A 528,112-nucleotide genomic window follows, 5' to 3' on the forward strand; every position below is an offset into this window, starting at 1 on the left:
GGGAAGAGGGAGGTAGTTTGACAGATTGGGTGACGGGACATCATCAACGCCTCCAGTCGGCATACGAACGAGTCTCGGGCCGGATTAACCGAGCAGCGTTGAAGAACAAGAGGTTGTATGACCGGACGGCTCGAGAGGCACCGTTACTACCAGGGGAGAGGGTGCTGGTGCGGGATAATCGCCGACAAGGGAAGGGAAAATTGAGTGACCGGTGGGAGGCTCAGCCGTTTGTCGTTTTGCGACAGCCACACCCAGACCAACCCGTATATGCATTGCGGCCAGAAGGAAAGGCGGGCCCCGAACGGGTGTTACATCGAAATTTGATCCGCCCTTGCCCAAACTACCCAAAACGTGTTGTAGAGAATCCACCGGTTGAAACGTCCGGGATGCCCCCGCTGGTAGGATGGGCGGTGATTCCAGGAGGCCTGGGCCTAGGGCTACGACCTGAAGCACCCATTTCCCCACCTCGACGGTCCCAGCGTGAGAATCGAGGTCAGCCTCCAGCTAGGTTTGGAGACTGGGTGTCTGGAGACCGTTCTCGGGACTAGAACGGTTTGGCGGGGGGGTATGTCACAGTGTGACAAATGGCGTGTGGAACTTATTCGCGCTGAAGCAGTGTTCCCTGGGGAACGCCTTGAGTGTAACTCTGTTCCCAGGCCTGTGTGTGTGTTTGTTGCTGTGACAACCCCAAATGATGGATTGGCAACAGGTGTGGGGGATTTACTCAGAGTTTGCGTGAGGCCTCATCAACAGTGGAGAGGATAAAAAGCAAGAGAGAGAGGTGGTGCGTGTGGTTTTTCTCCCTTGTGAAAAGTCGTTTTATTGGGTGGTAATAGTTACTGGAGGACGGGTGAATGAAGAGGACAGTGTTGCTTGATGAGGGATTCGAGAACAACAGCAGGAGAGCGAATTACCCTGTTTGCATTGGAGAGGAGCTGAGTAACTGAGAACTGAGTCTTGTAATTGCACACGTTTGACACTGAATTGGATGTGGTTTGGAGTGTTTGGATCACGATCATAAATATCACTGAGTGGATTGTATTGATTCATTACCGATCTCTTACCTCTCCCTCCTCTATAAATGGTGATGTGAACTCTGCCTGTGACTGTGAAGAAAAACATCTCAGAACATCCTCAGTGGCAGTGAGGATTGCGCCCTCCCCCTTCCCTTCGGACAGAAACCCGAATGTGAGTGCTGGCTTTAAATTGCACGTCGTGAAGTGAGTTTGCAGTGGCTAAAATTGATGTTTTCCCCCACAATATATGTTTGAAGTGGAATTGTCGTGTGTGTGTGTAAGCTACATTCCTGTTTGCCATGCACTCTCTATGTGTCATGAGGGCTGACTGTCAATAGTAAGAGTCCTGCGACACTGATTTGTTCCAACTGTCTGGATGTTGAGGATTTATCATCTGGGATGTGAATTAACCCCTCTGTTGTGCTAATAGGAGAAGAGATGCCCTGTTGAAATATTTACTATCTGCCTCAGAAAAGCTCTGTGCAACCTGTTGACTTCGAGTCTGCTGTATCCCTGCCATTCAACTGTATGGTGAGAGGTGTTCGCTCCTTCCAATACATGTGAATTGTATACTTGCCTGAAACATCCATTCTGTCTGTCTCAGAAGAAGCCCCATTCAGCCTGTTGACTTCGAGTCTGCTGTATCCCTGCCATTCAACTGTATGGTGAGAGGTGTTCGCTCCTTCCAATACATGTGAATTGTATACTTGCCTGAAACATCCATTCTGTCTGTCTCAGAAGAAGCCCCATTCGGCCTGTTGACTTCGAGTCTGCTGTAGCCCTGCCATTCAACTGTATGGTGAGAAGTGTTCGCTCCTTCCAATACATGTGAACTGTATACTTGCTTGAAACATCCATTCTGTCTGTCTCAGAAGAAGCCCATATTCAGCCTGTTGACTTCGAGTCTGCTGTATCCCTGCCATTCAACTGTATGGTGAGAAGTGTTCGTTCCTTCCACTGCATGTGAACTGTATACTTGCCTGAAACATCCATTCTGTCCGTCTCAGAAGAAGCCCCATTCAGCCTGTTGACTTCGAGTCTGCTGTATCCCTGCTATTCGTCTGTATTGTGAGAAGTGTTCGTTCCTTCCAATGCATGTGAACTGTATACTTGCCTGAAACATCCATTCTGTCTGTCTCAGAAGAAGCCCATATTCAGCCTGTTGACTTCGAGTCTGCTGTATCCCTGCCATTCAACTGTATGGAGAGAAGTGTTCGTTCCTTCCACTGCCTGTGAACTGTATACTTGCCTGAAACATCCATTCTGTCCGTCTCAGAAGAAGCCCCATTCAGCCTGTTGGCTTCGAGTCTGCTGTATCCCTGCTATTCGCCTGTATTGTGAGAAGTATTCGTTCCTTCCAATGCATGTGAACTGTATACTTGCCTGAAACATCCATTCTGTCTGTCTCAGAAGAAGCCCCATTCAGCCTGTTGACTTCGAGTCTGCTGTATCCCTGCCATTCAACTGTATGGTGAGAAGTGTTCGCTCCTTCCAATGCATGTGAACTGTATACTTGCCTGAAACATCCATTCTGTCTGTCTCAGAAGAAGCCCCATTCAGCCTGTTGACTTCGAGCCTGCTGTATCCCTGCTACTCATCTGTATGAGGAAGCCCCATTCAGCCTGTTGACTTCGAGTCTGCTGTATCCCTGCTATTCATCCGTATTGTGAGAAGTGTTCGTTCCTTCCAACGCATGTGAACTGTATACTTTGTCTGAAGCATCCATTCTGTCTGTTTCAGTAGAAACCCTGCACAGCCTGTTGACTTAGAGCTTGTTGCATCCTTGTGGCCCACCTGTGCTGAGAGAGGTGACTGTCCTTTGTCACGAACGTGAGAGGGGCACGCTTTGTCTGGAATATCCACTCTGACGGTGTCAGGAGAAGCCACCTTACTGTAAGACCGTGCACCTGCCGTATACGTACTTGACTGATATCATTCGCCTCAAATTCCGTACCTGTGGAAGAAGGAAGGAAGGCTGGAATTACATACTTACCGGAGGAGACTTACCGGACCCCTCACTTGCCAAACACATCCCCACCTCAAGGCTGTGTATCTGCCGTGTACGGACCTGACCGATGTCCATCCGTCCCAAATTCTGCATCTGTGAAGAAGGGAAGGGAGTTTGGAAGTATTTAATTACCAGAGGAGACTTACCAGACTGCGGGCTTGCCGATTGTATTCCCACCTGTGAAATACCTACTTGACCACCCATCTGTCCATCTATTGCGGGGCCCGCACAGAGGAAGAGGGCGGGAGAGTCCCCGGTCGCTGCATTGTTTACCTTCAAGCCCTGAGGGTAACAAAGAAGATTTTAGTTTAGGATTCCCAATTTGTTTTTACTTCAAAATAAAACTTGTTAAATTTATTCTCTGTCTCCGACTCTTCCCTCTGATACGCTCCTCGAGGCGGTCCTGGTTTAGGGGAGGGCGCAGTCCAGCTTGGCCCCCCTGACCTGTGACATACTTATTAGATGAACACCGCATGTGCTGTCTACTGTTTAACAGGTAATAACTTGGGCTACATTCGATTACAGTACACTAGACCACTGTGACATTAGTTTGTTGTACGTGTGTGGCTTATAACAGAGGGGAGTAAAGTTGAATGCAGCTTCCAAAAGAAAAAAAAATAGCCAATTAAGATTTTATTAATTTTAATACAGTCACACCGGTGCGAGTACGTTCAGCAAGTCATATCATCAGCTACTAAATTCAGATCTGTGATCGCTTGCTGTCGCTGAGCCAGAGACAGACGCGTTTTACAGTGCTGCTCATTAACCAATCACACACGGTTCTGTTGAGCTTTTGAATGCAATCAGGCCAATCAGAGGCGTTCCGATGAGTCATCGCTGAAATGCCGGTGCTTCCTTCACTCGCTCACTGACTGAATACCTCTTTCTGGCAAATTCTCTCATCAGAAACAACAAAGTGCAGAATCTATAATTAAGATATTGATTTCACAGTGTTTCAGTGATTTTAATGGGAGTTTCTGAGAGTGATTGAACTCTAGACTGTCAGTGAAAATCATCTTTAATAATGTAAATGTTATTTGCTCTCTTTCTGAACAATGAAATTATTAGTATGATTAGTAGCAATATTTATATCACATTAACTTTCAATGTTAAATTCACATTTAATATAAAGTCAGTCGTATTAAAAATATGTTATGGCATGACACCTATATCTATTAATTAAGTAAACAGACAGGGTTTTATAATAAATTACATAAATTGGAGTAAAGGCTGATGAAATATATACATTTATACACACACAGATACATTACATACATTTTATCTATATATCTAAATAAAAATAGGCTCCGTATATATGACCCAAAGTAACTAGTAATAACTACTTGAGTAGATTTTTTTTATCCGATACTCGGTAACACTTTAGAATAAGGTTCCATTAGTTAATGTTAGTTAATGTATTAATTAACATGAACAAACAATGAATAATACATTTATTACTGTATTTATTCACCTTCGTTAATGTTAGTTAATGAAAATACAGTTATTCATTGTTAGTTCATGGTAATTCACAGTGCATTAACTAATGTTAACAAGCACAATTTTTGATTTAATTAATGCATTAGTAAATGTTGAAATTAACATGAACTAAGACTTGTAAATGCTGTAGAAGGATTGTTCTTGCTTAGTTCATGTTAACGAAAGTAGTTAACTAACATTAACTAATGGAACCTTATTCTAAAGTGTTACCCGATACTCTTTTACTCTTACTCAAGTAACTATTCAAGACTAGTACTTTTACTTTTACTTGAGTAAATATTTCTAGAAATACTTTTACTTTTACTTGAGTAAAGATTTTGGGTACTCTACCCACCTCTGACTAATTGCGTTAATACATATGTCAACAAAATTCTGATTGGTTCCAAAACTTAGATAAATGCTCCAAAGACGTATATCTGATACGCTGGACACTGGCAGTTGATCGTTTGTCCTGGGACTGTCTGAGCTTCTCCCTGTATAGACAGATACTAACACACATACACAGAGAACTTATCTAAAATTCAAGGCTTTCTAGCACTGGGGAGTTTCTTATCATTACGGTTGGATACACACACATAATATGTGGACATTAATCTCGAGGAAAAGAAATACAGGGTAGAACAGGATTCTTTAATATCTCATAAGCGCACATAAGGTTACACATTTCACTCTTGCCATAACTTGATTAATAGTCAAACAAGAAATCATGTAATAATATAAATGATCTCAGTATGAAGGATATGGCAACTCTGCATCCACTCCTTCAATGTATATATATATATATATATATATATATATATATATATATATATATATATATATATATATATATATATATATATATATATATATATATATATATATATATATATATCTATCTATATCTTTCCTCAATTGTCAATTTGTCTGTTAAATTCTTTCACTTCACTGAAATAGTTATCAGAGAACAATCATTGTTGTGTTAACATAAATATCAGTAACAAAAGGGTGCACTGGGCATTGCTAAAAAAATAATTAATAATATACTCTGACCTACAATGATAATCCGGATCAGAAAGGAAGACCTGCTCAGCCTCCTGTAAGGAGACATTCCCGAGGACAGCCAGGGCATTTATCATGGCCTATGAAAAACATTAATGTAAATATACTATAATACCACTACTGAAAATTTGAGAAATCCAAATATTACCTTCTATATATGTTTAAAGGATTTATAATATCACTATATATGCAAATAAGATCTGCACTGCTATTATTACACTGTAAAAAATAAGTGTAATTTTAACTGTAAAATTTTGTAAAAACGCTACGGAAAAAAAACTGATAATAGGTTAACAGTAAGTTCCCGTACTATATACAGGGAAAAACTGTAAAAGATCTAACAAAGCATTTAATGTAAATTTACAGTAAAATTCTGTTAATTATACAGCTTTTAGAAGTAAAAAAAGAACAAATCAATGTATAATTTACAGTCTAAAACTGTAAACTGATATTCCCAGAATTCCCTGCGTGACACTCCACGTTTGAAAGTATTTTGTTTAAATAATCATGTTTTTAAATAGTTCTTGTTATCAGTTATGTACATTTGAGCTTTATGTTACATCTTCTGTTGCTTAATGAAAGTTTTTTGCATTATTTTAGTATCACGTGTGTTACCATGATGGTGTTTTGTGTTTCCATAAATGTGCACCTTCTATATGTTAATATATACTTCTGCTTGTGGTGAAGCTACTTGTGATGAGCTTTGATACTTCATGTGGCTTTCTCTTATACAGTACCATCTTTATTATTATGGTGGTTGTCAGTATTTTCAAGGTACAAAACAGATTTAATTTTGTGTGTTGTTGAATTTACTGGTTTATATTCACATTTTCTTGTTTGTAAATTACAGCTTTATATTGTAAAATTAACAGTTTTTGACGTAAATGTGTTTACAGTTTTCTGTATTTTTACAAAATTATTCTGGCAACCACAGCTGCCAAAAAGTTTTTGTAAAAACAACAAGAAATTTTTTACAGTGTACTATAAATGTTAACTGAGCCAGTGCATCTGAAACTTGCGTATGTCTGGGTCCGGTGAATGAATTAAATACACTAATGTTCCCTACTGTTCACGAGATGAAAGTTGAACTCATGGTGTGTACACACAGATACATAATTAATTTTTACCTTAAAGGTAAAAATTACTTATTTCTCAAAAATGTTTGTATTACATTGATTATTATTATTATTTTTTGTTTTTTTTGTTTTATGAAATATTCACCTTTTGAGGCTGTGATTTATCTTAACATTTCTCAATTGGGCACATACATTAGTTTGTTTCATCATCATTTTCACAACATATTTTATTATTTTACATAGTTAACTTTGCATCAAACATTTTTAAATGAAAAAAATAAATAAAACGGCTGTAAAATAATACAAATAATACATGACTAATTTTAATATTTGTTTTATCTGAAGAATTCGTAAGAAAATACATGCGCTGCTTATAGACAAGATTATTTATGCTGCAGATATTTTACAAAACAGATAAACATTGTTAAAAACAACCATGAATGCAAACAGCGATCTTTCAATTAATGCAAACCTACCATAATAGCATTACGTTAAATTGTACAGTTATAAACTGTTATCAAATAAAGTTAATAAAATACATACGTTATCAGAAATATCTTGTTTGTCAGTCAGAAACCTTATGATCTTATAGATAACAGTCAGAACAAAATCAGCTCTCCGAAAATGAAAAGTATTGCATATTTGGGTGGTTTGTGTTTGAAAGAAGAAATCCCTGTGGACTTATTAACCACTGACGCTGATCCGCATAATCAACAGAAGAATAAAGCAATCTCCATGTTGTATCTTGATGATTTTCCACACAGAGGTACGCAAAAATGTAGGGAGGATGTTTCTTCGTGTCTTTGATATACCACTATTCACTGTTAAATTTGAAACACATTAATTATATCCATCTAGCCAAGTTTCGTATATAAGTTTCCCTTATAGTAAATGTGAGCGTCCGCAAGACCGGAAGTAAGTATGCATACACTCGCATTGCTGAAACTCATCGGACCCATCTTGTACACCTAGCCCATAGGTGGGTCCTAAAACCGCAGCCTCCAATTGTACAGGAATACCCTACTTGTTTTGAAGAGCTGTTTTTTCAGGGTAAATTTTTTTTTTTTTTTTTTTTTACACTACCATTGAGAAATTTTTAACAAACTATGTTACAGACTTTTCATTAAGAGCCTAAAGATTCAGATCAACTAGTGGAAAATGGGCATTATATGACCCCTTTAATTTTGAAATGTTTTAACTGTTGCCTCGCTTTCTACTCAAACCTCGTACTTTCTATGGTATCGTACTGAGAAAACACAGAGGAACATTGAGCTTTGTGAGTTACCTATCACGTTTTGGTAGTGATCTTTACCACAGATTGCATTGCTGACTGCGAAAGGTGATTGGTAAACAGTTTGTCAGAATGAGAAGCATGACATTTCTCGACCAGGCGCCGAATGCTACCAATCACAGCACGGACTGGCCCAGCTAACCAATCACAGGGCATTTCGTATTTAAGGAAGGCGGGCCTTCAATTGATACAGTAACTATTTGAGACGTTCATACCAGACTCAAGAGTGAAGTGTTGTAATAATGTAAAATATGTTGAATTTTTTTTTTTTTTACAACAGAGTCTGTTCTAGTACACATGAACTCACAAAGCTTTACTTTTTAACAATATGAAATTCTTTGTTCAGACAGCAATGTTTGACTTGGGATATTATTTGGGGTAATTTTGTTGGTCTGACTATTAAATTATTTAAATCTTAATAGTATTAAATATTAAATAGTATAAACAGTAAAAATAGTAAATAGTAGTTAAGGAAAACTAATATAAAGTGGGACAAAACTTTTTTTTTGCTAATAAAATTACATAATAACATGTTTTTTCAGAAACATACTAATTTCTTGTAATATTTTCTTAACAGCTAATCTCTCTGACCCCTGCTACAACTACACTGTGCTGGACAATCCATGGAGATCCACCAGCAATCAGATACCATACAACGGCTCTTACAAGTACATGTGTGACCAGTCAGTCTCCTGGAGCGGATGGTATCGTCTCTTCATTAACGGTCTGAGCGCTCACATCCCAGACACATGTGTTGCTCCGTTCAGCTGTGGCACTCAAGTCCCACTGTGGATTCGTGGTGGACACCCAACAGTTCAGGATGGAGTCGTCACTCGAGATGTCTGTGGTTACGTTGTCAGTTACTGCTGCTTTTACGGGTCTTACCCCATTAAAGTCAAAGCCTGTCCAGGCAACTATTATGTCTATGAGCTGGTTCGTCCAACTGAATGCGATCTTGCATACTGTGCAGGTGATTATATTTCAATCAGCTCTTTCTACACATTCATGATATTTGTGTCTCTGTTCATTAATCACTATCATCCAAACTTTCAGATGTTAGCAGCGTTAATACCAGCTCTACAGCCGTCACACCAGCGACCCTCTCTACAGGTAATGCAATGCACCTTATTGACTTGACTGAATAATTTCTAATCTACATATAGATCTGTGCTGCTGAATGGATGTGTGCTTGAGTTGGAAGAAAAAACATATTTACTGCACTATTACAAATAGTATGCCAGTTAAAAACAGTATAAACCACCACTAGTGTAGCTTCCTGGCTTAAAAATGTTGAACTCTTTCCTGATGATTCATAATGAGCTTTATTAAAGATCTGTCACCGTAGATTTGCAGTAATCCCCATTAAATGCCATAAGACATCACAAATCACCGTAAGAGCTTTGTATGAAGAAAACAAACAAAACATAATATAATATAAATAAACTATGAAATAAACATACATCAAATCAAACACAAACTACTAAAACAACAGTTTAACACACCTAACTTAATGCAAACAAATAACCATTACTACATTACATAAAGCATGAAATCCAAAACAATACACATAACAAAGTAAATTTTACCTTATTCTCCACTCAAACCAGGAGCTAAATCCTTCAAGTTCTCTTTAACCGTATGCCTTTAAATGAATCGTCCATGATACAATGTACAATGCTTTGAGCATGCTACAATATATATCCACTTAAGTGGAAGAATTTCTAAATAAAAGACCTGGTTACCCACAAACGTATAAACAAATAAAACCCCCAAATCCAACAATTAAACACGATACACATTCAAAATGGACAACACTACAAATCATTTAAATATGAAACATTTTAAAACCGTGTATATATATATATATATATATATATATATATATATATATATATATATATATATATATATATATATAACAAAACCAAATCCTTAACAACACGAAATAATTTGACCTATATATGGGGCTGTTAGCTGCATCTGGTGTGGCATGAATACAACAAGAAGGTGCGTAACTTTAGAAGCACTCTTGGTAACACTTTCTATGAAGCCTGTGTTTCTAATACATTATTAGGATATTCTTAAGGCATTATAATGAAGGCATAATGCATTATAATATATATATATATATATATATATATATATATATATATATATATATATATATATATATATATATATATATATATATATAATATGTTGTATCATCTAATGACTATTCATAAGAAAAGTTTTAATATATTATAATATTTACTTATTTGTGGTTATAGCTTTTAAGAGTATAATGATTTATAACAAACATGTTGCATCAACTTTTACAATGGATTATACTTCTCATAGTTATAAGGTACACTGTAAAAAATTTCTTGTTGTTTTTACAAAAACTTTTTGGCAGCTGTGGTTGCCAGAATAATTTTGTAAAAATACAGAAAACTGTAAACACATTTACGTCAAAAACTGTTAATTTTACAATATAAAGCTGTAATTTACAAACAAGAAAATGTGAATATAAACCAGTAAATTCAACAACACACAAAATTAAATCTGTTTTGTACCTTGAAAATACTGACAACCACCATAATAATAAAGATGGTACTGTATAAGAGAAAGCCACATGAAGTATCAAAGCTCATCACAAGTAGCTTCACCACAAGCAGAAGTATATATAAATTAACATATAGAAGGTGCACATTTATGGAAACACAAAACACCATCATGGTAACACACGTGATACTTAAATAATGCAAAAAACTTTCATTAAGCAACAGAAGATGTAACATAAAGCTCAAATGTACATAACTGATAACAAGAACTATTTAAAAACATGATTATTTAAACAAAATACTTTCAAACGTGGAGTGTCACGCAGGGAATTCTGGGAATATCAGTTTACAGTTTTAGACTGTAAATTATACATTGATTTGTTCTTTTTTTACTTCTAAAAGCTGTATAATTAACAGAATTTTACTGTAAATTTACATTAAATGCTTTGTTAGATCTTTTACAGTTTTTCCCTGTATATAGTACGGGAACTTACTGTTAACCTATTATCAGTTTTTTTCCGTAGCGTTTTTACAAAATTTTACAGTTAAAATTACACTTATTTTTTACAGTGTATTATAAAACTAATTTCTTGCCATTTTTCAGATGCTACTTTACTTAAAGCGGTCAAATACCACTTATAAGTAATAATAATAATATTTATAATAACAAGTTTTTCTCTCAAACAACCATAAGATCAGATATCAGATCACATGAATGTGTAATATGACACATTTGCTTTGAATTATTTTATTGTAATATAATTATTGTGATGGTACCCTTTAGACAACCGTTGATAAGTAACTCTGCAACTACATATCAACTAGGGGCTCATTAGAGTAGTGGTTCCCAAACTTTTCCATTCTACGACCCACCTAGACAAGTGTAATATATTTCACGAGCCACCAATATATATATATATATATATATATATATATATATATATATATATATATATATATATATATATATATATATATATATATATATATATAAGTTGACATTAAGCCTAATCTTACTTAAATGTTTGATGACAGAAATGAAGTATTTAAGAAAATTAACCAATTTTTCACTACTAATTTTTAAGTTTTCATTTTTGTTTACAGACGTTAAAATATGTAGTGTCCATAAAACTGTGAAACAGGTTCACTCCAGCGCTAATCTGCGCTGCTGTTTTGTTGCAGAAAATGCATTCATGATCCTTCCGTGTGTATCGGCGAGAATGGAGCACACACTGTAAAAAATAATTAGTTGGGCCAACTTAAAATTTTAAGGCAACAAACTTCAGCAGATTTTTGAGTTTGCTCAGCTTAAAGGTGAATTAGTTGTACAAACTTTTTTGCATGTTCAATCAACATAAAAATAACATTTTGTGTTTAGTTGACTAGAAATGTATTCTTAAATGATAAAAACTCCATAAGTTTACAAAACCTGATAGTTGAAGTTGCTTTAAAAAAAAAAAAAAAAAAAAAAAAAAAAAAGTTGACAAAACTTAAGTTTAAGGCAACCAGCTTCCGAAGGTTTTTGAGCTCTCAACTATTTTTTTTTTTTTCTTTTTTTTGGGGGTTTTTACAGTGCAGCTTGAGAACTTTAGGTTTTACTCAAGCAGTTTAAAGTTCAGCACAAAACTGTCAATCCAATATGAGTGAATTAATTTATTAAATGCTACCCAGTACAACATTGTTCCTTAAAAAAATCTTTAAATGGACAGAATCACAATTTCTTTTTATTTCATCAATATATATATATTTTTTTTGTAGAACAGCAAGTTTAAATCACAAACCAAATCAAGTCATTTCATTCGCAATAAAATTAATTACAATTGAAGGTTTTTTTCAAGTTAAGAGCTTCTTTGTTACATTTGTGTTGCAAAATTAAAAACTTCTACCAGTTAATTAAATTGGGAAAGCATCAAATAAAAACTTTCACAAAATTCAAGTCCAAAATAATAAAAAAATAACAACAGGTCCAGTCAAAAATGTATTGGCTTTCATATCTGTCCTTCATATCTATCACAAGCAATATAAAATTAACTGCAATGGTGATAAAAGTGTGTGCATAGCAACAGAGTTTGTGGCTCACTGTCTTTTGGTTCTACATTTTGAATAATGATATTTGCTTTAAAGTCTGTAATGGAAAAGCTGCAATGTTTTTGACTTCTGTGACCACTGGATGATGAAATCAGATGTGTTTTAAAAACCACACTGGCTAAAAGGGCACCTTAAAGTTTCATGATTTTTTTTTTAAAATGGCTCCTTATATGTTTGGAGTAATAGGGTGTTTTACAAATTACCTAAAAAGTCACACAATTCACCATTCAATGTTAAGTGACTCTCACGTGAAGATAAGCACTTTTGTGATCTTAAAAGGTGAGACTTCAACCAGTGGTTTTAAAGGAGCAGATGCAATCTGTGTAGAGGCAGGGTAGTTGGCAGTATCTTCCTTGGTAGTGGCACAATTGGTCATGTTTCAAAAGGACCTCCTGGGCAGGGTGTTCAAATCTGCAGATCTTGCACTGCCTCAACCTAATCAGGAAAACAAAAACAAAAAACAATACAGCGGTAATGTTAGAACAAATTCTTTTGGCAACAATGTAAGATTTTATTTTATTTTTTACCACCAGGGATACATTAATTCATTGCTGGAGAACAATATAAAATAACAACTTAAAGGGATAGTTCAACCAAAAATCATAATTATGTTATTAATAACTCACCGTCATGTCTTTCCAAATCCGTAAGACCTCCGTTTATCTTCTGAACACAGTTTAAGATATTTTAGATTTAGTCCGAGCGTTCTCAGTCCTTCCGTTGAAGCTGTGTGTACGGTCTACTGTCCATGTCCAGAAAGGTAAGAAAAACATCATCAAAGTAGTCCATGTGACATCAGAGGGTCAGTTAGAATATTTTGAAGCATCGAAAATACATTTTGGTAAAAAATAGCAAAAACTATGACTTTATTCAGCATTTTCTTCTCTTCCGTGTCTTTTGTGAAAGAGAGTTCAAAACACTGCAGTTTGTGATATCCGGTTTGCGAACTGAATCGTTTTAAGCGGTCCGCGTCTCCAATAACTTTTTTAATGTGACTGACACTCCCTCTGAGTCAGAATAAACCGATATCCCGGAGTAATTCATGTACTCAAACAGTACACTGACTGAACTGCTGTGAAGAGAGAACTGAAGATGAACACAGAGCTGAGCCAGATAACGAACAAAACATTGACTTATCGGTTTTCAGATTACCAGTAGTTCTTTTGGACAGTTCGATTCAATAAACCTGTTGAAGAAAAAGGTTCACCGGTTCTTTTGCTCTCAATGTAATGATGTCATTGGCGATGACTGCCCTTGATTCAAGCCTTCGGTTTACCTGGGCTCATAACATTAGCACGAATCAGTTCGTTTCAGATGCTCTGTGTGTCGGTATGCTTCACGCTGAATCACACATGCACAGTATCATCAGCTCCTCTGTTCGTGAATCGGACTCAATGTTCATCTTCAGTTCTCTCTTCACAGCAGTTCAGTCAGTGTACTGTTTGAGTAAATGAATTACTCCGGGATATTGGTTTGTTTGAACTCAGAGGGAGTGTAAGCCACATTAAACAAGTTAACAGCTTAAGTCATTGTGGATTAATGTTTATTGGAGACGCGAACTGTTTCAAACGATTCAGTTCGATTTGGTGAACTGGTTCAAAAAGATCCGGTTAAATCGAATGATTCGTTCGCAAACCGGATATCCAGACTGCTTTGTTTTGAACTCTATCACAACAGACACGGAAGAGGAGACAATGCTGATTAAAGTCGTAGTTTTTGCTATTTTTGGACCAAAATGTATTTTCGATGCTTCAAAATATTCTAACTGACCCTCTGATGTCACATGGACTACTTTGATGATGTTTTTCTTACCTTTCTGGACATGGACAGTATACCGTACCCACAGCTTCAATGGAGGGACTGAAAGCCCTCGGACTAAATTTAGAATAAATTGAAACCATGTTTGGAGGTCTCACGGGTTTGGAACGACATGAGGGTGAGTTATTAATGAGATAATTATGATTTTTGGGTGAACTATCCCTTTAAAGTACTATCTAAAAGCAAGCAAGTTGGTTAAACGAATATCAAAAAAAAAAAAAAAAAAAAAAAACTAAGAATTTAAGCTTTAAAATAGCTCTTAAGTTATTTGCATTTTCAATGTGATCTCATGGGAATACATGTGTATTTTTATGTTACATGTGGTTCTACCACACGAACATTTACTTATGTTTTCCTGCACATAGAAACATACAATTTAGATGTATTTATAGCAGTAAAACGTACAAATACTTACGTGTTAGCAGCTAAAAAAACTTAAATAATCTAACGTAAAGTGTGAATGTATATGAATTCCCATGTATTAATATTAAAATCATGGCTTTAATTATTTAAATCTGTTGTATTTAATTGTCATATCAATACATGTTTTTATTCAATTTATAGAAAGCAGTTACTTGTCTACTTAATAGGAAATAACATTTCTGTGCATGATGCAAACCATAGATACACAAAAGCACAGCATACAATTACAAATCACATCCATTTTATTTGTTTGCTGTACTGCATATCTTTAGAATCCAGATGTTTGCAAGGATCATATCCAAATTCAGCCCTTTATCAATCGATCTTCATTTTCATTCTCAGCAACAGCGTCCGTCACAATCAAAGCTCGCGCTCGTTATGAATCGAATTTGAAAATAGTGCCAGTGCGCCACGTTACGATATGGTTTACGGCACTGATATTGAACGCTCATTGGTCCTCATCCAATTCGTCACAGATTGCGACATGTCGTGTTTCAGTTTATGACATTTGAGGACTGCACCAGTGCACCTTCACGGAGAGAAGACAGATACATAATTTCACGGATTAATAAATTAAATTCTGCTCTGTACCCTATAAAAACTATTACCTCCATAGAGGACTGCGACTGGAACTCATTATAATTTGAACTACTTTTGGTACCACTTTTGATATTTTCGCAAATAATTAATGATTAACTTTACGTTTGTTTGTCTGTTATTTGTTTGTTTATAACAGTAACGTTATGTAGTTTTAAGAAATGGTTATGGGTAGGTTTAGGGGTAGGTGTAATATTAAAGTTAGTGGCTCAAAATAACGTTTTAATGTTATATCTTTACTAAAATTGTGTTTTATTATGTTTTATTCTTTTAACATTCTGTATAAAATGGGTAGGTTTAGGTTCGGGTAGGGTATAGGGATCTTACATTTATCAAAAAAATATATAAAAAGGGAAAATATACATAAATATTAAACAAATTAATCAGATACGCATTGAAAAGCGGCTTCATGAACGTCTCGGTTACGTACGTAACCCTCGTTCTCTGATGGAGGGAACGGAGACGTTATGTCGACCGACAAATGGGGTCTCACTTGGGAGGCCAATCATCTCTGATTTTAAGAGAAAACGCCAATGAAATTGGCAAGTGGATTAACACACCTGAGCCACTCCCCGTGCCAGCGGGTATAAATAGGGCGACAGGTGCATCCACTCATTAGGTTTTACGCTGAGGAGCCGAGAACGTGTCCCGGCAACAGCGAATGGTTCAAGGTTGTGGCATGGGGACATAACGTCTCCGTTCCCTCCATCAGGGAACGAGGGTTACGTACGTAACCGAGACGTTCCCTATCTGTCGGTCACTACGAGTTATATCGACCGACAAATGGGGTCCTATGGAAAACGCCATAACCTGAACCTCGTCACAACCCTGAGGCGCTGCAATTGTTGACAAGCCTTGGCGTGCCACAAAAGCTACGCTTAAGGTCGTAACCTTCCCAAAGCCCCAGCGCAAATTCACTGACCTTGGTACCGAAGGGGCCAAAGGGTGAGTACTTCGCTGCTGGAGAAGGCCATGCTGCTGTTCCGCCCACATAAGTAAATGGAAGGGATTTCAACCTTCGGAGAAAGATTGCTTCAAATCTTCCCTATTTGTTCTTTCAGCTGGCAAGACAATGGGGAAGCGAGCCTTTAGGAAAGGCCGCTACGGAGACCACATCCTACCCGTAGGGAGGTGACGTGGATATACCGATATGGACTGGCCCAGAGGGCAGTACTACATATGGAAAGGGTCTCTGAGGCAGGTCCTACCTTGGAGTAGGGATGGAACGGCTGCCAGAAGAGACTGACAGAGCGATCTGTCAAGGGAAGACACGGGTTTGCCAAGAGGGAAACCTTACCGTGGAGAAATACACATATGGGATTACCCGTAGGGAACCCAGCCATATGGACACCTAGCCCAGTACAGGGGCTGACCGGCTCCGGGCATGCTAATGCCAGTACTGGGCCTGGCGACAGACTGCTCCGCCAAGTCTGACGCCGAGGGTGCTGGAGGATGCTCGACCAGGGTACGCCAACCGGGGAACTCTACTGGGAGAAGAAGGCGCTCACATCCCCGTGTTAGGGGGAATGGCGCAGCAAGCGAGACACCCAGCCAGCCCTTCCCGCCAATTACCTGTTACCCAACACACGGGAGGAAACTGGCTCTACACGGAGGTTGTAAAACCTCACAAAGGTGTTAGGTGTCGCCCAGCCCGCAGCTCGACAAATGTCTGCCAGAGAGGCGACGTGCGCCAACGCATAGGAGGAGGCCACACTCCGTGTGGAGTGGGCCCTCACCCCCAGGGGGCACGGCTCGCCTTGGGAATGGTAAGCCAAGGCGATGGCGTCCACTATCCAGTGGGCCAACCTCTGCTTAGAGACAGCCTTCCCCTTCTGCTGACCTCCAAAGCAGACCAGGAGCTGCTCAGAGCTTCTGAAGCTCTGGGTGCGGTCCACGTACACGTATATGCGAAGCGCTCTTACGGGACACAGCAACGACAAGGCTGGATCTGCCTCCTCCAGGGGCAGCGCTTGCAGGTTCATCACCTGGTCTCGGAAGGGAGTGGTGGGAACCTTGGGCACGTATCCAGGCCGGGGTCTCAGGACAACGTGAGAGTAGGCCGGCCCGAACACAAGGCACTCTTCACTTACCGAAAATGCTTGGAGGTCCCCGACCCTCTTGATGGAAGTGAGCGCGATCAGGAGCGCTGTCTTGAGAGACAGGAACTTCAGCTCAACTGAATCCAGCGGCTCAAAGGGACCCCTCTGAAGTCCCGCCAGGACAATAGAGAGGTCCCAGGAGGGAATCAAGGGTGTCCTAGGAGGATGTAACCTTCTGGCACCCCTCAGGAACCTAACGATCAGGTCATGCCTCCCCAGGGAAAGGCCGTCCACTGCATCGTGATGTGCTGCAATGGCAGCCACATACACCTTCAGGGTGGAGGGTGACAGCCCACGCTCCAGCCTACCTTGCAGGAAAGAAAGCACGACTCTGACCGGGCATCTCCGGGGGTCTTCTCGGTGAGAAGAACACCAATTCGTGAACAGACTCCACTTCAGAGCATAGGCCTGCCTCGTAGAAGGGGCTCTAGCCTAAGTGATAGTGTCTACCAATGCTGGGGGCAGATCACTTAGCGGGGGATCTCTCCTCAGGGGGATGCGCCAGGGAGGGGCTGTCACGAAGAGCATGAGTTCCGAAAACCAGGTCCGGGTGGGCCAGCAAGGCGCAACCAACAGGACCTGTTCCTCGTCCTCCCTGACCTTGCACAGTGTCTGAGCGAGCAGGCTCCCTGGGGGAAACGCATACTTGCGTAAAGCCCGAGGCCAGCTGTGTGCCAGTGCATCTGTGCCCAGGGGGGCCTGGGACAGGGAATAGTACAGCTGGCAGTGAGAGGACTCGTGGGAAGCAAACAGGTCTACCTGGGCTTCCCCGAATCGACTCCAGATCAGCTGGACCGTCTGGGGATGGAGTCGCCATTCCCCGGGGAAAGTGAGCTGTCGTGAGAGCGCATCGGCTGCACGATTGAGCTCCCCCGGGATGTGGACAGCGCACAGCGACTTGAGCCACGTCTGACTCCAGAGGAGGAGATGACGGACGAGTTGAGACATGCGACGTGATCGTAAACCGCCTTGTCGGTTGATGTACGAAACAGCCGCAGTGTTGTCCGTGCGGACCAACACGTGCTTGTCCAGCACTAGCGGACGAAACCGTCGCAAAGCTAGATGCACTGCCAGCAACTCCAGGCAGTTGATGTGCCAAAGCAGTCGAGGTCCTGTCCAGGACGCTGAAGCTGCCTGCCCGTTGCATGTTGCGCCCCAGCCCGAGTTGGAGGCATCTGTTGTGACAACAACGTGCCGGGACACTTGTTCTAAGGGCACGCCGGCCCGTAGAAAAGCAAGGTCCGACCAGGGACTGAATAGGCGGCGACACATCAGTGTAATGGTGACACGATGTGTACCGCGGCGCCATGCCCATCTCGGGACTCGGGAGTGTAACTAGTGCTGAAGTGGTCTCATATGAAGCAACCCGAGCGGCGTGACTGCGGCTGCGGATGCCATATGCCCCAGGAGCCTCTGAAAGTGTTTCAGTAGTACCACTGTCCTGCCTCTGAGGGAACTCAGGCAGTTCAACACTGACTGGGCACACTCGCTGGTGAGACGTGCTGTCATACTCACCGAGTCTAACTCCATACCGAGATAAGAGATTCTCTACACAGGGGAGAGCTTGCTCTTCTCCCGGTTGACCTGAAGCCCCAACTGACTGAGGTGCCGAAGCACGAAGTCCCTGTGATCGCACAACTCTTCTCGGGACCGGGCCATAATGAGCCAGTCGTCGAGATAGTTGAGGATCCTGATGCCCACTTCCCAGAGTGGGGCAAGGGCGCCCTCCGCGACCTTCGTGAAGACACGGGGGGACAGGGAGAGCCCGAAGGGGAGGACCTTGTACTGCCATGCCTGACCCTCGAAAGCAAAGCGCAGGAACGGTCTGTGACGAGGGAGGATAGAGACATGAAAGTACGCGTCTTTCAGGTCGATCGCTGCAAACCAGTCCTGGGGCTGGACGCATTTGATAATGCGTTTCTGCGTCAACATCCTGAACGGGAGCTTGTGTAGGGCCCGATTCAAGACTCGCAGATCCAGGATAGGTCGAAGGCCACCGCTTTTCTTGGGCACGATGAAGTAAGGGCTGTAAAACCCCGTCCTCATCTCGGCTGGAGGGACCTGCTCGATTGCATCCTTCGCCAGGAGGACAGCAATCTCCTCGCGCAAGACAGGGGCATCCTGGACTGCCAACGAAGTCTCGAGCACGCCATTGAACTTGGGGGGGTCGCTGGGCGAACTGAATCACATAGCCGAGTCGGACCGTCCGGATGAGCCAGCGTGATGGGTTGGGCAGTGCAAGCCACGCTCCCAGATACCGTACAAGTGGCACCAAAGGGACAGTCGACATACCCGCAGTGGTGCAGAGATGGGGAGTCGTGCCGGAAGGCCCAGAAGGCACTGCGTCCTGGGTCATCGCAACCACACTCCCCGTGTTCCCGGAGGAACTGGCCAGAGACGCGTGGAGAGGCGTTGCGTCTCCGAACCGCGACCTCTTGGCCGCTGGCGAAAGGGGGCGTCCTGAGTGAGAATGAGGAAGCTGTGCGTCGCTCATTGTCAGCCCACGAGCCTTGCAACTCGGAGGAAGGAGAAATTGCTCTTTCAATGAAAATGTGGGTGCCACTGGCCGTTCGACCAGCGGCGGAACAGAACCAGAAGATTCTCCACCCGGCCCTCCTCCGGGGGAAGGAGTGGCGCTCTCTCTGCCATCTCCTGAAGAGCAGTTCTCCGCATCTCCGAGTTGCCCGTGTCAGGGCCGCTTAGTCGACTTCCTCGAGGACTTTGCAGCCGGGAGTGACACGGGGGGCGCCGCTCTCCTGCGCGGGGCTCGACGCGCCGGCCTCGAAGAACTCTCAGCACGGGGCGGAGCTGGTGTGGAGGACGCAGGGGGGCGCCCTCGGCGACGAGCAGGCTGAGGCACTGCCTGCGACGGAATGGTGGCAACCAGAGGATCACGTCGTGGCAAGATGTGCTGTATGGCCTCAGTCTGCTGTTGTTCTGTCAGGAACTACTGGGCACAGCCCCTGACAGCGTCGCCACACAGGACAGCCTGGGACATGGGAGCATCGAGAAAATGCACTTTGTCAATGTCTCTCATACAGACCAGGCTGAACCTGAAACGGCACTACTGGACCACCAGAGTGGACATCGCTTACCCGAGGGACTGCGTTGTGACTTCCGTCACCCAGAAGGGGGAGGTCAGTCGCCATGCGCAGCTCCTGCATCAACCTCGGGTTGGTCCTACCCTCGTGCATTTGTTAAAGCCTTGGCTTGTTGGGTTTGCAGGATAGCCATGGCATGCAAAGCAGAGACAGCTTGGCCCGCAGCACTGTAAGCCTTGGTAGCGAGCGCGGCCGACAGCTTACAGGCCTTGGGTGAGGGGCGCGGACTATCCCTCCCAGTGGCGGCGTTTTGCGGACACAAGTGCACCGCAATCGCATTCTCCTGCTGGGGAATGTCAACACACCCCTAGCTGCCTCGCCATCGAGGGTAGTGAGGACGGAGGAACGGAATGAGCTGCTTCCGGCCGTAAAAGGGGCCATCCACGACTACATCACTTCCCCATGCACATCCGGGAAGAAAGGAACCAGAGTAAAACGCGGTTGTGAGTCGCGCTCCACACCGAGAACCAATCAAACAGCCATGAGCACTCAGGGCTGGGCGGTGCATTCACCTCCATCCTGATGCTCACAGCTGCCCGGGCAAGCACGGCTGTCAACTCTGGGTCCAATTCGGCAGTGGCGACAACACCCGAGGGGGGCAGCCCCGCCGAATCTTCATCCACAGAGGTCGATAACCCATCCCCCGATGCTGCAATCGACATCTGATCTCCGGCGGCAAACTGAATGACCCGTTGGGACTGCCATAAGACAACAGCCCAGCAAAATCACCCAGCAGCTGCACAGGACAAACACTGCGGAAGGGGTAAGAGGTCCGTGGGGCGTGGCCCGGCGGAGAAGCTCTCACTGTCACCTTCAAATCTCCCAGAGCACTAGCCGGCGGTCCTCTGCTCGAGACAGAGAAACCAGAACGGGTAGTGACAGAGGGGTCTGCTCCCTTCCCTTTAAGAAAGGGGAGACGCGATCACAGCTTTGCCATGGTCACACACGCAGTGCGTGCATGAACCATCCACGAACGCGCCTTCAGCGTGCTGAATGCCCAGACACGGAAGAGAGCGAACGTGGCCGTTGTCAGAGAACAGGAAACGACCGCATCCAGAAGGACGCGGACGAAACGGCGTCTTGAAAAAGACGTGAATCGTCCGCGATTTGCTCTTTTAGGAAATCTGCTCTCTTAGTTGAAGCGCCCAGGGGAATCGCTGAAAGGGACACCGCTTTTTGCGCCGTACCGCCAACCAGAACAGCTTCCCGACACAGCAGATGAATGGCTTTGTGGAGTATAACAGCTTTCATACAACCACTCAGCTCCGAAGCAAAAATCTAATGAGTGGATGCACCTGTCGCCCTATTTATACCCGCTGGCACGGGGAGTGGCTCAGGGGTGTTAATCCACTTGCCAATTTCATTGGCGTTTTCTCTTAAAATCAGAGATGATTGGCCTCCCAAGTGAGACCCCATTTGTCGGTCGACATAACTCGTAGGACAGATAGGGAACAAATTTTTCTATGGATAACTGACTGGTCAGAGAACACGTTCTATCTGTACGTATTTGAGGTCGTTTTTACATTAATTTCGATACGTATCGAACCTGTAATTACGTCCAGATAATACGTAAATGACACTATAAATACGTAAGGGCACATATGTATTGGACAGTTTTAATTTATGTCTAAATATGTACGTTTTGACTGTGAGATCAGGCTGGCATTTTTAAAACATACAGATTTATAGTACTCCTAGCAAACATAAGCACATAAATTTAAAATAAGTTAAATGAAGAAAATACATATTTGAGACGAAAACACACAAGCTTATCTTATACAGTTACATTTGTTGTAACTTTTTTTATTAATACACTTTTAGCTTAAATAACCTTATTCAAAACTCAAAGGCACCCACACAACTGTACAAAATGAACATATTATAAACAAATAAAGAAAACTCTATATCCTTAACAATAATTAAATCCTTTTACTTAATATATATAAAACAGTGCTTACCTACATCATGATACTGTTGGGAAAAAAAGCCACCGAATGACTAAAAGACTTCTCGAAGACGAAGCAGGAGAGGTTGAACTGACCAGTTTAGAGCCACCTAAGCAGCTGTACAGAAGCACATTTTGTGAACAAATACCATTCAGACCTTGTTGTTAATTATTCTCATAGCCTGCATAGAACATTACTTGCCAGAGCGATTGCACTGTCGAGAAAAAAAAAAAAACCTCGCGCTCGTCTGACCCTTCTCAGGCAACTCGAAGACAAAGCAGGAAAAACTGAAATGACTAACTTGCCGACACCTACACCGTTGTAAAGGTGCATATTGTGAACAATGTTCATTTAAATAATGGCTTAAATTGATACACAAAGAACCACCACTTACCGGAGTGATAACAATGATGGACCAACGTTAACTGGGCGCCACCTGAGGCAACTCTAAAACAGCGTACAAAAGCACATATTTTGAACAAACATATTTCAACTCTTATGGTAAATATTATATAGATAACAGCACCTACCGAAGAGATTAACTTACACTGACAGGCAGAAAAAAATAGGCGACATCTGACCTGAGGCAACAATAAGACCAGGCGGGAAAATTTGCAGCCACCTATGTTGTACAAAAGCGCATATTGTGAATAAACTTAATTTAAATCATATTGTGAATTGATACACATAGAACTACACTTACCAGAGCGACCACAATGAGGGAATAAACAGAGGCCACTTAGGGAAACTCGAAAATGAAACAGGAGAAATTAAAATGGCGTTGTTTATAAAAAAAGCGATCAAACTGCACATGATCATCAGCCTTTGTGGTCAATACTGATAACCAACTTAAAGTTGTTAGTTGTTCTAACTTGAAATATAAATTTTGTGTAACAAATTGATCTAGATTTCTATTTAACTTACATTTATGTGCAGAGATGTATAAAGTACTAGAGACACATACTTGAGTAAAAGTACAAGTGCTCTATCAAAAAAGTGACTTGAGTAGAAGTAGAAGTGCTCTTTAAGCACCACACTTAAGCAGAAGTACTAAATTATGCAACATTTTTTGTACTTAAGTATTGCAAGTAGTCTATTTTAAAATGTACTACTCAAGCACTGAAAGTAAAAGTAGAAGTATTGTGTTATGTAGCTATTAAAGAAAATAGTCAAAAGTTTGAAAATATTGTTTTTACTATTTCAAATGATTAACCTAAAGGACAATCACAATTCCTTTGACTGTAACTTTTTGTAAACAAAAAACAGTTACTAGTGTTAGTTAGCCCAATTTGCAAAATTATGTCATTAATAACTTTCCCTCATGTTGTTTCAAACCCGTAAGACATCAGAGGGTCATTTAGAATTTTTTGAAGCATCGAAAATACATTTTGGTCCAAAAATAGCAAAAACTACGACTTTATACAGCATTGTCTTCTCTTCCGTGTCTGTCAAGTATAGGTCTCTGCAGGAAAGTAATGGGAGTTGCCAGATCAGGGCGTTTTTACACCATGAGACCTGATTGGCCGACGTCATAGTGATGTTAGGTTTAGGGGTGGGGTTGGGTAAGGGTGATCATTTTGATTGCCTGATTTAGAAACACCCAGCAGTTTGAAAACACCTACAAGGTGATAAACGCCCACATTTGCTCTGCAGAGACCTAAGTCTCCTTCAATGCGGCATCTCATGCAAATCATCCCACCGGCATTCTGTGAAGACTCGTCCTATTCTGCCCCTGATTGGGTAATACTGGCTGTATATAATTCACTTGGCGTGTTTTGTTTGTCAATGGTTTCCCATCAAGCTTTTGATCAGTGCAGCCGATGGAGAGCAAATGCACTCGACTGCGAGTTTTTTAGCACACGTCAGCATGACATCAGAGCAAGACGGATGTAACTCGGACACTTTTCTAACCAGCATGCATCTCGCGGTGATCACCCGTGATCGGTTCTGTACAGATTTTACTCATCTCAAACAAGCATAAAAGGTGCGTTCGACATCATGCAGCACTGCACAAACCGATCGCAGTCTGACTTGAAGCAATACATGCCGGTTAGAAATGTTGTCCGACTTGAGATTGTGCATGACTGTAACGTGTGGCATCAAAGTACCGCGAGAGTGATTCGAGAGCAGCCGGCTGATTCAGCCGCCGCAGTTTCTCCAGAGCGACTGCAGGAGCACTGATGACGACACAGCTGCTTCACGATTGGCCAGATTCACCACATTACAACAATCACAAGTTTTTCGGGTTAGACGAACTATTTCAGTTCCAATAATGGCATCAAATCTGTGTTTTTAGAATGGTAAATGTTCTGTAGTCACACTGTTTTATTGAGTCAAGTTTATCATACAACACAGATAAAATCATATATACCCAGTAGTTAAATAGTATATGATTATGTTGATCTTGAAAATATGGTGCTTTATTCAGCAGTATGTAAAAACTGTTTCTGTTGCTCATGAAAACGTTTATAAAACGTCTGTGTATTTGACAAATATTGTATTTAATTCACTTCATCTGTGATAAAGTGAGCTTCACTAACGGGAGCAGAAAGTGTCCGTCTTGACATGTCTGTTTTTCAATAGGGTTGCCACCCATCCCTTAAAATACAGAATCGTCCCATATTTGAGAATAAAATAGAGCGTCCCGTTTTGAATCAATACGGGACGGGTTTGTACCGTATTTTCAAGTGGGTATAACTGCAGACCGGAGATCTCTAAAATGGGGCATGAACTCCAAAATGGGGCGGGGTCTCCTTTCGCAAAGACTTTCACCATTGGCTGTGGCTTAAGCCAATTATTACTGACTTACATTTCAAAATAAACCTTTATAAATTAAACATTGTTTCTAGTTCATCTAAATTAAAATATGCAATATAAATAAATGTTCTCCATGAGAGCAGAGCCCAAGGCTCGTGGCCAGTGGTGTTTGGACCCAAGTCTGAACCTCTGCTTCATGATGTAAACGAGAATCACTCAGGAGCTGTCCCAGCGGAGGGGGATAAAAAATTCCTACCAGCAGGGCCGATAAAAGGTGCCATTGAGCGGTGAGTCTCATATCACATAATCTTATTAATTGTTAATCTCCTGAACTGCAACTTTACCACACTATTCAGTGCCAATCCCGCCATTCAGTCAATTTCACTGGTTAAGGTAAGATGTGGGTCCGTGTATCATCCGGTCATTCAATTATTCCATTTAATCTGGCAAACCAAAAACGAAATAACTAATCAATATTTTGTTTTTCTGTTTTTCTGTATGAACCAAATATGAAAAACTGTCGTTTGTTTCATAGCTTTCAGCTCGAAACGGGAAATATAATAAACAAGGAAACCAAAACGAAATAATGGATCGAATTTACGTTGTCTCAATTTTTCTTTATTTGTGTAGTAGGTCTAACTATTTCCCACGGTGGCGTCCTGCTTGCTTTGCGCATGCGCAGTGGATAGTTTCAAAGGAGTAGGTCGCTGAGCTCCCATCACACGATGGGTAACTCGCGAAGCACAAAGTTCCTCCGTGTTTTCTCAGCATTATATCTTAGAAAATATGAGGTTTGAGAAGTAAAAGCGGGGCAACATTTAAAATATTTCAAAGTTAAATTTCATGCAAACAGATTTTAATAGACAAGTTTCAGTAAGATATTTATGTTTTATGCCTATATATCAAAACCCAGTGTTAAAGCAGAGCACAAACAATTATATCTGGAACATTATATACTGTAGACTAACCAATATGCGCTCACTTCCGCGTATTCATTGCGAGGATAAAGAACACGTTTTTGTTTAACGATCACAGCCATAGTTACAGTATGTACAATCACAATACAACACTCTATAATAAAAATCAGAGATGGTTTAAATGTCCGTTGAAATCACGCTAACCACTTGTTTTGGTATGTGGGGCATTTTAAGTAGATCATTAATTATTAAATACTATCTATCTACCTATCTATCTATCTATCTATCTATCTATCTATCTATCTATCTATATATATATATATATATATATATATATATATATATATATATATATATACAACACACATCCATACACACATACAATACAAATAAAATAAAAACAAATAGAATTAATTGAAAAAGAATACAGAAAGGTAGTGTTGGATGAAAAACTATCAGTTAGAATAAATAAATAAAAATTATATAAAATATAATTAGAATAGACAGTGCTAGAGTTTGAGGGTCAAAGATGAAAGAGATGTGTTTTTAGATGCTTCTTGAAGATGCATGTACTTCATATAATATTTAGCTTTGCAATATAACAATTTTAAAGGTAATGTAATTCAAAAGGCAATGGTTGACATAATTTAATAATGTTTGCAATAGTATTTTACCTGACAATTACTGTATCAGTTAAATATATTACACCCTTTCATTATACTGAATTTATAGAATAGAACACCTTTATTGCACAGATGTACTCTGAAATTTAAGTTCTAGTAGCAATACACACTTACAAACAGTTCTAGTGCACATGTAAACAAATACTGTATGCACAGAACTACGAAGTTAAATATTTACATTATTTTACAGTTATTTTACAGTTACATTGCAGTCTGTACAAATAAAACAAATTAATTTATTCCTTGTGTTATGTCTAAACCTAGCATCAGCTTATCTACTGCTGTGTGCCGTTCTTCAGTTATCAAATTATTGATGTAGTATCAGGGTTGAAGTAACTATACACTTAGGCCTACTGTAAATCCATGGCTTTATCAGATCTCATCTGAATTGGCAACAATTATTACTATTACTATTTCCTTAGGTTGGAAAGGCAGCAAGTGAAAATTATATTTAGAAGCTATGTAGGAAAATAACTAATTACTTTAAGATAAATGCAGGTCTTTGTGCTTTAATGATTTGTATTCTTCCAAATTATGCCAGCAGATTTTTTTTATTCTTAATTCTCACATAAAATGAATAGCCTAAAGAAGACTGTCGTTTTTGTGACTAATTAGCATAAAATCAGGGTTTCATCCACATCTTTTTTTATTTAATTTTTAAATCTGAAAAATGAAATTAATTTACTTACAAACCTGCACTCACCAGAAATTATTCTATCAGTGTCATTTTCTATCACAAATCATTTTTATTAACCATTTAAACAGAATGTCTTATTAGGCCTAAATATAAAACCTGATTCCCAAAAAAATTGTTTAAAATGTTTAAACTGAGAAAAGGTATCAATTTAAGGGGAAAAAATAAGTTGATTTTAAATTTCATGGCATCAACACACAAAAAAAAGTTGGGACAAGGCCATGTTTACCACTGTGTGGCATCCCCTCTTCTTTTTATAACAGTCTGCAAACGTCTGGGGACTGAAGACAAGTTGCTTAAGTTCAGGAATAGGAATGTTGTCCTATTCTTGTCTAATACAGGCTTCTAGTTGCTCAATTAGGTCTTCCTCTTTATGATGCGACAAAAAAAATCTGGACTGCAGGCTGGTCATTTCAGAACCCGGATCCTTCTTCTACACAGCCATGATGATGTAATTGATGCAGTATGTGGTCTGGCATTGTCATGTTGGAAAATGCAAGTTCTTCCCTGAAAGAGACGACGTCTGGATGGGAGCATATGTTGTTCTAGAACTTGAATATACCTTTCTGCATTGATGGTGCTCATCTTTCCAGATGTGTAAGCTGGCCATGCCACACACACTCATGCAACCCCAAACCATCAGAGATGCAGGCTTCTGAACTGAGCGCTGATAACAACTTGGGTTGTCCTTGTCCTCTTTAGTCCGGATGACATAGTGTCCCAGTTTTACAAAAAGAACTTCAAATTTTGATTCGTCTGACCACAGAACGGGTTTCCACTTTGCCACGGTCCATTTTAAATGAGCCTTGTCCCAGAGAAAACACCTGCGCTTCTGGATCATGTTTAGATATGGCTTCTTTTTTGACCTATAGAGTTTTAGCCAGCAGCGGCAAATGGCACGGTGTATTGTGTTCACCGACAATGTTTTCTGGAAGTATTCCTGGGCCCATGTTGTGATTTCCATTACAGTAGCGTTCCTGTATCTGATGCAGTGCTGTCTAAGAGCCGAAGATCAGGGGCATCCAGTCTGGTTTTTTGGCCTTGACCCTAATACACAGAAATTATTCCAGATTCTCTGAATCTTTGGATGATATTATGCACTGTAGATGATGATAACTTCAAACTCTTTGCAATTTTTCTCTGAGAATATCCTTTCTGATATTACTCCACTATTTTTCACCGCACACTGTAAAATTTTTTGCTGTTAAGTAACAGTAATTTTCTGGCAGCAGGGGTGCCAGTAAAGTACTGTTAATTTACAGCTCTTAACCATTAATTTACCACTCTTATTTTTTAACAGTATTTTACCGTAAATTCTACCATGGAAATTAACTCCACTCCCACTGCTTCAAACAGTTCGAGTTTTTAAACTAGCATTCCTACGATGTTAGTACTATGAACTTATTTCATTTGAGTCCACTGAGAAGGAATATTTCTTACACTTAATGTGCAGTAATAAAGTAACTAAATACATGACTTTTACTCAAATGACTGCAGCTCATTGTCAGCTGTATTACACATGTATGTGCTGAAGTACTTAACACAGAGATCACCACTGTATCAGCGACTCCACATTTACTGCCTTTATATAAAGCAGCAGAAAATCAGAATTTGTGGCTCATCATTGACTGAAGCACCAGCTCTACTCTACAGCACAATGGTGAACAACAAAACTACATTAAACTAAACGATCTCTCTTGTGCAAACACACATTAATACAGTCAAGTTCAGTATTTACTCTCATTATCAGTGTATGACTTTGCCTAATTTTTTTTCTATGGATGTTCACAAATATTTTAGTTAAATTAACTTATTTTTCATTTGGTAAATCTGACGTTTACATTTTACAGTATATTACTGTTTTTCCTTGACTCAACGGCAAAAAACTGTAGAAAAACCCTTTTTTTTTTTGCTGGCAACCATTAATTTACGGCAAGAAACAGTAGAAAAACAGTTATTTACTGGCAGCAGGGGTGCCAGTAAATAACTGTTTTTCTACAGTTTGTTTCCTGTAAATTAATTACAGTTTATTACTGTTAAATTATGTTTCATTCAGTTTTTTCTTCATCTTAAATCTTTAACCCTTTAAACCCCACAAGAAAATCCTCAGTTTTAAATGAACACTTATAATGTGTGCACACTACAGAGTGTTAGAGTAACACTGAATCAGTGAAGTTAATGAGATAATTCGGTGATTAATTGATGATTGAGCATTAGTGATAAACACCTGCAGAATCACTGAAGGAAAGAGAAACACAAGAACTACAAATGACAAATGACTTCAGCCACAACCTTAGATGAAATCAACTGAATAAAAGAATACATCAAATCTCTCAAGATCTGATTAAACAACTACTAAAACAGCTTCACCAGATTCACATTACTAACCAGACTGACTTTATTTCTGTCAGCTGTCTACAGAAGAACTTATGGAGAGTTAAATAGGTTTAGGTGTTTTTTTCACTACCATGATGGAGATCAGTGTTTACTTTAGTTGGGCTCTTGAACGTGATGGCTTTTCAACAACTAAGGTTTTTTGTTTGTTTTTCATGCTGTAACAATGTGCCTTTGGAACCTGTTATAGCAAAACAAAAGTACACAGAAGAAAAAAAATCTGATATTGTTGTTTATAGATTGACAAGAACAAATACTATTAGTTCTGATCTAATCCCATATCTCTTCTCTTATTGAATATTGATTCTACAGCATGAGAAGGAACACTGCTGAGCCATAAGTTATGAAAGACTGTTAAGAAAATGTCACTCATAATAAATAAAAAAAAACCTTTGCTGAAATTTAGACAGAAATATCAAGAATCAGCGTATGAATCACAACAATGGTGACAATCCACAAAATAAATGAACAGATCAGTTCTGAACATCACAACACATGCTACTAAAACTTAAAACAAATGCAAAATTATAAGCACATAAGAATTCAAGAAAATAAGTGAACAATTCAGGGGCATAATTTATTCATGCAGCAATGCATGCTGGGAATCATGGATGAGTTTTATCCTGTGCTGGTACCCAGCATGCATTGCATCATGAACCTTTTGATTGTCACCATTGTTGAGATTCATATGCTGATTGTTGATTTCTCTCTTTGAGTGTTGTGGGGACTGCTGCCCGAAATACTTTTTAACTAAAACTAGTCGTTAAATCCATAAATACTGGTTATCTCACTACTTTTAAATCTTACTAAATTGAAGTGTCATTGACTCAAATATTTCAACACCAAATTAATATTTGATTATTATAGCAACACTTTAAGTCAGTCTAGTAGATCATGCCTGTTAGAAACAACCATAATCACTTGACTATCAAAATTAATACTGCTTCAACAGATGCATCATAAAGATACAAATACAGCAATAAAACAAAATGTAAAGTGTAAAAGTCAATGGTCAGGAGCCCAACTAAAGCAAACACTGATCTCCACAATGGTGACGCTAAACGAAACAGTAACATTATCATCTAAATCTCTTTAATTCTCAATAAGATCTTTTGATCTCTGATCTCTGATCTGATAGAAATAAAGTCAGTCCGGTTAGTAATGTGTGAAGTTGGTGAAGCTGTTTGTTGATCGTTTAAATCTTTAGTTGATTTCATCTAAGGCTGTGGCTGAAGTCAGTTGTATTTCATGTGTTTGTCTTATGTTTTTTTTTCTTCAGTGATTCTACTCATTAACAGCAGCTGTTGATCATTGTCTGAATTCACTCATTAGTGTTCATTCTCTCTGTCAGGTGGACTATATTAGTAAACTCATGTAGGGAATAGTGAATGAGGGTGTAGGGTGTGATTTGAAACACAGCCGCTGAGTGTCGAATTTGAACGTTGTTATTTTACGATATATAGCAGCAGGCTACTTCTCGAAAACGATGAATATTACCCAGAATGCACTGTTTAAATGAAAAACAGTATTTTACTGTCGAAATTTGGCCGTTTTTTTACAGCGATTTTTAACAGTGTGCAGCATTGGGGGAATTTGAGATCCTCTGCCCATCTTGACTTCTGAGAGACACTGAGAGGCTCTTTTCATACCAAATGATGTTGCCATAAAATATAAAGTATAACAACCTACATCTAGGTACAGGTTAACACCTGACGGCATTTCTTCTGGGATTTTGAGTTACAACAAACATGTTTTAGAAACACACGGTTATAACAGCCAGAGAAAAGACTAAGACAGAAGTCAAGGGTCAAGAGCCCAACTAAAGCAAACACTGATCTCTAACATGGTTACTTCAAATGAAACAATAAATCAACATCTAAACCTTAGTTCATTCTCAATAAGATCTTCTGTAGACGTCTGACAGAAATAAAGTCAGTCTGGTTATTAATAAGTGGAGCTGCTGATGCTGTTTGTGGGGTTGTTTAATCAGATCTTGAGAGATTTCATGTATTTTATTTCAGTTGATTTCATCTAAGGCTGTGTCTGAAGTCAGTTGTAGTAGTTCTTGTGTTTCTCTTTTCTTCAGTGATTCTGTTTGTTAACAGCAGCTGTTCATCACTAATGTTCAATCAGCACTTAGTTAATCACTTAATTACTTAAATGCAAAGTTTTAAAACGTACATGGTTTAAATCAAGGCAATCTATTTACTCAAACGGTTTGAGTAAATTTTACTTATCGGGTTTTACAGTGCTATTTCTTTTGTCTGTTTTCTTAATTGCAGAATATTTATCATGTGCATCCAGTCCTTCGTGCTGTCTTTGCTGTAAACTGGTTTAAAGGGACAGAAGTGAGAGACTTATTTACCCTCATTTGATAAAACTGTTTTGAAAAAAAAAATACATTTAGAAATTTCTAGAATATCTGTTTTGGGTTTTTTTGTTAGTGTAAAAACTTTTCCAAAATAAAAAAGTTAGTAAGTGAAATTTTCACTTATTTTTTCACAACGTCTTGAAGTGTTCCTGTAGCTCAGTGGTAGAATACTGCATTAGCAAGCACAAGGTTGGGGGTTCGATTCCCTGGGAAAACATGATAGGTGAAAATTGTTAGCCTGAATGCACTGTAAGTCGCTTTGGATAAAAGTGTCTGCTAAATGCATTAATTTAATATTATTTAATTCAATTTTACACAGCAAAATCCCCAGTGTTAATTTAACACTCTTGAGTGTGGACTCATATAAACACTGAAGCAGTGTTAAAAGTAACACTGAAGCAGAGTTGAAGTTAATGAGATAATTAAGAAGTTAATTGAGTTATGATTGACCATTATTGAAGACACCTGATGTTAACAAGCAGACTCACCAAACGAGAAAATCACAATTTGTGTGTCACCATTATAGTGGTCAATGTTTGCTTTAGTTGGGATCTTGACCCTTCAGTTATTTTCTTTAGATTTTATGTGGCTGTGGTGACTGAATTATATTATACAGACAGACCACAGCAAAGGCAATCATGTGTGCCATTGATTGTGATTTGAGCTATTTGCAATAGAGTGACCTGAATGCCAGAGTTTAGGTTTCTTTACTGCGTACATAAATTAAGTGAAAAAGAAAAGTAAGCAACTCAGCATTTCTGACAAAGTATGACATGTTTTTAATAGTTAGTACTACGTTAAAAAAAAAGAAGTCTTTTGTTTAGACACACAGACATCATGAATCAGCGTGAGCATCACAACAACGGTGACCATCAAAAAAGCATGTTGTAGCCAATAAAAACTCATCCATGGCTCCCATCATGCATTGCGGCATGAATAAATTATGAGCTGAACTGTCTTTTTAACTTTTTATTCTAACTATATTTTACTTTTGCTGTTTGCATGTTCATTTTTTGTATCTAGTTTTGTGATGTTCAGAGTTGGTCTGTTTATCTGAATATGTTGTTTGTCACCATTGTTGAGATTCATACGCTGATTATTGTTATCTGTGTGTGCCTAAAATCAGAATCACTTGCAAGAGATACCTACAAAATGTATAGAAAATACAGGTTTTTTTCATTGTGGAGTCAAAGCGGTTACAGTCAATAATGGAAGTTTTACTTTGAGAAAAGAATGTAAATGAGCTCAGTGACTCATGTCAAACAACAATTACATTAAAACATAATCATCAACACGCGATGCTTTTTGCTCTTGGTTTGACAAACAAACTTTAAAAGTAAAAAGTTACAAGCCAAGATCCCAACTAAAGCAAACACTGACCACTATAATGGTGACACACAAATTGTGATTTTCTCGTTTGGTGATTCTGCTTGTTAAAATCAGGTGTCCTCAATAATGCTTAATCATAACTCAATTAACTTCTTAATTATCTCATTAACTTCAACTCTGCTTCAGTGTTACTTTTAACACTGCTTCAGTGTTTATATGAGTCCGCACTCAGAGTGTTAAATTAACACTGGGGAGTGTTAAATTAACACTGGGGATTTTGCTGTGTATGTTTGGTTAAAAAACAACTACACAGTAATATTTCTGTCTTACAGTCATTTATATTAACACAGAAACACTGGGATAAAGTTTATAGTTCAGATGTAAACACTGATGTCTATATGGGAGCAATCAAAATATAGCAAATCCACTTTATGAAAGTCCTGCGCTTCAAATAATGTTCGTGTCGATGGCATTGTTTTACGACTAGGTGGCGACAAGTTTCTTAATGTAATTGTCAATGAATGAATTTTTAATTCAAGAGAATCGTTCAAAAACGCTGATTCATCCAGTAATGAAACAAGTGAGTGGTTTATGAGTGATTCATTGAATCAGTGATTTAAACAACTTAATCATTCTAATAATAATAATAAAAAAACTGGGGTTTTAAATATATTATATATACACTACCACTCAAAAGTTTTTGAACCGTAAGATGTGTAATGTTTTTTAAAGTCTCTTCTGCTCACCAAACCTGCATTTATTTGATCCGAAGTACAGCAAAAACAGTAAAGTTTTGAAATATTTTTACAATTTAAAATAACTGCTTTCTATTTGAATGTATTTTAAACTGTAATTTATTTCTGTGATGCACAGCTGAATTTTCAGAATCATTACTCCAGTCTTCAGTGTCACATGATCCTTCAGAAATTATTTTAATATTCTGATTTGCTGTTCAAAATAGCATTATTTATTATTATTATTATTATTATTATTATTATTATTATTATTATTATTATTATGTTGAAAACAGATGAGTACATTTAAAAAAAAATTTAATAGAGTTCAGAAGAACAAAATTTATGTGAAATAGAAATATTTTATAAATGACTTTCACACTTGATAAATGTAAAGAATCCTTGCAAAATAAAAGTATTAATTTATATACTTGTGATAATGATAATAGTAATAATAATAAAAAAGAATCATAGGAGAATCATGATCTCTATATGAGACCAAAACAAATCGTGATTCTCAATTTATCCAGAATCGAGCAGCCCTAATAAATAGTAAATAGTATAAGTATTATAAATAGCAAATGGTAAATAAGGTAACCTAATATAAAGTGGGACCAAATTGTTTTGCTAATAACATCACATAAGAACATCTTTTTCAGAAACATACTAATTTCTTGTAATATTTTCACAACAGCTACTCTTCCTGACCCCTGCTACAACTACACTGTGCTGGACGATCCATGGAGAACCAACAGCAGTCAGCTATCAAACTCCCAAAAGTGTGTCACCCCAGTCTCCTGGAGCGGCTGGTATCGTCTCTTTATTAACGGTCTGAGCGCTCGGATCCCAGACACATGTGTTGCATTGGGTAGCTGTGGCACTTTTATCGCACTGTGGATTCGTGATGGACACCCAACAGTTCAGGATGGAGTTGTCACTCGAGATGTCTGTGGTTACCATAACAATTACTGCTGCTATTTGGGGTCTTACCCCATTAAAGTCAAAGCCTGTCCAGGCAACTATTATGTCTATGAGCTGGTTAGACCAGCTGGATGCAATTATGCATACTGTGCAGGTAATTATATTTACATCAGCTCTTTCTACACATTCATGATATTTGTGTCTCTGTGTATTAATCACTATTCATCCAAACTTTCAGATGTTAGCAGCGTTAACACCAGCTCTACAGCCGTCACACCAGTGACCCTCTCTACAGGTAATGCAATGCACCTTATTGACTTGACTGAATAATTTCTAATCTACATACAGATCTTTGCTGCTGAATAGACGTGTGCTTGTGCTGCAAAAAAAAAAAAAAAAAAAAAAAAAAATAATAATAATATTATACAGTAACACTTTAGAATAGGGAACACTTATTCAGTATTATCTATGACTTTTCCCTCAATAAATTCCTAATTTGCTGCTTGTTAGGAGTTAGTTCTGTAGTTGTTAAATTTAGTTATTGGGTAGGATTAGACATGTAGAATAAGGCATTAATATGTGCTTAATTAGGGGAGAGCGGGGTAAGTTGTCACACTTTTCAAACTGTCTAACATTTAATGAGCGCCGTAGATCAAAATGATATAAATGTCATACCAAATGAAAGGATGAAGTCTTGGGCACATATGTTGTTTTCATTACATTTTCATATCTTATATTATTACGGCGTTGTAGACTGTTCAATAGAGAATGTGCACTTGTGACAACTTGCCCCATCGGCAGGTAAGTTGTCACACTAGACTATCTAAAAATAAGAACACAACTATTCAATTCGGATTATTGATTTTAACTTTAAAATTGTAAAATGTAAAAAAAAAAAAAATGTCTATAGAATTTGGAAAAAACTATTATTTCAATCCAAACAATACACATTTCAATCAAAACACATTCAATGGGCAAGACCACTTTACTTTGAACTTTAAACCCAAACGTTCTTTGGCTTGCACATAGATCCATGATAACTGAATGAAATACTGCAGATAACTCGCTTAACTTAACATGTTTAACCTCTGAACAAAACAGATTACCTGTATCTGACTAATCAGACTCATCTTCAGAGTCATAATTCTGGCACACCTAAATTGCCTGGACTGAAATGCAAGCATCATGGGCCCATTTGTTGATTTTTACACATTTTACCCACGACTCTTTTAGAAGAATGTTTGAAAATGGCTCCACAAAGTCGAGGCAGAAGCACTCTTCATCATCTGATGATGACTCTTTTAGTTTCTTCTTTTAACTGCCTTGTTTTTAGAAGGTCCAGATTTTGACTCGCATACAACAAATTTAAAACCGCTTTTAGCTAGATTCAGCCTTATTCTTTTCTATTTCTAGTTGCTTTTCTATTTCTAAGAATTGCTCTAGTTGGTAGTCCGCTGTCAGCAATAGCATTGCTGGGTTAGGGTGAGCTGGTGATAGCAGAAGCATAACTGGGCATGCTAGACAGACCAGAGATGCTGCTGGGGCCTGGCAGGGCTCTGAATGGGTCGATCTATGACATAGGATGGCGCAAAACCATTTTCCAGAAATACATTTCAATGTTTTTTTGAGCATGTTCTATGTATTTTTTTTTTGTACTGGGGCAAGTTGTCATATGTGACGACTTGCCCCAAAGTCATTGAGACAACTTGCCCCAAAAGTTGGCTAAATCTCAAGGTTAGCTCAATATAGCACGTCAGCTAAAGTATCAAAAGAAACGTTATTGTCTCCTCTATTTTGTGCAAAATAATAATTTTTTACATTCATACCTAACAAAGTTGTATTGCATAAAATTTAGAGTGGAACATTTTTACTCTTTAAGCCAAAAAATAAGAAAATTGTCTCACCCGCTCCACTTATTTATAACCAGACTGACTTTATTTCTGTCAGACGTCTACAGAAGATCTTATTGAGAATGAACTAAGGTTTAGATGTTGATTTATTGTTTCATTTGAAGTAACCATGTTAGAGATCAGTGTTTGCTTTAGTTGGGCTCTTGACCCTTGATTTCTGTCTTAGTCTTTTCTCTGGCTGTTATTACCGTGTGTTTCTAAAACACATTTGTTGTAACTCAAAAGCCCAGAAGAAATGCCATCAGGTGTTCACCTGTACCTAGGTGTAGGTTGTTATACTTTATATTGGTGATGATAATCATCAATTATTGATCCATACAGAGTCTAATCTTTAATTTCACAAAATTGGTCAGCTCCCGACAGCATCAGGTGTTTTATTCATGGGGAGTAGAATTATTTATTTATTTCAATGAATGTAATGGAGTAGATATCATAATATTTAGGTTATAGTATTATAAATCAGGTTGGTTTGTATTTGTGACGTAATATGTAAATTATATGCGTGCGGCCCGCGAGACTTGCACTTGGAACATAGTGTATCCCACTGGAAAAAAAGGTTGAGAACCACTGAACGGGTTTCTCAAGACAGGTGGTGCATTAGACCAGGCCCTCGTACTTTTAGTCATTATTTTATTTGGGTAGCACACATATTCTGAATGCCTTCGGCAGAATTCAAATGAGCCATTTTAATGTAGATTAACCAAAATTACAGTGAGATTAATCTAGATTAAAAAAATTAGTCTATGCCCACAACTAGTTCTCATATTTTGTAACTTTAATGTAACAAGCTTTGTCTTTTTCATAGGAATATAAGTTTTTAGCTGTAATGCTCAAACAGCTAGGCAAAATAGAAAAAGTTGACAAACAATCATGATAAAATCATGATATTTATAAAAAAATTAAAAAATTAAAAAATTATATCACCCTCCCGAACAAACCAATGCACCCTACACAACCCCCCCATCACCGATCAAAGCCCCCCAGCACATTTCGCCCCTGCTCACCACTGCGAGAGGTTACAATCTTGTCTTTTTGTTGTTTCGAGAAACAATTCTGCGCATTATATTCCTCACAGAAACCTGGATTTCTGCAATGATTCCAGATTCCATCGAGCTTACGGAGTTCTCATTGCACCGCTTGGACAGAACAAAAGCACGTTTAGTTTAGGTTTTTTTTTTTTTTTGTATGTCATGTGCGGGGCTCCATATTCCCATAACCTGCTTGCCTTTAAATACATTTACATGTAGTAATAAATTTAATCGAATAATAAATGTAATAAAATAGAATGCTTTATTAAAAATTTTACTGAGTTTGGTCTTTTTAAAACACGTTTTAATGCATTAAGCCACATTCCTTGTAGTCTAATGGTTTTCTATGGGAGGAAAAAGCTTAACACGGAATTAAACACATTGCATTCTGGGCTCATCTGCTTGTCTGTGAATAGAATGCTTCATTGTTAATGTGTTTACTGAGTTTGGTCTTAAAAAAAAAAAAAAAAAAAAACATTTTAATGCATAAATCTACGTTAAATGTAGAATGTCCCGAATCATTCCAGATGATTGAAAATAATCGGCTCAATAATGGTCACAAAATGGGTATCGGTGAAGATTTAATATATTAATTTAATTTAATAATAGATGATACTTTATAAAGTTTATCTAAATATTTGAACGCAGTGGCTGTGAGACAACTGCACTAAAATAAGAGCACGATGATCATGAAATTGTGTTCGTAACTACAGCAACAGATTACAGGTATGTCCTTTCAGAATCATCACTGGACGATATAAATAAACATTTCTTGATTACTTCACTTTAAAATAATGAGGAGCAGCATATTTTCCTGATATATAGGGGAGGAAAAGTATATGCTTTGTCCACTATTACAGGTGAATGTGTTGCCAAACTGTAATGTGGCCTTCAAAAGAATCTTCTCCTAATTACTGTCTTCATGAAGAACACATTTATCGAGCATCTGATTTAATATCTGTTTCTACATTGTTGCTTCAGATCATTTACAACCATTCATGTCCACAACATACACTAGTTCTTCTTCAACAGGTGAAAATGCTTTAAGACCATTTAAAAGAAATCCCTCAATGACTTTCTTTGTTGCATAACACAGTACTTCATCATCTGATTCTTATTTAACATCTGTTTTTGTTTCAGTCTCTTTACAGCCAGTCACTTCCACAACATTTACTGGTTCTACTTCTACACAGCAAAATCCCCAGTGTTAATTTAACACTCTTGAGTGTGGACTCATATAAACACTGAAGCAGTGTTAAAAGTAACACTGAAGCAGAGTTGAAGTTAATGAGATAATTAAGAAGTTAATTGAGTTATGATTGACCATTATTGAAGACACCTGATGTTAACAAGCAGAATCACCAAACGAGAAAATCACAATTTGTGTGTCACCATTATAGTGGTCAATGTTTGCTTTAGTTGGGATCTTGACCCTTCAGTTATTATCTTTAGATTTTATGTGGCTGTGGTGACTGAATTATATCATACAGACAGACCACAGCAAAGGCAATCATGTGTACAATTGATTGTGATTTGAGCTATTTGTTATAGAGTGACCTGAATGTCTGAGTGTCTTTACTGCATACATAAATTAAGTGAAAAAGAAAAGTAAGCAACCCAGAATTTCTGACATAGTATGACATGTTTTTAATAGTTAGTTCTACGTAAAAAAAGAAATATTTTATTTAGATACACAGACATCAGGAATCAGCGTGAGCATCACAACAACGGTGACCATCAAAAAAGCATGTTGGCATTTTGTATCTAGTTTTGTGATGTTCAGAGTTGGTCTGTTTATCTGAATATGTTGTTTGTCACCGTTGTTGAGATTCATACGCTGATTATTGTTATCTGTGTGTGCCTAAAATTAGAATTACCTAATTAAAAAAAAAATCAGAATCACTTGCAAGAGATACCTACAAAATGTATAGAAAATACAGATTTTTTCATTGTGAAAACAAAGCTGTGACAATCAATAATGGAAGTTTTACTTTGAGAAAAGACTGTAAATGAGTTCAGTGACTCATGTCAAACAACGAGTGCATTAAAGCATAATCATCAACACACGATGATTTTTGCTCTTGGTTTGACAAACAAACTTTAAAAGTAAAAAGTTACAAGCCAAGATCCCAACTAAAGCAAACACTGACCACTATAATGGTGACACACAAATTGTGATTTTCTCGTTTGGTGATTCTGCTTGTTAAAATCAGATGTCCTCAATAATGCTTAATCATAACTCAATTAACTTCTTAATTATCTCATTAACTTCAACTCTGCTTCAGTGTTACTTTTAACACTGCTTCAGTGTTTATATGAGTCCACACTCAGAGTGTTAAATTAACACTGGGGATTTTGCTGTGTACAGGTCAGGATAATTATACTGTAGATGGAATGTGTTTCTTGATGATTGTCTTTATGAAGAACATTATTCATCATCTGGGTGTGATTTTAACATCTGTTTCACTTCGGTATTGTTTCAGCTCCTTTACACACGGTCACTTCCACAACATCTACCAGTCCCACTACTACAGGTGAATGTGTAGCTGAACTGAAATGTGGCTTTCAAGAGAAGCTCCTACTAATACCCGTCTTCAAGATAAACACAATGTTTAAGCAGACTTAAATGCTGAATTTCTGCTTCCACATGTTTTGTTTCATTTCATTTACAACCAGCCACTTCCACAACATCTACTACTTCTACTTCAGCAGGTGACAATAATTGCTGAACACTTTTTTTTTTTTATCAGATTTTTTATTTATTTATTTAGGTTCTTTAAAGACATCCTATTATGCTCTTTTACAAAGTCTTGATTTTGTTTTGGGGGGCATTAGAACATGCTCTAATGCTTAGTGGTTCAAAAACACATTGTTTTTCACATAATTGACATTATTACAATTCCTTTCTCCCCAGCCTGGCTCAAACAGCTTGATTAGATCTTGTCCACCTTCCAAAAAACAAAATGTGTTTGTGACTGGTTAGTTGTCCCAGTAAGCTGTGATTGGCGAACAGTTTAGATGGTGTTTCAGTATTGCCCCACCCCTTGCCAAAGCAGCTGTTAGCATAATGTCAATATCAGCATACCAATTTGAGCCGGATTCATACCCCAAGAATATTGACCAAGAGGATAGATCAGAACCTTTGCATGCACAGATATTGCAAGACATATTGGAGTGGTAGCGTAAATTATTATTGTTATTATTATTATTATTATTATTATTAATATTATTATTTTGGCTAAATAAAATTTTAGATACAAAGTAAACAACCACTTAAAAAACTGCATTTACTATTTACAGGTAAGTGCAATTATAATATGTATTAAATTGCAGAAACAGCATAGAACTTGAACTTTGAAACGTAATAAAACACACAACAACAAATAAAGCAGCATACTTTCAGGCTGTGATGCATATACAGCAGATTTTCCCGACAAAGTGACAACTGGTTCATCTTTCAGTAAAAGCTTTTTCAGTAAAACCAGCACATTTTAAATTTATCCACTTTGGAGAACATTTTAAAAAAGCTCAGTTTTCCTTGACCAAAAATGCTTTATCAGCGTGGACGGAAGGCCAAAATGGAGACAAAAACATGTGTTTTTAAACTAAAACATATTAGTGTGGACAATGCCTAAGTCACTGGACTCAAATAACCTCCTCATTAGAAGAGAGCTCCATGAATAAACTGAGTTCAGATGGACATGGTTTCTTCTCATTATTCTCCACTCTCTACTCTCTGCACACAGGAACATTGGCTATAGTTTGCTCCAATTAAACACCAATTTTTGCTACACCACTACTTGCTGCATTTTTACACACAGACAAAATCGACTACAGAAGTGAGAAGGGTTATTTAATGTAATGATGTTTGCAAAGCAGTCAAGTCTTTCATGCTTTTAAAGGAATATACACTCCTTTTGAACTGCAAACATGGTTGGATATCCTTTGAATGGAACAAACCTTGGAAGTGAAACTAAATGCAAAATGTGCAGAGCTGGGGGTTGTGAGGACCAGGATTATTAACTTCTGTTCTAGACTGAATGTGGCTTCATAGAATTTAATTCCTCTTTATTATTGATTTTTTTTTTTTTTTTTTTTTTTTTTTTTTTTCATGAAGAACATCGTAGTTCATCATCCAATCCAATTTTGTTTCCATCTGGTATTGTTTCAGCTCCTTTACTCACGGTCACTTCCACAACATCTACCAGTCCCACTACTACAGGTAAATGTGCTGTCAAACTGAAATGTGGCCTTCAAAAGAAGCTTTTCCATCTGTTCCTGATTTAACATCTGTTTTCACATTGTTGTTTCAGATAATTTACAACCGTTCACGTCAGCAACATACACTAGTTATACTTCAACCGGTGAAAATAATTTTAGACCTTTAATAAAGAAATCCCTCAATTTCTTTGTTGCATAACACAGTACTTCATCATCTGATTCTGATTTAAAATCTGTTTCCTTCTGTTTTTGTTTCAGTCTCTTTACAGCCAGTCACTTCCACAACATTTAGTAGTTCTACTTCTATAGGTGAGGATAATTATAGATGGAATGTGTTTCTTTTAAAAGGGATTTTATCTTGGTGATATTCCTCATGAACAACACCGTTAATCATCTGAATGTGATTTTAACATCTGTTTCACTTTGGTATTGTTTCAGCTCATTTACACACGGTCACTTCCACAACATCTACCAGTCCCACTACTACAGGTGAATGTGTAGCTGAACTGAAATGTGGCTTTCAAGAGAAGCTCCTACTAATACCTGTCTTCATGATGAACACAGATGTTAAATCAGTCTTAAATGCTGAATTTCTGCTTTCCACATGTTTTGTTTCAGTTCATTTACAACCAGCCACTTCCACAACATCTACTACTTCTACTTCAGCAGGTGAGAATAATTGCTGAACACTTTTTTTTTTATCAGATTTTTTATTTATTTATTTAGGTTCTTTAAAGACATCCTATTATGCTCTTTTACAAAGTCTTGATTTTGTTTTGGGGGGGCATTAGAACATGCTCTAATGCTTAGTGGTTCAAAAACACATTGTTTTTCACATAATTGACATTATTACAATTCCTTTCTCCCCAGCCTGGCTCAAACAGCTTGATTAGATCTTGTCCACCTTCCAAAAAACTAAATGTGTTTGTGACTGGTTAGTTGTCCCAGTAAGCTGTGATTGGCGAACAGTTTAGATGGTGTTCCAGTATTGCCCCACCCCTTGCCAAAGCAGCTATTAGCATAATGTCAATATCAGCATACCAATTTGAGCCGGATTCATACCCCAAGAATATTGACCAAGAGGATAGATCAGAACCTTTGCATGCACAGATATTGCAAGACATATTAGAGTGGTAGCGTAAATTATTAATATTATAAAAATAAAAATAAAAATTGCAAAATAAAATTTTAGATTAAATGTCAACAACCACTTAAAAAACTGCATTAACTATGTACAGGTAAGTGCAATTATAATTATAATAGAACTTACTTTTGGAAATGTAATAAACCACACAAAAACAAATAAAGCAGCATACTTTCAGGCTGTGATGCATATACAGCAGATTGTCCCGACAAAGTGGCAACTTCTTCGTCTTTCAGTAAAAGCTGAAAGAAACCAGCACTTGCATCATCGTTTTCAAATGTATCCACTTTGGAGAGCGTTTTCAAAAAGCTCAGTTTTCCTTGACCAAAAAACGCTGTCTCAGCGTGGACGGAAGGCCAAAATGGAGACAAAAAGATGTGTTTTTAAACTAAAACATATTAGTGTGGACAATGCCTAAGTCACTGGACTCAAATAACCTCCTCATTAGAAGAGTGCTCCATGAATAAACTGAGTTCAGATGGACATGGTTTCTTCTCATTGTTCTCCGCTCTCTACTCTCTGCACACAGGAACATTGGCTATAGTTTGCTCCATTTAAACACCAATTTGTGCTACACCACTACTTGCTGCATTTTTACACACAGACAAAATCGACTACAGAAGTGAGAAGAGTTATTTAATGTAATGATGTTTGCAAAGCAGTCAAGTCTTTCACGCTTTTAAAGGAATATACGCTCCTTTTGAACTGCAAACATGGTTGGATATCCTTTGAATGGAACAAACCTTGGAAGTGAAACTAAATGCAAAATTTGCAGAGCTGGGGGTTGTGAGGACCAGGATTATTAACTTCTGTTCTAGACTGAATGTGGTTTCATAAAATTTAATTCCTCTTTATTATTGATTTTTTTTTTTTTTTTTTTTTTTTCATGAAGAACATCGTAGTTCATCATCCAATCCAATTTTGTTTCCATCTGGTATTGTTTCAGCTCCTTTACTCACGGTCACTTCCACAACATCTACCAGTCCCACTACTACAGGTAAATGTGCTGTCAAACTGAAATGTGGCCTTCAAAAGAAGCTTTTCCATCTGTTCCTGATTTAACATCTGTTTTCACATTGTTGTTTCAGATAATTTACAACCGTTCACGTCAGCAACATACACTAGTTACACTTCAACTGGTGAAAATAATTTTAGACCTTTAAAAAAGAAATCCCTCAATTTCTTTGTTGCATAACACAGTACTTCATCATCTGATTCTGATTTAAAATCTGTTTCCTTCTGTTTTTGTTTCAGTCTCTTTACAGCCAGTCACTTCCACAACATTTAGTAGTTCTACTTCTACAGGTGAGGATAATTATAGATGGAATGTGTTTCTTTTAAAAGGGATTTTATCTTGGTGATTTTCTTCATGAACAACACCGTTCATCATCTGGATGTGATTTTAACATCTGTTTCACTTTGGTATTGTTTCAGCTCCTTTACACACAGTCACTTCCCCAACATCTACCAGTCCCACTATTACAGGTGAATGTGTAGCTGAACTGAAATGTGGCCTTCAAGAGAAGCTCCTACTAATACCTGTCTTCATGATGAACACAGATGTTAAATCAGTCTTAAATGCTGAATTTCTGCTTTCCACATGTTTTGTTTCAGTTCATTTACAACCAGCCACTTCCACAACATCTACTACTTCTACTTCAGCAGGTGAGAATAATTGCTGAACACTTTTTTTTTTTTTTTATCAGATTATTTATTTATTTATTTAGGTTCTTTAAAGACATCCTATTATGCTCTTTTACAAAGTCTTGATTTTGTTTTGGGGGGCATTAGAACATGCTCTAATGCTTAGTGGTTCAAAAACACATTGTTTTTCACATAATTGACATTATTACAATTCCTTTCTCCCCAGCCTGGCTCAAACAGCTTGATTAGATCTTGTCCACCTTCCAAAAAACTAAATGTGTTTGTGACTGGTTAGTTGTCCCAGTAAGCTGTGATTGGCGAACAGTTTAGATGGTGTTCCAGTATTGCCCCACCCCTTGCCAAAGCAGCTGTTAGCATAATGTCAATATCAGCATACCAATTTGAGCCGGATTCATACCCCAAGAATATTGACCAAGAGGATAGATCAGAACCTTTGCATGCACAGATATTGCAAGACATATTAGAGTGGTAGCGTAAATTATTAATATTATAAAAATAAAAATAAAAATTGCAAAATAAAATTTTAGATTAAATGTCAACAACCACTTAAAAAACTGCATTAACTATGTACAGGTAAGTGCAATTATAATTATAATAGAACTTACTTTTGGAAATGTAATAAACCACACAAAAACAAATAAAGCAGCATACTTTCAGGCTGTGATGCATATACAGCAGATTGTCCCGACAAAGTGGCAACTTCTTCGTCTTTCAGTAAAAGCTGAAAGAAACCAGCACTTGCATCATCGTTTTCAAATGTATCCACTTTGGAGAGCGTTTTCAAAAAGCTCAGTTTTCCTTGACCAAAAAACGCTGTCTCAGCGTGGACGGAAGGCCAAAATGGAGACAAAAAGATGTGTTTTTAAACTAAAACATATTAGTGTGGACAATGCCTAAGTCACTGGACTCAAATAACCTCCTCATTAGAAGAGTGCTCCATGAATAAACTGAGTTCAGATGGACATGGTTTCTTCTCATTGTTCTCCGCTCTCTACTCTCTGCACACAGGAACATTGGCTATAGTTTGCTCCATTTAAACACCAATTTGTGCTACACCACTACTTGCTGCATTTTTACACACAGACAAAATCGACTACAGAAGTGAGAAGAGTTATTTAATGTAATGATGTTTGCAAAGCAGTCAAGTCTTTCACGCTTTTAAAGGAATATACGCTCCTTTTGAACTGCAAACATGGTTGGATATCCTTTGAATGGAACAAACCTTGGAAGTGAAACTAAATGCAAAATTTGCAGAGCTGGGGGTTGTGAGGACCAGGATTATTAACTTCTGTTCTAGACTGAATGTGGTTTCATAAAATTTAATTCCTCTTTATTATTGATTTTTTTTTTTTTTTTTTTTTTTTTTTCATGAAGAACATCGTAGTTCATCATCCAATCCAATTTTGTTTCCATCTGGTATTGTTTCAGCTCCTTTACTCACGGTCACTTCCACAACATCTACCAGTCCCACTACTACAGGTAAATGTGCTGTCAAACTGAAATGTGGCCTTCAAAAGAAGCTTTTCCATCTGTTCCTGATTTAACATCTGTTTTCACATTGTTGTTTCAGATAATTTACAACCGTTCACGTCAGCAACATACACTAGTTACACTTCAACTGGTGAAAATAATTTTAGACCTTTAAAAAAGAAATCCCTCAATTTCTTTGTTGCATAACACAGTACTTCATCATCTGATTCTGATTTAAAATCTGTTTCCTTCTGTTTTTGTTTCAGTCTCTTTACAGCCAGTCACTTCCACAACATTTAGTAGTTCTACTTCTACAGGTGAGGATAATTATAGATGGAATGTGTTTCTTTTAAAAGGGATTTTATCTTGGTGATTTTCTTCATGAACAACACCGTTCATCATCTGGATGTGATTTTAACATCTGTTTCACTTTGGTATTGTTTCAGCTCCTTTGCACACAGTCACTTCCACAACATCTACCAGTCCCACTATTACAGGTGAATGTGTAGCTGAACTGAAATGTGGCTTTCAAGAGAAGCTCCTACTAATACCTGTCTTCATGATGAACACAGATGTTAAATCAGTCTTAAATGCTGAATTTCTGCTTTCCACATGTTTTGTTTCAGTTCATTTACAACCAGCCACTTCCACAACATCTACTACTTCTACTTCAGCAGGTGAGAATAATTGCTGAACACTTTTTTTTAGTCAGATTATTTATTTATTTATTTAGGTTCTTTAAAGACATCCTATTATGCTCTTTTACAAAGTCTTGATTTTGTTTTGGGGGGCATTAGAACATGCTATAATGCTTAGTGGTTCAAAAACACATTGTTTTTCACATAATTGACATTATTACAATTCCTTTCTCCCCAGCCTGGCTCAAACAGCTTGATTAGATCTTGTCCACCTTCCAAAAAACGAAATGTGTTTGTGACTGGTTAGTTGTCCCAGTAAGCTGTGATTGGCGAACAGTTTAGATGGTGTTCCAGTATTGCCCCACCCCTTGCCAAAGCAGCTGTTAGCATAATGTCAATATCAGCATACCAATTTGAGCCGGATTCATACCCTGAGAATACTGACCAAGAGGATAGATCAGAACCTTTGCATGCACAGATATTGCAAGACATATTAGAGTGGTAGCGTAAATCATTAATATTATAAAAAAAAAATAAAAAAAATTGCAAAATAAAATTTTAGATAAAATGTCAACAACCACTTAAAAAACTGCATTAACTATGTACAGGTAAGTGCAATTATAATTATAATAGAACTTACTTTTTGAAATGTAATAAACCACACAAAAACAAATAAAGCAGCATACTTTCAGGCTGTGATGCATATACAGCAGATTGTCCCGACAAAGTGGCAACTTCTTCGTCTTTCAGTAAAAGCTGAAAGAAACCAGCACTTGCATCATCGTTTTCAAATGTATCCACTTTGGAGAGCATTTTCAAAAAGCTCAGTTTTCCTTGACCAAAAAACGCTGTCTCAGCGTGGACGGAAGGCCAAAATGGAGACAAAAAGATGTGTTTTTAAACTAAAACATATTAGTGTGGACAAGGCCTAAGTCACTGGACTCAAATAACCTCCTCATTAGAAGAGAGCTCCATGAATAAACTGTGTTCAGATGGATGGTTTCTTCTCATTGTTCTCCGTTCTCTACTCTCTGCACACAGGAACATTGGCTATAGTTTGCTCCATTTAAACACCAATTTGTGCTACCCCACTACCTGCTGCATCTTTACACACAGACAAAAAAAGAAATCCCTCAATTTCTTTGTTGCATAACTCATTTGATTCTGATTTAAAATCTGTTTCCTTCTGTTTTTGTTTCAGTCTCTTTACAGCCAGTCACTTCCACAACATTTAGTAGTTCTACTTCTACAGGTGAGGATAATTATAGATGGAATGTGTTTCTTTTAAAAGGGATTTTATCTTGATGATTTTCCTGAACAACACCGTTCATCATCTGGATGTGATTTTAACATCTGTTTCCATCTGGTACTGTTTCAGCTCCTTTACACACGGTCACTTCCACAACATCTACCAGTCCCACTACTACAGGTGAATGTGTAGCTGAACTGGAATGTGGCCTTCCCAAGAAACTCCTAATCTGAGTCTGATATAACACCTTTCTATGTGTTGTGTTTCAGTTCCTTTACCGCAAATCACGTCCACAGCATTTACAGGTCATACTTCTACAGGTTAGTATGATGCTGGACTTCCTTTCATCCAAGTTTTAGTGCTGATTTCTGCCTCATAATGTTAACAGTCACTAGCACATAAGGGAGAGTGGTACACAACCTAACAACTCCTTAGATTAAAACTTTTTCAAAACTGAGATGAAAATGTTACTTTTCATCTCTTAAATTTTTAAGATATTTTTTAATTTTGGTGCACATTTTTCTCTATATAGTGTTGATATGACCAGAGGTTAAATACTGTAAATTGTTATCCTAGTATGTCTGGAAATATTTAAACCATGTGTGTTACCATTAACTCATCATTTGTTTGTGCCCCGCACTCCCCTATTCATTTAATTTTTACAAATGAGTTAAATTTGATGTTGTTTTTTTTTGTTTTTTGTTTTCTCTTCATGTTACATATAATATTACTCTCCTTACTTAAATGAATGTACTCTGATTGTGTGCTTTGCCCATTTTTAATGGCCCTGTTACAAAGTTAAGCCCTATTTGCACAGGATTTGTATTACTTGGTGATCTCTGGTCATTTGTAATAATTTTGGAGGTTGTCTGTAATCTTAATCCTGTGCCAATTGGCCAGAAAAAAATCCCCTGCAAATTACCTACCATATTTCACTGAACACCGAGATCCTGTGATAATATTAGTCCCATGCAAATCAGCATCTGTGTGATTTGGCCATGATCTTGCTGGATCGTATATAATTTGTTCAATGTTTTTGTGTCCTGTGTGCCTTATCCATTCTTCACAAAAATGGATATGGCACACAGGTGGAGTGTTTTGATAGTGTTTTGGGTGCTGGATCATATCGCTATACACCAAACTACAATTTGAAGAAAGAGAAGCTGAAAAGAAGCAAAAGAGCAAAAGAGCAAAAGAAAAAGAATGATGACATGTATAACAGCATGCATTAAGGAACATTCTCCTATTTAAGATATAATGTTACAGTACACAAAGTCTTGGCATCATATGTAGTTGATAAGTCGGTAAATTCATGTAGAATCACAGGCTTTGTTTATCCCTTGTGAATGCACCACACAACATTATGTGTGTGTGTGTGTGTGGTGGGGAAATCACACAATGTCCTCAGATAATGCTGATCCCATGCGAACTGGGAATTAGTCTCATCTACAGTATTAAGATTTTTTTTTTTTTAATGGAATTAGCTATGCTTGTATATATTATCATGCTTTAAGATAAAGTGTTTCATAAATATTACGTATGGTTTCATATTTTATCTGATTTCAGAAGCTTTCCGATTGAAGTTTGGTGTCTTTTATCTCAATGAGACATTATTATTTTTTGCACATTTTAGAAAAGACACATAAATAAATACATAACCTACTTATATCACTGACTGTAAAAGTTTGTTCCATTTTGTAGTGTAAGATCCCCTATAGTAAAGAAGACCCACTGGCCCAACAACGTAATCCAACAATGCGTGTAGGTCTTTTACTTAATTTATCAGTATTTAGTTTAAATTTTATTAGCTCGGTTTAATTTTAAATGTTCAGTGATCATTAAATATAGGCTGTATTCCTAAGAACTGATCACAAATATTGTTTTTGTATTTATCTAGATATTTGAATAATCAAATGTCCCATGTTACCCAATGTCGCATTTGAGTTGCGTGGATCTCATGATCACAAATTTCCCAGTCCGATTTTAGTCGGAGGGTGTAGGTTGACTAATGACCTCTTGATCAAAAGTGTAGCTTATTTGGTCTTGTCCCATTCAACTTAAATCAGTGACAGACAGAAATCAAAAGGTCTCCAATTATATGCCTACTACTCCATTCATCCAAGAGCCTTCAGTTTGCTTTAATTCTGGCCATACATTTGAGGTAACACTTGTAATTTACAGGTCCTTCTCAAAAAATTAGCATACTGTGATAGAAGTTAATTTTTTTCCATAATGTAATGATAAAAATTAAACTTTCATATATTTTTGATCCATTGCACACCAACTGAAATATTTCAGGTCTTTTATTGTTTTAATACTGATGATTTTGGCATACAGCTCATGAAAACCCAAAATTCCTATCTCAAAAAATTAGGTAAACATGCATCATGTCAATTACAGAATTAAACAATTATAAGCCAAATCAGAAAGGATTATGCATATGTGAATCACATCGTATCCGCATGGCAATTCTATGCTCCTGTACATGGATCACTGCAGCTATTGGGCTAAATGTTCCATGTACCAAAGACTTAAACTACTTCAGTCTGTGTGCATTGAATTTATTTAATACACAAGTTTCACAATTTGAGTTGAATTACTGAAATAAATGAAGTTTTCGACGACATTATAATCGTGTGATTCATGAAACACTCATATGCCAACAATCCCATCATACGAATAATCATGCATTGATTGATGTGGCAGCTAAAACTAACATAATTTGAATATCATGCCCCTAAAAACACCCCGGTTTCTAAGCCTTGCCCCTAGAGTTTATGACATGGAGAAATGTGACCAGGCCAAAAAGAGGAAATAATCTCATGAAAAAGAAATTGATCTTACTACAGAAACACCCACTTAAAAATTGAACTTAAATAGTTTAAGTATATTAATACTGCAAAATACAGTACAGAAGTTATTAAAAGTTCAAATTAAGGAGAGGAAGGAGTATTTGAAGTTAAAAATGGAACAAAAATTAAAACAAAATAATGTGAGAAAGGCATGGAATGAATTAAACAGGATGTATTGTAATGGAAATAGAGTACAGGGATATTCTGCCTCTGGTGGTCAAATGGGGATGGATGAAATTAACATATATGTTGGAATAGATTTAATGGAGGATCTAGTGTTTTAAAATTTCCCCTCTGGATGGTATATGGCTGAACTCCTATTTAGACCCCCCTTCAGTTTTAAGTTTGCCGTATTGATGGATCAAGTAAGAATTAGGTTAAGGAGAATTAAAAAGAAGAAATCTGTTGGCCCTGATGGCATCAGTGCTGGAGTTCTTCAAAGCTGTGCTGATCAAATCTACTGGGTGATTTATTATTTTAATTTGTGCTTGCGCTTGGAAAGGGTACCCGTATTATGGAAGAAATCCATAAAATGTCAAATGTGTAGTACCAGTCCTTAGGAAAATTAAACCCACTTCTAGTGCATTCAACACTATCCAGCCAGCATTACTCGAGAATAAGTAAGAAAATACTGTATTACACCAGATAAATGAGACGAGTCTAAATAAATAAAGTGATTCATTTTAGAGTTAACCTGTTCAACTCCTAACATTGTGAATGGCTAACGCAAATTTGTTTTCATCTTCTTCAAAAATGAAGGGCATTTTCTCAGTATCACTGAGTTCAGTACATGATGGAATCAGTGCTTTAAATCTGGGGACAAATGTTCCCCTCACATTGTGATATTAAAGCTGCGGTAGGGAACTTATGACACTCTAGCGGTTAATAAACAGAACTGCTTGCGTATTGCGGAAGAACATCGTAGCCGGAACTACTTCTCTCTGTTTATGTCTGAAGAATCACAAAGGTACTGGGTTACTCCGCCGCGGTATCCCCGAAGCAATCTAAAATAGTCCGAATATAAACACTTATTATAGGTGCACCCTAGTGTTTCAGGACAAGCTAAAAACACGGTTTGGAAAATGGATTCATGGTGTACTCGCTTATTATATACATTTTTCTACATTTTGAACACAAACAAAGTTACGGACCGCAGCTCTGATTGGTTGTTTTTTACTGGGAGCGATGGAGTTTCTGCAAATGGCAATAGCAGCACTGGGAGGAGCCAGAGGAGCTTGATTTATTCACAGATTATCTGTCTCATATTCTACTTTCAGGACATAATGACAGGTTTAATAAATATGTAAAAAATATTTTTTTTTACAAAAGTTCCCTACAGCACCTTTAAGGACAAATCAGCAGAAAGTGTTTCTCGTCCTCTATTTGTTGTAGATCAACGAGTCTACAGATCCTATGCTATTGCTCTGTATATGTCTGTCTGTATTCTTTCTATTATTTCTATTTCTAAATAATGGTTACTTTATATGTATTTGGAGAGGATTCTACTTTCTTTTTAAATGGTTTTATGAATAATTGGCAAATTTAGTGGTTCCGTTTTGGGTTGAACAGCATTGGAGTTTATTTTGAAGGTCAAAATGGTTTTTATTGAGTCATCATATTTTAAACCACCAAAATTGATATTTAGTATTTTGGAACATCTAACACCAGTCCTTAGTGGGCTTGCAAAAACATGTAAATAATCTTGTTTTTATTTAGGACTTCCTTTCTGTTTTTGTTTTTCTCATAAAAGCAATATCTCTGTCTTATCCAAATTTAAAATGAGAAAACTATTGAAATATATAGTTGAGTGTCATCATGAATTCATGAAGACTATTGCCATTGCAGGTCTGATCAACATGCCGCTAGAAGAATGCAGGGTAAGTTGTTTCGGGTGTTAATTTCTGAAATTGTAATTGGAGGGTTGGATTCATATTAATCAATTGAAACAACAGCACAATAAAACCGTATAATGTGTACTGTTTTGTATTTTTGTTATTGTTGGTTCTTTGCATATACTTTGTAGACACAATTCATTTTTAAAACCGTTATCAAAAACACAAAATACTCCATAGTCCACTTTCAAATTAATTTATAAAGCTAATTTGTGATTTCAGACCACAGGGCGGTGTAAAGATCTTCTTGACAATATAGAGAACATGACGGCAGAAGTGCTTCCATTGACAGTAAGAAAATATGACAACATAATCACTATTTGTCACTCAAAGAAATTATCATGCAGCAAAGCTTTACAAATAATCCTGTTTATATGATCACTAAAATAGAATGTGACCAGCATTTTGAATGTGGTCCTCAAAACTTCAGGCATGATTTCGGAGTCATCATCAGCTGACAAACTGATTTCAGATGGAAACCGTTTTTTAAAAGCCAGTGAGAAACTTGTGTCCATGCTCGTAAAACCAACAAACACAAGTGACTATGTCAATTTTACTCTTGACACTTTGGGTAAGTAAAAAGATAAATATGAATAAACAGTGAAATTACTGACTTAATGTGATTAAGTCTAGAAACACTTTTAAATATTTTTTTTTCAGATGACCTTATTGTTAATTCATTTTCATTCACACATCTGTACTTTTTAATCAGAGGTAGAAATCTTCATGGTTGGACAACAGGTAACCCTAGAGAAAATCCCTAGACTTAACACAACAAATTCTTCTGTGGACATCGATCTCATTGGGATTGCCAAGAACAACATTGAAACAAGTATGTATATATATATATACATATATATATATACAACTAAATCACATTTACTTGAGGTTATTTAATGTTTAGTTGAATTTAAGTTTTTATATGAAATGGTATTTATGTGTTTCTGTAACTCAGGATCAGCTGCTGTGGCTTTCATGAGCTATGTCACGATGGAGAATCTACTGAAGCCAGACTTCTTCAACACACCAGAAGACATGTTTAAAACCATGATGTCCACTGTGATCTCAGTTACTCTTCCCAAAACCAACTACACTAAACTCACCAAACCAGTCAACTTCACCTTCAGACACATCAGAGTGAGATACTGAAATGTGTTTGTCCAACTTGAGAAATAATGAAAAATCTGAAAATACTTATTCAATATTTATAAGCTTTTATGATATATTATGTTCCTTCTTTATTTTGCAGGAATTTGATCCCAGTGGTTCTCTGTCCTGTGTTTACTGGAATATCAGCGAGTGGATTGTAGATGGATGTTCTGTTTTAGAGACCAACAGCAGCTACACTGTGTGTTCCTGTGATCATCTGTCCACATTCGCTATCATCATGCAAACCAGCCGCCAACCAGAGGTACTTAACATTTCTAGTGAACTAGTGAACACTGAAGAACAGCACAGATTTGGCACTCATGAACTCTGACATGTTTTCACAGAGTGACCCACTGCTGGAGCTGTTGAATTTGGTGTGTGTGATCGTGGGGCTGGTGTTCTTCACTTTAGCCCTGTTGACCTTTGCCCTTTGTCAGTGGAGCCCTGGAGTGAATAACGTGGCTCGAATCAACATCTGCATCAGTCTTCTGCTGGCTCATCTTCTGTTCCTGCTCACACAGCAGTTCTTGAATCTCATACAGCGTCAGAAGGTGAGAATGATGAAGGAGCCCTACAGCTCAACACAGCCTCACTGAAAATCATCATAACCCTTTCTCTTGATCTCCAGGTGCTGTGTACCGTGATCTCAGGCCTTCTGCACTTCCTCTTTCTCTCCGGCTTTGTGTGGATGTTCATTGAAGCTGTGCTGCTCTTCATCTGTGTGAAGAACCTATCACAGATCAGCTCCATTAATAGAAAGGTTCTTAGCACTGGATTCCTGTGTGTGATTGGATATTTGGTTGCTCTGGCTGTGGTGGCTGTGTCTGTTGTGGTGGATCCAAATGGATATGGAAGTGAAAAGTGAGTTTAAATTGAGTGACTCATTGCTCATCATCTTTACCCATGTTTGTTTGTTGATTATTTTATGTATCTCCCCCCAAATAGGTGCTGGATGAAAATAGATAAAGGCTTCATTTCAAGATTTCTGGGACCTGTTTGCATGATACTAATGGTAAAAGCATTGCTAATGAGTTTGTATTAGATATAAAACAATAAAATTATATATGTGTGTGAAGAGTGCATTCAGAAATTATTCAGACCCTCTTCACTTTTTTCAATTTTGCTATGCTGCAGCCTGATTCTACATTTGTTTAAATATTTTTTTTCTCATTAACTGTGCACTCCATACCTCATAATGAAAGAATTTAAGAAATGTCTTTTAATTTCTTAAAAAGAAAAAACTGAAATGTCACATTTACATAAGTATTCATACCCTGTACTTAGTTGAAGCACCTTTGGCACCAATTACAGCCTTGCGTCTTCTTGGGTATGACACAACCAGCTTTACACACCTGGATTGGGGGATTTTCTGCCATTTCTTTTTTGCAAATCTTCTCAAGCTTGGTCAGCTTGGATGGGGACCTTTATGGACAGCCATTTTTTAGGTATCTTCAGAGATGTTCGATAGGGTTCGAGTCAGGGCTATGGATGGGCCACTCCAAGACATTCACCGAGTTGTTCCTAAGCCTCTCCTGTGTTGCCATTGGCTGTGTGCTTAAGGTCATTGTCATGTTGGAAGGTGAGGCTTCAGCCCAGTCTGAGGTCCTGAACATTGTGGAACAGGTTCAATGAAGATATCTCTGTACTTTGCTTCATTCAGCTTTCCCTCAACCCTGACCAGTCTCCCAGTCCCTGCCACTGAAAAACTCCCCCACAGTATGAGGATGTTAACAGCATGCTTTACTTTTGGGATGGTACTCTGCAGGTGATAAGCAAATAAGTCCAGAGTGTGCAAGTACCTCTTCGTTCTTTAGGTTGGTGTCATTGTCATTGACGCAAGTTGTTTTCAGATGATGCTTAGAATTGAGGTTCATCAGACCAGATTATCTTCTCAGAGTCTGAGGGTCCTTTAGATGTTGTTGGGTTTTTTTTTTTTCTTTTTTTTTTTTTTTTTTTTTTTTTGTACGAAGTCCAAGTCTGTTTTCATATCTCTTCAGTGAGTAGAGGATTGAGTTTGGCCACTGTCATAAAGCCCAGATCGGTGAAGTGTTGCAGTGATGTTTGTTCTTCTGTAGGTTTCTCTCATCTACATATGATCATGGAGCTCAACTATAGTGACCATCCGATAAAACAGAGAAACAAATAGAGACATCATTAGTGTAGCTGCTGTTCCAACAAAGTAAAATTAATTATTTTAACCCAAGCTAAAGAATAAGAATGCACGTTTGATCAGATACGACTGCAGTCACAAAATAACATTTGGACTACCTGTAGCTTGTTTATTGATGAAGCAGGACAACCACCTAGAAGTGCATTACAATAGTCCAGTCTAGAGGTCATGAATGCATGAACTAGCTTTTCTTTTCTTTTTTTGCATCAGAAACAGGTAACAGGTTTCGCAGCTTGGCAATGTTTCTGAATCATCAGTGCTACAGAAATTATTTTGTAACCTTCCCCAGATCTATGGCTGGATACGATCCTGTCTCTGAGCTCTGCAGGCAGTTCCTTTGACCTCATGGCTTGATTCTCGCTCTGATATGCATTGTCAGGTGTGAGTCATTTTATAGAGAGGTGTGTGCCTTACAAATCATGTAAAATCAATTTCAATTACCACAGGTTGACTCCAATCAAGGTGTAGAAACATCTAAACAAATCATCAAGAGAAATGGGAGGCACCTGAGCTAAATTTCAAGTGTTGTTGCAAAGGGTCTGAACACTTATGTAAATGTGATATTTGATTGTTTTCTCTCTTTAATAAACTTACAAACATTCCTAAAATTCTGTTTTATCTTTGTCATTATGCTGTACGGAGTGTAGATTCATTAGAAAACAAATGAAACAATTGTAATATCAGGCTGCAACATAGCAACATTTATGTAATTTCTGAATGTACTCTGTGTGTGTGTCTGTGTCTTTCTGTGTGTGTGTGTGTGTGTGTGTGTACGTATGTATGTATGTATGTATGTATGTGTATATATATATATATATATATATATATATATATATATATACACTGTATGTCCTATACATATTATTATTTTTATATATATTTTTTGCTCTGCAGTCAAACATGATTCTCTTCATCAAAATCATCATCAGTTTAAACTCAACTCTAAAAAATCTCAATGCCGAAGTCTCACAGATGAAACAAACCAAGTAACAAACATTTATGATTTAATAACTCTATAAAAATAACATACAGAAAATGAGGACATTAACTTTCTCTGTTTCTCTGCAGGGTTATGGTGTTTAAAACACTGGGGCAGTTTGTGGTTCTTGGTTGCTCCTGGATTCTGGGTTTCTTCACTAATTGCAATAAGGTGTTGGAGATCCTCTTCCTAATCTTGAACTCCCAGCAGGGAACCTTCATCTTCCTGATCTACTGTGTCCTCAATAATAAGGTTAGACATGTTTCCATCCTACTTAATAATAAATCATTTCATTTGTACCACAGACAGTAAATGAAAGAAAAGTAAAGCAGCAGTATTTACTTCTCAAAATTAAAATCTAGTCGTTAAAAAAACCTTTCTGTTTACCTTTTTAATGTAAAAAAAAAAAAGTTCCAGTTGCTAATGTAACCAAATGAATGAAATTGCATGAAACATCCTTTGGGAGAAATTCTGTTTCCTCTGAAAACTGAAACCTGATTTGTTAAAGTTCATGTAGCTGCACATAAACATGGCATTTCTGCCCAGTAAAATGGGTGGGGCCAACTGCATATATAAAGCTGGCACTGCGTGTCATTTCAGAATCTTTCGACTGATGACCAACTGCATTGACTTGCTTGCAGCTTCATAGTATTGTAGACAATTTTCCCGTACTCATTCATATTATCTCAGGAATCCAAGGTTACATTGTAACCAAAGCATTCCATCTCAGAATGCTCTCTCACATTGTGTGAACAACATTTTGGGGAACAATTTCCAATAGCACTGTGCTTAAGAATGGGTGAATGAGAGAGTGCTCCATGAGCCGAGCTCCAGGGAGCCTGATATGAGAGTCCTAATGGAAGTATGAGCACAACAGGCCTGGAATCAGTCAGGCCCTCTACAAAAATATCCTTGACCACTAGCAGGGACACAGGATGACTAGCTGGACAAAATCCACGCCTGAAGGGCAGGGACCTCTGGGTTATAAAAGGTAGGTAGACAGTAAAGATCCAGGAGATGATCTTCACGCTCAATGAAAAAGATTCTGATGAAATGGCACTCAGTACTGACTTGCATATGCAGTTGATCCTACCCACTTTGAAAGAATGAAATTCTATTTGTTCATGCAGCTACATGAACCATTAACAAATCAGGCGTCAGTATTGGGAGTAAACAGAGTTCCCAAAATGCTTTTCAAAAGGGAACTTCATTTTTGTTCATGAGTTTTATAAGTCACTCAGCTCCTCTCGTCTCATTCTTGTCCAGGTCAGGCAGCAGTACAGGAAGTTCTTCAGATATCTCTGCAGTATCAAACAACAGGACTACAGCATAATGTTCAAGAAGTAAAAAAGTACTGCTAAAGTGTCAATAATATACAGGTTGATGTATGTTTCTTTTAAAATACAAAGCATAATTAATGTTTTTGAATGTTAGTCTCACTTCTTTTTTGTTAATGTTATATTAAATAAATATATTACTAGTGTACTTATAGTAGAGCTGACTAATAATGGCAAAAAAAGAGGGCAACCTTTTCACCTTGAAAAATCTTACTAAATAAATTTCGTTTTCTTAACATAAAAGCTTTGTTTACTTTATATAAACATAATATTAATTATTTAATAAATGCTTTAAATAAAATACCAATGCTCATATGACTTTAAATACAGGACTGTGTAAAAAGCCTTTTTGTATATTAAAAGGGACTTTGAAAATATGTTTTCCAGCTGAACAATTTATTAAACATGCTGTACTTGTACCTTGTTTTCATGAAAAAATAAATATGGCACTACCTTGACTAAGGTTTATTTCATATTACTTTGTATTATGTTAATTATCTTGTATTCATTATAATTTATTTCAGATATCTTGGTCTTTATAACCGTAACATTGTAGTCAACCAAAGCTGGTAATTTATTGCTGTGGTGCTGTGAATGAGCAGATCTGCAGATTAGAATATAATCTTTGGGCAAAAAAAAAAATAAACAAAAAAACATGTTTCTGGTGATTCTAGTAATATTGTCTAAATTTCTGAAGGATACTGCATGCGTGCTAGTAATGTCCATTTGTACCATATAATTAAATGTTGAAAAGTTTGCCTCCTCTACACCATGTTAGACCACCGCTGTACATGCTCATACTTTTCAGTCGAGAAATCCAAGATTTCTAAAAATCCTTTCTTTGTATTGGTCTTAAGTAATATTCTAATTTTCTGAGATACTGAATTTGGGATTTATAATCATCAAAATTAAAATAAATAAACATTTGAAATATATCAGTCTGTGTGTAATGAATTAATATAATATACAAGTTTCACTTTTTGAATGGAATTAGTGAAATAAATCAACTTTTTGATGATATTCTAATTCTATGACCAGCACCTGTACTTTTAAATAACAAACACATGTCATGTCATCATACTGAGCATGCATTATCTGCAGGTAATTATATTTGCATGAGCTCTTTCTAAACCTTTATCTTTAGAATTCTGTTTTTTTTACTTTTTGTTGTTGTTGCAGTGCCTCTATAGCATCACTGTTTAAGAGTAATTGGCTGGTAAAGTTGATTTACATATTGTAGAGTTAACAACAGTTATCATTGTAATATTTGAAGGGAATGTCATAACAAATGTCAGTAGACCAGGGAAATTTGTACAAACTTATTTTTGGGCTGTGGAAATACAAATGGAAGACAGGAGAAAATGTACACCGCTGAAAAGGGGCAGAGCTACAATGTCTATTGCAGCTTGATTAAGTGTTTGACAACATTGCCCTCATGAAAATCAACCATGGTTTTAGAATAGTAAGTGTAATTCTCATAAGTGGATGTCTCATAAATGTATCCTAGTTTAGTTACTTGGTGTTTAGTAAGGAAAGGCCTACTTTGCATCAGCAACACAGACTCAGTGACAAATAATTCATAAGAAAACTGATGGCATCTGTATTGTCAACTAGTTTCTGTGTTAATTTATTGAAGACACCAGGGGCCTGTACCATGAAGCTGGATTAGGTGGCTAGCCAGCTATGTTTCAGCTTAGTTTCCGCCAACCCTGGATTTTAGGTACTATGAAAGTAGCTCGGCTTTAATCGGTGTTTGTTGTCATGGTATCTTACGCTGCATGGCTAACCTGCTCCGGGGCAGGTTATGTTCTGGGTTAGAGATCTCAGACTGAAGGTGAACCAATCAGATGTGAGAGAAGTGACACAGGTCTGACACAAAGTCACTCCAGTTTATCTTGCTCCAAATTAAAGGTCACTTATGCTAAAAAAAAAAAAAAAAAAAAAAAAATATATATATATATATATATATATATATATATATATATATAGAAGTCTGGCTTTAATGATAATAACTGAGTCATTTTATGATTTATTTAATTATTATAATTTATCTCTTACACACAAGCAATTTTAGTTTAACAGTTATTATAAATTATTTTAAATAAATATTAATGTATACAGATCATGTAATATAAATAAGCTGTAGTATCAAAAGATTGAACTATTTTAAAAATTAAAAATCTGAACTTACATGTTCAAGTCTCTATCACTATATATTTTCAAATGTATAAACTAAGTTAACGAGTTTCACTTGTGACTACACTGATAGAGCAAGATCATTTATTTTATTAGTCCTCCTTCATTTTTCATATGACATTTAAATTTGTCATGTTCTTCAATCTCTTAACCTTTAGCAAAACCTTTAACCTTTAGTTTTGAATCTCGCTGGGTCTCTCGGGAGAAGTAAATCAAACATGCTTTGTGTTGCAAGCCTCTTGATTGGCTGTTCGCCAGTGATGTCACACATTCATGTGCATGCGCTCCACAAACTCAGGATCAAAGCCTGAATTGACAAAGAAAGTTGATGAACAGCATCATGGTACCAACAAAGCCGGACTGGAGAGATGGTACAGGCCCCAGATATTAACAAACAGAATCACTGAAGGAAGAAATTTTAGGTTACCATTACAGTGGTCAATGTTTAGTTGGGCTCTGGGCCCTTGACTTTTTAACATTATAGTTATCTTATCCATTATAGCCATTCTGTGATTGCACAATATAAATCTGGAATTTTTAGTGTAATCAGACATTTTTAAAAAGCTACTCTGGTCAAAGAAAAAAATATACATATTTATCTGAATAAGCTGTTAGTCATTGTTACTGAGATTCATAAGCTGGTTCTTGATGTCACCATGTGCCTTCTCCTCTTCTGTCTCCACTTTTTTTTATCTGAACAATTAAAAATATATGTATATAATATGAAAATCCTTTAGGTTATACATAAAATAATGTGTGAGATAAGGCTCTAAATGAGTTCAGTGACTTAAATAATGATTATGTAAAAACATAACCAACACCACTCAATCAACTTGTCTCTTGGCTTCTCTAGGTGTAATATCTCAGTTACAGCAACCAAACAAAAGCTAATGTTAAAAAGTCACGGGTCAAGAGTCCAACTAAAGATCACCATTTTTGAGATTCATATGCTGGTTCTTGGTGTCTTTGTGTGACAAATAGAACTTGAGTTAAAAAAAAATATATATATATGCATTACTTAGATTTTAAACTTTTTTGTCTTTCTATGTGGACACTACAGGGTTTTTCTGCGGCATTGAAAAGGTTAAACGCACGATCAGAAGATGCAACCACAAACTAATAAACTGTAAATTAGTTTTGAAACCTAACAGCGATTTGAACTCAATAAAATGAGAGTAAATGCTGAAATTAAGTATCTTTCTGTTGTCTTCAAGAAATACAATTTTGATATTTGAATGATCGTGTTTCATTCAGTTATTTCTGCTTTAAGATTTATTATTTCTAAGTTGACTTAAGTGAAATATGTTCAATGTATTAATGTTCATGATAAAATATTAGTTTATAAACTTAATAGTAGTTTGCTAATTTAAGGAAGTCAGTTCCTAAAAAATGAAATTAGTTTTAATTTAGCCCATGGTATTTTTTACAGTAGAATACTGTAAAGTAGACTGCAGAAAATAACTGCACAATTAACAGTGACTTGCTAGCAACAGTGTTGCCAGTATTTTACTCTTAATTTACAGGGCAAGGTTTTAGTGTAGATGTTTGACCTACAGTAACCAGACGGCAACAGTGTTGCTAATATATTACTGTAAAAATGTCTGGGAAGGTTTAACAGTGTGAGGCATGAGATGTTAATTTATGTTTATTCACATTAAAAGTATTAGTACAGAGGAAGGAAAGATAATGTTCACTCGTGTTCCACTCTGCCATTTGAAATGATCCCATTACACTGCACAAGTCTGTGGCCCGTTCGATCAGACTCGGGAACCGGAGGAAATCGGGACCACTCTGGTGGATGCTTGTGTTTATACCAGCATGTTTCTGTACCATCCCAGAAGCAGCGACAGATACAGTGATCTGTCATGCCACAATAGAGACTGTCAAAATGCCATTTATTGTTTGAATTTCCCAGTGGAAAAATGATCTATTTGTTCGGTACATCAAAAGACCCGAACCAAAAATATTTGGTACTACGTGTACCATTACACACCTAGTATTCAGTGATGTTAACTTTTTAAAATGTAAAAGATTAGATGGCCAATAATTTTCTCGTATTAAATTTGATAAAACATTTATATTACTTACCAAAAAACTGTACACAGTACTGTCTGATTCTTTGCAATTATTGAGAAACTATTGGTAAATCATAAACAGTTAATGTTTGATCAAATGACGTCAAACATTCTTCTATTCCTGGGTGGATTTGCATCTTTGATGCAAGATGTAAAGTAGTGGGCATATCTGTGTTTATCTAGTCTGAGCAGAATGGAAATAAAATGATAAGGTTTTTCTCCAGTAAAAGGTGAAGATCTGGGTCCAAAGGTTTAATGCATTAAAAATCACAAAAATGTATAGTGTCAAAGTAAAATGTACAACTACAGTGGTTTATCAAGTCTTCTTATGATCACTTTGGATTATAAACAGAGTGAAATTCACATTCAAATCAAATCAGTGATAATTAAGATTATTCACATATAATGTGATCATCTGCAAAGACTTGGACTCTTGGTATCTTGATATCTCTCCTGGTGTTTTCACAATAAATAAATAAATTGGTTCAGTGTTTTTATGAAGACCAGTTTTTGATCACTTTTCTAGCTGAAGTCATTGAAGATGGATGTGGAGCTGTTGTAAAGGAAATGAGCCAAACTGGTCTTTGTATTCCTGTTGGTTTCATATAAAATCATCTTGGTGTGTGTTCTGACTTTGTGCATACATTTGAATACAAATTTTAATTTGAGCAGGAGGAGGCTACAAAATGTGATTCATAAAAGTTTCATAAAAGAGTCAAATAGATTCATAAAAAGGCCATATAAATTTCTGAAGCAAACATTTTCAACATTGTCGGGTGAATATCAAATCAAGAAAAACGTACACCAGGTAAGACACTCTTGAAATACTTATATTTTTAAATTTAAATTTAAATTTAAAATTGCTTTTAGTTTTCATCTTTATTATCTGTTTGTGAGGAAATCCTCATTTACATCTTCTAGCCTAATCTCTGGTATTCATTATGATGATGAACTATCATCATCATTTTCAAAACAATTATACTGCATCATGTGTACTTAATGGATGAATGTGTTAGAGTTTTATTCTTTATATCTAAGGTAATATAAAGTTCTTAATATCAAAGTTGACAGTTTTGTTTTGTTTTAAATAGTGTCTAATTCTGTTATAAGAATCTGCTTCATTGAGAGAGTGAACTGTCACAAAAAATTTCAGGCACTTCTTTACAAACCCATACCATTTAGATCAATAGGCCTAGCTGTTAACGGCTAGTTTTAATAATGGTTATAATTATTTTGCAATGCGGAAATAAAATATTTGTGTGGCTTTCAATTTATTAGTTGCTATAAGGTAAATAACAAGTAAATTAATTTCAATAAACGGTAAAACTACAAACCAGTGTTGATTTCCTACACTATGCTAACCCCCTAAACCTACCCCACACCTGACCCTTACCTTAACCAGTGAAACTGACTGCATGGCAGGATTGGCCCTGCATAGTGTGGTAATAAAAGTTGCAGTTCAGGAGATAAACAGTTAATAAGATTATGTGATTGTTCCGTAACTCCCCAAATGGACCTCTTAAATTTTTTTATGTTCTTTAATGTTATCCTTTTTAGGATTTATTTTATTTATTTATTTATTTTTATAGAAGCATCGGTTCAGGCATCGTTTAGGCACCGGTATCGTTTTAAAACCTAATCGATACCCAACCCTACCCGGGACACCCCCGTTGTTTAAAACAAAGCGATAGAGTGAAATCTCTCCCCTGCGCTGCACCAGGACGGCTTGCAAGGAGAGGACGTGGGTGGTCCCAACACCACTGGCCTTTGGCTCTGCTCTCACGGATAATATTTATTTATATAGCATGCTTATTTTCAACTAGAAACAGTGCTTTATTTGATAATTAAAATGTATTTGTTTCCCCTCTTTAATCTGTAAAGAGGGAATGTCCTCTGATTTTTATTTATTAATTTATTTATTTTAGATAAAGAGATAAAACACACTGGACAGCCAAAATTGACAATGGCGTCTTCTTTTCATAAAGGTGAGTATATTGAAGAAGTGGTTCTCTCTGCCCTAAAAATTATGACAGAAACTGCATTGATATTATTAATGTCACAATCTCAACATTGCAACTGAATCCAATTTTGTTTTGCCCTTCGTATTTTATAACAGGTTTTACAAGAGCACAGACTATCTTCTTTGTTATGCTGTGTAAGTCTGATCAGTTTTGTTGGTTGTGGCTTATTTTTTGTGAGTGCAACAAAAACAGGCCCACAATGTTTTAGTTTAACAAATATAATGACTAATTTGATAAGGTGTTTCTGGTCTGAATATTTTACTGTTTAAGTTCTATCCAAAATAGAAAATAAGCATTTATTTATTTCTTTATTTTGGACCTGCACAGATCTAATGATCCTACAATGCAATTGATTATTTTCTGGGGAGTAACAGCTTTAAATGAATCCCTTAATGTGTGACACACTTCATTCAGATGCTTAAACTGTGGCTTTAATGTGCTGAAGAGCAGAGTTTAATATTTCCGACAGAATATTCTGTTTTAAACATTGCACAATTTACAATGTTTTAATTAACCAGTATTCTTTCTTTTTTTCTTCCTTTATCTCAGATGTCTTTACCTCTATAAGACAACAAGAGACAATCACAGTTGGTAATGTATAGTGCTGTGTTGTTTTTGATTTTCAGAGATGTGTTGAGCTGATGTACAAACAACCAGTTTTCTTAGCCCAATGCGATAGCACACTATGGGTCTAAAGTGACCCGACTGCCTTTTTATTTTATACACCTTTGCAAGAAATTAATTTCATCATTGAGTATTCCAGAAATTCCTCATTTAACTTATTCCAGGGGCAGCCAACATCATTCCTGGAGAGCCAAACTCAGAGTTTATTTCCAACCCTAATCAAACACACACGAACAAGCTAATCAAGGTCTAAAAGTCACTACAAAGCTACTAGCGGGTGAGTTTTTATCAAAGTTTGGAGCAAAACTCTGGCTCTACAGGATCGACGTTGGTCACCCCGGCCTACACCAACTTTACTGTACAACACCCTGATTACACGGGTGGTGTGACCAATGCATGACAGCTATTCATCAGAGCTGGTCAAAGAGCTTGTCGACTGAATGTGTCAATCTTAATAACTGCTAAAATGATTATTTTAAAAACATGTTGTCTTTTGTTTTTTGTTTTTTATCACATTTGCGTTGAGGTAATTTATTTTACCCGTGTGTATAAACTTGACATAGTGACGCAAAATAAAAAAGTTAAAATTCAAATAATTATTGATGTTCATTGAAAACAATATATTTAGAATATTCTTGCATAATTTAATTCCTAGATAAGGGAATATTAAATGCTGAAATAAACTGATTTCAAAAGATGTTTTTTTTTTTTTTTTTAATGGCGTGACATGCATGAAATAACATGTGGGTAATTTTAGACCCATGTTGTTCATTAGAAGGTATTACATAACTTTTTGTTTGCATAACTTCAGCATCAAAGGATGAAGTCAAAATTTCAAGAGGAAGAAAATTATCTCTGGGTCAAAATGACCCGAACACAACCTGAAAGTTAAGTTTGTTTCTTAGACTAGTTCGGTTTAGTTGGGAACATCACCGGGCATTGGTAAGAATGCACAGAAGTCCATGAGTCCAATCACTGTTATTAATAAAGCCAGCTGACGTGCACAATGCAGCTATGATTGTGTATGGGTTTATGGGTTTGGTTTTCTATATTAAAAACAGAAATACAATTAAAAAATCACAGCAATGAATGTCAAACAACACCTATATAAAATAAACAAACACATGAGGAAACATGACTACGTATACATAATAGATTAGTAATGTACACAATCGTCATCTTATAACTCCTTCTCAATTACACATAATCTTATCTATCCACACATATGGCTCACTGACATTTGTACAATGTTTACATTAATGTTTCCTATTTGGCGCCTAAACTCTGGAATAACCTACCTAACATTGTTCGGGAGGCAGACACACTCTTGCAGTTTAAATCTAGATTAAAGACCCATCTCTTTAACCTGGCTTACACATAACAAATGTGCTTCAATATCCAAATCCGTTAAAGGATTTTTAGGCTGCATTAATTAGGTAAACCGGAACCGGAAACACTTCCCATAACACCCGATGTACTTGCTACATCATTAGAAGAATGGCATCTACGCTAATATTTGTCTGTTTCTCTCTTGTTCCGAGGTCACCGTGGCCACCAGATCCAGTCTGTATCCAGATCAGAACGTCACTGCAGTCACCCGGATCCAGTACGTATCCAGACCAGATGGTGGATCAGCACCTAGAAAGGACCTCTACTGCCCTGAAAGACAGCGGAGACCAGGACAACTAGAGCCCCAGATACAGATCCCCTGTAAAGACCTTGTCTCAGAGGAGCACCAGGACAACTAGAGCCCCAGATACAGATCCTCTGTAAAGACCTTGTCTCAGAGGAGCACCAGGACAAGACCACAGGAAACAGATGATTCTTCTGGACAATCTGACTTTGCTGCAGCCTGGAATTGAACTGCTGGTTTCGTCTGGTCAGAGGAGAACTGGCCCCCCAACTGAGCCTGGTTTCTCCCAAGGTTTTTTTCTCCATTCTGTCACCGATGGAGTTTCGGTTCCTTGCCGCTGTCGCCTCTGGCTTGCTTAGTTGGGGTCACTTCATCTACAGCGATATCATTGACTTGATTGCAAATAAATGCACAGACACTATTTAACTGAACAGAGATGACATAACTGAATTCAATGATGAACTGCCTTTAACTATCATTCTGTATTAATGACACACTGTTTTCCTAATGAATGTTGTTCAGTGCTTTGACGCAATGTATTTTGTTTAAAGCGCTATATAAATAAAGGTGACTTGACTTGACTAAAGTAAAATAAAATACAGTAAAATATGAAATATTATTCGCAATTGATATGTTGGATCAATGGATCATTGCATCAAACTATGGGGGGCGGGACTAAACTAAGCTATTAATAATTTACCATCCACCAATAAGAATAAAAACAATAAAAACCAGTAAAACTTAACAAGCCTTTTTAGCTCTACGGTTCAACTCAAGGTTGGCAGTTCTGTTTCCCATACTGTAATAATTTGTTAATTATGTTCATTCTAAAGCTGCATTTCGGAAAATATTTTATAGCAACAAAATTTTCAGAAACGTGACCGTGTCTTTTAAATATTTTCTTAACAGCTACTCTGTCTGACCCCTGCTACAACTACACTGTGCTGGACGATCCATGGAGATCCACCAATAATACAAATGATTCAGACATGTGTGACCAGTCAGTCTCCTGGAGCGGCTGGTATCGTCTCTTCATCAACGGTCTTAGCGCTCACATCCCAGACACATGTGTTGCTGAGTACAGCTGTGGCACTGCTGCCCCACTGTGGATTCGTGGTGGACACCCAACAGTTCAAGATGGAGTCGTCACTCGAGATGTCTGCTGTCACTGGAACAATTACTGCTGCTATTACGGGTCTTACCCCATTAAAGTCAAAGCCTGTCCAGGCAACTATTATGTCTATGAGCTGGTTAGTCCAGGTGGATGCAATCTTGCATACTGTGCAGGTAATTAAATTAACATGAGTTCTTTCTACAAATTCATGATATTTGTGTCTCTATTCATTAATCACCATTCAACCAAAATTTCAGATGTTAGCAGCTTTAACAGCAGCTCTACAACCATCCCACCAGAAACCATCTCAACTGGTAATGTAACACAATGTGACTCTATTGGCTTATTTTTTGGCCTGATGAATGTGCAGATCTGGACTACTGAATAGATGTGTGAGTGAGCGTGGTTGTGTCAGTTGGTGAAAATGTTAGAAATGTGGATAAGTTTACAATACGAACGGTCTCTGTTTTCATTTTTTTTTCTCTTTGGAGTGTTACAAGCTCTTTGTGCATAGATAAGATCCCTAAAGTTGCAAAGACTAAAGTCTCAAACCCAGAGAGATTTAAATCCTGGGGTTAATTAGGGTTAAATCCTGTAAGAGAGACATCAATAGTTATGCAACTCCAGTAAGTAAAGCTATCAGCTGTTTTATTCACTTAAACATAAAGTGATTATTTTCTCTTTACTATATGATGTCAATGTTTTTTCGGCGAGTCCGAAATAGAAATAAGAACATTACCTGCTTGACGGAAAGGACTGCCAGGTGTTCACAACAAAACATCTTCCCAGTTGCTACTCAAAATTAACCCAAACTAACTGCATTTCGAGGGGGGAGGGGGGAGAGGGGGTCACCCTCTAAAATTCACATTATTGGGGTGGCTTCAACCTGCGACAACAGGGATAATGTAGCCCAATTTCACAGGGAAACCGCGGACTTGGCAACACTGTGGATAGTTTAGTAATGGATAGTTATGTCAATAATGGACACAAGCCCCTGCTAAAAATGTGTAACACCATGTAACCATATAATACTTAATAATGTAGTGTTCTTAATCGCAACAGCTTTGTCCACTGAGGTTTTGGGGAAACAGCTATAATTATTTTTTTTTTGTTTTTTTAAGCAACACATTTGTTTAATGTTTTCATAACAGCTTATCCCACTGTTGACCCCTGCTACAACTACACTGTGCTGGACGATCCATGGAGAGCCAACGGCAGTCAGCTATCAAACTCCTACAAGTGTGACACCTCAGTCTCCTGGAGCGGCTGGTATCGTTTCGTCATCAACGGTCTGAGCGCTCAGATCCCAGACACATGTGTCGCTCTGTACAGCTGTGGCACTCATATCCCACTGTGGATTCGTGATGGACACCCAACAGTTCAAGATGGAGTCGTCACTCGAGGTGTCTGTGGTCACTATAACAATACCTGCTGCCATTTCAGCTCTAACCCCATTAAAGTCAAAGCCTGTCCTGGCAACTATTTTGTCTATGAGCTGGTTAGTCCAACTCTCTGTGATTCAGCATACTGTGCAGGTAATTATATATGCAGGAGCCCTGTATTATTTGTGTGATTGGTGATTCATTAATATTCATAACTCTTTTTTTCTAGCTCACACAACAGTCGCTCCAGAGACTGGTAATGTAGCCTGATGTTTCCTCTGTTGATTGTGTTTCGACTGAATGGTTGTAGATCTGTAGAATTTAACAGAAATTAAAATGTATAGTTATATTATAAAAGATGAACATATTTTTTTATATAATATTTTACATTTATTATATATATATATATATATATATATATATATATATATATATATATATATATATATTTTTTTTTTTTTTTTTTTTTTTTTTTGCTAGGTTTAATGTGTTATTGTCTTCATGCTGATTTCTTTCATTGCAGGTATAAATATAACGCTGCAGGAAGGATGCACTGTAAGTTGAGTTTCTGAAACTGAGGTTGAGTTTAGAGCTTCTATCAATTATAGTGCAGAGAGCAGTGAACTAAGATGTGCATTGTGGATATTCTTTATATTAATTTGACTTTCTATTTATTCTTTATTCGTGCTTAAACTAATTTTCGTTTGCCATTAATACATAAACCTGATCAAAATCATCAAATTCTGCTTTCACAATCATGATTTCAGGAACAGACTACTCTAGAATGTCTTCAAAATCTCTTTGAGCAGATCGAGAACATCACAGTTCAAGAGCTTCCTGTGAATGTAAGTCTTCAAGAGAAAAATGATAAATTAAATTTAAATCTCGAAAGAAAATAGATGATCGACATAGCAGTGCAGTCTTGTTTGCTTTCTTTACATTTACGTGTAAGGTAACTGTATTTTTCTGTTCAATAAATTAGACTGTGATGGACATTTTGAATATGGTCTTCAACACTTCAGAGAAGATTTTAGAGTCATTATCTTCAGCAAGCCCAGCTGAACTAGCCTCCTATGGAAACCGTGTGTTACAAACCAGTGAGAAACTCATCTCTACATTAGTGAAGCCGACAGACACAAATGACAGTGTCAGTTTTACTCTCGCTGCTCTAGGTAAGTGGAGAAACAGTTATTATTAATGATAAAACTGAGATTACATATGATGTCCAAGACTTTTTAATGTCTATAAAGCAGTGGTGGATCACAAGTGGCGGAAAGTAACAATGCTGAATGCAGCACAGAAACTATTTAATTGTGTATCATTATTAACTAATTTAATGAAAGTGCAGGAAAAAAAAATATTCCTGTATTGTGCTCTGTCCCATTAGAAAGATACCAACATAGGCAGGTCAAGTGACATATTCATGCTTAAAAACATGTTCAAAGGAAATATGACCCAGAGTATATGAAATGTTTCTGAAATGTTTTCCTTGTTTTTTAAACCAGAGGTAGAAGTCTTCATGGTTGGACCACATGTCACCTTAAAGAAAATCCCTCGACTTGAAACAACAAATTCCTCTGTGGACATCGATCTCATTGGAATCGCCAAGAACAACAATTTAACAAGTATGTGAAATGTTATAGACAACATAAAAGATGAAAAATTTAAGAACAAGACATATGTACAACTAAATAATGTAGAGTTTTCCATTGTTGTATTTCACATTACACATCACAGTCCTGTTTCTGTAACTCAGGATCAGCTGCCGTGGGTTTCATGAGCTACGTCACGATGGAGAATCTACTGAAGCCAGATTTCTTCAATACTTCAAATGACACGATTAAAACCATGATGTCCACTGTGATCTCAGTTATTCTTCCCAAAACCACCAACACTAAACTCACCAAACCAGTCAACTTCACCTTCAGACACATCAGAGTGAGACAGTGAAATGTGTTTGTCCAACATCTGGAAACATCTAATATTCAGTGTTCTGATATTTTCTTCATCTTTTCAGGAGTTTGATCCCAATGGTTCTCTGTCCTGTGTGTACTGGAATATCAGCGAGTGGATTGTAGATGGATGTTCTGTTTTAGAGACCAACAGCAGCTACACTGTGTGTTCCTGTGATCATCTGTCCACATTGGCTCTCATCATGCAAACCAGCCACCAACCAGAGGTACTGAACATTTCTAGTGAACTCTGAAGAACAGCACAGATTTGGCACTCATGTTCTCTGACATGTTTTCTCAGAATGACTCTCAGCTGGATCTGTTGAATTTGGTGTGTGTGATCGTGGGGCTGGTGTTCTTCACTTTAGCCCTGTTGACCTTTGCCCTTTGTCAGTGGAGCCCTGGAGTGAATAACGTGGCTCGAATCAACATCTGCATCAGTCTTCTGCTGGCTCACCTTCTGCTCCTGCTCACACAGCAGTTCCTGAATCGCATACGGCCGCAGCAGGTGAGAATGATGAAGGAGCCCTACAGCTCAACACAGCCTCACTGAGAATCATCATAACCCTCTCTCATGATCTCCAGGTGCTGTGTGCTGTGATCTCAGGCCTTCTGCACTTCCTCTTTCTCTCTGGCTTTGTGTGGATGTTCATTGAAGCTGTGCTGCTCTTCATCTGTGTGAAGAACCTATCACAGATCAGCTCCAAGAAGAGGGAGGTGCTTAGCAGTGGATTCCTGTGTGTGATTGGATATGTGGTTCCTCTGGTTGTGGTGTGTGTGTCTGTCGGTCTGGTTCCTGAAGGCTACGGCAGCGAACAGTGAGTTCAGAGAGTTTTTTCCCCCTCAAACTGTATCATTCCTTCATGAACTCCAAACTGTATCTTCTTCCAAACAGCTGCTGGATTAAAACAGACAAAGGCTTCATCTGGAGTTTTCTGGGACCTGTTTGCATCATACTTGCAGTAAGCATGTTCCATTTTCATGACTTTGATTTGTATTACAAGGATAACATGGTGATTAATTATTGTTTTTCTACTTCGCAGTTAAACGTGATACTCTTTATCTGCATCATCATCTGTCTGAACTTATCTCTCACAAAACTGAACGCTGATGTTTCGCAGTTGAAAAAAAACAAGTAAAAAATAATAATAATGTAAAATAATAATAGTATTTTTATTATAGCCAATAAAGATACATTATCTCTGCTCCTTTCTCCCAGGACAATGGCATGTAAAACTCTGGGTCAGTGTGTGGTTCTTGGTTGCCCCTGGATTCTGGGTGTCTTCACTAATAACAGTAAAGTGTTGGAGGTCATCTTCGTGATCTTGAACTCCCAGCAGGGAACCTTCATCTTCCTGATCTACTGTGTCCTCAATAATGAGGTCAGACATCACATACTCCACCAAACAATCAGCTTTCCCCACTCAGTCTTTTTCAACTTCTGAAATTAACCAGTTGGGTAAATATATCACAAACAGGTGCAACATTTATTTCAATATTATTTTACAGAAAAATGACTGAGCATTTTATTTTCCCTTTTGGCAAAAAAAAAAAAAAAAAAATGTTTTAGTATATCACAAGAGCAGTGATTAATTATTCATTTTCAAAATGACAACATTCCCAAAAGTTAAAGGTGCACTAAGCAATTTTTTCCAAGTTTTTTTTTTTTTTTGTAAGCACCAAAACAAACACGCACGTACCCCAGCAGGACCTCGCACATATTTTGATGTCCCCGCCCCACACGCACGTACACAATCCTGGCATGACATACACTGAAGGGAAGATGACACAAAAGCTTATCCAAACAAACTCAACAAAATCTGTTACTCACCTATCAAAAAGAAACAACACAACCTCTGCGTCCGAATCGAACCCGTCCTGCTCCTTGAGTTCTCTCCACCGCTGGAAAGCTGCTCCAACATTTACACAGATCCTACCTCTTGCCTAATTGTAAACCCTTCTTTTTAACGTCTTGTTCCAACGATATTGGGAGTAATAGCGCAACACATAATCGCCATGGGGGAAAAAATGACAATGCATTAATTTTCCACAGCTTTCCTGCTTGGAGGCGTGACCACGGAGACCATAACATCTGAATATTAATTTATATAGCTTAAGTCAACATTGAACATTGAAAATAAAGGAAATTTCTCGTGTTACTCATCCAAAATACGGGAACATTTCAATATTCATCTTTCTGTTGCTATACTTCTGCTGACAGCAAAAATTCATACTACAAAACTGCTGCATTAAATAAACGCTAGGTCTAACGTGATTTTGCTTACAGATTGACGAGAAATCGTAACCTCACAACAACCACGCTATCTTAAAAAACCCAACATCATGCTAAGGTTGCTTTCAAGTAAGCAAAACGATCCGATGCTTTGAAAAAATCTGTTTTGCTGGGAGGGCAAGGAATAGCAACAGGACAACAGTACAGAGACTGACAGGTCCGATTGAAGGGCTAACGGGATATTTTACAGGAAAATACTAAAACGGGAAGAGAGTGGGAAAAGAGCTCAAATACGAGAGGACTCTGGAAAAAAAAAAGCGGGAGGGTTGACAGCTACTAACTACACTTTTGAAACACATAGTTAAAAGTACATGTGTGAATGGTTGTTAGAACTAACGAATCAACGTTACGTGGAGCGCAGCTTACCTTTGTCCAGAATACTGTATTACTGTATGCTGTTTGTCTGCTTTATGATCTGCAGCTCCTGAACCCATCCATTTTTTAACCGCACATGAGACTCCAATGAGCTGTAGCTTCTGAAGTGTAGGCGCTCCCAAAACAAACAAGAGGGCCGAAGATATCTGTAATGCAAAAGTGCGGCAGCAAGTCGTCGTCGGTGCTCCATATGGATCCAAACCGTTAACCGTGCTGATTTTGTCCACATACCGGTCCCTAACATCCTTCTACAGGGATACCCCTAGCATATCCCTATAAATCCCACAACATTTTCGCGATTTTAACATATTTTTTCTTTCTCCCAACTCTTCTTCTCATTCGACTTGCTGTATGTTTATTCGCCAGGCCATCAACATGGCCGCCACGTCCCAGAATGCAACGCGGCGCCCAAGCCCTATATCCTTGCTGTTCACTCAAATTGAGCGCTCCTACAAGACACGCCCCTTACTGCTGATTGGCTGCATGTGTGTTTTGGGACTCGGTCTGACACTAAAAACACTCAACTTGCTTAGAGCACCTTTTAAGTTTAATACAGCACCTTTTTTGATGTTGTTGTTGTGAACCTGGATATGTTCTGATTTTTAACCAATGTTAAAATTGAATCACGTCTCATTTTTGTCCAGGTCAGACAGCAGTACAGGAAGTTCTTCAGACGGCTTTTCTGTGGACACAAAAAACACTGAGAACTACAGCATTGTGTTCAGGAAATGAGTGAAGTGCCATTATTATAAAAGTGATTCATCATTATTCAGATGTTATTTTAGTCTCAAATATAAATTTCACTACTTTTTTTTTTCTTTTTCATTTTACAAGTGTCAATTCTCTGATATTAACCTATAAAATGATCCATACTTAATGTTTTGGTGAAAGGTCTGTTATTATTGTTTTAGAGCCCTGAATAATATTATAGCAAGTTAAAGAATGTGATGTTTTTATTATTGAAAAAAAAAAAAATTGTAAGTGTAACCGTTTTTCTTATTTTCTGTTAAGCAATCAATTTATACCCTTTATTTAAAAAAAAAAATCTTGCACCACAGTATCACACGAAACCAAGTTCAGCTACTGCCTTTATGCAAAAGATTTAAAAGAGAAAATGAGAAGAGTTAATAGAATAGAAATAGTTAATAGAAAAAAAAAAAACACTGGGTGTCCCACATACAGTTTAATATCAACAATGTGAAGCAACAAATTCAATTTCACAGAGAAAAACGTCAAAACAATTCATAACATCAGTTAAGTAAACAGAAAAACAGTTCAATGTCTGACATGACTCTTCCTTTTTACTTTTATAAAAAAAAAAAAAAAAAAAAAAATCTAATTTATTCTGTAAAATTGCTGTCCAGGTGATTTCTTGCATGTGCTTATTCACATACTTAGATGAGGGATGATCCAAGCAGGGATCACTTTGGGCCACCACTTCATTGTGAATGACTTTATGACGTTACTAAACGTCTATATTAGACTCTACTGGAAGAACAATTACAGACAGCTTTCACAGAAAGCCTTTCCTGAGGGATCACGTTAGAAAAGAAGCCACATGTATCCCCAAACATCACAACATCCTCTACTGTCCATCTCTGGAACAAGTCAATGTAAACTTAGACGTGTGTAGTGCACAACCAAACACTGGCCCAGAGGCCACAGCTGGAGACTTTGTGCTGGACTAGACCCAAAGGAAACATGGGTTCATGACACCGATAGATAAACCAGTTCAGTCCAGCTATGTTTCGGTTCAGATAGTCTCTCGGTGGCAGTATGTTATAGAATAACAGTTTTGTTTTGCAGCAGCAAATGGGCAGCTTATTGGGCTGAGCTCAAATATTCATCTTTAAGTGCTATGAAACCAAAAATCCCCAATAGCAATGGCTCCAGCGTTGTAATAAATAGGCAGCTCAAGGAGATGGCAAAACATTTGCAATAGTGTCTTTGGCACTCTGACTCAACCTTTCAGGAAACATGACCTCGTATTCAACAACCAAGTCCCCGCGGCGCTCTGGGGATTTCGGAAGAGGGAGACCCTCCCCAGTGACACGCCGTTTCATCCCGGGACGAATTATTTCCTGTGTAGTCAACTTAATTTTGCGACCATCCAGTGTTGGGACGTTGATCACGCAACCACAAAGTGCCTGAGAAAGTAGAGAAAAAAGGGATTAGAAAGATGCAAAGAGATAACAAATTTAGACTAAGAAACCTTAAAATCCCTGTCTTACCTCTTTGAGTGTAATTTTTGCAGGATATATAACATCTGATCCGTCTCGTTTGTACACGGGATGTGGTTTATCTTTCACCACAAACACTATGTCTGCAGGGATGTTTGTTGGCGTCTCATCACCTTCCCTGGGGAAAGTTATCTTGGTCCCTTCCTTCCAGCCTTTCTTCACCTCCACGGTAAGAATCTTGTCCTCAGTTCGCGTTGTTCTTCCGTCGGGGTTCAGGCGTTTGCGTGAGATCTTCATCTTCTTGGTGCAGCCAGTGAACACTTCATCTAGACTGACCCTCAGGTCGTGGGTCACCGGAGGGTCCTGTTTTTTCTCCAGTCTCCCGCCGTGACTGCGTGTGTTAAAGGAGCGGGGGAAACCGCCCATGCCACCCATGCCAAAACTGGCAAACGGGTCATCGGTTTCCATATCCTCATCCATGCCACCATTGCGTCCGAAAAAGTGTTCGAAAGGGTTCTGTCCTCCAAAAAACTCAGAAAACATTGCATGAGGATCGCCTTGGAAAGTGTAGGTGAAATTACCGCCAGCACCTCCACCGCCGGGGACGCCTCCCTTCAGTCCTGTGTATGACAAACACAGAGGTCACATAACAGAATTTATGACATTTACTGGTTGCAAAATCAACACTATATAGAGCAAAAAGTGTTCCAAATTTTAAAAATAATAACCTTTTGAAGATTTCACTGATCATTTGTTTTACCAAAGTAAAAGGAAACGTCTGTCTTATGTGAATTTTTCATCTAATTTTTTTTTTGTATTCATTTAAAATGCAATAAATCTGCTATTATTTTAATTTTCCAATCTGTTACACATCAGTTATTTTTTTTAAATTCATAATTTTATTTCAAAGCCAAATTATTTTAATCTTTTTAATTTTTTTATTTTTTTGATTATCTACGATAACATTATAAGGTGTCATATGGTCATGTTACAAATGCTTGCCTCTAAGATGTACCCCACTTACAGGGCATGTCACATTTCAATTACACTTGTTGAGGGTAAAGTAAAAAAAATAATAATAATAATTATACACTGTATTTTTGCAACAAATCGACATATGTGTGGAATTACTGAGGATAAGGATTTACACAAACTGAGAAAGTAAAAGTGATAGGTTGTGTCCTGTTCTCCCCTGCATTTTCTTTTGGAAAAGATACAAGTCTAGGGTTGCGTCCAAATTTCAAGAATGGGACTCAACCCAAGGGCGAGCTGGCACTAAACACAGAACTGCTGACAGCACTCAGACGCTCCGCCTCTTTCTACCACGTGACCACCAGAATATTCCAGCAAGAGCGCGCTTCCACAAAGCCCCAGTGAGGCAGCCAATCAGAAAGCAGCATGACAATCGTTTCTATTTACAGTAACTGTACAGACTTATTAACATTACAGTAGTTTCACTTATGGTTTTCGCTCAATCGAGAATATACTACAGTTATCTAATATATTCAATATCGTGCACGTTATGCAAAATCTCATACAGATTTAAAAAAAAAAAAAAATCCTAATCCAGTCAGTAAACTCGTATAATCGGATAATCTCTGAACACACACGGACACGACAGTTTAAGATGTGAACTGTTAATTTAACACGAATTGCTAAAAATGTCTAATCTGTGTCATCAGACATGTCAACGCTTTATAGAGTTAGAAGCACAAGTGACACACAAGCTTGCATCATTTTACTCACCTTCTTCACCGAATCGGTCGTAAACGTCTTTCTTCTTCGGGTCGCTCAGCACGTCGTACGCCTCCGCGATCTCCTTGAACTTGTCCTCGGCGCCGGGAGACTTGTTTTTGTCCGGATGGTACTTGAGCGCTTGTTTGCGGTACGCTTTCTTGATCTCGTCGTCAGATGCGCCTTTCTGGATCCCCAGCACACTGTAATAATCCTTCCCCATCTTCACCATTGAGAGTTTCTTTTCTGGTCGATATTCTTCAGAAGACAAACAGCGGGTTCAGAGAAAGTCCTGCTTGCGTCGAGGCGGTTGTTTATCCGTCGAGTTCAGTTCACAACAACTCTAAACAAATCTTTTCTAACAGCTCGTGGCCTGATTTCATCGGAGAGCTGTTGTCCCGTCCACCTGAGTGGTTCTCTGTGCCGCTGTGTGGCTCTGGTTCCGCCCTATTTGAAACGGCGAGGAAAGATCGAGAAGTTTCTCAAAGTCGCTGGCTGTTTTTCACACTCGAGCCACGTGGATGTGCTGCTGCTGTTGCTCCACCCGTAGAACTGCTGCTGGATAGAAACGGTCAATTCAACACGTAACTGTTAAAAAATAACAATAATAGTAATAATTTAAAAAACGGTAATAAACGTGTTTGCGTGACGTCACAACGGACGCTTCTCATTTAAATAGCCATTACAGCTCTGAGCGCGTGACCGTCCCTATCCAAAGATTATTTTAGTGCATACTTTTTTTGTCCATTAAATTTATTTATTTAGCTACTTATTACTCGTTATATGAATGCTTAGTTATAATATATTTAAAACTTTATTTGTGCGTATTTTACTTGCTTTTTTCTCCCTAAAAGGTTTGATGTCAAGTTAATTTGCCGAATACTAATTGTATTTGCAAAACTTTACAACTTAATTATATGTTTCTGAGCCTCTGTTTTGTCTTGTCCCTCATCAAGACAATTTGTGAGTGTGTGTATATATGGATTCAAACAACCGATCTATAATAGAGATCAGTGATTCAAACACATTTTCAGTTTGCTATGGACAACTATATATATATATATATATATATACTATGCATACAACTGTATAACTCTTTTATAACAAATAATCGTTGTGCTCACATTGCTGTTGTCATCATTTCCACCACACACAAGCGTTGTTTAGAACAATCAAGTGTTTTCTGCCGCATCAACACTAGGTGGCGCTCGTGTTGTTTATTTAACGCATCTTGGTTCTAATCAGTCTCTGATTGGTTGCTGATAAGGCGTCTCTGATAGGTCTCACCCAATGACGCGCTCGAGCGCAGATCTCCGTGTCTGTCTTCCGCTCTTCTTGATTGGGCCTCGCGCTCGTCTCTCACCTGACCTGGATAAGCCATTCAAACTGCAACAATGAAGCATTACGAGGTAAGACATTGTTACTGTTTTTTTAGATTTCATCAAATCGCATTAGCGTTCAGAGACGCTTTTCCTGATGCGCTTCAGATCGAGAAATGATCGTGCTGTGTGGAAATGAATGAACTGCATGCGTTTATAATGACACGACTGAGGCTGAAGATGAGAGAAACGCGCCACAGTGTGACAGCACTCGGCCTGAGAGGAAGAATAACGAATCAGACAAGAAACGCGTTAGATGACAGATTATACAGAGTCTCAAACAACCCCTGGCCCAGATTACAACACAATGTGCGCAATAGGAATCTCGCTTGCGACATAATGCGTCCTCGAGGGAAGTCTAAAAATCAACGGCCTTTCACAAACGAGATGTATTGTGAATGGGAACCTCGTGCACTTGACTGACTCATTCATTCAAGCCCAAGCACCATTAAGTTATGTTTTCTGACTGTGGGTGTCTGACTGTAGAGAATTAAATCACAGCTCTGCTCTCCATAAACCCGGAAGTAGTGGATGCTTCTGTGTTTAATTTACTATTAGTGCACATATAATCTGGCCAGTGAATATGACACGAATGGCTAAATGAATATGAGTAGTTTTTAAAGACATTGTACACGGTGATGCAACTCTCTTGGCTTGCTGAACATGTGGAACAGGTTCGGTCAAAGTCGCGTTGATAAGACTGACATGAGCTGTGTTTGAGATGATCACGAGAGGGCGCTAAGAGATTTCGGGTATAATTCAGAGCAGTAACTAATAGATTAAGAAATGAACTGAGAAAGATACAAAAACCGACGTTATTACGCATAATAATTAAAATACATACATGTCTACTACTAGCGAAGTGAACTCACGCGCTTCTTCAGACAAACAGGGATCCTGTCTCTAGTGCGGTATTTCTCTTAAAAGTAAACTTTAAAATAATGCATTCCACCCACTGATCTATTTTATAGATAATATAGATAGATCAGTGATTCCACCCAGGTCTCTCGGTTGGAGTTTCTCTCTTTGGCAGTGGGTATTTATTTCCTCCAGTATCATCCGCTCGTGCCTCCCTTGAGTTATTAATAATCTCTCTCCCCCTTAAAACAGCACGCGCTAACGACATTGCAAATATTAATGAATGACGATTTGTGCATTTGTCATGAAATGGCCTAATTGATATATTTCATTATTTGTTTATTATTCTGTTTAACAATTTTAGTCATGATTTAATTTTTTTTTTCATTCAATAAAACTGCAATTGTGTTATTTGGATTAGTTAAAAAAAATTAACAAAGAATGCAGCAAACTAACACAAAATTATCTGTCTTTGCCAATAAACACTTAATTATTATATTTGATATATATATATATATATATATATATATATATATATATATATATATATATATATATATATAAAATATTTGTATGTATATGCTCCCGGGTAATTTTTTTTTTTGAGAATAATTTTTACATAATGTCACTCTGTGTGTGTGATGTTGTTGGGTTTGTGTAAATATTGGTTGTCTCTACATGAGGAGATGGCTGGACTCTGTTACGTGTGTGTGAGTGTGTGTGTTGGGGCGAGCTATAATTAGCACATACTGGGATGACTGGTGAGGGGTCCTGTTTCCTCTGGAGGTTCAGAAGTAAAATCGAAAAAAAGAGAATAAAGTTAATGTGAGTGAGGGAATGAGATACCAGTTTTGTCGATTTGTTTACATGAGTTTTTAGGGGGTCTGGGGGACATATGTGTTGATGAATAACAAGAGGGGGACAACACAGACATGGGAGGGTCGAGTCAAAGAGAGAGAGAGAGAGAGGGGTGGGGGCACAGACAGAGAGATTTATTTCCACAGCTGACATTTAAGCTACCGTCCCACACTCGTTTTTGGAGGTGAGAGGGAGTAAGAGAGGAAAGAAGTGAAAGACTCAGAGAAAGTGGACAAATAAAACCGACAATATGGACACCTTGGCTTTAGAGGCCACGCAGCCCAAAAAGGCTCAGAACGGAGCCGTGTCACTCCTGCCCGGACCCCCCACCCCCGCCAAACGCAAACCTGCTAAAAAGACTAAGAAAGCTGTGGTCTTTTTCGAGGTGGAGATTCTGGACGCTAAGACGAAGGACAAGCTCTGCTTCCTGGACAAGGTACGAGAGATTTTACCCTCATTTTCATTTTCAAAATCATCTTACACTGACATTACATTCATTTAGCAGACGCTTTTATCTAAAGCAACTTACAGTGCATTCAGGTTCCAATTATTATTTTTTTAAACCATTTCACCATAGCATTAATACTCTATAGTAATTTTTAGTATTTATTAAAAAGTTTTTTTTATGTTTAAAGTTTCAGTAATTTTGCTGTGTTTTTGTTCGTTTTAATTAATTAATTATTTAGTACTTTGACTTCAAATAAATTAAAATTAGAAACAGTCTTGGCATCCACATGAAATAAAATACATTTAAAAAAAAAAAAAAAAATATTTCATGTTTAAATTGAGAAACTGAAATGTTTTTGCATCAGTTTTATTTAATAATGTGCTGCAGAGCAATTTATGAAAATTGCAATTAAAAAGCTCAATTGCGTTTAAAAAAGTGTGAATAACTTCAAAGAAATGTTTTTAACCTCAAGACAGTGTTGGTTATCAACTATCCATGTACAGAGACTGGCTGGTAACATTAGCTTCAAGTCCGTTCTCTCTTTAATAACTCTTGCTCATGTTCAAATGAAAGCACATGTTTTTCCCGCTGTAAGACGCTCATTCCTCGAGCGGTGCTATCTATAGAAACCCAGCGTTGTGGTGTTCTTCCTGTGAGGAGGTGCCTGTCCTGAATCCTCTAGAATCCCAGGATTATTGAGGATCGCACACGTATGTCCTCGGATTAGCCGCCGCTTCCCCTGTGATGTCACTCTGTTGTCATGACATCACAGAGGGAAAGATTCCTAGAGTAGCTCCAAACAACTGAAGATTTAAAGGATTTTGGAGGGAAAATGATTTATGACTTAAATTTATACTTGATGATAACGGTCACAGAAATTGCCATTGCATTTATTCATGATGCTTCTAAGTGTATTTTATTCGGAAGTTGTATTTTATGATGCATTGTAAAAAATAATAAATTGCAAAGTGTTAAATGCTATTTCAGCTTTTCTGCTTCAAAATATCTCTGTGATGATAGCTTTTTTATAGTGTTGAAATTAGCTTACACTTTTTTTTTTTTTGTCTTTTTTTTAAGATAAGTAAGTAGTCACATTTTATTATTTATTATTATATACGCTTCTCTCATATACAGTCCACAGAAAGAAACACACAATCATCAGATAAAGCAGTTTTTTTGAAGTCTCCTGGCTGTTTCGGGGACCTCTAAAGGTCTTCTGGGAGATCTGCTCAGTTGGCTGTGTTTGTGTTGGTGGGGTTGTTTGTTTGTTTGTTTGTTTGGTGTTTTGAGTCTGTCAGAACAGCTGCTGTACTAAAGCCACATCGCCTGGGGATTGTAGCTAAATTTACCCTCATCTCTCTCTCTCTCACACACACACACACACACACACACACGCTCTAAACGGGTGTCTGTGTGTTTGTTGATGGCAGGTTGAGCCCAATGCCACCATCGGGGAAATCAAGTCCATGTTCCACAAGAGTCGTGAGTATACCTGAGTCTCTGATCTTCTCTCAGCTAATGAAGCGGTGATATTTGATACGTTTAAGCTGTTCATAAGAGCCTAATTTAACAAGCTGATGTATTATTCATTTAGCGAGGGAAAGTCACTGGGAAAATGTGCTTCCTTGTTTTGAAAATAATGTCACGGTGAAAAGATTGTAATAAAATAGGTGAACCCTGAGATGTACACTACCATTCGAAAGGTCACCCCCATTTCAAATACATGCCATTTTTTTGGTAGAGATGCTAAAAATGTTAACAATATTTCATAGTATTACAGTTTTTTTTTTTTTTTTTGCTGAATTTTTTTATCAAATAATTGCAGCCTTGGTGAGCAGAAGACATTTTTGAAAAATATTAAAATGTCTTTACCAAAGCATTTGAACAAAAGTGTGTTTAAAGTGAGTGCGTGTGTATTTTCAGTACTGTAATTGTTTTCCTGTATTTCTTGTTTGTTTCAGACCCTCAGTGGTATCCGGCCCGGCAATCCATTCGTTTGGATCCCAGTACGTATTAAAATGTTAATATGAGTCCAATATCTGGACGCTATCTTCTGTAGGATTCATGCGGTGAAGTTCCAGCTGTTTCTTTAAGAGTCTGCAGGTTGTTTGTGCTGCAGGTCTCAGTTTTCTGATTAACAGCACAAATCGAAACATTATGGGTCTTGTGGTCCAGTTATTATCAATCTAGTGGAAGGAGTCACGTACACACTTAAGATCTCTCTGTTAGATGTCAGCAGCTTCTGTTGTTTGGTAGTGCTGATGTGTTGTGGGTTTGTTGTGCAGAGGGGAAATCACTGAAGGACGAGGACGTGCTGCAGCATCTGCCTGTGGGAACCACAGCCACCTTCTACTTCAGAGACCTGGGGGCCCAGATCAGCTGGGTCACGGTGAGAGACCACACACACACACACACACTCCACCAGATCAGCTGGGTCACGGTGAGAGACCACACACACACACACACACACACACACACACACTCCACCAGATCACCTGGGTCACGGTGAGAGACCCACACACACACACACACACACACACACACACACACACACACTCCACCAGATCACCTGGGTCACCGTGAGAGACCCCACACACACACACACACACACACACACACACACTCCACCAGATCACCTGGGTCACCGTGAGAGACCCCACACACACACACACACACACACACACACACACTCCACCAGATCACCTGGGTCACGGTGAGAGACCCCACACACACACACACACACACACACACACACTCACACACGCACGCTCACACACTCCACCAGATCAGCTGGGTCACGGTGAGAGACCACACACACACACACTCACACACACTCCACCAGATCAGCTGGGTCACGGTGAGAGACCACACACACACACACTCACACACACTCCACCAGATCAGCTGGGTCACGGTGAGAGACCCCACACACACACATTCTGCACATCACACACACATTCTCCACATCTCCTGCAAACAACAGGCTACAGAACAGAAGTCATTTATTTCCAGTGGAGATCAGTACCGAGTCTGAGTGCTGGTCATGCGTTTGGATAATTTTGGATCCAGTTTGAGTTTAGGTTACATTCATACATTTAAACCTTCGTGACTGGAACATGTGCAACCAGGTATGATGTATTCAAATCAAACTGAGCACGGGATGTGAGTTATCAGTATATTTCCACTTTAAAACGATCATGTAAATACTATTTCTGTGAAATGATGGTTAATGTATGGACTAATTATGACAGAAATAATTACTACTTTATCCCTAGAAAACCAATTTGTATTTTTTTTTTTGACGTTTTGATGTCATTATTGTATTTATGTACAATTTGCATGATAGCTAAACATGCTAACAACTTGTTAAACATGCTAGCGTTATGGTAGTAATGTTAATCATGCTAGTAACATGCAAGTAACTTGCTTGTGTAAGAAACATGTTAGCAACTTGCTAAACATGTTAGCATTATCCCAGTAATATGCTAATCATGCTTAAACATGTTAGCAACATGCTAGTCATGCTAGAAACAGCCTAGCAGGTACACTAGCATAGACTGTAATGCCTTGAAAACATTCCAACTTTAATCTTTAAAACCATTTTAACTTTCAAATTACTTCAAACTCAAAACTTTCAGACAGCAAGCTATAATTCAAACTACTTTAAATGTTCTGGCTAGGCTTTTTCAAGCCAACTTAAAGTCTGTCTTGTCTTTAGACTATACTGATCTAGTTTTAATATAAATCAAATCTCCAGTCTCTCTCATTCGCGGTGAATCCAAACACACGTTCGGTGCGCTTGGCATTGATTGCGTTATACGAGTGGAATATATTTGCAACACATCACATGATTAAACAGAGGCAGATTGATGTTCTGGAGATCATGTGACACGAGTGTTTTGATGTTTCCTGCTGCTCTCTGAGAAACTTCAGCGAGAGCTCTGTGAATAACGTCATAGTTGGACTCCGTTATGTGTATTAAATGTGCTTAATGTCAGTGTTTATCCGGCTGTGTTAATCTGTCTCTCTCAACCAGTGTGTTTAGTGTCTGTCACATTATCTCTGTGAGAGCATGAGATATTTATAACCTGGAAACATGAACGCAGAGGAGCTGAGCGCATTATAACGCTTCTGTCTCTCTCTCAGGTGTTTCTGACAGAGTACGCCGGCCCGCTGCTCATCTATCTCATGTTTTACTTCCGAGTGCCGTTTATTTATGCACCTAAATACGACTTCACCACCAGCAAACACTGGGTCGTACAGTGAGTACAGAAGCAGTATAACATGCTTTTCATTTAACGGTTTGTAACCGTGTCGAGGCAATAAAGAGACATCTTTGATGCTAATCATGACAAAAGTTAACCTTCTGTGTAAAGACAGTTTGTTTGGTGTCTCTTTCTGTAACATTTTACACAGTAAAGTGACTGACAGCTTCAGAGGGCTGATGGGTAATTGAGTGTTTGTATCTGTGTAGTTTGGCGTGCATGTGTCACTCCTTCCACTACGTGAAGAGACTCCTGGAAACACTGTTTGTCCATCGCTTCTCACACGGGACTATGCCTCTCCGCAACATCTTCAAGGTGAGAGAAAAGGCTTCTCGTAATGGATTTAACTAAGTAGATCTGTGCAAATGAATCATAAAAACTGACATCTTTCTTTAGATGTTTTATAGACTGTCAAATATAAATGCATCGTCAAAGAGGGAATTACTAATGACCAATGAAATCGTGCTTTATGCAAAACATGTGCTTTTATTCTTAAAATTGCTTTGAATTTGTTCCAGACAATAATAGACCGCACATAACCATAAAAAGAATTGATGGCTGTTTCTAAGAAACACTGTAGAAAGTGCTGGCTCTGGAAATGAGTCTTCCTGAAACTGCTATTATTCATGAGCACAAACGAGTCAATTAATCACGACTTGTCACATGGAGAGAGAAAAATATGTTAGAAATGTCAGCCACCCAGTCGCTTCTAAGACGTGATAAATGCAGATGGACCTTTGCAGTAATATTTCGGTGTGTGTTTTGCAGAACTGCACGTATTACTGGGGATTTGCAGCTTGGATGGCGTATTACATCAACCACCCGCTCTACACACCACCCAGTGAGTCCAACACATTCACACACTTTATCACAGGAATAAATGACGTTTTAAACTCTATTCAAATGCAAAAATGTGCTTTTATTCAATTGCAATACTATTTCACAATTATTATTTATTTTGCTGTTTGATCAAATAAAGTGAATCGACGACTTTCGAAAAGATCAGTTCAATTCAATACACTTTATTGTTCCCAGTGAGGAAATTTGTCTTGGACACTTGAGCCTGCAAACACATACACTGATCGAAATCACATTGCATAATAAAAATTCACACAAACAGGGGGTTACATGTATTCGCATGTTTAAGATTTGTTAAAGCGGTTGACAGAGTGTGTGTTCAGCTCATGTTTTGTGTTGTTTGTGTTGCAGCCTACGGAGAGCAGCAGATCCGACTGGCCCTGACCGTCTTCCTGGTAAGAGCTGTTTATACAGGATGATGAATTATGATAAAGATCAGGTCTAATGATCTCTTTACGGTCCCAGTTCTGTCAGATCGGAAACTTCTCCATCCACATTGCTCTGAGAAATCTCCGACCGCCCGGTACGATCCCACAGCCCAATCTGTAATTTACACTTAATCTGTGATTAGACTGCCAAAAGACCTGCTTTTATTCATCTTTCTGCAGGATCTAAGACCAGGAAGATCCCATACCCGACGAAAAACCCCTTTACTTGGATCTTCCTGCTGGTCTCCTGTCCCAACTACACGTATGAGGTCAGACACACTCCGCTGGAGACGACCGCTTTATCTGCTCTCTTGAGAGCTGATCTAGCTTCAGTGTTTCTTTTGTGTCCTGAAGAAGATCTTCAATCATTATGCTGAGATGCTCTTATTCTTTACGTTTATCATAACCCTTAGTACAAATGAAATCTCACAAGTCAAAGTTTGGTTCATAGACAAACTCAAAAAAGCGATGCTCAGAATCAGTCGATTATTTATTGTTAAGACAAACCTTTAAAGGGTCATGAATTCAGGAAATTCATATTACTCGCCTCAAAATGCAATCATTGTTTTTTTTTTAATGCATTGTGAAAATGCATGTTAAATATTATATGTGAATAATTATTGTCATGGTGTGTGTGTGTGTGTGTGTGTGTGTGTGTGTGTGCAGCTGGGCTCGTGGCTGGGCTTCACTCTGATGACCCAGTGTCTGCCCGTGGCCTTCTTCACGCTGGTGGGCTTCATTCAGATGACCGTGTGGGCGAAAGGAAAGCACCGCAGCTATCTGAAGGAGTTTCGTGACTACCCCACGCTCCGCTCACCCATCCTGCCCTTCATCCTGTAGGACAGAGTCACGCAGTGTTCCCCTCGTCTTTTTAACCTTTTCCTCTTCCCTCGTCCTCCCCTTCTCATCTCTTTTATACTGTGTCATGTCCCGCCTGCATTGGTTTCACATGCGTGTTTCCTGCGTTTGATCATCTCCTGGAGGATCTCCTGACTCTGAAGATTAAAGTCAGCTCCGATCCAGAACCTGCTGAAGCTTGGCTCTCGTGGCTCCACATCGCCCTCTGTGGGCTGGATGATGTCATCATCTGGGGACACCTCGAGAGCACGTCCGGATCACAATCCAGTCACCCAAAAGAAATAAGAACTTAGCAACAAAGAAAACAGAGCACATTTTAGGACCATGATCATGATTAAACACCCTTTCCTGTGTCTGGACAATGCAATCCCCCCCCCCCCCCCCCCCCCCGTAACATTAATGAAGGGAGATTGAAATGTCAATACCAATCCTTTAACTATCTTTAATAGTCATCTACTTACAGCAAAATCATTTCCCCCAGACATGGACGTTTCTTCATTAGATCCTTGTCATGTTACATCTCAAAGAGGTAGTTCACCTAAAATTTAAAGTCAATTCTTCATCATTTATTCACCCTCAAGTTGTTACAAACAAAAGAAGATATTTTGAAGAATTCAGTTGTCGGTAGCCATTGACTTCCATAGAATGTTTTCCCATAAAAGTCGATGGCTACCAGCAACTGTTTGATTACCTTAATTCTCCTCAATATCTTTTGTGTTCAACAGAAGAAACTCAAGGATTTTGAGTAATTTTTGGATGACCTACCCCTTTAAAAAGCTCTAAAGGGAACTGGTTTAACATGTATTTACAGTATTTCCTCCTCTGTATCTGGTTTGTGCTCCGCTGCTGGGAATCCTCCTGTATTTCGAGTGCACTACATGTACTGAGATCGCTGATATGCTCTGATAAAGTGACGGCTGTGACTTTAGTGAAGATGTCTAGTTCTGCTTGTCACTCAATAACTAAAACACTAACAACAGGACCTGAAGTAACCGCTGGAAGACAAGCGCCGCAGAGACACGTGTGCTGTGTGCGTCTCTTACATCTGAAGATGAAGGTAACCTGGCACAGACTGCAGAACTGTTTGTTGACCTAACAGTTTATATAAAATAAAAAACACTGTCATTGGCTTGTGCTCTGTCCGTTTACAGTCATAATGCATGTTGTGGAGTTCAAGAAAAGTGCTTAGCTTTTGATTGCATTCTGCTAAATTGGCTGTGCATCATAACACTGTTCAGTTCTTGGATAAAAGTCTTTGCTCTTATCCATCCGTGTGTGTTTTCCAGGTGTTAACTGTACACCATCTTTCATACACTTTTAAATATATTCATCATTCATAGAACATACACAGTATTTAAATTATAAAACCAATCAGTTAATATCAAAATATTTTTAATTTATTGCTCACTTTTTTTTGTTTTGTTCTAAATTAAGTAATTTCAGTTGTATTGTAATTATGTTAACATTTCCTTTATATGATATCCTGAACTAGTATATCTTTAAATAGTGCAAGTACATTATTACCACTTTTTCCACATTAAAAACATAGGGTCTCATTCATGAAACATTAGTAAATATACGAGTAAATATCTGAGTGATTTGCGCGTAAAGAGAACTTCCCGAAAACTCTTCTCCTGATTCACAAAAACTTCGTAAACGTCAGATGTGATAGTGAAATGTGTGTGTGTTAATGAATTCCAATCAGTCGTAAGTGGGACGCGCGTGCACGCTCACTCTCAATTACCATAAATCCCGCCCATTAAATCCGACTGACAACTACATATGAGCATCATATTTTGACACCAAACGAAGTATTTCAACATGTCTTCTTAAAAGCGACTGAAAAAGAAACATTTCTCAGCTGCAGAAATTGAAGTTTTATTATCAGAAGTTCATTCAAAACGCCACATTTTATTTTCAAGCGTACTACTGGTGTATCAGGTCCTAAAAAAGGAAGTTTGGCAGCATATTACAGATCCTATTAGCTACTGGCTCTCATAATAAAAGTTAAAAGAAAAACCGTATGTAATTAATATATATAATATTTTTTTCAAAATGCTGTGTAAATATGTACCCGATTAAGGTGAATTAAAATGCAGCCGTATTAATGAGCAAAACGTTCAGACGTTAAACGCACTATTTACGCGTGGCTGGGAGCAGGTGTAGATTTCTTTCGTACCAACTAACATTTGGAAAATACGAACGTTTTAATGAATCCGAAAATTTACGCCAAAACCACTTTACACGCGATTTACACAAAAATTCGTTCTGCTCGTGTTTCATGAATGAGACTCATTGTCTTTGAGTATTTTATTCTTAAAGTTGGATAACTGTTAAATAGTGAATTTTGGTACATATTTACACATACATAGATTTATAATACAATGTGTTATTAGTGCATTTATACTTCATAGTAGAGGCACACTAAATTATAGGTCTTTACTTAATACATTTTTACTCAATTTTTCATTAAAAACTAAATAGTTAATCCACTGAAATGTAAAGTGATCATAGTACACTTTAAAGTAATGCAATTATATGCTATTAAGTGTATTTATATTAGATGTACTGAAGTAGCACATTTGGGAAATATACTTCTAACTACTACATTACTAATATATTGAAATTAAATCAACTGAATTTAAACTTAACTATATAAACGTGTACTAACATTTGAACATTATTTTAAATCATTCAAAGTACACTTTTAAGGTAAAGAAAATGCTCCATTCACGTTTTGAGAGCTCACAAGATCATCTTTATTATTGAGAGCGCTGTATATTTATATATGTACACACAGAAGCAAGAGAAAACTGATGGAGAACTGAAGACGTTTATGCTGCTTCTGCCTCGATCCTCTTTTTCCTCAAGTTCAGTCTCCTCTCTCTCTCGTACTCTTTCATCCTCATCACATAACTGCAAAGAAGAAGAGAAAACACACTCATTTTGAGCAAGAAAATAAATAAATACTTTGTGCATAACTGGTGATCACCACAGTATGAAACATGATTTGATATGTTCATGATGGTTATGGACCTACTTTTACACCTCAAGACAGGGCTAAAAGAGATAATTCAATTAACATTTATCATGGTTTAATAATTCAAATATTTGAACTTTTAAGACTCGTTTTATTAAAATGTATAAATTATTACGCTTTGTGATGAAAGTAAGAAAGGATATATATTTATTCAGGGAAATGTTAAAGCTTTCTAAATCTTTGCTCATCTAAATAATTAATCCAGCAGAAATTACGATTTCATTTAAGATAAATTTAATGAGATTACTGTTGGCATGAAATATGCTTTCAATGTCAGATTGTAATGGATGAAATCATTAAAACATCCTGATGGAGAAAGCAGTGACACTTTCCACCAGGTGCAGTGAAACTGAACGAGTGCAGCTTCTCTTACTCCTGATGTTCACAGTAGTCCCAGTCGTGTCTCTCGTGTTTGCAGGCCAGGAAGTTGGGGAAATTGTCTCTCTTGCACTTGAGGAGTTTGAGCAGGTAGTGTGCGCAGTAATCCCGCTGCTCCACCGGCAGCATGGCCAGGTTCATCTGCTCCTGCGTCGCCACCATCTCTGATAAAAACAACACAGCGAACACAGGTTCAACAAGACACGGACTACAACCATACATCCGGTCCATCTCTGTGGTACTATTATATTACAGGGTCAACAAGATACGACAGCTCATATATATATATATATATATAGTCTTATATTTTACCTGATTATTGTCTGTTCAACAGCTAACCATATTTTAACCATGTTCATATTGGCTTTATACTTGTACTCTGCACAGTGACAATAAAGTTGTATCTAATCTAATCTTTTAACTGAATAAATGTTATTGTTTTCACAATAAACAGATTTATGGTGATTCTAAGCAATTGGAATGTGTATTTTGAACATATTAAAATAAATAAACAGAAACAAAAAAGTATGTTAAGTTTTATTTACTTTTAAATTCAGAAATATTGTGCTTTTCTTGCCTGTGGCATACATTTATGACAAATTAGCACCAGATTACTAGTTTATATTAAGACTGCAATGCAAGTGGGAGGAAGTTTGATGTTTTTAAGAAAAAGATCGATGCAATTTAAATACTTTTTTTAATAAACTGCTTAGATTAGCCTAAACAAGTTACCTTCATTCTATTTGTTTTCTTCAAAACCGGTCAGAAGTTTTTCAAATCAGTTATAAAGACACAGATTGGCCTGATTTAAGTCAATAACTCAATATCTTACTGCTGGTTAGTCTAAACAGTGCAAACATGGTGTCTGTGTTCATACACTGGCCCCTGAGTTATAGTGATCCCAGCCCTGCAAGAGCACAGGTGAGAACTGTCATGTAAACAGACCCTAAACAAACACATCTAGGCGCATGTTTGGTCGAAGCCTCTCGATTGGACCTGAAGTTCAAACTAAATCTGTTCAGTTTAGAGACTCAATCACGTGTGAGAGTGAGGGATGAAGTGTCACCTCTCTCTCTGCGCTCCGGGAAGCCCAGCTGCGGGTCATATTCAGACGGTTTCCTCGGGTCTGGCGTAGTGTCTCTTTCCGTGATGTAGCTCCGCACGAGGTGGGACCCCATTCTGGACGCAGAATATCACCGCTGCCTGCAAAAAAATGTGTAATGTCCAATCACTGACAATAATAGTTTAACTTATAATGGAGAAATCAAAACAAATCTGCACACTGCCATTCGGTCACCTCCAGAAAACTTCTGTTTCCGGTCTGCGCCGGAAGTAAACACGTGCAACGAGTGACACACCCCTAAAGGTCCTCGAGATGGATTACTCCGTACCGAATCGAGTCTCCATAAAGGCTGTCAGAATTTTAACTCAAAATCAATAAAATCAATCACTTATATTGCTGTTTCATAATTTCATGAATTAATTAGCTTTAGATTTTAATTTATATATCAACATAACATATTCTTCGCTTCTCTCATTTATAAAATTAAATAAAACCAGTTTAGTTCGATTAACAAATTTATGAACAATCAGGATAGTATATAAATAAAACTGACATATACTTATTTTTTTTCGCGCGGTGACAGCCAGCCAGAAATTAAAAAACTAACGGTCAGTCAACATGCCCTGATCCATTTCATTTATTTGATGGATTAATGTGTGTATTTATGATTATTAACAGACTAATAACATTGTCAGGTCTAGTTAAACAGAACTGGGTGTGGAAGTGAATGTTTTGTTTACTGATGGACTAAAACAACTGGATTCATGTAAACCTATACGCAAATTCTTCAGGTAAGTTAAGTTAGGCAGCTACAGTTACTTAAAATATTAAAGTTAACTGAACGTTTAGGCTAAGTTTGAAAATTGATTTTCTTGAGTAAGTGTCTTCTTCTAGAAAAAGGGAAATTAAAAGTTCTTTATTACTGTCGGGTACACATTTCACATTTCTGTAACTTATGTCATTACACCTGAGAAGAGATGATGCTGACCCTCAGAGGACCTCAGATGATGCTAACCCTGAATCAACAAACAGAACTAACAATTATTGCTACATGTGTGACTGTATCATATAATAACTTAATTAATAATATTGATAGTTCATCGTTTAGCTGACTACGTCTTGTATTATTATTATTATTTTTATTTTTTTCTAAAATCCTGTCAAATGTGCACAAACTACTAGCTACTACTAAATATTGTAGAAACATAATTTTCTGTAAAGTTGCTTTGTAACGATTTGTATTGTAAAAAGCGCTATACAAATAAACTTGAATTGAATTTAATTATCGCTGATAGACCAACGAGCAAATGTCTTGGCTTCTTTCAGATCTCAGGCACTGGGTCACAATCAACATCCTGGAAACAGGTCTGAAGGAATGATGACCAGGTTTTAAGTCACCATGATACTTATTTTTACATTATATAAGTGCACAACACAATATACAGTATATAAAAAAGGGTAAACCTGGGATCAAATAGATTTACGATTCATTTAAAAGTGGCTGCTATAGTTGATGCTGACCACTAGATGTCACTGGTAGGGTCTGTCTCTGAGGCTTTGAATCTTTTTTTGTAGAGTTAGGAAAAAGCCTCTAAAGCTTCACAGGGCTTCATCTGCCAATCTCTGTAGTCTGATGTTAAGACACATCAATGTGAAGCTGAGGGCTCTGACCTATCATAAATATGAGGAAAAGATACATATGGTCTGCTCAACATGAAAGGATTGGTGTACAACATCTGAACTTTGATTAGTGAGACATAAAATAAAATAAATACAATAAAACATTTAATCAAATATTTTAAAACCGCAAAAACAAAAATCTTACAATAATATAATACATTTGGCTTCTTCAGCTTAAAGCACAAACCAAGCCTGTATTTTTCAGATTGGCCCAGTAAATGTACAAGCACATTGTAGGGTAAACAAATAGAAAAATACAGAAAGGACATTTGTATTTGCATGTGTGTTCATGAACCAGGATTTTACCATTCTCTTCAAATTAGTCTCCAACCCACCATGGTGCAGTGGCTTTTTCAGGCACATACGCACTAACCACAGCAGTCTCTTTGCTTGCTCGGCGCTGTCTCTCAGCACTGGTCTCTTATAGCAAGCTTACAGGTCCTCCGACAGATCTCAGTCAGGTCTGCCGAGGTCTGGGACAGATATGCCAGGTCTACATCCTGAAAACACAAAGAAATGCACATTTAGTGATGCTTTCTTGTGGAAATGCATGTATACATAGGTTGTGTGTAAATTAGATTTCTCTCTCAGGTCGATAAAAATAGGCTAATAAATCATGGATTCACTTGTGTGTTTTGCGTCGCTGTTTACCTAATCTCCAGCGAAGGCTTTCTGCACACAATAAAGGAAAGCCCTGCTTGAGCACGCAGAGTAATGAAGCCACTGGCTTCTCCTGATGTATTTGCGGATACATCTTCCTGATGTATCGTATCTATAAGATAGATTTCTGTGTGCAAGGTTACAAACGTTTGTTCCTTTTCTTCATGTGTTTCTCAAAAATCCACTTGACCTGAACATGCAAGTATGCATCTGGGAAACTTGAAAATAATTTGAGTTTTATCAAGTCCATTTGGAAAAAGCACCAATAATGAACCCGGACCCAATCCTGTTTGGGTATCAGGTCGGACCTTGAGTTTTCAGATCAAAGTGGATCTGTGAGGACTTCTACCTTGGTGACGGCCGTTGAGTTGAGAAGGTCTGCATCTGTCGTCCTCCAGATCAATTAAGGTCATCGTTTTGCGGATAGCCTGCAGCACTGCCTCTGAACACAGAGCAGCCAAACCTGCTCCCACGTGCCTGTGTGTTTCAGCAAAGATCTACTATAATCAGAAACATCCAGTAATAAAATATCTGACATGACTTAGACCCTCCATCACAGTCATCATTCCCACCTGTTCCAGGTCCACATCGTCCAACAGTTTCATGTTGTGTGTGTGAATATATAGAATTTCTAGAAGTCAGAAGTCAGTTAGTTGCATTCTGTTGTAGAGTATTATAGGCTTCTGTGCCGTCAAGTGTGCGTATGTACCATTGATGAGAGAAGAAAGCTCCAGTCTCATTAGCAACAGCACTGGCCCCAGCGTCCTGCCAGGAAGACTGAGGAACAACAGTGAGTGGGAATGTGAGTAACCTTTATTTATAAATGAATGTAAAAAATGTAAATGTCTAGACAAGTACAAAAATGGAGAAACATGTTGTGAGATGTGTGTGGTGATTCTTGTCTTCACCCTGATGGCTGTGAACAGGCTCCAGCATCTCTTTAATCTGAGCCAGCTGTTTAAGACAAACCCGATGTCATTCAGACGCTCCTCCTCCTCATCCTGACACCATCAGCATATGACATCATGACGTGGTGCGGGCAGTGAAATAGAGAAACTGTACAGGTATGATGAAGTCACTCATACCTCTCGTTTGATTGGTTCTCCCTCACTGTGGATGATGTGAGGGGTGGGGTCTGTTTCTAATTCTTTAAACTCCACTGCTCTCATCTGACTGGGAAAATATCAGGATAATCTTAAAACAAACTACATTGTGAATTTGTAGTTGTCTCTTGCAGTGTTGGTAATCATAAACGAAAATTATTCTATTAAAATAGTGTCTGTTAATTGAGGTAAAGCAATCAAATTGTGAAAATAATATATATGTTAACTTGGGAACTAACTGAAAGCTATCAGCAGCAGATAAGTCCTCTATAGGTTGTTACAGATGACCCTGTTCATGTCGTCTGTGAGATCACTGCCTCCACTTCTGGTCTCAAACAACTTCAGTTCCTCCATTTTAACCTGTAACACTCATGCAGGGATCTACATGCACATGTTTGGGATACCTGTTTGAAACAATGATTACTTCTGCAGTTTGGTGCTGCTAGTGATATAAATTAAACACTGCAATTTCATCTCTCTATCACTTCCACACACAGATAGATTAACCGTGACAAGCACAGAACTGTTGTCCCATTGGTGGCTTCGTCCACGAGGACTTGATTCGGTCGAATCTTCTGCTTCAGAATAGCAGTGGAGAAATCCTTTTGACTGTTCAACACCCGCACACACATTATATCAACGCTCAATCCAATTTTCCACAACATTAATAATAAACAGTGAAGTACATGCACAGTTCTTCATAAAAGCCAAGTCAGCTTTTGTTTTGCTGCATCTTTCTTCAGAATGTATTTATATACACTCCAGAGATTTAGAAAATCACTGCATATAAATTTAATGATAGCCTGCATAGGAATTTTACACTAAAACAGCATCAAGACTGCATAAAACATGATGTATTTTTTAGCTTACAGTTACCTTCTAATGAACTTAAAATTTAATGAACATTCAAATTGAGCCATACTAAGGTTTAAAACCCATTTTATAATCGTAACTGAGTTTTAATGAGGGTGAAACATAAACACAGTTCTTGGTGGCACTATACTGTGAAAACAAACCCTATACACACACTGCTGTCTGGTCTCCTGGTCTCCACACACACACACAGTTAAACTCACTGTGAGGCTCCAGCGGCAGGCATTGTAGATCAGGCTAGAGGTGTTTATCTGAGGAAAAGAGCCTGTTCTGGGACAGAGATGATCCGAAATCAGCCTCCATGCCTCGAGAAGGTGTGTGTGGCAGCCTGCACTACTCCCTGGACGTCTGAAACCCATCCCCACACATATAAATATGATTCTGACACAACAACCCAAGTACGCAGACAGTGAGTATTTAGGAATCTTTTTCAGTTGTCCATTGTTTTCAAATGCATTTGCACTCTTTCCTGCCCAGGCATTGAAATTCCCAGCCAGCTCATTCCAGACACTCACAAACATTCGTAAATGTGCATTGATGCAGTCATCTGGAATGTCCTCTTTAATGCGAGTAATCAAAAAGACATACAGAAACAGTTCCTGTTCATTTCAAGAAACACATGGACATTCAATAACTTACACACTGATTGGACAATGCATTATTCTTCTCAAACCCTTTTTGAGTCACTCCCAGCATCTTCGTTCATCAAGATGGATGCTGGCCTCATGTTGTACCTTATGGCTGTAATGTAAACCTTTACCCTGATGGCATTGACTTTCGGATCCAAAACCAACCAACAGCTGTAGCTCCTTGTTTTTTGCTTTGAGATACTGATTTCTTGCAGTCTGTTAATGTATCTATTACAAAGACTTGTTGAGAACACAGAAAAATCCTTTTAGGTGTTCGTTGATATTCCACTTCATTAATAAGTCAAAGTAAAAAGAAATTCATCATGAAAGTCATAAACAGAGAAACAGAGGCATTATCAACGTTTCAATGAGCTCCAGCTTTTACTTTAGATCTAGTTAACGTCATAAAAATGAAGATCATGTTTTATAAACAAACATTCAACGAAATAAATAAATCAGGAGAGTTTGATGAATTCAAGGTGCTAAAATTGTCAGGCAGGACAGAGGTGTCTATAATCTGAACTCAGACTGACCTATAGTTTCTTCACAATGCACATGAACATGGTCCTGCCTGTCGTGACAGAATCAGTAAGAGCCCATTTACAAGTGATGGGTCAGTTTAACCTCACAAAATACACTGGAGCTAAAGGACAGCTTAACAAAGATCCAGTTTCCACATCCCTTCTCTCACACGTCAGTCTTGTAATCAGTTGAATGGACCCTTACATTATTATTTGATTGTTTTACACAAATTATTGTCTCAGTTCCCACGATATTCATCTGTTGGGCTGATGCATATATATTTCACAAATGGTAAAGTTCAAGAGCTGCATGGCTTCGGGGCTCTCTGTGCTTTTGAGGACATTCAGACACTTTCTTCAACTGCTGGTGAAGGAATAACGTCATTGCTTCACAACTTGGAAAACTGATATTTACAAAAGTTATGCTCAGTTTTCAGTGGTGATGATGGAGCCAGAAAGTCAAGCGGGCAAATCCCAGATTAAAGGAGTCAAAGTCCCCTTGAAGGAAGATTCTCGGTGAGATGCGCCCACTTGATTGTGTGCAGGAGATCTACAGAAACAGTTTTTAATTGTATTTCTTTCTGACATAAGGGTGCAAGAGACAAAAACACTGGAAGGAACAATAGACATTCAAGATCATTTCAGTATGTCAGGAAGAAATGGTTTAGTCTATCGCTGAGAGAAGACGAGGGCTTCAGTCAATCTCAAGAATTTACTTATTTAAAACTGTAGCCAGACAGGTTTCTTTTTTACATTGGAGCAACATTTTTAACAAAAAGTTCTCTGTGCAGTGGAGACCCTCCATCCTTTGGTTTCAATAGCAATCATGAAACCAGTGAGGTCACAAAAAAAAATATTTTCCGCCACTTACTGGCCTGGAAAAAAGAAAAAATCAACTTGATGAAATGAATTCAGGGTCAAGTGTCACAGTCCGAGCAGTGGTATCCATCAGAGCAGCGTTAACTGCACAGAACTGCAGTCATTTCAAAAAACGGTGACGCTTCTTCATTTTTTTTCTCCTTTCAGTCTTCCCAAACTTACTCCATTCTTCTACTCAGTTCAGTTCATTTTACTCACTTTTCCGTCCAAAGTTCTTTCCAATAGCTGCAGGATAACTGATTAAAAATATATATATACATTATTGTGTGAGGAAAACGAAAAGTCCTTCAGAGTCGTATTGAATGTCTTCAGGAATGTCTTCAGGAATATGCGTGTTCTGGGATGAGTAAATATTGTTTGGTATATGTACATGCAAGTTACTTTGTCATGTACAATAGCTCAAATATATGCGTGTGTGTGTGTGTATCAGCAGAAAGCTTCGTCCTCCTGGAAATGGGTCCTCTGCAGAACCTTCACGTGTCTTTCATAGATCTTTAGGGCGGGACCGAGTTTGATTGACAGGCCTGTCAGCACGTCATTCCTTTGCATCAGAAGGAGGGACTTCCCGTCGATCTCCTGTCAGGAACAAAGATTCAGTTATCTATAACACAGCTCGTCTCTTAAGTCCAGTGAAGTAGCGTCTGAACTGTTGAAGGGTCATGCGGTTGAGTTCAGCGCACCTGTGTCCTGAAGGCGAGCGCCTGCTCTGGAAATCCAGCCGCGGTGAAGTAACTGACCACGTCTGCTACAGTCCAGTCCACCGGGCTCATGCCCCCCGTCTCAAACTTCAGAAACCCACCTCTGAGACCGCACAGAAGAAAAATAATTCACATTTATTCATATAAAAAAATTCAAAGGTACACTGGAGACATCAAAAAACATTTCATATCGTGACTCAAAGACAACCCTCAATCTTCAGTTTTCATTTCTTTCATTATGACTCACTTCTGCCAATTCCTGTTAGAAGGTCAATGGGTGTTTTACAAAGCCTTTTCTCTCCGCACTACTCTCTCTCTCTCTCTCAGTCTGCTAGTACTCACATTCCTTCATTCATCCCTCGTTCTTCAGCCGCTCCTGGTGAGGCAGAGGGAGTCAGCAAACATGACGAGACTCCCACCTCCAGCTTACAGTCTGCACCTGACGGACAGACAACACACAGCTATATCACACTAAAATAACACACACAACTTCAATACGATTACACAGAATGACACAACCCTACCTTTCAGACTTTTTTGTTTAGTAAAGTCTGTTTAAAGTCTCTTAAAAATATATAGTCTAAACAGAAATGCTGTTAAATATAATTGAAATTTGAAGTCACTTTTTTTGTTTGTTTTAATATTCTTTGCAATTTATTCCTATGATCAAAGCTGTCACATGATACTTCAGAAATGTGGAAAACACTGCATGTATATATAAAAAACAAATCTGTAAAACATAATGGCCAGGCACACACTGCAAGTTTCATCAGTGAAAACCACACTTAAATGCTGGAGTGAGTAAACCATCGTTCCCTGAGTGTAGGGAACAGCAGTCACTTTCACATTTGTAACCATAGCAGGAGTGAAGAAGAAATTTAGCCATTTGATATCTGCCATTTGTTGGCTAAACTAAAGACTCTTCATGAGAATACCTCTGATAGACGTGATGTGTTCAGTTAACGCTCGAGAGACTGCTTTAGAGAGCGCTGTTGCCATGTGCTCTTATCTACAAGAGCTTACCCTATAAAGATAGGCACTTTATGAAGTTTTATATTTTTTATGTTTTTGTGCTTTTCCTTGTGTGTGTGTTTTTTTTCTATGAATATCTTGCAACAAAAAAGGTTAAGACTTCTTTCACTGTTATTTTCATGCATCTCACATACAGACGAAGACACATTTCAGATTCTGATCATTAACACATACACAAGAGACAGGGCACACTGGAGAAGCATTTGGACGTTTAAGTTTTTTGTGTATATATATATATATATATATATATATATATATATATATATATATATAAACTGGGTCGCTGGGTGGATCCGTAACAGCCACAGCATCAATGGCGGACTACATGCTTGTGTTCCTGCTGCAGAAGCTACTGAGTATCAGCTTTACTAACTTTCCTAGCTTTTCTTGTTGTTGTGTCGGGCTTGTATACAGTATGTAAGGTTTATGTGCTTGCTCCAAGTCTTCTCCATTTTTTGTGTTTCTCTGGCAGAATTACAGCGCCACATACTGGTCTGGACTGTATACTACATCGTTTGGAGTCAGTTTCAGTGGTTTCATGTGTACGCAGATATTTCTTGAGACGATGCACGTTTACAGAAGAACGAGGAAAAGAAAGATTGCATAGGGAAAGCTCTAGCTTCGTGTGGTTGAGGCCTGAGAGACACCAGTACATAAAGATATGGACACAGTTAATCAGAACGTAACCTAAATTTGTTCAAAGGACTTACAGTTTCTTAGAGGTATTGATGATGGAGCCTTTACGGTCTCTGACATCACAATCAGCTGATCCTAAAGGAGATAGAAACAGATGAACTCAGTAAGACTATATTAAAATAGAACACAAACAACACTCCCATTACACTTTTGTTTGCTGTTGAACACATTCGTTAAGCCAATAATTGATATGTCAGGCCACTCGGACAAACTGAGAGCAATGTTGTAATAGATCCACACTTCAGGAAGTCATTCTTTGAATGGCCTACATGTCTCTACACAATAAACTGGAACAGGAGAAAGACCTCAGATATTAAAACCGTCAGTAAACTGTAACATTACCTCAGTGCTGGGATGTAGCTGATCAGGAGCATCTGTGTTTTTCTCAGCATCCTCGGGCTCCACAGACACGGTCTGCTCTGAAAGTGTGTGTGTGTGTGTGTGTGAGAGAGAGAGAGAGAGAGAGAGTGGGGGGTTTTAATTTTAATACCATCATTTCTTGTCATGACACTAGACTTCAAACATAGACATTTGTCACACACAGAAACAATTCCCCATCTTCAGCTGAAATGCCATCTGGACGAAGTCTTGTTCTTAATGCTTTGGCATAGACGGATTTTTACAAACTTGATTAAAATGGGATTTTTGGAAATACATTCAGTCTGAAACTGTAGGTGTGATGTGGCACCAGATGTAGAGACAGCAGATATTGTCTGTCCAAACAAACAGATGTTTTCATCACGTACCCTGGGTATGGAGAACAAAGGTGATTTATGTGCAGTGTGAACAAACACCCCTCAAAAACACTCATAGTAATACTTTCATCCTCCATAGCGTTCAAATATTTAAAGACTTGCTCACAGGTATGTCCCCAGTTTCAGAGTTCTGCTCCATAATCCAGAAGGACTCCCCCTCTGGAGAAAGTATTGTCTGAATTTATAAAAAGCATGAGCAAAAAAATCTTCTGAATATATTTTTGATAAGGGCTGTATTAGGTCAACACTTCAATCTGAACAGAGCTGTGCATCAATAAATTCCACTTCCTGTCCCTCAGATTTAACTTCCTGTGAGTTGTGGCCAGAAGTGCCACCACACAAAGATGTCTGTTGGAAACACTGCATGTATATATAAAACAAAATTTCATACAAAATAATCAAGTTTCAGGAGTGAAAAACACATTTAAATGCTGGAGCGAGTCTCGTTGTTTGGTCTTAGCTCATAAAGATGTTTTTTTAATGTTTATGTTTTTTGTGCTTTCACTGTTATTTTCTTGCACCTCACATACAGACGAAGACACATTTCTGCAGCACGTTCAGATCTGTCATTAACAACTAGTCCTCCAGCTCCGTACACACTGCATTGAATATCTGCAAATGTGTTTGTCATGACCTTATTTAGTGAATTATGTGAGTTGTGGCCTGTTTAATTCAAATCCTAGCTCAAATTTAAAGGGAGCCCACACGTAAACACTTGAAGATCTGTTTTAACTGAGTAAAACAAAAGAAGATGGTGAGATTTCACAATTTATTCCCATTATATTCTTACATTGCTGTAAAAACGTCATTACAATATTGTTATGTATGGAAAGGAATGATGAATTTGGTTATTTTTGTGTTTTCGTCACCAGGGCTGGGCTTGCTTATTTAATTTTTAATAACAGAAAACCCAAAAGTTATATTTTTGGCGACAGTAAAGGCCTTTTCACACCAAGAGTGAAATGACTAAGCCTCAGGCTGAAGAAAATGCCTCTGCCACTGCACTTCCTCCCAGTTTCTCTCAGCACAGAGACAGGACAAGAGTCAGTGAGTCAACAGAAAAATATATGCATTGAATGAAAAAACTACACATATTTTCTTTACTAGTTACTTTTAAAAATTATCTGATTGCATAACTCACGTTACCCCAACACTGAAAACAAGAAACTAATAACTGTCCATGGGACAAAAAATGTAATGTAATATCTACACTCCATCATATTCATATTCTTATCTTATGTTAAGCATGTTTAGATGTTTTACTGGAAAAACCAGACAAAGAAACGGTTTCAGAGCACAAGTACCTTCACGTCCTCCCCCGTCTACTTCCTGTTGTAAGGAGCACTGGTCTGAGGTCAGCGGTGGGTCGGTGCCATTATCATTCTGCAGCTGGGTGTCAGGTGAGGCCTTGACACCTGCGGGACCTCCATCAGTGATGGGAACATCCTCCGCTGAGCCCACTGTGTCATGCTCCTCGCTCTCCTCCTCCGTCCTTTCTTCTGTCTTCACCTCCTCCTGACCAGCAGGAATAGACACAGCGTTTCTGAGAGCTCTAATGGACTTTAAACCAACATGATGGAGCATTGCGTTATATTTCAGATCTCAGTGACTGGAGTGGATTTGATCGTGACTGTACCTTACATCACAATAGCTGCAGATGTACGGGGAAGAAAAGAAAAGGAAAAAAAAACTGACTCTCCACGCTATTTGAAAAGGCCAAATATCGGCCAGTTTCTGTGCGTGTCCTCCGTCGAATTGCGTTTTTTTTTTTTTTTAGAACAACACAAACTACCCGAACACCTCCGCAGTCTCTTGCCTGGGATCTCGATTAGATCAGGACAGCGATTTGTCAAGTCTGTCGGGTTCATTATCAATTCGACCACAGTCTGTAAGTGAGCGGGACAGTGCTTGAGAAATCTGATCAACGCGGAGACGATAACAGCGCAAAAAAAAAAAAAAAAAAAAAAAAAAGAAGAAAAGAAGGAGGAAACGCGACGAACGCTCATCGCTCAAACTGAGTGGATGAGCCGCACGGAACGGAACTAAGAGGCTTATAGTGCGCGCTCCGCTTTGGCTCGTCATGCAGCGAATTTCCGCCATCGCTTTACCTCGTCTGACCGAAGTGTTGCACTGAGCGACGGCTCGCCCGAGAAAACAGACGCGAGCCTCGGGTCCCTCCCTCCGTTTTACATTTTCCGTGCGCGTCTAACTTAGACACCGCCTAGTGAAAGATATCCAGCACAACTTATAACGCAACAATAATCGTCGGCCCTGCCTGTGAAAGCCTAAGAGCGCTCTCGCGCAGTTCACGCAGACATCAGTGTTTTTCAGCACACGGTGCGCGTCTGGTTCTCGACGAGCGCGCTTTTGTGTAGTGGAGCAAGAGAAGCGACGGTGTCTCACGCACGCGGGGGCTGCCGAGCCCGAGCCCGCACCTTTTGTGAAGTGAATCAGGGCACGCAGACAGTTGCGTGTCTAGCGGAAAACACGACCGAGGTGTCACTTCTCCCACCGTTTGCACACAACACGACCTCACAACAAGCACAAAAACACGCTGTTTGCCGCAGACACACACAGTTGAGGTGTTCTGGCGCACAGTTGCACGCGAGAAAAGAGCGGAAATCGGATGGTGCGGGGATTTTTTTTTCTCCTGCTCTTTTTTTTTTCTTTCGCTTTTCTCACATCACGATCATTTATTTATACGGATACGCGGTGTAGCGCTGCGCGCTGCGCAGGACGTGTTGGAAATATTAAGTTACCTTCTTCGCGAGACGTCTGTCCTGCAGTGCGCTCTTCAGGAGCCGCGCGGACGGCTTGGCCGCCCACATCCCCCGCGCGGCAGCAGTGATGTGGCCCAGGCGGGTCCTGCGGAGTCGACCCCTCTCGATCTCGCGCTCCAGGACCACTTTAACCCGGTTGCGGGTCAGCTTCTCCCCGGGCATCCCTCGCTGCGTGCTGAGGTAGTCGAGGATCTCTTTGAGCCCCGGCGGCGCGTGGCCCCGTGTTGCGGCGGAGCCCCGGTGTCTCTCGGACAGACTTCGGACCGCAGAAACCAGCCTGTCGCCCAGATCAGCGCTGCTCTCATCCGGAGAGTCCGAGCAGCGCGTCCCGGAGCCCTTTGCCCCCTCCTTAAGTTTGGGTTTGGTGGACGCGGGGGGCTTGTTTCTCGGATGCGGACTGCCGGCGCTTGAGCAAGTTTTCTTTTCTTTCTCATCACCATCATCATCATCATCGCTGCCCTCGTGGCCGAGCGTCACGTCTCCTTCAGCCCGTCTGTTTGCAGCATCGCGGTGGAGAGAGGAGCCGGTTGCTCCCGCCTCGGCGACCGAGCTCTTGTCTCTCGATGCACTTGCCTTCACGCTCCCGGCGGAGTGGCCCGATGCGCCACAACTAACAAAACTGTTTCCGCTAGATTGTGGTAAAATCTGCTCTTCCTTTACAAGAGCGGAGGGCGAGGTTTGAGGCAGGGGGTCAGGACACGGGCTCGCCCCGGGTTCCTCGGGCTCCTTGTCCTCGCACTCCTCTTGGTCCGTGAGGCTGAGCGCGCTGTCGTTGTTATTGCATCTCGCGCGTTTGTCGTGTTCACCGAGCGGCTCGCAGCTGTCGGGGGTTTGCTCCGTTCTCTTTCTGCATTTCCTTTGCACTTTAGCAGCGTTCCTGTAGGAGATGGACCCCTTGTAGCTAACTTTCAGCACAGTTTGCTCTTGGATCAGTTTTTCTAGTTCAGCCCTGGTTTTGTCCGGGTCTGAGCCGTGTCTTCTTCGGACCATTCGGCAGATTCTTTCCAGGTCCGGTCGGGCTTTTCTCGAGCGCAGGGAGTCGATGGTTTCCAGGATCCATTCTCGGTATTTCGGCTCCGACATGTTGCAGCACTGGTTCCGTTGGCTTTGGCCGAGCGCCTCTCTCTCGCCTCCGAAGTGATCCGCTCCGAGCCCGGCTGGGAATGAAGCGGAAGCCTCGCTCTACGCCTGCGTTTACCCTCTATGTGCGCTTAAGGTGGACTACATTCCGAAGAGGAGCATCCGCTGCGCTCCGTGCTTATTTAAGGTGGTATTGTGGAGTTGCACGTTTTGCGCACCTCGTCGACGGGCTTTTGTTCACGCTCGCGATGCAGTGCTTTACATCTAACGCAACAGATTTATCATACACAGTCTCGATGCTAATTTAAATAACAGTTTAAAACGCGTCTGTGTTTGATGGTTGGATGACAGATATGGCTCGCTGGTCGATAGTAAACTGGATGAGTCTAGTCTTATTAACTCCTCGCGTCACTGCCAGCTCTAGATAACATCGAATCAAAAACATTATGAAAAATCTACAAGTAAGAATAGAACAGATCAGAAAAGTTTCAAAGTGCATCTATTATAAATCACACTGTTGTATTGATGAAAACTAAAAGATTTGGTTTATATTTCCGAATAAATCTGGCCTAAAATTAGCAGCGCAGTTTTAACAAGCAGTGTGAAGAAACTGAGTGAAGATGACCTTGAAAACCGCTTGTGTCATAGACTAAATGAGCAAAAAAAAAAAAAAAAAAAAAAAAATGGAAGCCATGTAGGAATATAGAGACATGATTTGAAGAATCATATTACAGCCATTTCCAAAATTCATACAGCTAGCCTATGTAGTTGGAGAAAGTTTATTACCTTCCACAAACAACAACATACCAAACAGTTATTTAATGATTCTGCTGAAATGTGAAATGATTAAGAAATGCAAAGCTATCTTACACGACCATACATCATGGTATACTTGACTTGTTTTGTTGGTTCTGGAGCAGAGAAATAGTCCTGTCTTCATTAATGGTGCTCATGTACAGTTATATAGATCTCAGTACAATGTTAGGTGTTTCCACTGTTACACAAAAAGGGACGTAAAAACTTTTGGTATTTATAGTAATACTTTATTGGAATGATTCTTGTGGTGCAAAATATCACAATTAACTTGAACCATGTCCTCAGGAGTAAGCACTGGTATCCACTGAGTTCACCTCCAGTTTAGGAGATATTTGCGTGTAAGAAATTCTCACCCAAAAAGGATCCAGATGCACTGCACCCATTCAGAGAGAAGACTTTGCCTGTTTAAAAATGCAGAAATGGAAGAATAAAGGGGGAAGAAATGCCGGAGAGCGCCGTCCACAAGGCTTTGTGTGCACCTTCATCAGGCTTTAGAAATGTATAACCCAATGAGAACCGTAACAAGTGTAATATTAACAATACTAAACAAACGAAACTAAAACATACATCCCCTCCTCTGCACGAAGGCTGTGGGCCCGTCGTCGTATCTGTCAGCTATCGTATAAATCCCTGGAGGATCTCATGGCACATTTCAGAGGTGAAAGTTCATCAGTGAATATTTTACCGAGCGCGGTGGACCTACAGCTGAAATAATAAGAGGTGCTCGTTTGATGAAATCATGGCTTCTTTCACTTTCTCATCCCTTCAGTGCATTGTTAAGAATAAAGAAACACATGACAGCATACAGGACCAAAAATATTTCGGTTATTACACAGGAATACATTTTTTTTTTCTTCATTTGTTCTTTTTTTTTCTATTTTTCAGTATGTTTGTTATGGTGACCTATGGAGAACTTGCACTCAAGATTAATAAACGATAACTAACCCCGTCTGTCTTTGTGCGGCAACAATTACACCCCATCAAACCCTTCATGATTAATATCACGTGAACAGATAAAAAAGAGAAAATTAGAAACATGGTAAAAACAGAGGAGATGATAAAGGCCTCACTGTTTGTCCCTGGAGGTCTTCTCTGCTCTCTTGCGCTGGTTTCTCTGCTGGAGGAAGGATCGGTTTTAAGATTCATGCACTCTTTCTCTCCACTTATATATTCCTCTCTCTCTCTCTCTCGCTCTGATTTCTATCTCGTATTAGAACTCGGCAAACTCTTTCGCACACTTCTCCGTGAACGACACGCGGATCTCTTCTTCCTCGTAGTCGTCGAAGTTGCTGGTGTCCCCGGGACCTCTGCATTTAGGCACAAACGGGGCCTCCACCTGAGAAATGCAAAGAAGAAGACACAATGTTTTTGCTCATCTTTGTCATAATTTCTGATCGATTAACCCTCAACATGCATTGTCAAATATTTTCCTTATGGCCTTATACAAGGTATTACATGATGCAAAACATATTTTTTTAAATATATACCAATGTATATTAATGTGAAGTAGATCACAAATGTTGCTTTTTGTTCAAATGATGTTATTGATAATGCAATTTAATTAGATATTAACATTAATTCAGAAATTTAAGAATGGAGTCCAAAGTTCTTCATATTAATTTCACACAATAACTTATATTAGATTATGTTAATTATATTAAATTGTATTATGAGGTTACAATGAATATGATATGCTTCTGTTGATCCAATACAACATTTGTCATAAATTATGCTTGATTTACCATTTTACAAAATGCTTTCACTGAAGATTAATGAAGAAAACGGAGTGAAAATATGTTTAAAATAGATACAGATGTATTTAAAAGTAAAATAGTTCACAGATGTTGATATTTGCTGTAAACCATACTCTTATTCTTATTGATACTCAGACAATTATTATTCTGAAGTATGACATAATAAAAATAAAATAGTTGCCTTTAAAAGTAATGTGTTACAATATTGCGTTACTCCATTAAAAAGTAGCTAAGTAAGTAACTTTGTTTTTAAGAAATGCATTACGTTACTTTGGCGTTACTGATTTCTCTCAACTCATGGACAAGAGAGCTGTCGGTCAGTGGTTTAATGGGAAAACAAAAACAAACAAACAACAAAAGTAACTTGTGTTGCACATTTGAAAAAGTAAGTGCTTTTTATTTTATCTCATAGAAAACGACTGAAGAAGATACTCTGCATGTTTGTGAAAGTTAGTGACTGCTCTTATGAATAGAGAAAACAGGAGGAAGTACCAGAGACGGGAGAAGCCACAGGATGACAGTGTGGAAATAGAAATAGATAAAGTGTCTACAACTCATTCAATTCCTAAAACGTGTGTGCCTTTGTAACCTTGAGCAGAAACATGGCAGATAAGACAAGTTCTTTAAAAAAACAGACAGCAGGTGTTTAACACAATGAGAGCAAGCGTTACGAAAGCTGATAAACAGCTGTGGAAAAGTAATGACGTATCAACAAGTCTTCTGTGCGCTCACTGGATGGCTTTGTTGTCTTCTTGCAACAGTGAAGACTTTTCTCCACAACATAACTCTCTTAACTCCTTGTTCATTTTAGTACTTCAATAGTTACTTGAATAGTAATCGGATTACATAACTCACGCTACTTGTGATGCTTTACTCCAGCACTGCTAGTGATAACACTAATGTCATCCAGGAGAATCTGAGCTCTTCCTGACTGAGCTTTGTGTGCAGACACTGAATATCAGTGTGTGTTTCTCACCCTCCGCTGGTAAATGGCGATCCAGTCAGTAGTTGAGAACCACTTGTGTCCTTTGATGTCGTTAACTCCGTTTTTAAGGTTTCCGTAGCGTTTGGTGAGGTCCACCTGCAGCAGGTTCCTCAGCAGGTCCTTCAGGTCGGAGCTGAAGTGAGACGGGAATCGTACCTGTGAGGAAAAACTGGGTTTAAACCAAACTAAACTCACGTGAGACCCTCAGATCCTGCAGAGACATCGGACTCATTTTCAGTCTGAAGGCTGTTGTTTTCTGATGTCCTGGTGAAATTACCTTTCCTGAGACTATCTTTTCGTAGATCTGAATGGGCTGATCGGCAAAAAAGGGAGGATAACCGGCAGCCATCTCATACATCAGCACACCCAGAGCCCACCAGTCCACAGCTTTATTATAACCCTACGAGAGAAAACACGTCAGGAAGAGTTAAAGCCTTCACACACTGCATGTTTCAGCAATAGAGCTACAACTGCATGCATTTATGACAAGAATCAAACGTCAGCGAGAGATCAGAAACCTCCAAGCTGGTTTAGATGTGCACTACCTGTCAAAAGATTCAAATAATTGCAAACTTTAATTTAAAATAATTGTCTTTTGCTCACCAAGGCTGCATTTATTTGATCTAAAATACAGTAAAAACAGTAATATTGTAAAATATTATTACAATTTTAAGTAGCTGTTTTCTATATAAATATGTTGTAAAATGTTATTTATTGCTATGATGCAATGCTGAATTCTGAGCATCATTCTTCCAGTCTGCAGTGCCACATGATCTTCAGAAATCATGAAAATATACTGATTTCTGATTATTATCAGTGCTGAAAACAGCTGTGCTCTTTCAGATTTTCCTGGAAGTCATGAAACACCAAAGATCAAAAGATTGGTGTAAGATTTAAAAAAAAGAAAAGAAAGAAATTAATACTTATTAAAATAAGTTTTCAAATAAATGCTGTTCTTTTGAACGTTCTATTCATCAAAGAATTACACTCATGTCATGAGACACTGAAGACACTGAAGACTGGAGTAATAATGCTAAAAATCCAGCTCTGATCACAGGAATAAAATGCATTTTACAATATATTCAAATAGAGAACAGTTATGTTAAATTGTAATATTTTTATCATATTTCTTGATGAGCAGAATAGACTACTTTCAAATAATCCAAAAGTTCAAATCTTAGTCTCTATTTAAATATCAAACTTCGCTTGTTCAGTCAGTCTGTCGAGCACAGAAAGCATCTGTCAGCTGAAAGCGTGTTTCATCATCAGACGCTTCATTAATTAGACTGGGACTGCAGTCGTCTAGCTGCGTTCACTGTAGCACTCCTCTGTCAGTTTGGAGAAACTAGGACAGCACGGCTCACCTTGCTGAGGATGATCTCTGGGGCCAGATACTCCGGGGTGCCACACAATGTCCACGTGCGACCCTTGACCCGCTTCGCAAAGCCAAAGTCTGTCACCTGAAACAAAAGTCCAGCAGATGAAGCTGTGGTACATGCACAGGACAAGCATGCCTTGAGCCAGATGGTACTATCAAATCAGCCATGAGGGGGCAGTGATGGAGAGAGTCTAGCTGCTTATATCACACACACACACACACACACACACACACACACACAGACACACACACACAGACACACAGACACACAGACACACAGACACACACACACACACACACACACACAGACACACACACACACTTTAGCTACAGATGCACTGCAAATGAATGGAGACCAAATCAGGGTATTAAAAAAAAAAAAACTTGTGGTGCAGATATGTTTATTGAGTTACAGTAAAATCACACTGAATTTGACGTTTCAGACATAACATCTGTCATCACTTGTGCTTGATTTATGCTCAACATGATTGTTAAGGGATCTTCTAAATGTACTATAGTAATAATGTGAATCGAACTATAATATATAGTGGATATTGACTATAATGTGGTCATTACCTGTATATAGCCCTGCTGATCGATGAGGAGGTTCTCTGGTTTAAGGTCTCTGTAGATCAGGTCGAGGGCATGCAGATATTCAAATGTCAAAACTATTTGTGAAGCATAAAACCGTGCATGGGGTTCACTACGCAAGAGAAAGACAACGAGAGAAAAAGAAAGAGAAACAGAGAGAAAAGATACTGTTACAGGAAAGTTGCTGAAAAATAACTCTTACAGTAGGACTAAAGTCATAGAACAGATCTAAGCAAATGTGTTTTGTATAAGAGCTGAAAAAAAAGTATATTTTTTCATCATTTAACACGAGATACAGAAAGGAAGAAGATGAAAACTCCAGCAGTATCAGTCGCTTTGATATTTCGTTGTTATCTGATGAAACAACATTCATGCATTTTTAAATGCAGCGCTACATGTTGATGCTGCTAAGTGGATTATTTTAGTACACCAGCAGATAAATATTAAGCATCGAGCATCTTTATACAGCCGAGATGAAACCACAGTCTCACATTATGTGCATTAACACAGCTCTCAGGACAAGCTTGGAAGTCATCTCTCGGTTCTGGTTCTGCTTGTTTTCTATCCTGTGTGTTTAGACAAAAATGAGCCAAAGAATACAAGTACAAAAACACAGACTGCTGGGACGACCTGTTTTTATTATTATCTCATTTCTATGTCAACTTCTTATATGAATATATAAAAAAAAATCTATTTAGCATATCAGCTAAATTACATACGATGATCAAACGCTGCATTTGGAATCAGGTTTTAAAGTGGCCTAAATAAAAAAGGTGAAGTCAGGTTTTCTTTCTTTTGCTTTTTTTGCAACAAGATTCAGTCTGTGACACAACAAATACATGAAATAAAATATAGAAGTATAAATTCTGCCTGTTTTCATTCTAAGCATTTAGTCTTTTGTGATTACAAGCCAGAAGTTCACACACTTCACAGACTTTATGTTTAAGGATATTAATATTAAAAATCGACTGAACCAGATAGTGAGGAAAAGTATGTCCATCATATATGTTAAACGTATGTTTAATAAACAGATCATAATTAAAATAAGTCATTTTTAAATCAAAATAAAACACTATTATTTGATTTGTTTACTGTACCTGCATGTCATGTGACCATTAACCAACCGTAAACATGCAAATCTGAAACTTATTTACTAAAATATTTATTTTAAAATCTCAGGCTACTTCAAGTAAATATATTTCACGACTGAATTACATATAAATAAGGACTAACATGAATGTGTGCATTTTAATGCAAAAAAGGTTTTTCAAAACAATAGTATTAAATGGACAAATAACCTTCTGAGTGATAATTCAAATAAAAATGTATGTATGTTTTAAGAATCTGTTTACATAATTCAGATACATGAAATCAGATACTACCCAGATCTGTATACTACTAAATATATACAGCTATTTGTGCTCGGTCTGTTACCCTCTGTTCACGGTTTCCTTCAGACACCAATAAAGCACATCTGTTGTGTAAATATATTCACCTGAATCTGCCGATTCTACGCAGGTGTGAAAACATCTCTCCTCCCTGAACGTACTGCATCACCATGTAGAGATTAGTGTTGTCCTAAAACAGACACACGTTATTAAAGGCGTCCCGTGCATGCATTGAGCTGTCCGTGTTTCCGACAGTATTCACCTTGAAGGAGTATTCCAGCCGCACTAGGAAGGGGAAGCTGACGGCCTGCAGAATCCGCTTCTCGTTGAGAGTGTGCTCGATCTGCTTCAGCTTCACAACCTGCAGAGAAACCATGAACGTCATGACATCAGCGGGTCTCACGGTGATGTCACGGCTCAGGCATTAGCCCCGCCCACCTTCTGTTTGTTGAGGATCTTCATGGCGTAGTGCTGCCCGGTCTCTCGGTGTCTGACCAGCATCACGCGACCGAACGAGCCCGTGCCCAGAGTCTTCAGGCGCTCGAAGTCCTCCAGACTCGCCGTGTTCTGAGGGACAGAAGAACCCTTAAAACACCCAACTACAGCTCGTCAGGACTGCTTTCCAAATACAGTTTCTAGTAGTGATGGGTGCTTTCAAACAGTGCTATTTTTCTATATTTGAGATACTATTATAGTTTTTGATAATATTTTGAATCAGAAAATATTTTGAATCAGTATTTTTATACATTTACATCATTTAAGTTTTAGTAACTTAGCTTTTTAGCATTTATTGTTGTTAAATGTCTATATAGTTATTTTATTTCAGTTTTAACTATTTTAGTGATAGTTAAATAGTTAATCAAGTTAAACGAAATGAAAATGTTGCCTTGCAAACTAGCTGAAATAAAATAAGTATTTTTATTTTTTATTGCAGTTCACATTTCATTCGTTTCAAGTAACGGAAATGTATTTTATGGTTTAAGTTTTAGTTAACTATAACTGCTTTTGTTGAGATTCATGGACATAACATCAGAATGATTACATATCAATCTCATTTGTGTAAGAAATCATCACATTTTTACAGCGTACAACTGCAGAAAAATCTGGACTTAATAAAAAACAATGCTGTGCAATCTCATAAACCCCATGAAGTGGATCTGTGCTACATTTATGTTATTAACATCCAACTGCTTGATTCACTTCATAAAAGCCTACTTTGAGAGTGTGGTGACAAACGCTTACACTGCATTATTTTCAATACATTTAATGCTAAGTTCAGTGCGGCGCAAATAGATGAGGTTTAGCTAGAATCTGGTGGCCATGACAAAATCACATGAAACAGTGATTCATTTTTGTAGAAATTGATTCAAAAAGCTTCATTTATTTAATCACTATTCTCTAGAGTATTTATGGTCAAAAGAGTCAAAAGGGTTTATCATCTCCCTGACAATTCTCAAGAGAGCTAGAAACTCTTTCAACGCTACTTGACTTATCCTAAATAAAAAAAAATAAAAATAAAATAAAAACATTGTTTTTCTCTTTATTTATGCCTTGCCTTTCTAGCTTGTACTCATTTGAACAATGCCTGAAACTAGGTATTACGAGCACTTCCTGTTTCTGTCTGCCTCTTGAAGAAGAATCTCTTTACGTATTCCCCAATTAGAAGTGGCTTTGGATAAAAAGTGTCTGCTAAATGACCAGGTGCCACTCATTTAATAAAACTCACGGTACACAGATCTATTAAATGAAAACCCAGACCTCACTTCTGTTTTCTCCTTCTCTTCTCGAATACTTCTAGTCATCTTACCTGTGCAGGATTCTCCCATTTCCTGAGGAAATCTTCTCTGGCGAAGGCCAAAAACTCTTTGACTGTGGGAAGAGACAGAAAGCACACTTAACTTTACAAGCATCGATGTCATATTTGTTTTCTAAGACCGCTGAATGATTCTGCTTGTGCACGATCTATTTTGAGGAACGTTTTGTTCTGTTTATTTCTCAGTCAACATCGCAATGCACCGCATGGTGTGTATTGATATATTTTCATTATAACAGACTATAGGAGCCATAATGGTTTGATGGATCAAATATGTTTCTCATTACAAAAATCGTAAAAAATGTAAGGTTAACATTTTATCTAAAGGTTAAATATATATATTTATTTCACATGTCAGGCATCAAAGGGTTAAACATGATCACATGCCAAACTCAGCAGTGCACAAAGGTTTACACATCAGTGCTTTCAATGCTTTGGTTAACTTCATGATACCCTCAATAACAGTGCAGTATCTCAGCTCGATTAATTTCAGCATTTTCAAATCCACTCCGCAAAATTTTCCCCCAAACTTGGTGCAGAAAAAATAAATAATAATAAGGCAAGCAAACAGAAAGACTGATTTAAAGGGAGTAGCACAACAAAGCCACAGCATCACATCAGGCCAGCTGCTGTTTTCCTCACGGGGTTAAACGCCTTCTGTCGAGCCACAAGTCAAACTTATTTATATAACGCTTTTCACAGTTCACATTGTTTCAGTGCAACTTTACAGAAACTGTTTCAAACGTGCATTTTTAAAGGGTGTTAACACCGATTTTGCACTGCCAAATGTATACTTTACACTGAGTTGTTTCAGACAAGCCAATCGTAAACCAAAGGATTCTTGCCTTGTTGAAGATGCATGTGTTTCATAGAGCCACAGAAACTTTCAAGCGCCAGCATTTGAAGGAAATGGTTCAAGACCGTGAGCAGTTTTTGTTCCTGTTTTGACACATTTCATACCGAAACAGGAAGGTTGGGTGGTACATATCGAAGGATCCATCTAAGATTAGTGTCTTAACATGAACACCATGGCCACTGGTTTAAATAACATCTGTGAGACACCATTAGATCCTTCAATATTCAAGAGTGCTTTTTATCGGACAGAAACGATGGAGTCAATACTTTTGGTTAGTTTTCCAAATAAGAAAGACTCTTTAAAAATGTCAAAGATTCATGCATTAACTACTGTGAATCTAACAAGATCATTATTAAATCAGACTCCTTCAGATTCATGGAACACTGTAAATATGAAAAATTACAACGTCATCCTGGGGTTTACACAAGTAAAGCGCGAAATCTCAAAACTTTAAATGGTAAAACCAGGGTTAGTATAAACAGTGTGAAGCGTGGGTCAGTTAATCCAGGGTTAAACAACTCCAAGTGTAAAAACCCAACAGTTGAGACACCAGCAAAGCCTTTACCATCACAGACACTGAGAAGGACACACAGTGGTCAATAATACAGTCGTTTTCAATGACAAGATTGTTAAATGGCTATATTTAGCCTTCACATTAGATCTCAGCATGTAGGTTTCGGTTCTCCCCGTTTTCTTCAGCCCTTCCACACATCTGTCATTCCCTATAGACCCACCAGACGTGCACAAATAGACCCTTTTCTATCTTTCGGCATGTTATATACAGGGTGCAGCATAGAAACGCGCGCGCAAAGCCCTCAAACGAGGCGCAGCTCGCGCTTATCAAAGCATCAACACATCGCTTGAGCCTGAGATCGCCATGACAGCATCAGCACCATCTCCGGTGAAGCCTGGCACATGCACGACCATACCCCCGAAGAGCATCCGAGGATCGCCATGATCGGAGATAAGGATGATGACTAAACGGAAAGACTGGGACGCGTTAAAGAAACCCACCGCTTTCCATCTCGTTGCCCCGTTTGGCGGCCGGCGTGTTGCCCATGACTCGGGCCCGTCAGGCGCTGGAGAGCCGCAGGGAGGGAGGGATGCTCTCACGCTCCGTTCGTGCGATTGACGTCCACCGACCGGCTCTGAATGTGAAAACGGGGGACGTTGACGCGTCCGATGGCTTCTCGGATAAACGGCGATCCCTTATGAATGCAGCAGCAGCAGCACCCGCGTTTAAAGGGCGGACAGGCCGCCAGCATCAAACCGGACTCGGGCGTCCTTTCCTGGCCTGGCTCTTCGCCGCTCCTCCGCGGCCCCGCAGTCCTGTCTGTCGCCTCCCCGCGGGGGTGTTCCGTGAGCGGCGCTCGCAAAGGGAATCGCGGCGGAAAAACACGAACGCAGCTGCGCTTCCCGTGGCCATCGACACTGACACCGCCCCCCCCCGGGCTGGCCCCGCCCACCGCGGCACCCCATTGGCCAGGAGGAAGAAGACGGACAGATGTGCGAATGATTGACACTTATGTAGCCGTTATCTCGATATCGAAACAAAACATGGCTCATTTTTTTTCATGTTCCCAACGGACGGACTGGATTCAAATTGCTACATTTTACTGTGGTATAATGTAAACATACAGTATGTTGTACGTGTATATCGCATATTTTAAGAAATTCAGCAAAAAAGCTAAAGGGCTACATACAAAACCTTACTTAATATAAATTCTTACTTCTTAAAGTCTAACTTGATCAGAGATGTAAAAAGCACTCAAAAATATACTCAAGTAAAAGTATAGATACTCAGTTAAAAGTAAAAGTATCTTGACAAAAACATACATGAATAAAAGTAAAAAATTTTTTTTTTTAAAAAGTACAACTTTAAATTGTACTCAAGTATTTAAAAAGTTGAAAGTAAAAATTTATTTTCACTTTAATTTCAAAGTTAAAATTATTTCTTATTTTAATTTAGTTTAATCTGAAAAATTAAACACTACACAAATATTCAAATAAGTACCTTACTATACAGGTCTATGTACTGAAACAAACTTGAACATTTAAAGATCCAACAAATTATAAAAACCATGAAAGTATTTCAATGAAATTAACACTTTAAGACAATTTGACATGATGTACTAAAATAACTGAAATTGAAATAAAAATGAATAGAGACCTAAAAAGCCACACACACTTACAGTATATACTAAAATCGAAGCAAAATTTAAATCAAAATGAAAAATTATATAAAGACATATAAAACTATAAAAGTACATCAGTGGAGTTTTAAAACACTCCCCGTCCTGTAAACTATAATAATCTTAAAAAAACAACAACTACATACTCAACCTTTTTTTCTAATTTTGTATTGTTTTATTTAAACGTTTTTCTTAACCTTCATCACCTGTCTCTTCTTCTAGAAGCACGAGATGCCAGTGTGTTTGGTTTGGTTGGTCTGTGCATATTTCCACAGGCCCAGATCAGAGGACAGAGAGTATGAGAGCAGAGGGAGGGATGGAGGGATGAAAGGAAGAGTAGTTGTCTGATGTGATGTGTGGATCAAAGGTGGAGCAGCCCAGATCTCTAACAGCTGCTGCTTAGCAACATCATAAAACACACACACACACCGTATAAAAGAGCCAGAAGATGGAGAGAACACCAAAGACAAAAGTCCAGTTTTATTAAACCCAAGAGTTTTCATAAACAAATATTACAAAAGGCAACAGAAGAACCAACTTGGATTCAGTTTAGAACCAAACGAAATCATTTTATAAACAATCTGACGTCCCAAGAAAACAGAAACAGAGCTGGAATTGTAATGCGTTTCAAAATATTAATCATTTCAGAGGAAAATATTCCCCAAAAAGTTGCTCTAATTTCTGACCATAAGGGATGAATTTCTCTGTCTTTTTTTTGGTAAATCCTATTATTCTCAGTGATAATCCTCATCAGTTATTTAATCAACACAGCAGTGATGAAAGGATACTTAACCAAACTTTATTTTTATATCATTATTATAAACAATTTTGCATTACAGTAATGAGAATGAGCAGTTTTTTTAGTTTTTAGGTTTTTTGATTTATGACAGTTTGGGGGAAAACATTTGTGAACAATGTCAAAACGTAAACGTACTAATCGTCCTGCAGTGCTTCCTTGTCTTTATGGAAAATATAATTTGTAAGAAAATGTGAACAGAACATGTTTTTATGGGATTCACCTCACCACAACCAGAAGAAAACAGTCCATGTCTGCTGGTGCTACTGTTGTTCAGGACAGGGAGCACAAGACATAGTCCCACGACTGCCCGAGCGCTTCAGGTGTGTGATCAGAGCAGTGCTAGAGGGCTGAGACCAGTGTGTGTGTGTGTGTGTGTGTGTGCATGTGTGTGTGTCCGATCTCAACTGTAAGAACATCAGGAGTATAAATACAAAATAACACATTTATTACTTTATGCATGAGGTCGTTGTTGTGTTCAGGCTCTATAAGCAGTCCATAGAGTTGTCAGGCATGAGTCCAAGGGGCGGGGCTTTGCCGGGCATGGAGATGGGCGGGAGCATGGCGTTGGGGGCGGGATCTACATTCTCCGAATCCTCCATCTTGTCCATAGTCGCTTCCCAGTTAATGTGGAAACGGGTCACGCGGGGGTTAGACGCCAAGATGTTCCTTTGCAGCTGCGAGGCGGGAACACATGAAAGTTCTAAATTAGAACCGTTTGGATTTGAATCTGTCAATGTTACATTGTAACGACTCAATGTTAACATTACTCTTCAAAATATAATATCATTTAACCTTGACCACTAGGTCCCATTAAAACATGTTTGTGAATGCATTAACTGACAATAAGCAAGACATTTGTTACACTATTTATTAATTCTGTCAATTTTAGTTATTAAAAATACAACATAAATAATGCATTCACAATAAATTAATAATTGATTTACAAACGTTGAATCAATTTGGATGAAAAATAAATGCTTTAGAAGTATTTTTAATTGATCATATAAACTAATGTATTAATCTAATGTTAACATTGAATCTTATTGTAATTGGTTAATTATATTATAATAGTTATTAACATTTATTTCAATAGTCATGACACCTCTATGCTCAAATCAAACTGCTTTATGTGTTGAATCAGAGTTTTAAATATTAAACATCTGAATATTCAGGTGGTTAAATATTCAAGTGGTTTAAGAATCTTGAGATTCGAAACAGAATAAATGCGTGGAAATATGGGATTCTGTAGCAAAGCACACAACGCCAGCGACCTGGATTCATTTCGCAGAGGTAATGAATGACAAACGATACTGGACTATAAACGGCAGCCACCTGCCTCTTTGTTCTGAGCGACATTGACACATTTCAAATGCAGCAGATCTGTGTTACACAAATACACTCTCAATATACAACATGCACAATGTCTACTGAGCGTCAATGGCCTTTCTGGCCTAAACACAGTTTCCCCTTATCTCTATTCCAATTCACCAGTCATATTTTCAGCGGACAATATAGGAGCAGGTACAGATCTCATTTTAACATGTGTTTATCAATCTGTGTCATCTGCGCTTAGGCTTTTTGTATTAAGCCAAGCATAAATACATGATGCAGCTTTGTTCATAATTATGCAACTGTTAGTTTAGACATTATTAAATTGTTTATTCAATGCAATAAGTGCATAATTGCATTATTTTGCACATTGTCCTCTGTCTACATATTTCTGCATACATTAACACTAAAATAAACTGTTGTTTGTTTTAATAAAATAGTTAAATTAAATTTAAGCTTTTTTTTTCTTCTGCTCTTTGTTAAAAAAAAGTGTTCAATAATTACCAATAAAGACTCATATTAAACATTATATCATGATAATTTTTTAGCTATATCGCCCAGCACTAGTGGCGTACCGTTAGTGAATGAAGCACAGCATGTGTATGACGTCTCACCTGTGTGTAGTTGGGTTTGACAGGTGGGTTTTCCCGTAGCTCAGGGTCTGTGTACTCATTGTTTACATAGTAACCGATGCGAATGAATTCCTGTCCGCGATATGTGCATGTGATCAGCACGACGGTCACGCCCACCGCATCGCTCTCAGGGATCAGCCCTGTGTTTGGAGCGTCCGCCTGTCAATCAAGTCAAAAGAGACAACAGAGAAATGTGACTAGAATGCTGTTTCCAAGTCATCTTTGTAGCTTGCAGGTTGTAAATGTTCTTGCATCTACGGATAACCCTTTGAATTTCATGACTTCGAACATTGTGTCCAGTGTGACACTTTTTCAGGAATGGAGATGAGATGAGGACACATCTTAAAGCAATTTGTGAACTTGACTTGAAATTTACATTTGTATTTTCTCCATTCATCTCTAGGTGGCAGTGCACTGCAATATATTCACTAAGATGGTATTATTTATTCGGGTTAGAAATGAGATTTGCAGCGAACCAGAATCATAACCCACCTGAAAGACAAACATGTGTCTGCCTGCAGGAACTGGGCCGACCAGAACCGAGTCCAGGACCTGGTCGTACTCCTCACTCTCAGCTGAGCCCACGTAGATGATCTTCCACTCCAGATCTGAGAGAGACAGAAACCCAGGGATAAGCATTTCTTTTTCTCACAGTAAAGTGACAGATGTACACCATACAGAAAGCATTTCATGCAAAATTAAGAGGATGCTATTTTACATGCTTGAAAAACTGAACATCCTTTGTATTTACCCGTATATTAGTATTTCAAGTTTCATATAATTAAATACCGATTAAATAAAAATGTCCTTTTATAAAATTTCGAGAAAACTGTGGAAACATGCCTAAGTAAAGTTTTCTTGATTCTTACGCCATGGTAACTATGCAATAAATATATGAATAAATAAATTCTTCATAATATATTTATTAGCAAAAAAAAAATATTGTATTACAGCCGACATGTATGAAATAAAACGAGTAAGATTTCCAATTAATCAGAGGAACATTATTCTAGAAAAATGCAAACAAAATTAAATAAAAAATACCCATACATTTATGAGTCTTAGTTTATTTGTGTTCGTTAATTAAAATAATGTATTTTAGGAGCAAAATCGCCAAAGCTCCTCACATAACATGATGTCACAAGAAATCTAACCAATCGGAGAAAGCAGACACATTGTTCACGCCCTGCTTCCGCTATCGGACTAATCAGGGAAGGAGGCAGAGTTGCCAGGTTATCAAAACAAAACCCGCCTAACTAGTCCAAAACAAGCCCTATACCTTTTCGATGGATCGCGTTCTTGCGGGATAAATTAAAATACACGTTTTCTTTTTTTTGGCGGGATTCCTTTACTAAAACTTGCATTTGTAAGGGCTAAATCACGTTATCGGGGTCGCGTAAACCCGAAGACAGGAAAAATAATCCGCGGTGTTAAAGTATACTTTTGTGCGGGAAAACCGCATACTTGGCAACACTGAAGGAAGAGGCGGCCTCGCGCTGTCATCGAGCTCCCCGCCGGCGCCAAAATATTAAGCGCGTAAACAATAACAGCTGACGAGAAGACTTTAATAACCATAAATATTCCCGTGATTCCTGACGATGTGTAAGATAATCACACAGTAAGACGCATTTAGTCTTCAGTATTAACCAAGCAACTGCAGAATACGTGATTAAAGTGTTAATTTGTGAAATCTCTCACCTTCAGGCAAATCCTCCATACATTCAAACGTGATTTCGAATTGAAACGGGTTCCCAAAGGGACTGGGATTATCCAGAACAGCCACGTTTAGCACCTGCACTTTAGCCATGGTGCCTCACAGGGTTTGAGCAACAGAAATCGGCCTTGTGTTTGTGGAAGAGAGCTCCTTGAAAAAACTGCCCAGGTCACTGTAAATCTGAAGTAACTAAATCCAAGTGTAAAGTCAGATCTTCTGAAGAACCAGATGAAGCGGTAGGGTTTTCTCTCGACAGGGTTAATTTTTACTTTATAAACTAATCAGATGCTCGCCATACATCCATTATATTTATTGCTGGAATATCCTGAATAACGTGTAATTTAGTGGAGGTTTTATGTAAACGCGGGTTTAAAGCACCAAATAAAAGAATAAAATTCGGTCTTTTCCACGGGATCCTGAAGGAAAAACGTCCTTAAATGGATCAAAGACTCCGATTGACAGCAGCAAGTGCTCTGTTCTTCTTCTTCTTCTTCTTCTAAGTTTTAGCGGCTTTTGGAGTCTAACTCATTGGTACATTATCGCCCCCTTCTGCTTCGGAGTGTGGATCACATAAAAGGTTAAAATAAAACTTCATATTTTCCTTACTAACACTTACATGCCACTCACATAAACACACACACAAAACACATCATACTGTAATTACCCATCAAATCCTGTTTAAGACTCCTGCTTCTCTTAAAAATGTCATCAATATTCTACTCTGTGTCCTGTTTACTGTGCTTAGTTATGCTTTTGATGCGATCTCCTGTGCCCCAATGTCCCTCGGTTTATTCTTCATTGCCTGTGTCTGTGCTTCATATCGATAACAAGTCATGATTATGTGCTCTGCTGACTCCTCTTCTTGACATCCCTCACACAATCCCGTCTGGTGCTTCCCTGTCATATTTAGCATTTTATTCAGTGAACAATGTCCCAACCTTAACCTTGCCACCACAGCATCTTCTCTCCTATTTCCCCTTCTATCCTCTTTAACATTTCTTTGAATTTAGTATATAAGTGCCTCCCTTTCGTCTCTCTATCCTACATCTCTATATATTTTTTCACCCATTATGCATTTAAAATTTAACATTATGCTTAACTTACAGTACATCTCTACGTTCTCTTTTGTTAGGGCCCTTTCAGCCAGGCTATGTGTCATCTCATTACTCCTAATCCCAACACATGCTGGGATAACCACATAAATCTGACCTGACATCTCTTATTAACTACTCTTGTGTTTAATTGCAGCACTTCATACAGGATACCTTGCCAAGTCTTTGAATGAAATTACCTTAAACTAGCTACAACTGATAAAGAGTCAGAACATTTCAGAACCTTTTTCCCGCCTTACCTTTTCCACCCATTGCAAAGCAATTTAATATTGCCATCACCTGTGCATACCTCAGGGATTCATGCACTTTGCATATTTATAATTATAAATAAATAAACACACATTTAACACACCTATATACTGTGCTCTAATCCTGTATCTATAAGAAAATTCAAGAGAGCCTAACTACATTCCCACATTTTCCACATTTTCTCATCTTGTCTTCTTCTCTGATCCCTTCAGTATAAACCTGCTCTCTGCTGTTTCCTGCTGGACTGGAGGAAATCTTCTCCTTTGGGTTTTACTGCAGCTGGCATCCAATCTCTTGCATTACTGCCACCTACTGTACTAAATTTACTTTACACAATATTCTATTGTTCAGGCAAGTTTCTTAAAAAACAAAAAACAAAAAAAACGATTAAATATTTCTTGCCTCTTTGTTTCTCTGCAAAATACTTTTACAATTTTTTTTTAACAGCAAATTTGTTTCTTCATGCCACTGTTGCTGCCATTTGTCCATTATTTTATTCCACACTATGCTCTTTTCAAATTATTTTTCTTTTGGCTGCCTTTTTGCTAGCTTGTCTGCCCTTTCATTGCCCAGATAACCTGAATAAGTCAAGAAGTTTTTTTTTTTTTTTTTTTTTTTTTTTTTTTATTAGTTTGGGAAAACCATAACATACAACATGTTATCAAGAAAGAAAAAAGTAAAAAAAGAAACAGAAAAAGATGGAAATACAAATTACAACAGACAAAACAATTGCCAGGGGGAGGAAAGTATTATACACGCATATATAACATCAAATAAACAAATTGTAAAATTTACAAATTTTCAAAGTTCTTACAGCTTTTTTGTTCACAGAGTTTCTGATACTGTCAATATAAATACATATTTCAGTTAACAAAACCATAAAATTGGGTTTTTTATTGCTAAATTTACATTTATGAATGTGAAATTTGGTCAACAGAATAAATAAATTAATTAAATAAAAGCACTGTTCTTTATCATCAGGATAGTCAGTTAAACCAAAAAGTATATTTTCCCATAACAGTGAAAAATGTTTTAAACACTGAATATTCTCCCTAATAAACTCTTGGACCTTACCCCATAGTGTAACTGAATATGCACAGTTCCAAAATAAGTGCATGGCAGTTTCCTCATATTCATTACAAAAAGTACAATTTATATTTATACCTTTTTTAAAATTTTGTAAGTAATGACTTGCTGGATAAAATCTATGAATAAGTTTATAAGAAACTTCTTTAATTTTATTTCTAAGATGATATTTTTGTGGTAATAACCACACTTTCCTCCAGCAAATAAAATTTCCATTTAATGAGGAGGCCCAGCGAGACAAGATATAAGGCACAGTAACAATTTCTTTTTGGAAAAGAGTACGAATAGCTCTATTATTACTCTTGGGGTATGATGAAAAACAAATTTTACCAACATAAGATTTAGTAACATCAAAAGATACTGAACCAGGAGAATGGTCTTTATCTATACCTCTAAATAGCATTTGTGTACCAGAAGGGATTGAACCAAAAACGATTGCAAATTCTTTTTGAGTGACTGGTATTTTATAATAAGAAAGGAATTCGTCATAAGAAAAGAGTGTTCCTTCTTTATTATATAACTGACTAATCAATTTAATATCGTTTTCAAACCAGTTCTTTAAAAAAAGAGATTTGTGTTTATAAAGAATGTTTCTGTCATTCCAGATGAAACAGCGATGCGGAGAAAAATTGTGCTTGTATATTAACGACCAAGATAAAAGCACTTGTTTGTGGAAAGCAGATAACTTAGCTGGAATTTTATCTACATTATAATTACACAACAAAAGAAAACTAAGACCACCAATATTTGAAAAAGCATAATGAGGGATAAAATTCCAAACAGAAGTGGGGTTTTTTAAGTGATGCTTAATCCAATTAATCTTAAAGGTATGGTTCATTGTGGTGAAATCTAGAAAATTAAGGCCACCATTCTCATATGAGTTCATAATTACAGTCTTTTTTACATAGTGTGTGCGATTTTTCCATAAGAAATCAAATAGTATTTTATCAATATTTTTACTAGTAAGGTTATCAAGATACAAAGATAAGGATGCATATGTTAGTCGGGCTATACCTTCAGCTTTAGTAAGAAGAACTCGTCCCTTTAAGGAGAGATCTCTTTGAAGCCAGAAATTAATTTTTTTTTTGGTTTTGTCTATTATGGGGTTGAAATTCAAAATGACCCACATGAATATTCCTCCCCTGCCTAACTGCTGTTGTATAAATAAATAAAAGATCATAGAGCAGGCTTTAATTAAAAAACTGTTGGCACCGCTTTCTACAATACACTCTACTGCTACCAAAATGGCCAATGAGTCTACAGCATATACACCTAAATAGTCTGATGTTATTTTACTAATATCCGTCTTATACCTTGGCACAGTTCTGGAGGAAATCTCTCCATAGTCAGGCATCAAACACAGTGAAGCAGATGCACAAGAATATGAAATGAAAACAAAAATGCTGTGCTAATACAGTTCAATCAACAATTATTTTATTAAAAAAGGAAGCAATGCAAATCAAAAGCAGTTCCACAGACACTTAATATCAGCATTATATGATGCAACCTCAACCCTTCAAAACAACAAGTGAGATTCATGATAACAGCTAAGGAAGGACATTGACATGCTGCTATAATGGAGCAACACATCCGAGGTTTGTTGTGCCATAGTATACATCCTCATATCACAATAAGTATGATTCCTTAAGATAATACAAGCAAAATCATGAGAAGAACAGATGAACCCTATTTCTCACAAATAAAATGTATTGTGTATGAGCATGACAGATCATTCCAGTTGTTCATGATAGGTCTTCCAGGATTCAGAACAACACAGTCCTCATTTCCACCAAAGTCATTTGGCTCACTCTCATCCCAAAACCTGAATAAAATGTGTCAGATGTGTCATTTCAGGTTTTACTCTTTCAGCAACTAACAACTGAGGAACATCACAAGCATTTCATGAGTCAACGATACTAACAGTCCCGCAAAGTTCAGAGAGTAAAGTAAAGTAGTACAGAAGACTGAGCAGAAGCAGAAGTGCAGAACAATAAAAGGGTGACGTTTTCTTTTAGTGTTTTTTAAACGGGAAGTTCCTTTAATTGTGGTTTATGTTGTGATTCTGTCTGTGGAAGAGCAGTCTTCAGAATTTTTTTTCTCTCTCAAAAATATATTTCTGTGCTTTTAGGACTTACCCTTGTTTCAGCGGTGAATTATCCACCCATTTCATGATGCCCTCGTCCTCTGTGTCTGACAAACCAATCCAAACACTCTCCGTGGCGAATGAAGATATGAACCTCTGTGTTAATGAAAACAGGAGTAAGTGTGATTGCTCTCATTCATTAACAAAAACCTCACCTTAACACAAACTCTTCTCTTCAAACCTGTTTCTCTTCAGTGTTGATAATGACCAGATCAGCCCCACGATCCCTGCAGTACTGTCTGCTGTCAGACCAGTTCTTCAACTCAGTGGACATGAAGAACAAACCTGAAACACGCAGATTTTCATACATAAAGACTTCTCAAAGCTATACAGAAATACGAAGGAAAAATTAAACAAAAACAGATTTGATCCAACCTTGTTTATCACCGAAAGACAAGATTCTGATGTGTTGCAGTATGACAGATATCAGCAGAAGAACACAAATGAGCCCGAGACCCACTGTGATCGACACCAAACATCTACTTCCTCCTGTCGAACACGACCAAAACACACACACACACACACACACACATATCAACTATAACAATTTGCTTATTAGACAACCCCTCAAATCAACATGTCAGTAAAGTGTATGTTTATTTATAATGACAAATAACTGGAATACGTATAAAGTGAAATATGCAAAAACACGTGCTGATGAAGTAAATAGAAAAAAATACTTACTGCATTTTTTGTGATTCTGTTTTTGAAGTTCAGATGTGTCCTTAACAATTTCATAAACATTATCCATTTCCATTAGACACTCGCTGACGCTCTTCACAGATGAGTTGTGATCCCTAGCAGCTATGTTGCCTAATGTTTTAAATCCCCTTAACCTACACAGGAAGTAACTTCACTCCCTAAACTGGTTACAAAACAATAAGATGCAGTGGCATGTGTTGTAACTATGGTTTCTATTGGGTGTCTATTTTCTTGTTTGAATAACCCACCAAGAAATGTATAATGTTCTAGGAATGTTTTCAGCGGCTAGTTTTATTTTAGTTCCCAGAATGTTCTACTAAAAGTTAGGATAACATTCTCTAAAAACATTCTAAAAATATCTATTGATAACATTGCTACAACATTATTCTCTAACATTCTAATAAAGCTTCCCATCACACTAGATGTGGACTGACATTGCTCAGATGTCAGATGTTCGTTGAAATTGAAAACCCAATCCGTTTGGTGTCAAACTCTCGCGTAAATAACTCCAAACACAGTATTACCAACTTCACTTATTATAAACAAGATTTATTTCTGTCCTAAATGTAAAAAGGTTCTTATTGAGATTAACAGAGGTGTTGATGGTTTATTGAAAATAATAGTTTAGCTTGATGTCACCATTAGGGTGATCAGTACTTAGGCAGTATGACTCTTTCAGTTACGGTTAATTTAACTGCTTTAGCTATATTTGTTACAGCGAAAACAGGGAGAGACAAATGTCATCAGGTGATGTTGGTTACTTACTAATATTAGGATAATATATTATATATATATTAGGATAATATATTTCCTCATGTAGTAATCTGGTCAGTATGTTTTATCTGGAGGTCTATGCTATGAATTAAATATTACTGACTATAGCAGATGCAATGTATAAGATCTTGCAAACTTATGTCATATTTCGTCTGTTCTTTTTAAATTACATTGTTAAAGAACCAGAGAAAGGTTAGACACTAGTGATGTGTCGTTCTTGAACGATTCGTTCAATTTGAACGAATCTTTAATGTGACTCGGGAAGAACGAGTCGTCTCGGGGAGTGATTCGTTCAGTCGCGCATGCGCATTATTCTATGGGTTCTGTTCTAGTAGTAGTAATTGACCTGTCAGTCAATGCAGTCTTGAGCCGGAAAGAGAATTGATTAGTTCATAGTTCGAGTCTATCGGGTTTTTGACTCGTTCCTCAGTCACGTGACAGCCCAATACGTTAAACCCAATGCAGCATGAGCCGGAAAGAGAATTGATTAGTTCATAGTTCGAGTCTATCGGGTTTTTGACTCGTTCCTCAATCACGTGACAGCCCAATACGTTAAACCCAATGCAGCATGAGCCGGAAAGAGAATTGATTAGTTCATAGTAGTGATGGCCGATTCGTGAACGAATCGTTCAATTTAACCGGTTCTTCTTAGTGAATCGGTTGAACCAGTTCACCAAATCGAACTGAATCGTTTGAAACGGTTCACGTCTCCAATAAGCATAAATCCACAAATTACTTAAGCTGTTAACTTTTTTTAACGTGACTGACACTCCCTCTGAGTCAGAATAAACCAATATCCCGGGGTAATCCATTTACTCAAACAGTACACTGAATGAAATGCTGTGAAGACCGAACTAAAGATGAACACCGAGCCGAGCCAGATAAAGAACAAACACGCCCACTGCTGGAGCAGTTCTCGTTCTCGAGTCAAGAACCGGTTGCTTCGGTTTTCGGATCACCAGTACACTCAACCGAGAATCGTTTCTGTCGGACGCGTCCGATTTGAGAACCGATGAGCTGATTCTCGTTCTCGAGTCAAGAACCGGTTGCTTCGGTTTTCGGATCACCAGTACACTCAACCGAGAATCGTTTCTGTCGGACGCGTCCGAATTGAGAACCGATGAACTGATGATACTGCGCACGCGCGATTCAGCGTGAAGCCAACTGACTCACAGCATGTCTGAACCGAAGGGATTCTTTCGGTGATTGATTCTGATTCTGTACTAGTAACGTTATGAGCGCGGGTATTTCGAGGGCTTCCCAGATAGCAAATTACATGTGGCCCAGATCTGGCCCACATCTTCCTAATTCTTCTGGCCCACATACCGCGCGGAATGACGGCGATGACTCAACCTGAGTCTGGCTGACATATGTCAGCCACAACTGAACCAGATCTGGGCCACATCTCAGAAATGGTGTGGGTGACATCTGGGCCAGATCTGGCCCTGTTTTGTCTGACAGAAGTCAGCCACAACTGTACCAGATCCATGCCGCATCTCACAAATGGCATGGGCGACACCTGGCCCAGATGTCAACCATGCCATTTCTGAGATGTGGCCCAGATCCGTCCCAGTTGTGGCTGACTTCTGGGTTAGATATGGCCCATATTTACCCTTTCTAGACACAAAAGAATATGTAATTCATCCAGAATAAAGAAAACACTCATGTAGTCTAAACTGCTTTATTAAAATATAAAAATTAGACAAATAAATATACATACATGAATACAACTGCATGTATAGATATAAAACAAATACATTTACATTATTACAAAATAAAAAATACAGATAAATATTTATAAATATAGTTAAATACACATTAAAATTACATTTACATTTAGCAGACACTTTTATCCAAAGCAACTTACAAATGAGGACAATGGAAGCAATCAAAATCAACAAAGGAGCAATGATATACAGGTGCTGGTCATATAATTAGAATATCATCAAAAAGTTGATTTATTTCACTAATTCCATTCAAAAAGTGAAACTTGTATATTATATTTATTCATTACACACAGACTGATATATTTCAAATGTTTATTTCTTTTAATTTTGACGTTTATAACTGACAGCTAAGGAGAATCCCAAATTCAGACGCGGCAGAGATGAGTGAGTATGAGAAACATTCAGATACACAGGCTGATTCAGTCTTCTGAATTGGGAGGAGCGAACATGCATTATGAACTTCTTTCAAATTAGAATCTGTTGGGGAGATAAAATGTGCAAGATAACGTATATGTACTAATAAAAACATCAAACAAAAAAAATGTATCTTTTACTCTCCAGTACTGAAAGCAGAACTGATAAGGGAGCCCTTGATACTAGCCGCATTTCCACTGTGGGGCCAGTGCGAGCCAGGGCTTAAAGCGGGCCGGGAGGGGCTCATAGCCCCGGGCCAGTAGCACCGAGGCCAGAATAGCGCAGGGTTTCCACAGTGGAGCTTGAAGCACCGCTGCACGTCACTAAAACACGCCCTTTACACGCCTCTCAGAACAACGTCATGCAAAATTAATCACACATAAACACACTTATTTCTATTTTATTTATTTTTAACGCTTATGAAAATAGCCTGCTTATTCAGTCGAGTCTGTTTCTGTTTATTAGCCACAGTATAGCTGTCATATTTATAATGAATGATAATATCTCTATTTTTATAAAAGCTCCCGAACAAAAAAAACATTATTAGGCTATATTGTTTTATGATAGGCAACGTGAGAAAAACTCTCGAGACGAGGCTTGTGACAGATAATATAAGTTACTTAATAAATACACGATTGTGATAGAGAATAAGAAGCTGACGTATTTCTTCAAGCGGTCTTATTTTACCATGTTTACTATGGTAATATGTTTAGCGTGCATATCTTTTTCATCGCTTATACATATTCCTGCCCTGTATGGTGATTATAATCCACATTGGATCAAGTTATTTCAAACACTCGCTGCTGACTGAAAGAGAGTTTTGTTTAAAAAAGTGTTTAATGCTGGTGTTAAAGCTGTTATCTTTCTGAAATGAACCTCAGCGCAGACTCTCTATTTTTATAAAAGCTCCCAAACAAAAATCATTATTATATTTTGATGATATGCAACGTGGAGCTAAACTCTTGAAACCAGACGACAGATAAAATGTTACTTTATAAATACACAATTGTGATAGAGAATAAGAAGCTTACGTCTGATTTCTCCAAGCAGTCATATTTAACATGTTTACTATGGTAACGTTAATGTTTAGCGTGCATAGTCTTTTACATCGCTTATAAATATTTCTGCCTTGTTTAGTGATTATAATCCACATCGGATCAAGTTATTTCAAACACTTGCTGCTAACTAAGAGTGAGTTTTGAGCTTAACTTATTTTAAAACGTCTTTAATGCTGGTGTTTAAGCTGTTATCTTTCTGAAATGATCTGCGCTGACGCTCTCTAGACACGGAGAAACTCCGCCTTTGTTCATAACCCCTCCTCTAGCCCCAGCTGGCCCGCTTTGGCCCAAGGTTTTCGTCGGGCCAAAAAACCCTGGCCGTTGGCCCCGAGGAAGCCCCGGCGAGGCACGATCAAGCCCCGGAAGTGACTGTGGAAACGCGACTGGCCCTGGCACGCACTAGCACGCCTGGTCCTAGCTCGCCAGTGGAAACACGGCTACTGTGACACAGCTCTTTCAAATTAACATTACCTTTTTTGCAGTGGCGGTAGTTTGTATGTCCATCTATAGTTGCCATCTTCTAAGGTCTTTTGAGTACTGGTATCATCTGAAGTCCTCACAAGTCCTGCAAGTCCTGTGCTGTGCAGTTTCTAATAACCCTGGGATGGACATTTGCAGAAACAGGAAGGCAAAGGGAGAAAGAATAGCATAGCTGCTGTTCATATCATTTCAGGCAATGTGCACTTTTTACTATTTCATCAATGGAGTACATTGAGTACTATTTTTAATCTAGTATGTTTAAACTGGAATAATGTTTCTAGATCCCTTAATAAACATATTATTTGTTGTCTGTTTTTGGGGAACGGACACAGTCTCTATAGAATGGACTGCATATGCCAGAGTAACATTTAATACATTTTAATAAAATTTAACTGGGAGGAACATCATAACTGTAATTTACACAACCATTTAAAGAGTTTGGGGTCTGTAAGATATTTTATGCCTTTATAAAAAATCTCTTATGCTCACCACGGCTCCATTTATTGAATCAAATTACAGTAAAATAGTAACACTGTGACTATTACAATACAAAACAACTCTTTTCTATGTGAATATTATGTTAAAATGTCATTTATTCCTTTGATCAAAGCTGAATTTTCAGCATCATTACTCCAGTCTTCAGTGTCACATCTTCAGAAATCATTCTAATATGATGATTTACTGCTCAAGGAACATTTCTGATTATGATCAATGTTAAAATACAGATGTGCTGAAATTGTTTTTTGTTGGATTCATTGTTACATAGACTCTAAACATTTTAATGTTAGTGTTACATGCATCAAATTGTTCAAAATCATCTGTTTCAACTAGTGTTCCTGTAGCTCAACTGGTAGAGCACTGTGCAAGCAAGCGCAAGATTCCCCGGGAACACATGATATGTAAAAATTGATAGCCTGAATGCACTGTAAGTCGCTTTGGATAAAAGCGTCTGCATAAATAAATGCAGGTCTTTTGAACTTTGTATTCATCTGTGAATCCTGAAAAATAAAATGCATCACGGTTTCCACACAAAAAATGAAGCAGCACAACTGTTTCAACGCTGATAATAAGTTTCTTGAGCAGCAAATAAGCATTTCTGAGGGATCCATGTGACACTGAAGACTGGAGGAATGATGCTGAAAATACAGCTGCACAGCTGCACATCACAGGAATAAATTAGTTTATAATGTATTCACATAGAAAACAGCTATTTTAAATTGTAATAATATTTCACAATATTACTCTTTTTACATATTTTAATCAAATAATTACTACAGAGGTGAGCAGAAGATAATCATTACAAATTGTATCAACTTCAAGCTTTTGAACACTAGTGTACTGTATATTTGAGGTTTGGCTTACTGTACTAGTCTTGTGGTCAATAGCATCTTGGAGATGTTGTCTTACAGTGTGTTCACTTCAGGCCATCAGCACTGAAGAATCTAGGAACAAAACAAGCAATTTGACACAGAGCCAACAATATTTAGTCTGCAGTTCCAGGTTTATTAGATGGAAACAAGCTAGAGCAGGTGAGATGCAAAAAATAAATAAATAAAATAACAGATTCATTGCGATATATGTTGTGAAAAAAATGCATATCAGATTACTTAACCTTTTCAGCGCTTCCTACATCTCTGTCAGCAGCTCCCTTCAGAAATATTGAAATCTTGGACACTCCCTTCTGTTGTAGAAGGATTATTTTGTTATTCTTGAAATCGCAGAACAGTTTTATGTTTACCATAAAAGATCAAAACAACTTTAGTTTTCTGCCAATTTTCGCGCTCCTTGATAACGTGACGTCATCGATAAACAGTAAAGTGTAAATTTTAAGGTTAAATAAATTAAGCAATTTCCAATCATCCATTGAAAGATTACCAACAAAACAGTAAAAAGCTATCATCTACAGATGAAGATTTGATTAAAAGCCCAAACTTTCATAAATAAGAGCACAATAAAGTTATCATACCTGACGATACGTCGTCTGAAAACGGAAGAAATGCTAACGGACTTTTTCGAAGACATTAAACCATTCCTATAAAGTAAATAAACAACAGAAGCGAGTCAAATACAAGTAAGAGAAGTGTCAACAACAGTTATAAGTAATATTTGTGTGATTTTATGGACTTAACTCACCTGAAAACAGTGAAATCAGCGAGAAACGGGGTGTTTCCTCGTGACATTTGCAGTGTTGCGCTCCGTTTCCATGGCAACTCCATCCGGTCCGCGCGCACGCCCATGAAAGCACGTCACGAATTAAAAGTCACACGCTTACGTCACATAAATAAACATATGAATAAACATATGCCCCTTATTTTTTTCTGTAAGAGGGGGCGCGGCCATTTGTAAATTTAATGTGTCTGGCTTTCGGTGTCATTCCAGCTATATTAGCTGTACAAACAGCTTGTTTTGCTGTTTACTGTTGCAAACTGCTGTATTATCATGTTATTTTTAATGTATTGTCTTAATTATGAACGTACTGGTTTGTAGTGCAAACAGTTTTACCGTTTACTGCACTTTGTTCTTCTTGTTATTTCCCTATAACCATGACCATAAGTCTCACACATTCACATACAATTTCTTGGTGGATAGAATTAGATCACTACATAATTCAAAATGTCATTCAATTATGATATTGCTAATTTAAAATTCATTTTGTAGTTCTATAGCCCAGTGCAAAATGCCAGGCCTGCACATAATAGTGGGACAAAGTGGCACTTTTATAGTTTAAGATTTTGTATTGTTGCTTTTACGAACACTCATATATATGTGTGTGTGTGTGTGTGCGTGTGTGTGTGTGTAAAAGGTGCATCTTGAAGAAATGTGAATATCATGAAAAAGTAAAAAAAATTTTTACTTTTTTTTATTAAAAAGTGAAATTTTTATATATTCTACAGATTCATAATTTTTTTTTTGATGATTAGAGCTTAATTTAATGAATGTAATTATTTCATTTAAAAGTTAAAAAGGAGTTAAACAAATATTATTTAATTATTTAAAATGATTTTTAAAGAAACTTTGTCCTGTGGTGTGACAGTACAGGTGTCACAATGGAGGACTTTTTTTTTTTTATCACACCAAAGGACGTTTCAGCCTTTTCTGTCAATTAATGACCTTGCTATTCCAAGCTAACCTGTCATTAGTGGCAAGCAAGACACATTTGCAAAATTTTCTAGGATTATGTAGCTTAACATGCACTTTTTAATTAAAAATATATATAATTTAGGGGTGTCATATTAATGCACAACAAAGCGTAAAACATTTGTAGTGGTTCCGAAAAAGTTCAAAGGACATGGTGTCACACCAGAGGACATGGTACAAAAATGTAAAAAAAAATCGAATAACATTGCAGCTTCATAACAGGTCCGTGTAGGTCAAATAAATGTGTGTATGTATTTATATTATGTGTCCTGAAATATTATGGGCGTCCAGTACTAAAAATAGTTTTAGAACCACTGACTGGTAAAGTAAGGTGATCTGCCAGGACGTGTCTTCAGAAAATGGCACATCTGGTCACCTGGTATAGGCCATATCTGGCCCACATACAACAAGCCAGAACTCAACCTAAAACCGGTTTGTCACACACGGGCCAGATCTGGCCCACACACAGCAAACCACGACTCAAATTAAAGCCGGTTTGTCGCACATGGGCCAGATCTGGCCCACACACAGCAAGCCACGACTCAAATTAAAGCCGGTTTGTCGCACACGGGCCAGATCTGGCCCACACACAGCAAGCCACGACTCAAATTAAAACCGGTTTGTCGCACACGGGCCAGATCTGGCCCACACACAGCAAGCCACAACTCAAATTAAAGCCGGTTTGTCGCACACGGGCCAGATCTGGCCCACACACAGCAAGCCACGACTCAAATTAAAGCCGGTTTGTCGCACACGGGCCAGATCTGGCCCACACACAGCAAGCCACGACTCAAACTAAAGCCGGTTTGTCGCACACGGGCCAGATCTGGCCCACACACAGCAAGCCACGACTCAAATTAAAGCCGGTTTGTCGCACACGGGCCAGATCTGGCCCACACACAGCAAGCCACGACTCAAATTAAAGCCGGTTTGTCGCACACGGGCCAGATCTGGCCCACACACAGCAAGCCACGACACAAACTAAAGCTGGTTTGTCACACACGGGCCAGATCTGGCCCACACACAGCAAGCCACGACTCAAACTAAAACCGGCTTGATGTGTGTGGGCCAGAGATGGCCCATATAACCTCTGCCGTTGCCAGAACTGAGCCAGATGTGCCATAGTTGGCCCAGATGAGGCCCGGATATGTATGCTATCTGGGTTGGATGAAGGGCAATCTGGCGAAACGTAAGTTCATTTAATAACAAATACATCGCAATGGATTATGTTTAGTAAGTGGATCATGGTTTCTGCGCTGATGACACCTAATTTATTTACTTTATATCTTCAAGACTTAAATCCTCATATGCACATTATTGCTGTTACTGTATTTAGGTGTTGTTGCAAAACTCAAATGTAAACTTTTCATGATTATGAGGTTTTAACTGACTAAAGTTATGATTACTGACTTTATATATTTGAATGTTTGATAGACGTGACGCCATTACGTCATCGCCAATGACGTCATTACGTCGAGCGTGAAAGAACCGATGAACCGGTTTTTTCAACCGGTTTATTGAATCGAACCGTCCGAAAGAACTGGTTCGCGGAAAAGAATCGAACTTCCCATCACTAGTTCATAGTTCGAGTCTATCGGGTTTTTGACTCGTTCCTCAATCACGTGACAGCCCAATACGTTAAACCCAATGCAGCATGAGCCGGAAAGAGAATTGATTAGTTCATCTCATGAGTCTTCGGGTCGAGTCGTTCCTTAATCACGTGACAGACCCATACGCTAAAACCATAGACACTGACAGTAAAAGAATGCAGATAATTGAATAGTTCATCTTTCGGTTCTTCTGGTTTTTCGTTCTTTTGTACTGTGTGACAACATTGGCTAGAGTAATTAGTTCATTTACAACTTTCCTTACAAAATGGGTGCGTAGTACTTATTTATTATTAGTATTATTTACTCTTACAGTAACGTGATGCATTTCTGGTTTCAAATTGTTGTTTTTAATTTCTGTCATGGTGGTACTTTTCCATAACACTGAATGTGGAAATAAAGAGTTGGTTATGCTTAAAATGTTGATCTTTTTTTCTGTCTGTTTGTTTGTTTTTGTTTAGTTGTGCAGTTATTAAATCAGATTGTCTGTGTAAACCATACTTTTGTAACATATGACACTTTATAAACATTAAAAACACTGTACATACGTTTGAATAGTTGTTTATTGTTTATTACAGAAAAGCTTTGTAACAAAGAGGACAACTATTCCAAAATAAATTAAAATAATAAAAATGTAAATAATTAAAAATGAAATTAAAATTAAAAGATAATAAAGCCACAGGGTCTAATAACCTTAACAAATGAACTTTAAAAGTACAATATAAAAAAAAGAAAAACTAAATATTGCACAACAAGCTATTCCCAAAATAATTTTAAACCATTTGAATAAAAAATAAATGAAAATTAAGAGATACTAAAGCTACGGAGCCTTATAACAATAACAAATTACCTTTTAGAATCACAACAACAAAAATATTGCACAACAAGCTAGTCTTTTTCTAAGTAAATAAAAATAAATAAGCTTTAAAATAAATAACACACTGTGGCTATATTTTTAGGACTTGCTTTAAGGCATGTTTACATTATAAAAAAAAAAAACAAGCTCCCTGACCTTGGATGGGCTGAGTCTGTGAGTTCTTCTGTCTGAGATAATCTGCCCAGTTTTAGAAAAAAAAATTCAGATGGCACGGATGTGGCCACAATGCAAAGTCTTGTCTTTGTGACTTCAGAAAGGCTCTGGTGAACATCTCCTCCACCAGGCCAGAGGGTCTGATGTGTGGGGTAAGAGTGGCTCTGCAAGGTTGGCCATCATAGCATCTGAGGTCTTAGAAGAGGTAGCAGAAGGCCTCAAGCTTGCTACCCTCTCGTCAAAGTCTTCCCAAAACATGGCCCCTGCACTGGCAGTGCACCAGGATCTGAAACTCCTCACTCTGAGCTGGGTTAAAACTGTTAAAGCTGAAGTTATCATAACCTTAATGTCTTTAACATTTGTCTTTAACATTAATAATTCAAATTCAAAATGTTATTTGCTTTTAATGTATGTCATCATGTCCTTTTTTGAGCAATCTTCTTATACATATATCACACCAATATGTCAAGTCCTAGGAAAAGCAATTATTATACCAGCAAACTCAAAATTGGAGTAAAAATGAACAAACTAGTCTATAAATACTTTTTATTGTAAGCTTGGATTATTATATTATTATATAGCCTAGTGTTTATTTACCGATAGACAGTCAAGAAGACAAATTAATCAAAATGTTATTTATAACAGGGTTTTATTTATTTATAAAATAATAACAAACCACAGATCCTCAACAAACAGTAACAAAAACACGGTGACAGAAATGTCAGAAATAGCGCATGGGGCTGTCACGTGATTAAGGAACGAGTCAAACTCGACCCGAAAGACTCATGAGATGAACTAATCAATTCTCTTTCCGGCTCAAGACCGCGTTAGTTTTGCTTATGGGGCTGTCACGTGATTAAGGAACGAGTCAAACTCGACCCGAAAGACTCGTGAGATGAACTAATCAATTCTCTTTCCGGCTCAAGACCGCGTTAGTTTTGCGTATGGGGCTGTCACGTGATTAAGGAATGACTTAAACCCGAAGACTTCTTGTCAGATGAGAGGTGAGATGAGCTGATGTGTGTGGGCCAAGCTGGCGTAGTGATAAGGCGTTTTTCTTGAGTGGAGGTACGGCAACGTGTTTTCTTGCAAAAATTATGTATGTAGTGCATATTTTCCCCCAATTATAAATTGAATAATTTATGGATTCGTTACAATAACATAGAAAGACGATTTGAACATACAAAACAGAACTTTATCGCTGTCGTCGAACAATTCTGAAAAATTAGCTTGCAAAAGGTCTGCTAGCAAAATGTCGGTCAAAAAGCAGATGTCTGCGCTGGAAGGGATGGAAGTGGACCACGCTAAAGAAAAGCGAAAAATTGAGGAAACTCATTCATACGCCTGTAAAGTTGGAGGAAGATGTGAATCTTCTCCTAGTACACCAAGTAATTACCCCTGCACCGAAAAAAACAAAAAATGTCGACCCAGCCGCGGCTTCAGAGCCAAGCTTAATGGAAGTCCAGAACAACATTATTCAGATTCTTTCAGAAAAAAATCAATAACCGAGCTGACCACCTGGAAATAATGATAAAGAACAACTCCAAAGAAATTGAGAGCATCTGCGAAAGTTTAAACTCGATTCATTCTGATGTTATGGGTCTGAAAAATGAAAATGAAAGAATGAAAAAAGAAAATATGGAAATGAAGAAAAAAGCTGCAGAACTGGAACGGCGGATGAACGACCAGGAACGATACAGCCGTAGGTGGTGCCTGCGACTTCATGGGGTGGCTGAAAACTCCTCGGAAAAGGTGAAGGAGAGAGTGAAGGAGATCTGCAGAGCTGTGGTCCCAGAGGAGCAGAGGAACGAAGTGACGGCGGCGTTGGACATCGTACACCGACTCGGCCGACTCAGAGCCGCGGAGGATCAGCGGGGGAATCCACGGCCGATCATCATCAGATTTATTTCAAGAACGGCGAGGGATCTCATTTGGAAACACGCCAGGCAGAGTCCCTTTCTGCAAACTCGAGGCTTACACTTCAAGGAGGATCTCACAGCCGCAGACAAGGAAGCAAGGAGTCGATTGTGGCCCGCGGTGGACCAAGCCAGAAAAGAAGGCAAAGCCGCTTATTTCAGCGGGGCAAGAGCGTTCATCGATGGCAGAGAAATACGTCCAACTTAGATGTAGTCTATAACAGGTAGTTCGTTTTGAAAATGTTTACATTTTGTTTATAAAGTTTTTCAGCTTTATCTTTTGTCGTGATAAAGAAAAGCTTTACGGGGACTTTAGAGTTTGATAAATAATTCCAGAGTGTAATATGTCTATTTAACCCAAATGTGAAAATAGGATGGTTTATGCAAAAGTTCAATTTAGTTATGCAAGAAACCTATAGCTAGAAAACACTAAAGTTAAACAAGTACTTTTGTCTTTTTTTTCTGGATGTCTCTTTGTGTTTGTTCTGTCAATGCCAGAGGTCTAAGAGATTTACTTAGAAGGAAAGCTTTTTTTTTGTACTGCAGTGCTAAAAATGCAGACTTTTATTTTACTCAAGAAACTCATGCATGTGCAGCAGATGAATCTTTTTGGAAGAACCAATGGGGGAGTGAAATATGGTTTTCGAATGGAGATAATCGATCAGCAGGCGTGGCTATTTTAAAAGGAAACTTTAAGGGGCAAATTCTACATAGTGAAAAAGACGTTTCAGGAAGATTAATTATTTTAGTATGTGAATTGGAACAGAAACAATTTATAATGGTTAATATTTATGCCACCAATGACAAAATTAGAAATCAGACTCTCTTTAAAAATGTGGAGGCAAGAATTTGTCAACTTAATTTAAAATTTTCAGAAGATAAGGTCTTATGGGGAGGTGATTTTAATACAGTTTTTGATGATAACTTGGATAGATGGCCTCCAAAACCTGCAAACATAAATTGTGAACTTAGAAATACATGTTTGCGTCTAGGACTTATGGATATTTGGCGTGAAAGGAACAAATCACAGAGAATGTATACTTGGAGCAATAGAAGTCTGTCTTTGCAGTCACGCATAGATTTTTGGCTCATTTCCAATGACCTTGAAGATAAGGTCAAAGATGTGATGATAGAACCAGCCATATTAACTGACCATAAACTTATACTTATTAAAATTTACTTGAGCAATTGTTTTTCTCAGAATAATACTTCCAGTTACTGGAAACTTAACAACTCATTACTTAACAACTTAGATTTTAAACTAGAAATTAGTAGGATCATTGAAAAATTTTGGAAACAAGCCTGTAATTCTGGTAACTATGGACAAAATTGGGAACTAACAAAATTTGAAATTCGCAAGATGGCTATTAAAAAAGGGAAGTATTTAGCAAAGCAAAAAAGAGAAAATGAATCACAAGTCATTAAAGCAATATTAAATTTACAAATAAAATCTAACGGTAATCTTAATGAACATGAGAAAGAAAATCTGATTTTATTACAAAGTAAACTAGACGATATATACATAGAAAAAACTAAAGGTGCCTTTGTGAGATCCAGATGTAAATGGATTGAAAAAGGAGAGAAAAATACAAAGTACTTTTTTGGATTAGAAAGGAGAAATGCTGAATATAATACAATAAGTAATTTGTCAGTCAATGGAAGTATTACCTATAATCATAAATTAATCTCAAAACATGTTTCTAGCTTTTATAAGGATTTATACTCATCTGCTTCCACAGGTTCTGGCATAGATTCTTTTTTAAATAACATCTCCACAAATGCTAAGAAAATAAATGAAGAATTTAGAGAGATTTGTGATGGAAGAATTTCCTTACCTGAACTGGTGGAATGTGTTAAACTTTTAAAAGACAATAAAACTCCCGGGAATGATGGCTTGACGGGAGAATTTTATAAACTATTTAATGATAAACTCTCTCCTTTCCTGCTGTCTGTGTTTGAAGAAGCCATTGAAAAAGGTGAACTTCCTCCGACTATGAAACAGGGCGTGATTACTTTAATTCCTAAACCAAATAAGAATAAATTACACATTGAAAACTGTAGACCTATTAGTTTACTTAACAATGATGCAAAGTTATTTGCTTTAATTTTTGCAAAAAGACTTAAACATAGCCTGAATCAAATTATAGATGAAGAACAATCTGGCTTTATGCCCAAAAGACACATAAGCAATAACATACGTTTAATTTTAGACATGATAGATTACAGTGACCTCCTTCCGAATGATAGCTTCATACTATTCATTGACTTTTATAAAGCTTTTGACACCATCGAGCATAACTTTATATTAAAATCTATTTCCTTTTTTGGTTTTGGTAAATATTTTCATAAGGCAATTCAAACCTTATATAATGGATGTTCTAGTTCTGTTAAACTGAAAACAGGCACATCAGAAAGATTTAGTATATCACGTGGTATTAGACAAGGCTGCCCGGTGTCTCCATTTTTGTTTCTCTTAGTTGCTCAAACAATGGCTACCCACGTAAAAATGTCTCCCTTTTCAGGAATTAATGCTGTTGGTAAAAAGTTTAAAATATGCCAACTTGCAGATGACACAGCCATCTTTTTAAGTGACCGAAACCAAATTGGGACTGCAGTAAATAGTATAAAAAAATTTAGTGATGTATCAGGATTGGTAATGAACATTAATAAATCAGTTTTGTTCCCCCTGAAAAATTGCAATCTGGCCAGTTTTGATGGAATACCAATTAATGAAAAAGTGACATATCTTGGAATTGTAATTTGTAAAAATAAAGAGGAACGTCATAAATTAAATTTTGATCCAATTGTTAAAAAAATACAATCTAAACTAAATTCATGGTTAATGAGAGACTTGTCTCTATTTGGCAGGGTCTTAATATCAAAGGCAGAAGGTATATCACGCTCTGTATATGTTGCCTTATCGCTGGATATCCCAAAAAATACAATTAAAGAATTGGATAAAATACTGTATGATTATATCTGGAGGAAAAAACCCCATTATCTAAAAAAAGATGTTATCACAGGATGTAGAGACCAAGGTGGTTTGGAAGTGCTGGATTTTCATACTATAAATAATACTTTTAAAATTAAATGGATTATAGAATTCTTGAAAAGCCCTGACAGCATCTGGAACGCTTTTCCATCATTTCTGTTTAATACTCTTGGTGGCATAAATTTTCTACTGAAATGTAATTTTTCTATTGATAAAATTCCCTTGAAATTAGCTGACTTCCACAAACAAGCCCTTCTATCTTGGATAATGATCTATAAACACAACTTTAGTCCACATAGATACTTTATTTGGAATAATAAAGAAATTCTTTATAAAAAGAAGTCTCTGTTTTTTCAGCCATGGTTTGATAGAGGAATTCTGTTGGTAGGACAGTTATTGAACAAAGATGGTTTACTCATGTCATATTCAGAATTTCTTCAAAACTTTAACTTCCCAGTGACACCAAAAGAATACGCAGTTGTATTTGATGCAGTCCCTACAGGTTCACTTCAAATACTAAAACACATATCATTTACAGATGTTAGTGCTGAAGTTAATAGAATTTTTATTGGAGATACAGACATTACAAAGAAAGCATACACCAATAAGTATATTAGAAATCAAATTTCATGTTCAGTTCCACCTGCTGCAAAGTTTTTTTGGTTTTCAACCATGGGTGATTTAAATTGGGAAAAGGCAAATACTATTATTTATAAATATTGTATTAATAATAAAATAAAAGAAGTTTCATTTAAAATTTTACATCAAATTTATCCTGTTAAAGATACGCTAAGAAGATTTAAAATAAACATAGAAGAGTCTTGTGTCTTTTGCCAATCAAATAGGGAGACTATTTTTCATTTATTTTATCACTGTATGTACACAAAAAAATTTTGGTCTGATTTGGAAGAATTTATAATCACAAAATTGAATGTAAACATCAGAATCAATATTTTTGATGTCATGTTATACTTTTATTTATGTGGTTTGTCCAAAAATTTAATTTTTGTTATTCAACTGTTTATTATCTTCGGAAAATACCATATTCACAAATGTAAATGGTCTAATTCACAACCTAGCTTTAATGTATTTCATCTGGACTTTAAAACATATTACAAAACAATAGAAAACATGCAAAATATGAAGGCTACAAGAACATTTCATCTCCTGAAGGAACTGAATATATTTTAATTTTCCCCTTCTATAAATTAATATGTTATTATCCTCTGGTCTGTACATTTCTTTTTTTTGTTGTGCAGGTTGCACAGTAGTTGTAGTGTTCTCTGTACCTATTGTCCTGTGCATTGTTCATAATAAAATTTTGAAGAAAAAAAAAAAAAAAAAAAAAAGAGGTGAGATGAGCTAATCACAGACTGAAGACCCAGGTAAAGAATGAGTATTTTTTTTCTTTATCTCATAGCATTTTATTTTTGTATTGTTTGTAGTGTGATCAACATTTGCGTAAGTACTAGATGTGTTGGGGAGGTAGTACGTAATATTTTAATAACATTTTGCTAAAACGAACGAAATGGAAGAAATGACTCGAAAAAAGATTCGTTCATTTCGCTGAACGAGACTCAAAAGTCCGAGTCGGTAAAATGATCCGAACTTCCCATCACTATTAGACACACAGAGACCTCAATAATTGCTGTATGGATCTCAAAAATGGTGACATGCTTCATGCCGAAGTGCATTCTGGGTGACATGAATGAGTTTTGTGTGATATACCCAGAATACATTGCAGCATGAAGCATGTCACCATTGTTGAGATTCATACGCTGAATCCTGATGTTTGTGTGAAAAAGAAAAAAAAAAGTGCATTTTTTTCCAAATCATTGAAATAATCTGTTTTAAAATGTGCTTTGTCTCAGGCTGTTTAGCCATTAAGTTGCTTTAATAATTAATATGTAAGTAACACTGTACATTAGATTTGTTAAAAAAGGGTAAACAAGCCACATATGTGATGATGTGTTATTCATCAGAAAGCAACCAGTACCATCAAACCACATGTTTTCTTGCTGTTTTTGCCACAATAAAGATTACAGCAGTTAAAGAACAACACTGACAAGTCAAGTGTCAAATTGCACAACTAAAACCAACACTTACCACCATTATGGTGACATCAAACCAAACTATTATTTTAAACAAGGCAAGGCAAGGCATCTGCTCAAATCTTAATTAGAATTTTAGGGGATAATGTTCTAATAATGTTATTAATAAACATTTTTGGAATATTTTTAGAGAACGTTATCCTATCTTTTGAGAGAACGTTCTGGGAACAAAAATAAAACTACCCGCTAAAAACATTGTTAGAACAATAACCATAAAATGGTAATGTTCTGAGAACATTTTTAGAACACACAAATTCTAGCTGGGAAGGCAAACCACAAACCTTTGTATAAATGTAGCCGAATGATGATCTTTTTTTTTTTTTTTATAGTTTTTGTTTCTTGATGCGGAAAAACAAATTTGTGTCACAGGGATTAAAGGGATACTCCATCCAAAAATGAAAATGTTGTAATTAATCACTTACCCCAACGTTACCGTCCTAACCTTTGCAGTGCTTTGTTCAAATTGCACCATCAAAATTAACCAAATGAAAAATTTTCCATTTCTTTGGAATAATTCACAAACTGATAATTGTTTCTCAGTTTAATTTTCAATTATACAAGCTTGGGTTGTTGCGTCCGAGTCTGATTTTTGAACTAACATAAAAAATTACTCATTGCTCTGATTTTCTCAGTGTTTTCCAGCACTATATCATAGAAAATATGAGGTTTGAGAAGTAGAAGGTGTATATTGTTCACCACCAATCATATTTTGAAATATCATAAACTTATCAACCAAAATGTTTTTCCAGTGTACTTTTATCAAGGGAAAAGCAATCCAACTTTGAAGTTTTTCAGTTGGTTAATTTTGATGGTGCAAATTGAACAAAGCACTGCAAAGCGTTACACGGACCCATCACGGTTGAATCACTGATGGCAGATGGAGTATCCTGACGATGCTTTTCATACTTTCTTAAACCTTGACACTCTTGAAAAGCTGTTACCGTGTATAGCATTTTAACGTAACGAGTCACCAAAGCCAATTTTTTCGAGAGAATAATTAATTTAATGAAATAAAAATGCATGTTCCAGTGTATCTTTAGCATTCTGAGCTGAGTCCATCTGTTCCTGGAGATTTGTTGGCTTTTAAAGTGTTAATAGCCTCTTTAATCTCTTTTAATGTGATAGATGCATCACAAAAACGCTGATCTGAAACACTCAAATGTTTTATGTTAGGTAGCCTTACGCCTGAAAAAAACAATTCATATGTTGGCACAGAACTTTGCGATACTTCTCGGATCCTCAGTAATATTGCCACCAACCATAAGGTTTTTTAAGGTCTTTTTTAATCTTTATTTTAAGCTTCTTCTCTTTCCAGTCTGAACAGAAATATGCAGGATTTTGTTCACCCTTCTCTATCCATTTCCTACACAATCTAACAAATGCCCCTTCAGCTTTATGTTTATATAAAGGATCTAGTCAAGTACGTTATGTACATTCTTAGATGATTCTACATATAACAATATTTTCATCCAAGGTATTTTTTTATTTTCTTTTATCTAAATCACTACAAAAGTTCCTAATATATTTGGCAATTTTATTCTTGGTAAATTCCCAGCTACTGTATTGGTTCTTTCTAGTTTTATTAATTTTTTTTTGAATGATCTTAAAAATTTTGTCATCATAAAGGAGAACTGTGTTGTTAACTTTCCAGCAAGAGGAAAATCCACACATATTATTGGAAGCTATGAAGTGAGTGCAAATAAAAATGCTGTTATTTGTCAGATAATGATGATGGCAAAATATTAGTGGATGTGTTGCATAATTCCTTAGAAATCAGTCAAAACTCACTTTGAGACTGAGAGGAGAAAGAGTTGTTGCACCACGGCTAGAGGACGGTTGATATGTTGCTAAAAGTTTCTAAATGACATTTTGACGTTACGTAATCATGACACAAAGTTGCGTCACTGCATCAAATTTCAGCAAAAGAATATATATGTTCATTTAGATTTGTAGATTTGCTTTTGTAAATAAGTAAGACTACACATTCTGAACAGTTATAGTTTTGAGCGTAGTTAGTGTGCTACACTCTAACAAAAGTGTGTAGAATAGGACACAATGTTAATGTCAACGCTTTTCAGAAAGGAGGGTCATAGAGAAGCAAGAATAATGTACAGTATGTGGAAAATAATGTGTAGTTTAACCTTAAACCTCGTTAACACATTTCATTACACCAAATACACTTAATAATGTTATTTTTAACAACCTCATATGACCCCTTTAAGCTATAATAAAGTGTATCATAAATCAACATTTAGTAACTTACTAAATTATATTATTATTATAAGTATTATTATAAAATTAAACAATTGCAAATAGCAGCTAACTTAATTAACATAATGTGTGTATACTACTTGTCATCTTTTGTTTTCACTTTTTGTGTAATTAAATGGTAAATGTTCCGTTATATCATTTATTCGCTTGGCAAAAATTGCTAAAAGTTGCCAAGTAAAATGTAAAAATAGTAATATTTCACCTGTTGCTAGGTGCTTCAGGAAGAAAAAGTTGCTACATTTAGCAACAAAATTGCTAAATTGCAAACACAGTAAGCAGTGTGAGAATGATCTTTAACGCCCTCTAGTGTATGACACTTTTTAGTACTGAGTTAAAAGATGGTTTTTAATATTACACATGAGCTAAATGAGGTAAATTGTACATCCTCATTTAATTTCCTTCATTTTCTTGCCTCTTCTAAGCACGGAGAAATGCTGCCTTGTGATCCCTGATGAACTTTCCCTAAAAGATTCAACACCTCGGAAGTATCAGTAGTAGCTTCATCTGCTGGCTCTTAAAGTTTACAACAGTTATAAAGCCTGAAAATATAATTAAAATGTCCTCTGAAATAAGCTTTGTTTCAAAGAAGAACTCCATAGCACTGACCTCACAAAACAATTCTTCAGTCTCTTTCTTCAGTTGATTCATGGAATTTGAAATGTTTAATTCGATTTTTGAAACTAACTGTGGTCAACATTAAAAATCTACTTCCTGGCACAACCAAAATACACAAATATCAATTAATAGCAAATTACTCCATAAAGATTATTATTATTAGTAGTAGTATTATTAACAAATTGAAGTCACTTACAGGGCTTTTAAAAGTATGCTCTTTCATAATGACAAACATCTGTAAATGATGTATGGTAAAAAAAAAAAAAAAAAAAAAAAAAATATATATATATATATATATATATATATATATATATATATATATATATATATATTATAAAAGCAGAAACATTGACACATTGTTCCTGGAAAACAGTTATTTACACTGTAAAAAAATGTAAATTTAAACTTAAATTTTCATGGCAACCGACTACACAGAATTTTTGAGTTGAAGATATAAACTTAATTTTTTTTTTAAACTACAATTATTAAGTTGCGTCAGCTCAGTTTTTTAAGTTCTGACTAGTGATGTCCGATTCGCGAACGAATCGTTCAATTTAACCAGTTCTTCGTAGTGAACCGGTTGAACCAGTTCACCAAATCGTACTGAAGCGTTTGAAACGGTTCACGTCTGCAATACGCATTAATCCACAAATGACTTAAGATGTTAACTTTTTTAATGTGGCTGACACTCACTCTGAGTTCAAACAAACCAAAATCCCGGAGTAATTAATTTACTCAAACAGTACACTGACTGAACTGCTGTGAAGACCGAACTGAAGATGAACACCGAGCCAGATAATGAACGAGCATGCCCACTTCTGGAGCAGTTCTCGTTCTCGAGTCAAGAACTGGTTGCATCAGTTTTCGGATCACCAGTACACTGAACCGAGAATCGTTTCTTTCGGATGCGTCTGATTTGAGAACCGAGGAGCTGATGATACTGCACATGCGTGGTTCAGCGTGAAGCCGACTGACTCTGCGCGTCTGAACCGAAACTGATTCTTTTGGTGATTGATTCTGAACTGATTCTGTGCTAATGTTATGAGCGCGGGTAATCCGAGGGCTTGAATGAAGGGCAATCTGGCGAAATGTAAGTTCATTTAATAACAAATACATCGCAATGGTTTATGTATAGTAAGTGGATCATGGTTTTTGCGCTGATGACACCTAATTTATTTACTTTATATCTTCCGTTTCTCGGAAAAGAATCAAACTTCCCATCACTAGTTCTGACAACTAATTTTTTTTAATGCAAGTTTTTTCTTTCTTCTTGAAACAAAAAGTCACCACATTATAAAAATGTATGTTTGTTTTCAAACCACGAAGGCTATGATAGTCCAATAAGCAAACAACATTGTCTTTGTTTATAAAATAACTTACAAAACTACTAAAACCAGGTAAACTTAATCAGTTTAACATACTCCAGTCCTCAATATCAGACACACAAACCTCAAGAACGGTGACAACCAACACGTTAAAAAGATGAGCTCTTTACATCACAGTACAACAAATAACTAACAATAATGATAAAGCAATAATAAAAAAGTTGAAATTAAGTCAGCAAACAGCAAAACAGTAATGCTATAACAGTAACTGCATAATTTATTCACGCTGCAATGCATGCTGGGAACTCACAAAGCCTTAATATGTCAACAATATGAAATTCTTTGTTCAGACAACTGTGTTTGACTAGTTGGGGCAACATTTGGGGTAATTTTTTTGGTCAGACAAGGATTTTTGTGTAGTTTCAAGAAAATAGCATTTAGACTCAAAAGTTTTCGTAAACTGGAAAATTAGAAGTTTCATTTTTTACAGTGTTGTTGAGACCTTACAAATAATGCAACATTGCCAAAGATGAACGATAAACAGTTGTATAGTGCCTAAGTATTAATTCAGAAATGTGTAAATCCCCATCTGAAAAAGCCAAATTGTCTGAACTTTCTGAATTATCTGAACTAGAATTAGAAGGAATGTTTCCCTTCGAGAAAGACTTCAGGGAAAGTAACTGCTGGCATTGTGACAAGATGGCGGACACAAACTTTCAAACTTTCGAAGGGAACTCCTGGGAAAATCCTTGGAAATATTTCAGATGAGCAGGTGAAGATAAGTTGACCTCACTCTAACTGGGTTTCAGCTACAACTTCAAAATAAAATCAACTCAGTTTATAAAATAAGATGAACTTTTCCTCTGAAACATCTGAAAGTGAGTTCAAGTGGCTTACAACAGATAGTTCAAGTTCCAACTAGCAATTTTATTGACAGTGAGTGCAAAAATCTTAGTAAGGTGAACAATTTTGAGTTGTCGTTTTTACAGTGAAACATTAACACCACTATCGCCGCTTAAAATGACACTTTGTGCTTACCGCACTTTTACAGTGTTTCTGTAAGTTTGTGACTCTGTGTTTAAAGTCCAGATCTGTGTACATAAATATTCTCAGATCCCATAATTGTTTTTCTTTATAACTTTTTTCAGTTCAGTTTGAAGAAAACAAACAAACAAAAAAGCATCCTGCTGGATAGTCATGCATCAAGTGCAAATAAATAAATAAATAAATATAAAGGTTTGCTATGGCAATAATGTCAACTTACTATTTTATTTAAAAATAAATCAAAATCTACTACACAAATACTCAAAATCAGCATAAAAGGGTGAATTACGGGACACTTTGGAGTTTTATAGTTTACGGTGTCTCCTCGAAATTTCTGACTGATAAAATGAGAAAGATAAAGTAAAAATATTTGCTAAGGCAGAAAACTAAAACATATATAATGCAGTCGCAATAAGAATGATTCCATAACACAACAGAAGCAAAACCAAAAGCATATCCTATTTCCTAGTTTCCAGATCATTCCAGTTGTTCAGGACTGGATTTGAGTTCAATACAGTCCTTATTTCTGTGTTGGTCATTGGGCTCACCTTTAGGCCAAAACCTGAACAACATGTGTCAGATTTTCTGCTTATTAGCTCAGACAAACTCACCTGCTTCTCTTCACTCTTAATAATGACCAGATCTGCTCCACGCTCCCTGCAGTACTGTCTGCTGTCAGACCAGTTCTTCAACTCAGTCGATATAAAAAAAAACTAACTTCAATTCAATTCAATTCATCAGTTGAGCCCTCCTCATCAAAATCTCTCTTTAACTGTTGTTTCTCTTCAGTAAGATCGTTGATTCTGGTCTCCAGCTCCATGTTCTTCTGATTCAAAGAGTTGAAGCTGTTCTGCAGTTGGTGTTTTTCAGTCATTAGATTAGTGTAATTGTTCTGTAACTCTTCAACAGGTCTCTCTCTGCTCTGATGGTGATGTGCTGCAGTATGATGAAGACCAGCAGAAGAACACAAATGAGCCCGAGACCCACTGCGATCAACACCAAACATCTACTTCCTCCTGACGAACATGACCAAAACACACAAATATAATTCATTGCTCTTCATGTTATCAGAAATAAAGCTTCAAATCAACTTCTGTAAGGATAATTTACTATTGCTTTTGGTAATAGACATGCATTTTTATGTTGTATAAGTATATTTTTAAGTGCTATGACAAAATTTGCGAACAAGAACACATCGAAAAAGTAAATAAAAAATAAGTAAATGATAATGCATTTAATCTCAAGGTAGCAACAGTGACATTACATTCATTGAAATACAGTATTTGAAATTGTATGTGATGTTTCTCATTTTCTCACAGTGAAACTATTTACATAACCAAGTAATTTTTCTTACTGCGCTTCACTTTCTTTCTTCCTTCATGACTCGGAGTTTGAGATCCAGTTGTGTACTGAATATCTTTGCATTCAACATTTTCATAAATAGCCTCTAAATCCATTATTTACTGTGTCTTAATAGCTTAGATGTGATCTCTAAAATGCCGGTTAGTATTTTTAGTGAAAAGTGCCAAGTTTACACAGAAAGTGTTTGTTTCACACTGGCCTTTGATGGGAATAAAGTCCTTCAGTCTCACTTAAAAAGCTGAGCTGTACTGTATTTGTGTTTTGTACATTCGACCTCATCTTACCAGCTTCAGAAGCCAACAAGAGGAGTCTGTGAAGACTCAAATAAACTCAAACAGTCTTAAACAGGCCAAACTGGACCTTTATATTGATGTAGGAAACATGGCTAATGTTTGTCTTCCTCTCTGATCACTTTAGTCTGATAAACCTGCTCTCTGCTGTACCCTGCTGGACTGGAGGAGATCTCTCCAAACAGCGATAGAGTGGTGGAACTGAAACAGCAAAATCCCGGAGGTGAGTTAGCATTTCAGCACTTCTGGTTCCTTGTCCCAGAGTCAATGGGTTTTTTAATGGGAGTTTGGTTAAATCAACTTAAATTAAGGTCCTTGGTTCACACAAGCTCAAAATAATTGGGTCAATAAAAATTTGGGTCAATAAAAAATTGTTCTTTGCACATTTCTACAGGCACACCTGGGCTGTTAGACAAAATATTAAGAAATACACAGGTTGACAGTGTCACAGCTACTTGTAGTAAAGGGAAGAGAGAGGATGTAAATATAGAAGTAAACCTTTAATAAACGGAGACAATAAAGTAATGATTGGAAGGAGAACTAGACGAGAAAAAGATGAGCTTTGTAATCATTAACCATAACAACAAATAATCAATGGGAAGAACGTAAGATGGAAGAAAACTAAGAAAAAAAGCAGATAAAAACTAAAAGTCAATAACCAACTAATAAGAAACATGATAACAGCAGAATATGGACGTACTAACAGCTGCTAGAATGGAGCAATGTAAAAGCAAGACATTGATGAACCCTATTTCTCACAGATCCCTTTTTTTTTCTCTGAGCATGGGCGATCATTCCAGTTCTCCAGGGCAGGATCTGAAGGTATCAGTTCAATACAGTCCTCATTTTCACCATGATAGTTATTCGGCTCACCTCTGGCCCAAAACCTGAATAAAATGAGTCAGATTTTTAATGATTCAGAACCCCTAAGTTTGCTTAAAAAGTTCATCCACTTTGCAACTGAATGAGGATCATGACAACCAATTCAGTAATCAACAACACTCCCAGCAGCAAAACATTTCAAGAGTAAACTAAAATACTGCAGAAGCGGAAGTGAACATTGAAGAGAGGAGGTCAATATTCTTTTAATAGAATGTATTTTTGAGAATTGCCTTTCATGGTTGTGCTGTTGGAAGAAAATCTTCTCATTAATGGTTTTAATGGTTTTTAAATTAAGAATTAACAATGGTTTTCTGTGAGTGTTTTAGCACTTACACTTGATTCAGCTGTGAATTATCCACCCATTTCATGATCCCCTCTTTCTCTGTGTCAGACAAACCAATCCACACTCTCTCCTTGACCAATGAAGATATGTGTCTCTGTGTGAATAGGAATAACATGGAGTAAGTGTGTTTGCTCTCATTCATTAACAGACACTCACACAAACTCACCTGCTTCTCTTCAGTGTTGATAATGACCAGATCAGCTCCACGATCCCTGCAGTACTGTCTGCTGTCAGACCAGCTCTTCCTCTCATTGGACAGGAACAAGCCATCTGGACCCCACCGATATCCTGAGAGAAACACAGAGTTTTAAAGCTGGAGTAGACAGTTTCTACACTACTATGGCGGAAACGCAAAAATACATCTTTTTTTTTTTCAAACAACCTTTGCAAATGCCTCTTTTGGGCATCATGCCAACTCAAACTGTGAACATCTGTGAGTCATCAACAGTGTTGGGTATAGTTACTTTGGAAAGTAGTTAGTTAGGTTACAACGTTACCATCAATTAAAAGTAATCAGTTATGATACAGCGTTACCTATTCATAAAAGTAACGCGTTAGAGTACTCATGCGTTACCAAAAATTAAAAGCCGTTTGCAGCGGCTCACACATGACAGACACAGCCCCCGGCCCCTTTAAATGCACCTAGAAGTCGTGACTCCCGACAAAGAATAACGTCAGTCATCCGACTAAATTAACACTGCAGGATAACAATAACAGGAAAGACAGTCAGCAATAGGCTATTCCACATGGCGTTTTATTTATTTATTATCACAGAACATATTATTAATCAAAATTCGCACCTACCCAGCCCGGGTAGCCTAGGCTACTGTATATTATGAGCACCACAAGATAACTCCTGATTTTCCTTTAACTTTACATAATGCAGTTATCAAAGTACAAGTATGCTTACTTGTAAACACAACCTTAAACAGGCTTGCAGATTTAAATCCATTTAGAAATGATGAACAACCAGCCAGCCAATGATCTAACAGAAATTAACAGCTGCCTGTCAAACAAAAATGATAACAAACCGAATTAAATCCTTCACTGCCACACAGGCAAATGACAAATCGCTTAATAGCCGAACTAATTATTATTAAAGTGTCACTCACAGTCACAAGCCTAAATTCGCTTTAACACAGTCCTCTTACATTTACTCTTCAAAGTAGTGATTAAAACGTAGCGTTAAATTTGAGGTAGAATTTTTGGCGGTCGACAGAAGCTTTTCACCAAAGCAGAGTGTGCATTTTACCGTTATGTTCTTTTCTTTTTCGTTGACAAATTGAAAATAATGTGCGTACTTCCATAAACCAAACGCTGTCCTCTCTGCTATCTTGCCGGGAGTTCGAAAAAAAAAAAAACACACACACACACACAGGGTCAGGTGCAGGGCACAGACGCATCACAGCCATTGACTTTACGATCACAGAGCTTCCGCTCCGCTGATACATCCGCAGGTGGCACAGTAGACCTAGGACTACTGTCTGACAAAAAGCAGGCTGCAGTCGGGATTTTCCTTTCCTTAAAATAACGGATTACTTACTAAAAAATAACGAAGTTACTGATTACTTACGCACGAAACTAACGCGTTAAGTTACAAATTTCAGGAAAAAAGTAATTAGAGTACTCTAACGCGTTACTTTGTAACGCGTTACCCACAACACTGGTCATCAAGGGCTCTCTGATTGGTCTGCGGCTACACGGAGCCATTGAGATTTTCAACCAGTAAAATAAAATGAGTATGGAAAATGTTGCCTACCCTATAACTTAAAAATTGTATATAGGATTAACAACAACAAAAAACAGTTTGAACCTCGCTTAGTAGTGGTCAGAAAGTGCTGCAGTATGATGGCACCAATCAGAAGAAGACAAATGATCCCAAGACTCACAATGATCGCCACTAAAAAACACCTTCCTCCTGTCAGAGGGGAAGAAAACACAAAATATTGTTCAATATTTACTGTACAGCAAAACTCACAAACAAGAAAACATGCTGCTTAAGTAAATAATAACTCGTTGTTAGAAAATGACTGGAATACTACAGTTCTCACTTCTAGACATCATCTCGGATTCAAACGAAAGGTTCTGCTTACTGTGATTTCGAGCTTTTCCTTCATCTTGGCAGTGTGCTTGAGGTCTGGTTGTGTCAATACAATCTCTTTCATTAAAGTACTCTCCAGTAAAGTCCATTTCTTTTGTTTTTGCGTCTTGCAGTACGTCTTCACGGATGAACTGTGGTTTTTCAAGTGATGAATATGATATGATTCATTTTAACTACTAATTTTGCACAGGAAGTGATTTCATTGGACCCTGTCATTCAGCGTAAATAAAGACTTCTGGTCTGACACACACTTCAGTCTCTGAAGCCGCAGCACTGTGATCTTACCTTTACTACATTACCATTTTCATTCTAGATCAGAAAACAAACAATCAAGTCAAAACATCTTTACTGGGCCTGCATCTGTCACAGTTATGGTTAGCGTACTGGATCTGAAATAGCCTTGCTATAAATATCTTGAAAATGGGAAATATATTTTTAAAAAAAAGTACTGTTTTGAGGATCACTCGCTACATATTACATTTAAAAGCAAAATGAGAGATAAACAAGATTTATGTTTAAATATTGTCATGCCTGCCAGTGTACAAGTTCTCTAATAAACAATTCACTGTTTATTAATCCCAGTGTGATGGTCTTCAGCGTCCTCTGATGTATGACCATCCTGGTACTTTATGACATTGAGCTTGATGGTTCTCTTATCTAAAACTTCTTAATTCATAAATTTGGATTTATCTTGACTTTAACAAAATCTTGTTTTGCTCCCTTACTTTTTCTCCTCTAGTCCTAATGACTAAGCATGATGAAATGAGTTAGTCTTGAACAGGTCAAGTTTTTTCTAATTTTCTGCAGTAAGCAAAAATTATTTTTAAATCTTGTTATTTTGTAGAACATCACAGTTGTAGGCTGTATGATATGAGAACAAGGCCTGTGGATAGTGATGGGAAGACGAAGCCTAATGAAGCTTTAAGCTTTTCAGCCAAGTGGTTCACAAAAGGGTTAATATCTGGAAACTAAATTTGCTCAGAATACCACCTGGAGGCCAACAAGTGAAAAACAAGCAGATATATTACAGACAGAGGTGTAAAATCCAGGGGTCAGAAAGTAAAATTCCTGCCATATTTTTGTTCCACCCATGAACTCAGCAGCTGATTTCACCAGAGGAGGAACTGAGTCATTCCTTCCAAGACACAAACGAGTCTCAAGTTAAATCCCAAGTCCTAAAAGAGTTAAAGTTAGTGAGATAATTAGGTGACTAATTAAATGATAATTGTGCATTAATGATTAACACTTGCTTTTGTTGGCCTCCAGGTGGTACTGTGAGCAAATTAAGTTTCCAGAAATTAACCCTTTTGTGAACCACTTGGCTGAAAAGCTTAAAGCTTCATGAGGCCTCATCTTCCCAACACTAATTGTAACAGAACGAGGTCTGATATAGGAAGTCAAGGGTCAAGAGCCCAGCTAAAGCAAACAATGATCTACATGGTTGTGACATAATTTTAACCATAAAACATCAAGCTCTGAAATTCTGTAATCCTTAATAACAGCAGGTGCTCATCACTAATGCTCAATCATACTTTATATGTTACTTAATTATCTCATTAACTTTAACTCTTTGAGGACTTGGGATATGACTTGAAGTAGTGATGGCAAGATGAAGCCTCATGAAGCATTAAGATTTTCAGTCAAGTGGTTCACAAAAAGGTTAATTTCTGGAAACTTAATTTGCTCACAATACCACCTGGTGGCCAACAAGAGTAAAACAATCAGATATATTACAGACAGAAGCAAGTACACCCGGCTGCAGCCTGCAGATCGAGGCGGGGCTGCACCTGGGGCGTGGTTGCACGTGTAGCCCCGCCCCATACCTAGTCTGAATAGTTTAATCGTCTTTCATAGACTTACATTATAGGAAATGTGTGTGTAGTTGGTGTAGGACAGAGAATGCTGTTTAAAAAGCTAAAAACACTGTACAGTTTTACAAAGCCTTTACTATAATGCAGTTTTTTATTGTTAACTTGACTCACTATGTCTGATTTATTGAATCAAGAGATGTTAGCTGCTGCAAATTTACTCTTCTTGACCAGATGAATTCACATATGAATAATTGGGACATTCTAAAAGCACACTTAACGTGAAAGTACATGGCTTTATGCATTAAAACAATGTTTTAAAAAGATCAAACTCATTAAACAAATTATTAATAAAGCATTCTATTCACAGACAAGCAGATATGAGCACAGAATACGAACACAAAGCGTTTAATTTCCACCCATAACCTGCTTGTCTGTAAATAAAATGTGTTATTAAAAATGTTTACTGAGTTTAGTCTTTTTTAAAACACGTTTAAATGCATTACGCCATGTTATGCGTTTTCCTTTTAGTCTAATGGTTTTCTATCGGAGGAAAATGCTTAACACGTAATTAATTAATTAAACACAGTCTTACTGTGGATAATCAACCCAATTAATTTACTATATTCATATGTTAGCCTGAAGATCAGCTTAATTGAACAAAACAAGCATTTCAGGGACATGGCGAGTCAGGCTAATGTTTTTTTTCTTCTTCTTTTGTGCATTATGAAGTCTTTATAAAACTGTACAGTGTTTTTAGCTTTTTAAACAGCATTGTCCATCCTACACCAACTACGCACACATTTCCTATCATGCAAGTCTATGAAAGATGATTGAACCAATCAGAGTATGTATGGGGCGGGGCTACACTTGCTACCCCGCCCCAGGTGCAGCCCCGCCTCGATCTGCAGGCTACAGCCGGGTGCTTCTCGACAGAAGTGTAAAATCTAGGGGCCAGAAAGTAAAATTCCTGCCATATTTTTGATCCACCCATGAACTCAGCAGCTGATTTCATCAGAGGAACCAAGTCATTTCTTCCAAGTCACAAACAACTCTCAAGTTAAATCCCAAGTCCTCAAAGAGTTAAAGTTAATGAGATAATTAAGTGACTAATTAAATAATGTTGTGCATTAGTGACAAACACCTGCTGTTATTGATGGTTAAAATGATGCCACCATCATGGAGATCAGTGTTAAGTTTAGTTGGACTCTTGACCCTTTCAATAATTCCAAGTAATTTGCTTTTAATCACTTGCGGTTGTATATCGTAGTAAACATTAACACATTGTTGAATTTAAACTTAAAATAGCGAATTAAATTGAATATTAGAAGAATTTTCTGAGCCATCTATTTAGCCTCACATACTGACATTATTTGTAGTTCATACGGTTTTAATAAATGTCATTAATGCAAATGTCATACACTTGCATTGAAGCAAAAAATATAAACAACTACATCATTATGTTGATATCCTATATTTTTACAATAAAACTTACGACAAACATATCTCCTAATATCCTCAGTTGTTGCGTATACCGAGCTGCAACGAACACATTTGTACATTATTCTCCGTGAAGCCATTGTGCGAGTTCACTTTAATACCGCGTGCTTTGTATACATGTTGCTCCTGATTGGACTGCAGTTCTGACACACCCACCAAACAAGAGAAAACGCATCTCAAACCCCGTTGCACACCGGTGCACGCCGTTTCCAGGAAACATGACGTTCAACCCGGAAACCGTAGCAAAACGTTGCGCACCGTTTTGAGCTTGAACATGCGACAATAATAGTCAATCATTACTCAATGAATCACTTAATTATCTCATTAACTTTAACTCTGCATCAGTGTTAATTTAACACTCATCTTTTAACACTTTCACACTCTTGAGTGTGGTCTCACATGTACTCCCAGCAGAGTTAATGCACAGATTTTAGAGGCTAAAACAAACGATGCTCAACACAACACACTTATTTCCTATTGACAAACCCCCAGCCAAACTGGAAAACATCAAAATTCAAATAAAAATTGTAATAATTTTCTTGTTGAAATAGATCTTAAAGTGCACTACTGAACATATGCATATGGCTTGTGCATCATACTACATGTCTTTGGTTTCGAGCTCTTTCTTCAGTGTAGCTGAGTTTTCGGTCCTTGTCTGCATAAGTATCTCCATCTCTGTTCAGTCCAATCTTATTGTACTGGCTGCAGGTCTCATGGTTGTCACTTTCATAAATGTTTACTAGTTCCATGATCACTTCACTTCAGCTGTGGACTTTGGGAGGACGAGTGCAGGGTTAAATATAGAGAACTCCCCCTAGAATTTACATAGTGCTGACTGACAATAATGCAAACTTTGATGAACTACATCTTCACCAAAAAATGTAGGGTTCCAGGAGACCCTTTTGCTTTATTCTGAAGCAACTTTAAAACTTTCAAAACAACTACATAAGTCTTTAATATAATTCACCTTTTTTAACAGCATAGAGAAGCATTAAAAATTAACTTGTTACTGCAACTGTACTTATTCCACAAAGTCCATTCTGACCTTTCTACATAAACATTAAAATCAAGCATCTGAGTTTATTTTTATTTTTTATATAATAATAATAATAATAATAATAATAATGTGTATATCGCCATCCATCATATATTTATTTATTCATCTTTTTTTTTTTTTGGAATAGTAAATAAGGGAAGGATCAGAAGAGAGGATATTGCTTAACCTTATTTATTATGGATATTTGCTTAGACATACATATATCCCAACACCTTAAGAATGGTGGTGTAGCAACTCCTGCTTAAGTATACATTAATTCATCACTGAATAACAGGATAATTACGGGAAAAAAGCAACGGTCAAAATGGGCTCAAAACTCATATTTAACACACATTTAAAGTTGAAAATGAAGCTAGACTGATTTTCTGTTTTATAATGTTTCATTTAGTCACTGAGCATCTCAAAGCAATAATCTAGCATTTGACTCATTAGCTGCAGCCGAAGCGCAGATCCTGCTGGAGACTCAACATCCCGTTATATTTTTCTTTGAGTTCAGCGCTAGTCTTGCTCTCCTCCAAACTGGGCCAGAACTCCAACCACGTCCTCTCTCCCAGAGCATACTGACTACTGGGAGACATCAGAGGAAGAGCATGTTAAAGAAGGAATTACATCAAAACAGGCAATAGAGGTTTATTATACAATGTGGAATGTTCTCTAAAGTCAGTTTTATCCTCTTTGCAGCACTGTAAAGAATAATTAAATACTGTGAATAAATAGGTTAATGGAGTATGTTTTACAAAAAAAGAATAGTTTTGTATTTCTGAAAATTGTTACAAAATTAACCCTATACCATGCCAGCATCTATACAATTTTACTTAAAAGAAATGGTTTGTATACATTTGACCATTCTAAATGTATTTCATATTTCAAGCTCAGTTATTAATACAGATGCTCATTCATAGATCATGGCACACACACTTTGGATCAGAGGTCAAATGAACTTACATTCTGCCCACAATTTGGACATCATCAGCCTGGCCCATGATCAGATAGCTCTCACCTCGCTTCATATTCAAAGCTTCTTTGCAAGACATCAGTAAGGAGAAGGTACGCTCCTCACCCTCCACGTTGATTTCTGGACCTACACAAAATCATGTGTATGACATGTGACATGTTTGATTTTCTCTCTCTTCCTCTGAGTTATCACTGACACAACATTGCAAAAAATAAATAAAAAATCATCAGTGTCCGGTAAGATAAAGACCAGTAAGACAAGACGTGAGTAGCTTGTTTTGTATGGATTAAACGTGAAAAAATTATCAGAAGTACATCTGTAAATCATCTTACTGAAGATGCAGAACATTAAAATGACAGAATTTACCAATGTTTACACACTGTGGTTGGAGTGAGGAGTTATACCTGTTTTGAGGGCAAGTTCAATCCTCACATCGTAATAGACTGTTAATTCATCCTCACGTTCTCTCAAAATGACAGCTTTATAAACTGTAAAAAGATTTTGATTGATGTAGTATCTTACTGATCACCTCATTAAATATATACACATGCATACATACATACATAAAAACTCACTCACTGCAAAACATGCACACACATAATATTTTACCGTAATTTATTTTAGGATCACAGGCTTTCGTATTGCGATGAGCCTCAAGAATTTTCTCCTTCTTTTGAAGGCTGCAGTTTTCTGTTTCAGCAATGGAGAGAACAATTACAATGTTGTAGATTAATGGTAGAACTTTTAATTTTTTAATTATTATTACACTGAAACGCTACCTTCGGCACACTGACAGACATCATTCTTACAGATTTTCTGAACAGCTCCCTCCTTCCTGGTTGGATGATAAAACCTCACACAGCGATTTTCTAAACATGGAAGAATGACATGGGTCACATGATGTTCATTGTCCTGCAGCATCAGCTATATTAAAGTAAAAAGCTGTGAAATATTATAAATATTATTATATAATAATATTATAATGTCAGTGGCTCATTGAGATTTTCTTTTTGAATTTGTGTAATACATTTGTTCATTTTTTTTTATGAATACAGATTGTTGCATAATAATGATTAAGATGCTATGTTTGTTTTAATAGGAAAAATAAAATACTTTGTGCAACAACTTTATTGGATGATACTGTATTAAATGATACCATAGACAATAGGGAAAACATATGTAAATAGGGGTGCTCTGTGAAGAGCAATTTAAACAATGATAATTTAAACGATAATGTTTTTTCCATAACCGAAATCAAAAGTGTGAACTGCATGTAGGTTATTGGTTTCTTTACTTGCCCAAATCGAAATGAAGCCACTCCCAGATGTCACGTTCCTCATTCAATGTAAATCTATGGGATTTCCTTTTTTTTTTTTTTTTTTTATTATTATGCTGGGCTTTTCGCATTTTCAGACTAAAAACACAAGGGTGACTGCTTAACCAGTATCACATGTTTGCATGCACATCAGCTTCATACCTAAGGAGTAGTATTCATATACAGTGACAGCTGCTGGTTGAAGGAAGCCTCCATTCATTATTCTGTGCAGCCGGAATGAAATCCTGTCTTCCCTGGTATGAGAAATCTGCAGAGAGTGGAAGTGCAGAAAGCAGAAACCTTATAGTAAGCATGCAAGTGTGTGTTTGTGTGTGCACATGTAGATATACTTGGTTATGACCAAAACAGTCATTCTCACAGTTATGACTAATTATAGAAGAAGTATACATACTGATCTTTTGATGACAACCTCACTAAACCTTTGGTAATAGTGGCACCATTTTTATTTTTATTTTTACATTAAAACACTTTTATTCTACTCTTTTTAATGTAAAACAGAGACGGAGACCTTGTCCAGGTAGAGGATGAGGGATCCTCGCTCTGAAAGCTGCTTGTTCATCTCAAATTTCTCAATCATCCTGTCATGTCCAGTTGACAGCTACAAAAAGAAACAATAAGTTAGTATTGGAAAGTTTGATAATGGGCCACTGTAATATCCAGTTGAGCACAGAGTATGGCATTTGTGAGAAGATCAAGCAAACGATTACACCCAGAATGTCAGAAAAAAGCTATATTAATAAACCCACCTTCGCACTTGTATGTTTTAATATACATTCACGAGTTCACGCTTAAATTTAATTAGCTGAGGTATGGTATGCGTATTTGGCGTGCTGTCCGGGGAAGGGCTCCAAGCTCTGGAATGGCCCGAACCTAGAGTACCTCCAAAAAGTAAATGGACAAGAGGACAGCCGCCAGATCAAGAACATCCCACGAAATAGCATTAAGTACTGGCAGGGGCTGATTTTATTTTATGAGAAAGTCATCTCGTTGGCGGGCCGGAAGAGCCTACGTACTCCAGTGGGAGCGACTTAAGTGTTGGAAGGGTAGGCCCTTCCGAGCTGATGCTCAACAGGAGCTCATAGCGTTACTGCTGTGGCAGTAGGGAGATACAGAAAAGGCTCCTACGGGAGCAGACACTGCTGCGACAGTGAGGAAATACGGGAAAAAGGCTCCTGCGAGGGCGGGCACTGCTGGGATGGCTGGAGTGAGGATTAGCTGTTATATATGGGTAAGGGGATGTTAAAGAGGGTTGCTATGGTAGATCATTGTTTTGAGTGAACGGGGATGGGCTGGCATTACAGGGGTTGGCTTATGAGGGTTCGGTGAGCTTCTTTGATAAGGAATTGGTCTGACCGCTAGTAGGTCTTAAGGATGGTTAGGGTGTGGCGGAACATAGCAGTAAATGGGAGCATGAGAGGAGGAGGAGGAGAGATAGCTGCTTGAGCCACCTGCAGAGCTTGCTTCCGCTGCTGTAGTTGTTGGCTGCGGGAAAGTAGAAGTGTTAGTAACAATTGATGGGGCAAGCTAAAAAAAAAATGCCTGGGTAGCCTACTGTGTTGCCAGCTTAGCAATTGGTTGCCTGGTTTGACAATTCCTCAAGCCTTGTCCGCATTATTACGTTCCTGCTGGAAAAGCATCTTTTCAACTCGTTGTGGCCCTACGGCCTTTTTAAATGGTCTCCAGAGAGGATACATTTGGAATGCTGTTTTAACGTTGTAGTATGGACTGTGGAAACAGAGGCTTTTGAAAACGATGAAGCATGTTTAGTCTTGTAAAATATTGTACCAATAGACATGATTATAACAGTAATGATAATTGAAGTTATGTGCTATTCACTTTCAAGTGGTTTCTAAAGATATTTACTTTTTATGCTTTTCGTATTACAGTCCTAGAAAGACAACAGCAATTTTACTCACACTTGCTGTCCTGTGGCAAAACACAATGGTAGTTGTGTTTTAGATAAATTCTGAGTGATCACGCAAAATAAATGGTGAAATATGTCCCTAAATAAAATGGTCCTGGCAGAATAATTGCATTCAACTTATGTCATCTCAGTGAGGTTTAAACATGCACAGTAAGGCAAATGTAGGGGAGAGCAGGGGCGAAAGTACCATTTTTCAGAAAAACTTCATTTTAAAAGATAATGTTGTAGACAGAGATATATTTCTGCTGTGGCCAGTAACTCAGAAGTGTGGTCTAACAATACCAGGTGGTATTTTGTAGAAATGTAGAAAGACTTCAGTATAATTTCACTTTGAACATAATTTGAACATTGTTACTTTCGACCCCATCGGTTGGGACGGAAGTAACACACAGGTGGGTCAAAAGTAACACAACAATATAAGCTAGACTTTTTTCTGTTACTCTTATTTTTCTTAAGTATACCTGATTGTGACCTTGTTAATAAATAATTGCAAACATATTTTGTCCTTTATCTTTGCAAAAAAAATATTAAATTACATTTTCATATTTTCATTTTAAATGTAAGTTTAAGTTTCATCAGATGTCTTAAAACCTGACTGTATTTTTTTATTGTTAATTTCAATGTATTTTTATATAATAATAAAAAAATTCAACAGAATGCACAATATAAAAATTTTATCACATTAGCATAATAAAAAAAAACTCTAAACATAATTTAACAGTAGGCCTATTTATGTGTCCATCCAGTTGTTTTTATGATTGAATTGAAAATGTGCATTAAAACATCTGGAAACACTGCAAATTCACAGGTGGTGGTGTAAAGGCTAAGATATGGCTAAAACCTAAACATAAATGACGTAGCAGCTGCCCAGAGAGAGATGTTCCTCTATGTCCAGAAACGCCCTCTCAAAAACATCTGGATAAAACCAGACCTCACTCAGACATATTCTTTTGGTATAATATGACATTAACATTTGAAAGAAATGATGCAAGACACAGAAATTCACAATATAGCTTGCACTGGAACACAATAAATACTTTTTGTGACTGTAGCGGGACAAAAGTAACAACTGTTACTTTCGTCCCAACAGGAACTCCTGACATTTAAACTCGATTTAATTTTATTTAAAAAATAGTTTGAAAATGCAAACTTTAGGATGTGTTAAAGCACTAAATAACCTGTAGATTGATCATTACTGTGACACATGAAACAAAAAAACAACACGACTAATAAAAAAAAAAAGCAGCTTCAAAAATTTACTTTTTGTACTCGAAAACAGTTTTACGGACCTAACTTCCGGAAACTATGAGGAAATCGCATGATGTTTCTCAGCTCCGTCAAGGATTGCATGCTGAATAGGCTGTCATAGCTGGGAATGCAAATGCAGAAAGAGGCTCGGAGAAAATCGCTTTGTTAATTTCGTCCCGTGTTACTTTCGCCCCGGTTTGGATGACTTGCCTTGAAAAAATGCCTTGGCTTCATGGTTAAAAATGGCATCCTCATCTGATAGGATTACGTCATAACGTCGTTTAACAAACTTTAGCCACGCAACCTGCATTAGCGTCTTCACCTGAAAAATGTATTGATTTAAGACACGCGCTCTGCTCCGCTAGAGAAGGCAGTCTCAAACTGTCCTGCGACCGGAAATGCAGCGGTGAAAAGATTGAGCCGCGGCGGGAAGTGAGAGAGACTTGCTGCAGTGAGAACTGGGGTGCGGCCCAGGCTGGTTTAAGCCTGCTGCTGCTGCTGTGATTCCAGCGCTTGAGGAGAGTCTGGTCTTGAGCAGGACGATCGTGGTGTTGAGCGAGGCGAGCTCGGGGCTTTGCACGGTATATTGCCCACAACGTGTGGCTTGGCGAGAAGAGCAGCTGTCACAATGATGCTTAATGGTGCTCGGCGCGTGTTTGGCGAGGTAGGAGTGATCATGGGTCCGGCAAAAAGTGGCAGATCTGAAAAAATCTCCGGTACAGAACTCTTCATTGGAAGGAAACTTGGGTCAGACAAAGCGAACCGAATGCTGATAAACCGTCAATGGATAGAGGTAAGTCAGCGATATTTATACTGTGGTATTGATTACTAGAATGAAGTCCACCTGTGTTGATTAGGCTAAGTATCTGACGCGCTCCTCCCGAATCTTATTACGAGAACATCATAAAATGTTGTTCTTGCTATAGTTATAATATACAGTATTATAATAGAGAATAGTTAATATAATACAACATAGTTGTGATTGAAAGTTATCAAATAACAGAAAGAGTTTGCTACTACCACAGTGGGAAAAAAAGCAGTTTGTTGGGACTGACACTATATGCACATTGCAAATAAAAGCCTCTGAAGTTATTAATTTCCTTTTATCAAAAGCAAATGTGAATAATAGAAATATGATTCATACCGTCTTAAGATCATTCTCATCCACAACAAATCCTGTCAGTAATGATATGTCCAATATAGACATGGTGGCATCTCTGTCAGCAGACAGATATCTGTGGAGACATCGAAGCAAAAAGTTAAACTAAACATAGTGATACATTTGATAATTTTCAAGGATTATTCACTGTATCAAGCTACCATTTTGTACAACTGAAATTTGAAAAGTTTAAAAAAAAAATTTTTTTTAAGTTTTAACTTTGATTTTCAGTTGATTCGGACAGAAACATGATGAAAATGGCACATATTTGCACACCTGATATTAATAATGAGTTTGTAACTCTCAGTTGCTCCTTGATATGTTACTATAAAAAAAGAAAAGAAAGAAAGACACATTTTCTGTTATTTTCCATATTTGTTATAATTCAAGTGCCAAATGAATGGGCAATTATTACAAAACATGTAATGCCTTTTTCAACCCCAAAAATAGCAAACTTGTTTTATATTATATTTTGTTTTGCATCAATAAAATGAAGCCAATTAAGGACCATCAAGATTTCATGTAAATTACACATTTTTAATAATAATAAAAAATAAAAAATAAAATTAAAATTTGTAAAAAAATATATATATATAAACACTGTAAGCAAAATGGCTTCATTTTCCTTTTTTGAAATGAAATGAAATTATTAACCTTTATTAGCCCTTTCAAAAGCCAAAGAAAGTTCAAAGTTCTTGCAAGTGGTTTTGCTTTCTTTTGGTTTTGCATAGTACTCAGTCACAACCTGCAGAAGAGAAAACAACACAAAGCACAATTAAAGACAGTATCTACGGTCTAATGTAAGGTCAGATTTAGCTCTGAGTATTGCTTTCTTCAGTCACTCACAGTTACAGAGGCCTCTCCAGAACCCTTAGCACTGATTGTGATTTGCCTGTTGGATGAAATCTGTTGATAAAAAATAAATAAATAATAATAATAATAATAATAATTGCTTAGGATTATTGATGATTGTTTAGGCTTTATGTCTTAGAGACCCTTTTAGCCTTTTGACATGAGACATGGCCTTACATTCTACATTCTAATGGTACGTACCCCCCCCCCCCCCCCAAAATAAATAAATAAGATCTTAAACAGATCAACTCTCTCTTCAAAGGCAATCTGAGAAGCCAGTCAAACTCTGTACCTAGCTAACAAACTAACCTCATGCTCATAATAATGCACGTGCATAAAGAAGTGTTCTTTATTTAGACTATAATTAATTTAGACTATAATTAATTGGTTACAAATGTATTTGGTACATGTTTGTATGTTTGGCTTTTCTTTTAGCCTAATTGCCATTGGTTATTTGTATTAGTAAATCTCTAAATGCTTATATTCAGGTGTATGAATGTACAGTACCTCTTTTTTACAGTACAGTTTATTATCGTCTAGATGCTTCTTTCTTGGTATCAAAATTAGTTGTATGTTAGCTATAGTTTCATTTATTAAATCCCTTATATTCACAATTGATCGTCTCTTTTTACTGCTCATAATTCGGAGTTGTTCAATGTTGATCCTTGCTACATGCTAAATTACTGCTAGTACTGCATAAAGTAAGAAAGCTTTTCTTCCTTGCTCAGGAAAATAATCTTTCCTAGAACTTATAAATTATTACAGAGCATACTCGGTCAATGGACAGATCAAATAATTAGAATATTGATTCTGCTACAGTTAATTCTAATATCTAATCTTAAAATTAATTATTAATGATAACTAGTTATAGTTAATTATAAATATTTCCCCTTTGAATTAATTTGCTACATAATACTAGTACTACTACTAATAATAGTAATAATAAATACATACATTAATTTGTTAATGTTGATCAAATATATCAAATGTAGCTACTGTAAGTAATATTAGAATGAAAAGTAGTAGCTTAATCTTAAACCAGGTATAGGTCAAATATACTTGCTCATACAATATGTTGTATGAGCAAGTTAAAAAAAAAAAAAATTCTGTCTTTCCAAACCCATAATAATGTTTTTATTTTTTTTTATTTTGATGCATTCTGAGAGCTCTCTGACCCTGTCATAGATAGCAAGGATCCTAACATGATCAAGGCTCAGAAAAATAGCAAGGGGATTGTTAAAATAATCCATGTGATATCAGTGGTTCAGCTGTAATTTTATGAAACTACAAGAATCCTTTGTGGTGTGCAAAGACAACAAAAATAATGAATTTATTTCACCCTATAGCACCATTTTGGGGAGTATGACATGCAGAATTTTCATTTTTGGGTGAACTATGCCTTTAACTTGTATTATAGTCTTAACTGCATAAATGAAATATAGCTTAATCCTTGTTAAAGTCCTTTTTTGATTAACTAATGAAACAGACAGAAGCAGGTATATTAGGCTGTGGTCACTTTAGGACCTAATACACCACTCCACTGTAATGAAACACATTTGTTCTCATCAACTGTTGATATTCTCTTTAGGGGTGTCAAAATGAATACATGCAATAAATGCAGACATGGTGGATATTTACTTTCGGCACAAACTCACCTTTTCTGTTTGTGCGAGATAAGAGTTGTCTTTATTGAACTTCCACACAATCGGCTGCCGGCTGCCATCGACTCGGATCGTCATCTCCAGGTCCAACTGCCTCGTATCTTTCACTTGAATCCTGTACTCTGCTACAGCCTGAAACACCATGATGGTGGCCTGGGATGGAGGAGACAAGTTTGAATGGATGTGTAGGCTTCACCTCGATAGTCTAATTGTTTATGTTCTTTTCTTAAATATTGCATATTGCACATGTGGACAGATATGCAATGCAGATTTGCATGCGGAATGTAGACTACAAACCTGAGTCGTGCCATATCCTCCACTGGACTGCCTCTGGCTGTTGAGCCATTTTACGATGGGAGCTGCACTCTGAAAGTCTTGAGCTTTTACGAGAGCCAAAAGGGCATAGGCCGAAGCCTCTAAAGTAAAGGTATGGCTTCCAGGGACAGGATAGTGACTTCCATCTGTTTGAGAATAATTAAAAAGCGCTTCTCAACATACAGATTGTTTCAAAGCATCTGTACTTTTTGTTTATGGAGAGCAAATGTGAATCAAATTTTATAATTGTTCACTTTAAGTCATCATTTATTCCATTATTAGAATGTATCTTTGTCTTTATTGCTTTGAATATAATGCACTGTAAATGTTATGTTGTTATGCATCTTAAACAATGCTGTTTGCATCTGAATGAATAAATGAATAAATAAATAAATGATGCATTTATATAGTGCTTTATTGTATATTGTTGTACATCCAAAGTGCTTTACAATCATGTGGGGGCAATTAAGCATAAATGAATTGTTTTCAGAACAGGTTAAATTAACTGTACACATAGATTTAACAGAAATGGCTTTATCTTTACCTGCAGAGGCTTTTCTCAATAGGATTTGTTTGTTGAGTGCATTTCCATTGGCAAGAGCATACGATGTCATTGCCACTGCGTAAGGATTTGTCAGACCTTGAAACTGAGATCTGAGGTAGACAATGGCTTTATATATGCTACTGTCAAGACTCTAAAAAAAAAAAAGTTGGAGAGAATAAATTACATGAAGTGGCATAAAGAAAAAAATAAATAAATTGAGTTAGAAACATGTTAGCTATATCAAGGGTTACATTTTAACTCAAAGACTAGCAGGACCTACTGAGATTTGGCTGGCACAAATGCCTCTCCCCTCCTGTAGGGCAATGAGCACAAAAGCTGTCATGGATGCTTGAGAATTTTGCCCATGTACGTTCCCCTGTGCACAATGATGAAATTGTGATATTAGAAAAAATTTAAGGTTCGAGTAAAGATATGGTCACATTTACCATTGTGAAATTATGAGAGTGAAATCCATTCATGTCAATGAGAAATGGAGCAATATAGAATTTAGAATTTCACCAACTAAACATCCCTATGCAAACTGGTAGTGATGAACACTAACAAGCTTTCTGGTTGATGTTTGGCAGTGACTACCGTGTGTGTGGAGACTCACAACTTTCCAAACAGTTGGACAAGTGGCATCTACTTGGTACAGCCAGTTTCGGTACAACTCTTCATTTCAATATCATAAAACAAGCCATAAAAAGAGGCTGTTTGGACAGGATTTAGTTTGCTAGCTGGTTCTATAGCACTGCATATTTATTTAATAATCTTTACAATATTTCATTCATGTTATTTTGTCACATTCAGGGATGTTTATTTTTTGTGCTTAATCTGCTAAGAAAAAACTCATTCTGTCTGTTTGAACCACGCAAACACATAACATTAACATCAACATAACAGCAGGTTGATGATGGACAGACATTGCATTGATAAAAAAAGACCAGTATTTAATGCCAATGTGATGTTGATTTACCACTGGAGTTTGGATACACAACCTAAAAACAGCAAATATCAGCTGACGTCAGTATTGGACATCAAATTGAAGGGGTCATGTGATTTCAAGTTTTCCTTTGCCTTTTGAGTGTTAGAAGCTGTTCATGAATAGATAAGTTGCCAAGACTACAGTCTCAAACCCAAAGAGATATTCTATTTAAAAGTTAAGACTCGTCCACACCCTCCAAAAATGCCTCGTTTAAACACGACCCACATGTCTACGTCACTGTTTGGGAAGATTTGCATAATGGCCCCCAAATGTTTACACAAAGAAAGAAGGCGTAACTTTGATTCTCTCTTTAGTATTGTTGTCATGAAGACATTTTGTGTTTCTTTGTGAAAGTGATAATACTTTGTTTGGCCTTCTAAAAGAGGACATAATTAAAAATCAGTGGTTAAGTTGAATTTACAACACCGTTCCAAAGAAGTTCAAACCAAGTATTCAGATGTGTACAGAGCATTTTACAGAAGACCTCCAGCCATGTTTTGATAAGAATTTGCCTCTGATGATTCAAATGCAACTTTTGAGCAATTTTACGAAATATCAACGTCTTGTGACATTGTATGCCTTCTGGGGAGGGTTCAAAACATCAGCTTCTAACTCATCTAACTTCTAACCGAATGAATAATTTGTGTTGGGATTATTTGGTTATTGGTAATATCAAAAAAAATGCTTTGTTTATTCAATGTTCCCCACATATATAAGAGTAGCTTATAGGTTCAAAGTTCCTTCAGCAAAATACCAGGATGTTCTGACATTTACAGTGAATATCTTAAATTTTGATTTGTTCCTTAAATCTCTTATTGGCATAAGAGGACTTGGAATATAATGCATAAGATGTACAGACTATTCTTTTGACATGAATTATTAAATTAATGCTACAATGCAGAAGGAAAGTTTTACAAGTTAAGAACGACGTGAGGGTTAGTAAAAGATGAGCAAATTTTATTTTGGGGTTAACTATCACTTCATTGTTATAATTTTTTTAAAACAGGTCTAACTCACAATCATCTCTCCATGAATCATAGGGCCATCTTCTCTGAAAACACCATCAGGTAACTGCTTGTTCAGTATGAGCCACTTGAGAGCAGAGCAGATCACATTGCGGTCGATGTTTACAATGTTACTGGCCATGGCAAATACTTTAGCAACATATGCTGTCAGCCTTTAGGAGAAAAACAAACAAACTTGAGTATTAATTATGGTGAGATTCTTGAGTAAAAGCTTTTACTGACCAAGCAGAAATATTGAGGAATATCTTAGTTACCAGGTGCTGCTTGGACGATTAAGATATGCAGCATAGGACCCATCACTTTTACGATATGCCAGCTGTTGATTGTAACCTGTTCATCAAGATGATAAGAGGGGTATACTATATGAAACAAACATTTAGGAGCAGGAAAGTTGACTTCACAGTGTTTAGTTTACCTCTCGTGATGTACATAGCAGCTGTCTGCCTAAGCCCAGCCTTCACTGTATGCCACTGTTTAGTTTTGTCCAAGTAATGTGTTGCAATGACAGGCATTGTTAGGCCAATCATGTTCTGCTCCCCACAGCCACCAGGCAGGATAATCAAGGAACCCATGGCCTGACCACTAATAGCCTTCTCTATTGTTATACTGATTGTATCTCCTGTGCACAAGAGATTGACATACTGGTAAAAACAATACCAATTTTATTTTGCAAACTTATAGCAGATGTTAGAGGAGTCACCTATTGCAGATACATATGTGTTTGCAGGTGTGTTGGGCGCCTGGTCCCTCAATATAAGGCTCTTGATAACCTCCACATGTTCACCACCTGTTCCAGAAAGACAAGAACTGTACAGTCACATTTCACTCTTATGAATGGTGTGGCTTTTATTTAGTATATGATTGAGGCCAGGAGAGAAGTTCACCCAAAAAGATAATTCTGACATTAATTACTCACTCTCATGTCCTTCCAAACCTGTTAGACCTTCATGCATCTTCAGAACACAAATTAAGATATTTTTGAGGAAACCCGACAGCTCTCTGACCCTCCCACAGACAGCAAGGATACTACCACGGTCAAGACCCAGTGGTAAGGACATAGATGAAATAGTCCATGTGACATCAGTGGTTCAACCGATATTTTTATGAAGCTATGATAACACTTTTTGTGCACGTGAAAAGACAAATGCTAACTTTATTCACCAAATCTTCTCTTAAATAATGACAGACTTTGCATTCTTGAGTGAACTAACCCTTTAACAGCAGGATCAGAAATTTACCAGGGCTCAAGACAAAAATCATAAAATTTACAATATTCAAAAAACACAGAATGAGAAGAAAACACTTCTAACAACTCAAAAATATGCCCAAAGTAAAATGCACATGTAGAGGTTTTGTTGGATTCCCCTTACCTTTCCTAGAAGGACTGAATTGTAGATTTTCATTAAGTTTGGTCAAAACGCCTTCAGACTAAAGAAATGAAGTGAAGAATGAGTGACAAAGAGAACAAAGGGTATATAGTTCAGATTCATATGTGACTTCTTAGAAATTAGCATGATTGCTTGGTTTGTTGTCTTTAAACCTTGAGGAAAGCTGAAGGTTAATTTCTTTATGTCATCTTTTGGGAACTGTTTACATTATTCTAAACCTACACTCTGCAATGAACTGTCTTGTTATTTGATCAAAAGGCTTCAATTTCCTACCACCACTAGGAGATCTTTCTTCACTCCATCACTGCCACGTCCTGCAGCAGCTGCCTTCACTACAATGGCGTGGCGTCCAAAAGCTAATGGCACGATCACAAAAGGTACAGAGTATGATGATTTGGCATCTACTGTCACAGTGGTAGAGAACTTTCCTCGCTTGCTAGCCGGGCTGCAGATGTCTTTGGTTTCCATCAGTTCCACGCGTACCTGCAAGAAGAAATAAAACTCAAATATTCCTTATGAATAATTACAGGCTGATAGTGGCCAAAGCTAATTCTGTCATCATTTATGAGGGCCTGTGTGATGGGTAAATCATTCTTTCAATCTGACCTTTACTTTTCTGCTGTACAGGTTGTGGATAATGGCCTTGATTTCAATTTGCTCGTTGCGCACAGCTGAATATGGCAGCTTTAGGTCAATAAAGAAGTTTTTCACCACTGTCATCTCATGGACATCTGCCACACAGATACCTTTATAGAGATAAAAAGAGAGCAACTTTTTATAGAAAGCATGTATTGCAGTCCTATGAAACCAAAGAATACAGAGAAAACACACAACTAAATTATTGTCTGGGGTAATCAGCACATTCAGCAGCATGCCACTAATGCAAAAAAATAAGATTCTAAATGGCTGTGAATATTACATTTATGTGTTCACATCAACAAATTGTGTTTACAACAAGAGTGTGTACCATGAGTGCTGGACAAGCTGATGGCTGTAATTTCCCAGGTTGTTATAGAGTCTTTCAGCTTGAGTCCATCCCTGGGTAAGGTGGTTGTTTGACTAAAAGAGAGATCATCTTTTACTAAAGCAGAAACATCACTGGCTGACCAATTACTGTTGGAAACTGCAGGTCAAACTCACCACTGGCGGTTCATTGAGGAACATTTGGGCAAAACCACTTCCTCCCAAAGCCAACTTTCAGGGAAGAGTGAACGTGTCACAATGTCATCCGAATTGACAAACTCCTCGCTTTCACCTGAGGGTCAAAGAGTGGTTGATATATTTGTGCAAAACAAAACCAAAACAAAGTATTTTCTGCAATTGTAGAACCAAAACTTTTCACATCTCTGGGGTAAATTATTCTTCTCAAGAAACACCTGAAGCACGATCTGACTTCAAGCAGATTTGCAAGAGCGAGTTTACATAGAAATTTGTAGACTATTATTGAGAATGCTCTTACTGCGGGCTAGAATCTGTTCTTCAACTGACTTTACGCGATGGTCGGCTATCACATTGCAGCAGTGCAGGAAAGCCTGTCTGCACTCCTCTCCATCCACAATGAAAGATGCCCGATACTGACAGGTGATGCTCAAATCCTCGATATTCTTCAATCCATCCAAACAGCATTCTCTCTCAATGCCAGAGTATTTGTTCGCTGGAGGAAGATTACATAAAAGATTACAGTTTCTTGACGCATACACCCACACTCGCACACAAATCAGAGCACAGAAATTTGTTGTCTACGGCATACTGCCTCTCAACTTCTATAAATACAATATCTTTGATACTGGAATGCATTACATTACATTACTTAAAAAAAAAATAAAAAAAATAAAAACAGGTAAAATTGTTGTTTTTTAATTAACTAAACTCACAGCTTCATTTTTGCAGAAAGAGATGCATGGATGCAGGTATTCACAAATGCAACTTTCATCTCTCTCCCCCTCTCGCTCTCTTTCTCTCTCTCTCTCTCTCTCTCAAAATGGCCATATTTCTAACGTAAAAATCAGTAGGCTGATATTATTTAAACTGCAACTTCCATATCTTTCCTCACTTTCTTGTTTCAACCTAAAACTGATGCTTTGTGCTGGAAATTGCACTCTGCTTCTGTAAAAGGTAAACTTTGATTTGATTGACCAGCTCAATTAGTGTGACATTGACGAGCACTGTTAGGCTGAAGATATAACTTTTAAAAGTTTTGTCAACAGGAGCGCTGCCTAAAGGAGTGCAGCAGATCAGTGCAAAAATGTAAAATATTGGGAGAAACAGAGTTTGGCCACTTCTAATTATTGGGGGGGGGGGGGGGGGGGGGGGGGTCAATGTCAATGGTGTTTACAGCCCTGCTATAGCTGCATTTAAGCTAAACCTTGATAAATCAATCAAACAATTGTTTAAAGATGGCTTGCATCTTTCTTACATAGAGAACGCAGGAGATCCATTGAGGTTATATCTCGTCTTTTTCTTCGTGCTGAAGATTGGCATTGAGTATCTGGAATAAGAACAGCATCAATAGTTGAGATTAATTCCTTGACATTATAAATATCAGGTTATAAAAGTCAGTATATGGATGTTTTTGAACATCAGAAAAACAGATAGAAACAACAGAAAAACAATAAAATGCAAGTACTTGTCCTGACGTCAGTGCCTCCAGCAGAGCTGGACTCAAACAGCAGGCCGGCATCACTGAAGACTTGCATACTGTCTTTTCCACTTCCTGCTGTGCAGCCAATGTCATGTGACTCAACAACATCCCAGATCTGTTGGGGAAAGACACAAGTCAAAGAGGAAAATGGCAATATATTCATGTAAGAAAATGTAAATACTTTTCACTTACAATGGTAAGATTAAATGCTGATCTACAAACCTTTGTTTGAGTTATCCTGTTCTTATTGTTCAGAACATAGACACCTTTATCCACAGCCACCAACCCAACTTTAGCCCCAGGATCTCCTGTTATGCTTAGGCTGAAGTCTTCACCTGGCTCATACACATCGACTGGATCGTAAACTTCCACTTTAAGCTGGGAGATCGAAGAACATCGATCAACTTTACAAGCTAAGATTAATTCACAGAGTTTTGTCACCAGAGCTGAATTACCGTTCCCATGCATGTGTCCTTCACGTCAACCCAGACTGAATCAGACACCACCTCAGACGATCCCACATGATAATAAGCCACAAAGCGGAAGGATGGCACCATGTCTTTGGTTACAGGCAGAGACAGAGACACTAGAGATTGTCCTCTTCGCTTAAACCTGTCTGCTTGAATGATCTGACCTTTACTTAAGATCTGAAATTGTGACAGATGTAAAAACACTGAATACATTTAAAACATTTAACAAACCACATAAGAACAGACTGCATACTTGAAGGGTTAGTGAAGCCTAAAAAAGTGGTCAAATAAAGTGCATCTATCCATATTAAAACATTCACCTTACCGCTCAGCATGCGCAGCGGTGATATGTGACGAATGCACAAGTGCGACGGAGAGACATTAAAACAAAACACCTTACTAGAAGCACAAAAGAGGATTTGTAAAGACAAAATGTCAGAGGATTTTGATTGAAGCCAATAGTTTTCCTTTGGTAAAAATAAGGAAACCTTGCTTCCTTTGCTCCTGGAGCCACGTGATGCAAATTTTAATATGGTTAGATGCGCTTTATTTGACTACTTTTGGACTGTTGAACAAAAACACCCACCCATGGTATTATAAAATTATAAATCTTGGTAGAGCAATAACACATTTTTATATAGCTTTGATTGGATTAGTTTGAAAGAAGAAAGTCATATACACATAGGATGCCTTGAGGGTGAGTAAAACATGGACTAATTTTCATTTCTGGGTGAACTAACCCTTTAATAACGTCTCCTCTTGAATCATGGTGTGACTGTCACTCACCAAGTAGGTGAAATCTTGATCTATCACTCTTGAGCTTCTTCCCAAGTTCAGACTGACTTTCATTTGATCACCGATCTGAAGTGCTGCAGCATCAATGCCGATGTGCAGGTAGTTGTTGGAGCCATCTTTCGGCTTGTAAGCCTGAGCCGTCATCTTTTTCACTGCCTGCTGTTCGTCGGTTAATTGTGGATCTTTGGTCTTTACCTGGAAAGAATAAACATATTGTTTTCTAATGTGATGTGAACAATATGTTTCACTGCTTGTTTTTCAATTGCTAACTGATCTAGTTTTTCAAGATCACCAGTGAAGCCGACTGAACATTAGAGAAGTGTGGATGACAGGGCTTACAGTGATCTCCAATGTAGAAGATCCTCCCGGAGTGTTGACAGTAACTTTTGCAATGCCGTTATCTTTTGTTTGACCTCTGACCCCTCCAGGATTGACCTCAACTTCCACATTTCTAGCAGGTGTTTGGTCAGGATTTGTTATGTAGACCTATTTGCAAAACCCAGACCAAAAAATATGGAATGCAGTTAGTGTTTTTCTTTTTTCTTTTACTTCCAATAATTTTCCTGTAAGTTATATTTTTTTCTTCCTGGTTAAAATTTCATACCGAGACATCGAAGGGCATTCCAGGTTTGAAGAAGTGTGGTGTTTTTTTGAAGTGGATGGTGTATGGTGATGTCACAATCTGAATACCTTTCTTTTGTGCTTCCACCATTTCACTGCCTGAAACATGTGATGATATTCAGAAATGCAATCATGCAAATTACATGTTTTGATGCCTAAAAATAAAATAAAAATTGTTGTCCAGCAAGAAGGTTCTCCAGACTTTGTGTAGTTCTTACCAGACTCGGTTAACACGCTCACTGCAATGTACAGTGACTGGCCGACAAGCTGCATGATGTTTGGGAAGGTCTGCAGGATGTGTTTTCTTTTTAGCTCTGCTGTTCCACTTCCATCCCAGATCTGACATTCAACATAAAATTAACTCATAAAATCGTGGGTTTACTTTGTTCATGAGGGCCAAATTTGCACTTCCTTTTGCATTTTTAAAAATGTGTTCATAAATGGGGCAAGTAATTGCAAATCTGATAACAGTCTGGTGTTTTTACAGAACAAAATATAGCTATGTGTGATGTGTGTGTGTGTGTGTGTGTGTAGTACCTGCACTCTCTGTAAGGAGCCTGGTATACTTATCTTCCCTTTATCTTCAGTCACCACACCAAATACAACAAATCCATGACCCCTGACTTTCTCCCCAAACAGATACCTTCAGGATAAACACACTTACATATAAAAGGAGGTTGTTTTACACTACCATTACAACATTTTAATGAAAGTATATTATAGACTTTTCATTAAGATCAAATGATATCAACTTGAGGAAAATGGGCATCCGATGACCTTTTAAAGCTATTAGAAACATGAATATAGCCATAACACAACAAAAGTACTGTACTTGGCTTTAATATCAAATGATAGACTATCATCGTTCACGTAGAAGAAGGCTTTCTGTGGACTCAAAGTGACCTCGAAGCTGGGCAGGACTGCAGAAGGAACAGGAAGAAGCTGAGTTGATATTAGCATATTGTAGATGTTAAGGGTTTATCTTTGTGTAATGTTGTTTCGTAACAGCACGCAGAGACACCTACCGTATTCTTTCACCTCAAACTCACTGGAGAAGTTCTTCTGTGGACTGTTCTGGTGCCATGCCACAAGTTTCCACAAGCCTGGGCTATTTAGACACCAGATGAAAAGATCATTATCTGTCATTTCACAGTCTTTTTGAAACATCTATGTATTGTATATTTGTTTGAAATGAACACTATTTTTTAATTACTTAATTTTCTAGCAAAGAAAGTATACATTAAATACATATTTTATTTTTTTTTATTGTAAAACAACAGACATTTGACATAATGAGAGATAATGAGTTTTTTTTTTTTTTGTTGTTAAAAATCATTTTTTAAATTAAAATTAGCCTCTTCTAAAGGTAAAATATGTTAATTTAAATCATTAAATCATTTTATCATTCTTTATTTCATGTTAACTCAAGTTAACTAAAGTATATGTCAGTTTTAATATTACTTTTCATTAAAAAGTAATACATTTTAAATGAAACCACACAGGCACTCGTCCTCACCTAGCTGGATCCGTCAGGCTGAAGGTTCCTGAAACTATTCCTCCACCGGGATAAACAGATTTGCTCTCAAGGCTGATGCCATCAGGTGTCTACCAACATTAAATATATTAAAACATTTATAAATATGCATTAAAACGCAAACAGCTAAACACATTAACAAAAAGTGCAATACTGTGGAGTACAAAAGTCTCTAGAAAGAGACAAAAATCTGGCATCTTGCAGTGTCATGTTTTGCACCTTGTTGTACTTTATTACACACATATTTACCAGAATCTCCACTCTGACTCTACTTTCCACAGGCCGTGTCATGCCTGGACTCAGTGAAAACACCCGGTAATAAACTACAGGGAGAAGACAAGTATTAGAAGACTATCTTGGTGCGAGAACAATGATGGAAACAAATGCAGAGCAGCAAATACTAGCACACCTGTGCTGTCTGGAGTGTAGATGGTCTTGTCGGTCTGTAAAACTATGTTTCCAGACTGAAAGATCACCATGACCTTTTTCTCAAGCAGCTTCTGTGGAAACTGGGCTTGCAAAATGGCATATTGCTGTACCCCTTTCTCAAAGGAAAACACATTTCCGGGTATCTACAGACACGCCATACACAGACAACTGAAATAAAAACATGCTGAAACACAGCGAGCTTACTTTCATTGTGCTAATTATCACTGTAAATATGTCTGTAAAAAAATTGACAGTCTCCTTCCAAAACATTGGTGTGAGTGGAGCGCCTCACCTCTATCTCGACTAGATCCTGGTAGTTCTTGGTGGGTGTCAGAGTAACTGACTCACTCGTCACTTCACGGTTGTTATCTTTAGGGTTCCTTACTGAGATTTTAACATTCAGACTGGCTCCAGAATAGTCCTGTGCCTCCACGAACACCTTCTCTGGGGACCCCACCTTCAGTATATTGGGCGCTGAGAGAATGTAACTGAGCAAAACACATTCATTTAGGAGAAACAGATCTTGGCCTCATTTCACAGACAGCAGTTTTACAAAGGATGCAGCACTACATTTATTTACTTTAAAATACCCAAGGAGATTAAATAAATAGATTTAATTTTGTCTAAAGTGATTTGCTTGGAAGAGCTATAATTGTTTCTCACAAAAGCGAATGCACAAAGCACACCGGGCTCTAAAGGAAAGACCTTTGTATATTTCTTTTCTAAAGGAAAGACCTTTTGAAATTTCTTTTTTAATCTCCAGTAAATGATCATTATCAGTAAATTATTTACATAAACGCAATATAAATGATAAATAGAAATAAATTGATGTTACAGTTAAGTAATAGATTGTAGCCTAACAGCATAATTGTTTTTGTATATTAATATTTTTTTTTGGTTTTAATGTTACTATATTGATTTTAATAGTAAATAATTGTAATAATTGTATTTCTTTAGGTAATTTATTTTAAAATATTTGTCTTCTCACTATATCTGAATCAGTGTCCACAGATAACCATCCAATCATTCGTATGCTTTATCCAGTTTATGAGAAAACTATTTGAAATATTTAGATAATTTTGTTTTCTCCTGAAACAGGTTATATTAGCATCAACAGAAAAACAAAACAAAATGGCTATTTTCTGTCTGACCTTGGTGATGGGCCATTGAGTTAAGTCATCATATTTTTGTGTATTTCAAGTAATTTTTAATTGCATTAAATAGAAAATAGTGTTTAATTTGTTGTATAAATTGTTTAAATTGTTGTTTAAATTGATGTATAAATACTTAATATGTGACCTGACATGTTGATTTTGTGGATTGATATACAGTAATTGATTTTTTTTTTAATAGTTAAAATGACTAAAAATTCAGGATTTCATCACCACCATCAGATATCAGATGAATATTTTGATAATATTTGATTATGATATTCTAGATTTGGTGAGGAATTGTTGGTCACACGTGAAAGTGTAATCTGTCTGTTAACATGAGAATGAGTTTTGTAATGTTAAAAACATCTTTTTTTCTGTTAAAGGTATGGTTAAAATTGTATTACACAGTCCAAGATAAACATTTGATAAAAAACGAAAATAGTTAGTAGGTTGCATCAAAGCATAGCTCAGTAGCTTAGTACACATGAAACATAAATTAGTTTAATTTGTCTAGTACAAGTTTTTTTTTTTTTTTTTTTCAATAATTTATAATTTATTATTTGTTATTATTTATTTTTCAGAAATTTCCGTCTGAACTTTTCCCAATAAATTTGAGATCTTTAATCGAGCGCACATAAATATTGAAAATACAAAGTTTGGCTAAGAAATACATCTGTTTTATATTTGAATACAAAATGAATTCAGAAGCATTAGATGTGGAATACGTTATACATTACATGTTACATTACATTATGTGTTATATGGTGCTGTCCTGATGTGTGTGTTATTATACTCACAGTGGGGTGCAGAGAGAGAGGAGCGGTAATGAAACGACAAAAGTCGCCAGCCACAACGATTCCACGCGCATCGTGCCTGTCTGTCTCTGACGGACTCTTAACTAAAGTACCAAATGTTAATTCACAATATATTCATCCTCCCTCATCATCACCATCCTCCTCCTCCCTCCCCTCCTCTTCCTCGCTGTCAGTTATTGGGTAAGATGGGTGGAGGGACCTGCGCTATGATTCAGCGGTGGACCATCCTGTGTGATAAAGTTGTGACATCTTCTCTTTCCTCTTTTTTTCTCTCTGGGTCAGAGTGTCAAAGCAGCATCATGCTGGCATGAAATCATGTGGTTCTAAATAAATTAATCAGTTATCTATGTTTTATATTGTGAAAAAAGTGTTGTGCCCATCACAGATAGCAACATATTGTTGACCCAGATCTGACCCACATCCGACACATGTGGAATGATGCTCCAGCCCACATGTAGTGTGGAATGATGACATTTGAGCAGACTGCTCCTGTTTGCCAGATCTGGGCCACAAGCAGGCCATAGCAATGGCACATGTCACTGGACCTTTAATTTAAAATTACGTCAGGTGATGATAGCTTCAGAATCAGTTAAGATATAAAAATAGCACAAAAAAATTAACTACAATAACATACAAAGACAACATCAACAAATGAACCTCTAAAAAGTGTAATGTCGCATGCATGCTGTATACCATAGGACAAAACACCAAGCATGCATCACAGCATAGAAAAATTATGTAGATGAATTGTCCTATTATTTTATTTCATTCTAATTATTTGGTTCGTGTATTTATTTTGCAGGGTTTGTTGTTGGGTCTTTTAGAAGCTTATTGCGATGTCCAGAATTGATCCTATTATCTGAATATTCTGTCACCATTGTTGAGATTCATATGCTGATTGCTGATATCTGTGTGTGTGTCAGTAGGGTTTTTTTTTTAATCCCCAACTCACATTGCAGTAACACAGGGACTGTAATGTGGAAACATTAAGTTACACAGCTACACGATTAAATTGACTTCAGTGGATTAAACCATTACACAATAATAGTTAGACCATGAAAATCAAACTATCATGTACTGCAAATGTGTCCAACACACTATCACAGCAGCCACAAAAAAAAAAAAAAAAAAAATCAGAATAAGAGATAAGAGCACAACTAATGCAAACAGTAATCACCATTATGGTGACTTCAAATTAAATACAATTATATTTAAACCCCTGTTAGTTCTCAGTAAGAACTTCTGTAGACCTCTAACAGAAAAAAAGCCAATCTGGTAAGCTATAAGTGAAGCTGGTAGTGCTGTTTGTTTAGTTGTTTAATCTAAAAATTTAAACTGCAAACTTATAGTTAACCTAAAGTTGAAAACCACAATTTCTCATTTAATCAAGTTGCTGTTGGTGGTTGTAACACAACTGGAATAATCCACCATCAGCAGCCCGATCTCCATAAATGAGTATAATACAGAACAGTTTTATCTTGCATAATTGTCCCCTTTAAGGCTCTGAAAGTTGATGCAGTCATTCTGTCTTTCACAATCATCCACTGACCCTGTGTTTTGAAATGTTTGTTTTATATTTTGAAATGTTCATATTCAGATAACAGTTTTTACAGATTTTATGAATTACAATGTGATCAATGTGATCTCATGATAATTTGTACACTGTTAAAAGTTGTTGTAAAACAAACAGCCAATTTTTGACAGTAACATGCTGTTTTCCATTAAAACATTCTGGGTAATATTCATAATTTTCGAGAAGGTAGCCTGCTGCTATATATTGTAAATTAACAATGTTCAAAGTCGACACTCAGCGGCTGTGTTTCAAATCACACCCTACACCCTCATTCACTATTCCCTACATGTGTTTACTAATATAGTCCACCTGACAGAGAGAATGAAAACTAATGAGTGAATTCAGACACTGATGTAGAATCACTGAAGAAAAAAGAAACAAGACAAACACATGAACTACAACTGACTTCAGCCACAGCCTTAGATAAAATCAACTGAAGATTAAAACAACTCAAAAAACAAGCTTTACAAGCGTCACACATTACCAACCAGACTGATGATTTTAGTTCTGCCAGACTTCCAAAGAAGATCTTATTGAGAATGAACAGAGGTTTAGATGATGAAATTGTATTGTTTAATATTGTTTGACTTTACCATTGTGAAGATGAATGTTTGCTTTAGTTGGGTTTTATTTTATTTATTGCGAATTAATTTTAGCACCATTTAGTGTCTTTTAAGCAAACATCAGTACATTGAATTTGATGCCAGCGGCTCCTGGTAGCCAGTATAACCTGTTGAAGAAAGGAGTAATGTGACCTTTTTTTTTGGCTCATTGAAGACCACTCTCGGTGCTGCATTCTGAATCAGTTGCAGAGGCTTGATAAAACATGCAGGACACACTGTCAAGAGAGCATTACAATAGTCCAGTCTGGAAAGAACAAGAGCTTGGACATCAAGTTGTGCGGCTTGCACTGACAGGATGGGTCTTATCTTCCTAATCAAATCTGCAGAACTGGGCTGTTGTAGCAATAAGGTCTGTGAAACTTAACTGACCATCAGTCACAACTCTTAGGTTTCTGGCTGTCCTGGAAGGAGTTATGGTTGATGGACCCTGCTGCACTCCTGTATAGAGCAGTTGTGATGGAACAATTGGTTTGCTTGAACCACAAGCAGCTCTGTCTTAGTAAGGTTGAGCTGAGAGTGATGGTCCTTCATCCAGATGGAAATCTCTCTCAGACAGGATACAACGTTAAATGCAATGCTACCATCAGATAATCTGGTTCGAATGAGAAGTAGAGTTGAGTATCACCAGCATAGCAGTGAAAAGAAAAGCCATGCTTCTGAATCACAGATCCTAATGATGTCATTTAAATGGAGAAGCGAAGTGGTCCAAGCACTGAGCCTTGAGCAGCCCCAGTAGCAAGAAGTTATGACTTAGAAACCACATCCATCCAAGACAACCTGAAGGACCTACCTGGGAAGAAGGACTTGAACCACTGGACTGCCATTTATTATTTTGGCTCACTACACAAGTATACAGAAAAAAAAATCCAAAAATCGAGCCAGGGACCTTTATTTGATCTGTATCAACCAGAATGAATCTCATCATAATGACACTATTATAATGTGACTGAATATTGGTACTTGCAAAAGTAATAAATGCTCTTCATTGCAATCATTTGTAAGAAATTCCTCAGCAAAAATCTTCTCCTAAATTGAGAGAAATACAAAAAATACAGTCTTAAATAGAACATATATGGGATATAAAGTAGACTATGAGTTTTTTTTTAAAGCAATAGAAAAAAACAAAAAGTACAATTTTACATTTCTTCTCCACTCATGTTTTAAATTACAGAATATATATACAAAAAAAATAAAAATAATAATAATTAGACATTATGATACAACAGCAGTTCAAATGCAATGAAAGTAGAAGACAGGAACCATGTATGATTCCATAAAAAAGATAAAATCATAAGAGCAGTTAATCCACAGCACAGACACGCAAAAAAATAAAATAAAAGAAATGAATAAAAATAAAAGAAGCATTATGCTTCCAAGGATTTTTTCACATATTTATTTCTGCAGGAGGAAAACAACAGTTTTTTTTTTTTTTTACAAGTTTTATCTTAGACACTTCAGATACTGGAAGGCACGTGAAATAAAAATGTAAATCTCTCTCTCATATATATATATATATATATATATATATATATATATATATATATATATATATATATATATATATATATATATATATATATATATATATAAAAAACATCAAATTGGTTAATAAGTTATTTTAACAAACTTCACTAAAAATCAAATCACAAAAACACACACACAAGAAATTATTTTTTGAAGAAACAGATGGATTCTAAATCTCGCAAACCCATTTTCGTGTAGATGAGCATGGCAGATCATTCCAATTGTTCAGGTTGTCTTTTGTAGGAATCAGTTCAATGCAATCCTCATCCGTACCATGAAAGCTGTTCGGCTCACCTGAGCTCCAAAACCTGAATAAAAAGTGTCAGATTCTGTTTCTGTACAGCTAAAAATAGAAGTACTCGGGATGGAGATATGAGAATAAGGATGCACCTACAAACAAATGCCCCAAAAACATGTGGTCTTACCCTTGATTCAGTGGTGAATTATCCACCCATTTCATGCTGCCCTCGTTCTCTGAGTCAGACAAACCCATCCACACACTTTCCTTAATGAATGAAGATATGTGTCTCTGTGTGTGAATACAGAAATAAAGAAAGAAACAAACACCACAAAAACAAAAACAAGTTGATTCCATCTCATCTTCTTTAACACACACACAGGCAGTGCTTCCTAAAATGATAGCTATGTTGCAATCTCATAATGCGAATGTGAGGGTCAAAAGAGGAATACAGGTTAAAAATCTCGAGATCAGAGGCAATGAATTGAATGATTGCCACTGAACTCACCTGCTTCTCTTCAGTGTTGACAATGACCAGATCACCACCATGATCCTTGCAGTACTGTCTGCTGTCAGACCAGCTCTTCGCTTCATCAGAAGTGGAAAAAAAATCTGTACAACACAGAAAATCCCATCTTTTAAAAATGTGTACATAAAAGACAGCAAAAAAAGACAAATTTGTACTAACATCGTTTAGATGCTTTTTTGCTTAGTTCATCACTGAGAGATGTGACTCTGCTTTCTAACTCTAGTTTCTTCTGAGTCAAAGATGCAACGCTTCTCTGTAACTGGTCTTTATCTGCACTAAGGTAGTTGACTGTGGTCTCCAGCTCCAGTTTTTTCTGACTCAAAGATTCAACACTTATTTGTAACTGGTCTTTCTCAGCAGTGAGATTGCTGACTCTGGTCTCCAGCTCTAGTTTCTTCTGGATCACAAAGTTGAAAATATTCTGCAGATGGTCTTTTTCAATCATTAGATCAGTGTAATTGTCTTGTAAGCTGTTGATAGTTTGATTGAGCTCTTTAAGTGTGTTCTTGTAACTCTTCATCAGGTCCCTGTCTGCTGTGATGGTGATGTGCTGCAGTATGATGAAGAACAGCAGAAGAACACGAATGAGCAAGAGACCCACTGTGATCAACACCAAACATCTGCTCCCTCCTGACAAACAGAAATTTTAATAACTATCAGTTCACTTAATTTAAATCCACTAAACAACAAAATCCCTAGTGTCAAATAAACACTGCTGACTATCTATGTGTCCACACTATTGAGTTTTAAAAGTAAAACTGAATAAATGTTAAATTGAATGAGGTAATCAATAGATTCATTGAGTGATGATTGAACATTGTTGAAGACACCTGATGTTAACAAGCAGAATTACAAAAAAAACAAATATATTTTAAGTCACCATTATAGTGGTCAGTGTTTACCTTAGTTGGCTATTGACCCTGGACTTTCTTAAAATAAGATTTTTTTTTTAGCTGCTATATCTGAATTATAACAACCAATCTTTGGCAAAAAGCTAAATTCATTTGGAAATAAAGCAACTAAACTAAAGCAAATACTGACCACTATAATTGTAACTAAAATTTTCTTCTTTGGCAATTTTGCTTGTTAACATCAGGTGTCTTCAGTAATCGTCAATCATCACTCAGTGAATCTCTTGATTACCTCATCGACTTGAACACTACTTCAGTATTATTTTTACTCTGTAGTGCAGACATATATAGACACCCAGCAGGCTTTTAAACAGTACATCCTTTTAATGACAAATAACTGGAATTGCTATTGAAAAAAGGATCACATGCTTAAAAAGTAAATAGAAAATCAATTGCATGGTAATAAATTCAATATAAACACAGAAACATTGTTCTTAAAAATAATGATTGAAATTTTAAGTTTCAGTTTCTCAAACATTATTGCACCATTTTTGACACCATCTCTACTTCAGAATAGCATTTATGCTTACCGCAAATTTTCGCTTTTCCTTCATCTTGGTGGAGACTCAGCGATATAGGTCTGGTTGTGCCCTCATTTTCTCTGTTTTCAAAATTCACATTATAGATGCCTGAATTCATTATGTGCTCTTACTCAGTCTTGTAGTAGAGTAGCCTATGATGAACTTTAGTCTCTACAGTACAACACTAAGTACCTTTTTTAATATCTTCCTGTTTTCAGTCGTTTAACCTGAGTAACAACAGGTCATTTGCATAAATATTTGCTTCTGCCCAAAATGTAGCTGAAAAAATAACAAGGGATGCTAAAGGAAATTCCCCTCTACATCCATAGCTAATCTTTGGTAACTATTTCAAGCCAATCAGTGTCATGTTATACAGTGCATCATCAAACCTGCTTGTCAATACAACTATAGTGAAGAGAAACTAAATAAGAATGATTCCATTAAATAATGTATCTAAAAGCACTGTTATCAAAACAAAATATATTCTCTGGTATCTTAACATGAGAGATTATTTATCATGTCAATAGGCCTTTATTTGCATCTGCGTCATTCAGCTCACAATTTATGAATTAATAATAACCACAGTAATGTAGTGTCCATGGTAAAATCCAATAGGGGCTTTCCTGCTGATCTGTAAATAGTTTTTTTTTTTTTTTTTTTTTTTCATCAGTGTGTGTCAATTCACTAAATGTCAAGGAGAAGCATCCACCATCCATAAACCAGATACTCAAAAATTATTTATGAAATGAAAACAATAAATTGAAAGTTTAATATGGTAATGATAGCGATTGAATATTTTATTTAAACAGAAAGCAATTCAACTCAAAAGCAGACACTCAATATACACTCACTACACTTTACTGTGATTATCTCCTCAACACTTCAGAGCAACAAATGAGACCCATGATAATAGTTAGAATAAGATCATATAAATATAGAGCTGCTCATATTAGATCAGATGTCTGGTGTCTCAGATCACCCCGATACATTTAACAAAGCCTTAAGAAAATTATGACAATTTCACATTTTATAAAATTGAAGAAAAAAAAATCATATCAACATTTTTTAAAGAATTATTATATTATAAAAAGAAGCAAAACCACAACAAGATGGGATTAAACCTATTTCTCACTGATACATTTTTCTCTTCTCTGAGCATGGCAGATCATTCCAGTTGTTCAGGACCGGATTTGAAGGCATAGGCTCAATACAGTCCTCATTTCCATTTTGGTCATTCGGTTCACCTTTGCGCCAAAACCTGAATAACATGTATCATGTTCAGTTTTTAAAGAGCACAACTTTATGTATCAACAATACTCACAGTATAACAGCATGCGTTGAGGATAAACAAAAGTAACACAGAAGCTTGAGCAGAAGTGAAAATGCAAAAAAGAATAAGAGAGACCATAATAGAGAGAATACAATTCTTAATAGAATTTACAGCATTTAAAGTGGTTTTAGTTGTGGTGTTTGTGAAAGAGTTTTGTGGAAGAGGTTGATTTTTTAACTCTTACCCTCTATTCAGTAGTAAATTATAAACCCATTTCATGTTGCCCTCCTGCTCTCTGTCAGACAAACCAATCCACACTCTCTCCTTGATTAATATACGTTTCTCTGTGTGAATAGGAATAACACGAAATAAGTGTGATTGATCTCATTCATTAACAAACACTCACTATTGAAAATGATCAGATCAGCGTTTCTTCTGATTCAAAGAACTCAAGTTGTTCTGCAGTTGGTGTTTTTCAGTCATTAGATGAGTGTGATTGTCCTGTAAGCTGTTGATGGTTTGATTGAACTCTTCAACTGTGTTCTTTTAACTCTTGATCAGGTCACTCACGATTTTTAATTTAGCAGTAAGATATACAGAATTTTAAAGTTGACACTGTTTCATATTGCAAGCGGGGAGTCAATTTGGCGTGAGATTTACATGGACAGCACATCTCATGATAGATGCCTGGGTCTGATGTTTGTCTTTCTCTCTGATCACTTCAGTCTGATAAACCTGCTCTTTGCTGCATCCTGCTGGACTGGAGGAAATCTTTCCAAAGAGCAATAAAGCAGATACACAAGGATGAAGTATGATATTAAAACAAAAATACTGTGGTTATTACTGTCAAATGATAATTTTATTAAAACATAAAGCAATTAACCCTTTTAGCCACGAGGACATTTTTGCATCACTGAAGTTGATGTTTATTTATTTATTTATTTATTTTTTTCTGAGTGACATTTACAAAAATAATGACTAATAACTTGGGTAACACCTTAGAATAATGGTCCATTAGTTAATGCTAGTTAATTTATTAATGAACATAAACAATAACCAATACATTTATTACTGTATTTATTCATCTTTGATCACATTAGTTATTTAAAATAGTTATTCATTGTTAGTTCATGCTAGTTCACAGGGCAATAACTAATGTTAACAAGCTTATCTCTCAATTTGAATAATGGGTAAATAAATTTTGAAATTAACATTAATTTATACATTTTTAAATACTGATTTATAAATACTGTATAAGGATTCATAAAATATTTTTACATTACTAAATGCTCAGATACACACAGAGATCAAGAATCTGTGTATGAATCACAACAATGCTGACATTCTTCATGCTGCAATGCATACTGGGAGCCATGGATGAGTTTTGTATGATGCAGCCAGAATACACTGCAGAATAGAGCATGTCACCATTTTCAAGGTTCATACAATGATTCTTGATGGTTGTGTGACAAAAGAGTCTTATTTTGTAATGTCTTTATATGATTTTATTAAAACTCTGTTTGAGTTTCAGTCTGTTAAACAAAGAAACAGTTAAACAAATGAAACCCATGTTAATGGTTAGTAAGATCTCATTAACATGAAGCTGCTTGTGATGGTGCAAAACATGAGTAAGCCAACTGTTAGATGTCTCAGGTTGCATTAAGTAACACTACGAGGAGTAGGTTATTTTAGCCCCGTTCAACAAGGAATTCACAGAGTGCATGTGCATCAAGGGACCTTCTGAGAAAAATGCATTCAGAAAAATCAAACTTTGAAGATATCAAAATGTAATCTAATGATCAAAAACAAATCCATTTGAATTTTAGATAAAACCATGTTAATATTTATTAGCTACACTGCAAGCTTAAATAATAAATGAAATAACTTTAAAGTCTTTAAAAATCAATTAAATGAAAGCAGAAAACATTTTGCTCTCAGATGCATTTTAAGCGATCCTAAGAGGTATCTCTCTGTCACCTCGCTTTTTGGCATTTGTTGGCACTTACCATAATCCATCTACTCCTTATTATAGTGTATTTAACGGTTAACCTTTTAAATACATTTACATTATATTTTGTAATTAAAGTGTCATACTGTACTGTAACTCTGCAGTAATCTGCTTTGGTTTCCATGCTTTTTCACATCCTCTAGTAGGGTTTAGAAAATTGACTTTTTCATTGGTATTTCTTTACTAAGTAATCATAAAATAAACTAAATCAATAAATCTTAAAATATATTGGCAAATTTTCCATTCTGCACAGAAGTTTATAAAACTGGAATTGAATCTTTAAAAAAGTGACTGTGAAGATTTAAGAATAAGGACTCGTTTATGTTTGCAAATTTTATTTGACAAATGGCTTCAAGTGGTTATATTCCATTTGACTGAGAAGCGAACTGAGCATGAACTTTTAAAATATAAAAACCTGCAACTTTTAATAAATCTGACAATTTACTAGAAATAAAAGCAAAGTTCGATCAGTAAAACACTTAAGTGGAGCATCCAAATTGGCTGAGCTTGTTGGCAAGCGAGGTGATGCCAATATATTTTTCTCGATGTTTTGGAGTCTGGCCCTCATTGTTTGTTGGCCAGTATTCAATCCAGGTGTCCTCACCCAACTGGTACCTCAACCTAAGATGATTGAGAAAAGTGGGAATGTTTTTCATTAGAAACATCCATACAACAGATATATGTATATATATTAAGATTTCTACTTAAAATGCACCAACTACAAAATCAGCCAATTTCCACATAAACCAAACTCAATGTCATACTTTCCGCCAATCCTTGGAAGGGTTTTGGTTTGGCCCATGATCAGGTATGTCTTGCCTTTTTCAAATTTCAGAAAATCTCTACAGGAAGGATGAGCCAAAAATGATCTCACATTTCCCTCTACACCTGGATCAGAGCCTGAAAACAAACACAAATATAAACTGTTGAAGATAAAGCCAGTCCAATGGAGCTGTCACGATCCAGAGTCGTAGAAAATGGCAACCCATACCTTCCTTCAGCACTTGCTCAACTGTCATGTTATAGATGTCCGCATACAATGAGAAGCCCATTTCCAACACACTGGTTTTATAAACTACAAGAAAATTATGTGACATGATCATCTACTGTACATAACAGCTCTACTGGCAAAAACTGACCCATACTGGGTCTTCGTTAAGAAAATAAGACAGTCCTGAGAGGGACGGCTATGGCACAAGACATGATCCAACATTTCTACAGCAATTTACTCAAACACACACAGAAAGCCATAAAGATGTTTACCATATTCCACTTCACGTTCACAAGCCTTATCCTCACGTTTCTCCTCATCAATGCGTTCACTCTTTTGCAAACTGCAGTTCTCTGTCAGGATATGTCATTCATTTACCATGCTTTGTCTCTCTTTATTTCTCATGGAGAGTTTATTAAATTATATATTTTAAGCATGCTGTATGTTAATCTTGCATTTAAAGTATACAAACCTTCCGCACACTGGCATAGCTCCTCATGACAGAGTCTGTTCAGCGATCCATCTTTCTTATAAGGATGGTAGAACTTCACACAACGCTTATCTGTCAAAAAATGCAGGTTAGATTGAATATGTCAGCAGTAATGTGCCAAAATGGGCAATCATATGGAATTGTGTGCTTTAATAAGCGTTGCCATATGCATAAGGGAAGAGCTCCGCTGTTAACTTTCTATCTGTGTCATTTACTTTATATGTCAGTGGAACTGAGTTGTTTTAGTGACTGTTTTCTAATTCTCCAGATAAACTTTTGTTGGTGACTGTAACATCACACACCTGGAGCGTTGTACTCGTACACAGTGACTCCGGCGGGCTGCAGCATTCCCACTTCATTGAGCTTGTGCATTCTGAAGACAACCCTTTCCTTCTCTATATTAGAAACCTTAAAATACATTAAATAAAAATGTTTATTAATGTGAAGCAATCACTACACCAAACAGCTCGTCGCCAAATTACTTTTAGTAGAAGAGGAGAAAGAATCAGTTGCAGTCACCTGCATGTCTACTACATGCAAACAGATAAATAAAAACCCAGCACATATGGGAACAGTGGCACTGTACCTTATCTATGTAGATGATAAGAGATCCTCGCTCTGACAGCTCTTTGTTCAGCTCAAAGCTCTGAATGTACTTATCCTTACCACTGGATAACTGGTGGCAAAATCGTAATTTTAATGTCCATAAGTTATGAATTCAAGTAAGCATTTTAGACTCAAATGTTTAATGATTGTATTAACTTTCCCAATCACTGACGCTGTTTATTCACCTTCGAAAGATCCCGTTCATCCACTTTGAACCCCGTCAGCAGACTGATATCCAAAATAGACATGGTTGAGCTTCTCAATGGGTCTTTGAAACTGCAAAGAAGGATTAATATGATGGAATAATCTATTAATAATATATTTGCTGGTTGGGTTAAAGTTGACCAACCTCGCAGCTTCCCCTTGTGCAAAATGATCACATGTAAAGCATCATTTAACATCACATTCTTAATAAAGTATCACAAAGTTTGATGACATGACACATTCTTTATGAATTAATAAACAGTTATCTGAACTTGTGGTCTTTCTGGAAATTTCAGAAAAGACAAATGAATGGAACAAATGCCCCTGATGAATGGGTTACTGAGAATCTTGTTTATAGTTAGAGTAGTTAATATATACTCACATGTATTCAAGGGTGATCTGGTAACTTTCAGAGGCTCCATCATAGGATACTACATACAGAAGATACCATCAGAATTCAACCTTATTTTGCAACAAAACGTTTTACATTGATGTCTTGTTCTGATGAATTCTACCTGCAGACTCTTTCTTCATCTGCACACTGAGATCGAACACCTTACAATCGTAGTTTTTCTCTTCAGGCAGAGCATAATAGACAGAAAATACCTGACAGGGAAGGACAGGAATTATTTTACACAGAACATGCTGGTGAAGACATCATGAGTGTGCTAATGAATACTCACAGAGAGCATGGCCACCCCTGTCCCTTGAGCTGTGACATTGAAACTCCTTGTAATGTCGAACTGTGGTATTCAATCCATGAAGTAGACAGATAAGAAAACACACTTTTAGGGTGAATCAGTTATTGTGAACAATGCATGCATCAGACTGTGAATGGTGTAAATGTGCTTCGGACAACATTTTAATTCTATTTCTCAACATTAAGGGTGCAAATATTTATTCATGTTTCCAGACCTTATCTGAACGAGCAAGTCCAATGTTTCCCAATCTTATTCCGAATCTGGTTTTCTCTTTTCTCTCCTGCACAGCCAGTTCCAAGTCCAATTTAATGTCTGTCTTCTTAACCTGAACCCGGTACTCAGCCACGGCTTGGAAGACCATGATCGTTGCCTAAACAATGAGATACGATGAGAACAAAATGTTTTTGGGTATCACGGTAAAGGACATCGTCATTTAGTCATGTTCGTGTGTGTGACTGTGTGTGTGTGTATATATTATTTATATATGTATATATATATATATATATATATATATATATATATATATATATATATATATATATATATATATACGTATATTACACACACACAAACACACAAATCTTATTTGCATTTCACACTTATTCAGATATTCAAAACGTTCTCAGTGAGGGTAAAGATGTCTCCACGTGGATGTTTTTGAAGTGCATTGATAGATTGTGGTATATCGATAAAATGCCCTTCAATTAAAACAATGATGAGGACAACATAAATGATAAACTATCAATCAGTCCACAAAATGATTCATTTGTCCCTTAAAATACCTGTGTTGTGCCATAACCCCCATAGCGGGATTGTTGCCTTCCCAGCCAACGCACTGCCAGTCCAGCTGTCTCGAAATCCTTTGCCATCACCAGGGCGAGCACTGCATATCCTGTGGCTTCTAGAGAGTGATAGTGCTGCCCAGGAACTTGCCAAACTACTCCATCTAAAAGTGGGTATAAGCACAACATGACATCGAAGTTTTGATTTCAATTAAAAAAAAAAAAAGATTTTCTTTTCTTTACACAATCTTCAAATTATTAAAAAGATAAAACCAACTCTATATCCCTATCAACAATACAAAGAAGTGAAGTGACATACAGCCAACTCAGAAATTGAGCCCTGCATTCAACCAATCCAAAGTATACACACACACACGCACACACGCACACACACACACACACACACACACAGCAGTGGGCAACCATTTATGCTTCAGCTCCCCGGGGAGCAGTTGGGGGTTTGGTGTCTTACTCAGTCGTGATATTGGCAGCCCAAGACTTGAACCCACAACCTTAAGATTAGGAGTCAAGCTCTCTAACCACTAGGCTATGACTTCCCCCAAAATACAAATTTTTTTTAATTTCCAACAGACCATTTTTCAATGAAAGTCTTTAAATTGTTGGTTAATGTATAATGAACAAACCATAGAGATGAGACAGCATTTCTAATTATCATAATGCCTGCATTTCTTCAACCTATTTCACATTTTGCATTTTGGATGAGACTTTACAAGTTCAGGTATGTCAGGTTTATAAATATATCTGTATAGTTCTTATTATTTTTTCATTTAAATTTTTATTATTTTAGTACATCAAGTTAAACAAAATGAAAATGAGAAATGTTTTTATAGGCAACTAGCTGTAAATAAGTTTTTAAATTTTATTTCAATTAGCATTTATTTTATTTAAAGTAACAAAAAAATTGTTTTATGGTTGCAGTTTTAGTTAACTATAACTACAGAGCCCCATACATGACATGCAAGGAAAAAAAAATGTGTGCACTATTTACCATTTCGTTCCCTCAATTTGCTAAATCGTGCACACAGTTTGTTCTCGGGGGAACGAAATAGTAAATCATGCACATGATTTAGCCTACTATTGTTTCCCTGAATGCCATGTGCGATATAACAGTACCAGTACACTTATATGGGAGAACACAAGCTTTCGTCATGGAAAAGTGACCTCAACTTTATTTAAGAGTCTGAGGTAAGACTATAATGTTACTGACCTTTGCTTTGAGTGGAAAAACTCTTCAAGATGTCTTTATTGAGTTTTCCAGCATGGGCCAAAGCGTAAGAAGTCATAGCGACAGCGTAAGTGCTGGTTAGACTGTGAACTCTCAGCAGCAGGTAATCAGTGGCTCTTCTCATACTGTTCTGAAGATTCTAGTATTGAGAGAGAGACTGAGTGAGACCTGTTTGAGGTGAAGGTCACGTATCACTGCGTGGTGTCCGGGAATCAGACTTACAGATCCAGCACAGATCTTGCTTCCTTCTTGCATGGCAATCAGGATGAAAGCAGTCAGAGAGGCATCGGCGTCTTTTCCACGTACGTTACCCTGCATTTGACATGTACTCAAATAAGAAGATGTTGTATAATGACATAACAAGACTGCTGGGGTGCTTCTGAAAAATATGCAGAGCTATGTGTGCTACACACAGCCAGAAACAGCTCACAGTTTGGCACACTTTCACATGTTGCAACGCGCTCTCACTTCGAACTTTTCAAATATTAATGCTTGGTCAGTGCTCCTTGGTGTTGCATTTTGAAGCTAAATGTACACCTTTAGCATCACTTTTCGACACGCAGGGTCCTCCATTGGTTTCAGCTGTTTGTCTTTATTTAATGGTTTGCATGCATTGGTAAATATATATATATATATATATATATATATATATATATATATATATATATATATATATATATATATATATATATATATATAATTTGATATAAATCTATACTTTCATTGGGGCACCTAACCCCACCCCAACCCTAAATGTACCTAATTATGAACAATATAATGCATGTAGCAGGCAAATAAAAATAAAATGTAAAAAAAAGTACACTGACAGGTATTTGTTGCAAAATTTTACCATAGAAAAGCAGTATAAAACATTACAAACATTCCAAGTCTTCTAAAGCCATAAGATATATTTATGTGAAGAAGAGAGTAAAACATAAGATTTTAATCACTGAAAATCAACGAGCTCACATCTCATTAAAAAAGATACTACAATCCTGTAGCATACAAGAGCCGACAGCATTTCACAACCAAGGCTTTTTCTGGCAGCATTTTAGTGAAAGTGTTGGCAGGGCAAGTAAAAATTAGAACCACTGTCCTTTCGTGCTGAGACCTGCATGATGTATTCTGCATAAAGCCATGACTTTCAGATTACTGGAAGCATCTGCCTGTTGATTGTACTTGATTTATGGGCTTTTTCACCTTTATTTTGATAGGGCAGTAGGAAATAATGTGAGAAGGTAGAAGGAAACAGGACCAGGAGAGGACCACAAGTTGGGAATCGCCAGAGTGCAACATATCTGACATTTGTGCATTAATTTTTAACTTACAACCATCTCGCTGTGATACGCAGGTGCATCTTCTTTAAATGTGCCGTCTGCCAGCTGTTTTTTTGTGGCCAGCCAGTTGAGGGCACTGCAGATCACATTCTCCTCTATGACAATCAGATCACTGGCCATTGCGAACACTTTAGCCACATATGCTGTCAGCCTGTAAATAGACGCAAGAGAGGAAGCCAACGGCATAGTACAAGAAAAATGCAAGAAAAACAATCATCTCTAAATAAGATGCATTATTTCACCATGTGCTACTCGGCACGTGTAACCAGGCACCGTACGACCCATCAGCTTTACGGAAGGTCAACTCCCGCTGATAACCTTGACCGGAAGAATAAATTAATGACATAGTGAGGAACACTCAGCTCTCCATTTAACAACCGGGGGAACATTAAAAGGGTATGTCGAGGGTGGTCAGCTGACCTGTTCTGATATGGTTAACTGCTTCATTACGGCGCTCCATACCAACACCCTCCCACTGCTTTGTGTTGTCCAGGTAATGAGTGGCAATGAGAGGTAGAGTCATATAAATCATGTTCTGCTCTCCACATCCACTGGGCTGAACAATGAGCTGACCCATAAACTGTCCACTGATGGCCTGCTCGACTGTGCGTGTTATCTCCTCACCTGCAAACATGGAAGGTAACTGACTGTGACTGGGTTTTTTAAGTCATATTGACACCAGTCCTGTTGGTGCAAACCCTGTATGAACTGATATACCCAAGGCATTATGATTTCCATATCCAGAATTGTGGAATGAAGACAGAATTTGATGTGGAATGTCACAGTAGTTGGCAAATTTTGGATGAGTAAATCAAAAGTAGTGCTGTACAATTAATCAAACATGATACGGACCATTGTCTGTTAAAATGAAAGTGAAAAAAAGACATAGTTCATCTACTACACACACTGAGCTGCTTTGAGAATCACATCACCAGCATTTAACCATTTCAGTTGAAAATAAAAATACATCTTCAGTTCACACAAAAACTCAAAGAAGAAGAAGAAGAAGAAAGAAACAGACAAAATGCATTACTATTGAACAGTGATGTACATTTCAGGTTAATAATAATTATAAAGATTGAAACTATTTTTAAGGACAACAATACATGCGTTTTCTTCCATGGTTCTTCTAGCTGTTATGCAGAACTATATTTGCCAAAATATAAAAGGAATGTTTACATTTTGTTTGATTACATTCTAAAAGGTTAATTAAATTGTTAATATTTTACACCTCCTTTGTTTGACACACTTTTTGATAATACATTTTTAGAATTTGAATTCAGAAAAAGAAATATGTCGTTGTGAAAATTATTAAATTGTTTGTTTTAAAACTCCAAAGTTGTATGAATTCAGTGATTTATTATCAATATAATTAACTTTTAATTGATAGCAAAATTAAATTAAACATAATTTAGAAAAATAAAATAAAATAAAATAAACATGGAAGTTCGGGAAAAGATTGACTTCATAGGGCGACCTAAAATGTAATTTTGGTCAAATTAATCATAATACAATTAAGTAGACATGTTTTTTTTTTGTTTTTTTTTTTACTACTAAAATGTTACCATTCAAAAAAAAAAAAAAAAAGGAATTTGGGAAAAAAATAAAAGGGATTTCATGTTTGGCCCCATATGCTTCAGAGAAGGAGAGTGCAATGAGATTTTCACCTATCACTGTGATCACTGTGTTAGCAGGTGTGTTTGGAACCTTTCGGCGCGGGATGTCGCTCCTCATAGCCACGACCTGCGTGCCGCCTGTTCAGTCAAGAGGACAGGTGTTTAAATATATTGATATTCAGTGTCACATTCGGTGTCTGTAAAGAAGCTGCACCTGGATGCTCGGATGGGTTGATCTGCACAATTTTCTCCCGGACTTCAGTCCGCACACCTTCAGGCTGAAAGAAAGACGGACACAAATGCAACTTGGTGAAGACATTGAAAAATCTCAAAATAAATTGTCTGAAGATCGTTCATGATTGACTCCTGCAGAAACCCCCAGAGCAATCCTCTAAACGTTGACTTGGCAGACTCACCACCACCTTCAGATTCTTTCTAATTGCATCATTGCGATTCGAGCTGTATGCTTCCACTGAGATCCACTGCTCTCTCAGCTCCATGGGGATGATGATGAGGGGGACGGCTATGGAGGACATGGAGCCAACAGAAACGGTTACCCTGCCTTTCTGTTTTTTGCTGGCACTGCTGCAAACACCCTCCGATGTCTTAAATCTAATATTTGTCTGGTACAAGACAAAAAAAAGATATTTAGCACGTGGAGAAACTGTCCTGTACAGTTAAACCTTGTAAATGCATGACATATTTAATAATAATAAAAGACCTCTAACAGAGTTCAATGCAGAGGCCAAAACTGATCATACTGTATATATGAACTTTGATGAAGCTTCTGATATTTGAGCAAAATTAAGATGAAATACTGATGCTGGTAATGTAAATCAATGAGATCTTTATAACAGTATAGCAGATAATTATATACATTCATACAACAAAATCAGCTATCACTGCATATTTCCAAATAATATGCCTGAAATGCTTAGTTTTCTGATCAAAACTCTGTAGTTTAAAAACATATTATGCAATATAACACACATACTTTCAGCTTCTGATTGCTGTAGTTGTGAAGAACAGCCTTTATTTCCAGTTGTTCATTGCGCACCACCGAATAAGGCATCTTCAGGTCGATAAAAAAGTCTTTCCTAACAGTGATCTCATAAGGATCAGCCACACATATTCCTGCAAGGAAACAAAGGGAGCGTCAAAGAACAATAATTATTACTAAATAAGCGAACAAGAGCATCTTTTTACCAAGGGTCTTGGACAGGCTGATGGCTGTGATCTGCCAGGTTGTGATGGAGTCTTTCAGGAATATTCCAGTTCTTAAGGTAGATGTTTCAGTGCTAAGCACACACAAAAACATTCATACCAGTCCCTCAAAGATTTTGCAAACAAATATCACTATGCCACATTATTTTGCTCACCGCCATTTTTCATTTGTGGATCTGCATTCAAATTAATAGTGGATCATCTGATAAAACTGTGTCTGATATTGCCATCTTCTTGAAAGAACAACATCTTGGTTCCCACAAAAGGTTCATGTTTTATTATTTGTAAACAATATCATAAATGGTTTGCTCACCACATCCGGTTTTGTGGACAAGAAGGAAGATCAATCTCCTCCCAAAGCCAGCTTTCAGGAAACTGTGTGCGTACCATCACATCTCCTAGTTCCTCATCAAAATCATCTTCTTCACCTGAACAGGAAACAAACAAACAAACAAACGAGTAGTCACTACTTTTCAAAAGTCTGGGGTCAGTAAGTTTCTTTTTTGCTTTGTTTTGTTTTGTTTTTCAAGCAAGGGCACATTACATTGTTGAAAAGTGATTGTAAAAACACTTACATTGTTACAAAATATTTATTTTTAAAATAAATGTTTGAACTTTTTATTAAAGAATCCTTCAAAATAAAAATGTATCACATTAATAATAAGAAATGTTTCTTGAACAGCATATTAGAATGATTTCTGAAGGATCATGTGACACCGAAAATACAGCTTTGCATCAGAAATAATTTACATTGTTACAAATTTACATGAAAAACTGTTATTTTATGAATTCAAATTTAAGCTATGTGAAGTATTAGATGCAAGTGCAATGCAAGTGATATTATTAAAGCAATTCATACGTTTATTCTCTGGTGAGATGTAATAAAGCACTCACAAACTTTACTACAGTTTCTATATATTATCATAATGTGTAAATGCAATTTAGCATGAAAAAGCAATGAAGAAGCATTTAAAAGTTGCATAAAGTAGATAGCTAATTCTCTTTCTGAAATCATGAGGATAAAATCTCACTGCGTGCCAGAAGAAACTCTTTCTCTCCGAAGCCATTCGCCTGGCGTTTCAACTCCTTGCAGCAGTGCAGGAAAGCATTTATACATTCCTTTCCATCTTGGATGAATGAAGCCCGCCGTTCACAGGAGTAGCCGAGTTCATTCTCCTGGAATCCGTCCACACAGCATACCTTCTGTTCGCCAGAGTACTGACCAGCTGAGAAGACAATGTTAGTGTAGAAACAATAAGGACAGAAGAAGAAAAGCATATAAAGGGCTTCCTTACCCAGCGTAGTGGTGACCTGCAAAAGACTCTGTGCTCTGCGTTTTCTCTTAGATGGGACAGGGCACTTATTATCTACAAGAACATGACAGATATGTGTGGGAATATGACAGCACCGACACTTCAATTTCAGCTAAATTAACTGTTCAAGTACATGTTCTGATGTTGGTTCCTCCAGCAGAGCTGGACTCAAACATAAGACCTGCGTCAGTGAAAACCCCCATATTGTCCCTTCCACCTCCTGCTGTACAGCCGGTGTCATGCTTCTCTATGACATCCCAGATCTAAATAAACAAAGACACCAGGTCATTTTAAGTCTGAAACCAGGTTATTGTACGTAAGGTTAATTACCTTTGTCTGAGTGAGTCTGTTCTTGTCGTTAAGGACATAGACACCCTTATCTACAGCGACCAGCCCGACTTTAGCTCCAGGGTCTCCAGTGATTTTCAAGCTGATCTGATCTCCTGGGCCATATTGTGTCGGGTCCTTCACCTCGACTTTGAGCTGTGATTAAAAACAGTAAGAACATGCTTATAAATGATGATGGTTATTACAGGCACTCATCATGCTTATGGTTTCTGGGTTCACTCACCGTTCCCATGCAGGTGTCCTTCATGTCTATCCAGACTGAGTCAGACACCACCTCAGACGAGCCCACATGATAATAAGCCACAAAGCGGAAGGACGGCACCATTTCTTTGGTTACAGGCAGAGACAGAGCCACTAAAGACTGTCCTGTCAACTTAAACCTGTTCACTTTAACAATCTGACCTTTACTTAAGATCTGTGGGAATAATGGCAAATGCAGGCAGCATGAATTACGTGAATAGGTTTTTATATTTCTTATATTCACTGTTTTAGAAAGTTTGTTGTTTTTCTCCTCTATGTAATCTTTATTTATTTTAATTAGAGTTTTAGTTATTTTAGTACAGAGTAAACTAAATGATTTTTTTTTTTTTAATGGTTTTATTTGGAGTTAACTGTAATGACTTTGCCAGCTACACATTTGAAAAATAGTTAGGTACAATTTAATACACAAAATAAACTACAAAACAGCAATTAAGGAGTCAAGCACAAGAAAGACAAAATTAGATTAAGCATGGCAGCGAGCATCAGACCAACTGCAGCAATGAGTAATTAAATTTATTTTCACACGTGATAAGTGAAGCCTGTGATTTTACTCAAATTTACTGACTTATCTCCTGGATACGATGTCAAGGCTTTAAGAGTCCATAATCCGGTTAGATGGAGAAATAAACTAATATAGTTTCGTGCCATGTGTCATTTACATTTTACCAGGTTAAAATAATATCTCAAGCTCTATTCTTGATTTATTTGAAACACATTAACCTCAAAACCTTTTCAGATTTCTCTTTCTGCAAATTGTATAGTGTAGCGATATGACAGCACCCAAGATGCAATCAAACAACTCCATTCTTCGCGAAAAAAAAAAAAAAAAAAAAAATTAAGAAATGATATACGACCTGCCAAATCACACAGATGCTGATTCCCAAGGGACTAATATTATCACAGGACCTCTGTGTTAGGTGAAAAATGGTAGGTCATTTGCAGTGGAATTTTTACTTTACAAATTGCATAGCCGATTCGCACGGAATTATGATCACAGATAACCTCTGCAAATTATTAGAAATGATTAGAGGTCTCTACTAATCCCGTGTGAATAGCGCTAATGACACAAAATAAAGACTTGTGTCAAAATATGAAAGCTTTTAGTTTTCATATAGCAGTTTTTCAAAGAAAATCTAAATGGTGAACAGTAAATTCAGCCGATTATGGCTTGAATTCCATGTAAAGCTAAATTAAATGTTTTAAATCACACCATGAAAAATGTGTTATTAACCACTCAGCAAATTTGAAAACAAACAAACAACAAAAAAACGGCAAAAAAAACGGCAAGAAAATGAAATAAGATAGCAAAATATTGGGGGCGTGTCTACTGTCTGCGCTAAAACAATGCCCACTCGTGGGAGTGCCTCCTCTCTCAACTGTCAAATACCTCTCCAACCTGAACTCCCTCTAGCAGTTTAACTGCATTTACATAGCCGACTGTTCTGTAAATTACGACAACCAGGTAATTTGCATTACGCGAGGAAGGGATATCTAGATAGCAAACTGTGGACTGTAGTAACTAACGGTAGTGAGAGTAAAATTCAATTGACGGGTGAACCACTGATGCTAATTATATGTTGGTGAGGGATCATGCTCAATGGCTCCAGTACCTCGTCAAGACATGATTTCAGCCCGCCCCCCCCCCCCCAACTTTCGGACTATAAGTCGCATCAGTCCAAAAATACGTCATGATGAGGAAAAAAACATATATAAGTCACACTGGACTATAAGTCGCATTTATTTAGACCCCAGAACCAAGAGAAAACATTACCGTCTACGCCCTCTCGCGGCTGGAGACGGTAATGTTTTCTGTTAGTTAATTTCTCTCTGTTTATGTCAAATTAATTTTGATAAATAAGTCGCACCTGACTATAAGTCGCAGGACCAGCCAAATACGGTACATAGTACTACATAACAACTAGGATGCAAACAAAGCAGCACATGAGTGATTTTTGGCATGTGTTTCTCACCATATAAGTGAAATCCTGGTTTTTCACTCCAGGGCTGTTTCCTAGATTCAGATTGACTTTCATTTGATCACCGATCTGAAGCTCTGCAGCATCAATGCCGATGTGCAGGTAGTTGTTGGAGCCGCCTTTCGGCTTGTAGGCCTGAGCCGTCATCTTGTTCTCTGCCTGCTGTTCGTCGCTTAATTGTGGGTCTTTGGTCTTTGCCTTGACACAATCATATTGATTTAGTTGATTTACAATATTTTTTTAAAAGCCAACAAGACTTTGACATTTTTCATTTAAACTTACAGTGATCTCCAGTGTAGAAGATCCTCCTGGAGTGTTGACAGTAACTTTCGTAATGCCATTGTCTCTTGTTCGACCTTTGACCACTCCAGGATTGACTTCCACTTCCACATTTTTAGCAGGAGTTTGGTCAGGATTTGTTACATAGACCTTAATAAGAAATACAAAAGAAACATTAACCAATACCGTCATGTATCATAGCTCACCGGAGGTGAGTATGATCCCATTCTTAAATTTCTAGTGATTTTTTCATACCGAGACATCGAAGGGCATTCCAGGTTTGAAGAAGTGTGGTGTTTTTTTGAAGTGAATGGTGTATGGTGATGTCACTATCTGAATGCCTTTCTTATTTGCTTCTACCATTTCACTGCCTGAAACACATACACACACACACACACACACAAACATAGTCATCAGTCGTTTTTCTGAGGTGTCTCATCTCCTTTTGTGCTGGTATAATATAAAAACCTTCCAACAACTCTCAACTATCAAATCCAGCTCTCAATCCACCAAACTCTGAGTTCGGCTCTTACCAGTTTCTGTTAAAACACTGGCTGAAATGTAGAGAGATTTCCCAACTAGCTGCTGGATGTCTGGAAAGTTCTCCTTGATCATTTGTCTTTTCAGCTCGGCCTCTCCTTCTCCATCAATTATCTACAGAGAGACAAACAGCAACATCACGTCCCTTTACAGTAGTTTTTGCTATTTTATAAAAGTTATATTTGAAATAATGTAACTATTTTATTAATTAATTTTGCAATAACATTAGAGATTTTTATAATTTTATAAAATTATCTTTTACTTTTTATATTTTATGAAATTAGAATTTTTACTCATCTTTACTGTTTTAAAATAATGGTCACACACCTCCCATTGCAATCACTTCAGAAATATTTGTATACTTATTTATTTATTTATTTATTTTGCAAGAGGTTACATTAGCGTTGCAAAATGAATTGCACATCTAATGTCTGTTGCTTAATACAAACAAAACGGCATAAAATTCACAATGAAACAGCAGAAAGAATTCACAGCATTTCAATTTCCCCAAATTAGGTTATGTTACAGCCTTATTCCAAAACTGATTAAATTAATTATTTTCCTCAAAATTCTACAAACAGTACCCCATAATGACAATTTAAAAAAGAGTTTGTTTGAAATCTTAGCAAATTTATATAAAAAAGAGGTCCCACAGTTAACAGTGCATGTCAGAGCAAAAACCAAGCCATGAAGTCCAATGAATCGCCTGTAGACCTGATCTTACTAATTTAACAGATCGCCTGTTAAATTAACACTGGAGATTTTGCTGTGTAAGCACACAGCCAAGATAACAAAGGAGCATCTACGGGACAACTCTGTGAATGTCCTTGAGTGGGCCAGCCAGAGCCCAGACTTGAACCCGATTGAACATCTCTGGGGCGATCTAAAAACGGCTGTGCACCAACACTCTCCATCCAACCTGATGGAGTTTGAGAGGTCCTGCAAAGATGATTGGGTGGAACTGCCCAAAAATAGGAGTGCCAAGCTTGCAGCATACTCAAAAAGACTCAAGGCTGTAATTGATGCAAAAGGTGATTAAACTAAGTATTGAGCAAAGACTGTGAATACTTTTGTACATGTGATTATTATTAAGTTTTTTTATGAATTTGGAAAGATTTCAAACAAACTTCATTCACATTGTAATTATGGGGTATTGCTTGTAGAATTTTGAGGAAAATAATGATTTATTTATTTATTTTTTTTTAGAACAAAACAAAATGTGGAAAAAGTGAAGGGCTCTGAATACTTTTCGGATGTACTGTATGTTGAACCACAAACATGTAAGCATTGCCTTTGGCTCCAAGTTGTGCATTGCATGGGACTATAATTAATAAAGTTATAAATCTCAGCTCTCTCTGAACTCACCTGAACCTTTTGCAGAGAGGCAGCAATGCTGATCCTCTTCTCATTGTCTACCACACCAAACACCACAAATGCAGTTCCTCTCACCTTATTACCAAAGAGGTACCTAACAAAACCAATATACACATCAAACACTGGAGAACATCCCTTGTGATAAATCTTTAAATAACTAGTGTGGACACAGAAATAAAGTACATATAAGATATGCAATAACTCCAGACTAGAGTACTATACACAGCAAAACATCCAGAGTGAAATTAGCTCTGTTGGGAGTACATGTGAGACCACATTCAGGAGTGTGAAAGTGTTAAAATAGGAGTGTTAAATTAACACTGAATCTGAGTTAAAGTTAATGAGATAATTAAGTGATTAATTGAGGGATGATTGACCATAAAGAATCAACAAAGGTGAAAATCACTATTTCTATGTCACCATTATAGTGCTCAGTGTTTGGTTAAGTTGGGCTCTTGAGCCTTACATTTTTGAAGTCAGATTTGGTTTGGCTGTTACAACTGAATTGTGACAAACTGATTTGATTGGCCTTGTTGATTATAACAACCCTGTGATTGTGATTAGTAAACAAACTACTAAAAGGAACATAAAAAATACACTAGTAAGAATAAAGAAAATTACTGAAACAATTCAACTAATAATCTATTCATGCTGCAATGCATCATGGGAGCCATGGATGAACTTTGATAGGTGGCACCCAGAATACACTGCAACATGCTTTTTTGATTTTCACAGGTTGATTCTTGATGTTTGCATGTCTAACAGAAAAATACTCTTTTGAAAGATTTTTGAGTAAACTTTTAAGAAATTCCTCAGATTGTATTTAAAATGCTGGAAATACTTTGTTGAAGAATCATAGGGCTGCAATAATTAACAGTGTAACTTTAACTCAGTAGTTCAGGAATAACAATATTCTTTGCTTGTCCATCAGCTTTATAACTCAGTTATAACAGCCAATTAAAATTTGACACTCCTATTTTAACACTTTCACACTCTTGAGTGTGGTCTCACATGTACTCCCAGCAGAGATAATTTCACTGAATTTTTTTTGCTGTGTAGATTAGTGTGCACAGTAAAACAGTTAAATACTAATGTTTCATACTTAGCTGATATGTCCACTGTCAGCGAGGGCTCATTCACATAGAAAAAAGGTTTGCGTGGATTTAAAGTCACTTCAAAGCTTGGCAGCACTACAAAAATACAACAACTTTTCAGCCATTCTTCAATATTTCCTACATCCTTACCAACATAATTGGTTCTCGAGAAGACACAGTTAACATACCATATTCCATAACCTCAAATTCAGTGGTGAAGTTCTTTTGCGGTGTGTTTGTGTACTTTGCGATCAACTTCCAAATCCCAAAGCTTCAAAACAGAATGTGCATAAAACACAAGAGTCTGATTAACAGAGAGTACCTGCATTGGGACAGTCTGTAGTTCACTGATCGATCTTAACTGAATGGTGCACTTTAACAGTAAACAAACCTGGCAAGTTCAGGTAAAGCAAAGGTTTCGGTTCTGATGCCCTGCCTTGGCTGGAATTGATCTCTGTCCAGTGTGATGCCTTGAGGATTCTTGTTAAACATAAAAAAAAAAAAATCAGTTGTTGTTCGTTTTATGCAGTAATCAATGATGGGGCAATTTTGGTGGTAGTTACAGCACACGTGATGGGGTTCAGTTATTTAATGTAGTGATGCACCGAAAATTTGCCAACTGAAAATATTTGACCGACAAATAATTTTCAGTTTGGTCTGAAGCAGTTTTGGAGGGCCAAAATCATTGCCCAAAATATTGATGTTTAATTTGCACTTCTCTAATGCTGCCTTTAGTTTTCAATTAAGAAAAAAACTTTCAGTGCATCAATAATTTAATCTATGCTAGTATATACTGAACAGCATTTATTTGCATACCATGATATCGACCGAGATGGAAACTCCATCAAATGGATGTTGATCAGGAGTCAAGGAGAAGATCCTGTAATTAACTGAACAAAAAAAATAAATAAAAAAAAATAAAAATATAAAAATTATATATATATATATATATATATATATATATATATATATATATATATATATATATATATATATATATATATATATATATATTCAAATATCATTATGTGTGCTAAAGCTTTATGTAAAACTCTATGCATATGGTGACAGCAAAAGTCATGTTTACACAGCTGAGAAATATATCTAGTTTTCTCTAAGTTTCCTTTCTATACTTAAAAAGGATTCTGTTGTTTTATTGTCACAGAAATCATTATAAGTTATATATATATATATATATATATATATATATATATATATATATATATATATATATATATATATATATTTATATATAGATATAGATATAGATATATATAGATATAGATATATATAGATATATAGATATAATTAGAATATTCAGGATTACAGAACTGAATGCAACAACATGTTTTTTTTTGTTTGTTTTTTAAACCAGTTAAAAAAAATGTGTTAAAAGCCAATTAAAAACTCAATCATACCTGTGCTATCAGGTGTGTAGATGGGTTTGTCTGTTTGTACAAAAATATATCCAGACTGGAATGATACCATGACCACTTTCTCCAGAGTGGTGGATGGAAACTGGGCTTGCAGATACACATACTGCTTCTCCAGAGGATCGTCAGTGAAGAACTTCTGATCATCAGGGATCTGCAGAACAGAGAATCAATCAGCTTAAATTATATCTGATAATAAAATAATGAGAAGTAGACATAACTGCACTCTCACCTTTATATCTGTAAAGATCTGGAAACTGTTGGCTGCAGTCAGTGTCACTGATTTAGACAGTATCTCCAGGTTCTTCTTCGGGTAGTTCTTTACTATGATCCTCACATTCAGGTTTCCACCAGAGTAATCCTGAGCCTCCACAAACACGTTCTCTAAGGAACCCACCCTCAGCAAATTAGGAGCTGACAGAACATACCTGACGAGATATGTTAAGATTTACATTTGTCTATATCTCAAGAAGGATTTTCATGAATTTCAGAAAAAAAGAAAAAAAAAAGAAAAATGAATGTACTTACAGTGGGTCACATAATGCAAGCAAAGGGAAGCAAAGAAAGACGACAGTCCGCGTCACTACATCCACATGCATCGTGTTCATCTTCTGGCTGCAATAGTAACTAAAAGCAGAGCACTATTTCGACTTTTATCGTTTATCTACCTTTCACGATATCATCATTGTCCTCAGAACTGTTGAGTAACTCGGGTGGAGAAACTATGTCCTCCACCCAGTTTCACAACACACTTTGTCTATTCTAGTTTTTGAAACTAAGGGTGACATGACAAAACAAACCCACCAGTGCAAGGCAATGGGTGCTTCAGTTGCTTATTTCCACATTCTTCTTTCCTTTTGAAGAATGAAGGTGTGAAGAAGCATCAGTTAGGATATTAAGAAGCACCCAACTGTCTGAATGTCCGTTTGAGAAAAGCAGTCTAATGACAGTTTCTTGTGAAGTGAAAATCAATTATTAAATTATCTGCTCTCATTGTGCAATTAGAGAACGTCTAAAATGCATTCAACTACAAGCTGTTACTAGTTTTTTTCCAAAATGTACAAGTTGATAAACGTTTTGCTGACTTCCTGTTTTCTCAAGTTATTTCACAAAAAAAGCCCAAGGGTCAATAAAAGTGTAAGTTAGACTCTATCACTTATTAAGCTCTGCAACATAACAGAAAAGTACATTTCTATCTTGATTGTCTTGTTGACATGAAGAATGAAATTAGAAACATAAACCCATCGCACCACCAGTTGCCGTGATTTTGCCAAGTATGACATGTTCCTGGATCAACATCTTCTGATGATCCTGGATCAACATTATTGTCCAAAAATATAGACTTAACCCAATCCCTAACCCTAAACCTAACCCTAGCCATAATTTATTCCTAAAATCAGTTGGAAGTGGTAGCTGATTAACAAGAGTGTAGAATCACCTAACCCTGATTTTAAGCCAAAAACTGATATTTTCTGAAAAGTTATATCTCAATTCTGATTGGAATGTTGTTGTATTTGTCGCCATCCAACACATTCAAGTGTTGTTTTTTTTATGTTTTATTATTATTTATTTTATTTTTTTATGTTTGAATATCGGTTTCAAAATCATTCTAATGATACACTGACTTCTAAAAAGGCTTCTGTTTCTTTCCCACACTCCGGCCCAAACAATTGTGACAGTGAAGTTCTCCTGCTGACAAACAAGGAAAATATAAGAACATCTTATATAGGGAAAGGATGGTAATAATTTCAATTCTTTTTTTTTTTTTTTTTTTGTAGAGCTATGTCCACTAAAATATATTAATAGAAAATAAGTTCAAATACTCAAATTTATCAAAATATATAATTTTTATTTTAAGGTTTATAAAAATGTGTATATATTACACTGTAAACAATTTTAACATCAGTTCAATATACAGTATAAGAGATTTAAATTAAAGTTAGTTAATTTTCCTGTTTTTCTTACTATTTTAACACTGGAGTCAAATATTGCACAAAAACATACACATATTTTGAGTGACAACAAAAAAAAAAAAAAAAAAAAACATCAGCAGTTGACCTTTCACAGGGAGTTTGATTGACAGGCGCTTTGACCAATCATAACGCAGAATCATGACTTTTTTATTTACCTAATTTATTTCAAAATAAAAGTTTGCTAAAAAAGTATTTTTAAGGCTCAAAACAAAGAAATTTAGTATAAAATTATTTGCAGTGCATGTTAATCTTGAAAATCAATTTTTTTATTTGTGCAATTCACACTATTTTAATAGGATAACCACAAACGTGGTGCCTTTATATAATGCTTTTTTGTTTGCTTGTTTGTTTGTTTGTTTTTTTCTGAATTTTTTTGGTTGATCTCTATGAGTTTAATAAACCTACCATAAAAACAACAAACCCTTCATTTCTTTAATAATGGGCAAACTTACAAAATCAGCAGAGAGTCATATAAATATTTTCCCCACTGTGTGTGTGATGAACACAGGATGGTATTTTTTCTATAATTTGTGTCACATCTACGGCATGTTTAAATTTTTAGAGTGACAAATTGTTTGACAAGAGTTTAACAGTTCAAACTGAACTATGCTGTAGGATCTTTCTTACAGACTCGTAGGATCTTTTTCTAGTTTCCATACTGACTTTTGTATGCAAGTCCTGTGACAATCGCTCAGCAGCCACAACTTTTTCATGATAGACAAAGGCAGAACATATGATGCTGTGATGATTAATGAATACATATTTGGCTAATATTGCAAAATACAGTTTACATTACTAAACACAATCATTTGGCACATTACACGAATATGACACCTCTAGAATAGGAAAAGCTTTATTAATGAACTGAAAATATGACACAAAAGTCTGCCAGTTTTATAAATACTATTCAAGATTTGAATTTTGTTTGCATTATTGATGCACTTTTTACATAGTTAACACTGTAGATTTGAATCTTGTTTGTATTAACACTGTGATCCCAGCTAAAATTTTTGTGTTCTAAAAATGTTCTCAGAACATTACCATGATTGTTTTAACAATGTTTTTAGTGGGTAGTTTTATTTTTGTTCCCAGAACGTTCTCTCAAAAGATAGGATAACGTTCTCTAAAAATATTGCAAAAATGTTTATTAATAACATTATTAGAACATTAGCCCCTAACATTCTAATTAAGATTTAAGCAGATGCCTTGCCTTGTCTTGTTTAAAGTAATAGTTTGGTTTGATGTCACCATAATGGTGGTAAGTGTTGGCTTTAGTTGTGCAATTTGACACTTGACTTGTCAGTGTTGTTCTTTAACTGCTGTAATCTTTATTGTGGCAAAAACGGCAAGAAAACATGTGGTTTGATGGTGCTGGTTGCTTGCTGATGAGTAACACATCATCACATATGTGGTCTGTTTTACCCTTTTTTACCAAATCTAATGTACAGTGTTACTTGCATATTAATTATTAAAGCAACTTAATGGCTAAATAGCCTGAGACAAAGCTGAACTTAAAGCAGATTATTTCAATGATTTGAGAAAAGAAAAAAAAAAACTTTTTTTTCTTGTCACACAAACATCAGGATTCAGTGTATGAATCTCAACAATGGTGACATGCTTCATGCTGCAATGTATTCTGGGTACATCACACAAAACTCATTCATGTCACCCAGAATGCACTGCGGCATGAAGCATGTCACCATTGTTGAGATCCCTACAGTAATTCTTGAGGTCTCTGTGTGTCTAACCTTTCTCTGGTTCATTAACAATGTAATTTAAAAAGAACAGACAAAATATGACATAAGTTTGCAAGATCTTATGCATTGCATCTGCTATAGTCAGTAATATTTAATTAATAGCATAGAACTCCAGATAAAACATACTGACCAGATTACTACATGAGGAAAATCACTGTTTTTGCTGTAACAAATATAGCTACAGCAGTTAAATTAACCGTAACTGAAAGAGTCATACTGTCTAAGGACTGATCACCATAATGGTGACATCAAGCTAAACTATTATTTTCAATAAACCATCAACACCTCTGTTAATCTCAATAAGAACATTTTTACATTTACGACAGAAATAAATCTTGTTTATAATAAGTGAAGTTGGTAATACTGTTTTTGGAGTTATTTACGCTAGAGTTTGACACCAAACAGGGGTTGGGTTTTCACTTTCAACCAACATTTGACTTCTGAGCCATGTCAGTCCATATCTAGTGTGATGGGAAGCTTTATTAGAATGTTAGAGAATAATGTTGTAACAACGTTATCAATAGATATTTTTAGAATGTTTTTAGATAATGTTATCCTAACTTTTAGCAGAACATTCTGGGAACTAAAATAAAACTAGCCGCTGAAAACGTTCCTAGAACATTAAACATTTCTAGGTGGGTATCTGCTTTGACACAATCTGTATTTTATAAAGCACTATATAAATAAAGAAGACCTTGCAAGACTTGACATACCTCTATTACTGTACATTTCTGCAATATGGACATTACACTGGCAGTCATTTCTGCAGTGGTGGGCCGACAGAGCAAAGCCTACTCTGCTGGCTTAAACCCTATCAGAATCACTGACTTAGTTTTAATATATCTTTTCCATAAATATGCATTCAATTATTTCCAATGGTCTATTCTCTTCATTTCACAGATTTTCTCTGGTTGCACTGGTCTAGCAGTGTATGTTTTTTTTTTGTTTTTGTTTTTTTTTTAGAGCTTTTATGCAACCATATTTCAGCAATCGTGTTACCAGGGTCAAATAAATCTGCATGAGATACCTATCTGTGATGAATTCAGTTATACCGAATTTATGTGTAATAGAAATATAGCTGTGGCATCATTATCATGGTACTACGAGGTGGATTTATTCATGTAGGACTCCACTGAAGGCTCCACTGAATATTTACAATTTGAATAGTGATTATTCCAGTTTTGGGTTGTATTAAAAATGTCCTGCAGTGTATTTTACGATTATTAAACAGCTAAACAGTTTCAAAGTATTGCACAAAAAATGAAAATTTTGGATTTGTAATTAATACCCTAAATGTAATAATAATTAAATTAATAATTTTGCCAGGCACTCCAAAATAAACATTATATATTTTTATTCAGTCAGTAATAGTATTTATAAGTATTTGGATCAAACAATACTATGAAGATTCATGAAAAGTTTGTAAGAGATGACATTTAACTTTCTGTAATCAACACATTTTGGTTATATGATTATGTAGCACATCCTTCTGTGAGAAGGCTGTTCCGGAGGTCAGTGATGCCGATGTATCGATCTCTGTGTACTGGAGTTTGGCTTTCCTCTCTTGTAGGCCAGTATTCAACCCAGGTCTGCTCTCCAAAGATGTACTGCAGACTAAAAACAACAGAAAAGTGAAAGCAGAACATACAAAATTACAAACTTGGCTACACTTGGTACAAGGGTCAAAATAAAATTGTTTCATACACTCTTGAAAAACGTTTACACCACTTAAAAAAAAAAAAAAATTCTCCAAAATAAAATTTTATATTTTTAATAAAACATTTCTTCAAAATAAAAGTCCAACATTTCGGCCAATCAGACAAAAGTATTGGCTAATGCCTATATTTAAAGGGGTCATATGATGCTCTTTAAAGATCATTATTTTGTGTATTTGGTGTAACAGAATATGTTAACATGCTTTAATGTTCAAAAAACACATCATTTTTTTTAATACTGTACATTATTGTAGGTCCTCTATGCCCCGCCTCCTTCCGATAAGCGGAGTCTCCTCTGATTGGCCAATTGACACTTTGCATTGTGATTGGCCGAACACTGCAAGAACTCGTCAGAAATGTAACACCCCTTTCCATAATCTCAAGCTTCTTCTTTCAAAATAAATGTATACAGTTAATAGTGCCCTTAGTTTTACCATCAGTTAAATAAAGTGCTTTTTCTTTCTTCTAGATACACACACATCTCCCTGACATGACTGGATCAACACTAACTGCAGTTACTGAAACCAATCCTACTTTATTTGCGTGAACATTTGGGAGGCATTATGCAAATACTTCCACATAGTGACGTAGAGATGTTGGGGCGTGTTGGAACAAGCCATTTCAGGGGGCATGGTAGAGTCTTAACATTGATAAAGAATATCTCTTCGGATTCAAGACTTTGGTCTTTGCAACTTTACAGATCTTCTTCATGCACCAAGAGCTTGAAACACTCCAAAGAAAAAGGACAAAATTAAATAGCATCATATGACCCCTTTAAACTAAAATGTCAGATATGGGCTGATATATCAGCCTTGCAGATATGTCAGTTGAAAAATAAAAAAAGTATTGATCGTAAAAGATGTGCATTCAAGTCTTTTACCTATCTCCAAGTTTTGACACATCTTTTAATAACATAAAACAGAACTTAGCATAATTTTAGATGAAGAATATAGTCACATCATTAAGCCATGCACAACACTCAACAGACTTCAGATGCATAAACCTCAGGCAAATCCTGCTATCTTGAAGACACACAGTGGACACCTACCTTCCCCCGAGCTTTGGCAGGTCAACAGATCTGCCCATGATGAGGTACGACTTGTCTTTTATCAATCCTAAATGTTCTCTGCAACTGGGACGAGCCAAAAATTCTCTCACTGTCCCTTCAACATTCTCATCAGTACCTGCAGGACACAACAGCATTTAGGAAACAATTCAACTTCAGTCCAATTTAGCCTTCTGTAGAGCATGTATTAGAGAAAGACAACAACATTTAACAGGAATCAGACACATTTCAAGTGAATTTCATGATCAGTGGAGGAAACAATGAACCGTACCTTCTTTTAGTACCTCTTCCACCTTCATTTGATAGATGTCAGTGACCATTTTCAGATCCATCCCCACCACCTTGACTTTATAAACTGTAAAGCATATTATATCGTTATCTACATATGGAACTATAAGGGTCAGACCAAAAAATGTGATTATGTTGAATTAACAGACATAGTCACTATAAAGAGAGCAGAGTATATCACTTTTATATTGCATCCCATCAGGAACGAACAACTGGAGCATTAAGGTAGAAACAATTGAGTAAATGGTGAATCTTAATTTCTGGAAGTATGAAAACATGAATTAACACACAGAACTGAATGTGTTTACCATAATCCATGCCAGCTTCACAGGCTTTATTGAGACGCACATCATCTTCAACGTGGTTTTTCTTCTGGTAACTGCAGTCCTCTGTGTTTCGAGAAGTTAATAATGTTCATACAGGCACATACACACTTGAATTTCTCTTCTTTCACATTTCAGATTAAAATAAATCATAACTTCTCCAAGGCTTAAACCTGGTAAAATAGATCATTTCAGTTCAACCTCAGCAGTCTTCCAGACTGGTCTGTTTCACTACTACATTTAGGACAGATTTTGCAGGCTAACATTATAAGTGGACTTCAAGGAACCACATGAAAGTATTTTTGTGGCTGATAATACCTTCTGCGCACTGGCACTGGTCTCCCTTACACAGTCTGTATAGAGCGGCATCTTCCCTGTCAGGGTGGAAGAACTTTGTACAGCGTGCATCTGAAAATCACACACAAAATAGATATGGATCACACAGAAATGTTTCATCAAATGACCATATTACCAAATTTTCTGGAATATATAAGTTACGTGAGCACAGGGTTATTTGTATAGTGCATTTCACACAAACAAAGTTAGGCATGCTGTTTATGATTCATGTTGTTTATAATAAATGGCGCTATATTTTATGTTGGTTTCATACTTGTATTTGTAATTTCTGTTTAATATACCATTACAGGATTTGTTGTGGTGTGAGGGGAACTAAAATGCATGCTAATATTGTTTGCAAATTTTTCACTTTACATTATTTTCTTATTTCTGAATGTGAAAAAAGTGACTTTATACAATGATGCGGCTAATCTTTTCTTTCTCTTTTATTGTCTTTTCTTTTTCTGTTTTTGACAAGTTACAGTCATGTGAGACTTATATTTTCCCATAATGCAGCAATATTACAATATCTGCTTAGAATATATATATTTTTTAATTAAGATTATATTACCTAATATATGTATGGCATAAAGAATAGTGTTTATTTTTCAAAAATATTTGTTTTTATAAATAATGGAACTTAATTAGTATATTAATGTGAGGTGTCCAGTTTAATTAAATATTAATGAGTGTGTGTGTGTGTGTGTACCAATAGCTTACCTGGGGAGTAATATTCATATATTGTGACTGCAGCAGGTTGTAGCAGACCCACATTTTGTATTTTGTGCATTCTGAATGCAATTCTTTCTGTCTCTCTATGCAAAACCTGATCAAACAGAAATCAAAGCAAATGTATAATTACATGTCATATTGTACACTGGAGACGCAACATGTTAATATTTGCAGTAAGTTCAAAGAAATATGACTATCCACCTTTTTCCTAAGACCCGTATCGCTTTGCACAAATTATGGGAGTAACTTCCATTTACACTGTAAACAATCAGCAAAAGTTTCATTCTATGAATGCAAAAATAAGCATTTTCAAAAATTGGGAGCATTGAGGTGCCATTATTTTACTCACCCTTCAACCATCTACGATTTAAAAGTGTAAGTGTAATAACATTAACAAATTACTATCAACATACCATGAATAATTTCTAAAGAACCTATTTCTATCTGCAGCAATATTAAGAATGCGTTAAATATCATTATAGTAATTTAGATCTAAAAATAAAAAAGACTCTTAGTGCATTCCATGGTTTATATTGTAAATGAAATCGGGAGAACAAGCCACAAATTCATACTATTTGTATACATTTTTCATTTGCTTACAGTAGAATACAAAGGAAACATGAAACTATTTAGGAGGAAAATGCAGCGGGCTGAAAATAGCTATGCTATAGATATCGTTGTTATACAATGTCACAGTAATATACCAAATGTAGCATCATTCTCCTAACTTCTGAAAATACAAAATTAAAGAAAATGCACAGCCCATTCAGTCAAAAACACTTGATAATTATTTGTAGCGCAATCTTCTGATTTGAAATTATTTGTTGCAGTCTTTTTGAGTGGAACTTCCCCAAACCGGAAGTGCCTCCCATAATTTAAAACGCATAGGCGTTTAGGTAATATGGTAGGTACTTTACCTACCTATAAAAGGTAGGTAATATGTCGGCCACACGGTACACAAACATGAGCACAGAGTCACATGGAACCCTGTGGATGTGCAGCTATTGAATATTAATGAACACGTTGTCCGCCAATCAGAATCAAGCATATTTTATAGAAATATACAGCAAAAACACATACTTGATAGTATGCAGACATACCTTTTCTAAGTAGAGGATAAGGGATCCTCGCTCTGAAAGCACTTTGTCCATCTCAAATTTCTGAATGTATCTCTCCTTCCCTGTGGACAACTGAGGGTAAGGAAACAAGAAATACAATTTATGTCCTGCCTGTATGTGATGCACGATCAAGTCACATTAAAGGGATACTCCACCCCAAAATGAAAATGCTGTATAAATCATTTATACCCCCATGCTGTTCAAAGCCCGTAAAAGCTCTGTTTATCCTTGGAACACAATTTAAGATATGATGATGCACTGTTTTTACATGTATTGAGATTTTATTTGAAATAAAACAGTGCATCCTTGTGGCAAGAGCACACACAGCTGATGTGGAGAGACAAAGAGGAGACTGCACAGCAAAATCCCCAGTGTTAATTTAACACTCTTGAGTGTGGACTCATATAAACACTAAAGCAGTGTTAAAAGTAACACTGAAGCAAAGTTGAAGTTAATGAGATAATTAAGAAGTTAATTGAGTTATGATTGACCATTATTGAAGACACCTGATGTTAACAAGCAGACTCACCAAACGAGAAAATCACAATTTGGGTATCACCATTATAGTGGTCAATGTTTGCTTTAGTTGGGATCTTGACCCTTCAGTTATTATCTTTAGATTTTATGTGGCTGTGGTGATTGAATTATATCATACAGACAGACCACAGCAAAGGCAATCATGTGTGCCATTGATTGTGGGTTGAGCTATTTGTTATAGAGTGACCTGAATGCCTGAGTTTAAGTTTCTTTACTGCATACATAAATTAAGTGAAAAAGAAAAGTAAGCAACCCAGCATTTCTGACAAAGTATGACATGTTTTTAATAGTTAGTGCTACGTAAAAAAGAAGTCTTTTGTTTAGACACACAGACATCAGGAATCAGTGTGAGCATCACAAAAACGGTGACCATCAAAAAAGCATGTTGTAGCCAATAAAAACTCAATCCATGGCTCCCATCATGCATTGCGGCATGAATTAATTATGAGCTGAACTGTCTTTTTAACTTTTTATTCTAACTATATTTTACTTTTGCTGTTTTTATGTTCATTTGTTGTATCTAGTTTTGTGATGTTCATAGTTGGTCTGTTTATCTGAATATGCTGTTTGTCACCGTTGTTGAGATTCATACGTTGATTATTGTTATCTGTGTGTGCCTAAAATTAAAATTCTTTAATACAAAAAAAATCAGAATCACTTGCAAGAGATAACTACAAAATGTATAGAAAATACAGATTTTTTCATTGTGGAATCAAAGCTGTGACAATCAATAATGGAAGTTTTACTTTGAGAAAAGACTGTAAATGAGTTCAGTGACTCATGTCAAACAACGATTACATTAAAACATAATCATCAACACACGATGATTTTTGCTCTTGGTTTGACAAACAAACTTTATAAGTAAAAAGTTACAAGCCAAGATCCCAACTAAAGCAAACACTGACCACTATAATGGTGATACACAAATTGTGATTTTCTCGTTTGGTGATTCTGCTTGTTAACATCAGGTGTCTTCAATAATGCTTAATCATAACTCAATTAACTTCTTAATTATCTCATTAACTTCAACTCTGCTTCAGACGTGTTAATGCAGCTCAACTGTGTCAAAACGGTGAAATTCATAAAAACAAGTAAAATTCAGCTGTAAGTACAACAGAATTCTGTTGGCATCTGATCTTGTCTGATCGTAACAGCCAGACATAATAATGAAGAACCGTGCTAGTGATAGCGGTTTAGATTAAAACAGCTACCGAAGCCAGATTAAGGGTTGCTTCTAGTATGTTCTAGAATAGTGTAATTTAAATTAATAATTTTTAAATCATACAGATGGGAGGCATCACTTCATTGGTTAAGTATCACAATACCTCTTGCAGATCTCCGCTATCCACAGAAAATCCGGTCGGTATGCCAATATCCAGAATAGACATGGTGGCATCGCGTTGATCACTTTTGTAGCTGTGAAATCGGAGATCAAGAGCAGATTTTATTAACAGGTTTTGTAGTTTGCTCCATCTTCTTCATCAAGTAAAGCTTTTGGTGTGAACCTGAGAAGCTATTATATTGTAGTAACACAGAGCTGCTCATCTATGAATGAACATGTTAATGTTCTTTGTAATGCGAGTCTTTATGTAGTTATGATGATAAGCAATTTAAAGCCTAAATAAGCAAATGCTGATCAATTACAAATAAAATAGTTTCTTGACATAAAAAGAAACTTATTAGAATATGTGTTTACATACTAGAAGTCCATAGTGAGCTTGTAAGTTTCAATGGCTCCATCTTCATTTGCTAAAGATAAAAAAATAAAAATAAAACATGGTTATAATTAAAACCAACAACCAACACAATGTTTTGGAGGGGGTTTTTTTGTATGGAAAGGGCAGGAACTCAGTCTTACGTGTATCGTCTTTCTCCATTTTAACAGTCAGATCAAAGAAAGTACAGTCAGACTTCTTCACAGCAGGTCTGGCGTAGTACATCGTCAGAACCTGAACACAGCAGCCCGTCTCTGATTAGATGTTCACACACTTTAATCTTTCTGTTGACTGTTTAAACGCTCATGGACACTTACTGAGAGAGTGGCTTTTCCTGTTCCTCTAGCAGTCACATTGAAGTCCTGCTTTATCTCCACCTGTGGAGTGAACACTGTTGAGTCTCAGAGTAATCAAATCCATAATATAATAGATATGATATATAATAATTACTATTAAATGACATAGACAATACAAATGATGGATGATGCACAACTAAACTCCCATAATCCAAGAAAAACAAAACTGACATGAGCAGCAAATCATTTTACTCCTCACCCTGTCTGACCGTATAAGATGTGCATTTTCTCTTTTAAAAGTCCATCTGACAGGTTTTCTTCTTCCTGACACGGACAGCTCCACGTCCAGATTGAAGTTTTGTTGGTCCCTCACCTGCGTGCGATACTCAGCCACGGCCTGGAAAACCATGATGGTCGCCTAGAAAAGACAGAAAAGCATTCAATACCTGTCCTGCAGTGTCAGTCACAGTGTTTATCACAGTCGGAAGATGAGGTGTTGATGTACCTGTGTGGTGCCATAACCACCATTGTGTTCCTGTTGTCTGGCCAACCAGTGCACTGCCTCTCCTGCTTTATCAAAGTCTTTGGCCTTCACAAGAGCCAGCACAGCGTAAGCCGTCGCTTCTAGTGAGATATGACGCTGTCCAGGGACAATCCAGGACAGACCGGCTGTTTCAAACACAACACGGGATTAGAAACAGGCTTGTCTTGCTGTTCCCTCTGTACTTGTTCCATTAACATTTTACACATTAACAAGCAGCATTGTAATTTTATTGTTCCATTATGTAAGCTTGGTTCAAAGTGAGTACTGGTGCAAAGTGCATCTCTCTCTCTCATGGCTTGCTGACTCGACTGACCTTCTTGTTGGGTGGAGTGTCTCATCAAGATGTCTTTTCTGAGTTTGTTCTCATTGGCCATGGCGTAGGATGCCATCGCAACAGTGTAAGGATTGGTCATTTGTGGAAGTCGACCTTCCAAGAAGGAAACAGCCTTTCTGATACTTTCTCGCAGACTCTATAAAAGTGTATGTTAGAAGTTAAAACCAAAAGGAAGAGTGTATAGTTCTGGCAAACACAGTGGTGGAAGAGGTGCACTTACAGAAACTGATTCAGCACAGATCTCTCTGCCCTCTTGCATGGCAATCACAACAAAGGCTGTTAGAGAGCCATCTGCATTTTTGCCCTGTACATCACCCAGGAATGAAGGACAACCAAAGAGAATTTCACAAAAAAAAAAAAAAAAAAAAAAAAAAAAATTTTTAAAGAGTTTATTATTAAATTAGCAAACCATGCCTGCTAAAAGAGCTTGCTAAAATATTTCTCAAGGACTGCAGGACTATAAAATATTGTAGGATAGTGGCAGAAGCCTATAGGTATTGCAAACCCATCTTGCTTTGGTTTCATATTTCATAAGAAAGAGAGAGAGAGATAGTGAGAGAGAATTGAAATCCCTTTGTGTTCTTTCACCAAACTTTTCATTTCCACTCAGAAACTTTGCATTCATTCATCAAACATATGCAGTCCCCCTAGAAACTTTATTGTCACTCGAAAATATAATTTTTCCTCAAATCACCATTTCCACTTAGGGGCTCTGTATCTTACAAATGCACAAAAGCATGTAAACGTATTATTCCATTTTAAACATTAATTGTAGATCAGCGTAATTACTTAATGCAGTTCTACTGCTAGTTTCCATTGTTTTCCTCTACAGGCGAGTTTAAATACAGTCTGTCATAATGACATTAAACTTACCACCATTCCTGATGAACCCACAGCTGAATCCTCTTTAAAGGAGCCGTCTGGCAGTTGTTTGTGAAGAACCAGCCACTTGAGGGCGCTACAGATCACATTTTCCTCTATAGTAACAAGGTTATAGGCAATGGAGAAGACTTTGGCCACATATGCTGTCAACCTTTAACAGACAGAAGCAAAATTATGCTAAAAAGTTAAGATTTGCTACCAATAATCTCAAAAACAATAATAATAAATTATTGCAGGGGAAACTGGGAATGAAATGAAACAAATCAATTGATTGAAATTAAAATACCATGTGCTGCTTTGGCTGCTTTGGAATACAGAATAGGAACCATCTGTTTTACGGTAGCTCAACTCCCCTTGATAACCTTCATACAAAAAATAAATAATATGTATTTGCTTATTATCTGTTTTTGATCTAAAGTTTTCAAGAGAGCATCTAAATCACCTGTTCTGATATGGTTAAGGGCTTCAGTACGGCGCTCCATGCCAACAGCCTCCCACTGATTGGTGTTGTCCAGATAATGGGTGGCAATGACAGGTAGAGTCATTCTGATGATGTTCTGCTCTCCACATCCACCGGGTTGGACAATAAGGCGACCCATGAAGTCTCCACTGATGGCCTGCTCGATGGTCTGACCGATCTCCTCACCTGAAGGGATGAAATTCAGGCTGAGTATTCTGTTTTTAAATGAGCTCTGTTACAATGAGCTGTCATTTCTGCAACACTTTCAACACTGGTTTGATAGGTAGGTTTTAAACTGACAGCACAATCAGTATTATTTTCAGACTGTAAATAGTGGATCTGGATATTCTTTAGGTGTGATCCATAATACAATCCATAAATTTTTATTTTCATAACTTATTCTAATGGTCGGAAAAATCACAATTTCGAAATTCCGTCACATTTCCAGGTCTTCCTCCAGTAGTGGACACACCCACGCTGTGGTTTGTGCTGGTTTGACTCGACACAAGAGCGCGGGAATTGGAATAATTGAGAAGGGTATAACTGCAGCCTGGAGATCTCCAAATAAGGGTGGGAACTCCAAAATAGGGTGTGGCTTCCTCCCATTGAGAGACAGGCGCATGACACGCATGCTCAATTTTTCTGTTGCTTGGAATAAAACGATAGAGTAAAATCTTTCCCCTCCGCTGGGACGGCTCCTGAATGATTCCCGTTTACATCATTAAGCAGAGGTTAAGACTTTCCAATCCAAACAGTTACAATGACAAATAAATGTATACTCCGAAAGCTCCACAAGACATGTGTGATCATATTACTGGATGCTCGAAATTGAACGGGAGAATGCACATTCTAAACAGCTTATTGTACAGTTAAGTTAAGTGCTGTTCTAATCTAATGTGCTGCTGCACTGTAAGGCACACACATAGGCTAGCGCACAGAATCATTCAGCGCAGATATGTACTGTCAATGCTGTTCTGTGATTTCTCAATAAAATAGCTTAGAAACAGAAAAGTTTAAGCATATATTTGTTGATTACTAAATGCCACAGTGTCACTACTAGTAGAGAGATGCAGCCATGTAGAAATAATTCACACACGCAATCGCTCTCACTAATGCATTCATATAAATGTGATGTTCCGTATACTCCGAGGGAAGCGTGGCTACTTAATATGCAGCACTCTGGCCGGCTCTAGCTGATATCAAAATTCAATGAAGATGTGCGCCGCAAAGATGATCGCAGACGAGCTGAACCGTGGCCATTACACCGAAAATGTTTTGAAGTACTTCTTCGACAATCTGGATGCTTATGAACAAGCGCTCACTGATTCTGAAGAGGATATGAGCGACGATGAAAGCGGCATAATAAGACTGTATAATATCCCTAATCTACAACTGAGCGAAGATGACACCGAGGAAGAATGTATTGAACTGGCGTCAGACGAGTTGGACTGTAAGATATCAGAGGCTATATCGATAGTAACATTTGATGGGGATAAAGACAGAGAAATGGGGAAAATCCGTAACATTTAGAGGCAAACAGACGGACAGTGCAAACTTCGGAGATTACATCCACAAAGAAGACCCCGACAAAGAGAAAGTGCGAAATGAAATAATTTCACCAAGTTTTATGTTGAAAACCAGCAAATAACAAATACAATTAGCATCAATATGTACTTTTTGTTTACATAAACATTAAAATAATAACATTAAAAATGATGGCCACATTTTAAAGATTAAAGATTTTTTTATAAAAAGATAAAACTCACATATTTCAGCCTCTAAATCATTTTTATAAAAGTCAAAAAAGATAAATTACTGACATTTACAATGCACATTGTCCTTTATTATTAATAGTATGCGGCCGATTTTTCCAGTTGTGTCTGTCGTTGCTATGCAACCAAGCAGCTTTACAGGGGGTATGGCTTATTTAAATGAGATGTAAATGAGCCCCATTGTCACTCGCAGCAGTGAGAACAGGTGAGAACGGCACAATCTTTAGAGGCTATTTTCTGCTTTTTGAGCTTTTTTGAGTCCCTACCTTCAAATGGCCACAACTTCTCCAAATATTATCAGATTTCCATGTGTTACACATCGTTGGAAAGCTTGGAGACTACACTTTCAGAATCTGCGAATAACTCAAAATGCCCCAGAACCGACTTGTCACATCACATGACGTCAACCTTTTTACAAATTCACATTTTTGTTGCTTACATAGATATAATAAAGGCATCATGTTTAAAAGGTTGTAAGGCCCCCAAAACAGTGTTTACTACTGGCCTGGCATGCATAACATAGTATTCTTTAGAATAGTGTTTTATTTTTATTTTTTTATCCAGTGAAATCAATATTTTTGTGTAAATTTTACTTAATTTTTTCATGTTATTCTACTCATTTTGAATGGTTAATTCTACTTAATGAAAATGTGTTAAATTTAATGAATAATATTGCTTTTAACATTTTTACACAATTTTATTGAATAAATATAGAGAATCACTTTTTACAGTGTAAACAAAAACATTTCATTCTAGCGGTTTGCATTCTTTTTTTAAACACGTTAATGTGGGTAAGTTACAAAAGAAAAAGTGGATAGATGCAGGCTACGCACACTTTAACTACACAGAAATCCTTGCAAAATTCCAATCAGACAACGGATGAGGAGATTTCGCTCAAGAGCAATTGATGACATGGCTGAGAAGAACATATTTAAGTGTAGGTATTATTATGGTTTTTATGACCTAGACGTACATTTTACCAGTTGTTACCTACAGTTTATACAAACATTATGGTTATCGACCAGTGATTGATATCGCAAACATAATAATAGCGGTTAGAAGTTGGATTTTGGTTGAAAATGAAAATTGGGTTGTTTTCAAGCTCCAATGTTGGGTAGATGCTGAATTTTGCCTGGAATAAACACCCCCACCCCAAAAAACTTAAAAAAATGGTGAAATGCATGGCAGTACACATATTACCAGCTTCACTTATTACTAACCAGTTTGACTTTATTTCTGTCAGATGTCTACAGAAGTTATTTTTGAGAATTAAAAGAGGTTTAGATGTTGATGTTTTATTTGAAAATGTTTGGTCACCATTATTGTGATCAGTGTTTGCTTTAGTTGGGTAGTTTGACTCTAGGCTTAGTACGTTTGTGGTTCCTGCAATAGTGTTTACAAAAACATATAATTTATTATTATAAGGAGCCATGAACAAAAATAAGGTGATATAGTTTTCATCATCATGAAAAAAAAATTATTGAGGAAAATTATTTTTATTGTCATTGACCCAAAGTGGTTATTTATTATTAATGAACAATATTCAAGAGAAAATACTTTCTTCCCTCAGATCAAACATTCTGCATTTTTTTGGGAGAAAAAGCTTTCGAGACACATAGACATCAATAATCAGTATATGAATCTCAACAATGGTGACATGCTTCATGCAGCAATGCATGCTGGGATAGTATACAACACATGGCTCCCAATGCATTGCTGCATGAAGCATGTTACCATTGTTGAGATTCATACGCTGATTGTTGATATCTGTGTGTGTCAGCGTAGGTTAAGTTTTTGAGCTCATGCTTGTTAAAAGATTTTAACTGACTGTTATAATACCGCTGGATCTCATGTGGCAGATACACAGGGTTTGTAATATTAATGCACTAATGGAACAACATAATTGTTAGATTAAAAACATCAGCGAATCAGGTTATTTCATGATGATTATAAAACCATTAACAGGAAACAGCCATCATCTGATCTCATTTCACTTTAGCTTTCTTTGATGCTGCAAATGTGCTTGACAAACAAACTGTCATAGCAGCCACAAAAGCCAAAACATATAATAAGTGTTAAGAGCTCAACTAATGGAAACACTAATCACTGTTATGGTGTTTAACTGTTATGCTGTTATGGAAATTAAACACATTAGAGTTAAACCCCTGTTAATTTTCAATAAGAGCTTTTGTAGACGTCTGACAGAAATAAAGTCAGTCTGGTTAGTAATACGTGAAGCTGGTAATGCTGTTTGTGGAGTTGTTTAATCCTCCTCTGCTGAGATCTTGAGATATTTAAATGGGGGGTGAAATGCTCGTTTTCACTCAATATCCTGTTAATCTTGAGTACCTATAGAGTAGTACTGCATCTTTCATAACTCCAAAAAGTCTTTAGTTTTATTATATTCATAAGAGAAAGATAGTCTGTACCGATTTTTCCCGGAAAAACACGACCGTCTGGAGGCGTGACGTGTGGGCGGAACTAAAGAATCACGAGCGCCAGTAGGCTTTTGGGTTGAGAGCGTCTGGAAGCTGTGACACAGACCCAGAGGCTGAAATTTAACAAGAGCAGCATCAGCAACAACGTCTCTGTGGTATGTACTGAAACTATATATTTGCTTAGCGGTTATGGAAAATGACTAAGTTCCACTTTGTCGTCTTTTTTTTTTTTTTTTTAAGCTGTACATGTGGAAAGTGCAGTTTGATGACAACATCGCATGTTGTTTACTTGATGTGTTTATGCACCGATAGCTAAGTTAACAACACAGAGATATTTGAAGCAGTTTTACTCACCGCATGTGGTTCCAACACACGATCGTGACCCTTTTTCGTTGGGACTGCATTATCCTTAAGAAATAAATGATGTGCAAATCCAACGTCAAACTGGGCCTTGTTTGTAAAACAAGCATCTTCGAAATGCAGGGAACAAACAAAAACACTTGCACAACTCCGTTGATGCTCTGTAAAAATAAACTCCATCCACTGGTCCCTTAATGCTGTTTCTCTTTTGGTAATCTGTGCAGGGTTGTCTTGCCCTGGCAACCAAAAACACACTTCTTTTGTGACATTTCGCGACGCTCTTGCTCTGATCAGTGAACGTCTGTTGTGCTCCCAGTGCTCTGCTATACGGGAGCGCGCGCTCTTCCGGCAGAAGTGCCTCAGGACCCATATAAGGAAATTCCGCTCCATCTAACGTCACACAGAGCCATACTCGAAAAAAAAAAAACTTTCCAAAACTTGTGACAAACCGGAAGGAGTATTTTTGGAACAGAAATACTCCTTCAAACGTACAACTTAATATTTGAAACTTTGTCCATGTTTAGCATGGGAATCCAACTCATTAACAGTGTAAAAAACTCAGTATGCATGAAATAGCATTTCAACCCCCTTTAATGTGCTGTCATGCATTTCACCCTTTGTTGCAGTGTGGTGATTATTCCAACCAAAATTTGTCTGTCTGATGTCGGAGTTTGACGTCAAACAAAGTTGGGTTTAGACGTCAAACCGACTTTAATTTTCAACCAAAATATGACGTCTGACTGACGTTGGATTAGTTGGAGTCCAACGTCTTCCTGACGTCACATTGATGTACTCTGCCTGCTGGGTGGTGTTTCTTTTTCTTCTTCACTCGTGTATTTTTGAACATTTTGTACAGAAGATGCATACTAGCACCCTCTACCATAAAACAATGAAAACACATTCTAGGAGTATAGCTTAAATATATTTAGACTTTTTGTAAGTATAAGACACTGTTCTTTCTTTGTATGTTTTGCATGCTCAGATATTCATGTAACAAAAATTATACAAATTCAAACCTAAATAGGGACATAGTAGTCTTAAAGTATGATATAAAGTTCACTTAAAGAAAACTTATGACTATACTTGCAGTATAAGTGTGCAAAGTATTTAATTAGTAAACTATCCGTAAATCAAGTTCACTTTTATTATAATTGCAGTACAAACTACAAACATAGAGGTAAACTAGTTGTGTACTCAAAGTTTGCTACTGTTATACTTAAAGTATATTTAAAAGTATATTTTATATACTAGAAAGTGGGCCGATTTAGTCCCAAGGAGTATTGAAACAATACACTTACAAGTATACTACTTGAACACTAGAACACTTTGTATACTTGCTACATAAAGTATACTTAAAAGTATACTTGAACTTTACTTAAGTAAACTTAATAAAATAATCTTGAAGTATACTACTTTTTGCTAAGGGAAAGTTGCAACAATTTTTTTGTGGACATGAAAAAAAAAATGGCATTATAATTGTAGATAGACTTCACCTCTATTTACCTTAAAAAAGCAAAAACAAATCACTAATTAATTTAAAGCATCTATTTCCTTACCAGATATTGAGATGTACGTGTGAGCAGGTGTGTCTGGAACCCAATCAGCTGGTATTGCACCTCTAAGAAGAATAGGTTTATCTCCTGTACCATTTGGGATGAGAAACAGAGAAGAACAGTGAGATGGAGGAAGAGTCATGAGTCATGTTCTGATCACATTTTGTACACATTTGGTGAGTACTGAGCAAGAAAAGATCAGGGACCTAATTTATCAACAGTGTGTAGAAAAGTTAACCGGTTCTTACGAACACCAGTAAGTAATCATTGTTGATAAATCTTAAGCACCATGCTCATTCAAGCTCATGGACATTTGCATTCAGAAATGCCTCCAGTGAACCTATATGGTGACAACACCTTCCTTTTTGAATCACATGAATGTATATTGTATGTCCTCACTGAAATCATGGCAAAGAAAGCAATACTGACCGAGAAGCCATTCTTTGCTCTCACTAAACAGATCAGCATGTTCTTTTGAAAATTTACTCTGCACAGGGCATTTGCAAGATCAGCCATAACACCATGACCATAACATCAAATGACTTCCCAGCTGTCTTTTATAGCTTTTCACACCAATTATGCATATATACAGTATGTTGAACTATGAAATTACTAATACAAATATTTGTAAATAAAGGACACAGGAATCATGTGGCGGCACTTTCTTTTTGTAGTATCTGACTTCTAGCACTAGATTTTTTTTGCAAAAGCATGCTCAGAGTTGAGCTTATATTTACACATGGGGGAAGTCATGGCCTAGTGCTTAGAGAGTTTGACTCCTAACCCTAAGGTTATTGGCCGGCGATACCATGACTGAGCTGCTGAAACCCTATTGTAATTGTTAGGATTTTTATTATTATTATTATTATTATTAAGTAAAGTTTGATGTGACATAAAGCCAAGAATGGTGACCCATACTCAGAATTAATGCTCTGCATTTAACCCATCCAAAGTACACACACACAGCAGTGAACACACACCTGGAGCAGTGGGCAGCCATTTATGCTGCGGTGCCCTTGGAGCAGTTGGGGGTTCAGTGCCTTGCTCAAGGGCACCTAAGTCGTGGTATTGCCGGCCCGAGACTCGAAACCACAACCTTAGGATTAAGAGTCAAACTCTCTAACCACACATTATTATTCTAGCCTAAAACTGATCGTGCAGACCAAACCGTAAATTCTAGAAACTTGAAACTTGGTCAAATAATAGAGCTCGATTTGGGGAAAAGTTACCAATGTCTTATCACAATTAGCCAATAGGGGGCACTACAGTGATCAAAAATTTGTATTTGTTCATAGCTCCCAAACCGCATGCCGTAGAATCCAAAATTTTTGATTTTTAGAATCCTTGGGTCGGGGCAAATTTGTGGTGGTCACTGTGATTTGGGGTCTAGGAGCCCTGGTTTTTCAGCAAATTTATCCAAAACCTTCTTTTACAAACTTGTCCTAGGTTCTTCGCACTATTGGAAACAAACTACTGCAGAAATGTTCTCTGGACAGTGAATGTCAATGATTATCACTATCGCAATGGGGCACCAAAATGTCAGAAAGTCAAGGACCAATTTTATGAAAACGTCTATAATTAATGAAATTTGATATCTTTCCCAAACTCACTTAAATCTTTGGTCAAAAAAAAAAAAAAAATGTGCAGCTCTCACTTGGGAGGCACCAGACTACCAGTTAAAGCATTTTATATTGACCACAAACGTTACCTTACATTCTAAGTAAAATACTTCTGGATAGAGATGTAAATTAAGTTGGTGTCATGAACCCTTGCCCATGCTTAGTAAAAGTATAACCTGTGGGAGAAAAGTTTTTTTAAACCTTATTTTGGGGCAAAGTCATCAAACTTTTTCAGTGATTTTTATCATGTTTTACTCCTGTTTCTATACATGCAGATTTATGTCCTGGTGACCAGTGAAAGTGCAGTTCTGACTCTCTGCCCATTCATTTAGATAGGAGCCTGATCTTGTTAGTCTGATATAGCTGCCCGGAGGCATTGCCAAGATGGCGGCCGAGTGGCACGACTTGCCTAAAAAGACTTTGTTATAACTACCCAACCATTGGTCCGATAAACTTGAAATTTGGTATGCAGTGTCTTGTCCAAAGTGGCACAAGTACCTTTGAGAAAACTGGTCGCCATTAACCAATGAAGTTTGAGCACCTATTTGACAAGGTTAACGGAGGTCAATCGGAAAACAAAACTCAGTGGACATGTTTGACTTGTGGCCCTAAAGTTATGTAAAACATTTTAAAGAAATTGGCCACTAGTTGGCTCTTATGAGTTTTTTTGGCTCTATAATGACATGTTGTTTCACATATCCACACAATATGCATATAATTTGATAGAACTTGATATAATTTGATAGAACCTTTGACTCAAAAACCATCGCTGTCAATGAGATCAATTATTAAATAGTCTCAATCATGTAAAAAAACTACTTTTGTGAACAATTCTTATTTTATTTTATTTTTATTTTTATTTTATTTTTTTGCATAAGCTCACTCAAACCACTGCAGTAATATTCTCTGGAATCTCAAGATCAATAATTATCAAAAAGGAAAATTGTCATTTGGTTAGCTATAACAGGGTCATTTAGAAAACATTATACCCCAAAGCCTATAAAACGTAAACAAAATCTCAAAACTTTACAAAACTTGGTGATAAAATGTGTCAGATGACTCTTAACAAGTAAGCACAGTTGCATGGAGATCAGACCATAGGTGAAGCTATAACAGTTAAAAAGCTTTCAGAAACACAATATTTTAAATTGCCTCAACTACTTGTGAACCAGTCCTGTTTTTTTAACTCAAAATCAGTCAAATCAGTGCAGCACTATTCTGTAGATTCTCTAGGTCAATAATTATAACTAAAAAAGAAAACGTTGAACATTTGCGTTTAATCAAATATAAACCAGTTCTTTTATAATATGTTCTTTACATTGTGTACCTAAAGCCTAAAATCCCAAAGGAGAACCCACATTGTCTCTCAAAACTGTGTAAAACGATGCATAATTTCATTCTAAACAAGCAAGCAAACTTTAAGAGAAATTGGGAAAAAAACTAAAATAAAATAACACTATAATAGTTATAAAGGTTATAAGGTGTTGTATGAGAAATTGCAATTATAACCACTAGATGTCAGCAGAAGACCACTAATGGGCTCAATACATGCATTAAAACAGTATTGTTCATAGATTTGATGGATTCATGCTTAGACATTATAACATCACTGTTATAACATTTAAAATCACATTTAGTCATGGCTTACCATTTAGTTCATACAGTTATCTTATTTTTTACAATTATGCCAAAATTATGATTACAGTGAAACCTGAAAATGACATAAAAACTCCTAAAAAAAGAAAACTTGCAATAAGAATTGAGTCACCTATCGTTTATGTCAGATATCTACATCTGAAACAAAATATGTGTGCATGTATGTCTGTATATGTATGTTTGGTTCTGCATGTATGTGTGTTTGTAAGAATGCTTATTGGAATATTAATATAATAGTTCAACCATTTCATTTTTTTTGTGTATGTATCTGTGAGCCTATTCTCCGTTTTAAATGTTTTTTTTTTTTTTTTTTTTACTGTCAGCCATTCATCTAGGTTTGCCTAGACACTAAAAACAAACTACCTTAAAGGCCTTGTGTGCTTGAACCCCATAATTGCTGCTTGCAGGTCTATTCATAATTATTTGTCTTGTCTGGCCAAAGGTAAAATCACATTAATTCACTGGATTTTGTGACTGAGTGCAAGTTTATGTGGTCCACAGTAAATCTCACCATTCTTAGCTGGATTGAGCTCCACATTTTCTCTTTGTAATGGAACCAGCACACCCTCAGCCTGAAAGAGAAAGAGAGTGCTAACTAACCATGATGCTTTAGTTTATCTATTGAAAATATGTCCAACATCTATTGATGATACGTATGACCAAGTGAAATGAAAAATTGACATCAGACGTACCACCACTTTCAGCGGCTTTCTCACTCCATCAGTGTAGATTGAATCATATGCTGAAGCTTTCACCTCAATCATGTGATTTCCCAGTGTCATGGGAATAATCACATATGACACGGATATGCTGGAGCCTTTGTCAACATTTACTGTCGTTCTGTATTTGCCTTTCTTACTGGCAGAGCTGCAGACATCTTCTGTTTCCATGAACTCCACACGAACCTGGTGAAAACAGGTAAATGAGATTTAAATCACTTAAATATCTAGACAAAACTTCCAAACTAAATGCATATGAACTTTGTTATGAAATGTGAGATGATAGGATATATTTCTGTTTTAGCACAGAACAGTATCTTATACTTTTCTTCAGTTTGAGTCAAGATCAGCTCAGAGATCTAAGTGATTTAACTCCAGCAGAAATGTTTACTACAACGTGTATGGCTATTATGTACATAAAAACTGAATACATTTTTAATATTAAATCTGATCTACCTTCTGCTTCTTTGGGGTGTAGTTGTGAATAATGGCCCTGATTTCCAGTTGTTCGCTGCGCACAGCTGAGTAAGGCATCTTGAGGTCAATGAAAAGGCTTTTAAAAACAACCATCTCCTCAGGTTCTGCCACACAGATGCCTTTGAGGAGGAGCACAGACACACACAGAAGTTCTTAAAGCAGCAGATCCTGGATGCTAATGTTGTTTTTCAGAGCATGTATTCTGGGTTTGCAGCTCGCCTTACCAAGTGTTGGTGACAGACTGACAGCCAAGATCTGCCAGGTAGTGATAGAGTCTTTCAGGTAGATCACCTTTTCTTTGGTTGGTATTTCACTGGAATATGCAATATATATGAGAAAATACAAATATGGAATATGAGAAATCACAAGTAAAACTAGAAACTTTTGAAGTAGAATTCAAACTTTGTTTACCAGCCTAACAAAGACTTATGTTTTACCAGGGCAAGGTTCAGATGTTCATTTATTTATTTATTTTAAATATAAGCACATTCAGTACTGTTGTATATCCCTAATCCGTACCAATTAACATTTATCTATTAACTGTTAGTGGATGTTATTGCATGTTGTTGAGCAAAAGTAAACATTCTAGAGTGAGCCACATAAAATGCATAAAATAAAAAAATAATAGAAAAACAATGCATGCTCATTTTCGGAGGAAGTCATGAACTTGTCAGCTGAGATCATGGGATATTCTAAGACTTATATAATGTCTCCAAATCACCATTTGTCACATAGCTCAATCTCCTCCCAAAGCCAACTCTCAGGGAACTGTGTTCGTGACACGATCTCTTCAGAGTCTGTATAATAGTCGTCTTCATCATCACCTGTTGCAACAGATCAAGAAGAGAGATAAAAAAGGAAAAAATAATTTCACCATTTTTCTCTTTAGTGACTATCCACTTTCACTATCATCCATTATCACCACTTTCCAAACTACCCGAGACTCAAAATACCATTGTCAATCACTGCCACCAGATCCTTGTCCAAGTGAGAATCTGATGGTTCATTCTCAATTTATTTCATGAATTGAAAACATTGCACAAGTTAGCGGAGCCATCCGTTCCTATACTTACTACGAGCCAGAATCAACTCCTCCTCTTTATCCTCCATGTCCTTGTGGGTTTTCATCTGGTTGCAGCAGTGCAGGAAGGCATCTACACAATCTTTTCCATCGACTATGTACCTGGATCTTCGGTCACACGTGTAGCCGAGTTTATTTTCCCTCATCCCATCAACACAGCACTGTTTCAGTTCAGCTTTTTCAGAGTATTTTTCAGCTGAGAAGACAATGTTAGTGTAGAGCAATGAGGGGAGAATGAGAACTACAGAAATCCATAAAACATGAAAACGTGTTTGAGAACTGAGTTGACCTAAATTAAAAGAGCTTTGGATCTTTAACATAGTAAAGTTCCCGATATACTTAAATAAAAATAAATAAATAAATCATTCGAAACATCTTGCCAAACTAAATTTACTTAATCTTTCTGACTGGTTAACAGCTTCAGACTACCATTGGTCTGTGACAATTATAGGTAGGTGTGGCTCTGAAAATCTTGTGAAAATCTTCTCTGGACCATTTTGTCTCTTTATTCTATTGAGGTCAGACATGAGTAAAAATACTAGTAGAATGTTACACAGTTTAATGCTGTAAAGCTGTTTGCCTTAAAGCAATGTGTTGTGTAAAGTGCAATGTGAATAAACGTGACATGTCTTGTCTAGAGTGCTGAGTTGGAGCAAACATGCACATTGCTATAACCCTGTGCTTTCTTAACTGCTGTTTTCTCACTACTGTTATTCTTTGCGATATTCTGTTTTTGGGAGGAAAGCATGAAGCACATAATTACATATCCATTACTCCTAAGCAAAGAACAAAAATAGTATGAAAGTGACATTCAGCCAAGTATGGTGACTCATACTCAGAATACAGGCTCTGCATTTAACCCATCCAAAGTGCACACACAGAGCAGTGAACACACACACACACACACAGACACACACCCGGAGCAGTTGGCAGCCATTTATGCTACGGTGCCCGGGGAGCAGTTGGGGGTTCGATGCCTTGCTCAAGGGCACCTCAGTCATGGTATTGAAGGTGGAGAGAGAACTGTACATGCACTCCCCCCACCCACAATTCCTGCCAGCCCAAGACTCAAACTCACAACCCTTTGATTGCGAGTCTAACTCTCTAACCATTAGGCCACGACTTCCCCAGCGTATATCAGGGACTTAAGAAAAAGCAAAATATCCTTTCTGGTTTGAATTGTAAGAGCAAAATCTGTGCAAATGTAGCTTCTCACTCAGTGAACTAGTGATCTTCTGGAGACTCTCAGCTCTTCGTCTTCTCATTGGAGGTTTGGGACAGTCGGGCACTAGAGGACAATTAATTTGAATTAATTATTTTATTGTAAATATACTTGGGTGATGTTATAGAATTTAAGAGCAATAAGACATATTTCGTAAACTTAATCCAAGTATATACCAAAACCACAGAACTAAGACATGGGGAGACAAATAAGAGAAAAGTTACAGTACAACATTCAAGATCTGACCAAAGACAAAAGAAACAAAGGGACAAAGTACATGTGAGAGAAAAAAGAAAACTTACTAGTGTAAGACACCTCAGATTTAAAGCCAAAAGTACAGTTAATGGGATTAAAAATGCCTTAGTTGAAGGACAGCTAAGTTACCCTTGAAAATTTCTTTGTCTAGTGAATAAAACTGTAGAATAAGATGATAAAAATAGTAGTAGAAATAATAATAATAATAATAATAATAATAACAATACTTGTTCTGATGTTGGTGCCTCCTGCAGTGTTGGACTGAAACATCAGACCTGCGTCAGTGAAAACCCCCATACGGTCCCTCCCACCTCCTGCTGTACAGCCGGTGTCATGCTTTTCTATGACGTCCCAGATCTAGAGGTGCAAAAAAAGACACCAGTGATGTGTGTTATAGCCCAAAAACATCATGTTACACTGTGGAGTTTGAAGAGGATCCTTCACCTGAGTCTGAGTGAGTCTGTTCTTATTAAGGACTTGCACAGCCTTGTCAACCACCACCAGACCAACTTTAGCTCCAGGATCTCCAGTTATTTCCAGCTTCACCTCATCTCCTGTGTCATAGGTATTCATCTTTTCCTTAACCTTAACTTGGAGCTGTAATTAAACAAGAGATGATGTGTCAGAAAAAACAGACCTAGTTGACACATCAGCTACTTCTTGTGATGGTTGACCCACCTTTCCCATGCAAGTGTCTTTCACATCGACCCAGACTGAGTCAGACACCACCTCAGATGAGCCCACATGATAATAGGCCACAAAGCGGAAGGATGGCACCATTTCTTTGGTTACAGGCACAAGCAGAGACACTAAAGATTGTCCTCTTCGCTTAAACCTGTCTACGCTTACAATCTGACCTTTACTTAAGATCTGAAAAGGAAGCAGATGAGTACAAATATCGTTAGCAGCTTTGTGTGGTTTTAAACACAAGCTGTGGTAGTAATCAAACATAGATGCAATTAACTGTTACATTTGTCATACAGATGAATAAGAAATAACAATTATATTTACCATGTATGTGTAGTCTTGATCTTTGACTCCTGGACTCTGTCCAGTGTTCAGAAAGACTTTCATTGAATCACCCATCTGAAGCTCAGCAGCATCAATACCAATGTGCATGTAGTTTTTGGAGCCATCTTTGGGAATGTAGGCATGAGCTGTCATCTTCTTCACTGCCTGCTGAATGTCTGTTAATTGTGGATCTTTGGTCTTTGCCTGAAAAAAAAGCATGCTGATCCACACAGACAATACATAAATGTAGATAAACAGCTTATTGCACATCTTGGCAGGTCTTACAGTGATCTCTTGTGTAGAAGATCCTCCCAGAGTGTTGACTGTAACCTTCGCAATGCCATTGTGTTTTGTTTTACCTTTGACAGCCCCCTGACTGGCTACCACTTCCACTTCCACATTCACAGCAGGCGTCTGGTCAGGATTTGTTACATAGACCTTTTTTTAAAACGTAGTCCAAAACAAGAGTGATCTCTGTTAATAAATTGATGAAATTGTTGCTCATTTCCTATAACCCTTCAGGATCTCAACTATCTTAGCAATGTTTTATACCGAGATGTCGAAGGGCATTCCAGGTTTGAAGAATTGTGTTGTTTTTTTGAAGTGAATGGTGTACGGTGACGTCACAATCGGAATACCTCTCCTTTCTGCTTCCACCATTTCACTGCCTGAAACACACAAATGACTAGCTTCTCGCATTCAATCACACACATTTATGTAAACGTGCATACATATGTACAGTATCTGTTGAGTCTTACCACTTTCTGTTAAAACACTGACAGAAACATAGATTGATTTTCCAACCAGCTGGTTAATGTTTGGAAAGGTCTTAGTGATCATCTGATTTGTCAGTTCTGCAGAACCCTCTCCTTTAATGATCTTTTCATATGAGAAAGAAAAAATGACAAGATGCAGTGAACAGTTTTAAATTTCTTTCTTTAAATTGTCCTCTAAATGAGGAGAAATTGGACTTATCCTAACTTGGAAGATGTTAAATGTCTCTCACCTGAACTTTTTTCAGAGATGCAGGAATACTTATTTTCTTCTCACCGTCCATCACACCAAACACCACAAACGCATTGCCATCCACCTTCTGTCCAAACAGGTACCTATAAAAGTACATCCAATTTCAGCTGTAAAAACTGATTACTAGTAAAAATTAACTTCACTTAGTGTAACTTAACCATGTCTAGTTGATTCAGGCATATTAAAAGTAAGGGGACACTTAATCATCACAATATAACACCAAGTCAGTTAAACTCCAAGGATATCAATCTGTTCAACTGACCCTTTGCAAAGACCTGTCCACCTTAGTTACTGTTACTATGTCCGAAAAGCCATGCTGCTCTCACACCACACATCATCTTCTCACACGGTGGAAAATACATCGCAGAGCAAAGTGGAAATAGACAACACCCCGACAGCAAGACAGAGCTGTTCACTTTTGGTTAGAAACAAAGTCTTGTTTTGACTTTTTTTTTTTTTTAAAGAAATTAAATAAATAATATTTTGTGGCTCTTTAATGTGTCAGGACAGATCCCTGTATTGCCTCAGTTCAAGCAGCACATGAACCGATCAACGTTTTATTTTCTTTCATTTATACAGTCGAAGGATGTCAATGAACACCATTTTCAAGGATTGGTTTTAAAGGAATTTAAGTTAATTTGATCGATCTTTTCACTAAATATGATCCTTATTCCATGGGATCATTAAGAGCCCATTAAAGCTGAATTGAAACTGATATTTGGACCTTCAGTCCGTTTATCCCCTTGAAGTCCACAATATGTAGAAAAATACTGTAAAGTTTTCCTCAAAAACCATAATTTCTTTTTGACTGAAGAAAGACATCAATGTCTTGGATGACATAGGGGTGGGAGGTAAAGCATCGCAGAATTTTTATTTTGGAATTGAGCTAATGCTTTAAAGTCACAACTAAGCTGCCAGCGGCCAACAGTGCATTTACCATGTTTGATCAATCAAGTCTTCACAAATCAACACTTTATTTGCTTACAATAAAATCCATAGTTCCACAATCACTTATATATTTTTCCAGTTAAAAGTAACAACAATTAAAATACACCATTATTTTTGCTCAAAGATTAGGAGTAATACATCAAAAGAAACTGTTTATTTGTGTACACTCACAATAACAACAAAATAAATAAAGAAAATAAAGAAAACACTATAAAAGTCACATTATCCACATAGCAACATTGTGTCGGCCCAGATCCGGCCCACATCTGGCACCCGTGGAAAGATGATCTTGCCCACATGCAGCGTGGAATGATGGCACTTGGGCTGACCGCTCCTGTTGAGAAGCACCCGGCTGCAGCCTGCAGATCAAGGCGGGGCTGCACCTGGGGCGGGGTTGCACGTGCAGTCCCACCCCATACCTACTCTGATTGGTTCAATCGTCTTTCATAGACTTACATGATAGGAAATGTGTGCGTAGTTGGTGTAGGACGGAGAAAGTGGTTTAAAAAGCTAAAAACGCTGTACAGTTTTATAAAGCCTTCATAATGCACAAAAAAAAAAAAAAAAAAAAAAAAAAAAAAAAACATTTGCCTGTAACTCGCCATGTCCCTGAAGTGATTGTGTTGTTAAATTAAGCTGATCTTTAGGCTAACATACGAATATAGTAAATGAATTGGGTTTATAATCCACAGTAAGATGATCAGGTCTTCAGATGGAAGAATTAATTATGAATTAAATAATTTTAGAAAATTTTATTATTTCATATCATCAGAGTATGAGAAAGGAAAATGAAAGGGGTGTATCATTACTGTTTTAATTTATATAGCATGACAAGACAATTATTGTTACATATAATTATCCGTCATGCAGTTGATAAATTACACTGCAATAGACTAATGTGCCTGCCAATTACATTTTTATGAAACTTTTAATTTTCTTTAATAGATTGTAAAACACAGACTTTTTCTCCCCTTTATTTCAGGAAAATACGCTGCTCCTCGTTATTTGAAAGTGAAGAAATCGATAAACTTTTATTTCTATCGGCCAGTGATGATTCTGAAAGGACATACCTGTAAACCGTTGCTATAGTAACGAACACAATTTCATGATAATTGTGCTCTTATCTTAATGCAGTCTCACAGCCACTGTCAAATATTGAGATAAACTTTATAAAGCATCATCTATTTATATTAAATTGGTATATTCTCCGATATCCATTTTGTGACCATTGAGCCAATTATTTTCAATCAGCTGGAATGATTCGGGACATTCTACGTTTAATGTGGCTTAATGCATTAAAACAGTGTTTTTAAAAGACCAAACTCAGTAAACAAATTAATAATAAAGCACTCTATTCACTGACAGGCAGATCAGTCCAGAATAAGAATGCAATGTGTTTAATTACGTTTTAAGCATTTTCCTCCCATAGAAAACCATTAGACTAAAAGGCAAACGCGTAACGTGGCATAATGCATTAAAACGTGTTTTAAAAAGACCAAACTCAGTAAACATTTTTAATAACACATTTTAATTACAGACAAGCAGGTTATGGGTGGAAATTAAACGCTTTGTGTTCGTATTCTGTGCTCATATCTGCTTGTCTGTGAATGGAATGCTTTATTAATTATTTGTTTACTGAGTTTGGTCTTTTTAAAACACTGTTTTAATGCATAAAGCCACTAACTTTCACGTTAAGTGTGCTTTTAGAATGTCCCAATTATTCATTTGTGAATTAATCTGGTCAAGAAGAGTAAATTTGCAGCAGCTAACATCTCTTGATTCAATAAATCAGACATAGTGAGTCAAGTTAACAATAAAAAAAAAGCTTTAGAGTAAAGGCTTTATAAAACTTTACAGCGTTTTTAGCTTTTTAAACAGCATTCTCCATCCTACACCAACTACGCACACATTTCCTATCATGTATGTTTTTGAAAGACGATCGAACCAATCAGAGAAGGTATGCAGCCCCGCCCCAGGTGCAGCCCCACCTCGATCTGCAGGCTTCAGCCGGGTGTACTTGCTCCTGTTTGCCAGATTTGAGCCACAAGCAGGCCATAGCAATGCCACATGTCAGCCAAGAGTAAAGATATTAACCAGAACTGGACCTTATCTGAGCCACAAAATGAAGAAATAAAGTCAATCTGGTTTAGTAATAAGAGAAGCTGGAAAAGCTTTTTGTGAAGTTGTTTATTCCTCCTCTGCTGAGATCTCCAGAGATTTAATGTCTTCTTTTATCTTCAGTTGATTTCATCTAAGGTTGTGGCTGAAGTCAGTTTTCGGTTCTCTTCTTTCCTACAGTGATTCTGCTTGTTAACAGGCTTATTAAGGCTAAAATTACTTCATATTTAATATACACAGATTTTGTGGCTCAGATAAGGTCAATTTCTGGTTAATTTCTTTACTCTTGGCTGACATGTGGCATTGCTATGGCCTGTTTGTGGCTCAAATCTGGCAAACAGGAGCGGTCCGCCGAAGTGCCATCATTCCACGCTGCATGTGGGCCAGATCATCTTTTCACGGGGTGCCAGATGTGGGCCGGATCTGGGCCGACACAATGTTGCTATGTGGGGAGGCACCTGTATATAGAAAGATCAAAAGGTCTTCTCTTAAAACAACAACAACAAAAAAAAACATTAAAATTGACCTGACTCGTGGTAGCCTGGTCTCATTTTGTTTCCACCAGTGCAGTGACTGTGAATCAGTTTCTCCTTCTTTGTTTAAAATGAAAGTGACAAACTGTGCTCTGGAGAGGCAACAGCAAGACAAACCCCCAAAAGGGAGAGGTTTTCAGGCAGTGGCTACAGACAATCACTCTCCCCTTAACCTTCCTGTCCGACTTGTCTCTAGTTTTGTGTTTTTTAGGGTCCTTATCAATATTTTTAGAAGGATCGAATAGCAGGACTGGTATCTGCTACTTTGTGCAAGGAAGAAAAGTAAAGACTGCATGCATGTTTCTGACCAAAAGGTCAAAAACTCCCTGAGGGTGGCATGAAGCCCTGACATCCTGTAGTGGGACCATTGCTCATAGTCCACGACCATGGCATTTGTCAGAGGGTAGCTCAACCATTGGCCCCCCATTCTCTCCACGGCTGAGTGCAGGTTCAGACTGAGTATGTGACAGACATGAAAGTGTCTGGAGAAGCCAAGGTGGAATGTTATGCTACATCATCCAGTGTGACCGGTTTGGTGATGGGTCAGTGTCGGCCTGGGAGGATTATCCTTTATGGAGATCCAATGTGTGACTGTCTCGGTTACATACGCAACCATCGTTCCCTGATGGAGGGAACGGAGACGTTATGTCGAACGACATATGAGGTCTCACTTGGGAGGCCAATCATCTCTGAGTTTAAGAGAAAACGCCAATTAAAATTGGCTAGTGGATTTAACATACCTGAGCCACTCCCCGTGTCAGCAGGTATAAATAGGGCGACAGGTGCATCCACTCATTAGGTTTTACGCTGAGGAGCCGAGAACGTGTCCCGGCAACAGCGAATGGTTCAAGGTTGTGTCAAGGGGACATAACATCTCCGTTCCCTCCATCAGGGAACGAGGGTTACGTACGTAACCGAGACGTTCCCTATCTGTCGGTCAGTACGAGTTATGTAGAACGACATATGAGGTCCTATGGAAAACGCCACAACCTGAACACCGTCACAACCCTGTGGTGCTGCAATTGTCGACAAGCCCTGGTGTGCCACAAAAGCTACGCTTAAGGTTGTAACCTTCCCAAAGCCCCAGCGCAAATTCACTGACCTTGGTACCGAAGGGGCCAAAGGGAGAGTACATCGCTGCTGGAGAAGGTCACACTGCTGTTCCGCCCACATAAAGTTCATGGAAGGGATTTCAACCTTCAGAGAAAGATTGCTTCAAATCTTCCCTATTTGTTCTTTCAGCTTGGCAAGACAACGGGGAAGCGAGCCTTAGGAAAAGGTCGCTACGGAGACCACATCCTACCCGTGGGGAGGTGACATGTGGAGATACTGATATGGACTGACAAAGGGGGCAGTACTACATATGGAAGGGGTCTCTGAGGCAGGTCCTACCTTAGAGTAGGAATGGAACGGCTGCCAGAAGAGACTGACAGAACGGGTCTGTCAAGGGAAGACATGGGTTTGCCAAGAGGGAAACCTTACCGTGGAAGAATACACATATGGGATTACCCGTAGGGAACCAAGCCATATGAACACCTAGCCCAGTACCGGAACTCCGGGCATGCTAACACCAGTACTGGGCCTGGCGACAGACTGCTCCGCCAAGTCTGACTGCCGAGGGTGCTGGAGGATGCTCAACCAGGATGCGCCAACTGGGGAACTCTACTGGGAGAAGAAAGGCGCTCACATCCCTGTGCTAGGGGGAATGGCGCAGCAAGCGTGACACCCAGCCATCCCTTCCCATTAATTACCTGTTACCCAACACACGGGAAGAAACTGGCTCTACATGGAGGTTGTAAAACCTCGCAAAGGTGTTGGGTGTCGCTCAGCCCGCAGCTCGACAGATGTCTGCCAGAGAGGCGCCGTGCGCCAGCGCATAGGGGGAGGCCACACTCTGTGTGGAGTGGGCCCTCACCCCCAGGGGGCACGGCTTGCCTTGGGAATGGTATGCCAAGGCGATGGCCTCCACTATCTAGTGGGCCAACCTCTGCTTAGAGACAGCCTTTCCCTTCTGCTTACCTCCAAAGCAGACCAGGAGCTGCTCAGAGCTTCTAAAGCTCCAGGTGTGGTCCATGTATATGCGAAGCGCTCTTAGGGGACACAGCAATGGCAAGGCTGGATCTGCCTCCTCCAGGGTCAGAGCTTGCAGGTTCACCACCTGGTCTCGGAAGGGAGTGGTGGGGACCTTGCCAGGACAATAGAGAGGTCCCAGGAGGGAATCAGGGGGTGTCCTAGGAGGATGTAACCTTCTGGCACCCCTCAGGAACCTAACGATCAGGTCATGCCTCCCCAGGGACTGGCCGTCCACTGCATTGTGATGGGCTGCAATGGCAGCCACATACACTTTCAGGGTGGAGGGTGACAGCCCACGCTCCAACCTTTCTTGCAGGAAAGAAAGCACGACTCTGACCGGGCATCTTTGGGGGTCTTCTCCCGTCCAGAAGCCACACATGGAGGTTCCAGAGATCTGGACACGGGTGCCAAGCCCCTGAGAGAGAAGGTCCCTACTCAGGGGGATGCGCCAGGGAGGGGCTGTCAGGAGGAGCATGAGTTCCGAAAACCAGGTCCGGGTGGGCCAGTAAGGCGCAACCAACAGGACCTGTTCCTCGTCCTCCCTGACCTTGCACAGTGTCTGTGCGAGCAGGCTCACTGGGAAACGCATACTTGTGTAAAGCCCGAGGCCAGCTGTGTGCCACTGCATCTGTGCCCAGGGGGGCCTGGGACAGGGAATAGTACAGCTGGCAGTGGGAGGACTCATGGGAAGCAAACAGGTCTACCTGGGCTTCCCCGAATCAACTCCAGATCAGCTGGACCGTCTGGGGATGGAGTCACCATTCTCCGGGGAAAATGAGCTGTCGTGAGAGCGCGTCGGCTGCATGAGTGAGCTCCCCCGGGATGTGGATAGCGCGCAGCGACTTGAGCCGCGTCTGACTCCAGAGGAGGAGATGACGGGCGAGTTGAGACATGCGACGTGATCGCAGACCGCCCTGTCCGTGCGGACCAACACGTGCTTGTCCAGCAACAGCGGATGAAACCGACGTAAAGATAGATGCACTGCCAGCAACTCCAGACAGTTGATGTGCCAAAGCAGTCAAGGTCCTGTCCAGGACCCTGAAGCTGCCTGCCCGGTGCATGTCACGCCCCAGCTCGAGTTGGAGGCATCTGTTGTGACAACAACATGCCGGGACACTTGTTCTAAGGGCATGCCGGTCTGTAGAAAGGCAAGGTCCGACCAGGGGCTGAATCGGCGGTGACACATCGGTGGTGATGGTGACAAGAGGTGTACCGCGGCGCCATGCCCATCTCGGGACTCGGGAGTGCAACCAGTGCTGAAGTGGCCTCATATGGAGCAACCCTAGCGGCGTGACTGTGGCTGCGGATGCCATATGCCCCAGGAGCCTCTGAAAGTGTTTCAGTGGTACCACTGTCCTGCCTCTGAAGGAACTCAGGCAGTTCAGCACTGACTGGGCACGCTCGCTGGTGAGCTGTGCCGTCATACTCACCGAGTCTAACTCCATACCGAGATAAGAGATTCACTGCACAGGGGAGAGCTTGCTCTTCTCTCGGTTGACATGAAGCCCCAACTGACTGAGGTGCCAGAGCACCAAGTCCCTGTGATCGCACAACTGCTCTCGGGACCATGCCATAATGAGCCAGTCATCGAGATAGTTGAGGATCCTGACGCCCACTTCCCAGAGTGGGGCAAGGGCGCCCTCTGCGAGCTTAGTGAAGACACGGGGGACAGGTAGAGCTCGAAGGGGAGGACCTTGTACTTCTATGCCTGGCCCTCGAATGCAAACGGCAGAAAGGGGCTGTGGTGAGGGAGGATCGAGACATGAAAGTACGCGTCTTTCAGGTCGATCGCTGCAAACCAGTCCTGGGGCTGAACGCATTTGAGAATGCATTTCTGCGTCAGCATCTTGAACGGGAGCTTGTGCAGGGCCCGATTCAAGACTTGCAGATCCAGGATAGGCCAAAGGCCACCGCTTTTCTCGGGTACGATGAAGAAAGGGCTGTGAAACCCCGCCCTCATCTAGGCTGGAGGGACCGGCTCAATTGCATCCTTCACCAGCAGGACAGCAATCTCCTCGCGCAAGACAGAGGCATCCCGGACTGCCACCAAAGTCTCGAGGATGCCATTGAACTTGGGAGGTCGCCGGGCGAATTGAATCGCGTAACCGAGTCGGACCGTCCGAATGAGCCAGCGTGACGGGTCACGTCGGGGCAAGATGTGCTGGATGGCCTCAGTCTGCTTTTGCACCGCCGAGAACTGCTGGGCAAAGTCTTTGACCGTGTCGCTGATCAGGCCTGCCTGGGAGACGGGAGCATTGAGAAAGCAGGCTTTGGTCGACATTTCTCAGCTCGGCCAGGGTCAGCCAGAGATGGCGCTCCTGGACCACCAGCGTGGACATCGCCTTCCTGAGGGACCGTGCCGTGACCTTCATTGCCCTTAAGGCGAAATCAGTCGCTGTGCGCAGTTCCTGCATCAACCTCGGGTTGGTTCTACCCTCGTGCATTTGTTAAAGCCTTGGCTTGCTGAGTTTGCAGGACAGCCATGGCATGCAGGGCAGAGGCAGCTTGGCTCACAGCACTGTAAGCCTTGGTAGCAAGCGCGGCCGACAGCTTACAGGCCTTGGGTGAGAGGCGCGGACTATTCCTCCCAGTGGCGGCCTTTTGCGGACACAAGTGCACCGCAATCGCACTCTCCTGCTGGGGAATGTCAACGCACCCCTAGCTGCCCCGCCATCGAGGGTAGTGAGGATGGAGGAACGAAATGATCTGCTTCAGGCCGTAAAAATGGCCCATCCACGACTACATCATGTGAACATGTGAACCACGCTCTACACCGAGAATCAATCAAACAGCCATGAGCACTCAGGGCTGGGCAGTGCATTCACCCCCATCCTGATGTTTACAGCTGCCCGGGCAAGCACGGCTGTCAACTCTGGGTCCAATTCGGCAGTGGCAACAACACCCGAGGGGGGCAGCCCCGCCAAATCTTCATCCACAGAGGTCAACAGCACATCCCCGATGCTGCAATCGACATCTGATCCCCGGCGGCAAACTGAATGACCTGTTGGGACTGCCATAAGACAGCCCAGCAAAATCACCCAACAGCTGCACAGGACAAACACTGCGGAAGGGGTAAGAGGTCCGTGGGGCGTGGCCCGGCGGAGAAGCTCTCACTGTCACCTTCAAATCTCCCAGACCACTAGCCGTCGGTCCTCTGCTCGTGACAGAGAAACCGGAACGGGTAGTGACAGAGGGGTCTGCTCCTTTCCCTTTAAGAAAGGAGAGACACGTTCGCAGCGCTGCCATGGTCACACACGCAGTGCGTGCATGAACCATCCACGAACGCGCCTTCAGCGTGCTGAATGCCCAGACACGGAAGACAACGATTGTGGCCGTTGTCAGAGAACAGAAAACGACCGCATCCAGAAGGACGCGGACGAAACGCCATCTTAAAAAAGACCCGAATTGTCCACGATTTGCTCTTTTAGGAAATCTGCTCTCTTGGTTGAAGCGCCCAGGGGAATCGCTGAAAGGGACACCGCTGTTTGCACCGTACCGCCAACCAGAACAGCTTCCCGACACAGCAGATGAATGGCTTTGTGGAGTATAACAGCTTTCATACAACCACTCGGCTCCGAAGCAAAAATCTAATGAGTGGATGCACCTGTTGCCCTATTTATACCCGATGACACGGGGAGTGGCTCAGGTATGTTAAATCCACTAGCCAATTTTAATTGGCATTTTCTCTTAAACTCAGAGATGATTGGCCTCCCAAGTGAGACCCCATATGTTGTTCGACATAACTCGTAGTGACCGACAGATAGGGAACTAAGTGTTACCTTATTTATTATTGTTATTTATTTATTTATTTATTTATTTTTTGAACAGTGCACTATATTATTTATGAATTAAACAAGATCAATAAATGCTGTAAAAATTTATTTGTTAGTTTCTAAAACATAACGCATTGATTACCTTAAGTTAAGTTAAGTTTCAGTGCAGATCTACTGGGCAGTGACTAACACAATAGAAAATGTTCATACTACCAAAAAACAGAATTAACCACAACTCAAAGTCATTAATCTTGAGAAAAGATTAATGTCTCTGTTACTTTGGAAGTTTTACTATCTCAACACGGAAATAAAAGTTTTTTTTGGTTGTAGTGCATTAATTTGTGGTTTACACATAGATCTATTTTAAATCAAAGCATTGACACTGTAGATTCATTTTCAATAAAGTGAAGTAGAATATATTTTCTCTTACTTTGCTTCAATGTCGACTGTCAGACTCTGATCACCCACATAGAAGAATGACTTGCTGGGCTTTAATTTGACTTCAAATGTTGGAAGTACTAAAACCACACCAGACAAACAAATAAATAAATGAAAAATTACTTATCAAATCTTACACAACAAGATTTTGTTGACTAAGGTCTTACCATATTCTTTGACCTCAAAGTCTGCAGTAAACTTCTTCTGAGGAGTGTTTGAGAACAGTGTGATAATCTTCCAGATCCCAGGACTGAAACAAACAGAACACATCCAGAATCATGCACATGAAAACAGGGGATAACGTACCTTAAACAGAGTTTTTCTGCTGCTTATTGATAAATGATTAAATATTGTCCCAAAGCAGACACCATATACTGTACAAATAAAGCACAAATATATCTATATATATATATATATATATATATATGAATAGCTTCATTCCTGATATTGTTTTACACACCTGGCAATCTCAGGAATGAGATATTTTCCGGACTTCATTCCTTTGACTGGAAATATCTTCTCTGATGAAATTGTGATGCCTTGAGGATTCTTCAGAAACACAGAAATCAGCATTAACACAAATAATGCTCATACAGATGAAATGTCATTAATGAGAGTGTTGGTGTGTGTGTGTGTGTGTGAAACAACAGTGTTTACCATGATTTCCACTGTGATTCCCGACTGACTGAGTGGTTCCAGGTTGGGCGTCAAAGAGAAAATCCTGTACTGAACTGCAAAAGAGGCCAAAGCAGAAACTGGAACACTTTGTTTGAAAGTTTAATGTATTATGATTGTGGTTGTTGTTGTGTGTTAAATGTGTTAAAAATTGCACCATCAATAGTTCACAATATCTAACAACTAGAACAGTATAATAACGTATCTTGTATTCCAACATATAATATGTTTTTTTAAAACTTAGCTTCAAATTTGACACATTTTAAACTTAGCTTCAGATTTGACACAATGTAATTCATAGTCACTTAAAGACTTTCTTCATACAAAATAATTTCAGTTTAAAAATTAAATTAAAACCTCATCCTTTTAAAAAGTAAATACACCCATTTTGTGGAACCACCCAGAGGCCACTGACACTCCAGATGTGCTACTGTAAATTTGAATTGCTAGTATATTGTGCACATGCACTAGGGATGTCAATGAGCAATGTCATTAAGCAGTTTAATTTTAGGCTGCATGCAGCTTATGCACAAAACATGTGCAAGCAGCTGTGAGTGACGTGACGGGGCTAAAACATTTGGAAAAGTATTCACTAACATACAATTTACACATGTAATGTGATCCAAACTTTAAAAGTACATTAAAACAGAAACAATACAAAGTTCTTTTGTATTGAAAATGTACACACAATCTATATGATCTCATGCTGAAGAAACACATTTCAAATTCACATTGTGCATTCAAGGGATACTCCACCCCTAAATAAACATTTTGTCATTAATGACTTACCCCCATGTCATTCCAAACTAGTGGTTGCATGACTAGTGATTTCTGCTAGTCGATTTCTTATAAAAAAAAAATAAAAAAAAACACTTTAGTTACTTGACTACTTGGGGTTCATGTTACTGTAAATGAAAATACATTAAATAGTTCTTATCAATAAATGCATATTAATTCATAGCCTTGTGCAACAATTGCATACGTAAATTATGTTCAGAAGGTGAACGGAGCTTTTACGGGTTTGGAACGACATGGGGGTAAGTGATTAACCCTAAATCAGGCAACATGACCCACGAGTCACATAGTTTTTATTGTCTTTTTTGGGGCATAAAAACACTTTATTAAATCCTTTTATAATTTATCAATGCCTGGTCTTTTTCAAGTTTGCTGGGCACATGCTTCAAGTTTTCAGTGATCTATTAGTCAGCCTGATCTAAATCCAACAAGGCTGCCAGTGGTGGAGAACATTCAGATTTTGAGGTAGGTAATTATGTATAAAACTTACTTTTCTTTTGGAAAAAAAAAAAAATATATATATTACTGCTAATATTAATTCTGAGCATTGTCTTAGGGTGCTGAAGAAAAAAAAAATTAGTCATATGTTGTTTATGTTATTATTTAGCACGCTTTGAAATGTATGTGACTCCTGAGTCACGTTGCCTGTTTAGGGTATAAAAAAGAGAGCATTGGGTATATTGAGAATATACGTAACACTATACAAAATTTAAATGGTTGTAATTTAAGAATGTTTTGGAATATAGACATAAGTTTGGTCTTATTTAAAAAAGAAAAAGTAACTTCAAAAAACAATTACATTTACTGTAAATCAAATGTACTCTAAATATTTTATATAAAATATATATTTTACAAAATAATTTTTACTATAAAATTACTATCATATCAAAGTCATATGTCTAATCAATTTGTGTTCTAAATTTTAATTTGATATCCCAAAATTTAACTTCCCAAGAGATTTTTAGGCGTTGTACCAAAAATAGCCACTGGGTGTTTTTTATGCATTCTCCTGTATCAAATTTATACATTTCAGTCTCAATATCAAAAAACTGTTGGCAGATGGGACCGTGAGACTCAGAACTTTCCGATGATATGTGTTTTGTCAAGATGAGAAAAGTTTTTTTTATAGAGTAGTTCAAATAAATTGTGTAATAAAAAACCTGACACCACCCACTAGGTGAGGAGCTTGCTAAAATAAATGAATGACTTGGTCCTTTTTTTATACCCTAATCAGGCAACGTGACCTGGGAGTCACAACTCATAAAATCCAAAATTTATAAAATATTTCTAAAATTATTTTGGATATGTTTTACTTAAGCTCAGATGATATAAAAAATGACATGCAAATATTTGTTGCTTATCATTTTCCACTCTTGCCTGTTTAAGGGTTAAATACAAAATGTTAATTTTGGGTGAGTACACAGCAAAATCTCCAGTGTTAATTTAACACTCTGAGTGTGGACACACATAAACACTGAAGCAGTGTTAAAAGTAACACTGAAGCAGAGTTGAAGTTAATGAGATAATTAAGAAGTTAATTGAGTTATGATTGAGCATTATTAAAGACACCTGATGTTAACAAGCAGAATCAACAAATGAGAAAATCTAAATTTGTGTGTCACCATTATACTGGTCAGTGTTTGCTTTAGTTGGGACCTTGACCCTTCAGTTGTTAACTTTTGATTTTGTGTGGCAACTGAGTTAAAACATACAGAAGGACCAGAGCAAAGTGGCATTGATTGTGGTTTTAAACTATTGTCATGGAGTGACCTGAAGGTCTGAGTTGTGATTTCTTTATTGCGTGTATAAATTAGGTGAAAGATAAATAGATTCAGCATTCTTTGACATAATACGAAATGTTTTTTTTTTTTGTTAATTTAGTTCTACATAATATATATATATATATATATATATATATATATATATATATATATATATATATATATATATATATATATATATTAGGGCTGTCAAAAATATTGCGTTAATGAGGTTAATTAGTTGTTTGTCGTTAATTACGTCAAATTTTTTAACGCATTTCACGCATGCGCAGTGTGACAAATTATTCAGGGCAGGAAAGTCTCGTCGATCTCAGAATTCTCAAGATAGTAAAAAACAGCGGCGAGCGCCGCGATGAAAATTCCGAAGAAGCTTAAGGTTTTACCCGAGTTACTCTCAAATACATTCATGCCAAGCTCGATAAAGAGAGACGACTTTGGTACGCTGGAGCTTCTTCCTGTAATAGCGTCCTGTGTTTCACACTGCGCATGCGCAGAACGCCTACATGCAATGCAGCGAAAAGCATATGCATTTTTACTTGGTTTTACTGGCACTTGAAGCCTTCAGAACGTGAAAATATCGATCCTAAAGTATTGTGGCAGAGCAAATGAACACCTCCCAAAAGTGTGCCCAGAGTGCAGAGGGCGCATGTTTGTGTTTCTGAGTTCATTCTTTTGAGTTTCTCTATGCATAATTTCATAGATATGTGGCTATATTTAACCACTGGTTCACCTAAAACTCTTACACTATCTGTAGTTAAATGGCATGGTTTGATATAGTGCTCAGGTAAATTTGATCTAAGTAAATGTTAAACTTTTGAAATCCAGAAAAAAAGAACCACATATTGATGAATCAATACATGAAAATTATGTATCTGTGTCCTGTTATTTATCTTTTGGTATGCATTTCAGAAAAAAAAATGGTTAGGATTCAGGTGTAGTTGCAAATAGTGATTAATCATGATTAATCCACTGAAAATTCTGATTAATTTGATTAAACATTTTAATCATTTGACAGCCCTTATATATATATATATATATATATATATATTTAGCCTAGACACACAGACATCAATAATTAACGTGAGCATTACTACAATGGTGACCATCAAAAAAAAAGCATGTTGTAGCCAATAAAAATTTATCCATGGCTCCCATCATGTATTGCGGCATGAATAAATTATGAACTGAATTGTCATTGTAACATTTTATTCTAAATATATTTTATTTATCACAAGCCAAGATTCCAACTAAAACAAACACTGATCACTATAATGGTGATACACAAATTGTGATTTTCTGGTTTGGTGATTCTGCTTGTTAACATCAGGTGTCTTTAATAATGCTCAATCATAACTCAATTAACTTCTTAATTACCTCATTAACTTCAACTCCGATTCAGTGTTGTAACACTGCTTCAGAGTTTATATGAGTCCTAACTCAGAGTGTTAAATTAACACTGGGGATTTTGCTGTGTATCCCTTTAATGCTCTCTATATTTATATATACATAAAAAAATGCTATCACTTAATCATACCTGTGCTAGCAGGGGTGTAGATGGGTTTGTCTGTTTGTACAAAAATATATCCAGACTGGAATGAGAGCAGGACCTCTTTCTCCAGAATGGTGGATGGAAACTGAGCTTGTAGATACACATACTGCTTCTCCAGAGGATCGTCGGAGAAGTAGTCCTGATCATCAGGGATCTAAACAACGGGAAATGAATTAGTCCCCTGCCAGTTTAGAACAAATTAAAAGGCATTTTACAAATCAAATAGTTTAAACCGTACAAGAGACATCACATATATGCCAACACAAGTAAAAAGGTATATCAAAGTGATGTCACCTTTATATCTTCAAGGATTTGGAAGTTGTTCTCTGGAGTCAGTCTCACTGATCGAGACAGTATCTCCTTGTCTTTTTTGGGGTGGTTCTTAACTATGATCTTCACTTCAAAAGCTACTCCAGTGTAATCCTGAGCCTCCACAAACACTTTCTCAGAGGAGCCCACCCTCAGCAAGTTAGGAGCTGACAGAACAAATCTGAGGATATAAAATCAGAGCATTTGAGAACAGATCAATTAATGCCTCCATGAACAAACAGTGTTTGATACTCACAGCGGTTGACATAGTGTGAGAAGCGGTGAGGAGAGAAGAACCACAGTCAGAAGTAGTAGCTTCACCTCCATCCTGACTGTGTGTCTCTTTCTGTGAGTGTCTGTGAACCCGCAGTAGCTCAGATTTATACCTGCCTCCACGACCCTGAGTCCAAACTGTTCTCTCTGTTTGTCACTCCTCTTCCCATCATGGCGATTAGGCAACACATTTGGGAAGGGGTGGATCTCCAGTCATCGTATACAATATTGTTTATTGCTATTTTTTTTGCGTGTGTGTGAGAAAAACAAATAAAAAAAAAAAAACTAAGTGATGAAGCTGTGCATCCCTATATAATTTAAATGTCTCCTAATATTATTTAATCACATTAATACTATTGTTTTATCTTATTTATTATGTATGTTATTATGCAACCCATATGCACATGAAACCAAACAATTACATATTCAGACTATTATGCTTGCAGCTCACAAATGTACTGAACTAGAGGCATAACTGTCTGTTTTACATGAATACGTTTGCATTCCAAAAGTCCTAAATAATACAATTCCCTAATTATTTTTTTACAGAACAAAATGTAAACTGTATGTCTGAAATGCATCGCACTTTCCATAATGACCTACGGAATATTAAATAAATGTTGTGATGTCAAAATGTTGTGGAACTGAGTGTAGTTTTGTGTAACAGACAGGAGACTTATAAAGAGCTTGAATAATTAATTTCAGTTGCTTTAAGAATCAGAATGATTTCCTGTAAATGATTACACTTGTTGGGTAAATTCAACCTTTGGTAAATTGGCAGCTGCTCTGTTGATCTTTTAGGGATCCAGAGAACTATTGAACAGAAGGCCTAAATTGTCAATAAAAATGATGGTGGTGTTGTAAGCTGTGCTTAAATGAGATTTGCTGAACAAATTTTAACTTGACTAACAACATCATCTTTCCTCTAGAATTCATATACACGTTATTATTACTTTTTTATTCAAATAAATGTTAACAATAATTAGGAAAGTGGGTCTTTCTAATCTCAGGTTGCTCCAGTGAGAATGTCACTGTCAGTAGAGGAGAAGTGAGTAAACATTTTGTTAAACATCTTTAACAAACAACTGTAGCATTTTTATTATGTGCTTTTATGAGCCCTATATATATATATATATATATATATATATATATATATATATATATATATATATATATATATATATATATATATATACATATATATATATATACACACACACACACACAGCAAAATCTCCAGTGTTAATTTAACACTCTGAGTGTGGACTCATATAAACACTGGAGCAGTGTTAAAAGTAACACTGAAGCAGAGTTGAAGTTAATGAGATAATTAAGAAGTTAATTGAGTTATGATTGACCATTGGAGACACCTGATGTTAACAAGCAGACTCACCAAACGAGAAAATCACAATTTGTGTGTCACCATTATAGTGATCAGTGTTTGCTTTAGTTGGGATCTTGCCAAGAGCAAAAATCATCGAATGGTGATAATTATGTTTTAATATAATCATTGCTTGACCTTAATCATTGAGCTAATTTACATTCTCTTCTTTTTGATTGTAACTTTTTTAAAAGCTTTGATTCCACAACTAAATAGTCTGTATTTTCTATACATTTTGTAGGCATCTCTTGTGATTGTGTTATTCAGAATTTTTTTTTTTTTTTTTTTTTTTTTTTTATAGAGTTTTAATTTTAGGCACACACAGATAATAAGAGTCAGAATATGAATCTCAACAACAGTGACAAACAAAAATTCACATAAAAACAGCAAAAATAAAATATAGTTAGAATAAAAAGTCAAAAAGACAGTTATCACAGGAATAAATTATAATTTAAAGTATAATCAATTTAAAAACAATTATTTTAAATTGTAATAATATATCACAATATTACATTTTTTCTGTATTTTTGATCAAATAAATGCAGGCTTGATGAGCAGAAGAAACTTATTTCAAAAACATTAAAAATAGTAATGTTTCCAAACTTTTGGTCCGTACTATATATATATAGCCTATATAGATAGCTTAATGCTATGATTTCACTATATTAATGAGCTGACCCTCACAAAAACACTGTGCTGGTCAGTATCACTAAATAAACACTTAAAGTTATCAGGATTTGTATAGCCCTTTAAAAAACTTTGCTATGATGATAATTATATTGACATTTAATTTTTTAATAAATTTTTCACTTTATGAGATTGAATATATAAGTAAATTATCAACTTATAATAATTCAATGGTTCTACCAATGCAAAGAGTCCATTACAACTATTACAGCAAAAGATGAAACCTGAAAAAAAATAAATAAAATAAAAGTAAATAAATAATAATAATAATAATCATTAATGTCAACTTCATGTCTGCTAACCTACAACAGGTCTCCCATTTGATATTCATTTTGAAGTTAACTATATTTTGAATAATAATAATTTATTATTATTATTATTATTATTATTATTATTCTGTAAGTGATGTAGGCAATTTAGGGATGAGTTAGTGTGAACGCGCGCTTTGGACAAAGAGTTTCGTGAGAGGAACAGGTAGAGCGAGTTGACGCGCTTCCGGACGCAGGTGAGAGAGCAGCTGTCATGAGCGCGTGGATGAAAAAGAAAAGCGACTGCCTCGCGTTCTTCGCTTGGACGCTGCGGTCTTGATCTTTTGAGACTGAAAAATAATCACAATAACAGTTCATCCGCGGGAAACACATCAGTTTCTCAGGTAAGCTGAGTTTCTCTTTCAGTCGGGTGGTTGTTCGTGTTTTGAAAGCAGCTCGTCAAACCGGCTTCTCCACCGGCATTCCGTGACTGACTGACTGACTGACTCATCTGATAAAGCTCACCTCACTCCAACCCAGCCGCTGCTTGCTTAGTACATGACTTCCAAACTCGGAATTTAAATAATCTGTGAAGAATTGATCATCAGTAACGAAAGTTCCATATAAAGCAACTAGGTGTATAGTTCGGCAGTGTATTGAAGAATACCCTGGTATTATCGTGCTTGAGGGATGTAATGTGAGGTATGTCTAAATTAACCTTTGTTTCTTAGGATCTTAAATAGTTCGTTATAAATCTCAGGAGACATGTTGGATATAGTTTTGTAAATTAAATCTTGTTTGTGTATGAATTCACCAGGACTCACTTTAGAAAGCTGGTTAAGCTCTGAAAACACCACTTGTGGTCATTATGTAATTTATATACGTCAGTTGTTGTTGTAATTTAATAGTTTGTTAGTCTTGTTGACTTTTTTACTCCTGAAATGTGAAAGAAAGAAAAACAATATATAGCTTATAGTTTAACACTTACTGTTTGACTATAATTTATTAAAAATATATAAACATCACCATCCTGATAGGGACCAACATTTTCTTATGCTGCATTTATGCTTCTTTGTGTGTGTGTGTGTGTGTGTGTGTGTTTACCCCCCCAAAAAGTAAATTCTGTCTGTGTGACTTGTTTTGAAGAATTATACTTGTTAAAATGAATAAACACTGACGTTTTCAGAAAAACAACATTAGTAAATAGCATCATGTGCTGTATTTACAGGTCTTTCAGAGTCAAAATTAGTTAAGGACACCAGTTTAGTTCATTTACTGAAAGCCATACAGCTTTGGTACGGCTTCACAGTGAGTTCAGCTGTGTGTTATGTGTTTTTTTGTGGATGTCCTTGTAGTTAGTTGTATGTTAGTGTTCTTCGAGACTAATAATTAACCCCGTCAGTCCACAGCCGAACAGTAGACTCTTTTGAAATGATCTTCTCATCTGAGAATGTGTTTGTGAACTCTAGGAATTTACCTCTTGCTTTTATCTTCCTCCTCCACTAGGTTAAAGTTCCCTTCCAAAATGTAAAAGCGTGACCACTGTGTAGTCACAATTAACCAGGTACTTTGCTCACACACACACACACATGCGGATACTCACATCTTGTGTCTTCTTGAACGGACAGTCACACAGATATTCTCAGTGTGTGTTTGTGTTCACATGTGCCTGTTAGGAGCATCATGAGTTTGGAGAGCGCGTCGGCCCTGTTCATGCCGGTGTTGTTCCTGCTGGCTCTGGTCTTGGTTCTGTTCTCGTGCGTCCTCCGTAAGAGGCAGAAGATGGAGGGATCATACCAGCCCGGTGCGGAGGAGCGCAAACAGGCCAGGAACCACAGAGCCGAGAGACCCGGGCTCGCTCTCCCGCTGCCCAAAGAGGAGAGACTGATCTGAACGATGCTGAAAGCCCACCACAGAACTTTCATTGTAACTTAATATTGATATTTATGTGGAGTCCACACACGTGTGCAGTCCTGACAACCAAGTGAAGGATCATGGATGGAGAACCTATGAAGTGGTGGTGGGTATTCATCTGACATTTTTGAAAGAATGGCGAGAATGCTTTCACTTCACAATGCACTGCTAATGCTGACAAATCCATTCAAGTATGCATGAAGAGGTTTTGCTATCACACTTGGGATCACACTTGGGATAACTGAAGACAATAGGAAGTGCATTCATCAAAAATAAAATAGAAGCCAGAATGGTTTACAAGGAGAGCCAAAGTTTGACTTCACCTGTACTTTGTTTACTCACCTGAGAGTCTTTATGAAGGAGCCACATGGCAGCTTTACCTCCAAAATAGTTTACCATTGTAATACTGAATACTTTAAATGGCTTAAATGTGAATGTTATGGTGCAGGTAATTTATTTTGTTTATTTGTATTTTTTTTGGAGAGAAAAATATATACTGCACAAATGTTGTTTTGTATTAGATTAGCATTTCTGTAATATCTGTAACACATCCATATTTTTTGATCCTAACGTGATGAAGTGACTGTGTATGATTAATTAAAATGCATCTGTGAGTAAACAACCTTGTCCTCAGTTTCATTCGAGAGATTTTGGTTTTGACTGTGTCAGTGTTTGCTCTGAGTTAGCAGCATAGTGCTTTGTAATCTCTGATAAGGGTATTTTGTTTTATAAATTATTAAATACATTTGGATAAAAAAAGTACCGGACTTTCTTTATTGGTCAGAATCGGTGCATTTATCAGTTTATTTTAATAACATAATGCATTTAGCTACAATGAAAGGTAAAATCAGCCTGATTTACTTTAATGCAAGCGATATAACTTGCATTGCCTTTAAATCGACTTTATTACATGATGTCAGCATTGAGTTTTAACCAACAGGTACATGAGACAAAAAAACTTCCACAATCTCAAAGTTCAGTATGAAACGCCGAACTCGAACTTGACTCGGCAATGTTGCCTCACCAGAATCAAAATGGGGTTCAAGTGTTGTTTCATTAGACTTGTAATTGACAATCTTAAAAAGTCTTTTCAGTATAGTTTTTGCTTCAGTATGCTTGGTTTGTGATGAGCTAATGTTCAAATCTCTTCTTCAGCTCTGAGACCTTTACGGGAGCCTGGGTTTGTTCTTCTGGTGTTGATGAAACAGGCTCTTTCAGACTTTGTACTTCAGTCTGCAGGCCCGTCATTGATCCCACATTGATTTTTTGGGACCTGATGGGAGCTTTTAGAGATTTATCCCACCCTCGGGAACCAGAAGAGTCAGCCGAGGACTGGAACAGAGCTACGGTAGACGAAATGTTTGGCGATAGAGGTTCAGTGCTCTTCTTATCTAGCTCTTCTTTTTTGTCTATCTTTACATTGTGAGAATCTGTGGAGATAATTCCTTCATTTGTTGGTCCGTTTGGGCCGAAAACATTTGTCATTTTAAGCTCTTTCTGAAGTTCTTTGTCAGGTTGCATCTCTGTCCTCTCTGTAACTACTGTCTCGGTTTCCAAGCTTTCCTCCACTGATCCATTCATTTGTCCATCATTGTTCGGCCAGGCGTCCTTTCGCTCCTCCTCAGAACCAACTTCAGGATCCAGAGAAGCATCTTCTAGAATTTGTAAATCTGAACACAGATTTTCCCCTAACTCGGTCAAATCCTTCTCTAATTCGTTAATCTCATTTTCCGGCCTGTCAATCAGGACATCAGGCTCCTCCCCTTCGTCAGCAGGCCCCTCCCCCTCGCCAGCAGGCCCCTCCTCAAGCTCCTCCTCCCAGCTCACAAGACTTTCGCTGTTTCCAAAAGAGAGACTTAGACTCTCCTGACTTGGGTTGGCCAGACTCTTCTGAAAGAGAAATTAAATTGTGAGAGTGTGGCCTTTCCCACCATTTCAAAAAGTTTTCAAAAGAGCAGTCAGGTAAGACTGACACTAATTCAGTTAACTAGTGAAGTCTTTCTTGATCATGTTATTTTCATCCAGCAAAGCCATCTTATTTCCTCAGTTCACCTTAAATATGTTTGAAATTATTACTTTTTACATTTTAGTCATTAAGTATTTAACCCTTATGGTGTATCACTAATGGCTTCCTTTATTTAACCTTTTAGAAAAAAAAAAAAAAAAAAAAAAATTGGAAATGAAAGTTTGGACTTTAAAATAAGCCTTATTATGCTGTTGACATTTTATCCAAAATTATGCTACAATTATGTAGATACAATTATCTCTAACTGATTCAGTCTCATTAATATGTCTCCTATATTTGAATGAAGTAATTTTGTTTTGTAATATATATTAATAGTTCTGGCTTGAAACTTTAAATGTAATGTGTGAGAGGATCCAGGCCTTACATGTGAGATGAAGTCACTGCTGTCGGAGCTGAAGAGGTCGAGGCTGCGTGTGCCGTACAGTAAACCTGGCTCTCTGGAGCTCTGGGAACTCAGCGTGTCGAAGATCTCCCCGAGCAGGTCCATCTCCTCCGGGTCGGCCAAGAGAGAGAGATCATCCTCTTCCTGTAAGTCGCTGGTGCCAGAGCACTGCTCAGGACATTCTGTTACACTGAACAGGGAAATGCATTGTTAAAAAAAAAAAAAAAAAAAAAAAAAAAAAAACAGCAAGTCATCCATGCACCTGTGTTCTCTCATCTCACCTGTCTTCATAGCTGGTGTTGTCATCCTCTGTCTGTTGTTCATTGCCCTGGTGGCTGGGATGCTTGCGTGTCGGCCGGCGTGGTCGAGACTGAGACACAAAGTAACATAGAGAGTATTGAAAAACGAACCATATTTACAAAGTAAAGTGAATCTGTTGTGTTATGGTTGAACACAAGGTGGAGCCAAACTGCATCAATTATATTCATTAATCCAGTACACAGTATATGGTAGTCAGTAAAAAAAAAAAAAAAAGAGATATTATTCAACAAGGTTGCACTAAATTGATCAAAAGTGAAGACATGTATAATGTTATAAAATATTTATGTCTCTCATAAATGCTGTTCATTTAAAGATTTTTTTTATTTATTATTATTCATTAAAGAATTCTGAAATATATAAGGGTTTCCACAAAAATATGAAGCAACACAACTGTTTTCAACATTGATAAAAATCAGACATTTCTTGAGCACTAAATCAAAATATTAGAATGGTTTCTGAAGGATCATGTGGCACTGAAGCCTGGAGTAAAGTTGCTGAAAATTTAGCTTTGATCACAGGAATAAATTACATTTTTCAATACATTCACACAGAAAACAGTTCTTTGAAATGTTAATAATATTCCACAATATTGCTAATTTTATTGGATAAAACTCAGCAGCTGATTTCATCAGAGGAGGAAACAAAGTCATTCCTTCCAAGTCACAAACTAGTCTTGAGTTTAAATTAAATGAGATAATTAAGTGACTAATTAAATTAAGATTGGTTCCTCTGGTGAATTCAGCTGCTGAGTTCATGGGTGGAGCAAAAATATGGCAGGACTTTTACTCTTTGGTCCCTGGACTTTCCACCTATGGTTTTGCTTTATAAATATAATTTCTGTGTTAGTTTGGATGCCCTCAGGTGTGACTCACCCGGCCAAAGTGCTGTGTGATTGGTAGGCGATTCTGAAGGCAGTCTGATTGGATGAGGCGATACGTGTGCGGTTCACACACAGACCCGCCCCTCTGTAGCTTATGAGCTTCACTTTGGTCCTGAAAGTGCCAACAATTAAACATTAACAGACAGAAATGTGCGTTAAATCACATATTTAGTACACACAGAGGAAGCATATGCAATATAAGGAAAATAAACTCACCTTTGATGAGAGGAGGTTTTTCAGCCCCAATCTGTGGTGTTTGGTCTGAGATGTAAAGAGTATTATGTCATGCAAGAACGTATTCATGTAATATTTAATAATGCACAACAGCACATTACAAATGAATGAGATTGTTAAACATATGATTTATGATTTCTTTAAATGAATCAATGTTCAACATAGACTAAATGAAAAGTTACAGTAAAGACATTTAAAATATATCTATTTTAAATAAATGTTTTCCTTTATTGTATGGTAATTTGTACATTATTTCGAATTGTAATTATATTTTACGATAGTACTCTTTTTACCATGCTTTTTTTTCAGATACTGTAAATGCAGCTTTTTGGTCAGCAGAGAAAATTATTCTTTCAACATAATAATAATCTTAGCGAGCCCAATCTTTTGAACAGTACTGTCTAAATACTCACTGCTTTGCTCGCTGTAGTCTTCCATGTCACAATCAGAGCTCCACCCCCTTTCTGTGCAAAGAGAAAGTAGCTTTTTTAATCTAGTTTTGTGTAAAAACAGCTTTTGTAAGTCAACTATGAGTTATAAAGAAAAACAAAACAAATTTGATGTCCATTCTAGTTTATTTGTCTGACAGGAAACGGAGGGTCAAACATGCTCTGCTGTAAACTGAACATTACTGTACAAGAACGTGTACGTAATCTGTGTATACTGAAAATAATGTGCACTGTATGCATACTGCAGATATCATAAGAATAGTATGGTTGTCTTCCAGAGTTATATTTCCTGTATGAGTAAAATGTACCTTTAAATTTCCCACCCACTGCCGTCGCAGTTTAGAGCCACCTGAGAGGGATCACAATCAGAAGAGGTGTTAAAATGATCAAACTAACAAACAAGTCTGATTCTGTGAGGAATGTAAACACGCACCAGATGAAGCACCACACTGAAGCACCTCTTCTTCAAACATGTCATCCGGCTCTTTGCCCTGGTCAAGTATTTTCAGCCGGCCATCGATAAACTGAGAACATCATGACATGATAATGGGAGAAACAATACAGCTGTGCCACGGTTATTCTTAAAATCCTCTGCTGTGAAACTTAAATGCCATTGGTTTTCTGGATGTTTAAGACTGGGAAGGCACTAAATGCCATTGGTTAATATCATTAGACCTCATTGAGCAGCATGAACATTCTTCAAAACATCTCTATGAACAGCCTCCACAAGTAAAAGGTAGTCAAATGGTTTTGGAACGATGTTAGGGTGAGAAGATGATTTTTAGTTGTAGGTGGATTTAACTAAAATATTTCACCATACTTCTTCAGTAAATTCTTCATAGCACATTAAGACGATTGTTTTGTATTACAAAATTTCTGAAATGTTTAAATATGCAAATGAGGCACTATCTAATTTAATGTGTGCCAATATGCACACATTTCCAGAACAGAAATATGAGCTTTTAATAAGCCCGGGCTCACAATTCTTGTTTCATTAACTGTACGTTTTTTAAAGGATTTTACAAGGGGGATTTTCCCCCTTTTAATCACTTTTTACTGATTAAATACACTTTTTGGTGTTCTTGATACGATATAATTATATATTAAAGTACTAAGTAATATTAATCAGCTACTTGTAGTTACTATATGGTTAGGGTTAGTTTCATGCAATTATTCATAATTTATTGTTATCATTATAGTAAGTGCATGTAACATGTAACAAGGACAGCATAAAATAAAGCACTACCCATTTTTTATTCCAGTTTTAGTTATTTTAGTACTTGAAGTTAAACTAAAATGAGAAAAGATTACATTTGTTACCTGGTTTTAGTTTTAGTAACTACTAAAAAAAAGCCTTTAAATATATGAACTTTAGTTTAAATCTGCAGATACAAATAGAAAAAGTAAATGTGTATTTAGCTTTTCCCCCACTTGTCTGAAATAAGATATTATACTCATAGAAGCAAAGCAGCCCTCAGAATTGACACTGGATGAAATAAAAAAAGCTTTCGTCTGTAGAGTCTTGCCTCGGTTGCGTTTATGTGTTTGCTGTTACCTCTTTGAAACACTGCAGGTGGACCGCGCTCTCCAGAAACTCCCGCATGCTTTGAGACTTGTGACTGAGAAACAGCTCATTGCAGAAGACCACCGGCCCTTCCTTCAACATACGAGAGAGTAAGCTTTTATAGAGCTCTAGGTAATGTTTTGTCGTGAATGTGTGTCACTCACAGCAGGCGACTGTAAGGCATCCCTGTATCCTCCGAACAGCAGAGCCTGGGCTCGGAGGAAAGCGTGTGCGACCCCTGACCCAGGAGACGCCGCCTGTCTCTTCAGCCTGACCTTCAGTCCTGCAACCTGCAGCGACAGAGTTCACCGTAAACCTTCGTCCTCCGTGAGTCAGAGATCTGCGCGGAGGCAAAGAGTCTCACCACATCAGCCGGGATCTTTTTCAGGTCCTCGTGGGGCGACTCCAGGGTGTTGGTGTCCACGTTCAGTATGACCACGTCCTCCAGAGCTCGACTCTTCACTCTCTGCCACACACAAACACACAGACAGAGCCGCAGGGTGAGTGTTTGTGACCAGGTGCCGCTGTGAAAGAAAACCATGGGACGAGGGAAGTGACATACCTCCGCCAGGCTGGAGTGAATTCCAATGAGGTACGGCATCGGAGCACTAAAAACGGTAAATGTGAGATGAAATTAGGCAGCATTCACACAGGACAGGTTGTATCTGCACTGTTTTAAGGCCGGGACACACCAAGCCGGAGGTCAACAGTCAGCGAGCATCTGTCTTGATTTTTTGTTAGCATTTCTTATTTTTTGAAGACATTTTTCTAGCCTAGGTGGTTTTTAACCCCTTTAATTTAAAGGCTGTCATTCTTAAGCACAATAAATAATAATTTGTTTAAAAAAAGGATACATAAAATAAAAGAAAGAATAAAAAGAAATGTATTACTTTTATTAAGTTAGGTTATTTTAATGCATTAATAATATCCCGTCTCACCAGCAGTAGTCCAGCAGATGAGGAGGCAGCACTGGGATGAAGATGTGCTGCCAGTACATGGGGTACAGCATCCCGTTACACGCGTGTATGCAGGCCGTCAGCTGAACACACACACACACACAACAGTTAATTGAAGTCTGGTGCATTATTTTAATGAAGCTGCCTCCTGACAAGATGCAACACAAGACATTCTTAGTGTCAAGGGACTTATCTGCCCTCAGTGAAAGAGGAGCACGCCACATCAAATGACTAATTCTCAGCCAATCAGAGCACATTTAAATGATTTTTGGAATAGAAACCAAACAATGTGGTGCAGCTGGTTGGGACAGGAACTGTGATTTGTCTTGTGTAAGGTCATTATGCCACTCCTAGTTACGTGTTACGGCGTTTTCACACTAGGGTTTGAGACAAGGAAGCAAATCCATTCAACCATTTTTGGTTTGTTTGGTTGGTGTGAAACAGCACACCACAGTATGTATGCAGTTCTCAAATGGACATCGAAGCAATGATTTGTAATGTGCTTGTTGTGGCATAAAGCACTTGAAATAACCGTTTGTAAATGGAATGATCTGTTTTTATCCAAAGTGAATTACACTGTATTCAAGCTATGAATTTCAATGCTTGCATTCCGTTAGAAAATCAAACTCATGCCCTACTGTTGCAAGAGTTGCAAAAGCTGTCTCAGTTCTGATTCACAAAGGCATGCTGAACTCACAGTGCTGAGTTTGCTGCAGTAAATGAGGATCCGTCTCTCAAATAACATGCTGGCGTAGAGCTGCAACAGGTTTCCCACATCCACCGCCACCACCAGCTCCGTCAGGTTCCTCTGATTCACAGACAGACATACCAGTCAGACATTGGGAAAAAAAAAAATATGTTGTGAAATGTAATTGATTCCTGTGATGCGCAGCTGTATTTTCAGCATCGTTACTCCAGGCTTCAGTGTCCCATGATCCTTCAGAGATACCTTTAATATGCAGATTTGCTGTATATATATATACACTAATGATTGTGCTGCTTAATATTTTTGTGGAAACCTTGATATTAGACAATTTTGTTTTTTACGATCACGTGATACTAAAGTCTGGAATGATTAAAAAAACCTGTTATTTCATATTGAAATAGTGTTTCACAATATTACCAATTTACTGTATTTTCTGATCAAATCAATCAGAAGCACATTTAAAAGTTTTTTTTTTTTTTTTGGACCAGTAGTGTATAAGAACCGAGGATACATGGTGGAGGATACAAAAAAAAATGGATGGAAAGAATAGAACTCACACTCTCTGGAATAGAGGGCAGGGCTTTGGGATCTGGTGCGATGAAGTATGGGACCTGATGGGGAGGAAACATTAATCCAGAAAATATCAACTTAAAACCATAAAAGTGATGCCTTCGAGTGAGTCTGATCTCAAGGTTCCTTTGGTTTAATTCTTTGTTCATATTTTTTATTAAGTTTTAGTTAAGCGTTGTTAGAGATCCAGGGTTAGTTTTGGACACTATGGATAGTATTAGGATTTATTAGAAGCTGGAGTGAAGGTTTAGTCCGGTCGGCTGGTTTTAATGCAGATCGGGGACTCACCCCCTCCGACTCCTCCCCTTTAGGGGCGTGTCCACAGATTCCAGACATATGGCTTCCAATCATTAGCTTCCCTTCCTCAGTGAAGAACACACCAACCTGATTGTGATGTCACACGTGATGTCATAAACGGAACTTCCACTAGCCAATGAGCACTTACCATCTGCAGCGTGATGGAGCCATTGACCAGAGGCACGGGGTGTTTGTAGAGGGCCGAGAGCAGCTCTTTCATCTCCTTGGTCTGGCAGGGCATTCAAACGAACGAAATGGTATTAGATAAATGACTTTTTTAATGTAGATCATCGGGAGACTGTTAAAATCATACTTGTCCTTTCGTTGAGTAGTCGGCTAGGTTATTCAGAAGTTTGTAGAAGACCTCAAACCAGGGCAAATAACTGTGTTGAGAGAGAAACTGCTCTTTATAGTCATGGCAGATAGTTGGTAAAGAGTTTTATTTGTAGTTACAGCTGACTATTCAAACGTATAAAGTGTACATTTATAATGAGACCTGAAAATTGAAAGAAAATGATTGTGGCCATGAGAAGCAGACTGTGAATAAATAAAGGGACTTGATCAATGAGAATCAATCATCACTCATTTATTTTGGGGTGTATTTGGAGACCTGAGGATGCACAAGCAGGTCTGAGAGCTGGACGTGAGTCTGCAGAAACCAAAGCGCTGGCATCCTTCCAGATCAGTCAGGACGAATGTGAAGTGCTGCACGGCAACAGTGTCCTTCACCCTGCCAACCACCCGACCAGCCTCAGTTAATCAGTTATAAACGGTAAAAAGACTTGAGCTACCATCTTTAATAATGAAAGAATAGTTTTCACCTCTCTATGTCATAAGGGAAGCAGAAGCGAGGCAAGCACTTCAGAGACTCCTGTGTGAGAATAGAAGAAACACCATCAAATACAGTTTCCAAAACAAGGCTTTCACAGCGATACCACTGAAGAATCATTTTCCATTCTATAAAGAACCGTTTGCAGTATGGAAAGTTTCAGTGGATGTTAAATGTTCTTCATGGAATCATCAATGCCAATAAAGAATGTTTTATTTTTAAGAGCATCTGCTGAGAAGTCACCTCAAAATCAATATACCTGCAAATATTCCTTCACAAACCATTTACTTGCATAATGTGAGATATTTCTGAAGTAAAAGGAAAGAAACAAGACTTTACTGGATGATGAAAAGTGGGTATTTAATTCCCGAATGGGAGTTTTGGATTGTGGACACCCTCCAGAGTTTCTCTATTTTAAATCGGTCCTTATTTATTGTTCTAAACTCTTTTATATTTATGTTAATATTTGTTAAACTACTGCTATCACCGTTATACATCAGTTTAGAAAGACTAAAACAATGTCTGTATGTTGTTCCCTGTAATAATATTATTTAACATTAATGCCAGGTTACCTCAGTGCCATTGCCAGAAAAGCAAAGTTGCTGCAGTAGTGGAAATGGTTATAATGTTTTGATGAAAGATAAAATGTATTATTTATAACTTCTCCTTCTTCTTAAAACTTAGCTATTACATTATGAATAGCAGAAGCTATTTATTTTATTTATTTAGGTTATTCAGTTTATTTGTGCATTTGTTTTATTCATGCATTTATTTATGCAAGTATTTATTTGAGAAATGTTTTACTTTTTTATATTTATATTTATTTATTTATTTTATTATAATTTTCCCCAATTCTAAAATGTAACTAGTACATTGTGGTAAGTAAAAACTTGACTTATTTATTTGTGCATCAATTTGTTAAAGCAACTGATTATTTATAGTGTTTATTTATAGTTGTTTATTTGCAAAAAATAAAAATACAAATTTCTTAAAAAATGAAAAGTTGTGTTAGTTAGATATATTTTTTTGTGTTTCTTTTACTTAATCAAAATAACCCAACTGCAGTTTGATCGAGATTGATCGGCGTGCACAATGAAAAAACATGATTTTTGAACATGGTTAAAAACTGCGTAATCTGTTTTTGCATATGAACTCTTCAAATGAAAATCAAATGAAAACAGGAGGAAAGAGCCACAGTGATCCTCGAGTACTAACCTCATCATTAAAGTCTTCAGGGAACTGAAACAGCACGGCAGGATCTACTCATATAGAAAACACACTTGCGTCAAGTCAGTCACACCAGTTAATTTTATCAACTAGAGGATGTGGTTAAAGTCAGGTCAAAGTTAGCCACACAGGGTAACCAGTCCGGCTCAGCCAGACCTCACACAGAACCTGTCAGTCCCATCTCTCTTCAGACTGTCAGAGGGCTTCCTTTCACCCATTAACAGATCACAGCATACTAAATAGTTCCTCTGAATTTTCTCATTCTGATGAGTGGGTAACTGCCCTGATGTGTGGTTTTTGTAGTTCAGCCATGTGACAGGAAGAGCCATTCTCAGAGTGTGTGTTTATTACATCATGGAGTCAGTGTGTGTGTGGTACCCACCTTTATCTCTGGCAATTGGGCATGAAGCTTGAAAGAACCAGTAGAATGTTTTTTCAGGGTTTTCTCTGAGAACAACAAAATCATGAACAAAACAGTCATCATAACAAAACAGCCAAAAAATATTACACTCATCTGATGTGTGAAGCATTAACATTGTAAGAATGACCAGCGACTGAATGCGATCGGCTCTGAATCATTTTCTGCTGCTCTTCGGCGCTTCATTGGTGGAGCAGGATGTGGTTGACTACTAAATTAGAAGCACATCAACAGAACATATTTCCAGTTATGAGCTCGGCCGTCTGTCTAAAATAGAGTTATGCAAATGACACGATCCTAACTGTTCAAATTGAGATTTTTAATTGCAGGTTTTGGCAGATCTGTTGTTTCTCAGAAAAAAAAAAAAAAAAAAAAAAAATTGGACTCCATTTACAATTGAGTTGAGATATCATATTCTTTATTTTTCACTCCCAAGAGATGAGAAACCAATAGATGTAGTGCTGAAGATGGTTACACGTTGATACTCAAAATGATTCTCCACACCTGAGTGAACTTGAGAACTGACTTCATACATCTATAATAAATGACCAGAACCCCAGCTGATTCAAACACACTGAGACTGATGGAGAAAAGTGCACTGAGGTGCTTGAGCTGACATTTTTCTAATTCAGTGACATTCAGACTTAAGGCCGTTTTGAGGATGCTATGCATTTTCGCAAGCCGGCTGAAATGAAGCAGGGAGAGATGGTGCTTCTGCGTGGAAAAGTGTGCAAACTCTCCATCTGTTCTCCTGCAGATGTCAACTTAAAACTCCCCAAATGTTGCTGTTTTTGTATGAGTTTTAAGTTTTTTCATTCAATTGTGACATGATAGAAAGACTCGCATCCGAGAACGACAGAGTGAGGAAGAGGAAGTAAGCAGCAGACCACAAAGTGAGCAAATGGAGAGAAATCGACAGAAAACGGCGAGATTCTTACTTTATCCTGGAGCCCATGATGCACTTGAATGTTAGGGCCCATTCGGTGGTGTTCAGGGCGTCAGCAGACTGAAGTCATTAAATCCTTTATTAACGTGCATCGACACGCACACTTCTGCACACACACATCCTCACATCAAACAGCCAGTTCCGCCGACTAGCTCACAGCTTCCTGATCTGTGTGTGTGTGTGTGTTTGGTGTGACCTACATGATGTTTACTGGCCTATTGACACTATAATATCCACTTTATCAATCCATATTCTCTGTAAAAACTACAATATTTTGCCCTTTTGTAGATCAAGTCTAATCTTTAGGTTGATTTGTTTCAGAAACATATTCATTTTAAAGTTTTATTCCATGTTGTTCTTACTCTTTTATAGTATTTTTATCTGGCCTGTCACTAATATGTGTTTGTACTTTATAGGCTAAACTCACACTTTCATCTAGTGATGGTTGAAAACACATAAGCACGTTACAGGAAACACTGGATTGGTTTCAGTGCTTTCTCATCACTCTGTTTGTATGCTCTCATCATCAATACTTGTGTGTTTGCTCTCTCTCTCTCTCTCTCTCTCTCTCTCTCTCTCTCTCTCTCTCTCTGTCTAACAATGAAACGGATCAGCATGGATGTGTTGAGCAAACTGTCTTATTCACACAGACACACTCTTTCAGACAAACACCACCTGTTCATACAGCTCCTTTAACTAATATTGTCATTGCAATGAATGCACATCCAATTCTTGGTACCAAATGTTTTGTGCGAAATGATTCCCTCTAGTGTTTACTGGAGGAAAATCATTTTAGTTGTAGAAGATGTCCGGTTTTCTGAATGTGAGTACATTGTTATTTAATGGTTATGACTCAATGATATCCGAGAGCATTCTCAATTTAATTTCTCAACTTTTTGTGGAAGCACTTTTCGACCTCAGAGTAAAAAAAAAAAAAAAATGGTGACTTTGGGACTTTATATCCCAGCTAGAATTTTTTTTTGTTCAACAAATGTTCTAAGATTCCCATGGATTGTTATAACAATCTTTTTAGCGGGTAGTTTTATTGTTGTTCCCAGAACATTCTCTCAAAAGATAGGATAACGTTCTCTAAAAACATTTATTAATAACATTATTAGAACATTATCCCCTAACATTCTAATTAAGATTTAAGCAGAGGTTTGGATGTTGATGTCTGTTTAAAAGTAATAGTTTGGTTTGATGTCACCATAATGGTGGTAAGTGTTGGCTTTAGTTGTGCAATTTGACACTTTATTTGTCAGTAGTAATGGAAAGATGAAGCCTCACGAAGCATTAAGATTTTCAGCCAAGTGGTTCACAAAGGGTTAACTTGGGGAAACTTAATTTGCTCACAATACCACCTGGTGGTCAATGAGTGTAAAACAAGCAGATATATTTCAGACAGTGGTGTAAAGTCCAGGGTTCAGAAAGTAAAATCCTGCCATATTTTTGTTCCACCCATGAATTCAGCAGCTGATTTCACCAGAGGAGAAACCAAACCATTCCTTTCAAGTCACAAACTAGTCTCAAGTCAACTCCTAAGTCCTCAAAGAGATTAAAGTCAATGATATAATTAAGAGACTAATTAAATGATGATTGTGCATTAGTGATGAACACCTGCTGTTATTGAGAATTACAGAGGATCAGATGATGATGTTTTATTGGTTAAAATTATACCACCATCATGGAGATCATTGTTTGCTTCAATTGGGTTCTTGACCTTTGTCTTCTTGAGTTAAAGATTTCTCTGTAAAAGTACATGTGCTATTATAAAACAGTGCAATCAGTGCAGTGCAGAAAACTCTTACTAGCTGGTTTTACATGATGAAGGAATTATTAGGCATTAGCCTGTTTATTTCCAAAATAATTTTATTTCATTTAACATATGTTTTTTAAATAACCTACCTTGTGGAGCCGCCACATGCATATGAACCATTGGTTTAATAGTTATAATGAATTAATTTAAAACCTAAAGTATGTAATGAATATACTTTTTTTTTTTTAAAACCTTGTCCTAATAAGACGCACAGACATCATGACCCAGCATATGAATCTCAACAATGGTGACAATCAAAATGCTATTTCATGCATACTGAGTTTGTTACACTGTTAAAGAGTTGGATTCCCATGCTAAACATGGACAAAGTTGCCAGGGCAAGACAACCCTGCACAGATTTCCAAAAAAAAAAAAAAAAAAAACAGCATTAAGGGACCAGTGGATGGAGTTTATTTTTACAGAGCATCAACGGAGTTTTGCAAGTGTTTTTGTTAGTTCCCTGCATTTCGAAGATGCTTGTTTTACAAACAAGGCCCAGTTTGATGCCGGATTTTCATATTGTTTATTTCTTAAGGATAATGCAGTCCCAACGAAAAAGGGTCACGATCATGTGTTGGAACCGCAGGCGGTGAGTAAAACTGCTTCAAATATCTCTGTGTTGTTAACTTAGCTATCGGCGCATAAGCACATCAAGTAAACAACATGCAATGTTGTCATCAAACTGCACTTTCCACATGTACAGCTTAAAAAAAAAAAAAAAAAAAAAGGTTACATAAAGTGGAACTTAGTCATTTTCCAAAACTTAGTCATTTTTTAACACTCGGAGTGTGGACTCATATAAACTCTGAAGCAGTGTTAAAAGTAAAACACTGAAGCAGAGTTGAAGTTAATGAGATAATTAAGAAATAAATTGGGTCATGATTGACCATTATTGAAGACACCTGATGTTAACAAGCAGACTCACCAAACGAGAAAATGACGATTTGTGTGTCACCATTATAGTGGTAAGTGTTTGCTTTAGTTGGGATCTTGAACCTTCAGATGTTTACTTTAGAGTTTGTGTTGTTGTGTTAGCAGAATTATAACATACAGACCAGAGCAAAGGCAATCATGTGTGTTATTGATTGTTGTTTGAACTAATTGTCATGGAGTGATCTGAATGAGAGAGTTCGGGTTTCATTAATGTATACATAAATTAAGTGGAAAAAAAAAGATAGCAATCCATCATTTTTGGCACAATATGACATGTTTTTAAAAGCTAGTTCTACATAGAGAAAAAAAATATTTAGTTTAGAAACACACACATCGAGAATCAGCGTGAGCATCACAACAATGGTGACCATCAAAAAAAGCATGTTGTAGCCAATAAAAACTCATCCATGGCTCCCATCATGCATTGCGGCATGAATAAATTATGAGCTGAACTGTCTTTTTAACTTTTTATTCTAACTATATTTTATTTTTGCTGTTTTTATTTTGAATTTTTAGTATCTACTTTTGTGATGTTCAGAGTAGATCTTTTTATCTGGATATACTGTTTGTCACCGTTGTTGAGATTCATACGCTGATTCTTGTTATCCATGTGTGCCTAAAATAAAGACTGTTACAATCTATAATGGAAGTTTTATTTAGGGAAAACGCTGCATATTAGTTCAGTAACGCAGGTCATACAACGATTATATTAAAACATAATCATCAACACCCGATGACTTTTGCTCTTGACTTGCAAAACTAATTTTTAAAGTAAAAGGCCACAAGCCAAGATCCCAACTAAAGCAAACACTGACCACTATAATGATGACACACAAATTGTGATTTTCTCGGTTGGTGATTATGCTTGTTAACATCAGGTGTCTTCAATAATGCTCAATCAGAAATCAATTAACTTCTTAATTATCTCATTAACTTCAACTCTGCTTCAGTGTTTTACTTTTAACACTGCTTCAGTGTTTATATGAGTCCACAGACTCCACACTCAGAGTGTTAAATTAACACTGGATATTTTGCTATGTACAGTCTTTGCCTGGCTTTATTAACCTGTGTTTGAATTTGTGTAGTCCAAGTCAGTTTCTTCGAGATGTTTACACCAAGGTACTTGAAGCTGCTCACCCTCTTCACAGGGTTCCCACTGATCAAAAGAGGAGTATAGGGCTGCTGCTGTCTCTTCCTGAAGTCAAAAATCAGCTCTTTACTTATGCTCACATTCAGATAGAGACAATTGTCCTGGCACCATGATGTTAGTATCTCTACCTCATTCAAGTATGCGGATTCATTATGTTTTTGCAAATGAAGCCCAGAACTACACACTGTAAAAAAGTTGCATCAGCTTAAAAAAATAAAGCAACTTATCGCAAACACTTTTTTGAGTAAACTTAACAAACGGGGACTGAAGTCCACCCAACTTAAAATAATAACTTAATATCACAAGTTGTCACAACATATATAATCAAGTTAACCTAAAAAATATCAGAACAAAAAAAATTGTGTTTACTGAACACAAGGCCTATTATCTATAAGCATACACAATATTACATTGTGAAAAGTGAGTTTTGCTTTACTGATAGCGCTGTTTCTCACACATGTAAAGAGAGAGAGAGCGAGAGTCTTACCACGCTGAATCGACACGCTATATGTAAACTATACTTTGTTGTGTTCTCCTGTCAAAATAATGGAGTTCATTTAGAATTATTCATATTCATTTGGCAATTTCATTGGCTGGCGCTGATTTAGTACCGTCCCTGTTTTGATTTCAGCAAATCAGTGTGACCGAACACAGACAACGTGATTAATATTCATGAACCCAGCAGCTCATCAATTCATAGTGCATTGTATATACATTAGTATGATAGTAGAATTAGTAGTAGTATTATCTTTTAATAATAATTAATATGATCTATTACTATTATTTTTAAAGAAACCCTCAATGACCAAAAATATCTTAAGCATCACCACCAGTCTTCAGTTAAGATGACAAATATGCGGTCTAAAAATTAAATTTTACATAAAGGCATTGTGCTAGAAATATTACTATTATTTAGTAAAATGTATGTGATACTGCTACTACTGTTGAAAAATGTATAAAACTTTATTTCTTAAAGAAATAAATCACAATATTTCTTTCATGTTTAATTTCAATAGCAAATCCCCTTTATTTACCAAAAATAAAATGTTTACATTTCATAATTTAAAAGACAAATTAAATTTGGGTGAAACTTGTTTACTGTTTTTCATAATTATATAACTTGTAGAAAAACTTTAAACACAATTGTAAATAAGTATAAAGAATAGCACTGGTTTTATTTTTAGTACTAAAAAGTTTTTTATTTTTTTTTATCAGCATATTTTTGTGTTTCGCTTTGGTACCGAAATTGGTACCGAGAACAGAGGTGGAGAGTCCAGGGGTCAGAAAGTAAAAGTCCTGCCACATTTTTGCTCCACCCATGAACTCAGCAGCTGATTTCACCAGAGGAGGAAACAAGTCATTCCTTCCAAGTCACAAACTAGTCTCAACTCAAATCCCAAGTCCTCAAAGAGTTAAAGTCAATGAGATAATTAAGAGACTAATTAAATGATGATTGTGCATTGGTGATGAACACCTGCTGTTATTGTGCGTTACAGAGGATCAGATGCTGATGTTTTGTTGGTTAAAATTATGCCACCATCATGGAGATCAGTGTTTGCTTCAGTTGGGCTCTTGACCTTTGGCTTCTTGTGTTAGATATTTCTCTGTAAAAGTACATGTGCTGTTATAAAACAGTGCGATCATTGCTTTGCAGAAAACCGTTACTAGCTGCTTTTACATGATGAAATAATTTTTAGGCATCAGCCTGTTTATTTCCAAAACAATTTTATGTATTTATTATTAACAAATGTTCAGTTTTTAAATAACCTACCTTGTGGAACCGTTGGTTTTAATCACTATAATGAATACATTTCCTAATGTATGTAATAAATATATATTTTTGAAATCTTTTCCAAATAAGATGCACAGACATCATGACCCAGCATATGAATCTCAACAAAACAAAACGCTCAACAAAACGCTTCAAGCTGAAGTGCATGCTGGGTAACACCATAGTAAAAACTCCCATCATGCACTGTAGCATGAATAATTATTGTAACCACTGTTGAGGATCATATGATAAGAGCTCATGTCTAAAATCCTGAGCCTGTACAGTTTTTTTCCCCCACTTATTTAAGCATTACAATAATATTTGTTTAATAGTTTAATTTTTTTGTAGTTCAGTAATTGCTGAACATAATTTAACAAACCAAAGAGAGACACCTTCATGAAGTTAATTAAAATGTTTTAGATGAAAAAAGGCCAATTCAATTTTCTACTTCAAGCTTTTCATTCAGTAATGTGTTAATGTTTACTACGTAACACAACCGCAAGTGTTTAAAAGCAAATTACTTTGAATTATTAAAAAGGTCAAGAGCCCAACTAAAGCAAACACTGATCTCCATGATGGTGGAAGGTTTTTTTTTTTCTTTTTTTCTTCCAGTTGATTTCATCCAAGGCTGTGCTTAAAGTCAATTGTAGTTCTTGTGTTTCTCTTTTCTTCAGTGATGTTGATTGTTAACAGCAGGTGTTCATCACTAATGCAGAATTATCATTTAATTAGTCACTTAATTATCTCATTGACTTTAACTCTTTGAGGACCTGGGATTTAACTTGAGACTTGTTTGTGACTTGAAAGGAATGACTTGATTCCTCCTCTGGTGAAATCAGCTGCTGAGTTCATGGGTGGAATAAATATATGGCAGGACTTTTACTTTCTGACCCCTGGACTCTCCACCTCTGACCGAGAACCGTGAATTTTCACTGGTATCGGTACCAAATACTGAAATTTTGGTACCGTGACAATGCTAATCTGGTGTGTGGAAAATGGCGGCATGATCCGATTTGCCAAAAGCCGGTAGTGAGTGAGCTTTTTAGGCATTCTTAAACTGAGTGTAACAATGATCCAGTGTATTCGGTCCTCTAGATGGAAAGGATATATGTTGATGAAAATTAGGCATAACTTGCCTGTGGTTGCCTTTGTTAAAGTCCCCAGTGATGATAATAGCAGCGTCAGGATGTTTGTAGATGTCGTGAAGCTCAGACAAAGTCAAGCCGCTGTCTGCTTGTGGTGGGATGTAAACTGCAGTAACGATGGTAAATGAGAACTCCTGGGGCAGATAGAACGGACGGCAAATAATGGATAAATATTCCAGATGAGGCGAGCAGGAGCACAAAGTTGAAATATTGCTGACTTTAGTTTTAGACTTTAGTTGACTTCCTGTTTTGATGATGCAAATAGTTTGATGCTTGCAGAAAATTAGTCAGTGATCTGTTTGGCATCTCAACCTCAAATCCCTTTAAATAAATCCTAAAGCACACATAATATTCATGTCTCACGTGAGAACTCCGGTCTTGGATGCGTGATATCACATTCTGTGATTATCTCCTCAATGCTTCAGATTGACAAATGAGACTCATGATAACAGCTAGAATAAGATCATTTTAATATAGAGCTGCTTGTGATGGAGCAAAACATGAACACATAAAAGTTTATTTTATCAATAAGAAAATAACGATACATAGTAAAATAGTAAAATAAGTAAAAGTGTTTAATTTTTACATTTCAGCTCTAACAAATTTTGACATCAGCTGACAGTGTTTCAAAAGGCAAGTATTCAATCAGAAATTATGCATTCACAATTTTATTCAAGTGTGCTATTAATATACTTCTTTTGAACTTAAAATAGGTAAGTATGCTTTTAGTTTACTTTTTATGTACTTCTCAGAAATGGGCTACATGTAGTTCTTAGAAATAAACTTAAAATGACGTTTAAGTATACTTGACTTATACTCACAAAAAATTCTAAATATATTTGAGCTATACTCACATTATTACATATATACATTATTATACGGTAGAGGGCGCTAGTACACATCTTCTGCACAGATTTTCAAAAAAAAAAAAAAAAAAAAAATTAAGAAGAGAAAGGAAACACCAGATACTAACACATAATAAAATGTTTTAGTTCACAAGCAGATACCCTGTTCTTTCTTTGGATGTTTTGTATGTTCATATATTCATGCAACAAAATATATATGCATTAAAACCTAAATAGGGACATAGTAGTATACTTAAAGTATGATGTAAAGTTCACTTAAAGAAAACTTATGAGTATACTTGATGGTATAAAACTACTAAACTAGTAATTTACTGATACTACACTTGTGTACAAAGTATTTAATTCGTAAACTGTCAGTATACCTATAAGTTCACTTTTAGTATAATTGCAGTACAAACTACAGACATAGAGGTAAACTAGTAGTGTACTCAAAGTTTGGTATAGTATACTTAAAAGTATACTTTTATATACAAAAAAAAAAATTTGGATTTTGGATTTAGTCCCAAGGAGTATTGAAACAGTACACTTCCAAGTATACTACTGGAACACTGATATTTATATACTTGCTTCATACTGTATACTTAAAAATATACTTGAACTTTACTTAAATAAACTTGAAGTATACTACTTTTTCGTAAGTGAAGACAGGATACACGTTATTTCTCACAAACACCTTTTCTCTTCGATGAGCAAGGGTAATCATTCCAGTTGTCCTGTGCAGCTTGTTCAGGCAACAGCGCAATACAGTCCTCATTTCCACCTCGGTCATTCGGCTCTTCTTTGAACCAAAACCTGAACAACATGTATCGAATGTTTAATTATTCAGGATGACAACTTTATGAATCAACAATACCCACAGTATAGCAGCATGTTTCGAAGGGAAACTAAAGTAATACAGAAGCTGGAGAAAAAGTGAAAGTACGGAAAAAAAGTTTTCTTAATATAATTTAAGTATTTAAAATGTATTTGAGTTTTGTCTTGTGCTGTTTTCTAAAGGTTGTGGTTTCATAATGAGAATCAAAAGATTAAAACAAATACACTGTGATATTTAGCACTTACCCTTTATTCAGTATTGAATTATCCACCCATTTCATGATGCCCTCCTGCTCTGTGTCACACAAACCAATCCACACTCTATCTTTGATTAATGAAGTTATCAACCTCTGTGGGAATAAAAACGAGAGTAAGTGTGATTGCTATCATTCGTTAAAGGTGACCTAATATTCAAATGTTGCTTGGACATAATTGTTTGTTGCCAGTGTGTGTAAACAAACCCTATCATTTAAAAAATCCACCCACTGTTATTTTATTTATTTATTTACGTTTTCAGCATTGCTGCTAATGTGACATCACATTTCGAGCGCTGGAAATAGTCGAGCTCATAATCAAGTGGGGCTTATAAAGTTTGAAATAGCATGAGTTATTTTTTATCGCACTGTGATCACATCTGTGTAATTCATAAAGTGCATTTTTTTTTTGCACAGTACAAGCAAATGACTGACTTTTAAACCAAGTGCATTTTCTGTAAAGATAACAGGCTTGTGCTAATAGTGGAGTGTTTATTAGCAAAGACATGCACCGGTATTGCAGGAGCTTGAGCTCTTGATGCTCTGCACTATTCTCTGGAGCACCGGCTCATTTGCTTTTAAAGGGGAAGACATGAAAATAATGCGTTTTGGCTCATACCCTAAAAGTGGCATTTTCAACAAGCTGTACAAATTAACCGTAAAGTATTTTGAGTTTAAACTTAACATACACACTGTGGGGACATCAGAGACTTATTTTAAATCTTGTGAAAAGGGGCATAATAGGTCCCCTTTAACAGGCACTGACACAAACTCACCTGCTTCTCTTCACTCTTGATAATGACCAGATCAGCTCCACGATCCCTGCAGTACTGTCTGCTGTCAGACCAGCTCTTCAACTCTTTGGATAGGAAAAAACTAACTGAGCCCTCCTTATCAAAATCTGTCTGTAACTGTGTTTTCTCAGCAGTGAGATTGTTGACTCTGGTCTCCAGCTCCGTGTTCTTCTGTATCAAAGAGCTGAAGTTGCTCTGCAGTTTTTCATTCATTAGATCAGTGTAATTGTTCTGTAACTCTTCAACTGTGCTCTCGTAACTCTTCATCAGTTCTCTCTCTGCTCTGATGGTGATGTGCAGCAGTATGTTGTTGATCAGCAGAAGAACACAAATAATCTGGAAACACACTGTGATCAACATCAAACATCTACTTCCTCCTGACAAACAGAAAGAAGACACAAAAATCAGTTAATAACAGTTCACTCCCTATTATTTGGTAATTATTATTATGATTGTTAACATTTCAAATTGACAATTGTAAGTAACTGACAAGGCTTTTTAAATGAGTGACCTATTATAAAAAACTAAATTCTAGAAATGATATACAGTAAAATCTGCAAACAAGAAAAATATTCTGTTAATACTTTTAATATAAAAGCAGAAGCATAGACACATTTTTCCTAGAGAACAGTTATTTACATTTTATATAACAATTTTCAGTTTCTCAAACATGAACTGTCTCTGCTTCAAATGAAACTTTCTGCTTACTGCACTTTCCAGCGTTTCCATCAGTTTGGTGGCGTCTCTGTGCTCGAGGTCCAGATCTGTTAACATTTTTTCGTATATTATTGTTCTCAGATTCCATTTTTGTTTCTTATGTCTTGCAGTTTGTGTGCTCAGACGAGCTGTGCTCTCTTAGAGAGTGCACCTTGTTTTTTAAAGAGTGATAAACTTACATAGGATGTGGTTTCATTATCAGAACATCTAGACATTTTCCCCTTTAAACTATCTGTAGATCCCAGCTATGATTTACAAGTAAAAGGATGATATGATGTACTTGAGTAAGAGTAAAAAAGTATCAGCAAAAAGGACTACACAAATAGTTAGTTACTAGTTACTTTGGGTCACATACTGAATATCTATAGTCTATTGTTATTTATATTTATATAGTGTATTAATGTGTATTTGCTCTGGAGATATGTTAATGTAGTTTTGCGGTTCACCATTTTGTTGGAGAGTAGTGCCTGTGCTTCAGTCAATGGTGAGCCACAAACACGGATGTTTTGTTTAAAGACAGTAACTGGCATTGATGCAGAGATGATGTCTTCACAGTGATCGGAGTTAAATTCGTGTTTTAGTTACTTTACTTTCACACATTAAGTGTTTACAGTTTTATGCTAAGAAATATTCCTTCTCAATGAACTCAAATAAAATCAGTTAACTTGTTAGCCAGCACCCCCCATTATGGCACTCACAGCTGAAAGTGCTCTACCAAACTTATGATTGTAACACTTTCCTACTTCAGTGTGTTACAAACATAATTTTGGTGTTTTTGGAAAGAAGACCCTTTTGGGCTTTACTTTTTATCAACCAGATTTGATAATGCTCAAAAATATTAAAGGTTATAGACACTGAAGTGCCTTGATTTTTTTTTTTTTTTTTTTTTTTTTTTACTACACTTATTTGAATAAAAAATACATTAAATGAGTCCTGGAGCAATCCAGAAGTTACATGTCTCATGAGTTTCTATTTCAAATCTGAATATAATAAAAAAGGACTCCTGCAAATATTTTTCTAAGACTATGTCTACATTCCCCACCCCCCAAATATAAGAAAATATATTTCCCAATAGTATAGAATGCTTCTACAAACTATTTAGTCAGTAAACATACCAATGCATAGTTTTTTTTTTCAATTATAAAACACTAGACAGAAACTTAGACATCATATAAATGCATTGTGAACAAGCCGAGATCTGTCTCCAAGCTGTTGCGCTTCGCAGCGTTTCATTCTGAATGGAGGTGGGATGAAGTTACAAGGTTTCCCTAACAGTTTGACAAGCTCTTTTACATGCTTTTTATTGGTTAAATATTTGATAGCTATCTTTTCATAGAAATCCACGTTTCTAGTATTTGTAAAACTGAATTTTTCTATCTCAAAAATAAATTACTAAATTACTCTAAATTACAACGTGCTCTTCATGTCACATGCAGAAATGTTAATCCATGCATTCATGACCTCAAGGTTAGATTATTGTAATGGTTTATTGGGTGGTTGTTCTGCACGCTTAGTAAACAAACTACAGCTAGTCCGAAATGCAGCCACAAGAGTTCTTACTAGAACCAGGAAGTATGACCATATTAGCCCGGTCCTGTCCACACTCCACTGTCTACCTAAACATTATTAAGCCCTGAATGGTTAAGCACCTCAATATTTCCACAAGCTTTTCCATGTCTGCTACATTCTCAAAACTCACGCAATTTGATAATACCTAGAATATGAAAATCACATGCGGGCAGGAGATCCTTTTCCTACAGTATTGTTCAAAATAATAGCAGTACAATGTGACTAACCAGAATAATCAAGGTTTTTCGTATATTTTTTTATTGCTACGTGGCAAACAAGTTACCAGTAGGTTCAGTAGATTCTCAGAAAACAAATGAGACCCAGCATTCATGATATGCACGCTCTTAAGGCTGTGCAATTGGGCAATTAGTTGAATTAGTTGAAAGGGGTGTGTTCAAAAAAATAGCAGTGTGGCATTCAATCACTGAGGTCATCAATTTTGTGAAGAAACAGGTGTGAATCAGGTGGCCCCTATTTAAGGATGAAGCCAACACTTGTTGAACATGCATTTGAAAGCTGAGGAAAATGGGTCGTTCAAGACATTGTTCAGAAGAACAGCGTACTTTGATTAAAAAGTTGATTAGAGAGGGGAAAACCTATAAAGAGGTGCAAAAAATGATAGGCTGTTCAGCTAAAATGATCTCCAATGCCTTAAAATGGAGAGCAAAACCAGAGAGACGTGGAAGAAAACGGAAGACAACCATCAAAATGGATAGAAGAATAACCAGAATGGCAAAGGCTCAGCCAATGATCACCTCCAGGATGATCAAAGACAGTCTGGAGTTACCTGTAAGTACTGTGACAGTTAGAAGACGTCTGTGTGAAGCTAATCTATTTTCAAGAATCCCCCGCAAAGTCCCTCTGTTAAAAAAAAGGCATGTGCAGAAGAGGTTACAATTTGCCAAAGAACACATCAACTGGCCTAAAGAGAAATGGAGGAACATTTTGTGGACTGATGAGAGTAAAATTGTTCTTTTTGGGTCCAAGGGCCACAGGCAGTTTGTGAGACGACCCCCAAACTCTGAATTCAAGCCACAGTACACAGTGAAGACAGTGAAGCATGGAGGTGCAAGCATCATGATATGGGCATGTTTCTCCTACTATGGTGTTGGGCCTATTTATCGCATACCAGGGATCATGGATCAGTTTGCATATGTTAAAATACTTGAAGAGGTCATGTTGCCCTATGCTGAAGAGGACATGCCCTTGAAACGGTTGTTTCAACAAGACAATGACCCAAAACACACTAGTAAACGGGCAAAGTCTTGGTTCCAAACCAACAAAATTAATGTTATGGAGTGGCCAGCCCAATCTCCAGACCTTAATCCAATTGAGAACTTGTGGGGTGATATCAAAAATGCTGTTTCTGAAGCAAAACCAAGAAATGTGAATGAATTGTGGAATGTTGTTAAAGAATCATGGAGTGGAATAACAGCTGAGAGGTGCCACAAGTTGGTTGACTCCATGCCACACAGATGTCAAGCAGTTTTAAAAAACTGTGGTCATACAACTAAATATTAGTTTAGTGATTCACAGGATTGCTAAATCCCAGAAAAAAAAAAAAAATGTTTGTACAAAATACTTTTGAGTTTGTACAGTCAAAGGTAGACACTGCTATTTTTTTGAACACACACCTTTCAACTTATTCAACTAATTGCCCAATTGCACAGCCTTAAGAGCGTGCATATCATGAATGCTGGGTCTCGTTTGTTTTCTGACAATCTACTGAACCTACTGGTAACTTGTTTGCCACGTAGCAATAAAAAATATACTAAAAACCTTGATTATTCTGGTTAGTCACATTGTACTGCTATTATTTTGAACAAAACTGTATATAGCACCCAAATTCTAATGTTCTTAGAATGTTCATCAAGCACAAACAACATAAGGACGTTCAGAGAATATTGTTCTAAGAACGTTTTTGATAACATATTAAAAGATTATCAAAAGTGAAAAGAACTTTCCGTAATTTAGAATGTTCTTTCTCCTAAAATGTATATAACATGATAGAGAGAGAGAGAGAGAGAGAGCATTTTGTGAAATCCCCAAGATAAAATCATTCTAAAAGGCTAATGTAAAATTTGTTAACTACTGTACATGACAACAAACGCTGAATGACCAAGAGAGGCACTGCTAAGACTGACTGACATGTTTTTCAAAGTTTGCTTCCATTGTAACAGGAGCATTTAGAATCAGGTGTGCTGATGTCGAACACCAGGGTAAATGAAGGATCCAAACAGCCCCAGTTTGACTGCACAAATATTTTGTAAATGACACACAACTACAGTCTCAGAGCTATTCCCGCTCAAATTATCCATTCAGGTCTGTAAAAGAAATGCTGTGGGAATGACGACGGCAGGCTTGTGAAATGTTTTTCAGGATGTGAGGTCAGACTCTGTGATGGGAGAGAGGTTGATCAGACCATATGCTAGAGAACAACGCTGAAACATATATGAAATAGCTGCCTCATTAACAGAAATTACTGCATCATAAAGATTGAGAGGAAATGGGCTTTCAGCAAATGACCTGAGAAAAGAATTAATGAAAGGGGAATAATAGGTACCTCCTTCACTTGGGCAGGCCTGTGTATGTGTGTGTGTGTGTGTGTGTGTGCATATACTCATATATATTCACTTGTACTTACACTTATGATCAGGTTGCTTTGTTCTTGGCTAATCAATGCATGATGGATGTTATTTGGATGTTTACAGTGGTAATAATGTGTGTGTGTGTGTGTTGTGAGTGATTTATGGAGCCACAGCTGTCCACAGTGGCTTCAGCGAGTTCCCAGAGATCTCCATAAGAAACAATCATCATGCTACAGTAAACCAGAGCCATCCACAACAGACTAAACAACCAGACTCAGAGAGTTTTATTCAACAGTTTTTCTTTCGGTTTTGACGTCTTTTTCTCCCTCTTTACTTCTTGTTCTCGCAGGCAATAACAAAATCGATTTACACATGTACCATAGCTTAACTCTTCCGTACGAATTCTTTCCACAAAGCACAAAACATTCAAAGGATGCAGATCACAATCACATGACGTCCAGGACTACGTACGAAGCTTCATGTTTATGATGCATTATTAATACGTCATTGAAGCTTGGTGGTAGTCACTTATGATTCAGTGGTCAGGTTTGAACTCTTTCCGGTGTCAACCTTATAAGCATAAAAAATGGAAATGATTAGCAGCATCCTAAACTGATTCTATTAAACTGAAAAAAAAAAAATGGCTTCTGATTAGTAAATTTATATATATACATATATATATATATACAGTATTGTTCAAAATAATAGCAGTACAATGTGACTAACCAGAATAATCAAGGTTTTTAATATATTTTTTATTGCTACGTGGCAAACAAGTTACCAGTAGGTTCAGTAGATTGTCAGAAAACAAACAAGACCCAGCATTCATGATATGTACGCTCTTAAGGCTGTGCAATTGGGCAATTAGTTGAAAGGGGTGTGTTCAAAAAAATAGCAGTGTCTACCTTTGACTGTACAAACTCAAAACTATTTTGTGCAAACATTTGTTTTTTTTTCTGGGATTTAGCAATCCTGTGAATCACTAAACTAATATTTAGTTGTATGACCACAGTTTTTTAAAACTGCTTGACATCTGTGTGGCATGGAGTCAACCAACTTGTGGCACCTCTCAGCTGTTATTCCACTCCATGATTCTTTAACAACATTCCACAATTCATTCACATTTCTTGGTTTTGCTTCAGAAACAGCATTTTTGATATCACCCCACAAGTTCTCAATTGGATTAAGGTCTGGAGATTGGGCTGGCCACTCCATAACATTAATTTTGTTGGTTTGGAACCAAGACTTTGCCCGTTTACTAGTGTGTTTTGGGTCATTGTCTTGTTGAAACAACCATTTCAAGGGCATGTCCTCTTCAGCATAGGGCAACATGACCTCTTCAAGTATTTTAACATATGCAAACTGATCCATGATCCCTGGTATGCGATAAATAGGCCCAACACCATAGTAGGAGAAACATGCCCATATCATGATGCTTGCACCTCCATGCTTCACTGTCTTCACTGTGTACTGTGGCTTGAATTCAGAGTTTGGGGGTCGTCTCACAAACTGCCTGTGGCCCTTGGACCCAAAAAGAACAATTTTACTCTCATCAGTCCACAAAATGTTCCTCCATTTCTCTTTAGGCCAGTTGATGTGTTCTTTGGCAAATTGTAACCTCTTCTGCACATGCCTTTTTTTAACAGAGGGACTTTGCGGGGGATTCTTGAAAATAGATTAGCTTCACACAGACGTCTTCTAACTGTCACAGTACTTACAGGTAACTCCAGACTGTCTTTGATCATCCTGGAGGTGATCATTGGCTGAGCCTTTGCCATTCTGGTTATTCTTCTATCCATTTTGATGGCTGTCTTCCGTTTTCTTCCACGTCTCTCTGGTTTTGCTCTCCATTTTAAGGCATTGGAGATCATTTTAGCTGAACAGCCTATCATTTTTTGCACCTCTTTATAGGTTTTCCCCTCTCTAATCAACTTTTTAATCAAAGTACGCTGTTCTTCTGAACAATGTCTTGAACGACCCATTTTCCTCAGCTTTCAAATGCATGTTCAACAAGTGTTGGCTTCATCCTTAAATAGGGGCCACCTGATTCACACCTGTTTCTTCACAAAATTGATGACCTCAGTGATTGAATGCCACACTGCTATTTTTTTGAACACACCCCTTTCAACTAATTCAACTAATTGCCCAATTGCACAGCCTTAAGAGCGTGCATATCATGAATGCTGGGTCTCATTTGTTTTCTGAGAATCTACTGAACCTACTGGTAACTTGTTTGCCACGTAGCAATAAAAAATATACGAAAAACCTTGATTATTCTGGTTAGTCACATTGTACTGCTATTATTTTGAACAATACTGTATATATATATATATATATATATATATATAGATATAGAAACATTGATGACGAAAAACACCCACTCATCAAATCACTGCATTTCTGCTTATTTTGGTGCATAGCAACATTCTGTTTTATTATGAACTAGATCTTCAAGCCAGAAGATGGCATGTGATGCTAAAGTGTGGTTTTGCATCCTTATTATTTTTATTAGCTAGTATTTCTTCTATAAAAGCTATAATCCACTTAAGGTTGAGAAAGCACTGCATGCTGCGCTCAACACCACACTTTAACAACATATATTCATATATTATCAATGTATATTCATAAATATCTATAATCATAATGTCTCATACCTTTACTTCAGTAAATAATGCATCATGAACACGGAGACTGTTTCAGTCTTGCATTGAAATACACAATTTTCACCTAAATACAGAATGATTTAGCATGTCATGTTAAGTAATGGTCTTGAACGCTGTTAAAGATCCGCCACAATTCAAGAAGCCTCAAATGGGAACCTCTCGGTTGAGCTGTTTTATGTCCCGATGAACGTAAGAATAGCACTCCTGCGATGTGTGTGGATGATAATATAGGGAGTAAACACTATAAGTTAAAAAGCTTCCACTGAGGGTCTGACATCGTTTATTAAAGCACCTGGTCACGATAGCAACTGAACACCCCACATGAAACATTAAGATCAGGTGATTGAATGTTGAGTAAATGATGAGTTTCCTTTTCTGTCCGTGGTTACTGTTCAGTAAAAATAAAACTGCATTATGGATGCTCACAGCTTATCTGCCAGTATGAGATGTTTTGGTGAGCGTTACTTAAAGGGCAATACGATGAAAGGGGTTTTAACTCCTGAGTGGGTAAATAACCAAGTGCCCTGCCTTTCCTTCACAACAGGGCATGAAGACCTTTTCCAGACCCTTCACCCTCTGTGCTCCTCTCTGTAGGACTGAGCTGCCAGCCTCCACTCCAACTGCTGAGACCATCAAAACTATCAAGCAGCAGCCGGAGACACATATTTTCTACGTTCTGCTAATCTAGGTTTCTAATAAGCCTGTTCTTAAATATTTTGAATATTGTTAGCTCGGTAACAAATAGTTTATGCTCCTCTATTGTAAGTCGCTTCAGTTAAAAGCGTCTGTAAAGGCAAATATAATTTGTATTTCCACCACAAAGACATTATTCTGGGTGGTTTCCAGGTTATTGTTCAGTCAAAAGAATAGTATGTTTTTTTGGCCATTAAATTGGCCATTGTCTCTTAAATATATAATATAAATAATACTATTTGGTAATTTACCAACTCAGGAGATAACTGCGATTTGTTTTTAAAGGTTACTAAATCCACATCTCCATGCTTTCTCATGATAGAGGCCTGTTTGGTAACATGAAGACCACAACTGGATTGTAACAAAATTTCCATTGATCCATTAGTAATAAAAAATGCCATCAGCGTCATGTTCTCAAACATTGGTTTCTGTCATGGCTGCCGAGCATTCACTGCTGAGGGGACGCTCTTCCAGACAAATGTCTTCTGTCAGAGAGCTGCAGTTACTAGCGCCATCCTGTGGCTCGGAGGTCAACTGCAGCCTCACACGGCCCCGGTTCCAGCTCGCTCCATTCTGAAGGCCTGTCACCAGACGCTGGGACTCTGTTGAGGCCGAGGCCACCAGCTCCGGGGTTTCGGGGCATTCGGGGGTCATCGCAGGGGCCACGCTACCTCCTTTGGCATGCGCCGTCTGGCTGTGGGTGTGACGGTACTCTTCCTCAATGTCCTTGCCTAGTTTCCACCTCTTCCACTTCTTCAGCATCTCGCTCTGGACCTGGAGCCGGAGAAATAAAGACTATTGAGACAAAGTACTATTCACAGCAAGAGTGATATGACCAGTAAATAAATACTGATTGTGAAAAACAAAATGAATCAAATGGATTAAATATGAAAAAAGGTCAAATGTTCATGCTCAACATGAAAGGCTCCACAAGGATGCTACTTGTAGATGCTATAGATCATGTGTAGCTGTGACTTTAAGTAATGCTTTTCGAAAAAGAGACACATCTCTCACCTCTTTGTTGACGAAGCAGTAAAGGATGGCCACGAGCAGACCCTATGATTACAGACAACAACACACATGAACCTCAACCATCTGCTGTCATCTCACAGCAGATACTATCCATTCAGAGAGCATCTCTTTAAGGGCTCTAAATGATATGATCTGATGATGATGGTGGGTGGGCGGGCGACCTTTGCCCTCTGACCTGAAACGAGCTAAACAGGAGATCGTAGAAGAGGCGGATCAGCCTCAGAAGAGACTCCTTTGGCACGGACTCATCGATGACGAAGGTGAAGAGGATGGCGTGAATTCCCAGCAGAGGAATCAGTGTGAGCGTGGACTTGGCCAGCCTGAGGCGAACAAGCAAGAGAGAGCAAGAGACACACATTTAATGAGAGCATGAGCCCTGGCTGCATGAGAAATAAAAGATGCCGGTGCCTACCTGAACTTGTAGTCGGTGTATCTCATCTGATGCGCCTTCAGCTTGGACATCAGAATCTTTATTATACGAATGAATATAATGAAATTAATCTATTCCAGAAGGAAAGAAAGAGAGAGACAGAGAGGTTCAAATCTCTGGGACTGATGTGATGTGTGTTTCATTACTGTACATGATAACATGTCAAAGTGTAACGCATTATCACAGTCCTCACATAGACATTAATAGGATCACTCTATTTGAACTTTATAATGCTTCCATTCTGTTCCCTCAAACTTCTAAAGCCTGACCAGAATTACTGACAAACACAAATCAACAAGTGAGAAAAACAAAACATTGTTATAAAATCAAACTGACGCATTTCTCTTATATTTGATTCTTACTGAGTTTATGGGATGATCGAACACAGTAACTGACACAATCAACGATAATTTCAGTTTTGAACAGCTGATGATTTGTTGAACAGATTTTTTGAACTTTTTTCAATGTACACTTAATATAAGAAAAGCAATAAATGCACAGTTATGAGCGCGTGTAAATTGATGAGAGCATAAATGTAAAAAAATACATAATGGTACCCTAGTTAAATACTCTAAAACAACACAAATAATGCCTGAAGGTGTGTTTAATTCTTCATCATATATTAGCCAAGGTATATCAACATTATGTCAACATTGTAATTGCTTTTATTACTTTGTAAAGCCCCCAGAGTATTTTTCTATGCATTGATGAGTGTGCAGAACAAACGCTCAGTGACACGCAGAGGTCATGAAGTGTTCCTGAGCCCGAGGCACTTGCTGAATGAATGTGTCCTCAGATAATATGAGCGTGCGAATGCAGAATCATATCAGAGACCACTTGAATCTCAATACTCCAGCCCATCCATATGCAACACATAGATGCATGACGAACAGTTTCATTGATATTCGAGGCTGCATTTATACCCCCAACAAACACAGAACGTTCCCCTAACGTTCAATTCCCATTTGTTTATTTTTTGGGAAACCATATAAGAATGTTCCATGTAGGTTCTTTTTAGATTTTATTTTATAACCTAGAGAGAACGATCCCAGAATGTTCCCCGCAGGTTATTTTTAAGTATTATTTCTCTGCAACGTTCCCCTCACCTCTAGAGAACATTCTATTCACATTAAGAAAACGTTCCTGGCTAACCAACAGGGAACATTCTTGGAAACATTCTGGGAGCTAAAAATTGTTAGCTAGGTTCAGTTTCATATGGATTGAATGGGATGAGATGTAATGGTCCGTTTACAGCAAGATCATAACACTTTAAAAGAAAACTTTAAAAGAAAAAGAAAATTCCCACCACAGATTGATGATATAGTTGGAATCACATTGACAGCCCGTCACAAGAATCAGAATCAGTGGAAACATTTAAAGCAGAAGATGATGTGACTTCATTGTGCATTATTAACAGAAGAACGATATTGTGCAGTACTATGGATGATAACAGGCCTTAAATCTGTGTGTGAGTCTCTTACCAGATACGCAAACAGAATGGGAGAACGGATGATCCACCAATAGCCCATGTTGATATTCCTTTCCCAGCATCTGCATATGATAAAATTGCATAATCCATTTAAGGATGAAAAATGTGTCAAACTGTTCAAACCTAATCCATCATTCATTTTTTCATAACACTGGTGACACAAGGAATTCAATTTTGAGTTCAACCTGGAAAGCGTTTTGCAACCCATTTTTCATACACAGTTACAGTATGGACATATTTCAGAATAAAATAGCATTTTTAATGAGAAACAACATAAATCTGAAGCACATGACTATATTTAATTCATGAAGGATTGATTGTATGGTTAGAACGAATAGCCCTTCCATATAGGTAGAGCAAGTTTCTTGCGATTTGATGAAAGATTATAGAGAAATAGTTCACAGTAAGTCAACAAACAAGTAAACAGAGTGAGTTTAGATTTTATATTCACTTGCAGGTGTGTGTGAGAGTGTTTCTGTTCTTTCCTAAACTGAGCACTTAAGAAGTTTTTTCTTCAGCGGCTTAATAACCAGTTCTAATAAATCCCTCTCACACACCTGTGGACATCTGTTCAAACTGTGATCTCATTAGTTCTCAGAGTTATTTGTACATTTTTGTCCAGTTTTAAATATCTAAACCTTCACAAATGGTTCTGAATCCTCTGTAGTGTTTGAGCTCTGTGCCATCCAATAATCCCTCACCAGGACTCTCATTTATTCAGTTCAAGAAAGACTTTATAAAGTCGTGCTGAGAGATGTGCTGCGTTTGGTCTTGTACTCTATCGCATACGTTGTTAGTGTTGTGCGCTTGCTTAGACATTTGTTGTGATAAACAGTAACGTGCGTTCAAGTGCTAGCCAAGACAGTGTAAAGAAATACCCTTTGTGAAAATCAGCGGGAATTAAAAGCAGATCGTAAGTCTATTTATTTCTTGTCTCATAAGTGTTTAGCGCAGTTGTTGTTGCTAAGAAACACTTGACAGCATCACACATTTGTTGTGATAGACAGTAAAGTGCATTCAGCTGAATTCAATTTCCGTTTTGTCGGGTATTAAAAAAAAGATTAGTATACCGCGGCAGCCCTCTAGTTAAGCCCTCCTCGTGTGAAGACCGAAGAGTGTAAAGACCATCGACTCTACCGTGCGACTCCACCGGGCAGGGACACCGGCAGGGAATATAAGTATTGTTTTCATTAATCTCTTTTTCCTTCTCCTTATTTCATTTCTGTTTCAGTTGTTTTTTGTTTATAACCAATTGGACCTTTTTTATATGCATCACTGCTCTACTGATCATGTTCTAATTACTCCACTTCACACGTCGCATCACTTCTTCCTCACTCTTAACCTCAACATGGTCCCTGACACATCACTTTCCCCTCCACATGTCATCTTTTGACGTAACCTACGCACACTTTCACCCTCCCGGCTATCTGCAATGGTTTCATCTTCACATCTTAAGATGCTAACAGTGCTACTGATACTTTCTGCTCCACTCTTACATTCTGTTTGCCTAACCTGATTTTACCAAGTGAGACATGTTCCTGGGACAACATCGTTGTTGACCCTGGAACAACATTGTGATTAACCAATCAGATTTGAAGAACAAGTTTATAGATTTTGTGAAGTTTATGCTTAAAATCAGTGTTTGGTGCTTGTACATCAGTGTCATTCATCTATCATTTCCTCTGATTTTAGGGATTACTCATGGTTAAGGTTAGGTTTAGGTGTAGGGATATGGTTAAGAATATATTTTTGGAGTAAAATGTTGTTCCAGGGTCAACAAAATATGTTGACCTAGGAACACATAGGACTTGGCAAAATCAGGACGTGCATTCTGTTTAGACACTGTTTGCCCCCTATCTTCCAGGCCAGCCCGTAACACCCCTTCTGCCCCTTGGTTATCTGATGTTCTAGGCGAACACCGTTCTAAGCTTAAAGCTGCTGAAAGGATGTTGGGCAAATCTAAAAATAATACTGATCTTAATGTGTATCAGTCACTCCTATCTTCCTTCTCTGCTAATGTGTCCATAAAATGACATAATACCATAACAAAATTAACAATTCGTCTAACTCTCGCATGCTTTTTGAAACATTTTCCTTACTTCTTTGTCCTCCTGCTCCCCCTCCTGCTTCATATCTAATAGCTGATGACTTTTAATTAATAAAATTAAACACATCAGTGCTCAATTTTCCACACCACAATCAGTCAAGCTCATATCACCAGCAAACATACACTCATTTACATCCTTCTCTTCACTTTCTGAGGCAGAAGTCTCCAAACTCATCCTTTCTAATCACCCTACTACTTGCCCGCTTGATCCTATTCCATCTCATCTCCTTCAAGCCATTTCTCCTACAGTTGTACCTGCACTCACTCACATCATCAACACATCCCTTCACACTGGGGTTTTCCCTCATCATTAAGACAGGCTCACATAACTCCACTACTTAAGAAACCCACCCTCAACCCATCTCTTTTAGAGAACTACATACCAGTTTCCCTTTTTCCTTTCATTGCAAAAACCCTTGAACGAGTTGTGTTCAACCAAGCCTCTAAATTTCACACACACAACAACCTCCTTGACAGAAACCAATCTGGCTTCAGAAGTGGACATTCAACTGAGACTGCCTTGCTCTCAGTTGTTGAAGCTCTAAGACTGGCAAGAGCGGAATCCAAATCTTCAGTATTTATGCTGCTTGATCTGTCCGCTGCTTTTGACATGGTTAACCACCAGATCCTCCTATCAACCCTACTGACAGAGGGCATCTCAGGAACCACACTCCAGTGGTTTGAGTCTTACCTATCAGATAGGCCCTTTAAAGTATCTTGGAGAGTTGAGGTGTCCAAGCCACAACCTCTAACTACTGGTGTACCTCAGGGCTCAGTTCTTGGACCACTTCTCTTCTCTGTCTACATGGCATCATTAGGTTCTGTCATTCAGAAACATGTCTTTTCATACCACTGCTATGCTGATGACACTCAACTCTACCTCTCATTCCATCCTGATGATCCAAAGGTGCCTATTTGCATCTCAGCTTGTCTAACAGACATTTCTTGCTGGATGATGGACCATCAACTTCAACTAGGGCTGGACGATTATGGCCTAAAGTCAAAACCTCGATTAATTGGACATTTTACCTCAATTACGATTAATGAACGATTATTTTGTTTCTGTTTTGTTTTTTTTCGCCCTCATAGTTTACTTATAAGGTTTATACTGTAAACAAGGCCGTAGTTGGGGTTTGCGGGGCCCCGGTTCAGGTTGTACCAGTGGGCCCTGTTTGAAAGTGTTTAATTTGTATGTTCGTTCTGTTAATTTGTTCATCAGCATGCCCGCCATGTCCTAGAATGGAACGCGGCGCCCAAGCCCTATTAGGTGCAGTCACTTTAAGAGACAATGAATGCATCCAATATAATACACATACGATTTTTTCTCAACTGTTTACTTTAACTTTAGACATAACTGACAGTTTTTTCGAACATACTATCCAAGACAGGTATTTTCACATATTTTTTATGTATTTGTCGGTACAAGAGCAAAAACAGACAAATTCGGTGTTCAAGTGTTTTGAGACGTCTCTCTCTGCCTGAGCCCTGAACACCAGAACACCTCGGTGCTGAAGTAGGCTCTTACACATCCTTTTCTGTTTGTTTAAACTGCGATTTGTTTTTGTTCGTTGAGGTGCAGGAGGAACTTAAAGGAGAACTTTGCAAACGAGAGCTCGGTTCAGTGTTACTGTCTGTGAGGCGCGGCTCTCCTTCCGCGTGCACACCGAGCACAGCACGAGTAACCAGCTACTCAGTTCAGTTTTTCTGCGTCTTGTGTTTGAATGCTTTAAAGTCTTTTGAATGGTTACATTTGCAAGTGGCAAGGCTTAATAATGCGTGAAAATGATATGCTTTTGTGTCGACACGCAGCAGCGTTCTGTCAACTGTCCTGAGATCATCTATTAAAGGCGGGATATTTTTTCATCTTGAAAGAACGGTCATAGTTCACTATCAGCAGTTATTTTATCTATGTTCGTAACATTTCTTAGATATTATTGCTCGGTGTAAGAGATAAATAAAGATTAAAGCTAAACAATACCAGAGTGATTGCGTGTGTGAATTAGTCATACCGTCCCTATATTATTGTGAAGCTGTGGGTAGGTAAATAGCCTAGTTCCTTCAAAAGTAGAAAAATATGCTATAATAAGTTTTGAGATTCTAAGATACTTTAGTGATAAATCACAGGACAGCGCTGACAACTGCGTTCCTCTGTGCGCGCGATCTTCACAGCTATGAGTTTTTGTGCCACAACGCAGCTGCGCGAACATGGTAGCTCAATATAATAATACACATCCGATCGTCTAATCGTTGGATGTCCAAACCATAAAAAAAATACAACTGACAAAGTTTAGTGAAGACTCGAGGCTCGTGCGCCATCACTATGTGTTGAACCGGCGTTCACCTCCGTGTTTTGCTTTTATGCCACTTACTGGTAGAATCATGTGGCTACACACGCTTTTAAGGGGGAAGTATTAACAGGAAATAACCGAAAAAACCAACATGGGAAAATTACGTAGGTTAGAGATTCTAAATTTCGGTTTATATTACTTTTCGATTAATTGTCCAGCCCTACCATCAACTCAACCTTGCCAAGACAGAACTGTTTGTGATTCCAGCAAAGCCATTGTTTCATCACAATTTCACCATCAAGTTAGGCACATCAACCATAACTATTTCAAAAACAGCTAGAAGCCTTGGAGTTATGATTGATGATCAGCTAACTTTCTCAGACCACATTGCTAAAACTGTCCGATCCTGCAGATTTGCTTAATTCAACATCAAGAAGATCAAGCCCTTTCTTTCGGAACATGCTGCACAACTCCTTGTTCAAGCTCTTGTTCTGTCCAGGCTGGACTATTGCAATGCCCTCTTCTATCAAACCTTTACAATTAATCCAGAATACATTTTTAATGAGCCAAAAATAATACACATCACACCTGTTTATCAATTTTCACTGGCTTCCAATAGCTGCTTGCATAAAATTCAAGGCATTGATGTTTGCCTACAAAACTACCACTGGTTCTGCACCCATTTACCTAAATTTGTTACTTCAGACTTATGTGCCCTCTAGAAGTGTACGTTGCTTGATTGTGCCATCCCAAATTAAATATTCCCCGCTGGTGGAACGACCTCCCCAACTCAATCCGAGCAGCTGAGTCCTTAGCAATCTTCAAAAATCGGCTTAAAACCCATCTCTTCCATCTTTATTTGACCCTCTAACTTTAACACTCACTATTCTAATTCTATTCTTTAAAAAAATCTAACTACCTTTCTAATCTTTTTGTATTCTATTTTCTTTTCATTTATTATGCAATTGTGTGTGTGTGTGTGTGTGTGTAAAGACCTCTAACACTAGCTTGCTCTATTCTTTTTTTTATTCTATCTGTTTTCTTTTTATTTATTATATTATTTAAAAGCCCTTGCTATGTGTACTGTGTTAACCTAACTGAGACTTGTGATAGCTCTTTTTGTTGTTTTTGATTGCTTCCACTGTCCTCATTTGTAAGTTGCTTTGAATAAAATCATCTGCTAAATGAATAAATGTAAATGTAAATAAAGTCTTTCAAATCTAGACTGAATTTACAATGGCACATATGAAGTCATATGAAAGTGACTCATAAGTGATTCATTACTACCAGCAGCATTCGCAGGATCATGTTGCTAAAATAAAATATGAAATAACATAAAATAAAATAATTTTGATAATTTATGATAGACGTTTTATTAGTCTTTTATTATCTTAATAATTTATCTCTTGATTTGTCAATTTTTGTTCCACCATTTGGCTCTTCCTTTTTCATATTTTAGTTTTATTAATATGTTGTGATTTTATTTAACATTTCTGTTCTACATTTATTGTATTTTTCCTGATTGTATATCAGTTAGGTAAAGCATTTGTTTTTAAATGTGCATTATAAATCAACTTGAATGGGGCCCATTTTTTGTAAAATTTAAAAGCATGCAAGGTAAAAATATAATGTAATTGTATAAAATTTTCATCAATTTATTAGACGTACTTGTAATTATTAATATGTTAAAACGTGCATATCTGAGCAGTAATATAGTTTAAATCTGTTAAAATGTTTTATGGTTTATTACATTGCATCGTCATTGCAACAAAAAATTTAAATAAAATTTTTCCTACACAAAAAAAGATTAGACTAAAATCATGTTAACACATTGTTCATGTCATGTGGCTATATATTGTTATAACGGAGTAGGTTGATGGATCTTCTCCATTCACTTCACTGTATATTAAGTGCCTTACTGTAAACCAGATTTTACAGAATTTAACTTGGTTTTTTGAAGAAAAGGAGGGAAAGTCAATTAAATGAAACAACAATTTGCCACAACAATTAAAAAAGAAAAAGATCCACCAGTAGCCAAGTAAGCAACAATTTTCAATTGTAATAGAGCATAATTTACACTTTTAAAGTTATAAATATAACAACAAAGAAAACCAAAAGGAAACTAAACCTTATACAAACTCATCCGTGGGTTATGAAATATGTTGTGCCACAACAACACCCACTGAAGAATCAAATTAAACTCAAACGATAAACACAATAAACAGAAAGGCAAATAAAAGAGAGGGAATGATATTCGCTGATTCGCGCGGGGAGAGAGGAAAGAAGAAAGACCAAATACAGACGTGATGAGAGAGAAACAGCAGCGCATTCAGACAAGCTTTTACTTAACCGCCAACTCATCATCATCATAAGAGCATCTGATTGGTGCAGAGGGAGAGGGGGCGTGTCTGAATCAGGACCATTGGCCAGAACCAATGACTAAACCAAATGCACTTTAATCACAAGATATCACACCAGTTCACACGTGTAAGAGTTTCTCATATCAGTGTCTATTATTTAAGAGCAATGGGCCGTTTTATGACTCTTTCAGTCAGAACATGACTGTTTGGGGAGACAGGCGATGTGAACGGCTCATAACGAGCTACTAGTCTCACTGTCCAACACTTTTATCCTCCTATATCTGTGCTGATCCCACACAAACTCATTCCCTATCCATCAGCACATCAGAATTTATTGTACAGCAGCTGCAGCGTTTCATTTATCAAATGCATTTTAGGGTTAAATTCACTATATCTGATTTGATAGGCCTCAAATAGTCATTGTTCAGAGGACAACACTTGGCAGGATGTGGAATATTTGAGATATTTACAGGTGCAGTTATTATATAGAACTCTTATATTACAATTTTTATTATATACAGAAATCATATATATATATATATATATATATACACATACATACATACACACACACACACACACAGATAATTAATGTTTTTAATAATGTTTAATAATTTCCATCCAATTTTTATAAGAAAAAAAGAATAATAGTTAGCTGCAGCTGCTATAATATTACATTTGTAATTATTTATTTTTAAAATAAAGCATAACATAACATTAATTGTAACAATAATTTTCTCTATACATAAAACACCATACTCATGAACACTAAAATATAAGTTATCTACTAAAAAACTAATTTTTTTTATAAATCAGGGCAATATACATGCTTAAATTTAGTAACACCAAATGTATTTGGACATTTCAGTCACAAAATAAAATCTGAATGTCACTGCATTACATACTAAATATGAACCTTAGTGGCATTTAATTTCAAGAAACACAAAAAAGCAAGTCAAGATTTGACAAAAAAAGACATCAGTTCAGTTTGAATTCATTAAAAACACTCAAATCAACAGAATGCCAGCTGATATAAAGACACTGAGCAAAAAATAAATAAAAAAAGTGGGATGCAGGTGTTCAAACACTTTTTGGAGCCATGGTTAGTCAAAGTTAAAGTGGAGGAAACTTACTCTTCATTTTCATACAGGTACTTGACTGTCATCCACGGCAGCACAAATATGAGCGGCGCACCTGCAACACACGAGAGACAGAGTCACCGGACCGTGCTAATTCTGAGCAGACCAGACTTCCATTATAAGATGAACCCTCTTCTGAAAGGACGTGATCATGCATGATTGAATGCTGTAGGCTCACGCACCCCAGCCGATGCAGAGGTAAATGTAGAAGTAGTTCCTCTCGGAGAAGACGGTGGTGACCAGCAGGCTGTGCAGATACAGACCCTCCACCAGCAGCCAGTAGTTGTTGGCCATGACACTGTACTGCATCATCACCATCGCAGCGCGGCAGCTGCCCACCGTCTGAGGAACACAGACACCCATATATACAGTATATAACAGATGGACAATGGATGGATATGGATATGACGTTTATGGCCTGTAATAACTAAACAATAATATCAATAATAATCAAACTGGTCAACAGTGACTTTCATTAGCCATAGCATAACCTAAATACATGAATTCACTATGTTTCTTTTCACAGTCCTCAAATTGCATATTGTTTGGAGCACAATGTTGAGCAGGATGTTGAATAACTTTTTTTTTATTATAAAATACTTGTTCAGAAAATATAACAATTCTTAAAAAAAAAATAATAATAATTGTCAATCATTAGCTGCAGCATTGTAGTATATTATGTATTACTATTTATTTTATTTTATAGCTGCCTTCTAATCACTTAGAAATTGGTGATATCTTTTATGTATGTATGCATGTATGTATTATTATTATTATTATTTTTATTATTATTAAGTATATAAAAGCTAGTATTTTAACAGATCACAAACACTGTAAAACAATAAAATAATAATTTACTTATTTTTTTTAACAAAACTACATTAATCTCACTATTTTTCTTGGTATAAATATGACTTATATGCGTAGCATTGTTTTTTAAACAATCAACCAATCAATCATCTTTTCTTGTTAAACTGACTATGATAAACATTCACTTTGACATCTATCATATATTTCTGTGCTCAGTTTCACATTTAGATTCAGTCTTCCACTTTTTCATCAGCTTCCAACTTGTTGTCAGTTACAGTATATACAGTGCAGTTTCTCAACATAAATGCATTTAGGAGAGACTAACTGACAGTATTTGGCTCATTCATATCTCCTGCCCCCAATTTGATGCAAACAGATGCAACACGATTGGCCGTCTTTACACAAGGCCATCAGCATCTGCCAGGAAACAATGTCGTTTCTAGAAGATTCTGATCGGAAGAGCTTTATCACAGTGAGTAAACAAGACGTCCTTGAGCACAGCTGTACTTTCCTCTGGATCCAGCTAACACTGTGAAGAGTGAGGTGTACCTGAGCGCTGACCCAGCGCTGCCCCTGGAAGTGATGCGGGCCGCTCTGAGCGCTGTTCATCTGATCCAGCAGCGCGTCTTTGATGAGGATGGAGACGGCGCGCAGGATGAAGGAGCCGAACAGATTCATGTGGATGTTGTTCCTCATGCAGTGCAGCTTCCTGTGAGAAACAGACGGTTACTGTGTGATCAGTGCATGTAATCAGACTCAAACACACTCGATGTTTAGAATAGCTGTAGTCAGATCACTGCTACGTTTTTATTGACTACATGATTACGTTGATTGATTACGTTTACTTTTATTCATTTAGCTGAAGCTTTTATCTTAAGTCCAGAGAAATGAGGAATACAACAGGAGATTGATCATGAGGCAATAACACGAGAGCTGCTAGCAGTACAGCTTCATCATTGTCCAGAATAGTGAAGGAGGGATGTAGGAAGCGGGAAATCCTAATGGAAAAAATTTTCCATTAGGCTTTCTCGCTTCCTACTTCCCTTCTTTAATTTTTTTAAAGAAGTATATTTAAGTTTTCAGTTGTTTCTGCTGTCTGGATGTGATTAGGAAGATCGTTCATCCAGCAGAGATTCATTCAGATGAATAAAGATCAACTATATCTACCTGAAGCTGATCAGGATGGCCAGCGCGAGAGTCAGTGCTGCCAGAGACAGAGAGTATCCGACGGTGTACATGGCTCTGAACCTGCTGAGGATCTGACCGTACTGCTTCTTCACACACACACACACACACACACACACACGCACAGAAGGGTCAGCCGAGCGCCAGCGTCATCGCTCAGAAACATCAGCTCACTAAACACACATCTCACCTGTCCAGGGTCATCCTGCTCACACTCGCTGGTGTTTTTCCCATGAGCCCATCTGCCGTCAGCGCCACACACACGGTAAACCAGCCCCTGATGAACTGATGGGACACAAACACAGCGGGAACACTCACGGTTAGCATTACATTGATTTATTAACAACGATATCTTCAAACAAAGTGTGCATGTAAACACTGCATTAAACATTAAAGAGAGCATTGATATTATCATCAAACTAAAACTACTAAAAGTTTCTGTTTTGGGAACTGAAATGAACCTCAACTAAAATTAAACATAGATGATGAAAAACTTAATTAGAAGTGTTGCTTTGGCAACTAGTTTTATTATAGTTGTTTACATATTTTATGTTATTTTTCAGTTAGTGTTTATTTCAGCTAGAGTTTATTTCAAGTAACTCTTTTAATTAACTCTGCTCTTTTGTGTCAAACATTCATGCTGTAGTTAGGTGACAGATTTCTGCCCGACAGCAGGTAATGAGCTGGTATTACCTGTTAAAGACTCGAGATCTCTTCTTTTCTCTGTCTAATCGAGACCGAGGACATTTCTCTAGGTGTTAGTCAGAGATGAATGTGAGGAGGGCAGTGTTTCTGTCGTGTTAGATATCTGAAGTGAGAACTGAGCGTCTGAGAGCATGAAGCGGAGCAGTAGTTTGGGGGAATCTGTCATTATACAGCCTTCATCTCATAAATGACTCCGGCAGCGTTTACAGGTCACATTAAGAGAGCGGTCACTTACTCCAGCAGTCTGACAGCATGAGATTAATGCCATCTCCAGCAGTTAAACTAAAGTGTTATGTATACTTCTCTGTCTGAAGCGCTGCATTTTATCGTCCTCTCACTGTAAGTTCAGCATTAACATGCATATCATTTGGACAGAATTAATTTCAACACGTTTCTACGCTTCACCTTTCCGGTACCAGGGCAGGTACCAGGGGCAGGACACGTTGACCGTGGTGCCCGGCGATCCATCGGGCCAACACACGTACTGATCAAACGTCCTGTTACACACCGGCCCTGAAACACACACAGACACACACACAGGTCAGCTGCTGAAGTACAGTAACAGACCTGCACACATTACCCAGCGGTCAGGAGCCTGACCTGCGGCCGGGGGGGTGCTCATGAAGCTCTGGATGCACTCATTGGTGTAGATCCTCCATTGCTCCTGCAGCAGCTTCAGAGCTTTTCCAGAAGACACCTACAAACACCACATCACATCAGACATGAGCTGAACACACGGACATTTACAGCATCACAGCCACTCCTACAATACTACAAACTAATGCAGAATATAATATAATACAATTTATAATAAATGTTGAATGCGCTTTTGTTTTCATTTGTTAGTTTTCATTTTAATTTTAGTTTAAGTCTTGTTAATTTTGTTGTGCTCTAGTCTTCTTTATTAATTCTTATTAGTCCGTAGTTGTTCTTTAAAACAACAACAACAACAACAACAACATTAACAATAATTATAAGCTATATTTGATTTTTTATAGATTTTCTTTAGTTTAAATAATTTAAGTACTTCAGCTTAAACATATTTGTTTCAGTTAGTTCCCAGTTTTTATTTTAATATTTTCAGTTTTCATTTTAGTTAAAATTTTAGTAATTTTGTTCTTTGTTCTTTTTATATATAAATGTGTCTATATAGTTCATTACAACCCTGTTTCCAAAGCAGCATTCATAACTTCAGTAAACAGTTTTTTAATTGATTATTCCTGAACAGCATGAAAACTGAATCATTATCAAACTTTTTTAAAACGGCATTAAAAAACTCCCCCAAAAATCACAGAGATGTTGATACGAGACTTCTAAAAAATAATATCTGAGATTTTAATTGGCGTTCACATGTTGAACAGTCTGTATTCATCAGACGCTTCCTCAAACGCGGGTCGTGCACCTCATAAACGGCTCAAACGTACCTGAGCAGCGTTTTGAGATGAATGTCCTTTCTTCTTATCTGACTCGCGCTAATTGTGCGGTTTTAATCGCACAGAAACATAAGAAGTAGAGCCTCTTTGAAGTGAAAGTAGATTAGATCAAGAGGCTGAAATTCATCTTATGATGCTTTCTTAAATAAAAATCGGTTTCTTCAACAGGAAAATAACGTCCCCAGAAGGAACCTGATCACATCTCGTGTAATGAAGGCCACAAAAGGAGAAAAGTTCACATGAGACGAGAGGTCACGGCCGACCACACAGAGAATAAACCTGAAGGCGCTGAAGCTTTAGTGTGGGACAGATGAAGGAACGTGACGTGACTCTCCACAGATGAGATTTAATGACCTGAGGGTGACCCGAGGCTTTCCTTCAGCTTTACCTCCGAAGAAACGAAAACTACGTTTATTAGATCTGAGTATACTGATAAACACTCACATGAGATAAAGACAACGCAGACAACATGTTCATAATCAGTATTTTCATTTCATTTCAGAGGACCGGGAAACGCATGCAGAAAGAGAAGACGTATTGTTTTTGTGAATATAAAATATTATGGTTGGAACACATTCCCTGCCGCAATTCAGGGAGAAGACTTTACGCTATGCACTTTTATTGTTATATGCTTATGGGTTATTGTTTTAATAAATATACATATTAAGCATAAATCAAACTTTAAATCTAAATTTATTTAGGATTTGGTTTAAAAATGACAATTTGAAATTAATAGGTATAAACTTCATTTCACTAGCACTCAAAATGTTAGGGTCAGTAAAAAAGTATGTTATAAAATACATATAAATTGATATTTTTATTCAGCAAGGATGCATTAAAATGAAAATAAACAACATTTATAATGTCACAGAAGATTTTTAATCTAAATAAATGCTGTTCTTTTGAAATTTCTATTCATTTGTGAATCCTGAAAAACTAAATTAATAACAATTTACACAGAAATATTGTGCAGCACAACTGTTTTCAACACTGATAATAATCAGAAATGTGTCTTGAGCAGTGAATCATCACATTATTCTGATTTCTGAAGATCATGTGACACTAAAGACTGGAGGAATGATGCTGAAAATACAGCGGAGCATCACAGAAATATATAATGTTTTGCAATAGATTCACACAGAAAACAGATATTTTAAATCATGATATTTACATTTTTAATGCACTTGTAATCAAATAAATTCTGCCTTTCTAAGCAGAAGAGACTCAAACACACTCAAACCCCTTTAACCCCCCTCTCTCTCTGAACGTAGCTAACGCTGTGGTTTTCACCTGAGTGTTTGCGGTCAGTGTGAAGAGGACCAGCAGCAGACAGACGGACATTCCTCACAGCGGCTCATCACTCGCTCGTCATCACACCTCCTGCAGAAACACACACCACACACATCTCTGAAGTGTTTCAGCTGAGGTGTAGTCATCATCACCGGAGGTTTGCTTGAGGTGGACGTGAATGTGTGTTAAACTGGGAGAGTTATGAGTTTAACTGGTGGCTCCATCATTGTTTCCTCCTCACAGAAACGCTCATGATTATAATCGTCAGGAACACACTCCTACAGCGAGTGTGTGTTATGAGTAAACTCCTATTTTGGCCGAATCCCTGCGGAGCGTTCGGAGCGGAAGAGATTTGCTCCTCAGATTTCCCACACTGACATTCCTCTGGTAACATGCCATGGCATTACACACGCACACACACACACACACACACAGTAACAAGCGCAGAAAACATCACAAGGATGTGTTTTGGTGGAAAAGATCAGCTCCGTCCAGCGTCTCCTTCCACACCACAACAGACCGTTTTTTTTCCGAAGCCGGAGAACGGAACGAAATCTGAAACGTTTCTGCAAAAAACACCTTTACCATGGGAACATTTTTGGCTAAAACGTTTCAAATTCCATTCTGTTCCAATCTCTCTTCTGACCGTGGCGCTCTCAGATCAGTCTGTGTGAGTTTACTTCAGTCCTACGGTGAAGAACGTTAGAAGACAACCAGGAAAGCAGTTAAGACTTCCATTACTTTTCCTGTGACTGATTAAATGTAATCTGGATTACAAGAAACACACGTGAGAACGGCATGAAGTCTCGTGAGCCATGTAAGAGAAACCTCTGAGCAATAAACATGCCCCACACACTCCTCCTTTCATTTCTTCCCCATGCTCTTTCTCTTTTTCTCTCTGCAGTAAACCTGTCAAACCTCTTTTGTCTGATCTGACCCTTCACATCTGGAGAAAGAAGATAAATGGAGGGAGGAGAGATAAGATGCTGAGGGGCTGAAGAGGTCAGAAATGTTAGACCTCCTGGATGATCGCACATCTTGCAGTCGCACATTAATTCAGACAGAGACGGGGAGCAACCCACAGCATTATGGGAAAAAAAGTACAATTGCATTTACATACTCTGTGTTTACTGGTTAATTGTGATTTAATTAGTGCCACTAAAAAATACAAAACCCAGAATACACTCGAAACCTGCATTAAGAAGATCTATTGGTGAATATGTGTAGTCAAAAACATCTACTGGTCACTGCTGACATCCATACAGATGAAGAAGAAGAAGAAGAAGAAGAAGAAGAAGAAGAAGAAGAAGAAAATACTATGGAAGTGGATGGGGAGCAACATTCTTCAAATTATCTTCTTTAGTGTTTTTAGCAGAAAGAAAGAAAGAGACAGATTATGAACTTTGGTCAGTAAATGATGGCAGGGTTTCCTCTTTTGTCTGGACTGACCCTTAAACTACAGAAAATCAGTAATCTCTCTGAATCACTACACACAGACAGAGAGAGGACTGTCATCGGCGCTAATAAAATACAGCTTAATAACAAGAAAGCAAGTGCTGACTGGAAATACCATTTACTAGCTATTGCGTGTGTGTGTGTGTGTGTGTGTGTGTGTGATGGTTTTAGTAATAGGCTGGATCTGAACTGTGTGCTGAGCCTCTTGAGTTCATTGCTTTTTAAATACTCTCATTATGTGTAATAGATAATGAATCATCTGGAAGTAAACGCTTATTGATTTGGAGGAACTCAAGCACCGTTTTCAAAAGCGATTAGGACCACTGACACAGAATATAAAGAGTGTGTAAATCAGCCGTGTTGTGAACCATCAGACGCGTGCGGTGGTTTAATGTGGATGTCTTCACTGCCTCTGCATCATAATGTGTTTAATGCAGCATGCTTAAACAAGAATAGGTAAAACTATATCTAACCTTATTATAATAGTTTTAATATAATGTATATATAAATGTATATATAGCACTGTATCATAATGTTGTAATAACTAGTCTATTTAAATTCTTAAAAGTAATAATGAAATTACACACACACACACACACACACACACACATATGAACTGGTCATTCAGTATTACGGCAGAACTCACATCATGAATTAAAAAAGATCAAAATAACACCCTAGCAACTCTGATCACATCTAGTCAACGACTATACCTTGGAATAATTAAATTCATAATTAAAATAGTCATTTTATCTTCAATAGATGGCGATCATTGACTGCAGACTTCAGTAGCTGTGATTGTACAATAACAACATCTGACACCTACAGCTTCACACAGCGAGAAAACAACGACGACATCTGAGCTCCAGATCTCCAGGAGGCGTCTGAGAGCCGGGACAAGCTTCTGCAAAGTAGAGCTTTCCTTCCATGAAATGGCATGTTTGAGGTTAACAAAATACTGCACATCATCGGAAACACAGCATCCAACAGTGAAGCAGGTGTGTGAAGGAAGATGAATGAAGGAAAACACAAAGAAAGACTTGATGAAATCTCCAAGACACATGAAACAGAGAAGAATAGCTTTCCAGCTGGATGCTGAAACATCAAGCCAAATCTGTGCAGGAGCAGCTTAAAAACAGCAACATTTGCATGTCCTACTCAGAGTTCAGACATCAGTCTAGTTCATGTTTTATTAGTGGGACATAAAGACTGAGCTCGTTCTTCTGAGAACATTAGTGACCAGATGATCAATGCTAAGGACGCACAGACTGGCACAATATGGTGTGAATACTTATGCACTTGATTGTTTTAAGTTTAATAACTTCACTTTAAATAATGTTTTCCTATTGATCCAAATAAAAAACACTAAATTCATTCCCTGTGCTTCAGCTGATTTAAACCCACAAAACATCCTGTGAAATACGACTGAAGCTGCGCTGGATAGTGATTGGGCCACGTGTACTTGTTTAATAAACACACTCTGGTGTGTAGAATGTCACAAAACCACTCTTCTTGTCATTCGTCTCAGCTCAAACACTCCTAAATTCACAAGAGCAAAAACAACCGCTTATTTACACGGACATTCAGGAATGAATATGTTCATTGGGCAAGGAAGCATTAAAATCTTCTTCTGAACTCTCTATAAAAATGTATCAATCTGAAGCAGCACAACTGCTGATAATAATCAGAAACATTTCTTGAGCAGCAAATCAGTTAATTACAGTGATTTCTGAAGATCATGTGACACTGAAGACTGGAGTGATGATGCTGAAAATTCAGCTTTGATGACAGGATTCAATTACATTGTAACAAATATTCATATAGAAAATAGGTATTTGAAATTGTAATAACATGTCACTGTTTTTACTGTATTTTTGATTGAATAAATGCATATTGCTGAGCAGAAGAGACCCCAAAACATAAAATAATAATAATAATAATTACCAACCCCTGCTTGCGTGTGTCTTCAATATAGACTAATGTACTGTATAACTGTAAAACATGACATGTCTGTATTTCTGTTTCAGTCTATTCACAACACTTTTCTAATGTAAATGTCCTCTGTGATGATTTCTCACCATTTGATCACACACAGTTATTCTTTAATGGATTTTCTCTATTCATTGAATGTGAGATCACTGATATTAAACACTGTATGCTTCCTGTCTGGAGAGGAAGTCCTACGACATCACTGTCTGATTTACAGACAACTCAAGAGTGAGAGCTTAAAACTAAATCTTAGATCCTTGACTAAGTTTAATGAATCATCTATGCAAAAGTCAATGCCCATTTGTAGGACAGTTTCTGACACCCACAAAAGCCCATTGTAGCAGAGGTTAAGCTTACGCAGGTCAATGATATATCTGGCAACATAAGCTGCACTTAATCGACGTCACGAGTTTCTGGCATTGCACCGTTTGGATCATTGCTCTTCAGGCGTCCTCATTATCACGACGGGCAACATGAATCAAAGCAAAGTTATTACTGAGAAGATGAAGGTTAAAATGATGATTTAAAGCAGCTCTATAGTGGTCAAAATCAACAGTGGCTTCCAAATACAAGAGAGGTCATTTTATCTGATGGATTTAAAAACGGACGTGTAAAAAAGGGTTTGCCTTTTCTTAATTATGATTTTGTTAACACAAACAACACAGCAGATTGACTCTGTCTGTCAGTTCTGAAACGATCCACATCTGGGAACACACTTTCAGACACCTGCAAACTCACAGAGCTGAACGTGTCAGACAGAGATTACACAGAGACGGAGAGATGTTCCCGTGCCATGATGTGGACGCACGCCAACATCAACATGCCACGTTTATGATGAGCATTTACTCTGCGACAAACCAAACAACATGAAGACTGTGTGTGCAAACATGTGCATGTGTGTGTCTGCAGATGATTAAGAGATCGCAGTGATGTCATCCGTATCCCAGCATTCCACGGCTGCAGATGTTTTCAGTCACACACACACACACACACACACACACACACACACACACACACACACACACACACACACACACACACACACACACACACACAATTCACAGGAAGTCTAAAAACTAATATCTTATTTCATGAAATGAAAAACAAATGAAAAAAATAATCAATGAGTAATTGTAATGTCTCAATAATAATAAAAAAATGCTAATCAGAAGCAAACTTTGACTGCAGTGTATTAAACTCTCTCTTTCTGTTTTTTTATTTTATTATTATTATTTTTTTTTTTTAAGGAGATCTGAGCCTAAAGAAACTTTCCCAATATAAAGACGTTTCTGTGGAATGGAAAGGTTCCATGGATGTTAAATGTTCTTCAGGGAACCACAAATGGAAAGAAGGGCCTTTATTTTGAGAGGGCCTGTGACCCGAGGACTCGGCCGTCCCTTCAGCCGCTTGCAGATGGCTGAGGTTCTCCGGGGTGTTTGGTGGTGTTAATGTGGGCATCAATCCAGCACCCAGCTGAGAGACATTAAACTACAAGCCCTCCAGTTCTCCACAGATCCCAAAGGAATGTCGAATAAATAGAAACCGTACACGTCCAACTCTCCCATACAGTACACACACTGACATATACAGTCAGATGCTCACATATACAAACACTTCCATCTCTAGGACTGAGCGTTTGCATGAAGTTATGCATAAGAGCTCCTGTGATTCCCGTCTGCTGTGTTAGACTTCCAGTCATTTTTGGCACCTGGGCTCTCACATGTGCTGCAGGTGCACGAGTCACATAACCAAACACCTGCTGTACAGAATGAGGGATACGACTGCAGGAAAACAGGTTAATGATGGGTTAAAGTGATAAACGATAGTGGAACATCTAATATCAGGTGTACATGAAGCCCTGAGCAGCTCTTGTTCTTCATTGGTGTTTCAGTGTTTAATTGCACCTACATGCTCACTCCTTCCCAGAATGCCTCCACCGTCAGCACAGAAAACGCTTGCAGAGTTGATTTCATTACTCATGTCTCTGGTTCATTATCTGTGGAGCCGTCCTACACCTGAGAAAAGTGAAGTCCCTCTTGTGTTTTGTTCTCTCTGTGTTTTTTTTCTTTTCTATTGATGTGTGTGCAGTCAGGCCTGAAGAACAGGCTGTGTTTTTACATTTGTCTCTCTCTCTCTTTCACTCTGCATCTCTGTCTCCTGAGACATGAGCTCAAGCTCAAACTCACATACTCACACAGACGCTCAACAGCACAGTCAGACTTTCAGGTACATTACTCTTCTCTGAAAGTGTTTCTCTAATTCAGTTAGACTAATTGCATCAGAGGTTTCCACTAACAGAGAGAATAACCAACGAGCTATTTAAAGATGTTGAACTTCATGTAAAGATAGAGTTTGATCTGAGGAGCTAAATATATAAGATAATAGAGCCATATGAATTCAGTTCTCATTTTTCCATTTTAATTCCATTATTTGCTTCAGTTCATTATTTCCTGCTTTTATTTTTCAGTTTTGTTTTACTTTCATTTTAATCATACACAAGCATGTCTACTCAATTGAATTGACAAAATATTTAACAATTAAACAATTACTTACATTTTTAACAATAATAGGGTCAAATTCTGTGACATTTACATACTAAATTACATTTTTATGACTGGATTCCACACTTTCTGCATCATAGAAATCATAGTGCTGGATGAAAAAAAAAAAAAAATAGAGTTTGGTGTAAATGTAGCTCCTTTATTGAAGCAATAATCCGCTCGAGTTTTACCCTGATGTTCTGTACATTCTTCATCATGGTGAAACTGCTGTCATGCTCAGCCTCACATTGCTTTATTTGAAGATGGAATCAGACACTAGGATTCCTGAGCATATGGTGTTCCGGAATCCTGACAGGATGGAATGTCTATGGATTCTAGAAGTAGAAACACTGGGTGTGTAAATCAGATGGTGACCTAGAGGAACGTGAGGACTTCACAGATCCGTGAGCGGCTCCATCGCTCCCAGCCAGATGGGCTCGAGCTCTTGTGTGTGTGTGTGTGTATGCACGGTTTGAGCTCTGTTTGGGGTCAGTTTTATACTTTGTACGCTCTGCTGCAAAACCATATTTCCATATTCAGACAAATCCACAGGGACTGAGGAAAAATGATAAAGGACACAGAGAATGAATCTCTGGCGGTCAGATACTCTCATCAATGAGTGTCCAACAATATGATTTCAGTTAACAGATAACTGACATGCTCTGCTTTAACTCAACACATAGTAGAAGCTAGTTTCTTTTTGACATATTTGATAGTTTAGAAAGATGGTGATACACGACTTCAGAAAGAGATAGCAGCATTATGATATTTTCACACAGATAGTTTTAAAAGCTGTTGACTTTAGCAGTCTGTACGTGCCAATGGTGAGCTGAAAAATGGGGAAAAAAGCACTTCATCTTCATTTTTAATGCCCTATATGGTTCAGTCAAAGAAATATCACAAACCCAATGAGACCTGATGCCCAAATTGGTGAATTTCAATTTTTACAGGTTGAAACCCAAATGTGGGTCAATCTGAATGCAGCTTATACTTAATGAGTTTTAAGAGCAACGTCTGCAGAACGAATCATACCGAAAGAAGAAATGTATCTTGTTTCCTTGATCTTTCCAAAGGAATTTTTCCTGTAATTTAACCATTTTTACCCTGTTATTTAGCTTCAAATCTCAGTAAATATGCATCTGTAATATATAACAGTTTTTTGGCTTTGGCATTCATCACTATTTATGTTTGTACTCTTTGAGAAAAAGAAAATGGACAGACAGAAATATTAAGCTCGCCATGATGACCATTACTAGTGATGACATGCAAATGAAATGATGAGTTGTTGGGAGGAGCTGTGACACGAGGGCTTGTAAGTTAGTGAACTGTGTGTGTGTGTGTGTGTGTGTGTGTGATGAAGGTCAGAGCGTTCACCGTCCAGCGCACCGCTCTTTAATCTGAGCGTCACAGGCAGATAGAGGGAGACTAATAGATTGAGGTAATTATGTCAGTCTCTGCAAACGTTTCTGGCAGGAAGTGACGGATCAATGAGCGTCTGTGTCGGAAACAAAGAGCAGGAGAAACCCGAGGCTTCAGCAGATCTATCATTAATCTGTCACTCATTCTCAAACACTGAGAGAAGCACTAAATGAAGGTCAGAGCACTTTAACATCAGCATTGTGAGCAGAGATGAAGACAGATGGAGTTTTCCTGGCTAATTCTGGCAGACGCTGGAAATGTTTTTGGCAGGAACCGGTGGATCGATGGATGTCGGTGTCAGAAACAAAAGAGCATTAAAGGAACCTGAGCTTCTGATTTACACTTTCAAGCACCATGAGCTCATCCGTGCAATTGAGGAGAAGCTGTTTAGATGCACATTGCGGCTCGGAGTGTAAAAGTTAAAGGCAGTGGGAGTCTGGTGAGTGTAAATGTACAGTAGCTGCATGAATGATCTGGTGCCAGTGATCAGAGTCCATGAGATGAACTTTGATGATTCATTTACGACTCCAGTGAAGAAAGATCGGTCGAGCTAGAAAAGTTAGGTAATCACTGTCAAAAAATCAATCCTGGGTCGCTGTGGGCCAAACATATCTGAGGAAATAAACATCTCTAATTCTTGATTTAGTGAACGCAGCGCTCAGATGTGTGTCTTCAAACAACCACCAGAGCTTCAGGCTGATGTTTCCACATGCAAACGTTTATTTTTGCCATTTCTGCATTCGTCATTCAGAGTTTGGGCGTAATGGCACAACTAACTCTTAACTACTTAGTTCAGTTGTTCATACAGTCTCTTAAATTCAAGTTTCTAACTCATAAAGGAGCTGCATGACTACATACTGATCAGAGACCAATCACATCTAACAGTCCTCACCAGTTTAAAAAAATATAATAATAATAATAATAACAATTTTAAGTATTTAAGCATTTAAGTATAAACAAAAATTGGAAGAAAAAAAAGAAAGAAAAAAAATATAATAAATGTCATTAATAAATAAAATAATATTATAATACAAAATACTAAGGGCCCTTACATAGTCAACGCGAGAAACGCGAGCGACGCGCTCCCTTTCATAGTCTAAACAGTGTACGCAAGCGTTACGGGCAATGCGTGTATGCAATAGTATGGGTAGTAGAGTCGGGGTGATATTAGTAGAGTCGGGTCGCGTGACATTCAGATCACAATGGCAACTGAAGAGGAGTGTATTCTGTTGCTGATTTTACATCGGCGGCAACAAAGGCAATGCAGAGATAAATGTGGATGAATACGTATAAGTTCGCATAATTTTTCCTCTTCGCCCGCCATTGTATTCAAACCTTCTTCTGTAAACACAATATACTTGAATTATTGTACAATACTTGCAATGTCGCCCCCACCGACAACGCATAGTATTGCGTGCATCGGCGAGTCGCGTATCAAAAACTAGGACGACACATTTGGCTACGCACTGACGCATAATGGCGGCCGAAGCGTAACGATGCGTAGCCACGGGGATGCGTATGCGTACAGATGCGTTGACTATGAAACGGCCCTAAAGTATAAAATGTAACTTTTGTTAATTATATAAACTATATAATCTAACAAAGAATTATTCTTCTGGCAGAAGGATACAAATATTAAATTATTTTTTTATTGCACTGTTAAATGTATTTAAATATTAAAAATACAATAATTAGTATAATAACAAAATAAATGTAAAAACTTGATGTAAATAATTTTACATGTACAAATATAATACTTAAAATAGTATATTTACATCACATTTTAATACAAATTAATAGTTTAACATGTTACTCTGTTAATTATGTAAACTATAAAAATGATATACTATGTAAATTATAGAATCATTAATTTAAAAAGACAGTGTCTCAATGTTAAGTAGCCTAAAAATGTAGCTAATGTTTCTCAGTAGAGTCTGAATGCATTATTTAAAGGCTATCAGATGGAAATACTTTATATCAGGAGTAGTTTAAAAGTGCTGATGTGTGTCTTCTGGACTTTATGATGTGGGATAGTGTCTGGAGAAGGACCACAAACCTTAATGCTCTTACTATCTTCACGGTCCATGAGCTGAGCAAAGGAGAGGTTACACACACACACACACACACACAATAATGACACTATAGTGCTGCAACCTAGTAGCATCTTAATTACATATTGTTCCTGACAATAGAGCTAAATTATTTAAATAAGACCGCGAGCGTGACATGAGTCATAACACACACACACACACACACACACAAAGCGAAAATATGCACCATTGTACTTTTCTGAACTAGATTTTCTTATGAAAATCTGTGATCTTCTGGTCTTTAGACATGATTCAATTTTTTCTCACCTGTTTTATGGCTTGCCAGGTTAAAATCGTAGGTCTAAGGCACATCTTCAACTGTTAAAATATAACAGTGTAAGATGAGACGCTCATAACAGCAGCAGCATTGCTTTGAACAACCAGCTATATTGTGTTGTGCTTCTCTGTTGTGATTTATAAAAGCAGCCCACATCACTGCTCCTTCATTATCTAGAGCTTCATTAATATTCCAACAACATCAAAGACCAGATCCTTTACTGTCCTCACTGGAAATATGAACAAAGTACAGAGTTATAAGAGAGGACTGCATACATACAGTATGCATATGAATAAAGAAGGTTTTGTAGAAAGACCAGAATCAAACAAATAAAAATGATATTAATTTAGCAGAGTAAAAATCAATCGGTACAAGCTCCAAACCTGTCAGACTTACATCTGAGACTCTCTGCCCTCGGCGATGAAATCTGAAAAAGGCTCATTAGCATAGATTCATCTGTTATGAACTCAAGAAGCCACATTAATGACTAGTTATGAACTTATACATAACTTCTGAACAAATGCATACAATAAAATAACATTTTAACAAGCAGCTGGAAGGAATTCAGCACTCAAAACAGCACTGAGCAAACCACAGGTGTTATATAGTGTAAAACTCCCTGAATGCACTGAATCAATCAGACTGATTCTGAATCACTGTGAAGAATCAAATGCAGAGCACTGAGAGCACAACAGACTTCACTGATCAGAGCGAGAGCGTCGCGAAAAGTCACAAAAGAAGTGTGTTTTTGGTTGCCAGGGCAAGACAACCCTGCACAGATTACCAAAAGAGAAACAGCATTAAGGGACCAGTGGATGGAGTTTATTTTTACAGAGCATCAACGGAGTTGTGCAAGTGTTTGTGTTTGTTCCCTGCATTTCGAAGATGCTTGTTTATAAACAAGGCCCAGTTTGACGCCGGATTTTCACATCGTTTATTTCTTAAGGATAATGCAGTCCCAACGAAAAAGGGTCACGATCGTGTGTTGGAACCACATGCGGTGAGTAAAACTGCTTCAAATATCTCTGTGTTGTTAACTTAGCTATCGGTGCGTAAGCACATCAAGTAAACAACATGCGATGTTGTCATCAAAATGCACTTTCCACGTGTACAGCTTAAAAAAAAAAGAAAAAAAAAAAGACGACAGAAAGTGGAACTTAGTCATTTTCCAAAACCGCTAAGCAAATATATACAGTTTCAGTACATACCACATAGCATACCGCCTTTGCTGATGCTGCTCTTGTTAAATTTCAGCCTCTGGATCTGTGTCACAGTTTCCAAACGCTCTCAACACAAAAGCCTACTGGTGCTCGTGATTCTTTAGCTCCGCCCACACGTAACGCCTCTAGGCGCTCGTGTTTTTCCGGGAAAAATCGGTACAGACTATACTCTCAATGTGCTTTAAGGGAGATCCGATTGGCCACGTTAACGGGGTTGTGTTTCTAATCACATGTGTGACACGCTTGATGTGACAGCAGTGAGAGTGATTCTCTAACAGAGGATCCAGCTTCATCACTGCACCTCCATCTACAGTCAACTACACCTTCAGCTGAGCAAACTCATGTCACAAACAGATTGGTGTTCAAAAATTAGACTAAGTTAATAATGGGTAAATAAATAATACTGATTCTTTTCTGTAGTGTGTGGACTAAAATATTAATTATAATCAGGATCCTAGGAATCAGAGAAGCTTATGTATTACATTACTTACAACACACACACACACACAAACACACACTGAGAGAGAGGAGGAGGACGAGGAGGAGGAGGAGGAGGAGGAGGAGGAGGAGGAGGAGGGGGAGGAGGAGGAGGAGGAGGGGGAAAAAGCAATTTATTCAGTAATGATTGTTTTCACACTTTTCTATCAACAGACTAAATTAAATAAGCTAAAGTGAATTTAATATTTGATAAAACAGTTCAAAAATAACTTAATTGACACAATGACACAAACACAAACCTAAACGACGGCAAAATTACAATTCTGTCATTATTTGCTCATTTCCATGTCCTTCTACTTCTACTGTTATTGCTTTACCTTAACATTATTTATATACTGTACTTCAAGCTGCGGTAGGGAACTTTTGACGCTCTAGCGGTTAATAAACAGAACTGCTTGCGTCTTGCGGAAGAACATCGTAGCCGGAACTACTTCTCTCTGTTTATGTCTATGAAGAATCACAAAGGTACTGGGTTACTCCGCCGCGGTACCCCCGAAGCAATCTAAAATAGTCCGAATATAAACACTTATTATAGGTGCACCCTAGTGATTCAGGACAAGCTAAAAACACGGTTTGGAAAATGGATTCATGGTGTACTCGCTTATTATATACATTTTTCTACATTTTGAACACAAACAAAGTTACGGACCGCAGCTCTGATTGGTTATTTTTTACCGGGAGCGATGGAGTTTCTGCAAATGGCAGTAGGACACTGGGAGGAGCCAGAGGAGCTTGATTTTTTCACAGATTATCTGTCTCATATTCTACTGTCAGGACATAATGACTGGTTTAATAAATATGTAAAAAATATTTTTTTACAAAAGTTCCCTACAGCACCTTTAATGTTTTGAATAGCACTATTTATTTTAAATCAATAAACACACACACACACACACACACACAAATATGGTAAATTTGGCTGCTGTCATTTTTAGTCTAAACAGATAATTGCAGAACCGTACTGAGTTATATAAAGTGTAAAGCACGTATGTAAGTGAGGTGAAGTTTCACAGGACTGTTGGGCAGTTTGGGTTAATCCAGGACAAACATACATGACCAGTCCCTCACAGAAGAGCCAAACCCAGAGCAAATAATCTGCTAATGCAGGAACGCTCCTATAACAATCCCAGGAGATTATAATAACAGCACATCTGAGCCCCAGAGCAGTGATCACCAAACTGATCATGTTTCCACTGTATCACATTCAAACACTCCTGGAACATAAAGTCAATATGTGACTAAAGCTCTGGATGCCTGCTCCTGATTATTGACCAGTTTGCTTTACTAAAGTGTCCCTCACACACACACACACACACACAGATCCAGCGTGTGCTTTATTCATGGGGAAGCGACGTGTGCAGCCTCTCAAAGAGCACACTCAGGTGAATAACTTCTGCATGAGATAAACATCTCATTTAACGACCAGACAAGAGAACATTACCGGCCAGCGAACAGGAATTATCTTTTGCCACACAGACTGATTCCTCAAACTCACTATTTATATCCATCAGTGTCCTGTTCATCACTGAACATCAGGAGCGTCACAGTGACGGAGAAGATCAGCTATCAGACGGGTGCACAGACAGCCCTGCTGACCCATTCACAGCACGCACACAGAAATGTGTACTACATTCATTAAACTGTGTGAAAACATCAAGAACATGTCTACAGGAGGCTATATATATATATACCTTTAAAAAATATATATTTGTATATAGAGGGTTAACTTTTACAAATCCCAGATTTTTGTTGTTATTATTATTATTATTATTATTATTATTATTATTATTATTATTGGAGTCTTTTCTTTCTTTCTTTCTTTCTTTCTTTTTTTTTTTACCAAAAAAACTTAATATTACATTTTTTTCTACATCAAAAATTCATGTTTAATTTAAAATGTTGCCGTTTGCGTAATTGTTTGATAAATGCAGCCTGCTAGCAAGTATGAGTGAAAATTGTTTCTTCACCATTTATTTATTTAATTATTTATGTATTTCCGTGTAGCCTATGCATCGCTCATCATACTTACAGTAGCTTATTAAAAGTATAGGCATATTAGCCTATACTTATCAAAAAAAAAAAAAAAAATAACCAATACCAATAATCATCTTTAATCTGCTCACCAACTGCAGGATTTCTTAAACTTCGCATCTGGATTCAGATTGTGCAGTTTTTTTCTGTACAGAAAATATGATTATGTTTAATGAGGCTCATGCATCTCTCATAACACTCGCAATGAGAGTTTGATTGCTTTAATACAAAGTCAAATCCTCATAAAACGCAGGTCAGCTGTGACGAAAGTAATTCAAACTGTTGTCTGAATGACCAAACATCGAGAAATGAACTCGAACACTTTTAGGGATCAACAGACCCTCACATGATGAATGTGATGAACGCTTTAAATCAGTCACTCACCAGCGCGAGCTTCATCTCTCCAGCTGCTCATCTTCTTCACTAAATCCAACACTTCGTCAATCCACTACAAACTGACTGAAACTCGGCGATCCGTGAGAGCAGAAGAGCTTGAAGACTCAGTACTTTCTCTCGTGCTTCATGTGCCGTTGTTTCCTGCGGCTGAGCGCAGAGCGCGCGCGGATCTGCTCCGTTACCGGGAGCCCGGCGTGACGTCACCGCGGGCGGCGTGTTTACTACAGCAGACTGCGCGCACCTGATCAATATCGGTTCAAATGTAATTAAGACTTCAAGCAGCGAGCGAGAACATATCTGACTTCTCTGAACAAATAAGATATAAACACATCGGCACACAAATACTCTCTAAATACTTCGATTAGGGACAGTTCTGCAGAATAACTGCACCATGATAAAACATAATCCAGGAGTCCAACTAGACCGGTCTAACCAGCAAACCTGCTCTGAGCTCAAGGCAAGCTGTTTTCTTGTGACAATGAATTTTTCTGGGTCATATTTCACCCCAAAATCAATATAAAGGGAAAATAAGACATTACATAAGCTATAAGCTAAATGGAAGTTGGAAGTAGTTTAAGGACAGCTAAGATATTTGGAACTTGGTTTTTATGACAATATTGTGATGCAAAACTAAACAAATATATGTTTTGTAAAGTTTTTAAGAATTCAGATAGTAGGTTGTAGAGTTTAAGGGTGACTTTTATGAATATGTTACGGTAAATGTGAATCTGATTAAAGTTGCCATTGAGAATAATGAAATACCAACATTTTTTTTTTTTTCATTCTGACATAAAGGTTGCATAAACTGTCTCATACAGCCAAAACATTTTTTTTTCTTTTTTTTTAAATAAAATATCTCAGTATGTTATTACAAGACCATGCATTTATGCCTTACACACACACACACACACACACACACACACATATATATATATATATATATATATATATATATATATATATATATATATACATAATTTATTCAGTGCACTCTAAGGTAAATAAATAAATCATTTTAAATCAGTACTGGCTAGTTTATGCTAATTTTTATTTGAAAAAGAAATGGATAGGAAGATGACATGGCAAAACTAATACGAATTTAATGAGAACCATAATGGAGGATTTAAAAGGAAATAAATAAGTTAAATACACATTCCTCCATTCCGCCATGAATGCATGCTGTGATCTAGCCAGTTTTGAAAATAATATATAAACACATTATCAATACTTGTATTTTGTGCTTCTATATTTGTCAATGGTATAAAAATGGTTCAAGCTCTCATCTCTAGTCTAGCCTCAGCTCTCAGGTTCAGATCGGCTTTGTACAAATAGCTCAGGGATTGAGTATCTCAGCATAAAGAACCAGGATATATGATACTAAAGCCTGGCCAAACCACACACACACACACACACACACACACACACACACACACACACACACACACACATGCATATCACACTTCGTCCCCAAACTCTCCTTGAACAGACTGTAAGCATCATGTAAATATATTCTTTACAGCTGTTAATCTGTCCCAGTTTCTGCAGATTTATTCCAATTGTACATAAAAACAAACAAAACATATCTGTATACCGCAGAACAGCTCATGCAAATTACAATGACCTTTGACCCTCGGCTGCTTAACATGTTTGTCAACAGCTTTATACATGAAAAAAAAAATAGCAGTGAGAAAAACAGCATGCATTATGCAACATGCATCTCAACATTATTGAATGCTACACTGTTTTCACATGACCCCAATTATTCCGATCAAATAATGAGTCAAGAAAATAATCTTTACAAACTGCTACTGATAATCAGTTAATTTGGAAAAGGGCAGCCTTTCAATAAACCCAGAAACCGCAGTACGGCTAAGGGCAGCCATATCTTTGTGCATATGATGATTTTCCTTAAGGCATGCATGAAGAATTTATATGCTGTATATGGTACTATTTTCTGCAAATAAAATATTCATAGTAGGTGATTCCGAGCACAGCCAGAGTCTGTGATTGTGTGTGGTGATGCATTGGGATGTGATCTGAATTCATAGCACATGTGTGTCTCAGGCTCGCGGTATAGATCTCAGCCGAACCCTCAGAGATGTTCAGATCAGAGCCACTCCAGGCAAGACAACACAGAGGAGCACACCGTATACTGACAGAATAAAGGAGAATCTGGGAGTTTCTGCTGAACTAGCATCTATCTCTATCAGCAGAAAGAAACACACGAGTCAGGACATCACGCCATGAAAACAGCAGATTTGCTGAACATATGGAAAGAGGGCGAGAGCTGTCGGACAGCTTATTATGTAGTTGACCTTTTCGTCTTCATTAAATCAAGCGTTTGATTTCTGTTTCAAGTAAATGCTGTACTGAGCTTAAAATTCATCAAAAACTAAATGTATCACAGTTGCAACCAAAATCTGAAGCAGCACAAATGATTTCAATATTGATAATAATCAGAAATGTTTCTTGATATCTTGATCTTTAATATTTCACAATTGTACTCTTTTCTCTGTATTTTAAATAAACTGCTTTAGTTTCAAGCACCAATGAATGTGTAACTGCACTGATTGTTCAGCAGCTGAACTGACAGTCATTATCAGTGACCTCTCTTCCGTCATACAGTACTGTATGAGAGCTCAAGTGTTTAATACTAATTGCCGGGGTTGAGGGGTCAGTGTCTTGCTCAAGGGCACGATGCTGATGGAGCTGGGGTATGAGCTCAATTACTACTACTGGAGATCCCCAGTAACCTCTGTGTCAGCAGCCCAGACGCTTAAACCACTAGTTCACTCAGAAATACAAATGCTGCCATCATTTACTGAACTCTGAGCCAGTATGATCTTCTCATGTGCTGCCATCATTTAAGACAGATATAAGAAGACAAGCTATTGCTTCCAAGGAGAGTGAATGGTGATCTTTTTTATATATATATACATGAAGCTCTGTATTGAAATATCACCATTGTATTTCACTTTTTAAAACAGAAGCTCAACATCTGTAATTCACAGAAGTCAATGAAAGTGTCCTGCCTTCGCAGAACAAATCATGCTGCATGGCCTCAAACAGTTCTCAAAACACTAAATTTATAGTTCAAATCATATGAAATCAAATTATCCTGCAGCTTTTTAATTAAAACGCTCTGATGAGCAATGGAAATGTACAAGAACTTTCACAAAATCCGTGATTTTTGGATGTCAGAGGCCCAATTAAATTAGCATATAACCACCAAAATTGACATAATCAACACTTTTTTATGATTTCAGCAACTTTTATGGTGAGATAATACAGAGGATGAAGGAAATAAACTATTATTCCTTAGCACTAGTCAAATGAAATGCGAGAAAGTCCCAGTGTAAATTGTATGCATACTTAATAAGTGTATAAATGAATAAATGAATGTACAAGATAAACTGTTATATTGTGAATAAAATCACACATGTAGGGCTGAATGTTTTTACATAAAATGTATATATAATAAAAAATGTATAACTAACACAAACACACACACACACACACACACACACACACACACTAAAAATGCAGGTAAAATATTATTTTACTAAGCATATTAATTCAGCTATTAGCTATAATCTCATTTCATGTTGTTTTTCACATTATAGCTATTATTATATACTTAAATTCTCTACTGATGCAAATGTCTTTAACCAAATCAAGGCTGTAACCACATGTATTTAAAAAAAAAAACAACTATTCATGCACAAAAATAAGAGAATTCAGAGCAATAGAGGATGTAAAGAAAAACACGTCTGATGTGACCCTTTTCAGAGCTTGTGTGTATTATGAGAGGATCAGTGGGAATAACACTTATTTATGACTAAAAGCTTGTTGAGATGTTATTGAAATGCCATAATTACACAGCAGTTCACAGACCCTGTAATTAAAGCTCTCGATACGAAGGTTTTCTGGAGCTCGACACCTCTCAGGAAGCACAAATACATCCTCGAGAGCTGTCAATTGATTGCGTTGTTGTAGTTTAATATCCCAGAGTTTAATTGAAACGTGTCTTACCGTGTTTGTGTGGGCACGTGCGTGGGCCACAAACCTCATAAGCAAGCTCCCGTTTCACATAGAGCCCATTTTTAGCACATAAACACAGTGATTTGCTAATAAGAGATATTAAATGTGAAGCAGGCAGTCCTCCACCAACCGCTGACAAACTCAAGAGGATTTGGAGAATTAACGCATGTTCTAATCAATGAATCATCACGGCCACTCAAAAAAATAAAAAATAACATAAAAACACATCAATATACTTCAAAAACCTTAATTCCGGCTCTCTAGCACTCAGACGTCGCCGGTGGTCGTGGAGGTGACTTATCAGCCTCCTACGCCAAACAAGAGCGCGATCCAATCCTCCGGTGTGTTTTACAGGCCGTTTCCGTGGAGATTGACATCATACACATGCAGCGGGAGAGAGTTTCTAACAGCTCACAGAAGACTGAGTGACCGATGGCAGACATAATGTAGCGTAATGTGCACAATATCACATCCATTACACGTGATATCGCTCGCTCATTACAGCTCACTTTCTTTAATGGCTCTCTCTCTAATTAGGTTAACATTCATCATCATCGTGGAGAACATACACATTTCCATAAGCAGCAGGTTTTAGAGTCAGTCTCACATATTAAGAAGGTCTAAGCTCTTCGTTTATGGTCCGTAAGTTGGAAGTGGTAGCTGGATAGAGTTGGTAGAGCACCTATGACCAACAACATACCAGTCTGCCAACTTAAAACTGGTGTGAAATATTTCCTAAATGCGCTTGACGGTTTAAACCGGTCCTTTGTAGTCCAGGTTGGACCTAGTAATCTACAATTTTACTTTTCAAAAACAGAATTTTTTTTTCTGAAAACACCTGCAAATGCTGCAAACAAGCAACTCAACAAAAGTCAAGGATGAAGAGCCCAACTAAAACAAACACTGATACCCATGATGGTGACCTACACCAGTTTTCATTAAGACATCATCATCTAAACCTCTGTTAATTCTCAATAAGAACTTCTGTAGACATGTGACAGAAATAAAGTCAATCAAATCAGGCTGGTAATACTGTTTGTGAAGTTTTTAAATCAGATCTTGAGAGATTTAAAGTGGCTGAAGAAAGTTGTAGTGGTATGTTTCTATCTTTCAGTGCTTGTTCACAGAAGGTGTTTGAATGATTGAAAGAATGTTTAGGAACATCATACTAACTTTTAAATAACATTCTACTAACATTAAGGAAACTGGATATTTGTATGTTTTTGGAATGTTACAAATAAACATTCCTAGAATGTTGGATTTTAAATCAAAATTAAGTTGAAAGAATGTTACATCATACATCTCTTTAAAATGTTCCTCTAACGTCAAGAAAACTGGAAATTGTTGTATGTTCCCAGAACCAACACTGAATATTTGGAGAACATTCTGGTATCAAAATTCTGAGAAGAGAAAGAAACAAAGAAAACCTTCTGACTACCATACTACTATGATCTGGTATTTTCTGTAGGCTCTTAAATGACTGGTGATTTTTGTTGGAGCTGTTATCTAGTTGGAGATGGCCAATTAAAACTGTTAATGATATATTTCCTGAAGACTCTTGATGGTCTAATCTGACCATTTATGACCAGAGTTGGACCTGGTAGCTAGTTAAAGCTGGTAGACCATCTCAGACCAATAACAAATCATATTGAACACCTTTATCTGATATAATCTGATATTTTCTGAGGGGTTTTAAAGGACCAAATTAGACCAAGTGGGCTGGTAATTGGTTAGAGTTGGGTCTATTGATTTGGGCCTCCTTTGAACCAGCAACAAAATCACCTAAAACTGGATTATGATAATTCCTGAGGGTTTCTAAAAGTCATCTATTGTCCAAGGTGGATCTAGTAAGTACTTAGACAAACCCGGTAGACTACCTCAGATCAGCAACAAACTAATCTGACCACCTAAAACTGATATGATATTTTCAGTAGGCTCTTAAAGGGATCGTTAACCCAAAATTAAAATTCTGTCATGGATTAATCACCTTGATATCATTCCAAACTTACATGACATTATTTCTTCCATGGGACATAAAAGAAGATATTTTGAAGAGCATTGACATTCATTGTATGGAAAGATTATATATGGCGTTCCACAGAAAAAAGAAAATCATACCCAGTTTGGAATGACATGAAGGCATCATTTTTGGGTGATATGCCATAAGCCTTTTTTTATTGTTGTTTTGCATTAAATTGAATGCATTAAACAAGATTTGATTCAGTGTGCCAGTCGTGTACGTGTCAGATGCTCTTTAAACAGGTTTGCTTCTTTAAAGTGTTGATTTCAATCTGCAGCAGCCACAAAGCGTCTGGTCTAGTGCTCTTAAGATCATTCGAGATGTTTTAGATGTACCTGATCAATAACACACAGAATGGAGAAGTCTTATGTCAGTGTTGTCAGAGGCCGGTGTTAGAGTCATGCATGAGAGGACGGAAAGTCATTACTAAGATGTTTTTTGTGCCCATATTGAAGTTTGGCACAGAGATCTCTGTCGAACACACACAAAAAAATGGTCACATCTATCAAAGCCAAGACCACACACACACACACACACACATCTCACTGAGGTAATGAAATAAGCGGCCGACTTCAAGGGCTGATAATGAAACTTCATTAGTGAAAAATTGAATGGTGCTCCTGAATCTATTTTCTGTGGCCTGCGACAGAAGAGGAGGACGTCCTTTCTTTCTTTCACTCAACTTTATTAGCTCTGATGAGCTTCTTACATTGATCATGTGCCCGTGGACACATAAAACACACTTACAGACAAACGCGTGAGGAATAAATAGATCTGAGAAGGTCATACAGTGTTCTTGTGTTTCTATAGAGCTCGTTTCATTTGGCTCTCAGCGTGACGTGTTGGTCTCCAGCTGATGATTGTGTGTGGAAAGGTCACTGTAAGCAACAGCTCAGCTCCTCTGATACGCTTTTAATGAAAAATACAACAATCCTCCAATGATTCTGGGCACGCGAACACAAAAAGCATGATTAAACATGACCATACTTGCTTAATTCATCAGTTACTGTGATGTAAGTCTAACCTTAACTCTCTATAAAGGAATTATAGTCAACTAGATATATGGTCTAATCATTTCGATACGTGGTAATACATCTATAGAAATAAATCCAGCTGACTAAAACAGCTTCGTAAAAATGTCATTGAGTTTTTCTTTGACAGGCAGTGTAAATATCCTGAACGGCCTCCTATCCCATTACTCTCGTCTCCAAAGAAACTTTCTTACTGTAAGAGTTCAGTTGTGTTGTGTGTGGCTCCTTCAAGAAAAGGGTCAAAGAGGGCAAAGAAATGAGCGGCTGTGGCCTCTTAATCTCTTAAAACATAAGTCTGGCTTATTAACGTAAGACCCGCCGAGCCATTCGTCTGATTAAATCCAAGATCGCTCATATTAGAAACTAAAACACTTTCCTTAATAGTATTTGTGTATTATTTCTCATCATACATATTGCTTAAAACAGCTTTATATTTCTGAATTACAGTAAGCCTTACAAACCCGCCAACACGCAAACCAAAGGTGAATGCAGCATGGAAAAAAAACACCTTTAGATGCTCCCAAGGTAAAAACCTTGAGAATATTCAAGCTTTGTTCGGGGTTGAACAAAAGATGCGGGAACGAAGATTAATGTATAAATTCCTTCATTCAAAAAATATTTGCCATTCACGTAACCTGATGTGAATCATATAGTGCCTCAAACATCAGAGATCTCAGAGCAGCAACACGACGATGATGAACTCGTATAAAGATGAATGTTGATCAGTAAGACAGATGATAGAAATCCAGAGAGTTCAGGGCTGTTGCTCCTCGCTGTAGGAGTGGGCGTCCTGAAAGAGCTACCAAATGAACTGAGATGTACAGCTTCATCAGGGCCTGGACTGAACGATAGAAGAAATAAACGGTCATTCATCACTTGTTCTTTTTCTTTAGAAACTCTTTAGAAACGTAAACATCAACAAGACAATGGGAAGATTCTTAACAGTAGAAAAAAATGTTCTTTACACCAAAAAAAAAAAAAAAAGGTTATTTAAAGATTTGAACACTAAAATGTTCTTGGAAATGAAATGATTCTTCTATGAGAAAATCTCCATTAGGAAGAGATATTAATATTGCAGATGTGAATCATCCAGTGTGCTACTCTCCTGTGAGCAGCAATCTTATACTTATGATGATTTACAAAATAAGTTTTCATACGGGGGACATCTGTTTGCATTCAAACATAGAGAGCAGCAACATGAGAGCACATTTATAGTCATTATTTCCCAGAATCCCCGGGGTGAACACGAGAGCCAGAAGACATCTGTCGGACACATGTACTGTAGATTCATTCACACGGAAAAGTGAAGTGATTGAAAGCAAGAAGTCCTGCGGTTCAGTGACTGACAGAGACTCAACAAACAAATCAAGACGCGTTTATTTCAAAGGTGCTGAGACTGTTTCAAAGCTGCGACGCATGAATAAATAGAAAAAAATATCAGTTTTAATGTGATTAGATTAATTGAATTTCAGCTGCCGCTCTACAGAAGAAAACTGTGTCATAATTCAGCTCAATTTAGTTCTATCTTCATTCAGATCAGTCCAATAACACATTTGTAATTTTCCAGATCAGTTCAGATCAAATTTTGTTCTGATGTAATAGTGTCAGTGAAGTTAAAGCCATGAAACGACTGAATATTGGTTGTCTTTTAAATAGGAGTAATATCTCTAACACAAATCAGATGATGTGAAGGAGATGAATTTATTACAAAACCATGTTTAAAAAAAAAAGAAATGAAAGTAAACTTCTGCAGTAAAAGTTACTGTTAGATTGTTAACCCAACGCTCTAGCAACATTCTCTCAACGTTATCCATAAATATTTTTTCCAGCATCATTTGTTTAATGTTCTCTGGTATATAATGGTGTTTTAAAAACATTAGCACAAAAACATTATTGATACTTTGTCACAAATAGTGTTTTCCCCTTTTCGCCTAAATGTTAGTTGGACATTTGTCTAATGTTTTTAAATGTTTACAAAATTAAATAAAACAGAATGTTCCCTTATTATTCATATAACCAAGACAAATAATTCTAAAACATTTCATATAAAAGATTCAAGAATGTGCACTTTATAATTTATCTAATTTGAAGCATTAAATGTGATCCAATCATTCATTCATTCAAATGCATTCAGATTATTTGGAATATATAATGCATTGTATTATAATATATTATAATGGAGAGCACTTTTTATTTCATCAACATTCAATAAAACAAAAAAAAAACAAAAAAATAAATAAATAAATAAATAAAATAAAACCGTAGTCATGAAATAAGAAACCTTATTCTCAAATCTGATCATCATGATAACTTTCTAATGATTTTCTAATGCGGAAACTAACTAGTAAGTATATATATATATATTTTTTATTTTTTTTTACTTCACTATTTGAAAGACAAATATCATACTTTTCACTCCACTACATTTCTATCCAGGTCCTCGAAGTAAAAAAGTCATAACTGTGTAGCAGATGTTTTGTTTACACAATTTTGCTAAATCAGTTCAATGATGTGTCTAATACACACCACAGTATTAACTTATTATTATTGAAATATCAGTGTTTTAAAAAAAAATGTTGGGAATACAGTAGGTGTTTGACTTAAAGCAGCACTGCTATGCCTGTGTAAGGCATTTTTATTTATTTTTCATTGGTTTTTAACATTCTAAAGCTCTTTAGTCCAAAGATACAAGCTAGTCTGTGTATACAGTAGGCATAAAGTATTATAAGTTGCTTAAGTGACATAAAGTATTGCAAGTATTGCATACAACAATAACAAAGCAGTGTGTTGACGTAAAAAAAAACAAACAAAAAAAAAAAACAAGGAATTTTACATTTGGTACTTAAGCACTTCTAAAAGCAAGTGCTTCTGTACTTTTACAGAAGTAAAAAAGTACAGCTTTGCCTCGTAATGGAGTGATATTTGACCAGCAGTATCTGTACTTTCACTAGTGCACTTGATCCAGCTCTGACAGCGTCCTCACATCCGCTTCCTCCTCCAGAGAGGACAGATTATGGGAACCACCATGTTGAGTCAAAACCACTTCTCTAAAGCTTTAACACACATCAACCCTCAAATTCTCCTGGTGCACATAAAACTGCTCAGGATGTTACTGTGCTATCAATAAACCCTGTTTAAGATCATCTCTCCGGCTTGAGATGGGAACATGCAGGAGTTATTTTACATATTACACGACTGCAGCGAGGGAATCTGCATTGATTTAAATACTGCTGTGAATCTTCACACCTGCACCTGTACAAGTCAAACACATGCCGGCTGTTCAGCAGAGAAGATGGTTATTCATGTGCTGGACAGGACTGGTCACGTGTCTCCATGGTGACAGGACGTCAGGGACACACGATGTTTAACAAGAGAAATGACGTGACTGTGTCTTGATTTGTCAGTGATGTGTCTCCCTCATCTGGCCAATGAGACAAAAACGCAAAAAGGAAAGAAAACGAAAATCTAAAATGATTTCAAGATTAAAGTAAGAAGTAATAAAAAAAAAAAAAAAAAGCATAAAAAATGTGGCGACTGATATGTTAATTAATAGACTATTTATCTAGCTACTTAAATATTGTAGCAGGTTTGATTAATACAAATATGACAACTATGCTCCTGTACACAAAAGACAATATCTGATAGACTGAATAATATCCTCTAATGATGTGTTATTAGGATGTGTAAAGAGTGGGGCTTTTCATTTATAGCTTTTGGGCCTTTTTAATATTATTTGGGAAATAAATCATTCACTCAGATTAGAAGAAGCAAAACAAAAGCCTTTATGTAAAAAATAACTAAGTTTAAGGGCTGTAGCCTAATGTCCTAATACACAGACTAGTTTATTTTGACCTTGATAGGGGTTGATTATACATGTGGTGATGGATATATAGGCTAGTGCATGAAATCATCTTGATTAAGCTACTTTTATTTCCATAAATCTTATTTTTGAACAAAATAGTTCAAATTGCAGCTCAGTTTCATGTCTTTTTGCATATTACATTTTTTGTAATGACGAATGGGACAGGTCAGAATTCTACGGAGCCCCGCACATGACACACAGGAAAAATATAAGGCAAAATCGTGTACGTTTCCTCAATTTACTAAAACGTACACACGATTACTATAGCGTTCACTCGATTTGCTAAATCGTGCGCACAATGTCATGTGCGGGGCTCCGTAGAATTCCAATCAGGTCAAGCAACAAAAACTTTTCATATTTTGTAGAGTAATAATCATGTCCGTGCACGCGCACACCTTCCCGACCTGACACAGCGCCCTCTGCTGGACACATTACACACGGCTTCTCCAGTGCTCAGATTTCACAAAAACCCTCCGAACACCAGGATATTATAATACAAGATTTTACAAAAGAAAAAAGACTATTCATCGACTCCACAGTGAAAATGAATGTGTTTATTTCAAACGTGCTTGTTCTACTCATGCTACATACAGCGTGATGCTAGTGTATTTTAGTCACTCTTATCATTTCCTCTAGAGAGATATTTTCTTGCCAGAAAGTAGAGTCCAGCACAAGCTGCGACCGCCAGAAGAGCTGCACCTCCCGCTGCTCCCAGTAACCCTGCTGGTGCTGTTCGAGGAGCAGCCGACGCCATCATCATCGCTGCTTCTCCGACTCCTGCAGATCTCCACACATCTGCTCTTTCTAACGCTGCTCCTCCGTCTACAGCTCCAGCTCCTTCTCTTAATACTGCTCCAGCTAAAACTAACACTGTTGCTGCTGCTAAAGCTATCGCTACGAAGACGTCACACTTCTTGAGCCAGAGATCTCTCCTCCTCCTCTTGTAGTCCTGCTCAGTGTATCTCCTGTCTCCATTCCTCCTCCTCAGAGACTCCATCTTCTCCAGAAGCTCGGTGACTTGAGCTCGATCTCCATCCTTGTTATTAAACACATGAAATCCTCCTGAACACTGATGGACTACTGACCGCAGCGCTTCACAGTCTCCCAGATGATCTTCGACTGACTCGTCTAACTGATCGGCGTGAGTGAAGAGCACTATTGTGTGTTTCAAGACCTTGGCTCCAAGCTTCTCCTGGACGCTCTTCACAGCTTGGTGTTTCTCCTTGGTGAACGTCTCACCCAGTTTGATCACCAGCAGAAACACATCGAGCGGTGTGCTCTGTACTATCTGCTCTATTTGTGTCTGCACATCTGTAATCTTCACAGCGGTGTCGATCACAGTGATGGCTCGTCTGTCCACCACTGTTTGTGCTGATGCACAGGTTTTGGTCTCAGACGTAAAATGATGATGTTCCTCGAATGTCTCTCTGTCTCCACCCAGGATGGTGTTTCCTGAGGCACTCTTCCCTGCTCCAGTCGGACCCCACAGCACAATATTGAGCTCTGAAACTACAGGACAGACAGAGAGGTGGACATCACGGATGTGTGCAGGGTAAGACAGACGGATGTTGGCATGAGTTACTCACACTGTGGAGGATGAGACATGCTTCCTCGCCTCATCTTGAGCGTCTGGACCACGAGTGGATCTCTCTGTGCTGTTAGACATGGATCTGCATGTTTACTGCTCAAGCCTTAACAGCACAATATCCTGTTGTTCTGCTCCTTATTAATGTAAAATATTATTTATATATAATGTAAAATAAAATGTTCAATCACAAATCAAATGTTTGTCATGCCAAAGGCTATATAAAAAAAACAAAATATCTATCTATCTATCTCTCTCTATAGATAGATAGACAGACAGATACCCTTACGAAAAAGTATACTTCAAGTTTATTTTACTAAGTATACTTCATGTAGCAAGTATACAAATATCAGTGTTCCAGTAGTATACTTGTAAGTGGACTGTTTCAATACTCATTGGGACTACATTGGCCCACTTTCTAGTATATAAAAGTATACTTTTAAGTATAAGAGTAGCAAACTTTGAGTACACTACTAGTTTACCTCTATGTCTGTAGTTTGTACTGCAATTATACTAAAAGTGAACTTATAGGTATACTGACAGTTTACTAATTAAATACTGTGCACACTTTGAAGTGTAGTATCAGTAAATTACTAGTTTAGTAGTTTTATACCTCAAGTATACTCATAAGTTTTCTTTAAGTGAACTTTACATCATACTTTAAGTATACTACTATGTCCCTATTTAGGTTTTAATGCATATATATTTTGTTGCATGAATATATGAACATACAAAACATCCAAAGAAAGAACAGGGTATCTGCTTGTGAACTAAAACATTTTATTCAAGCTTCATGCATTATAATTTAAACACTTTTATGTGTTTCATAAAAAATAATGATTTTTTTTTTTTTGTAAGTATAAGTCAAGTTTACTTAAACGTCATTTTAAGTACATTTCTGAAAAGTAAACTATAAGCACTTTCCTATTTTTTAAAGGAAGTATACGAATAGCACACTTGAATAAACTTTTTCGTAAGGTAAAGATAGATAGATGGATAGATGGATAGATGGATAGATGGATGGATAGATGGATAGATGGATAGATAGATAGATAGATAGATAGATAGATAGATAGATAGATAGATAGATAGATAGATAGATAGATAGATAGGCCAGAACTCGCAGTTTGTTGACGCGTTTGTTGTTCTTCGTGTTCGATGCGATCTAAACAGATTGAACATTGACAGACGCGCGCTGCAGTTCTGTGGAAGTTTCCATCAGTTCACACGATCATTAACTACTCACCTACGCGTGTAACCGCTCCATCACGCTTCTCTTCATGGGTTTTACTCGCACGAAGTTTTGACAACAATTGAAACTGAAAGCTGGTGGTTTAACGCGGAAGTCGTGTTTCTGTCAGGCTGCAGAAACTCTGCGTGATCCAGTGTTCAAAATGGAGGGAAATAGGTAAAAAAAGGTTAACCTACATTTCAGGTTGAGTAATGTATGAGCTGAATACAAAAATTTCCATATACAAATAATTACACCTGATTTTCTTGTGTTAGTACTTTTATTTCCATACATTTTCATTTTAGTCAAAATACCGTTCTGAAAAGACAGTTTAAACCAGTTTATATCTTAGTTTGCACATCTTTTTTTATCAAGATAGAAAGCAGCTCAATGTCACTCACGTCAAGCAACAACTATTTCAACCCTCAATTTTAACACCCTGAGCTACAAATAAATTGATAGAAAAACAAACTGTTTGTACCCAGAAATACTGTCTTGCAAACGCTCGATGCACACAAGCGGCTCTGCGCGTCCACGCATGCGCGCACCTTCAGTGCACCACAGCGCCCTCTGCTGGACACCGAGAGATCAGGCCTCTCCTGTGTTCAGTGTCATTATTAGTGTGTTAAAACAACAACAACAGAAAAGGGTCTGTTTTGACGCATCTACCAATATGGTAATATAACAACTTAAGCTAAATTAATATATTTAAATTACATTTGCACTAATTCTGTGTTGTTATATGCTTAGTTTAGGATGAGTCCAGATATTCTCAGCACCTAAGCACAAAACAGAAGGACTACAAGTAATCTGTGCAACTCATTCACTAAATGCCCTGATTACCTCAACACTAAAACAACTACATGCACATCAGCAGAAACTACAGCAGATCTGACAATATTTCAGCCGCAGATCAGTGCCGAGCGTAAGTTTTCCAGCAGAAATATTACAAAAAGAACGGAAATATAATGAAAACTGAAAGCATAGCACCAAGTACAGAAGTCCTGGGTCCCCATCAGTCTGTGTCTTGGTTTATTTTCTTCTGTGATGCTCCATAATTTGGTTATTAAAGTAAAACTTGTTTTAATTCTGTCCCCTCGTAGCTTTTCTGTGACCCCTGACCCTTCTGTCAATCGAACCCAGCAAAGAGTCACAAATATAGAATTTGTACCATTAAAAAAGTTTAACAATACATACAGACTGAATGTAGCAACGTTTAAAAACCTTGAAGCAACACAGACTGTTTTGTTTGTGTCTTAAAGGAACAGTTCAGTGAAAATGAAATTCTGTCATGATTTTACTCACCCGAGCAAAACAATTTAATAAAAGAAAAAGAAGTGACTGTTCAGAGAAAATGTTGAGTTGGTCATGATTGAGTAATGTGAGATTGTCCAGAACTAATATTGTGGAAGTGAGAGCAGCTTCGAGAGGAGGCCAGAGGGAAGGGGTCAAGAGGTCAAAGTTCAGCTGAGCACCCGGATGCCGAAGTATTTCTTCAGCTGCTCCAGGAAGACGAAGGTCAGGACCGTGTGAGGAATCAAGCGGATCCCGGCGGGAACTAAACCCTGTCGTGTGATTGGACGGAGGGATCAGGAATGAGAACGATCTCTGTGTTTTATGAATAAATGAAGTGTAATTGAGTGAATCTGGTACCTTGTAGAAGGCTAGTGGTCCCAGTTTGGCAGTTTCAGTCAGGCAGTGAATCACACCCTAATATACAACAATACATCTGATCGATGAGCAGTAAAGATAATGAGACGATAATAATCAGACAGAGAGGAAACTCACTCGGTATTCTCCTTTAGAGTTCATCAATCTGGTCTTTATTACATCCAGCGGCTGGCAGAGGAACGTCGCACAACCCCCCTGAAGAGAGAGAGAGTCACAACATTAATATCTGCATTTAGTTATTTAAAGTTATACATTTATCCACGAAAAAAAAAAAAAAAAAAATATATATATATATATATATATATATATAATGTAAAACTATAAAAAAAACAATTATAAAATATTATACTTTTATAAAATTGATTTACACAAATGTATTATGCACATATTTATGATTTTTAAAAAAATAAATGTTATACAAATTAAAACGATTTATTGATTACTTTATCAGTTGTATCAATTAATTTATCAATAACTTCATGTAAATGTAAATAAATTTGTAAAAATATGTAATAAATAATTGTATAATACATATTTAAATACAAATTTATATAACACATACATATATATTTTTCAATGTATACACACATAGATAGATAGAAGTTATATATTTAACCATAAAATATAAATATATATATATATATATATATATATATATATATATATATATATATATATATAAACTATAAAAATAATAATTATAAAATATTATAAGACTGTTATCAAATAGATTTACACAAATTATGCACATTTAAAAAAAGTAATAACGTTAGACAGATAGATGATAAAAGCTGTATGTCCAATACTGTCCTTTAAATATGCAATGACTGGCCAATCAGAGGCTCCGATACTCACAGCGATGAAGCTGGACAGGAAGTGTGTGAGTATATTATCTCCCATGAGTCCTGTGCCCAACACCAGCTGCTTGGCCTGATCATAACACGCCAGCTGATACAGAGAGACACAGTCAGGGTCATTTCATCATCAAACTGAGAACCTTCCAGTGGATTCCCATCATGCACTGCGGTCTCACCTGTCCGACGGTGACCAGGGCTCCTCTGCTGGACGCCATAGAGGCTCCTGAAAACAGCTTCCTGGTTCCCTCTGAGAGAAACACGTGTTCAGAGACACATTCAGACATTTGCAGATGATCAGAAGAGATGTTTACCTTCCCGCCAGACCCGGAAGAGTCCGTCCAGCGCGTGTTTATAGCTGCGAGACACAGAGATGATTCAGATTAATCAGGTCAGGACCGTCTGGACGGTCTTTAGATCTACACACACTCACTTTCTCCTCTGCTCGGCGGGAAGCTTCATATCGTTCTGCATCCTGTGGAGATAGATCACTAACATGAAAACACTCACAATACACACACGCTCACAATCACAAAGCTCACGATACACACCGGACGTTGACCATATCCGCTGGAGTCCCGATGAAGCCGCCGGTGAAGCCTGCGCAGAAACACACACACACTGAGTCAAGCACAGCAGGTCTGCATCTACACACCACATCTTGCAATTCTTTAAAACCTGCCCTCTTCAGATATGTGACGGGGTTCATCAGGAGGTGTTTGGTGACTCTCTGTTCTGCAGGTGTGTGTGTGTGTGTGTGTGTTTACCTCCGAACGCTCCCAGCAGCACTTTCTGATAGAAGGGCATGGGTCCCTGACCGCCGCTGCCCATCACATCCCTGACCGTCTCATAGATGGCAAACCTGGTGAGAGAATACGACATCTGCGAGACAGACAGAGAGGTTCATCAGCATCACGTGTGAAACACTACCAATCTCTCACTTCTCCTGTACTTCAGGAAGAGTTTCTGATATATTCAGCGCAGTGTATGAGCAACACCTCACCTCACTAAATCCACTTTAGTAGAAGAAACCTGTCAAGCTGCTTAATTAAGGTTTCTATCAAATGCATGACAGCTTCTGTGTTTCATATGTTTATGTTGTTACACAAAACCAAATGCCATTTCCTTTCTAGAAAATACATTTAATCAGCTGCATTTGATCTACATTACATTATTATTATAACTTTAACTGTCGATTTATTTGGAGAATATGTCCAAAAAAAAAAAAACTAGCCCAATAGCTTTTGAGGGGGTTTCCCATTAAAAATATCTGCTGGGGATAAAATCCACGTGTTTTGGCGTGGTTCATATTTTCAGGGGCTAAATATCACGTTATTGAAGAGGTTGTTCGAGCCACAGACATGAAAGACAAGCCCGTTTCAGAGCCGCTGATCCGGGGTCAGGATCTGATCTGACCTGTCTGCAGAGCGAGGCGCTGAGGCCGTTATACAGCGCCAGCACACCGTCGTTCTTCACCACGTGTATGGCCAGGCCAACCATCCTCATCCTCACCTCCTGCTGCGTCTGCAGGTGCACCTGTCAACACCACAACACCACAGCAGCGGTCAATTTAACATTTACAACAGCAGTTCAGAAGTTTGTGTCTCTTCTGCTCCTCAATGCTGCAGTTATAAAAACAATAATGATGTGAAATATTACCATTTAAAGTGTTTTCTCTGTGAATCTACTGTAAATGTAATCCATCCCTGTGTATTTTCAGCATCATTCGTCTAGTCTCCAGTGTCACGTGATCTTCAGAAATCAGTCTAATATACTGCTTTCATACTCAAGAACCATTTATTATTATCAATGTTGAAAACAGTTCAATATTTCTCTGGAAAGCATGACACATTTTGTTTTTCAGGACTCTTTAAGGAATCCAAAGGTCAAAAGAACAGCATTTATTAGAAATATTTCGTAACATTAGAAATGGCTGTACTGTCACTTGTACTCGATTTAATGCATCCTGGACAAATAAAAGTAGCTCTAGTGCGTGTAGAATCTGATTATACTGTGCTCACTTGAGCAATAATACCTGTTGCAACATGCAACAGATTGTAACAAAATCTTACAAACACACACACACACACACACACCCACACACACACACTCTCTGTGGGATGTTTGAACAGAGGCCAGTGGTCGCTCACACCAGTGCACCAACAATAATGTCACATGTCTTTCTGCTCAAACACTGTAATTAAATATGAATTATTTATTAATGCAGCTGTGCATGTGTGACTCAGCAGTGAATCTCAAGATCATGTACACACGCAGAAGCAGGTTTGAGTCCTGTATTGATGATTTGAGCACACACACATTCAGACTGCCAGATCTCTGCAGGGTGACTGGGTGACCTTCGTCTCAAGCAGCTCTTCACAACTGTCTTTGGCTTCATTCAGTGTGTGTGTGTGTGTGTGTGTGTTATCTGTGGCTCTTGTTTTGGCTTTAGTGGAGAGCAGACAAACCGGAGATAACTCAGTGTGTTATCACAGATAAACAAGAGAGCACTCAGACGATTTAAGACAGAGGACACACACGGGACGGGGGTCTCTCAGTAGCTCTCTCTCTTTCTTTGAGTCATTCATTGTCGTCTCATTCACAGGACACCTGATATCTGCTTTTTGTGAAACTTTTTGGGGAAAACCAAAGTACAAGTATGCTCTTAAGAGCAGAGGTGCACTGAAGGACGGAGCAGGACTAGATAATCAATGTCCTCCAAACCGGACTCAACTGGATGTGCACACACACACACACACACACACACGCAGATGGCAGACATGTGCTGATCACACACGTCTGTAACTCATGAGGAATCTGCACAAAAGCACGCCTGGACTGCCAGCTCGCTCACACACACACACACACACACACACACGTATTTGATGTTATGACATGATAGTGAACTGTACGGTTCATGTCCCATTAAGAAGCACAGAATGAGCCGATCCTAAAATACCACTGGCCTTTAATATAAACGTACCACATACAGAACATTTGCAGCCTTTCTTTTAGAGCATGCATGTGAAACACATAATTATATCTCTGGAAAACAATTAAGACCCCCGTCCAGCTCTATTATAAGACCAAATGACTGTTTCTGAGAACTAGAACAAAGTTGTGACTGTAGAGTCCTTCACTGCGGCCTGAGGACTTCAGGACCTGACCCCCGTCCTGTTATAATGTGATTACACACTCATTCATTCAGTTTAATTATATAGAGCATCACATGAGACTGTTTTAAACTGACCCCAAACCAGATCACAAACTTGTATTCATTTTTTTTATAACTGAAATATCTCAACATTAGTTCACTTTAGAAAATTAGATACACATAGCGTTGCTTAAATTAAATAAACACTTATTTTATACAATATTTCACCAAAATTCACTGAAATATAACATTTCTGAGACTGTCAGTGTATTTTGGAATGGACAAACCCCTTCTCTGATTTATCAGACATAAAATATTGATTATAATTTGAAACAGACAAACTTTTTAGTGTTTAGTTTACGTAGATGACGTAGAGAAGATTACAAGAATAAAGTCAAAATGTTTAGAGAATAAAGTTGTTATATGCCTACTATGAGAATGAAGTCGAAATATTTTGAGAATAAAGTCGAAATATTACAACTTTATTCTCAAAGTATTTCGAATTTATTCTCGAAACATTTTTACTTTATTCTCGTAATCTTATTTATTTTATTTATTTATTTTTTACGTGGCACTAAAACGCTGTGGTACTATACAGACAACCTTCTTTCAAATAATATTATGCTGCTGTTATCAAAATGGTCAAATGTTATTTAACTGATTTACCAGACATAAAATATTCATCACACGTTGATATGGCTATCGGCAGAATTTGTGACACACATTTCAAAGATGATGACATTGATATTATTAATAATAGTATTTTCCAATTCGTTTTACGTAAAACATTCATTACAATTTGTCAAGAAAGTCAGCAAGTTTGTATTATTGTACAGCGTTAAATTGGACAGATATGATCGGTATTATCGGTCTGACCGATATCTCGCTCTGGAGGTTGCCTACTGTTAGCGAAAGAGCAACATATGTCTAACTAGGAATTATCCAAAAGAGAAACTCCTTTCTGTTCACTCAAACCCAAACCCTGCTGGGTGAAGATGTGTCTGGTCTGTCACTCTCACCTTGAGCAGGTCCAGCGGGTGCGTGCAGCAGGCGGCTCCGCACGACGCGATCCCACCGAAGTACCAGCGCGACATCCGCTGCTCCGCCATCTCTCCGGTTACCGTCAATCTCTCTCTCTCTCTCTGGTTCTTAGCCTGAGCTGCGCAGTGCGGAGTGCGCACCGAGTGTGCGGATGATCTCGCTAAAAGTCCGCGAGGTCGCAAGCGCACCTGTGATCCCGATAAGCACGAGACATCCCGAGCGCGTGGCGTGCGTGATCAAGGCGTGACCGCGGACAAACAAGGTTCACGAGCAGCCAATTGCTCGCGCAGAATCTGGAACGGCCTCCCGGTGCGCCAGATCCACCTCCTTTTGACACACAAGCGTTACAATCAGGTTACAATACAAAAAGAAAGAGAGAAGCATGCGTCTGTCTGCTCGGCGTTCATTGAGAGCGAGCTCGGGACTCTTAAAGAGACAGTAAACACTGAGACACTGGAAAGCGTGCGCTATATCACTGCACTGTCACTTTAAGAAGAAACACTTCCTCGTTCTCACGCAACTTCGGGGTGGAGCCACTGCACTGACACAACTGAGTTAACCAATAAACGTCTGTTCTTGAGACATGTAGCCTGCTTACAGAAGCCAACATCTGAATTGGATCAAAGAAGTTAACAAAGTTGTCCTAAGACAAGAACGGGTATTGTTTGGGTTTTAGGAAAACTTTAATGAAAGGTTTTTATCCACTTCAAATGTGACTGTAACTGACTTAACTGGTATCTCTTTATAATGCCGATTTATAATGTACAAATACATGTGACCCTGCACCACAAAACCACCTGGAAAAAAAAAGAGATTAATAATAAGCTTTCCATTGATGTATGCCTTGTTAGGATAGGAGAATATTTTACTGAGAAAATCTGGAATGTGAGAATGCAATAAATAAATAAATAAATGAATAAATATTTTTTTTTTTTGAGAGAGAATCCCCTTTAAAGTTGTACAAATGAAGCTCGTAGCTATGCATATTACCAATCAAAAATTTAGTTTTTATATATTGACAGTTGGCAATTTACTTTGGCATATATATATATATATATATATATATATATATATATATATATATATATATATATATATATTAACCCATTTGTATTGTTGGCTATTGCTACAATTATCACTGTGCTACTTAAGACTGGTTTTGTGTTCTAGGGTCAATAACATTTAAACAATCTAGGTCTGTCTGTCTGTTTCTTCAATTTCGAAGCAGCCTACTACTTGATACAGTATTGTCAACGTATCAGTAATCTGTATTGATGCTTTGGCAATATTAAATGTAAAAGGGAGGTAAAAAATAATTAGACAAAAACAACAACAGCTTCAATTAATGTTAAATTGGTGAAATCATCCAAATAACTACTGAAGGTGAGGCAGCCATACACTAGTCGGTAAGACCCAATGAGAGGCTTGGGTTTGACTGTCTTCTTGTGGACAGTAGCAGTAATACACGTGTTAACATCAGGGGTACAAATTAACCCAGTTTAGAGCCAGCTAACATGCTGCTCTCTCTGTGGGGGTCACTAATGTCTCTGAAGTGTGGATGCTGATGAATTCCTCCTCCTCTGATGGTGTCTGTTTCTCACACGAGCTCATATGCCACACGTCCTCCAGTATAGTGACATCATCAGAGCAACAGTGGACTCTCTGTTTATTGTCCCTGTCCTGTATTCTGTTATTGTGTCGCGTGATCCCTGCCAACGCATTAACACACGCATGCAATGCATATCCAGGCAACACTCATCAACCTACATTATTCTATTAGGTTTATTAGACAAATAATACACAGTGACACATCAATAAAAAAAAACCAAATGAGATAAACATTAATTATTCTGAGCATTGAAAAAAGACATAAGAGCAATATGTGAGGCTGTGATACAACAAAATCAGAGTAACTTAATTACTGACATTCATATAGCATGTGAAATATCCATCAGGAATCAAAGTTAGTCGCTAAAGGCTTGGAAATGTATTTAGATTCAATGTAAGAATGAATTAGAGGTTACGATTTCTTAATGAAATTTAACTTTCTAGAAATAAAGAGGATGTCATACACCATTATGTCATTATAAGCAAATGTTATTCATTTTAGTACAAGTAGAAATTCAGAGAAAGCACCAGACAGCTCTTTTCCACACGGAGACAAGCTGTCAAAAGCATTTTCAAAAGTACCATAAGAGTATCATAACATCATTGATAAATGTTTCTGTGTGTTGTGAATAAGCTGTTTACTGATATACCTGCTGAAAAAAACAAAAAAAAAAAACAAACCCTGATTAGCTAGTCTTAGTTGGTTTTAGCTGGTTGTTTTAACTGGTCTCACAGCTTAGGTGCGTTCCCCAAAAGCTTTGTTAGCTAACTATTGTCGTTAGTTCCACTGAAGTCTATTGATAAAGACAGAACTTGCGACCATAGTTGTTTTTGGGAAATGAACCCCAGACCAGCTAAAACCAGCCAACCAGTGTAAGCTGGGTTTAGCTGTTGTTGTTTTTTTTCTTCAGCAGGGCAAATGCAATTGTACATAAACATGGATAATAAAGAGCCAATTAAAATCAAATAAATAAGCTGCATAAAGTCTATGGAACAACAGTGTACAGATTTTGAAATACATAACAGTGAATACATGATAATATTCCTGCAGATTAAGGCTTCTAGGTGAGCACTAGGACACAGTTTATCCAGGCTGAGTCTTTTACACTCTCTTACACAAAGACTTTCTCAGGTTTGCTCTCTGCTGTGGACTGAGGGTTTCCTTTGGCGCTTTTTCCAAAAACAGGCACGGCTGGAGCTCCAGGGGAGGTGGAGCCTAAATACAGCAAAGCCCCTCCCACCAGTATCAGCACAGTCACGCCCCATCCCAGGTAGAGCGCCGATCCTAGCTCGCGTTTCAGTGGGGCAGCAACGTTCGGGTCGTGGAAATCACGTATTATGACATACGCAGTCCAACACACTGGCAAAAAGAAGAAAAACGCAGCCGCGACGAAGAGCAGGGCGCCGACCCGCACCAGCCGAGCTTTGGTCTCGTGCGCGTCCCCCAGGCAGCGCGTGCACTTGAGCCCGGTCACGCAGAGCGGGAGCGCCAGCAGACACAGGAGCAGCGACAGCACGCACAGGGCGCGGCACATCTGGGCGGAGCCTGAGAGGGCGAGGCCGGAGTCATAGACTTTACACTGCAGACGGCCCCACTGCGACAGACACGTCATCCACAGCCCCTCCCACAGCACCTGAGACACCACCAGCTCGTCCCCCACGAACGCCGACACGCGCCACCAGGGGGCAGCACAGACCAGGATCCCGAACGCCCAGCCTGCCACGCCCAGGACCAGACCCATCACCTGAAGACCTGTGTTTGCCATGACTGATCCTCAACCGAACACTGATTCACTCTGCAGAACACAATGATTTTTTTAGTTAGACTAAAAAAAAAATAGCTTGATCCTCCCTTAAAATAAAACAAAATAAAATGACAATGATTATGTGCGCAGTGCCATTTCTGCTGGTAAATAAAATATTTGTAATAGAAATATGACCCTGGTCATAAGTCACACGGGCAAATATGTGTCAATAGCCAACAACACATTGCATGTGTTAAAACTATACATTTTTCTTTAATGTCAAAAATCTTTAGGATATGAAGTCAAGATCATGTTTCATGAAGATATTCTCAATATTTTATTTTATTTGCACACTTTGATTCCAGATTTTCAAATAGTTTTATCTTGGTCAAATATTGTCCTGTCCTAATAAATCAATACATTATTATTTTTATTTATTTATTTTTAAATACCCTTATATGACTGCTGGTTTTGTGCTCCAGTGCTGGGAAATAAATGGTCTGATAGGTATTGGTAAAAATGTTTAAACCCAGTCCTCTGGGTAGTTTTATTCAACACAACTGTTGCTTAAAAATTACTCTGTTTATATTTCTTGCTTTAAATAAACCCAAAATAAGTTAAGTCACAAATTTAATCAAAATTATGCATTCATAATTCTGGCATAATTAGGTAAAGTGATTGTTTCTATTAATTTCAAACATCATAACATCATTTGAAAATTATGAATTTCGCTATGAGGGTTAAGTAAGAAACTCTTTAAGTAGAGAAACTACTATTGATCAGTAACACTAGAGGTTAACACTAGCTAATGTTTTAAGTAACAGTGATACATTTATTACAATGATTATTCATATATTTAATGTTAGTTCACAAAATGTTGATGGTTAATTCATGTTACATGTTATTAAATGAAATTAGCAAATATAACTTTTGATTTTAATAATGTATAACTAAATAATGACATTTCCATTAACACAGATTAATTCGTTTTAGAAGTAGTTGTTAACAATGTTTTAATAACTAATATTAACAAATTAAACTTTTTTTATGAAATGTTACCTAAATCCCTGCCATTAAAAAAATTCGTATTGAACTCTTAAACTGCTTAAACTGACAGCAACAAAATTAACAAAAACAATTCAGAGGTTTAATCCATGAAATGATTTAGCGAGATGAAGTTTCTCGAGTACTTACAGTGTCTGAGGAGCGTCTGTGTGTGTTGTGCTGTTGCTGGACTCTCATCGGTGCTGGTAGAAACACTTTCTTTGTTCTTGCATGTGGGAGTAAATCAGCATCTGAGCCATGGACAATATCATCTCATTATTATGTCCACACACACAGCATAAATACAGCATGCATTTGTGCAAACGCACACACACACAGAGAGAGAGAGAGAGAGAGAGAGAGAGAGAGAGAGAGAGAGAGAGAGAGAGAGAGAGAGAGTCATGCAGACACATGACATACAAGCACACCACCACAAGTGGGGTTACAGTGCTGTTGTGCCAGTTTAATTGGCTCTCAGGTGAAAATAAAACTGGATTTTGTCCACTTCATCTCTAAATAATCACTAAATGATCACCACCCCACAGTCTGTTGATCTGTAAGAAATACGTTAAATGCTAAATTCAAACTGAAATAACAGGATGTGTGTGATGCATTTTTTAAATGTTGAGGAGGTGCGTTACATATACTTCCTGTGTCAGGTTCACACCTGTAGACAAAGATAGAGAGAGAGAGTTCAAACGACCAAAACAGACTGCATGGACATTTCAGCAACTCATAGACCAGAAGGTTAGTCTAAATTAAAAATCCAGATGTGATCCTCACAGAATACAGCTAGTTTAATACCATTGACAGTTCTGCATGGGACTGTTTTCAAAATACATTTTTGACCATAACCACCTGTTCTTGCAACTTGCAACTTGTGTGTGCTACTCCTGCATGCACTGCAAATATTCTAATATTACATGATTTCCAGGCATCTGCCACTATCAATATTCTGGGTATTGAAATCAGTTTTGAATGAGTGCTTACTGTGCACTTTCACTTTTGCGATCACACGTGCTTGTTTGTGGTTCAAAATTTGACCGTCGGGCTTGGGATTTTCTTGAACGTCTGTTCAACGTGCAGAACAGGTTCAGGAAATCAACATAACTTTTTTTATACATATAGCCTAAACACAACAAAGCACTCCTTTGATATCTGATTTAAATATCACATGTAGCCTATACTCTTCTGAAACATTTAGGTGTTAAAATAATGTCATATTTAAATGTTTAAAAATACCTCAATGTGACCATATACATTTTTACATGGATTTATTTATTTGTTTGAGTGGCATTTTTCACTGGGGTATTGACAGAAACAGCTGTTTATATCTGTATTAGATCTATAAATCAAATATAGTTAATTAAAATTAAATAGATGAAAATATATTGAAGTTTAATATATTTACATATATAATTAAAGTGGCGGTAACGTGATGTTACGTGAGTGACGTGAACGTTATGGCAAAAAAACAAAAACAAACGTGAGGGCACACAGAGCCATTTTCTCTGTTAACACACTTCTTCAAAGTTTATTATTAAATCGACACATTATATAGTTGCATTGCAAGGGGTGGTGTTTTTGTTTATCCATTGAGATATGATCAGAAAATGCTAGACATATAAGGAATAATACTGGCAGTGGGACACTTCAACTTTCAGTAAAGGACATACTAAACCCAGTAACCTGGGCCCACAGAGGTCCCCCTTCATACCTCACTGATTCAACTCTATGTATCATCTGCGCATGCGTGTATAAGTGACATGACATACAGCCAAGTATGGTGAGCCATACTCAGAATGCGTGCTCTGCATTTAACCCATCCGAATTGCACACACACAGGAGTGAACACACACCCAGAGCAGTGGGCAGCCATTTATACTGCAGCGCCCGGGGACCAGTTGGGTGTTCGGTGCCTTTGCTCAAGCACCTCAGTCGTGGTATTGCCGGACCGAGAATCAGACACAAACCTACAACCCTAGGGTTAGAAGTCAAACTCTCTAACCACTAGGCCACGACTTCCCATTGAGGTAAATAGATATAGGACTAGAGAATAGAAAGAAAGAGGAAACAGAAGGGAGGAGGTAGCGAGATAGAAGAAAAGGAGTAAGAAGGGAGGAGGGATTGCAGAAAGGCAAACCCCCCAAAATATCTGATCGAGATCATGATATAATCTAACAAGCAACAAATCTTTCACCATGGTCTTGTCAGTCATCTCTCCTTAAACTCCACCTGTGTCAGTGAAATCAGACTCCTGCAGAAGATCCAGTGATACATAACAGTGACTGTAAAATCCTTTGTGAAATATGGTTTTATTGTAGTATAAGTGTTTTATTTTTTAGCTTACCATTTTATAACCACAGTTTTACTGCGAATGCCATGGTTAAACTATGGTTAGTGTAGCCATAGGGTTAATCTGCGGTCACCACACTCTAAACAATTCTAAAAATCCAACTTTCTGGGTTATTCACCTCAACTATTGTTTAAAAATTACTATATGGCTGGCTTAAAATGAACCCAAAGTAGGTTTGAAATTCAAAATCAGACACAGAATTACTAGAGTCATCAGCAATGATCAAAAGTTTAACATTTGTTAATAAGCAATTTAAAAAGTTTGTTACTTAATTATCATTTATCCAACTTATTAATAAATGTTAATTTATTTAACATAAATGTTAATATCCAACCTATTTTGGGTTTATTTAAAGCAATAAATATAAATAGAGTAATTTTTAAGCAATAGTTGAGTTGAATAAAACTAGAGGGCTGGGTTAAAAAAAAAACCCTAGACCTTGGTCAGTCCATATTTCACCCAGCGCAGGGTTGTTTTTAACCCAGCAGTTTCAGAGTGATGGTTAAACCATATCAATCACATGTTGTTTTTATTTGTGGTAAAACCATGGTGCAAACCAAGGGTGTGTTTTTTAGTTATGGATATGACATATTTGGAGTTTTGACATAGGATATGTTCATTGCAATACTTTGGGCTGTTTTTGACTGGCCATTGGGCTAGCTTTGTCATGCAGACCCGAGAACCCTAGCTGTATGGAGCAGACTCTTTCAGTTTTGAAATGTAACATGCATTTTCCAGCTGAACTAAATTATTTTTACCAATTGCACTGAGACATTCAAAATGAAATAGCTGAGGATGAAAAGAAGGTGCATTTAGAATCACAGAAGCATTTGTAAATCATAAAAAAACTCAATTTAATAACATGGACTGTTTCACAGGAGATTCACGCGATCTGAGGATCGTGCTGCTGGGAGTCCCTGGAGCTGGAAAGAGTTCAACAGCAAATGCAATACTGGGTCGAGAGGTGTTTAAAGAGAGTGGAACCAGAGAGAGTGAGAAACAGGCAGGAAGAGTAGAAAACAGAAACATCTCCATCGTCAGAACCTTGTCAGTCACTGCAGAGGAAAGTATTATGCCATCAACAGTATAAATGACATTATTCCAACTCACATCACAAAACTTTTTGAGAAAATGGATGAACTCGTCAAATGGAATGACGGTCAGCATTAGGACATTTATATTTTCTTAAGATATCCAATAAGACGCAAAAAAGAAAACAAGGAGCTGATTCACACACATAGTGTAAAGGAAAAGAGCACAATAAATGTTACTGAAAAGAAAGGTTTTATTTCACCTGTGAGAACTGAACTATATGACAAATGCACTAGAGTTTCACAAGAAAAGATGAATGAAGAAGAAAAGGCAACTCAATCAGAATGCTGGAAAATGAGCAGAAAAAGAAAATGGGAACAGAAGGAGCAACTGACAGAGACAGAAACACATCTAACCCAAGCTAGCTTTTTCAAAACATCATGATGTATTTCTTGAAAATTATATGAAATAGTATTGTAACTTATTTCTTGTTTGTTCTTTTACAGAGTCCATACAGAACAGCCACATAAAACCTGGTGAGTGCACATATCTCAGGATCGTGATGGTGCGGAAAACTGGAGCTGGAAAGAGCACAACAGGAAACACCATCCTGGAACGAAAAGTGTTTAAAGAAGAATTATGTTCTGAATCTGTGACTGAGAAATGCCAACAACATCAGCAGACAGTAGAAGGTAGAAACATCTCAGTGATCGACACTCCAGGACTGTTCGATACGACAATCAGTGAAGAACAACTGAAGCATGAACTGGTGAGATGAGTAGAAATGTCTGTCCCTGGTCCTCATGCGTTTCTGCTGGTCATCAGACTGGACGTGAGATTCACAGAGGAGGAGAAAAACACGGTGAGATGGATTCAGGAGAACTTTGGTGAACACGCCGCACGTCACACCATCATTCTGTTCACTAGAGGAGATCAGTTAAAAACATCAATAGAAGAGTTTCTGAGCAAAGACAAACAGATTAGAAATCTAGTTGAACAATGTAAAGGAGATTGTCATGTTCTTATTAACACAGCTGAAGAAAATCACTCCCAGGTCACTGAGCTACTAGAGAAGATAGACAGAATGGTGATGGAGAACGGAGGAGATAATTACTCAAATGGGAAGTATGAGGAAACTCAGAGGAAAATACAGGAAGAAGACAAGATGAGGAGAGAAGAAGATGAGAGAAATAAGTCAGAAGAGGAAAGAAGGCGACTGCTGAAAAAAGCTAAAGATGCAGTCTTACTGGGAACTGGTGTGGTAGTGGGTGCAGGAGCAGCAGTTGTAGTTAGCGGAGGGGCATTAAGTTCAGCTTTTATCTCATCAGCTCTGGCCTCTGCTTTGCAAGGAGCAGCGCTATCAGAAGCTGTAATGGCAGGAGTAGTAGCTGCTGGAAATGCAGCACTGAACTCTGCTTCTGGTGTTAATGGGAAAGAGGAGAAATTAATCTAACATCAGTGAAAGCAACTTTGTTTTACCATCAGTTTCTGATGCTATACTGACTTAAAATAGGGTGAATACAAAAGTACATTGAAAACGTGACTGAAGTTGTGTTTCTATGATCTCAATGTTCTTGTATTTAGTCCTGTAACATCATTCAGTCCTGTTTAAGAACAACAATCGAAAGTACAACATCACTGTGTGTCTTTTCTTTAAGCATTTCTGGTAGTGTGCAATCCAGTACTGTAAAATCAACTGTAGTACTGCACAGTGTTTGAGACAAACTAACAATAAAACAAAAAGCCATCATTTTCCCATAGCCAGCCAGTCTTAAATGTTAAAAATTCTATTCACCTACCAGAAATACAATGGATGTGATATCATGCATCCAGTTGTAATTTTATTCTTGCAGGAGAAGGATTCGGACCTTCAGAGGATTTACAAAAACTAATATAAATGGTATGAAGAAAAAAAAAAAACCTGAGTATATGTCATGTTACATTATTACAGTGTTTACAATAGATTTGAGATTCAGAGACTTATTCAATGTGTGATTTGGTAGTTTAAATATTTGACATCTCTTTGTGGCAAAATAATATGATTTATTAATTATACTTTGAGTATTTTAATCAATTGTAAGCTATTATGATTAAAGTGATTTCCATCCAATCAATTCTGGATGCAATACATACTGTACAGTATATAAGCAGAAAATATGAGATGAATACCATCTCGGGGTTAACTGAAAAAATTTCTAAATGTTAATTTCCTTCTTGGAAAGGGCCATAGCTTTGGTTTGAAGGGTCCCGGTGCAGGCTGTAGCTGTAAATAGCACAAATTAATAATGTTAATTTTTTTTTTTTTTTTTTTTTTAAGTTTGTAGTCAAATGTAAAATATAATTGCCTGCACTGTGTAAATTAAACATAGATTAACAATTGTTAAAACTACTAGTAATTCAGTAAAGAGCTCTGAGGGATTTTCTTGCTTCTAATTTCTTGGATCAACTTTAAGGCTGGGACACACCAAACAGACTTCAAAGATCTAGCAGCATCAAAATCCGACACACCGCTCAGACTACAGCTGACTGTAAACTAACATCTGGGTTTTGTGCCTTCATCAGATTAATTAAATGATCAGCAGAAATCAATAGCATATATTTGTCATTTAAAAGGAGAAACTAAAACAAAGATATACAAGGCAAATCCAGATAAAAGAAATGTAAACAAATCAGTGCTTACCATTTTGACTACAATTAAAGTATAATTGATATTCAAAGATAAAATATATTTAATAGAAAACCATTATATTATTATTAAATCAATCCAGCCTTCTTTCAATAAATGAACAAATAAATAAAAAGTGTTAATTATTTCAAATATATTTGACCGCCAGTGTGTAAATAAAATAATGCATGTGATCATAATAGCAAATTTTTATTAGGCTATAATCAGGGGCATCATACACTCATGATTATGGTCATGCTATAACATATTTTTAATAAGACTGAGTTTATATTTAATGTGAATTTAACATTGAAAGTTAATGTGAACAAAACATTGCAAGTAGTGCTACTATTCATAACACTTTCGTTGTACAGAAAGAGGGCAAATGACATTTAGCTTACATCAAAGAACATTTTTACTAACATTCTAATTGAAGCACTCTCAAAAACACCCATTAAAATCACTGAAGCTGTATTAAATGAATATCTTACAGATTCGTACACACATTCATACTTTGTTATTTCTGATGAGGGAATGCACCAGAGAGAAGTATTCAGACATTGAGCCAGTGAAAAAAACACCAGTATTTTAGCAGTGACTCATATTAACACCTCTGATTGGCCATTGCTATGGCATTTATATACAGGTGCTTCTCAATAAATTAGAATGTCGAGGAAAAGTCCACTTATTTCAGCAATTCAACTCAAATTGTGAACTCGTGTATTAAATAAATTCAATGAACGTAGACTGAAGTAGTTTAAGTCTTTGGTTCTTTTAATTGTGACGATTTTGGCTCACATTTAACAAAAACCCACCAATTCACTATCTCAACAAATTAGAATATGATTTGATTTGATTTTTTATTTTTATACAGGAAAAGATTAAATACGCTAGACACGCTAATCAACTCAAAACACCTGCAAAGGTTTCCTGAGCCTACAAAATGGTCTCTGACAGTCATTAACACCATTCACAGGTAGTGTAAGTCATAAACATTAATTTTCAATAAGCTGGCTGTTCACAGAGTGCTGTATCCAAGCATGTTAATAGAAAGTTGAGTGGAACGAAAAAGTGTGGAAGAAAAAGATTCACAACCAACCGAGAGAACCGCAGCCTTATGAGGATTGTCAAGGAACCTGGATTCAAGAATTTAAGAGAACTTCAGATGGAATGGACTGAGTCTGGGGTCAAGGCATCAAGAGCCACCACACACAGACATGTCAGGGAATTTGACTACAGTTGTCATATTCCTCTTGTTAAGCCACTCCTGAACCACAGACAACGTCAGAGGCATCTTACCTGGGCTAAGGAGAAGAAAAACTGGACTGTTGCCATTGGTCCAAAGTCCTCTTATCAGATGAGAGCAAGTTTTATATTTTATTTGGAAACCAAGATCCTACAGTCTGGAGCAAGGGCGGAGAAGCTCATAGCCCAAGTTACTTTAAGTCCAGTGTTAAAGTTTCCACAGTCTGTGATGATTTAGGGTGCAATGTCATCTGCTGGTGTTGGCTCATTGTGTTTTTTGAAAACCAAAGTCACTGCACCCATTTACCAAGAACTTTTGGAGTACTTCATGCTTCCTTCTGCTGAGCAGCTTTTTGAAGATGCTGATTTCATTTTCCAGCAAGATTTGGCACCTGCCCACAATTCCAAATCACCAAAAGTTGGTTAAATGACCATGGTGTTGGGGTTCTTGACTGGCCAGCAAACTCACCAGACCTGAACCCCAGAGAGAATCTATGGGTGATTGTCAAGAGGAAAATGAGAAACAAGAGACCAAACAATGCAGATGAGCTGAAGGCCACTGTCAAAGAAATCTAGGCTTCCATACCACCTCAGCAGTGCCACAAACTGATCACCTCCATGCCATGCCAAATTGAGGCAGTATCTAAAGCAAAAGGAGCCCATGCCAAGTATTGAGTACATGTACAGTAAATTAGCATACTTTCCAGAAGGCCAACAATTCACTAAATGTTTTCTTCTCTTTTTTTTATTGGTTTTATGAAGTATTCTAATTTGTTGAGATGAATTGGAGGGTTTTTGTTAAATGTGAGCCAAAATCATTACAATTAAAAGAACCAAAGATTTAAACTACTATAGTCTGTGTGCACTAAATTTATTTAATACACAAGTTTCACAATTAGAGTTGAATTACTGAAATAAATGAACTTTTCCTCAACATTCTAATTTACTGAGAATGGAAACATTTAGACAAAAAGGTTCTTCTGTGGCATCGTGAAGCACCGTTATTTTTAAGGGTGGAGTTTCAAGAAAGCCACACATTTGTGACACACTTTCTCTATATCCTTAGCATTGTTTAAATATTTTGTATTATTATCACGTGTTCTAACATAAATGCATTAAAATAGTACATAAAAACACCAATGTGACCGGTTCAAAAGCTAAATGCAATTTACATTTCAGTTCAATATTCATTTTAAACTGTAGCCATTTGTCACGTACGGTGTTACAAGAAGCACGGGAGAGATCCAAATGCAGGTAAACAGGTTTATTAAGGGGCAATCCAAAAGAGTAAACAGTCCAGGCAGGGTCGGTCGGTCGGTCGGTCGGACACACACACACACACACACACACACACACACACACACACACACACACACACGTCTATGTTACTAAGAGGGGACTATCGCTCTACACTGACCAAGAGGGGACCAGTGTTTCTGGTCATTTTTAAGAAACAAAAATTACATACAAAATGTTCATTTGAGGTCTTTTTTCATAATATAACTGAAAAAATGCATTTTTAATTTTTTTTAAAAACATGCCAAGTGGGGACCTGAGTGACGTCTACCTATCCAACAGAGGACCTCCATAGACTGCAATGCAACTGTGTGTTCAAACATTAGGGCAATTGTACCAAGTGTTTCTTTACAATCTAACTATATTTAAATGCAACTCTAAACTTTGAAACATTCACACTATATCACCATTGAAGAAATATTCTGATAGAAATCCAAAATGTTTAATAAATTAGTATGACGTGCAGATATTTTCTGGGCTTGACACTAATACAAATACACTTCTTAATATATGAATGCAATCACACAGATATATATATATATATTTTTTTTTTTGTTTCAGTCAAACCAAAAAATATTAAGACAAAACAAACAAGACACTATAGTTAATTTGAGGATAGCAAAAATAAAGTAAAATGAAGAGCTCTTTAAGGTAACAATTGCATGTCAATACTTCTGAAAGTAAAGAGTGCATGTGTTAGATAAAATGAGTTTGGTCCCCAGTTAGATGGTGACGTGTGACGCCTGTTAGACTGAATCAACTCTTCTTACATCACAGACACATTGTAAACATTATATGTTAAGAAACAACATCATATGTTAAGTTAAGAAACAATATTATATGTTAACTTACGAAACAATATTATATGTTAACTTAAGAAACAATATTATATGTTAACTTAAGAAACAATATTATATGTTAACTTAAGAAACAATATTATATGTTAACTTAAGAAACAATATTATATGTTAGCTTGCTGCATTGAAAAATTTCAGTTGAGTTCAGTAAAAAATATCTTTTAACCAGGCTACTTTAGCTGTTTAACACTGACATTTTTCAGAGGCTCCATTTTTAGGGTATTATCAGCATTGCCATTATATTCAGAAATAAATAAATAAATAAATCAAAGTAATTTGTTAAATGTAAAGGCAACCAAACAGATCAAGTCATGCTTCACCATCTAACTGGGGACCGGTTTGATCTTGGAGGCTAATATTTCTTTTTTTTTTTTTTTTTTTTTTTTAAAGATAGATAGATAGATAGATAGATAGATAGAATAGTGCTAATGTTGATCTGAACACTTAGGTCCCCTGTTAAATGGTAAACTGCGACATCTCTTTGGTTGCTTTGACATTTCTTGAAGATTTCATGTTAACTTTGAAAATATTCACTTGGCTAAATTTCTAAATCAATGTTACAATCAACATATATTGTAACATTATATTATCATCCTTACCATATCATTCAGAGATGGTGAGAATGTGAAATATTGTTAAATGTAAGGTCAGCCAATCAGGCGTCACACTTCACCATCTAACAGGGGACCAGTGTTTTTATTTTATTTTTTTAATGCAACAATCAATATATAATTTTGAAAAACTCTGACATATTATAACCAGAAATTCTTCATAAAGTGGACTACCAGTAAATTTGCTAAAAATTTGGGACCAAAAATTATTCTGCCAATAGACCTGACCATTTTTTGCTTAAGTGCTATCTGATATTATCAAGATGAATTTGTTCTGACAGGTTAAATCTGAGTTCTTGTCATCTTTTATTACCATTATCTAAACTATAGCAAATAAACTGTGATAGCGTTTGAAATGTTCAAGGTGTCTGAATAAATGTAGTTTTTACTTTATACATACACAATATACGTATATGTACTTATAATACTGACACATTGAGAAGTGTCATTATAGTTAGTTTGTTAGCACTTAGTTTCTTTATTTTTCAAATAATAATAATAGTAATAAAAAGTAGTAATATAATTAGAGTCAGCCAGCTGTCAACAGTTCAAGGGCAGAGGTAATGCCTCTTATAATTAACTATATATATATATATATATATATATATATATATATATATATATATATATATATATATATATATATATATATATATATATATAAATAAAATTTTTATTATTATTTTTACATTTATTTGACATTTTCTTGGCTTTAACCCCAGTACACTTCTCAACGTATGAATGCAATCAAAACCCATTCTTGAGAAGGTCCTATCGGTGATGATAATTTGATCAGACAGATAGATAGATGGATGGATGGATGGATGGATGGATGGATAGAATAGTGCTAATGTTGATCTGAACACTTAGGTCCCCTGTTAAATGGTAAACTGCGACATCTCTTTGGTTACTTTGACATTTCTTGAAGATTTCATGTTGACTGAAAATATTCACTTGGCTAAATTTCTAAATCAATGTTACAATCAACATATATTGTAACTTTATATTATCATCCTTGCCATAGCATTCAGAGATGGTGAGAATGTGAAATATTGTTAAATGTAAGGTCAGCCAATCAGACGTCACACTTCACCATCTAACAGGGGACCAGTGTGCTTTAGTCTAGAGAAAACACTATTATATGCACAGACCTGTTGCTGTGTACGTTTAGTATGTACAGTTTAGTCTGTGTGGAATTGTTTTTATTATTTGACTTTTTTTTTTGTTCAACACAAACAAAAATGACCCTCATTGGCTGATAAGAAACATCAAAAGAGGATTCGTTGTAGAGTGTTTGACAAAATTAATGTCTTGTAATCTATAATGTATGTTCAGAGCACAGCCGAGTGATCCCGCGATCATTAAATCGAAACATGTACGCGTATTTAAAAGGGATTTTAATACCCCGCATTTTGAGAGTGACTCCCTGATGCTCGCAAGTTAGGCTTCATAACATATCTAGACTGTTATTAGTATGTAGGCTATAACAGGTTTTGTAGTTGTCTATAGATCTGTTATCTTTCTCTATTTGAACTTTGAATATATAGAGAGCACTTATTGTTTCTACTTAATACGACTATTATGTCATTTGTTATGTGTTTATTTGTCTGTTCAGTTTGTGAAAAGAAGTTCACTTTCAGTCGGTCACTCTCAGCGTCACATCGGTGATGACTGACACATTGTGATCCTACTTCTAGAAGCTCATAATTCATGTACGGTTCCAATGTCTAAAGAGACTCACATAAAATCATGCAGGAGAGAATCCAGGCAGTTGAACAAAACCTTTTACACAGCTTGAGTGTTGTTGTTTTTACTGCATATGATAATTCATACTCAGAAAGTAGAACTGAAATTATATTTATTACAGGATGATTTTTCCAGTCAAATATTTTTAGACCAGAAGTTCGTCACTGAGATTCCTTTTTGTATCTGTAAAAATCTTGTCTTGTGGCTTGAGTTAAGTGTTGGCATTAATGCTAATCAAACAATAAAAGGCGAGGAGAAAATAATTACATTAATTTCTCCAGTAAAGCATAATGATTAGTTTATGTTAATTTACACCAACAAAACAAATTTATGTGTTAAAAAGAGCAGAAAGAGCTCTTTAAGGTAACAATTGCATGTCAATACTTCTGACAGTAAAGAGTGCATGTGTTAGATAAAATGAGTTTGGTCCCCAGTTAGATGGTGACGTGTGACGCCTGTTAGACTGAATCACCTCTTCTTACATCACAGACACATTGTAAACATTATATGTTAAGAAACAACATCATATGTTAAGTTAAAAAACAACATTATATGTTAACTTAGGAAACATCATTATATGTTAACTTAAGAAACAATATTATATGTTAACTTAAGAATCAATATTATATGTTAACTTAAGAAACAACATTATATGTTAACTTAAGAAACAATATTATATGTTAACTTAAGAAACAACATTATATGTTAACTTAAGAAACAACATTATATGTTAACTTAAGAAACAATATTATATGTTAACTTAAGAAACAACATTATATGTTAACTTAAGAAACAACATTATATGTTTACTTAAGAAACAATATTATATGTTAACTTAAGAATCAATATTATATGTTAACTTAAGAAACAACATTATATGTTAACTTAAGAAACAATATTATATGTTAACTTAAGAAACAACATTATATGTTAACTTAAGAAACAATATTATATGTTAACTTAAGAAACAACATTATATGTTAACTTAGGAAACATCATTATATGTTAACTTAAGAAACAATATTATATGTTAACTTAAGAAACAATATTATATGTTAAGTTAAGAAACAATATTATATGTTAACTTAAGAAACAATATTATATGTTAACTTAAGAAACAATATTATATGTTAACTTAAGAAACAATATTATATGTTAGCTTGCTGCATTGAAAAAATTCAGTTGAGTTCAGTAAAATATCTTTTAACCAGGCTACTTTAGCTGTTTAACACTGACATTTTTCAGAGGCTCCATTTTTAGTGTATTATCAGCATTGCCATTATATTCAGAAATAAATAAATAAAAGTAATTTGTTAAATGTAAAGGCAACCAAACAGATCACGTCATACTTCACCATCTAACTGGGGACCGGTTTGATCTTGGAGGCTAAATGGGAATTTTTTTTTTTTAATAGATAGATGGATAGATGTATAGATAGATAGATAGATAGATAGATAGATAGATAGATAGATAGATAGATAGATAGATAGAAAGATAGATAGATAGATAGATAGATAGATAGATAGATAGATAGATAGATAGATAGATAGATAGATAGATAGATAGATAGAATAGTGCTAATGTTGATCTGAACACTTAGGTCCCCTGTTAAATGGTAAACTGCGACATCTCTTTGGTTGCTTTGACATTTCTTGAAGATTTCATGTTAACTTTGAAAATATTCACTTGGCTAAATTTCTAAATCAATGTTACAATCAACATATATTGTAACATTATATTATCATCCTTACCATATCATTCAGAGATGGTGAGAATGTGAAATATTGTTAAATGTAAGGTCAGCCAATCAGGCGTCACACTTCACCATCTAACAGGGGACCAGTGTTTTTATTTTATTTTTTTATTTACTGCATTAAAATCTTCAGTTGGCTCCAGTAAATTAGATGAACTGAATGTCTTTTAACATTTGCACATTTGTAGATCCAACTCAAAATTATCAATGCAACAATCAATATATATTTTTGAGTTTTGACCTCTATGTGTGTATTAGTGTCAGGTGTTGTATGGAGAGCTACAATAAAATACTTTAAGCATTGGCACTTTAGTCGTTTAACACACTGACATTTTTCAGAGCAGCACTTGATTTAGGGGCTCCATTTTTATTATCAACATTGCCAAGAAAAGTAAAACAACAAATCAAAATGAAAATAATAAAATATGTTTATTTAAAAAAAAAATTAAATAGTTCAAAATTACAGTGGCTTACATCAAAGTTATAACAGGTCTAAAACAGAGTCCCAAACAGCAGCTGAAAACAGCTGTAGTCAGTCATTTCAATGCTATGACACACTGATGCTGCATGTACATGGACCTTCAGTGTCACGGCACAGTTAGGACTCAACACTGATACTCCACATCACACGCTCTCAGGGTTTATGGGCTCAGTACTGTTCACCCAAACTTCTCTTAACTGAAATTATTCTGTTGAGCACAAAGTATTTAACTGTTTTCCAGTCTCTTCCATTACCATTTAGAATCCTGTTTGCATTTATGCGTCTTTCACAGTCCACTTTTCCAGGAGCCTTCATTTCCTCAAAGTAGATCTTGAAACAGTGTTCTATGACTTTCCTCTCTGTTTCTGACCAGGGCTTTCTGGGTTTTGCTATTTAACAAAATTAAAAGATAAAAAATATATATAGTGAATAAATATATGAATGAATTAAAAAAATGTAATGTCAGTAATACATACTTCACAAAGTTGAAAACATGAAAAGACAATGATCTTTAGATCTTGTGTATTGTTTATGGTGAATGGAACATACCGTTTTGATTTATTGGCACTAGTGATTTACTGATGTATCCGAGACTGAAGACTGAAGACTTTCCTGAGCTGTAGCTGTTTGTGGTTGATATTTGATAAGACTGGTGATCAAACCTGTAAATTCACACCAGTTTTTATATCCAATCATTTTAATGCTTATTGTAAACTCTACAATAAGTCTTTGCACATAGTTTTGACTTCCTGAAGGCTTTCCTCAATAGTAGGATGCTCTTCCACTGATTTGCTCATCATTCTGCTTAAGATATGTTTAGTCTTTCATCCCATTGAAGACTGAAGTTACTCGTTCTGACATGTAGAGACAGACCAAGTGGATCCTGGGTGGAGGGTGTAGTGGTCTGATGAGGGTGTTGTCCATACGTCAGGATGTAATGGACCAAGCATCCTGCTACCTGTAATATAGTAGATTAATTTATAACAATCTCTAGTTATGGCCACCTGACTAAGCTGTACAGAATTAATACAATTAATAATGATAATGTCATGAACGCTGAAAGTGACATGCAGAACAATTCAACAAGTGCTCTTTTTTTGTAAAACTGATTTTATTATTGCATACATTAAACTTGTTGACTTGCATCCCCTTTAATACTCAAACCCAGTCCCAAATTAAAAGATGTAATTCATGTAATAACACACTAGTTATTAGTGATTAACCTAACATTTTAAGCATCCAGAATTGTGTATTAGTTAAGAATAAACAAACCAGTAATTAATTATTAACTTTTTCACAATTATTGAGTGGCTCTTACTAAGTGATATTCAAGTTTATTGACCAGAATAAGCCAATAATTATTGATTAATTAATGCATTATTCTGGATTACCAATGCATTATTTCCTTAAAATAAAGTGTTGAAGTGTAAAGTTTCACTTTACAATAAGTCAGGTCAAGTCAATTTCTATTTATAGAGCACAACATTAACACAACCATCATTGATCCAACGTGCTTTACAAGAAAAGGTTACTTTAAAAGCAACAGAGATCAAAAATAAAAATAAAAATATGTATATATACACATTTAAAAAAATAAAAACATACATCAAAAGAACCGTACACCGCATCACTCAAATGCAAGGGTGTAAAAATGAGTCTTTAAGTTTGATTTAAAAACACTGAGCGATGGACAGGACACATTAACTAACAATGAGAAATACATTTGTTTAAATATTTAAGCTTTGTTAACATTAAAAAAAATACAACTGTTTATTTTTTGTTAATGTTAGTTCAGCTCCATTAAATAATATTTATTAATACATTATTAATATCAAACATTGTATTTGTTAATGATAAAAGTAATGTTTACTAACATTAATAAACACTTTAAAAGTGATTTTCATGTTAACTAGTGTTAAACAATGACATCTTATGGGAAAGTGCTACTATTTTATGAAATATAGTAAAGACCATACCAATGCGGATTGTTTTTTCTTCACTTTGATCAGTAATCTCTATTGTGTTGTAGTGCTATCTGCCCTGTTCACGCTCTCTCTCTCTCCCACAAACATTCACACCTCTCACAGGATCAACACCTAACCAGTGAGTCTGGGATCAGGAAGATTGGTTTAATGTTTTTAAAAGAAGACTTTTCTGCTAATCAAGGCTGCATTTACCTGATTAGAAATATTGTAAAATGAATTTAAAATTGTGAAATATGTCAGCATCATTACTCCACTCTTCAGTGTCAAATGATCTTCAGAAATCATTTAAATTAGCAGAATTTATGTTCTTTTATTATCAATTATTATTGGTTCTCAGTCATTAATAATGATTCTTATGTTATCAGTGTTGAAAGCATATTTTCCTGCTTCATAGTTTTGTGGAAACTGTGATATATAGTACTTTTTAGGATATTCAATGAAAATAAAGGTCAAAATTACAGCATTTATTTAAAATAAACTGAATAGACCTATATCGAGATATCTATAGATATCTTGCCTATATATATATACATATACATATATATATATATATATATATATAGAGAGAGAGAGAGAGAGAGAGAGAGAGAGAGAGAGAGAGAGAGAGAGAGAGAGAGAGAGAGAGAGAGAGAGAGAGAGAGAGAGAGAGAACTGTTACTTTAAACTGTGATAATATTTAACTATTTTCACTGTACTTTTTATTATTAAATAAATGCAGACTTGGTGAGCAGAATATTCTTTTAAAGACATTTAAAAATCGTACTGATCCCAAACCAAACTGATTTAACATTGTTTGTAACAAGTTTGCCAAGTTAATTCCATTATTTTACATTAAAACTCAAAGTAAATTTGATTTACTACAAATAAATAACAATTCATGAAATAACTCAGAAATATGAGCTAATTGAAATAGAAATGTACCTGTCTCCATGAGCTGTCAGGATCTCCACAGTCGAACATCATTTCTTCTCCTTTAGTGATGTTTGTGGTCACAGATGCACACAAATCTGCTCTTTTCTGTTCATCAACGATCTGTTGGTCACAAACACATACACACGCACAAATTAGCTTTAGAGAATACATACATTTATGATACAAGTTTAATATGTGTCCCAGTTGTTTTCGAGTTCCAATGATTATCAATATTAAACATTTTATCAAGTATGATTATCAGTACAATCTTTATAACTGTGCATCAAAATTAAAATACACTAAATATTGAAGCCACTGATTATCTATAATTTCTGTTTCTGTATTTTTTCACACTGCACACTATGAACAAGTAATAACATTGCACAGTACACTTCTTGAAATTCATAAGCTACTATGCCAAGTATTTAATTAATATTTGCAGTCATACAGTATTGGAGACCGAGTCTTAAATGATAACTTACCTTTCTCTTGACTCTTGACTGAAATATGTCTTTATCTTTCCCAGATGCGATGAATTTCAAAGCTTCCTTTTCAGGACAGACTCTTCTGGGTCTCATTTTCCTGTGAAATATTCAAGATCTTTTTAGGGTACACTGCATTTGCCAAAATGAAAAACAATATTTAGAAACAACCACAAAAAAAATCTATCAACAAATGAACAAATATATACAGTAAATAGAGATTAAACAGCACTAACATTTACTAAGAGACTACATGCAAATTTTAACAGTCTGCATGCATTTTTGCATTTTTGGCAGACATTTATTTTTTAAGGCTACCATTTACATATTATCAGAATCTAAATTCAGAATATATAACTTACCTTTTCAGTCTTGAATGGAAAAAAGAGATGAGAAATGGCCTTAGTAGGCTTTGTTGTATGTGGTCCCTTGTAGGCAATGTAGGAATCTCAAAAAGCAGTTTGTCCTTCAAGGTTTTGGAATTTTATTTCACAAAAAACTAAAAAATTAAATGTAGATTCTGTCAGGAAAACAGTATATATATATATAACCCCACCCAGCTATCTGGACCGTGATTGGATGAGACTCAGTCTGGATACTGTTGGTACTGTTGCTGTGAAGGGCATGTGATAATGTGGAGGCATTAGTGTTATTAGCATATAAGAAGAGAGCACAATCAGTTTACCAGACGCTGCTGGGGGAATTGGGGGATGTGGGGATTCTTTAAAACAAGTCACTTTGACTGGGATTGGTTTGCTTTTAGATTATGTAGCTTGAAAAATAATCAGGGAATTTTTTTTTTTTTTTTTTACACTCAAGGGCATTTAGTGCTAGAAAGATTATAAAAGTATTAAAAACTATTTGTGTTGTATTCAAAGTCTTCTGAAGTCATACAATAAGTTTATGTGAAAAGTTTCAACATTGAGGTATTCATCGCTGAAAATAATTCCACTCTATAAACACAGTCATCATAAAATACAGCTGAATTTGAGTTTGAGATAAAAGACATCAAAACTGACGTAATAAATGTCCCTGTCCACAGCGTCTGTTGATGCAAAGGTATCTCAATGAAACCAGTGAAATACCCTGCACATGGAAAACCTGCACTAAATAGACAAACTAAAAATTGACGCCAAGGGCTCCTGACCAAGAGTCAAGGATTGAGAAAGTGTAAAAGACGGTCCCCAATGAGACTGTGAATTGTGACGCCTGTTTGGTTGCCTTTACATTTATCAATATTTCATATTCTGTTTATCTATGAAACAACAATGTAGATAATAACACAGAAACAGCCATTCTTGCCATCAGAAATAGTTAAACTTAAGTAAAAACATAAGACATAGAGTGACTCGTCAGGTCGAGATGCAATGCATAAGAGAATGGCCAGCATGCTGATGACTGGTCATACAGAAGCTGATCATACAGATGATCGGTCATACAGACCGCGTCATACAGACAGTGATCATATCCTGATGTAACCCATCGCTCTCCAGCTGGAGGAAGTGCTGCTTTATAATCACAGAACATTCACTCACTATTAAAATGATTCTGGCTGCTAGAAAGGAGAACATATCCTACAACATGAGTAAGTTCTACATTTTCTAATCACTTATTCTACAAATGTTGCACCTATGTTTAAACATGTTTAACAAAACAATTTTTCCTTTTTTTTCTTTTAAGAAAAGTCAAGTCAACAGTTCACATTGTTCACTCTAAACAAGAATTTCACTTCATCAGAAGGTTCAGTCCTCAAAAAAAGGTATGTTGCTACTCAATATATTTTGAATATAAAATGTTCTGAATACAAAAATATATACTCCCAAAAATGGAATTGCCACAATCAACAAGAATAAAAGATGTCAATATCATTTCAAGACAAGTAAACCTTTTAGTGTTAGTGTATAGTCATTTGAATATCTTTCAGTTTCAGGGACCAGCTTTAACGTTTAAACCTGTGAGTTTTGGCTGTCCATGTTAAAGACTGGAAATGTAACAATAAAATAAACATCCTATAAACACATTTTCAGCAATTATGGAACCTCCAAAGATTTGAGCCATAATTAATAATTTGTATTGTATATTTTCTATCAGCTGCATGCAGAATCTGGATTGTTGGGATAGCTACATTGGACGTGGTGGAAAGCGAGCAAGGGAAACCATGGGCACCAATCTCAGTGTGTCCTCCCAGGTCCAGTGTTTGGGGTGACCTCCTTCCTTTCTTCCAACAGTGTCTTAAAGAAAGAACTGAACAAATGAAGATTATGCTTTCTTCAATCGACCCGAGGCACCACTGGAGGAAAGGTGGACAAAGTCAGGAAGTTTGTGAACAATGTGATGGCCGGGTTTGTTCTCTGTGTTAATGGAGCATTGTCCATCATCCACACATAGTGTTTGACAAACCTGGGCTATATTTAAATGATGAGGTTCATTTAAGCCCTAAGGGAAATGATATATATATATTTTACTGATATTATCCAGTGTTTTAGAGACCACAGACCACAGACCCTGATGCCGGATTGGTGCATGTTATGGGAAAGAAGGTCTCCTGTATTTTTTTTTTAAGTACCTGTAAAAGTACCCAGCAGTGTGTTCAACAAATGCCTAACTTAATAAAAGTATTGCCCGGACTTACTGCTATGATCTTATTTTATTTATCTAGCGTTTAAAAATAAAATAATATACAATGCCTAAAATATAAACAGCTTCTTTGCAAAAATGTTGAGTTTCAACCTAAATTTAATAATAATAAATTAATATCTGGTATAATTAAATACTATTTGTATCATTTCATTTATAAAATACACTTAAATAGACCTGCTTTCTTTTCTGGGCTTTGCTTGTATGTCCAAATACCTGCTCGCTGTGAGAGGGCAGGTGATAATGTGGAGGCATTAGTGTTATTAGCATATGAAGAGAGGAGACCATCAGTTTACCAGACACTGCTGGGGGAACTGGGGGTGTGGGGATTCTTTAAAACAAGTCACTTTGATTCGGATTGATCTGCTTTAAGATTATGTAGCTGGAAAAATAATCAGATTTCATTTTACTTTTTTATAATGCACTAGCCAGGAAAGACCACCATACACATTGTAGATACTGATATATATATATATATATATATATATATATATATATATATATATATATATATATATATATATGTGTGTGTGTATGTATGATTCAATGTTTAGGTCTCCATTTTGTTCACTATTGAACGGTCATTTCTACACAGACTAAACTGAACATACTAAACTTACACAGCAACAGGTCTGAACCTGAACTGTACTACTAACGTAAAAAGATTAAGAACGCCGCATTTAAAGTCTTTTAAATCATTGATGCAACTTATAAAAATTACATTTTCAGAATGAGGAATTGTTTTATTTTTTTTGTGTGGCTTAAAGACGGGTTTTGAGTAGACTTTTCTATTTAAATTATTAATTTTAAGTTTACTCCGTGACGTCACGTTGTTGTTCTAATCGACGTTCAGAAGAATCTGTTCAACACGGAGGATAATCACAAGCGACTGGAGCAAACTTATGGAACAACTTGTAAGTACATCAAGACAATTGTGAAAATGTCTTATTGAATATCACGATAAAGGGATGTTTTTATTTTTGGGAAATGATGTTTTTACACAGCGCTCAAGTGCTTTTGAATGTGCATTGATTTGGATTCTATTTTAGCATCACTGCTCACAGTATGATGTTAACGTCAAAGAAGGGCACTAATCTTAACGTTAGCTGGCATTTCATCACTAAACAATTTGAATGTCACTGGTGTTAACTGTGATGTTCAGGACTGCTTTTCTCAAAAGCATTATGAGCAAGTCGATTGTTGAGACCATTTGGTGTCAAATGTTTCTATGCTCATCTTAGCCAAACAGTGCTTTTTTGGGGAAATGCCCTGGTAAACGTGTGTTTGTTTGTTTTTTGGTCTGTTTTTAAACAACTAGCTTCTAAGAGTACTAATCCAGAATTAGGTTTAAGCTTATACACAGACATGAATATTTTATATATTAAAATTACAAAAGAAATGTACAAACTTGTAGTAAACCTTTACAAATATTTCTTAAACTGCAGGCTGAGCTGGATGCTGAATATATCAGAGTGAGCCTCAACACTTCAGGTACTGTAACTTCAAGTTGTGTGAAGTGTCCGAACATAACAGGACACAGACTTGGCTTTGTCTTTTCCAATGTCGGTTAAACACTTTACGTTTTTGTGGTTTTCTAGGTTTCACCATATCAGAGACCTGCAGGATTTCACAGACATTCATGAGATTCTAAACGTCTGATCTTCATGTGAGGGAAAATCACAAACACTTAACTGCCTCTATCACCGTTTTTTTATAATTATAGTTTTTTTTTTTACATGATGTCAACATGAAAGGAGCCCTTCATGCTTTCCCAGTGTACATGTGTGAGAATAAATGTTCTTTAGGACATGAAATGTAAGAATTAAGTGCCATAATAGATCTGAAATAAGAGTGGTGGAATTATGATGTTAGAGCTGCGGGTTGCTTTGAGAGTTTTTCAATTTATGAATAAAATAGTGCCTGTGGTAAACATAACTTGACGATGCTTCTATTTATTTTCTACAGTGTAAACTGCACACACTCACAGCCTAAAACTTTCTTATTTAAATTAAAATTAAATAAAAAATTAAATTTATGCATTTAGCAGACGCTTTTATCCAAAGCGACTTACAGGACTTTTCAGGCTATCAATCTTTACATAGATAATTGGTGTCCACAAAAAATAGAGTATTTAGAACTTATGGGTTTTTAGAGTGTAGAAGTGATGTGACTAAACTAAAGCACACTGGTCCCCTGTTAGATGGTCAAGTGTGATGCTGGTTGACCTTACATTTAGCATCTTCACTATCTGTGCATGCAACGCCAATGTTGATCATAACACTAAAATACCCGTTCAACAAACACTGTAAAAAGAGTTTAGGGTAAAAAAATAAAACCATATTAATACTGCTAGTGAACAATCAAAAGTAATTTAAGTAATTTTTAGTAATATAAGTAATATACTAATATACATCATAGTCAAAATTGTGTATAAAGACAGATAATATGTGTAACTCATATGTCATTATTACATTCAGAAATAATGTAAAAAATGGCTAAATAGAATTAAACTTAGTAGGCTTCTCATGGCAAAATCAGCTAAATAGACGTCACATTTCACCATCTAACTGGGGACCAAAGTCATTCTAACAAAATCTCTTCTGTGTCTATTTCCACACTGCTTAAACTCCACAAGTGTTCTCAACTGGTCACATATTGACAGAAAACACTGTTTCTCCACATGCAGGTGCTTCATGGCTTTGAATGAGAAACCTTTAGCATCAAAATGCAGAATCTATGGGCAAATGTTATTTCCTGATGAAATAATATATTGGGGTATACTTACTCATGGACATTTAGTCCAAGAAAGATTATAAAAGTATTAAAAACTATTTGTGTTGTATTCAAAGTCTTCTGAAGTCATACAATAAGTTTCTGTGAAAAGTTTCAACATTGAGGTATTAACTGCTGAAAATAATTCCACTCCATAAATACAGTCATCATAAAATACAGGGAAGGGAAGGAAAGCACGCACGCACGCACGCACGCACGCACGCACGCACGCACGCACGCACGCACGCACGCACGCACGCACGCACGCACGCACGCACGCACGCACGCACGCACGCACGCACGCACGCACGCACGCACACACACACACACGCACGCACGCACACACACACACACACACACACACACACACACACACACACACACACACACACACACACACACACACACACACACACACACACACACACACGAAGAGCAGACTCTGGAAAGTAACATTCATACGACAAGGACTCCGTGACAAAGACTCAGACAGACCAGGTATTTATACACAGAAGGATAATGGGGAAACAGGAGACAGGTGGGTAAACAATCAATTAACTAAAACAAGGAGGAAGGTGACCAAATAAGGGAACAGGAAGTGATAAGATGACAGACACCGTGGGAACGGAGGACACCTAGTGGACACCCAGGGAACACAACCCAGACACTGTGACACCATTAGCTGTTCATTTTCTTATTTTTATAGTTTATAGTTTTAAATTGTGTAAATTCACAATATTAATGCAACATGTGTCCCTCATTCCTGAAAATACATTTAGCTATTTATACTGTATATATTACAGCACAATTTTAATGTACTGTAAAATGGGCCTTTATAGAAGAAACATTCATTAGTTTGGAGCTTTTTAAGCTCAAAAAACAAAGATGTAATTATGTTTAATTAAAGTTATAAATTGTTACTCCCACACAACAATGTTTCCATACATGTAATTTATTTCCCTTTATCATGCGCACATGAAATAGTTTTCTGGAGTTTTCAAATGTGATTGTTTTGAGGACTGAACAAATGTGCTTTTTACCCTCCACCAATAATAATAATAATGATAGCCTAATAATAATTTTAAAAATTAAAATAAATAAATAAAGAAGCTATAAAATAAGACAATGTAGAATAACATGTTTTTCTTTCATTTGCAGAAATAATCTGAGACTATAACATTTAGCATACAAAAACATTTGCTACATAAAATCAGCTGTATATTAATGGCACTTGAGCAGAATTTATTACTTATTACTTATTCAGTGGTTATTATTCTGAACGTGATGCTGTGGTCCTCTGTGTTTTTTGAGCAAAGACATCTGAAGAACTTTCTGTACTGCTCCCTGACCTGGACAAGAATGAGACGAGAGGAGCTGAGTGACTTCATGATATTATTTTAACCTCTGAAAGTCATGAACAAGATTAGAGTTTGTTTGGAATAAACAGCTTAGAAAACGTTGCTTTTAGATACTAGATCTGCATTTTTAGAAACAGGAGTATTTAAATATTCATGCTTTCCTTTACTTCAATAACCTGTGCAGGATGATAAAATGTCTTATTAGGACAAAATGAAGAAAATTTTTAAGGATGTCAGGATGTCAGTGGCGCAGTTTGATGCTTTATCTGCCATACTATAGCCACATATTAAAAATAAGACCAAATTTCTGTATACTTAGTTTGCAAGGCAGTGTGTAAACATGATTGACAAAGCATGAGGTCATGTTAATTTTTTAACATACAAAAATGTTGTACTCAGTTTAAACAAACTGCCTCTGACATTACTCTCTAAGACCCTGTTTGCACTAGTGCCTTTTCGTTTTGAAACAGCATTTTAGAAAGAAAATGATCCTCATCTACACTGGTGTTTTCACTGCATTTCATAAATGATCTCTGTCTATACTATGCACAGCTGAAAATGCATGTCACATGACCATTCATACAGCTAAAACCATAGATAAGTAAAGGTAGATCCTCTATTATTTAGATGGTGGAGGCATCTGCATGCTTAGAGCGGTCGAATGAGAAATCTACCTATACATATCTCTACAACAATGAGCATGATGTTATTGTTTACATGGTCATCAAGGATATGCAGAGCGAATGTGAGCATCCACACAATTGTTTTCCAAAGTCTCTGTGTTGGTCAGTTTACACTTAATCACAGATCACCAAAATAAGAATAGGACCTCAGTGAAAACACCCAAATTACACATGTAAACTGAGTGGTGACTGACCTTATTATTGAGGACACAGTAGATCAGGAAGATGAAGGTTCCCTGCTGGGAGTTCAAAATCAGAAAGAGGATCTCCAGCACTTTACTGTTATTAGAGAAGAAACCCAGAATCCAGGGGCAACCAAGAACCACAAACTGAGCCATTGTTTTAAACACCATAATCCTGTAGAGAAACAGAGAAAGAATGAGTGTTATTGTGTCTTTATTGACTATGTGGTTCCCTTTCGATACTTCAGTCATACTGCGTATGGGGAAAAGCTCCTTTTTTCCTCAATGCTGACGCCTTTTTTCAATAGCGCAGTGAAACTTCACTGCACTGCACTACATTGGTTCAAGCTGGAAAACTTTTTTAACCAATGATGGCACTGCGTAGCTGTGCGAGCCTGTGGTGATGCAGCATGCTAAAGCCCGTCAAAATGGGAGGAGCGTATGGCTATATTAGCCATACACCCGGCTGCAGCCTGCAGATCGATGCGTGGCTGCACCTGGGGTGGGGTTGCACGACGACTTCAGCGACGACTTCCCTTCACTGGATCCCGTTTGCTGAATGTCTTCACCTGGAACGAGCTCTCGCCGTCGAAGAGGCACCACAGATGACCAGCTGAGATCACCGAATGGCTGCAACGCCGGTGTTCTTGCAGACTTCCGCTCTCAAGTGCTGCTCTTGAACCACCCGCTTTCCGCTTCCAGACGCTTCTCAGCGATCTCCTGCTGCCATCTGGCACTTCTAAAAGACCATTTAGAACATCGTTCTCATGGGGGAGGAATTAACACTAATGCCCCACTACAGCTATGGCACATGCAGAACTCATCTGCATGACGGTCTCTGTGAGTGTGACTTTTGCCTGGGCAAACCCCACGCTCTTATTGTGAGAGCATGAGTTTAACCTCTGCGCTCGTGGACCGCTTTCTTCAATGAAAGTGGTCCCGCCACTCGCACCCTCTCGTCTTCTTCCTCCCGCAAGCCAGCTAGGAAGAGACAGCAGGTTAGTGGGGCTCAGCACCCGGACTTGGGTGAGCTCATGCCGGTCCAGCACCTGCGTACATCTCCTATGAGATCCGTCACCCTTCCTCTTTTCACACCCAGAGCATCGTCCCTCGGCAGAATCGAGTGACCTCGTCTCTTTTGGCAGATCAGAGGATGAGCTGCTTGATGACTTCATGTCACTCAAGGCTTCCAAAACGGAGGATTGGGCCAGTAGGATGCCCACATGCCTTCACTTTAACCCATCGACGCCAGAGCTGGGATGATTTTCCACATCCTCTCCAAAGCAGTCAAGGAACTCGATTTACAGTGGGCTACACCTGAAGTGCCAACACACAGCAGGCTGGATGAGTGGTACCTGCCAGGACACTGCCAGGCCCCCCACCAGCACTCTGCCCCATTTTTCCCCGAAGTTCAAGACAAGCTGACCAAGTTGTGGCGCGCCCCCTACTCTGCACGCCTACGCACTACCTCCTCTGCAGCTCTCACTTTAGTTGATGGCTCTCAGGAGAAGGGCTGTGGCTTCTCACCTCTACCCCCCACATCTGTGGGGTGAAAAAGAAAGAGAGCCCTTCCTTCTAAGCCCTGCAGGATGACCTCCACCATAGCTGGCAGAGCCTATACATCTGCAGGCCAAGCTGCTTCAGCGCGGCACACCATGGCCTTTCTCCAAGTGTTCCAGGCAAAGCTTCTCCATTCCCTGGATAAGTCTAGCTCTGATACACGTGCCTTTCGCAACCTCCGCAGCACCATGCATTTGGCCCTGCACGCCTCGAAAGCCATGGCCCAGGCCATCGGACGATCCATGGCCAACCTGATTGTGCTAGAGTGCCACCTCTGGCTCAACTTGAAAGAGATCAAGGAAAGTGACAAAGTGGCCTTTCTGGATGCCCCAGTCTCTTCGCGCTAGCCATGGAGGGATTCAATGAGCGATTCACTGCAGCACAGAAGTCGCCCCAGGACATGCAACACTACCTGCCCAAATGCTCCAGCTCAGCCTCTGCCTCGGGTCGTCCCAGTACTGCACCGACTCAGCATCAGAGCAAGCCTGCCCCTTCTACCTCCCCACGAGCCCTGCTAAGCGCGCTAACCCTCCAAGATGTCAGGGCCCCTGGCCAAGGATTGTGCTGGACCTGACGCCTTCAAAATCTTCATGATCTTTTGGAAAGAAAGAGGAAGGGGCAAAGTCCCGCCATGGCCGGACCACCCCAACAGCTCTTTCGCCTAGTTTCCCTGCCGCCCCGTTCAGTTTCAGGCATCAGGGACCAAGTGTAATAAACATTTCACATTTTCAAAAAGAGACTGACACTAGCCAGTGTTCAGGCCCCTGATCAGCCGTCTGCCATCTGACGCTATCCAACCTCTTGTCACGTGAGCCTTGGCCTGGCAGGCCATCTCCGGAGTGTTTTGGGTTTTGGGGATAATAAAACCCGGCTACTCACTGCAGTTTGACCGAAGACCCCCACGTTTCTGCAGGGTGATTGCCACTTTGGTAGAACCAGATGATGCTCAGGTCCTCCACGCCGAAGTGATGACTCTGCTAAGGAAGGGAGCCATAGAAATAGTTCCCCCCTCAGAAATCGGATCGGGGTTCTACAGCCATTATTTCCTCATCCCCAAGAAAGATGGCATTTTCACACCCATCTTAGACCTCAGACTCCTGAACCTCTCCCTCATGAGATGGAAGTTCAGGATGTTAACATTGAAACAGATCCTCATGCAGATTTGCCCCAAGGACTGGTTCTTCTCGCTGGATCTGGAAGATGCTTAATTTCACATCCAGATAGCCCCCCATCACAGACGATTCTTGAGATTCGCGTTCGAGGGCGTGGCTTACCAATATACAGTCTGTCCCTTTGGGCTTTCTCTAGCTCCTTGCACTTTCACAAAGATCATGAATAAGGAGCTTTCCCCTCTGAGGCAGATGGCAACCTGTGTTTTGAATTATCTCAACAACTGGCTCATTCTGGCCTAGTCGTGGACCAAGCTAGACCATCACAGTTCTGTGCTCCTCAGCCACTTAAAGTGCCTAGGACCCAGGGTCAATTTTGCCAACGTATCACATTCCTGGGTGCAGTCTTCAACTCAGTCTGTATGAGGGCTGTATTCTTAACAGAGCATGCTCTGGTAATTCAACAGTTCACCTCTTCTGCCAGGAACAAAGCCTGTTTCTCTCTGAAGTTCTTCCAGAGTATTCTACCTCCCCAGTTTTACATCTCGGCCTCCTACAAATGTGGCCTCTGCAATACTGGCTGAAATCCTGGTCCAACCTCACGCTTGGCGGCATGGCAACTTTCGCATCAGGGTCAACCAGGCCTGTTTGGAAGCCCTGAAACCTTGGATGAACCCTGTATGGTTCAGTCATGGAGTACACCTGCAGGCAGTTTCCAGAAGGATGTAGTTTTGACAGATTCATCTAACTTGTGTTGGGGCACTTTGTGCGAGGGCAGACCAGCCTTCGGCTCGTGGTCACATGAGGAGAGCCATCTCCACATCAAGTGCGTCGAGATGCTGGCAGTGGAATGAGGCCTTCGGTCCTTTCAGGTGATACTGAAGGGGCGCCTCGTCCTAGTCCAATCAGATAGCATGACAGTGGTGTCCTACATAAATCACCTCCTTCTTTACGCTTTTACTCTGATCACTCTGGTCCCTCAGGTCATCAGATGAGTCAGGTAAGACAAGCACAGAATCCTCCTGGTGGCCCCACTCTGGAGGAGCCAAGTTTGGTCCTTTTGGAGCTATTCATGCTTTCCATGAAAGCCCCATGGCCGATCCCCCTGAGACGGGACCTCCTCTCTCATACGAACAGGACAATCTCGCATCCACAGCCAGAACTCTGGGGTCTGCACCTATGGTCACTCGATGGGAACCTTTAAGCCTCAGCTGGGATGTGCCACACATCAATGCTCAGTTGAGAGCCCCGTCTATGAGATTCCTCTATGACCAGAAGTGGCTGGTCTTGGTTGACTGGTGCTCATCACGAGACAAAGACCCCGTTGAGTGTGATGTATCTCTGATACAGTCATTTATCCAGCAGTGTCTGGACAAGGGTCTCCCCCCCTGCCACACCCAAGGTGTACGTAGCAGCCACTGCAGCATTCCAGCCTCCTATTGCTGGCCAATCAGTGGGTCAAAACAACCTCATTGTATGTTTCCTGAGAGATTCTAGGCAGTTGTAACCCCCACCCCCCAACCTCTTACTGTTCCAACTTGGGACCTTTCCACTGTCCTCAAAGCACTCAAAGGGCCTCCCGAGATGAATTTGAGAATTGAATTTGGTCTCAGTAAGGCCATTGAGGATCTACATTGAGCGGCCACAGATGTTCCGGCATTCTGACCAGCTTTTTGTCTGCTTTGGTGGCAGCACCATGGGGTCTTCAGTCTCAAATCAACGCCTCTTGCGTTGGATAGTCGACGCTATCACTCTGTTACTCCTCTATGGGCCTTGATTGCCCCATAGGAGTAAAAGCCCACTCCACTAGAGGAATGCCCTCTTCCTGGGCCAGGTCTAGTGGTGTCTCTTTCAGGGACATCTGTGAGGCGGCCTGCTTGTCCTCGTTGTCAACTTTTGTCAGATTCTATAACCTGGACATCTCAACCTTGCATGCCTGGGTTCTCGCGGTATGATACGACAGCCTCTGTCAGGCTCCGTCATCATGCCACACTTGAGAGATTTAGCTCCCTCCTTAGCAAGAGTATTGTAAAGGTTTTGATGGCTCCAGCCCTCTCACTTGTCCCCTGGACCCCAAGATGTCCAAGATGATTATTGCAGCGCGGTGATTGGTTCAAAAAGATTTCCAGTTTGACCCAATGGCAGTGCAGTTGCACTGCGCTATTGAAAAAGGCTTCAGCATCGAGGAAATAGGACCATTTCCCCATACACAATACTCGTTCCATATGTCAGGGAACCAAGGTTACATTCATAACTGAGTACATTTTCTATAGAGTGATTAAATAATAATGTTACTTGGTTTGCTTAATCTGTGAAACTTCAGCATTTAGACATCTGAGAGCTGAGTTCAGACTGATGACAATGTTGATGAAGAGAATCGTGTTTGACTGCGAAGTAGAAGAGCAATTAATCACTTTGTTTTCCTTTTATTATAAATAAAAGTCATGAGAAATTATAAATGTGTTTACTGCTAGTATGACACAAACAGGACCAAGAAAACTCCAGATGAAGCCTTTATCGATTTTAATCCAGCAGCTGTTTAGAGAAAAAAAAAAATCAATATAACTGAATTAATTTGTCAGAAACACAATTTCAGGTGTTGACTGGTGAAGTATTGCAGATTTTAATCTTGTGCTTGACACTGATAGAGCCTGTGTCTATATTTTATCAGATAACTCACTCTTTGCTGCCGTAGCCTTCAGGAACCAGACCGACAGACACACACACCACAACCAGAGCAACCACATATCCAATCACACACAGGAATCCAGTGCTAAGCACCATCCTCTTTTTAGAGCTGATCTTTGATAGGTTCTTCACACAGATGAAGAGCAGCACAGCTTCAATGAACATCCACACAAAGCCGGAGAGAAAAAGGAAGTGCAGAAGGCCTGAGATCACTGCACACAACACCTGAAGATCAAGAAAAAGGGTTATGATGATTTTCAGTGAGGCTGTGTTGAGCTGTAGGGCTCCTTCATCATTCTCACCTGCTGATGCCGTAAGAGGCTCAGGAACGGCTGTGTGAGCAGGAACAGAAGGTGAGCCAGCAGAAGACTGATGCAGATGTTGATTCGAGCCACATTATTCACTAAAGGACTCCACTGACAAAGGGCAAAGGTCAACAGGGCCAAACTGAAGAACACCAGCCCCACTATCACACACACCAAATTCAACAGCTCCACCAATGAGTCACTCTGAGAAAACATGTCAGAGTTCATAAGTGCCAAATCTGTGCTTTTCTTCAGTGACCACTAGTTCACTACAAAGAGTTCTGTACCTCTGGTGTGCAGCTGGTTTGCATGATGAGAGCAAATGTGGACAGATGATCACAGGAACACACAGTGTAGCTGCTGTTGGTCTTTAAAACAGAACATCCATCTACAATCCACTCGCTGATATTCCAGTACACACAAGACAGAAAACCACTGGAACGAAACTCCTGAAAAAGATGAAGAAAATATTAGAAACCTGAATATAAGATGTTTCCAGATGTTGGACAAACACATTTCACTGTCTCACTCTGATGTGTCTGAAGGTGAAGTTGACTGGTTTGGTGAGTCTAGTGTTGGTGGTTTTGGGAAGAGTAACTGAGATCACAGTGGACATCATGGTTTTAACTGTGTCATTTGATGTGTTGAAGAAGTCTGGCTTCAGTAGATTCTCCATCATGACATAGCTCATGAAAGCCACAGCAGCTGATCCTGAGTGACAGAAACAGAAAAAGGTACTTATATTGAATACTATATGCTACAATAACAACAACAACAGCAACCAGAAAGTAAGTACATGTGGTTTAGTGGTAATGGTATAATGCATCTTCCCACATTTTTTTAATCAATCTAACAAATAATTTGACATACTACCATTGTTGTTCTTGGATATCCCAATGAGATCGATGTCCACAGAAGAATTTGTCATTGCAAGTCGAGGGATTTTATTTAAGGTGACCTGTGGTCCAACCATGAAGACTTGACCCTCTGATTGAACACAAACAGTTATGTGCTATTTAAGTGTACATTCATTTATGTATATTAAGTGTGTGTGGGTGTGTGTGTGTATATATATATACACACTTTATATATATACAGTGTTGGGAGTAACAGCGTTTAAGTATAACGGCGTTACTAATGGAGTTTATTTTTCAGTAATGGAGTAATCTAATTGATTACTTTTCCTATTGTTGCAACGCCATTAACTTTACTGAGAATGTAAAGTGTCGCATTACTACAATTTGGTTGAAAAAAAGCGCGAGGTGTCATGCTTTGTAGTGATGTCCGGTTTGTGAATGAATTGATCAATTTAACCGGTTCTTCTTAGTTGAACCAAACGGTTCGCTTCTCCAATAAGCATTAATCCACAAATGACTTAAGATGTTAACTTTTTTAACATGGCTAACACTCCCTGTGAGTCAGAATAAACCAATATCCCAGAGTAATTCATTTACTCAAACAGTACTCTGACTGAACTGCTGTGAAGACCGAACTGAAGATGAACACCGAGCCGAGCCAGATAATGAACTTACACGCCCACTGCTGGAGCGGTTCTCGTTCTCGAGTCAAGAACCGGTTGCATCGGTTTTTCGAAACACCAGTACACTGAACCGAGAACTGTTTCTTTCGGACCCGTCTTATTAGAGAACTGATTACCTGATTCTTGTTCTCGAGTCAACAACCAGTAGCATCGGTTTTCGGATCACCGGTACACTGAACTGAGAACCGTTTCTTTTGGATGTGTCTGATATGAGAACCGATGAGCTGATGATATTGCACATGCGTGTAATTTTTCAAGAGGACAAAATGCATATCAAAGTATTGTGTTAAACATCAGAACGTGTGATAAAATAAGAATATTTTATTTGTATTTTTTTTTCAGAGATGAATGTATTTAATCTGTGTGTTTTGTTAAATTGTAGATTATGTTAGATTTTATAGGCCAAAGGGATTTCAGGGAAGTTGGACAATAATTAAGACTATAAAGACTCTTATGTTCCATAGGAATAAGGGATGATTTATGAAATATCTCTACTGTATTTATAGTTTACGATGACACATTCAAAAATTGAGTTTGTAGTTATAACAATACTTATTTTATACATTTATTCAAATAATAGTTTATAGTCTTAGTCTTTCCTGTGTGACTTAGTTTCTGTCTCCCCTTTGATTTTGTCATTTGATTCACCTGTGTCTCATCACCCTCATTTGCCATCCTATTTAAGTTTTAGTCAGTCCATTGTTACTTTATTGATGTTGTAATGTTTTCTCTACATGTGTCTCCCCTCTGTGGATTTATCCTCTGTGTGGAATAAAAGATTATTTGTCTTCTTTGTGCACCTATTTCACACCTCAGTGTGACACTTACATGTTTTGCTTTTAAGGACATTTGGGTTCAGAAGAAAAACAAGATAAGAACTGGAGCACTTCAGTATACAGTGTACTGTAAGAAATGACCTTTGACATGCAGATGACCTAATAGTTATACTGTGCTGGATCTCATTCTGTAGTATTATATAGGTACTATACTATAATTAAAAAAACACATGACCCATATAATCAGAGATGAGAGTCCGAACAAGATCAATGAATCAGATGATTGTCTTCAGCATCAGCATCACCTGATCATGTTTGATTGTGGCTTTCCTTTCCATAACAAATTGCTTCATATATTTACAGTTACAGCAGCCAGAGAAAAAAAAGTAATGTTAAAGAGTCAATAGTCCAACTAAAGGTGACACTAATCACTATTATAGTAACTTCAAATGGATGTTATTTTCAATAAAACATCAACATCAAAACCTCTGAAAGAAGAAGTTACTCTGAGGTGCATTTCCCAAAACCATTGTTAGCAAACTATGGTCGCAAGTTCCGTCATGATCAACATAGTTAAACAATTATATGTTTTCCCTGAAAATAAAGTTTAAACTTATATTTGCAAACATTTGATTTTTGATTGTTTTGTGCAGAATATATATATATATATATATATATATATATATATATATATATATATATATATATATATATATAAAAACTGTGGTCTCCACAAACAATTAACTTCTCAGGGGAATCTGTGTTTAATTTTGTAGTTTCTTTTTTTTCATGGTTTGTCATGAAACTACCTGCCCACATTGCCATATTGAGCGCAGCTTTAGTTTATTCAGGCCACGGAGGCAAGGCTGTGACCAGCTGATGCGGTCAGCTGTCAAATCGCTCCAATCACTACCATTCTCCTATTAAACACGGGACATACAGTACAGACCAAAAGTTTGGACACACCTTCTCATTCAAAGAGTTTTCTTTATTTTCATGACTTTGAAAATTGTAGAGTCACACTGAAGGTATCAAGGGCTATTTGACCAAGAAGGAGAGTGATGGGGTGCTGCGCCAGATGACCTGGCCCCCACAGTCACTGGACCTGAACCCAATCGAGATGGTTTAGGGGTGAGCTGGACCGCAGACTGAAGGCAAAAGGGCCAATAAGTGCTAAGCATCTCTCGTGGAACTCCTTCAAGACTGTTGGAAGACCATTTCAGGTGACTACCTCTTGAAGCTCATCAAGAGAATGCCAAGAGTGTGCAAAGCAGTAATCAAAGCAAAAGGTGGCTACTTTGAAGAACCTAGAATATGACATATTTTCATTTTCACACTTTTTTGTTATGTATATAATGCCATATATAATTCCACATGTGTTAATTCATAGTTTTGATGCCTTCAGTGTGAATCTACAATTTTCATAGTCATGAAAATAAAGAAAATGTTTTGAATGAGAAGGTGTGTCCAAACTTTTGGTCTGTACTGTATATACGTAGCACTACTGCTCGGTAAGTATGCTCAATGGCTCGCAAACCCTCCCTCCCTCCCCATTATAAGCATGAGCACATTACTGCGCATATATAATCTGAGTTTCATAATCAATAACAATTGTGCCTTCACTTACCTACAGCAGGAAGAGTAAAATTGACACTGGCACTTGTGACTGTCGGCTTCACTAATGTAGAAATGAGCTTCTCACTAGTTTTTAACACACGGTTTCCATAAGAGGCTAGTTCAGTTGGGCTTGCTGATGATGATGACTGTACAATCTTCTCTGAAGCGTTGAAGGCCTCAGTCAAAATGTCTGTCACAGTCTAATTTATTGATCAGAAAAATGCAGTTCAATACAGCTACTGTTCACGTAAATGTCAAGAAAGCCAGCACTGCTATGTCTTCATATATTATCTAAATTAGAATTTATTAATTTATACATTTTCTCCTGAAAACTTACATTTAAAGGAAACTCTTGAGCACTGATGTTCTCGATCTGCTCAAAAATATTTTGAAAACATCCTCCAGGGGTTTGACTCTGAAATCACAACCGAGTTTTACATTTACATTACATTTACATTTATTCATTTAGCAGACACTTTTATCCAAAGTGACTTACAAATGAGGACAGTGGAAGCAATCAAAAACAACAAAAGAACAATGATATATAAGTGCTATAACTAGTCTCAGTTAGGTTAACACACTACACGTAACAAGGGCTTTTAAATGATATAATAAATAAAAAAGAAAACAGATAGAATAGAAAAATAATAGAGCAAGCTAGTGTTTGAGGTCTTTACATACACACACACACACACACAATTGCATAATAAATGAAAAGAAAACAGAATACAAAAAGATTAGAAAGATAGTCAGATTTTTTTGAAGAATATAATTAGAATAGTGAGTTTTAAAGTTAGAGGGTCAAATAAAGATGGAAGAGATGTGTTTTAAGCCGATTCTTGAAGATGGCTAAGGACTCAGCTGCTCGGATTGAGTTGGGGAGGTCATTCCACCAGGAGGGAACATTTTACTTAAAAGTCCGTAAAAGTGACTTTGTGCTTCTTTCGGATGGCACAATCAAGCGACGTTCACTTGCAGAATGCAAGTTTCTAGAGGGCACATGAGTCTGAAGTAACAAATTTAGGTAAATGGGTGCAGAGCCAGTGGTGGTTTCGTAGGCAAACATCAATGCCTTGAATTTTATGCGAGCAGCTATTGGAAGCCAGTGAAAATTGATAAACAGGTGTGATGTAAAGAGAGCATTGCAATAGTCCAGCCTGGACAGAACAAGAGCTTGAACAAGGGGTTGTGCAGCATTTTTTCAGAAAGAAAGGGCTTGAAGTTGAATAAAGCAAATCTAAAGGATCGGACCGTTTTAGCAATGTGGTCTGAGAAAGTCAGCTGATCATCAATCATAACTCCAAGGCACCCACATGGAAATAACCTATATGTGGATATATGTGCATATATGAAACCTATATGCAGTCTATATGCACATATATACTGCATATATGCTGCATATATGCCGTATATATACTGCATATATGCATATATATGCCACATATAGACAAAATTGAGGTGCATATATGTGCATATACAGGAAATACGGGTCTACTGTATTGCTTCTTCATATCCACATATAAGCCCTATATATACAAGATATGTCTTCTATATAGCTAATGGCAGGATCTGGTCATTTTGTAGCTCATATCCCATTTTTGACTGTCATACATGATGCCTAGCTCATATTTTCTATTATCAAGGCAAAAACTAAGAATTAACGAAAAAAAATTATGCAAGAACTTATGTATGTGCGAACATGTTAAATTGGTATCACATGTAATTGGCATGTTATGGAATTTAACTATGGCAATATATTAACATGATATACAGAGCCGGACAGTAACGGAGTACATTTACTTGAGTACAGTACTTAAGTACAATTTTGAGGGATCTGTACTTTACCCGATCTTTTTTTCGTCTCAAGAAATATCCGCGTCCACACGAAACAGATGTAGTATACATGCCAGACCAGCATGTGGCGCTGTAACTCTGCCACAGAGATACACTTAAAATGGAGAAGAAGACATGAATTTGCTGATAAACCTTGTGCGTGGTACACAAGCGAACATGGAACAATACATTTATTAATCCGTGTTAATGTTAGCGTTCAGTGTTTGTTCATGTTTTTGTTCATGTTTTTGTTGCTGTTACGTGATATAGTGGTGTTTGACTAGGGGCAAGACGTGGGCTAATGACGTCATATTATCAGAAAATATACGGATTCGCCGTCCGGACGAAAAGCTAAGGCGGTGTTTTCAAATATATCCACTCTGGGACCTGGTTTCAAAACTTCGTTTTCACTCTTCCAAAACGCCAGATCTGTGTGGACGAAAAGGCCTATATGCTAAAAAATTTGTGCGGCGAAAAAAAAAAAAAAAAAAAGAGGAAAAAATAAAAATCTCGGACACCCTATCAAATGTCATTGCATAGTGCAGGAAGATAGAGGAAGAGGAGGAGGAGGATGAGGTGAGTCATGACAGACCTTCAAAGAATAATAAAGATATATTTATTTTTGTTCAGTTTTTGGTCTTATTTTTTTTTTTCTTGTACTATTTGATTGTTCTTGTAAATACATAATGTACATTTCTATATTTTGGACTTTTATTTATGTTGCATAGCAGGTTTTTTGTCTTATTTTCGTTCTTGTACTATATTTTTTGTTTTGTACTATTTGGTTGATCTTGAGTAAGTAAATAATGTACATTTCAACATTTTGGACTTTTATTTATGTTGCCTAGCAGCTATGGATTTTAATTTTACTATTATAGGAGAACATATAGGTGCATACATACGTGCATATATGTACCTATCAAAGTATGTGAGCGTTGTGGAGTGGGATGGTTTTGCCAGGTGCGAGGAGCGGATTTTTTAAATGTGGGAGCCTTTTGATCTTCTCTCGCTCCGAAACGCTCCACTATCGCTCAATTACCAATCACGAGCCAGGAGTCCCAGTACCAAACCACTGTCAGGAGATGGAGGGGGACTCAAAATGTTTCTAATCAAATTTTGCTAATCATAGTTCTAAATGTGGCAAAGTGGTCTTTTTGCAGCAATATTCAACACTCAAGAGATATACAATAGACTACGCCACCCTGGGACTATACCAGGGAATCACAGTTCACTTAAAATGTTATAAAGAACCCAGGTTCATTCCACTGAATAAAATGAGCAAGAGACGTGGGTAGCAAAATAGAGTTTGTTTATTAGTACAAAAGTTTAAAATGCAGGAATAATAGTCACCCAGCCAATTACTAAGCTGGAAATCACAATCCACAATAAGGATTCACATTTACTTCGGAGCTGTAGCCTATTGGCATCAAATGGGCTAAGAGAGGGAGCAAAAGAGGAGAATCACACTAAGTGCACACACGCACACTCACTCCAATACCCGTGATTTTATCAGTGGTGCTCACACAGCATAACACAGCACACGGTGAAGGAAAGCCTCACTGCCGTCGGACACACAGCTCCTGTAATTGTAATACAAAACAAAATAAATCAAATCAATAGAAATTAATCAATAAAAACTTATTAAATGCAGGGGAGCAAAAGAAACCCTTCCAACATAAAGAAAATAAATAAATTCTAGCTTAAACAGCAAGATAATAACACAAAAGGAAAAGGAAAAGAAATTTAAAGACAACAATGTCCAAGAGAAAATCTCAGCATTCTGAACCAGTCCAAAATGAGAAACACCACAAAGGGAAAATGAAGAAATAAATATCTGAATGAGCGCGGCCCTCGAACTCGTTATTTCCCAACGTACGAGGAAAAGATCTTTAAAATACAGTCACAGTAGGAGCAGGTTTTAACCAACAACTCCAAAATCGGGCCGCGCTAAATCACCCAGGACAAAATGAAAACACACAGCAAAAATATACAGAAAAGAAACGAAAGCAAATCCAGCAGGAACAAAACAGCAGCGTGCTTCTATATGTAGTAGGGAAATGCAGCACGCACAGTCTTAGCCCCTAACAGATAATAAGACGATTAGTAAACTAGTTATAGTTTATGAACAGCAATCGGAAATATAAACACACATACCAAATAACGCAGCCGTTTGCCACACCAGAAAGCAGAGCGGACGTCAGTATCCACGGGATAGAAATGAAGTAGATGCCAAACAGCATATATTGGATGTCCCCACTCAAACGGTAAACACACGGGAATGCTGCGGTAAAGATAAACATAGCTGACCCCCACACCACATCACCTAAAACCTCTGGCAATATACTAAATCTTACGTACCTGGGACTAGGCAGTGTAACGAGCCAGACCGCACGTAACGGTTGTTTACAATAGACTCTCCAGTGTACACAAAGCCCCACAAAATGACACAAGCGGTGTTAAAATGCCCAAACGGCTGTGTTTTAACCACAGACCTCTGTTGAATGCCGGTAAACAGGAAGAGCGCAGGCACAGAACAGATGACGCACATCCGGCCCGCACCAAACAGCCATTTATACACACCTCCCTGCGGGAAGATAGGCTACCAATAACATGACGTCACTACAGGGAGGATCTGACTAATCTGCCACATAAATAATTTATTACATGATTTTAATTATATTTTTACCGACCCTGCAATGAGAACTGCAATGGACTCTCAGTGGCCCATGATATTTGGACGAGCCGATGAGGTCACAGTTTTCTGGGTATCGTGGGAAGTTTTGTAGATGAAAACTTTCAAGGCCATACTGTTCTGCTGACTTGTGAACACATTCAGGGACACCACACAGCGAAGCACATTTATGAAAAATATGAGGAGGTCCTGAGACACTGGAATATTCAGCGTGGTGTGATCAGAGTAGTAACTGATAGCGCCAGCAATATGGTAAAAGCCTGGACCAAGATCTCGGGGACAGGGAGACAGATGGTGAGGGTGATGCTCCAGATGTTGCACTCCTGCAACTCCATGCCGACCAGCTGGCCATCCAATTGAACATGATGGTAGAGAACTACGTCACAAAATCAAATCTTACTCCAACTTGCAATTAAAGACGCAATTGAGAAGCACAATGCAATCAATTCAATAATCAACAAGGTTGGAAAAGTAGTTAAAACAATCAAAAAAGCACACTGAACACAGAGGAAATCGACAAATTAGGTGTTCGTCCCACAACTGCATGCAGAACCAGATGGAACAGTCAGTTGTGGATGATTGAGTCGATGCTGAAAATGTTTGAGAAGGACACGCTGTGGCAAAACAGGCTGACGTCGATCACAGATGATGGGAAAATCACATGCAATGATGTCCGCCTTATTAAAGGCTTAGTGAGAGTACTCACACCATTTGCTGAACTGACAGACAGTTTACAAAAGGAGCTGGGAAACCTGGGGATGATCCTACCGGCAGTTGCGGAAATACACAGAATGCTGTCTGATGTTTCCAGTGACACTCCACTGGAAATAGCCGCATTCGCAGAAACTCTAGCTGAGAACTTTGAGACTCGTTATCAAAGGTTTTATGACGACACTCACGTTATTCTGGCTGCATTATTAGATCCACGCTTCAAGAACTAGTGGATTGCAAGAGATGAAAAGGCAAGTAATTAATTACACAAAGGCATATCATTCAAAAATTAACCATGGTTTATTAAAATAAAAAATAAAATATATGCTAACTTACAATAATGCTTAAATAATACAGTAGGCCTACATGTATGAAAACTCATTGTGATAAAACGAGAACCACCACTCGCTTGGGGACGTTGTGAATGTCCGTAAAAGATGTTAAATGATGGCTCAGCCCGCAATAGCACTTATGTGCAAGTGCAATTTATTTACAGTGCCAAAAAAATATACACAGTCCAATGGTGAAAAATATATATAGGTGAACAAAGTACCAAAGAAACAATAAACAGAAAAATAAAGAGGGAATAATCCAAATGAAAAAAGTCAATATACAGGTAAGTATCCACAATATACAGGCGTTACAAAAAGATCGCTTGAGGCACCACAGTTGCTCTCTCGCTCCGACTTGGTAAACAAGTGATAAGTTTTATTCTGGCCTGCCCTTATATAGGACAGACTCCACCCCCTTCAAATGGGACTTTTCAAACAGGTAATAACAGATGGTAAAAACCCCACTACTTCAGGCATTTCTACTTTTACACAATTAATTAATACTAAACACAAACTCAAAACACATAAACCAACAAATAAAACATTAAACACAAAAATACTACATTCAACTATTTAATTTATATACACGCAAAAACAAGGTACCCCCTACTAATATAAAACAATGGTTTGGCTGGTTTCCGGTGCGCTGCGGCAGCGCGGCGCCGTCAGTGACGTCATAAGTGATCGCCGCTCTATCGCTCTGTTTGGCAGCGGCTCACACCGGAACACCGACCATCGCACGCCCAATTCAACATAACAAACACCGATTAGACAAGACGACATCAAACAACGTGCAGTGTGAGTGTGTGAAATGTCCGGGGTTATAAATATTGACAGATGTGGAGGGGAAGATGAAATAATGTCCAACACATATGTGCCATCGGGAGTGCGTGTGCACCCGCGCTGCCGACGGCGGAACACCAGGAGGGAAATGAGCGTGAGTTATTACAAAGGTAAGTATTTCTGCTTAAGTGTAGGTGTGTGCGTGTGTGTGCCAGTGTTGCCCAGCAGTGACAATTAGGTCAGCTTTGTCACATTACCTCCCCCCTCTCCAAGCGACGCACTGACGGGGAACCGGGACAGGTAGTCGGCGACCACATTTTGTTTGCCAGGTCGATGTCGTATCTTGAAGTTGTACGGTTGCAAGGACAGGTACCATCTTGTAACTCTGGCATTATGATCTTTCATTGACTGGATCCAGGTCAATGCTCTGTGGTCAGTTTCCAGATCGAATTCTCGTCCAAGGAGGTAGTACTGTAAGCTGTCAAGGGCCCACTTGATGGCAAGACATTCCTTCTCTATCGTAGAGTATCGGGTTTCCCTGGGCAACAGCTTGCGACTAAGGTAAACAACTGGCTTTTCTTCTCCTGAACTTCCTTGTGCCAACACTGCACCAATTCCTGTAGCTGAAGCATCCACTTGTACAAGGAACCGTTTTGAGAAATCTGGACTCTGTAGGACTGGGCTGGAACACATCTTTTCTTTCAGAGTGTTAAATGCTGTCTCACAATCCTCAGACCAAGGAACTGGATTGCTTACTGACTTACTCAGTAAGTCCGTCAAGGGTACTGCAATTGAGGCAAAGTTTGGCACAAATCTTCTGTACCAGCCCACTAACCCTAGGAAAGACCTCACCTACTTCTTTGTTCTGGGTCTTGGGCTCCGCCGAATTGCCTCCACCTTGTCCACCTGTGGTCGCAGCTGGCCATTGCCTAGGTGGTATCCAAGGTATCCAGCTTCTTGACGCGCCCACTCACATTTATTTACATTCAGTGTCAACCCAGCTGCTTGTATCTTCTCCAAGGTTTGTCGCACATCCTGAAGATGCTCAGGCCAGGAGTTACTGTGGATCACCACATCGTCCAAATAAGCAGCAGACCATTCCTCGCAGCCCTGGAGGACTCGATCCATTAACCTCTGGAATGTGGCGGGTGCCCCATGCAGGCCAAATGGAAGGACAGTAAACTGGTATAACCCCAGTGGGGTCCGGAACGCTGTGTATGGTCTGGAGGCTGGATCGAGGGGCACCTGCCAGTAGCCCTTGCACAGATCCAAGGTGGTGATAAACTGAGCCTGTCCAATTTTCTCCAACAAATCATCCACTCGTGGCATTGGGTAGGCATCAAACTTTGATTGCGCATTCAGCCTGCGAAAGTCGATGCAGACACGCAGTGTCCCATCCTTCTTTGGTACTATGACCATGGGACTACTCCATTCACTCACCGAGGGCTCTATTACTCCTAGTTCCTTCATCATCTTGATCTCTTCCTTTAGAGGTTCCACCAACCTTTCAGGAACACGGTAAGGCCGCTGTCTTGAGGGTGCTGGGTCTGTCAGGTGTATGGTGTGTTGACACATTTCAGTCCGACCAGGTCTCTGGCGGAACAAAGCAGGAAATTGGTTCACCAGCTGCTGTAGCTCTTCCTTTTTCACGTCATCTAGGTGATCCAAGCTCACCACTGACGTCTGTCTCTGAGCTTCTGCCTCTGAACCTTCATCCTCCACATCCTCCACCTTCCGTACAAGAAGTGACGTCTCGGTTGCCTTACCAGTCGACTCTCTCCACTCCTTCAACAGGTTTATGTGGTAAGTTTGTTTAGCTTTCCCTTTGTCAGGGTGGTGGATCTCATAGGTCACTGGCCCCATCTTGCGGACCACGGTATATGGCCCTTGCCACTTGGCCAACAGCTTATTCGATGATGTTGGCAATAGGAGTAGAACTTTCTGCCCCGGCTGGAACTGTCGAAGTCTTGCATGCTGGCCATACCATCGTTTTTGAGCTTTTTGTGCCTCTTGCAGGTTCTCTTTGGCCAGTTCCCTGTACCGCTCAAGTCGATCTCTCATCTCTAGAACATACTGCACTATGCCTTTCTCCTCCGTTCTGAATGCAGGGTCTTCCCACCCTCTTCTCAGTAGGTCCAATGGTCCCTGCACTTGCCATCCATAGAGCAGTTCGAATGGTGAGAACCCAGTTGAGGCTTGAGGTACTTCTCTGTAGGCAAAAAAGCACTTGTCCCAATCCCGTCCTGTGTCGGCAACAAACTTACGTAACATGTTCTTAAGGGTTTGATTAAAACGCTCCACCAGACCATCTGTCTGAGGGTGGTATGGGGTCGTCTTGATGGCGTTGATACCCAGCTGCTGGTATAGTTGCCCCATTAACCGTGAGGTGAAGTTAGTTCCCTGGTCTGTCAGGATCTCCTCTGGAATGCCTACTCTGGAGAACATTTGGACGAGGGCATGGATGATTTTCGGCGTTGTGATGGATCGGAGTGGAAACGCTTCTGGATATCTTGTAGCGTAGTCGCTGACCACCAGGATGTACCGATGTCCTGCACTACTTCTTTCAAGTGGGCCTACGATGTCCATGGCGATGCGTCTGAAAGGAGAAGAGATCACAGGGAGAGGATGCAGGGGTGCTTTGCCCCGCTGGGAAACAACACTGGTCTTTTGACAGACGGCACATGTATTGCAATATGTCTGAACATCTGTGTATAGTGTAGGCCAGTGGAACCGTGAACTAATGCGTGCATATGTTTTCTGCTGTCCTAGGTGGCCAGCCCAGGGAACAGTGTGTGCTAAATGTAAGACAATATGGCGGCAACATGTTGGAACAACTAAACGTGTCACATCATTTGTCTGCAAATACAACACTCCATTTAACACAACATATTTTTCATTGCACAGATTAGCTGCATTTTCACACCCTGCCTTCTCAAAGAGTGATTTTAAAGACTCATCATCCCTTTGTAATTTCGCAATGTCCTCCGGAATCCTCCAGCCACTAACCTGAAGACCATCCACAGAGGTTTTAGAAACTGGGGTGCCCATGTACTTCTCTAGACGCCGCTGTCGGCGTGACTTCCTAGGGCCCTTTGTGCCGCCCTGCAACAGACTACTGTCCAAGTCCGGCAGTGGCTGCAGACCTGCCTTGGCTTGTGCCCGGGTGACAACAGGACATGACACTTCAACAGTGGCAGAGGGAGTAACAGTTTCAGAGTCCTTGGTGGTTTGTAACAGATCATTTAGTACTGGCAAGTCTTGACCCAAAATCATATCAGCTGGCAAGTTATCAACTATGGCAACATTTAACAAGTACAATTGATCATACACCTCAACAACAACTTCAGCTCTAGGGTACTGCTTTACATCTCCATGTACACATTGAACAGCGGTAGTGCTCACATAATTTACATTTGGCACAAAACATGGTTTTAACAGAGAGAGAGTGCTACCAGTGTCCAAAAGAGCTTGCAACGAATGTCCATTAACTGTCACCTTACACCTATTTTGACTCTCCTCTACAGAGTCTCTAGCATTGTCTTCCTCTCTGGGAACATAACAAAATCCAGTCAATTTTGCTTTTCGCACAGGACACACTGATGCTTTGTGTCCAGGCTGTTGGCAATAAAAACAAATTAGTCCCTTGCCCACAGATGATTTTTGTCCTTGTGCATGGTCTATACGATCAGCGTGACTTTTCTCAGCTTCAGCCCCAGAGCGATCGGAAACAGAACGTACAGTACCTCTTGGTGGTTGAGTGCGCAGGCCTCCCCTGTGAGCATTCATGTACTGTTGAGCCAGCTTTGCTGCCGCCAGGCCTGTCATCGGCTCATGCTCCCGTACCCATGTGCGAGTATCATACGGAAGTACACGAAGAAGCTGCTCCAGGATAATAGCCTCACCAATCTCCTCTTTAGTATGCTCCTCAGGCCGTATCCATCGTCGATACAGATTCCTCAAGCGATGGTAAGTTTCTGTTGGTGACTCTCCCGCTGGAACAGAGGACACTCGGAAGCGCTGGTGGTAAGTTTCTGGTGAGATGTTAAATTTCTCCAGCAGTGCCTCCCTTAGATCAGCATACACCTCTGCCTTCTCCTCATCCATTGCTAAGTATGCCTCCAGTGCCTGCCCTGTCAGCAAGGGGACAAGTCGAAAGCTCCACTCCTGCTCAGGCCATCCCCAGGTCCTGGCCAACCGCTCGAACCGCCGAAGATAGTTTTCAATGTCTTCCCCCTGCTGGAAGGCTGGCATTTTTGGTTCAGACCGCTGCATTGGCTGACTTGGTGCTGGGACATTTGTGAAGTCTAGGACATGTGCTTGCCTGCCTCACACCGGAACACCGACCATCGCACGCCCAATTCAACATAACAAACACCGATTAGACAAGACGACATCAAACAACGTGCAGTGTGAGTGTGTGAAATGTCCGGGGTTATGAATATTGACAGATGTGGAGGGGAAGATGAAATAATGTCCAACACATATGTGCCATCGGGAGTGCGTGTGCACCCGCGCTGCCGACGGCGGAACACCAGGAGGGAAATGAGCGTGAGTTATTACAAAGGTAAGTATTTCTGCTTAAGTGTAGGTGTGTGCGTGTGTGTGCCAGTGTTGCCCAGCAGTGACAATTAGGTCAGCTTTGTCACACTCATTATTATTATTCTAAATAATCATAGCTAATTGTATTGTTCTTGTAGGTTCAAGGCAAACAGATTGAGACCCGGGAGTTGTTAGTTCATCAAACAGAACTTCTCTGCAGTGTAAATAAAAAAGTAACATCCCTTTCCCTTGTTGCTGACCCTGTGACTGTCCCTGACCCTGTCCCTGAGCCATCGAGCGCAAAAAAATGTCAAGTCAATGTTCCAGTCTTACGCAACTGTGACCTGTTCGTCTTCTAAAACACTAGACGTAAGAGGAGAAGTCGAGCAATACCTTTGAATGCCAAGATTGAACACCGAAGTTGACGACGTCCTTTGCTTCTGGAAAAAAAATTATAATGTACTGCCACAACTTTCATAAATTGCAAGACGCACATTTAGCATTCCCAGCGGCTCGGCCAGCGTGAAAAGAGTGTTTTCTATTGCTGGTCTGATGTCCAGTAATAATCGCATGTGCTAGGCACTTGCCTCTCTGCAAAAGCTTGTTTTTCTAAAAGTTAATGCAGCACTGACCAGCCAGCATTTTTTTCTGTTCATAGTAGGCCTATTTCTTAATATTGGCTCAAAGTTGGCTAAAAGAGATCTTTATTTTTTTCATTTGGCAATTTGTTTAACTTCATATTTTAGTTTGTGATTTATTTGTTTTTCATTTGATAATTTAATATAATGTTTTTCATTTGATAATTTATTAAATTTAGCCTCATTCAACAGTTATTTTTTTATTTAGCTTTGTTTAAAAGTGAGCTATTGTTTTGGGGCTGTTCAGTGTTCAAAATTCCAATAAGTATGGATGTTCTTCTCTTAGTACTGCGTATTTGTTTTACACTACATGCATCTTCTGATCAGAGACTGGTGTTATTAAAAATAAATAAAAAATAAAATACCGTGGAGCGAAAATGGAGCGAGACATATAAGGACGGAGTGGGGGAGGGAGCGAGGAGCAGAAAATTGTACACCCAGAGCGGAGCTTGAGCGGAGTAATTATGAAATATTTTGAGCGTGGAGCGCAAATTCTTCCTGCTCAGCTCTGCTCACATACTCTGGTACCTATATAGGTATATGTATGCACATATATATTTGTACATATATGTGCAAATATATGTGTGCATATACGTACATATATGTACATATAATATAGGAAAACGGCCAATTTGATATATGTCACATATATTAAAAACCTATATCAAAACCTGATTTTAAAACATATATGTTTATATAGGTTTTTCCCATGTGGGCACTTTCACACGCACTATTTTCACACTAAATTCAACAGCTCCACCAATGAGTCACTCTGAGAAAACATGTCAGAGTTCATGAGTGCCAAATCTGTGCTTTTCTTCAGTAATCACTAGTTCACTACAAAGAGTTCAGTACCTCTGGTTGGCGGCTGGTTTGCATGATGAGAGCGAATGTGGACAGATGAACACAGGAACACACAGTGTAGCTGCTGTTGGTCTCTAAAACAGAACATCCATCTACAATCCACTCATTGATATTCCAGTACACACAGGACAGAGAACCACTGGGATCAAACTCCTGAAAAAGATGAAGAAAATATTAGAAACCTGAATATTGGATGTTTCCAGATGTTGGACAAATACATTTTCACTGTCTCACTCTGATGTGTCTGAAGGTGAAGTTGACTGGTTTGGTGAGTTTAGTGTTGGTGGTTTTGGGAAGAGTAACTGAGATCACAGTGGACATCATGGTTTTAACTGTGTCATTTGAAGTATTGAAGAAGTCTGGCTTCAGTAGATTCTCCATCGTGACATAGCTCATGAAAGCCACAGCAGCTGATCCTGAGTGACAGAAACAGAAAAAGGTACTTATATTGAATACTATATGCTACAATAACAACAACAACAGCAACCAGAAAGTAAGTACAAGTGGTTTAGTGGTAATGGTATAATGTATTTTCCCACATTTTGTAAATCAATCTAAAAAATAATTTGACATACTTTCAATGTTGTTCTTGGATATCCCAATGAGATCGATGTCCACAGAAGAATTTGTCATTGCAAGGCGAGGGATTTTTTTTAAGTTGACCTGTGGTCCAACCATGAAGACTTGACCCTCTGATTGAACACAAACAGTTACGTGCTATTTAAGTGTACATTCATTTATGTATATTAAGTGTGTGTTTGTGTGTGTGTATATATATATATATATTGTCACGGGAGGAGCACAAGACAGACACAGTGGGCGTGGCGTCAGGCCTCGGAGAGGCTTTTATTAACAGAAATCATAAAACACAGGGAATAAAAGTGGCCAAAAGGGGAAAGTGTCCAAAATAACAGGGAATCTGGTGTCCTCGTTGTGCTGCGGGGTTCGTGTGGGTCGGGCAGTGTTCATGGAGGAAGGGTCCAGGTAAGGGGCGGAGTCCGGCGGCCGCACGCGCTCCCCTCCTTGGTCCGGGGCGCGAGGGGCGGCGGCTTCCTCTAGCGGCCGCATCTCTCTCGCCGGCCGCGGCGCTGGTAGGGGATGGACGGCCCGGCATCCTGGCCCGTCGGCCGTGTAAACGGGTGCGGTTCTCCTCCGGATCGCGGGTCCGGCTGCTCACGTCTCTTGTGGCGCGGGAGTCCCTCAACGCACCCTTCCTGGACCCACGAGGACACCAGTGTGCATGCACGGGGAAGAGACCGGTCTCCTGAGGAGAGGCGCGTTGGGCTTTTAAACAGCGGCGGTAATGAGGCTCCACTTCCTTCAGGTGTGCCCCATCACACGCCGCCAGCCCTGACTCGTCCAGCGCCCCTCCTCTCACACACCCACTCCAGTCGGGAGCCTGGTGAAGGGCGGCGATTTAGGACGGGGTGCCGGTGACAATCAGGGAGGAGGCAGCTGACTCGTCACATTCCCCCTCCCAAGCGACATCCCCGTCCCCAGGGCGCCACCCACACGGGAGTGCTACCATCCTCAACCAGGCTCCAAACGGTCGGAGTGGGCGGGGCTTCCTCTCCGGGCGGTCCTCCCTCTCGCAGCGCACCAGAACAGGGACAGAGAAACCGGGTTTTAGTGACAGCCTCAACCAACCACCGGGCAAAATGACAATGGAAAAGTCACTTACCCCTTGTGTGGCTGGGAGGCTGTCCCCAGTTTTCCTCCGTCCCAGTCTGGGTTCTCACGAACGTTTGCAAGCGAGAGGGAGTGACGTCACCAGACGTTTCCCAACTGCGCTGTCTAGGCTCCGCCTGCCCGCATTCTCCACCAGTGTCACGGGAGGAGCACAAGACAGACACAGTGGGCGTGGCGTCAGGCCTCGGAGAGGCTTTTATTAACAGAAATCATAAAACACAGGGAATAAAAGTGGCCAAAAGGGGAAAGTGTCCAAAATAACAGGGAATCTGGTGTCCTCGTTGTGCTGCGGGGTTCGTGTGGGTCGGGCAGTGTTCATGGAGGAAGGGTCCAGGTAAGGGGCGGAGTCCGGCGGCCGCACGCGCTCCCCTCCTTGGTCCGGGGCGCGAGGGGCGGCGGCTTCCTCTAGCGGCCGCATCTCTCTCGCCGGCCGCGGCGCTGGTAGGGGATGGACGGCCCGGCATCCTGGCCCGTCGGCCGTGTAAACGGGTGCGGTTCTCCTCCGGATCGCGGGTCCGGCTGCTCACGTCTCTTGTGGCGCGGGAGTCCCTCAACGCACCCTTCCTGGACCCACGAGGACACCAGTGTGCATGCACGGGGAAGAGACCGGTCTCCTGAGGAGAGGCGCGTTGGGCTTTTAAACAGCGGCGGTAATGAGGCTCCACTTCCTTCAGGTGTGCCCCATCACACGCCGCCAGCCCTGACTCGTCCAGCGCCCCTCCTCTCACACACCCACTCCAGTCGGGAGCCTGGTGAAGGGCGGCGATTTAGGACGGGGTGCCGGTGACAATCAGGGAGGAGGCAGCTGACTCGTCACAATATATACACACTTTATATATATACAGTGTTGGGAGTAACAGCGTTTAAGTATAACGGCGTTACTAATGGAGTTTATTTTTCAGTAATGGAGTAATCTAATTGATTACTTTTGCCATTGTTGCAACGCCATTAACTTTACTGAGAATGTAAAGTGTCGCATTACTACAATTTCGTTGAAAAAAAGTGCGAGGTATCATGCTTTGAAGTGATGTCCGGTTTGTGAATGAATTGATCAATTTAACCGGTTCTTCTTAGTTGAACCAAACGGTTCGCATCTCCAATAAGCATTTATCCACAAATGACTTAAGATGTTAACTTTTTTAACATGGCTTACACTCCCTCAGAGTCAGAATATACCAATATCCCAGGGTAATTCATTTACTCAAACAGTACTCTGACTGAACTGCTGTGAAGACCGAACTGAAGATGAACACCGAGCCGAGCCAGATAATGACCGTACACGCCCACTGCTGGGCATCTTTTTTTCGAAACACTGAACCGAGAACTGTTTCTTTCGGACCCGTCTGATTAGAGAACTGATTACCTGATTCTTGTTCTCGAGTCAAGAACTGCTAGCATCGGTTTTCGGATCACCATTACACTGAACTGAGAACCGTTTCTTTTGGATGTGTCTGATTTGAGAACCGATGAGCTGATGATATTGCGCATGCGTGTAATTTTTCAAGAGGACAAAATGCATATCAAAGTATTTTGTTAAACATCAGAACGTGTGATAAAATAAGTATATTTTATTTTGTTTTTTTTTCAGAGATGAATGTATTTAATCTGTGTGTTTTGTTAAATTGTAGATTATGTTAGATTTTATAGGCCAAAGGGGATTTCAGGGAAGTTGGACAATAATTAAGACTATAAAGACTCTTATGTTCCATAGGAATAAGGGATGATTTATGAAATATCTCTACTGTATTTATAGTTAACGATGACAAATTCAAAAATTGAGCTTGTAGTTATGACTATATTTATTTTATACATTTATTCAAATAGTAGTTTATAGTCTTAGTCTTTCCTGTGTGACTAAGTTTCTGTCCCCCCTTTGATTTTGTCATTTAATTCAACTGTGTCTCATTAATTACCCTTATTTGCCATCCTATTTAATTTTTAGTCAGTCCATTGTTACTTTATTGATGTTGTAATGTTTTCTCTACATGTGTCTCCCCTCTGTGGATTTATCCTCTGTGTGGAATAAAAGATTATTTGTCTTCTTTGTGCACCTATTTCACACCTCAGTGTGACACTTACATGTTTTGCTTTTAAGGACATTTGGGTTCAGAAGAAAAACAATATAAGAACTGGAGCACTTCAGTATACAGTGTACTGTAAGAAATGACCTTTGACATGCAGATGACCTTGTAGTTATACTGTGCTGGACCTCATTCTGTAGTATTATACAGCTACTTTAATTCAAAAACACATGACCCATATAATCAGAGATGAGAGTCTGAACAAGATCAATGAATCAGATGATTGTCTTCAGCATCAGCATCACCTGATTATGTTTGCTTGTGGCTTTTCTTTCCATAACAAATTGCTTCATATATTTACAGTTACAGCAGCCAGAGAATAAAAGTAGTGTTAAAGAGTCAATAGTCCAACTAAAGGTGACACTAATCACTATTATAGTAACTTCAAATGGATGTTATTTTCAATAAAACATCAACATCAAAACCTCTGAAAGAAGAAGTTACTCTGAGGTGCATTTCCCAAAACCATTGTTAACAAACTATGGTCACAAGTTCTGTCATGATCAACATAGTTAAACAATTATATTTTTTCCCTGAAAATAAAGTTTAAAGAGCCACACAGATGGGAAATCAAAAAATTACCTGTATTACAGTGTATGATGTAGCTGTCCATCAGTGTAAACATTGTGCAAAGTAATTAAACCAAAAAGTACACAATTTATAAAGTTATTGGCTTCTAAAGTAAGGAGTCGACTCTGAATTGCTGAAACGAGTCGTTATAGATTTCAAATCTTTTGCCCATCTCTATGTACGTCACTTGGAACACGTGGCATAATAATCTCCGCCTACCGTCTTGGGAGAAACAGAACTCTGGCCTGCCCCACCCCCCACACAGACGCTCTGGTTGGTGTGAGAGCATCATGTCGAGGAGACAGTGTGTTTTTAATTGTAAAGGCAAGTTTGTTTTATTTTCACTGCCAAAGAATGAAGATCAGAAGAACCAATGGCTAAAATTTTTACCACAACAACAGAGCAGTACAACAAATCCCTTTTGTTGTGTTCACAACATTTCACTGATGACTGCTTTTCTAATCTCGGTGAGTACAAGGCGGGATTTTCAAAGCATTTGGCTCTAAAAGAGGGTTCATTACGAACTTTATTTAGATCAACAAGCATCTCCGAATCACAACGCGAAGTATGATTACGAAGATATGTTTTTGTTATCTCCTGAGCGTCTTATCAGTATGTGTGCTGTCTGCAACCTTTGTCTGTGCTGATCTTCATTTACAAACACGTCATTAAAATGAAGTGCAACAAGTGCTGCTAACAGATATTCTGTGATAAAGTAATCCATATGAAAACAACGCAATGTCCGTTTTTCACGTCTCCCTTCATTATATCTAATGTGACCACGCCCCCGCGCTGAACGCGCTATTCAGATTCAAACTGAAGCGCGCGGCTTGAATACACCCACACAGAAGAAAAAGCAGCGAGACTGTTCAAGTTTTTTATTTTACTGTTTGCTTCGCGATGAGAGGAATAAGACATAATTCACCCCAAAAAGATGCTAACGCATTGTTTACCATGAAGTTGTGTGCGGAACAACCAATCAAAACTGACTATGTTAGTTGACCAATCAGAACACAGTATGCTACCGAAAGGTGGGGTTTAAGGAAACTGAATCTTTTGAACAGCTTCGCGCTAACCGTTTAGGGATCTCTGAAAACTGAGGTAATTTTAAAATAATGTTTTGACAAAATGACAATGTTTTTTAACCTTGGATGGATTTAAACCTAATGATTTTTGACTGTTTTCTGCAGAAAAAAAAAAATTATATATATATATAAACATTGTGGTCTCCACAAACCATTAACTTCTCGAGGGAATATGTGTTTAATTTTGTAGTTTATTTTTTTCATGGTTTGTCATGAAACTACCTGCCCACATTGCCATATTGAGCGCAGCTTTAGTTTATTCAGGCCACGGAGGCAAGGCTGTGACCAGCTGATGCGGTCAGCTGTCAAATCGGTCCAATCACTACCATTCTCCTATTAGACACAGGACATACAGTACAGACCAAAAGTTTGGACACACCTTCTCCTTCAAAAAGTTTTCTTTATTGTCATGACTATGAAAATTGTAGAGTCACACTGAAGGCATCAAGGGCTATTTGACCAAGAAGGAGAGTGATGGGGTGCTGCTCCAGATGACCTGGCCTCCACAGTCACCGGACCTGAACCCAATCGAGATGGTTTAGGGGTGAGCTGGACCGCAGACTGAAGGCAAAAGGGCCAAAAAGTGCTAAGCATCTCTCAGGGAACTCCTTCAAGACTGTTGGAAGACCATTTCAGGTGACTACCTCTTGAAGCTCATCAAGAGAATGCCAAGAGTGTGCAAAGCAGTAATCAAAGCAAAAGGTGGCTACTTTGAAGAACCTAGAACACAACATATATTCAGTTGTTTCACACTTTTTTGTTGTGTATATAATTCCATATATAATTCCATGTGTTAATTCATAGTTTTGATGACTATTTCATAGTCATGAAAATAAAGAAAATGTTTTGAATGAGAAGGTGTGTCCAAACTTTTGGTCTGTACTGTATATACGTAGCACTACTGCTCGGTAAGTATGCTCAACGGCTCGCAAACCCTCCCTCCCTCCCCATTATAAGCATGAGCACATTACTGCGCATATATAATCTGAGTTTCATAATCAATAACAATTGTGCCTTCACTTACCTACAGCAGGAAGAGTAAAATTGACACTGGCACTTGTGACTGTCGGCTTCACTAATGTAGAAATGAGCTTCTCACTAGTTTTTAACACACGGTTTCCATAAGAGGCTAGTTCAGTTGGGCTTGCTGATGATGATGACTCTACAATCTTCTCTGAAGCGTTGAAGGCCTCAGTCAAAAGGTTTGTCACAGTCTAATTTATTGATCAGAAAAATGCAGTTCAATACAGTTACTGTTCATGTAAATGTCAAGAAAGCCAGCACTGCTATGTCTTCATATATTATCTAAAATAGATTTTATTAATTTATACATTTTCTCCTGAAAACTTACATTTAAAGGAAGCACTTGATCTTTGATCGTCTCAATCTGCTCAAAAATATTTAGAAAACATCCTCCAGGGTTTTGACTCTGAAATCACAACCGAGTTTTATATTTACATTACATTTACATTTATTCATTTAGCAGACACTTTTATCCAAAGCGACTTACAAATGAAGAACAGTGGAAGCAAATCAAAAACAACAAAATGATATATAAGTGCTATAACAAGTCTCAGTTAGGTTAATACATTACACGTAACAAGGGCTTTTAAATAATTCAATAAATAAAAAGAAAACAGATAGAATAGAAAAAGAATAGAGCAAGCTAGTGTTTAAGGTCATTACACACACACACACACACAAAATTGCATAATAAATGAAAAGAAAACAGAATACAAAAAGATTAGAAATGTAGTTAGATTTTTTTTAAATAATAGAATGTGTGTTAAAGTTAGAGGGTCAAATAAAGATGGAAGAGATGTGTTTTAAGCTGATTCTTGAAGATGGCTAAGGACTCAGCTGCTCGGATTGAGTTGGGGAGGTCATTCCACCAGGATGGAACATTTAATAAGTCCATAAAAGTGACTTTTGTGCTTCTTTGGGATGGCACAATCAAGCGACGTTCACTTGCAGAACATAAGCCTCTAGAGGGCACATGAGTCTGAAGTAACAAATTTAGGTAAATGGGTGCAAAGCCAGTGGTAGTTTTTTAGGCAAACATCAATGCCTTGAATTTTATGCGAGCAGCTATTGGAAGCCAGAGCAAATTGATAAATAGAGGTGTGATGTGAATTCTTTTCAGCTCATTAAAAATTTATCTTGCTGCCACGTTCTGGATTAATTCTAAAGGTTTGATAGAACTGGCTGGAAGACCTGCCGAGAGAGCATTACAATAGTCCAGCCTGGACAGAACAAGAGCTTGAACAAGGAGTTGTGCAGCATGTTCCGAAAGAAAGGGCTTGATCGTCTTGATGTTGAATTAAGCAAATCTGCAGGATCGGACAGTTTTAGCAATGTGGCCTGAGAAAGTCAGCTGATCATCAATCATAACTCCAAGGCACTATTTCACACGCACTATTTTCACACCAAATTCAAAAGCTCCACCAATGAGTCACTCTGAGAAAACATGTCAGAGTTCATGAGTGCCAAATCTGTGCTTTTCTTCAGTGATCACTAGTTCACTACAAAGAGTTCAGTACCTCTGGTTGGCGGCTGGTTTGCATGATGAGAGCGAATGTGGACAGATGAACACAGGAACACACAGTGTAGTTGCTGTTGGTCTTTAAAACAGAACATCCATCTACAATCCACTCATTGATATTCCAGTACACACAGGACAGAGAACCACTGGGATCAAACTCCTGAAAAAGATGAAGAAAATATTAGAAACCTAAATATTAGATGTTTCCAGATGTTGGACAAACACATTTCACTGTCTCACTCTGATGTGTCTGAAGGTGAAGTTGACTGGTTTGGTGAGTTTAGTGTTGGTGGTTTTGGGAAGAGTAACTGAGATCACAGTGGACATCATGGTTTTAACTGTGTCATTTGAAGTATTGAAGAAGTCTGGCTTCAGTAGATTCTCCATCGTGACATAGCTCATGAAAGCCACAGCAGCTGATCCTGAGTGACAGAAACAGAAAAAAGAACTTATATTGAATACTATATGCTACAATAACAACTACAACAGCAACCAGAAAGTAAGTACAAGTGGTTTAGTGGTAATGGTATAATGTTTCTTCCCACATTTTGTAAATCAATCTAAAAAATAATTCGACCTACTTTCAATGTTGTTCTTGGATATCCCAATGAGATCGATGTCCACAGAAGAATTTGTCATTGCAAGTCGAGGGATTTTATTTAAGGTGACCTGTGGTCCAACCATGAAGACTTGACCCTCTGATTGAACACAAACAGTTATGTACTAATTAAGTGTACATTAATTTATGTATATTAAGTGTGTATATACCTATCTATCTATCTATCTATCTATCTATCTATCTATCTATCTATCTATCTATCTATCTATCTATCTATATATACAGTCAGGTCCATAAATATTGGGACATCAACACAATTCTAATCTTTTTGGCTCTATACACCACCACAATGGATTTGAAATGAAACGAACAAGATGTGCTTTAACTGCAGACTTTCAGCTTATATATAGGTTCCGCCACGGAAACCAGTGACACAAGTCGGCAGCACAACTTTCGAGCAAAATGAGAAATAAGCGTTTTTTTTTTTTTGTTTGTTTTTTTTCAAAATTGGTGATTTTTGTTTTTTTGCAGAATCTGTTAGTAGAGATCATGAAGAAGCCTCTCCGTGTTTGAGATAGCATTATTGGTGTATTTAAAAGCGTACAATTTGAGGTAGAAATCGGCTAGTTTTTAGGAGATTCTAGCATGCAGTAGGGGCGTGTGTGTATTTCCATACTGGATAAGCCGGCTTTTGTTTCTTTTGTTATTGCCCCCGCCCTCCGAGGGAAGCGTGGCTACTTACTATGCAGCGCTCTGGCCGGCTGTATACGAATGTATTGGACTGGCGTCAGACGAGTTGGACCGTAAGATATCAGAGGCTATTTCGATAGCAACATTTGATGGGGATAAAGACAGAGAAATGGGGAAAATCTGTGACTTTGACTGTAAATGCTACACAAGGAGAAAGGTAGCCAGAAGCTTTCTCCAGACATTATGTACAACATACGGCTGGATTCTTTAGCTGCGGAAAAAGAGTGGCAGGACATGCTAATTATTGGACATTTAGAGGCAAACAGACGCACAGTGCAAACTTTGGAGATGGTTACTTATTTCATTGAAGGCAACGAGATCTGCAAGAATACTTTTCAGTTTCTTATGGGATGAGTTTCCATAAACATCAAAGTTTGTCATTTTGTGTTCATTCTAAGAACCCATACACATTATCTCATGTTTAGTCCATGTTTAGACCTTAAGTTAGTTACTTGCATTTACGCGTTACGTTAAGTGTTTCCCGCGCGAGGTAATTTTTTGTTGTACGTTGCCATGGTGTTCACGCATGCAAAAAACTACTACGGTACCTCAGCATTTCACAGACACACAGTGAAATGACTGGTTACATGAGCCTAAGCTCTTTTCAATAAAATCCATGCAAAAGTTAATATCAGATCATTTTAGAATACAGTATAGGATGTACCGAATTTTCTTCAGTTTTATGCAAAACAGAAATATGACGAATAGAATATCAGACCTCTTTCATATGGCCAAAAAATAAATGCAATAAAAAAAACTTTTTACATAGTTGTCTTTGACACATGAAAACTGTAACAATGCATTTTACAAGGTAACACGATGTAACCTTGCTCTCACTCGAAATGTGTCCCCATATTAAGTCCTTGAATTTTAGTTTATCATAGTTGATCATAACTAGAGATGAAATGGCATGACAATTTCATTTCATGATTATAGTGACCAAAATGATCACGGTTATCACAGAATCCTGTTCAAAAAGTCCTAATGCTACACAATGAAATCAAGTCACCAAGTTTTATGTAGAAAACCAGCAAATAACAAATAAAATTAGCATCAATATGTACTTTTTGTTTACTTAAACATTAAAATAATAACATTGAACCGAGAACTTTTTCTTTCGGACCCGTCTGATTAGAGAACTGATTACCTGATTCTTGTTCTCGAGTCAAGAACTGCTAGCATCGGTTTTCGGATCACCATTACACTGAACTGAGAACCGTTTCTTTTGGATGTGTCTGATATGAGAACCGATGAGCTGATGATATTGCGCATGCGTGTAATTTTTCAAGAGGACAAAATGCATATCAAAGTATTTTGTTAAACATCAGAACATGTGATAAAATAAGTATATGTTATTTTGTTTTTTTTTCAGAGATGAATGTATCTAATCTGTGTATTTTTTTAAATTTTAGATTATGTTAGATTTCATAGGCCAAGGGGGTTTTCAGGGAAGTTGGACAATAATTAAAACTATAAAGACTCTTATGTTTCATAGGAATAAGGGATGATTTATGAAATATCTCTACTGTATTTATAGTTAACGATGACACATTCAAAAATTGAGTTTGTAGTTATGACAACATTTATTTTAAACATTTATTCAAATAGTAGTTTATAATCTTAGTCTTTCCTGTGTGACTTAGTTTCTGTCTCCCCTTTGATTTTGTCATTTGATTCACCTGTGTCTCATCACCCTCATTTGCCCTCCTATTTAAGTTTTAGTCAGTCCATTGTTACTTTATTGATGTTGTAATGTTTTCTCTACATGTGTCTCCCCTCTGTGGATTTTTCCTCTGTGTGGAATTAATTATTTGTCTTCCTTGTGCACCTATTTCACACCTCAGTGTGACACTTACATGTTTTGCTTTTAAGGGCATTTTGGTTCAGAAGAAAAACCAGATAAGAACTAGAGCACTTCAGTATACAGTGTACTGTAAGAAATGACCTTTGACATGCAGATGAACTTATAGTTATACTGTGCTGGATCTCATTTTGTAGTGTTAAAAATATACTATTATTCAAAAACACATGACCCATATAATCAGAGATGAGAGTCTGAACAAGATCAATGAATCAGATGATTGTCTTCAGCATCAGCATCACCTGATCATGTTTGCTTGTGGCTTTTCTTTCCATAACAAATATGCTTCATATATTTACAGTTACAGCAGCCAGAGAAAAAAAGTAATGTTAAAGAGTCAATAGTCCAACTAGAGGTGACACTAATCACTATTATAGTAACTTCAAATTGGTGTTATTTTCAATAAAACATCAACATCAAAACCTCTGAAAGAAGAAGTTACTCTGAGGTGCATTTCCAAAAACCACACAGCAAAATCTCCAGTGTTAATTTAACACTCTGAGTGTGGAGTCTGTGGACTCATATAAACTCTGAAGCAGTGTTAAAAGTAAGAATTGGGTCATGATTGACCATTACTGAAGACACCTGATGTTAACAAGCAGACTCACCAAATGAGAAAATCACAATTTGTGTGTCACCATTATAGTGATCAGTGTTTGCTTGTTAACATCAGGTGTCTTCATTTTGCTGTGCATTGTTAGCAAACTATGCCAAACTATATTTTTTCCCTGAAAATAAAGTTTATACTTATATTCGAAAACATTTGATTTTTGATTGTTTTGTGCAAAAAAAAAAAAAAAACAATGTGGTCTCCACAAACCATTAACTTCTCAAGGGAATCTGTGTTTAATTTTGTAGTTTCTTTTTTTCATGGTTTGTCAAGAAAATACCTCCCCACATTGCCATATTTAGTGCAGTATTAGTTTATTCAGGCCACGGAGGCAAGGCTGTGACCAGCTGATGTGGTCAGCTGTCAAATCGCTCCAATCACTAACTTTCTCCTATTAGACACGGGACATATATACGTGGCACTACTGCTCGGTAAGTATGCTCAATGGCTCGCAACCCTCCCTCCCTCCCTATTATAAGCATGAGCACATTACTGCACATATATAATCTGAGTTTATCAATAACAATTGTGCCTTCACTTACCTACAGCAGGAAGAGTAAAACTGACACTGGCACTTGTGACTGTCGGCTTCACTAATGTAGAAATGAGCTTCTCACTAGATTTTAAAACACGGTTTCCATAAGAGGCTAGTTCAGTTGGGCTTGCTGATGATGATGACTCTACAATCTTCTCTGAAGCGTTGAAGGCCACAGTGAAAATTTTTGTCACAGTCTAATTTATTGATCAGAAAAAATGCAGTTCAATACAGTTACTGTTCATGTAAATTTCAAGAAAGCCAGCACTGCTATGTCTCTTAGATTTTATTAATTTATACATTTTCTCCTGAAAACTTACATTTAAAGGAAGCACTTGAGCTCTGATGTTCTCGATCTGCTCAAAAATATTTTGAAAACATCCTCCAGGGGTTTGACTCTGAAATCACAACCGAGTTTTACATTTACATTACATTTACATTTATTCATTTAGCAGAGGCTTTTATCCAAAGCAACTTACAAATGAGGATAGTGGAAGCAATCAAATACAACAAAAAGAGCAATGATATATAAGTGCTATAACAAGTCTCAGTTAGGTTAACACACTACACGTAACAAGGGCTTTTAAATAATATAAGAAATACTAAGAAAACAGAATAGAAAAAGAATATAGAAAGCTAGTGTTAGTGTTATATATATATATACACATACACATACACACACACACACACACACACACACACAATTGCATAATAAATGAAAAGAAAACAGAATACAAAAAGATTAGAAAGGTAGTTACATTTTTTTTTTAAGAATAGAATTAGAATAGAGAGTGTTAAAGTTAGAGGGTCAAATAAAGACCTCTTGAAGATGGCTAAGGACTCAGCTGTCCGGATTGAGTTGGGAAGGTCATTCCAAAAGGAGGGAACATTTAATTTCAAAGTCCGTAAAAGTGTCTTTGTGCTTCTTTGGGATGGCACAATCAAGCGACGTTCACTTGCAAAACATAAGCCTCTAGAGGACACATGAGTCTGAAGTAACAAATTTAGGTAAAGTTTTAGGTAGTTTAGTAGGCAAACATCAATGCCTTGAATTTTATGCGAGCAGCTATTGGAAGCCAGTGCAAATTGATAAACAGAAGTGTGACGTGTATTCTTTTCAGCTCATTAAAAATTTATCTTGCTGCCGTGTTCTGGATTAATTGTAAAGGTTTGATAGAACAGGCTGGAAGATCTGCCAAAAAAAGCATCCTGGACAGAACAAGAGCTTGAACAAGGAGTTGTGCAGCATGTTCAGAAAGAAAGGGTCTGATCTTCTTGATGCTGAATTAAGCAAATCTGCAGGATCGGACAGTTTTAGCAATGTGGTCAGAAAAAGTCAGCTGGTCATCAATCATAACTCCAAGGCTTCTAGCTGTTTTTGATGGAGTTATGGTTGATGTGCCTAACTTGATGGTGAAATTGTGATGCGATGGGTTTGCTGGAATCACAAGCAGATCTGTCTTGGCAAGGTTGAGTTAAAGGTGATGGTCCATCATCCGGCAAGAAATGTCTGTTAGACAAGCTGAGATGCAAATAGCTACCGTTTTATACAGTAAATAAAACACACTCTGTGATTTTAATAATTTTTTTGCGATATAAATAGCAAACAAATGTAAGTTTGTGCATGTAACCATCAACAATAAATAGAAAAGCACATTCATATTTCAAATATCTACCAATGCACATCTCATGCTGTCTGTACTATTATTCGTAGAAGCTGTGAGTCCAGCTCCAAAACTTCAATTTCAGAAACTCAACTTACGTTGCATTCTTCTGGCACCTTTATATCTCTAACTGCAATGACACAAATTGGCATGAGGACAATATTAAAACAAAACAGCAAATGATGTAATTTGTGCAAAATTATTAAAGCACTGATTAAAAATAAACTATGAATGTGTCCATGAGAACAGAAGTCCTAAGATGTTTATTTATTTTTCCTGTTTTGTTCTATCTCCCTACTTTTGGTCCCACTTTATATTAGGTGGTCTTAACTACTACGTACTTACATAAAAAAATAAGTACAATGTACTTATTGTGTTCATATTGTATTGTTAAACACTTTTGCTGTTATTGAGGTGGGATAGGGGTAAGGTTAGGGAGAGGGTTGGAGGTATGGGTAAGTTTAAGGGTGGGTTGAGGTGTAAAGTATGGGTCAATAGTGTAATTATAAATGTAATTACAGAAATTAAATACAGATGTAATTACATGTTTTTAAATATAAGTACAATGTAAAACATGTATGTACACAATAAGTAAATTGTACTAAATTATTAATTAAAATAAGGCCACTTAATATAAAGTGGGTCCCTACTTTTTATCTAAAAAAAATGTTTTGTCCTCTCCCAATAATTTTTGTCCCTTAAAATAGACATTGATTTTACATTATTAATATTAATAATTTATTTTTGTTTCTCTTTTCTACAGTGATGTTGATTGTTAACAGCAGGTGTTCATCACTAATACACAATCAAAATGTAATTAGTCACTTAATAATCTCATTAACTTTAACTTTGAGGACTTGGGATTTGACCTGATTGTGACTTGAAAGGAATTACTTTGTTCTCCTCTGTTTATAAGTTGTTTATTATGTTAGGGGTTACATGTGTGAACCAAAATAATTAGTCAGTGTTGAGTGTGTGATGTTGTGGAGATCATCATGGGTTTGAGGGTCTCAGTTACTCACCTGTTACAATGTTCAGATTTACTTCAGTTACGGGATCGAGTAGAAATCTTTCAGTCCCACAGTAGTAAATGCCAGAATCCTGTTCACTCAGATCTCTGATTGTCACAGTGAAAACTGCTGCACTTGTGTCGTCATACAGAGAGAATCTTCCAGGATCAAACCATTTATTTTTAATATTTGTCTTGATGAGGTAAGAGCATGATGACCACTGTCCTCTACAAAAATACTTAATATAATCTGTATATCCTCTATCATATCTGCATCTGATGCTGACTCCTCCTCCTGAATATCCTGTCACACTGATGGAGCTCAACACACCTACAACAAACCAGCATCTTAATACAACAACCACATATTTATATGAGAATGAAGAGATTCATTTTCAAATGTATAAGTTTTTATAGAGTTATAAACAGTTCACTTAAGACTTAAGTGATTTACTTTACTGAGTTCAGACTCTCACCAGGAATCATCAGCAGAGCGAAAGTCCAGATGATCTTCATTTCTTCTCTTGTATACAATGATCTTTTCTGTTGTTAGTAGAGTCAGTTCTTCTGAAGCTCTCGGTGTGTGTTCAGATGAGTTTTAGTGTGTCTTTCCTGGTCACATGTTTAACACGAACAGATGAATGTGACAGAGACGCCCAGTTCCTCTGAGAGAGAGAGATAAGACAGGTTCTGGTCATATAATTAGAATATCATCAAAAGTGGATTTATTTCACTAATTCCATTCAACTTTTATGTTATATTCATTCATTACACACAGACGGATATATTTCAATTGTTTGTTTATTTTAATTTTGATGAATATAACTGACAACTAAGGAAAATCCCAAATTCAGTATCTCAGAAATTTAGAAATCTTGGCCAACTGAAAAGTATGAACATGAAAAGTATGAACATGAAAAGTATGAGCATGTACAGCACTCAATACTTAGTTTGGGCTCCTTTTGCCTGAATTACTGCAGCAATGCGACGTGGCATGGAGTCGATTATTCTGTGGCACTGCTCAGGTGTTATGAGAGCCCAGGTTGCTCTGATAGTGGCCTTCAGCTCTTCTGCATTATTGGGTCTGGCGTATCGCATCTTCCTCTTTGCAATACCCCATAGATTTTCTATAGGGTTAAGGTCAGGCTAGTTTTCTGGCCAGTTAAGAACAGGGATACCATGGTCCTTAAACCAGGTACTGGAAGCTTTGGCACTGTGTGCAGGTGCCAAGCACTGTTGGAAAATAAAATCTGCATCTCCATAAAGTTGGACAGGAACAGGAAGACTTAAGTGCTCTAAAACTTCCTGGTATACAACTGCGTTGGACTTGGACCTCAGAATAGAGTTCCGGTCCGGGTCCGAATCCGAATCCATTACTTCAGGTCCCAGGCCTGTTTAACATTGTGTAATACCCGTGCGATCGGAGTCATCGGACTCAGAGAACACCCGGCCGTGATCAGACACTGCTTGTGTTTTTGGTAACTTGCATCTGGTAAAATTAGGAAAAGAAAAGTTTGAGCAACTAAATCTGAGGTGAACTGTCACATGAATGTTTTCTATGACGCTCAAAAAAGCATAGTTTAGGTTGATCCAGCTAGCACACATGTGAAGTCTCTAGCGCGTCATGTTTCTATGGCAACCAGTGAGGGACACAATGACTTCAACCGCACTTTACATTTTCTCCCATTTTTATAATAATATAAATGAACCATTAAATCTTAAAGTTTTAGTGGTCAGATTCAGACTAAACACATAGCAGAGAGCACAGAGATGATAGCAAATAAATAACGTCATCGGCCAGGGCAATGAAAGAGCAATGATTATTGTAGTTCTAAAGGGCAAACAGTCGAAGTTATTATTCGAGTTAACTCGAGCCAGAATGTACATGTGCACAGTTGTATTTGTCATCCGTCACCGTGACATCAAGTGGACTTTTGAAGCTGAACTAATGATTAAGCTTGAACTTGGAATAACGAGAGGAATAAGATGGATAACTTTCTTGTTGGAGGATTGTTATGCATCACAGGCAGTCAAGTACCAGGAAGAGACTACTGCTCCTTAAATTAGGTAAGACAAAAAGCTGTATTTTTCGCAACAGGTTTATTGACTTGTATTAGCAATTGAAGGTGGAATTTGTGACAATCGGGTCCGGTCGGGTCCGGGTTCTCTCCTCTCTGCCTCTCCTCTCTTCCTCCAGACTCTGGGACCCTGATACCCAAAGGAAATGCAAAATTCACTTTAATCAGAGAACATAACTTTGGACCACTCAGCAGCAGTCCAGTCCTTTTTGTCTGAGAGACACTTCTGATGCTGTCTGTTGTTCAAGAGTGGCTTGACACAAGGAATGCGACAGCTGAAACCATGACTAGCATATGTCTGTGTGTAGTGGTTCTGGAAGCACTGACTCCAGCTGCAGTCCACTCTTTGTTAATCTCCCCCACATTTTTGAATGGGTTTTTTTTTTCACAATCCTCTCCAGGGTGCGGTTATCATTATTAATTGTACATTTTTTCTACCACATCTTTTCTTTCCCTTTGCCTCTCTATTAATGTGCTTGGAGACAGAGCTCTGTGAACAGCCAGACTCTTTTGCCATGACCTTTTGTCTCTTGCTCTCCTTGTGCAAGGTGTCAATGGTCGTCTTTTGGACAACTCTAAAGTTTAGTTTTTAGTTTTTTACAATACAATACTATATATATATGTATGTGTGTGTGTGTGTGTGTGTATGTATGTATATATATATATATATATATATATATATATATATATATATATATATATATATTAATGTTTTTAGTTGTTTAAAGCTTGCACTTTCTGTCCCTAACTATTTATGAGAGAATATCATGAAGTGGTCTCTATTTTGTTAGTTGACCGACACTCAGCTATCACTTAACTAAAAAAAAAAAAAAAAAAAAAAACAGCTTTAATTATCATGCCAGGAAATGTTGAAAAAAATGACCTGTTTCAGATTGTGCTTTCAGAAGTGAAAACTTATCATAGGACCATCAACAGTGGTGACAATAATTTTTCATACTGCAGTGCAGGATGGCAGTTTTTACTGTACCACATTTTTTCTACCACATCTTTTCTTTCCCTTTGCCTCTCTATTAATGTGCTTGGAGACAGAGCTCTGTGAACAGCTAGTCTCTTTTTGACCTTTTGTCTCTTGCTCTCCTTGTGCAAAGTGTCAATGGTCGTCTTTTGGACAACTCTCAAGTCAGCAGTCTTTCCCATGATTGTGTAGCCTACAGAACTAGACTGAGAGACCATTTAAAGGCCTTTGCAGGTGTCTTGTGCTAATTAGCTGATTAGAGTGTGGCACCAGGTGTCTTCAATTTCGAACCTTTTCACAATATTCTAATTTTCTGAGATACTGAATTTGAGATTTTCCTTAGTTGTCTGTTATAATCATTAAAATTAAAAGAAATAAACATTTGAAATATGTCAGTCCGTGTGTAATGAATGAATATAATATACAAGTTTCACTTTTTGAATGGAATTATTGAAATAAATCAACTTTTTGATAATATTCTGATTTGATTTAATGGTTTATTTAAAAGGGGACAGTGAAATTTCATAAATCACATTAAGAAACATGGTTAAAAAAGCCAGAATTAGCCAAAATGCTATTTTTCATCTGTAGTCCCCTGGCCAAGATGTAAAAAAACATTAAAATACGAACAAGAAAAAACTAACACTAATATTAATTCTAATTATATGACCAGCACCACTACAAATAGAGAAGTGATGATGACATGTTTACGTGAACATGCAAGACTCATGGAGATGTAAAAATACAACTTTTTGTTCAAAGCATTTTTATTTTGGGCTTTCTACAAAAACATTTGGACCCACTTTATATTAAGTGGGCTTAACTACTATGTATTTAAATTTTAATTAATAATTTAGTACAATGTACTTATTGTGTACATACATGTTTTTACATTGTACTTATATTTAAAAAAAACAACAACATGTAATTACATCTGTATTTAATTTCTGTAATTACATTTATAATTACACTGTTGACCCATACTTTACACCTTAACCCACCCTTAAACTTACCCATACCTCCAACCCTCTCCCTAACCTTACCCCTATCCCACCTCAATAGCATCAAAAGTTTTTTACAATACAATATGAACACAATAAGTACATTGTACTTATTTTTTATGTAAGTACATAGTAGTTAAGGCAACCTAATATAAAGTGGGACCAAACATTTCTATATATATATATATATATATATATATATATATATATATATATGTGTGTGTGTGTGTGTGTGTGTGTGTGTGTGTGTGTGTGTGTGTGTGTGTGTGTGTGTGTGTGTATGTATGTATATATATATGTATGTATATATATATATATATATATATATATATATATATATATATATATATATATATATATATATATATTCATGTTTTTAGTTGTTTAAAGCTTGCTCTTTCTGTCCCTAACTATTTATGAGAGAACATCATGAAGTGGTCTCTATTTTGTTAGTTGACCAACACTATCACTTAACTGAAAAAAAAAAAACAGCTATCATTATCATACCAGGAAATGTTGAAAAAAATGACCTGTTTCAGATTGTGCTTTCAGATGTGAAAACTTATCATAGGACCATCAACAGGGGTGACAATAAATTTTCATACTGCAGTGCAGGATGGCAGTTTTTACTGTAGTGTTACCCAGTACGCATTGCAGAATGAAACATTTTGTGGATTGTCAACATGGTTGAGATTCATATGCTGGTTCTTGATGTCTTTTTTTTATATTTTTTTATTGGAATCAAGTCAGTTCACGACAGCTATTAGATGCTTACTGTACAGTTCTAACCTGTCTTTTTATACGTTATACAATGTTACAGAGAGATAACTAACACTGGAGTCAAGGGTCAAGAGCCCAACAAAAGCAAACACTGATGTCAATGATGATCAGTCCATGTACGTTCTGATCATTTCATTTCCTATTTAGAATGCAATAAAAAGAAATGGAAAAATGGTGCGTTTTCACTCTTTCAGGCAGAATAAGAGTCAGTATGAGTGTGTCACTGTAATGTCTGAAACCACCACTCACTGTTAATTATTGAATCAGATATTGCTGAGCACATACCCTGTAAAAAGTGATACTCTATTTTTACTCAATGAAACTGAGTCAACAGATGAATGTTGTTTCAACACTGAAACAACGTCAGGGACCATGGTTGAATTAACGTTGAATGACCTTTCGATTTAGAAAATTGGATCAATGTTGATAATTTGATGTTGATTTGCCATTGAAATCGTGGCGCTTTTCAGTGTTTTACATTCATCATGGGTGAATTATGGTTGTTTTGTAAACGGTGGATTAACATTGAGTTAGGTGTTGATTTTGCAAAGTGAATCAATGTGGATAATGCAAGTTTCACTGTTGTACCTTCTACCATGTGTAAATACACAAATGTATGTTCAATTAGAGCCTTGCATTTAGATAAAGACTCTAAATTATAAAGTTCAGAAATCAAATGACTGGAAACAATTGCTTTACAATCAACTTCAATAAACTACCACATGCTCAAAAAAATCTATTTGATGGAGGTAACAGTTTCTAATGTATTAGAGAAAATAGTGCCCATGTTGTCAGTCATTTCGTCTAATTCATGTGTATTTTTGGGTACAAATAGCAGTTGAGATAGATCAGGCAGGTTATTTGCGAATCTATCTTAGGTGGGTAAAGTGCACACTCATTGTTTGCCTGGTGCTCGTGTTCTCGATGTTTCTGCGCAGATGATCGTCGATCCTGAAGGCCGACGATAGCCCCAGAGCGGTCGTGCTTCACGGCGGGGTTAACGACACCACGCTGCGGCAGACGGAGACGCTGAAGAGGGACTTCAGGAGCCTGATCGAGACGGTTCATAGCCCGACGCCCGCGGCGACGATCATCGTGTCAGGACCACTGCCCACGTATCGACAAAGGACACGAAATGTTCAGTAGACTTTTTGCTTTAAATGAATGGTTGTTGTCATGGTGTAAAGAACAGAAACTGCTATTTGTTGTTAATAACTGGAATATTTTCTGGGATCGTCCAAGGCTGTTTCGCGCTGACAGATTGCACCCCAGCAGAATCAGAGCGGAGCTGCTTTCTGACAACATCTCCAGGACACTTCGCTCCATGTGACTAGTAAGACAATTCTCAAATAACCATTATGATGAGTTTTGTTCCACCCGCTTAAATGATGAATGTACTTGTGCTGTAAAAACTATTAAGACTGTGTCTGTTCCCCGAATAGTGAGGTCAAAATATAAAAATAATGTAGGATCTAGAAAAAAATCGTAATTAAACCAGAAAAATGTAAAGTAAATGAACAAAAACCATTTTTAAAGCATGGGCTCATAAATATTAGATCACTCACACCCAAAGCAGTTATTATAAATTAAATCATCACAGATAATAGTTTTGATGTAGTCTGCTTGACTGAAACCTGGCTAAAACCAAATGATTATTTTGGTCTAAATGAGTCTACTCCACCAAACTACTGTTATAAGCATGAGCCCCGTCAGAATAGTTGTGGCGGAGGTGTTGCAACAATATATAGTGATATTATCAATGTTACCCAGAAAACAGGATACAGGTTTAACTCTTTTGATATACTTCTGCTAAATGTCACACTGTCAGACATGCAAAAGAAAACTAATGTATCTCTTGCTCTGGCTACTGTTAATAGACCACCAGGGCCGTATACAGAATTCCTAAAATAATTTGCAGATTTCCTCTCAGACCTTCTAGTTACAGTTGATAAGGCGCTAATCACGGGAGATTTTAATATTCACATTGATAATACAAATGATACTTTAGGACTTGCGTTTACTGACCTAATAAACTGCTTTGGAGTCAAGCAAAATGTAACCGGGCCCACTCATCGTTTTAATCATACACTAGATTTAATTATATCTCATGGAATCGATCTGCTATAGATATTGATGCATAACGCATCTTCCTCTTTGCAATACCCCATAGATTTCCTATGTAGTTAAGATCAAGCGAGTTTGCTGGCAAATTAATAACAGGTATACCATGATCCTTAAACCAGGTACTGGTAGCTTTGGCACTGTGTGCAGGTGCCAAGTCCTGTTGGAAAATGAAATAAAAGTTGGTCAGCAGCAGGAAGCATGAAGTGCTTTAGAACTTCCTGTTATACGGCTGCGTTGACCTTGGACTTCAGAAAACACAGTGGACCAACACCAGCAGATGACATGGCACCCCAAACTATCACTGACTGTGGTAATTTCACACTGGACCTCAAACAATGTGGATTGTGTGCCTGTGGAAATGCAAAGAAAATGCTAAATTTACTTTCATCAGAGAACATAACTTTGGACCTCTCAGCAGCAGTCCAGTCCTTTTTGAAGTGAGACGCTTCTGATGTTGTCTGTTGTTCAAGGGTGGCTTGACACAAGGAATGCGATAGCTGAAACCCATGTCTTGCATACGTCTGTGTGTATTGGTTCTGGAAGCATGGACTCAAGCTGCAGTCCACTCTTTGTGAATCTCCCCCATATTTTTGAATGGGTTTTGTTTCACAATCCTCTCCAGGGTGCAGTTATCACTATTGCTTGTACACTTTTTTCTACCACATCTTTTCCTTCCCTTTGCCTCTCTATTAATGTGCTTGGAGACAGAGCTCTGTGAACAGCCAGACTCTTTTGCAATGACCTTTTGTCTCTTGCTCTCCTTGTGCAAGGTGTCAATGGTCGTCTTGTGGACAACTGTCAAGTCAGCAGTCTTTCCCATGATTGTGTACCCTTCAGAACTAGACTGAGAGACCATTTAAAGGCCTTTGCAGGTGTTTTGAGCTAATTAGCTGATTAGAGTGTGGCACCAGGTGTCTTCAATATCGAACCTTTTCACAATATTCAGAATTTCTTAGATACTGAATTTGAGATTTTCATTAGCTTTCAGTTTTAATCATCAACATTAAAATAAATAAACATTTGAAATAAATCAGTCTGTGCGTAATGAATAAACATAATATACAAGTTTAACTTTTTGAATGGAATTAGTGAAATCAACTTTTTGATTATTCTAATTATATGACCAGCACCTGTACAAATAGAGAAGTGATGATGGCATGTTTATGTGAACATGCAAGACTCATGGAGATATAAAAATACATTTTGTACTTTGTGTAAAAAACAAAAAAACAAAAAAAAAAAATGGATTGATTATGCAAAATTGATTATGCAAAATCTAAACCTATGATAACAGCTATTAGATGCTCACTGTACAGTTCTAACTGCTCTATTTTATAGATTACACAACGTTACAGAAAGATAACGAACACAGGAGTCAAGGGTCAAGAGCCCAACAAAAGCAAACATGATCTGCATGATGATCAGTCCATGTCCCATTTTGATAATTTTATATCCTATTTAGAATGCAATAACAAGATATGAAAAAAAAAAAATGGCTTATTTATTCATTTTTCCGTGTAGTTTAACAAACGGAAAATTAGATTTTGGCACTATTCACATTTTTCATTTACAAATCGGTTCATGGGTTCAATATTTTATTTTTCACTTCTGTGTGGCACTGAAATGCTCCTTTCATCTGATTGTCGAATCACCCCGCCTTCAGCACAGCATTTTCACTTTTTCAGGCAGAATAAGAGTCAGTACACTGTAATGTCTGAAACCACCATTCACTGATAATTAGAATAATATTTCAATCAGATGTTGCTGAGCACATACAGTACACTGAAAAAAGTGATACTCTATATTAACTCAATAAAACTGAGTCAACAGATGACAAGCAACACAATGGGCATTTCAACGTTGAAACAACGTCAGGGACCATGGCTGAATTAACACTGAATGACCTTTCAATTTAGAAATTTGGACCAATGTTGATAATTTGACGTAGATTCACCGTTGAAATTGCAACACTGTTTCAATGTCTTACCTTCATCATGGGTGAATTATGGTTGTTCTGTAGACGTTGGATTAACATTGAATTAGGTGTTGGTTTCGCAAAGTAAATCAACTTTGATAGCACAATGCTTCACTGTCGTACCTTCCACCATAGGTAAATACACAACTGTATGTTCAATTAGAGTTTTGTATTTAGATCAACACTGTACATTATTGTTAAAAATCAAATGACTGGCAGCGATGGCTTTACAATTAACTTCAATAAACTATCACATACTCAAAATTGATTTCTAATGAGGGGAACCCACCCAGACTGTGTCTTTTATTTTACCGCAGGGAACCCCCGTAAGTACCACCATAATGACCAACATTAAATTTCAGCAACATGTGGCAGCTGTGGCCTAATGGTTAGAGACTTGGACTAGTTACCTGAAGGTCGCTGGTTTGAGTCTCGGTGCTTGCAGGAGTTGTAGGTGGGGGGGATTGAATGAACAGCGCTTTATTCCACCCTCAATACCCAGGGCTGAAGTGCCCTTGAGCAAGGCACCGAACCCCCAGTTGCTCCTTGGGCACTGCTGCCCACTGCTCTGGGTGTGTATTCACAGTGTGTTCACTTCTCACTGCTGTGTGTTTGCACTTGAATGGGTTAAATGCAGAGCACCAATTCCGAGCATGGGTTACCATACTTGGCAAATGTCATGAGTCATGACTTTCTCTTTCATAGTAGGCCTAACTATTCAGCTACAGTTAAAAAATGAGGTAGTTTTATTTCTAAGAAGAATATTTATTGTTTAGTTAGCCACTTTAACATTGTAAATGCAAAGTTTAAAAAATTAACACTACACTGTGCCTACATACAGGTAAATGAAAAACTTAAAGATTCAATTAAAATGTGTTATCAGAAAAGTTACATAACTGTACTGTACTTAAATGGAAAAAAGTTACTCAAATATTAAATTAAAATGTATTAACATTAATTTATATTTAATTTAGTGATTTCCCTGCATAGCCACTAGAAGGAGCTTGACACTTTGAGAACCACTGCTTTAAACAATAATAATTCTTTTTTTAAAATTCATTTTCATTCATTCATAATTTGTACCAAAATTTGGAATAATATATTTCAGAAAACACAAACAGAGTATGTTATATTTGAGACTATAATATATATATATATATATATATATATATATATATATATATATATATATATATATATATATATATATATATATACACAGCAAAAAAAAATCTGAGTGAAATTAACTGTGCTGCGAGTACATGTGAGACCACACTCAAGAGTGTGAAAGAGTTAAAATCGGAGTGTTAAATTAACACTGAAGCAGAGTTAATTAGATAATTAAGTGATTAATTGAGCGATGATTGAAGATTATTGACGAGACCTGATGTTAACATGCAGAATCACCACGATGAAAATCTCTATTTTAATGGTGTCACCATTATAGTGGTCAGTGTTTGCTTTAGTTGGGCTCTTGACCCCTAAAATGCTAAGTCAGATTTTAATTGTCAGTTATAACTAAGTTATAAAACTGATGGACAAGCAAAGACTAGTGTTATTCCTGTATTACTGAGTTAAAGTAACATTGTTCATTACTGCAGCACTGTGATTCTTCAATGACATATTTCCAGCATTTTAAATACAATCTGAGGAATTTCTTAAAAGATGTTTGCTCAAAAACTTTCAAAACAGTCTTTTAAGTTAGACATGCAAATATCAAGAATCAACCTGTGAATCTCAACAATGGTGAAAATCAAAAAAGCATGTTGCAGTGCATTCTGGGTGCCACCTATCAAAATTCATCCATAACTCCCATGATGCATTGCGCCATGAATAAATTATTAGCTGAATTGTTTCAGTAATTTCCTTTATTCTTACTATTCTATTTTAGTTTTTTTGTGTTACTTTTAGTAGTTTGTTTTCTAATGTTTAGAGTTGTTCTGTTTTTCTGAATATGCTGTTTGTCACCGTTGTTGAGATTCCTACACTAATCTTTGATGTATGTGTGTGCCTAAAACAAGCTTCTTTTTTTATCAGAACAACTTTCATGAAATCCTTTTAATTAGCGGGTACTGTACAATCACAGTGTTGTTATAATCAATGAGGTCAATCCAATCTGTTTAGGCTTTAATTGAGTTTGGTGATTCAGGTCAAATGCCCATGTTTTGATTTTTTTTCTTGTCTGTTTGTTACAATTCAGTTGTAACAGCCAAACCAAATCTGACTTTAAAATGTAAGGCTCAAGAGCCCAACTAAAGCAATCACTGACCACTTTAATGGTGACATAAACATAGTGATTTTCAGCTTTGTTGATTCTGCATGTTAACATCAGTTCTCATCAATAATGGTCAATCATTACTCAATTAATCACTTAATTATCTCATTAACTTTAACTCTGCTTCAGTGTTAATTTAACACTCCTATTTTAACACTTTCACACTCTTGAGTGTGGTCTCACATGTACTCCCAGCAGAGTTAATTTCACTCTGGATTTTTTGCTGTGTATATATATATACACCTAAACACCTAATGCATGAGATTCATATCAGGAAAATTTGGATACATCTCTAAAAGACAGACATTAACACATAACTTACCAGCAACACAACATCAGATGAGCATCTAACTTCAGCATCTGTGATAAAGCCATACAAAAATACACAGGTATTTACTGCAGGTTACGTTTCCTTTAAGTTACCCATTTGTAAACTCTGGTAATGTTATACTTCACTATTTTCAAAACTGGGTTCCAGTTAGAGAAGGGTCTGGCTGCAGACTTGCACTTGCACTCTCAGACTAGCATTGTCAGACTTGCACTCTCAGACACTTCTGCTTCCGCTAGCGATGTCACTTGCAGTCTTTATTATTATTTTTTTCTTCTTCTATTTATTGATAACTTTTAGTTTGAATCTTTCAACATTTTACAAAAGTAGCCAGGTGGTGAAGACAAGAAAAAATAAACGTAATTACAATGTCACTTGCAATCTCTACTTGCATTCTCAGACTTGCACTCTCAGACACTTGTGCTTCCACCATCAACGTCACTTGCAGTCTTCATTTTTTTTTTTTTAATTTTTTTTAAATTTTTTTTTTTAAAGTTTTTGTGTGAATCTCTCAACATTTTACATCAGTAGCCAGGTGGTGAAGACAAGAAAAAAGAAACTAAATTACAATGTCACTTGCAATCGCTACTTGCACTCTCCGCTACCTGTGACGTCACTTGCAATCAACACAAATCGTGCATGTTGCCAATGGAGACAAGACGCTGTGGCGGTGATTAAACGATAAAAACTAAATTAGTAGGCCTACTACTATGCACAAAGTCTTTCGTTAACCGTTTTACTCCTGTAGAAAAAAACAAACACTTAATATGGCATACTGTATTAGGATACGTTAAGTTCAATTAAAAGACCAAATTCGATATATAGTTATTATTTAATGTACAACAAGGCAAGCAGATGGCTATGAACACAATGCGAATGCTTAATGTGGCCTAACAGACTAAGATGATAAAGACTATTCAGCATGCATAGCCTATATGTCTTGTTGTTAACTCAACGTATATACAGACCAGCAAATATGAACATGCATTATGAAAAGCATTAAATGATTTTAAAAGGATCAACTCCGTACAGGCAAGCAGACAAGTACAGAACGCAGTGCATTAAATTGTACATTAAATGTTTTCCTCCTATAGAAAATCATTATAAATAAAACACCTAATGTAGCTTAACTGACAAAGACAGTGATATAAACGAGTTGTAGACAGTTTATTGTATATGGAAAAATGCTTAACGCGAAACTTTGCTCGTTGCGTTTATTCACCACTACCACTACACTGGCATTGTCTCCATTGGCAACAAGCACAATTTGTATCAATTGCAAGTGTAGCAGAGAGTGCAAGTAGTGATTGCAAATGACATTATAATTTAGTTAATTTTTTTCTTGTCTTCACCACCTGGTTACTGTTATAAAATGTTGGGAAATTCAAACAAAAAGTAAAAAGAAAAATCAATAAAATAAAAAATAAAGACTACAAGTGACGTCACTAGCGGAAGGGCAAGTGTCTGAGAGTGCAAGTCTGGGAGTGCAAGTGCAAGTCTGCAGCCAGACCCTCTTGTCCAGTTTTCCTCTTTCGGGAGTGTTCCTCTTTCGGGGAAGTTCCTCGTTGGATTGAGTTTGGAGATCTGCCCATTGTAGTCTCTGTAGTGGATTGCCAGTTACGTCTCCGCCTAAGGGTTGATTATACTCACTTTCCATTCTGGAAAGGGAGGCCATGGAGAAATATATTTCAGATTCTTTGGCAACCAAGATCATTTGCGCTTCCTCATCTCCTGCAGGCGCGGGTTTTTTTTTTTCGTGGGTAAGAAGGACGGTTCCCTGCAACCGTGCATTGACTATCGGGGGCTTAATAACATCATGGCAATGAATACGTATGCTACGTATCTGTAGCTGATCTTCAGCTTTCGACCAGTTGCAGTTGTTTCCTTTTTTACAAAGTACCAGTTATTTGGTAAAGCAACGATTCTGGTGGCATTCTATGGCTTGAGACATTTGTGGTTTTGTTTTGGCCTGCTCGGTATGTGCGGCTGGTAAGACTTCCAATCGACCCCCAGCAGGGTTCCTGCAGCTGCTGTCAGTCCCTTCGAGACCCAGGTCTCATATTTCAGATTTCATTACTGCCCTCCCACCCTCCCAGGCAAACACAGTGGTTATAACCATGGTGGACTGGTTCTAGAAGGATCCTCATTTTATTCCCCTGCCCAAAATTACCGTCTGCCAAGGAGAAGGCGGTCATTGTCATTGATCATGTATGTTGCATTCATGGCCTCCCGAAGGGCGTGGTTTCTGATAGGGGTCCCCAATTTGTCTCCAAATTTTGGAGGGAGTTTTGACAGTTACTGGGTGTGAATGTCAGTCTTTCCTCCGGTTATCATCCTCAAAGCAATGGTCAAACTGAGAGGGCAAACCAAGATTTGGAAAGAGTGTTGCACTGTTTGGTTTCTTTTAGAATCCTTCCTCTTTGAGCCAACAACTCTCTTGGGTTTAGTACGCACATAACTCGTTACCTGTATCGTCCATGGGCCTAACCCCATTTGGAGGTAGTTTAGGTTACCAGCCACCTGTTTTTTAGAGTTTGGAATCCAAAGTTGTGGTCCCCTCCACTCACACCTTTGTCCAGAGGTGTTGCTGGAATTGGAGGAAAGCTAAAACGGCTCTCCTCCAGGTGCGAGAGCGCACTAAGGCCCAGGCTGATCTCCACTGGTCAAAGCCTCTTAAATACATAGTTGGTCAAACATATACTCAGAACATTTATCTTTGCAGTTCGTAATAAGCTAGCTCCTAAATTAATAATTTTAATGTATCCAAAATTAAGCATGTTTTCATCATCCCATTAACCAGTCTTGACCGCTGTCCTTTCCGCGATTGCTTTTTTGGAGGATACTCTAGGTTCGGGTCATTCCCGAGCTCGGAGCCCTTACCCAGATAGCATGCCAAATATGCATTCTAAATACTTCAGCTAATTATATGTAAGTGTAGACTCATGAAATGAAGTTTCATAACAAGGTTTGGAGGAGCACGTCAGATACTTAATCAACACTAGGGTATAAATACAGCTGACTTACCTGTCTCCATTGCTGGTTTATCAGCATCCCCCGTCCACCTAAAGTTAATTTTACACTTTTATATACGTGGGGGTGGTGGAGGTACTCTAGGTTCGGGCCATTCCTGAGCTCGGAGCCCTTCCCCAGACAGCACGCCAAATACACATTATAAATACTTATAAATATGCATAATAAATACTACATGTAAGTGTGAACTCGTGAAATGTGTTTATGTATTTATGGATGTGTGTTGTGTGTGTGTGTGTGTGTGTGTGTGTGCTCTTGTTTTTGTGTCATATCAGGATATAACTCTGTATAATGACATGGCTATGACACCGGTATTACAAGGAGAGGGTGACTTATGAGGACATAACCCATGTCCATATATGCACGGGGCTGTTGGTTCTAAAATTTTCATCAGAATTTGAAGAAACATTTCTACTTAAAATATGAAATGCATTTCATTAAAGGAAGGGTTTTTCTTGCATAAATAATTTCAAGGCAACTGTCTCAGTCAAATTTAGGGCCACCTCTGGCTGTCGACAAATCAGGACCGGTCACATGTTCCTATACCCCTTTACCACCAACACGGTTTCTTTTGCAGGTTCCATTCTCAAACAGTTCAACATTTTCACTGCACAAATGTATAAATCTCTTGTAATGTGACACATTACTTAAAGATGTTTTCACATGAACTATAGTTTTTCACCAAAACTAAAATATCAAATGGTTTCAGTCTAAAAAAAATAATAATACAAGCGTTTCTAAATACAAAGGATTATTTTGCAAGTGCAGCGCCAAATATGTTTTTTTTTTTTTTTTTTTGTCTTTAAATATTGTATTTGGTTTGTTCTTCTACAGGTTTTTAACAATACATCCATGCACAAACACTCCAAACTAAAGTTTGGGATTATATTCATCTGTTTTCTAACTTTTTTCTAAAATAATTTAACTTTTTTAAAATTAATTTTAAGTAAATGTTTTAATCATTAAAAAAAAAAAAAATGTTGTATTTTTTTTATTATTTTTCTTCATGATTATTTTACTTTCTTTTATGTAAAGCACTTAGAATTACCATTGTGTACAAATGTGCTATATAAATAAACTTGCCTTGCCTTGCCTTGTTTTATACAGAATGTTTCCAAAATAAAACTTTGAAATAAAAAATTTAGAATGTGGTAGTTTATTGAAGTTGGATGTAAAGCCATTGCTGCCAGTTATTCGATTTTTAACCTTTATGAACGTACAGTGTTGATCTAAATGCAAACTATGTCTAATTGAACTAACAGTTGTGTATTCACCCATGTTGAAAGGTACTGAGGTGAAACAACGTCACAATATCAACTTTGATCCAATTTGCAAAAATTGCCCGGAACCCGACATTGATTCACAGGTAAATCTACATTGATGAAGAAATGCCAGCTAGACCTGCTAAGTCCAAAACACAAACCAGCGATCGGTGCGGTTTGGGAGTTGGGCATTTTAACAAGAAGGCTATCAATAAGCTTCTACATGATATGATGCTCAAATTTTAAACATTATCTTGCTCACTAGGGAGGTTTTCTCATTTTGGAAACAAAACTCAAAGCTACGTCCAGTTAATTACTAATGCAGTAGTAAAAGGTATCTGTGTATTAAGTTGAATAAATAAAATGGGGAAGGTTAATTGGATAAGTGGATGAAAGATAATTGCTGAACGTGAAATCTTAGCAATAAGTAGTGATGGTGAGATGAAGCCTAATGAAGCTTTAAGCTTTTCAGCAAAGTGGTTGACAAAATTGTTAATTTCTGGAAGCTTCATTTACTCAAAATACCACCTGGTGGCCAAAGAGTGCAAAAAAAAGCTGATATTTTACAGGCAGAGGTGTAAAATCCAGGGGTCAGAAAGTAAAAGTCCTGCCATATTTTTGTTCCACCCATTAACTCAGCAGCTGATTTCACCAGAGGAGTAACCAAGTCATTCCTTTCAAGTCACAAACTAGTCTCAAGTCAAATCCCAAGTCTTCGAAGAGTTAAAGTCAATGATATAATTAAAGCTGCGGTAGGTAACTTTTGACGCTCTAGCGGTTAATAAACAGAACTGCTTGCGTCTTGTGGAAGAACATCATAGCCGGAATTACCTCTCTCTGTTTAAGTCTATGAAGAATCACAAAGGCACTGGGTTACTCCGCCGCGATACCCCCGAAGCAATCTAAAATAGTCCGAATATAAACACTTATTATAGGTGCACCCTAGTGATTCAGGAAAAGCTAAAAACACGGTTTGGAAAATGGATTCATGGTGTACTCGCTTATTATATACATTTTTCTACATTTTGAACACAAACAAATTTACGGACCGCTGCTCTGATTGGTTGTTTCTTACCGGGAGCGCAGCATGACTTTCTGCAAATGGCAATAGGACACTGGGAGGAGCCAGAGGAGCTTGATTTTTTTCACAGATTATCTGTCTCATATTCTACTGTCAGGACATAATGACAGGTTTAATAAATATGTAAAAATATATATGTTTACAAAAGTTACCTACTGCATCTTTAAGAGACTAATTAAATGATGATTGTGCTTTAGTCATTGACATATTTTTACATGTTTTTTACGGCGTTTGTAATCACAACGGCATATTTTGGGGTGCAAATACAGTTTAAAACGCCGTATTTGAGATATGTAGAACCTTCTTTCACAAAAAAGAAGCTTTTGTGAAACAGAAAGTTTCTTCAGATGTTAAAGGCTTTATAGAATCATTTAGACAAGAAACTTCTTCTATGGCATCGTGAAGCACCTTTATTTTTAAGAGTGAAGTTTCAGGAAAACCACACATTTGTGAGTAATTCACATTCACACACTTTCTCTATTTCTTTAGCATTGTTTATTATTTTGTTCTATGAACAAATTTTCTTACAGAAATTAAATCAAATAGTAAAGGAAAACACCAATGTGACCTGTACAAAAGCAAAATGCAATTCAAGCTAAGTAACAGATTCATTTTACACTGAAGCCATTAGCTGTTTATTTTCTTATTTTAATAGTTTAGTTTTAAATGTAAATTCACAATATCAATAAAACATGTGTCCCTCATTCATGAAACTACATTTTTCTATTTATATATATAGTAAATCACAATATTAATGTACTGTAAAATGGGCCTTTATAGAAGAAAAATTCATTAGTTTGGAAAAAATCTAAAGATGTAATTATGTTTAATTAACGTTATTAATTGTTACTCCCACATAACTGTATGTTTCCATACATGTAATTTATTTCCCTTTACCATAGGCACATTAAATATTTTTTCTGGAGTTTTCAAATGTGATTGTTTTGAGAATTGAACAAATGTACTTTGTACTACTTCTACTACTACTACTACTACTAATATTAATAAATATATAGAAGCTATAAAATAAGACACTGTAGAATAACATGTTTTCTTTCATTTGCAGAAATTATCTGAGACTTTAACATTTAGCATACAAAAGCATAGATTTTGTTACATAAAATCAGCTGTATATTAATGGCACTTGAGCAGAATTGTATTACTTATTACTTATTCAGTGGTTACTCTGAACGTGATGCTGTATTCCTGAGTGTTGTTTGAGCAAAGACATCTGAAGAACTTCCTGTACTGCTCCCTGACCTGGACAAGAATGAGACGAGAGGAGACGAGTGACATGATATCAATTTAACCTCTGAAACTCATGAACCAGAATAGAGTTTGTTTGGAATAAACAGGTTAGAAAAAGTGGATTTTAGATGCATTTTTAGAAACAATAGTATTCAAATATGAATGCTTTCCTTTACTTCCATAAACTATGCGGGATGATAAAATGTCTAGGACAAAAAAAAAAAAAAAAAAAAAAGATTTTAAACTGATGCTATCTTGAGAAAACAGAGCCTAAAATTATTAAGTCGTTTTATTAAGCTTGGAGATCAAAGGCATTCTGTCATTTTTATATTGGTATTGGGATATTGGTTTGTTTGAACTCGGAGGGAGTGTCAGCCACATTAAAAAAGTTAACAGCTTAAGTCATTTGTGGATTAATGTGTATTGGAGAAGCGAACCGTTTCAAACGATTCAGTTCAATTTGGTGAACTGGTTCAAGAAGATCCGGTTACATCGAAGGATTTGTTCGCGAACCGGATATCCCTACACTGCAGTGAACATGCTCACAACAGACATGTAAGAGAAGACAATGCTGAATAAAGTCATAGTTTTTGCTATTTTTGGACCAAAATTTATTTTCGATACTTCAGAAAATTCTAACTGACCCTCTGGTGTCACATGAACTACTTTGCTGGTGTTTTTCTTACCTTTCTGGACATGGACAGGATACCGTACACACAGTTTCAATGGAGGGACTGAGAGCTCTCGGACTAAATCTAAAATATCTTAAACTGTGTTCTGAAGATAAACGGAGGTCTTACTGGTTTGGAACGACATGAGGGTGAGTCATTAATTACATAATTTTGATTTTTGGGTGAACTAACCCTTTAACAGGTGTGCAATTAACAGTGATGAATCAGACAAAGGCTTGTGGGAAATGTAGTGCCTGCAGTGGGGTGACTCTATGGGGAAGTGAGATCACTAGTGGACCCCCAGGGATACACAGACCAGACACTGTGACAGTTGCAGGTCACCAAAATAAAAACAGGACCTCTGTGAAAACATCCAAATTACACATGTAAATTGAGGGGTGTCTGACCTTTTTATTGAGGACACAGTAGATCAGGAAGATGAAGGTTCCCTGCTGGGAGTTCAAGATCACGAAGATGATCTCCAGCACTTTACTGTTATTAGTGAAGACACCCAGAATCCAGGGGCAACCAAGAACCACAAACTGAGCCAGTGTTTTAAACACCATAATCCTGCAGAGAAACAGAGAAAGAATGTCTTTATTATTATGTCTTTATTGACTATGTGATTTTCTATAGAGTGATTAAATACTAAAGTTACTTGGTTTGCTTAATCTGTGAAACTTCAGCATTGAGACTTTTGAAAGCTGAGTTCAGACTGATGACAATGTTGATGAAGAGAATCGTGTTTGCCTGCAAAGTAGAAGAGTAATTAATCACCTTGTTTTCCTTTCATTATAAATAAAAGTCATGAGAAATGAGAAATGTGTTTACAGCTAGTATGACACAAACAGGACCAAGGAAACTCCAGATGAAGCCTTTATCCAGTTTAATCCAGCAGCTGTTCAAAGAAAAATCAATATAACTGAATTAATTTTTCAGAAACACATTTTCAGGTGTTGAATGGTGAAGTATTGCAGATTTTAATCTTGTGCTTGACACTGATAGAGCCTGTGTCTATATTTTATCAGATAACTCACTCTTTGCTGCCGTAGCCTTCAGGAACCAGACCGACAGACACACACACCACAACCAGAGCAACCACATATCCAATCACACACAGGAATCCAGTACTAAGCACCGCCCTCTTTTTAGAGCTGATCTTTGATAGGTTCTTCACACAGATGAAGAGCAGCACAGCTTCAATGAACATCCACACAAAGCCGGAGAGAAAAAGGAAGTGCAGAAGGCCTGAGATCACTGCACACAACACCTGAAGATCAAGAGAAAGGGTTATGATGATTCTCAACAGCCCCTTTCGCACTGCACGCTGGACCCAGAAAATTGCCGGAACATTGCTGGGTCACCTTCTGTGTGAAAGCGAACATGTCCCAGGATTGATTCTGGGACTGATCCCAGAGCGGGGACCTAGTAACATTGCCGGGTTTAATCCCGGAACTGTGTGAACAAAAGACAAAACTAGTGCCGTTAAAGGATATGTCGTAGTGATGATGCACATTATCAGACAACTCTTTTACCGGCTGTTTTGATTTGATTAGCATTTGTGACAAAAAATAATAATAATAGTAATAAAAAATGTGCAAACTGTAATGAAGCAGAGATCAATTAGTTCCTCACTTTCTACGCTGACGCTGAGATTGTTCGGAAGCTTAATAGAAAGTTAACGTGCCAAGCATTTTTGGCTCGTACATTACATGTCACACCCTGATGTCATTTGTCTTTATGGGACCTTTACGTGTTGTGTGTGAATGCACGCAGATACCCGGGTAATCACTGGCAGTGTGAAAGTGCAAAATCTAGTGACCCGGGAACAATTGCTGGGACACATCACTCGTGTATTTTACAGAATCGCAGTGTGAAAGGGGTTAGTGATGCTGTGCTGAGCTGTAGGGCTCCTTCATCATTCTCACCTGCTGAGGCCGTATGAGATTCAGGAACGGCTGTGTGAGCAGGAACAGAAGGTGAGCCAGCAGAAGACTGATGCAGATGTTGATTCGAGCCACATTATTCACTAAAGGACTCCACTGACAAAGGGCAAAGGTCAACAGGGCCAAACTGAAGAAGACCAGCCCCACGATCACACACACCAAATTCAACAGCTCCAGCAGTGGGTCACTCTGTGAAAACATGTCAGAAGACATGAGTGCCAAATCTGTGCTGTTCTTCAGTGTTCACTAGTTCACTAGAAATGTTAAGTACCTCTGGTGCGCGGCTGGTTTGCATGATGAGAGCGAATGTGGACAGATGAACACAGGAACACACAGTGTAGCTGCTGTTGAACTCTAAAACAGAACAACCATCTACAATCCACTCGCTGATATTCCAGTAAACACAGGACAGAGAACCACTGTCATCAAACTCCTGAAAAGATGAAGAAAATATCAGAACACTGAATATTAGATGTTTCCAGATGTTGGACAAACACATTTCACTGTCTCACTCTGATGTGTCTGAAGGTGAAGTTGACTGGTTTGGTGAGTTTAGTGTTGGTGGTTTTGGGAAGAGTAACTGAGATCACAGTGGACATCATGGTTTTAACTGTGTCATTTGATGTGTTGAAGAAGTCTGGCTTCAGTAGATTCTCCATCGTGACATAGCTCATGAAAGCCACAGCAGCTGATCCTGAGTGACAGAAACAGAATAATACATTTACATTAAATACTTTATCGGGGTGGTGAACGTCAGTCCTGGAGAGCCGTAGCCATACAGCAGGGATAGGCAACTCCAGTCCTGGAGGGCCACTATCCTGCAGAGTTTAGCTGAAACCCTAATTAAACACACCTGAAAAGGCAATCAGTGTTTTCGGGATTAAACGATAGATACAGGCAGGTGAGATTTTATGAGGGCTGAAGCTAAACTCTGCAGGATAGTGGCCCTTCAGGACCGGAGTTGCCTATCCCTGCCATACAGAGTTTTGCTTCAACTTTAATCAAACATACTTGAACAAGCTATCAAGGTCTTAAGCTTTATTAAAAAGCTACAGGCCACTGAGATTTAATTAGGGCTGGAGCTGAACTCTGCAAGGCTGAGGCTCTACAGGATCGGGGTTTGCCACCTCTGTACTATATGTTACAATAACAACAACAACAGCAACCAAAAAGTAAGTAAATGTAGTTTAAAGATAATGGTATAATGTATCTGTCCACATCTTTTAAATCAAACTAAAACATTTGACATACTTTCAGTGTTGTTCTTGGACATCCCAATGAGATCGATGTCCACAGAAGAATTTGTTGTGTCAAGTCGAGGCATTTTATGTAAGGTGACCTTTGGTCCAACCATGAAGACTTGACCCTCTGATTGAACACAAACAAACAGTTACATGCTATTTAATTCATTTGCCCTCCTATTTAAATTTTAGTCAGTTCACTGTTTCTTGGTCCTTTATTGATGTTGTAATGTTGGCCCCCTGGAGTCATCTTCCTTCACCATGGCTCCTCCCTATATCGGATCTACCCTTTGAAATCAAGTTGGTTGCTGCCTGGGTCCCGCCTGGCTCCTCCAGCTCTAGCTCCCTCCTATCTTCTCTTTGGCTCCTCCCTCCGTCTGATCCGCCCTGGTCATCTACCTGCCCTTCACCACTGCCTTCTCCCCAGCCCTAACCACTCCCACCGTCCTTTGTCCTTCTTGCCTGGGTGCGAAGTTGCTTCTTCAGAGTGGGGGGAGTACTGTAACAGTCTGTGTATTTATCATTTATCAGTGTTCCCTGTGTGACCTAGTTTCTGTGTCCCCTTTGATTTTGTAATTTGGTTCTCTTGTGTCTGATTAATATTTCCTTTTAAGTTGTAGTATGTTCACTGTTTCTTGGTCCAGTATTGATGTTGTTGTGACATTTCTCTACATGGTCTCCCACCTACCTTCTGTGGTTTTACCCTCTGTGTGGATTTAATAAAATTATTTGTCTTCTTTGTGTGCCTATTTTACACCTCAGTGTGACATTTGTTTTGATTTTAATGACATTTGGGATTGGAAGAAAAGCAATATGGGAACTGGAGCACTTCAGTATACAGTGTACTGTAAGACATGACCTTTGACCTAATGGATCTCATGCTGTAGTTTTATAGAGCTACTATAATTTAATAACGCACTACCCATATAATCACAGGTGAGAGTCTGAACAAGATCAATGAATCAGATGATTGTCTTCCGCATCACCTGATAATTTCTTTCTTTAACAACTATGCTTCATATATTCAGAGTTACAGCAGCCAGAGAAATAAAAAATAAAAACATGTTAAAGAGTCAAGATTCCAACTAAAGGTGACACTAATCACTATTAAATTAACTTCAAATTAATGTTATTTTCAATAAAACATCAAAACCTCGCTTTGAGGTGCATTTCCCAAAACCATTGATAGCCAACAATGATCACAAGTTCCTTAGTTACCAACATAGTTAAACGATTAGATTTTTCCCGAAACCATAGTTCAAATGTGTATTCGCAAACAGCGTTGCAAACTTACGCAGTTTGAATTACAGCTCTCGATGTGGTTAGAAGCATAGTTTCTTGTTAATAAGACATATTGGACTTAGATGTTCTTGGGCACAATACACAAGCTAATATTTCACAGCAGTACAATCTATCATTTCTATTCTATCTAAATATATATATATATATATATATATATATATATATATATATATATATATATATATATATATATATATATATATATATATATATATATACAGATTGCAATCATTTATTTATGGACATCCCCAATAAGTGCCATTTTTTAACAGTGCACATGTGCATAAAATCCTAAGGGAACACCGGAGTATCATGTAAGAGGGAACCTGCAATGAATCAAACATCAAGAATCTAATCATAAATATCAAATCAAATCATTAGCAGAAGTTATCATTCCACCACATGCATGTGATGTCATTAACAAAGGCCCTTTATTGTTGAACTAATGTGGTTCAAACAATGGAGAAGCAACTGTGTTGAGGAAACAGTCGTGACTAGCAAGTGTTTAATCCAATTCTGAGCCAAATTCTGACTTGTGCGACAATTTTTTTGAGTCAGGACAAATTTCAGCTTTGTCATGCGTCTATTGAAGTGGAATGTATAGGGGGTGATGGGAGGTGATAAGCCTCTCCTGAGTGACAATCACATGGTTAGGTGAATTTCTGAATTTTGGACACCCTTCATGAGGGTTGTGCACAGCTGAAGCGAAACTATGAACCAAATAATCTTAATGTTTTTTCCCTTCACTGCATCTGTGTGAAAACAGAAAAGAAACAATGGCGATTGGGCATGTGATTTGGATTGAAGCAATAGAGGCTACACTTTTTCTATTATACTGTGAGCAGTCAACACGCAGCTTGACAACTGGACTGTATAGTGAGTTTGAACACATAAATTCTGTGCTTTGGCTTGACATCAAACACAATATACTTGTACAGTGGTATTTAACAAAAGTGTTGTTGAAATCACACAGTGTATGCCGACCTAAGGCTGCGTCAGGAAGTCAGTTGTTGTTTTAAGGGTATATTTGTGGATCTTGTGTGTAACAAAGTTCTTGAGCTTTTTTTTTTTTTTTTTCAGTGATTCTGCTTGTTAAAAGCAGGTGTTCATCACTAATGCTCAATCATCACTTACCACATTAACTTCAGTACTTCTTCAGTGTTACTTTTAACACACTGCTGGTTGTTCCCATATAAAAATAGAGCAGTGTCAATTTCTGTGTTCTCCAAAACCTAAAAAAAACTAAATAAAATGCTGACCTTTGACATGCGTAACAAAAAATGCAGGCAGTGTTTCCTGCTCTTTTATAAGTTCATAACAAAATTAATTAGTTACCCACCACTGCTCTCTAGACTAAATAAAGTTACTGATGTAATATATAATCAGATTTTCAGTTATCAATAACAATTGTGCCTTCACTTACCTATAGCAGGAAGAGTAAAATTGACACTGGCACTTGTGTCTGTCGGCTTCACTAATGTAGAAATTAGCTTCTCACTAGTTTTTAACACACGGTTTCCATAAGAGGCTAGTTCAGCTCGACTTGCTGATGATGATGACTCTATAATCTTCTCTGAAGCGTTGAAGGCCACAGTCAAAATGTCTGTCACAGTCTAATTTATTGATCAGAAAAATGCAGTTCAATACAGTTACTGTTCATGTAAATGACAAGAAAGCCAGCACTGCTATGTCTGTCATATATTATCTAAATAAGATTTTATTAATTTATACATTTTCTCCTGAAGACTTACATTTAAAGGAAACACTTGATCTGTGATCGTCTCAATCTGCTCAAAAATCTTTTGAAAACATCCTCCAGGGGTCTGACTCTGAAATCATAACCAAGTTTTATACAGTAAATAAAACATAATCTGTGATTTTAAATCATGTTTTGCAATATTAATAGCAAACAAATGTAAGTTTGTGCATGTAACCATCAACAATAAATAGAAAAGCATTCATATTTCAAATATCTACCAATTCACATCTCATGCTGTCTGTACTATTATTCATAAAAGCTGTGAGGCCAGCTACAAAACTTCAATTTCAGAAACTCAACTTACGTTGCAGTCTTCTGGCACCTTTATATCTCTAACTGCAATGACAGAAATCAGCATCAGGTCAAACAAAACAGCAAATTATATAGATGTAATTTGTGCAACGCACAAATTAGAAATAAGTGATGAATGTTGTCTATGAGTACAGAAGCCCTAAGGTTTTATTTTTTATTATTATTTTATTTTTTATTTTATCTAAAAAATGTTTGTCCTCTCCCAGTATTTTTCTCTCTCCTAAAGACTTTGATTATTATTATTATTATTATTATTATTATTATTATTATTATTATTATTATTAATGTTATTATTAGCTGCTTTATTTTATATTATTATACTACAGTTGCTCCCACTGAAAGCTGTTCAGATTATCATAAAGTAAACCTGCAGAGTTTTGCACTCAAGTGCATTTCATGGGAACCAAAAGAGATCTTCCCATATATCTTTAAAAGAGATCTTTCCATATTGAAGCAGTTGTGATGCAACAAAGCCTTGTTTACGAAAACCATGTGGCTTTAACGTGGAGGTTTGATTCATGTTCTGAACAACTGGTTCAAAACAAATGTTTCACAAAGGTTTTAAAAGCTTCACGAAGCAGTGCTTCGAATGCACACTTGATTTCTCTCAGTCTCAGATCACATGCACAGAAAGCCGCCTTGGGAACAGAATCTCTTTCACAGCTCAATACACTTTTAACTATTTTTATTTTATTATCAAGCACAAAGAAAGCCCTGCACAATTAATTCCATATTGAAACTTATTTACTGTTTGTTGCACATTTTTGTTCCAACCCCCTGGGCATAATGTACGAAAAAAATAAAATAAAAAAAAAACACTCTGAAACATATGTCACATATGTAATATGAATTAATCTTGATTATGATGCAAAAATCCTTCTCGTAATGTAGAATTCAAGGATAAATAAACAGAGAAAGCAGTGTAAGCATTATCTCATGCTTTCTGATTTTTTTTTCTGTTTGTACAGCTAAAGTTTTATAATGTTTGTACCCCCCTTCTGTCACGTACTCCTTGCTGCAGACTGTAGCATGGTGATGTCACTTATGTGTTACCTGTGCATGTGCAAAGGGACGTAAGGTATGTCTATGAAATGCATGTGCAGTAACGTGGTGACGTCAAGTATCGTAAATATGTGTGCGCGCCGTACTGACTGGTATTAATGTGCATGTCCAAGTTCATTCACATCTGGATGTTTGTAAGATATGATGGATTTGAGATTCAGTGGCAGTGAAGTCTTTTAATTGTAAGGATGCTTTGGTCATAATCATAGAGAGTGTCTTTGCAAATGTGTGCGATTTAAAAAAACGTATGACATGTTTTATAATAGAGTATTCGAAGTGCTGGGCCCGTATTCATAAAAAATCTTAATGCAAAAAGTAGCTCCAAGTGACAAAATTCTAAGAAAATTCTTAGAAATGTGGGCGTTTACTCTTAAAAGTAGTAAAAAAAAAAGTAATTCAGAAAGCATCTTAACCCTTAAAAGAGTTCTTAAGGTCAAGCTTGTAAGGAGCACAGACGAGGACTTTTAGGAGGCTTAAGAGTTTCTTTAGCAGAAGAGAAAATGGCAGAAAGACGAAGAGGCAGAAGAAATGTGTTGCAGACAATGGATGACAGTGAGTTAATAAGATGCTATAGATTAGATCGTGCAGGGATCATGTTTGTGATTGAACTTGTTAGAGACGTGCTAACATCTCCGACACAGCACAGAAATGCCATAGCGCCAGAAATTAAAGTAATCACTACATTATGATATTTGGCAACTGGGAAAATGCAACAATGCAATAGTGATGATTTAGGGCCGGCACAACCTTCTGTAAGCAGAGTGATCACACAAACAATTACAGCACTTTCAGAACATCTTATTGTGTCACAGTTCATTTAGTTTCCACTGGACATTCCCACCTTGCAGGCTCAAAAAAAATGCATTTATGAATATAGCAGGCTTATAGGTGCGCACAAGCAGGGGGAATGAACCGTTAATAGTTTGTGCTATACGTTCCCATGTCTGCTCCTTGTCCCTTGCTGTGACACCCAGCCCAAATTTTCCTTTAAGAATGTCCTTGTGTTCATCCACTAACTGGGCTAACAGTAAACACTGTTGTTCTGTCCAGTTTGGCTTTCTCGCCCTTCTTGGTTTTGATTCCATGTTTGATACATTAAAACCAACATTCGAACCGCCACTTAAATAGGACAGCAATCACTGTAATTGGAAAGAGTGGAACAATTTGTATCATTATAAGTTATAAGCCAATCAAATACCTCATAGGAAATTAAAAGCATGGTAAATAAAAAAATTATTAATATACACACATATAATGTGTGTGTGTGTGTGTGTGTGTGTGTGTGTAAGAGAGAGAGAGAGAGAGAGAGAGAGAGAGAGAGAGAGAGAGAGAACGGTCAAATAGGAAAAATTACGCATGTAAATTCAAAGTGAGAATTAGAATAGACCCTATACTTAAAATCACTCTTTTTTTCCTTCTTGGACAACCAACCAATCACAGTCTTCAAAAGATTGTCATACATAGCAACGGGGTCAACCCCGCCTCCTCACTAAGATGAACGTTTTTGTCTTTTCCTTACTCAGAGTTGCTCTCAGATCGATCCTGAATCACTCATAAGCTAAGACTCCTAAGTAAAAGTTTTTAAGCTAAATTAAGAGTTTTCTGAGAGAATTCTTATTATCTTTATGAATACAGGCCCAGGTCTTTAAAGGGTCTTTAAAAGTCTTATTTTGCCTAAAATTAGCCATTAAAATGCGTTATAATAGAGCAGAAAGATCGTATTCATATAAGTAATGCCATTGATGGTTGCATGCATTGCAATAATAATAATAATAATAATAATAATAATAATAATAATAATAATAAATATAGCTGCAAGCAGCAATTATGGGGGCAAGCACTCCAGCGGGACATTTGGCTGCTAAGCATGGCATGGATCATCACACCAAATTCAACAATGAGCAACTACAACAATCTTAGGATGGTTGTAATTGAAATGGCTGAAAAATCATAAAGACAACCACTAGTAATAAGATTAAAAGGCCTATCACTTTTGACCAACAGGTGGCGCTACAATCAATTCATTTTGGTGTGTTCTGTGTGAGATGACAATAACACACAAAAAGTTTGGTGTCAATATGCCTAAGCATTCCAGAGATACAGCCTCAAGTGTAATTTTGGCATTGTGCCTCAAATTCGTCGCTGTGGAATGCAAAAACGGTTTTGTTACGGTCCAAACGGTCCATAACTTTCTGTCAGCACAGTCTGAAGATCATCTGATACAATTTTGGTGAAAATTTGACTAACGGTTGATGAGGAGTTAGAAAAAGTAGGTTTTCAACATAAATCAAAATGGCGGACCGAAAATTCAGGATAATCTGGCATATTTGGTATCTATGTTGTATATATTTTGAGACCAGTTTCGTTGCAATAGGCTAATGCATTAAAAAGTTATTAGCATTTTTATAAGTGTAATTATTCATGGTTAATGAATGGTTTATTACTCTTGACCAATAGGTGACGCTGTTACCAAATGTATGTGACATGGTCAGTGTGAGGTGGGGATGACAGATACAAAGTTTGGTGCAAATATGTCAAAGCTTTGCAGAGATACAGCCTCAAATGCATTTTGGCACCCTTCCAGCAAATTCGTTGATGTGCAAAATGAGAATCGTTTCGTATATCGATACGAAATCCATAAATTTTTGCCAGCATTGTCTAAAGATGATCCACATCAAATTTGGTGAAAATCGTAATAACGGTCTAGGAAGAGTTTGAAAAAGTAGGTTTTCAACATTAATCAATATGGCGGACAGGAAGTATGGCTAATTTTCGCATAATTGATATCGATGCTCTCGGCATTACACAAATAATATAGCAAGATCATTTTCATTTCAATAGTCTAATTTATTCAAACGTTATTAGCATTTTTGTGATATTTCATTATAACTCTTGGCCACAAGGTGGCGCTGCCACCAAACTTTTTGAGTACCTTCAGGGCATGGAGCCGAATATTTTTGTAAGTATTTGCGAAATGATACGATGCTGCGTTCAGAAAATACAGCATTTTAAAACATAATTCAAAATGGCCGACGCCTAAAATGGCCGACACGGGAAAATTGGATATCATTCGGCTCGACATGACTCACTGAATCTAAAGAGACCAGTTGTGTGATTTTTGGCCAAACAATTCAGAAGTTATAAGCCAAAATTTGCATTTTTCATATCTCCTGGCCACTAGGTGGTGCTGTGTCGAAACAAGGCAGGTAGTCTCAGGTCATGCTTATTATAACACACACCAAGTTTGGTCTCAATACGCCAAACCGTTGCCGAGATATAGCCATATTTTTTCACGTGTCCTTCGAGAACAGTTGGACGAATCAACTTGAATTCCATAACTTTTTGCCAGCATGGACAAACTGTCTAGGACGAGTTCGAAAAAGTAGGTTTTTCGAAAAATTGAAAATAGCGAAAAAACTAAACCTTGTGATTTTTGAAGAATTTTCATTTTCTGGCTTAAGGTTCAAAAGTTATTAGCATTAAAATATTGAAACTTTGGACAAGTGGTGGCGCTAGAGAGTTGGAGTTAGAGACTTCAAATTTGCTATAGTTAATGCTGGTACTGTCCTCTATCAGTGTGCCAAATTATACAACTTTCCCGCAATCGGTTCTATGGGCTGCCATAGACTTGCGGCGGAAGAAACGGAAGAAGAAGAATAATGCCAACGATTACAATAGGTGCCTACGCACCTTCGGTGCTTGGCCCCTAATAATAATAATAATAAAAGAAAAAGAAAAACAAACAAACCATATTTGTAATCTTTTTCATTAACTAACATTATCAAATATTTGTAGATACTGTAACAAATGTATTGTTCATGTCAATTAATACATTAACTAGTTTTACCAATAAGTTCAAGTTCAAGTTCAAGTCTGCTTTATTGTCAATTTCCACACGTACAGTACATACATACAGAGAATCGAAATTGTGTTACTCTCAGACCCCGGTGCATACAGTTAACATTAACATTAAAGCCTAAAAATAAAAAGACTTGATGTGGTTCATGACTAGCCATTCAAAGCACTTCATGAGGATGGGGGTAAGTGCAACAGGACGGTAGTCATTGAAGCAGGATTGAGATGGCTTCTTTGGGACTGGGATGATGGTGGTGGTTTTAAAGCATGTGGGAACAACAGCCTGACTCAGTTGAAAATGTCTGTGAAGACATCAGTGAGTTCTGCTGCACAGTCTTTCAGTACACGCCCAGGGATGTTGTCAGGACCCGGAGCTTTATGTGCATTGACCCTGCTGAAGGATCTCCTCACGCTGTCTGGGGTCAGCGTCATCACCTGGTCGCCGGGAGGAGGTGGAGTCTTCTGTGCAGTGGTGCTGTTTTGTTGCTCAAAGCGTGCGAAGAAGGTGTTCAGCTCGTTCAGCAGAGAGATGTTGTTGCCACAGGTCCGTGGTGGGGGCTTGTAGTCCGTAATGGTCTGTATCCCCATTGAAGCAGTCCTGAAGAATCTCAGATGATCCTTCTGGCCACACTTTAATCTGTTTGTAAATTGGTTTGGGGACTTTAATGAGTGGTCTGTATGCAGGCATTAGCATAACAGTGATGTGGTCTGAAGCTCCGAGGTGGGGGAGGGGGAGGGCTTTGTAAGCTCCTCTCTGTGTGGTGTCAACAAAGTCCTAAATGTTATTACCTCGTGTTGGAAAGTTGATGTGCTGGTGTATTTTTGGAAACACACTCATAAGGTCAGCATGGTTGAAATCCCCAGCTATGATGAGAAAAGCATCGGGGTGTGCTGTCTGCTGCTCACTGATGTTCTGGTACAGTTCATTTAGTGCGTCGTTCCTGTTGCTGCTGATGTTGAATGGGGGAATGTACACCGAAATGAGCAGTACAGCAGTATATTCCCTCGGCAGATAGAACGGCCAGAATCATAAACTCCACCAGGGGTGAGCAGTGTTTGCAGATCACAACAGTATCGCGGCACCACGCGTCATTGATGTAAACACAAAGCCCGCCGCCGCGGGTTTTTCCTCCCGCGACGAGAGCTCTGTCCGCTCGATAGCACGTCAGCTGGTCGAGCTGAATAGCACCATCTGGAACGCTGTTGCTGAGCCATGTTTCCGTGAACACAAAAACACAACAGTCTCTTACAGTCCTCTGAGTTGAGCGTAGTAAACGAATGTAGTCCAGTTTATTATCCAACGAGCGTACGTTAGCCAGTACGATGGTGGGGATAGATGGCTTGTGTGGGTTAGCCGTTAGCCTAGCCCGGATACCTCCGCGCTTCCCCCTCTTCTGCTTCCTCTCACACCGCTTGTGGCGCCTCCGCTGCGGGCGAGATGCAGTAGTGGGGGTCGGTGATGGTGAAGGCATCCGTAGCAGATCGAGATCCCGCAGCTGTTCTGCGTGCGCGGAGTTTAACTGTAAAAATGCGGTCCTGCCGACATCGAGCAGAAACTCGCGACTGTATTTGCGCTTACAGACATGGTAGACGCGACGACAACGTACAAAAACACTGCGACTCACAAGACAAAAAACACGAAAACACCGTTCTGTCGGGACAGAGAGAAGCCACTGCTGGTGGATGCATCGCCGTCTTGGATCTCAATAACACCTTACTGTAAAGTGTTACATCTTAAATTTACCTTCATGTGACTTCTTATGACTTTTTAAGGACATTGTCAGTGAGAAGAAATTCAGAAGACACCCACTTCATGTGGCTAGATAGTTCTTTAACTCCTTAACGTAGTGAGTACTGTCAAAAGTATGTCTGTCTCTCAGGGCCGGCTTTGCCGACAGGCGACACAGGCAGCCGCCTGGTGCGCCATCTGCTGGACGGGGTGCAAAATTGCAGAATTATAAAAAAATAAAAGTTAATTAAATTAAATGTATGTATGGTATTATGAAAGCTGCGCCTTGGGGGTTCTCGCCTGGGGCACCAAATAACCTAGAGCCGGCCCTGCTCTCTCTTTTCATCTCTCTGTCTGTCTCCTCTCAACTGTTTTTATTTTCTCTGATAAACTGTATTGCCCTCAACTGTAAAGTTTTCTAAACTTCAGGCTTCAACTTTCAGGATTTAATATTGCTTTACTATTGTTTTGTTCTTTTATGTAAATCAGCTGTCGTGAACAGGAGTGTATTTTCTGCACAGACAGACAGGAGTTCTGTGTGCCATGTTCTCTGACGCAGAGCCTCCGGTGCAGTGAGATATTTAAAGACTGTCTACCTGGGTGTGTGAGGAATGGCAGGAGTAGAGTCCTGTGTGGGTTTTATTCATTCAAAGAATTTGAGGGCTACTGCTATGCTGATTGATTTATCAGTGATGGAGGTGAATTTCTGAATGAGTAGATTATTTTGTTTGTTTGTTTTCTTGTGTCATGCCTGTAGTCTTAATCTATATTTGTATATACAATTATATACTATTATATTTTCGGTTTTGTTCTTTGAAATAAAAATACTATCACTGGTATCAGTTTTCATTTTTTTTTTTTTTTTTTTTTTTTTTTTTTGGAGGCACCATGCATGAAATGGTATGCAGACATTGGAAACATAATGTAAGTAGTCAATTGGACTTTACTTTATTGGCTTAAATATTTCACATGCAGAATTGCCAAAGCAAAAGAAAAATTTCCAAAATTATACTTGCAAATTATGCAGAGGAAAAATTTAAATAAGAAACACACTATATTCAAAATAGCAGGATTTTCTGCTATTTATACTGCAAATAGTGGCAATTATTTGCACCTCAGTATTGTAGTACATTATAAAAGATTATGCAGTAATAACTTATTGAGTGTAAATTATAATTTTAATTCAAATTATTAAATGGATGGCACCTTTTGTGCCCTCCCCCCCCCCCACAACTTTTTTGAATATTTCCTTATTTTTTTATTGAAACTAAATGGTTTTATGATGTGATTTGAAATTTGAAAAGGGATAAAATAAACTTAATGGAACCCAGGTTGATTGCATCAAAATGTGAACAACACACATTTTACCATCTGCACCAGAGTTGATGGCTGCTCTTCATCTGTTGTAATGTCGACTAGCTCAATAAGAAATATATAAGGTGCCATTATAGTGTAATATTACAATATTCACTGTGAAGTAAAGTGCCACAGAATGTTAATATATTGTAAACAAAAAACTACACAGAAATTACAGAATAAACTCTGTAATTCTGTATAATTTTACCTTAGATGAAACTTGGATAAAATAATGGATATGTGCTGTTTACTGTATTATATTTTACCGTTGTTTTTCATGTCTTTTTTCCCCACCTTAATGTTCTTTAATACTTCAGCATTTTATTAAAGTATTCTGTTAGGTATGTGTATGCATTTTAATGACGTGTCACATCACGCACAATGCGAAAAACAATTAACATCATCACGCAATTCAAATTACACACACATGCTATTACCTCGTTTTGGCACGCATGTTATAGACATATCTATACCTCTATTAATTTGTAATAATATTTTTTTTTAGACACATAAAATTCAAACTGGTTAGTATTTGCACAAAGTTGGTGATGCTGTTTGTGGAGATGATTTATCATCTGCTGAGATCTTGAGCGATTTAATATATTTTATTTCAGTTGGTTTCTTCTAAGGCTGTGGCTAAAGTCAGTGGTTCTTGTGTTTCTATTTTCTTCAGTGATTTTGCTTGTTAACATCCAGTGTTCATCATTATGATCAATCAGCACTTATTTAATCACATAATTATCTCATGAATATTGACACTGCTTCAGTGTTACTTTAACACTCTTTTAGAGTGGGACCATATATGCTCCAAGCAGTGTTAATTTAACACTCTGGCTTTACGTCACGATGCGCACGGTGAATGTAGATGGACAGAAACTATTCTGGATAAATTTAAGGTAAAACAAATAAATAAAAACAAAATAAATCCAAAATTAAACAAATCTAATTTCACCCAGTCTCCATGCAGTTTGTTCAGATTCTGTAAACAATCATACTCATGCATTGCCATCTAAAATGGAATTGTCAATGATCTGTAGCTGCATATTTCACACACTATTTAATCCCTCAACTTTACACAAACACACCTGTCTATTTATACAGATCTACAAACAATTGGTCAAAACCTAATCAACAGAGGAAACATCAGACTACTTTACCAGCTGAGCTTGTCTCTGGTGCGACTGTTGTATGAGTGCTGCTGATGTTAGTAACAACTGAAAAAATATAATGAATAATGACTAATAAATTAATAATGAATGTTAATGTATCAGCAATCACACAAAAAATAATAAAAAAGAGCTCATTTAAATATAATTACCTGCACAGTAGGCTGAATTGCAGATAGTTGGACTAAGCAACTCGTAGACATAATAGTTGCCTGGACAGGCTTTGACTTTAATGGGGTTAGAGCTGAAATGGCAGCAGGTATTGTTATAGTGACCACAGACACCTCGAGTGATGACTCCATCTTGAACTGTTGGGTGTCCATCATGAATCCACAGTGGGATATGAGTGCCACAGCTGTACTCATCAACACATGTGTCTGGGATCTGAGCGCTCAGACCGTTAATAAAGAGACGATACCAGCCTCTCCAGGAGACTGACTGGTCACACTTGTAGGAGTTTGATAGCTGACTGCTGTTGGTTCTCCATGGATCGTCCAGCACAGTGTAGTTGTAGCAGGGGTCAACAGAAGGATAAGCTGTGACTAATAAAAATTCACCTAAAAAAATGTACATTTTCATTGTTAGTTCATGTTAATTAATACATTAACTAGTGTTTACCAATGACACCTTACTGTAAAGTGTTACATCTTAAATTTGCCTTCATGTGACTTCATATGACTTTTTAAGGATATTGTCAGTGAGAAGAAATTCAGAAGAGACCCACTTCATGTGGCTAGATAGTTCTTTAACTCCTTAACATGTAGTGAGTACTGTCAAAAGTATGTCTGTCTCTCAGGGCCGGCTTTGCCGACAGGCGACACAAGCGGCCACCTGGGGCGCCATCTGCTGGACGGGGCACAAAATTGCAGAATTATAAAAAAAAAAAAAAAGTTAATTAAATTAAATGTAAGTATCTACCATTGCCCAGCAACCGGGAGTGGCACGAAAACATCTGACAGATGGTTTTAGCGCTTTAAATGATGGGGTAAAAGCCCCCCCCCCTCTCCCCCCCGGCGGTTGTAGGCTATAAATGATCATATATATATATATATATATATATATATATATAATATTTTATGATGTACAGAACACCCAAGCCATCGGGATCGGCTTTACCAAAACGAAGGAAGGAGGAGGAAGAAAAACGGGCCCAAAGCAGAGGTAACTTATGTAGACTATATCATCAAGCTCACAGCTTCCCGGAGGAGATAAAGACGAGGATGACAAACAACTTTTTACCCCTTAACAGTAAATAAAATGCATTATTATTATTATTATTATTTTTATTATTATTATTACTATATCAATTTACCAAAAGGAACTTTTTGCGGTAGGCTATGAGCTAACAGCAACAACATGCTGTGTTACAGCAGTGGAGTAGTCTACGTGATACGCAGGTATACACTCTTTGTGTAAATAGCCCACAATCTTTTCTAACTTTGCCAAACATAAAATGAAAACACTATAACTGCTTGTCCTTGAGGTGAGATCTTAATGCTTCTCTATTGTTTTCTACTGTATCCTTCAGGTTGTTGTTTTTAAAGAGCTGTTGTGTGAACATTTAAAATAAAAAAAAATATTAACTATGGAATAATTGTGGAGTTGTTGTTGTTTTTTTCATGGGGGGGGGGGGGGGGGGGTTCTCGCCTTGGGCATCAAATAACCTAGAGCCGGCCCTGCTCTCTCTTTTCATCTCTCTGTCTGTCTCCTCTCAACTGTTTTTATTTTCTCTGATAAACTGTATTGCCCTCAACTGTAAAATTTTCTAATTGAAAAAACTTCTAACTTTCAGGCTATGTTTTTTTATCAAGACAAGCCAACCTGCATTTTGATTTGACAAACTTTATTAATTTAGCTGGTGTTATTGCTGGTTGTAAATTAAATCTCTTAGGTACTTTACAGACAAAGAAAATAACACTTTTTCTAACACCATCCTATAATATATTTGAAAATGCATTAAAATGTTTTCCTTGCATGGCTCTTCTGCCTTTCTTCAAAATGATTTAATATTGCTTTATTATTGTTTTTTTTTTTTTTATGTGTCGTGAACAGTAGTGTATTTTCTGCACAATACAGACAGGAGTTCTGTGTGCCATGTTCTCTGACGCAGAGCCTCCGGTGCAGTGAGATATTTAAAGACTGTCTACCTGGGTGTGTGAGGAATGGCAGGAGTAGAGTCCTGTGTGGGTTTTATTCATTCAAAGAATTTGAGGGCTACTGCTATGCTGATTGATTAAATATTTTTTTTTTTTTTTTTTTTTTTTTTTTTTGGAGGCACCATGCATAAAATGGTATGCAGACACTGGAAACATAATGTAAGTGGTCAATTGGACTTTACTTTATTGGCTTAAATATTTCACATGCAGAATTGCCAAAGCAAAATAAAATTTTCCAAAATTATACTTAAATAAATAAACAAGAACCATGGCAGAGGAAAGATTAAAATAAGAAACACACTATATTCAAAATAGCAGGATTTTCTGCTATTTATACTACATATTGCAAATAGTGGCAATTATTTGCACCTCAGTATTGTAGTACATTATAAAAGATTATGCAGTAATAACTTATTGAGTGTAAATTATAATTTTAATTCAAATTATTAAATGGATGGCACCTTTTGTGCCCCCCCACCCCCCCACAACGTTTTGAATATTTCCTTATTTTTTTATTGAAACTAAATGGTTTTATGATGTGATTTGAAATTTGAAAAGGGATAAAAAAAAAACTTAATCGAACCCAGGTTGATTGCATCAAACTGTGAACAACACACATTTTACCATCTGCACCAGAGTTGATGACTGCTCTTCATCTGTTGTAATGTCGACTAGCTCAATAAGAAATATATAAGGTGCCATTATAGTGTAATATTACTATATACACTGTGAAGAAAAGTGCAACAGAAAGTTAATATATTATAAATAAAATACTACACAGACATTACAGAATAAACTGTAATTCTGTATAATTTTACCTCAGATGAAACTTGGATAAAATAATGGATATGTGCTGTTTACTGTATTATATTTTACCGTTGTTTTTCACGTCTTTTTCCCCCAGGTTAATGTTCTTTAATACTTCAGCTTTTTTTAAAGTATTCTGTTAGGTATGTGTATGCATTTTAATGACGTGTCACATCACGCACAATGCGAAAAACAATTAACATCATCACGCAATTCAAATTACACACACATGCTATCACCTCGTTTTGGCACGCATGTTATAGACATATCTAAACCTCTATTAATTTGTAATAATATTTTTTTTTAGACACATAAAATTCAAACTGGTTAGTATTTGCACAAAGTTGGTGATGCTGTTTGTGGAGATGATTTATCATCTGCTGAGATCTTGAGTGATTTAATATATTTTATTTCAGTTGGTTTCTTCTAAGGCTGTGGCTAAAGTCAGTGGTTTTTGTGTTTCTATTTTTTCCAGTGATTCTGCTTGTAAACATCCAGTGTTCATCATTATGATCAATCAGCACTTATTTAATCACATAATTATCTCATGAATATTGACACTGCTTCAGTGTTACTTTAACACTCTTTTAGAGTGGGACCATATATGCTCCAAGCAGTGTTAATTTAACACTCGGGCTTTACGTCACGGTGCGCACGGTGAATGTGGATGAACAGAAACTAGTCTGGAGAAATTTAAGGTTAAACAAATAAATAAAAACAAAATAGAAACAAAAGTAAAACAAATCTAATTTCACCCAGTCTCCATGCAGTTTGTTCAGATTCTGTAAACAATCATACTCATGCATTGCCATCTAAAATGGAATTGTCAATGATCTGTAGCTGCATATTTCACACACTATTTAATCCCTCAACTTTACACAAACACACCTGTCTATTTCTACAGATCTACAAACATTCAGTCAAAACCTAATCAACAGAGGAAACATCAGACTACTTTACCAGCTGAGCTTGTCTCTGGTGCGACTGTTGTATGAGTGCTGCTGATGTTAGTAACAACTGAAAAAATATAATGAATAATGACTAATAAATTAATAATGAATGTTAATTTATCAGCAATAACACAAAAATAATAAAAAAGAGCTCATTTAAATATAATTACCTGCACAGTATGCTAAATTGCGATCTTTGGGACGAACCAGCTCATAGACATAATAGTTGCCTGGACAGGCTTTGACTTTAATGGGGTAAGCCCCGTAATAGCAGCAGTAACTGATCCAGTGACCACAGACACCTCGAGTGACGACTCCCTCCTGAACTGTTGGGTGTCCATCACGAATCCACAGTGGGGCAGCAGTGCCACAGCTGTACTCATCAACACATGTGTCTGGGATCTGAGCACTCAGACCGTTAATGAAGAAACGATACCAGCCGCTCCAGGAGACTGACTGGTCACACTTGTAAGAATTTGATGGCTGACTGCTGTTGGCTCTCCATGGATCGTCCAGCACAGTGTAGTTGTAGCAGGGGTCAACAGAAGGATAAGCTGCGAATAATAAAAATTCACCTAAAAAAAGTACATTTTCAGCTGTTAGAGGAATTGTCTGTTACATAGAAAAGTACTGTTGCATTAAAGGCATAGATAATCGTGAAATAACTGTAATGCTACAGTATATTTTTTCATTAAATAACTTGAGAAGTAACTTCACAAACAGCATGAGCGATTCACCACTCCCACGCCCGTTTCTCAAAATACAAAAATACATATGATATAAATCTGCAGGATCTAAACACTTTTCCCATTCCCTAAAATTCCCTCATTACGATCCAGATAGCTAAAATTTTTACATTTGAGGAAGGAGGTATAACAGAGAGATCACAGATGTGCTCAAAGCACTTCACATCCACATGCTTCAAAAATTGGACAGAACACAAAATGGGGCTTGTGAGATGTCTGTCATTAACTATTTTTCTAAAACCAAACAGGTGCTAGATGGAAAATAAAAACACAACCACAATTTTTCTCAGAAATACATCATAACACTGAAGAAAATTCATTTGCACATCCTGTTCATGAGGGCTTTGAACAAAATGAAAATTGTAAAGAGTCATACTGCCTAAGTACTGATCACCATAATGGTGACACCAAACTATATTATTTTCAATAAACCATCAACGCCTCTGTTAATCTCAATAAGAACTATTTTACATTTATGACAGAAATAAAGTCAATCTTGTTTATAATAAGTGAAGTTGGTAATACTGTTTTTGGAGATATTTACGCTGGAGTTTGACATCAAACAAAGGTTGGGTTTTCACGTTCAACCAACATTTGACTTCTGAGCCACAGACATCCACACCCAACAGTTCAGGATGGAGTCGCCACTTAAGATGTCTGTGGTCACTGGATCAATTACTGCTGCTGTGTGATGGGAAGCTTTATTCGAATGTTGGAGGATAATGTTCTAACAATGTTATCAATAGACATTTTTAGAATGTTTTTAGAGAATGTTATCCTACCTTTTAGCAGAACATACTGGGAACTAAAATAAAACTTGTTGCTGAAAACATTACCAGAACATGAAACATTTCTAGGTGGGTAGACGTCAACCAAATGACATCATATAATTGAAAAAGACACTTGACGAAAAACTTGACAAATTTCTGGACTTTTATAAGGAAACAGCTAAATGAGCACAACTAAATGTTATAATACATAAATGAAATGTGCACAGTTTTTGATTTTATTTCAATTAACATGATTACTATTTATATTCACAATTTCTAATATTTGTACAGACGTTACATTTTTAATTCAATGTAGTAATTAGCCATTCATTTAGTTTTATATTTTAACAGATTTGTTACATTACAGCATTAATTCAAGTTTCTGAAGGGTCAAGATCATGTTATCTGCATCTCTTGCGATCTTTTTACTATGTTGTTACCCAGCATGCACTTCAGCATGAAGCATTTTGTTGGTTGTCACCATTGTTGAGATTCATATGCTGGGTCATGATGTCTGTGCGTCTTATTAGGACAAGGTTTCAAAAAAATGTATATTCATTACATTTCTAATTAATTCATAATAACTCCTAAACCAACTGTTCATTTGCATGTGACAGTGCCATAAGGTAGGCTATTTAAAAACTGAACATATGTCAAGTGAAATAAACTTGTTTTGGAAATAATCAGGCTGATGCCTAATAATAACTTAATCATGTAAATCCAGACTGTAGCAGTTTTCTGCACAGCACTGATCGCACTGTTTTATAACAGCACATGTACTTTTACAGAGAAATATCTAACATAAGAAACCAAAGGTCAAGAGCCCAACTGAAGTTAACACTGATCTCCATGATGGTGGCATCATTTTAACCAATAAAACATCAGCAGCTGATCCTCTGTAACGCACAATAACGGCAGGTGTTCATCACTAATGCACAATCATCATTTAATTAGTCTCTTAATTATCTCATTAACTTTAACTCTTTGAGAACTTGGGATTTGACTAGACATGGTTATGACTTGAAAGGAATGACTTGGTTCCTCTGGTGAAATCAGCTGCTGAGTTCATGAGTGGAACAAAAATATGGCAGGAATTTTACTTTCTGATCCCTGGACTTTACACTTCTGTCTGTAATATATCTGATTGTTTTACTCTTGTTGGCCACCAGGTGGTATTGTAAGCAAATCAAGTTTCCAGGAATTAACCCCTTTGTGAACCACTTGGCTGAAAAGCTTAATGCTTCACGAGGCTTCATCTTGCCATCACTAGTATGAGAGTCTCAGTTACTCACCTGTTACAATATTTAGCTTCACTTCACTGTAGACATCTTCAAGCAAATAGATATCAACTGCACACTGGTATGTCCCAGAATCCTGTTCACTCACATCTCTGATGGTCACAGTAAAAAATGCTGCACTTGGGTCATCATACAGAGAGAATCTTCCAGAATCAACCCGTTTTTCACCATTTTTTTTATACATCTTGATGAGGTCAGTGCATCCTGGATTCTGTCCTTTACAAAAATACTTGTTATTGTCTGTATATCCTCTATCATATCTGCATGTGATGTTGACTCCTTCTCCCGAATATCCTGTCACACTGATGGAGCTCAACACACCTACAACAAAACAGCATCTTAATACAACAATAACATATTTATATGAGAATGAAGAGGTTAATTTGTATGGTTATGTGAAATGTTTATATAGAGTTATTAATTCTAAAGAATGTTTTGAATGATATACTGTGAGTTCAGACTCTCACCAGGAATCATCAGAGTGAAAGTCCAGAAGATCTTCATTCTTCTCTCTTCTTCAGTTATCCTCTCTGTAGTAGATTCAGTTCTTCTGAAACTCACAATATGAGTTCAGAAGAGTTTTAGCGTTTCTTTCCTGGTTATGTGTTTAACAAGAACTCAGACAAGAGTCACCCAGTTCCTCTGATAGAGAGAGAGATAATAATAAAAGAGAAGTGATGATGACACGTGTTTATGTGAACATGCAAGACTAACAGAGATGTAAAAAACTTTGTGTTAAAAGCATTATTTGTGAGATTTCTACAAAAGTATGTATCTAGAAAGGGTGGGTAAGCTTGGCCCTTCTAGGCCACTTCAGAGTTGAACTCCGACCCTAATCAAACACATCTAAACCAGTCAATCATTGTTTTCAAGACTTCTAGAAGGCAGAGGTGGAACTTTTAAGTCACAAGCAAGTATTCAAGTCATATTCCAAGTCCTCAAAAAGTTAAAGTTAATGAAATAATTAAGTGAATGATTAAATGATTATTGCCATTATTGATGAAAACCTGCAGTTATTGAGAATTACAAAGGATAAGATGTAGATGTTTTAATTGTTAAAATGATGCCACCATCATGGAAAAAGAGTTTGCTTTAATTGGGCTATTGACCCTATTACTAACTCAAAGTGAAGAGTTTTAAAGCGTTTGCCATCTTGTTTCATAGAAAGAAAGTTTTTCACAAAGAATGGCCTTTTTTTTCAAAGAATGGCCTTCTCAGCTGCCATAGTTGCAACTCTTGCATCATCAGAACAGTGTGTTCAACGCATCACCGTTTCTGTTTAAAAAACATTGTGCAACGTTTTGTCTGGGCTGAACGCAGCCCTGCTTGTGATTCTCTAATGATCCCAAAGACAGTGATTGCCATTGATTAGCATGCTCAGGTGTGTTTAATTAGGGTTAGAGCTAAACTCCGCAGGAAAGTGGATCTCAAGGTCCAGATTTGAGGATCCCTGCTGTAGTGCATTATGGGCGTTTTTACTGTGGTGTTATCTACCATGCCATTGCAGCATGAAATATTTTGATGATTGTTACCATTGTTGAGATTCATATTCTGTTTCTTTATGCCTGTGTGTTTCTAAACTCTACAGCTCTTGTTTTTTTTATGAAACATTGCAGTATTTCTTACTGTATTCCTATTTGTGCACAAAATATTAAAGCATTTTGTAATCAATGTGCTCTGGTAATCTTTAATTTAAAATGTCCCCTCCTCTCTTGCACTTCACTTCATTCAGAGGACAGAAGTTGTGCTTTTTTATCATTTCAGCTTTCTATATGTCATTTATATCACACCTGCATACAATATAATTTATTCCAGTGTAATTTGCAGAACAAAACAGTGCTCTGTCAGTAAGAAAAATTAGAAAAGTGTTTTGCTGGAAACAAATTGGCATGAATTCATATCAAATAATGCACAGATAATGGATTTTTTTAAAATTATTATTCAACGAAATGCTGTGTTTATGCAACCGTGCTATTGTGATAATAGGAGCATTTTTACAAACCAAAAAGTGTGTTTTGTATTGTTGTCATCAATCCTCATCAAAGGCAAAATAAATAACAAAATAAAAATTAATCTACAAATGTATAAATACTAACATCAACATGTTCAACTAGATTAATCAACAGAAAAGCTTTTTCTGAAAATACTTGCAATTGAAAAAAATAAAAAAAATAACACAAACCTACTCGAGGGTCAAGAACTCAAATAAAACAAGCACTGATCTCCATGAGGGTGATCTAAAATAAAATTCTATGAGACATTGACATCTAAACTTATGTTAATTTTCAATAAGAACTTATGTAGATGTGTGACAGAAATTAAGTCAATCTGGTTAGTAATAGCTGAAGCTCCTAATGCTGTTTGTTGAGTTGTTTAATCAGATCTTGAGATACTGAATGTGTTATCTTCAGTTCATCTAAGGCCGTGGCTGAAGAAAGTTGTAGTTTGTGTGCTTTTCTTTTTGCTGGTGTTTGTTCACAGCAGGCGACTGAATGATTGAAAAATATTGTTATCGGAATGTTACAAATCAACAATCCTAGAATATTGATTGTTAAATCAAAATTAAGTTAAAAGAATGTTTGGGGAACCCAGCTAGAATTTTTGTTCTAAAAATGTTTTTTGTCGTTTAATTTTTGTTCCCAGAACGTTCTCTAAAAACATTCCAAAAATGTCTATTAATAACACTATTAGAACATTATCCCCTAACATTCTAATTAAGATTTAAGCAGATGCCTTGCCTTGCCTTGTTTAACCCCTTTACGTGCAAACATCGCCGACGGACCCAGTTTATTATTGTTTCACTTTCACAGCACATTAAACATCACTGTATTACTTCATCTGGACAAACTGTGCATCAATTGAAAGTTTAAAGACTCTAGCTTCGATATTTGACCAATATTTTGATAGAATATTGTTGCAGTGACAGCTATTTAGTAATTTATGTCAGGAGTGCAAAATAATAAATCCGTATTATGCCCCATTTTGAATAGAAATTCACCACTCATTAATATTCAGTCAAGTCTGCAGCGGTTTATTTGTGTTCACATAGACTCACTGAACAGCGTCAATAAGGATTTATAGACCATAGATGCATATCCGCGGAGATATGTGGATATATTTACTTATGTTTACTTCATATTTCTTCAGACAGAATCATCATTCCTATTAATTTTCCACTGATTTACGCGATCTGATGATAAATAGCCTCTCCCAGTGCCGTCTCTGTGTGTTTGCTTCCGTGTACTCGAGCTGTGACCCAGACAGACTCTGATTGGACCTTCGGCTTGTCAATCTGACAGTCCCAAAACCGGACAGCGTCAGATCGTGTCACATGGTTCGTGAACATTTCCTGGTTCATATCTGCTCACAACAACATTGAAACACCTCTGTATACACAAAATATCCGAATAATAAACCCGCGATTACGATAGAAAAGCTTGGTATGAGATTTTCTTGAGATCTGGGGCATTTTATAAAATATATAAAAAAATGTACATCGGAAATGCTAACTTGTGCAGCTATGAAAAAGGCTACAAATAGCATATTTTTACAATAGTAAACGACCAAATTCCACCTGTGATCGCAAAAGGATGTTATTACAAACACTCGATTGGGGTTCAAAGTGAGTTTTGAGTAAAAGTGTACTAATAATTTCATAAATTGTCTGATGTAGCTTAATGCTAACGTTAGCTCTAATGCTACTAATAGCAGGTGCATTTCTTCTTCATAATGCATTTCTGTCACAAAAATTCACGTAAGGTCGTAAGAAAATGTTTTGTTGTATTTTTATAGTAAGACTTTTGATAAATAAGGGCTAAATGCATACAGAGACTGAAGTGAGATCGCTGTTTTGTTGCTTTGTTAACATTGAAAAACCACAACAAAGGCTGATAAAGGTGGAATAAAAACAAAAGAATAATGATAAAAGAATAATGCGGATAATGTGTCGTACCTGGGGGAGGTGTGAAAGACTCGTTTGGTGAGAACAAAAGAATAATGAATCGGGCAGTTTTCACAGCTAAACACACATACAAAATACACAGGAGAGTTTACATGTGAGATCTTACAGAGATGACAAGTGTCATAAATCAATCTGATTAGCCTTCTCTAAAAACACACATGACATGGCCTTAGAAAATATTTCATAAAATTCACAGTTTTACAGATTAGATCATGAAATTTCTAATGAAGTTTTGAAAGACTTGTGGCTTTAGCTACACTCTATTTCTAAACTCATATCTTACATCAACACATTTTTAATTACATTTAAAAGATATGTTTTTAATATTTATATTTTTGTTTTACGTTTGAGCTCATATATCTCTATTATCATAACAGTCTGAGTGATTCTGATTCCTGAACAGTAAACTTAATAAACTGAAGTGTCAGCTTTGTGAACATATGTTGATTATGTATCTAGTCAGAAAGAATCATGAGCAGAAACCTTTTTATTTTGGGTATGTCATTTCTGTCTCCATGCCAAAAAAGGGGGGTGCCTAGAAAGGGGTTAAAGTAATAGTTTGGTTTGATGTCACCATAATGGTGGTAAGTGTTGTCTTTCGTTGTGCAATTTGACACTTGTCTTATCAGTGTTGTTCTTTAACTGCTGTAATCTTTACTGTGGCAAAACAGCAAGATAGCGTGTGGTTAGATGATGCTGTCTGCTTGCTAATGATTAATACGTCATCACTTATGAGGTCTAGATTCTTATGTATCTAATGTATGGTGTTATTTGAATACTATTTATTAAAGCAACTTAATGGCTCAGCAGACTGAGCCCCAGCTGAATTTAAAGCAGATTATTTCAAGGATTTGAAAAAAAAAGAAATATTCTCTTTGTCACACAAACATCAAGATTGTGTGTATGAATCTCAACAATGGTGACATACTGCAATGTATTCTGGGTACATCACACAAAACTCATCCATGGCACCCAGAATGCATTGCGGCATTAAGTATGTCAACATGTTGAGATTCATACAGTAATTCTTGAAGTGTCTGTGTGTCTAAGCATTCTCTGGTTTACTAACAATGTAGTTTAATACGAACAGACAAAATATGACATACATTTGTAAGATCGTATGGATTGCATCTGCTATAGTCACTTATATTAAATTAATAGCATAGATTCAACTCAAGTTCCAATATCAGCAAGTACCCAACATCACTTTTTGCTGTAACAAATATAGTTGCAGCACTTAAGTTAACAGTAACACTGAAAAGAGTCATACTGCCTAAGTACTGATCACCATAATGGTGACATCAAACTAAACTATTATTTTCAATAAACCATCAACACCTCTGTTAATCTCAATAACACATTTTGTTTTACATTTATGACAGAAATAAATCTTGTTTATAATAAGTTTAGCATGTAGCTCTGTTAAGGGCAGAAGTCTTATCTAACATGTGAAGTTTGGGGCAGATTGGACATTGTATGTCTGAGTTACAGCAACTTCCTTTTTCATGGCGAAACATCGAAATCTGTCAGGTCGCCATGGACACACCCTTTAAAGAAACCTCAAGATCTTCGCAATTTAACATCGCAAAGGCCTTTAGATTTAACTGACCAAGTTTGGTGGTGATCTGAATAAATCTCCAGGAGGAGTTTGTTAAAGTACATCCCCAGAAAATGGCAAAAACAACGCCAATTTTGCAGAGAAAATTCTAAATAACCGACTTCCTGTTGGCATTCGGATTTCCTACCAAGAGACTTTGTGGTAGGTATTTTGTAGGTATCTACCAATGCATTTACTAATGTTAAAAAATTAGACATTATTTTAATTTGTTACCAAATCCTTAAGTAATTAAAAGTGTTTTGTTATAAATTTATTGACCTATAAGCATTTGTGAAATAGTTCTGCTTGCATCACAGCTTGGTCGTCATCTGTGAGCTGAACAGTTTTACTGTTACATCCATGAGATTATATAAATTCAGATTAATGTCAATCACAGGGTGTCAGAGGTCAGTATCAAATGAGTTTGAAATTATGGACCCACTTTATATTAAGTGGCCTTAATTGCTATGTACTTACATTTTGGTACTTATTGTGTACATACATGTTTTTACATTGTACTTATATTAAAAAAACTACATGTAATTACATCTGTATTTAATTTCTGTAATTACATTTATAAATACACTGTTGACCCATACTTTACACCTTAACCCACCCTTAAACTTACCCATACTACCAACCCTCTCCCTAACCTTACCCCTATCCCACCTCAATAGCAGCAAAAGTGTTTTAAAATACAATATGAACACAATTATTTTTTATGTAAGTACATAGTAGTTAAGGCCACCTAATATAAAGTGGGACCGAAATTATTATTTGCAGCACAAATAAGTATTTTTAGAATTATTTTTTAATCACTGAAACTGTCAGAAAAGGATAAGGCCTAAGAGATTTCTTGAGCTGTAATGAAAACAGCACAATTAACAATGACAACGACAAAAAAAAAAAAAAAAAAAAAAAAAAAAAAATTCAAATAATATTTTTTTTCTGGTGATTAAAGAGATGTTTAAGTCCCTCTCTCTCTCCCTGTCTGTCTGCCACTCAGCTCATGCCCATCCCCCACTCACACTCTCACACACACACACACACTCAGTCAGCACACATACATTCCTCAAACAGAGGGACAGAGTGAGATGAGATGTCTGACAGTTTTTTTTTTATTTTCTTTTAATCATACAGTGTCGTAAAGTCATGAAAATATGCATATTTCCTCAGAATTATTTGATCTCTGTATGAGAAAATGCTTTTAAGTGTTTGGAAGCTGCAATTTAAAAATACAAGACAGTTAATGATTCCTTTTTTGACTGTCATTTCAAAAAATCACCACGACAAAACTGTTCAAGCTAACCAAAATCCGTTTGAAATTTAAGTTCCTCAATGTTTTTGCAACATTTAGATAAAGTTTGGTGAGTATAGTGAACTTTTCCTCTGAGGAGTATGGATTAAATCACAGCTCAATTTTTTTTCAAAAATCCATATTCAAATCAAAATAGCCGACTTCCTGTTGGTCGTAGCTGATAACTGTGAATTAGAAAGTAGTCTTGATAAGAACAATATATGTACTGAGTTTGGTGTCTGTAGCTAAAACTAACCCCCCACTTTTGACAAAAGGTGGCGCTATAGAGTGCCTCTTCCACGCCCTTGTAAAAGCTTTTTCCATTGTCTAGCTATCAATAATACTGATATGTGTTTTGAGTTTCATTTAAATCTGAGGTTGTTATCTGCCTCAAAATGACCATAACAGAATATTCACGTTTGACACTATGCCATGGCAACAATATATAAGATATCAATATTCCCACAACAGGTTTACATCGGCCATGTTTTGTCATTATTCTGATGAAGTTTGAAGCAAATCGAGTAAAAATAAGATGCTGAATTCAACGCATTTTGAAAATGACTCAATTTCATGCTGCCAGTTGGTGGCGCTATAACGTTGACTCTTAATAGTCACATATATACGATCGGTATCATACTTCGAACAAACCGATGAAGTTTGATCAAACTCAGGTAATGTATGTGGATGTTATTAGGCATTTCCTGTTTCTAATTTTTTGCCCTAAATTCAACGCCATGCCACGGGCAAACCGTTGGAGATATCAAAAATCCCCTCGCAATTTTTCATCCCCAATGTCTTGAGATCATGTTCACCAAGTTTCGAAGCAAACGGTTGAAAGTCCTCAGAGGAGTATTTCAAATTCCAGAGCATGCTTTTTTTAAACAGCCCTGAATAGCTGACTTCCTGTTGGGCGGAGCCTATGACATAGAGCGCAAAAGTTGCTCAGCTCAATGAGATCTATAAGTGTACTGAGTTTCATATAAATACATGCAAGTGTGTGTGAGCTATGGTTCAAGGTTTCTGACTGTGTTCCAGGGGGCGCTGTAGAGCCCCTGTGCCACGCCCGGGTCCCAGCCTCTGTGGCGTCCTGATGGCCGCAGGTTCCAATGTGTGTGCCAATTTTCAAGAGTTTTTGAGTATGTTAAGGCACCCAAAAACCCCCGGAAGGTTCATAAAAAATAAAAATAAATATAGCTGCAAGCAGCGATGTCGGGCTCAAGCCATCAGTGCAACGCCACCCCGGTGGCATCAGGATAACTGTGCCCAGCGGGCATAAGCATTTACAGTAACCCTCTGACAACAAGTTTTAAGGGATGCGGCAGTTAAAGGGTTAATCCGACCAATCTAGACTTTGAAATCACATACACAGAACAATATATATAACTTTAGTAACACTTTATTTTAATATTAATAAAAAATGTATAAGGTGTGCATTGTAGCTGACACCTATATGAACACATTACAATTGTTTTATGACTGCAAGTCTTTCTTCTCAAATGCTATTGAGCTTCAAATTTGCATTTGAGCCCATGTGAAAAAGTAGCATAATTTACATATGACTTACAGTTTGTTGTAATAAATATCAAACATTCAATTTAATTGTGCATTATAGCTGTCACCTAGATGAACAATTACAGTTGTTTTTATGACTGTAAGTCATTCTCTTCAAATGCTACTGACGTTAGAAAATTATTTAACAATAGCACATGTAACTTTAGAGACCGGCCCTAAATTTGAGACTCTAGAAACTCCAATGTCAAGACAACTTTATGCCTGTTTTATTTTCTTTAGTTTTCTTTTCTCTGTTCCGGATTGCTGATGTCCTATACCCAGGCATAGATGTCCATCCATCAATTACGAACATTCAGCCGCAAACATGAGGTGTGAGCGGTCGCGAGCGCGGATGGGAGAATGGCGCATGTTTTTTTTTTTTTTTTTTTGAGCAACTGGGATGGTGCCCCCTCTGGGAGTTGGTGCCCTAAGAAGACTGCATACTATGCATATAGGGAGCAGCGGTACAATCTCGAAGATATATTCCTCAAACCATCTTACAAGAGGAGGTGATGCTAATCCTTCAAGAATCGCATAAAAGCTATTCAAGTGTACAGTTTCCTTTTATTGCATCTTGAAATAAATATTTCTGAATTCTGAATCAAACTGGGTTGTGTTTATTTATTTATTTTATAAGACAACTGAGACTTTAATCTCCTTTGTAATATATGTGCTTTTAAACCAAGAACAATTTATTTATGGATGTATTACTGCTTAATAATGACTATTATTAAGGGAAAAGGCTTTATAATCATGAACTATTTACTAATGCTTAGCTAATGAGTGCAATTATTATAAAGTGTTACCATTGCATATACTAATGTTAACAAATTAGACATTATTTTACAGTGTTACCAAATCCTTAAATAATGTATTAGTGTTTTGTAATGATTTTAATGACCTATAAGCATTTGTGAAATAGTTTTGCTTGCATTGCAGCTTTATCTGTCAGTTGAAGAGTTTTACTGTTACATCCATGAGATTAATAAATGTCATGTCACGTCACAGGTTGTCATAGGTCAGTATCAAATGAGTTTGAAATTATTATTTGCAGCACAAATTAGGGTTCTTAGGATGTTTTTAAATCCCTAAAACTGTCAGAAAAGGATAAGGCCTAAGAGATTTCTTAACCTGTAATGAAAGGAAAAAACACCACCATTAGCAACAACAAAAACAATAACAATTTAAAATATAGATTTTTTTTTCCTGATTATTAAAGGGATGATTAGGTCTCTCTCTCTCTCTCTCTGCCAGACAGCCCCTCCCTACAGTCCACACACACTGTCACAGTCACCAACCCCCTCACACTCCCCCTCCCTCTCCCCCTCCCTTCCCTCACACAGACAGGGTGGCCAGAGTGAGATCATGTCAGTTGAGAAGTCTGACAGTTTTTTAATTTTCTTTTATCCATACAGTGTTGTAAAGTCGTGAAACTATGCATATTTCCTCAGAATGATTTGATCTTTGTATGAAAAAATGCTTTGAAGTGTTTGGAAGCTGCAATTTAAACATACAAGACAATTAATGTTTCCCTTTTTACTGTCATTTCAAAAATTCACCACGACAAAACCGTCCAAGCTAACCAAAATCCGTTCGCAATTTAAGTTCCTCAATGGTTTTTCTTAATGTAGACAAAGTTTGGTGTGTATAGTGTACTTCCCCTGGGAGGAGTATGCATTAATTCACAAAAGAAAATTCCCAAAAATCCATATTCAAGTCAAAATAGCCAACTTCCTGTTGGTCGTAGCTTATGACTGCGAATTAGAAAGTTGTCCGTCTTGAGAAGAACAATTTATGTACCAAGTTTGGTGTCTGTAGCTAAAACTAACCCCCCCACTTTTGACAAAAGGTGGCGCTATAGAGTGCCTCCTTCACGCCCTTTTAAAAGCTTTTGCCATTGTCTAGCTATCACTAATACTGATATGTGTTTTGAGTTTCATGTAAATCTGAGCTTGTTGTCTGCCTCAAACTCACCATAACAGAACATTCAAGTTTGACACGTTGCCATGGCAACACTATATCAGATATCAATATCCCCACAACAGATTTACATCGGCCGTGTTTTGTCATTATTCTGATGAAGTTTTAAGTAAATAGAGTAAAAATAAGATGCTGAATTCAAAGCATTTGGAAAATGACACACTTCCTGCTGCCAGTTGGTGGCGCTATAATGTTGACTCTTAATAGTCACATATATACGATCAGTATCATACAACGAACAAACCAATGAAGTTTGATCAAATTCAGGAAATGTATGTGGATGTTATTAGACATTTCCTGTTTCTTATTTCTCGCCATAATTTCAAAGCCTCGCCACGAGCAAACCGTTCGAGATATCAAAAATCCCCTCGCAATTTTTCATCCCCAATGTCTTGAGATCATGTTCACCGAGTTTCGTGGCGAACGGGTTGAAAACCTCAGAGGAGTATTTCAAATTCCAGAGCATGCTTTTTTTAAACAGCCCTGAATAGCTGACTTCCTGTTGGGCGGAGCCTATGACATAGAGCGCGAAAGTTGTTCAGCTCAATGAGATCTATAAGTGTACTGAGTTTCATATAAATACATGCAAGTGTGTGTGAGCTATGGTTCAAGGTGTCTGACTGTGTTCCAGGGGGCGCTGTAGAGCCCCTGTGCCACGCCCGGGTCCCAGTCTCTGTGGCGTCCTGATGGCCGCAGATTCCAATGAGTGTGCCAATTTTCAAGAGTTTTTGAGCATGTTAAGGCCCCCAAAAATGCCCGGAAGGTTTAAAAAAAAATAAAAAAAATAATAATAAATATAGCTGCAAGCAGCGATGGCGGGCTCAAGCCACCAATGCCATCGCCACCCCGGTGGCATCAGGTAAACTGTGCCCAGTGGGCACATGCATTCACAATATCCCTCTGGCAGTGAAGTTTTAAGGGATATGGCAGTTAAAGGGTTAATCCGAATCATTTAGACTTTAAAATCACATTCACAGAACTATATATATATATATATATATATATATATATATATATATATATATATATATATATATATATAACTTTAGTAACACTTTACAATAAGATTTCATTTATAAACATTATGTTAACATGAATAATATTTATATAGCATTCATTCATGTCAGTTAATATTCCAAACTTAAACATTAAAACATTGTTTTATTGTGATTTTTTTCCAAGCACATTTTACCAATTCCAAACCATATCAATCTTAATAACTACCATTATTTTTTATTTAATCATTTATGAGTGCTATACAATAGTCCAGGAAAGCTGGAAGAGAAAAACTCCTTATATTCATGTGTGCAGAATAATTAGGCATGTTTTCTTTTACAGATGAAATGCGCTAAAAAAGAGTTTTAACTCAAACTGTTTTAACTCAAAGTCGAAAATTATGAAATACCCATGAGGAATATCAAACACAAATGCAATACAGAAATGGATAAATTAAGAATTGACCATTGTACAAAAATGCTGACTGGGTCATGAGGTTAGAAAAGAAGAAGAAAAAACAGGTTAAGAAGAACTGACAAAAATAATTGCAAAATAATTAGGAATTAATGTGAAGATTAATTTTTAGTCAATTTTGCAAGACAGACTTTCAGGAAAGGAGGTGGAATAAAAATGAGCTCCTAAATCTTAATTCCGGATTCAGGAAAATATATTCCTCAAACCATCGGACAAGAGGAGGTGGTGCTGGTCCTTCACGAGTCACTCTAATCTGTTCAGAAAGCCTATATATAAAGTCTTAATATATAGTATTTCACAATACTTCATGGTATTCTAATTAAATCATTTTTTGGAATCTTAGATCTCTCAGAACCTGACACATTGTAATTCTGAGACTCCAGGAAAGTGGCAGTTCTGTAAAATGTTGGCACTGGAGACTAAATGCTCCCTGATAGTTTCACACCTAATTCACTTAACACACACACACACACACACACACACACACACACACACATTACCCACAGTGACAGAGGGACAGAGTGACATCAGATGTATGATAGTTTTTTAATTTTCTATCATCCATATAGTGTTTTCCATCTCAAAAATATATCTAAATTACGGCCTATGCTCTCAATGTCAAATGCAGAAATGTTAATCCATGCATTTATGACTTCAAGGTTAGACTACTGTAATGCTTTATTGGGTGGTTGTTCTGCACGCTTGGTAAACAAACTACAGCTAGTCCAAAATGCAGCAGCAAGAGTTCTTACTAGAACCAGGAAGTATGACCATATTAGCCCGGTCCTGTCCACACTGCACTGGCTCCCTATCAAACATCGTATAGATTTTAAAATATTGCTTATTACTTATAAAGCCCTGAATGGTTTAGCACCTCAGTATTTGAATGAGCTCCTTTTACATTATACTCCTCTACGTCCGCTACGTTCTCAAAACTCAGGCAATTTGATAATACCTAGAATATCAAAATCAACTGCGGGCGGCAGATCCTTTTCCTATTTGGCGCCTAAACTCTGGAATAACCTACCTAACATTGTTCGGGAGGCAGACACACTCTTGCAGTTTAAATCTAGATTAAAGACCCATCTCTTTAACCTGGCATACACATAACATACTAATATGCTTTTAATATCCAAATCCGTTAAAGGATTTTTAGGCTGCATTAATTAGGTAAACTGGAACCGGAACACTTCACATAACACCGTACTTTCTACATCATTAGAAGAATGGCATCTACGCTAATATTTGTCTGTTTCTCTCTTGTTCCGAGGTCACCGTGGCCACCAGATCCAGTCTGTGTCCAGATCAGAGGGTCACCCGGATCCAGTACGTATCCAGACCAGATGGTGGATCAGCACCTAGAAAGGACCTCTACTGCCCTGAAAGACAGCGGAGACCAGGACAACTAGAGCCCCAGATACAGATCCCCTGTAAAGACCTTGTCTCAGAGGAGCACCAGGACAAGACCACAGGAAACAGATGATTCTTCTGCACAATCTGACTTTGCTGCAGCCTGGAATTGAACTACTGGTTTCGTCTGGTCAGAGGAGAACTGGCCCCCCAACTGAGCCTGGTTTCTCCCAAGGTTTTTTTCTCCATTCTGTCACCGATGGAGTTTCGGTTCCTTGCCGCTGTCGCCTCTGGCTTGCTTAGTTGGGGTCACTTCATCTACAGCGATATCGTTGACTTGATTGCAAATTAAAACAGACACTATTTCAACTGAACAGAGATGACATCAATGAATTCAATGATGAACTGCCTTTAACTATCATTTTGCATTATTGAGACACTGTTTTCCAAATGAATGTTGTTCAGTGCTTTGGCGCAATGTATTTTGTTTAAAGCACTATATAAATAAAGGTGATTGATTGATTGTTGTATAGTCATGAAACTATGCATATTTCCTCAGAATGACTTGTCTTCTATGTGTATATTTTTTTAAGTGTTTAGAAGCTGCACTTAAAAAAAATAAAAGACATTTACTGGTTACTTTTTTACTGTTATTTCAAAAAATCACCATGACAAAACCATTCAAGCTATTCAAAATTAATTCGCACCTGTTCTGTAAGATAAATTCTTTAAACAGTGGTAAAAGAGGATGTGGTGCTGATCCTTCAAGAGTCTCTGAAAACGTATCTGTCCATAAAGCATATAAAGAATTATTCTTAATGTACGGTTCACAATACTTCAGCTTGTTTTTCTAATTAAGTGAGGGTCATTTTATCAGTAAAATACATAAAATTCATATTATTTTTCTTTGAAAGATTTCTATAAATGATTTAAATCATACTTGTTTCTACAATAATTATTTAAAAGTGATCCTATAGCTTCATCTGGTGGCCATTATTGGTACTAAGAATTGCCAGCTTGATTTATAAGTTATGATAGTTTTAATTTTATGCTGGCTCTTGAAAATGATAAAGCTATGAAACTTACTGTGCTTCCTTCAAATGATGACTTCTACGTATATAAAAAATTATGAAGAGTTGGAATTAAAATTTTTAAAGATATAGTAAAATAACTATTGTATTTTTTATGTTACTTTAATAAATCGGTATGGCCACACCATTTAAGGTATCCTAAACCCATTCGCAATTTAACATCTTCAGTATATGGCTTCATGTTAAAACAGTTTGGTGTGAACTACTTGTGTCTTCTTGGAGGAGAATTAATTCATTTACAGGCTGAGTTTATCATAAATCCACAATAACATTTCTGAGTTCTGTATCAATCTGTGTTGTTGTTTGTTTATTTTTATTTTATTTTTTTTCATAGGAAGATAACTGACCCTTTACTCTCCTTTTTAATAAATGTGCTTTCAAACCAAGAACAAGATATTTATAGCTGTATTTATAAACTGCTTACTACTGACTATTAATATTGGGACAAGGCTTTATGAAGCATGCACTGACTGTTTACTAATGAGTGCAGTTATTATAAAGTGTTATCAATGCATTTGCTAATGTTAACAAATTAGACATTATTTTACAGTGTTATCAAATCCCTTAAATGATTTGTAAGTGTTTTGTAATGATTTTATTGACCTGTAAGCATTTGTGAAAGTTCTGCTTGCATTACAGCTTAGTCTTGATCTGTGAGCTGAACAGATTTACTGTTACATCCATGAGATTATGTAAATTCAAATAAATATCATGTCACAGGATGTCAGAGGTCAGTATCAAATTAATTTGAAATTATTATTTGCAGCACAAATAAGGTTTTTTAGGATTTTTAAAAATCCCCAAAACTGTCAAAAAAGGATAAGGCCTAAGATTTCTATGTGAGTGGCTAAATTTATTTGTTTTTATAACTATAATGCATAAACTATAAAATTATACAAAATGTATAAAAAAGTACAACAGTTATTATTTTCCAATGTTTTTTATTTATTTAATTTTTTTTTTTTTTTTTTGGATTTACATAAAAAAAATAATTAGCCTACTGCATTCATTCTAAACAGCTTGAATAAAACCTGTCAATATTTATTATAGACCACTGTAACTGTGTATAATCTAACAAACAAGTTTATTATGAAAATAAAAGTGTACACCAGATAAATTGGACGATAAAGAAATTGCTAACAATAGTATAATAGAGCATGTTTTAGGTTTTTAGGCGTTTAGATGCAAAAATGGACAAATCAAATGTAAAATAAAATGTAATTGATTTAATTAAATATAGATTAATTCTTGTTAGAGCAAAATAATAAATAAAAAAATACGTACACACATTAAAAACGCAGCCAAGATGAATGAATTACATTTTTTATATAGATTAAAAGACAGAAGCAGCTGGTATACGCGGTCACTTAATATTCAAATCCAGTAGATCCACTTCAGATATATTTCTCAACGGTTTACGTTCACGTGGCTGTTTTCGTTTATATTCGCCAAGCTATTTTGAAATAATCTTGTCCGTGATGTGTTCGTTCTTACGACGAAAGGCAGAATCCTGCAGCTCGAGAGATATATGTTATTCTGCCAGTCGCGCTTTCAAATAGTCTTGCACACTTAAACGGGTCACAAACACCTGCATTTAGCTCTTGTAGTGTTACAATGGGTTTATTGTGTGCATTTGTGGTAATATTTTATTTAAAAAAGCTCTTAAACAAGAATAAATTCGTTTGTTTTGAGCTCGACACTGTACGCGCAGATCGGAGGCGTGATTTCATATAGGCAGCCTCAAATATTTCATTTTCACACAAACAGTTCAAAAACATCTTAATTTAGCTCTTGGTGTGTTCTAATTGGTGAATTGTGTGATATCGCTGCAATACTTTATTTTTAATAGCTATAAAACAAGAATAAACTCGTTTTTTCTGAGCTCATCATTCCAGATGCTCATGCTCAGAGCGGTGATTCATCTCTCGTGTTTCTCACGTATCACTGACCACACATCCATTATTAATGAGCCCTGACCTGATAATAATCATATATGTTGGTTTAGCTTGTCAGTGTGAATTAAATCCAAGTATTTATTTGTATTTTAACCGATTTAAAAGAGAAACTAAATCTCCGGTAATTGCACCTGTAGGGGCGCTATTTCTCTCAGACAATGGAAGTCTGAAGCACATATACTCAAACAGAGGGACAGAGTGATATGAGATGTCTGACAGTTTTTTAATTTTCTATTATCCATACAGTGTTGTAAAGTCGTGAAACTATCCATATTTACTCAGAATGACTTTTTGTCTGTATGAAAAAAGGTTTTGAAGTGTTTGGAATTTAAAAATGCAGGAAAATTAATAATTCCAGTTTTACTGTCATTAAAAAAAATCACCACGACAAAACCGTTCAAGCTATCCAAAATCCATTGGCAATTTAAGTTGTTTAAAATGTTTTGGCATCATGTAGAAAAAGTTTGGTGTGTATAGTGTTACTCTCCTCTGAGCAGTATGCATTAATTCACAACTAAATGTAAAAAAAAATCCACATTCAAATCAAAATAGCTGACTTCCTGTTGATCGTAGCTGATGACTGTGAATTAGAAAGTTGTCCGTCTTGATAAGAACAATTTTTTTACCGAGTTTGGTGTCTGTAGCTAAAACTAACCCCCCCACTTTTGACAAAAGGTGGCGCTATAGAGTGCCTCTTCCACGCCCTCTTATGAACTTTTGCCAGTGTCTAGTTATCATAAATACTGATATGTGTTCTGAGTTTGATGAAATTCTAAGCATGTTATATGCCTCAAAATCACCTGAGAAGTATTCCAGTTTGACATGTTGCCACGGCAACAATATTTTTAGCTATCCAATTTCCCCCAGCAGATTCATATCGGCTGTGTTTTAACATTATTCTGATGAAGTTTGAAGCAAATCGAGTAAAAATAAGATGCTGAATTCAAAGCATTTTGAAAATGACACACTTCCTGCTGCCAGTTGGTGGCGCTATAACTTTGACTCCTAATAGTCACATATATGTGATCGACATCATACAAGGAATAATCTGATGAAGTTTGATTGAAATCAGGAAATGTATGTGGATGGTATTAGACACTTCCTGTTTCTCAATTCTCGCCATAATTTCAACGCCTCGCCACGAGCAAACCGTTCGAGATATCAAAAATCCCCTGGCAATTTTTCATCCCCAATGTCTTGAGATCATGTTGACCGAGTTTGGTGGTAAACGAGTAAAAAACCTATGACAAGTATATCAAATTCCAGAGCATGCGCTTTTTACATAACTCTAAATAGCTGACTTCCTGTTGGGCGGAGCCCAATGACATGCAATACGAAAATTGTTCGGCACAATGAGATCTATATGTGTACTGAGTTTCATATGAATATGTGCAAGTATGTGTGAGCTATACATCAACATTTATGACTGTGTTCCAGGGGGCGCCATAGAGCCCCTGTGCCACGCCCGGGTCCCAACCTCTGCAGGCTCCTAAAGGGCACAGATTCCAAAGTGTGCGCAAATTTTCAAGAGTTTTTGAGTATGTTAGGGACCCCAAAAGCCCCCACAACTTTGACCAAAAATATGAATAATAAACCCTAAATAGCCAACTTCCTGTTGGGCGGAGCCTATGACATGCAGTACGAAAGTTGTTTGGTTTAATGAGATCTACATGTGTACCGAGTTTCATGTGTCTACGTGCAAGTATGTATGATATATGGCCCTCAGTATTCCAGGGGGCGCTGTAGAGCCCCTGTGCCACGCCCGTGTATCAGTCTCTGCCCGACCCTAATGGCCGCAGGTTCCAATCTGTGTGCCAATTTTCAAGAGTTTTCGAGCATGTTAAGGACCCCAAAAGCCCCCGTAACGTTAGAAAAAAAAAATAATAATAATAATAATAATAATAATAATAATAAAAAATAATCCTAAGGAAAACAATAGGGCTCTCGCCCTCCAGGCTTGAGCCCTAATAATAATAATAAGAATAATCCTTAGGGGAACAATAGGGCTCTTCGCCCCTTCGGGCTTGAGCCCTAAATATAGCTGCAAGCAGCGATGTCGGGCTCAAGCCGTCAGTGCAACGCCACCCCGGTGGCATCGGGAAAACTGTGCCCACCGGGCATAAGCATTTACAGTAACCCTCTGACAATCAAGTTTAAAGGGATGCAGCAGTTAAAGGGTTAATCCGACCAATCTAGACTTTGAAATCACATACACAGAACAATATATATAACTTTAGTAACACTTTATTTTTATATTTATTTATAGATGTATTACTGCTTAATAATGACTATTATTAAGGGAAAAGGCTTTATAATCATGAACTATTTACTAATGCTTAGCTAATGAGTGCAGTTATTATAAAGTGTTACCAATGCATTTACACAAATGCTATTGAGCTTCAAATTTGCATTTGAGCCCATGTGAAAAAGTAGCATAATTTACATATGACTTACAGTTTGTTGTAATAAATATCAAACATTCAAATTAATTGTGCATTATAGCTGTCACCTAGATGAACAATTACAGTTGTTTTTATGACTGTAAGTCATTCTCTTCAAATGCTACTGATGTTAGAAAAGTGTATAACAATATCACATGTAACTTTAGAGACCGGCCCTAAATTTGAGACTCTCGAATGTCCAATGTCAAGACAACTTTATGCCTGTTTTTTTTTTTTTCTTTAGTTTTCTTTTCTCTGTGCCGGATTGCTGATGTCCTATACCCAGGCATAGATGTCCATCCATCAATTACGAACATTCAGCCGCAAACATGAGGTGTGAGCGGTCGCGAGCACAGATGGGAGAATGGCGCATGTTTTTTTTTTTTTTTTTTTGAGAAACTGGGATGGTGCCCCCTCTGGGAGTTGGTGCCCTACGAAGACTGCATACTCTGCATATAGGGAGCGGCAGTACTATCTGGAAGATATATTCCTCAAACCATCGTACAAGAGGAGGTGATGCTAATCCTTCAATAATCGCTCAAAAGCTATTCAAGTGTACAGTTACCTTTTATTGCATCTTGAAATAAATATTTCTGAATTCTGAATCAAACTGGGTTTTGTTTATTCATTTATTTTATAAGACAACCGAGACTTTAATCTATTTTGTAATATATGTGCTTTTAAACCAAGAACAATTTATTTATAGATGTATTACTGCTTAATAATGACTATTATTAAGGGAAAAGGCTTTATAATCATGAACTATTTACTAATGCTTAGCTAATGAGTGCAGTTATTTTAAAGTGTTACCAATGCATTTACTAATGTTAACAAATTAGACATTATTTTACAGTGTTACCAAATCCTTAAATAATTTATTAGTGTTTTGTAATGATTTTAATGACCTATAAGCATTTGTGAAATAGTTTTGCTTGCATTGCAGCTTTATCTGTCAGTTGAATAGTTTTACTGTTACATCCATGAGATTAATAAATGTCATGTCACGTCACAGGTTGTCATAGGTCAGTATCAATTGAGTTTGAAATTATTATTTGCAGCACAAATAAGGATTCTTAGGATGTTTTTAAATCCCTAAAACTGTCAGAAAAGGATAAGGCCTAAGAGATTTCTTAACCTGTAATGAAAGGAAAAAACACCACCATTAGCAACAACAAAAACAATAAACATTGAAAATACTGATTTTTTCCCCCCCTGATGATTAAAGAGATGATTAGGTCTCTCTCTCTCTCTCTGTCTCTCTCTCTGCCAGATAGCACCTCCCCTTCCTACAATCCACACACACTGTCAGTCACCAAAAATGCAGTCAGTCACCAACCCCCTCACACTCCCCCTCCCTCTCCCCCTCCCTTCCCTCACACAGACAGTGAGATCATGTCAGTTAAGAAGTCTGACAGTTTTTAAATCTTCTGTTGTCCATACAGTGTTGTAAAGTCGTGAAACTATGCATATTTCCTCAGAATGATTTGATATCTGTATGAAAAAATGCTTTGAAATGTTTGGAAGCTGCAATTTAAAAATACAAGCCAATTAATGATTCCCTTTTTAGTTCTGTGTTTGTTTATTTTTATTTTTTTATTTATTTTTTATTTTGGAAGATAACAGCCTTTAATCTCCTCAAAATAAATGTGCATATAAACTATGAACAATTTAATTATAGCTGTATTTATAAAATGCTTACTAAAATATTAATTTTGGGAGAAGGATATATAAAGCATGAACTGGCTATTTACTAATGCTTAGCTAGGAGTGCAGCTATTATGAAGTGTTACCAATGCATTTACTAATGTTAACAATTGAGACATTATTTTAAAGTGTTACCAAATCCTTAAATAATTTAAAAGTGTTTTGTTATGATTTCATTAACCTTTAAGCATTTGTGAAATAGTTATGCTTGCATCACAGCTTAGTCTTCATCTGTGAGCTGAACAGTTTTACTGTTACATCGTTGAGATTATGTAAATTCAAATAAATGTCATGTCACAGGGTGTCAGAGGTCAGTATCAAATGAGTTTGAAATTATTATTTGCAGCTAAAATAAGTATTTTTAGAATTTTTTTAATCCCTGAAACTGTCAGAAAAGGATAAGGCCTAAGATATTTCTTAAGCTGTAATGAAAACAGCACAATTAGCAACAACAACAAAAAAAATAACAATTTAAAATAATATTTTTTTCTGGTGATTAAAGAGATGTTTAAGTCCCTCTCTCTCTCCCTGTCTTGTCTGCCACACACCTCACACCTCACACCTCACACCTCACACCTCACACCTCACACCTCACACCTCTCCCCCACTCACACTCACACACACACACACACACAGTCAGCACACATACATTCCTCACACAGAGTGACAGAGTGAGATCAGATGTCTGACAGTTTTTTTATTTTCTTTTAATCATACAGTGCTGTAAAGTCATGAAACTATGCATATTTCCTCAGAATCACTGGTTTTCTAAATGAAAAATGTTTTTTAAAGGTTTGGAAACTGCAATTTAAAAATACAAAACGATTAATGTTTCACTTTTTACTGTTATTTCAAAAAATCACCACGACAAAACCATTCAAGCTATCCAAAATTCATTCGCAATTTAAGTTCCTCAATGTTTTTTCTTAATGTAGACAAAGTTTGGTGTGTATAGTGTACTTCCCCTGGGAGGAGTATGCATTAACTCACAAAAGAAAATTCCCAAAAATCCATATTCAAGTCAAAATAGCCAACTTCCTGTTGGTCGTAGCTTATGACTGCGAATTAGAAAGTTGTCCGTCTTGATAAGAACAATTTATGTACCAAGTTTGGTGTCTGTAGCTAAAACTAACCGCCCCACTTTTGACAAAAGGTGGCGCTATAGAGTGCCTCTTCCACGCACTTTTAAAAGCTTTTGCCATGGTCTAGCTATCTTTAATACTGATATGTGTTTTGAGTTTCATGTAAATCTGAGCTAGTTATCTGCCTAAAAATCACCAGAACAGAACATTCAAGTTTGACACGTTGCCATGGCAACACTATATTAGATATAAATATCCCCACGACAGATTTTCTTCGGCCGTGTTTTGTCATTATTCTTATGAAGTTTGAAGCAAATCAAGTAAAAATAAGATGCTGAATTCAAAGCGTTCTGAAAATGATTCACTTCCTGCTGCCAGTTGGTGGCGCTATAACTTTGACTCCTAATAGTCACATATATACGATCGGTATCATACAACGAACAAACCAATTAAGTTTGATCAAAATCAGGAAATGTATGTGGATGTTATTATACATTTCCTGTTTCTCATTTCTCGCCATAATTTCAATGCAGATGTAATGTAAAATGTAGAGCCCCTGTGCCACGCCCGTGTATCAGACTCTGCCCGGCCCTAATGGCTGCAGGTTCCAAGGTGTTTGCCAATTTTCAAGAGTTTTTGAGCATGTTAAGGACCCCAAAAGCCCCCGAAACCTTAGAAAAAATTAGAAGAATAAAAAAAAAAAAAAAAAAAAAAATCCTAAGGAAAACAATAGGGCTCTCGCCCTCCAGGCTTGAGCCCTAATAATAAGAAGAATAATCCTTAGGGGAACAATAGGGCCCTGCGCCCATTGGCTCGGGCCCTAATGATGATCAGAACCAGAACCAGAGGAATGATCAGAGAAGAGCCTGAAAACAGAGGAGATAAAACAATCAGATCAATCAGTCTGATCACTCTGAAATAAATATCCGATCAGATCATGGGAGTAGCTTGATATTTGGGACAGTAGACAAGGCTGATATCTCCAAAGGATGTGCTCACCTGGTGTAAATGTTGATATGTGTTTCATTTGAAATCACCATTGTGGTGGACAGCGTTTGTTTTAGTTGAAATCTTGGTCCAAGTGCTTTTTGTGTTAGCTTGTTAGTTCTTAAGAAGATCTTTTGAAGATGTGTGACAAAAATAAAGTCAATCAGGTAAAGCTATTAATGCTGTGTGTGGAGATGTTTATCGAGAGATTTAAATTATTTTATCTTCAGTTCATTTTAGGCTGTAGCTGAAGAAAGTTGTAGTTATTTCTCTTTCTTTCAGTGTTTGTTCACAGCAGGTGATTGAATGTTTCAGGAACATCATACCTTTAAATAACATTCTATTAACAAGGAAACTGGATATTGTTATGTTCTTGGAATGTTACAAATCAGTGTTCCTAGAATGTTGAATTTTAAATAAAAATTAAGTTTACAGAACGTTTGAGGAAAATTATGATTTTCATCATGCACTTAAAAGCGAAAGTCTTCAGAATTTATATGAATAGCATTTTTTTTCTTAAGCGGTTGACACATATTGCTGAATTGTCTGATCATGTTTAGCTGCTATAGTCCATTTTGTCACAGACATGCTTAAAATTTCTTCACCCTGCTTTTGATAACAGACAAAACACATGATAACCACAAAAAAAGAAGAATTACACATAGTCACAATATTCTGTTTACATGAACTTAATCGCAGTTCTGTCTTCATAAGGGAGCAGAATATCTAGCAGACTCCTGTCATGTCTAAATATAGGTCTTTAAACATACACGCCGAAGTGAGTGTATTAATAGTTTCAGTTTCACCATCTCTCCAGCAAACACAGAAGAGGGTGAACAGTTTGTAGCTGTCGGTGCGCTAGGAACACTCCTAAAAAGCAAATAGAAGCACTTCACTGCCTGCACAAACACTGGGACGCACACTGTCTGTTTTTAGACTGTTTAGTGAAGTAAACATTTATCAGCTACACGAGAACGGTGGTGGAAAAGAGAGGCACAAGTAAAAGCTTTAAAGTCAACTAAAACTGTGAGAAGATCAACAGAAATGGCAGAGCCATGTCTTCAAATAAGTATCGAGACTGCTGGAGTTTTAAGCGCCTTTTGGCTTCCAGTGCTTTTACTTGGAGTCAGTTTGACATTTGCTTATGGTGCACTTGGGGAAACTGGCCTTTTGCTGGTATTTAGGAGGCTCCAGTCTGTTGGTGTCTTCAGAGGCAGTTTGGCTATGATCGTATTACTTGCTATCGGGAGGATGGCGGCTGAATGGGTGAAGTTCACCGGGGTGGATGGTGTCGCTGCTGGCGCTTTAGCAGTAGCTGCTGGAGCAACTGTATCTGCAATTATATCAACGATTGTGGCCGTATTAACAGCCAGGAGTATAAGAGCAAGACTGGACACATCTATAGAAAACTTCATCACCCTCATGATCCGTACAGCAGCTGGTGGTCTTCTGTTTCAAATGGGAATGTCACTATTGTTTGGGCAAAGAAATAGAGGAGGGACTAACAGAGGAATGGATGAGGATGAAGACACTGATGTGAATAGTGAGGAGAAATTCGAGAGAGAAAGGAAGAGAAGGTGGTGCAAAAAGAGAAGAACAGCAAAAATGACTTACTAAGAACTGACCACTAAAGAACACCATTTAGAGATTGTATACAGAGTTGTATGACTCAAAGGCAGGTTTTCTCTTACCCTGACATTGTAATTTAACTTTATTCAGCCACATAATAACATGTTGAATATATCATACAATTTCACTTTTATATATTTATTTAAACACATTTTTCAAGCCTCTCAGTTCTGTCTGGTCAAAAAAATTCATTCAGATTTGAAATATATAGCATGAGATGCATGGACTACTTCAGCTTGACAGTCACTTCCTACTTTTGTCTTAAAATTGCATCAAATGTGCATTTGGTTTTAGAGTCTTTACATACAAAGATGAAGACAAGGAAGTTATAATGCTTTGCAGCTTCGCCTGACTATAGTAGGAAAATAATCAAAACCTCAGAGTATCAGTGCCATCTGCTGCCTCGTAAAATCCACATCAGCAAGGAGTGATGGGAAATAACAAACATGGAAACTTTTTTGTTTTTAATTTGCAGTTTATTGTGTAGTATGTTTCTATATTTCAAGAAATGTTATTCATCTGATTTAAACTCTACACACACACACACACACACACACACACATACTACTACATGTACATAATATACACACATGTATACACAAATTGACCAGTATAAAGAATTGTAGGGTGTCATTATTATTTCATTCTGAAGCTTTGAATGAGAGAAGACTAAATGGACAATGAGACAAAAGGGTGAAACACCGTAACTCATATAAATGAAGTAAACAAAATATATTAAACAAAATGTAAATGAAAAACACTTTTTATCAATTCATGATATTTTTCCCATCCATTTGCCTTGATCTCTGTATAAAATAGCTCACATGCACGTGTTCCACTTCTCCCCCATCTTTTCAGTACTTCACTTCTGTGTGTCCCAAATACTATGTCATCTGCTTGTCAGGTTAAAAAATAAATAAATAAATAAATAAATAAAAAAAGAATGGAAAAATTAGATCATTAACACATTGCAATTCCAATTTCTGGATGTCATTTAATGACTTTATTATACTTGTCAGTCTAAAAAAATTAGATTTTTATTTATGTATTTTCAAAAGAACCCTTCTGTACACGGGTTTTTATATCTCAGCAAAGTTAAACATATATATATATATATATATATATATATATATATATATATATATATATATATATATATATATATATATATATATATATGTGTATATGTATATGTATGTACAGTATTGTTCAAAATAATAGCAGTACAATGTGACTAACCAGAATAATCAAGGTTTTTCGTATATTTTTTTATTGCTACGTGGCAAACAAGTTACCAGTAGGTTCAGTAGATTCTCAGAAAACAAATGAGACCCAGCATTCATGATATGCACGCTCTTAAGGCTGTGCAATTGGGCAATTAGTTGAATTAGTTGAAAGGGGTGTGTTCAAAAAAATAGCAGTGTGGCATTCAATCACTGAGGTCATCAATTTTGTGAAGAAACAGGTGTGAATCAGGTGGCCCCTATTTAAGGATGAAGCCAACACTTGTTGAACATGCATTTGAAAGCTGAGGAAAATGGGTCGTTCAAGACATTGTTCAGAAGAACAGCGTACTTTGATTAAAAAGTTGATTAGAGAGGGGAAAACCTATAAAGAGGTGCAAAAAATGATAGGCTGTTCAGCTAAAATGATCTCCAATGCCTTAAAATGGAGAGCAAAACCAGAGAGACGTGGAAGAAAACGGAAGACAACCATCAAAATGGATAGAAGAATAACCAGAATGGCAAAGGCTCAGCCAATGATCACCTCCAGGATGATCAAAGACAGTCTGGAGTTACCTGTAAGTACTGTGACAGTTAGAAGACGTCTGTGTGAAGCTAATCTATTTTCAAGAATCCCCCGCAAAGTCCCTCTGTTAAAAAAAAGGCATGTGCAGAAGAGGTTACAATTTGCCAAAGAACACATCAACTGGCCTAAAGAGAAATGGAGGAACATTTTGTGGACTGATGAGAGTAAAATTGTTCTTTTTGGGTCCAAGGGCCACAGGCAGTTTGTGAGACGACCCCCAAACTCTGAATTCAAGCCACAGTACACAGTGAAGACAGTGAAGCATGGAGGTGCAAGCATCATGATATGGGCATGTTTCTCCTACTATGGTGTTGGGCCTATTTATCGCATACCAGGGATCATGGATCAGTTTGCATATGTTAAAATACTTGAAGAGGTCATGTTGCCCTATGCTGAAGAGGACATGCCCTTGAAATGATTGTTTCAACAAGACAATGACCCAAAACACACTAGTAAACGGGCAAAGTCTTGGTTCCAAACCAACAAAATTAATGTTATGGAGTGGCCAGCCCAATCTCCAGACCTTAATCCAATTGAGAACTTGTGGGGTGATATCAAAAATGCTGTTTCTGAAGTAAAACCAAGAAATGTGAATGAATTGTGGAATGTTGTTAAAGAATCATGGAGTGGAATAACAGCTGAGAGGTGCCACAAGTTGGTTGACTCCATGCCACACAGATGTCAAGCAGTTTTAAAAAACTGTGGTCATACAACTAAATATTAGTTTAGTGATTCACAGGATTGCTAAATCCCAGAAAAAAAAAAATGTTTGTACAAAATAGTTTTGAGTTTGTACAGTCAAAGGTAGACACTGCTATTTTTTTGAACACACCCCTTTCAACTAATTGCCCAATTGCACAGCCTTAAGAGCGTGTATATCATGAATGCTGGGTCTTGTTTGTTTTCTGACAATCTACTGAACCTACTGGTAACTTGTTTGCCACGTAGCAATAAAAAATATACTAAAAACCTTGATTATTCTGGTTAGTCACATTGTACTGCTATTATTTTGAACAATACTGTATACTGTATATATATATATATATATATATATATATATATATATATATATATATATATATATATATATATATATATATATATACGTTTTTCTAAATTAACTTAATAAAAAAAAAAAACTAAACTAAATATTATAATATTATAAAATATGAACTATTTTAATAGCTGACACAGTAGTATAAGCTGTTTAGGGACTGTTTAGCTGTTCAAATCAGACACTAGAGCATTCCTTTATTCAGACACAGTGGAAGATCTTATCAGAATCAGTGAAAAGGAGCCAAGTCTGGAAGATTTTGCTGCTAGAGAGTGTGTGTCCAGCTGGTTTAGCCAAGGTCACAGATCTGAGGGGCATGTGACTGCAGTGGAGGATAGTCCTTAAGATATTAAGCCATGAGATGTTCAGATTGAAGCCCTTAAAACACTTAATTTTGATTTTCTTTTTATTTCACTTATTTGAGATGTTTTAAGTTAAAGTTTTAGCTCAGTGAAGCACTTTAAGCACCAACACTTTTTCAGTGAGTTAACTTTCTTGTAGAATTGTGTTTCAAATAAAGATCTTTACGCTGACCAGATTGTTAGTTAATCATTTAGGCTACAAGTCAATATTGCCTATATGGACAGTGATTAAAAAAAAAAAAAAGGGAAAATAAAAAAAGAAGTGAACTTGTAAAAATGGAGTGTTAAATGTGTTGCAGTCTAAAATGTGAGTGCACCTAACTTTTGTGCTGGTGCACCACAGAAAAACGTTAGGTGCACCAGTGCAACCAGTGCAGAAAGTCAGCCCTGCCTCTAACACTAATATTCTCTATTTTAGAGAATACAATTTACTTTTTTATTTTTATTTATTATAAAAAAAAACAAACAAAAAAACTTAATATGTGTATTGTGTAAGGCTAACTGAGACTTATCAAAGCATTTAAATATTATTGTTCTTTTGTTGGTTTTGATCACTTTAATTGTCTTCATTTTGTTTGAAAGTGTTTTGGAAAAAGTAATTTAGGTATGAGGCTCTGGCAGATAGGAATAATTTACCTTCAAATGTACAATCTCTGACTTCATTTTATATGTTTCGAAATGGTTTTCTTGTTTTTAAAATTCTTGTAATTGCTTTATATTCAGAGGTGGGTAATCCAGGTGCTAGTGATAGGAAGATGAAGCCTCATGAAGCTTTAATCTTTTCAGCCAAGTGGTTCACAAAAGGGTTAATTTCTGGAAACTTAATTTGCTCACAATACCACCTGGTGGCCAACAAGTGTAAAACAAGTATATATATTACAGACAGAGGTGTAAAGTCCAGGGGTCAGAAAGTAAAATCCTGCCATATTTTTGTTCCTCTCATGAACTCAGCAGCTGATTTCACCAGAGGAACCAAGTCATCCCTTTCAAGTCACAAACGAGTCTGAAGTCAAATCCCAAATCATCAAATAGTTAAAGTCAAAGAGATAATTAAGAGACTAATTAAATGATGATCGTGGATTAGTGATGAACAACTGCCATTATTGTGTGTTACAGAGGATCAGATGCTGATGTTTTATTGGTTAAAATGATGCCACCATCATGGAGATCAGTGTTTGCTTCAGTTGGGCTCTTGACCTTTGGTTTCTTGTGTTAGATATTTCTTTGCAAAAGTACATGTGCTGTTATAAAGCAATGCAATCAGTGCAGAAAACTATTGCTAGCTGCTTTTACACGATGAAGTAATTATTAGACATAAGCCTGTTTATTTCCAAAACAAATAAAATAATTTCGTTTAAAATGTGTTCAGTTTTTAAATAACCTATATTGTGGAACTGCTGCATACTAATGAACTGTTGGTTTAACGGTGATAATTAATTAGAAATATAAGACATCATGACCCAGCATATGAATCTCAACAATGGTGACAACCAACAAAACGCTTCAAGCTGAAGTGCATGCTGGGTAAAACCATAGTAAAAAAAAAAAACTCCCATTGTGCACTGTAGCATGAATAATTATTGTAACCACTGGTGAGGATCATATGATAAGTGCTCATGTCTAAAATCCTGAGCCTGAACAGTTTTTAAATGCTTCATGAGGCTTCATCTTGCAATCACTACCCAAGGGGTTTATCCCAAATGATAAATGTGTTACAATAATAATAATAATAATAATAATAATAATGGAAAATCATCCAGGCAATAACTGTAAGAATTACTTACCGTTACATCTTCATATACTGATTCAGGCAACTTCTCATCCGAAGTTTGATATATGTTGTGATAAGCTTTAGACTGATTCATCTTTGCTAATAAAAGAAGAAGAAGAAGATGAAACAACAACAACAAATACTGAATAGACAAGTAACTAATGCTTATAAATAACTCACTATACAGCTCACAACTACATCCAGACCTTCAATCTTTTAGTTACTAGTCAACTGACCTGATCAATAAACTACTGATAACTAATTTTCTCACCTGAGACTCCTGTGTGTCTTTTCTCTTCTTCATCCTGCTTTGCCTTAAAAACAAATTAATATGTTTAATAAAAAAGTATAGATGTAATATGTGCTTGTAGAGCAATCTTGGATTTAAGTACATCTATGTAATGATAATTCAATACTTCTGACCAATGAACAGTCTTACATATTATACTTTTTTTTTTTAATCATTAGGGTTGTTCTATTTGAAGCAGATCATCACCATCTGACCGATCAGTGTATGACCAGTGGTTCCCAAACCTGTCCTGGAGTACCCCCAACACTGCACGTTTTCTTTATCTCCCTAATTAAACACATCTGATTCAACTCATCAGTTCATTATCACATGGGTTAATGAGCTGATGAGTTGAATCAGATGTGTTTAATTAGGGAGACAAAGAAAATGTGCAGTGTTGGGGGTACTCCAGGACAGGTTTGGGAACCACTGGTGTATGACATCAAAGAACTGTGAGAGTGAATAGAGAGGAGATGCTACATATGCTTGATATCATACACAGATCGGTCTGTGCAGTGCCGCTTCAACAAGCCTAAATCCCCATTCACACCGCCAGGAACTTTTTTGTTGTTTATCTCTTGTGGCAGGCAACTGAGGTCACTAGTGGGCATTCCCACTACTGGCTGCTACCCCCTTAACACTCCACTACAGCAGATTTGGCAAGCCATGAACAAAAATCTTCAGATTATAATGATTATGTTTAAATGTCATCATTTTATGACCTGATTCACAGAACTCATTTACAGTGTTTTTTCTATGTAAAACTTCCATTATTGATTATAACAGCTTTAATTCCACAATGAAAGAGTCTATATTTTCTATAAATTTTGTAGGCATCTCTTGCAAGTGATTTTGATTTAGTTATTTTTGTTTTTATTAAAGAGTTTTGTTTTAAAGCACACAAAGATAACAAGAATCAGCGTATGAATCTCAACAACGGTGACAAACAGCATATTCAGATAAACAGATCTACTCTTAACATCACAAATCTAGATACTAAAAATTAACTTAAAAACAGCAAAAATAAAATATATTTAGAATACAACGTTTAAAAGACAGTTCAGCTCATAATTTATTCATGCCGCAATGCATGATGGGAGCCATGGATGTGTTTTTCTTGGCTACAACATGCTTTTTTGATGGTTACCATTTGTTGTCACGCTGATTCTTGATGTCTGTGTGTCCAAGCTAAATAACTCTTTCATTATTTAGAACAAATTTTTAAAAACATGTCACATTACACCAGAAATGCTGGATCTCTTACTTTATTTCACCTTATATATATATGCAGTAAAAAAAAAAAAAAAAAAAAAAAAAAAACTCAGGCATTCAAGTCACTCCTAAAGCAAGTAAACCAACTAAAGCAACTAAAGCAACTAAAGCAAACACTGACAACTATGATGGTGACAGACCAATGGTGATTTTCTCGATTGGTGATTCTGTTTGTTAACAGCAGGTGTCTTCAATAATGGTCAATCATAACTCAATTAACTTCTTAATTATCTCATTAACTTCAACTCTGCTTCAGTGTTAGCTTTAACACTGCTTCAGAGTTTATATGAGTCCTCACTCAGAGTGTTAAATTAACACAGGAGATTTTGCTGTGTATAGTCAGATACCGTATAGACAGTCCGACCCAATACAGCTCAGTTTTTATACGTATGTTGCTCTGTCAAATGGCAGAAATTGTTTTATGTAGGCCATTCTGAGTCTACACCATGCTTTTTCAATGAGGGGGAAAGGACTGTTTTCCCCAACTCTTCCCAAACAGCGATGACGCGACACGGAACAAGTCAATGGGGCTGTCACGTGATTAGGGAGCGAGTCAAACTCGACCTGAAAGATGAACTAATCAATTATCTTTCCGGCTCAGACTGCACTGGTTTAGCGTATGGGCCTGTCACGTGATTAAGGAATGACTCGACCCGAGCTGTGTGCGAGGCTAATGAGCACGTCTACTATTCGGTTTTCCCTGTAAATGATTCTGGTATTACTTTTTTTTTTTGTCTAAAATGCATAATTATAGCTGGATGAACGTGATTATTTTAAACTAGCACTAGATTGCGCTAGTTATGATGAAAACGTATAAATTAATGTGTTATTTTACTTCAATTATGTACATTGTGACGCTAACTAATTAGCATCATATGTGTGCCAGAAATGGAGAAGCTGTTGCATGTTGATCCACTGATTATTTCCCCCCTATTACAGGTATGTTGTTTAATTAGTTATGTTTTGTAAAAGAAAATAGATTTAGTTGACTGTGAATATGTATTGTACCCATAGTGTTACAGGAGAAAATCCTATTTAATGGTTCATGCTATTTGTGACGCAACATATAACATATAGGAGAACTGATTTATTCATACAAATGGTATTATATATATATATATATATATATATATATATATATATATATATATATATTATTTAATGTTATATTTAACGTTATATTCATTTATATTATATATATATATATATATATATATATATATATATATATATATTTATATATATATATATATATATATATATATATATATATATATATATATATATATATATATTAGTTTTCTTAATAATAATAATAATAATAATAATAATAATAATAATAATAAGACCATTTAACACTTGCACTCTTTGCAATACTTGCTTACTTTTTATTTAAAAAAATCTTTATTTCCGTCAGTGATTGATATTATATTCTTCATATAAATTAAGGCATTCTGCAAATTGTTTCTTACTCCTTTTGTTAAGAAAGTGTTTGGGAAAAAGTCATTTAGGTATGAGGCTCTGGCAGATTGGAATAATTTACATTTAAATGTACAATCTCAAGACTTCATTTTATATGTTTAAAAATGGTTTTCTCATTAAAACTTCTTGTAATTGCTTTAGATGATGTATCTTTGCTTATATTTATAAATGCTAGGTAAATATAAATATAATTGTTAATATTTCATGTGTTAATATTGTAGTAGGATGTGTTGTGTAGTTTTGACTGCTATGGTCATTGTTGTTTGTTTTTATTATGCACAGCAAAAAAATCCAGAGTGAAATGAACTCTGCATGGAGTATATGTGAGACCACACTCAAGAGTGTGAAAGTCTTAAAATAGGAGTGTTAAATTAACACTAAAGTTGAGTTAAAGTTAATGAGATAGTTAAGTGATTCATTGAGGGATGATTGACCATTATTGACGAGACCTGATGTTAACATGCAGAATCAACAAAGATGAAAATCACAATTTTTATGTCACCGTTATAGTGGTCAGTGTTTTATTTAGTTGGGCTCTTGAGCCTTTCTTTTTCAAAGTCAGATTTGGCTGTTACAACTGAATTATAACAAACAGACAAGAAAAAAATCAAAACATGGACATTTGACCTGAATCACCAGACTCAATTAAAGCCTAAACAGATTTGACTGACTGAATATGTGATTGTACAGTAACCGCTAACTAAAAGGATTTCTTGAAAGTTGCTCTGACAATAATAAAAAAAGCTTGTTTCAGCACACACATACATCAACAATTTGTGTAGGGATCTCAACCATGGTGACAAACAGCATATTCAGAAAAATGCCTAACTAAAGCAAACACTGATCACTATAATGGTGACATCAATAAAATAGTAATTTTCATCTTTGTTGATTCTGCATGGTCAATCATCACTCATTTAATCACTTAAACTATCTCATTAACTTTAACTCACTCCTATTTTAACACTTTCACACTCTTGAGTGTGGTCTCACATGTACTCCCAGCAGAGTTAATTTCACTGAGATTTTTTTTTTTTTTTTTGCTGTGTGTTATTTAATTTTTGTGTATTAACACCCCATTGAAAACGAGACGATGCATCCCAAGGGGTTTATCCCACATCACCCACCACCCCCCACAAAAAAACTGTTGCAACATCAATAATAATAATAGTAATGAAAAAAAAAATCTGTAAAATCCAGACAATGACCATAACAATAACTTACCATTTCATTTTCATATACAGTATCCATCATCTTCACATCAGACATTTGACATATGTTGTGATGAGGTCTGGACAGGTTCATCTTTGTTAAAAAAAAAAAAAAAGAACAGACAGGTAACTGATGAACTGATGCATGTAAATTACTCACTATACAGTTCACAACTACATTTAGACTTTTCAGTCAACTGACCACATCAATAAATTACTGATAATGTTTCTCACCTGAGACTCCTGTGCGTCTTTTCTCTTTTTCACCCTTAATGTTTCACATTGAAAAGATAATGAATATGGTTCATAATAAAGTATAGAATTAATATCTAGATAATTGCTTATAGAAAAATATATCAAAATCAACATTTGTAAAAATAACTAGACATTATGCATGTGAGTATTTTTTAGTCACTTAACATTATTTAACATTATAAATCCATTTATGCACCAGCAAACAAATACTATGCACATCTTACCAAATCAGGACCACCATTATAACAACTGCAGCTCCAATAAACACTCCAATGAATATGTACAATATCACAGGACATCCTACACCTGAGACGAAATAATTAAATATCAGAAAGAAAGCATTTTTCTTACCAAACTTATTGGGACAAAGATCATTAATCTTGAAACTTTTTTTCTACTAATATTTACTGAAAATTATAACAGTAATGCTGGATTTTTCTTCAACATCTTAATTTTTATAATATACTCACAAATGACATTTAAATTCACAGCATCAGAGTATGCCTCTCCATGTTCAGTAACGGACTTGCACTTGTATTCTCCACTGTGATTAGAGCTGATCTTTGAGATGCTGTAGATTCTTCCAGATCCTACAAATGTTCCTCCTTTAAACCAGCTGAAGTTCAGAGCAGGAGGGTATGAATCACAGTTGCAGCTCAGAGTCACTGAATTACCCTCTACTAGTTCACAACATGGACTCACTGCTACAAATGTGTGCTTTGGAGGATCTATAAGTAAATTGATGTTATTTTTAGGTGATCTTTTAAAATATAAAACATTCTGTACTTCAGCAGAGATTGTATTAGAATTAGAAACCATGTCACAGTCTGAATCTAAACTTATATGCGATGGAAATAAGGAGAGTAATGGAATCAGAAAAAAGTGCATTTAAACTTGGGACAGTCATGCAAAATGTAAAAAGCCAGGCTGTGCAAGTGTGGCAGATGCATGTACTTGTACTAAATAGACACTCAGAATAATTATTGATAAAAGAAAAAATGCATATATATATATATATATATATATATATAGCAAAATCCCCAGTTTTAATTTTACACTCTGAGTGTGGACACAAATAAACAACGAAGCAGTGTTAAAAGTAACACTGAAGCAGTGTTGAAGTTAATGAGATAATTAAGAAGTTAATTGAGTTATGATTGACCATTATTGAAGACACCTGATGTTAACAAGCAGAATCACCAAAGGAGAAAATCACAATTTGTGTGTCACCATTATAGTGGTCAGTGTTTGCTTTAGTTGGGATCTTGACCCTTCAGCTATTAACTTTAGATTTTTAGTGCCTGTGGTAACTGAGTTATAACAGACAGACCAGAGCCAAGGCTATATTATGGATTTGATTGTGGTTTGGAGTGCCATGGAGTGAACTGTCATGGAGTGGCCTGAGTTCAGGTTTCTTTACTATTTACTTAAATTAGGTGGATCAAAAAATTAAGATCCAGCATTAGGGCACAATATGAAATGTTTTTTTGTTCTAAAGTTAGTTCTACATAAAGAAAGAGTTCTTTATTTTAGACACACAGGAACCAAGAATCAGCGTGAGCATCACAACAATGGTGACCATCAAAAAAATAATTGTCAAAAACTCATCCATGGCTCCCATCATGCATTGCGGTATGAATAAATTATGAGCTGAACTGTCTTTTAAACTTTGTATTCTAACTATTTTTTTATTTTTGCTGTTATTATGTGAATTTTTAGTATCTAGTTTTGTGATGTTCAGAGTAGATCTGTTTATTTGAATATGCTGTTTGTCACCATTGTTGAGATTCATACGCTGATTCTTGTTATCTGTGTGTGGTGTGTCTAAAATTAAAACTCTTTAATAAAAAATAAAAAAAATGTATAGAAGTTGTGTCTTCAATAATGCTCACTCATAACTCAATTAACTTCTTAATTATCTCATTAACTTCAACTCTGCTTTAGTGTTTATATGAGTCCACACTGAGAGAGTTAAATTAACACTGGAGATTTTGCTGCGTGTGTATATATATATATATATATATATATATATATATATATATATATATATATATATATATATATATATATATATATACATATATGCGTCTGGTTGATTTGTGCTACACTGTCAGATTTTTCTATCTCCTATTGGGTAATGCAATTTGAAAATGAAAAAATACTTCTTTTAAACTTATAGTTTATTAATGTCTACACCTGCCTTAACCCTATACATACCCTTACAGTAATGCAGATACATTAAATATTGTTGTTCAGCATGAGAAAAAGGACACAGTATTGATGTGTGCATGTGCAGTAAACTCTGCTAGGACAGTTTAGTGGCTTAAAATGATCTGATCACAAGCAGAGAAGTAAAACTGGTTAAATAATTTGAATAGAACTGGGCTTCAGTAATTTTGCATTAATTGCTTTAAATTATTTGAATGATTGTAAAATGAATTGCATGTGGTAACGTTAATGTTGACAGCCCTAATAATAAACAAAAATATGACATATTAAATATGACTGATATCATACTCACACATAACACTGAGATAAGCAGAGAATGCTGATGTGAGTTTGTGTCCCTGTAGAGCACAGCTGTATCTGCCTGCATCCTCTCTTCTGACTGACTGCAGCAGGAGTTGATTGTTTCTGTCTCTTCTCTCAGTTAATGGCTGTGAGTTTCTGTACCAGATGAATGTTGCTCTTTCAGTCAGAGCGCAGCTGCTTTTACATGTCAGACGGACTGAATCTCCCTCTTTCACCGTCTCAGGAGAATCCACCTGAAGATCTGAACACAACACACACATTATATCTAGTGCTGCTGTCATACACTGATTATTATTCAACATAATGCACAGAAGAAGAGTGAAACTTCATCAAAGTCACCTGTGACAGTAAGATTCACTCCTGGATAACCGGTCCATTTATCTATATCGGTTATAAATCTGAAATAGTACATGTGTTCATCCTTCTGTGTCACATGACTCAGTCTGATGGTGCAGTTATTCTGTTTATCTCCAAGATACTGAAGCCTCTGACTGTATTCAGGATCCTCAGACAGATCTGGAGTTTTTTCACTATGCATTTTTGGTCCTGTGGTCCAGAACATTTCCTGGATCTGATGTCCAGTAGGGTATGTATAAGTGCAGTAGATTGTCACTGTTGACCCCTTTAGTGCACAGATGTCTGAATGACTGTAACTCACACTCCAATAAGCACTAGAAACCCCTGAAACACAGAATTCTTAATGAACAAATAAACGTAAGCTTATTGGATGCTGGAAAAAAAAGCTGTATGAAAAATCTTTTGATAGTCTCTGAAGTGTTCAAACGACTCACTGTGAATCATGATCAGAAAGATCAGCAGAAGAAGAGAAGCCATTCTGAATGATATCACTATGGCAACACCTACAACAAATGTACAATAATTTTTATTGTTTTGAAATGTGTTTTACTCACTTACTGTATATTTTATGGACAATACCTAGTAAAAAATAATAATTCTAAATAAGTAAATATATAAAAACTTTCTTGTTTTTCCTGTAATTCTCTCACTCCCATGCAGAGCTGGTTCTAGATATTTGGAGGCCCTTATCTGCAAATTTCACATTGCAGGCCCCCTGCACACTTTCCATTTTTTTATGTTTTTTATTTATTATTTTTTTTTGTGTGTGTGAAAGAGGCGAAACTGCTAAGTAGAAAGAGTAATTAATTTCTAAATAAAATTGAATGCTTATCGTTCAATATATTTAACAACAGTATTTATGATTGAAAAACTAAAATGAAGTATTAGCCTATGTTGGATCTGTAATGTAAAAAACAAGTAGAGTTGAGAAGATGACAGTCATAAACAGACAGTCATAGACGGAGCGTGTGTAAGACATGGGTCAGAAATTAACGGGGGCTTGGGGTCACCAAATGGCAAAAAATTATCCTAAAACAAAATTTTAATTCTTATTAAATAAAACCTATTATTGTTGTTGCAAATAAAGTGAAAATGAAAATGAAATGGACAGTCTTGGTTGCAGCATTAAATTTAGATCTGTTCATGTTGCATCAAATTTTCTTTAGCGTGTTCCAACAGCAATGTGTATTATAACCAATCACACACGGTTCTGTGGAGCTTACACATTCATTCATTTTACAGTCTAGACAGCTTTATTGATGCTTGAACTCACATTAGACTGAAGTCTGTCATGTTCTGTGACTGAAGTGATAGTGTTCTGTAATAATGTAAATGTTCTTTGTTCGCTTTCTGTATATATTTTTCAATTATTAACTTATAATGTCAATGCCGTCTCCCCCTCCAGTCATCCTACACAGCAAAATCCCCAGTGTTAATTTAACACTCTGAGTGTGGACTCATATAAACACTGAAGCATTGTTAAAAGTAACACTGAAGCAGAGTTGAAGTTAATGAGATAATTAAGATGTTAATTGAGTTATGATTAAGCATTATTGACGACACCTGATGTTAACAAGCAGAATCACCAAACGAGAAAATCACAATTTGTGTGTCACCATTATAGTGGTCAGTGTTTGCTTGTACCAGTCAGCTCTTTGACCCTGGTTCACATAGAGGTTTTCAAGGGCCAGTGTAAATAAATTTGGATTTAAAGCAAAGAGACAAGATGGTCTAAGCATGACCTGATGTTTTATTCGTAATCAAAATTATATGAACATTATGAAGCGCTAAACACTATCATGCAGTGTATGTTTCATCTTCAAAGCATTATAGAAGTATCAACTTATGACATGCAGGTAACGATTAACCACCAGCTTGTTGAAAATCTATTCAAATATGTGACGATTCAAATTGGTTGAGATGCTAAACAAATCGTGATTAATTTAGCGGAAGGAGTTCATATGAATGTAAGAGGGGAGCTTACTGTCTTTAGAAAAGTTTAGATGGCCTTTTTTCGTTTCATCTTGCCTCTGTATAATATATATATATATATATATATATATATATATATATATATATATATATATATATATATATATATATATATATAAGCTGCTTTGTTTACGGCAGAAACCAAGGAAACTCTTCAAGGGTTAGTTCGCCCAAAAATGACAATTTTGTCATTAATAACTCACCCTTATGCTGTTCCAAACATGTAAGACCAAACACAGTATAAGATATTTTAGATTTAGTCCGAGAGCTCTCAGTCCCTTCATTGAGGCTGTGTGTACTGTATACTGTCAATGTCCAGAAAGGTAAGAAAAACATAATCAAAGTAGTCCATGTGACATCAGAGGATCAGTTAGAATATTTTGAATCATCGAAAATACATTTTCGTCCAAAAATAGCAAAAACGCTATGAGTGATCATAGATCTAAGCATGAATTACTCTGGGATATTGGTTTGTTTGAACTTAGAGGGAGTGTCAGCAACATTAAAAAAGTTAACAGCTTAAGTCATTTGTGGATTAATGCGTATTAGAGATGTGAATTGTTTAAAATGATTCAGTTCGATTTGGTGAACTGAATGATTCGTTCGTGAACCGGATATCCAGACTGATTTGATTTGAACTCTCTCTCACAACAGACACGGAAGAGAAGACAATGCTGAATAAAGTCATTGTTTTTGCTAAAATGTATTTTCGATGATTCAAAATATTCTAACTGACCTTCTGATGTCACATGGACTACTTTGATTATGTTTTTCTTACCTTTCTGGACATGGACAGTAGACCGTACAGACAGCTTCAATGGAGGGACTGAGAGCTCTCAGACTAAATCTAAAATATCTTAAACTGTGTTCCGAAGATAAAAGGAGGTCTTGCATGTTTGGAACAGCATAAGGGTGAGTTTTTAATGACATAATTTTCATTTTTGGGGGAACTAACCCTTTAAGTGCTACCTGCTGGCAGAGAGTGGCAGAGAGTGAATCTGCATCTCATTCAGCTGGTCTACTGTTTCATGCAGATATTTTTATATATAGTTTCACAAAAAAAAATGTGTTTTTGCAAAATATAATTCACATTATATTGCAGTAAACTCCTTTCTCAAAAATGACAAACATCATGCACTTTTAATGGAAAACAGTTTTTTACAGCAATTTTTAGTAGTAATTTATAATTAAAACTATTATTAATTAGTATTAAATTAAATTAAATGTTTATTTAGATTTCTTGGTGACTTTAACACTTGACAACCACCCATAGCATTGTGAAAGATTGTGCAGTACTCACATTTTCACACTGAATTTTAGAGGAAGCAGATTATTTTTTAGAATGTATTAGGCATTAACATAACTTTTAACATGGTTTAAGTGAGTATAACACATTGTTGGAGAAACACAAACCCAAGCACGCACGTCTCACACCCATTTACACTAGTTGCTATATAATCAATTCAAACATGCTCAGAACTGACAATCTTCTCATGTATACAACTGTAAGTGATATACTCACGTAAAATCTTTTCTTCTGCTCTGTTCGTTCAAATGTCGCCTCACTCAGGAACTCTGTTTACCACATGCAGATGGGTGGATTTAGGATATAGTGATTCAGATGGAGAAAATCCTAGAAAACAGGATTGGGCTGCACTTGATTGGGCGGTGCTACATGTGTCCTTAAAAACTCTTATTGGCTCAGTCGTCTTTCATATTCATGACAGGAAATATTTTCGTAGTTGTATTGTTCAAGTCTGTGTGAACAGGAAACTTTACACAAAGCCTTCATTATAATGCATGTAGAAAATAATAATAATAATTAAAAAAAAAAAGTAAACAGAATTGTAATACATTAGTGATACATTAAGTGTCATACATTAAGTGATTGATAAAATGTGGAATTCTTCATGTAACCATAGTATATTGAGAAATGAATCAGTATTCATATCATAAATAACATATAGTTCGTTGCAGGATAAGAAATAAATTTAACAGCAAATGAACTGACAGTGAACACACACACAAACACACACACACACACACATCACTGATATTTTTTCCTGTAATTCAAGGTTTTTCCTGTACAGCACATGCAGTTTACTTTCAGTTTCACTTTAACGGAAACACATCAGCATTTACTATGCAACCAGAGTTCTCTTGCACTGAAGATCGTAATTTGTGTGACAGAATTCAAATTAAATTAATAATTGTATATTAGAGACCTAAGTCACAAAAAAAAAAGAAAAAAATCACAAACCATCCTAAAATGGCTGCCACCGGCAATCTGCATGTCCTCTTGCATGTACAAGTTTGGCAAGAAGTAACAGCTGTTCTTGTGCTCAGTGTGGTTACTATCTTTCTATCAGCTATGATGGTTTTACTCTCAAACAGCAACATTACACACTAAAACAGAAGTTTAAATAAAAGGAAAGAAGCGTATTAGGACACATAAAGGCCCATTGATTGGTAAAAACAGGTCTCAGCAGTTTTGTGAAGGTTTAAGACAGCTTTCCACACTCAGTCCTGGAGGTCCGTATCCTGCAGAGTTTTTTTTTTTTTTTTTCCAGATAAATCAATCTAATAGTTTCCCATCCAGCTGATCATCTTTAGTGTACAGGATGATAGTATGACATTTTTTTTTTTTTTTTTTTGTGCGTGTGTGTGCGTGTGTGTTTTTTGGCATCATAAAAGATATGTGGCCCTATAATACACTCGGCGCAATGTGACGCAAGGCGCAGCACAAGTATGTTTGCTAGTTTCAATCCGGTTCCATTTGCATTTTCACATCCAGTGCCACATCGTTTATTAACAAATGCATTTGCACCAAATTTGTGCACCCATGGGTGTGCTGGTCTAAAAAAGAAGTGAGTTCAGGCGCATTGCTGGTGCATTGCTATTTTAAGGAGCTGAAAATAGACTGCACAATAGACCAACTCAAACCTGGTCAATGGTGCAATATTTTTTTGGGCGGGTCCACAGTGCGCACAGACTTTAGTTATTACACACAGGGATGCTCATCACACAAACCTGCCAAATATTAAAAACAAAAGGATTACAGTTTAAAATAATATCATTGTGCAGACTATATAAATATAAAAATGTAATGATGGGTAGTTATTGCGTGTTTTAGAATTAGGCTACCTATTTGTGGTTCAGCCTATTACTACTTTTAAAATAAATGAAATTGGAAATCGTGCCAATACACACACACACACACACGCACACACACACACACACACACACACACACACACACACACACACATATATATATATATAGTGACTCATCGAGCAGAGCTTTAGTGTATTCCTGCTTGTCCCGTAGATAATCTGCTCTTGTGGTTTAAAGGTCACGTTTTTCATTTTTTTAAGCTTTACATGTGTTTACAGTGTGCAATATAACATGTGTTCATGTTTCGCGTATAAAAAAAACACAGGATTTTTCACATATTTCACTTATCTCATAAAAACGGGCTGATGTCTTCCTTGTTCTATAAAGCCCCTCCTTCAGAAATACGTGACGAGTTCTGATTGTGCCAACGGTTCCTGTGTTGTGATTCGACACCAGCTTAGAGCAGAGGCTGCCCTCCTGGAAACACGATTGGGCTAGTTTTGAAAAGCAAGTGGGCAGGATTTGTTTTGAAAACCTGGCAATCCTGATCTGAACCATAGACAGTAAAAGAACGCATGTGCTGGAGATGTACTTCTAATCACAGAATTCCTTTACTGTCGAGATGCGCAAGAAAATCTCATTCGATTTTTTGCACAGCCCTAACATCTAGTTAACAAAGCTAAACAGTGTTGCCCTTTGTGTAATAAGTTACAGAAACTGTTAAACGCACCGACTTAAATAATAAAATACACTTACCGGTTGTAGTCTATAAACAACGCCTTCTCCAGACATAGAGGGAACTGCTCCATCTTTCAAGAATAATCTTTGTGCGAATCCTTTCAAGAATAATCTTTGTGTGAATCCGGCATTAAACTGATGTTTATCTTGTTAATCTTTTTTTCATCATCATCATCATCATACTGTTCATAAACACAACACTATTTGTACAAATATAAAAGTTCAAAATAAACAAAATAGCACAGTTCAGTTCAAAACTCTTTTACAATGTCTGATTATAGAACTAAAAATATTTGTGAGAGAAAGATAAATTAAAATTGTATAAACTGATTACTGTCTGGTACTTTCACTGATTGTTGGTGTTCACTTACATAAAGGCTTAGAGACAGTCCAAGTCCTTCTTGCAAAGAAGTATCTGTTAAAATACAGTAATTTTTCAGTATACAAAAATATGAATTACTGTGATTTGTTTATACCATTGAAAAATGACTGAATACATAAGCTTAAGCAACAAAATATTGTTTATTTTTGTTCAACCAAGTCTAGCAGACCAGTGCAATTTTTGCCATGAAGTGTAGCAATAGCATATTTAGAAACAATATAGAAATAGTACATTTCAGAAATTCAGGAAGCTTATAGGTGCTGGAACCTTCTGTAAAGTGTTTTTTAAGTAAAACACAATACTGTCAATTACATTCAGAACATTGGAAACACTGACTATTAGAAAACATCTCTCTGTTGCTTCAGAGGCCATAACATACTAAGTCCAACTCTCAATAACCTCAGCCAAAACAATAAAGAGTTCAACATAAACTGTTGCACCAACAAAATAATACATTGTTCAACATAAAGTGTAAAGTCCACGCTAGCTGCTATATGTTTTGCGTTGAGGTGATACTTGAGGCTCGATGTGCTGCGCATGCGGTGATATGCGAACGCTAGTTGGTGCTCCAGTATTCTTCTTCTTTTAATGTTTAACAGCGGTTGGCATCCAGCATAGTGCTCCAGTATAATCGGTCCGCCGAAACTCATCCAGTGAGAAACGTTCCGCGGTGCAAAAATAAGTTATTAAAAATGCGGGATTTTTTTTTTTTCTGTAATTAATTAATCTTAGTTAACGCGTTATTTTTCGTGTAATTAATTAATCTCAATTAACGCGTTAAAGTCCCGGCCCTAATATATATATATAAATAACTGTCCATTCACACTCCCTTAAGCCACCTCCCTTCCTCCTGGGCACATGGCCCAGGTCACTGAATGTTGACATGAATTGTCTAGAACTCAAGTTACTTGCATATTGTGGTTGTAAGGAGGACAACTAGTTAGAGTGGAAAAGAAAATAACGGTCTGTACAAAATTTTTGTGCAATATTACAAAAACAGTGTTTTATTTGAAGGTGAAAAAATAATTACAGTGCATGAGAAAACAAACAATAAATAAAACCTGTAAAAAATAAAAATAAAAAAGAAATAAAACAGAAAGAAAGAGAATAAAACACCAAGAATTTGCTTATTTGGCTAAACCAAATGGACCAAGTGTGCATCACTGCTCAATCCAAAATCAGAACAATAAAGCCCCATTAACAGAGAAAAAAAGGTTTGTAACAATCAAATTAAATAATATATACACCCAACACAACCAGAATTAATGGTAAAAGAAATAAGTAAAACAACAACCATTAAGAGTTTAACAAATTAAGTGGCAAAACAACTGTTCCTAAATTCTCCCCCCTCTGACATCACATCAAAATGGCAGCTTCCACAGGAAGTGATGTGGCTGTTATTTAAAAAAAAAAGGCAGTTGGACCTAGATTTAGGGTTTGAAATAAAAGGAAATGAAATGGCAGAGAAGTGTGCTAAGGACGCGACAGGACAACCAGAAATAGACCCTGGAAGTAAGATTGAGATTAACCAACTTTTTAAAATAAGATGGCAGAAACAATGGGAGGAAGAAAGAACAGGAAGATGGTTTTATAACATCCAAAGAAATGTGGGTAAAGGTAGAATGAAAAGGAGACCCAGTTATATCTAGACTTAGATTTTGACATGCATTAATTAATAGTACCTTGAATAAAATAATACAACATCATACAGCAAAGTGTGACTATTGTAATGAAGAGGAAACATTTGAACACATTATAATAAAATGTCCACTGTATGATAGTGAAAGGAGAATGATGGTTTGTAATTTGATAATAATTAAGAAGAAGTTTGACTTGATAAACCTAATACAGAGGGACTCATATGAGGAATTTATTCATTTTTGAATACTTTATTTGATAATGACTGATTCAGATAAAATAATATATGTGATGGGGGTATTAGGAAAAGGGTTTTGCGAACTTGGCCCACACTAACCAGCAGGTGATGGTAATGCACTTAGAAGTTGAATGCCAACCACCATTAAAATCTACAAGAAGATTAAAGGTTTTATTATAGAAAGTGTGAACCTAAAAGTTTAACTGCAACAAGGTGTGTTGACAAATTTAATTATCACATCACAAAATCACATTTTTTTTCTTTATTCATTATTTTATTTTTATTTATTTTTTCTTAAATAAAAATCCATTGTTTCGGCCACTAATTAAAATTTAAAACACACATGTATACCTAACAATTGCTGACATGTTCATTTCCTATAAAGTGGATTTTCAGTGACCTTCTACAGCATGTGTAAATCAAAATCAGGCTTTTAACAGTTTGAATCCGATGACTCCGCGTGGACAGTGAAGGTTTCTGTAACGTCGTTAGCTGCAGGTAATTGATCATAGTCTTTCTCAGCTTCCCGACATCCCCCACTTAACATCCTCAATAAATTGACATTTCAGGTCTCATCCATCCCATAACTCAGTTTATTTACTGATACTGTAAAAAAAATGATAGGACATTTCTGCATACAGTTCTAAAGGTTATTTGTGTTACATTTTAAATAAAGAAATCCTGAATAACTGGTGTATTCCTCTGAAATCATGAAAGAAAACAACATGTTTACAATTGCAGTTATTGTTATCATTTAGTATTTTATTAAGATATTTGTAACAAAATACATTAGTACAATAATACAGGAAAATGTAGTTGTATCTTGTAACAAAAACTCAAGTCACATAAATGCAGATTCACTTTAAATGCTTCCCTTCCACCTAAAAACCTATTCATATGTTGTATGAGGCATATGAATAAAGTAATAAAATGTAAAATGGTTCCTTGCTGAATAAACAGCTTTCCAAGCTTAATAAACAAAAATATAATTGTGCAAGATCTAAAACTACATAACTTTACAACTAAATAACCATGAAGCCATATGCTAATTAGTTCCCCTTTACCATGCACACGTGAAATAGGTTATGGATTTTCCATTTGTTTGAAATCATTTAAATTTGATTATTGTTAGAAATCTGTAAAAATAAGCTTTTCACCCTCCACCATGAAAATCCTACATATATAGCCATCATATAGTATGATATATATATATATATATATATATATATATATATATATATATATATATATATATATATATATATATATATATATATATATATATATATATATATATATAAAATTGTATAATTGTATATATTGTATATATTTGCTAGCATTATATATTCAGCTTTAATTTTAAGTAACTAAAACTATTAGTCTGTAAACATATATTTTCCCTCCACCAAAACATCTTAAATTAGATTAAAATATAATTACTCATTTCACATCAATAATATTGACAGCTGTAATATTAACAAATGTGTATCTTATATATATATATATATATATATATATATATATGAAAGAAGCTGAAAGAAGCTGAGACCATATCACAATTCACACTGAACCAACAGATGGCAACAGAAATATGTTGTTTTGTCTGATCAGTGTGTTACCCCTGCATCTGCTGGTGCTGGTCAGCTCTTGTTTTTGCTTGAATGGAATCTTTGTTGGGTCATGGACTATCTGAGGAGTGAGTTACTGTATTACTTGGTCAAAGATAATGAAAAAAATAAAAAATAAAAACAATATATATATATATATATATATATATATATATATATATATATATATATATATATATATATATATATATATATATATATATGTATATATATATATGAGAAATGTGGGGAGTGAAGGTTCAGTCCAGAACATGCTTTACAGTACATCTAAATACGTTCTGAGTGTATTTAGGAAAAGTACAGCTGCAAAAAAAATAAAAAATAAATAAATAAAAATAAATGTGGACAAATAAAGATGTTTGGTATATTAAAACATTTGTGCCATCAATTATTTTAGCTATTTCAATGTCACCTATTTTTCTAGGAAGATCTTTAATAACAATTTGACCCCCTTTATGCATATGTGCTGATTTTGGTCCATGCATTCTAGGGTTAACAGGTTTTCCTCTGTGTTTTTTGGGACACTTTTGAAGTTGGGTTTGAGTCCACAGCATCTGAAGCACTTCGTTCACTGCAGCGTAACCTGGAGAGGAATGAGACGAGAGGAGCTGAGTGATTCATGAGATCAACTTAACCTCGGAAACTCACGAAGCAGAATAGATTTTGATGATAATAAACAGGTAAGAAGAAGAGTCTGGAACAGAAAAAATGTATATATAAAATATTTGAAATTCTGATGTTGGCCTGAGAAAGCCATGCTTAAGAATTTGACATTTGAAAGGAGTAATGCTGTGCAGACAGACAGCAGATCAATGGCATTTTGTGTTTGTTTAAATTTTGATTTTTGACAGTTGGAGTTTTTTTATTAGATTTGGACAAAGAATTTGGATATACCAACGACTCCTATTACTTGTGAATGGGAGAAAGTATAACGTGGAATATGACGGAATAGCCCCGCCTTCTCAATATAAGAGCCAATCACTGCAGCTGCCTTTAGAAGCACTGGTTGCTGTAGAAACGCTGTGACTTTGCACGCGCTGGTCTGGCCTGAAAAAAATAAGCTTTTTTAATGCTATTAGAGCATAATAAAATACATTTATGAAGTATTTGTTTTTAGATTTCATTGGTGATTTCAAATATGAAACTGAATCATAATCTTAGTGAACAGTTTTAGAGAATTTGATGTTTCCCCATTCAAAGAAATAGGAGCTGCACTCGCATGCCAGAGAGGACACATTTGAAGGATGGCCACCGAGTGAAATCACTTTTCTTAAAGTGACTTCAGTTTTGGCTCATTTGAACATTCTGTCACAGGAAGTAAATAATAGATTAAAGTAACAGATTAAACAAACTGATTCTGACATTCCTCTCTAAAGTTCAGAGATCACCAAAATAAGAAGTGAAAACAACTGAAAAAGTTCCTTATCTCCAGCACTTTACTGCCATTATAGTGAAAAAAAGCAACCAAGAACCACACACTCAGCCAGTGTTGAAATACTATTTCATATGAACTTTTTACATTTTGTATGTTCAATTCAATTCAATTTATTTGTATAGCGCCTTTTACAATACAAATCATTACAAAGCAACTTCACAGAAAATTATGTTTCTACAATAGTAGTAGCTTATAATTGGTGACTGTCGGTTTGTGTGCTTATGATAGGATTTTTCAGAAAAATTAATACAATATGTAGTCAGCCAGATGATGAATGTATGTAACTTTGTATTTTTACCAGATAGCAGAAATGTTACATATGCCCCAAGAAATATTATTTATTTCTTACATAAATAAATAAACTCACTCTTTCCTGTTGTAGCCTTCAGGACCCAGCACAATGCAACCACGTATCCAATCACGCACAGGACTCTTATAAAGGGCAAAGGTCAACAGGGCCAAACTGAAGAACACCAGCCCCACGATCACACACACCCAAATCACCCGATCCATTTTTGAGCTGAAAACCTGAGTTCAAAATATGTGCTGTTCTTAGTATTCACTATACAGTAAATGCCAATCATCTAATGTAGATTGGATTTGAATTATGATAGTGCATTCAGTGCTTCAGTATTTTGAGATTATTTGTTCTCTTTCATACCTGGGTGACTGTGGGTGGCTGATTTGCACAAGGTGGGCGGCTGACTTGCACAAGAGCGAATGTGGACAGATGATCACAGGAACACACAGTGTAGCTGCTGTTGGTCTTTAAAACAGAACATCCATCTACAATCCACTTGCTGATATTCCAGTACACACAGGACAGAGAACCACTGGGATCAAACTCCTGAAAAAGATGAAGGATCAGGCAGGATATATCAGAACTATAAGATGTTTTTAGATGCTCATCAGTGCTCAGAAAACAAAAAACAAAATAACATTTCACTGTCTCACTCTGATGTGTCTGAAGGTGAAGTTGACTGGTTTGGTGAGTTTAGTGTTGGTGGTTTTGGGAAGAGTAACTGAGATCACAGTGGACATCATGGTTTTAACTGTGTCATTTGATGTGTTGAAGAAGTCTGGCTTCAGTAGTTTCTCCATCGTGTTGTAGCTCATGAAAGCCACAGCAGCTGATCCTGAGTGACAGAAACAGAAACTACAGTACATGCAATACTATTTAAAACTATCAAAAAAGAAACATTTCACATACCTCCATTGTTGTTCCTGGCAATCCCAATGAGATCGATGTCCACAGAAGAATTTGTCGTGTTGAGTCGAGGGATTTTCTCTAAGGTGACCTGTGGTCCAACCATGAAGACTTCTACCTCTGATTAAACACAAAAGCAGAACACTGTAAGTGAGCACCAACATAAACTGCACTGACTTTCGGTCTTTATCTTTTGAGTTTTTGGTAATGCCATGTGAATGTTGATTGTTTTTATGCTCAAGGAAGCAAATATTCACAAACACACCATGCTCTCCACAAATCATGAACTTCACTGTAAGTGAACCTGTGCTTAATATTTTCTTTGTTCATGGCTTTTCGGGATAAGGGTTTTCAAGACATTTCTATCTATTGCTGGATGACTTTGAAGCAAAATACTGACCTTTGACATCAACATAAAAATATACCGGTAGCGCTTGCTGCTCTCTGTTAAAACATCTGTAACTTTACACAATTATAGAGTTACTGTATCTGCTTTTATCAGTGTTGCTGTCTGACCCATCGCTGCTCTCTAGATAGGTTCCTCAAATCTTGTCCTGGAGGTCCACTTTCCTGCAGAGTTTAGCTCCAACCTTGATAAAAGTCACCTGCCTGTGATTTTCTAATGATCCAAAAGACATTGATTAGCATCGATTAGCATGTTCAGGTATGTGTGATTAGGGTTAGAGCTAACCTCTGCAGGAAAGTGGATTTTGTGGTCCAGATTTGAGGATCCCTACTCTAGACTATAAAAAGTCACTGACATCACATATTTATGATCAATAATAATAATTGTGTCTTCACTTACCTACAGCAGGAAGAGTAAAACTGACACTGGCATTTGTATCTGTCGGCTTCACTAATGTAGAGATGAGTTTCTCACTGGTTTGTAACACACGGTTTCCAATCAAGGCTAGTTCAGTTGAGTTTTCTGATGAAGATGACTCTAAAATCCTCTCTGAAGTGTTGAATACCACCGTCAACATGTCCATCACAGTCTAATTTAGTGAACAGTTAATGTACTTGTAAATGCTAAGAGAACCATTCACACTGCACTGCTACATCAATCATATATTCAATTGATTTAATTCAATGATTGTAGATTTTTTCTCTTGAACACTTACATACAAAGGCAGCTCTTGAGCTGTAATGTACTCTATCTGCTCAGTATGATTTTGAAGATATCCTCTGGAGGTCTGACTCTGAAATCACAATTGAATTTTATAAAAAAACAAAAACTGAAAGACTTTGTGCACTGTGTAAATGTAAACATTCAGCTTACCACGTATTGATCTTGCAGTGTGATACTCACACCTGAAATAAAGGAATTCCTCAATACATCATAAACATAGGGATATCAAACACAAAATTCCAGTCTAGAAACATGCACACCTGCAGTAGTTGGACTGATTGTGGTTGGGATGGAGATGTTGGGCTCACAGAAGCAGGAGGATAAAGTGCTGCCGTAGCATGTACAGGTGTCCGTATTACCCAAGCAGTAACCGTTATAACCATAGCATACATAATTATATTGGTTTTGGTTTCTGTATCGCCAATAGTAGAAATACTGCATTGTTGTGTTGCAGAACATGCGATACTGAGCACCAGTGCATATGTAGGTTTCGTTATAATCCCCACAGTCATATATCGGACTAACTGCTGCAGGGACAGTGATGCTACTGCTGCGATTTGTGCAGAAGCAGGAGGATGCAGTATTACTAGAGCATGAACAAGTGTCCTTATTACCAAAGCAGTAACAGTTGCCATTCATACATTGGTGATAGTATCTACTGTACTGGAAATCATGTACACTTGTGTTGCAGTACATTTTATACTGAGCACCAGTGCAGATGTACGTGTCATTATAAAGCACACAGTCATAGACTGGACTAACTGCTGTAGTTAGAGCAATGATATTGCCATATGCCTTACAGAAACAGGAGGACAATGTGCTACTAGAGCACGTACAAGTGTCCTTATTACCAATGCAGTTACAGTTATTATTTAAACAGTGGTAATGGTATCTATCGTAATGGAAATCATGTACACTTGTGTTGCAGTACATTTGATACTGAGTACCAGTGCAGATGTATGATGTGTCATTATAACGCACACAACCATAAGCTGGACTAACTGCTTTAGTGAGAGCAATGCTATTGCCAAAAGACTCACAGAAGCAGGAGGAAAAAGTGCTACTAGAGCACATACAAGTGTCCTTATTACCAATGCAGTAACACTTATTATTCACACACTGGTACTGGTCTTGGTTTTGGTATCTATATCTCAGATAGTAGAAATTATGCATTCTTGTGTCACAGAACAAGCGATACTGAGCACCAGTGCAGATGTATGTGTCATTATAAAGCACACATTGAGAGACTCTCAGTGGACTAACTGCTGTAGGGATGGTGATGTTATTGCTGTAGGTCTCACAGAAGCAGGTGGACAAAGTGCTGCTGTAGCATGCACAGGTGTCCTTATTACCAATGCAGTAACAATTATTATTCACACATTGATACTGGTATTGGTTCTGATATCTCTGATAGTAGAAATCATGCACTGTTGTGTTGCAGTACATGCGGTATTGAACGCCAGTGCAGATGTATATGCCATTATATAGCTCACAGCCATAAGCTGGACTAACTTCTGCAGCGAGAGCAATGATAATGCCATAAGTCTTGCAGAAGCAGGAGGAAAATGTACTGCTGTAACATATACAGGTGTCCTTATTACCAAAGCAGTTACAGTTATTATTCCAACATTGGAACTGATATTGGTTTTGGTATCTATTTCTCTGGTAGTTGAACTCATGCATTCTTGTGTTGCAGTACATTTGGTACTGAGCACCAGTGCATATGTATAATGTGTCATTATAAAGCACACAGTCATAGACTGGACTAACTGCTACAGTGGAAGAAATGCTATTGCCATAAGTCTCACAAAAACAGGAGGACAAAGTACTACTAGAGCATGTACAGGTGTCCTTATTACCAATGCAGTTACAGTTATTATTCACACACTGGTATTGGTATTTGTACTGATAACTCTGAAAGAAGAAATCATGCATTCTTGTGTTGCAGTGCATGCGATATTGAGCACCAGTGCAGATGTATTTGTCATTGTAAAGCACACAGTCAGGGTATGTGACTGGACTAACTGCTGCAGGAATGGCAATGCTATTGCCGTACTTTTCACAGAAGCAGGAGGACAAAGTGCTACTGTAACATGTACAGGTGTCCTTATCACCAATGCAGTAACAGTTATTACTACTGCAAAGGGACTGGTAATTGTTTTGGTTTCTATATCTCTGGTAGTTGAAATAATGCATCCTCATGTTGCAAAACATGCGATACTGAGCACCAGTGCAGATGTAAGTGTCGTTATAAAGCGCACAGTCAAATACTGGACTAACTGCTGCAGAAATAGTGGTATTGCTTGTACAGAAGCAGGTGGACAAAGTGCTGCTGTAGCACGTACATGTGTCCTTATTACCAATGCAGTAACAGTTACCATTCATACAGTGGTAATGGTATCTACTGTAATGGAAATCATGTACACTTGTGTTGCAGTACATGCGATACTGAGCACCATTGCAGATGTACAGGTCATTATAATGCACACATTCATAGACTGGCCTAACTGCTGTAGGGGCAGTGATGTTATTGCTAAATATATCACAGAAGCATGATGAAGTATTAAAGTAGCATGTACATGTGTCATTATTACTAACACAGATACAGTCATTACTTATGCACTGGTATTGGTTTTGGTTTTGGTATCTCTGGTAGCTGAAATGATGCATTCCTGTGTTGCAGTACATGTGATACTGAGCACCAGTGCAGATGTATGTTCCATTATTAAGCTCACAGTTAATAACTGGACTAATGGCTGCTCTTGGTTCAGTAGCAGTTGTGGATATGAAACCTGAGGATGAGAAAGATGTGATCAAAGTCAGAAAACAGAGATACAATACCAGGTGAATTTCCAGCATGTTTGGCACATTTTAATTATTGTGAAACACACGAGTTTGCACTGTTTTTTCAACCCTTTGCAAAACTGAAGGATCAGTGGACTACACTGTTGATTTGCTTTTATTGTATTGTATCAATCCTTGAAAATGCATTCAATATTTTCTGAATATTTAATTTAGATTTGTATGCATTTAGATTGCATTTTGGAAGTGAGATTAACTGGTCTGTTAATTTGCGTTATATTCTTAATTAAAGAGTTTAAAAGTGAAAGTGCTAAGAAATAAATGTAACCGACGGCATACATTTTTTTAATAAAGTTCAAAGGTTTTATAAAGGATCAGCAGACATGTGTTTGAAGAAAACTATTGGCTTACACTTACACATTATTAAAGAGATGACAGTCAACAGTGACCAGACACCACCTGGCATAAAACAAACAAACAAAAAAATATTAAAAAAGGTTTGTTTTTTTTGTTTTCCACTATGAGAATTGGTTTACATTACACACACATATTACACATTTTTCAAAGCAGATCTTTAGGATTGATATGCACCAGAAATGCAATTATAAAAAAAAAAAAAAAAAAAATCTAAAAATCAGAGTAAGGAGCTATTCAAACACAAGACAAACTCTTTACCCAATCAAAACGTTGCTCCACATTACTGTGAGTTGACAGTTTACTATCGTCCTCTTTTTGGAGCTGCTCTACAGCAGAATTGAATTTTGTGTGTATTATTGACACACTGTTTTCCTATTTATCATTGTAAAGCTGCTTTATCACAATCTAACGGTACCCCAAAGGTGACATGGTTGGTTTACTTAGTTTTGTTGTGGCCACAAGATATTAATTTGAAGGAACATTACATTAGCTTGTGGGAATGTGATATTATGTTGTGGCCATTACCTTGACAAAATTATCTCGTGGCCACATTTATCTGCAAGGACATATTACCACATTTCCACAAGTGTGTGTGTGTGTTTGTGTGTGTGTGTTTTAATATAATGTTTTAATGTTATGCATGCTGTACAGTGTAAAAAGTGATATATATTACTATATATCTACTCATTAAAATTGTGGCAACAGATTACAAGCAATATTATTAGTTAAATTTAACACATTATAATTATTTATAATTAATCAAATGAGATGCTTAGAAATTAACCATTCAAAATGAGTCAAATAGCAAAAAAAGAAGTAAGTTTAAATAACAACTAAAAAACAGCCACAAGAACAACAAAGCACGCTGTGTATGATCTCACATGCGGATGCTTCGATCCCGGAGGGCTCTCTTCGAGAAGTGAGCCTTCGCCAGCATTCCTCACGGTACCGGTCCCGCTTTCGCCGAGGCGCTCGACGCTCTGCCTTTCTTAATTTCTTAGTTTAAATTTCTTATTATGCCCAAAAATTATACGGGCAGCATTGATGAGCAGTGTGCTTGTGCACATTTCTGGTTGACGGGTTGGAGACGGTTCTTCCTATCTACACCCGTTTTCCCTAGATCTAGAACTCACTCTCAAGGCTTGGAAGCCTGTGGTTCTTCCTCCTCTTACTGTGAATCTGAGGGGATTAATGTTGTTTTTGTGACTAAGCTATCCGCATGCTGCCGAGGAAACGCGTGTATTACATCATTTTCAGTTTTGATGTGAATCTTTCCACACCCGACCAATTGTCTGGATATTTAAGCTCTGTTTGATAAGGAGGAGATATATCACTTCGATGTGAATTGTATCACAAGCCAGACTGTGTTTACTTGTCTGATTGTTTGATTGCATTAAATTCTGAGGAATATAATGACAGTTATCTACCTTTGAGAAGTTAATATATCACTTCAATGTGTACTCTATCACAATCCAGACCGGGTTTATTTGTCTGATTGTTGGATTGCATTAGATTCTGAGGAATATAATGACAATTATCTCACTTCAATGTGTACTTTATCACAATTCAGACCGTGTTTACTTGTCTGATTGTTTGATTGCATTGAATTCTGAGGAACATAATACAATATATTTAACTTGTGAAGTTTAATGTACTGGAGGGACTGCTGGGCAGGAGCAGCCCCCTCCGCATGCAAACAGAGCGTTGCATCCCGAGTTCACCGTTCGCTGCTCTCAGTTAGTTCCGCCAGTGAGTGTAGCGGAGCTGAGACGCTCGCTGCCCCTTTGGGGGCCTCTTACACCAGAGGTCAGTCTCGAGAGACTGATTCCCTTAGTAGATTATTTAGCAGCGTGGAAACCACTGCCAAATGTATCTCAGTAGGTCCTGCATATAGTAGAAAAAGGCTACTGCATTCAGTTTGGCTATCCACTGCCAATATTCAGCAGGGTTAGACTGACACTAGTTGGCTCCCAGCAGGCTCTGGTTATGGAAAAAGAAGTGAATACCCTATTAAGGAAGGACACCATCCAGGTGGCCCCTCCACAAGACTGGGAGTCTGGGTTTTGCAGCTGGAATTTCATAGTTCCAAAGAAGGATTGGGGGTTGCATCCGATCTTAGGTTTACGTCAGCTGAACCACTCAGTTATGTCACTGAAGTTCAAAATGCTCACCATCAAGCAGGTTCGCTTTCGGTGACAAAGCTTACCAATATCAAGTACTTCCCTCCGGCCTTGCACTCTCACCCCACACATTCACGAAATGTGTAGATGCGGCTCTGGTTCCTTTGCGTATGTAGGGCATCCATATTCTGAATTATATCAACGATTGGTTGATTCTAGCTCAATCAGAGCACATGGCTGTTCGACATTGAAATGTCATTCTCGCTCACATGGGGGAACTGGGTTTGAGACTAAACGCCAAGAAAAGTGTACTTTCTCCAGTTCAGAGAACCACCTAGCTAGGCGCCGTGTGGGATTCAACCACACAGCAAAATCTCCAGTGTTAATTTAACACTCTGAGTGTGGACACATATAAACACTGAAGCAGTGTTAAAAGTAACAATGAAGCAGAGTTGAAGTTAATGAGATGATTAAGAAGTTAATTGAGTTATGATTGACCATTATTGAAGACACCTGATGTTAACAAACAGAATCACCAAACGAGAAAATCACAATTTGTATGTCACCATTATAGTGGTCAGTGTTTGCTTTAGTTGGGATCTTGACCCTTCAGCGATTAACTTCAGATTTTGTGTTGCTGTGGTAACTGAGTTATAACAGACAGATAGACCACAGCAAAGGTGATCTTATGGATTTGATTGTGGTTTTGGACTAATTGTCACGGGGTGACTTGAATGCCTGGGTTCAGGTTTCTTTACTGTGTACATAAATTAAGTGGATAAAAAAGTGATTCAGCATTTTTGCAACAATATGACATGTTTTTAAAAGTTAGCTCTACGTAAAGAATGAAGATTCATATGCTGATTCTTGTTATTTGTGTGTGCCTAAAATTAAATCTCTTTAAAAAAAAAAAAAAAAAAAATCAGCATCACTTTCTAGAGATGCCTACAAAATGTATAAAAACACAGACTCTTTCCTTGTGGAACCAAAGCTGTTACAATCAATAATGATCGAAAGAAGTGACTGTAAATGAGTTCAGTGATTAAGGTCAAGCAACGATTACATTAAAACATAATTATCAACACTTGATTATTTTTGCTCTTGGCTTAACACTCAAATTTGAAAATTTAAAAGTTACAAGCCAAGATCCCAACTAAAGCAAACACTGATTACAATAATGGTGACACACAAATTGTGATTTTCTCGTTTAGTGATTCTGCTTGTTAACATCAGGTGTCTTCAGTAATGGTCAATCATAAGTCAATTAACTTATTAATTATCTTATTAACTTCAACACTGCTTCAGTCTTTATATGTGTCCACACTCAGAGTGTTAAATTAACACTTAATTAAGATTTTGCTGTGCATGATGAAAGCACGACTGTCTCCTGCTCGGATCGAGTCAATCCACACGTCAGTCAAGAGAGTCCAATAAGGCCAATCACTCACTGTCAAACAGTTTCAGAGACTATTAGGTCTGACGGCAGCTGCATCCAACGTGATACCTTTTGGCCTGCTGTACATGACACCCCTACAGTGGTGGCTTTTTTTTTGCCCAAGGAGAAACCCACTTTGAATTATCAATGTCATGCAGCGATGCTTTCGTGCCTTAGACATGTGGAAGAAACCTTGGTCCTTGAATCAGGGCCTGGTGCTGGAAGCTCTTTGTCACCATGCAACACTAGCAACAGAAGCGTCCCTCACCAATTGGGGTATGGTCATGAGTGGCCACCCTGCCAGCGGTCTGTGGAGCGGTCGCCATCTGACATGGTATACCAGTTGTCTAGAGATGCTAGCTGTGCATCGAGCATTGAAATACTTCCTCCCAGACTTGAGAAGTCACCATGTGTTGGTGTGCACCAATAACACATCAGTGGTCTGTTATATCAGTCACCAGAGATATCTGCGTTCGCGCCCCTTGTGCAAACTGGCACCCCAGATCCTTTTGTGGTCCCAGGATAAACACCTCTCGTTCATGGCAGTGTATGTATATTCCTGGGAGATTTACTGTGGGGGCAAACATACTGTCTACACAATGGTCAAGGCCCGGGGGGCTTCCCCCCGAGGTGGTGTAGTAGATATGGAGTTTTTTTTTTTTTTTTTTTTTTTTTAGATTTACTATGTAACACAGCCGCAAGTGTTTAAAAGCAAATTACTTTGAATTATTAAAAGGGTCAAGAGCCCAACTAAAGCAAACACTGATCTCCATGATGGTGGCATCATTTTAACCAATAAATCATCCAATCCTCTGTAATTCTCAATAACAGCAGGTGTTAATCACTAATGCACAATCATCATTAAATTAGTCACTTAATTATCTCATTAACTTTAACTGTTTGAGGACTTGGGATTTAACTTGAGAGTTGTTTGTGACTTGGAAGGAATGACTTGGTTCCTCTGATGAAATCAGCTGCTGAGTTCATGAGTGGAACAAAAATATGCCAGGAATTTTACTTTCTGACCCCTGGACTTTACACTTCTGTCTGTAATATATCTGATTGTTATACTCTTGTTGGCCAGGTGGTATTGTGTGCAAATGAAGTTTCCAGAAAGTAACCCTTTTGTAAACCACTTGGCTGGAAATCTTAATGCTTCATGAGGCTTCATCTTGCCATCGCTAATGATCGCCAACTACTGGCCTGGCATGTATAATATAGTATTCTTTAGCAGTGTGATTTTTTTTTTTTTTTTTTTTTTTTCAATGAAATCAATATTTTTTGTAAATTGAACTTAATTTTTCCATGTTTTTCTACTCATTTTGAATTGTTGCTTCTAAGCATCTAATTTGATTATTTCAAATGAATTCTAATGTGTTAAATGTATTTATTAATATTGGATGTAAAATAAGAAACAATTTTATTGAGAAAATGAATTAAATAATTTTTTACAGTGTATACAATGTTAAACTGCTTTAAATTACTTTTTTCCCCACATCAATCTATACACCATAATGGTGGAGCATAAACTGTTTTATTTTTTATAAAACAAAAAATTGTTCCATTGTATACGTATTCATACCCTTTTCTGGGACAGTTGAAATTTAGCTCATGAGTAGGGTTGCCACCCGTCCCTTAAAATATGGAATCATCCCGTATTTGAGAATAAAATAGCGTGTCCTGTTTTGAATCAATACGGGACGGGGTTTGTCCTGTATTTTCGGAGTTGTCTTCAATGCAGCATCTCATGCAAATCATCCCACCTGCATTCTGTGAAGACTCGTCCTATTCTGCCCCTGATTGGTTAATACTCGCTACCATTGTTGGATTGATTGGTTTGTTTCAGGTTCACGGCCAATCAAAGTAAGAGGAGGGTGGGTCTCTTGGCAGAGAGTCGATTTGAAAGAATGGTGGAGGGTGTATTGAGTCGAAAAATACAATACTGTACATTGTAGTTTGGAAAAAAATATCTTTAAATGGGAGTCTAATGAGAGCACTCGGGGCGATTCTCAGTCTGACAGAAATCGCCAAAATGGGCAATACTATACTAAACACGACTCAATACACCCTCCACCATTCTTTCAAATCGACTCTCTGCCAAGAGACCCACCCTTCTCTGCAATGTAATCTAAATGAGTTCCAGGAGGAATAGCACTAACATGCTTTTGTCATGCATAAACTTAACTTGTGCAAGGATTGGTGGGAACAGTGACAATCCAATAATATTTAGAAAGTATTTAGAATTTTAACAACAAGAAAAAAAGAAAAATGACTTAATATTTTTATCAAATGTGATAACCCTGATGCCAACTCAAATTCACAGCTGAACTTGATCTATTGTGTCATGGAAATAAATATTATACAGTTATTGTAGCAATAAGGATTAATTGCAGGGTTTCTGCAGGGCCATAAAAAGTAATACATTTAACAATAAGAATTTAAGGCCATAAAAAGTCATAAAAACGTCCGGATTTTCCATACAAGGTCATAAAAACATTTAGCCACATCTTAAATTGATATGCTAGTCCATTAATTTGTTATTCCATCAAAATGCGCTTGCAGTGGCAATGGCATTCGTTTCGCCTGTTGTAGTTCTGTATGAGGAATCTGGGTGGTATCACAGCGTTACAGAACTACAAGGTCCATGCGGCAGCATACAGACTTGTCAGAAGGACTTTCACAGAAACCCGCGCGAACTCCAAACATACTGTATCATACTGAGTCACTGCTTAGATTAATTGAAATCATCCTGGCTATCACAATGGGAAAATGTACCTTTAACGATCTATGGCTCGAAGACGTTGCGTTTAGTCACTGGCTCAAGCCCGTTGCTAACAATCAGTATCAAGCATCCAAACACAAGTCGCGGAAAAGCTTAACTGAGTAGCTGGTTACTCGCGCGCTGTGTTCGGTGCGGAGAGAGAGTCGCGTATCATGTACAGTCCCTCCTGCACATGAACAAACAAACATTAATCTCAGTTTTGAACAAACAAAAGGATGTGAAAGAGCCCAATTCAGTACCACGGTGTTCAGGTGTTCAGGGCTCATGCAGAGAAAGGCGTCTCAAAACGCTTGTACACCGAATTTGCTTCTTTCTGCTCTTGTGCCGACAAATACATACAAAATATGTCAAAATACCCGCCTTGGAAAGTATGCTCAAAAAAAACTTATTTTTTCAGTTATTTCTTAAATGAAAGTAAACAGTTGAGGAAAAATATGCGTTCATCATCTCTTAAAGTGACCGCGCCTAATTTAGCTACTAGCTGCTGTAATGTTAATCCAAGAAAATGAAAGAAAAATCACTCACTGCTCTTGACTGCATTAATTTTAGTTTTAACAAGAATTTATACACAGTCAAACCAAAAATTATCCAGACTCCAGATATAATTTTTGAAATACATATTTTACTAGTAGGTACAGGACACTCATACATTTATGTAAGGGAGTATAAGCAAACTGTGACATACCCAAAGAATCTGCATACAGTGAACTACTAGTGAAATACTTAGATATAATTGTTTTATCTATCTATCTATATATAAAATTGGGACCAAAAATTATTCAGCACCTTATAAAGCACCATGTATTGCTTATGTGTTTTTTTTTTTCTGAATTGCTAGTGAAACCTTTTCACACCACAGTCTGAACAAAATGAAGCACTGCTTGGTAATTGGTCAACAAAGTATTGGTAGTTGTGTAAATATTGTCATAATAACCGTTGTCTGTAGTTTTGGTTGACTGTAATACATTACGTACATTTCTGTCAAAGTTATGACATTATGATGACAAATTTCTTCTGACACAGTTTAACTCTAAGTTCTTGTCATATTTTGAAACAATTTTAGAAACAATAGCAAATAAACTGTAATAATGTGAGAAATGTTCAAGGTGTCTAAATAAAGTTTGATTGTATATTTATATTTTTACATTAAAGACTATCCAGTGCTATTTTACATTTAATTATTCGGTTTCTGTACCTGGACGCCTACAAACTTGAAAAAAACTTTTAAACGTTGTGTAAATAGCACAAATAAATAAAAATGAATGAACATAAAATTAAACAATTTTAAACAGGGCCCACTGTACAACCTTTAGCGGGGCCCCGCTGACCCCAGCTACGGCCCTGCCTGTGGGTGTTGAATACTGTGACCAAACACCAATAAAACTTGTTATTTAGGAAAGTAATTCCATAAAATAATTGTTAATTTACAATGTTACTTTACAATGTTACAGTTGTTAAGTGTTCCTGTGTTCTTGATACTCAAGAAAAAGAAGGTGAAGGCTTCATGTTCTTAATCTTAAGAAATAATAGAATAACTCTTTAAATAATAAAACTTGTTACTTTCAATGAAAGTCAATAATAAAAAAAGACTTTTGAAAGCAATTTTAATGACTGAAGTTATTTATCGCAATTTGTGTAGGTCATAAATTCAAATCCTAATAGTCATAAAAAGGTCTTAAAAAGTCTGCAGAAACCCTGAATTGGAAATTAAAGAATTATGAACACCAAGACCAAATTTATACATCAAACAAGTAGCTACAAAGGCCGGGAAGTCATATAAACAGGGATTTTCAAGGATGTACCTAATGTAAGTTAGCAACGTAATATAAGTGAGCAATGTAAGTAAGCAGTGTAATGTAGTGATGCCGACATGCATGTCCCACTTTTATGAAATTATTTGGCCCGCGCTGCAAATAAAGTCAAATTTATTTACCCACCCCAACCCGACCCACAGGTTATGAGACGACCCGCGCATCACTAGTGTAATGTAAGTAAGCAATGTAATACAAATGAGCAGTGTAATACAAATTAGCTATGCACTATTAGTAAGTTGTGTAGAAATTTATGTGACTTCAATTATTTATTATTAAACTAAAATTGAAGTATAAAGTCTTTTGCAAAAAACAGATCCAGGCCCGAGAGAATTGGCAGGAGCCGCAACTGTAATTAACATATTATTTTAGCCAAAGCTTAGGCGATTGTCATATATTTAATTCTCAGTCAGTACTTAAAATTCAAACTCACATTTTTCTAAATCAAAACAGGAAATGAATAATACTTACGTTTAAATGCAATGAACACCATTATAGAATCTGGCAGTCCACTGTGTTTAATATTTATTCAGAAACCAGATCAGGCATTGATTTCCTGGAATTAAATAAGAGACAAAAAAAAAACTTATTAATTAAATTAGCCATCATGAGGAGAGCAAGGAATGTAGTCACATTTGTTAGGTTTTTACACTGTCATTTTAACCAAAATGTGTGACAGGATTGAAATTACTATCATACTTTAGATAAACAGTATCCTTCTAGATTAGGGCTGGGTATCGATTCGATTCGATTTCGATTCACAAGCTCTCAAATCGATTCGATTTTGATTCGATTTTAAATTTCGATTCTCGATTCGATTTTCTATTAGAGCTGTAATCTGGCCTTAAAAGTTAAGCCCGACAAGTACATTTTGATTGACAGCTTTTTTTAAAAGCCCCAACCCATTTACAACCCGACATTATTCAAATGTATGCACGCACACAGCTCTTTTGCCTTTTGTCAGGAATGAGTAATTTATACATGTTTTAACATAATTTATACATGACTAACGCAATAGGCCACTTGGAAGTTTGAACAAAGAAATAAAATAAGTCCTCTTTAACATCCTTTTATCAATAAATAGCCCTAGGTATAGGCTCATTTAGCATAAATAGGCCAACGCACCAATAAAAACAAGTCTTTCTTAAAAAATTAAATTAAGATAAATTCTAAATTAAGATGGGTATTTGGCAATAACGAAATTAATTAAGATAAAGGCTCTGCCGGATTTGCTTCGCCATAGCAGCTGACATAATTAAAGAATAATTCCAACATTAGCTTATATAGCCTACTCTGTCTACATTATGCATTTAAGACTCAATTAATATTTAGTTATTATTTGAAAAACATTTACTCACCAAGATTAGGTAAGGACTACGTGTTTTTGGGGAGGAAAATGATTGAAGAACAAGTACAAGTCTCGCGGGCCGCGTCAACAATACAAACCAACCTGGTTTATAATATTATAGCCTAAATATTATAATATCTAATCGATTAGATTCATTGAAATAAATACATAATTCTACTACATCTGATTCTGTCGGGAGCTGAACAATATTGTGAAATTCGGCTCGATGTAGTAATAGCACAATGAAGTTGCGATTGTAAAGCCTGTGTTATACTTTCCGCATGGGCAATCCGGACGCAGACACAGCCGAACACTTCCGAAAGCGCACACTGATGGTCTGCTCTGCAACAAAGATGTGAACTAACAATTGCCCAGAATCATTGCACATTGCTGTCTTTATATTATTTATTGACAGATTGCACAGACACAGCCATGGCGGACGCGGACTTCTTCCATTTATACTTCCGAAAGCGCACACTGATGGTCTGCTCTGCAACAAAGATGTGAACTAACAATTGCCCAGAATCATTGCACATCGCTGTCTTTATACTATTTATTGACAGATTGCATTGGTTTGATTGGCAATGGGCTTCTTCACACTGCCTGAACATGTGCCTCGGCTCTCCAATGGCGATTATAGCGGACAACCGGACGCAGAAAGTATAGAGGCTTTAAGATGCAGTCTGTAAGACGCGCACAGGAGCATGACTTGACGCACGACATTGCAGAAAATGTAGCCTGTGTTGATCCAAATATGGAAAGCACTTTCGAATTTAATAATATGAGGTTCTCTCCAGAGATGTTTTGCCACATTTCTTCAATTAAGGATGATTGCTGTGTAGTATATGGTGTATCCATTTGCTTGAACTTCTTCAAGTGAGTTGCATAAGTTTTGTGTGTGTGTGTGTGTGTGTGTGTGTGTGTGTGTGAGTGTGTGTTCAGCATATGGTGGGCCACATTTGAATTCGTGATGGGCCGCGGGTTGAGAACCACTGCTTTAAACTGAATGAATGAATGACAGGTTTGTTGGTAACATCGCACAAGGCATATAAGAGGGTGACATCTAGTGGAGAAGATTTGTAATAAGATTAACACTAATCTTGCGATCAGTGTCTTCGGAAATAAATATGGAAAAAATCGATTCATGGCCTTTGAGAATCTATTTTGGATCAACTACATTTTAAAAAACGATTAATCGAAAATCTTTTTTTTTTTACCCAAGCCCTATTCTAAACGTCAGAAAAAGTTAAGTCTGTTCGTTTTAATCATGCGCATTTAATCATGAGCCAACCGTTCCCATGTTTGGGATCCCAACAAAGATATCCAATACAGATGAAAAATGTACCAACCAATCCTGGACTGCAAGATTTAAACATTGCCTCACAGATTTGCTTTTAGAAACCTACACTGTAAAATATGACAAGTTACTTAACCCTCTGGAGTCTAAGGGTATTTTTGGGGCATGGAGAAGTTTTGTCATGCCCTGACATTTGTGCTTTTTTCAGTTTCTTATAATATAATATATATCTTATATATCTAAATGGGTAAAGTCTAATCTCACTGTAATCAGCACAAACTGGGATATAATAATATGTGAAATGCATGTATGTACTTGATTGTATTTTTGAGAAAAAAAAAATATTATGCATGGTTAGTGAAAAAGTAAAAATGTTAAATCACTTGAATAAGGCAATAAAACACATAGAGAACATTGGTTCCCGGGATTTTTGAGAACTGGAGCTTGTAGCCTAGAATTTTTCTTTCTAATTATGTGAAAATCATCTTGTTTACTCACTTACAGAAAACAATATATTGATTTAAATTTTCTAAGAAACTTTTTGTTGGTAAAAGTTATATGCGAGTAGGCGTCAACTACCATGAATATCATTGTGATTTACACCTGAGAAGACAAAGGCCTGCATAATGAGCTGCATAAAGAGCCGTTCAGTCAGCTTTGCCACTAAGAGGGAAGAGTTAGAAGAAAGAATGCGAGGACGAAATATATCTATATAATTTTATGTTTGTAGTTTATTTAGAATATATTTAATTATCCCACAACATAATTTAATATCCACTTGGGGAGCAGTTAAACAGTTTATTAGGGACAATCAAAGCTGACTTTCAAACAATTTTTTTGCATCATTACTCCATTCACACAATCCTTCAGAAATTATTTTAACAATCTTATTTTCTAAATAAAAAAAAAATAAAAAATAAAAAAAAAAACGTTTATTATTATTATTAATGTTGAAAAGAGCTGAGAATATTCTTTTTCAGGTTTTTTTAGGGGGGATACTACAGTGATGTTTTTTCTAAGACATGTCAAGGAAAATGACTTAAATGTCCTTACTGAACTATGATCCTGGCTTAGTCTTAGCCCTGTCTGTGAAACCAGGCCATTAGTTCTCAAACCTTTACTAGCACCTACATTAAATAGGACCGAAAGTTTTCTTCTAAAATCTTACTCCAGCAATAGTGAATGCAAGTTTGAATAAATAAATAAATTAATTAAAAAAAAAGAACTCCAAATGAACTTGCTGGGATGTGCTGTCTGTCAATGTCCCAGAAGCTCTCCATCAGCACTAAACTTCACATGTCATGAAGCTGCACGCCATCTCTACAGAGTCTGTGAAAAATGATCCAAAGAGGCAGGAAAGTCCAAAAGAATTCCTTGAGGAAAGAAAGAATAACAATTGTTATAAAACATATGCAGCCATTATAAATGGTTCAGTTGACTGAAAGAAATAGACACAGTTGGTCTAAACTTTATATGCACCTTGTAGTAAATGTTAATAATTTAAGCAGTAAGAGGGTAGAGGTAGAATAATTAAAAAAAGGCAATTATTGCCCTGATGAAGCAGTATATTCTTCAAACTTTTGACCACATCTGCATCACCTAAGAGCTGAATTAACGTTACCTCAATCATCAGGGCAACATGTTGGTAAATACTGGGAGATGTTCCTTCAGAAAACAGCAGAATTCCTGATTGCACCATCTTCACTTACACTGAGCTTAAAAAATAGATGACATTTTTATAAACATTCATTATTCCTACTTTACAGGGAATAAAACATAACTCTACCAATTACCAAAAATAATTAAATATCCCATTTATTTTAAATAAAAATAACAAATAAATTATTCTTGCCTTGTAAGCTTCTCTCACACATCTTCATGAAGGATGTTCCTGTATGTACCACGGCTGGCACAGAAAAGCTACTGTCCTCATCCTTTGGTTTGCTACCTGTAAAATATATGATGATAAGAGGCGGTCTGTAAATGCACAGGTGGGAATATATTACTTGCAAATGGAAAAAAATCAAAGCAGTTCAAATCCATAGGTATATTGACTTAATATGGCACTTTTAGCTTGTCATTTGTGATCAGGGTGAGCTGACTAGGCAACAATTCATTAAAAACTTCTAACATCACCTCTTCAGTACTGGTCTGTGTCTCCACACTGTATCTCCAGTAACAAAACTGTACTGATCCTGCAAAATGAATAACTCCAGATAAGTAGAAACATATTAAATTACAAACACAATCAGTGCAATCAAATGCAAAAATAAAAATAAAAAACATAATTATTTCTAGACTGATAGGTGACTTATATATTGAATATTACTATTAATATTAATATTGATTATGTACATTAAATAATTACAAGATCAGATCTCTGAATTTTGTTCACTAGCGGTAATTTAATTTTAAATCGTTCAGTTCAAATAAAATATTGTATTTTCAGCTGCCAATATTTTTAGTCCATCACATTCACATCACATTCCAATATCAGAATTCAGTCAGAGATAAATTATGTGATTAATTCAACCTCCTGAGTTCATATAGCAGGAACCGCCGCATTATGGTGAAAGCCACATGAATGGCAAGACTAAATTAAGGATAAAGAAAATTTATATGAAGATATACTTACTTGATTCGTCGTCTGCAGCACATAATGTCTCATGTAATCATCTAAACGTGGTGCTCTGTTGTCCTCTTCTTGTTTGTTCCTCACACACACATCGCAGTTACACAAACATGACGCACGGCGTATTTTGGTGCATACGCATTAAACAAAAGAGACTGTGTGGTTACCTATTATTTTAAGCTTTCCATTTCTACTCAAGTTCACGTTGTTCTAATTCATTGGTTAGACTCATTCACCTAACTAAAAGTCATTTTTACAGTGCAGTTTAGCCTATATTAGAAACCAAATGTAGGCTATTTGAATCCAACTTTTGCTTGCAATTAATGCACTTAAATGTGTGTTTAAGTGACTTAGAAACAACATGATGTTGGAAGTATTCTGTACACAGAAGAAAATTATGGCACTATTACATACAAATACAGTACTTTCAGAAAATATTATGTGGAAAATGTAATTTATTGAATTCATAGAGCAGGAGCTGGTGATTTAAATTTCAACAATTCAAAGTTTTATTGGAGTATACTGTATAATAAAGTGTATTGAAGTTTATTTTTTAAGCCGTTGTAAACTGAGAAGATGCACAAATAAACACTGAAAATGAAGTGGATTTGTGCATCTTCTCTATTAACAACGGCTCTGTGTAGTAACAGCTGCTCTATGTGAAATCACGCACCTGATGGAATTAACCGCTGATTAGAGAACCGGCTTTACTGACGAGATGCGCATAATGATCGGTCATCGTGATCGGAGCACCCCTATTATTTTTTTATAATTGCATTAATGCACCTAGTATATATCATAGATTAAGTAGAAATACATTTAAAATACATTAACATGTAATTTTGGAGAACACACTTAAGTTGAAGTTAAAATCAATTATTTTACATGTGTCCTTAGTATATTGATAAATATATACAAATATGTGTACTTATTTAAAATACAATAAAAATCATAATTATGTAAAATGTATGTTTAAGTAATACTTAATTAGACATTATCATAAAGTGCATTTTTTATAAAGTGTAAAGTATGTTAAGACCTATTGTCATTAAAGTGTAATCTCTTTAAGTACAGTTAAGAGGCCTTCAATTTAAATTATATATTATCTGCAAATGCACTTTTTTAAAAAAGTATACTTTTAAGATTGGAAGTATACAAGTACAATTTTGATACAATTAAGCACACTTATTTTTCACAAGGGTTGTGTTGAAAGGAATGACTTGTTTCCTCCTCTGGTGAAATCAGCTGCTGAGTTCATGGGTGGAGCAAAAATAAGGCAGGACTTTTACTTTCTGGCTCATGGACTTTACACCTGTGTCTGTAATATATCTTCTTTTTTTTTTTTTTTTTTTTGCGCAGGTGGTATTTTGAACAAATGAAGCCTCCAGAAATTAAACCTTTTGTAAACCACTTCACTGAAAACTTAAAGCTTCATCTCGCCATAACTATTTACCGCTAATCACAGAAACAGCTTTACTTACTAGACACGCATCACAATCACATGCGATTAATTGTGCAGCCCTAAAAAAAACATGTATGTTTTAAAACTTTGCAGTTAAGTAATTAAGTGATTAACTAAGTGCTGATTGATCATTAGTGATGAACAGCTGCTGCTAACAAACAGAATCACTGAAGAGAAGAGATTTTCTTTATATTGACTAATTATGGCAGAAACACTGGCTCTTCCAAGAGTTTTCATTGTAATCAACAGAACTAATTATATAACACCTGTTTAGTCTGTAGACTTCTGACAGAAATAAAGTCAGTCTGGTAAAGTCTGTGTCTGAAGTCAGTTGTAGTAGTTCTTGTTTTTCTCTTCAGTGATTCTGTTTGTCAACAGCAGCTGTTCATCACTAATGCTCAATTATCACTCAATTAATCACTTAATTACTTAATTGCAATGTACATCTTCTTTCAGTGAACTCAACTGAATTAAGTTCAGAGTACTCATAACTGTTAGTTTTAAAACTTAAATGTTTTAAGGCAATCGGTTTCCTTAAAAGGTTTGAGTAAACACCTAATTTGTCAGGTTTTTAAGGATATCTGTTTACTCAAACGGTTTGAGTTAAGTTACTTGTTGGGTTTTAGTTTGATATTATATATATATTATATTATATATTATATATATAATATATATATTATATATATGTATATTTGTTGTAATAAGGCAAGTAGTTCATCCTCCAGTTGAATTTCAATAATTTAGATAATCTCAAAATAAAAATGTAATTGAGGATTTCAGTGTTAATTAATAGCATGAATATGTACAACAAACAGCTACTGAAGTCAAAACATAGAAAATGCATTGATTGATGATAACATTAGATCATTTTTATTCTCATTTAAGCATGTAAAGAGGGTCTCACCTGAAATGAGTTTGCATGTGGTAATCTTCACCCAACTAGTCTGAATAAATATTTGAGTCACAATTTTATATGACAGTTATCTGCTCATCTAATGAGGAAACATATTAAAAATATTGGTTGTCTTCCAGAGAAAATTCAAATTAATATTCAAATTTATACACAAAGAAAGCATGCATACTGAGTCGATTTACAACATATCAAAATAATGCAAAGATCACATTTCAAATATGTTCATACACATTTATATACACATAAGCACAAATGTTATCATCTTAGATCTCCATATTTGCCAAGGTAGCTATTTTTGAAAATGAAAATTTCGGGTTTGCAAAGACAGCATCCATCTGTGACAACAGATACTCAGGAAAAGTGGTAAAACTCATAAAACTGACACTCATTAAATCTTCAGCTTGTTAAATATTCATGTTCAGTGTGAAAACAGAAATCTGTGTTATTTATATATTGTAAGTTACTATGAATATTTTGTTTTAATTTAAAAGTCCATAGAGATTTGGTTTATGCACAAACTGTAATGTTTGCGATCTACATGTAAAATTATTCAAAAAAGAGTTTAAAGTAGAACAAACTGAGCAACCAACCAAAATTGGGCTGAATCTTGATTACATTTATTTAATTTTTATTTAATCTATCACATTTTAAACACTGTAAAACCCGACAAATAACTTAACTCAAACTTTTTGAGGAAACAGATATCCTTAAACCATTTAAGTTTTAAAACTAACAGTTACGAGTACTCTGAACTTAATTCAGTTAAGTTCACTGAAAGAAGATATACATTGCAATTAGTTGAGAATTAGTGATGAACAGCTGCTGTTAACAAACAGAATCACTGAAGAAAAGAGAAACAGAAGAACTATTACAACTGACTTCAGACACAGCCTTAGATGAAATCAACTGAAATAAAATACATGAAATCTCTCAAGATCTGATTAAACAACCCCACAAACAGCATCAGCAGCTCCACTTTTTAATAACCAGACTGACTTTATTTCTGTCAGACGTCTACAGAAGATCTTATTGAGAATGAACTAAGGTTTAGATGTTGATTTATTGTTTCATTTGAAGTAACCATGTTAGAGATCAGTGTTTGCTTTAGTTGGTCTCTTGACCCTTGAATTCAGTCTTACTCTTTTCTCTGGTTGTTGTGACCATGTTTCTAAAGCATGTTTATTATAACTCAAAATCCCAGAAGAAATTGAGGGGTTCCACTTTAGTTTTCTTGCAATCCTTCAAACTCCCATCTATAAAAAAAAAAAAAAAAGATATATATAGTATGACACAAACAGAACCCAGAAAACTGCAGATAAAACCTTTATCCATTTTAATCCAGCAGCAACATAAATAAATGAAAGTTTCCAAAATACAGGTGGTGAAATAATGTTATAGAATTCATTTTATAGTGATGTTAATACAGCCTTTGATGAAGTTGTGTTATCTGATAGCAGAAATGTCACAAATTTCCCCAGCTCTGTTTATTTCCTTCTAATCAAATTAACTTGAAAATAAAAACAACAACAAACAACAACAACACATTGTTTGCTCCCATAGCCTTCAGGAATCAGACCGACAGACACACACACCACAACCAAAGCAACCACATATCCAATCACACAATGGAATCATGTGTTAGCTGTAGGGCTCCTTCATCATTCTCACCTGCTGAGGCCGTATGAGGCTCATGAACGGCTGTGTGAGCAGGAACAGAAGGTGAGCCAGCAGAAGACTGATGCAGATGCTGCTCTTTTAACTGCTAATGGTAAACTTGTTTGCTTGTATTTGTGTTACCCCTCTAGTCCAAACATGCTTTCAACCAACAGGGAACAACACAATGAGGGGGACTACTTTATATTACATGTAGGCTAAAATGTTTTTATTAAATGTGTGCATTTTCAAGTGTTTATGGAGTGTGGAAGCTAAATAGCAGCATGTTTATACTGCATAACATGGAGGTGCCAGTGTGATCATTTGCACTTAAAATACTGGTCTTACGTTTGGCCATACACAATAAAATCCTGTGTTAAATGATCACTGCTCAGAGTATATATGGACCAGAGGTATGTAGTCCAGGGCCAAAGAGTAAAATACCTGCCATATTTTTATTTCACTTATGATTTCATCAGCTGATTTCACAAGTCAAGTAAACAAAAAATAAATAAATAAACAGAAAAAAACACAGCACAGTAGAGTTACGGCAGTCAGAGAAGCAAACAATGTGTTACGTCCTGTGACGTAGACTTGCGGTTGTATTGTGCTGGTGAATGTGTTCACTTTTTTTTCTTTTGTCTCTTTCTCTCTCTTTCATGCAGCACTCCAAATCATCCGCAGCTGATCTTAATCAGCAGGAGCGTGGCTTTTCTGCTGGCAACCTTTATAAAGCAGCAAAGAGACTGTGATCGACAGGAATCCCTCTCCAGCTATCCCAGACAGAGTTGTGTGAGCTGTTGTTGAAAATAGAACTTATATTATGTGGTGAAACCTGTTGTACAACCATTTAGACTGTGTGAGTTTAAATGTTTAAACCGTGTAGGGAGACGGTTGCCAATTTATTTGGTTTATCAATCCCTAAACTTTTCTCCTGTTTATGTCTTGTTAGTCAGGGAGAGAGGTAAGATGACTGTCTTTATTTTTCTTTTCTTTTGTTAGGTAATTTACCTGGGTTTAAACTTTAGAAAGCCCCTGTTTTGTTTGTTATTTTGGCCTGGCCCTCTCCTGACGATTTGGTTATTATTTAAACTTGTTTTGTTTGTTTGTTGATCATTTGTTTGCTTTATAAATATTTGCATACTTTTTATCTAAATAAAAGAAACATTAAGTAAGCGTACTTCTGCAGTTTTCTTGTGTTACAAGGTGTAAAGCAAAAGGTGTTGTGTAGCCTTCTGGATCTAACTTGATGAGAGGTATTTAGAGCTGGGATAGACGGAAAGGAGTTTTCTCACATTTATTTATTTATGTTACAACACTTGTTACTCCCCCTTGAAACCCCCTAGACCAAAAAAAAAGAGGGGAACGTAACAAATGCTAAGAAGTCAAAGGTCAAGACCCAACTTAAGCAAATAATGATTGGTGAATTCTAATAAAAAACATATATATATATATATATATATATACAGTACAATGCAATATGATACAAATTGTATTTCTATAGCACATTTAAAACAACTGCCGTTGACCACAGTGCTTTCCAGGAACATTACATACAGTCACACAAACAAGATTCAACATTAAAATGTAAAACTCGGTCCCTCTAGTCCAGTGGTTCCAAACCACGATCCTGTAGGCCCCCCATGTCTCCTTAATCAAACACACCTCATTCAGATCGTCAGCTCATTAGTAGATACTCCCAGACCTGAAATGGGTGTGTCAAAGGAGCAATGGAAAAGATTTAATGTGCATTGGGAGAGGGTTCCATAATCGAGGAGCAGCCACTGCGAAAGCCCTATCACCCTTTAAATTTAATCTTATTTTGGGAACATGAAGAATCATCTGATTTGAACATCTTAAGTTAAACAAATAAAACATCTACATCTAAAAGTCTGTTTATTTTTATTAAAAGTTAGCCTGGTTAGTAATGAATGAAGCTGGTGCTGCTGTTTGTAGAGTTGTTCAATAATTTTCTGCTGAGATCTTGAGAGATTTTATGTCTTCTTTTAATTTGAGTTTAAATCAATTAAATTGAGTTAATCTAAGCCTGTGGCTAGGGCTCCACGATTAATCAAATGCGATCATCACACATGCACAGTATCATCAGCTCCTCGGTTCTTGAATCAGACACGTCTGACCGAAACTGTTCTTCACTCGTGAACGAGTCAGTCTATTGTCCGTTATCTGGCTCGGCTCAGTGTTCATCTTCAGTTCAGTCAGTGTACTGTTTAAGTAAATAAATTACTATTGGATATTGGGATATTGGTTTGTTTGAACTCAGAGGGAGTGTCAGCCACATTAAAAAAAGTTAACAGCTTAAGTTATCCTCTTGTCCTGCTGTATCCCAAAGTGCCAGTTCCACTGGCTTCCCATTGACCGTCACATCGGCCAAAATATTATGTTCTTAATCTGAGTAAAACACACTCAAGGGAAATGGTCAAACCTAACAGACAGTTCCGAAAACCCAAAACAGAAGAGACAGTGCCCAGAGAACAGACTCAAAGCTGTACACTCACACAAGGCAAACAACACTTCAGTGTCAATAAAGTTTCAATAAAATGTAAATATATATATAAATATGTATAAATGTATATGTGTGTGTGTGTGTGTGTGTGTGTGTGTTTACAATTATTTCATATGTCAGGCTATATAGAGGTAACTAAGAAAGTTCAAATATACAAATGGTTTGCAAAGTTGTTTTATGCCAAAGAACCACAGATTATTATGAGATCAGTGTGAGGAATGATGTGCATTTATTTTATGTTTTCTGAAGTTTTTCATCAACTAGAAATGGGAAGACATGTTTTTAATGTTTGTGAATGTACAAGCCATCTAATTCTGTTGCCTCTAATAACAGCATGTTATTTTTCCATAGAAAATGTCTTATCATTCAGACACTAAGTAATCAGTCACGTGACTAAAGCCTGTTTACCCTGCTTTATGATACCGCAGACTGGCAACACTTTTTTTGTACTTCAGTTAAAACCCCATAAGGTGATTATTTATACTTTTTATCTAAAAAAAAAAAAAAAAAGAAGAAGAAGAAAAAAGCACTTTTGAAGACAGTCAATAAAAAAAATTAATCAACAGAGTCTTGAGTTCTAAGATAGTTTAGTATCATTCACATGCAACATCTCTTACATCTTCAGTGTGAAATATTCAGTGCGGTTCCAGAGAATTATTTGTTAAATGTTCAGTGCAATTCTAGAGAATTATTCACTTTGTTGATTGTTGATGTGCTTCCAGGTGCCTTTTTCTGCCTGGGTCTGTTTCTTTACTTCACACAGTGTTCATAGGAATTAGATTATGAAGAAAAGCCATTGCCAACATACTCTTCTTCTCCCTGCAGTGATCATATCAGGCGGTTAACGTGCATAAACCTGTATCACATCTGATCTGGTTAAGGTCCTCCTCCACTCGTTCTTTGGGAATATAAAGGCTGTTTGACTTCATAGTACTTTTTCAGGCTACACAAAGAAAGGAAGGGACGCGGACATCTGTATTGCCTATCTCAGCACTGGGTAAATTACATTTCTTGCTACTTTTTTCATCTTCTGTCCGATAGTATAACTTTTATTTGCTTATGCAATTCACAACTAAGCATTATCTTTTTACCTTTTCCTAGGTAAAATAAACAAAAACAACTATAAGGCGCAATGTCAAAAGGAATGGAGATCAAGGGCATTGCCCTGGGCATTAGCGGTTGGATCGTTAGCATTGTCACTGGCGCTCTCCCGATGTGGCGTGGCACATCCCTTGTTAATGCACAAACCCTCACAGATCAAAACATTCTGAACCTAACGCAGGAACGTCTGGCTCCCAGAGCCATGTCGGTCATTGTGATCATCTTGGCCATGCTGGGCGTGATGAACTACATGATAGGCACCAAATGCACTAAATGCACCAATTGTATTATGAAAGCTAAAGTGATGATCAGCTCTGGTGTGATGTTCATTAGTGCTGGAATCATGGAGCTCATTTCGGTGGCCTGGGAGACATACCTTACCATTCGGGACACAAAAGAGCTTGAGGCGTCCATCTATGTAGGGTTTGCTGCTGCTGCTCTGATATTGATTGGAGGAGCTTTGCTGTGCTGCACCTGTCCTGCAGAGGAGAGGAAGTTCAAGATGCCAAGAATGGGCGACTCTTGCTCCATGGTCTGTCAGTGGTGGATATGAAAGAATGTACCATGTTTAACACTAATTTCTTTTAGGAAATAAAAAAAGGTCTCACACAAAGGATAGAGATACGTCTAATAGATTAAAACAAAATATATTGTATTAATATGTTTATGCTTGAATTGCAGCTCTGTAAAGTTTTAATTGTGTTTAATGTCTATTCTCAATCTAATTCAACAAAACACTGTTAAAAATCAAACAGAGATCCTTCTAGATATAGAAAGTATCTACACAGTGGCTTTGGCTTCTAGAGATGACCAGGCATGTGCACACATAGACCTCAAAGGGGGATTAAACACCTGCCCTTTTCTTGATTAATTTTTTTTTTAATAAATGAATATATTTATACAAATGAATATATGTATGTGTGTGTGTGTGTGTGTGTGTGTGTGTGTGTGTGTGTGTGTGTGTGTGTCAGCTTTCCCTGTCAAACAATAAAAAATAAATAAAAAAAATCTAAATATCAGGTCAGGTGAATTTTTTTTTTTTTTTTTTTTTTTTTTTTTGTGACTCAAATGTTTTGAAATGTTGTTTGTCTTGGTGTGGAAGTGAGTGGTGATAAACAATAACTAATAAGTTAACAGAGGAGGAACCAAGTCATTCCTCACAAGCAAATGTCAAGTCAAATCCCAAGTCCTTAAAGAGTTAATGAGATAATTGAATGGCTAATAAAATGATGATTGTGCATTATAAATGAACATGGGTGGAGTAAACATATGGCAGGACTTTACACATCAGATTATTCTGACAATGCATTCTATAGCACCTTATAGCTGTTATAGTAGAAAGATTCTAAACTAATCATGCGTCACCCATAAAATCTGATCATCAATGCATAATAAAAATAATGTGATTATATTTAATTTTGTATTTTGTTGCCAAAACATGTGAGCTCCACAAACAGAGTTGCAGCTGCAGGCAAGCAAAAAAGAAAAAAAAAAGAAAGAGTAAAAAATTCATGTGTCATGGAGCTGAAAAATGGTTATACTCATTAAGTGAATTGCATTTGTGCCAAACTCTTATTACAAAGCAAAAACAAACACTCTACTTCAATCCATTATTGAAGAGTGGGACCATAAATGCTCTCTCTCTCTCTCTCTCTCTCTCTCTCTATATATATATATATATATATATATATATATATATACATATATATATATATATATATATATATATATATATATATATATATATATATATACACACAGTGGGTATATAGACCCCCTTAAATTTTTCACTCTTTGTTATATTGCAGCCATTTGCTAAAATTTAGTAATTTTTTCACACTGCATTAGAGGTGGACATTTCAGGAGCCAGAAAGTAAAAGTCCTGCCATATGTTTGTTCCACCCATGAACTCAGCAGCTGATTTCATCAGAGGAGGAACCAAGTCATTCCTTTTAAGACACAAACGAGTCTCAAGTTAAATCTCAAGTCCTCAAATAGTTAATGTTAATGAGATAATTAAGTGACTAATTAAATTATGATTGTGCATTAGTGATGAACACCTGCTGTTATTGAGAATTACAGAGAATCAACTGTCAATGTTTTATTGGTTAAAATGATGCCACCATCATGGAGATCAGTGTTTGATTTAGTTGCGCTAGGTCTCTCTCTGTAGCCCTAGATGTGGTGTTGTAGACACGAAAGATCAGTGGTATGCAAGAAACATATAGGCACAATGAGCTGGTGTTATATTCAAAATAATGTTTTCACATACGTTTATATTTTGAATAATTGTCCCGGTGAAACTACAGCATGCAAAAAGGTACTACAGGACTTACAGGAAAAAGATTTTAAACCTGTGTTACACATAAAAAAAAAAATTTGATCTACAGTGTTTTTTAGACACACACAGATATCAAGAACCAGCATATGAATCTCTGCAATGGTGACAATCAACAAAATGCTTCATGTTTCAATACATGAAAAACTCCCATAATGCACTGCAGTGTGATTAATTATTTGTTACCACTGTTGAGGATCATATGATAATTGATCATGACTAAATGCATATTTCTAAACAGTGTTTTTCTGTTTTCAGCAATTTGCTCTCTTAATATTGAAGTATTATGGTGGCAATATATATATATCACTGTTTTTTTTTGTAAGAATAAGACGTTATAATAAAGATCACACATTCAACAATAGCATAAATTAGCTACTAGTTTGTTTTTGGTTTGCACAAATATTTGTTGTGAAACAGCAATGCATTTGCTTAGAAGCAAACTTAGCAAAACTGTTAAAAGGCTCAAGAGGTGCTTTGCCCAAATAAAGCAAAAACTGACTACAATTATGGTGACAAAGTTATTATTTATTTTCCTTCCAACTGATTTCATCCAAGGCTGTGCTTAAAGTCAAATGTATTTCTTGTGTTTCTCTTTTCTTCAGTGATGTTGATTGTTAACAGCAGGTGTTCATCACTAATGCACAATCATCATTTAATTAGTCACTTAATTATCTCATTAATCTCATTAACTTTTTGAGGACTTGGGATTTAACTTGAGACTTGTAGGTGACTTGGAAGGAATGACTTGGTTCCTCCTCTGATGAAATCAGCTGCTGAGTTCATGGGTGGAATAAACATATGGCAGGACTTTTAATTTCTGGCTCCTGAAATGTCCACCTCTGCACTGCACCCCATATTGACAGAAAAACACAGATATTTTTTGACATTTTGTAAAAAATTATAAATTCTTCACATCCTGAGCAGTGGGTAGCCATTTATGCTGCGGCGCCCAGGGAGCAGTTGGGGGTTCAGTGCCTTGCTCAAGTGCACCTCAGTTGTGGTATTGAGGGTGGAGAGAGCACTGTACATCCGTGGATTGCGAGTCCAACTCTCCACTAACTAGTAGGACACAACGTCCCCAAATTAGATGGTGATATGCACTAAGCATATCTTTTTCTTAGCATCTGTTTCTATTGTGACTCGTTGATTCGTCACTCTGTTGAGAATGCCTTGAGTCTTAACCAGGAACATACCCCGAGTTGAATGAACTTACTCCCGGACACATTTTTAGAACCACAGACCTCGATTAAGCAAGGTTTGGGGTTAATAAACCGAGTGTTCAGGGTTTAGTTCACGGTAAGTTAACCCTTCTTTCTGGAATACACCCCAGGTCGACAGCCCATGTTTTTCTTGGCTTGTGGTTTTGTGGCTTTGTTAGTAGAATTCTTTGAAAAGTCTCACAATGATCGGATTGCTTTGATGCAGGAAGAGGCAGGTACACATTTGCATTTATGTGGGAAAATCTTATACAAACGTTCCTTCTTCTGTTGTGTCTGTTTTTGCAACTATAAATATTAAGCTGCAGTCACTAATTGAGCTATGGCCCTCTTAATTTTTGTGTCCCACTTGGTAACTTTGTGGTCAATAGTAACTGAAGCCTTGAAATTCTCTCTCTCTATTCAATTCTAAATTCCTTTATTGACATACATGTAAATGATACAACATTTGCAAAAGTTTAGTAGACATATACAAAAAAATTATTAAATGAATATCACACTAATGGAACTGAATTTTATAACATCTTAAAATATTAAACTGTAACAAATGATAATGTTTGAACATTTGATACCACAGTCTTTAACTTACATAGAAACACTTTCTCAATTCAATATGTGCTTTATTGGTGTTACAATGTATTGCCAAAGCATAGTGTTTACATTAAATTTAGAACAGATTTAGAACAGGGCTTTTCCAGAAAGCAGGAAAGTAAAAATGCAAACGGTAATGCAAGATTTGCAATTGCATTTGGAATATGTCACAATGTATGCATCCAGATATGAAAAACACCAATATTTATTTGAAATTTGACTTTTTTTTTTTTTTTTTTTAAATACTGTGGAATATCCTTTCATAGGTGTGACACATGATTTAAGAATACAAAAAAATACTTTAGTTGCTTTAAACCTCTTGAACTGCCCTCTTAATCTGAATATTAAAACAAACATTAAAAAAATAAACAGCAGAGTCTGATTCGCAAAAAAATAAAAAAATAAAAAATGACCCATATGATCCATGCTCAGGATTTATTGGAAGAAATCAGTCTGATGAGTCAATTTTTTAATAAATAAATATACTGGCACAAGTTTTATTATTTTAGGAGTGGACCAAAACATATACAGGGTACAGTTATATAATTATTGTGTTTAAAGTGCACACTCACTTTAATTTGAGGGTATACTCATCAAAATTGGAAGAAAGGTTAGGGAATTACAGCCCTTAATATACACCTCCACAAGTATTCTGGAGTCCAGCAGGTCGGCATGTCACGGTCAAAAGTCTACAATCAAGAGAAGACTTCACAGAGCAAATTAACAGGGTAGACCACAAGATACAAACAAGGTCAGATTAGACTTTGCCCAAAAAAACAAAAATGTCAAAGCACTTATGAAAAAGCATTCTTTGGATGAATTAAATTAAGATCAACCTGTACAAGAATTACAGGAAGAAAAAAAGTTTTGAGAAGGCTTGGCTCATGATCGAAAGCACACACCATCATCTGTGAAACATGGTGGAGCAGTGTGATGGCATGAGCATGGCTAATGACTGAACAGAGGAAAGAAACAGCTGGATGAATTCTGATGTGTATAGGGATATACTCTATGCCCAGATTCAGCCAAATGCAACAAAGTTGATTGCTCATATACACTATTATATGAATCAGATGAGAATGACTGAGCTCTCATCAAAGACTGTGCACTTCCTGTGTCCCTCAGCATCTAGATAAGCTTATAGTCAGAACCAACAGAAAAGAGACACAGAGCCATTCAAAATGAAAGATTCATATACTTTGGACTCACAGGGAGAATCAAAACTGGACGCACTCCGAACAACCGCTACACTTTTAGTCTTGGCAGCAGAGTTTTTCTGTTTCCAGGGCTTGCACTCTTTAATTTAAATTAAATGGCCAGGGTCAAGACAATAAAAGGAAACATGCCCGTCTCCATTTAATTTAGCAACTAGGTTACAAACACTAGCGACTGCCATGTCATTTATGTACAAATGAGAAGGAGTTTTAGGCACACTGTTAAACATTTATTGTATTTTTACAGGAAACTCATGGCAACTAATTGCAGTAAATTTACAGCAAACAATATACAAGAAATATACTTGTATATTGTTTTATAGAAATAAATACGCCAAATGTTGATGTTTGTGAGTGTATAAATAATCTAAAACATGTTTTGAACAAAAAATTAGCCAAAACAATGTTTATTCACTGTTAAACATCATAAAATTATTTATTTTTATATCAGTTGGGTCATTTAAACCATTTTAGAGCAGTCAGTTGGTTGTTATTAAAACAGACTTGTTGATCTGCTTTACATATGCAGAAATGTTTTCTGAAAACAACTGCAACTGCAGAAAAAAGTATTGCAGCAAAAGTTGAGGAACAAGAGCATAACTGAAGCAAACCCTGATCTCTATGATGTGATCTAAAAAAAAAACATTTTAATTAAGACATTAAATCTTAACCTCTGTGAATTCTCAATAAGAACTTCTGTAGATACATGACAGAAATAAAATCATTCTGGTTAGTATTACTACAAGTGAAGCTGGTGATGCTGTTTGTGGAGTTGTTCATTCAGATCTTGAGAGATTAAAAGTCTTGTATCGTCAGTTCACCTAAGACTGTGGCTGAAGAAAGTTGTAGTTTGTGTTCTTATTTCACTTTCTTTCTTGCTTGATCACAGCAGGTGTTTGAATGACTGAGAGAATGTTGCAGGAACATATTACTAACCTTAAAATAACATTATACTAATATGGAAACTGCACCTTTTTATGTTCTTGAAATGTTACAAATCAACGTTCCTAGAATGTTAAATTTTTAAATAAAAATTGTTTGAGAAACATCATATCTTTTAAAAAGTTTCTTTTAACATTAAGAAAACTGGACTTTTTATGTTAGAAAGAATAAGAAAGTACCAGTTTTAATGCTATCCCAGAATGCTTTGTGGTGTCTGTAAAATAATGCTTCTAGAGTGTAGTTGCAATAATATTACAGGACTGTCCATCAATTTCCCATCATGCAATTGCATTTACAAAAAAAACCTTGAATACAGTGTATTGCTGTAAAATATATTGTAAAATTACATCAATTGCTAACAGTGCATGCCTCTATCCCTACTCTCATCCCTAAAAGACAGATTCCTAATTGGACGTGGTGGAGAAAACACCTGTTTATGGGTCAACACAAATTCATTACAAACATCTGCTGCATCCTGCAAAGAAACAACCCTTTTCTCATTCAAGTGAACAACAATTTTCTCTGGCATGCAACGCTTGAAATCTTCCAACAAAAGCAATTCTTGCAGTGGTTCAAAACTATTAACTTTGCTAGATATCACCATTTTTTCTAAGCGATTCTTCTTTTCTCTAGCAAATTCTACAAATGTCTGTAATTTGCTGTTTTTGACAAATTTAGAAACTTCTGCAATAGGCTTCAGGCATGAGCTCATAGCTCCGAAGTACTACAGATTTAACAATGTCATAATCTAGAGACTGCTCTATTGGCAAAGCTGAAGAAACCTCCTGGACCTTCCCTACTAAACTGCATTGCAGTAACAAGGCCCACATCTCCTTTGGCCACTTCAAATTCACTTTACACAAAATTTTGGCACTAACGCACTGTTTTCACTTACATCAAAAGCATGATTGTGAATTTAACACTGAACAATTAGGACTTTTGCACAGAAGTGCCAGAGGGAGCTCTATGTCATGGCAATAGAACAGGCTTAATCAGCATTTGCTGAGCCTGTAAATCTAGCTGCCACAATCTAATATAACGATCAGCTTGTACCTCAATAGCATGAAGCTGGATTCTTTGAGCCTTACACTCTTGTTTCCTTATTGATAGATCTGATTAGTTTAGTTTAAGTGACATCTTAAGTGTAAATTATATAAAATCAAAATCCATACTGTCCCTAGCACATAATTTCCTCTTTCACCAATGTCAAAAATAGGCAAGCAACCCACACAAAAAAATGACAGTAATCATAACAAAGGCTTACCTCCTCTTTTAGTTGAAAAGAAAGATAATGTGTATGGAGGAGATGCCTACCAGTTGGACAAGCTCCCAATTTATGTTACGATCCACCCAGTCTAGGATAGAGGAAAGCAACATTAAAGTAAAATATAGTAAACAACATAACTGTGATACAACAATTTTATTGATGTAACACAAACAAGGAAGTATTAAGACTTCAGGAGTGGGTGAAAATCCCCCCAAAAAATACAGTAACAAAAATGCCTCTACACAGCAAAATCCCCAGTGTTAATTTAACACTCTGGGTGTGGACTCATATAAACACTGAAGCAGTGTTAAAAGTAACACTGAAGCAGAGTTGAAGTTAATGAGATAATTAAGAAGTTAATTGAGTTATGATTAAGCATTATTGAAGACACCTGCTGTTAACAAGCAGAATCACAAATGAGAAAAATCACAATTTGTGTATCACCATTATAGTGGTCAGTGTTTGCTTTAGTTGGGATCTTGGCTTGTAACTTTTTACTTTTAAAGTTTGTTTGTCAAACCAAGAGCAAAAATCATCGCGTGTTGGTGATTATGTTTTAATGTGATCTTTGTTTGACATGAATCACTGAACTCATTTACAGTCTTTTCTCAAAGTAAATTTTCCATTACTGATTGTCACAGCTTTGATTCCACAATGAAAAAATCTGTATTTTCTATACATTTTGTAGGTATCTCTTGCAAGTGATTCTGATTTTTTTTTTATTAAAGAATTTTAATTTTAGGCACACAAAGATAACAATAATCAACGTATGAATCTCAACAACGGTGACAAACAACATATTCAGATAAACAGACCAACTCTGAACATCACAAAACTAGATACAAAAAATGAACATAGAAACAGCAAAAAT

The 528,112-nt window shown here is 37.1% G+C and overlaps 23 protein-coding genes, 7 long non-coding RNA genes and 1 pseudogene across 46 annotated transcripts; 9 read left to right on the forward strand and 22 right to left on the reverse strand.

The window, feature by feature from the left end:
- Positions 1-645: 645 nt before the first annotated feature.
- On the forward strand, positions 646-3,381 carry LOC127949567 (uncharacterized). 3 transcript variants are annotated; one of them, XR_008152320.1, is made up of 3 exons: positions 646-1,681; positions 1,889-1,950; positions 2,561-3,381. It is a non-coding gene; the product is annotated as an uncharacterized LOC127949567 (long non-coding RNA). The 3 variants fall into 3 exon arrangements; XR_008152321.1 differs by having other exon boundaries at positions 1,892-1,950; XR_008152319.1 differs by lacking the exon at positions 2,561-3,381 and adding an exon at positions 2,158-2,352.
- Positions 3,382-7,373: 3,992 nt separating this feature from the next.
- On the forward strand, positions 7,374-59,855 carry LOC127948418 (adhesion G protein-coupled receptor E3-like). The gene is made up of 30 exons (XM_052544852.1): positions 7,374-7,404; positions 8,507-8,899; positions 35,583-35,639; positions 40,766-40,816; positions 43,122-43,172; positions 44,594-44,644; positions 44,736-44,786; positions 44,902-44,952; positions 45,082-45,132; positions 45,262-45,312; positions 46,741-46,791; positions 46,883-46,933; positions 47,049-47,099; positions 47,229-47,279; positions 47,409-47,459; positions 48,622-48,672; positions 48,799-48,849; positions 48,939-48,989; positions 53,367-53,398; positions 53,636-53,704; positions 53,804-53,984; positions 54,126-54,245; positions 54,369-54,550; positions 54,663-54,824; positions 54,907-55,113; positions 55,191-55,423; positions 55,508-55,574; positions 57,627-57,718; positions 57,801-57,963; positions 58,978-59,855. The coding sequence occupies exons 1-30, from the start codon at positions 7,374-7,376 to the stop codon at positions 59,056-59,058; spliced, it is 2,835 nt and encodes a 944-aa protein (XP_052400812.1). The 3' UTR covers positions 59,059-59,855.
- Positions 12,035-23,152, reverse strand: LOC127949579 (uncharacterized). The gene is made up of 2 exons (XR_008152371.1): positions 22,557-23,152; positions 12,035-12,995 (listed from the first exon to the last, which is right to left on the reverse strand). It is a non-coding gene; the product is annotated as an uncharacterized LOC127949579 (long non-coding RNA).
- Positions 59,856-65,243: 5,388 nt separating the features above from the next.
- Positions 65,244-75,623, forward strand: LOC127949419 (adhesion G protein-coupled receptor E3-like). Its single transcript, XM_052546661.1, has 19 exons — positions 65,244-65,304; positions 65,436-65,474; positions 65,890-65,931; positions 68,507-68,884; positions 68,969-69,025; positions 69,863-70,246; positions 70,323-70,349; positions 70,617-70,648; positions 70,861-70,938; positions 71,076-71,265; positions 71,599-71,718; positions 71,850-72,031; positions 72,111-72,272; positions 72,347-72,553; positions 72,631-72,863; positions 72,941-73,007; positions 73,089-73,180; positions 73,265-73,427; positions 75,358-75,623. The coding sequence occupies exons 1-19, from the start codon at positions 65,283-65,285 to the stop codon at positions 75,415-75,417; spliced, it is 2,535 nt and encodes an 844-aa protein (XP_052402621.1). The 5' UTR covers positions 65,244-65,282; the 3' UTR covers positions 75,418-75,623.
- A 260-nt stretch (positions 75,624-75,883) lies between these two features.
- Positions 75,884-79,188, reverse strand: LOC127949513 (dnaJ homolog subfamily B member 1-like). Its single transcript, XM_052546912.1, has 3 exons — positions 78,640-79,188; positions 76,945-77,513; positions 75,884-76,860 (listed from the first exon to the last, which is right to left on the reverse strand). The coding sequence occupies exons 1-3, from the start codon at positions 78,857-78,859 to the stop codon at positions 76,627-76,629; spliced, it is 1,023 nt and encodes a 340-aa protein (XP_052402872.1). The 5' UTR covers positions 78,860-79,188; the 3' UTR covers positions 75,884-76,626.
- Positions 79,189-79,905: 717 nt separating this feature from the next.
- On the forward strand, positions 79,906-89,843 carry LOC127949507 (very-long-chain enoyl-CoA reductase). Of its 2 annotated transcripts, XM_052546888.1 has the most exons (12): positions 79,906-80,036; positions 82,108-82,158; positions 83,601-83,652; positions 84,132-84,176; positions 84,456-84,559; positions 86,317-86,432; positions 86,645-86,750; positions 87,204-87,276; positions 87,645-87,688; positions 87,759-87,816; positions 87,902-87,990; positions 88,388-89,843. In XM_052546888.1, exons 1-12 carry the CDS (start codon positions 80,022-80,024, stop codon positions 88,559-88,561), a joined length of 927 nt encoding a protein of 308 aa, XP_052402848.1. In that variant the 5' UTR covers positions 79,906-80,021; the 3' UTR covers positions 88,562-89,843. The 2 variants fall into 2 exon arrangements, with proteins under 2 accessions (XP_052402848.1, XP_052402847.1); XM_052546887.1 differs by lacking the exon at positions 79,906-80,036 and having other exon boundaries at positions 81,527-82,158.
- A 1,471-nt stretch (positions 89,844-91,314) lies between these two features.
- Positions 91,315-93,398, reverse strand: LOC127949559 (NADH dehydrogenase [ubiquinone] 1 beta subcomplex subunit 7-like). 2 transcript variants are annotated; one of them, XM_052547013.1, is made up of 4 exons: positions 93,295-93,398; positions 93,064-93,200; positions 91,993-92,161; positions 91,315-91,495 (listed from the first exon to the last, which is right to left on the reverse strand). In XM_052547013.1, the coding sequence occupies exons 2-4, from the start codon at positions 93,173-93,175 to the stop codon at positions 91,414-91,416; spliced, it is 363 nt and encodes a 120-aa protein (XP_052402973.1). In that variant the 5' UTR covers positions 93,176-93,200; positions 93,295-93,398; the 3' UTR covers positions 91,315-91,413. The 2 variants fall into 2 exon arrangements, with proteins under 2 accessions (XP_052402973.1, XP_052402971.1); XM_052547011.1 differs by having other exon boundaries at positions 93,064-93,296.
- Positions 93,399-97,914: 4,516 nt separating this feature from the next.
- Positions 97,915-106,595, reverse strand: LOC127948749 (sterile alpha motif domain-containing protein 1). Of its 2 annotated transcripts, none has more exons than XM_052545421.1 (7): positions 105,346-106,595; positions 103,891-104,146; positions 102,174-102,250; positions 101,846-101,906; positions 100,446-100,542; positions 100,086-100,206; positions 97,915-99,981 (listed from the first exon to the last, which is right to left on the reverse strand). In XM_052545421.1, the coding sequence occupies exons 1-7, from the start codon at positions 106,447-106,449 to the stop codon at positions 99,832-99,834; spliced, it is 1,866 nt and encodes a 621-aa protein (XP_052401381.1). In that variant the 5' UTR covers positions 106,450-106,595; the 3' UTR covers positions 97,915-99,831. The 2 variants fall into 2 exon arrangements, with proteins under 2 accessions (XP_052401381.1, XP_052401382.1); XM_052545422.1 differs by having other exon boundaries at positions 103,891-104,101; positions 105,346-106,591.
- An 872-nt stretch (positions 106,596-107,467) lies between these two features.
- Positions 107,468-117,461, reverse strand: LOC127948750 (cAMP-dependent protein kinase catalytic subunit alpha-like). The gene is made up of 10 exons (XM_052545423.1): positions 117,042-117,461; positions 115,166-115,227; positions 113,797-113,925; positions 113,621-113,719; positions 113,466-113,548; positions 111,956-112,082; positions 111,366-111,461; positions 110,279-110,401; positions 109,993-110,157; positions 107,468-108,598 (listed from the first exon to the last, which is right to left on the reverse strand). Exons 1-10 carry the CDS (start codon positions 117,085-117,087, stop codon positions 108,473-108,475), a joined length of 1,056 nt encoding a protein of 351 aa, XP_052401383.1. The 5' UTR covers positions 117,088-117,461; the 3' UTR covers positions 107,468-108,472.
- Positions 117,462-118,668: 1,207 nt separating this feature from the next.
- Positions 118,669-124,211, reverse strand: LOC127948751 (histone chaperone asf1b-B). Of its 2 annotated transcripts, none has more exons than XM_052545425.1 (4): positions 124,045-124,211; positions 121,472-121,587; positions 120,962-121,138; positions 118,669-119,692 (listed from the first exon to the last, which is right to left on the reverse strand). In XM_052545425.1, the coding sequence occupies exons 1-4, from the start codon at positions 124,079-124,081 to the stop codon at positions 119,501-119,503; spliced, it is 522 nt and encodes a 173-aa protein (XP_052401385.1). In that variant the 5' UTR covers positions 124,082-124,211; the 3' UTR covers positions 118,669-119,500. The 2 variants fall into 2 exon arrangements, with proteins under 2 accessions (XP_052401385.1, XP_052401384.1); XM_052545424.1 differs by lacking the exon at positions 124,045-124,211 and adding an exon at positions 122,678-123,201.
- A 2,448-nt stretch (positions 124,212-126,659) lies between these two features.
- On the reverse strand, positions 126,660-128,179 carry si:ch73-343l4.8 (C-type lectin domain family 4 member E). The gene is made up of 5 exons (XM_052547051.1): positions 127,968-128,179; positions 127,659-127,772; positions 127,465-127,568; positions 127,276-127,379; positions 126,660-126,962 (listed from the first exon to the last, which is right to left on the reverse strand). The coding sequence occupies exons 1-5, from the start codon at positions 128,038-128,040 to the stop codon at positions 126,827-126,829; spliced, it is 531 nt and encodes a 176-aa protein (XP_052403011.1). The 5' UTR covers positions 128,041-128,179; the 3' UTR covers positions 126,660-126,826.
- Positions 128,180-131,880: 3,701 nt separating this feature from the next.
- LOC127949332 (uncharacterized) lies at positions 131,881-135,032 on the reverse strand. The gene is made up of 3 exons (XR_008152287.1): positions 134,405-135,032; positions 133,801-134,119; positions 131,881-132,557 (listed from the first exon to the last, which is right to left on the reverse strand). It is a non-coding gene; the product is annotated as an uncharacterized LOC127949332 (long non-coding RNA).
- A 9,436-nt stretch (positions 135,033-144,468) lies between these two features.
- Positions 144,469-154,707, forward strand: LOC127948481 (uncharacterized). Of its 2 annotated transcripts, XR_008152089.1 has the most exons (6): positions 144,469-144,506; positions 151,397-151,582; positions 152,267-152,362; positions 152,901-152,961; positions 153,413-153,482; positions 153,561-154,707. It is a non-coding gene; the product is annotated as an uncharacterized LOC127948481 (long non-coding RNA). The 2 variants fall into 2 exon arrangements; XR_008152090.1 differs by lacking the exons at positions 152,901-152,961; positions 153,413-153,482 and having other exon boundaries at positions 153,513-154,707.
- Positions 152,384-155,703, reverse strand: LOC127948480 (CD209 antigen-like protein E). Of its 2 annotated transcripts, XM_052544935.1 has the most exons (5): positions 155,458-155,703; positions 155,178-155,282; positions 153,531-153,652; positions 153,355-153,458; positions 152,384-153,026 (listed from the first exon to the last, which is right to left on the reverse strand). In XM_052544935.1, exons 1-5 carry the CDS (start codon positions 155,552-155,554, stop codon positions 152,888-152,890), a joined length of 567 nt encoding a protein of 188 aa, XP_052400895.1. In that variant the 5' UTR covers positions 155,555-155,703; the 3' UTR covers positions 152,384-152,887. The 2 variants fall into 2 exon arrangements, with proteins under 2 accessions (XP_052400895.1, XP_052400896.1); XM_052544936.1 differs by lacking the exon at positions 155,178-155,282.
- Positions 155,704-159,985: 4,282 nt separating this feature from the next.
- LOC127948621 (complement C3-like) lies at positions 159,986-182,005 on the reverse strand. The gene is made up of 41 exons (XM_052545192.1): positions 181,664-182,005; positions 180,005-180,200; positions 179,693-179,855; positions 179,533-179,606; positions 179,266-179,354; positions 178,775-178,857; positions 178,582-178,669; positions 178,287-178,392; positions 177,968-178,088; positions 177,733-177,848; positions 177,468-177,614; positions 177,120-177,323; positions 176,319-176,510; positions 176,086-176,241; positions 175,849-175,978; positions 175,639-175,710; positions 174,682-174,876; positions 174,363-174,477; positions 174,190-174,281; positions 173,829-173,968; positions 173,496-173,705; positions 173,205-173,262; positions 172,535-172,621; positions 172,250-172,453; positions 172,089-172,164; positions 171,827-171,986; positions 170,105-170,200; positions 169,825-169,975; positions 169,263-169,426; positions 168,960-169,118; positions 167,299-167,358; positions 167,107-167,197; positions 166,729-166,777; positions 166,438-166,528; positions 162,630-162,719; positions 162,263-162,368; positions 161,565-161,654; positions 161,395-161,475; positions 161,190-161,273; positions 160,776-160,911; positions 159,986-160,397 (listed from the first exon to the last, which is right to left on the reverse strand). The coding sequence occupies exons 1-41, from the start codon at positions 181,732-181,734 to the stop codon at positions 160,259-160,261; spliced, it is 4,932 nt and encodes a 1,643-aa protein (XP_052401152.1). The 5' UTR covers positions 181,735-182,005; the 3' UTR covers positions 159,986-160,258.
- Positions 182,006-185,570: 3,565 nt separating this feature from the next.
- LOC127948419 (CD209 antigen-like protein B) lies at positions 185,571-190,886 on the reverse strand. The gene is made up of 5 exons (XM_052544853.1): positions 190,877-190,886; positions 186,328-186,798; positions 186,148-186,227; positions 185,827-185,930; positions 185,571-185,709 (listed from the first exon to the last, which is right to left on the reverse strand). The coding sequence occupies exons 1-5, from the start codon at positions 190,884-190,886 to the stop codon at positions 185,571-185,573; spliced, it is 804 nt and encodes a 267-aa protein (XP_052400813.1).
- Positions 190,887-191,196: 310 nt separating this feature from the next.
- On the reverse strand, positions 191,197-209,727 carry LOC127948619 (complement C3). The gene is made up of 41 exons (XM_052545190.1): positions 209,222-209,727; positions 208,926-209,121; positions 208,679-208,847; positions 208,077-208,150; positions 207,652-207,740; positions 207,449-207,531; positions 207,269-207,356; positions 206,158-206,260; positions 204,786-204,906; positions 204,508-204,623; positions 204,256-204,402; positions 203,968-204,171; positions 201,960-202,151; positions 201,719-201,871; positions 201,522-201,651; positions 201,371-201,442; positions 201,107-201,301; positions 200,389-200,503; positions 200,058-200,149; positions 199,846-199,985; positions 199,268-199,474; positions 199,066-199,129; positions 198,903-198,989; positions 197,656-197,859; positions 197,478-197,553; positions 197,227-197,386; positions 196,121-196,210; positions 195,881-196,037; positions 194,653-194,816; positions 194,085-194,240; positions 193,853-193,912; positions 193,685-193,775; positions 193,552-193,600; positions 193,151-193,241; positions 192,946-193,035; positions 192,662-192,767; positions 192,342-192,431; positions 192,142-192,222; positions 191,870-191,953; positions 191,643-191,778; positions 191,197-191,499 (listed from the first exon to the last, which is right to left on the reverse strand). Exons 1-41 carry the CDS (start codon positions 209,299-209,301, stop codon positions 191,358-191,360), a joined length of 4,944 nt encoding a protein of 1,647 aa, XP_052401150.1. The 5' UTR covers positions 209,302-209,727; the 3' UTR covers positions 191,197-191,357.
- Positions 209,728-213,760: 4,033 nt separating this feature from the next.
- Positions 213,761-253,373, reverse strand: LOC127948620 (complement C3). The gene is made up of 41 exons (XM_052545191.1): positions 253,207-253,373; positions 252,936-253,131; positions 252,627-252,795; positions 248,499-248,572; positions 248,302-248,390; positions 248,009-248,091; positions 247,834-247,921; positions 237,939-238,041; positions 237,691-237,811; positions 237,485-237,600; positions 237,218-237,370; positions 236,933-237,136; positions 236,600-236,791; positions 236,366-236,518; positions 236,149-236,278; positions 235,661-235,732; positions 234,437-234,640; positions 234,085-234,187; positions 233,588-233,676; positions 233,343-233,482; positions 232,860-233,072; positions 232,679-232,739; positions 228,896-228,979; positions 222,752-222,955; positions 222,596-222,671; positions 222,301-222,460; positions 221,648-221,731; positions 221,407-221,563; positions 221,055-221,218; positions 220,809-220,967; positions 220,571-220,630; positions 220,397-220,487; positions 220,239-220,287; positions 219,864-219,954; positions 217,984-218,073; positions 216,872-216,977; positions 216,134-216,223; positions 215,801-215,881; positions 215,476-215,559; positions 215,187-215,322; positions 213,761-214,037 (listed from the first exon to the last, which is right to left on the reverse strand). The coding sequence occupies exons 1-41, from the start codon at positions 253,275-253,277 to the stop codon at positions 213,896-213,898; spliced, it is 4,932 nt and encodes a 1,643-aa protein (XP_052401151.1). The 5' UTR covers positions 253,278-253,373; the 3' UTR covers positions 213,761-213,895.
- LOC127948624 (uncharacterized) lies at positions 223,365-228,888 on the reverse strand. Its single transcript, XR_008152133.1, has 2 exons — positions 227,334-228,888; positions 223,365-227,092 (listed from the first exon to the last, which is right to left on the reverse strand). It is a non-coding gene; the product is annotated as an uncharacterized LOC127948624 (long non-coding RNA).
- Positions 253,374-255,768: 2,395 nt separating the features above from the next.
- Positions 255,769-258,075, forward strand: LOC127948623 (uncharacterized). Its single transcript, XR_008152132.1, has 3 exons — positions 255,769-255,943; positions 257,046-257,103; positions 257,219-258,075. It is a non-coding gene; the product is annotated as an uncharacterized LOC127948623 (long non-coding RNA).
- A 129-nt stretch (positions 258,076-258,204) lies between these two features.
- LOC127948622 (DENN domain-containing protein 1B) lies at positions 258,205-269,418 on the reverse strand. Of its 2 annotated transcripts, XM_052545193.1 has the most exons (23): positions 269,251-269,418; positions 268,277-268,341; positions 267,883-267,926; positions 266,660-266,709; positions 266,449-266,568; positions 266,152-266,221; positions 265,987-266,067; positions 265,830-265,904; positions 265,529-265,582; positions 264,963-265,073; positions 264,248-264,348; positions 263,872-263,917; positions 263,674-263,775; positions 263,474-263,599; positions 263,301-263,402; positions 262,179-262,269; positions 262,054-262,094; positions 261,710-261,760; positions 261,279-261,323; positions 261,055-261,174; positions 260,143-260,231; positions 259,844-260,051; positions 258,205-259,343 (listed from the first exon to the last, which is right to left on the reverse strand). In XM_052545193.1, the coding sequence occupies exons 1-23, from the start codon at positions 269,265-269,267 to the stop codon at positions 258,585-258,587; spliced, it is 2,568 nt and encodes an 855-aa protein (XP_052401153.1). In that variant the 5' UTR covers positions 269,268-269,418; the 3' UTR covers positions 258,205-258,584. The 2 variants fall into 2 exon arrangements, with proteins under 2 accessions (XP_052401153.1, XP_052401154.1); XM_052545194.1 differs by lacking the exon at positions 265,830-265,904.
- Positions 269,419-276,568: 7,150 nt separating this feature from the next.
- Positions 276,569-279,657, reverse strand: LOC127949629 (CD209 antigen-like protein C). Its single transcript, XM_052547064.1, has 4 exons — positions 279,509-279,657; positions 278,783-279,177; positions 277,999-278,102; positions 276,569-277,731 (listed from the first exon to the last, which is right to left on the reverse strand). The coding sequence occupies exons 1-4, from the start codon at positions 279,603-279,605 to the stop codon at positions 277,596-277,598; spliced, it is 732 nt and encodes a 243-aa protein (XP_052403024.1). The 5' UTR covers positions 279,606-279,657; the 3' UTR covers positions 276,569-277,595.
- Positions 279,658-286,006: 6,349 nt separating this feature from the next.
- Positions 286,007-317,398, reverse strand: LOC127948463 (glucagon receptor). 2 transcript variants are annotated; one of them, XM_052544901.1, is made up of 14 exons: positions 317,202-317,398; positions 303,299-303,388; positions 301,176-301,272; positions 300,981-301,088; positions 300,061-300,155; positions 299,853-299,956; positions 299,235-299,394; positions 298,058-298,217; positions 297,870-297,930; positions 289,974-290,043; positions 288,475-288,563; positions 288,238-288,382; positions 288,045-288,086; positions 286,007-287,804 (listed from the first exon to the last, which is right to left on the reverse strand). In XM_052544901.1, exons 2-14 carry the CDS (start codon positions 303,347-303,349, stop codon positions 287,445-287,447), a joined length of 1,542 nt encoding a protein of 513 aa, XP_052400861.1. In that variant the 5' UTR covers positions 303,350-303,388; positions 317,202-317,398; the 3' UTR covers positions 286,007-287,444. The 2 variants fall into 2 exon arrangements, with proteins under 2 accessions (XP_052400861.1, XP_052400860.1); XM_052544900.1 differs by having other exon boundaries at positions 299,853-299,959.
- An 11,308-nt stretch (positions 317,399-328,706) lies between these two features.
- On the reverse strand, positions 328,707-338,139 carry LOC127948954 (mitochondrial dicarboxylate carrier). Of its 3 annotated transcripts, XM_052545837.1 has the most exons (13): positions 337,682-338,139; positions 334,925-335,044; positions 334,276-334,390; positions 334,060-334,108; positions 333,942-333,983; positions 333,823-333,866; positions 333,688-333,758; positions 333,510-333,602; positions 332,772-332,849; positions 332,637-332,693; positions 330,999-332,548; positions 329,754-329,889; positions 328,707-329,676 (listed from the first exon to the last, which is right to left on the reverse strand). In XM_052545837.1, the coding sequence occupies exons 1-11, from the start codon at positions 337,769-337,771 to the stop codon at positions 332,447-332,449; spliced, it is 861 nt and encodes a 286-aa protein (XP_052401797.1). In that variant the 5' UTR covers positions 337,772-338,139; the 3' UTR covers positions 328,707-329,676; positions 329,754-329,889; positions 330,999-332,446. The 3 variants fall into 3 exon arrangements, with proteins under 3 accessions (XP_052401797.1, XP_052401795.1, XP_052401796.1); XM_052545835.1 differs by lacking the exons at positions 332,637-332,693; positions 332,772-332,849; positions 333,510-333,602; ... (5 more) ...; positions 334,925-335,044; positions 337,682-338,139 and having other exon boundaries at positions 330,999-331,165; XM_052545836.1 differs by lacking the exons at positions 332,637-332,693; positions 332,772-332,849; positions 333,510-333,602; ... (5 more) ...; positions 334,925-335,044; positions 337,682-338,139 and having other exon boundaries at positions 329,754-329,883; positions 330,999-331,151.
- A 1,328-nt stretch (positions 338,140-339,467) lies between these two features.
- Positions 339,468-342,397, reverse strand: LOC127949272 (claudin-9-like). Its single transcript, XM_052546322.1, has 2 exons — positions 342,251-342,397; positions 339,468-341,107 (listed from the first exon to the last, which is right to left on the reverse strand). Exon 2 carries the CDS (start codon positions 341,075-341,077, stop codon positions 340,424-340,426), a length of 654 nt encoding a protein of 217 aa, XP_052402282.1. The 5' UTR covers positions 341,078-341,107; positions 342,251-342,397; the 3' UTR covers positions 339,468-340,423.
- Positions 342,398-345,318: 2,921 nt separating this feature from the next.
- LOC127948420 (GTPase IMAP family member 7-like) lies at positions 345,319-346,941 on the forward strand (annotated as a pseudogene).
- Positions 346,942-360,138: 13,197 nt separating this feature from the next.
- On the forward strand, positions 360,139-362,592 carry LOC127948579 (uncharacterized). Its single transcript, XR_008152118.1, has 4 exons — positions 360,139-361,106; positions 361,202-361,280; positions 361,446-361,510; positions 361,613-362,592. It is a non-coding gene; the product is annotated as an uncharacterized LOC127948579 (long non-coding RNA).
- Positions 362,593-365,411: 2,819 nt separating this feature from the next.
- On the reverse strand, positions 365,412-446,031 carry LOC127948716 (uncharacterized). Of its 4 annotated transcripts, none has more exons than XM_052545360.1 (28): positions 445,847-446,030; positions 445,374-445,700; positions 442,736-443,119; positions 442,576-442,632; positions 438,805-439,209; positions 438,644-438,700; positions 429,477-429,508; positions 429,165-429,242; positions 428,837-429,026; positions 426,122-426,238; positions 425,383-425,564; positions 397,106-397,267; positions 395,917-395,994; positions 395,590-395,779; positions 389,716-389,832; positions 389,375-389,556; positions 389,132-389,293; positions 377,086-377,163; positions 376,759-376,948; positions 373,689-373,802; positions 373,345-373,526; positions 373,103-373,264; positions 372,813-373,019; positions 372,503-372,735; positions 372,291-372,357; positions 372,118-372,209; positions 367,166-367,328; positions 365,412-366,279 (listed from the first exon to the last, which is right to left on the reverse strand). In XM_052545360.1, exons 1-28 carry the CDS (start codon positions 445,881-445,883, stop codon positions 366,187-366,189), a joined length of 4,338 nt encoding a protein of 1,445 aa, XP_052401320.1. In that variant the 5' UTR covers positions 445,884-446,030; the 3' UTR covers positions 365,412-366,186. The 4 variants fall into 4 exon arrangements, with proteins under 4 accessions (XP_052401320.1, XP_052401319.1, XP_052401321.1 ...); XM_052545359.1 differs by lacking the exons at positions 425,383-425,564; positions 426,122-426,238; positions 428,837-429,026; positions 429,165-429,242 and adding exons at positions 397,348-397,529; positions 397,689-397,805; positions 401,430-401,619; positions 401,743-401,820 and having other exon boundaries at positions 442,736-443,140; XM_052545361.1 differs by lacking the exons at positions 425,383-425,564; positions 426,122-426,238; positions 428,837-429,026; ... (1 more) ...; positions 438,644-438,700; positions 438,805-439,209 and adding exons at positions 397,348-397,529; positions 397,689-397,805; positions 401,430-401,619; positions 401,743-401,820 and having other exon boundaries at positions 442,736-443,140; positions 445,847-446,031.
- Positions 446,032-469,844: 23,813 nt separating this feature from the next.
- Positions 469,845-485,532, reverse strand: LOC127948725 (B-cell receptor CD22). Of its 2 annotated transcripts, none has more exons than XM_052545383.1 (11): positions 485,386-485,532; positions 482,306-482,374; positions 481,854-482,210; positions 481,504-481,755; positions 479,453-479,710; positions 479,207-479,288; positions 478,962-478,995; positions 478,741-478,821; positions 474,745-474,787; positions 474,487-474,572; positions 469,845-470,370 (listed from the first exon to the last, which is right to left on the reverse strand). In XM_052545383.1, exons 2-11 carry the CDS (start codon positions 482,346-482,348, stop codon positions 470,362-470,364), a joined length of 1,245 nt encoding a protein of 414 aa, XP_052401343.1. In that variant the 5' UTR covers positions 482,349-482,374; positions 485,386-485,532; the 3' UTR covers positions 469,845-470,361. The 2 variants fall into 2 exon arrangements, with proteins under 2 accessions (XP_052401343.1, XP_052401345.1); XM_052545385.1 differs by having other exon boundaries at positions 469,847-470,370; positions 481,854-482,195; positions 485,386-485,531.
- Positions 485,533-491,838: 6,306 nt separating this feature from the next.
- On the reverse strand, positions 491,839-495,223 carry LOC127948730 (adhesion G protein-coupled receptor E3-like). The gene is made up of 6 exons (XM_052545392.1): positions 495,049-495,223; positions 494,247-494,363; positions 493,991-494,172; positions 493,698-493,883; positions 493,404-493,564; positions 491,839-492,184 (listed from the first exon to the last, which is right to left on the reverse strand). The coding sequence occupies exons 2-6, from the start codon at positions 494,347-494,349 to the stop codon at positions 492,094-492,096; spliced, it is 723 nt and encodes a 240-aa protein (XP_052401352.1). The 5' UTR covers positions 494,350-494,363; positions 495,049-495,223; the 3' UTR covers positions 491,839-492,093.
- A 24,451-nt stretch (positions 495,224-519,674) lies between these two features.
- LOC127948735 (claudin-3-like) lies at positions 519,675-520,263 on the forward strand. The gene has a single exon (XM_052545398.1). The coding sequence runs from the start codon at positions 519,701-519,703 to the stop codon at positions 520,220-520,222; it is 522 nt and encodes a 173-aa protein (XP_052401358.1). The 5' UTR covers positions 519,675-519,700; the 3' UTR covers positions 520,223-520,263.
- The last annotated feature ends 7,849 nt before the right edge of the window (positions 520,264-528,112 follow it).

Source organism: Carassius gibelio, chromosome B1 (assembly GCF_023724105.1).
Source record: "Carassius gibelio isolate Cgi1373 ecotype wild population from Czech Republic chromosome B1, carGib1.2-hapl.c, whole genome shotgun sequence".
In the NCBI taxonomy this organism is placed as follows: domain Eukaryota; kingdom Metazoa; phylum Chordata; class Actinopteri; order Cypriniformes; family Cyprinidae; genus Carassius; species Carassius gibelio.

Coding starts and splice junctions, on each gene's coding strand:
- LOC127948418 (XM_052544852.1), top strand. CDS start 7,374: ATGTTGTATCTTGATGATTTTCCACACAGAG. Junction 46,934..47,048: donor CACTAGTTACACTTCAACTG/GTGAAAATAATT, acceptor TTTTTGTTTCAG/TCTCTTTACAGCCAGTCACT. Junction 53,985..54,125: donor TTTTACTCTTGACACTTTGG/GTAAGTAAAAAG, acceptor CTTTTTAATCAG/AGGTAGAAATCTTCATGGTT.
- LOC127949419 (XM_052546661.1), top strand. CDS start 65,283: ATGGCGTCTTCTTTTCATAAAG. Junction 71,719..71,849: donor CAAGAACAACAATTTAACAA/GTATGTGAAATG, acceptor TCTGTAACTCAG/GATCAGCTGCCGTGGGTTTC. Junction 72,273..72,346: donor AAACCAGCCACCAACCAGAG/GTACTGAACATT, acceptor ATGTTTTCTCAG/AATGACTCTCAGCTGGATCT.
- LOC127949513 (XM_052546912.1), bottom strand. CDS start 78,859: ATGGTGAAGATGGGGAAGGATTATTACAGTGTGCTGGGGATCCAGAAA. Junction 77,514..78,639: donor CGACCGATTCGGTGAAGAAG/GTGAGTAAAATG, acceptor TGTCATACACAG/GACTGAAGGGAGGCGTCCCC. Junction 76,861..76,944: donor CAAAAATTACACTCAAAGAG/GTAAGACAGGGA, acceptor CTACTTTCTCAG/GCACTTTGTGGTTGCGTGAT.
- LOC127949507 (XM_052546887.1), top strand. CDS start 81,973: ATGGACACCTTGGCTTTAGAGGCCACGCAGCCCAAAAAGGCTCAGAAC. Junction 84,560..86,316: donor CCCAGATCAGCTGGGTCACG/GTGAGAGACCAC, acceptor TCTCTCTCTCAG/GTGTTTCTGACAGAGTACGC. Junction 87,817..87,901: donor GAGAAATCTCCGACCGCCCG/GTACGATCCCAC, acceptor ATCTTTCTGCAG/GATCTAAGACCAGGAAGATC.
- LOC127949559 (XM_052547013.1), bottom strand. CDS start 93,175: ATGGGGTCCCACCTCGTGCGGAGCTACATCACGGAAAGAGACACTACG. Junction 92,162..93,063: donor CCCGGAGCGCAGAGAGAGAG/GTGACACTTCAT, acceptor TGTTTTTATCAG/AGATGGTGGCGACGCAGGAG. Junction 91,496..91,992: donor GACTACTGTGAACATCAGGA/GTAAGAGAAGCT, acceptor TCTTCTTTGCAG/TTATGTGATGAGGATGAAAG.
- LOC127948749 (XM_052545421.1), bottom strand. CDS start 106,449: ATGTCGGAGCCGAAATACCGAGAATGGATCCTGGAAACCATCGACTCC. Junction 101,907..102,173: donor AGCTACATCCCAGCACTGAG/GTAATGTTACAG, acceptor TATCTCCTTTAG/GATCAGCTGATTGTGATGTC. Junction 100,543..101,845: donor ATCAATACCTCTAAGAAACT/GTAAGTCCTTTG, acceptor TCTGTCCGTCAG/GTGCAGACTGTAAGCTGGAG.
- LOC127948750 (XM_052545423.1), bottom strand. CDS start 117,087: ATGGGCAACACGCCGGCCGCCAAACGGGGCAACGAGATGGAAAGCG. Junction 115,228..117,041: donor GGGCAACGAGATGGAAAGCG/GTGGGTTTCTTT, acceptor CTCTTCCCACAG/TCAAAGAGTTTTTGGCCTTC. Junction 108,599..109,992: donor TCGCCATTTACCAGCGGAGG/GTGAGAAACACA, acceptor TGCATTTCTCAG/GTGGAGGCCCCGTTTGTGCC.
- LOC127948751 (XM_052545424.1), bottom strand. CDS start 122,786: ATGGCTAAAGTGCAGGTGCTAAACGTGGCTGTTCTGGATAATCCCAGT. Junction 121,139..121,471: donor GACACATGTTTGTCTTTCAG/GTGGGTTATGAT, acceptor CTTGATTGACAG/GCGGACGCTCCAAACACAGG. Junction 119,693..120,961: donor TCAAACCCAACTACACACAG/GTGAGACGTCAT, acceptor CCCGCCTCGCAG/CTGCAAAGGAACATCTTGGC.
- si:ch73-343l4.8 (XM_052547051.1), bottom strand. CDS start 128,040: ATGGAAATGGATAATGTTTATGAAATTGTTAAGGACACATCTGAACTT. Junction 127,569..127,658: donor GTCTTTCGGTGATAAACAAG/GTTGGATCAAAT, acceptor TGCGTGTTTCAG/GTTTGTTCTTCATGTCCACT. Junction 126,963..127,275: donor AATTCACCGCTGAAACAAGG/GTAAGTCCTAAA, acceptor CATTTTATTCAG/GTTTTGGGATGAGAGTGAGC.
- LOC127948480 (XM_052544935.1), bottom strand. CDS start 155,554: ATGGACTTTACTGGAGAGTACTTTAATGAAAGAGATTGTATTGACACA. Junction 155,283..155,457: donor AGGAAAAGCTCGAAATCACA/GTAAGCAGAACC, acceptor CCCCTCTGACAG/GAGGAAGGTGTTTTTTAGTG. Junction 153,459..153,530: donor TCAACACTGAAGAGAAGCAG/GTGAGTTTGTGT, acceptor CTATTCACACAG/AGACACATATCTTCATTGGT.
- LOC127948621 (XM_052545192.1), bottom strand. CDS start 181,734: ATGCGCGTGGAATCGTTGTGGCTGGCGACTTTTGTCGTTTCATTACCG. Junction 173,263..173,495: donor AGAAAGATCTCCTAGTGGTG/GTAGGAAATTGA, acceptor TCATTTCTTTAG/TCTGAAGGCGTTTTGACCAA. Junction 167,359..168,959: donor ATCTCGCACAAACAGAAAAG/GTGAGTTTGTGC, acceptor TTTTATCAACAG/ATTTCATCCAACAGGCAAAT.
- LOC127948419 (XM_052544853.1), bottom strand. Junction 185,931..186,147: donor TCAACACTGAAGAGAAGCAG/GTGAGTTCAGTG, acceptor ATTCACACACAG/AGACACATATCTTCATTCAT. Junction 185,710..185,826: donor AATTCACCACTGAATCAAGG/GTAAGACCACAT, acceptor CTTTTTATTCAG/GTTTTGGAGCTCAGGTGAGC.
- LOC127948619 (XM_052545190.1), bottom strand. CDS start 209,301: ATGAACACGATGCATGTGGATGTAGTGACGCGGACTGTCGTCTTTCTT. Junction 208,151..208,678: donor CTACACACCTGATAGCACAG/GTATGATTGAGT, acceptor TTTTTTGTTCAG/TTAATTACAGGATCTTCTCC. Junction 200,504..201,106: donor AGAGTTTCTTCTGGCACGCA/GTGAGATTTTAT, acceptor TTTCCTGTTCAG/GTGAAGAAGATGATTTTGAT.
- LOC127948620 (XM_052545191.1), bottom strand. CDS start 253,277: ATGGAGGTGAAGCTACTACTTCTGACTGTGGTTCTTCTCTCCTCACCG. Junction 237,812..237,938: donor CATCTCTGAAAAAAGTTCAG/GTGAGAGACATT, acceptor TCATATGAAAAG/ATCATTAAAGGAGAGGGTTC. Junction 216,224..216,871: donor ATATGAATATTACTCCCCAG/GTAAGCTATTGG, acceptor TGTGATTTTCAG/ATGCACGCTGTACAAAGTTC.
- LOC127948622 (XM_052545193.1), bottom strand. Junction 263,403..263,473: donor ATGCCTTACAGTCGCCTGCT/GTGAGTGACACA, acceptor CGTATGTTGAAG/GAAGGGCCGGTGGTCTTCTG. Junction 261,761..262,053: donor AGTGGGTGGGAAATTTAAAG/GTACATTTTACT, acceptor CTCTTTGCACAG/AAAGGGGGTGGAGCTCTGAT.
- LOC127949629 (XM_052547064.1), bottom strand. CDS start 279,605: ATGGAATCTGAGAACAATAATATACGAAAAAATGTTAACAGATCTGGA. Junction 278,103..278,782: donor TCAAGAGTGAAGAGAAGCAG/GTGAGTTTGTGT, acceptor TTATTCCCACAG/AGGTTGATAACTTCATTAAT. Junction 277,732..277,998: donor AATTCAATACTGAATAAAGG/GTAAGTGCTAAA, acceptor CATGTTGTTCAG/GTTTTGGTTCAAAGAAGAGC.
- LOC127948463 (XM_052544900.1), bottom strand. CDS start 303,349: ATGTCCGTCTGTCTGCTGCTGGTCCTCTTCACACTGACCGCAAACACT. Junction 301,089..301,175: donor GAGCACCCCCCCGGCCGCAG/GTCAGGCTCCTG, acceptor TGTGTGTTTCAG/GGCCGGTGTGTAACAGGACG. Junction 300,156..300,980: donor CCTGCCCTGGTACCGGAAAG/GTGAAGCGTAGA, acceptor GTGTCCCATCAG/TTCATCAGGGGCTGGTTTAC.
- LOC127948954 (XM_052545835.1), bottom strand. CDS start 329,787: ATGAGGCGAGGAAGCATGTCTCATCCTCCACAGT. Junction 329,677..329,753: donor CATGTCTCATCCTCCACAGT/GTGAGTAACTCA, acceptor TCTGTCCTGTAG/TTTCAGAGCTCAATATTGTG.
- LOC127949272 (XM_052546322.1), bottom strand. CDS start 341,077: ATGGCAAACACAGGTCTTCAGGTGATGGGTCTGGTCCTGGGCGTGGCA.
- LOC127948716 (XM_052545359.1), bottom strand. CDS start 445,883: ATGAAGATCTTCTGGACTTTCACTCTGATGATTCCTG. Junction 397,530..397,688: donor ATCCAAGAACAACATTGAAA/GTAGGTCGAATT, acceptor TCTGTCACTCAG/GATCAGCTGCTGTGGCTTTC. Junction 373,803..376,758: donor TTTTACTCTTCCTGCTGTAG/GTAAGTGAAGGC, acceptor GTGTTCAATCAG/AGGGTCAAGTCTTCATGGTT.
- LOC127948725 (XM_052545383.1), bottom strand. CDS start 482,348: ATGGCTTCTCTTCTTCTGCTGATCTTTCTGATCATGATTCACA. Junction 474,788..478,740: donor CTGTATATGAAAATGAAATG/GTAAGTTATTGT, acceptor TTTGTTTTTAAG/GCAAAGCAGGATGAAGAAGA. Junction 474,573..474,744: donor AAGACACACAGGAGTCTCAG/GTGAGAAAATTA, acceptor TTCTTTTATTAG/CAAAGATGAATCAGTCTAAA.
- LOC127948730 (XM_052545392.1), bottom strand. CDS start 494,349: ATGGTTGGACCACAGGTCACCTTAGAGAAAATCCCTCGACTCAACACG. Junction 493,884..493,990: donor TCACCTTCAGACACATCAGA/GTGAGACAGTGA, acceptor CATCTTTTTCAG/GAGTTTGATCCCAGTGGTTC. Junction 493,565..493,697: donor AGCCACCCACAGTCACCCAG/GTATGAAAGAGA, acceptor TTTTGAACTCAG/GTTTTCAGCTCAAAAATGGA.
- LOC127948735 (XM_052545398.1), top strand. CDS start 519,701: ATGTCAAAAGGAATGGAGATCAAGGGCATTGCCCTGGGCATTAGCGGT.